Below are 506,590 nucleotides of genomic sequence, written 5' to 3'. Positions count from 1 at the left end.
TGCGCAATGTTTATCATGATTCGAACATACAGGCGTAGAATTTTTTACTATGCTTTAAAAATCAAGACATTAAAATTATGCATGTTACAAGGTGGAGAACGTCTACATCATTCTGTAAACAAGGTGTTTTTGTAATGTTTAAGAGCGAAAGGTGTATTTTTCCGGACTTAACTATTCGAAAAGGTTTTGAATAAGCTGCAATTTATAATCCTGAAATTAAATAGTGACATTCGAAAAATTAAATCTTAAAATAGACTTCACAGACAACCATTGTTAAAAAAATCAAGCTAGTTTTTCTGCTTGTTTCTCTCCCACTGGGTATGAATCTGTCTGCTATTGCCAGGTGTTTCACGACTGTTTTGGGTGACAGTTTATTCTTACTTGTTCTCCATTGTGTTCTGGTCAATCATTGGAAGAGATTATCTGGCTCATTATTTTATTCCTGTTTGTGGGATCTTGCCAAGTGTAGATTAACTGCCATGTTTCATATTTTCTAATAGTGACTACACCTGAAGTGTTCTATTGGCAATCACTTTGTGACAACCTAAATTTATGGAAGAAACAGTATTCATGCAAATTATTTCTTTACATCAGTGCAAATGCATTGTTAATTCTGCAAGTTGTGAACTAAATAGCGTTAAACAGGTTTACTCAAGCAGTTCAAGATAAAATGACCAACAAACAAACGAGATAGAATGTTACTGCATAGCACTGCATACATGTGCAGCATTTCCCAGGTTCCCCAAGAGCTCAGGGCACCAAACATGTGATTTTATGACTTGAGTAGTTCTTGCATTTTCAGTTAGTCCAGCAGGAGCCATGTGTGTGGTTGCTGCTGGTTAGAAGGGCCAGAAAACTTTTGAAATTTGGAATTTGCAAATATGTGGAGACCAATAGGGATTCTATGACTAACAGTCAGTTGAAGAGTAAATTACAGTGAAACTAATACTTCAAGGTGGGCCCATTCACAGTATTGTATTAAAAGTGTGATAGACAAAATTAAATTGAGTTTAATATTTAGGCAATTAACTCGTGCCTCTATAACTGAGATGTAAGCATTACGGAAGTAACCGAGTTGGAAACAGATTAGTTACTTATAGAAAAATTAATAGGAAATAATGTCATGGAGAGATCCAGGTGGTACTGGCATTGGATTGCTGGAACATCTATAAAACAGGTTGATGCCAAATGGCATTAAGTCACTGAGAACACGTAAGTCACTGAGAACACATAGTACAGGATTTTGCAAAACAAAAGCAAAGTACTGTATTGGATGTTAGAAATCTGAAATAAAAATGGAAATGCTTAACAGTTCAGGCTACATCTCTGAAGAGAGAAACATCAGTTCCGATGAAAGATTATTGACCTAAAACATTCCTGTTTCTTTCATCACAGTGAATTGTAATTGTGCATGAAGCAAATACATACTCTCCAATTCTAATTTCAGACTTATCAGTTGCTTATTGTCAACTCACTCTTAAAACAGTTGTCTTTTCCAAAAGGAAGAACATTCGCTTTGTCTTTCTTCTTTCCAAGTACCTTTCTTTCATAAACATATGGGAAATTGTGATTCAATGTAAGAATTATAATAACATTGCATCATCACAAAACTGCTGCAAATCGTTTTATTTGACACAGAATTAATGTATTAAATCAATTTTATGTGCTGAAAAGTCCTCAAAATATAACTTTTAAGGATTGCATACTAATTTTTTTACATATTGTAATTATAACTTTGGTTATTCAATTAATCTCATTTAGCTGGCCATAATATATATTGTGTATTTTATTTACCAAAAACTGTTCTCTGAAGTGTAAAGCAAAATAACATTAATGTTGCAAGTCAAATTAATTATTGCAGTATTGTAGGGTTTGATAACAGATCCCTCCCTCTCATTAAAACTATCAGAATGTTGCCAGACTGAAAGTAATTTACCAAAAAGGAATACAATTGCCCCCACAAATGTCACTTGATTGTGTTATGAAGAGTAATGCAGTTAGTTTATGTTTTTGAAAAGCATAATACATTTTTAAATGGGCAGGGAGGGGTTCCACGCAATATTATTGAACTATTCACACTTCACTCAAAAAGCTTACAATGGCTTCCAGTAGCTTGTGCATTTTCCAACAAGTATCACCACCCTAAGTATCTTACATTTTTATTTAGAAGTTGATGTATTATTTTGGTTTCCATTGCTCAAAATGTGCTGGCAATACTGTGTGCTTCATGATAAATTTAGTATTCCCTCAAATCCTCATCAGCCAAATTCTATTTTTTTAGGTCCTCTGGAATTAAATTGATATGGACTGGATACTTGGAGTGATTGCAAAGCAGTAGTCTCATTGGATTCAAATGATGTCATAAACCTTCATGATTTATAAACGTCAGCTGAAATTTGAGATGAGATTACAATCTGAAATCACTCGAGGGTGTCAAAAGTAACACATATCTGTGAAGTTCATGGAGGTTGTTCAACTCAATCATATTTTACTTTGTTAACATAAACTGTAATAGGGGACATGTGTGGTTGATTCATGACATTTAGTGCATAACTACTCAAAGGAAAATTAGGACAGAACATGGTCAGAATATAGAGAATAAATAACAGTTGAAAAAAGATGGCAGAAGGGATATGGAGAACTGCTGATAATACATACGTTATGAAAATTGATTTAAGTTGATTAAAACCCTAATAGTGTGCTGTAGTACAAACAAATGCCAATGATACACTTTAAAATTTAAATTTCTATATTTATTATATACATAATTTCACACTATTTACCATTCCAGTGATGTTCCAGCTTGAATTTCCATGCAGCAGAACCATCACTGTCACATCACTGAGCTTTTCTGTGGTGCCAATGTCATGACTAGATAAAAGGAAGTTTTGAGCAATGTGATACTAGGCTGGATTAACAGGACAAACTGATTAAGAAGAACTGTTTGATGAAGCAAAGGTAAATTCTATTGTGTTGAAGCATAACAATCCTACATTTAGTGTAACTATTCAATGCGTACTGAGTATAATTTTCTGGCATTTAAAAAATTCTCACATGATAAACCATAAAATTAATGATCCTTCCATGAGGCTTTATATGCATCAAATATAGGAATCTGTAATGTCTGTCATGCACTTGCAAAACCAACAGTTTGTATTTTATTAAAGCTTAAACATCAATAAATATTCTAACGCATTTCACAGAAGAAAAAGACAAAGTCTGACAGTCACACAACAAACAAAACATTCATTTTAGGATGGTGTTATCTCCTCCCAATCCTACAGTTTCCACCACTGAAAAGGTGATTTGAGTAGTAGACATGGAGGAATACTATAACGTCCAAATTCCCCTCAATGAAATATACCTTCACCACATATCCTGGGGTAGCTTTCTTTCAACCAGGACATTTTTGCACAATTGACACTTTAATTATGAAATCTCAACAAATATGCTTTTACATTTTAAGAACTTTGTTTCATAACAACCCAAAGTGCTTCAGAGACAAGAAGTACTTTTGGAGAATCAAAATGCAGTGAAATATGTCAGTCAATTTGCAGAGAGCAAGCTCCCACAAACAGCAATCCCTAGAATGAGATTTGAAACTGCAATTTACTGATCAATAGATGTTTGTGCTAACTCCAGGCCTAGGCTGACACCTGTGGTAGGTACTGTTAACAGATCATCACTATTCTAATAGCAATGCAATTGCAGGTGGCTTGTACGCAGAATGCAATCTGACTCATTAATTACAGTAGAATTTAACTAATAACACTAAAGACACTAAAATTAAACACATAACTACAGATTCTGGAAATCCAAAACAAAAACAGAAATTGCTGGAGAAGCTCAGCAGGTCTAGCAGCATCTGTGGAGAGAAAGCAGAGTTAATGTTTTGAGTCCAGTGACCCTCCTTCCATTCTATTTTTATACCAACAGAGGCTAAACTGAGTCAATGGCATGTCGTGCCCTCATGAATTTTGCTAGGAACAATGTCACCACTTCTAACTGAAGGCAAATGTCTATTTAATAATGCATAGTACTCCAGAATATTATGCTGACATACATTTTAATTATGATGCTGTGCATACTTAAATTATAAAAAAACAGAAGATTTATTCACATAGTACAGCTATTCCAATATTAACAATACTTGAACTAACATATTTTGTCATTGACCATTATCAACTGTCTATTATTTGTACCCTCTTACGTCAAAATACTCCTAAATATTGAGAGATTTCCATTTGTGTAGAATTGAACATTCTTCAATATAGAGCACTCCTCATTCCCTACAACCTACCTATGAATACTGATTAAGAACTTGCAAGGCAAACACTCTGGTCTGTGAGAAAACATTTAGCTTCACACATGATGCCTTACAGTTGAATAGTCTGCCCACATTCAATGCCAAGGTTCACATATAGAGACTTGATAGAAGTACTTTATGCATACCCTTGTAATCTACAAACAGGAAGGCAGGGAAGAAACTTGGCAAAATAAATAATAATCACATCCATAGAGTTGAGAACTTTGCTGAATTTTGAGGGTGAGACGTATGCAGAATTGTTTCTGACAGGAAAGTTGTGGAACTGAAAGGAAATTGTGTCCTGACCTCCTTTAGGAACAGGAGTTGATCATATGATGAGAAAGAAAATGTGGATGTATTAGCACGTCATTGTCCAAAGTAAATTAAGCATAAAGTCTGTCAGGCCCCTAACTTCAGCATTGTTCAATTATTTTATTGTAGCTGGGGGCAGCCTTTGGGGAAGACAGGCCATGAAAGAAAAAGGAAACCTTTTCCATAACTATATCAGTTTCTGTAACATCAACAACAATTCATATTTATCAAGCATCTTTAATAAATAAAATATTCCTAGACACATGTACAAAATGCATCACTAGCAAGGACACCACTTCATTGCTGGTCAAGATGTGAAGGTACAAAGAACTGAACTGTCCAATTACAGAGAAGTCACCCCTGCCCTCAATTAAGTTACAGCATCCTTCCAGCCATTCACAGACAACTTTGCAGGAATCAATTTTCATGAGATCTGCTCATAATAAGCAGGTAACTGAACAAGGCAGTTTCAAGAATGTTATTTGTGTGTTGTGAATAGCACTGATCAAGTGGCAAGTTATTTTTAATTGCTCATCTCCAGTTGCTTTGATTGCGCTCGGGCCTTGCCCTTCAATGACTGCTGATGAGGTTCCCTCATTATGATTTCTGACAGAATTTCAAAATTCTAATCAATTGCAATGAAGACTAGCAGTAAATAAAAGCATTTCTGTATGATTTTTCTTATTCACTGATAGGATGTCGACATTGCTGGCTGGGCCAGTAGTTATTGCACATCCCGAATTGCTCAAAGGAAAGTTAAGAGTCAGCAACGTTGCTATGGGCCTGGAGCCAGAAAAGTTATAGATGGCAGGATTCCTCCTGTAAAAGGCATTAGTGAATAAGGTTGTTTCTTTTTAACTACAATTCATAATGGTTACATGTTGGTCATTAGGCTGGCTTTATTTTTATTGTGGATATTTATTAAATTCAAACCCATGCAGCCACCACGCACCATCCACCCAACTCTTCACTGCCCCAGAACTTTAGCTTATAGTTCTGTAACATAAGAAATGCAGCAGGTAATTTTGTGGATAGGAAGGTCTTATAAAGAGCAATATACTAATGATCTGATCCTCTTTATTAGTTATGTTAGTTGTGGGACATATACTGGCTGATATTCCAAGGAAAACTCTTTCACAGATGCCATAGGACTATTTGTAGACAGACTATATTCATGATACAGGCAAGTAATTTAGTAATCAAGTTATCAATCCTTCCAATATGTCCATCACAGGCTGTTCAGAGTGTGAGAAATTCCTGGTTAGCTATTACTGAAAACATCCCTCATCAGCACTTCAGTATATGGCCAAAGTCACTCATGAAAAACAGAAGAAGGGGCAGAAAGAAGGAATATGAAATTCCCTAATATCCCATTCTTATTTGGAAATTTCTCCATAACCTTACCCATCCTAATCTCTGTAATCTCTTTCATCCCCAACAAGTTCACCTTTCCTTTTTTTTTGCCTCTTGAGTGTTCCTGATTTACTCACTAATGCAGTTGTGCTTTCAGTCGCCTGTACCCTAAATTCTGGAATTCCCTCACTAAACCTCTCTTCCTTTGAAAAGACCCTTTGGAAGCCACCTCTGACCATTTCTAGGCTTCGATCATGATATTGCCTTTTGTGGCTTGGTGATAAATTCTATTTTATAATGTTATTATGAAATGCCTTGTGATATTTTATTATGTTAAGAGTGCTACATAATAGAATTTGTTTCTCCAGAATTTACAAAGTTACAGCAAGAGATTGAGTAAAATCCCCTTGAAAATGAATGTCATTTCCATCAAAATAGGATGATTTGTGAGGTGATAGTCATCCTATTAACAGGTACCATAGCCATCTCTAAACGAGTTAAGATCACAAGGACAAAGGCACTGAGAGGTTTTGTTTTAATCTTTGGAGGAAGCAGAACATTGATACTATAAACGCAGTCATTCATGTTGTTTGCTTAACGCAATAGGGAGTTAATACATTACATAAATGGCCATTAGTAGGATAACATATATTTACAAATCACTCAATACCTCTAGACACAACTTGCTCTAAATACTGTTTCAATGCCACAGGGCCATCTGTGAGGAAGAAATTCAAAGTCGTAGTGTTTTATGAACCTGTTTCTACCATCACGTGAGCAGGATTATAGAATGGGGGCAGTGCCCATCTAATTGCCCCTTTGTTTTAAATGCAAATTAGTGCTCAAGAAGATCCATTCATGAATTTTCTACCCTTTGAATATTTAACAGATTTTCTTTTGGGGATTATTCTTCAGTGTTGTCCACCTCCCTTTCAAGGTCAGATTTCTAGGATCATACAATCCCTACACTGTGGAAGCAGGCTATTCAGTCCACAGTGACTCTCCGAAGAGCATCACACCCAGACCCACTCCTGTACCATATCCCTGTAACCCAACATTTCCCATGGCTAATCCACATGGCTAGCCTACACATCTTTGGACTGTGGGAGGAAACCAGAATACCCAGTGGAAATCCACGCAGACATGGAAGAGCGTGCAGTCTCCACACAGGCAGTTACCCAAGGCTGTGAAATTGAACCCGGGTCCCTGGCACTGTGAGGCAGTCGTGCTAACCATTGAGCCATCGCTAAGTGTAAGACTGTTGGATATTGAATTCATCTAATTATAGAACCTTACAAATCAAAATGAAGTAATTTGGCCAAACATGTCAATTCTTCACAAGAGCTATCTTTATTTGTTCCACTCCTTCCTTGCTGTTTTGCTATTTTCTACCCTTTGAATACTTAACAGATTTTCTTTTGGGGATTATTCTTCAAGGTCTTTCTCCCTTTCAAGGTCAGAACAACTTAAGAAAATACCTCACCTTATCCCTGGCTCTCTTCTCAAATGCTTAAAAGCTATGAGCTTTAGTTATTGACACTCCTGCTTGTGCAAATAGTTTCTCCTCAGTTGATGCAGGAAATGTGAACGTATTTACATTATCAAAGCACTTCATGATTTTCAGTTCCACCCCCCCCCCACCCCCCCCCCCACCCCCAAAACGTTCACTGCTTTAAAAACAATCACCTCTTTTTGATACTCTCCATATAACTAAACTTTCCTTGGAACTATTCATGTAAATCACCTCTACGCTTTCCCTAAGGTCTTAACATTCTTGTTAGTGTCTGTGTATTGCCCAACTGAATTGCATCTACCCCCAACTCTTTGTGACAGGTCCTCCAGACCATGTTCAATTCCCAAAATGTATGGAGGTAAATGACTCCTCAAGAATGTATTTCCACTGCAGATTCCATAAAGATCTGTGACCAGTTGGACCATCAACCTGCATAGTCTTCCACTTCATCATCAGTCACCTCTTCCACGTTTTCATTAATATTCAGATTCAGCTTTAAGGAACTACCTTCAATTGTATTAGAAACTGTGTATGACTTGAATACACAGTCATTCGACAACAGGCCTAAATTTGATGGTTATTAATGAGCAAGATAATATTTCACCACTTAAAGCAACTCAATTATTAAATACATTATCCATACTGTTGTCAAAACATTAACATATTGCCTGCATTATTAATGTAAACCCTATCACCTTTAAATAACATTGTATTCCAGAGTCTTGCTGGTGAGGTGGTGGGAGGGGAGGGGGGAGCAGAATCTAGGAGACAGAAGGCGCTTTTCCCTTCCTTTCTCTCTCTCTTCCTTCCTGTCAGCAAAATGACGGAATCCCCAGTCTGTTTCCTCCTGTTTAATCCCGTTGCCTTGGACACTGTGGCATTTTTCCCAACTGCAAGGGAGTTTTCTGCACCACCAATTCCCCAGTGTCTGAGAGCACAAGGCTGTTTGTGATTGCTTTAGCGGAGCTCCAGATGTTGCTGCTGCTGTAGTATGTACAAACTGGACAGCAAAATCCACAGATAATGGTACCAGGGGTCTGGAGGATTTAATTTTGGTTGCTACCAAAATGTTGGCTGCTTCTGAGCGAGGTTATTCTTCCATCCCGAATGGTTGGTGCTGATTTCTTCGGTAGGAATGTGTGGATGAGTTATTTTTGGCATTAAACCCCTTCCCCAATAAAACAACACAACAAAACGCACTTTTATTTGCCTTTTTATAAATAAAATTGTAACCAGTCATTAATGTTATTTTTAAACAGTTTATGTCTGAAAAATCACTTAGTAAACTTTACTTTGGAAACTCTCCAGTACCTTTTCAAATGGATATGTGATACAATTAGAGAAATGTACAAGTTGTATACATATGTTGCTGTTATTTGTTGTATATTGTGGTATTTACACTGTGCCTAATTCCCTAAAAGTGACAAGGTGATGAGGTTGAATTGAAATATAATTGCACAATCAAACGATACTATAGCAACATAGTCTGCTGTTAATCATAATCTTAATGTGAAAAAATAGTTTCAGAGGCAGCAGCAGTTTGTGATGTGTCATTCTTCACCATGTAGTTTGAGTGAGAGTCCCCAGAGAAGTGAGGTTCTTATATATTTATGCAGTACTTCCTCTGTTGTACACAATAAGCACTATTAAAAGAGGCTTTAATTTTAAAGTTGTGAGCTTGAGTGTCTGTGCGTATGAGAGTCTGCTGCTGTCTCAACTCATCTGCTTCTAAAGTCCTCATCTATGCCTGTTACCTCTATTCTAACAAATTTCTGGCCAGCCCCTGTCAAATCCAACGTCCATAAACTGAAGCTCATCCAAAATTCAACCATTCATACCTTAATTCACTTCGAGTCTTATTTAATGATCACCCCTGTGCTCGCTGGCTTACAGAGCTTCCAATGCAATAATATTTCAATTTAAGAATTCTCATTCTCATTAACGAGTTTCGCCATGATTGTACCCTCTCCCTCTCTCTAATATTGTCCATCCCCACCATCATCCAAGATTTCAGTTTGCTGTCAGTTCTGGCTTTTTTCGTATTTCCAATTTTAATTACTCCAATATGAATGGCCATGCCTTGATCTGCGTGCTGAAATCCCTTTCCTAAACATGGCTTACCTCTCTTTCCTCCTTTAAGTGTAGGTTAGGTGGGCTTGGATCGGTGCAACATCGAGGGCCAAAGGGCCTGTACTGCGCTGTATTTTTCTATGTTCTATGTTAACGTATGCTTTTAAAAAGGTTTTTCATAAGATCTGGATGTCACTAGAAAAGCTAGCATTTGCCTTGATATGAGTGACTTGTCAGGCCATTTCAGAGGACAGTTAAGAGTCAGCCGGTGTTGTGAGTTGGGAATCATATGAAAACCTACACCAACTAAGGGCAGCAGATTTCCTTCCCCTTAGTAAATCATGTAAGATTTTACAAAAATTGATCATTTTTTTATGGCACCATTACTGAGACTAGCTTTCAATTCTGGATTTTTTTTTACTCAGCTATTTGGGTCATGAATTAGGTTCGAGGCTTGAATCTATTTCCCCAGAACATTAGCCCGGGATTCTGAATTATGTGTCCAGTGGCATTGCCTCTGCACTATCTCACCATCAATTTGACCAATGTGTTTCAATACCTCCCCTGATATTTTATATGTGGCTGTGTGTCAAATTTTGTTATATAATACTCCAGCAAGCTTTGATGTGTGGGTTTATATTTTGTGTAGGTATCAATGCGTGTGCTTGGGTTTGCATGGAAGAGATAGGCAATTCAAAAAAAAGGTGCACTTACATGTTGTAGTTACCAACCCGAGAACAATAGGTATGATGTAGGTCACTGTCAATGCCTTATTTATACTGTTTGTGTAAAATTTAAATTCCAGATCCCAGAAAAGAGTTGTACTGTTGCTGATGCAATTAACTCAGTCCTGGGCTTAATTTTCACTTGTTCATGGAATCTATTCAAGTTTCAGTTAGACAGATTCTTGATCAACAGGGGACTGAATGGTTATGGAGTTCCAACAAGAAAGTGGAGTTTCTGACACAATTCGATCAGCCATGATCTTATTGAATGATGTGCAGAGTCAATTGGCTGAATGGCCAGCTCCTACTCCTTATGATCTTATGAACGGAGAGAACAGATAGAGGAAAAAGGAAAGAACTTCACAACACATACTACAGTTACGGACTGTTGTTATACTACACATAATCCCAAACTCAAGATCATTTTAGATTATTTCTATAGATTCAGGCTAGAACTTAACTTGGAACTTAACTTGAGGATTATTATAATACTTCAACATTTTCAAAACCAACTGATTAGGATTGAAACAGGATTGCCTTTCCTTCCAGATTTTCCATGTACCATTCACCACTCTTATTGTGTTGCCTTTGTGTCCAATTTGTTGAATCTGCATACATATTCCCAGAGTTATGCTTTCCAATGTTGAGACTCTTTTAAACTGGTTTATCAACTCTTTCTGCGTATATTTTAACTCCTTGCTATTGTTCCTCTTCTGCACCCTTCTGCTGTTTCTCTTACTCTGTCAAATCTTTATTGCATGATGTTCCTTGATTTGAAAGTGAAAACATATAAAGATTTTCTTGCACTTCATTTTCTGATTGAGAACTTTTGGTGTTGGAGATGGGCACCTTGTGGGTTTGTAAGTGCAAATCTTTCATTGCTTGCTTCTTTTTAAAGGAAATTTGTGCTAATCAATGTTTCGGATTAGTATGTGTTATGTTATATACAGATGTGTGATATAACATTAAGAAATATACTTATGCAGCCATCACCATACCATGGTATGTGGCCTTATAATATTAAACATTCAGTCTCCATCTTACTGAACTTTGTACTCCTGCAGCGTGACACACCGAGGGAAGTGTGACACACTGAAGGAAGCGTGATACAGTACATCTGAATGGCGTAACTTGAGCCCAGACATGCTGTATGATTGTACTATACATATGTAGATCTTAGGAGCTGTAATAAAAAGTCAATGTGACCCAAGTCCTGGCCTTATGGTATAGCAGCTAATGTAAATGTCACAATGTGATAGTGGCAGATCATCAGAATATCTTGGCACATATATTATGGTGACACCATCTCAATAAGCACCAATAACTGCATATGAAAAATTGTCACTGAAGATTAGATGGGCTCGGATTGTAAAGCATTTGGACAGCCAACCACAGTACTTTTACCTAAGTATAGATCTTCAACACAAATAGCTGGGAGACAGATTTATCTTCTCGCTCTATTTAATGTTCAAGATCTATCAAACTAGAAATCCTATATCTGTTTTACACAAAAAATGCTTCAGCCTAACTCCTGACATAAAGGTTAAGACACAGCAGTCAAAAGGCTTCTTACAAGTTTAGAACTCATATCAAAAGTCAAAAGATACTGTCAGCTTAACTACAGTGCTTGAAGACCATGGAAACATTTGGAAAAATGTCAAGGAGAAACGTTCAGAACCAACCCAACAAATCTTGGGAACAAAGCCTACTACAATGATTTGTTTTGGAGCTTTCCCTTAACTTATGTGTTTTATTTCCCCTAATTTTGTATGTCTGTCTCTGTGTCTAGGGAGAAGTTTACAAAGGGTTTAAAATTTTACTCTGTGTTATACCTGGAGAATCTAGTGACCTATGAATCCTTGTTGAGTACAGAAACCTGGTCCATGCTTTCTATTCACGTGAGTCTGAAAATTAGATAGTTTGAGGGTATTGTGCATTTCCCTTTTAAATCTTTAATTCTTGTAACAACTCTTGGAATAGTGGAGGCTGATTTCCAGTGTACGGGCCCTAGTGAGTCATGACTCTCCTTATTTATTGGAAATTCTCTCTAATGGCTGAAATCTGCTATACAGGCCTTTATCTCAAAGGCATAGATGCACACTCTGCAAAATCTTTTAAAGAGACCATAATGCTGAAATATTTTGCAAAAAGGAAGGAAACTAAAGAAAAGAACAAAAGGATGCAACAATTAATCAAGTTAAAATAAGAATAATCGATCCCTACACTCAAAGAAACAAAAGACCACAGACCATCAATAAGTAATGGAGGCAAGCATTTGACTATAAATTGGGCAAGGAGTAATATCTTCACCGAACTATAACTGTTGAAACATTATATGTAGCTTTACTTTGCAGATCATGCTACAAATGATCCTGTAAATACATCTCTTATTATAATACTTGGTCTTGTCAATGAGGGATTTCACAGAAGAAGTATGTCCAGACTCTATATGGACAATGAAAATGTTTCTGGAGAGCACTTGAGGGACAGCTCAAAGTACGAATAACTTTGGGATTAACAGACTCCAACTCATGTTGTGCAGATGCAACTCCAAGAGTCAATTGACAGCTTTGTCACCAGATGTTGCAACAAAGGACATGTGTGTGATTTCTTTGAAGGGGAACCCACTGATGAATTTCGTTGGTAATGGCCTCCACACTGATCAAAGCCAGCTCAAAAGATCTTCTGGACACAAAAAATCCTAACATTGAAACTTGCTGGAAGATAGACACCAGCACGAGTTCATTGTGACAGGCCAACCTCAATTACCTGTTTTGGGTGTGGACACTATTGCTGTGGTCAGCACAATGCATCAAACCAGCAGAATCTATCTGAGATATCTCACCCACCAAGAGTTCGTCTGGCATTTCTTCACGTCTGCAAAAAAGTGACACTAAGGACATTGGGTACCTGTTCAGAAAATATGACTTCAAAGCCAAACCAGACCCTGATGGCCAACAAGGTGGTAGAACACCACAACACCAACCGCAATGAAATTTGTCCAAATATACACAATCATATCAACAAATTAAATAACCAGCAAACCGAAAAGCAACCTTTGGAAGATGACTAAGTCTTTCACATTGCCAACTTTAAAGACTGTGTTGATGATATAAAATGAGCAGACAATCAGTGTTGCACGTCTCCAAAAGGCAGGTTAACACCCCCCGATAGCCAAAATTAATAGAGGAGTTAGTGCCAATATATTGTCACTATGCATCGTAAAAGACATGTACCCCAACAAGTAGTGCTCACAGCATATACTATATCATTAGCTCTGTGCAGTAGCACAATCATGCTGAGATGCAAGTTCAGTTTGGATTCCATAGTCTTCTGTGTGGCAGCCGCACATGGTCCAACTGTGGCAGGACTGCAATATGCACAGATCTTAGCATGGAAACTATTCATTAGATTCAAACCACACCCACAGTGGTTCGCTCAAAAACACAGGAAGATGAAACAGATACGTCTGCTGTGAGCAGGTAAAAAAATAATTACAAGAATGCACAGGGCAGAGAGGGAAATTCAGAAACCAGCCTGGATTTCTAAGATATGCAATCAGCCCAGGTCATATGGAATCATTACTGATCATGGTGCTACAAAAACAAAGGAACAGAGGCCAGCTCAGAGCAATATGTGATACTCCAATCATACACACAGAGGGTGAGGAAATAACCTTTAGAAACAATTATTGTATGGTGATGCTGAGTGACAGCAACCAACAGCAAGGCATCAAGTTGTCAGCCAGCAGCAACCAAGAATAACACATACCTCTCCAAACGGGTTTATAATCACCACAGCAGAATAAATTGTCAAACCTCCAAAACATTATATCAAAGTTTGAATGATTGATCTTGTTAATGCTGTTTCAACATGTCTCATTGTTGGAGGTCAGTCATCTCATCTCCACGTCATTGCTGCAGGAAATCCTCAGCTTCATGGCCTGGGTCTAACCATCATCAGTTGCTTAATCAATGGCCTTCCTCTGGGCCTGATGGATTGCATCTGAGAATATTAAAGGAAGCAGCTATAGAGATTGAAAGGAAACATGATACACCAAGGTGAGGAATAGTGGTTAGAAATAGGATTGGGCTAGTATCAAAAATGATCAAAAAGATAATAGAGTAAGAAAACAGTCTAAGTGTGGACTAGTATATGATATAAAATGGAGATTTAGAGGGGATTTGAGGAAACATTTCTTCACCCAGAGTGTGGTGGGAATCTGGGATTCACTGTCTGGGAGGGTTGTTGAGGTGGGGAAATCTCACAACCTTTAAAAAAAATTTGGATGAGCACTTGAAGTGTCATAACACTTAAGGCTGTGGGCTAAGTGCTAGAAAGTGGGACCAGTGTTGATTTAGAGGTCTTTTTGTCAGTGCAGATGTGATGGGCCAAAGGGCTGCTTTTGTACTGTATGATTCTGCCAAATGCATTTGTGGATAGTGCAGAGTCCTGGAGCCAAGTTGACAGATATACTCACAGGATCCTACTCTTTCCTGGCAGTGCTGAGCTATGGTATAAGTGCTATTGAAGCATAATTGCAGTAAAGGGCATGTACATTAGATCTTGAAAGACATAAACTCACAACAGCTGCTCATTATCCTAGACGGGATGGTGTACTTAAAGAGAGACTATTCAAAATGACAAGGTCAGCACTAAGCATGTTGAAAACGTTAATAGAGAAGTGCATATGGCCCACATCTTCTGATCCACGTCAAAACCCTTAAAAATTGGCCACTTAGCTCTGAAGTAGGTATTCAGGTGAACTTCTGGGTCAGGGCAGTGAAGTCCAGAGGGGTCTTTGTACTGAGCAGCAGAGCAGATTAACTCTGATAGCCTACGCCACTCTTTCAGCAGTAGGTGCTATTTTATGCAGCTTAAATATCCTTTAAGGGTGCTCTGGGAGGTCAAATTTGTCTCAGGTTCAAGGGTCCCTGTGGGGATTGTGCCAGATCTGGGTGGGGGGTTGTGATTGGTGGGAAATTTGGGGCTGCTTGGTTGTGTTGGCTCTGTTGGAGGTCATGGGGTTGGACATCAGGTCTGGGGAGCTTGGGGGAGGAGTTAGGATGATCGTGTTAGGAAGATCTAAAGGAAATCAAGAGAAAGATGTCAGATTCATGGGATATCAAAAAGGTGGGTGTTGGGTCTGCAGGGTTGTCAGACCCAAGGTGATTGAGAGAGGTTGGAGTGAAATGATGCTGACTCTAGAAACGGAAAATCATTGGGTCAGGTCCAGAGGCTGCATAGACAGTCAGGGAGTGAGGAAGGGGGGTCTTACACGTCCATGGGGTGTTTCTTTTACTCCTGCATGGAATGTCAGCTTTGCTGGCTGGAGGGAATTTATTACCCATTTCCACTTGCTCTTGAGAAGGTTGTGGTGAGTTATTTTCTTGAACCACTGCAGTCCTTGTGGGAGTATTCCATCACACACCTGACTTGTGGCTCGTAGATGATGGACTGGCTATTAAAGTCAGGAATTGAGTGGATTTCTAACCTCTGACCTGCTTTTGGAACCGAAGTATTTGTATGGCTAGTCCAGTTCAGTTTCTGGTCAATGGTAATTCCAAGATGTTGATAGTGGGGGGATTTAGTGATGGTAATGCCACTGAGTGTCAAGGGGCAATGGTTAGATTCTCTTGTGTTACAGATAGTGATTTCCTTGTACTTATGTGGCGCAATTGTCACTTGCCACTTGTCAGTTCAAACTTAGATATTGTCCAGATCTTGCTGCATTTGGACACAGACTGCTTCAGTATCTGAGGAGTCACAAATGATGAACATGGTGCAGGCTTCAGTGTACATCCGCCCTCCGACCTTAATGGAGGGGATCTCATTGATGAGCAGCCGAAGTCACTTGGGCCTAGGACATTTCCCTGAAGAACCCCAGCAGAGGTGTCATACAGCTGAGATGACTGACCTCCAACAACTACTATCATTGTCCTAAGTCGAAAGTTGCGGGTTAAGTCAGTTTTTTAGTTAGCCAGGAAATAGGGCAAGTTTTCATTATTCCATTTTCTTTTTTCTTGGCTAACTATTCAGTTTGAACCCCATCAATTTTTGATCCCTAATTCAGAGACTAACCAAAGGCTTCCAGAAGCCGGTAATTACCGATCAGAAATTTCAACATCTCCAGAATGTCTACATGGGTCTACAATGTCTACAATGTTATGGGTCGCATCTACATTGCTGCAATGATGGCCTTCCTTTTGTAAGATTTGGACCCATATTTCTGTTATCCTTGAAAACTTAAATTTAACATTTTAGAAGCTTCACAATTGCTGTTCCCTTCCAGTTTTAACCAATAGCATTGAACGGTTGAGTGCAAGATGCAAAGGAAGATTTTAATTGTGTGCGCATCCATCATGAAGAATGACGGTCAACAGCACCACCTAGTGCCACCAGACCACATCTACTTGTTCTTAATTGTTCAGTTTTGGACATTTTTCTCTCAGTTCTTGCAGACCGATTTTTTTTTGTTTATTTCCCAACATCACAAAATAAGAGCTCATGCCTCTTTAAGATTTACATTGCAAAGTAAAATCGCTCCAACATCTTGAGATAAATTTAAGTTATTTCTCCTCAATGAATGGGAATCATCTGTGGGCAATATAAAATGCACAAGTATTGTCTGCAGCCACCGTACCGTACGAATTGTTTTGTCTGTACGTTTGTGGAGGATCAGACAAAAAAAAACAAAATGAAAGTATGCTTCAGAAATTTTGAGGTTAGTAATTTCTTTCTTAAATCTTTAACAAAGAAAGGAATTATTTCAAACTGATTCCTCGTTTTTTTAATAAAAATACTTGACAAGAATCCTGGTTGTTTATTTCCCAGCAAGTCCCCTTCACCTTTGCAGATTATAATTGATCATGATTAGTATAGTTGGAGCAGCATCAGACTTGATGCCTCTATATGTATCAATGCAGTTAGTTGTCTGGAATATACAATGAAATATCTCATTAGTAACTGGAAACAATTTACTGTGGTACTGATGTCGGGAAGCAATATGATCAATACTTGGAATGGACTCTCTCTGCGCGGGCAAAATATTCTACAGTTATTTAAGCAGTTATGGTTAGCTGATGGAGGGACCATAGGCGTCCATAAAAAAGCAAGCTAGCAATTTGATACAAATGGATTTCTTTGTGCATCATTCTGCCAAAGATGCCCAATATTTCTGACATTGCATTAAACAATTTTTAGTAAAAAAGATGTGCACATTTTCTTGTAAAAGGAGGTCCACATCCACACAGACTATCATATTGTAGCAACACAGGGACTATTAACTTGCATTGATATAGCATCCTGAACAAGAGGATAAAGTTCCAAGGCACCTCACTAAAATGTTAGAAAGCCAAGTCTGACACTTAGCCATTCGAGGGGATATTAGGACACGTGACCAGAATCTTTGCCAGTGAAGTCAATTTTAAAAAGCATCTTAAAGGAGCAGAGAGTGTTGAAATGAGTGGAGAGGTTTAGGGAGGGAATTCAGAGCTGCAAGATTCTTTTGGGCATTTTCCAAATTCTTCATTTCCAGAATTCCATCTCGGAAATCTAGAGTGGCATGAGCTATTGAAAGTAGGAAGACGATTGGTGAATCATCACAACATAGGCTTCAAGTGCCAATCTGCCCTTCTGCTTGTAATGCTTAGTATTTACAAGCCAAACATCTCAGTCAACCTAGTAAGATATATCAGTTTCTTGCCAGTCTTTCCAGCTTTGATGCTAGCTATGGTTTTCCAGCCAGTGGGTGGCACGGTGGCTAGCACCGCTGCCTCTCAGCGCCCGAGACCCGGGTTCAATTCCCGACTCAGGCGACTGACTGTGTGGAGTTTGCACGTTCTCCCCGTGTCTGCGTGGGTTTCCTCCGGGTGCTCCGGTTTCCTCCCACAGTCCAAAGATGTGCGGGTCAGGTGAATTGGCCACGCTAAATTGCCCGTAGTGTTAGGTAAGGGGTAAATGTAGAAGTATGGGTGGGTTGCGCTTCGGCGGGTCGGTGTGGACTAGTTGGGCCGAAGGGCCTGTTTCCACACTGTAAGTAATCTAATCTAATCTAATCTAAAAATCATTTGCTGCATTTGAAAAAGTTTTGGGTACATTTCCCCTCTGTGCATAATCTATTAGCACCTCAAAGTTGATAGCTGTATTGTAAATAAAATCAGGTTTGCTGGAGGTGAGAGATTAAGAGCAGTTTATTTGTATTTGGTGAAGGTGAACTTTGACGAATTTTGAAACTTCACCTATCCACAGATCTACAAACACATTGTGATTAATTCTCTAAAAAACAAAACAAAATCCACTGGTACAGATAATATCAGTTTAAAAATAGCCAGAAACATTGTCAATGCACTAATTTGAACTCTAATCATTAGTACTGGACAATAAAGTTGAAAAGTTAGGAATATTTTCTCATGCAATATGAACAAACAAATTTATAGAGTGCCTTTCAGGATCATGGGACATCCCAAAGTGCTTTACAGCCAATTAAGTATATCTTGAAGAAAAGTATTTTAGGCAGAAGAAATCTTCCTTCGTATCCAGTTGGCATATTCCAATAAAATGGGATTCTTGGCTTAGATACGCTGTTATCTGCCAATGCAGCTGTCAATCTGCTTCAGTGCCCTGAATATTCCAATACTTTAAGGATGACAGGAAGCTGCATTATGTAGTTATGCAGAATTAACTACTTAACAATTAAATGATTGCCATTAACTCTCAATTAATTTTCTATTTTCACGCTTCGTATCAACTCAAAATGAGGCCCATCTTCCTTTTTGAGTGAGTTTAAAAAAAACCACATCATTTCAAAGAGGATCAAGGTAATTATTTCTGATATCTTGGCCAATATTTATCCCTCAATCAGCATCACTAAACAGATGATCTGGTTATTGTCATAGTACTGTTTGTGGAAGATTTTTGTGTGCAATTTGCTGCATGAGACCTATTTTAAATGTCTTTATTGACTGACATTCCTTTGTGACACCCTGTGATTGTGAAAGGTACAAAATAAACAAAGTTTTCATTTTCAATCCCTTTATACAGTAAAATAATCACTTTCAATCCTGAATGATGTGTGGTCAGATCCATTCTCAAGCTCCTGGTCTCAAACTACACAGCTGTGCGGAGGTATCCGATGTGAATCATGAAATCCAAGTACCTCCCAAGGAGACCAGGGGCCATTTTTAAGGAGGGGTCATTTTAAGGTCTCTCTGACGTGAACTCTCTGAGCAAGACTTGCCAGAGGCCTGGGAAAAGTTTAGTTTCTGATAGTTGCCGATCACACACTTCCAAGAGGGAAAAAGGAAAAGAAAAGAACATTAACAGGGCATAAAGATCTTAAGAATCATTCAATTTTCACTTTAACACAACGTAAACATCTCAAGGTGTTTCACAAGGAACTACAAAACTACAGTGCAGCCAGATTTCAGACAGAGTGCAAAGAAAGATTTATGAGACTTATGGCTCCAGGGGTGAAGAAAAATTAGATAAATTGAACTTTTCTTTTACTTGGAGAAGAGGAGGTTGAGAAGAGATTTAATTTATGTTTTCAAATTATGAGGATTGTGCACAGAGTAAATCAGGAAAAGTTGTTCCTATTGGCAAGACTTAGGGACAAAACAGCCCAGATTTCAGATAATTGATAATATAAGTTGTGAGAAATACTTTTGATGCAGTGAGTGTTTAGGATTGGGATTGCTTGCCTGAGGATGTAGGTTCAATTGGGGGCTTGGAGTGAATTGGATTATTATCTGGAAAGGACCAATGGACAGGGTTACAAGGGGGAGTGGCATGAGATAAATTGTTCTTACAAAAAGCTAGCACAGAAATGCTGGGCTGAATGTCCTCCATCAGGACCAAAAGATCTTGGAGAGTTGATGAGCTGGAGAAGAATATGGAGTTAGGGATTGCCGAAGGGTATAGAGGGATTTAAAAGGAAGTATGAGGATATTAAAATTGGGAATACAAATTACATGTAAATCAAATTACATTTAACATTGTCTGTAAAATATGAAGTCCTTAACATATATTTGCAGTGATCAAAACTAGCAGGATGTGCACGATTAGATCAGTCACTTTAATAAGTACTCAAGACTGAATGCTTGTAGGCTACACCAGCAAGAAATAATACTATGACAACATGCAACCAACATTTCACGAATGTTTTCAAGACTTTTAAATGTTGTCATGATTCCTACCAGTGACGGTTAGATTCCTGCATGGATCGGAGGAGAAATCAGAATCAAGAAAGTACAGACAATGAAAATTCAGCAAGCTCAGGTCTGAAATGAAAGAATTGCATTTTCACACCATTCATATTGTTAAGATGCCAGACTTTGGAACCAAATAATTGCTTTGTAATTGCACTCACTATTACATCCCATTTAATCAACAAGTCCCAGAAACAGCAAATGAATGAAAGACTTTCAGTTGAACTATAAACATTGGCCAGGCCAATGGGAGAAAAACCAGTGTTTCATGAAATAGAGCCTTTAAGAACTTTTCTAACTATCTAGCAGGACTGGCAACACTTCAGGTCTAACCTCTGATAATGCAGCGCTTCATCAGTGCCATGCTGAAGAGTCAACTGGGATCTTGTGTTCAAGTTTGAACCCCAGACTTCTGACAGAAGCATAGTACCAATGACCAAGTCAGGCTGACACTTGAGTCTGTTCCCTCTCAGAATGACATGCATTCTTTCCTTACCCCACTCATCCCTCTATCCACCAACCCATCCCAGCACCAGTCAAATGGGCTTCCTTGTTCTGGATAGATCTTCTGTATCATCCTGTTCTAGAGGTTACAATTCCCCAGGTAGATTTTCTCATCCTGCTCTGTGGCAATGTACTTAGCTCACTGTGAGTGAAGCAGGGATTAGGATGCTTAGCACAGTCACAAAAACAATTCTCACCCCATTTAAATGTCTTTCCTGCCAATTATTATGGTGGCAATTACATCAGTCTTGCAAATAATGAACCGCTTTTAGCATGGCAGTCTTCATTCCTAAATGACAGGTCTCCCAATTCCAGTTTATATTTTTGGAAAATGATTTGAAGACTCCTGTAGCTCAGAGACGAACTGAAGGGCTTCATAAAACCCCTGGCCTGAAAGGGTAACAATGTTTACTGGGGGAGTGAGGGAGGCAAACAGTGAAAGAGTGTGAGCAAGTGATTGAAATAGGGCAGATCAAAGAGAAAGATCTCAGCCTTGAATACACTCAAGAATCCAGACTTTACAGCCATCTTCAATACATAATGCCAAAGATTCACTACCATCCGAGTGAAGAAATTCCTCCTCATCTCTGTGTTAAATGTGCAATTAATTCTTCGGAGATTATTCCCTCTGTTCCTAGACTCTCTAAGGGGAAGCAATCTTTCCACATCTACCCTGTCAGGTCCCCAAGAATCTTATATGTTTGAATATGATTGCTTTTCATTCTTATAAATGCAAATCAGTACAGGCCAAACATTTCTCCTCCATAAGAAAATCATAGAATCGCGACAGTGTAGAAAGAGACCATTCAGAACATTGACTCTGCAGCGACCCTCCAAAGAGCATCTCACCTAATCCCCATAGCCTGCACATCCCTGGACACGACAGGGCAACTTAACATGGCCCATCCACCTCAGCTGCAAATCTTCGGACTGTGGAATGAAACTGGAGCACCCAGAAGAGACCCATGCAGACAGAGGGAAAATATGTAAACTCAAGACAGACAATCACTCAAGGCTGGAATTGAATCCAGGACCCTGGCACTATGAAGTAGCAATGCTAACCACTGAGACACTATACCATCCAAAACCCATCCATACATGCCATCAACTTAATGAATCTTCTGTGGACTGCTTCAATGCTAGTACGCCTTTCTCTACCATCAATGCTACTATACCAAAATTGTTCAAAGTATTTCAGCTGTAGTCTGATTACACAGTTTTAGTAAAATCTCCCAACAAATAGTAGGAATAACAGGGAATCCAAAGAGGTTTAACGATTCATGCAAATAATTACTAGAAGTGAATTTCTAGCACCACAAATCTAAGGTTACAATTTTATTTAAACTCTTAAGATATACAGTATATAGATAAATATTACAGTTAAAAACACCTCAAATCCTGGAATCATCATTGTTAGTACGAGAGTGTTTTACTGCTGATATCAGAATCAATGGTAATTCATTTTACTTTGATTTGAAATCCAGACATTACAGACTTTGGGGAATGGATTACTGTCTAATGACTGCAGTCTACATCTGATCAGTAATTCTCCCTACAGACCTTTTGAAATGTACCCACAATTAGTAAAACCTACATGTTAAACAGATTTAAACTACTCAAATTTCAGGGTTCATCAGTCAAGAAAAATTAAGCAGAGTAACTGTTGTATGTCGATAAGAAATTTAAATAAATAAGAATACAATGGTGGACCTAGTTGCTATTTCATCACCATTTCCAGACACAGCAAACCTGCTCGACTCTAAATTCCCCTCTGAAATAGACTCACAAGCCACTTGGTTATATCAAATCACTCTGGAAAGTTGAAGACAACCAGGCGATCATTCTAGTATTGACCTCAGCACCAGAGGACAAAGGCACACACTTCCCAATCAAACTTTCCAAGTACTCTCTATTAACACATCTGGATATTATGCCAAGATTGTAGGAGCTGTCAGACATGCCAAACATAGTCATAAGACCTATACCACATGATTCCACTTTCCTGTCTCTTCTCTATAGCCCTTGACTCCCTTAGTGAATGAAAATCTGTCTATCTTGGCCTTGAATCTAACCAACCTCATTCGTTGTTTGTAGTAAATAATCCATAAATTCATTCCCCTCAAGAGAAGAAATGCCTCCTCATCTCTGTTTGAAATGTGTGACCTCTTGTTCTGATATTATGCCCTCTGGTCCTGGACTCTCCCACAGGATAAAGCTTTTCTGCATCTATCAAGTCTTCTAAGAATCATGTATGCTTGAATAAGGTCACTTCCCATTCTTCAAAATTCCAACAAGTACAAATCTGACCTACTTGCCCTCTCCTCAGAAGACAGTCTAGTGAACCTTCTTTGGACTACTTCCAGTTCCAGGATATCTTGCCTTAAATAAAGCAGCTGCAAATGTGTTGCTGGTCAAAGCACAGCAGGCCAGGCAGCATCTCAGGAATAGAGAATTCGACGTTTCGAGCATAAGCCCTTCATCAGGAAAATAAAGCAACCCAAACTGTTCATAATATCCCAGGTGTGGTCTGACTTGTATAGATTTAGCAAAATCTTTGTACTTTCATACTCCATTCCTTCTGAAATAACGGCCAAAATTCCACCTGCTGGCCTTACTTTCTGCTGAACTTGGATGTTAGCTTTGTTATATTCATGTGAGGATTCCCAAATCCTCCTGCTGTATGGCTTTCTGCAGTCTTCTTCCATTTAAAATAATATTCAGCTCCTTTGTTCTTCTTGCTAAAGTTCACAACCTTACATTTTGCCACATTATCTTGCATGTGCCTAATTTTTTGCCTCCTAATTTAACTACAGACACTGTCCTTCCCACCACTTGCTTTCCCATCTATTTTTGTGCCATCTGCAAAGCTGGCTATAGGACATTCAGCTTTCTCATCTAAGTCATTGACATTGTAAATAATTGTGGTCTCAACTCTGACTCCTCTGGCACTCCACTAGTTATGGCTTGCTATTATGAAAATGTTCCGTTATGCAAACTCTACTAGTTAGTTAATCCTCTATCCAAGATAATACAACCTCCAATGCCATGGGCTCATCTTATTAAGTAGCTAAATCTGTGGTATGTTATCAAACACTGTCTGAAAATCCAAATATATTCCCTCTCCTATTTCCCATTTATCTATTGTGCGCTTGCTACCTCCTCAAAGAATTTTATTAAACCTGTCAGGTATGATTTCGCCTTCATGAAGATGCCGTGTTGGACTGGGGTGTACAAAGTTACAAATCACACAACACCAGGTGATAGTTCAACAGGTTTAATTGGAAGCACTAGCTTTCGGAGCACTGCCTCTTCATCAGGACCTGAAAGCTAGTGCTTCCAACTAAACCTGTTGGACTATAACCTGGTGTTGTGTGATTTGTAACTTTATGCTTGATCATACTTTGCATCCTGTAAAATAGACTTTAACATGTCTATTTTTTACCTTTCTTTTTCTCCATTGCTTTTTAAATAAACTTGTTACAGGGTAGATTTTCAATCCTCTGGAACATCTCCAGAATATTCCTTTCATATCTGTGAATGCAAACTACCAAGTTCAGGAAATATATTCCTCTGTAACCTCATTAGCTTCTCAACCACTGTTCCTCTTGTGATGGTTATTGTGTTTTTTCCCTCTTCTTTGGCCTAGATTACTTAGTCATTTTGGAATGCTATTTTTGTTTTCTTCTGTGAAGAGTGACGCAAAGCATTTATTCAACATTTTCTAGTTCTCCATTATTGTTTCCCCAGTCTCATTCTCTGGGGTCTGTGTCCACTTTAGCTTCTCTCTTCCTTTCTTATTTTTAAAGAAGATCATCATCATCATTTTGGTGACCTTTTGTTTTGTTTTAAACATTCCTGATCTTTTGTCTTACCACTAATCATTGTTTGCTTTCAAATTGATGCTCTACTCAATTTTACTGGTTAACCGTGGCTGGCTAATTCTGTTCCTAGAATCTTCCTTCCTCAGTAGACTTTATCTTTGATAAGAACCACACCCACAAATTGTTTCTTACAGGGAATATCACAGACACTGTCATCACCATCGCTGGGTATGGCCTGTCCTATGGGTATGGCAGAACTATAAGAGATGACAGTCAGAAACGAATGGTTCTCAGTGTTGATTCTGGACTTCACAGCAATAAGTTAAACAAAGGCAAGAAACCTGTCCCCCACCTTCAGTGAATCAGAACTCCTCCATGTTGATGAGCACTTGAAATAATTACCTGTACTGAGTTTGTAACGGCTAGAATATACTTGAGTGGTGTCTTCAGTGCCAGTCATTATGAATGGCTTAGTAACACCATTACTGACAGAGCCAGCCAAGCCCCAAAGGACACATTTGACTAAGTCAGCCTGTGGTATGTGAGGAGAAGAGCACCAACAGAGAAAATTCTACTTGATCTGATCCTCACCAATCCAACTGTCATAGTTTAGTAGAATTGCAAAGTCATTGTTAGGCCATGGTCCCATTTTCACACAGCATAAGTCAGATAAAATTTATAGATCTTTTTTCTGGATCCATGAGGTGCATTTGCAGAATTGTATTTGAGTACAATCTGTAACCTCATGACCCAGGACATCCCTCACACTACTAATGCCATCAAGGCAAGGACCAAAGCTTTCTCAATGCAGAGTATAGGAGAAGTGTTAAGCATACTTAAAAATCAGGTTACAACATTGGGAAGCCACAACATAGGAGGTACAAAACAGAAGCAACAAACTAGATACAAAGCTAAACAATGCCACAAAAAATACATATCAGATCAAAGCTCTGCAGTTCTTGCAAATCCAGTCATGAAGAGTGGTGGTCAATGAAGCAGCCCACTGGAGGAGACTTTGAAAATATCTCCATTTTCAACAATGAGAGCGCTCAATGCAACACAGATCAAAGCAAGACAGCAGCATTTGCAATCATCTTTGTTCAAAGTGTTGCATGGACGAGCCATTGTAGCCTGCACCCAAATTTCCACCATCGTAGATGCTAGCCTTCAGGCAACTGGATTCAACGATATCAATAAATGACCTAAAGCATGGAATGCAGCAGTCCAGGAGCTCTGACAATATCTCAGTTGTAGTACTGAAGACTTGTGTACAGAACTAGCCAAATCCCATCTATACAGCTACAAATATGTAAAATTGCCACGGTATGTCTGGCCCCAAAAAGAACAAATTCAATTTACGCAATTATCAACCCAGCTTGCTCTTAATCATCAGCAAAATTATGAAAGGTGTTGTCAACAGTGCTATGAAGAGACACTTGCGCACAGGAATTGTTTAGGTTTTACCATAATCATTCCGTTCCTGAACTCATTCATGGCAGCAGAGTAAGACACTCCTACCAGAGCTCCTCTGCTCATTCTGTTCACTCTTGCTTTTCCCCTTTTCTCCTCTTTTTTCTTCTTCTCTCCCCTTACCACTGGAGGCAAGCCCCAGAGTAGTGCACGGGCTACCAGCCCCAGAGCAGTTGGTGGAGAAATGAGTGGGCTGTGTGCCTCAGTGCAGCACAGGGAAGCTGCCCCAGAGCAATGTGCAGGCAGTGAGTCCCAGGCGGAAACTGGGCAGGGGGAGGCAATCCTGGAACAAACCTTGGAGAAGCTGAGTGCCAGTATAAAGCAGACTGGAGCTTGGAGGGGAGTGGGAATGGCTGTTGGATTGGGGTCTGGTGGGGGAAATCAGACCACATGCAGAGGCCCTGCACTCAGCTGCTACAATGTAATGTCTATTTGCCAACCTTTTAATTATGTTCTATTTTTACCTATTTTTCAACTCTGTAAAGTAATGCAATTACTTTTATTCCACTTCTGTATCCAAGAATTGTACATCTATAGCTAAAATGTTGCCGTAAGATAACAGACATTGTAAAAATTCTTTTAAGGTTAACATGCATGTTCATTTGGCAGTTAGGAAGGCAAATGCAATTTTAATATTCATTCCAAAAGAACTATAATACAAGAACAGAGGTGTACTGAGGAGCTGCACAAGGTTCGGGTCATTTTGTATTACAAGAATGATCGTGGGGACGAAGGGCTTATTATGTAGGGCCTTTGGATCTGTATTGGATAAAGTTTAGAAGGATGAGGAGAGGATCAGATTGAAACTTGCAGAATACTGAGAGGCTTGGGTAGAGTGGATGTGGAGAAGATGTTTCCACTAGATACAAGACATAGGGGCAGAATTAGGCTGTTCAAGTCAGAGTCTTGCCTGTCATTTGATCATGGCCGATATCTTTCTCAACCCCATTTTTCTGCTTTCACTTCATAAACTTTAATCCTCTTACTAATCAAGAACCCCTCTCTCTGTCTTAAATACACTCAATGACTTGGCTTTCACAGCCTTTTGCAGCAATAGGTTCCAAAGATTCACCACCCTCTAGCTGAAGGAAGCCCTCCTCACCTCAATTCTAAAGGGTCATCTCTTGAGGCTGTGCCCTTGGTCCTACTCTCTCCTACTAGTGGAAATCCAAGTATCTCAACATTCTGCAAGTTTCGATCAGATCCCCCCTCACCATACCTTTCGAAACTTTACCCAGTACAGACCAAAGTCCTCAACTGCTCTTCATATGCTAGCCTTCATCCCCAGGATCAATCTTGGAAACCTTCTCTGGAATGTCTCCAACACCAACACACATTTACTTAGATACATGGACCAAAACTGCTCACAATATTGCAAATATGGAATCAGACCAGAGCCTTAAACAGCCTCATGAGGACAGAAGCTAAAAGCAAATTACTGCGGATGCTGGAATCTGAAACCAAAAAAGAGAAAATGCTGGAAAATCTCAAAGTCTTGTAGCATCTGTAAGAAAAGAGCTGACGTTTCGAGTTTAACTGACCCTTTATCAAAGCTAAAAAAAAAGGGAGAAATAGGGAGGTATTTATACTAGGCTGAGAGAAGGTGATTCTGGATCAGTGGTGCTGGAAGAGCACAGCAGTTCAGGCAGCATCCAAGGAGCAGTAGAAAAGGTGAGTCATGGCTCCAGAAGCAAAGGTAGCAATAAAGAGGTGATAATGTCAGTGCATAGAGAGAGTATAGGGAGATTAGGAGCTGTGAATGACCAAGGCTGAAACCAGTGCTATGTGACAAAATATGGAGGTGGGGGGGGGGGGGGGTGATGGGTGAAGCAGAGGCAAAATGGAAAACAGGGGAGAAGGGTAGAAAAGGGGGAAGAGGAGAGGAAAAAGGTGATGAGAGTGTCTCTCTTTCTCTCGCTCCCCACTCTCTCATCACCTTTTTCCTCTCCTCTTTCCCCTTTGCTACCCTTCTCCCCTGTTTTCCATTGTGCCTCTGCTTCACCCATCCCCCCCCATATTTGTCACATGGCACTGGCTTCAGCCTTGGTCATTCACAGCTCCTAATCGCCCTATAATCTCTATATGCACTGACATTCTTTATTGCTACCTTAGCTTCTGGAGCCATGACTCACCTTCTCTCAGCCTAGTATAAATACCTCCCTATTTCTCCTTTTTTTTAAGCTTTGACAAAGGGTCAGTTAGACTTGAAATGTCAGCCCCTTTCTCTCCTTACAGATGCTGTAGGACTGAGGAGGACAGCTCTGCTATTGCTTCTAGCCCTCTTGAAATGGACACTAACTTTGTATTTGCCTTCCTAACTGCCAACTGAACTTGCATTCTAACCTTAAGAGAATTCGGAACCAGGACTCCCAAGTTCATTTGTGCTTCAACTTTCTGAAGCTTTTCCCCATTTAGAATGTACACCAATATTCTTCTGACCAAAGTGCAGATCCTCACACCTTTCCACATTACATTGCATTTGCCACTTTTTTTTCTCCAGATCCTGCTGTAGTTCCATCACTTGAGACATTGCACATAAAACTTGACATGACAGTTGTCAAACAGAACTAGTCCTGACGTGAGAAAAGGTACACATTTGCAATATGAATAATACAACTGGGAATACTGGACATTTGTTATTGCAGCAAACAGCCTTACAAAAATGGGTATTTCTCAAACACTATAAACAATTAGAGGGATGGTTCTGCAAGCTTAGTTAGTTAGCAACTCATGGAGGAAAGTTCTGCATGTGCTGAACTAAAATGATTTTTTGATAGATAGCAAATACAATTGACCAGTGCTTCCAAAACAGAACTGCGCTCCTGATCCTCACTTTTAGCCAGCCATCTACCCTTTAAAGTGTGAATGTCAGCTTTGGGTCAGCTCATGTTTCATTTCAGCTGAGATCACCTTCCATAATGTCTATCATAAAGCTCACAAATAACAAAGATCACTTGAGCGAGATTCTGGAGAACTAATTAACATGACAAAGACTCAACATCTTCAGGAGAAATTCTGGAGTTTTTTGACAATGTCTTTGACTGTTAGAGGTTTCATGTATCACTTCAGTTGAAATGAGAAAGAGAAAAGTGATTCCAAGTAAAATGGTGTCGTGATAATCTCCAACAATTGCATTTATATACTGAATCGATCATAAATAAAACATGATCCAAATGCTTCATCGGGGTATTAACAAACAACTTTCAACACTGAGCTATATGAGGTGATATTAGGATAGGTCATCAAAAGCATAATCACAAAGGTAGGTTGTAGGGAGTAGCTAAGAGGAGAAAGGGTTGAGAAGTGAGGAGTTTAATGAACTTATGGCTCAAGCAGCTAAAAGCCCAACTCCCATAGCTAAATTAACCAAAACTAGAATTGTATAAGAAGCTAGAATAGGCAAGTGTGAGAATCTCACAAAGTTATAGATTTAGCAATCTAGACCCTTTGGTCCAACTTGTCCATGCTGACAAAATTTCCTAAACTAAGCTAGTCCCACTTGCCTGATTGGGCCCATATCCCTCCAAATATTTCCTTTTCATGTACCAATCTAGACATGATTTAAATGTTGCAACTGTACCTACATCTAGCACTTTGTCTGGCAGTTGACAAATACGGAAGTAGGGCAGGTGAAGCCAATGACAATAGTGAAAATTTTAAAAGCAAGACTTTGATAAAGAATAACAGGTGGTGATTATAGGCTTGAAAAGGTGATTTCAAATAGGACAAAAATGAGAGCAAAGTGGAAAGATCTGAAGAGGAATTTCTGGCTTGTGGAACCTTGGGCACTGAAGGCTCAGCCAACTAGATCTGGAGCAAAGAGAAAGGGATGCACAGAGGCTTGAGTCAGAAGAACAGAGCTGTCCTCATGCTGGGAGACTACAGATTGCAAGAGGATAGGAAAGGAAGAGGTTTAAATCCTTGGGAAGAATTTTCAATTACAAGCTTAGACAGACTGGGAGCCACCGTACTTCAGGGAGGATAAGTACGAGTGCTCGAATTATCGGTAGCAAACATCTGTACAAGCTAAAATGCTTGGAGGGTGAAGAGTGGGAGTGTGGACATGTTGGAGGAGGTTAACAGAAGTTAAATTTAAACGTTCATTTCAACAAAGAGCAAACCTTCACTGACAAAAACTCCCATAAAAATGGTGCACGATGAAGCATCAGCAGACAATGAAACAAGAACCTGTTTTCAGGCATTGTACACATACCATGCCATCAAAAACTATACTCCATGCTCAACGTTATTGCATCTGTCCTTTGTATACTTGAAACACTTACTGGCAACAAAGTTGTGGCATTCATTTCACCTAGGCAGGTAAACATCTTGTCAGCAAAACAATAATTTTACTGCAATAGAATTGAGCTGGATGATAATTTACTAAAGAAAGTAGTAGAACGTGAGGACTGTGGATGCTGGAGATCAGAGTCGAGTGTGGTGCTGGAAAAACAACAGGTCAGATAGCATCTGAGGAGGAGAATCGACATTTTGGGCATAAGCCCTTCATCAGGAATGAGGCTTGTGGGCCAAGGGGCTGAGAGATAAAGAGATGGTGGGGGGGAGGGGGAAGAAGGAAGCTGAGAATGCAATAGGTAGATGAAGGTGAGGGAGAAGTTGATAGGTCAGAGAAAGATGGATGGCAAAGGTGATGGACAGGTCAGGAGGGCAGTGCCAAGTTGGAAGCTTGGGGTGGTATAATGTGGGGTGAGGGGAAATGACACAAGTGTTGAAATCTACATTGATCCTGTTTGGTTGCAGGGTCCCAGGGTGGAATAGGAGGTATTCTTCCTCCAGGCATCAGGTGGTAATGGGTTGGAGATGGAGACAGCCCAGGACCTGCACATCCTTGGCAGGATGGGAGGGGAAGTTGAAGTATTCAGCCATGGGGCAGTGGGGTTGGTTGGTGCAGGTGTCTCAGAGATGTTCTCTGAAATGATCCGCAAGTAGGCATCCTGTCTCCCCGATGCAGAGGGTGCAACGGATACAGCAGATGACATTGGTGGAGGTACAGGTACATTCCTGTCAGATGAGGAAGGATCCTCTGGAGCCTTGATGGAGGTAAGGGGAGTGGTGTGGGAGCAGGTTTTGCACTTCTTGTTGTGGCAGGGGTAGGTGCTGGGCATGGGGTGTAGGCTGGTGGAAGTATTGACCTGACAAGGAAATTGCGGAGGGAAATGGTCTCTCTGGAGTGCTGATGGGGAGGGGAGGGGGGAATATATCTCTAGTGGTGAGGTACATTTGTAGGTGGTGGAAGTGGCGGAGGATGATGTGATGTGTGTGGAAGTTGGTGGGGTGGTAGGTGAGGACCAAGGGATTCTGTCCATGATGCTTTGGGAGGGATGGGGTTCAAGGACAGTAGTGCAGGAAGTGGAAGACATACACTGGAGAACATCATTGACCATGTGAGAAGAGAAATTGTGATTTTGGAAGGAGGCAGCCATCTGGTATTTTCTGAGGCGGAATTGGTCGTCCTGGGAACAGATGCGGAAAAAGTGGAGGAATTGGGAATAAGGGATAGCTCTTTTGCAGTAGGTAGAGTGGGAGGAGGTGTACTCTAGGTAGCCATGGGAGTCGGTGGGCTTGTAGTATATGTCCGTGGTTAGTCGGAGATGCAGATGGAAAGGTCCAGAAAGGGGAGTGAGGTATCAGAGACAGTCCAGGTGATCCGAGGTCAGGTTGAATGGTGTTGCTGAAGCTGATTATATGTTCAAACTCCTTGTTGAAGCATAAAGTAGCACCGATACGGTTATCGATGTCACAGAGGAACAGGTGGGGGGTGGTGCTGGCGATTATGGCTATTCCTTTGATTTGGAAAAGTGGAAGGATTGGAAGGAGAAGTTGTTGAGGGTGAGGACCAGTTCAGCCAGGTGGATGAGCATATCCGTGGAAGGGTAATGGTTGGGACGGTGTGAGAGGAGGAAATGGAGTTCTTTGAGGCCTTTGTCATGACGTATGGATGGGTACAGCAACTAGATGTCCATGTAAAGATGAGGCGTTGGGGGCCAGGGAAACGGAAATCTTGGAGGTGAAGGACGTGGGTGGTGTCCCGAATGTAGGTAGGGAGTTCTTGGACAAAGGGGGGATAGAGTGGTGTGAAGGTATGCAGAGATGAGTTCAGTGGGATAGGAGCAGGCTGAGACAGTGTGTCGACTAGGGAAGTCAGGTTTGTGCATCTTTGGTAGGAGGTAGAATTGGGCAATTCACGGATAATGAGGTTGGAGGCTGTGGACGGAAGATCCCCAGAGGAAATGAGTTTGTGGATGGTCTGGGAGATGGTGGCTTGGTGATGGCAGGTGAGATCATGGTGGAGGGGACGGTAGGAGGACATGTCTGTGAGTTGGTGTTTGGCTTCAGTGGTGTAGAGGTCTGTGCACCAAACTATTACTGCGCCCCATTGTCTGCAGGTTTGATGGTGAGGTTGGGGTTAGAGCGGAGGGAGTAGAGAGCTGCATGTTGTGAGGACGGGAGGTTGAAGTGGGTGAGAGGGGTGACAGGTTGAGACAGTTGATGTCACAGTGGCAATTAGAAATGAAGAGGTCAAGAGTAGGTGACAAGCCAGCACAGTGTTGCAGGCGAGAGAAGGGGTCCTCGGTGGGTGGGTGGGAGTCTTGATTGAGAAAGTGGGCCCGGAGGCAGAGGTAACAGAAGGAATGTTCAAGGTCATGACACATGTCAAACTCATTAATCTGGGAGGGTAGAGGGATGAAGGTGAGGCCTTTGCTGAGGACTTAATGTTCGTCCTCAGTGACGGGATGTTCTGGGGGAATAGTAAAAAAAAACACAGCAGGGCTGGGAGCTAGGACCTGGGGTGGGGGCAGGGCCAATCACTACCATGAGCTCCCATGAGGAAGTTGAGCAGTTCACCAACACCTTTCACCCTGACCTCAAATTCACCTGGACCATCTCAGAAACCTCCCTCTCCTTCCTGGACCTCTCCATCTCCAGTGACTGACTAACCACAGACACCTACTGTAAGTCCACCGACTCCCACAGCTACCTGGACTACACCTCCTCCCACCCTACCTCCTGTAAAAACGCTGTCTCTTATTTCCAATTCCTCCACCGCATCTGCTCCCAGGATGACCAATGCCATCTTAGCAAATCCCAGATGGTCTCCTTCTTGCAAGATCACAATTTCCCTTCCTACATGGTTGGCGATGCCCTCCAGCGTATCTCCTCCACTGCCTGCACCAACTGACCTTGAACCCCACCCTTCCCAACACAACAAGGACAGAACCCCCCGGTCCTCACCTTCCACCCCACCAACCTCTGCATACATCGCATCATCCTCCACCACTTCTGCCACCTCCAAATGGACCTCACCACCAAAGATATATTTTCCTCACCACCCCTATCAGCACTCCAGTGAGACTATTCCCTCCGTGACTCCCTCGTCAAGTTCACACCCCCAGCAGCACACACCCTGCTCCCAGAACCTTCCCCTGCCACTGCAGAAAGGGCAAAACCTGCACCCACACCACTGCTCTCACCTCCATTCAAGGTCCTCAAGGAGCCTTCCACATCTGACAGAAATTTACCTGCAATTCCACCAGTGTGATCTACTGTATCTGGTGCGCTCAATGTGATCTTCTCTACATAGGGGAGACAGGATGCCAACTTGCAGATCGTTTCAGAGAACATCTCTGGGACACCCACACCAACCAACCCCACCACCCCATGGCTGAACACTTCAATTCCACTCCCACTCGGTCAAAGACATGCAATCCATTGCCAAACCCTTACCACCCAACACCTGGAGGAAGAATGCCTCATGTTCCACCTTGGGACCCTCCAACCACATGGATCAACGTGGATTCTAAGTTTCATTTCCTAGCTTCCAACTCAGCACCATCTTCCTGATTACTTTTCCGATCTATCTGCTCCACCCTCCTCTCTGATCTATCACCTTCTCGCTCACCTTCATCTACCTATTGCATTCTCCGCCACCTTCCCCCCAGCCCCACCCCCTCCCATTTATCTCTCAGTCCCTGGCCCATTAAGCCCTTCATCAGGAATGAGACTATGTCCAAAACGTCGATTCTCCTGCTCCTTAGATGCTGCCTGACCTACCCATAATTTACTAAAGAATTGCTTTATTTTCTTCCAGAGCTCTTACTTTTAATATAATTGAACTGATCAATTTTCACATGAAGACCCTAGTACAATAGAAAGATGATATAAGTAAGTCAGCATTCAATCTCTAAGTTAAAAGCAATAACTTCTGAAAAATCAACTTTAGACACATGTCCTTTAGATGCAATGTTTTACTATTGCTATGAAAAAACTTTTGCCTATTTTGAATTTTAATTAAATGAATAAAAAGAAGAGATGAGTCAGAACAATAGGAAATTAAGTATTCATTTTAAAGCGATCAGAAACCCAGTTTTCTAAATACAGGCATGAAATACCATGTGGAAATCGAAAACTGATCATGAAATACATAAATATATGGTTGCTAGGTGTCAGTTTTAAATGGATCCAAGATTTATACAAGGTAACACAGAAACAGAGTGATGTGTGAGGTCACCAATTTGCTAAAAATCAGAAAAAGGAGACAGACAAGTCACTGTGAAAATGTAAATTCACTTTATTGTGCAGAGGGAGCTTAATTTAACAATACAGTAAAATCTGAATAAAGTGGTCACCTTCACCATTAAACTCAAGTGGTTTCTTAAGACTTTTGAATCCAGATGGTTGTATAGTGACACTTAATGGCTTAACCGCAACAGTATGTTAATTTGAAAACAATTACCATGGCTGATCTTGAGGGTGGTACCTAGATCCTGATGCAGGGTCCATTTACTTATATTGCTAGTATGTCTATCAATAGGTGTGATGCTGCAATAGATGGCTGCTTAATTTATATGGTTGCTTAATCAAGGTGACCATTATAACACATTTCACCGTTACTCATTTCATTACAACTATGACAGCTGCAGCAAAGAATAACAATCAGAATCTGACGCCAGGCTTCCATTATTGAATGCTATTTACAAAAATGGTACACAACTTCCAATCTTAGGGCAATCTCTAATGGATAGCCATAGGAAGCTTTGTAAATGTTTATAATTTAGCATTATCCAGTGGAATCTAGAAATCAAATATTTAATTAGAACTGGAACAACATTGTAACCTGTCAATGATCAGGCCTGTACAACTCCCTTTAGACATATCAGTGGATTCATACACTGATAAATAAGAACACCAGTTAATTAAAACTATGAATGCAAAAAATGCTTTAATAGGTTATGAATACAAAAAATAATTTTCACAAGTCAAAGACCACTATATGAAGTACTTTGTTGCTTTACTGAACAACTTAATACATTTGATTCTCATATATTTTCAAAATGGAATTTAAGCAAGTGTAGTAAATTTTAATTCAGTGCTGGATCCAGGAAACTGCTAGCAGAATACATATTGATCCTCTTTGTAAAAAATACCACATCTTTTGAACTCCACTTTATTAGATAAACTCTAAACAAATCAATCTAGAAGCACATTACCCCAGGACCATTGCAATTATGATTTGAAGAATATTACTTTCCTTACAGTCGCTTTTTGGATTGTGTTTATTCCTCTTGGTGGTGGGGGGGGGGGGGGGGGGGGGGGTGGCATACTTGAAGTCTCCAGACAAAAAGAAGAAATGGAAATTCCACTTTGTACAGTGACATATCTTTCGATTAATTGCAGAAAAATCATTTTCAAAACTTTGTCAAGTGGAATGCCTCACATAAAATTAGGGTTGCAGAATTCCTAAAGTTAATCTCCAAAAATAACAACAACGTGATAATACTGGGGAGGAAAAAAAACTATTGGGGAGGTAGGTAACATTATGCTAATGACAAAGGCAAGTGTTGAGAGCCTGCTGTGCATATACATTTTAGTGCAGATTTGCTTCACAAACACAGCTATAAATTAGAGACAAGGAAATATAGACATATTCATAATAGCAAATGCTAAAGTGGAGAGCACTTATAAAGATAGCTGAAATTCTAATAAATATATATAGTGCTAAATCATTGTTTATGCACAACGGCATCAATAAGTGAGTTTTTAATACACTACAGTTTGGAGAATTGCGCCAACCAGTACTTCATGGACAATTCTATAACACGTTCCAGAATTGGAATGCAGGAACAATAAAAAGTACAGCAAATTTTTTAAACAAAAGTACGTTTGAATTTTAATACAGATTAGCAAGAAAAAAAAGAGAGAAAGTAAAAAAAATTACAAAGACAAGTTATTTCCATTTTCTCCCTGACTCCATCAGTACTGTGAAATGTCGTTTCAGAGGTCCTGTGCAGTGCCTATTATTCAGAAGTATTGTTATTTTCTTTTTCAATGCTCCACACACAATGCGTGCAACATTTCATTGCATTTTTTTTGGCTGTTCGGTCAACCGACTGTTTTCAAAAGGACAACAGTTTTCCTGCGAAGTCGCTTTTAAAAGGACTGATTAGACCCCTCCACAGCGATGGCAAAAGTGTCATTTACTGAACCAAGCAATTGCACTACGAGGTAAGTTTAGAGTAACTGGGCGGAGATAACTTGCGTTTCAAGTATTTGAGGATATAAAGTGGAAGACAACTGACAAGGGTAATCGCTGACACTTTCCACAGGAAGGTCACAGTGGTGATAAAGGCGACATCTGAAAGTCAAAAAAAAAACCATAAGTTATCAAACATGGTGCTATAAAGTATCTTTAGATAGTTGTTATGAAGTTAAAGGCATGTACTGTACCTTTAAGAGAGAGTGAAAGCGGTTTTGCACTGACAGCTTGCAGGCACCTGTCATCTGACTGACTAGCAGTCTCAGAGGGTACCGCAAAACTGAAAACAAATGTAACATTTGGCTCTGAAACAAGTACCTGAGTTTTGGTTGCTATGTTTTCACAACAGTTCGAATTTAGTCAATTAAAATTATGCTCCAAGATACTAAATCCCACTGAATTTGAATTTCTACTGTTTTCCCAACATCAAACCAATGAACGATCCAATGTTTGGGGTGTAAAGAAGCTGGCATGTTGAGAGTTGGTCAGCGAGAGAGCAACCAATTGCCATTGGCAGAGCAACTGTGAGCAAAACACTCTCTATCAAAGGTACCTTTGTCATGTGAAACATCTTTATAGCAAATGACTGAAGACCATGGAGATCTCTAGCCCAGAAGGAGGAGAACACTGGGGACGACTGCTGTTGTCTGGTTTTGAAAACTAATTTTATGTAATTTTAATTTCGGTGGTTATTGGAACAGTAGATTTTTATAGAGTTGGAGGCAGATAACAAGCCGTCTGGAGAAAGGAGGATTAAGAGTTGTCAATAGGTGTTGCTTAATGTCCACTTTTAGAGTTAAAGAATAAATTTATGTTTTTTCTCTAAATAGTGAAATTTGGGAGTTCTCTGTCACTCATACTTTAACAAATTACGAGGCAAGGTGAGCTTGATCATATGACTATCTGATAACAAAAATATGGTGATGGGTGTGCAGTTCCCCAAAACAACTGAACCCCTTTTACAAGGTTAGTAAAGCTGCCTATAAAGAACAAACCCTTCCAAGTACATCATTCAAGCTTGCAAATCCTTCTCCTGGAATGCTCATGAGTGTTCATAAGATTAACCCTAAATCCTAAGAAATTCCTAGGCAATCACCATAGAACTCCTAGAGTGTGGAAACAAGTCCACACCGACCCTCTGAACAGTAACCTACCCAGACCCATTCCCCACCCCATTACTCTACATTTACCCCTGACGAATGCACCTAACCTACACTATGGGTGATTTAGCATGGCCAATCTACCTAACCTGCAAATCTTTGAATTGTGGTAGGAAACCCATGCTGACACTGGGAGAATGTGTAACGCGAGGATGGAATCGAACCCGGGTTCCTGGCACCGTGAGGCAGCAATGCTAATCTCTGAGCCACCATGCCACCCAATCATTGAGAGTTGGCAAATGTCACCTCACCATCACAGAAGAACATGTCATCACTCCTTCAGTTTTGTTTGCTTTCAAACTTAAGACGGCTAAAATATCCTCCCAGAAAGAGAGAGTCAATTCTTTAGTGAATAGAATAATCATCAACATCTAACAACATGGACAGTAGGTAGTCAGAAAGCTAGTGCTCAGAAGCACATCAATTCAGTGATAACCTAACCACATTTCTTGAACATACCAGGCTTCCTCCCACAGGCAAAAGATGTGAAAGTTAGTTGGATTGGTCATGTTGAATTACTCAGTTTCCAGAGATGTGCAGGCTAGGTGGGTTAGCCATGGGAAATGCATGGTTACGAGGCTAGCGTAGTCTAGCTGGGATACTCTTTGGAGGGTTGGCATGCATTCAATGGGCCAAATAGAATCCCTACAGTGTGGAAACAGGCTATGATTCGATGCAAATAAAAAATAGATCTTACAAAAAGTTAAAACCACAAGGCCAGCTCACAAGAGAATCACACTTCCAGTATTTGCAAAGAAATTCTAAACAGCATTAATGCTTTAGATGATACCTGTATATGTGAAAGATGTTTTCAGTTTTTAATAATAGTCCTTTTTCAGCACACTCCAATTAAACTGGAATGTAATCACTGTTGGAATAAATTATTCCAACAAGCAACATTTTCTACTGAGTACCAAAATAAATATACTAAAATAAAGACTATCGACTTGTAAATTTTTGCTGTTCTTTGGTTTTAAGAATGAAACAATAAACCTTTGAAACAACTTACCAAAGTACTCATTAAGAAATGCAAGGGAGGCCACATAGCAGCCAAGACTGAGGAACTCCCCCAAAACCATGAGCCAGTGCCAGGTCCGGATTGTAAGTGCAACCATCAGCAATTCAGTCAAGATCAGAGCCGTGAAAGAAATTGCGACAACATGCACAAACTCGGACTCAAACAGCACCAAAGCCCCATATATTAAAATGCCACCTGAAATAGATGAAAAAAACATAAATCACAATTTCTCCTTTCCAGATCAAACAAGACCTGATTGTTACCTGCTGTAATTTGTCTGGTGTGGAGATGATGGTGTGTGAAAATCAGTTCACCAAGGTTTTAACAAACTGATTCAAAAGTTGTTTGGAGTTGGTGGGTGCAATGACAAGAAGGTTAGTTAAGAGCTAAAAAAGAGAATCAGTCAAACAAATACTGAATTATTTTTCTGTTTTATCTGTTGAATGAATATGCTCCAGTTATGAATTAACCATGTTAAAAAGAAATGTAATATTATGCTTTCGGAGTAAGCATACTTAGAATCATTTTCAAAGAATCTGCATAACAGATCTTTAATAATGGATATAATATCATACATTCATATCCTATTTCCCCAGCGAATTATTTTTGAAATATACTTATACAGTAATTGGATTACTGAGGTGACAACTGGTTTTGAGATACAACATCTGTTTTTTTTTGTTGTCTGAACATGGGAATTTGTAGTTATCCACTTTCAAGTGATGTCAACTCACAGACATGGCTTCAAGTGAAGGTTTTTTTCAGTTTACCACATTGTGTGCAGATTTTATCATTTTTCCTTATGGAGTGCCTTTACGTATTTGATTTCCACATCATCCCTAGCTGTCTAACTATTGGATTTTATAATCATAGCTTGAAATGTCACTATACAATGGAGATATTTGCTAAGCAGATGGCCTGAGCTAGTTTTACTCTCTCTCCAAATTGCCAGTCATGTTCATGTCAGTCATTTAATGATACAAAACAAAATGTGTTTCTCAGAACAAAGACAATCGATGCTGACACTAACTTTGAATAATCAGCTATCCGAGTGATTGGCACACCAGCCCTATTTTAAATGTGCATTTTTACCGATGCACTTTCTTTTTTACTGGGGAAGGAGCATAGCCCTTTTAACTCGAGTGGGATACATGGAAAACAATACAAATTCAGGGTTATGTACAATATTAACTGAATGGGAAGTCTTTGGCGTCAAAGGTAGGGCTTGTGCATACTAGAAATCTTCTGTACACTTAGCATTTTTTTTGACAATGTTTATTTTAGCAGACAAAGTTTGCTTCATAATTAAAGAGCCAGCAAGAAAAAGCCCTAATCGCAGGTGATGGTAACAATCATTGCATGTTACAGCCAAGTCAATAAACTGGACGTGAAAATCTGAATTAGTCTCAGTATACATCAACAAAATGATGCTCAGATATGGGTTAATAAATTAATTCAGACCATTATCAATAGTGAGAAGTCTTCACCACAGAAAGTAAAACTTGTGACTTACCTTGGTAAATGCTTATTAGAACCCAAATAAGAAACGTCTTGAAGGATAATGAACGTCCCTGATTAAAAAATAATAAAAATTATTTAAATATCTATTGTGCTTATTTTTGGGTAAGTACTGTGACCACATCAACACAGCTGTTTTAAAGCAAGTGTTCAATGTCAATTAGCTCAGAGAACAGATATCTTGTCTGGTATATTTCTTAGATGCAAAAACACTATATCAGGTTCAATCCATTCACAATGTCTCAGATTAAAGAGGATGAATATCAAGAACTTAGATTTATAAAATGCCTTTAATGTAGTAAAATACATCAAGTTCCTCAAAAGAGGAGATCAATGCTGGGGCTTCAAAATTTTGGAATTTGTATAAATGACTTGGATGGACCAACAGTATGGTTGCTAAATTTGCTGATGACACAAAGATAGTTATGAAACTAAGTTGTAAAGAGCACATAAGAAACCACAAAGGGCTAGATATTTTCTAAAGTAACATGTTCAGGAGCAAGATTTCCAAGCCTCCTGGCTCATTTAGATAGGTTACATGAGGGGGCAAAGATGTAGCAAACTGTCAGCTTTGATGGGAAGGATAAAAAGGAAGCATATTGTCTCCATGATGAGAAGTTAAAGAGCTCCGAGATACAGAAGAATCTGGGTGCCCTAGTTCATGAACAGTACATGTTTGTCTACTAATACAGCAAGTAATTAGACAAGTTAATAAAAAAATTAGAATTTAGTATGTTGGGAATTGAATACAAAATTAGGGAGGTTGTGTTTTGTTTATATAGGACATTGTTGAGACCACATTCAGAGTAATTTGTACAGTATTGGCAACATTGTTTAAGGAAAGGTGGAACTGGAGTGGAAACAGTTCAGAGAAAGCTTAGTATCTGGGAAGGGTAGATTGTATTTTGAGTGAAGTTTGACTGGTTAGATGTGTATTCACTAGAGTTGAGAAGAGTAAGAGACAACTTAATTGAAACACAAGATTCTGAAAGGTCTTGAAAGGTGGATGTGAACAGAATATTTCCTCTCATGTGAAAATATAGAACTACATGACTTTGCTTAAAAACAGGGAGTCATGTTCTTTGAACGTCTCTTCCCTTAAAAGACACAAAGTAGCATCCTCAAATACTTTTAAAGCAGAGGTAGATAGATTCTTGTAAGCAATGGTGAAAAGTAATTGGGTCTGGTCAATTATAGAGCAATCAGATCAGTCATGATCTTATTGAACGGCAGATCAAGCTTGAGCAGCCGAGTGGCCTACTCCTGCTCCTAATTCCTATATGTGAATAGTGGGGTGACTTTAATTGGGGATGCTCAAGAGACCAGAATTGCATATCCTGCAAGGTTTTATGTTGGGAGAGGTCACAGGGATGGGAGTGGTGAGTCACAAAGCCATTTGAAAACAAGATTGAGAATTTCAAAATGGAGGTATTGCTGACTGGGAATCAATGTGGGTCAGTAAGTGCAGGGGGTGATGTGAGATTAAGATTTGATGCAAGTTAGCATACAGACAGCAGTGCTTTCGATGAAACAGTTCAGAGGGAGCTACACTTTTCATCAGTCAATGCCGAAACCCCCAACTTTGCCATAAAGTGAAGGTATGCAATATTGATTAAGAAAACCATCACAGTAGTGATGAGAAAGGTCATCCTAGAAGGATTTTCAAATGAGACCATCTGGATAGAGTTTAGAAATTAAAAAAGGAATGATTATCTTGCTAGGATTATACTACATGCATCCAAATAGACAGGTAGAAATAGAGAAGCAGATACATAGGCATATTACAGAAAGGTGTGAGCGAAACAGGGTTATATTTGTAGGGAACTTGAACTTTCCTAACAGAAACTGGGACAGCCTGAGTGAAAGAATTAGATGAGGTGGAAATTTTAACGTGCATGCAGGAGAGCTTTCTGTGCCACCTACATAGATAGTTCTACTGGAGATGGTGCAGTACTAGACCTCATCTTAGGGAATGAAGCCAGTAAAGTTTCATTCCCTAACGTTTCAGTTTCAGTGAGTGAAACTTTTGGGGATAGCAATCATAATTATAAGTTTCAAAGTCATTATGGAAAGGGATAAGGATAGTGCAGAAGTTAAGTTTCCAACTTTTGGGGAAGGCCAATTTCAATATCTTTAAAGATAGGATCTGGCAAACAAAGACAGGCAGCAGTAACCTGCAGTTAAGTCAACATTTAAAAAGTGGGAGTCTTCTAAAAGTAGAACAGTGAGAATTCAGGACCAGCATGTTCCTTGAAGAATGAAGGGCAAGGGCAGCAAGCCCAGGGATGTCAAGGGATATTTAGAGTTTGATAAAGACAAAGGAGGAAATAAGTGTTACAGCACATTAAAAAGGGGATGCCATTCAAAAGTATAGTGGGTATAGGGGGTTCTTTAGATTTGGATGTTGATTTAGGTTTAACATTGTTAAGAGCCAGTATAATATATTCCCACTATTTTTTGTATATTTGAGATAGTGAAGGTTCGACATTCCAGAACAAAATCATATGAATTAAACCTTAAAGTTGGGAGGAAGGAATGTTGATAACCTAAGTTAAGAGCAAACTACTTTGCTGGACTACACGATATTCCTCTACATATGCAGAAGGTTATACCCCATGGGTTTGCTAATGGGAGCGAACTTTGATATGGATAATGAGGCTGGAAATGGGCATGTGCTTCATGATTCAGAATCGAGAAAATCAACCCAAGTTTTGGTTTACCCATTTTCACTATTATTTTATCATCCATGTGCTTGAAGATTCATATCAAAAGCTACATCCTGTACACAAAGGTAATGTGATTTTAAAAATAAAATGTCAAATGACAATTACATGGAGTGCAATCACAAATGTCTATACCACAACCAAGAAGGGATGTTTCTTAAAGAGGATTAATAACTTTTTTTGAATAATTTGGCTTTGAATTATGCATTTCATAAGCCAGTGCATGGTCCTACAGATAAACTGATAATGATGAAAAGATTCCCATGTTTACCAAAAAAAATTGCCCCATTTTTACACTTTGAGGGCTACGCAGGCAAAAAGCTTTGGTGACCACCAGGAAAACTAATAAATGTGGACAAGTAGTGCAGGAGTCCCTTGTGGTCATCTCCTTCTCAAATAGATACACCATTTTGGATACTGGTGGTAGAAAAAGCTGATTTGGGGTTGGGGGAGGGGGGATGCTTTCAGGGGAAAGCAACAGCCAAGTTTGTTGAATACTTTTTTTTCCAAACATCTCATTAATGATAACTTGACAAAACATTCCATGCAAAATCTCTAGAAATGAGGTTATGTCTCTTGGATGATGTTTATTTTCACAAAATAACTTTATTTGCAATTTATATTATACAATGAATGTCTACAATGCAAGTATAGTCATTTGTCATTATGTCAATGAACAAACTCAGTAAATTAGTCAATATACTTTTCCTGTTGAATAGTGATTTGAACAAATATTTCAAGTAATTTTCTTCTTGGTTATATTTTTAAAAAATTAGCATGATTCCTTGTGCTCTGCTTACAGAGGCCTGCACAGTGCTTTGCATGTTTGTTTAATGTGCACTAATGTTCCAATGTTTCACAAACCTTTGTGAGGTCCTTGTAAAGTTCTGGATATAATATTGCTGTTTCTGGCTTTACATCCTGGTCTAACACCAGAGAAAAAACAGGAAACATCGTGTATATGGTAGCATACCTAGTAGAACAGAAAATAGAAAAAGAATCATTGATTTCACACGGTAATTGGGTTTAATAATATGCAAAGAGGAAAAGTTGAAGCTTTATATCTGCAATACTAGCAAATAATCTTTTTGAAATTAAATAATCCCACTTACCCTACCATGAGGAAACCCTGATATAAAGGAACAGATGCAAAATAGAATACTGAAGAAAATACAGCCTAGGGAAAAAACATAAGCAAAATTACTAGAAAATATCAATAAAACACTTCAAATACACTTTAAAAAAATTACTGCTGAAAACATCAGCTTGTGTATAAAAAATTTTGAAATATTCAATTTATTAAACATTGAAATATTTGATATCATGTTGTTATTTGATATGTTTAGCAAGCATTTTAAAAGTCTAAGGAATTGAAAAAAAATAATTTCCACATACAGTTTCAAATCATGCCCTTAGAATTGTAGGATGTGAGATTCAAATTACATATAAATTTCTAAATCATTAGAGGGGTTATATTACTGGAAATAGTAGAGATTTGGTTTAAAGATAAATAGTCTTTACATCGGACAAACTACCTCATCTTATTCAAAGCCATTCTCAGCAATGTAGCTGGATTGCCAGTTTAGCTTCTCTACATCTCAGCAATGTTTGTGCAGAGAATTACTGAGCAGAGAGCAGCTAACTACTCACAGGAGTGAGGGATACGGGAGGGAATTGCAACTTCTGGCTGCTATTTGTCACAAAAAATGTTTGTACATTTGCATTTTTATTTCTTCTTGCTTGAAAGGGGATGAACAAGACACTCTTCCAGAATCATGGTGCCACTCTGCGCAAATGGTTCAGAGAACAATTCTGGGGTTGGGCCTTGTAACACTGTATTCTGGTGACACTGCACACAGCAGATTGCCAGGCAGTTTGATACTGCTTTACATAGAACATCTGCTTCTAGCTTTGTAGCAGGAGACAAATTGATTAGAACAGGTTAGAGATAAAAGAAATTGTAATTTTGCTTTATTTTGCTTCAGAAATGCTATAACAAACTGAAACTGAAGTAAAAGCAACAAAATATGGCTTTGTAAGGCTCAGTACTGACAATTTGAGATATTTTTACCCCCGCCTCCCCATGGCACCTTCCCATGTAGCCAGAGAAAGTGCAACACCTGCCCCATCACCTTCTCACCATCCAAGGGCTTCAGTAGCTTGTCCAGATGGAACAGCATTTAACCTGTACCTCTGCCAATCTTATGTATTGTACTCATTGCACCCAATGTAGCCTACTCTACATTGGAGAAACCAAATGCAGATTGGGTGAACACTTTGAGGAACATCTCCAATCTGTGTACAAGCATGACCCTGACCTGCCCATAGCCAGTCATTTTAACGCAGCATCCTTCTCACATGCCCACATGTCTGTCCTCAGCATGTTGCAATGTTTCAGTGAATCACAGCGCAAACTGGACAAACAACATTGCATCTTCAGACTAGACACTTCACAGCCTTCTGGACTTATTAGAGTTCAACATTTTTAAATTGTGAACCATTTCTTCCCTTTCATTTAGTTTATCATGCCTTCCTCTCTTCCAATCCCAGTTACTATCCTTTCAAGTCTAGTAGGAGACCCACCATCTCACATTCCGATCACTTAATCCGAACTAATGTCATCTTTTCTCCACCAGCACCCTACACCTACTAGCCCCACACCACCCTCCCCAAACAAAAGCATAAATGCTGTCCCCTGCACACTTGATTTCAGCTGAAGAGTCACCTAGACTCGAAACATTAGCTTGTGCTCTCATCATGGATGTTGTCTGACCCGCTGTGACCTTCAGCATTGATTGCTTCCTACATTAATCTATTTGGAAATATACTCTCACACTCTTTGTAGCATCCTCACTGTTGAGGTTTCTAATCATGTTGCAGCTATGATTTAATTACGGAGAAAATCAAAGAGGTAATCCCCAGGAACCATCTCAGCCAGTAAAGGACACTGAATCCATAATGTCGCCGTTATTCTGCTACACATTCTAGTCATCCAGACAACTAACCTCATCAACCTTAAAGAAAGATTGAAGATCTAAATTAGGTATCTTTCAGAGAAATAAGTATTATTCTAATTCTTTGCTGCAACCATTTAAAGATCGAAAGTGCAGCACAAGTCTTAATATTCCTTCACATCTCAAATTGAACTCCCACATGTAAATCATTGTTGAAACTGTTCCCAAGTTCAGTTTCTTCTTTCATATAAAGCACTTTTTAAAAAAAAAACCATCAAGAACTCTCCATTAGCTTATGGAGTCTGCCCTAGACCTGAACATAGTTCTTGCATTTGGAAAGACTTGTTTGACACCTCTTTCAAGTTCTTGGGCAAGATACAAGTGAAGATTTACCATTTGATAATTGATCTTGTTCTCACCATTAGCCTTCGACCAGAAATTCTTTGTTTCTCTTGAACTTGCCACTTTTATTGCTACTTGCTGCAACAAGTATGTCGTATATCCTCTCCGTCAGACCTACATTTGTGACACTGAATTCGAGACTCAATGCATGATCACCATTATGGACTCACTGTTACCCAGAGGTGCTCAAGTTAGAACATCCTACCTCTTACAAATCTCTGCAGTCTTTCAAAACCTGAGTTTCACACCATCTACTCCCTGTCTTTTGCATTACTTGTTCCATTTTAATTATTTCAATCCTCAACGTATTGCCCGATGTGGGTGTCAGCCCTTTACTGAAAACAAATTTGCGATTACCTGCATAGTGGAAATGATAAGGCCCCTGTGGATGACAAACTGGCCAAGTGCAGCAGATCGCTTGTAACTGTTGCGACCATGTACCATCAGCAGCCGGCCAACGTGTTTGAACTGAGTGATGGAAAAATCCGCTGCCAAAGAAGCCTGTTTGCCTTCCTAGATTAAAAAAAAAGGTAGTTATAAAGATGCAAAACCATGTTGACTTAAATGCTGTGCTATCACCAAAGTAAGGAAACGTGCAATAATGAAATCGTGCTACTCAGTGGGAAAAAAAAAATCAGTTTTTTCATCATGAAACTTCAGTCTAAATGATATTTTTGACTGTTAAAAGTTACACATGTACTCTTTTTCAAGTTGTCTTCAAGGTAGGAACTAAAACACACTCGTGAGGTTGATAGGGTTGTTAAGCGGCATACAGTGTGTTAGCTTTGATTAGTGCAGGGATTGAGTTTCGGAACCATGAGGTCATGCCGCAGCTGTAAAAAACCTCTGGTGCGGCCACACTTGAGTACTAGCATACAGTTCTGGTCACCGCATTATAGGAAGGATGTGTAAGCTTTGGAAAGGGTGCAGAAAAGATTTACTAGGATGTTGCCTGGTATGGAGGGAAGGTCTTATGAGGAAAGGCTGAGGGACCTGAAGCTGTTTTCGTTAGAGAGAAGGTTAAGAGGTGATTTAATTGAGACATATTATCTTTTATAAGGGTCAGATAGGTTGGACAGTGAGTGTCTTTTCCTAGGATGGTGATGGCATGCACGAGGGGACCTAGCTTCAAATTGAGAAGTGACGGATATAGGACAGATATTAGAGGTAGTTTCTTTACTCGGAGTAGGAGGAGCGCAACAGTAGTAGACTCACCAACTTTAAGGACATTTAAATGATCATTGGATAGGCATATGAATGATAATGGAATAGTATAGGTGAGAGGGCTTCAGACTGGTTTCACAGGCTGGCACAATAACGAGGGCCGAAGGGCCTGTACTGCACTGTAATGTTCTATATTACTTTTCTCAGGTAAATTGAGAAAATATATTGAGAAAATGATCTTATAATCACCTTTCTGTTATTTCATTTGGTAATTATGTTATTGTTAAACGTGGAAGATCATTCTGCTGCCACAGACTAGGTAAACTGGTCATACCTGGGGTGCGCCCAGTTCTATTTGGCATCTGCCTTTATCTCAACATGGTGGGAAAAGCCTCAGTGCAGATATCACTAGAGTTGTGGTAATGACTGGGCGACCACATCAATCAGCAATCTTCACTGGCTCCACCTGGCAGAAGCAAGCTGAAAATTGCGGTTAAAAAAAATCTATTCCTAAACTGGATGCCATTCCAAAAGGTCACTACTGTTGGACAGCTAGGATGCCTGCCTGCTTGAAGTCAAAGCTTTAAAACATAGGCAAATTGCAATCCCAACAATCAATGTAGGCCTCAGCTGGTTATTTGGAAGGAAATATTAATGGACAGAGGCCCTGCAGAATGTTCCAAAAACAACTGACAATGTTGATGGCAAAACTGAGGGTTTAGAACCATCAGATAGGTTAATCACACCGCAGATTTAACTCTTAGAGACGACACAACTAGGGACTGCAAATGAGGCAGTCACTAATATATTCAATGGAAAATTCAGGATAAACTTAGTTCAAATTGGTTGAAGTGTAGAATTTGTTACTAAAGTTGCAGCAAATTGTACAGAAGCTAGTTAAGTGTATGAATGAGAAAGTACATTTAGACAGGATATTGAATTGAATTGAATTTATTGTCACGTGTAACCGAAGCACAGTGAAAAGCTTTATCTTGTGAGCAATACAGGCAGATCACATGATTAAGTAGCATAGATGCTGAAGAAAACAAGTAGGAGGAAGCTTGGATGTATCAAACACCAGCACGGACTGGTTGGGCTGAATGGTTTATTTAAATGCAATTCTGCTTAATTATTCTAAGTATAAATCATATTGTAATAACTAATACATTACGAGATCGGAATTCAAATTTTGGCTTGAGACAGCTATTTCTACAACATGCCTATGCAAATCACATACATCACAATAGGCAGATTCAGCAATAAAGAATATGCTAGACACTGGCTATGTATACTTTAAAAAAAATAATTTTTTTAAACAACTGTGACCTATGATTTAATTAACATTTTACGTCACAAGTATATAAACAAATGATCATTACTTTTCCAACAATACCAATCCCACAGTCTGCTGCTTGAATCATGCTGACGTCATTACCTCCATCACCTGTAAAATATCAATAAATTCAATCTTTCACTTAGCTGCTTAATAAATATCATTAATTTTTTAAATCCAACTGTCCTGAAGAAATGAGTTAAACTGTTTTGAAAGTAAAAGAAAAGCCATTTAAGTCAATGGGAGGTAGTCTTTAATGAAGGTATATGCAGAGACACAAATGTACATATACACATGTATACATACAAACTGATAACATCAGTACTGAAAAAAGATTAGCAGGAAACTTGACATGCTACTTCATTGGACAACTAAATTGCTGAAAGTGTCTTGATCACTTACCCTGTACCACAGCATCCAAGTGCCATCCAGTGGTGTTAAACACACATTACATTACCAAACAAAGAACAGAATTTCAATTTTTTTTTTGAGTGTAACAAGAAGCTCATCGTAAACCTGGTTTGTTACCTTCTTACCACAACAACCCATTAGCAACATTTTCTTGCAGAAATTACAGATGGTTACTCAATTGCTAAACAGTACAAACTGTAAAGGAAGGATCATATTTGTTTTTAAAGTAAATGAAAGGAAGGAATATATTTTCTTTCTCAAATAATTGAATTGAATTGAATTTATTGTCACATGTACCGAGGCACAGTGAAAAGCTTTGTTTTGCGAGCAATACAGGCAGATCACAGAGTTAAGTAGCATAGATAAGTAAATAATAGGTAAACAGCGGCAAAAACTAAAACACAGATACAGGAAAATGTTAAGCGTTTGAGTGTCCATTCAGTATTCTAACTACAGTAGGGCGGAAACTGTTTTGAAACCGGCTGGTGTGTCTGTGTTCAGGCTTCTGTATCTTCTCCCCAAATGGTAGAGGTTGTAGAAAAATATTGCCAGGGTGGGTTGTATCTTTGAGAATGCTGGGGACCTTTCCTTGACAACAGGCCTGGTAGATGGATTCTAGAGATGGGAGGTTGGTCTTTGTGATTGTCTGGGCTGAGTTCACCACACTCTATAACTGTCTCCGATCTTGAATGGTACAGTCGCCATACCAGGTAGTGATATATCGAGAATGTTCTCAATGACACACCCATAAAAGTTGGCAAGGGTATTTGCCATCATGGCAAATTTCCTCAGCTGCCCGAGGAAGAGGAGACATTGTTGGGCCTTTATAACCAGTGCATCCACACGAACAATCCAAAAAAGCTTGTTGTGGATGACCACTCCCAAGAGCTTGCCACTATCCACTCTTTCCACATCTGTGCTGAAAACATGTAGGGGAGGCATGAGTAATATCCTTCCACAAGTCAATAATGATTTCCTTGGTTTTGCTGGCATTGAGAGCTAGGTTGTACTCAGTGCAACATTTTTCCAGGTCTTCCACCTCCCGTCTGTAGTCTGTTTCGTCGCCATTGGAGATTCGACCGATTATGGTGGTGTCATCAGCAAACTTGTAAATGGCATTAGTCTGGTAGTCTTCGTGGTTGATTAACAGAAACTTTCCATGTTCATGGTCCCTATTCTCCAAAGGTGAAAATATTGGTTTTGACATCTTATCTGTTTGAACAGGACATTGGTACAGGCTGACAGCCTAATGGCACTATTTGGCATTTCTGATCAATGATTAAGAATAAAATAGAACAATTCCATATCTAATAAGCAAATTCTTAACCAGAAAATGAGCAGAGTTTTGATGGACTTTTTTCCAGCTCTCTCTCAGAGGAATAAATTCATGAATGTGCACTCCTGGTTCACAGTTTAAAGGTACAGAGTGAAGACAGATTTCTGCTTACCCATTGCACATGTGCGTTTGCCTGTATGTTGTTGCAACAGCTTCACAATTTGAGCTTTTTGTGTGGGAGAACAGCGACAGCAGACAACAGCTGGACACTGGCAAGCAAGTTCAACAAATTCATGCTCGTAATATTTCAGACAAACCTAAAAGATACAAACAAAGCAACACTTGAAGGGCAAAGTAAACACCTTATAAATAATGGTTTAAAAATATATAATAAATATGCATCAGCAATATTTCCGATAATTAGAAATATTGAGCTTCAAGTTTTCCAGCACACCTATTTTTGTGTCGTATGCAAACTTAGTGATGGGGTACTGAAATGGTGGTGGTCTCCAGAGCAAGGGGTCATGGACTCAGGGTTTGGGGTAGGCAATTTCAGACTGAAATTAAAAGAAATTATTTTATTCAGAGGGTGGTGAATCTGTGGAATTTTCTACCGCAGAAGGCTGTGAAGGCCGAGCCACTGATATGTGCAAGAAAGAAATGGATAGATTCCTAAAGGCTAAAGACATCAAGGTGCATTGGGAGTGAACAGAAATATGGTAGTGAAACAAGAGATCAGGCATGATCACTTTGAACGGCCGAGAGGGCTCCATGCTGAATGACTCCTCTTGCTCCTATTTCTAAAGTCTAAATTGAGACAAAACAGAAGTGTTTGCTGAATATCACATACTATAGAGTAGGCTCCTAGAGTGTTCAGAGTTAGCAATTCAAAGTCTGTGAATTGGTTTGTGATTTTCAAAAGGTTTACAAATGATATTGACCAGTGTAAACATCTCTGCAGGAATTCCCCAGAGTTGTGTCCTTGGCACAACCATCTTCAGCTACTTCATCAATGACAATATCACCATTAAAAAGGTCAGAAGTGAGGATGTTCAGCAATGATTGCTGAATGTTCAGCACCATTGATGACTCCTCAACTACTGAAGCAGTTGTTCCATGCTGAAATGCAACATGATCTGGACAACGTCCAGGCTTGGGCTGACAGATGGCAAGTAACATGTGCCCCACACAAATGCCAGGCAATAACCATTTTCCAATAAGAGACGATCTAACCACCACCTCTTGACTTTCAATGGTGTTACCATCACTGAATGGCCCCACTATCAATATCCTGGGTTTACAATTGACCAGAAACTCAACTATGTTCACTATAGTAGACACAAGAACAGGTTAGAAGCGAAGAATACTGCAGCAAGTAACTCACTTCCTAACTCTCCATTGCTTGCCCACCATATACAAGGCACAAGTCAGAAGCATGATGGAATATTCCTCGCTTGCCTAGAAGGGTGCAGCTCTAACAACACTCTAGATGCTTGACATAATTCAGGCTAAACAAAAATCTGTTTAGTTACACCACATCCACAGGCATCCATTGCCTCCACCAATGTTCAATAGCAGCAATGGATATTATCTATAAGATGCACAGCAGAAATTCACTAGGGACCCTTAGACTGCACCTTCCAAGATCATGACCACATTCATCAAGGGGACAGGGGTATCAACACTAGTTCAATGAAGAGTTCAGGAAGGCATACCTAAAATTGAGCTGTCAACTTTGTGAAGCTACCTACACACTACTTGTGTGTCAAACAGCATAAGCAGCAAGTGTTAAAACCAAGCAATCCCACAATGGATTACAGTCATGAATGGTTGTGAACAATTAAACAACTCACTGAAGGAGGCAGCTCCACCAATGTCCCCATACTTAATGATGGAAGGGTTAATGGGCAGCAGATTCATGACAACACCACCACCTGCAAATTCTCACCATCACCATTCTTTCACTATCACTGGACCAAAATGTTGGAATTCCCTCCCTCATGGCATTGAGAGTCCATCTAGTGCACGTAAACTGCAGCAGTTCAAGACGACAGTTCACTATAAAGGGAAAGTAGGGATGGGGGAAATAAATCTTCTAGGAGAAAGTGAGGACTACAGATGCTGGAGATCAGAGCTGAAAATGTGTTGCTGGAAAAGTGCAGCAGGTCAGGCAGCATCCAAGGAACAGGAGGATTGACGTTTCGGGCATGAACCCTTCTTCAGGAAGGCTCATGGGGGAATAAATGGCCAGGAGTGAATTAAAAAGCAACCATATGATGTGGGAGCAGACAAAGGCTTCATCGAGTCTGTTCCACCATTTAATTAATGAGATTATGTCAGACCTGATAATCCTCAACTTCACTTTCCAGCCTGACTCTTGTAATCTTTGATCTCTTGACTGATTAAAAGTCTATTTATCTCAGCCCTGAATACCCATGACTCAGCGTCGACAGCCCTCTGCAATAAAGAATTCTACAGATTCTACCCTCGGAAGAAATTTCTCCATCTGTCTGAAATGGGTGACATGTTATTCTGAGATTATGCCTGCTTTTCCTAGATTCTCTCACAAGGTGAAAACAACCTCTCCACATTTACCTGCCAAGTCCTCTGAGAAACTTACATATTTAAATAAGGTTTCCTTCTAAGCTCTAAAATGCATATAAGTCCAACCCACTCAATCTTTCCTCAAAGACGATCTCTCCATATCTGGAATCAACATGGCAAACCTTCTCCAGACTGCCTCCAAAGTCAGAACGTCTTTCCTTCGATAAGGGAAAGACAACGGTTCATAGTATTCCAGCTGTGGTCTGACGAGTACCTTGTGATAAAACTATACAGTCTCCCTACTTTTAGAATCCATTTCTTTGAAATAAGGCCAACATTCCATTTACCTCCCCTATTACCCATCAAACTAGATGCTAGTCTTTTGTGATACATTAACGATGATTCCCAAATCCCGCCCACCTATTTTTATGTCTGTGAAAACTTCACAACAGTGCTTTCATTTGATATCCAAGTTATTAATATATTTTGTAAATAATTGTGGCCCAGCACTTGTCCATGTGGCATTCCACAAGTTACAGTTTCCATCCTGAAAACATTCCCTTTCTCTCAACTCTGCCTACCATTAATTTGCCAATCCACTATCTATACTAATATACAATCCTAAAATGATGGGCTTTTACCTTAATTAAACTTATGTGCAGAAACTTATCAAACACCTTTAGGAAATTCAAATATATCATATAAACTGCTGTTTATCTATTATGATTGTTACCCCCTCAGAGAATTCTAATCAACCAACTGGGCGTGATTTCCTCCTCATGAAGCCATGCTGACACTGCTCCATTACACTTTGCATTTCTAAGTGCATTGCTATTACATTCTTTATTATGGACTAAAAAATGTGCCCAATGACAGATAGTAAGCTAATTGGCCTATAGTTAGCTGTTTTTTGACGCCTTTTGAATAAGATTGCTCTACCATCTCTGAAGCTACTCCCTTTAAATTCCTGCAACCAATCAGGTCCAGGGCACTCATCAGCCTTTAGCTTCATTTGCTACCTTATTTACAGTAGGCATACTCTCGAGTACTAGTTATTGCATATATTCCTCCCCTCTTTCAGCTCCTTACTTATTTAGTATCTTCGGAATGCTATTAGTGCCCTCTTGTGTGAAGACTGATACAAAATACTTATTCAACTCCTTTGCCATTTGCTGGTTCTCTGTTTTTATTTTCCTAATCTCCTTCTCATGTTTATCATTGGCCCCTCTTATTTTTAAATATATTTTTAAAAGCTCTAACTGTTTTAATGTTACTTAACAGCTTGCCCTATGTTTACTCTTTTCCCTACTCCACCACACTTAACCCTATCAAAGTGTCCTTTAATTCATTTCAACCTCAAGTGTTTAGCTAGTTTCCCCATACACTGTGGCAAAAGAAGCGGAAATGTAATTAGACTTCAGTCTTAAAAGCAGATAGCTATTCCTGAAAGATCTCAGCATCTCTCACCCGTAAGTGTTCAAGGTTTGTGCGAAGATTTGTAGCTCGGGTGCTCGTTGTTGTGGTTCTGTTCGCCGAGCTGGAAGTTTTTGTTGCAGACGTTTCGTCCCCTGGCTAGGCAACATCATCAGTGCTCTGGAGCCTCCTGCGAAGCGCTTCTTTGATGTTTCTTCCGGTATTTATAGTGGTCTGTCCTTGCCGCTTCCGGGTGTCAGTTTCAGCTGTCCACTGTAGTGGTTGATATATTGGGTCCAGGTCGATGTGTTTGTTGATGGAGTTTGTGGATGAATGCCATGCCTCTAGGAATTCCCTGGCTGTTCTCTGTCTGGCTTGCCCTATGATAGTAGTGTTTTCCCAGTCGAATTCATGTTGCTTGTTGTCTGTGTGTGTGGCTACTAGGGATAGCTGGTCGTGTCGTTTCGTGGCTAGTTGATGTTCATGTATGCGGATTGTTAGCTGTCTTCCTGTTTGTCCTATATAGTGTTTTGTGCAGTCCTTGCATGGTATTTTGTAAACTACATTAGTTTTGCTCATGTTGGGTATCGGGTCCTTTGTTCTAGTGAGTTGTTGTCTGAGCGTGGCTGTTAGTTTGTGTGCCGTTATGAGTCCTAAGGGTCGCAGTAGTCTGGCTGTCAGTTCTGAAACGCTCCTGATGTATGGTAGTGTGGCTAGTCCTTTTGGTTGTGGCATGTCCTCGTTCCGTGGTCTGTCTCTTAGGCATCTGTTGATAAAGTTGCGCGGGTATCCGTTTTTGGCGAATACCTTGTATAGGTGTTCCTCTTCTTCTTTTTGCAGTTCTGGTGTACTGCAGTGTGTTGTGGCCCTTTTGAATAGTGTCCTGATGCAGCTTCATTTGTGTGTGTTGGGGTGGTTACTTTCATAGTTTAGGACTTGGTCTGTGTGTGTTGTTTTCCTGTGTACCCTTGTGGTGAATTCTCCGTTCGGTGTTCTCTGTGCTATCACGTCTAGGAATGGGAGTTGGCTATCCTTTTCTTCTTCTCTCATGAATCGGATTCCTGTGAGTGTGGCGTTGATGATCCGGTGTGTTTTTTCTATTTCCGTGTAGGACTAGCCACACTACCATACATCAGGAGCGTTTCAGAACTGACAGCCAGACTACTGCGACCCTTAGGACTCATAACGGCACACAAACCAACAGCCACGCTCAGACAACAACTCACTAGAACAAAGGACCCGATACCCAACATGAGCAAAACTAATGTAGTTTACAAAATACCATGCAAGGACTGCACAAAACACTATATAGGACAAACAGGAAGACAGCTAACAATCCGCATACATGAACATCAACTAGCCATGAAACGACATGACCAGCTATCCCTAGTAGCCACACACGCAGACAACAAGAACATGAATTCAACTGGGAAAACACTACTATCATAGGGCAAGCCAGACAGAGAACAGCCAGGGAATTCCTAGAGGCATGGCATTCATCCACAAACTCCATCAACAAACACATCGACCTGGACCCAATATACCAACCACTACAGCGGACAGCTGAAACTGACACCCGGAAGCGGCAAGGACAGACCACTATAAATACCGGAACATCAAAGAAGCGCTTCGCAGGAGGCTCCAGAGCACTGATGATGTTGCCTAGCCAGGGGACGAAACGTTTGCAACAAAAACTTCCAGCTCGGCGAACAGAACCACAACAATTCCTGAAAGATATTTAAAAAATTATCTGTTTTTCCAGATAGTGCTTTGTTAGTTGCAGTTTTATACTTATTTTGATTACACCATATTTCTAATCTCGAATAAGAAAGGTTTCTATAAATGTATGTTGTAAGGGAGGAGAAACAGAAAATATCTCACCCATGTTTTTTGAGCATCTCTACTGTCATCAAATCTATAAACTGAAAATTTATAGAGTACTAACAATTCACTTCTAGTACAGTGGTGTCATCTTAATGATGCACTCTGAATGTGGCTACTACTTATTTAGAAGCTGATTTTCTTTATCATGCTCTGCAGGTCTCTAAACAATCAATACAATCTAATAACCATACAATAATCAGGAATATCTTTTATAACAATTGTCAAACCCTCTATTTAAGTTTATTGATGCCTCAAGCACAGTAACTTTAAATCAATTATTTCAATGGTACTGAAGTGGTGTCTTTTCAAGAACAAAGCCACAAGATCATGGCTTTGCCGCTATCACTGCAGCCTTTTCCAGCTATTAAACCCTGCGAAAAAAGTGTTAAAGTCAATTCCTGACTCTTGGGCATCTGATTTCTTCCACCCCCTTCATTGGCAGTTGCATCTTCAGATGTCTAGGCCCTAAACTATAGAAAAATGCTGTCCCTAAACCTCAGGGTCTCATGCTCCTCCTTTAAAACATTTTTAAAACCAACCTTTTGGTTGGTAAGCCTTTGAACACTTAATTCCAGTTTTGGGGTATGAGATCAAATTTTGGCAAATAATGCTCCTCTGCTGCACTTTGGTATACTTAACTACCTTCCAAATATTACATAAATACAATTTGTTGTCTTGCAGGATGGATTAGTAATTTTTAGAAATGTTGTGGGATATTTTCTTTGTGAGAAACCTACATTTCCCTTATTACAGATCTTAACCTGTATACAGACAGGTTCACATGAGTTGACCTTCTCAAGCTGAAGAATAGTCTCTGAATTGAACATCTGATCACTGAAAGTCATCGAGAATTCTGTTTTCTCATTTAACTGTTTCAATGAATCTCATTATCTAGTTCTGTGTAACCCTGATATCACACATACAACTTTATAAAGTGAATGTAAGTGTTAGAATATTTTAAAAACTGATTATCCCATATATTCTAACAGCAACTTGCATTTATTATGGTAATGGCACCGTATAAAAGATCCCAAACTGCTTCATGGGAACATCATGGTGCAAAACCTGACCCCAAACCATGGTAATTGATATTAAGACAGATGGCTGAAAGCTTTATCAAAGAGTCAGACTTTAAGGAAAGTCTTAAAAGTGTAAACAATGGTAAGCATTGGAAAAGTGCGAACAGGGAATTCCAAAGCTTCAGGTCCTTGCAATGGAAACCAGGGTGAGCAATGGTGGAGCAGTTAAAAATCAGGAATTCTCCAAAAGTCCAGAATTAGGTCTCTGTTAGGACAGCAATTTGCAAAAAGACAACCTAAATAAAGTTACAGTTATCTAACTATTATTCCATTAGGAATTTAAAAACTCAAAAGGTTAATTGCTGCAACAATATTCCAGTGTCCCAATATCTTTGCACAACATTCCTTGGAAAGTTGTAAACCTTTACCTCTAAAGAATCTCCTGATATAACCAGTGTACAGTCATGTTTCCTTCTGAAAGCATTCAGCTCTAAATGAGCTTCACCACGATTCATTACCTGCAAAGACAAATCTCTCATTGATTTGCTCAATAAAGATAATACGATGCTAGAACGTAATGAAGCAACAATGCACAATTTATCCTGGTCAGAAAAGCAAATCTAGCGTTTAAAAGTTAATGTTGAAAAATGTAACTGTGGAAATTACAATATCACACGTAAGCAAACTATTTAATCTTTGAATGCAGTAGATGTTTGAGTATATCTTGAATAAATGCTTTTGCTGTTGATTGGAAGTTTAATAATCAAAAACTTGTTTCACTTAATTCAAGTAGATGATAGCATTTTCTGTTATACTATTTCCTCAAATGAAGTTATTTTCATTTGCCACTTTTGTAGTAGAAGTTCGTTAAACAACTTATTAAACAAGCATTCCGATGTAACAGTGTCTCTAATACTGAGCCAGGAAGCTCAGCTTTAAATTTCACCTGTTCGAGAGGTATGTAATAACATTGCTGAATAAGTTGATTAGAAAATATCTTCATCGTCCAACTTAGAGTCAGAGAGATGTACAGCATGGAAACAGACCCTTCGGTCCACCTCGTCCATGCCAACCAGATATCCCAACCCAATCTAGCCCCAACTGCCAGCACCCGACGCATATTCCTCCAAACCCTTCCTATTTATATACCCATCCAAATGGCTTTTAAAATGTTGCAATTGTACCAGCCTCCACCACTTCCTCTGGCAGCTCATTCCATACACCTACCACCCTCTGCGTGAAAAAGTTGCCCCTTAGGTCCCTTTTATATCTTTCTCCTCTCACCCTAAACCTATGCCCTCTGGTTCTGGACTCCCCGACCCCAGGAAAATAACTTTGCCTATTTACCCTATCCATGCCCCTCATAATTTTGTAAACCTCTACAAGGTCACCCCTCAGCCTCCAACGTTCCAGGGAAAATAGCCCCAGCCTGTTTAGCCTCTCCCTATAGCTCAAATCCTCCAACCTGACAACATCCTTGTAAATCTTTTCTAAACCCTTTCAAGTTTCACAACATCTTTCCGATAGGAAGGAGCCAAAATTGCACACAATATTCCAACAGTGGCCCAACCAATATCCTGTACAGCCGCAACATGACCTCCCAACTCCTTTACTCAATACTCTGACCAATAAAGGAAAGCATACCAAACGCCTTCTTCACTAGCCTATCTACCTACAACTCCACTTTCAAGGAGCTATGAACCTGCACTCCAAGGTCTCTTGGTTCAGCAACACTCCCTAGGACCTTACCATTAAGTGTATAAGTCCTGCTAAGATTTGCTTTCCCAAAATGCAGCACCTCATATTTATCTGAATTAAACTCCATCTGCCACTTGTCAGCCCATTGGCCCATCTAGTCAAGATCCTGTTGTAATCTGAGGTAACCTTCTTCACTGTCCACTACACCTCCAATTTTGGTGTAATCTGCAAACTTGCTAATTGCACTTATGCTTACATCCAAATCATTTATGTAAATGACGAAAAGTAGAGGATCCAGCACCAATCATTGTGACACTCCACTGGTCACAGGCCTCCAGTCTGAAAAACAACCCTCCACCACCACCCTCTGTCTTCTACCTTTGAACCAGTTCTGTATCCAAATAGCTAGTTCTCCCTGTATTCTGTGAGATTTAACCTTGCTAACCAGTCTCCCATGAGGAACACTGTCAAATGCCTTACTGAAGTCCATATAGATCACATCTAGCGCTCTGCCCATATCAATCCCCTTTGCTACTTCTTCAAAATGCTCAATCAAGTTTGTGAGACATGATTTCCCACGCACAAAGCCATATTGACTATCCCTAATCAGTCCTTGTCTTTCCAAATACATGTATATCTTGTCCCTCAGGATTCCCTTCAACAACTTGCCCACCGCTGATGTCAGGCTCTCTGGTCTATGGTTCCCTGGCTTGTCCTTACTACCCTTCTTAAAGACTGGCAGCACGGTAGCCAACCTCCAGACTTCCGACACCTCACCTGTGTCCATCGATGACACAAATATCTCAGCAAGAGGCCCAGCAATCACTTCTCTAGCTTCCCACAGAGTTCCAGGGTACACCTGATCAGGTCCTGGGGACTTATTTACCTTTATGCATTTCAAGACACCCAGCACTTCCTCCTCTGCAATATCGATATTTTGCAAGGTATCATCTATTTCGCTACTTTCTATACCTTCCATATCCTTTTCCACAGTAAATACTGATGCAAAATAATAGTTTAGTATCTCTCCCATTTTCTGCAGCTCCACACAAAGGCTACCTAACTGATCTCTGAGGAGCCCTATTCTCTCCCTAGTTATCCTTTTGTCCTCAATGTATTTGTAAAAACTCTTTGGATTCCCCTTAACTCTATTTGCCAAAGCTATTTCATGTCTCCTTTTTGGCATCCTGATTTCCCTCTTTAGTATACTCCTACAGTCTTTGCATTCTAAGGATTTACTCGGTCTATCCTGTCTGTACCTTACATATGCTTCCTTCTTCTTCTTAACCAAATCCTCAATCTCTTTAGTCATCCAGCATTCCTTATACCTACCAGCCTTTCCTTTCATCCTAACAGGAATATACTTTTTCTGGATTCGTTATCTCATTTCTGAAGGGTTCCCATTTTCCAGCCGTCCCTTTACCGGCGAACATCTGCCCCCATTCAGCTTTTGAAAGTTCTTGCCTAATACCGTCAAAATTGGCCTTTCTCCAATTTAGAACGTCAACTTTTAGATCTGGTCTGTCCTTTTCCATCACTGTTTTAAATCTAATAGAATTATGGTCGCTGGCCCCAAAGTGCTCCCCCACTGACAGCTCAGTCACTTGCCCTGCCTTATTTCCCAAGAGGAGGTCAAGTTTTGCACCTTCTCTCATAGGTACATCCACATACTGAATCAGAAAATTTTCTTGTACACACTTAAATTCCTCTTCATCTAAATCTTTAACACTATGGCAGCCCTAGTCTGTGTTTGGAAAGTTAAAATCCCCTACCATAACCACTCTATTATTCTTACAGATAACTGAGATCTCCTTACAAGTTTGTTTCTCAATTTCCCTCTGACTATTAGGGGGTCTATAATACAATCCCAATAAGGTGACCATCCCTTTTTTATTTCTCATTTCCACCCGAATAACTTCCCTGGATGTATTTCCAGGAATATCTTCCCACAGTACAGCTGTAATGCTATCCCTTATCAAAAATGCCACTCCCCCTCCTCTCTTTTCTCCCTCTCTATCCTTCCTGTAGCATTTGTATCCTGGAACATTAAGCTGCCAGTCCTGCCCATCCCTGAGCCATGTTTCTGTAAATGCTATGATATCCCAGTCTCACGCTCCCAACCATGCCCTGAGTTCATCTGCCTTCCCTGTTAGGCCCCTTGAAATAAATGCAGTTTAATTTAATTAGTCATACCTTTATCCTGCCTGCCCTGACTGTTTGACTTGCTTCTGTTCTTAACTGTACCAATCTCAGATTGATTTCTTTCCTCAATATCTCCTTGGGTCCCAAACCGCACCCCCCCGCCCCCAACCTTACTAGTTTAAATCCTCCTGACTAGCTCTAGCAAATATCCCTGCCAGTATATTAGTCCCCTTCCAACCACTGTTCACTGCACAGCATAAGTTGTATTGCAGCTAACTCACTGCTACCCTCTACTGGATAGATTTCGTGATGTCCTGTATCACAGATTTATTTGTTTATTCATGTGCCAATAATGTCTTCCCCTGCTGCACTTATGAAAACTCTCATCTTCCCGATGTTACTGAAAGCATTTTCTTAAGACGACCATAAGAAATAGGAACACGTGTACGTCATTCAGTCCCTTGAGCCTGCTCCGCCATTCAACAGGATGACGACTGATCCGACATTCCTCATGTCCACTTTCCTGCCTGCCCTTTTCCCTGTAACCCTCAATTATCCAACTGATGGTACAACACAGGAACTGGGCCATTGGCCTACCATGTCTGTGCTGACCATGATGCATTCTAAACTAATCCCATCTGCTTGCACATGGTCCATTATTCCTCTATTCCCCATCTATGTGACTGCCTAAATGCCTCTTTAACTTTGCTTCGATATCTGCTTCTACCATCTCCCCTGGCAGCATGTTCCAGGCACTCACCACTGTGCGTAAAAAACCTCGCACATCTCCTTTAAACTTGCCCCCTTTCATCTTAAGCCTATTCCCCGATATTGTTTTGACATTTCAAGCCTAGGAAAAGGATTCTGATTATCTACCCTTTACCTGCCTCTCAATTTTACAAATTTATCAGGTTGCCCCTCAGCCTCCATAGCTCAAGTGAAGACAATCCAAATTTGTTCAACCTCTCCTGAGAGCTGATGCATTCCAATCCAGGCAACATTCTGACAAACCTCTTTGATACCCTTTTCAAAGTCTCTGCATCCTTCCTGTGGTGTGGTAAGTGGAACTGCACATAACTCTCCAAATATGGCCTAACCAAAGTTTTATACAGCTGCAACAAGACTTGCCAACTTCTACACTCAATGCTGAGACTGATGAGGACAAGCCTCCCTCTTCTTATCCACTTTGGTTGTCACTTTCAGAGAGCTATGGACTTTGACCTCAAGATCCCTCTGCACAAAGTTCCTAATGGTGTTGCCACTTACTAAATACTTTCTGCTTGCATTTGACCTTCCAAAATACATCACCTCACGGATTAAACCAGATTAAACTCCATCTGCCATTTCTCTATTCAACTTTCCAACTGATTTATAATCTGTTGTATGCTTTGACAACCTTCTCACTATCCACAACTCTACCAATTTTCATGTTGCCTGCAAACTTACTAATCAGACATTTTTATCCAAATCACTTATATATCTTATAAGAGCACAGGTCCCAGCACTGATCCTTGCAGAACATCACTGGTCACAGATCTCTACAGAAAATCACCTTTCCACAACAAACCTCTGTCTTCTATGACAAAGCCAAATTTAATCCAACTCATCAACTCACTTTGGATCCCCGGTTCCTCAATCTTCTGCACCAGCCGACCACGATGGACCTTTAGTAAAGCCATTGTCGACCACATCCACGCCATGCCCTCAATCATCTTCATCACTTACTCAAAAAATTCAAACTGTTGAGCCAAGACCATCTAAAAAAAAGCCATGTTAACCATCCCTAATAAATCCATTCGTTTTTGAACATGAGTAAATCCTGTCCCTAGGAATCATCTCCAATCATTTCCCTTGGTATTTGTCACTGGTGTAAGGTTCACTGGCCTATAACTTCCTGGAATATTCCTGCTGTCCTTCTTAACCAAAGGAACAACATTGGCTATTCTCCAATCTTCTGGTACTTTGCCTGTGGCTAAGGAGGATACAAAGATCTCTGTCAAGAACACAGCAATCTCCTCCCTTCCTCCCTCAGTATTCTGGAATAGAACCCATCAGGCTTGGGGACCTATCTATCTTAATGCTTTTCAATCCAGCTAACACTTTCTCCTCCTTAATACTGATATGGGAGAAAGTGAGGACTGCAGATGCTGGAGATCAGAGCTGAAAATGTGTTGCTGGAAAAGCGCAGCAGGTCAGGCAGCATCCAAGGAGCAGGAGAAATCGGCTTTTCGGGCATGAGCCCTTCTTCAGGAAGCCCTTCTTCTTCCTGAAGGGCTCATGCCCGAAACGTCGATTCTCCTGCTCCTTGGATGCTGCCTGACCTGCTGCGCTTTTCCAGCAGCACATTTTCAGCTTAATATTGATATACCCTGGAATACTGATACTGTTTCCTAAAATCTTATCATCCATATCCTTTTCCTTGGTGAACACTGATGCAGAGTACATATTAAGGACTTCATCTACTTTCTCTGACTTCACATATAAATTCCCACCTTTGTCCTTGAGTAGACGTATCCTTGCCCAAGCTACCCTTTTGCATCTAAACATATGTGTAAATGCCTTGGGATTTGCTATAATTCTGCTTTCCAAAGACATTTCATGGCCACTTTTAGCTCTCCTCATTTCTTGTTTAAGTTCTTTCCTGCTTCCTTTACATTTCTCAAGGGCCTTGTCTGATTTTCTTTCCTGAAACCTTACTTATGCTGTCTTTTTGACTAAAAACTTTCAATATCTCGTCATCCAAGGTCACCGTAAGTTGCTGCCTTTATCATTCACCCTCCCAGGAACATGCTGATCTTGAATTCTGATCAACTGGCCTTAAAAAGACTCCCACATGTCAGATGTGGATTTATCCTCAAACAGTCTCCCCCAGTCTAATTTCTCTAGTTCTTGCCTAATAGTGTTGTAATTAGCCGTCCCCTAATTTAGCATTTTCATGCTAAACTACTGTGGTGGGGACTGGGAAACAAAACAGTAGGTCAGCATGTGGAGTAGTTGGGGAGACAGTAGAGATTAAGTCCAGTTAGTTTACTAGGAAGAACTAACAGGGTCAAGTTAATGAACATGGTGGGACTGGCGGTCTGAAATGCATGTAACACAGCAAGTAAAACAATTATGGCAAAGGACCAGGTAAAAACAATGACTGCAGGTGCTGGAAACCAGATTCTGGATCAGTGGTGTTGGAAGAGCACAGCAGTTCAGGCAGTATCCAATGAGCAGCGAAATCGACGTTTCATCAGGAATAAAGGCAGTGAGCCTGAAGTGTGGGGAGATAAGCTAGGGGAGGGTGGGGGTGGAGAGAGAGTAGCATAGAGTACAATGGGTGAGTGGGGGAGGGGATGAAGGTGATAGGTCAGGGAGGAGACGGTGGAGTGGATAGGTGGAAAAGGAGCTAGGCAGGTCGGACAAGTCCGGATGAGTCATGGGGACAGTGCTGAGCTGGAAGTTTGGAACTTGGGTGAGGTGGGGGAAGGGGAAATGAGGAAGCTGAAGTCCACATTGATGCCCTGGGGTTGAAGTGTTCCGAGGCGGAAGATGAGACGTTCTTCCTCCAGGCGTCTGGTGGTGAGGGAGCGGTGGTGAAGGAGGCCCAGGATCTCCATGTCCTTGGCAGATTGGGAGCGGGAGTTGAAATGTTGGGCCACGGGGCAGTGTGGTTGATTGGTGCGGGTGTCTCGGAGATGTTCCCTAAAGCGCTCTGCTAGGAGGCGCCCAGTCTCCCCAATGTAGAGGAGACCGCATTGGGAACAACGGATACAATAAATGATATTAGTGGATGTGCAGGTAAAACTTTGATGGACGTGGAAGGCTCCTTTAGGACCTTGGATGGACGTGAGGGACGAGGTGTGGGCACAGGTTTTACAGTTCCTGCGGTGGCAGGGAAAAGTGCCAGGATGGGAGGGTGGGGCGTGGGGGGTCGTGGACCTGACCAGGTAGTCACGGAGGGAACGGTCTTTGTGGAAGGCGGAAAGGGGTGGGGAGGGAAATATATCCCTGGTGGTGGGGTCTTTTTGGAGGTGGCGGAAATGTCGGCGGATGATTTGGTTCATGCAAAGGTTTGTAGGGTGGAAGGTGAGCACCAGAGGCGTTCTGTTCTTGTTACGGTTGGAGGGGTGGGGTCTGAGGGCAGAGTGCAGGATGTGGATGAGATGCATTGGAGGGCATCTTTAGCCACGTGGGAAGGGAAATTGCGGTCTCTAAAGGAGGAGGCCATCTGGTGTGTTCTATGGTGGAACTGGTCCTCCTGGGAGCAGATACGGCGGAGGCGGAGGAATTGGGAATACGGGATGGCATTTTTGCAAGAAATAGGGTGGGAAGAGGTGTAATCCAGGTAGCTGTGGGAGTTGGTGGGTTTGTAAAAAATGTCAGTGTCAAGTCAGTCGTCATTAATGGAGATGGAGAGGTCCAGGAAGGGGAGGGAGGTGTCAGAGATGGTCCAGGTAAATTTAAGGGCAGGGTGGAATGTATTGGTGAAGTTGATGAATTGCTCAATCTCCTCGCGGGAGCACGAGGTGGCGCCAATGCAGTCATCAATGTAGCGGAGGAAGAGGTGGGGAGTGGTGCCGGTGTAATTACAGAAGATCAACCGTTCTACATAGCCAACAAAGAGACAGGCATAGCTGGGGCCCATACGTGTGCCCATGGCTACCCCTTTGGTCTGGAGGAAGTGGGAGGATTCAAAGGAGAAATTGTTAAGGGTGAGGACAAGCTCGGCCGAACGAATGAGTGTCGGGTGGAAGGGTACTGTTGGAGACGTCTGGAGAGGAGAAAACAGAGGGCATGGAGGCCCTGGTCATGGCGGAAGAGGTGTAGAGGGATTGGATATCCATGGTGAACCTGTGCCCACACCTCATCCCTCACCTCCATCCAAGGTCCTAAAGGAGCCTTCCACATCCAAAGTTTTACCTGCACATCCACTAATATCATTTATTGTATCCATTGTTCCTGATGCGGTCTCCTCTACATTGGGGAGACTGGGCACCTCCTAGCAGAGCATTTTAGGGAACATCTCCCAGACACCCGCACCAATCAACTACACCGCCCCATGGCCCAACATTTCAACTCCCCTTCTCACTTTGCCGAGGACATGGAAGTCCTGGGCCTCCTTCACCGCCGCTCCCTCACCACCAGATGCCTGGAAGAAGAACGCCTCATCTTCCGCCTCGGAACACTTCAACCCCAGGGCATCAATGTGGACTTCAACAGCTTCCTCATTTCCCCTTTCCCCACCTCACCCGAGTTCCAAACTTCCAGCTCAGCACTGTCCCCATGACTTGTCCGACCTGCCTAGCTCCTTTTCCATCTATCCACTCCACCCTCTCCTCCCTGACCCATCACCTTCATCCCCTCCCCCACTCACCCATTGTACTCTATGCTACTCTCTCTCCACCCCACCCTCCCCTAGTTATCTCTCCATGCTTCAGGCTCACTGCCTTTATTCCTGATAAAAGGCTGTTGCCCGAAATGTCGATTTCGCTGCTCGTTGGATGCTGCCTGAACTGCTGTGCTCTTCCAGCACCACTGATCCAGAATCTGGCAAAGGACCAGTCTAACCCTTATTCACAAGGATTTTAAAACATTTGGAATTATGATCATTACTCCAAAATGCTTCCCTACCGAAACTTCAATCACCTAGCCAAGGTTCATTCTTCAATACAAGGTGTAGTATGGCACCTTTTCTAGCTAGATTATTTGCATATTGTTTGAAGCCGCCCTCTGAATGCACTTAATAAATTCTGCCCCATCTAACACCTTGGCATTAACAAAGTCCCAATCAATTGTGGGAAAATTGAAACCACCACTACAACAATCCTGTTGTAGTTATATCATTGCATAAGCTGCCAATATAATTGCTCCTCTATCGTCTGCTGGCTATTGGGAGTCCTATAGTATAACACCATCAGTGATTGCACTTCTCCTATTCCTGAGTTCTACTTGTATGGCCTTGTTGGATGAGCCCTCCATGCATCTGTGACTTGATCCTTAAATGGTGATGCAACTCCCCCAACCCTTTTAGATCCCTCTTTATTATGCCGGGAACATTCAAATCCTGAAACATTGAGCAGGCAGTCCTGCCCTTTTCTCATCCAAACTTCTGCAATGGTTACAACATCAAGATCCATGTATTTTTCAGGTTCTAAATTCATCTGCCCTAATTGCTTTATTTGCTGTACTACATACATTTCAGACTGCTAGTCCCACCACGTTCATTAACTTGGTCCTGTCTGTTCTTCCTACCAAACTAACTGGACTTAATCTCTACTGTGTGCCCAACTACTTCACATGCCGACATACTGCTCTGTTTCCCAATCCCCACCACACTAGTTTAAATCCTCCTGAGTGGCACTAGCAAACCTCCCTGCAAGGATACTCCTGGCCCTTCAGTTTAGGCGCAAATTGTCCTTTCTTGTACAGGTCAAAGTCATAGGGAGGTACAGCATGGAATCAGACCCTTTGGTCCATGCTGACCAGATATCCTAAAGTTATCCAGTCCCATTTCCCTCTAAATCCTCCCTACTCATGTCCCAATCCAGATGCCTTTTAAATGTTGTAATTGTACCAGCCTGCAATATGTCCTCTGGCAGCTCATTCCATTGACACAACACTGTTGTATGAAAATATTGCCCTTTAGGTCCTTTTTAAATCTTTCCCTTCTCACCCTAAACCTAGTCCCTCCCTCCTACATCAGTGCTTTGGCCACACATTCAACTGTATTATCTTCCTACTTCTAGTCTCACTAGCATGTGGCGCAGGGAGCAATCCTGAGCTAGAGGTCCTGCTTTTCAACTTTCTACTTACCTCCCTGAATTCCCTTTGCAGGATGTCATCTCTCTTCCAGCTTATGTCATTAGCACCAATATGGACCATGGCCTCTGGCTACTCACCCTCCTCTTTCCAAATGTCCTATGTCCACTGAGACTCCTTGATCCTGGGACGTGGATCATACTGGAATCTCACTCATGGCCACAGAAACACCCATTTACACCCGTATCACTAACATTCACCTACACTTCAACCCTCCCTGCTGCAAAACAGAACCAACAATCTGGCTGCTGCTTTCCAACAAGAGGCCACCACAATCATACTGCTCCCCCTCCAACACACACTATCCACACAAAGACTCCCCGAACAGTATCCAAACAGCATACTTGTTTAGGAGCATAACAGCTACTGGTGATTCCTGTGTTCTGTGGCCGCTACTCCTGTCTGGTTGATCGTTTGGCGTGACCACATCCCTGAAACTCTTGTCTTAAAACCTTCTGCCTCGTGTATGCTCCTCTGAGGCCAACTGCTGCTCTGACCAATCTATGTAGTCTGAGAGGAGTTGTAGGTGCACACGCTTCCTATTGACAGTTGTCAGGCACATCCTCAGGACCCCCCATCTCTCACATCTCACAAGAGCAGCATAGTTCTCCATTAACTGCCAGTATAACCTCTCTACTAACTAGTGGATTAGACGAAAAGGAAAGGCCTTGACTTGAATGCTGCTGACCATCCTCAGTGAAGCCCCACACTCACCAAAACCTGCACTTCAACCTCAACAGCAGCATTTTGACCTTCTAGCCCTTCTCCACACTGGCTGCTGCCACTAGAACCTGCCTCTCTTTCATGCTGCCACGAGGAAAGAAAATCTTCTCCCAGAATCCTCCTAAGTCATTTCTCACTACCACCCTTTTTTGGATACTCTTCCTGCTGTTCAGCACCAGGTCCTTTCTGACGCCTTGTCTAGTTATAGCGAGTTAGCTGACTTCTCCCAGAATCCTGCTCAGTCGCTTGTTACCACTGCTCTCTAATCAAGAATCACTTGCTGAATCATTCACTTCTTGCTGAGAAGCAAGCCTTCAACTTCTCCTTGGGTAACATCACCTGGTCACTGCTTTACATTTTTAAACCAAATCACCCCAATTAGCAGTTTCATTCCTTGTGCAATATTTTCAAAACTGAAGTTAAATATATTCTAATGAGGCCAACTGCACTTAAATAATAATCTAACATTTAAGTTTCTATTGATAAACATATACCAGTAAGAGAAAAACCCAAAATTTCCAGGTTAAATGTTCTGGGAATTGTGTCAATGTTTTTTTCGGAAACTAGATTTGTTTTGTCAGTTGAACTCCTTTAAAACAACAGTTAAAGTTATATTAAATAGTTTAAAAAAATATTGTATCTGCAAAGATTCATTTCAGCATTAAACAATTTGTTGCTTTTTAATATACTTGTGCTATTTTATTATTTGCAGGGTGTATTTCAGTGAAAGTTTAAATGCTAAATATGTCAATGTTTGCAAATTTGCAACTGAAGGATAGCAATGGGGATTGTGTTAACAATACTGCTTACAAAGATTTGGTCCTGAGCTTGATTGCACTGTTGGGAATTTCTAGCATTATTTATTTCTCACACCATTTGGAGTTTCAGCCAGCAGCTCAATGTGATTGTTATGGCCAAACAAACAGTATGACATACACCAACAACCGCGTGTTAGACTCGGTCAGTTGAGCTGAAGTCTGGTTCATGAGTTTGAATGGCAAGGGCAGTAAACGAGCTTGAAATAAAATCACAGCTTACAGATTACACATCTAAAATATAATACAATTTGTACTTTCAAATTGTGACATGGCGGCTTATATAATTCCGCTGTGGAAGGCAAACAATTGAATTCACTTGTATCCTCCAGAAAACATGGAGAGTCACAAGCACGAGATTTGTGCAGAAGTGTTATTGATCTATTTAATTAAGTAGATTTCACTGCATTAGCAAATAAATGTCTTTATGTTCAATAAAATTCAGTCATATCTCAGCTACACGTGCTGTTGAAACAATCTCAGCTGCATCCTTTTTAATGAAATGCTTTATTCCACACATCAAGTACTTCACAGCAGCTTGCAAAAGATATCTGTTGTTTCAAAATATTTGTCTGTAAACTTAAAAAAACAACTTTCCAGACCATTTGCAAAACCTTGTTTGTCAGTTATACTTACAGGGCGAAAGATGTGAACATCCTGATTTCGAGACACCAGATGAGAGCTTTTGGCAATGCAAGTAGCCGTTTCTAGTTTATCTCCAGTCAACATCCATATCTGGAAAACGCAAGCATAGCTCCCATTAAAATGCAAGTGTGATAAAGCTGAAAAGAGACAATTGCTCCAATACACATCAACAGACAAATTCAACTCAAGAAGTGCACTCAGCAATCTGACTTAAAAAGTTGAAGTAAAGTGAAATTCTGGATCATTGACTGCTACATTCGGAGAAGTTAAACAGTCCAAATCTGACAAACTCAACTGCAATTGTCCATTTTACTATTTTCATAAGTGATAAAAGAATGTTGATTAATAGGTTTAGGCAGTAAGAGTTTAAATGTATTGTGAAATGTATCATTTGTTAGTTCCTTCAGGTCTACCCTCCTTGGAGCTTTCAAGTAGTTAGTATGATACAATTTGATTTGATGGCCTGTTGAATAAGATGGTTCCACAGAGGAATGTGAGATGATATATTTTCTCATATATGTTGCATAGACTATTTTCTAAATGCGGAGAAATTCAGAAATCTGAAGTGCAAAAGGACTATAAGACCATAAGACATAGGAGTGGAAGTAAGGCCATTCGGCCCATCGGTCCACTCCGCCATTCAACTCAGGCGTCCTTGTCCAGGATTCTCTTAAGGTACACTTGTAGCTTGAGTTGGTAGTTATGAAGGCAAATACAAAATTGGCATTCATTTCAAGATGACTAGGATATAAAAGGGATGTACTTCTGAGGCTCTATAAGGCTTTGGTCAGACCACACTTGGAACATTGAGAGCAATTTTGGGCCCCATACCTAAGGAAGGATGTACTGACCCTGGAGCGGATCCAGAGGAGGTTCACGAGCATGATCCCAGGAATTAAAGGCCAAACATGTGAGGAACATTTGAGGACTCTGGGTCAATACTCAATGGAATTTAGAAGGATGAGGGAGGATCTTACAGAATTGTAACTTAGGGAATACTAAACAGCCTGAACAGCGTGGACGTTGGGAAAATGTTTCCATTACCAAGACCTGAGGGCACAGTTTTAGAAGTAAAAGGAAGACCCTTTGGAACACAGATGAGGAGAAACCTCTTCAGTCAGAGTGGTAAATCTATGCAATTCATTACCACAGAAGGCTGTGGAGGCCAGACCATTGAGTATATTTAAGACAGAGGTAGGTAGGTTTTTGATTGTCAAGAGGATCAAATGTTGTCAAAAGGATTTAAAGAAAGACTTGAGAAGAGCAAAGAGAGGATATGAGCAGTCTTTAGCATGTCGAATAAAAGAGAACCCTAAAGTTTTCGATAGGTATGTGAGAAATAAAAGGATGACTAGGGTGGGAATAGGGCCAGTCAAAGGCATAAGTGGGAAGTTGTGTGTGGACTCTGTGGAGATTGGAAAGGTGCAAAACAAATATTTCTTATCGGTTTTCACTCAGGAAAAGGAGAATATTTTAGAGGAGAAGAATGAGATACGTGATATTAGACTAGAAAGGATCGAGGTTAGTAAGCAAGAGGTGTTATCAATTCTAGAAGGAGTGAAAGTAGACAAGTCCCCTGGGCCGGATGGGATTTATCAGACGATTCGCTGGGAAGGTAGGGAGATGGTGTTGGAGCCTTTGTCTTTGAGCAGTCATTATCTACAGGTTTAGTACCAGAGGACTGGAGAACTGCAAACATTGTGCCCTTGTTCAAGGAGGGCAGTAGTGATGACCCAGGTAATTATAGACCAGTGAGCCTTATGTCTGTCGTCGGAAAAGTTTTGGAAAGGTTTATGAGAGATAGGAATTATCATCATCCAGCAAGTAACAATTTCGTTTCAGATAGTCAACATGGTTTTGTGAAGGGCGGGTCAAGGTCTCACAAACCTCAGTTTTTTTGAGAAGGTGACCAAACATGTGAATGAAGGTAGGGCAGTTGACGTGGTGTACATGGAATTCATTAAGACCTTTGATAAGGTTCCACATGGTCGGCTGTTGGAGAAAGTACAGAGGCATGGTATTAAGGGTGATTTAGCAGTTTGGATTAGAAACTGTCCTTCTGTAAGAAGGCAGCGAGTGGTGTTGATGGAAAACATTCAGCTTGGAGTCTAGTGGTGTGCTACAAGGATCTGTTTTTGGACCACTGCTGGACCACTTTATAAATTACTTAGATGCAGGCATAGGTGGATGTGCTAGTAAGTTGCAGATGACACTTAAATTGGTGGCGTAGTGGACAGAGTGAAAGAATGTTGCAGTTTGCAGGGGGAATCGGATAATCTGCAGAATTGGGCTGAGACGTGGCAAATGGAATTCAACGCAGATAAATGTGAGGTGATCCACTGTGGGAAGAATAACAGGAAGGCAGAATACTGGGTCAATGGAAAGATTCTTAGTAGAGTGGATTTGCAAAGGAATCTTGAAGTCCACATATAGATCCGTGAAAGTTGCTACCCAGGTGGATGGTGCTGTTAAGAAGGCATTACGATGTGTTAGATTTTATTGGTACAGGGATTGAGCTCCGGAGCCGTAATGTCATGCTGCAACTATACAAAATGCTAGTGTGGCTGCACTTGGAACATTGTGTGCAGATCTGATCACCTATTACAGGAAGGATGTGGAAACACTGGAAAAGGTGCAGTGGAGATTTACTAGGGTGTTGCCTGGTCTGGAGGGAAGGTTTTATAAGGCCGAGAGACTTGGGTCTGTTCTCATTGTAAGGATGAAGGCGGAGGGTATTTGATAGAGACATACATGATGATCAGAGGATTAGATAGGGTAGACAGTGAAAGTTTTTTTCCCCAGGATGATGATGTCAGCTTGTACAAGGGGGCATAACTACAAATTGAGGAGTGATAAATTTAAGACAGATGTCAGAGGCAGGTTCTATACTCAGAGAATGCTAAGGGCGTAGAATGGCCTGCCTGCCAATGTAGTTAACTCAGCAACATCAGTGAGATTTTAAACAATCTTTGGAAAAGCACATGGATGATGATACTGTAGGGGGATGGGCTTAGATTAGTTCACACGTCAGCACAACATCAAGGGCCTAAGGGCCTGGCCTGCACTGTATTGTTCTATGTTATGGGGAGAAAGTGGGGGAATGGGGTTGAGAAACTAACTAACTACGATTGAATGGCGGAGCAGACTCAATAGGCCACATGGCCAAATTTCTGCTCCTACATCGTATGATCTTATGATCACAAATGTTAAAGCCCCTGAAAGCTATGATGTCACCAACTAGATGGTCCTGGGATCACTGATATTCAAATTGGAGATACCTAAACAGAAAACTGGCGAAAGCATAATATACAACTCTTTTGAAAATGAAGAGTGAACAAATGATCAAGGACACACTTTGTAAATAATTTTCTGTGACTAACATCACACTCCATGTTGCAAGCATACATAAAACAACATACATATTTACTGTTTTGTTCACCAGACACAAACTAATCCACTTGCTGAAATTATATACTTTTCCCTCATCCAAAGTGCAAGATCCACAAAAAGATATGATCATGACATTTGCTTGAGTAGAATTATGTAAGGATTCTATACAACTCAATTTTGAACAGGTATCATTGAATCTTTCTCACTCAGTGTTCTTCAGTCTTGGCCCTCCAACTCAGAACATGTAATGTTTTCAATTAAGACTTCAATTAATTTAAGTCTATATTATTTAAAAATGGTGAAATAAGAGTACTTAATTCATCGCAAAAACTTCACATATTACCTATGATGCACTTACATAGGGAGTTCCAGAGTGGAACAAAGATAGCTGAAAGATCGGCACCGAAATATGTGGTGGTGTACAAAGCTGAGGCGATCACAGCAATTAGTAAGAAAACACAATTGATGGATTTTGTGATGAGAACAACTTTAAAAATGTAATATAGGGGAACAGAGTTATTTGTGGGACAGTAGAAAGGAGAATTATGGATGGCGTTCATGTGGGATAAAATTAGGCTGGATCATGTTGTAGGATGGATGGCTTAGGGTTGGGGAAATATGACAAACATCTTATTTAGTAGATCATAGTTTTAGCGTTTCATTTATGTTCTTTCGTGTTTTTCAGTACAATACTGCTTAAATGACAATTATGACTCATGAAAATTATACAATTCTGACCTTTATTCCAGCATTTCTCAACATCTCCAGGGTTGGTCTCACATCTGCTTGTAGTTGATCCTCCACTCCAGTGAGACAGAGAAGTTCCATTTCTCGCTCAAGACTCTCCACGACAGCTGCCACCTTTAGTGACCGATCATGAACACTTAGTTTTGCTTGATTATACCGGTTCTGTAAATAGTGGAAGGAAACAATTTTTCAACTGACTGAAACTGTAGTGGAGAATGTTGAAGTTGGGCACAGATATTCTTAGTGAGCACGACCTGAATAAATACTTCCACAGTATTCTGTCTGGGTAGTTTGAATTTAACACAACGCAACCAGAAATAACAACACAAAATGACGGAAATAGTCAGCAACTAGTTCTGAAGAAAGATGGATGACCTGAAATATAAACACTTTTATTGTCTCCACTGATGTTACCAGACCTGCTACATGTGTCCTACTCTTATTCCATCATCCATATTCTTTTCCTTTTGTTTGTGCACAACTTTGGACAGGTTTAAAAATTAGCAAAGAATCTTTCATCACTGAGTACATAATACAACAATGCAATTTAAATGGCAGTGAGCAGAAAAAACATCCTGTCCTTTTTTGGCATGTAGGTCGCCTTGACTACGAACAAATTATAATATTTATGTCCATAAGGCAATTTGAAAAAAAAACATTCAGGGTCCTTGGTTTTATAAATAGAGGTACAAAAACCAGAAAGTTGAGGCAAATCTCTTTAAATATTGGTTTGGCTTAAGCAGGGAGCAGTGTTTCTAAGAAGGCTATCAAGGTCCTGGGCCGGGGGGGGGGGGGGGGGGTGGTTTATAGTAACTGATAAAAGAGATCAAGGTAAGCTGAGGTGAAATTGCATGTTATTCAATTGCATGTCAGGTTGTTACAATCTAAACAAGGACAGAAATTTCTGGAAAAGCACAGCAGCTCTGGCAGCAAGTTCCAAAAAAATGTCAACTCTTATTCCTCTCCACAGATGCTGCCAGACCTGCTGAGTTTTTCCACCAATTTCTGTTTTTGTTTTTGCTTCTGATTTCCAACATCTGCATTCTTTTGGGTTTTTTTTGCTACAACCTACAGTCAAAGGAAGGTCAATTAAAAAGCTGCAAGTGGCACAATGCGCCCCAAAATCAATCCAAGACATTTTGGCACCATATTTGGAGAGTTTCATCTTATTTTACGCCAGCGCGTGTTTATAGAATTTAAACTTCCTGTAATTTCACACAAACAGGTGTAGTTAAAATTATGTTAAGAAATATTGAAAAGATTAATTGGTCAAATTGTTGGATATAGCAAAAGCAACAATCCTGGGACAAAGTTTTGATTTTCTCTATTTATAGTCGACCTAGAGATTACCGCTGTGCTAAATAGCATCGATTTCCCAATACCAAAATCTTCCCTACCTTCATGAAAACAAAATTCTATTCTTTTTCCCCATTAATGCGATATGGGCATCACTGGCTTTAAGGCCAGCATTTAGTGCCCACCCCTAATTGCCCAAAGTGCAGTTAAGGATCAACCACATTGTTGTGGGTCTGGAGTCACATGCAGGCCAGACCAGGCAAGGATGGTAGATTTCCATTCCCAAATGGATTTCCCTGCCAATCACAATGGTTTCATGGTCATCATGAACTTCTTAATTGCAACTTCTCAGTGAATTCAAATGCTTTCAGTGGTCAAGGTGTGATGAACACCCAGGTCCCCAAAACATTGTGTGTCTTTGGATTAATAGTCTAGCGATAACACCAACAGGCCATCATCTATCCTGCTGAGTTAAAGATGTTGCAAACTTGAATTAAATAACTTAATAATGATTTACTATTTCCAATAAGTTAGGACAATTCTCTCTTAATAATTGTAACTATGGCAGAAATCCTGCCCACTAAAGTAAAACTTAAAGGACATATTTTACTGCCAACAACGTACAATAAAATTGCATAAGCTACTTATTTGCAAGAATGCCATATAAATCATGCTATTTTAAGATTTGTGGACTGCAAGATAATCCTCCGTTCACTGTTGCACTAAATGGGTCAAAGTTAATAAAGACTTAACTGATACCCTGTTTTAATTGCAAGTTCAAATTCAATTAAAGTGCCACTAATAAGATTTGAATTGCAGCATTGCAAATATATTGGACTTATGCATAGAAAATGAGATAATTAATTTGTGGCAGAATGTGTTATCGGGGAGATCTACAACAGTGCTGGGATCAAATTCAAATACATGTGATTTTCAATAAAATAAATTGAGATCAATCTCAAAAGTCAAACATATGAAATAAAACAGTCCCAAGCACTACTTTTGTCCTTCTTTGATTAAGACAACATTTCGTATTTAAAAAGGTCAAATGACATCAGACTTTACATTGTTCAATTGTGGACCAAATCTATACCAACTGTGATTGGGAAAACTTGGTCCATTTAGGACCACCAGATGAACACAGACTTCACTGAACAAGAGGTGAAGATTCTTTGCCGTCAGGATCACATTTAGTACGACCAACATTCTTTTTTCTAACTTTATTGCATATCTACTTGCTTCTTTGATTTCAGACAAATTAAAAATACATGTTTCCTATTAAATATCTTTGCCTGTTAAAATACATTACCAGCTTAGTAATTCCATCGTGATTTGCAATAGCTTATTTTCAAAAAATACACAAATTTGCATGCTGGAAGTGGGACACTTTAGTTATAAAATTAGTGCTGCAACTCCACGATGAGTGATGTTTTAATTCCATAATGTTTGACTATTTCCTACACAGGTAAAACACAGATAGTCTTCATTTTTTGATGGTTATCATTCATAGTTCAAGAGCTTAAAGGCAGAATTTGCTGGGTGAGTCACAATTCCAGTGTTGGCTACAATTCCAGGAACTGGAATGGCAGTGGCGGGCTGACGGATATGAACCTCTCAGAGATGCTAATTATAAGGCCATGTCAGAGGACCCCATTCAATTAGACTTGGTGTCTAGGTTCCAGAAGTGGAAAGTCTATTCAGTGACTCTGTGGATCAGGCCCCCAGCTTTCCTTGCTGTGTGACTGATGGTAATAAACAGGTGATCAAGAGCTGCCAGGACAGCAGGTATAGCATTAGCTGAGGCATTCATGAAGTGGTTGCAATGACATGATTCCTGCCAAGGAAGATCTGAACATTATGATTTACTGTCAGTGAATTTCCCCATGGATATACAGTGAGTTGAAGTATGCCATATGACAACATCACCAGAAGGAAATGTTAATCTGTAGTTCATGTGATGGACTAACAAATCAGGAATTATCAATTTACATAACACCATGGAATAAAACCAAAATTCAACAAACTGATGGTTTTGTGGACTGGTGCCAAACAAAATGCCTTTAAAGCTGCCAAATTATTCAATTAGTTCACAATTTGAAGGGTTCTGCCACTCTGAGAATGGCCTACAGTACTCCGCATACAATAGCAAATTAAGTCATGCAGTTCATGATCAACACCTTGAAAACCCACTACCAACCTTATAAGAAAAGGGCAACCTATGTTCATATCAAGATTGATACTGATCAACATATGGAGTTAACAGGATAAATGGCCAAAATTTGGTTAAGAGATCAGGTTTTCAGGACAGAAGCACACAGATTGGAGAGAAAAACAAAAAAAAAGGGAAGAGTAGGCAGGTTTAGAAAATGAACTCCAGACCTTGGGAGCTGTAGGTATGGCTACAATTGAGGGAGCGATGAAATTTGGAGGTACACAGGGAACCAGAATTTTCAAAATACAAAGGTCTCAAGAAATTTGCAATGGTAGAGAAAGTAAGAGACAAAGTGGATGAAAAAATACAAACCAAAATTTAGATCAGTAATCCAATCCAGAATTTGTGCAACAAATTCAAGCAGCCCAGTTTAGAAAAAAATGCCTTTTCTAAACACCATTGCGTGGTTGCCTCTATCTGCTTGAGATTACTTTGACAAAATTACAATAGATGCAAGCTTGTGATTCAAAATATGTACTGCCTTCTCCTTTTTACTACTTGGGGTCAGAAGGCGTGATGGTCAGATTAGGTCAGAAAAATGTTATCTATAACTCCACTTTATAACTACCTGGTGGACTTTTTTTTTTAAGATGTGACAGCCACAAACCACAAATGAGTTCTGATATCACTCTGGGAAAGAACTGACGTGCAGCTCTTTGGAACATTCCATTATTGTTCGATATGCTTAGTTATTGGAACTTGCATATTTTAAACATTTTAAAATGTGTCTTGAGTTTTCTGAATAGCAGTAAGTTAATTGATCATTCATATATAACTTACACATGAGGATCCTATGAAGCCAGAGGTATGCATGAATGTTTCAATGCAACAGAGTGAAGGCCTATGACCACGGTTGTGATAGAAGGACCAGCAGTAGGTCCACTGTTGTTTGTCATATTGTCATTCACTATTTGGATGAGAATACAGGAGGCATGGTTAGTTGGCTTATACCAAAACTGGTGGTATGGTAGACAGTAAAATTGGCTAAGAGTACAATATGATCTTGATCAAGGCGCTAGTGGGCCAAAAAGTAGAAGATGGAGATTAATTCAGATAAATGTGAGGTGTTGCATTTTGGTAAGACAAATCAGGGCAGAACTTACATGTAATAGTAGGGCTCTGGCAGTATTGCTGAACCCAACGACCCAGTGGTGCAGGCACATAGTTTCTTGCAAGTGTCGTTAATGATAAATAGGGTGGTGAAGGTGGTGTTTTGTTTGCCTTTATCAGTCAGAGCATCGAGTACAGGAGTTGGGATGGCATACCACAGTGGTTGAAGGTTACATCAGTCAGACATATTTAGAGTACTGCACGCAAGTCTGGTCGTTCTGCTATCAGAAGGATATTATTAAACTGGAAAGAGTGAAAAGAAAATTACAAACTGTTGCTGAGTTTGGAAACGGGCAGGTCAGACAGCATCCAGGGAGCAGGAGAATCGACGTTTCGGGCATAGAATTTCCTGAAGAAGGGCATATGCCAGAAACGCCGATTCTCCTGCTCCTTGGATGCTGCGCTTTTCCAGCAACACGTTTTTCAGCTCTAATCTCCAGCATCTGCAGTCCTCACTTTCTCCTACTAAGTTTGGAAAGTTTGAGTTATAAGGAGAGACTGGTTAGGCTCGGACTTTTCTCCTTTGAGCACAGGAGGCTGAGGGCTGAGCTTTTGGAGCTTTAGAAAACCATGAAGGGCAGAGATAAAGTGAACAGTCAAGGTCGTTATCGCAGGGTACTAGAGGGCATAGGCTGAAGGTGAGAGGCGGAAGGATTTAAAAGGGACCTAAGGCAATTTTCTCACACAGATGGTGGTGGATGTATAGAACAAACTGCCAGAGGAAGTGGTAGAGGTGGGAGTGATTAAAACATTTAAAAGATATTTGGACAGGTACGTGGATAGGAAAGGTTTAGAGGGATACGGGCCAAATGGGACTAGTTCAGTTCAGGAAACCTGGTTGCCACACGTTTGAGTGCTGTATGACTGAGCACAGCAGGATGCAAAACATTTTTAAAAATTGATCTCGTCAAACTTCAAATTAATTCCAAACAAAATAGATAAGAACATGTAACCAGCAGCAGCAAAATCAGACATTCTTTTATATTTAGACTGAAGTAGATCTATCTAGATTTGGCCTTTAGATGTTAGAAAAAGCTAAACACTTAAAGTCTGAAATGTAGCTGCTACATGTCCAACTCAAAGTAGTACATCAAAATTACTTAAGATCAAGAAGCACAATTAAGACCATAAGCCAAAGCAGAAGTAGACTACTCAGCCCATCAAGCTTGCTCTGCCATTTCACAAGATCATAGCTGATCTGATAATCCTCAACTCCACTGTGCTGCTTTTTCCCTATACCCTTAATTCCTTCGCTGATGAAAAATCTATCAAAACTTTAAATATACTCGAACAGGTTTAGTTGGAAGCACAGTAGCTTTCAGAGCAACGCTCCTTCATCAGATTATCACCTGATGAAGGAGCGTCACTCCGAAAGCTTGTGTGCTTCCAATTAAACCTGTTGGACTATAACCTGGTGTTGTGTGATTTTTAACTTTGTACATCCCAGTCCAACACTGGGCATCTCCAAATCTTAAATATACTCAACGACCTAGCCTCAACAACACACTGTGGTAAATAATTCTACAGATTCACTACTCTCAGAAGAAATCTCTCATCAGCATTAAATGTATGACCCTCTTATTCTCAAAATGTAAATGTTTTTTCAAGATCGCTTCTCATTCTTCTAAATTCCTAAGTAGAGGTTCAACCTACTCAATCTCTCCTCATAAAAAAAAGTCTCTCTATTCCTGGCATCAGCTTTGTGAATATTGTCTGGACTGCCTTCCACAGCAGGTTAGGCAGCATCCAAGGAACAGGAAATTCGACGTTTCGGGCCAGAGCCCTTCATCAGGAATGTTCCTGTTTCCTGTTCCTTGGATGCTGCCTAACCTGCTGTGCTTTAACCAGCAACACATTTTCAGCTCTGATCTCCAGCATCTGCAGACCTCACTTTTTACTGGACTGCCTTCCATGTCAAGTATACCTTTCTGAAGTTAAGGGGCCCAAAACTGCTCATTGTAATCTAGCTGTAGTCTGACTAGTGGCTTGTATACTTTTATCAAAACCGCCCTTTGCAATTGCATTCCATTTGGAGTAAAGACCAACATTTCATTTGCCTTTCTTGTGACCCACTGAACTTGGACGCTAGCTTTTTCTGATTCATGGACTGGGACTCCCAAATACCTCTGTTCTCTACATGTCTGTGGTCTTTCCACATTTACACAATATTCTGCTCCTCTATTCTTCCTGCAAAAGTGCATTACCTCACATTTTCCCATGTCATATTGCATCTGCCAGGTTTTTAACATTTACTGTACCTGTACACCTGCATCTGCAGACCCCCTGTGTCACCCACACTACTTGCCTCCCACCTATTTTGTGTATTCCACAAACTTGGCTATAGTACATTCACTTTTCTCGCTCAAATCATGAACATATTTTGTCAACAACTGTGGCCTCAGCATTAATCCATGTGGTACACCACAAGTTACAGGGTGATACCATTCTCTCCCCCCACCCCAACCCAACCCAACCCCACCCAATCCTTTATCCATCTAATATACTTCCTGTAATAGCATGGGCTTGTATTTTATGAAGTCGCCTAATGTGTGATATCTTTTCAAACTCCTTCTGAAAATCAAGTTATATCCACTGCTTCCCCTTTATATATCCAGCTGGTTATCTGTTCAAAAGGATTCTTGTCAATTTGTCTGGCATGAATTCCCTTCATGAAGCCATGCTGAATCTCCCTGATCATACAAAATATTGCTAAATGCTCTGCTACTACATCCTTTATACATTCCTAGAGAATACAAAGAAATACATTTTGATGTTTTAAAAACAGTTTGCATTACAGAAAAGAGTTTAGGAGGCCTTAGAGAAAATAAAAAGTGGATGAATCTTTGGGACCTGATCTAATGTATCCCAAAACTTTGGGGAAAGCATGGGAGGAAATTGTAAGACCCCTTGCAGAAATATTTGCATCATCTATTACTACAGGTGAGGTACCTGATGGCTGGAGGGTGGCTAATGTTGCACCCTTGTTTAAGAAAGGTTGTAAGGAGAAACCAGGGAAGTATAGACCTGTCAGTCTGACTTTGGTTGTGGGTAAATTGTTGGAGGTAATTATACAATATAGGCTTTATGGACATTTACAGAGTCAAAAATTAATTAGAGGTAGTCAGGAAGGTTTTGAGGGGAAAATAGTGTCTCACAAACTTAACTGAGTTTTTTGAAGAAGTTACCGAAAAGATTGGTGAGGCAGAGCAGTAGACATTGTTTACTTGGACTTTAGTAAAACCTTCGACATGGTTCTGCATGATAGTTTACTAATTTACTAAGTAGTCTAATTAGTCATAAGGGATTCAGGGTGAGCTTGCCATTTAGGTATAGAATTGCCTTAACGGCAGGAAACAGACTGGAGGTGGAGGGTTGCATTTTGGACTGGAGGCCTGTCACCAGTGTGTTCTGCAGGGATCAGTTCTGTTCCCTCTTTTGCTTGTCATTCATATAAATTATTTGGGTGAGAATATAGAAGACATGGTAAGCTAGTTTGCAGACAAAATTGGTGGTTTAGTAGACAGTAAAGAAGGGGTGTAGGTTTGCTCGCTGAGCTGTAGGTTTGATATCCAGACGTTTCATTACCTGGCTAGGTAACATCATCAGTGGCGACCTCCAAGTCAAGCTTCACTTGGAGGTCGCCACTGGTGATGTTACCTAGCCAGGTAATGAAACGTCTGGATATCAAACCTACAGCTCAGCGAGCAAACATACACCCTAAACATCAACCTGAGCTACAAACCTTCACAAACCTTGAGTAAAGAAGGGGGTTTTCTAAGATTACAAAGGGAACTTGATCAAATGGGTCAACGGGATGAAAAATGGCAGATAGAGTTCAATCTGGATAAATCAGAGGTACTGTATTTTGGTATAAGGGTAGGGCCTTAGGCAGTATTGTGGGACAGAGGGATTCAGGTACATTATTCTTTGAAGTTTGCTTCACATGTAGACAGAGTGCTAAAAAGGTTTCGGCATGCTTGCCTTCATTGCTCAGTCCTTTGAGTATAGGAGTTGGGAAGTCATGTTGATATTGTACAGGGCATTGGTGAGGGCTCTACTGGAATACCATGTCCAGTTCTGGTTGCCCAGTTACAGGAAGGGTATTATTAAGCTGGAGAGAGTTGAGACGAGATTTACAAGGTATGGAAGGTCTGAGTTACAAGGAAATGCTGGATTTGCTGGGACTTTTTTTCCCACTGGAACATAGAAGGCTGAGTTGAGCTTATAGAATTTTATATAATAATAAAGGCTATAGATAGAATTAATAGATGTCTTGTCCCTAGGATGGGGGATTGCAAGACTAGGGGGCACATTTTCAAGGTAAGAGGAGAGATTTAAAAAAGACATGAGGGGCAACGTTTTTTTTAAACACAGAGGGTAGTTTGTACGTGGAATGAACATCCTGATGAAGTGGTGGATGCGGGTATGATTACAACGTTTAAAAGGCATTTGGATAAGTCCATGAATAGGAAAGGTTTGGAGGAATATGGACCAGTAGTAGGCAGGTAGGACTAGTTTAGTCTGGAATTATGTTTGGTATGGACTGGTTGGACAAAAGGATCAGTTTCGGTGCTGTATGACACAATTTTCACAGATTTAAGTACAATAACTATCAAAACCTATGTTACAATACAAGATCAAAAATCAATAAGACATTATTTAACACATTTTAGATTGTTCTTAAACGTTTCCAAACAACTTTGGAACAGCTTTTCAACACCAATTCACCCTAGAACCACAGACCACCGGAACATCAAATCAGTGGCACACCTCTTGGTCCTGTGGCTTCCAGATGAGAGGGCCTTTATTGTCCCATTAGTCCTAATTGGCTCCATTAATTTCAAAATGGTTCACTTCCAATAATCCAGATAGCCAGACCCCCTGAACATTTCAAAGGAACACATGCATTCAGCAAGCAAGGCCTGGCCGTTTTACGCAATTATTGAGTCGCTTGGTCTGCTGGGGATCAGAGATCTAGACTTCTGTCTTGAATCTAGGGCAGTTAGTTTCATAATAAGTAATATTCCTCTGAAACAGGAGGTAGGAGGTAACTTCTTTTTGTTTGAGACAAATGAAACATCCACAAGCATTCACTTCCTCCAATGTTCAGTAGTAGCAGTGCATGCTATCTACAAGATGCACTGCACAAAATCATCCAAGATCCTTAGACAGCACCTTCCAAACCCTAGAATCCCCTCCCTAATGGCACTATGGGTCACCTACAGAATGTGGACTGCAGCGTTTTGAGAAGCCAGCTCACCACCACCTTTTCAATGGCAACTGGGAACGGACAGTAAAATGCTGGCCAGCCAACAATGCCCACAATCCACGAGTGAACTAAATAAAATTGGATAAGATGATAATCTCAATAAGACAGTAATTGAGCTGTAAGAAATCAGATATGCCAACTCCTCATCAAAATGAAATCATTTAAAGAAACTACTCAAGAGAATTTAGTTTACTGAAATCATTGCTTCAAAAATCTGACAGCAGATTACTCAGGACTGTTCAACTCTTGGTATAAATAGACTGAGGGGATTGAACTTTTCATAATTTTGAGACAATTATAAATAATAGGTAGAAGGGACAGGAACCTCACAATCTGAGACTCAGTGGAGGTAAGGCAAGATCAATAGTACATAGCACAAAACGGACTGAAGTAATTGTTTTGCACATCTGATGCTCAAACTGTATTCAATGCAATATCTTTATTGAATACATCACAACTGCCATTGGGAATCCCAACCAGGATACATGAACACCAACTAGCCACAAAGCGACATGACCCTCTCTCACTAGTATCCTTACACACAGATAAGGAAGGACACCAGTTTGACTGGGACAACGCATCCATCCTAGGACAAGCCAAACAGAGACACGCACACTGTCAATGATTAGAGAAAATTATGCTTTTCAGTAAATTTTGTTTTCAACATGAAGCCAAGAAAGTCTTAATTACTTTCAAGATTCTGATGAACAAGAGATGATTAAAAACTACTGCACAGAAAACTATTATACCTCAAAATCCTGATACTGTTCTTCTGTTAAGGACTTTTTGGCCACCACAAGAGTCCGTAGTCCTTCTCTGGCCATGTTTCCACACTGCAAAGGTAAAGAGTTGCTTAATTATAAATAAATACTGTGGGTCTTTCTGAAACTTTGATGTGTGCCCTCTCCTATGATATATCCCTCCCAGATCATCTCAATGCCTTCCATGTTTGCTTTGAGCAGAATTTCGGTAGAGAGGTAACACTTATTCCGACAAGTCCCGACAAATCTATCCCAACAGTCATTGCATCAGAGGTCAGATCAGTTTTCCTTCGTGTGAATCCCAAGGAAAGCAATGGGACCAGACGGAGTACCAGGCCATGCACTCAGAACAAGCGCAGATCAATGGGCAGAGGTCTTTGTGGACATCTTCAATCCCTCCCTGTAGCAGGCTACTGCCCCTGCTGTTTCAAGAGTGCCAGCATCATCCCTGTTCCTCATAAGGTTCATGCAGCACGTCTTAGTGACTACTGCCCAGTGGCCCCAACTTCAGTGGCCATCAATTGCTTTGAAAGGCTGGTCATGGCATTAATCAACTCCAGCCTCCCCACTACTCTTGACCCACTGTAATTTGCCTAACGGACCAACAGATCCAAGTCAGATGTCATATCACTCGCCCTTTACTCCTCTCTAGAACATCTTGAGACCAAGAACAGCTATGTAAGATTCCTACTCATTGACTACAGATCAGCCTTCAACACTATTATCCCCTCAAGACTGATTACTAAACTTTGTAAGCCCAACTCTCTGCAACTGGATCCTCGGTTTCCTGACCCACAGGGCACAGTGAAGATTGGGGACAATATTTCATCGTCAGTAACACTCAAAACTGGAGCCCCCTAAAGTACTCACTGTATACCCATGACTGCGTCACCAAATACCAGACTAAGTTTTAGAAGTTCACTGCTGACACCACTATAGTCGGTCAAATCACAGATGGCGATGACAGACTACAGATGGGACGTGGAAGACCTAGAAAAATGGTACACTGAGAACAACCTAGCTCTCAATGCCAGCAAAACTAGGGAACTCATTATTGACTTTCAGCAGGATGTTACTCATGCCTCCCCCACCCATTAACAGCACAGTGGACAGTGTCATGGGAGTGGTCATCCACAAGCTTACTCGGACTGTTCACATGGATGCACTTGTTACAAAGGCTCAACATCTTCTTCCTCAGGCAGCTGAGGAAATTTAGCATGACCACGAATACCCTTGCCAACTTTTATAGGTGCGCCCGAGCGCATTCTTCTGGATGTATCACTACCTGGTATGGCAACTGTACCATTTAAGATTGGAGATGTTTACAAAGAGTGGTGAACTCGACCCAGACGATCACAAAGGCCAACCTTCCATCTACAGAATCCATCTACCAGGCCCGCTCTCAAGGAAAGGCCGTCAACATTCACAAAAGGTCCATCCCCATCCTGGCAATGTTTTTCTACAGTTCCTCCACCATCGGGGAGAAGGGACAGAAGCCTGAACACACACACACACACACCAGCTGGTTTTGAAACAGTTTCTACCCAACTGTTGTTTAGAATACTGAATGGACTCTCAAAATCTTAACATTCGCTTGTACCTGTTTTTTTTGCTGCTTTTACCTATTATTTACTGATCCATGCTACTTAACTCTGTGATCTGCCTGTATTGCTCGCAAGATAAAGCTTTTCACTGTGCCTCTGTATACGTGACAATAAATTCAATTTAATTCAATCCAACATCTATATATTTTTCACAAATATATATCTACTTAAGAAACATTCAGGATAGAACTATAGCATTCCATATAACAAAACTGAATATTTGCAGGTCAGTTGTTTTCATTCTTACTAAAGGGTCAATAATTTCAGTAAGAACTGGACTAAAAACACAAGTTGAGTGGTCAGCAGTTATTGACAAAAGAAAGTAAATCAAATAATCAGACGATGGACGTCATTAGGTGGAGGCGAGAGTTTAGATAGGACCTTCCAGACCTTTTGGTGTAGAGTAGGCTGGACAGACGAGAAGGTCTTTTCTTTCCAATCAAAATTACATTTCCATGTGCAAAAGACCTGCAACAATCTTTCAGCTTGTTTTTGGCTGTCCAGTACTTCAGTAATATAATCTTGCAATTGTTATCAAATTAAAGTAGGGGAAATTATCAGTAATTGTACAAAACTAACACTTATGGTTATAATTTTTTGATAGTTCTGTCCAGCTTGTCATAGAACTGGAACAAACCATCTACAAGCACCTACATAATAAAAGGACAGTGTCAACAATTAAGCATTGAATACATGTATCCTGATTACCCTCCTAAGACAGAATAATGCAAATTACTCAAGGTCTGTGAAAGAAATCAAATTAGATATTCCAAATATTTGACTATAATGAACATGTTTCGCCCCAAGTTTTGAACTCAGTCAAGGACTCAATGGCCGAAAAATCAGAAGACATTGCATCCTCCAGATTCTACATGAGCACCTAAGGTTCCAAAATGATGGGCTGGAAACACAAGCACATTCCAAATGAGCAGTGCTTCACCCAGTTTTATCAGGGCAGGAAAAAAAAGACAGATAGTCAAATCCCACACATGAAATCAGCGAAGTCAAATAAGAGAGCAGAATGCCCCTTTAGGACTTCTCTGGGTAAAATTTAGTTGTTCTGAACATATTAGGCTGGTTTTGATCAGGGAAACCCAGTCTTACAAGATTCTTAAACTGACCACTATACACCAAAAGTTTGGTTTAAGTAAAATGCACACTTTAGCACACAGTTGGAAAGAACATAAAACCGCGTATACTCTGCATAAATCCGCACACTATTCCTGGACACAGCCCAGCATCTAATATCTCATTCCCAAACACACTTTACTTGACAGATGCTGCTCATTCCCTTTTAACAACCCACAAAAGGGATCCTGAGGTTTCTGGTAGCCCAAACTTCATTGGTTAGCTCTCTGAACATGCTAATATGTCCACAACTCACCAATTTATTTCAAGAGTGGTTGAGACCTAATATCAACTGCAGATCAGGTCCATTAGTTCAAGTTAATGTAACACTTCTTTCATACCACTTGGGTGAATTTCTACACATTAAAGTTTGTTAATTAAAAAAAGTCTTACTTCTTCTTCCAGCCAATCATTGTACTGTACAATGCTTGACATTACCACATCAGCTCCTTTCATATAAAAAGTGATTTCCCCTGAGGAATCATCCTAAATATCAAAACAAAATACAAATGTTTACATCAGAAATATAGAAACATCAGTTAAGAAAAAATATACATGGGTTAATGTTTTGTTTACTCCCTTCTTTAGAGCTATTTATTGACTGTGACGTATCCTCACCTACACCTTAACCAATGACTGTTCCTGTAAAGCACAACCTTGTTCTTGCTTGTTGCTTATTCATCCAAGGTGTCTGTAAAAAGTAACCTCTCCCTCAGATTGTTCCAATTCTGAATTCTCAACTGGGTAGACATGCATGGACAACTGATGTTGACATTTTCCAGCTGGCAAATTGAAGTAACAAACTCTACTGGAAGCATATTGTAACCTACTAGCTTTAGGTTAGCCCAGGCACCTATGTGACTGAGGAAGGGAATATTTGCACACAACACTGCTAGTGATAATAAAAGGTCTGTTGGATCCTTTGATACCACAATATTAACATCCAATTCTTATGCTCCAGGAGATTTCATAAACATTACCATATCAGGTAAAGTAGCCTGCTGGAAGCAAACTCATACCAGCTAAGGATTCATATTCAAAATCCTCACAACTAAGCATTCATGCTAAATTTATACTATCTAGGATCACGTGCATAATAGTCACTAGAATGATGTGCCAAGCTTCCTGCATGAAAATGAAACAACACATTCTGAAAAGCGGGGTAAGTAATGGTATGTACATATGCGTGGTGTGTGAGGAGGAAGCGGTAAAGGTGGGATACATGGGTGATATTTCTGAGAAAGAGATTGATGGTCTAAACTTTTGACATTGAGCTTATTTCAATCATATTGAAATACTGTAAAGAAAATGTAATTCTGTATAACAGCAAACTTCAATGTTACAAGCTATAAAGCCAACGCCAGACAGATGTATCAAGACATCTTATTCCTTATATGATGTAGACTCAAACATTTTTGATTTAGCTATTTGACCTCTTCCATTCCTATCTAATGATGTACAGTATCCTTATTCATTTTTACATTTTTCTGGTATTTTTATTACCTGCAGATGTAAAGTCTAATGTTTGCTTGATAAAAAATGTTCTGTGCTAGTACCATTACTACTATATGAAGACACTATTTTACTTTTAGGTAGCTTATGCCACAGCAGCTGTAGACACCTACTATGCCTTTGACACGTGATAACATTCAGACAAGGGTCTAACAATTTCCTATGCCGACCAAAGCTGTAAATGAGCTTTAGCTTAAAGTAGTTCTACAGGATTTAGCACATAATAAATAATTCAATGTTCTAACACTTTTCTGTCTACACTTATTTATGAAACTTACCCTGACAATGATGCCCATTCTTTTGCTTTCAGATGTGAAAGGAAAAACTTGTAGAATGATGAATGGAAGGATTTGTCCACTAGGGGTCTTCAGTTGCATAGATGAGAGGTCTCTGCTCACCAATGTCAGACCCACACTCTGTGTCCATTGCACAAGAGCCACCTAAACAAAGATCAAAGGTCAATCAAAATTCTCTGCCTGATGCATCGAAGATACACAAACAAAATGATGGTGATATCTAAACTAGAGGTCAAATGTCAGACTCATGATCTATGAAGAGAAAAATATGCCACAAGATTATACAGAATGATAAAAGTTCTTCAGAATAAATAGAAAATATATTAGTTAGACACCACAAATCTAATACATGATTTATAAACATTAATAAACATTAATATAAACATCAAAAACATATTACCGTGGGTACACAAAAAGAATCAAATCATTTGATGGCATAAGTATAACAACTTAAAATATATAGAACCAAATACAAGTTTCTTTTTTTTAAGATTCATTACACCTAAACACCTAATTAACATTTTAACCTGCAACAGAATATTCAATGTATCTGCCAGTTTAGTAGGAACAAAAGGCAATGATCTCATAGACCACCCCTTAACCTTGGCATGGTGCTAGTCATATTAGTAGGAATTCTCAGAATGTTTACCCAAAAAAATGAGGAGGTTATTGAGAAAGATTGATTAGTAGCCTATCAAAAATCCGAGACTGGACTCCAATTTCCAATACAACAAAATGTATTTACCACAATTAAAACTGAAAAGCATGCAACAAAACCCCGTGCTACTTAACATGTCTGAGCTAATGCGATTAACTTTATGAATGGCCCACTTCATGTGACCTTGCTCCTAAAGTAGCATTTTTGCAAACAACAGCTAAATATGACAAGATTAGAATTTTAAGCTGCCCTTTCTAATAATTTAATCATTCTCCAAGATCTAAAGTAGCATTTTTGTGCCACGTCAATTAAGAAAGTCCTTGAATTTCTATTTTATTTTTACTAAAATCTTTACTCATTTGGTAGACTTAAGTGATTTCTGCACACTTATTCTTATGTTTAAAAGTTAGTCAGTAAAATCATTGTAATTACAGTAGTATTTTTTTGTGTGGTAGAATAACTTTTGCACAGGATGTTGTCAGCTGCAAATGATTCAATACTCAAAGATTCATTTTCAATTTGCTCTGTGAAAGGTTACTATTACAACTTGACCTGCAAATTGTATCTCTGCTAATACACTATCATTTAATTTTATGCCCCATTGTACTAAAGAGTAAAGCATGCTATATTTGGTGACTCACATCTGTTTATTATTGAAGCTCTGCTTGGTTTAACAGCCTGTCTGAATTAGCAGCTTTCACTGCAGTTATCTTGGCTTATTTTACCTGTCCGAAGATTCTGCATCACTCCACTTTAATCCATAATTGTCTGGTTAACATGCATAAGACATTTAACATGACATTCATTAAATGACAGGGATGTAGCAAACAATGAGATTCTACTTGTGAGCAATGAGATTTTAAAAAGTTGCAATAAATCTACTTTTTGCTAAACTGAATCAAAGTATCAATAATTATAAATCATAATTGCATACCTTTTATCATAAACATAAAAATTACACTAGCAGAAAGCACAGTATAGAAGACAAATTTATTAATATGCACTTCTCTAATAAAACTGGACTCTGCATTCAACTTTGAATTTGAGTCATACAGTAACACAAAATTGACTTTAACCAAGACAGTTAAGCATTTCACAAATGAGCATAAGTTGATCAAAGTATTTTCAAATAAGCAAGTTGGGAACACGTGCATTGCAGATCAATATTTTCACGATGTAATGCAAAATTCGTTTCTATAATATTTTAGATTTTTTGGGAAAGTGGATGATGGCATTTATTGTCCCTTGCCAGTTGCACTGAGGAACTGGAATCATATCTAGAAGACCAGATAGAGACAACAAGTTCCCAGCTGAAGGACACTAATGAACCAATTGAGCATTTACAGCAAACCATCAGTTTGTGGTCATTTTCTCAGGTATTAACTCATAAATTATCAGGCTAACTGAATTATATTGCACAACTTGTCATGTGGGGATTTTTGAACTCTCAACCTCTAGCTTACTACCATAACCACTAAGCTACTGTACCCTGGTGAGTCTCCATGGCATCGCTTGTGACAAGTCAGCGAATGCAGCATTTGTAATGATAGGAGCATTATACAAAGCAACATATAATATAGCTAATCTCCAGTGGCAATGATAATTGTCTCTTCAAATAACAGTTTCTCTGCTGTTTGGCACTGACTAATCTGTTTGTACTCTATTTCTTTTGTTTGCTGTCCACTTGTTTTTTCCCTTGTAGCCAGTAATATTTTTCTTATGCTATCACTGCTTATTATAACTTGTTCTCATTGCCACTTTTTAAACGTAGTTTTAGGCTCTATTTTTTGTGTAATTCTCAAATACACCGCTGAAGTGAACTTTTAAGTATCAACCTGATTAAAAAGTTGAGGATTTGCAAGAAGATAATATCAGCAATCAGACTGTCAGAGATAACTACCAGAATCGGTTGGGTCAGGCCAAGTGAGAAAATAGGAAGTATGGAGGAAGAACATTGGGATTGAGATTCCGGGTTGGAAGGGGTACAGCTGACATTTGAAAGGGTCAGGAAGAGACCACAAGTGCCTAGGAGAAAATAGATGGTAGTGTGGAACACAGTTATTGACATGTTGGAAAATTACAAGAATCATAGTTACTAGCAAGTGGGGAAGTATGCATCAAGCAGGGTCCATCAACACCTGCCTCCAACAAGCAATGTATGTTGGAAACAAATGTTCATACTCTTTGTAAAAAAAAAACTGAGCATTAATAAAGGTAAGGCAGTGATACTTTCTGTAGCTTTCATAAAACCTCTGATAGGATAGCACAAAAAAGATCTACGCCATAGATGGCGACAAATGGAACAATGAAAACATAACCACAACAAATTTAAGTTGATTGCATTATAGTACAGTAGTGTTTTACAGATGTATTTAGACAACTCTCATGTGTATACATATGACCCAGACTGGGAAAGTTGATGGAAATTTGTTTGTGGAGTTTTGACAAATTGTGATGAGTAATTGTGGAAAAACTGCTGGAAGAAGAGCAACATGATAGGATAAACAGATCAGTGACAACTGGAATTCAATGTAGAGAAATATAAGCAAGATATTTTGAAACCTCACAAACTGTTTAAAAACCAACTTTAATTTGCATTTACATATACTTGGTGACTGTTCCAAAAACACATTACACAACACAACATAAAAGGATAAATTGGCTGTGAACATTTCAGTGAAGTCACAAAAGAGCTACAGATTAAGCTGGAGTGGTTTGAAAGGAAATTACTGAAACTCTGTCAGAAATGGCACTACTAAATTCTCAGTTATCCACCACAAAACAAACAAGGGGTAATCAAAGCATTTGCATGAACTGAAGAGACTCAACTCACAAGCACAATCACGTGACTGAAGGTGATTTGTTTAATTTGCCTTCATGTCATAGAGTTGTTGATTTCTCCCCAATTCTGTTTGTCACACCAGAAGAGAATTAGTAGCTCCAAGCTTAGATAAAACCTGCCTCCAATCTCATTTCTTTCAAAAGTCTGATTCCTGCAAAGAATCCCATACTCCACCCAAATAAACCATTCTCAGATTACAACTGCCCACAATTTGATGGTAAAGCACTGTGGAAAGCACTCTTGTGGACAGTCAACAGAAAGAACCTCCAGTATATAGTGACTTAGTGGACACTAATTCATCTGAATTGATGCCAGTGTATTTGATTTTAAGTAATTTGAAACTTCTGCCTTACTTCTTTCTTCCTTGGATGTGTGCGCAAATGTATGTTGCAAACCATTGCCTGTGGGTTTTAAAAAAGTAAACCCTTTGTTTTTACTGTAAGGAATTTGCTGTGGGTCAATTTAAATTGGACTTGGCAAGCAGGAGTGGGGAAACACCTTGTTTAAAAAGAGCAGGGAAGTAGGGACCCTCTTCCGTTTCTTTCAGATTAGAGATTTTATCTGTAAGGAGACCACGCTTTTGACTGAGTGTTGTAGATCTGATACAGAAAATTTGAGTACTTCAGGCTCTTACAGTGAGTACTCTCTATCGTTTGTTTGGCGGGGGGGGGGGGGGGGGGGGGGGAAGGTTCCTCTGGTGACATCAAACATCTACATGAGGTCTGGGGGAGAATTAGGAGTTGAGATCACTTTGGAAATGTGAGACGACATTTGTGAGAATGTGAAGAGGATTTTGATATGTAACAGGACTCATGCTATGCAGGTAAAGATTCTTCATAGGGCTCATCTGGCTCCAGATCGTCTTGCAAAATTTAAGCAGGATGCACCTTCAATGTGCCCCAAATGTAAAATAAATATGGGTACCTTTACTCATTGTTTGCGGTCCTGCAACAGGTTCCATGCATATTATTCCGTGGCAGGAATAATAGAGGGGGTCTTGGGGACCAAAGTCACAGTGGACTCGGTCTCTTGGCTCCTGGGTTTGCTAAATTTACTCCTCACTTAAATGTACATGGGAAAATTTTTTTTAACATTCTCACTTTTTGTGCGAGGAAGAACATTGAGGTGTTGGGTGCCTGAGAACCAAGGGGTCTGTCGGGGTGGAAAAAGTTAATTATGGAACACATTTCCTTATACTTATACAAATATGGTGCAGCAGAAAATGGGCAACTTTCAAAAGATGTGGCAGCCCTTTTTGAAATATTTCGAAGGAGATCCGCCCGCTATTTGGATTAGGGCTTTTGTTTCGCCATGATAGGTCTGACAAACCTAAGGGTCTGAGAGGAAGAATTTCGAACAAATGTAGGTTTAATAATCGATGCTCTCGATGGGGAGCACTATGGTCTTGCTGTGTTGCGCGACATTATTTATTTATGTATTGATTTGTAACAAGAGTAGTTTTGATTTCTTTTGTAGAGTATTATAGTAGTTGGTTTATTGTTGTTTTTGATGTTATGATGCTATATTTTCATGGTTCTGTAACTTTCTAATTTTGTAAAGAAACATTTTTCAATAAAAATATTTTTAAAAAAGGGTAGGGAAAACATGAAAAGTAGTTAAAAACCATCTGTGTTATGGACAGAAGAGGAGATCAGTAAAATAATTCAATTTACCTTTCCCTCTCTTGCTTGTGACAAAGGTGTGGGTAAAGGAGGCATGGCTTAATTATTAATATTGTAAATGACCATAAGCAATTCACAGGAGCATGATAAATAAAAAAAATGACATTAAGCGACATTAAGAGCTATTAGGTCAAATGACCAGGAGCTCGGTTAAAGAAGTAACTTTAAGGTATGTCAAACAGAGGAAAGTGAGGTGGAGTCGCAGAGGGGTTTAGGGAGGAAATTCCAGAGGTTGGGGCCCAGATGCCATGAAGCCAAAAAGAATGATTTGCTGTTTTTACATTTTCAATTAATGAGGCAGTCAGAAGCCACACAGTTTATATCCAAAATCAACAAAATGAATACAATTTCTCAGGGATCAGTCTATATTTGAAAACTGCATACTACTTATATTTAGGTAAAGTATTTTAAAATTTTTGATGTTTAATCAATTCATTGGATCTGTACTGAACAATAAGATTAAACAAAGTAAACCATGGTGTTAATTTCCTATAAGAGTGACGCTTAAACTTTGTTGGGAAGTTCTCTCCCTTCTTGCTATTCCTAAAGTAGGTTTAGTCTGAAAACGAAGCAGCTACGCCTTCTCCTCTTGATAACTGCATAGGGACACAAAATCAGAATTAGGCCACTGGTGTTTTTATTAAAGGAATATTTGAACACAAGATGATTACACAGCCTTATTGGAGGACATTGCTTTCTATTGCATTATTTGCCATTCAGCAAATACTTGCTAGATTTTTGCATCAAAGGCATTTTTAAAACATTTTATGTGGCAAAGGATTAAAGTCACACTGAAGTGTAAAGATGAGATGAGATCAGAGATAAACATGACTTGTGAAGATGTTATGGGAACAACAATTTTTCAAGAACATAGTTCCATTTTGCTTTGTTTCCATACTAAATATATAAAGGTCACAACAGAAATGCACTCTAATAAACTGGCATACAAACTCCCACTCTACGTTTTATCTATTGACCTCTATACCTTTGATTTAGCAATCATTTTAACTATTAATTTCACAATGTTATCACCATTTCTCACGACCATGGCTTTTATAATTCTCTTCAATTTATTGTAGCTAAGTAACATGTTTGCATAATGACAGAAGGTAAGTATAAATTACTTGCGACTTTTCACTAATCCTCTCACTGTTTTCCTCCTCTCTGTAACCAGTGTCCTAGTTGTGGCTTTCCCTCACATCAATGGCAAAAGAATTTCATGCTGAACTGACAGGAGATGCGTTCTACTTATGAAGTGTTTCATCTGCGAGCTTAATTCGAAGCATGAAACATAAGTGGTGGCTTCGAATTTCAGTCCACTTTACAAAAATCAAGAATTGACAACAGCTTTACAAAGTGATTTTAAACATTTTGTTGTGTGTTAACAAGGTAATTTTACTTTTTCACATAAGTCTCTTTTATCCAACATAGTTTTCTTTCATTTTCAGGTGTCACTTGCTTGGTTGTGCCTCGTAAATATTTACTTTCTCTCCCTAACCCAGATTCAGACAGAATTTGATGAAAAAGCTTTCAATAACTAGTTAATTCAAAAAGTATTAAAACAAAATCAATATTTTATGTAGACAGGCCAAGAAGAGGTGAGGCCATACTGGGATTTGGTTCTGGGTAACGAACCAGGCCAGGTGTTAGAATTGGAGGTAGGTGAGCACTTTGGGGACAGTGACCACAATTCGGTCACTTTTATTCTAGTGATGGAGAGGGATAAGTGTGCACTGCAAGGCAAGAGTTATAGCTGGGGGCAGGGAAATTATGATGCGGTGAGGCATGACTTTGGATACGTGGCTTGGAAAAGTAGGCTTCAAGGGAAGGGCACAATCAATATGTGGAGCTTGTTCAAGGAGCAGCTATTGAGTGTCCTTGATAAGTATGTACCTGTCAGGCAGGGAGGAAAGGGTTGTGCGAGGGAGCTGTGGTTTAATAAGAAATTGGAATCCCTTGTTAAAGGGAAGAGGGCTGCCTATGTGAAGATGAGGCGTGAAGGTTCAATTGGGGCGATTGAGTGTTATAAAGTAGCCAGGAAGGATCTAAAGAGAGAGCTAAGAGCAGCAAGGAGGGGACATGAAAAGTCCTTGGTTGGGAGGATTAGGGAAAACCCAAAGGCTTTCTATAGGTATGTCAGGAATAAAAGAATGACTAGGGTAGGAATAGGTCCAGTCAAGGATAGTAGTGGGAAGTTGCGTGTGGAGGATAGGCAACTATAGGCATATGGAGGATAGTGGGCTAGTGTAGGTTAGGTGGGCTTGGGTCGGCGCAACTTCGAGGGCCAAAGGGCCTGTAATGCGCTGTATTTTTCTATGTTTTATGCTATCCCATTTGGCACTGTTAGGATATAACTGATGTGATGTTTGCTCAAAAAGATAACCGTGCTGAACAATTTTTATAAGGCCAGTGCATGTTTAAATCAGACCAGATATTTATCACTAATAAATACCAAATGAGCTATTTCAAACCCAGTACCCACTGGTATGGTCAAGAGAGAAAAAAAACTATTTTAAACTGAAAGCTTAATGAAGGCAAAGTCCCGTACATCACAGCCAATGTAGACACTCATCAAACTAAAATATTAACTGCTTCTTGGAGATGCTTAGCCAATGGCAACATGTTCAACTAAACGCTAAACATACATGAACCACTACTAAATGGTGGCAGGCTAACTGGCTGTGTACAACCACAGAGTCCTAGAGATGTACAGCATGGAAACAGATGCTTCATTCCAACTCATCCATAACCTAATCTAGTCCCATTTGCTAGCACTTGGCCCATATTCCTCTAAACCCTTCCTATTCATATACCTATCCAGATGCCTTTTAAATGCTGTAATTGTACCAGCTGCTACCACTTCCCCTGGCAGCTCATTCCATACACGAACCAACCTGTGCGTGAAAAAGTTGTACCTTAGATCCCTTTTATATCTTTCCCCTCTCACTCTAAACCTATGCCCTCTAGTTCTGGATTCCACCCATCCCAGGGAAAAGACTTTGCCTATTTATCCTATCCATGCCCCGTTTGAGTTTGTAAACCTCTATAAGGTCACCCCTCAGCCTCCTACGCTCCAGGGAAAACATTCCTAGCCTATTCAGCCACTCCCTGTAACTCAAATCCTCCAACCCTGGCAAATATTTTAATAATCCTTTTTGAACTATTTCAAGTTTCACAACATCCTTCCAATATGAAGGAGACCCAAATTGCAGGCAATATTCCAAACAGTGGCCCAACCAATGTCCTGTACAGCCAGAACATGACCTCCCAACTCCTATACTCAATGCTCTAGACAATAAAGCATACCAAATGCCGCCTTCCTTATCCTATCTACTTGCAACTCAACATTCAAGGAGCTATGAACCTGTACTCCAAGGTCTCTTTGTTCAGCAACACTCCCTAGGACCCCACCATTAAGTGTATAAGTCCTGCTAAGATTTGATTTTCCAAAATGCAGCAACTCGCATTTATCTAAATTAAACTCCATCAGCCAGTCCTCAGCCCATTGGCCCATCTGATCAAGATCCCATCATACTCTAAGATAATGTTCTTCGTTGTCCACTACACCTCCAATTTTGTTGTCATCTGTGAACTTACTAACTGTACTTCCTATATTCACATCTAAATCATTCATATAAATGATGAAAAGCAGTGAACCCAGCACTAATCCTTGTGGCACGCCACTGGTCACAAGCCTCCAGTCTGCAAAACAACCCGCCACTACCACCCTCTGTCTACTACCTTCGAGCGTGTTCTGTATCCAAGTGGCTAGTTCTCCCTGTATTCCATGAGATCTAATCTTGTTAACCAATCTCATATAAGGATCCTTGTCGAATGCCTTACTGGAGTTCACGTAGATCATGTGGACCGCTCTGCCCTCATCAATCCTCTTTGTAACTTCTTCAAAAAAACTCAATCAAGTTTGAGAGACATGGCTTCCCATGCACAAAGCCATCCTGACTATCCCTAACCAGTCCTCGCCTTTCCAAATACATGTAAATCCTGTCCCTCAGGATTCCCTCCAACAACTTGCCACCAGTGATGTCAGACTCACTGGTCTGTAGTTCCCTGACTTTTCCTTATCACCTTCCTTAAACAGTGGCATCACGTTAGTCAACCTCCAAGTATTCTGGCACCTCACCTATGACTATCAATGATACAAATATCTCAGAAAGGGGTCCAGCAATCACTTTCCTAGTTTCCCACAGAATTCTAGGACACACCTGATCATGTCTTGGGGATTTATCCACTTTTATGCGTTTCAAGAATCTGATCACGAAGTCCCCCAAACCTCATGAGCACTTCTGATATATTTCACTCAATAGCAATCAAAAGTGGGAACCCTGGCCAGTTCTCAATTCCTAAAGGCAAGCAAGTACAAGGGCTAGGCATGCACTCCCTGCCCTTACTCAGGCTGAACTCAGCTAATTCAGCACTGATCAGGGTGTTCAACCCAAAACATTTGCTGCTTGCCTGGTTTCGCTATGGACTGGATAAATCCATTGAGATTGTAGACCTTCTAATTAATTTAACAATTCTGATTTTGATGGCATGACTAAATTTTCACCACCCACCTTTTAAGTACCCCTAGTGTACACTACAATGTTTCATTAAACATTGCTTCATAACTTATATGTAAAGTGCTGCTACTTCATTGTAATTCTGCACAATTCTTCTCAATGCTATATTTAAAATCAATGAGAGGGGAAGGTGAATTGTTATTCTGATATCAAAGTGAAAAAAAATGTAAATTATTTCCAGCTCATCATTAGACGCGGTCTTGAATATAAATAACATGGCTAAGGCTTATAAAATATATTGTATAAAACATCCATTCAAATTCTAACTTGGAAGATTAATTTTAAATAATTAGGTGTGAAATTACTTTGAATTTAATTAAATGGGCCAAAACATTTGCCAGAAAGGCTTCAAAACAGTCCAATAATATATTTTATAGGTGGTTAAAAGAAAATATAATGCTTGTTAGATAAAATATGTAAATCATAATTAAGTAATTGTCCTTTAAAGAATGCTTAATTTTCATATACTACTGGCATTTAAACTTTTAGGTTCTTGACATCTGTAACATGAGGTTCATCAAAAAGGTGAATTTTTTTAGCTCATTAATTAGTTACCATTTCACACTAGTTATTTCCTATAAGACACTAGATGGCGACTTTATTGCAGCTCAGCAAAATAAGTTTCAATTGTTCCAAAGTACAGAAGAATAATGGTCCACACTGAAATGATTATTAAAGAAAATTCTAAATTCATTACATTATGAAATTCAGCTTAAATTCATATTACTGGAGCAGTAACAAACTTATATCAAAGTGTATATGAATAAATAACTACAAGATCATTGTACATCTATTTTGGTATACAGTGGTAACATTTATATATTTAAAATGATATGTGGAATTATCAGTGCACTTAATTTAAACCATAGGGTCTCTGACCCTTTTCAGTCTTGTGTCATCTAACGTTGTGTGGACACGAAACGAATGTTTTTGAAATATTCATTTTTTGCAAAAGATGGCATGAGTAAACAGCTGCATGTGTTTTAAAATTGACATGAGCAGTGAAGATTAAAAGACAATTTTTCTCCCAATGTTATTTTGTTACAATGAGCAACAGCAATATCTCAAATAAAAATACAAAGAGATAAAAAATAAAAATTAATAACACTTGAAATATCACCTCTTTAGCTGAGACTTAAAAGAGCCTGATGATTGAAATACTGCTTTAACAGTTGAGTAGCAGTGTATTAGTTATAATGTGAATCCAATGTCATCTATTGTTCAAATTGCTAAATTCAAATAATTGATTTATCAAATGTCTAAAACGTATTTGAGTCACTAATGCTTCAGTCAAAAACATTCAAATAATTTCAAAATGTAACGGGACCAAAGATCTTTATCAGAATTAGCATTTTTGAAAAATGTCAGTGTTACTTAAAGTCTGAAAGATGTTTATTTCCCTAGAATATTAGATGCAGTTATGCAATGGACAATTATTTCAAATACAAATATAATGAAAAACAATTGATAAGTCTCACTTGCACATCATCTCATTTGTTATCACTGTAAAAATTAACAAAGTATACCCCTTAATGAAAGAGCAATTTGATGGTTGATGCAAGGTTTTTAAAAAGTGAAATCTAACATTACTCATAGAACGGTAAAACTTAGAAACTGGTAAAATTACAAGAGCATCATAAATACCTTGAAATTTTGATCATAATTTCAATTTTTTTAAAACAATCACATCATTTTTAAATTTAAAAGAACAATGAATCGCTGGCAATATGGGAAAATCTCAATTTCTCACAAAAATAGCTAGTTTATGAGAATAACCAATCATTAAAGACTGTGGCCAATCATTCCCCTCTGACCAAGAAGCATCAAAAGGTCTTCAGAGGCACTATTTAAAGCATGCCCCATATTACTGGGCTTCTGACCCCTGTACTTCATCAATCTATCCACTTAGTTTGTCTCCTTTTATGCTTGGCCTTTACATTAGGTCAATTCATCTTTTTGTATATGAAGAAAATGATGGATCTTGTTTGATAAGTATATACTTAAAATCATCATGCTTCACTATAATATTGTTCCCACATTTGGAGCTCATTTGGAGAGACAGTATCCCTCAATTCAAATCACTCATATGACACCAGCTCCCACACTCAACAAAATTAAGTATTGATCACGGATCAGAAATAAAACAAATACATTTTACATTAGTAATAAACAAACATAACCTAGAAAAGTCAACTGACTCCAGATTACTTAATTGACAAATGAAACCACTTTCTATAGTTTATGCTGAGCTCATCAATATTACAGAGGGCTCAAACTCCAAGCTAAAAAAAGTATTCATGTACACTCCGTCTCAATATTGCTAAATGGTTTTGCTTTCTAAACATTTCACAAGCTTAAATAGGATAAGGCTATGATAAAGAAGAGGTACAAATATTTGTCTGATATTAATATTAGAACATAAAACGTAAAAGAGAAAAGCTATACATGGATAAAACGTTGTTTTGTTTTAATATACTAAAGTAAAAATGGATGTTAATATCGCATGAGAGAGAATTATTTCCTATAATTTATGAGATCACAGCTTTCATGTTTATTGTAGTAACAATGCAGTTAGAAAGTTAGGAAATATTAAAATTATATTTTCACATGTTTGAAGTTTTAGATGACTGCTTTTTGTTTTCAAGCTTCAGTTAAGGTATTCTGGAAAAAGTTAAAAATTAAAGAAGCAAAAACTGAAATGTAGAAATACACACAAATCTTGGCACCCTTGCTCCTGCAATGATAAATTTGATCTTTTCTAAACGTCCCTAATCTCCAAAAGTCCTTACAGTTAACCCCATTTCCAAATTGGTAGTTCATGCTCCCTTGCAAAGGAACGCAACTGAAGTTTTCAATAAGCAATCATCACTGTCTCATTAAGAAACACTGAAATATTTGGTCCTTCTGTATGATCTTGGGACATAACTAGAGGGAAGAATACTTTTTCTTAAAAAAATAAACAAATGGTACAAGTAAAAGCAAATTTGAATTTTATATGGTTCACAGATGAATTAAAAGCCAAAAGAAATGGAACTCATTACTGGAGTGACAAGAAGAAAATGAAAAAAACTGAGAAGTTCAAAAACAAAACCTCATAAAAGAAACATTAGAAAGAAGAATGAAAGCTGGGGAGTCAAGAAAAACAGATCATTACAGATTTTACAGTTTGCTTTTCAGAGCCAAAAGTGCAGGTACAACATATTTTGGTTGAATTACTTTTTTTTTCCCCTTCGAGGGATGCAAGTTCAAATTGTTACTTCCCTTTTAGTTGTTTCACCAACATATTAAACAGAAAAGGCATTCATCATTTACTTCAAATTATAGCGAAGCCAAAAAGAAAGCTTTGTCTGACTAAAAGTCACAGACAAATCAAAATGTAAATTTATGTGAACCAGAAGGTATTGTGCATAAACCTACTGCTAGGTTTACAATACTGAAGGAATTTAGTTACACCTCGGGCTCATGCAGATTGTTAGTTGCTCTTCAGTCAACACTGAAGATGAAATAGGTGCCAGTGGTATCTCTGCTAAGATAATATTACTTTGGAAAAGCTCATTCGGCCAACAGTAAATGATTTAAAAAGGAGATATCTGTTGAATTGTTTTGCTAAATAAAGCTTTAGCACATAATAATGAAGCAAAATCTTTTGATAAAATATGCTTTTAGAATGGCGTTTCAATGATCTAATATCATCTGTCATTCTAAGTACTAAAATATTCAATAAACTAACAACGATCGATTAGATTTTCCCCTTTGCATTTAAAGGCATGTCATTTCAGTGTATGCTGCATCTATATGGGTCCTTCACATTACGAAAAGGTTTTATCTCTCAATTGAAACATTAAATATTTAATCCAGTCACAATTTGATTCAATTTGTTTACCATTTTAAAGCAATACCTGTGTTCATGAATGATGTAATTCCAAATTTATTAACTTTCAGACAACTGAAGTATCTCAATTTTTGGAACTTTATAAGCTTAAATTGCGAAAGTAATGAAGAAACTGACCTCATCAGGACTGGAGGCTTGGTATGTGCGATTTTCATCGCTGAAGTCTTGGTCAGCCTCAGCATATTCTGTTTCTCCGTTCACCCCTGCACGTGACTCATAGACAGGTGTAACATTGTGACACAGTGCAATGGCTTTGACAGCTTCATGTATGCGACTGTGGACAGACTTGCGAACTTTTGGAGCAGATGAAGTGGTCTTGCTGGATGGAGTGGTATTCGTACTACTTCCTAGTGAATAACTCTGGGTGCTATTTCCCTTAAGATAAAAAATACACTAAGTCAAATTTTCCATAGTTTTTCAGACAATTTAAATCCCATTTCAATGCTGAAATAAAATGTACTTAACTTATTGGTACCAATAGGAGCCAGGGTGAAAAATGTGTGCCCATACAATCTGTAAATCAATTTGTATCATATGATTTCCACCATAAACACCAACATTAATAGAGTTGTAACCTCAATTTCTCCAACTGCTATACACCTGGACGTGCTCTTGGCAGACATATCCTCTGTCTGTTATCACAAAATTAGTACTAGTTAATATTTTACACTGTTCACACACACAATGCTTCATTGGTGACAAGAAAATACGAATTCCTACTTAAATTTAGGAATTTTGACAAAGGTCAAAATATCCTTGCGCTAAATTGAAATGCATTAAATTTGGAATGAAACACAAAGACATGTAGCACACTAGATCTTTATTTTCTTAATATTTTAAAATGTGTATAGTCTTTTTGAACACACTAATAAAAGGAATAAAAACACACATTTGTTTCCTTCCCCTCATTTAAATTATTTTAAAAATAAAACTATTTAATTCCCAAATCTATATTAACCTCAGAACAGGAATAGATTATCAGTTCAAGCTATTAACTCATTTGTTAAGAAAATAAAACACATCTTCCAAGTGTAGTTTTTAAGAGCTGTTTTCCATCTACCTTCCAAAATTTAAAGTTTGTCAACAGCACAACTGAATGGCCAAAACACCTGCATTGTTAAGAAAGAGATCCATACTCTGAACCTTTGAAATTTAAGATACAATGTATAAAAGTACCACCTTTTTATTAAAGAAACAACACTCTTAGTGAACTTCACAGTTTTCAGATCTCAATGTTAATCATAAATGGATTAAAACTTCCCATGTAGGTGTCAGAATAGACACATTCTCAAATTTGATTTAAAGATATGATTGGTGGCAAGGTTTGGACAGTATGTATGATTTTACAAAAGTTAGAAGCAATATAATTGCCATGCATTGATAACATTCGATTAAACAAAGCATTGGCAGCTTTAGTAGATTAGTAATCAACTTCCTCTCAGCACGTAAAAAATGTAAAGCTCTGTACGAATATTTAAATTTGCCTATCTAGTATAACAAGCAATTTAACCTGTGTGGGACACATTAACTTCACAGTAACTTTGGTGAGGGCAAACAAAATACAAAACAGCAGTGAAATTCGAACTGACACCTCAACAACCAGCATTACAAATTTTACACATCAAACATTCCTCCTTATTGAAGAACAAGCAAAGCAAAATGGATGTTTTAAAAATTGGAAAGGGTTCTCTTTTTAAAAATAACATTATGCACAATGTTTTTAAAAAAGAGGAATCTCTGAATAAATTGGACACATTAAAATATACACACATCCCTATGTAACAGAAACTTTAAAAATCCTTTTCACTTGTCTCAATATACAGTAAACAACAGGCAAAAATAGCATAAATGACACAACCTCCATAACTCCTTTGTCACATTAGATTGTTGGAGTCATGCTGCGTCTTTTACAAGCACCAACTCCGCACTGTCATGTATATAAGCTAATACTCCAATAAGATCCAGCTGCTTCTGACAGAATTTATCTCCTCCAGTGAAGCAGATCATTTTCCATTATTAACCTCCTACCCAGTAAAGGCCTTCTAGCCAGGATGTGAAATGACATACACCCCTGATCCCACCATCTCTATCAACCACTTTTCTGTTAACTTTAAACTGATCTTACCTCATTCCATTTTAACCACTCTCGTTGCCTGGGTGTGTTAAGTTACTGAACCGTGAACTTTCTGCCCATCAAATTACAGTGCTGCCTAATAAACGGTTTAACTTTTTACTCATCTGACAGCCTTTTCAGTTTCTGGAATAAGGCTGCATTTGTATTCTTCCAATGCTGATGCTACTCTAACAAATCAGTAAGCTGATTTACTCATTCTGCATTATGCTGTGTATATTGATGCTCGTAGAATTTAATTTCACACAAATTTCATTAAAGATGATGCCCTGTGTCACAAAACATTTCCAGTGGGGAAATATAATCAATTTACAATAGATCGGGGTAGAGTAGACCTAGGAGACTATCATATTGCATTAAAAAAACTGTGGATGAAATCAATGTTAAACCAAAAACATCAGACCCTGCTAACTGCCTGAGTTAAACTAAAATTAATTATATTACATACACTATTTACATCACATGTTCCTTTCACAACAAGAACTATGGCTATATGTTAATAATTAAACCTATCCCAAGATACAGCAGTAGAGTACAGGATTCATTATTCTTTGATTCATCAATAAATTTGTTTTCAAAAGAGTTTTAAAAATCTCTAACAAAAAGAGGAATTGCTCTATATCTTACCTTGTGATGTCTTAGCTTCATGCTCCCTATTACCAAGAAAACAACTGTACTTGTATAGCACCTTTCACAACCTCAGGATGCCCCAAAGAGCTTCAATACCAAGAAAGTCTCCTAAACATGTTTACTCAATTTATTGGGATTTCTCTTATACTCTTTTCAATTGTAGGGACTGTGGGCTCTGTCTTCAACTAGGTATTTCAACATATAAAACATCACTGGAATCGTTAGATGAGATGTTCACTTGAGCCAGCAAGCAGAACCACCCACAATACAGCTACTTCATCAACAGCAGCCATGATTCTGGATAAAGGAGGGGCTGGCAAATGTCTCAGAAAACAATGGCTTAATTAAAAAGTCTAATAAATATTTATGCACAAAATTTGGCATGTATTAATACAAGCAGCTACTGGACAAATAAATCTTTGTAAAGTGTTCCATAAAGCTTTCATGGCCTGAAGGATACAATTAGAAGTTTTGTTTCATGAGAGATGGCAAGGAATCACACGCTGTTGATGAATTCAACAGGATAGAAAAGAAAAACAGGCTAACAGAATAAGCAGTAGGCTATTCAAGTTTGATGTTAAATTAGCAGACACCGTATATGACACAAAATGGAAGTTGCAAATAAGTGTCGACCACAAGTGGGCAAACACTTGAATGAGTTGAAAGATGCAATCATTCACTTTGGACCGGAGAAAGACTGATCAGATTATTCTCTTGAGAGACACTAGGTGCTGTAGATGAAAAAAAAGAGATTCACGGATACAGTAATCATCAAAAGCTAGGGCACAGCTAAAACAAAAATCAAAGACCGAGTGGAATATTGGCCATTATTTTAAACCGATTGGTCCCCGAAACTCAAAAGTGAAGAAGTGATGTGGCAGTTGTACAAAATCTTAGTCAGACACCGCTTGGAGAAAGAGTCAGTTTTGGGCACTATAGCTCAGTAATGATGTAATTGCCTCGGAAGGACGATCAGAAGGGTACAGGTTTTAAAGGGTTAACTTAAGAGGACAATTTGCATTAACTCAGCTTGCACTCCTGGGTTTAGCAGATTGAGGAATTACTTTTAATCAAGATCTTTAAACTGATAGTAGCATTTGATAGACCATGGAACCAAAAACAGGAGGATCTCTCTTAAACTTACAATTAGGACATTTAGGAATCAAAACGAGAAACATCTCTTTCTTCCTGAAAAGGAGAAATCGGAATTTATTCTCCAAGAAGCTTTGACGTGGGTATTCTGAAATTCCAGGATTTTGACCGAGTACACGCAAACCTTTGCTGCCATCTCCAATGGTTTCAACATCCTTTCAAACCCCGCTTTGTGACAGCTGATTTTGCTTCCCTATATATTTAAAACCTAATAAAATGACATTACTCACCTTCTTAGGATGACATGAATTGATGTCATAACATTGAGAAAGTGGAAAAAAGTATTAATTCTGATGCATTGGAGTTCACCTCTCCAATAAATTTGATGTTGGTTTGTTAAAGACTTTGAACTCTGGCAACCTTATTTACTAAGCTACACTGCACAATACGTGCACAAACCAACAAACAGAGGTATCTCACTGTTTTTGTACACAAATAAGAAAAGGTTACTGTGCTGGTACAATAATTAAAGGTTAAAAGAATGTTTACGCTTATCACAAGAGAGAGCGTGCAAGAGTGTCTTTGAGATTCACTACAGATCTTAGTCTATGCAGAAATGTGGCATTGTGTGAAGGCTGGCATTAAGCAATGGTAGCACTCATGCCTCTGAATCTGAAGGTTCAAGTCCTGTTCTTGGCACTTGAATAGATACCCTAACTTTATAACTTGTTACAAATTGAAGGACTGATGTACTTTTCTAACTGTTGTCCTTCAGGTTAGACACTAAGCCTTCACGAATAAAGATGATCTAATATCCCTACTTGTAGTGAAGCTGGAAGCTTCCTCATCTAGGCAAAATTTGACCCTCAACCAATTTCATTGAAAATATTTTTTATTCCAATATCATAGCATTATTCTCTGCAAACTTGCTGTGAGAAAATTGATTGTCATGCTGCTAGTACAACAGCGATTAACCTTCAAGCTATTTAATCACTGCTGGACTATTTCAGAGTCCTGAGGACATGAATGGCAGTTTGCAATTTTTGGGGTAAGTCCTCTTTCAGCATTTTCCTTTGGTTAAGGTTTTCTTTCGAAGTTAGTACACACTATCATAACAAATGGTTAAATCAGTCCCAAACAGATTGGCAAAACCAAGTCTTCACAAAATTCAACTTCATTAATGCAAGTTTACATCACACCTTGGATTAATGTGGATCTCTTTTCAGCAATTCATTGCACAAAATAATATTGAAGACAATAGCAACATGGCTCACATTCCTTTTTACTTCGTAAATGACACTTGGAGGCAAAAGACACGTGTCAAATCTAGAAAATTCATTTGTGGATATTAAGTAGAAAATTACAAATCAATGATATTTTGTTCTTAGACTGTATTGGCCATTCAAGAAAAAAATATTGCACAGCAATTTCTTCCCAAATGTTGAGCAGTTGACAGAGAGATATTGATTAAGTATGTGGGCAAAATGTTGGCAAACCATAAGAGCATAAAGAAATAGGAACAGGAATAGCCCAGTAAACCTGCTCTGCCATTCAACAGGATCAAGGATGATCTGACATTCCTCATGTCCACTTACCTACCCTTTCTCCATAATTCAATTCTCTCGCCGATCAAGAATTTACCTACCTGAGCCCTAAATATACACAAGGATTCTGCCCCTACAATTCTCAAAACCCTTAGAAAAGAAATTCTCCTCACTTCAGTCTTAAATTGGCACCTCTTAACCCTGAGACTATGCTCTCTGGTACTAGACTCTGGCGTTCCTGGTTAGAGGTCAGAAGGTCCACTCCTGGACCAGAATGGGAACATCCTCTCAGCATTTAACCTCAGAATATTACATGTTTCAATGAGATCACTATACATTTTTATCAACTTCAGCGAGTACAATTCCGCTCTGTTTAGCATTTGCTCGTAAGACTATCCTTCCACAACAGGGATCATCCAAGTGAATCTTCTCTGAACTGCCTCCAATGAAATGGCATGTCTCCTTAAATAAGGGGATGAAAACTGCCCCTTGTACTCCAAATGTGGTCTCACCAGCTCAATGTACAATTGCAGTTCGACTTTCCTACTCTTATACTCCAACTCCCTTGAAATAAGGGACAACATTCCATTAGCCTTCCTAATTACCTGCTGCACCTGTATGCTAGCTGTGTTTTATGTACAAATATTCCCAAGTCCCTTTGTATTGTAGCTTTCTACAGTTTTCCTCCATTTAAATATTCTATGCTTTTGTTCTCCCTTTCAAAGTAAACACAACATTTTCTCATATTATATTTCATTTGCCAACATTTTGCCCACATACTTAATCAATATCTCTCTGTCAACTGCTCATGCCCCTTTCACAACCTAAATTTTGACCTATTCTTGCATGTTTTACAGATTTACCTACAATATATTCACTTCCTTCCTCCAAGTCATTAATATTGTAAACAGTTACAGTTCCAGCACTGTCACAGTTATCCTTTACGATCTGATTAATCAATCAAATAACAAGTAGTCAGTCATATTTGTGCATTCTTTTTTACATAGTCCCATTATTTGTTGATTTATAGTCTTTCCCACAGACAGACTATAGTTTAGGGATTTGTACACTACTCCTATCAATATCTTTAGGCGGCACGGTGGCACAGTGGTTAGCACTGCTGCCTCACAGCGCCAGGGACCTGGGTTCAATTCCTGCCTCAGGTGACTGACTGTGTGGAGTTTGCACGTTCTCCCCGTGTCTGCGTGGGTTTCCTCCGGGTGCTCCGGTTTCCTCCCACAGTCCAAAGACGTGCGGGTCAGGTGAATTGGTCATGCTAAATTGCCCGTAGTGTTAGGTAAGGGGTATATGTAGGGGTATGGGTGGGTTGCGCTTCGGCGGGTCGGTGTGGACTTGTTGGGCCGAAGGGCCTGTTTCCACACTGTAAGTAATCTAATCTAATCTAATCTTTTATCCCTGCAGGTTAGACCTCAACCCAAACGGACTTTATATCATCCAAGCCTAGATCATCTCTCATAACTGTCCTCATTTAATTTCTTATCAACAGTGTTACCCCACCAGCTTTTTCATCTGTCTCTCTAAAAGGTCAAATATCGCTGAATGTTAAGCTCCCAGTTTTGATCTTCTTGTAGCCATGCTTCCTTGATGGCTGAGATCGTATACACTAGATTTGCACCATCAGTTCAACCACCTTATTCTAAATACCTTGCGCATTAGGATACAAAGCTTTTAAGTTCATTCTATTACCAAATTTCCTGCTATCTTTATGGCTTCTTGGTACAGTACAACATTCACACATTTTGTCCCTTTCTTTAGTTTTCTGGTAACAACCAACTCTCATCACTAACCTGCAATCATACCTTCTTCACTTTTAAATTTTATAATTTTCCACGTAACTGAACTCTACCCTCTCACCCAAAGTGTTTGGGTTAAAGCCATATCTACAGCCCTAGTTATATGATTTGCCATACAAATCTCTTACTTTTGTGTTTATTCAGTGCTGCTCAGTTCCCCCAGTGCCAAACTGGGATGTTTGTGTGGCAACCCAAAATGCACACTATCATTTCTTTTTGACCCATACATTTTTTTCACTCAACATAGACTCATTTAAGATGGATACAGAAAAAAAAGTTATCCATTATGATATTTTCTTCACGCGACCTGGCCTATCATGATGTGCCATTTATTTCAACATTTACTTCTTATGTGGATGCTAGAATTCTCAAATAAAATTCTCAAATATAAACATAAAATATTGGAACACATAGCATCTCCAGAGAGAACTAAAGTTACCATTTATTTCTTTCTCAACAGATGCTGTCTGACTTGAGTAGTTGAAACATTATCTACTATTTACTACTTCTCATGCTCTAATTTGGTTACTTGTATTGGGATAACATTTAATACTATTGAGAGATTTGGTTCAACACTTAAGTTTCCAAGATGACGACACACACTGGGCTGTTGAACATAATAGATATTATTTAATCTGGGCAATTTTGTAAATGCTAAATAATTGATTGGAAGATCTGCATTCTTTTAATGGCTGTTTTTAAAATTGGAGATTAAATTTTGCATGACATCCTTAAGGATAACTGATAGATTTTTGAAATCTGTCAAGACCCAGCTAAGTGAGCCAGGGATTACAGTTTCATCTAGAACAATTTACAAATGTGGAACTACAGGACATAATTTAATAACAGTTAATTACAATGTTCCAATATGCAATGGCACTCAGCCTTCCTCATCTTTCGCCATCTCCCACTTCCTCCACAGAATGCTTCTGGGCTTTAGATTAGATAGCTAGCTTCTCCATTCCCTCTCCCAGGGGCTAAAATAGCCCACAACTCTGGCAAATAGTGTCGACAACATACTGTATTTGGTCATTATTAGAATACCAGCCTATTCTCCAGCTTTAAGTTTGTTGGCTATAAAGCAGAGATTTTTTAATTACTTTGCAACTAGCTTATCCAGATGGTCTTTTTAATTTTCATCCCAATTAATGATAGCCTTGTTCTTTCATCAGTTCATCTGCCTCTCAGTCTTAAAATTAGACGATATAAACAAAAATAAATCTGTAGATTGTACCAGATTCAACAATTTCACTAGTGAACTCCATACAAATCTTTTTTAGAAGTTGAATTTAACTTTGAGGAAAGCAATGAAACTGAAATGCCAATAGAGCAATAATTACAAAAATCCATACCAGTTTTCACTGCATTATTTCTTAAAACAAGCATCTTTTTGCACAAAGTGACATCAGATTAAATGTTTAATGTTCAGAATGAGAATTAGAAAATGCCTGTAACTTGACAGTTTTGTTGCCATAATCTATCCCTCACATCTTTGTTCTTTTTTCTTTCTCTTGATGTTCAATTATCACATACAAAACTTGCATGTAGTTCCACTACACATCATTTGACTAACAGCAACAGTTTCTGAACCTTGCAATCAATGGAAGAGAATGTGCTCACATCAACAGGCTCAACATTTAGATTCTTCAATTAAAAAAGGAATGACTTCCACTTTTTGAATCACTGACATTTTTTGACAAACATTCAATTGTGGGCTTCAATGGAACATTTGAAAACTATCCAAGTTATAGTTATGTAACTAGATATATTAAACTTGAATTAAGATCAAGCTCTTAAAAACCAATGTACCATTTAATTCAGCACTTTTAATCTTATGAAGCACAGCTTTCAGACAACACAAGTTTATTAAATATCATTTATTGTTTCTTTACTCAAGGAAGAGAGGTTACACAATATGAAATATGCATCATAACTCTACAAACAATTTTTTAAAAATTGGAATGCAATTTCTCATGGAGAGATGGCATCAACTCTCTGCACTATTTAAATATTTCTGGAATTATTATCTGACAGCCAAAGTTGGCAAAATAATTGCCAATGGATGCCATGCCTGCGCAGATAGGGCTAGTGATATCAGCTAGCCACAAAAGACATCAGAATGCATCAACGCATGTGCTTCTGCATCACCACATTTAATGCCGTGAAATCAGTGTTGGTGCAGAGTACTCTATCTTTATTTAATATTAATTTGGCTTGGCTGTTTTCACTTGGCATCTTCCATTGTTCTAGCATTCTGTAATCTCCTTGTTACAGTTGCATATTTACCAACTGGTCATTGGGTGAAGAGTCAGCAGCTGGTTTTCTGAAACTAATCTTACTCGAAAGACTCTCCTTCTCCCTCCTTGTTATGTATGGAGTTAGGAGTGTGGGCTGCCCCTTTCAGAGAAAGGGTTAGATGACCTGGACTGAGGAGCTTGGGTCAGTCTAGGTCCAACTGTGTAGTTGCAAAGACATAAAATAAACTGGTTCAAGTTTCTACAGACCTATCTTGTGGTCTTTTTATAATTAGACACAATAACTAGCGAATCTACCAACAAGGAGAAGCCTGGATTTCAATGCAACTTTCAAAATGCAAACTTGGGAGTTGGCAGCCAATGGAGCAACACAGTTGAGTGTCAGTACCCAGACATATAACTTAGCGGAAGCTCAGAAGAGTGTGATACCAACCACAGAATGCTGGCAATGTGGGAAGTTTCGCCACGAGTCAACGTGTTGGACTCAAGATGCCCAGTGCTGCAAATGTCGAAGCAAGTGGACCATACTGTCCAAAATTGTAGGTTACAAACCAAACAAGAGCACTGGAGTCAAAGAGAAACAATCCCGAGGACAAGACATAGGAACATGCCACCAACCAGGGAGACACACAGTCAGCTGGGTCTACAGAAGCAGCAAAATGGCCAGAGTCAGGAGAGCTTTGGTTAAACAACCATTGGTACAGGGTGAAGCTAATTAATTTGGAAACAACCAAGAAACAGAGGGGAAGACAGTAAAAATGAAAGTGGATACGGGTGTAGCGGTGTCTCAGATTCCTGAATCCATCTTTAGAGAGAAGTTAAGGGTGCTATCATTGAAGTCTGCCAAGATTATATGACGGACATACACTGAACAAGTGATGCCACTAAAGGGTTATGAACAGGTGAAAGTACAGTTAAGGGACCAGTGTGCAGAATTACCATGATATATAGTAAAAGGTGAATACCCTGCATTATTTTGTTGGGGAAACGAAAGGAATCAAACCCAAAGTTATCACTACAGCTAGCGTGATGCCTTGCCTTATGGGACTGGCGTTGTATTGACATATATCTTACTGAATGAAGAGGAAAGGCCCATTGCATTTGCATTGAAGTCACGAAAAAAGTTGGAGGAAAATTATACCCCAGTGGAAAGAGGAGGATTGGGCATCGTTTTTGGCGTTAAGAAGTACACCCATTTCCTTTAGAGCAGGTACTTTGTGCTGCTATCCAACCAGATACCTCTAACTTCACTTATGGCCCATATAGGGGAATATCATTAACAGTGGCAGCATGGTTGCAGAGATGGGCAGTGGTTCCGTCAGCCTACTCAAATGAAATCAGCTATTGAAAGTCAGAGAAACATGGCAATGCAGATGCCTAGTCAAGGCTGCTACTACATGGGATATTGTTGTTCCCAACTGGGACCTGAAAATCACAATTTTCCCAGGAAGACAAGATGCTGGTGTCAACAGGTCAGGTGCAGAACGCTATCCAGAACTATCCAGTTTTGAACCATGTACTGGACCGTGAACACCATGGTATGGTGCAAATGAAGAAAATAGCCAGGACCTATTTTTGGTGGCTGAATGTGGACTTCCAGAATGAGGAGAAAGCAGGATCATGCAAAGTTTGCACACTACTGAGGAAAGTACCATTGTTGTTCCCCCTTCACCCACAGGAATGGCCTTAAACACTGGAGCTGTGGATTCACACTGCTTTTGTGGGACTAATGGAGGGACTGATGTTATGGTTGGTTGTGAATGCCCACTTCAAGAGGCCTGAAGTGCAGTTTCCTGAAGCCCAGGACACTACAAGAAAATAAAGACAAGGCGATTGTCTTCCAGGAATCGCCATCCCTGAGAGACTGATCATGTCACTGTAAACTGTTTTTGTGGTATATGACAGAGTATGTACTGCCCATTTAAAACAGCAGGTCAGGTGATCCAAATGGGGAGCTTGAGCCAGTCTAGGTCCAACTGTATAGCTGGAAAGACTTAAAATAAGCTGCTCCAGGTTCATGTTTCTTGTGGTCTTTTTATAGATAGACCCAAACATGATACGCTCAACATCAGAATAATTTTGCTGCCTGAGCTGCTTCCTCTCAAGCTCTTCCCTGGCTCATGTCGATTCTGTCCAGAATACAGGTAGCAATGCCTGTCAGTCCATTAGACAGACTGTTTTGGTCCCTTTTGATTCTCATTTTCTTCCTTGTTGAATTTTTAAATGATCTAACTCACTATAGAACTTTCTAGAGGTGATGTTTGAACCTTCTGTAATTTTTTTGGGTATTTCTCTCGCTTCACCTTTGTGCACTGCTAAGTTTGTGCTTCCTTTCCAGGAATTATATACCAAGTGGACAATTGATAAATCTAAACAGCAACACTTTATTAATCATGCTCACACCTCCACAGATGGCTGTAGACTGGACTCAAAGTCTGCCCCTTTGGGTCGTCTAAACAACTCCCTTAAAGGGTCAGTCCCCCCCGCCACCGCCCGCCTCTCAACTACACAAGAACACATGTGTGCTCTTTGTATTCCCTCAATGTGCCATTTGAATCGTATGCAGTCTATTTCTTTGTCGGGGAATGGGGTATACACTCAAGTCAAGAACACAGTGTTACATGCATTATTGGAACATTTCCAAATACGTTGAATGGGAGAAGCTCTTACACCCTAAAATAATTTAATAACATATACCATTCAACACAAAACGTGAACATACAATTACATTTACTACTAAATGATCATGTTAAAAATATCAAAGTAGTACAATTATACACTGTATACAGAGAAATCCGAAGGCTGAAAAGCAGTACCTAATCATACATCAGATTATTGGGCAGGTATACTTCAGCTCACCTGTAATTTGAAGTTCAACATACTTCAGTTTCTCTACCCTCCCATTCCTTCTAACCTGAGAGAAGTCACAGATACCTTCTGACATATTGCCCAAATAAATATTATTTATGCTCGACACCAGACTGCAATTTTCTGTGAACTCCACGAACACAAGGCATCTCGTAAAAGGACCAGAAGGGTCAAAAATCACAGGGCCAGATTTACAGCCCCAACCAGAGAAAGGCAGGTGACCCCCAGCCCTCTACACCCAAATTGTCCCTAGTGCTGGCTGTACAGCAAGAATTTCAGTCAACTTTATTCTTTTCTAAATCAGAACTGCTTACACGCGCTCCTATTGGCTTGTGTTTTGCTTTCAGTGGATTAAGATAAACATTTCCAGAATCACTAACAGATATAACCTGCAAATGCTGTATTTAAATTTCACACACTTCTTTCAAGTCCATTTAAAACTGCTACAATCTCATGAAAACTATTGCTCGACATGATTAAAATACAATGAAACTATTTTGCAAACAAGATTCTAAATTCATACCTGTGCATAGGAGCCAATTATATGGCTTTGAATTTCATCCATTGTGTCTGTCCCATAAGAAACTGTGCCCAGGTGGAGACGTTTGAATATCATCTCATTTTGTGTAAGGGTTCCTGAAACAAACACAGGAGAATTTAGAAGTACAAAGTGTCTAAATTCACTCACAGTTCTGTTATACTTTTCAACAAGAAATTAACATGAACTTGAAAAATGACTTCTACAAATAACTGCTCGGTATGATGCACACCAGCTTCAAATTATATTGGATAATACATTTCAATTCCTTAACCAAGAATTCACTCATGAATGTTTAATGAAAACATTAGTGCACTTCTTTAGCATTTAACTAACTTTCCATAAAGTGTATTCAGCTTTAACTATGAAAGAATAATTTCAAACATAAACACACATGAATCCAAAACAATAATAAAGAACTAGAAAAGAAGTAAAAATTGAGAAAATATTTTGATATCCTAAGACAGAAAAGTTGGACAGTTATTAACTCTCTTGGTTGGCAACAGCTGCAATACAGCAGAAGCAATGCGAGACATTGTTACAGAGCAAACTGCAAAGTTCAAATCTTCACTATTTCAACTTTGGTCACCAGAATAGCTGGTAAAAATCACTACTATCTTGCCCTCACCCCAAATAAAGTCTCAGACCATTGCGATTAAAACAGCTAATTAAGTAACAAGTAACTAGCTGTCTTAACTACGGCTTTGAAATTCCAGAACAGAAGCAAGTCCATCAAGAGTTAAGAAATTTCCATACGCACCCTGATGAAATAAAACTATGAAAGATGACAACTATAAGTAGAAAGTGAATACCAGAGCTGCTTCTTAACCTAGTCTTTTAGTTTATAGATTTCCTGCTTCCTAGCAAATTCCTTAGGTCTGCTTCATATTCCCAATTGAATACAAATAGTCAAGCAAATTATTCAGAGGACTCCTCCAGGATCTCTCTAACCAGTTGCACAGATATGCACACCAACAGGGCAGTGATTTATCTAACCAATTTTTCCCTTCAAGAAATTCAATAATGGAGAGAATAGTCATAATTTTTTTTTGTATTAAAACAATGAAAAGTAAATGCTTTTTTTCTATTTAGAGTCCTATTAAATGAATGAACCATGTACTTTAATATCATCTTTTTGTCAGTTCTTCATTTTTAAAGGCATCAGGTGGTCACTTGCATTGTTATGATCCTAAGCAATGTTATTACCGGACAAGTAGGATCACAGACAGAAACTGATACATCCCATTTTGGTTTTTAATTAAGGGATCCCGTTAAAAATAAGTACACAATGTTGCAGATTTTACCTTAACAATAAAACATAACTTTATTTACGAAAAAAAAACTAAAATAAGTAAACCAAATCATCTAGTTATATTTTACTGTGGTTAAGAATCTTTGAATTTGTGTCATAATCCCATTAATCCCCAATCAGTACATAAATGGAAAAAATCCTAGCTTTGGTACAAAAACACACTACTGGTACAGTAGTTAAAGGTCTATAACAGACAGAAATTCACCTAAGTCACAAACACCCAAAAAGGAAAAATGAAATGAGTCAACCATGGCAAATTAAAGTTAATATAGTATTAGGTGAAATGAAGTGGCTGATAAAGATGTCAAAAAAAAAGTGGTAAGCACGAAGATTGGGAGGAATTTAAAACACGGCAAAGGAGAACCAAGTAGCTAGGAAAATACTAATTCATACTCCTCCAGTCCTATGGGCACTAATTTTATTTACTAACCGCTTGCATAGGACCTTGTGAAAAACCTGAAATCCAGGAAGGGAAAAGGAAATGCGAATTCAAAGACTGATTCATTGAATGCCAGAGCGAAAGAAAGGGGAAAGGGAATGAATGTGAGCTAGTGAGAAACAAAAGCAAACTGTTAAAGTTTCTTCAAGTATTAGAAAAGCAAAACATCATCCAGGACAAATGTGGGTTATTAAAAGATGAAGTCAGGAGAATTTATAATGGACAATAAGGAAATGACAGAGGAACTAAATAATTACTTTGCATCTGTCTTTACAGAAATTCTCCCAGAAAAACTGGATAACCAATGGATTTGTAAAACCAAGGAACCAAAATAATTTAATATTGTAAAAAGGTAGTACTTGAAAGGCTAATTGGATTGAAGGTTGATACCTGGACTAGATGAGAGATATGCCAGAATCTTGAAGTAGTGGCTAGAGTGTTAGCGAATGCATTGGTGGGTTTATTTCAAAATTCTAAAGATTCTGAAAAGTAGCAAATGCAACCCACAACTGAAGGTGACAGGAAGAGAGAAAGTGGAGAACTACAGACCTGTCAATTTTGTCACAGTAGGGAAAATGTTTGAATCTATTATTAAGGATTTAGTACCAAGATACTGAGAAGAGAATGATTTTAAAAAAAGGACAGTCAGAGATGTACAGTGCGGAAGCAGATTCTTCAGTCCAACTTGTCCATGCCAACCAGACATCCCAACCCAATCTAGTCCCGCCCAGCAGCATCCGGTGCACATCCCTCCAAAACCCCCATCCATATGTCAACACTGATTTGTGAAAGCGAAGTTTTTTCAGGAAGATGGTAGGTGAAGTTCAACACAGAAGTAGGAGGCAAAATACTTCGGTACAAAGAATATCGAGAAACACAAGAAAATAAAGGATAGATAGAAGAGAACAACCAAAAATAATGCATTTGGATTTTCAGAAAGTTTGTCATAAGGTCCTATGCAAGCAATTTGTAAATTAAGTTAGTGCCCATGGGACTGGGGGAAATATGAATTAATATAGATCGAAAATTTATTAACAATTTGGTTAATTTTCATTAAGTCTGGGGCTGGTGCCAGATTCTAGAGAATTGCAAAGGTAAAACCTTTGTTCAAAAAAAAAGGAGGATGAGCCTAACAATTCCAGACTAGTCAGTTAAACATCAGTGGTTCTTCTTGAAACAATTTCCTGGAATAGAATTAATTGTTAATGGGAAAATGTGAATTAATTACAAAAACAAGCACAAGCTCCTTAAATGGAAAACCACATTTAACTAATTTGCTGCAGATTTTTGAAGACACAAGAGTGTTGCTATGGCGTACATGGATTTCCAAAAGACAGTCAACCAAATGCCACATAAATTTGAGAGACAACTTTTAGCTCAGAATAAACTGGACAGCAGCAAATGGACCCAACTTGGCTGATGGATAGGAAACAGAGACTAATGGTAATAGATACATTTCAGCCTGGATGATGATTTATAGTGGAGGTCCTCAGGAGTCCACTTTGAGACCCATGCTTCTCCTGTTGTATTAGTGATCCAGATTTTGAGAGTAAGAAAAAATTTCCAGCTTTGCAGGTGATGCAAAATTTGTGAGCATTATAACCTGTGAGAAGTATAGTGTAAAACTACAAAAGGATATTGACAAGTTGGTAGAGTAGATAGATAAGTGACAGATGAAGTTCATGTTGCAGCTTAATAGGACATTAGAGAGGCCTCTTTTAGAATATTGCATTCAATTCTGGTCTTCCTGCTATAGCAAAGTAGTCGTTAAATGTGAAAGGGTTCAGAAAACATATAAAAGGATGTTGCAGGGATTGGAAGGCTTGAGCTTAGACAGAGGGTGAAAGGGCTGCAGCTTTTTCCCTTGGAATATCGGAGGCTGAGAGATGACCTTATAGAAATTTATAAAATCATGAGGGGCATGGATTAGGTGAATAGTCAAAGTTTTTTCCCCAGGATAGGGGAGTGCAAAACCAGAGGGCTTAGGTTTAAAATGAGAGGGGCAAGATTTAAAAGGGACCTGAGGAGCAATGTTTTCACGCAGACATTGGTATGGGTGTGGGTGTGCGTGTGTAACAAGGTGCCAGAGGAAGTGGTGGAGGCGGGTACAATTCCAACATTTGAAAGGCATCTGGATGGTTACATAAATAGAGAGAGTTGAGGGGGATATGGGCAAATGCTGGCAAATGGAACTAGATTAGTTTAAGATATCTGGAAGGCACAGATGAGTTGGACAAAAGGGTCTGTTTCAATGATGTATAACTTTAAGACTCCATAACAGAAGTGTGTAGCAAAATATTTGAGACTTAGATGTTAAATATGCATACGTTTTGAAAGTGATGGGATAGGTACAGCAAGCAGTTGAAAAGACATGCACTATAGACAGTACAAGAAAAAGGAGGTTATGTTGAACTTGTATAGAACAGTCGTTAACCCTCAGCTGGATTACTGTTCTGGACATTACACATTAAGAAGGATGTGCATACATTAAATTGAGTGCAAAAGAGATTTACAAAAATGGTACCATGGATGCAAAACTTCAATTATGAGTTGAGATTTGATAGGATGTTTTCAAAATCATGAAGGGGGTGGATAAAATAGATAGGAAGAACCTATTCCCATTTGTTAAAGGATCTAGAATCAGAAGGCACAGATGCAAGTGATATAACTAGTTGTCACACAGATAGTTGTTAGGATCGGAAATGTACAGCCTTCAAGTGTCATAGAAACTGGTTTAATTGAGGAAGATTCAATTAAGGTATTCAAGAAGGCATTAAATGATGATTTAAATAGTGACAGTACTCAGGGTTATGAGAAAAAGACAGGAAAATAGCAATAAGTCATATTGTTCATTTAGCAAGCCAGGAAAGGCACAATAGGCTTCAAAAGGACTTGAACAGATGAAACAATGGGTTCGAATATGGAGCATGGGATATGACTTAATTAAGTTTTAAATTATTTGCTTTGTAGAAAAAAAAAGGCTTTTTGTTAAACGAAGAGGGATGAGGATGTGCGGGTAACCAAAGGAACCTGCATGTCCCTGTCATGAGTCACTAAAAGCTTGCATGCAGGTGCAAAAAGTAGTTTTTCCAAGGCAAGTTATACCTTGACCTTCATCGCAAAGGGATGAGTACAGAAGCTGACTTGCTGATGTGCAGAATTCGTAACAGAAGTACACCACATAAAATGTACTGAACCATGATGAAACCCAACTTGGTATATCATGTTGAATTTTGGCTTCCTTATCGAAGGATGGATATCTAAGGATGGGCAGAACGTAGGCTCAGTGGTTAGTACTACTGCCTCACAGGGCCAGGGACCCAGTTTCGATTCCACACTTGGGTGACTGTCCAGATGGAGTTTGTATGTTCTCTCATTATTTGCACGGGTTTCCACCTGGTGCTCCAGCTTCCTTCCACAATCAAAAAATGTGCAGGTTAGGTGGGGGATTGGCCATGCTAAATTGCCCTGCAATGTTCAGGGCTGTGCAGCTTAGGTGAATTAGCCATGGTATGGAGATCGCGTCGGGGGATTGCTGGAATGCTACTCGGAGGTTTCATGAGACTCAATAGGCTGAATGGCATCTTTCCACACAATAAAGAATCTACAATTCTATATATTTGCCATAAAGGGACTACAATGCAAGTTCACCAGACTATTCTCTAAGATGGCAGCATTGCCTTACAGGGAAAAGTTGAGGGAACGGTGTATACACCCTCTCGAACTTTGATAAGTGAGAGGTGATCTTATTGAAACTGACAAAATTCTGAGTGTGATAAGGTGGATATTGTTGAGATGTTTATTGTGGCCATTGAGTCAAAAATGTGAAGAATTAAGCTAAGGATAAGGAGTAGGCCATATGAGACTTAGCTGTGGAGGAATTTCTTCACTTGGGAAATGCTGAAACTTTGAAATTGTGGTGTGGAAACTCATCATTAAGCATGCTCATGATAGAGTTTGATAGATTTTTGATGACTCAAAATGTCACAGCATTTAGAGGTGATGTATGAAAATGCAAATGAGATAGTTGACCAGCCACATTCTAACTAAATGGCAGAGCAGGTTCAATGGGCTGAATGGTCTACTCTTGTTTCTATGTTCCTAACAAGTGATGTCAACTCAAGCTTAGGTATTGCCAATATACTACATAAGATTTCTCTGGCAAAGAAAATTTGTAACATCATATGGCACACTTCTATGTAAGAAAGAAAGCTGGACTTCAGATTCAGTCAGTAAAAAATGAGGTCTGCAGATGCTGGAGATCACAGCTGAAAATGTGTTGCTGGTCAAAGCACAGCAGGCCAGGCAGCATCTCAGGAATAAGGAATTCGACGTTTCGAGCATAAGCCCTTCCATTTCCTGATGAAGGGCTTATGCTCGAAACGTCGAATTCCTTATTCCTGAGATGCTGCCTGGCCTGCTGTGCTTTGACCAGCAACACATTTTCAGCTTCAGATTCAGTCACAAATATAATGTTGATTGATTTTGTTTCCCTGTAAGACACCCTCTACAGATAATATTTTCTATTCCAACAAATGGATAACATGAAGGCAAGTACACTTTACAGTGAAAAAGAGCTTTAGCAATAATTACATGCATTAATCATCTACTCTTCCCTAAAAACATTTACTGGCACATACATAACATTACATAGTCATAGGTAGTTACTAGATTTCTTCCTCTTGGAAAACCTCCAAGCTATCACAAGCCCTTTCAACAAGATTCCTAACTGCATCAAGAGCAAATTGAGTTATTATATGGAGTCTCCTACTCACTTCTACGATGAGTGCACCTAAGATGGAATTCTGTTGTATTCCCAAAGCTATTATTACAGGAAATTCCATTCTCCCCTAAATACAAGGCTTTTAGCGGTGCATATGGCACACAGCAGTGACCACTCCATCAGAAAGCCAATATGACGACTGATAAGGTGTTGAAACTGCACCTGAAAATAACCATATCCCCTGATTTCAGCAATCATAAAAGAACTGATGCAATTAACAAAATAACCCCCAAAATTATTTTTGTCGCACTTCATTCATGGAATCATGCCACTAATGAAGAAATGAACTGGTATTTATACACCATCTTTCATGCTCTGAGAACCCTATAAATATTTCACAGTCAATTATGTTATAGATTATGCAGCAGGCTATTTGCATTCGGGTTAGTAGCTAATGTAAAATAGAAAATGCTGAAAACACTCAGCAGGTTAAGGAACCTCTGTGGAGTATCTTCCTTAACAAATTATCCTGTTCAGGAGTTAAATATAGGACATCAGGATATTAAACAAGTTGGGTGAGAAAATATGCAATTAGGAAATCACAAAGAGGCTACAAAGGGATTAAGTCAGCTCAAACAAGTGGGAAAGAACGTGGCAGATAAAATACAATGTCAGGAAGCATGAAGTTAGCTACTTTTGTAGGGAAAATGACAATAGAATACTTCTTTAGTACTGAGAAATGTTTCTATTCTGAGGCAGTTTAAAAATATGATGTACAATTAGGAAGGTAAATGGTATATTAGCATTTGTTCCAAAAGACATTACAGCAAAGAGATCTCAGCACAATTAAACAGGGCATGAGCAAGGGCAAACTTGGTGTACTGCGCAGAGTTTTGGTGTCTTAACAGGTTGGCCATACAGAAAATGGTTCTGCTGGTTGTGAAGTCAATAACATAAGGTTAATTTGTCAGAATATGAAGTCAGTCATCTGGGACTGAGATGAGGAGAACTTTGTTCACTCAAAAGTTGTGAATGTTCAGAATTCTCCATAACAGAGTGCTGTGGGTCCCCAGCCTTTAAGAATATTCAAAACAAAGATGATAGCGTTCCTAAGGGAGTTAAGGAACATGAGGAGAGCTTTGGAAGGTATAGTTGAGTTAGAATGTTAGACATGAGCATGGTGAATGACAAAGCAACATCACAGAACCAAATTACTTATTCCTGCTCTTTTTACATATGTAGGAGAGCCAATCTCCAATTCCTCAACACTGCTAAAGGATCTTTAACATACCAGTAAATAGGCAGGGCCTTAGCTTGCTAAATTGCTACTACACTAAATTTAACTGGTGCCTCTGACAATATCACATTCCTTCAAAACTGCATGAAAGCCTGAGTAATGTGAAATCCTTGGATTGACAAGACGACAAGATGTAGGAGTAGAAGTAGATCATGCAGCTCTAAACCTGTCCCATTCATGATATTACGGCTAATCTGATCATTGTTAACTTCACTTTCCTGCATTTTATCCACACTTGTCAACTCCTTTACTGATTAAAAATATGTCAGCCTTAAAGGTACTTAATGATATAGTCTCTGCAATAAAGAATTCCACAGGTTTTCTACCTTCTGAGAAGAAATTCCTCATGTATTAAATGTGCAATCCCTTACTCTGAGATTGCGCCCTCTGGTCTCAATCTCCCACTAGGGGAAATGGCCTTTCTGAATCATCCCTGCCAAATTCCCAAAGAATCTTTCGTGTCTTAATAAAGTTGCTTCTCATTCTTCTAAATACCAACAAGTAGAGGTCTTACATGCACAACCTCTCCGAAAACAGTTCCTCCATACCTGGTATCAGCCTAATGAAATTTCACTGGACTGCCTCCAATGTCATAAATTTTGTTGGATAAGGAGCTCAAAACTGTTCACAGAATCCCAGCTATGTTCTGACTAATGCCTTGCATAGCTTTAGCAGAACCTCGCTACTTTAATATTTCATCCTCTTTGACGTGAAGGCCAACATTCCTTCCCTATTACCCATTGAGCTTTTGTGTTTGCTTTTTTGGGATTCATGGCTTTCTGTAGTCTTTCTCTATTTAAATAATATTCAGCTCTGCTATTCTACCTGCTGAAGTGTATGACATCATATTTTCCCACATTATATTCCATCTGCCAAGTTTTAACCCAATACCAACATGCTCATTTCCCTCTAGACACACTGTACATCATCCTCACCCACTTGGTCTCCCACTTATTTTCGTATCATCCACAAACTTCACTGCAGCACATACACGCTCTTTGTCCAAGTTAGTTAAAAATATTGAAAACAATATCTAAACTACTCAACCTTGTGACTGAATGCCTGCATTTACTAAATATTCTTAGGACTGGAAACAATAGATTAAGAATTCTAATTTACCAGTGTTTATTGTTCGAAGTCATTTCACTAAATTTGCTTCACTATACAGTCCAAAATCTCTAACAGGAAATTTTGCAGGATAAAATTTTTAATGAAATTTTGCTTTGTGTGAGGGGTTATGTAATGCATTCTATCACTTTTTGGCAACATTAATAGATAAAAAAAAATTCACTATCTGGTAAGAGTTTCATATGTGTTTATCCTAAGATTGCAATTGCTATCATCTACTAAGTAATTCAAGTACAAATCAGTGCAATTCAGTGGTGGGGGTGGAGGAAAGCTGTTACAAGTTCAAAACTAAGCGGTTTTGCAATATCAATTTCATGAATTATATTACACTATGATGTATACAGCATTACAGTTTTGAGATCAAAAATTAATTACAGTATAAAAATGTGTATCCTGGGCACAGTGCATCTGTATGATGATGTGAAGTGCATTACAACTGTACGGATCAAGCTGGATAGACCAGATGGTCTTTAACCTGCTATATTTTCTATGTTCATGTACACTAGTTTCATTCAGCAACTGAAAGCATATTCATCATTTGGCTGAAAACAACTTAAATACAGCATTGAACATTAAGTCAATGAATCATTTAACTGATCACTATACCAATATGCAGTTTAGCCTTTTCATTAGAATTCCCTTGATGTTAGTTATTTATTAAGAGAAAATGCGTAAATGATGTACATGAACCACATTTCTGTGCTGACACCTGTAAAAAGAATGCCAATTTTCAATGTGCCAAGTATAATTACTGTTCACAATACCTATTTATCAAAAAAGTTGTTCCAGCTGTTTGCACCACTAATGACTTCATAATACAATAGTGATAAATTCCATTGACATTGGGATTAATTTATTGCATCATTAGGGTTCATCCACAGTTACCATTTAGAAGTTATGAGCTCGCCACTACATTGTTCTTAAACAATAGCATTATCAAAAGCAAGCAGTGGGAAGATTAAAGCTCTATTTGCAGATTAAGTACAAATTATCTGTCCTCCTGTTTCAGCACCATTTATTCATTTATCACATAACGTCTAGTATTTCAGGTCAGTGTCAATATGCTCTGCATCCTCACAGTTAACAGATGTCTTCTCTTGTCAAATGAATTACTTTATGTTTCACGCACTGGTGGTCGCAGATGTGTCACTATAGCAACGTCATTAATTTCAGATCTTACCGGAAACATGCTCTCCAATCAAACCTAATTATACCACATTGCTTTCTTGTCCTACAATAAGGAAACTATAATGTAATTATTGGGACACTTCATTTTCTATTCTGTCGTGGTAAATGAGCAAGCCAAAGTGATGGACGCTTCTTGTCAGAATGCTTACTGATGAAGCACAAACCCAATTTGCAGTCATACAAAGGACTACCTTGCAATTAAGATAGACTGTAACATTCCTTCAACCCAACAACTTAAATTCTATATAGCTACCAAATGTGACTACGATTTCTGTAACCCAAGAACAAGAGAACGCAAAACAACCTTTAACAGGTGCTCACTCTGACCAACGCACATTTTGGTCAATGAACAAAGTGGAAATTGCAACATTACATGGAATTCAGCCCAAAGCTTTTGGTTTCTCTCACCCTTTTTCAAATAGTCTTGACCAGCTCGTACAAGTTACGATAATAATCAAGTCGCCAAAAGGAACCAATACTCTTGCAATTTAATACTTGACTTTAAAAAACCCATAAAAGTACCAAATCCACAATAACTTTTGACCTATGTGGGACTAGTTGCAGTTCAAATAAACAAAATTTCTTCAAAGAAGCTAATGTGCAATTACTTTTTGGATTTACTGTATTAGGAATGGTTAACAAATCACAAATACAAAACCCAACTTGTATTTAAGTCAAGCCACAATTGCAAGAGGTGTCATAATACAGAAAAGCACCTAAAGCTCTACACAGAAAAGTGTGTTGAAAAAATATGCGCTGAAGCAAAGGAGGGGGGAGATTTAGCAAGGGCAATATGGTCAGAGAGATGATTCTTATGGAGCATCCGAAAGGAAGAGAGATAGGTGGGTTGCAATCAGGTAATACCAGAAAATGTGGCCTAGGTGGTTGAAGGTATAGCTACCAATTTTTAGATTGCACAAGAGGTCAATACAAAGTAAGAGAAGTTGAAAGGTTTGACAGGATTACAAAGATCGGACAGCCGACCAAGAAATTTTTAAGATTTCATTGGCTCATGGTTGGAGTTTTGAAGTAGAGCTATTGAATGATAAAAAAACTGGCTGAAATAGTCAAGTTTTGATGAATGACCAAGTGGTATTTGATGCACAACAGGATATAAACACCAGTGATATCAAAAAGGTGACATTTATGAAAGGTGACAAAAACAGCATTGAAACAATTCAAACTTGAAGGAGAAAATGTTTGGGAAGAAGGCTTTAGCATAAGAGCTGAAGTACTGGCACATGTGAAAAGTACAATGTTTTTATAATGCAGATGATATTACACCAAAACACAAGCTTAGGGCTGAATTAGATGTCAGGTTTCAAAGACAGACGTTCAGCTCCAGGCAGTACCTGGGAAGAGGAAGGAATTAGTATTTGTTTTAAAGCTAATACCTTTGTTCCATTTAGTTCAGAGGTTGCAATGCAGTGCATGCATGAGAGCATGATGAAAGTGGTGAATGGTGCAAAGAGAAGCTACTGCTGCAGGTACTTAGACTGTGATCTAAATGTATAAAAGTGAAACCAGATTGAAGGTTTGCACCGGTGTTTAGAAGAGATGGATTCTCAGAAGGTGGCACAGCTGGCCATGGTAAAAGCTGCAGGTCTGAAAAGAGGGACAATGTTTATAGCCAGAGTAGATTTTTCAAACTGTGATGAGAGATATTCAGATGCTATAGCAAAGGCCAGGAATGCTATTAAAGATATCTGTAAGAGGAATTGCAAGAGGTGTCATAAAGAACATTTACTGTGACTATGGTGAATTGCCCTTTTCTGATGGCTTTGTAGTTTTTGACATTGTTAGCAGTCCAAGGACAGACAATAAACACCAACATTAACACCAGCTTCCACATTCCTAAATAATCTGCATGACATTGGGGAAGTGAAAATTTTCAACAACTTTGAAAAAGAAAATTAGGCTGGAAATGGAAATTTAAAATAGCAGTGAAAAAAACAGGTTGAAGAATGGTTGAAGATAAAAAGGACTTGAAAAGGAAGGCAAACCATACTTGGAGAGGAATCCATTTACAATATACATTATTATGGGTGACAACAGGAGAAGCTATTGGTAGGTATTAGGGTTTATTTTTGCTCTATAGAATGAGGGATAGAATCAGGAAATGTGAGTGAAAGAAAAATCACAGGTTAGGAACACACAAGACTCATTGGTAATTTAGTGAGATGATGATGAAAGTTATAGCCAGGAAACAGGCAGTGAGACTCTCCTGGCTTGATGTACATTTGGCAATTATCCAACGTAATATTATGAATGGCAAGTTCCATTTTTTTGTGCGTGAAAGATATTTTGGAGGCAAATGGGAGAATGGGCAGCGATTGTTGATCCACAGCAGAGTCCAGGCATGTCAAGGAAAGAAAGACAGTAGAACATTGGTGAGGTTAGCCCTCACTTGATATGTAGGAAAATAAGGCCAAAGGGAAAAGAGGATTTGATCATAGAGCTCGATAAAAAAGTACTGACAAGAGTCTTTGTGTGTGTTTTGAAGAATGGCAAAGGAGGCAGTTGACTTTTACACAGCTGTTAAATAAAAAGGTTCACAGAACTATAATCATAACACTCTACACAACACTTCAAAAAGCAGTAGATTGTATTTGCAGTAGATGATGCTGGTCAGAACAAAGGAAAATATGCACACTGAGGAAATATTTTAAGCACTTCAGAAAAGACTTGGTCCACTGGCTGTTTAAATGTGATTTAAATAGTCACAAGACAGCTAAAAACAAAGACCATGACTGCCTAACATTTCTAATTGCATTCACGTTGGTTTACATTCATAAAATTAGTTCAAATTTTGATAAATCTCCCTCAAAAGGAGTGAGAAAGCCATTTAAAAATTATTTTAATCAAAATTTCTAAGAACTAATGCTGCACTTTTTGTGCATTTTTGAATTTGTCCACAATATTAAATGACCAGCTATGTCATCACATTGAATTACATTCAGTATCGTTCAACATATCAGACATTTGAAAGATGTGCAGTTATTTAGTCTATCGCAAGTCAGAAGCTACAGAATATCAGAATCATGTTACAAGCTTTGAAGTTTACCTGTCTTATCTGTTAACAAATAAACTAAACGTCCCAGTTCTTCTGGTATTGTGCTCGTCCGGACCAATGTGCCAGGAATATTATCATCTCTCATGATCATCCAACCATAGGCTGCTTTCCCCATGTCTAGGTTTACCCGTAAACTGTACAAACAGGAAAAAGAAAAGTGAACACTTCAAACCTATTTCAGCTCTGCCTTAAACCCCAAGTCCAACATTGCCAATAATGCCTAGGTTTCCCTGCATTTTCATTTTTAAACTATCAACACATTTTTATAAAGCTGATAAGAAGTAAATTATAAGGTGAAGTCAATCATTTAATACAAATTTACCCACGACTAAGGTACTAGAAATGGGAGTGAGACAACATTAGGAGCAAACGACAAATAATTAAAACTGATTTTGAGATTATATATCTCAGTAATCTCTTCCCTAGCTTCCCACAAAGTTCTGGGAAACACATGATCAGGTCCTAGGGATTTATCTAGCTTTATGCATTTTACGACTACCTACTCTGAAATATGAACATTTTTCATGTCATTGCAACTTATTTCCCCAAGTTCCATCCATGTACTTCTCCACAGTAAGTACTGACGTGAAATTTTCATTGCTTCACCCATCTCCTGTGGTTCCACATGCAGCCACATTGATCATTAAGGGGCCCTATTCTCCCCCTAGTCACTCTTTTGCCCTTAATGTACTTATAGAATCTCCTTGGATTCTCCTTAACTCTATTTGCCAAAGCTATCTCAGGTCCCATTTTTTTGCCTTCCTGATTTCTCTTTTAAATGCACTCCCTCTGCCCTTCTACTCCTCACAGTCCACCAGGACTTTGAGCAGATGGAGTTTAATTTAAATCAATGCAAAGTGCTGCATTTTGGTAAGGCAAACTGGTACAGGCCTTATACAGTTAATGTTAGGGCCCTGGGGAGTGTTGCCAAACAAAGACCTGGGTGGCAGGTTCATAGTTCCTTGAAAATGGAGTCACAGGTAGACAGGGTGGTGGTGGTGTTGGTGTTGGGCACACTTGCCTTTATTGGTCAGTTGAAATGTCATGTTGTGGCTGTACAGGATATTGGTGAAGCCACTTTTAGAATATTGTGGACAATTCTGGTCGCCTTTCTATTAAACTTGTGAGGATGCAGAAATGATTTACAAGGATGTTGCTGGGACTGAAGGCTTTGAGTTATAAGGAGGGGTTGGATAGGTTGGGGCTTTTTTCCCCTGGACCGGAGTGACCTTATCGATGTTTACAAAATCATGAGGGATATGGATAGGGTGAATATCAAAAGTATTTTTCCAAGGGTAGGGGAGTCTGGAACTAGAGGTCACATGTTTAAGGTGAGAGGGTAAAGATTTAGAAAGGATACGAGGGAGAACACTTCATGCAGAGGGTGGTGTATGTATGGAACGAACTGTCAGAGGAAGTGATAGAGGCATATAAAATCACAACATTTAAAAGGCATCTGGATAGATACATGAATAGGAACGGTTTAGAAGGATATGGGCCAAATGCTGGCAAAAAGGACGAGATCAGATTGGAATATCTAGTTGGCATGGACAAGTTGGACCATAGGGTCTGCTTCTGTGTTGTATGACACTATGAGTCGAAGATATTAAAATTGTTTGAAAGTATAAAAAGGACTACTAAAATAAGCAGCATTTGATGTACATGCCACTGAGAACAGGATTCCGCATTATACAATTACATGGTTTTTCTCAGTGTATTTTTACTGGCTATTATTCCAATAACTACTTTATACCAATCATTTGTACTCTAAAATTAAAACTTAAGCAATAAATGAATGGCAGGGTCAGGGCATGTGGACAGTTTGTTCACAGCAGTATGATCCTTCTGGGACCATCACATTTTCGTTTGTGCTACAACAATTTCACGATAAAGCTTCCTTCACAACTAGATTTAGGTATGACTTTCAACATTCACGTTTCGTAGGTTGGACAGAATTTTAAAACAAATCTTACCTGATCGGAATGATGTAGGAAAATAATAGAATGAAGCGGAATAGGTAACGATACCAAGGACCCACAAATCCTTGTAAAGCTACCATAACTACTGAAAGCACAACTAGTGCCAAAAACAAAGCCTTCGTCAGTCGATTTAGTTCCAGGTCCAGCAAGCCAACCTACAAGAAATCAAAATATTTGCAGGTGAATTTAGTTATAATCCAAGTTGCATTTAAAGCCAAAGAGACTCTGTATCTTTAAAATATTCTTGATATTTTTATCCTACCTTTTGTATACACTATAACTATATCACATCACCTTTTTAAACAAAGGTGATAGTAGGGAATTGCTACACATTCTTCACATCAGATTTGCATTTAGCAGACCAACAAAAACCGAAGTGCACAAAAATTGGAGTAAGGCCATAAAATCACAAAGCTATTGTTTGAATTTCTGATTTTTATAAAGTTACTTATACAGAAGTTTTACGTAGGAAAACATTCCAAGAACATAATCAGAATGAAATCACTAATAACTGAGCTAAAGGAGTTACTGAAAACTTGACTAATTTTAAATAGCGTTTTGAAAGGATGAGGGGTGGAGAGGAATGGAGGGATTTTCAGAGTTTACAGCTGCTGAAGGCATGGTCATCCATGATGGTGAGAGTGGAGGGATGGGTTCTTAAAAGGTCAGAATTGAGTGAACAGTTTCTGCAGGGCTGTAGAGTTGGAGCAGGATACATTAACAAGATGGAATGAGACCATCCATGCATCCAAATAAGAGTTTGAGAATGGGCACTAGTGGATTGGGAACTGGTAGGTATGCCAGAACATAGGACTACTAAAACTTGATGCAAGCAAGGAAACAGACAAAAAGAGTTTTAAATTAGTTCAGGTTTATGGAGGGTGGAAACTAGGCGGCTTGTCAGGAGAACCTTAGACTAGTCTAGGCAGGAAGCAATCAAGCATTGGAGTAGATTTCAACAGATGGGCTTAGGCAACAGAGCCAGAAGAAATCATTATGACAGAGTCAGAGATCTGCAGCACAGAGAAGGCTTTTTTGCCCATCAATTCCGCACCAAACAAACAAGCACCTAAGGATTGCGTTGCTTGTGGCAATAAAGTATAATCTTGTTTTAATTTCAAAATATTTTGTTCGTAAAAATTATCTTTATATATAGGAACAAATGTAGTTTGGTTCTGTGCTGTAGCATTTCAAGGAAACAAAGAAACATAGGAGTTTGACTCTATCTAAACAAACCAAAGGCATCTCTTACTTGAACCAGACCATTTTTATATGCATTTGAAACACCATGAGGGTCCAATAACTGAACAGACACCCATTTAACTTCAGCAGGAAGATCTCAGACAGCAGCCTTTGCCAATTTCAATAAAAGGAAATACTTCTGGTTCCTTGTAGGTCAGCTCTGCAACATCTTGCAGTTTGACATCTACCATTGCATGAGGGAGTTCACTGAACCACTTTTTTCATTGAGGTTAACGATAGCTTATTCTCCCTTTCTTAGAAAGTAGCAGGCTGAGCAAGCATATGGTTTAATTAGGATTACTCACTCCCTCCATGGTGAATGATGCGACAGTACGGAGTTGAATGGAATTAAATTTATTGTCAAGTGTACCGAGGCACAGTGAAAACCTTTGTCTTGTGAGCAATACAGACAGATCAGAGTTAAGTTGCATAGATAAGTAACTAATAGGTAAACAGCAGCAAAAACAAAAAAATACAGGTACAGGCAAATGTTTTTAAAAAAAGAGTCCATACTACAAGTCAGTTCTTGTTCTTTACCACAACCAAAAGAAATTCCATTCCCTCAAATATCAGTTATTAGGCAACACCACCCAGTGAATCACATTACCTAATATTTGGCATTCTGTCTGCAGTCATATTGTTTTTGTTTTGTATCAGTGCTGTGAACTATGCTTTGAGCAACTGGAGTGTACCAAAACATTGTTGCCATATGACAGGGTATGTGCCATTCTTTCCCACAAATCAACTATTTCTTTGTGGCAATGCCTATCTCACTTCAATAATTCTCTGCAACCCTCCTTTTCATTCACATAGTGACAATATTAAACTGATGACCCTTGCTAACATATTCCTGAAAAAAGGCATTTGTTCTAACAAAACCTTTCAATATTTAAACTTTCAAAAAACATTAAGTATCAATTTAGCAATCACTGTGGTGGATGAAATAATTTCAGTCTCTCTTTCTAACTATCCCCATCCCTGATAACATTCTATTCAATTTACTACACATGATGATCTGCTCAAAGTTCCAGATACTTGAAAGCATGGCCTCCCTAATGTTTTGTATAAATCTATTATTTCATTTTCAATGCAATCTGCCCCAATTTATAAAAGAAAATGCAACTCATTTTTAAAAATAGCTTTATCTACCTGTCTGGTAAGTAATTAATAATGGACATGAAGCTGGGAGCATGGGGAAAAAGGAAGAGAAAAAAATCGTGGCTTCAAAATGAGGTGAAGAGAACAAACTAATTGAATGAGGTCAGAAGAGTAGCAGAATACTCAAATAATAATAATATCAACAGAAGACAAAAGAAATTCCTTGGAAATGTTATCTATGCAGAAGGGTTGGAGTGTGAGACTATCACTGGAAGAATTAACAGAAGAGGATTAAGAAATTGACAGGGAAGGAAGCAGCTAGACAACATTAAAGGCTGATGAAACCAGAACTTTCAACGAGATCATCCACTGATGCTCGAATCAGAATGTTTAGAAGACCATAGCTGCCCACACTACTTGACATGACACTCAGGTGATGACTGTTCTTCCTGCACTGACACACTCAGGGAATTATACGTTTGAATTTTGAGGGTAATCTATCCTTTTAAATCCTTGAAAATCCTTCTATTGAATTTATATCCCAACTACAGCCAGTTTCTCCCCGAACATAGTGCCATAACATTTATTCATTCACATCACCTTAGAAAGGCCCTGGAGGGAATGCAGTATAGACTTGCCAGAATGATACTTGTGATCCAAAGTTTAAACTACAAGAGAGGTTTACACAAAGTAGACTTCCAAATCCTAGAATTTTAGAGGCTGAGGAGTGACTTGATCAAAGCTTGGAAACTATTCAAGGGAATCAACAGGGGAGAATGAAGCTTTTTTTGTTAGCTGGGAAGTCTAGGACATTGAAAAATTAGAACTGGATCCTTAAAGAGTGAATCATGCAAGCACATATATACAAAAGGTAGAGCATGTTTGATGTTTTCTTCCAAATATTGATACTGGGTCAATTGACAATTTTAAATCCTAGGTTGATAGACTTCCACAAATTAAAAAAAGTGTGAAGGATAGTGGACCAAGGTGTCTGTATGGAGTTCAGTTCAGAATCAGTCTTGTTGTTAGAACAGGCTTGAGGGAATAAATAGCATAATTGTTGTGTTTGACATCTGTTTGCTGATTCCGCTCACCCAATTGCTTTCCTGGAATCAACAGTCTTAAATAATATTTCTATGTTGGTGGTTGCAGTTATGTATATACATAACTATGTTTGCATTTAATTTCACTAATTAAGTCAAAGTTAAGTTTTAAGTAGTAATTCTAGTTGCTTTTACTTTCAATTGGACAATTACCCACAGTGGGGAAAGAGAATAATGTGTGGCCAGCTTCAGTAATTCTTCCTTTCAACTGTCTCGCATGTCAGAAATAGTTTATTTTTCAAAACACTCAGTCATAATTCCAACAATGTTGCCTTTTTGTACAATTTGAGCAATTTGTTTTTGTTTAATTGATTTAAAGTTCTGTTGATAATTTTTTAAAGACGTTACAGAACTATTTGCTCTGTTCAATTTTTTTTAATGCATTGTAGTTAATAAACCAGAGAGGAAAAAAAAGTCTCTTATTTTTTCTAGCCGCTCTAGTCAGACCTTATACTATTATTAAAGGGAAATAAACACCAAAACAGAAATGTTTCCCTTAATTATAGAAATAATCAGAAAATTACACCTAACCATTTGTGAAGAAGTTAAACATTCCAAAGGCTTGCCTTTCTCTTCCCCTGAGAACTAGGATTCTATAGGCGACAGCAAACTGATTTATCAGCGGCACTCAAAGTAACACAACTGAGGCAAATATCTTATGATTTCCACAGCTTCGACTAATACGTGGGTTATGCTTGAATTATCGAGAAAAATGGGTTCTGGGATTAAAAAGAAAAAATTAAGCCAAAGAAGCAGAGCACGTTTCAAAGACCAGATCTCTTTGGGTTCACAATGGCAGTCTAAGTTTCAGGCCTCACTGCGGATCAGATGAAGTCATTATTCATTCAGTCAAGGAAAAAAAAGACTCAATTACCTCAACCTAAAGATGCTATCAATGAATGCAAAGTGCATATTTTGTTCTATTCATCTAAATCCCATTAAAAGTGAAAGGAATGATTTAATCTGGTCGTCTAAAGTTGGTCTTTTTTTGTAATAAAATAAAGAATCACTGTCTCACAATATGCATAACTACTGACTGAGACTGCTCCCCCCTGCATCCTAAACAGCGGAAAAAACTGTGATACTTTATACAGAAAATACAGCAAAGAATACTACTGTTCCCTTGGAAAAAGTCACAGCTCCAATGAACTGCCACCTCATAAATATGGTAAGTTCTTGCTTTATTATAACAAAGAAAAACAATTCTTGGTCAATAAGTGTTGCATAACATTTTCCCTTTCCCACACAGTGTAACCATCACTTTCAATCTGCACACTACAAAAACATCTGATTTGTAATTGGTTCATCAAAAGCAAGAAAGAAATGAACACAAAAAGTAAATGGAGGCTTCCATGACAAGCCATACTCATGTCAGCACTTAATTAATAGGCAACAATGATAATCTGACAAAAATACAGTAAAACACCATATTAAATAAAATAAAAACAAAACTGCTTGTAAACAAAATGTACTTTATACACAATAATCCATGTTAATGTAGCACTAATTACATTTGTATAACACTGGCTACCATTTCTTGAAACCCTGGCTGTAATCAGATACACGACAGTGCATGGGAAAACGCAAAGTTAAAAGGATACTAGCTTTATTGCACTACATTACTTTTTGCTTAGAATTTGAGTTTGACATTTTACATTTGGACAGCCTAGTTAATGAAACACTGAGTGCAATATTTATTGCTGAGAGACTGAACACTTTTGTTTTATTTTGTGTCTCAACATTAAATTTTGATGCCAGAAGTAAATTTAATTTGACAATCTTATCTAAAAGAAGCATCATAATTAATTCTGAGCCATAAATCTTTCAAACTTGAACAATAAAATTTTGTGCAACCATAGTACTTTAGATTCTGGAGTATCTGTGCTTATTTTCCCCAAAATGTAAATCATGTTAACAGTTTACATAGAAACTAAGAGATATTCTGTATGCATATGTACTATTTCAACTAATACAGCCTGAGTTCTCATCGCCTGGAGTTATCAACAAAGCATATTTTACTACCCAGTGACAACAAAAAAGCTGATGTCATCTTCATGAAAAAGAGAAAATGCTTTAAAACACAGTATGCAGATGGGGTGGGAGGAGAGAAATGAGAGATTAAACTAGATACATAAATTACATCTTTGGAACTGGGTCTAACTGAAGCAAACCGAAGACAGATAAGATGAAAAATCAATTCCCCACCAATTGTACATTGAGTTTGAGTAGTTTCAATCTTGTTGCAAACCAATGACACAAAATCACTTCTTGATATGGGTCTTTAAAAAAGGGTCTATTTCAATATTACCATTCTTTACCTTGAGTGCTAAATTTGCAATTCTTACTTTTGAAATGGAATCAGGTAGAATGCCAGATTCATAACCAGCCAATACCTATGTTCCATTGACAACAATTAGATGGGGTCGAAAAGAAACTTTGCATCCAACGCTACCAACTTTTCCAATGGTCAAGCAGGTTAATATTTGCTCCTTTAAATTTAGCTAGAGAGAGGGTATTGTGGACAATTCTTTTTCTATATCTCCTTTAAGTGAAATAATGAGGAAATAACTTCTATATCCAGTCATGTACCAACTTGAAGAACTAAGAGGGAAACTTCATAAAGTGAATTTTACATGTGCCAAATAGAGAATAATCAGATATAATCAGGTATAATCAGATTCCCAACTAAAAGCAATTACCCACATAATCCCTTAAGTAATGGTCTTCCACAATACGTTGTCTCTTTAATCAACTACTACAGACAGAACCAGGACTACCAGCTTTTTTTGAAGTCTGTACATGTCTTCAAATCAACGATAACAGACTAAAAATAATAACATTATAAACTGGTCAAAGATAGGTAACTAAATAAAATGCAGAAACTTAACTGGTGCATCTATTTTGTATTTCTGCCCCATTTTAAACCATGAAGATTATATAAAAGAAACATGGGAAAAAAATCATGTAGTAGATGCAGACTCTAATTCCTGCACATGTTAAACAAAGATACAAATACCTTAAAGCTAAAGTTTTGATATTCCTTGAGGGTTGTGCTTCACAGTACTTAAGACCATAAGATGCTCGAGCGTAAGTAGATGATTTAGCCCATTGCGTCTGCATCACCATTCAATGAGATGGCTGACAATCCTCAACTCCACTTTCCTGCCTTCCCCCATAACCCTGGATTGCTTTACTGATTAAAAATCTACCTCAGGATGTACTTAACAACACAGCCCTGATAGCCCTCTGCCTAAAAATTGGAACAGATTCACTACCAGCTGAAAGAAGAAATTCCTTCGTGTGTCTGACATGTGTGGCCGTTTATTCTGAGATCATACCCTCTGGTCCCAGACTCTCCTGCAAGGGAACCAACCTTCATGTATCTAGTGGATCAAGTCCTCGAAGAATCTTGTATATTTCAGTAAGGTCACCTCTCATTCTTCTAAATCTCATTGAGTACAGGCCTAACTTAATCCCTCCTCCATACTTGATGATAAACATTCTCTGGACTATCCTGGATAAGGAGCCTGAAACTGTTCACAGTATTCCAACTGTGATCTGACAAGTGCCTTGTACAGTTTTAGCAAAACCATCCTACTTTGATACCCCATTCCCTCTGAAATCAGGGTCAACATTTCATTTGCCTTCTCTATAATCTCAACTTGGATGCTAGCTTTTCATGATTCACAGGTTCTCTGCTAAATAGCTTTCTATTATTTACAAGGAGAAGGGCTGCATTCAGCTTCCTGACAAAGTGCATAACCTTACATTATATTCTATTTGCTATGCTTTTGCCCACTGACTTAACTTGACTATATCCATCTGCAAGCTTTTTGTGCCATCCTCATCATTTGCCTTCCCATCTCTTTTTGTGTTATCTGCAAACTTGGCTATATTTCTCTCACTTTCCTCAAAATAATCAACGTATATTGTAAATAAGTGTAGCCTCAGCACTGTTCCATATGGCACTCCATTATTACTGGTTGCCATCTTGAAAATACCCACTTTATCCCAATACACTATTTTTGATTCGTTAGCTAATCCACTATCCATGCTAATATGCTGCCTCCAACATCAGAGGCTTTTTTTTATGTAGTCAAATATATGTTGCCTTTAAAGCTTTCTTAAAATTCAAATATATTCCATGCATTGATTCCCTTTATCAATCCTGCTTGTTACCTTCTCAAAGAAATCTACTAAATTTATCAGGTATGATTTCCTCTTCATGAAACCATGTAGACTCTGCTTGATGATTGATTAACTTTATGGAACATCTTAAAAAAAGTATACATTCACCTTGATGAGCAAGATATTTAAAAAAAAAGTCAATATTGCTCTAGTTTCAAAACAGTATAAAAACAGTACACTTCAGTTTGTAATGCAGCATCCATTGTCAGTTATATTACTGCAGAGGAGAAAGTGAGGACTGCAGATGTTGAAGAGTCAGAGTCGAAAAGTGTAGCGCTAGAAAAGCACAGGTCAGGCAGTATCCAAGGAGCAGGAAAGTCGATATTTCAGGTATAAGCTTTTCAGCAGGAACACCGAAGAATAATGCCCGAAACGTTGACTCTCCTGCTCCTCGGATGCTGTCTGATGTGCTGCGCTGTGCATTCCAACGCCAAACTTTTCGACTCAATATTTACTGCAGTTTCAGACCATTTTTTTGTAATTGCATTGAAAATTGGTAACTCTGAACTGAACAATTTAATATTCGTTACTAACCTTACAAAACATTTGCTAAGGCATTACAAAGAAATTGAAGATTGATCACAAAAATTACATATTATTATATTACAAGTATTATGTTCACACTGCACAATTCCTTTCAAGTCTTCAAAGAAATTTTGAACATTTCTTTCAATAATCTTTGCCATATTGCAAAATAACAACTTTGTTTTGTTAGTCCTTTATGCCAAATAATTTAAGACATTCCCTTAAAAACAATAATGTATGATGCAATTATTGACATATAAACTAGGTTATTTTCAACTCTGTTTTGTTATTTTGGGGTACATTACCCTTGTTCTTATGAACCATTTGATGATTGATTTCATACTTAATGGCTTGTAAGAAACCTTAACATTTGGACTTATGGGAAAAGTTGCACAGATTGACAGATAAAGTAAAAAGGTCTGTATTAATTTCCAAATAAAGAAATGCATGGAGTGGTATTTCACTATGATTATACTCCAAAGTACCAATTACTACACATCAGAAACTATAGCGGGTGACACTCTACAATAAAGGAAATAATTTCCAGTTGGAGAGACAGAAACTGCTAATATGCAGGGTTTGAGTCTACAAGAATCTCTGCAAAAGGAAGTAGCTAATAAGGTTTAATGATGCATGTCAGGAAGCCACAATATGTAGGGAAACACAGCTGGCTTCATTTTGTAAACTCTTCTGTATACACATCTTTCCAGTCCTCGATTGTCAGCTGTGTAAGTGCCACTGGGGACAATTTAAATCATAAATCAGGATCGTCCCTGGTATCTTGAAATTAGGGCCAAAGTATATTAATACTATATATACACACACACCATATTCAAGCTGCCATCCTTGAAGTAATAATACCAGGCAATAATATGGCAACTCACTGGTTTGCGGGAAAAATCAAAAATTACATTCCTTAATCTGACGACTGATGGTGTTCAAAACCCCACTTTCCAGACAAAACCAAGTACAGAAATGCATGTTGTTTTGGTTCCAGAGATTTTAAATTCTAATTTTTTTTCTAAACTTTAAAAAAGTGCACGCAAACAAGCTGATAAATTACACATTTCAGTAATGAACGCAATATCAAAGTATTGTGGTGAACACAACATGCAGGTGACAGTAATTAGCTGCAGATGACAGAAGTACTCTGAATTCATACCAGATGGTGGTTAAGGGTCAGTGGAAAGTAGCAACCCTACCACAAGGAAACTGTTGTAATGTACAATAACTATCAAACTTCCAAGCACTCAAAAACAAATTAGTTATTCTACCACAGGAAGAAAACAACATGGCTATAACATTAAACTGCAGTAAACTGGCACAACTGCAATCACTCCACTCAAATCAGTTAAAATAATTTAATGAACACAAGACTGAAATGTAAAATTTCTGGAGGTAAATTACTGATGTAAATGTAACAGATAATTAAATAACAAGATTACTGTATATTAATTCAAATTATGGCACTGCAGTATTTTCTTTTTTAAAAAATCATGATATTTTCAGTGCATGACTTTGTGCGAGTCGACAAACCCATGCCATACAATCACCATAATTTTATTAATCTTTTAAAGGTTAGCAGCAATTGTTTGTTTCATAAGTGAAGAAACACATTCTGACCACTGTCAACTTTAATGGTGAGAACATTATAAAAAAAGCATGATGTAAAATACTGTCAACTAAAAACATGATCAAAAATGTTAAAACTTCAAGAAATAGATATTCACCAGTCTGTTCACCAGCTGCAAACCAGCAAGTTTTCTTCATGAGAAGCAATTTGGTACTAATCTCCAAAGCTATTTGTGCATATTAAGTTTAATGTATAATGGTCATCAAGACTGAATACTAGGTACATTTTTCTATAAATGAGTTCAGCCTTACACAGAAGATGCAATCAAGGAAAGCACTACCAAGAAAGTTGTTTTAGCATTATGGCAAGTATTAGCTGGAAACTTGCAATCTCACTTGTAGGCTTTATTGTTGGCTCATGGATCAAATGTATTACCGAGTGATTTGCTAAAATATGCAGGTTAGGTAGCTATCATGTCAGATTATTAAGCTGCAGAGATGTACAGTGACTCTGGTAGCCTTGAACTGGCGAGGGAAATCAAAATTAGACGAGAAAAATTTATGAGTGCTGTTATACTATTTCTACAGTACAAATTTTATCAACACTCACTCCGAGACTTGGATATCAAGATTATGGAACCATACAAGTATGAATAACAACTTGAGTGTAGGCAACAATTAAATGCAAGGGGCAATTTGTTCAAACAGGTGGGGGAGCACTGTCTTCATTCTCTAAATCCAAATACGAGAAAAGCATTGAAGGATTACATCGTAAATTGAAATGTTTTGTGCTACGGAACACCCCCTTGGCTCAGGCTATAAGTCGGCTTTTTAGTGAAATCAACAGAATCACTTAGACTGGACTAGGATAATTAAATAAGGACGTACTTACAAAGAGTCTGCAACATGGCAGAATTCAGTGACTTTTATTTGAATTAATATTCACCAACATTGCTATATTGAATTCCAAAATGATGTGGTCGCGATGTTTACTCAAGTACTGCAAATTGAATCATCTATGCCGGGACTAAAAGTACAGCTAGGTCTTGAAAGCTTAACTACTAATTTTAAGCAGAGCTAGAGGCTCAGCTGAGAACACTGCAACATATCAGGGAGGTGTAAATGTTACCTGGCCACTTTATTCCAGAAGGCTGTCACACCCCTTGGGACTCATTTTGCGTCAGGAGAGTGAATGTGAGTCAGATAAGGCCTTTATCTTTACAGCTGTTCAATAGGTTTGAGGTTCTTGCAGTCTCTACGGATCATAGGAGGGTTAAAGGATTGATGAGTGAACTGGCAATGGTACCATGGTACAAAAAGCTATTCAAGTGGTGAGGCCCAATAGGAAAGTAGTGGTGATATCAAACAGTTGAAAAATGTGGTGCTGGAAAAACACAGCAGGCCAGGCAGCATCCAAGGAGCAGGAGAATCGACGTTTCGGGCATAAGCCCTTCTACAGGACTCCAGCATCTGCAGTCCTCACTTTCTCCTTGTGATATCAACAGTACAATCAGGGCGATTCTCTGCACCCAAAAACAAGATTCTGGGCAGTTGAGCTGCTTGCTTCATCCCATAGGCTAGGATACCTTCCTTGGTGGGATAGAGAAAGAGGAAAACCCCATTGTTGCAGTCTACACAGATATGAGCAAAATAGATAGAACTGGGAAATAGAACATGCTTGAGCATCTGGGAACCTCAAAAGGCAATAACCTCTGCATTATTAAGTGAGCCAGGAGTGAATTGGCATAGAGTAAATAAGATTAAAGAGTTAAATGCATGACTCAGAGATTAATATGGAGAAACAGATTTCAATTCCTGGGGTACTAGTACCTAAATTGAGGCTAGTATTCTGGTGAGTCATACAAGTATAACATTAGAGAAGGTTTTAAACTAAGAAGTGGGGGTAAGCAACCATGTGAGGAAGACTGCAACAAATTAAATGGAGGACAAGGCAAGAGAGCAAGCTAAAGGAAATGTAGTCAAAGTGCAGCAGGAATGAATCGTGTGTACAAACTTAACAGCACATGGGCAAATAATGCTAAAGGTTGCAAAATAACAAAAGGACAGAGCTAAAGGCATTCTATCAAAATTCATGCAGCATCTGCAACCAGGTAGATCAACTGATGGAACAAAAGACGACAGCAGTAGGTGAGTAAAGCTAGGAAATTGGGTGTTCAGAGTATCTAAAAGTTATGAAGGCAAAACAAATGGAAGAAGAATTGTGTTGTTAATAAAGAATAAAATCAGTACGTTTATGAGAAAGGGGATCTTAAATTGAGGAGATCAAGATGTACAATCAGTTTAGGTGGAGCTAAGAAACAGCAGGAGGATGCATCAGTGTAGTGATAGTGTCACTGGAATAGTAATGCAGTGACCCAGCTAATCCTTTGGAGTCATGGATTTGAATTCCGCTACAGTAGATAATGAAATCTGATTTTGATTTCATAAATTGAATTAAAAGTAGAATTGCAACCATGTATCTTTTGATATGCATTGTAAAAATTCATCTGGTTCACTAATGTCCTGTAGGGAAGGATATCTGTCATCCTATGACGTGACCCCAGACAGACAGCAATGTATCTGACTACTGCCCTCTGAAATGGTCCCATATCAACAGACAATTAGGGGTAATCAATACTGGACCAGACAGTGATGTCAATATCCCATGAATGAATAAAAGACATAGGCATTGTTTATATTCAGAACAGTACTGGTGAAAAAGGGTATAATATACATCAGCAGAGGTTCATGTAATCTACAATCACTAATGCTGTGCAGGACAAATTCCTTGAATATATATAAAATGGTTTTCTATAACATTATATTCAGGAACCCAGCAGTGAAAATGCTATTTTAGATGGGTCTAAATGCTAAATGGGACAGTCTTCAAACAAACTGGGCATCCATGATGGTCCATGGACCATCAGCAGCAGAATCATATTCTAATACGATATGAAACCTTTTGTCCCGAAATATCCTCCAGTCAACCATTATCATCAAATCCTGAGTCAATGGAGAGCACGGAGAATGCAGAGAGCATGCCAAAAGCAGCACCAGATATATCTAAAAATGAGGTGTAAACCTACCAAACAGTACTAATTGTTTGGTAGCTTTATCAAAAGATAAAGCTAATGCATTCACAGCAATCATCAGCCAGAACTGCCAAGATGATCCATCTCAGCATCCTCCAGTGATCCCCAGCATCACAGATGCCAATCTTCAGCAATTCATTCCCTCCACTCCACACAAAATCAAGAAACATTGGAAGGCACTGGATTCTGCAAAGGCTATGGGCCCTGACAATAATGCTGCAATATTATGAAGACCTACTGAATTTGCCAAGCCAACATCCCTAGCCAAGCTGTTTTAGTACAGTTACAACTGTTCTAGTACAGTTACAGTACTGTTCTAGTACTGTACACAAAACAAAAGGACAAATCTAACCTGGCCAATTACCACATCACTTTCCTCTCAATCATCAGTTAAATGACACAAGGTGTCACCAACCATGCAAAGCAGCACCTGCTCACTGGCACTCAGTTTGAACTCGGCCAGGGCCACTCAGCTCCTGATCTCTTTACAGCCTTGGCCCAAACATGGACAAAAGCACTGAATTCCAGAGGTAAGATGAAATGAGAGTGACAGCTATTGACATAAAGGCAACATTTGACTGACTGTGGCATCCAAGAGCCTTAGCAAAACTGGAAGCAATGGTATCAGTGGGCAAACTCTTCACTGGTTGGAGTCATATCGGTCACAAAGGAAGTTGGTTGTGGTTGTTGGAGGTTAGTCATCTCAGCTCAAGGACATGTCTGTAGGATTTCCTCAAGGTAGTTTCTGAGGCCTAACCATCTTCAGCTGCTTCATCAATAACCTTTCCTCCATCATCACGTAAGAAATGGTATGTTCATAGATGACTGCACAATGTTTGAGCACCATTTGTGACAACTCAGATACTGAAGCAATCAATGTTCAAATGCAAAGGAGATCTGGACAATGTCCAGGCTTGGACTGACAAATGGCAAGTGACATTGGTACCACAATAATACAAAATCTAACCACTGCCACATTCATTGGTGATACCATCACTGAGTCCCCTACTGTCAACACTTTGGGCTTACCAGAAACGCAACTGGACTCACCAGGAGTAATTCACCTCCTGACTCCCCAGTGTCTGTCCATCATCCACAAGGGACAAGGCAAGAGTGTTAGGGAATACTCATTTGCCTGGATGAGTGTAGCTCCAATAACATTCAAGAAATTGACACCATCCAAGACAAAGCAGCTTGCTTGATTGACACCCTCCATCACCGACACTCAGTAGCAGCGATGTGTACTAACTACCAGCGTACTGCATAAATTCACCAAAGATTTTGAGACAGTATCTTCCAAGCCCACAACTACTTCGATCATGAAAGATAAGCCAGCAAATACACGGGAACACTACCACTTGCAAGTTCCCCTCCAAGCCACTCACCATCCTGACTTGGAAACGTGCTGCTGCTCCTTCACTCTCCCTGAATCAAAATCCTGGAATTCCCTCCGGAAGGGCATTGTGGGTCTACCTATAGCACATGAACGGAATTGGATCAAGGCGGTAGTTCAGCACACCTTCCCAAGGGCAACCAGTAACAGCAAATAAATGCTGGCCAGTCAGCAATAGCCAATACTCAATGAATGAATTAAAAAACTAATGCTGTGTAATGAGAAAAGACTAATGAACGATTTTGTTGTAGAGAGGTCTTAAGAGAAGACAAGAGTGAATGCAATAGAACTTTCTATTATAAGTTGAAAGTGCTACAATTCAGCGCAAAACTTGGACCTTAGATCTAAGTAAAAGAAACTACAAAGGTACGAGAAGAAAACTAGCTCTGGTAGCTTTGGAAACTATACTGAAAGTTATTGAAGTAGGCAAGCAATAGCTATCATTTAAATAAATAATACCTAATTTTAAACAATTTACATTCCTTTAGGCACAAGAATCTAACAGTAAAGGTGATTCCATCATGATTATCAAGAGAAATTAAAGATTATGTTTGCTCAAAGCAAGATTATAAAATTGCAACAGTAATAAGCATGAAGAGTGGAAGCATTTTAGAATTCCAACAGTGCAGCGAAAAAAAAACTGAAAACAGAATAAGATACAAAATAAAATGGAGTGTAAAAGCTTGATTTGGTGTACAAGGAGGAAAATATTAGTAAAGTCAAAACATGGATCCATACAGGGAGAGAGAATTTATAACTGGGATTAAGAAAACAGCAAAAAAATGAACACATTCTTTCAGACAGACACAAGCTAGGATGCAAAAACCTTCCCAGGAATACATAGAACCAAGGAAGTAGCAAAAGGTGGGGGGAAAACCAAAAGTGGTATAAGAATTTAATGAGTATGAAAGTTAATAAATCCCTGGACATAACAACCTACATCCCAGAGTGTTGAAAAACAGTATGGCAAGTGTTTGTGGTCACCTTTTAAAAATCTGTAGACTTTAGAATGGTTCTAGCAAAATTGAAGATATCAAATGTAAGCCCATTATTTCAGAAAGTAGTCAAACAGAAGGCAAGGAAATACTGATCAGTTAGCCTGATTTCAGTAGTGGTATAATGCTAGAATTTACTGCAAATAATGTTTCAACTGAACATGACAAATTCTCCAGGAGAGTCAACAGTACTCGAAACATTCATGATTTCTCAGTCTACAGATGGCTGCTCGAGTTTGTCCGCATTCGTTTCAGGTTTTTGATAACATTCCATACAGGAGGTTAATTAGCAAAGTTAAAGCAAACACACTGGCATAGATTGAGAATTGGTTAACAGGCTGAAAACAGAGTCAGAGGAAAAAAAACAGATCACTTTTAGTTTGATGGGGCTATGACTACTGGATTGTCTTAAACATCAATGCTTTGGTCCCAGCTATTTACAACTTATCAATATTATGGATGTGTGGATTGAATGTAATATTCCAGGTTTTCTGATGACAAAACTAATTGGAAATGAAAGTTGCAAGGAAGATTCAAAAAGGGACTTGGGGCAAGTGACTGGGCAGGAACACAGCAGGTGGAAGAACATGAAGTTATCCACTTCAATAGGAAAAACAAATGCAGAGCATTTCTTAACTGGAGAGAGATTAGGAAATGTTGAGCTTCAAAGGGACCAGCCTGCCCATTTCATAAGTCACTGAAAGCCAACACACAAATGTAGCATGCAAGGTAGGTAGGTAAATAGTAGGTCAGTAAATAGTAGGTCGGTCCTTATTGCAAGAGTGCAGGAGCAAAGTAGTCTTGCTGTAATTATACAGGAGCTTTGGAAAGGCCACCAACTGGAGTACTGCTTACAGTTTATGCCTCCTTACCTAAGAAAAGGAGTGCAACTAAACTTCTAAAAATTGAACTCTGGGATGGCAGGACTGTCCTGCAAGGAGATTCTTTATTTGCGGAGTTTGAATTCTTCTATTCCCAGCTATCCCATCACAAACCAGTATCCACTGATGATGATTCCTTGAAGGCACGCTTAGCTGATTTTAGCATATGCATACTGCAAGATACCTAATGATTTGTCTGATTTTCACATGCAACATTAATGTCTGGTTGTGCTGAGAGGCTTTAAGGCCTACATTAACATACATATCAATAAACCCAAAAGGACTGGAGTAGTCACTCCTAACAACCATGACTATATCAACAAAATACACACAATTCTTTACGACAGGTACACATTTGTTTCCACTGGAACATGTCGTCGGACCAGTCATGAATGGATAATCTTACTTGAAAACTAGCTAAAAATATGTTTGCGTGATTGACATAAAAACAATGAACTGCTGGATGAAATGCATGCCACTGAGCCATACTTCTAATGAACTGTCTGAGATGTGCAGAAGCGATGTCCCATTTGTGTGCTATCATGTCATCTTTGCACAACATAACCCGGTCAAATGGTTGGGTGAGTTGTTAGAAGCCATTGACTAACATTTGTACTTAAGTGGTGAAAAATGCCTTTGCATTTGCCAAGACCATAAGGGACAGTGTGTGATGGTGGAGCATTGTTTTTTGAACTGGAGGTCTGTGACCATGAGTGTTCCACAGGGATAAGTGCTGGGCCCATTTTTGGTTGTCATTTATATAAATGGTCGAGGTGAGAATAGTTTTTGTATAGTGGATAGCGAAGACAGTTATCTAGGATTACAAAAAGGTCTTGATCAATTGGGTCAATAGGTTGAAAACTGACAAACGTAGTTTTATTTGGATAAATGTGAGGTATTGCATTTTGTTTAAAAAAAGGTAGAACAGAGACCAGTAGGGGTTCAGGTATATATTTCTTTAAAATTTGTGTCTTATATGGATAGGGTGGTGAGGAAGGCATTTAGCACACCTGCCTTCATTGTTCAGGCATCGAGTTTAAGAGCTACGAAGTTTGTTGAGGTTGTACAAGATGGTGGTGAGCCCTCTTCTGGAATACTGTGTCAAATTCTGGGCACTCTGTTACAGGGAGGATATTATTAAGCCGGAGAGGGTTCAAAAGAAATTTATCATGGTGTTGTCAGGAATAGAGAGTTTGAGTTATAAAGAGGCGCTGGATAGACAGACTTTTTTCACTGGAGCTAGAAAGTTGAGGGGTGGCCTTATAGAGGTTTATGAGATCATGAAGGGTATATACTAGGTGAATGACAGATGTTTTTTCCCTAGGTGGGGAATTTCAACAGCAGCAGGCATATTTGTAAGGTGAGAGGTGAAATATATTAAAAAGACTTGGGGGTGGTCAAACAGAGTGGCTCATTGTGCAATGAACTTCCAAAGGAAGTGATGGATTCGGGTAGTTGCAACGTTTAAACGATATCTAAATAAGTTAACGAATAAGAAACCTTTGCAGGGATATGGACCAAGCAGGTGGGACTAGTTTTGTTTGGGTTTATGGTCTACATGGGCTGATTGGACTGAAGGGTCTGTTTCCACGCTGTACGATTCCATTACTTGTCCTGACACCAAGGCAGTAATTGATCAAGTGTGGCATCAAGCAGCAGCTACAAAATTGAAGTCAATTGGTGGAATTCTCTCCTCAGGTGGGAGTCGTATCGAGTACAAAGCAAGATGGTTGTTGGAGGTTAGTCATTTCAACTGCAGAGATTCCACAGGGTTCCATCCATCATCGTCAAATGCTTCAGCAATGACATTCTTTCCATTTGAAAATACCATATCCCTTTTTATTTTTCTGTACTCTTGATTGTGGACGGATTGGGAAAAAGAGATTTTTTAAAAAAAACTAAGCACTGTTGGAGTAATTGCTGCATATTTTTAAAAAGCAACTTACCAGATACTAATTCTAAGTGCTATTAACATTGTTGCTTGTTCAAGCAGTGGGTGATGGATTGCAAAAAGGCTGGAACAAGGGTGGTGTGTATGAAGATAGATCTGGTTGGCAAGTGCTGATTGGTGTACGGAATTGCGACTTATTATCAATGAGAAAGGTCTTTTGCCGCCCAACTGTGTGATTGGCTCTCAAACAGCTGACCAGCTTGTACACATGAATGTTTGGTCAGAAGACACTGGACTCTGAAAATCAAGATACTGTCCATTCATAACAAAAAAACTCTCAACTCTGAAGAAAGTCAGTATATTTCCTCTCATCAGTTGTTGTAAGTGCATCTTTGAATGATAAGCGTAGTCCGGCCACACTGCACATGCTGCAAGTGAAAATATTTTGAGAAGGAAGATCGAACGTCAGCAAATCCTCACCAGCCAAAACAATCATTTTAGTGAACCATGTGGTCTGGGACTATTCTGTGTCTGTCTATAGAGGGGGAGTTTTAATAATAGGGGGTTAGAGTCTCAAGTCATATTATACATAGACAGTTCATAATTGTTTACAACTAGCTAGAATCTATTTATTGGCAATCAAAAGTAACTTACTTCATACAAAAATTTTGTCTGTGCTGTGTGTCATTCTGGGCCAAAAAAAATTGGCAAACTAGGGAATTTAGCATACTTACATAAAATCAACTTTTGTCAGGACTTCAGAAATAGTGGAATTTGATTTCCAGCATTCCAAGCCAGGTGAAGTGTAACACAAGGTTAGATGTGAAGACATTCACTGACAATTGCACAATGTTCAATGCCATTCATGATTTCTCAGATACTAAAGCAATCAAGATCCAAATGTAGCAAAACCCAGATAACAGAGAGGTTTGGGTTGACACTGGTGCTTATTTGACATTGCTAGCATATTGTCAGAAAAAGTGGTAGATACAGGAAATGTTATAACATTTAAAAGACAGACAGACAATATATCACTAAGACATATTACAGGGATATGAGCCAAACGCAGGCAAAATGAATTAGTTTAGTTTGGGAAACTTGGTTCACATGGACGAGTTGGACTGAAGAGTTGCTTCCATGCTGTGTAACTCTATGCCATAGACATTTGTAATGCCACACTTTATCACCGCAATCTAGATTTGCCACCACAGCATGAATCAGAATTTTTTGAACTGATGCACTCAGTGACTTGTGCAGCTGAGTTCAGTTTCAAAGACCTTACATAGGTCCAAATATACGGTGCTACCATGGGATCCCTCCGCGGCCTAGCTTTCACAAAAATCTTTGTTGAATTTCTCAATAAACAGGTCTTCAATGGAATGACATCTAACATTCTATAGGCAAAAGTAAGGACTGCAGATGGTGGAGATTAAGAGTCGAGAGTGTGGTGTTTGGAAAGGCACAGCAGGTCAGGCAGCATCCGAGCAGCAGGAAAATCGACATTTTTGGCAAAAGTCCTTCATCAGGAACTCCTGAAGGGCTTTTGTCTGAAACATCGATTTTCCTGTTCTTCGGACGCTGCCTGACCTGCTGTGCTTTTCCAGCACCACACTCTCAAATCCAACATTATATCCCTTGCAAATTGCCAAAAGGTCATGATGTTAGTTATATTTGAATCCACAACTGTACACCAGGTTGAGAGAGAAGTTAATAGAGCATATAGCGGCCTAGGAGTTTTTAATAGGGGCATAAAACATAAACTCAAGAATATTATGTTAAACTTATACACAACACTGATGAGAAGCATAGATAGAGTGGATAGCCAGAGACTTTTTCCCAAAGTGAAAATATTTATCATGGGGGGGGGCATAATTTTAAGGTAGTTGGAAGGAGGTTTAGGGGAGATATCAGAGGTAGATTTTTACAGAGTGTGGTGGGTGTGTGCCAGCAGTGGTAGTAGAGTCAGATACATTAGGGGCATGTAAGCGACTCTTGGATAGGCACATGGAAGATAGTACAATGAAGGGTATGTAGCTTAGTATGATCTTAGATCAAGATAAAAGGCTGGCACAACATTGAGGGCCGAAGGGCCTGTACTGTGCTATACTGTTCTATGTTCTATACACAAATATCCTTTCAATCTGCACTCAAACTGTAAAATAGAAGTCAAATGAGCTCCTTTGCCTTGATGTTGGAAGTTGAAAAATCAGTCAGGCTGTTCTCTTTCACTGCGCACCTCCCTGGACTGTTAAGTATATGCACAGATTCCTCCAGTTCCAGTAAGATTAGACTTTTTGGTAACTTCAAAACTAGGGCCCTAGTAATTTGTTCATTATGTAAACTTAGTTCTCAAACAGAGTACAAAGATACCCTGTTGAATAATGGCTATTCTGCCAGATAAATTAGAATCATAAAATTACAGTGCAGAAAGAGACCATTTGATCCACTGAGTCTGCACCAAAGCGCAACCCATCCAGATACAGCCCCCTACTGTAACAACACATTTACCATGGTTCATCCACCTAGTCTACATATCCCAGGACACTACAAATAATTTTAGTTCGAGACAAAAAAAAACTGCAGATGCTGGAATCGAAAGTAGACAAGCAGGAGGCTGGACAACACCGGATGCTGTCAAGCTTGCTGTGTTCTACCAGCCTCCTGCTTGTCCACTACAGACAATTTAGCATGGACAATCCATCTAATCTTCACATCTTTGGACTAAAAGAGTAAACCACCTGGTGAACACCCAGGCAGACCTAAGAGAACCTTGCAACCTCTATGCAGTCACTCACTCAAGGGCAGAATCCAACCTGTGTCCCTGGCACCGTGAAGTATCAGTGCTGACCACTGAACCACCATGCCACCCTACTACTCACTGCACAGAGTAAACTGTATGTAAAGTCCGGACTTGGGCCAGTCTACCTCAGATAACCCTGGAAGGGCAAGCTTTTTCAAATGTTTAAACAACAAGTGAACCTAGCTGGTTCAAACTGATACAATACATTAGAAACATGAGTGGGATATGCCACTAAGTATACCATTTCATAAAGCCAAAGATATTTCTGCTTATCACGCAAATGTGAAATGCCTTAACCAAATCCGTGTCGATGTGATGTCAGAAATGTCTGGTGTATGACCCAAACACTCGTAGATTGTATCAAACAGAATATCCCTTCAGCTGTTCACAACAAGGTAACTAGCATACTCAATCACACCACACATACAAAACTAACCATATTCCTCTTTTAAAATTGTGAACTCGCAACATAATGTCAAACATTAGATTTGATTCTGCAGATGGCAAACATCTTAAGGATAATTCCAATTGCGAGAAGAATTATCTGAAAACCAATTTTAAAATTGTCATTTGCACTTGTAGTGCAGCGCACTATTTTGTTCTGCAATTCCACAGGGCTGTGCTCTTTTCAGACAGAAAGAACATGAGCACTCACTCTGCCTGTGGTTTTAGATCAACAAAATAAGTGACAGCCATATGCTACTTCATTTGTCAGGGTATTGCCATCAGCACTTACAGTCAGTCTGCAGGAATTAAAATTTAAAGCTGGCAGTTAACTGTCAACCTGCATTAAGTGGCGCATTCTGCATGCCAATGCCTCAACCAGAGTCCACATGCCACTCAATCATCATTCTGATCTCAATGTAAATGCTGGTTTTCCCCTTTAATTGGAATCCTTGCAAAATATCCTGATGAGTGCAAGACAAAAAGCTTTGCATTTATAGTTAACACCTAAGTTTCAGCTTAGGATTAGAACTTTTCTTGGGCACATTTTTTATGACTGCTCTAAAATTAATTCTTTTGCAACTTATTACATCCTCTCACTTCCCATACGGTTGTTACTATGCCTCCCGTAAGCTTATAGCCTACTGTCCTGTAGGTCACATCTGGGCTGTTACCACCTGGATATTTACTTTTTCCTTTTTATGTATAGGCCTTCCGGTACTTTTGAATATGACTGAAAACCACAAACCCTTAGTTCATAACTTTTAGCAAATGCCCAAAACAGCATTAAACCTGAAGATTTGTAACATAAGGCTCACCTATTGCAGTGCTGGGAAGGCTGGACTCATTCGCATTAAAAAAAGGTTATGCTCTTTGTATCATGTGTTTGAATTTTGATGAATGGACACATTGAAGGATATTACCTTTCATTTACATTGGAGCAGTACTGTTCAGTGAACACACTAAGAAACTCAATCTTTTAATATTTTGAGATCATTCTGTGCATGAACAAAACATTTTATTTTGGATAATACAATTTAGGCAAATTACTACAGTTCTAGAACTGGGAAGCTGGAGAAGCTTTTAAAAATGATTTAGAGTTAAGAGTACTTCGAGAATTTAAGTTTTTAAATATTGTAAAAAAATTCTTTAGAGTTTCATAAAATACCTGGATACATTATAATTTTTTGAAAAGATGCCAAATGAAAGTTTTCTATGGATTCTATCTGATAAAAACTTCTGAGCAATCACGATCGATAACAACTACTTGCATTACTGTCAATCTGGTTGGGGCAATTGTCGAACAGTGATTGGTGTGGAAAGACTTTTGCTTTATCTGGCTGAGTTGAACCAAAGCCTGCTGAGAAAGACTACAATGGAGACAAGTTAGTCATGAACAAGAAAACCCTCTCCCATCAGTTCAAGATGAAATCTATTTATTCTTTTGGTCAAGCAATTGGAATAACACCTCAAAATTGTATTTCCTGAGCGAGCAATTGGGTGAAACACTGCACGTGTGCCAGAACATCAGATTCTCGAACATCCGAACATTTATCTTTTACTTTCAAGAATAACAGTTTTCTTAGAATAAAAAGACTTTGGCCAATCTCTGCAGAGAAATCTATTTTATCTCCTCTTTCTTTCTGAAGGCAAAGTATGTGTTTAAGGGATAGATGCACTTATACATCTATATTACTGGCTGGATACATTCACTAGTTATTGCATCTTTATCAAATAAGATTCACTTTGATAATAAACCCATAAGTGTGTTCATTAAGAAACCTCTTCAATAGATCTTACTAATTAATCAGATATAAACTCAGGTAGTCGATTGGTCATTGCACAACTGGTATTTTACATCGTCACCCAAAGCAGTGAGACTAGAGCATATTCCTCTTACCTCAAGGGTAACAATACATCTATGTATAGCGTTTTTTTTAACATTAAGGAAAATAACATCACTACTTAGCATTGGAACCAATGACATAAGAAGGGAAAAGATTGAGGTCCTGAAGGGAGATAAGAGAGAGTTAGGCAGGAATTCACAAAGGAGATCCTCAAGAGTTGTAATATCTGGATTACTCCAGTGCTACGAGCAAGTGAGGGCAGGAATAGGAGAATAGAGCAGATGAATGCATGGCTGAGGAGCTGGTGTATGGGAGAAGGATTCATATGGTTGGATCATTGGAATCTCTTTTGGGGTAGAATTGACCCCAAGGAGACCGGATTGCACCTAAATTGGAAAGGGACTAATATACTGGCAGGGAGATTTGCTAGAGCTGTTCAGGAGGATTTAAACGAGTAATTTGGGGGGTGGGGGGGTTGTGACCCATGGAGATAGTGAGGAAAGAGATCAATAGGAGACTGGTACAGTTGAGAACAGAAGTGAGTCAAACAGTCAGGGCAGGCAGGGACAAGGTAGGACTAATAAACTGAACTGCATTTATTTCAGTGCAAGGGACCTAACAGGGAAGACAGATGAATTCAGGGAATGGTTAGGAACATGGGACTGGGATATCATAGCAATTAAAAAAGCATGGCTCAGGGATGGTCTTACTGGCAGCTTAATATTCCAGGATACAAATGCTACAGGAAGGAGACAGAAGCAGGCGAGAGAGGAGGGGCAGCAGCGTTTTTGATAAGGGATAACATTACAGCTGTACGGAGGGAGGATATTCCCAGAAATACATCTAGAGAAGTTAATTGGGTGGAACTGAGAAATAAGAAAGGGATGATAACCTTATTGGGATTGTATTATAGACCTCCTAAAAGTCAGAGGGAAATTGAGAAACAAACTTGAAAGGAGATTTCAGGTATCTGTAAGAATAATAGTGGTTATGGTAGGGCATTATAACTTTACAAACATATACTAGGACTGCCATCATGTTAAGGGTTTAGATGGAGGGGAATTTGTTAAGTGTGTCAAAGAAAATTTTCTGTTTCAGTATCTGGATGTACCTACTGGAGAAGGTGCAAAATTTGACCTACTCTTGGGAAATAAGGCAGGGCAGATGATGGAGGTGCCAGTGGGAGAGCACTTTGGGGCCAGCGACCATAATAGACAGATAGATCGAGTGATTCCTTAGAAGAGTATAAAGGCAGTAGATGTATACTTAAGAGGGAAATCAGGAGGACAAAATGGAGACATGAGATAGCTTTGGCAAATAGAATTAAGGAGAATCCAAACGGTTTTCACAAGTACATTAAGGACAAAAGGATAACTAGGGAGAGAATAGGGCCCCTCAAAGATCAGCAAGGTGGCTCTGGTGTGGAGCCACAGAAAATGGGGGAAGGTACTAAACGAGTATTTTGCATCAGTATTTACTGTGGAAAAGGACATGGAAGTTATAGACTGTGGGGAAATAGATGGTGACATCTTGAAAAATGTCCATATTTCAGAGCCGGAGTGCTGGATGTCTTGAAACGCATAAAGGTAGATAAATCCCCAGGACCTGATCAGGTGTACCCAAGACCTCTGTGGGAAGCTAGAGAAGTGATTGCTGGGCCTCTTACTGAGATACTTGTATCATCAATAGGCACAGATGAGGTGCCAGGAGACTGGAGGTTGTCTAACGTGGTGCCACTGTTTAAGATGGGTGCTAAGGACAAGCCAGGGAACTATAGACCAGTGAGCCTGACCTTGGTGGTGGGCAAGTTGTTGGGAGAGAATCCTGAGGGACAGGATGTGCATGTATTTGGAAAGGCAAGGACAGATTAGGGATAGTCAACATGGCTTTGTGCGTGGGAAATTATTTTGCACAAACTTGATCGAGTTTTTTGAAGATGTAACAAAGAGGATTGATGAAGCAGAGTAATAGATGTGATCTGTATGGACTTCAGTAAGGCGTTCAACAAGGTTCCCCATGGGAGACTGGTTAGCAAGGTTAGATCTCACAGAATACAGGGAGAACTAGACATTTGGATACAGAACTGGCTCAAAAGGCAGAAGACAGAGGGTGGTGGTAGAGGGTTATTTTCCAGACTGGAGGCCTGTGACCAGTGGACTGCCACAAGGATCAGTACTGGGTTCTACACTTTTCATCATTTATGTAAATGATTTGGATGTGAGCACAAGAGGTATAGTTAGTAAGTTTGCAGATGACACCAAAATTGGAGGTGTAGCAGACAGCAAAGGAGGTTACCTCAGACTACAACAGGATCTTGACCAGATGGGCCAATGGACTGAGAAATGGAAGATGGAGTTTAATTCAGATAAATACAAGATGCTGCATTTTGGGAAAGCAAATCTTAGCAAGATGTGTACACTTAATGGTAAGGTCCTTGGGAGTGTTGCTGAACAGAGAGACCTTGGGGTGCAGGTTCATAGCTCCTTGAAAGTCGTGTCGCAGGAAGATAGGATAGTAAAGGCGGCATTCGGTATGCTTTCCTTTATTGGTCAGAGTATTAAGTACAGGAGTTGGGAGGCCATGTTGTAGTCATGTACAGGACATTGGTTAGGCCACTGTTGGAATATTGTGTGCAGTTGTGGTCTCCTTCCTATCGGAAAGATGTTGTGAAACTTGAAAGGGTTCAGAAAAAGATTTACAAGGATGTTGACAGGATTGGAGGATCTGAGCTATAGGGAGAGCTGGGGCTGTTTTCCCTGGAGCGTCGGAGGCCGAGAGGTTTACAAAATTATGAGGGGCATAGATAGGATAAATAGGCAAAGTATTTTCCCTGGGGTGGGGGAGTCCAGAACTAGAGGGCATTGGTTTAGGGTGATAGAGGAAAGATATAAGAGAGACCTAAGGGGCAACTTTTTCGCACAGAGTGTGTGACATGTATGGAATGAGCTGCCAGAGGAAGAGGCTGATGCAATTGCAACATTTAAAAGGCATTTGGATGAGTATATGAATAGGAAGGGTTTGGAGGGATATGGACTGGGTGCTGGTAGGTGGGACTAGATTGTGTTGGGATATCTGGTCGGCATGGATGGGTTGGACCGAAGGGTCTGTTTCCATGCTGTACATCTCTATGATTCTAACATTGATTTGTTCCAACAAGGTATGACTAAGGACAGGTGCCCCACCCACGGTTTATGTATCAGTTAAATTTGTTATTACTTTTTTGATGCAATAGTAACATGGGATTGTAAGACTTATCAACTGCATGCATACCAGAGAAGACTAACGATTTTCCAATCATCAACCAAACTAAAAACTAATATGACAGAAAGCATCTTGAATTCAAGAGAATGGGCAACATTTTCCAAGGCTTCTGAAAGATTTGACACCTAATGACTGAAAATCATGATTCTACAAGTTACGGAGGCATGCAATATAGCATTAGTTGCAATTTTAGATTTTCCTGGAACTATCCTTTTTTTTAAAGAAGAAATAATTTTGATCAAGTTAACTGTCTACAAAAATCAAAGCCCCTATTTAGCATAAATGACAATGAAAATTAAGTTAAATTAGTTGAATTAACCCATTGCAAATTGAACGGAGATGATTTGTTTTTCCAAAGAAGCTGCATTATTGATGAATAAAGTCACAACATTACATTTAGCAAAATTAAAAGATTCAATTTCCTGAGGTGACATACAATAAATTGACTAGATATAACTGCAGGCACACACAATAAAGCTAGAAAATGAGACTTTGCATCTTGATGTTGATATGAAAGACTTAATTACTAGATACATCTGCTCAAAACTGACAGTAGTGTTATATAATGCAGGCATCAGACAGATTGCTTTCATAAAAATCTTATGTTAATATTTTTATATTAGCATTATTTACTGGATTAACATTACACCAATCTGTTTCCATATCATTTCCAACTTACATGAAGACACTAATGTAAAAATTGCCCCCACCTCAAAGCAAAAACATACTTCTCCAATCGAGAAGTTATTAGAAAGTTGTGCTGCAACAGATTAGCCCAAACTGTGCTTTCGAAGTCAGAAAATTGTTCTATTACTGAAAAAGGTACATGTTATGGCAAAGGACATTTTGCACGAATACCAATTCAAGGGTAAAACTGACATTTATACCATACAAAAGGAGTGCTGATCGGCTGTCAAGTAGACTCTGATTAGCAGAGGCAGTGACATGGAGAATTAACCCATTAATGTTGATGGCTGATGTTTTAAAGTTTTAAAACAAGCAGGTTGGCTTTGCCTCAACTAAAACAACAGCAAATGGCCATCATCTGTGAGCAGAAACAAGTGCAGCGTGTGGACTCTTTCAGTCTTGAAAGAACGGGGTTCTGTGAATTGACATGTAGCATCCAGTACATGAATATGCGTACACTACAAGCCCAACTGATAGATTTAAATTGGTTGCCAATGCAATTTCAAACATTCAGGATTATCAAGCAAAAATGGTCCAATTGCAGAATCACATCTAATGCTAGACTCTGTGTTGCAAGTTTTACCAATGCAGGCTGGTAGGGTAGGGCCAGCAGATTGATTGCTTCAAGCAGTTGAGGGGAGATACAATCTGCCAGCCTCTGGAATATTTAGCTACATACATGGCGTCACACTGGCAATGGAATTCAGATACCATTTTACCCATTTGTCTGATAGGCTTGGTAGCAGCATCTTTCCAGTGGCAAACAATTGTGTTGCACAGTAGCAGTGAGAAGCAGCTCCTTTACTTGCTGCTCAAACTTGAGAGATATCTTGTTCTTCATGGGTGATGTGAGGTGGACAAGGCATTTTTCAAGACTTTTCATGAGTTTGAGCAATAGAAAGAAAGAAATGATTTGATCTGGTTAGCCATTATATCACAGAATGGCTTATGGCTTTGTTGTGTCCGATTTCATCATTAAATTAAGTTTACATGGCAAACAAATTACTCAGCCCTACTTAATATTTGCCAAGGAGACTAATCTTCTAGTACAAATTTGCGTCAGGTTAAATCAAATCCAGAATTGCTGGTGTGACCCAAACCAGAATGAGCAAGCAGATTATTGGAGAGGGAAAAGATATTGTTTTTGAAATTGTGAATAATGTCCTTCCACAGTAGCGCTGACTAGGAGGCTACTGCTAAGCAGCACCACAGAATCTTACGTTTGCCTGACTTTGTACAGTGTTACCACAGTTCTTCCACTGACATCCTTCTTCGAATGACTGAACTGGTCCTCACTCTGAACAACTTCTCTTTTCCAATCCTCCCACTTCCTCCAAACCAAAGGAGTAGCCATGGGCACTGCATAGGCCCCAGCTATGCCTGCCTCTTCGACGGATATGTGGAACAGTCCATCTTCCACAGCTACACTGGCACCACCCCCCACCTTTTCCTCTGCTACATCGATGACTGTATCGGTGCTACCTCGTGCTCCCACGAGGAGGTTGAACAGTTCACCCACTTTACTAACACCTTCCACCGCGACCTCAAATTTACCTGGATCGAATCAGACGCCTCCCTCCCCTTCCTAGACCTCTCCATTTCTATCTCGGGCGACCAACTCAACACGGATGTTTACTATAAACCGACCGACTCCCACAGCTACCTAGATTACACCTCCTCCCACACTGCCCCCTGTAAAAACGCCATCCTATATTCCCAATTCCTTCACCTCCGCCGCATTTGCTCCCAGGAGGACCAGTTCTAATACCAAATCACCCAGATGGCTTCCTTCTTCAAAGACCACAATTTCCCGTCAGACGTGGTTGACGATGCTCTCCACCGCATCTCCTCCATTTCCTGCTTCTCCGCCCTTGAACCACACCCCTCCAATCGCCACCAGGACAGAACCCCACTGGTCCTCACCTACCACCCCACCAACCTCCAGATACATTGTGTCATCCTTCGTCATTTCCACCACCTCCAAACAGACGCCACCACCAAGGATATATTTCCCTCCCCTCCCCTATCAGCGTTCCGGAAAGACCACTCCCTCCGCGACTCCGTCAGGTCCACACCCCGCACTAACCAAACCTCCACTCCCGGCACCTTCCCCTGCAACCACAAGAAATGCAAAATTTGTGCCAACACCTCCCCCCTCACTTCCCTCCAAGGCCCCAAGGGATCCATCCATATCAGTCACAAATTCACCTTCAACTCCACACACATCATTTACTGCATCTGCTGCACCCGATATGGCCTCCTCTACATTGGGGATACAGGCCGCCTACTTGCGGAACGTTTCAGAGAACACCTCTGGGACTCCTGCACCAACCAACCCAACCGCCCCGTGGCGGAACAGTAGCTCCCCCTCCCACTCCGCCAAGGACATGAGGTCCTTGGCCTCCTCCATCGCCAGACCATGGCAACACGACACCAAGAGGAGGAGCGCCTCATCTTCCGCCTTGTAACCCTCCAACCACACGGGATGAATGCAGATTTCTCCAGCTTCATTTCCCCTCCACCCACCTTATTTCAGTCCCAACCCGTGGACTCAGCACCGCCTTCTTGACCTGCAATCTTTTTCCCGACCTCTCCGCCCCCATCCCCTCTCCAGCCTGTCACCCTCACCTTAACCTCCTTCCACCTATCGCATTCCCAAAACCCCTTCTCCCTACCTTTTATCTAAGCCTGCTTGGCACACCTTCCTCATTCCTGAAGAAGGGCTTATGCCCGAAACATCGATTCTCCTGCTCCTTGGATGCCGCCTGACCTGCTGAGGTTTTCCAGCAACACATTTTTCAGCTCTGATCTCCAACATCTGCAATCCTCACTTTCTCCTTTGTACAGTATTAACCTTGAGCCTAATTTATACTAGGAGTCAACTAGTTCTGCTGCATGAGTTGTTAACCCTGCAGATTCTACTGAATCCCTTCATGTTTATCCAACTTTGCAGCCTCACCCTTCCCCATCTGTGACCTTCTCCACCTCTACAACCCTGAAGTGTCTGCACTCTTCAAATTCTAGACTCTAGTACAACTTCTATTTTAATTGCTTCAATGCCATTGGCTGCAATGTCATCTCCCTTGTGCCTAAGAGGACTGGAATTCTCTCCTTCTATTTTCCCTTTTTGAAAGGCTCTTTAAAACATACCTTTTTGACCAAGCTTGGACCAAATCATGAGAAGGTTGATAAAGTAGATAGGGAGAAATTGTTCACTTTGTCCAAAGAAGCCAGAACTAGCAATCACCAATGTAAGCTGATTATCACAATGGTGACAAAGAAAAAGTTACTTTAAATACAGCAAAACATTAGGATTGGAATGCACTGCTTGAGTATATGCTGGAGGCAGATTCAAACATGGTCCTCAAAATGATTTGGGTCAATTAATTGAAAAGAAAATTAATAGCAAAGGTACTGGGAAAAGGCAGCATAGTGGAGCGAGGGGAGCTTTTTTTATTCACTCATAGGACGTGGGTGTCGCTAGCTAGTTAGCGTTTATTGCCCATCCATACTTGTTCTTGAAAAAGTGATGAGCTGCTTTCTTTAACGGTTGCAGTCCACATGCTGTAGGTAGACCTGCAATGCCATTAGGAAAGGAATTCCTGGGACTTTGGTCCAGTAGTGGTGAAGGAACAGTGATATATTTCCAAGTAAGGACAGATTCCAATAATGCTGATATGAATAATCACTTGGAGATGTTCAAGGGCAGTTCAGAGACTGTCTTATATCCCATTGGAAATCATGTGGGTTTTCTGCAGTAACCTTCCATCGAAGTTTAGCCAATACTGAAAATTCAACTGCATGAAGGTGGCAGACAAAAATTCATTTTACACCTTGGGGTACCTGTGTTATTAGAATTTCTGGTTCATTTTCTCATGCAATAGCCATGCCTACAAACACAAGTTGAAACTACATTTGAAAAAAGTAATTTATTGTAAACCTAAATGAACATGATGCATAAGTCTATCCATATAATGGCTCTCAAATTACTGTTTTTCTGAGATTGATTTATAGACTTAAAATCTTTAAACATAATCAGCACTTGAGACAACATACAATAACTGTTTTTGTCTGATGTACACAAAATAACATTGTATTGCAAGAGACCGCTAGGATTTGTCAGTAAACTCAGTGCCCATTTTTTAAAATTCAGCAGTTGTGAAAGTACATCGCAAAACAGTGACATGACACCACACTGCAGTACATACTTTAGGTTCAATCAAAACATGTAGCATATATAATTACATACTCAACAAGAGCAATATTCTTGTTAAAAACTAGTTGTCAAAAAGAAACATGACGACATGTACACATCCGATCCATATGCTGGATTAGCCAGCTGCTTTTAAAATGTCACACTGCATAGCTGAAGAAACACATCCATCCCTGTTGCTTAATTAAGGTCTGAATTTGACCTTTATCAATGATAGACAAGTTTATTTAACTGGATGAGGTTTAAAAAATTTGAGAAAACTCATTACAAACCACAGTTTTTACAAAGTGCAAATCTGTGTAGGCAAAATAAACTCAATAAACGCATTAACTTTGCAACAATAAAGATAGCTCCTTCTTGATACAAGAGAATCAAAGACATGCATCAAATCTTTTTTAAGTACGTTGAAATATTTGTGAGCAGTTTCAAAGCAGTGTTTTATATATTGTATTGAAAAGAGGTTTGAAAAGTTCCAGTCTACATAAGTTATATCAGTACAACTTTATTTCAAACTTGATGCCTAGTTTATGCCTCCAAATAGAGTACTGAATTACAGAAGTAGTATTTTATTAAATTTTAATTCCAGTCTTCCAGTAATGAAAGCTACTAAAACAGTAAAATGTTATCAAGTTTTTTTCTAAAAACTGAAAACCTCAGAGAACAGCTTTGGATTTAGTTTCAATTTTCTTGCCATGTAGCCATTATTGCAAAGTTGCCAGGAAGAATCCAACTGCAACTGACTGTATTGATAAATGTGTACTCACCAATTGTTTTTTTTTAAATGGACATAACTGTCTAACAGTACTTTAAGCTACTTTACTAGGATGGGTACATTTAACAGAGTAGCACTTAATCTGCAAAATCCAATGCCTAGCTATCAATTCTCTCTCTTTCCCTGGCTGCAGTATTTGTCGTCCATTCGTCTCACATTAGTCTCCAAAAGAGCTTCCAATCTCAATAAGGTTGCTTATTTCTTCCTCTGGCATATCACTCAACTTTGCCCATCTCAGGTTAATTGCTGCAGAAACCGACATGCATGCCTTTGTTACTTTCTAGGTTCAACTCTTGCAATGCACTCCTTCTTGGACTCCCATATTTTACCATCTGTTAACTTAAGGTAATTGAAAACTCTGCTGCCCATGTCTCAATTCATGGGAAATCTTATTCCCCAAAGACCTGCGTGATCACTGATCGACATGGCTCTATTACAAATAACACCTGACTCTAAAATGCTCATTGTTGTCAAAAAAAATCACTCCAAAATTATCTAGGTCAGACAAAAAATGCAAAGAACTCTGTATTTGACAGTGGTGAAAACAGACAGTTCAACTCCCCACTGGTTGCAAAAAATGCCAATAAATGACCACATCATAATAGCTATTGTCATAACCAAAGTATCAATATTTGAAAATAAAACTTTAAAAACAAAGTTACAGTAGTGAGAATTAGGATATATCAGTTTTCATGTTCAATGTTAGGACATTCCTAAAGTTACAGGATTAACACTTTATCACAACTGCAACAAATGAATCAAACACTAAAAACATATTTTAGAGATGGTTTTGAAGACTGGTGCTTATATTTCTTTAACAAAAAAAATTAATATTATTGAATAATTTAAGGCAAGACTGCAAAATAATGAAATATTTTACAGAAGTCAGGAAGGGAATTCAACATTCTAAGGGCTGATACAATGACATTGACAAAAGTCCATACTAAGAGTAAAAACAATCACTTGAAAGTACAGTACAAAATTAAATCACGAACAGGCAAAATTCAAATCAATAGGTAGCAAGCATTGCATTGTTGCAACATTTGCAATTCACTGCAACTATCATATTTTTAATTAATGTAAATACTTATTGTTTCTGAACAGTGTCCTACTGTTAGGACTAATCTCAGTAAGGACATTACAAAGTATTGAGTGGTCAGCATGCCTGAATCATAATGCTCACTTTATTCAACACTGTATGTGGCAATGTCTGATATAATAGCTAAAATTCTGCTGCCTAACAAAGCTAATGTGGGGTTTACCAGGAGCAGTACTATGCTAATTGGCACAAACAGCTTTATTTTTTAAAATCAGCATACAATCTATTATAGTATTATTAGTGGATTATTTTAACTTCATGTCACAATTACACTTGTTAAAATAATGACCATACAGATCCTTTCAATGCAAGGCAAATTTTGAAGGAAACCAATATTGTTCAGAGCTAACAATGCTGGTCTGAAGGAAAGCATAATGATACATCCCATTATTATTCACACAATGACTCACAGTTCTTACTTCTGTGTCAGAGGCAGTTGAAAGCATCTTTTTATTAGAAAAACAAATCAATATGCTCTGGGGTTTACAAGAAGTGCTGCAGGCAATTTGTATTATCACTCCTTTCACAGGGATCCACGCTTAGAATAACTTATGACAATTAATACTATGAAACAACTGATTGTCACAATTGATGAGTAGTAGTGTCTTTTTGATATGCTCAATGAAATGAATTTCCATCAAGTATGCAATATCATTCCCAGTTGTGGGTAAATATACAACTGCATTCAACATGATAAAATATTGCCTTCAGATGAATGTAGGTGCTTGTACCATTCATAAAATATTAATTTCAAGATCTCAAATTAAATTTCTGAAAATGCACACAAGGTAATGAACATTGAGAAAAGGAATTAGATGTTAGGTATCTTCAGTATGGCTTTGGGTTTTCAAGTTGCTACATTAGCCTACACAATGTCGTTCAGAAGTTAATATACAGTGGTGCAATTCGGTTACAAGCAAGAAAGGCACTTTTGTATCTTTTTAACGTAGAGGAGAGAATGTCAGTACAATGACAGGCAACTACTTAAACAATAAATAAAACAACAATTAAATGATATTCAGAACAGGAGTACTGTAAATGCAATGTGATATTGATGCCAAAGGTCCTTAAAGCCATCACTGCATCTGGTTAAGATTCTTAATCTATAAAATGGATTTCAATTGGGAAAGTGCACAAATCATTTTGATCAATTATGTTAAGCTAGGTCACTTATAAATAAATTCCAATTTTCTATGCAAACCTAAATTATTCTTGCTTTAAAATTAGAGCAAAATAAATCACCAACAGAATGATAGTAGATGGTAGCCAACAGCAAACATCGAAATAAAAATGAATTTAAAATGCTGAATTTGATTCATTCTTGTTCGCTTAGGTCAATATAATTCACTCATTAAGAATCTATTTGGTATTCACAAGTTACCATCTTGTTATGCCTTAACATGTTTGACATTGTACTCAATTTGTGAAGTGGCTGCTGTCTCGAGGCAAATTATGCATTTGGAAACTTGATTTCTGAGCTGCAACAATTTGTGCACGAAAAAGATAGGCAAATATCTGGAAACTAAACATGTCAAAATAAACAGTAAATGGGCACAGAAGAGAGAGACCGCTTGGCATAAATTTGAAAAACAATACAAAGTAACTTAATTGGCTACATTTTACTAATGAAAAAAGATAAACCTGCTTCACAACTATCTTAGAACTTACCTTATTTTTGGGATTAGACGTATTCATTACACTGCGAGTTTCTTTTCCAGTATAAATTACCACCCCTATCACAGTGCCTGTTTAAAACAAAACTATAATTAAAACACTTTCTGAATCAAGGAATTGTCAAATTTCATTGAAATGTCAAAATAAAAGGTTATATCGTATTAATGTATAAAATCCACATTCAGGAAATTAATCTTAAATTTTGCAGCCAAACATGAGATCACTCAGGGAAAAGGATTCAACATATATAAAAGTTGCAAAAAAACATGCAAATGGAAACAATCTTTTACAGAACGGAAAAAAGAGACTATCAACAGGGATTGATTTATCAACGATCATATTTTATGCATCAATTACACTTCCTTTTCATCATTATTTCCAATTTTCTTCAGGATTTTGTATTAAAAATGCTGTTAGAATATGTATATAATAGTACAGAGAAAGAGCTCATTTTAAAAGAAATTCTGAGCTCATCTGGAACACAGGAGGGAATAAAAGAAGATTCAGTGAATCACATTTGGCAGTTAGAAGGGTAAGAATTAGCAAACAACTCATTAAAAGGTAGGAGAAAGTGAGGACTGCAGATGCTGGAGATCAGAGCTCAAAAATGTGTTGCTGGAAAAGCGCACGTCAGGCAGCATCAAGGGAACAGGAGAATCGAAGTTTCGGGCATACGGCCTTCTTTAGGAAGCCATTCCTGAAGAAAGGCTTATGCCCGAAACGTTGATTCCCCTGTTCCTTTGATGCTGCCTGACCTGCTGCGCTTTTCCAGCAACACATTTTTAAACTCATTAAAGGTACTAAATTACAGTACAGACAGATCAGGATCACAATGAACATAATTAACAATTCAGAATTTGAACCTTCCGACATTAACAAGCTATGAAACACATTAGTTTCTTTGACCTTTACTTGCCCTCTGAACACTAAACATAACCGCATGAAACACACCAAGGCACGCATTTATTAGATATTATTTAAAAACTGATAGTCAAAAAGATTAGAAAACATATAGTTTATTGTCTTATCAATTAATTTAAAAATCTGTCAGGAGTATTCTGCAGCAATGCAACAAAATCATTTAACTCTTCCCTTTTGGCCTCTGGTATTTATGATATGCACAATAATCTGAGGGCTAATTTTTCGCCGGTAAATAATGTCTGCAAAAATGTATCTTAATGTTCTGAGAATTTGTGAATTTCCCTGTGGTTGATAGCCACAGAGAAAATCCTGTTTAGATATACAGCTACTACATAGAGGTCAATCTGTGGGTCAAGGTCAGGTTAGGGAAGAGAGCTTAGGGAATTGCATGGGGAACACCTCAAAAACCTTCAGCTCCTATAGCCTCTGTGCCAGCAATTAAAGAGGAGACAGGCCACAAATCAATACTGTGGAGGATCACTAACACTAGACTGATGTAAATATAAGGGTTCAATGCACAGTGGAAAAATAAGATGCAATAAATCCAGACGATAAGTGTCCCATTAGTATTTTTATAAGTTGATGTCATTTCTGAAAGGTTTATTAATAAAGCATAAGTAGTATATTGATATAAGAACGTCCCTTCTGGATATTACAAAGCAAACTTCAGTATAATATAGCAACGCAAGTGTGAAATGGATTGGCTCAGCATTTATTTCAACTAATAGGTTCTAATAAACCATCCAAGTATGTTAATGCAGCCCCAACAGAAGAAAATCGTGCTAAATCAACTATTCCAATTATTGAAAATTGGAGTGAAGCTCTGCTACATGCACTAAGCTATTAAGAATCCTCAAAATACTTTTAATCAGACATGCTATGTAAGTGCAATGTGTCAATTTTATGGATTGGACAAAGTAATTCTGATTTATACGAAAATGAACTTTAAAAGTATGTTAATCTGCAAAAACTAGAAACGTATGGTACAACTGGATTCAGACAACCAGAAATTTAGAAGTCTAAAACTGTAATGTAAATAAAAACCTTCTGAGAAAAAAAGTATTACAGTTGTACTGAATGCACCGTGTAAATAACATGCAAGTAAATGTAAGACTGTATTACACAAAAGAATGAGAAAATCTTTCAAGGAAGTCTTAAAGGATGAGAATGGATGTTCTAGCTATGGAGAGAGTGTAAAGATTTATCAGACTGATTCTTGATATGCATGACGGATGCATGAGGAGAAACTGGATCAGTTATGGAGCTCAGAAAAATTATGGTTGGGGGGGGTGGAGGTGTTGGTGGTTCTCACAGAAACATTTAAAATTCCAATAGGACAAGACAGGTAAATGTAGGAAGGATGTCACTAAAGACTGGGGAGTCCAGAACCAGGGTCACAGTCTAAGGATACGGGTTAAACCATTTAGAAGTAAGATGAAGAGAAATGTCTTCAAGTGTTGAGAGACTGTGGAATTCTCAGCAATAGAAAGTGGTTGCAGCCAAAACACAATGTTTTCAAGAAGTTAGGTATAGTTTCTAGAGCTAAAGATATCAAATGGTAGAGGGAGAAAGTGGGAACAGGGTACAGAGTTGGATAATCAGTCATGATCATATCAAATGGCAGAGCAGTCGCAAAGGCTGAACAGCCTATTCCTATTTTCTACGTTCCTATATTTTACAGACAACACTTTAGAAACAAAAATCAATGGTACAGTAGATATATTTTATCCATCCAACATTTGTTTTATCAATATTTGTTTGAACACAGTACACTAACTGCAAAACATAGGTGATTTCATTTAAAGACTAGTTTTTAGACTTTATTCAATATTACAGAACTCAAAACTCCAAAGACATTTTTCACTCCATTTTTTTGTTACATAAATCATCTACATCGAATTCTGTTATATTTTCATCGCCATCTTAGCTCATCCAGACTCAACTATTTCTCTGCACTTACTAGCCTCCATCTTATACCCTTCGTAACTTTTGGTCAGTCCAAACTTTTGCTGCCAGCTCTCTAATTCACACCAAGCCATCATTGCCTATCACCCTTTTGGTTGCTGATCTACAATAAATTCTGGTTTCAATTTTAAAATTCTTAGCAGAGTGTGAAAATTCCTCCAGGGGCTCATTATTCTAAAACCTACAATTTTCAGAATCCTAGGAGAAAGTAAGGATGGCAGATGCTGAAGATCAGAGTCGAGAGTATAGTGCTGGAAAAGCACAGCATGTCAGGCAGCATCCAAGGAGTAGGAGAATTGATGTTTTGGGCATAAGTCCTTCATGCCCGAAACGTCGGTTCTCCTGCTCCTCGGATACTGCCTGACCTGCTGCGTTTTTCCAATTCTCAGAAGCCTGCCAAGTTTGGCTTCTTGCATATTGTTACTTTGTTGGCCATGTCATCAGTTGTACAGGTCATTAGCTCTGGAATTCTTTCCCCAAATCTGTTTTATTACCTTTTCCTCCTCTAAAATGCTATTGAAAACCGCCCTCTTTTACCTGGTATTTGGTCATCCATCTTCTTTTGACTCCCAATTATTGCCAGATTACCCAGTCATGAGGCAATTTTAGATGCTTACTTGGATAAATGGACTACAATAATATAAGTAACTAGATTTCATACAGCAAGGCAGACAGGCCAAACATTTCAGCTTGATATGAAATTTGCAAGCAGATGAATCCAAACAATACCACCTTCAATCTTCTGGAAGCACTTTAACTGAAATTAAGAAAATCATCTTTCTTATCAGCAAGCAAATGTCAAAAGGAAAAAAAATCAACAACTGTGCGTGTGTATAGGAATCATCTGAGTTCTCAATCTTGCACCAAAAGTTGCATGATGAGCTCAGGTTTCACTTGCTATTGCACTGGCCAGCAGAAACCGATCAATAAGCAGAATACTGCATCACAACATGCATGGAACGTGACTTCAAGATAATGCTTAGGAGATGAAAATACTCAAGTGTACTGCAAAGAAAAAAATTGGATGGGGTTTCAGAAACTGGCTCTGACAAGTTTCTTCTACTAAGTGCTGCACATTTTATAATTGGAGGCTTTTGTAAAGGCCATGAGGGACTAAAACTGAAGTTGGATGGCGATGCACTAAGATCCTTTACTATTTAAAAGTAGGACATCAGAAAAGAGGTAGAAATCGATGCAGAATCTGCCAGAACACAAGATAAAGTGCTTGAAAGCAAGTTCTATTTGATGGTGTGCAACAAAGCCAAATTTCTTATTCGATGTAGAACTAGAATCATGGTATCATCTGGTGACTTCCAGAGAGGAGAGCGTAGATTGGTTATAACAAATTGGTCTTCATTGGTGAATGAATTGGAAAGCAAGTTAAAGATACTTATAATTTAAATCTATTATTCTAATGTACATTTATAAAATGTTTATAACAATTTATAAATTGTTCAGAAATCCTATACCATCACTTCTTGTGGTATTTTTATACACTCTGGAAATGAAGAAAGCAATAAAAGAGCTGAAAATAAAAATGCTGGAGACCACAGAAGGTCAGGCAGCATCTATGGAGAGAAAGCAAACTATCATTTCAAGTCTAGCTGACCAGAGGCTATGGGGTGACCTTATAGTGGTTTATAAAATCATGAGGGGCATGGATAGGGTAAGTAACCAAGGTCTTTTCCCTGGGGTGGGGGAGTCCAGAACTAGAGGGTGTAGGTTAAGGTGAGAGGGGGAAGATATAAAAGGGACAACTTTTTCCACGCAGAAGATGGTGTGTGTATGGAATGAGTTCCAGAGGCAGTGGTGGAGACTGGTACAATTACAACATTTAAAAGGCATCTAGATGGGTATATGAATAGAAAGGGTTTTTAGGGATATGGGCCAAGAGCTGGCAAATGGAACTAGATTAATTTAAGGTATCTGGTCGGCATAGACGAGTTGGACCAATGGATCTATTTCTTGACTCTGTGACTTGATGAGTCTGCAATAATTTGCTGCTACAAAGCAATACAAAGAATAAGTTGAACTGAAAGACTCCAAACTCTAAAGGGTGCATTCTTGGAACAAGTGGAGTCTTTTACTTGAATGTGACACAAAGTGGTCCAAATCTGAGCAATGAGATCAAGAGAAACAACAACTGCAAATGTAACAGCACCCAATTTGACAAGGAGCAAATAACAATATTGCCTCTTCTGAAAACATGGGAATTGAATCTCTCTTTTCTTTCCCTATTGCAGAGGCAGATAACTGTAATGGTAAGAAGCAAATGTTTCGGACTGAAGAAATCTTACAATCGGTGCTCCCAGGATGAGAATATGATCTATTAATATGCTGAAAAATTCAAAACCAAGAAATTTGGCACATGGAAAAGAGAAAGGTAAAAGTTTTGAAGAAATAGATGATTACAGGAACAAAGAAATAGCTAGTTTCAATTTTCTTTTATTCATTGATAGGATATGGATGTCACTAGCCAGTCCAGTACTTATTGCCCATCATTAATTACTTAGAGAGCAGTTAAGAGTCAATCACATGTAGGTCAGACCAAGTAAGGATGACAGTTTCCTTCCTGAAAGGAATTAAATGCGAGTTAGAGCAAAAGCAAACATTTTTGAATTTAAAATGGAGACAAGTCTTGGGAGTTAATGCTTATTGGAAAATAAAGAACTTCACCAAGACAATCCTATACATATTGTTTTCTCTTTTCAATATCCCTGAATCTCTGAATGTTGGAAAAAGATTTTCTGATAACTTCTCTCCTTACCTTGCAAAGCAGGCTCAGAGAAGCTATCATTGATAGAACATTCCCAAGCTGAATTTGTCTTCCCCAATCAAATTTATTATCTACTTAATTATTGGGCTGGGTCTGGCTGACTTTAATTGCAATGTGCTCAAGGCTACAACATCTCATGTCAACCCTTAAAGCACCAGGCTCAACACTCGTTCCCTTTTGCAATTTATCATCCATAACATGATTCATTCTGAATATTTTATGATGTTTCAAACCGCATAAAATGTTGGGAAAAAGCAAAGCTTTCTTTTTCTTCCAATTGCACTCAACATTTATTTAGAAATTTCCTGGCTGGGCATTTTGGTACCGAAGTAGCAAAACAAAGCTGCAACCTTAAAGTGTACCTCTCAATTCTAAAAATGCATTAAGTGCAGGTCTTCAGTTTTCAACTATTTGGATGTCATGTGACATGGATTGTCCTGGTGTAAGGTAATAGGCCCATTGGATGAAAACACTTAAGATGCATTTCGCATGAAACATAATTCAAAAGTTAGAAATCTCCACATGCTTGCACAATTATCTACAAGATAAATAAACAGGACAAAATGGCTAAAGAAGACTCAATTTAGAGCTAAATAGAACAGGAGAGATCTTGGGAACACCAAGTGATATTTTAAAATTTGCCAGAAAACCCAGCTACATGCCACCAACTTGAGATTAAGTAGCACTGCCAACACAGTTAAATGAACAAGGCTTCGCAGGAAGATAATCAATTAAAATTTGACACAAAGCCACATAAGAAGCCATGAAGTGATGGTCAAAGAGGTATGGTTTGAAGAACAACTTAAATGTAGGAGAGAGGTCAAGAGCTATAGGGAAGAAATTGCAGCACCTAGGGTCCAGACATCGAAAGCACAGCTAATAACTGTGTAATGCTTAAGACTGGAGAAATGCAAGAGACCAGAACTAAAGAAGCACAGAGATTTTGTACTGCTGTGGAAGGTCATAAAGATAAAGATGACGTCATAGAGCAATGACAGAAGTAAACAAAGATAGGAAAATTTGAAAACAGCAAGTCCATGCTGGATAAAATTCAAGGCAAAGTCCAATTTAAACAAAACAAATGCTGAACCCTCATCAGCACAACACTGCAGAAAAGTGCTTAAGTACTGAATATTGTCGTCTCATAGCTGGGGACATCTCGCATTGGGTTTCCTGTCAGACATGGGATCTTGCGATGTAGACAGTTAACCAGTTGACAATGAACCTCCCTGCAGTGTTTTACTTGAGAGGTGCTAGTGTTGGACTGGGATGGACAAAGTTAAAAATCACAACACCAGGTTATAGTCCAACAGGTTTATTTGGAAGCACTAGCTTACCAGGCATTGCCCTTTCATCAGGTGTGAGATTTTTAACAGTGATTTACTGAACAGGTTGTCTAAATATTTTGCGGCATTCAGAATTAAATTAAAAAACTTGAAAAATTAAGATCACTTCCTTAAAATAATTAATTCAGTTGCTACATTGCATTTTCAAACTACATGTGTGTGTAACATTTTAAAATGATTTTCTGTAAACAGATAATGAACAGCAACTGGACAAATCTACTGTCAATAATATACAGTATAACCTATCTCTAAATGGTTTTTAATTTACAAAACCTTACATTCACTTTTGTAACACCATAAAATGCACAAAGTTACATGCTGTGTCAATATTAAGTCATGTGGTGCAAGTAACCAAATAACACGCTCACCAGAGGCTACTACTGTGCTAGCCCAAAGTGTGTTCTCTGTACTCAGACTTTCATGGATGGAAGGATCACTATCTTCCTGCAAAAAAAAAGGAAAAATATGTCTACTTGTCAAAGAAAGAAAGGCCATTGTTAACATAAAATGATGCTTTGCCAGTAATGCTTACAATTTAAAAAAAGTTAAAAACAGGTTATATCCTATGACTGATTTTCAAATCAGATTACATAAATAATTTTTCTTTTGCCTGTAAATGATCAGAGACATAGGTGCAAGTGTAACTTTGTTAAATCCACTCAATAGGATGTCTTCTTTCTGCCAATGTTCTTCCTTATAAAAATTCCAGTACTTCAAGTGACCACTATTCAACTGCAGACATTCACCATATGAACATTACTGTCGATCTTGATCTTATGCTCCCTTCAGCATCCACTAAAACCACTAGCAAGGCTCATTAACTCATATGCAAGAGTAGGAGACCTGGCCCAATTTTCCCTCTGCATTATCAAAACATCAACAGCAAAAGCAGTGCTTATAACTGACATCAACTATCTTAGATTCAGTTGTTCAGCTGCACTATGATATCCCTGGTCTGCACAGCTCAAATATTCACAATCAAGGAGTCAGTGGAACTATAAATGAAATGCCCCTTCAAAAGGAAGTTCTTTCCTAATGCTTTCTGCATAACCATATTAAAATAACATTAAGATCATAATCAGGCTAATTTAACATTATTCAAGAAAAACAATGACTACGTCTTGGATGAAGCAAACAATTATTTAAAGTGGTGCAACACAAACAGCTTAATTAGCTCAACAGGAACTACTCCAAATAGAACTTCTGCATTAATATACATCAGTTACCAGTCAATAGGGAAGGAATTACCCCAACACATTATGTTAAACCTTCAATGGCTAGAATCTTGCTTTTCTGTTTAGAAAAAAAGGTGTTGCTGAGCACAGTTGGATTCTGCTGCATTCCTGGATTTAATGAAACACCGCTCTGAATGCAGTGAACAATTTTTCCTTTAATTCATCTCACTTCTGCCAAGACAATGGAGTGGCTATGGGCACACACATGGGTCCCAGTTATGCCTGGCCTAATGGAGTATGTGCAACAATCCTTGTTCCAATCCTACATTGGCCTTCTCCCATAACTCTTTTCTCAGTATATCAACGACTTTTTGGATGCCGCTTTATGCTCCTGCCTGGACCTTGAAAACTTTGTTCATTTTGCTTCCAATTTTCACCCTCCCATAACTTTCACATCATCCATTTCCAACACTTCCTTTTCTTTCCTTCACCTGTATGCAGGGAAAATATTTTCCACTGCCATCCACTGCAAAGCCACTGATTCCCAAAGCTACCTTCACTATATACTCTTCAAAACCCACGTCCTGCAAGCAAGGTTTATGGTTTTCCAGATGATGCCACCTTCCAAATCAGTGCTGCTGACATGGCCCCCTTCTTCCATAACTGTGGCTTCCTGCCTACTGTGGGTTGACAGGACTCTCAACCGCATCCAACCTATCACCTGTGCTTCCGCCCTTGCTCCTTCCCACACAACTACGTGACTGGGTTCCCCTTGTCCTCCTTTTCATCCCACCAACCTCCTCATTCAAAGGATCATTCTCCGCCAGCTCCAGTAGAATGCCACCACCAAACACACCTCCCCCTCGCTCCCCCATCTGCATTTTGCAGGGATAGTTCCCTCTGGGACATCATATGCCATTCCTCGACAACCAACATCACCTTCCCCTTCTCATGGCACCTTCCCATATAAATGCAAAAGGTGCAACACCTGCCTCTTCATCTCCTCCCTGCTCACCATCCAAGAGCCTAAACAAACAGTCTTTCAAGATGAAGCAGCATTTCACTGGTTTCTCCTCCAATCTAGTGTATTGTATTTGCAGTACCCAATGTGGCCTAGCCTATATTGGAGAAGCCAAATGCAGACTAACTGACCACTTTGTGGAACATCTCTGGTCCATGCGCAAGCATGACTCCTGTAGCCGGCCATTTTGGCACAGCATCCTGCTCCCATGCCCACTTGCCTCTCCTCAGCATGCTGCGATACTCCAGCAAATCAATGCAAACTGGAGGAGTACCATCTCATCTTCAGACTAACTTTCAGCCAAATTTAAATACTTGGTTAATTTTGATTGGTGTCAAAGCATATTGTGCAGCATCTGGCAGTCCTCCAGGGCTTTCCATCTGTGTTGGAGTCACTGAACACTGTGTAACAAATGTATTAAAGGAATGATCATGCTTAATTTTTTTCATCCAGTTTTACAGTAGAGAAGTAGCTCTGACCCAAGTTGAAGCCAAAGAATTATAAAAAGCAGGGCTCTGATTTACAAATATCCGACTTATGAACACAATCGTATTCAAGGATCTAACTTTAAATACTTGCCATGCAAACTTTTCCTGCACTTATGAACAGATCCTTTGCATTACCCTGCATTGAACTGCAACTTGTGAATGGACTCCAGAACAGATTCTGCTTACAAACCACAGACTCCTTGCCTTTTAATTAATTTTTAGAACACAGATGTGACTGATAAAAGCTGTATTTTGAACAGGATTTTTTTTTAAAAACAAGTTCAGTCATGGGGTGTGGACATCCACGGCTGGGCCAGCATTCATTACCCAGCCTTAGTTCCCTTTGAGAAAGTGGTGGTGAACTATGGCAGCCCTTTTCTTGTCAGGAGATGCACAGTGCTATTATTAGGGAGGAAGTTCCAGAGTTTGTGCCCAGTGACTATGGAGGGACAACAACATTGTTCCAAGTCAGCCTGGTTAGTGACTCAGAGGGGTAATTGCAGATGGTGTTCCAATGCATATGCTGCCTTTGAGATGGTACAGGTCATGGATTTCAAAGTTGCTATTGAAGGAGTCATTAATAGTTACTGCAGTGCATTTTCTAGTTAGTGTGCACTGCTACCACTTTGCAGTCATAAAGACAGTGAAGACTGAAGGAGTTGAATGTGGTGCCAATCAAGTGGACTGTTTTGTCCTGAATGGTGTCAGGCATCATGAGTGTTGCTTCATTTGGCCATGTGGTCAGTCTTCCATCAGACTCTTGACTTGTGCCTTTAAGCTGGTGGACAGGCCTTAGGGAGACAAGAGGGGAATTAATCTTTACAGAATTCCTAGTTTTTGACCTGCACTTGTAGTCACAATAGCCATTTGACTAGGAATTCTGAGAGAAGGGCAAGTGGGGGCACTAAATGAAATTTTGTGGTTGCGAGTTTCAAAGCAGCTCATGGTCAATCCCCAATCCCCCTCTCTCTGCTGTCACATGGCTGGTCCAGATCAGTTTCAAGTCAATGATATCTCCAAGGAGATTAATTGTGAATTCAGCAACAGTGGTATTGCTATTGAATGGCAAGAGAGAATCATTAGATTTTCTCTTGAAGGAGGTAGTCATTGCCTGACACTTATCAATCCAGGCCTGAATGTTGACTAGATGCTGTTGCACAGCGACAAAAAACCTCTTTAGTATCACAGGATTGACAAATGGTGCTGAACATTGTGCAACCATCTGTGAATACCCAATTTCTGACTTTATGATGTAGGAAAATCACCGACGAAGTGGCTGAAAGAGGGTTGGGCCCAAGACATATGGTACAGTAATATGTTTATACTCCATTCAAACGTCCTAACATCTTCTCCCATTTTTAGGGACCTTGCAATCATGTTTGGATAATCAGCGTTTGGATAATCGAGATTCTTCTGTAATTGAACGACTGTAACCATCTATTTCCTTCTCCCTGAATGTTAATTTTGCTTTGCCTCAGATATATTTATAGCAGTTGGGGTCAGGTGGACAAGTTTTGCAATGGCAAGTTCCAAGGCAGTTAATGGCTAGCCCTCCTGGACTGGTTTTCTCCTCCCCACTGTAAACATACCTGGAACTTTTTAAAAGGATTCATTAACAATGGAACGGAGGACTCGTGCGAGCTTGGAAGAAAATTGAGAGATTTGGTTTATTTACAATGTTGTTAAGTGTTTTTTGATAATTGTGGGATTTGTCACATCTGTCAAATGTGAACAGGAATTTCAGAAAGGATTGTCAGATGTACAGGTGGCCTGAAGTCAGATTAAGTTTCAAACTCTTCATAAAAATACTATTTCAATGTTATAATTACAAAGCATCAACCAGACTGGAAACAGTCTCAAGGAAGATCTGCATAATTGCATAATATCGCAAGGCAAAGGTATGCATTGCTTTATTTCAGATTTCCAGAAATTATTTCATTTTCACCTCTAGTGAAGGTATGTTAAAACCATAAGATAAAACAGCAGCCCAATGAACCCACTGAGTCTGCTCTGCCCCTCAATGAAATCATGGCTGATTAGATCAGCCTCAACTTCACTTTCCCACTTTTCTGTCATAATCCTCTATTTCCTTACTGCTTAAAAATTAATCCTTCTCTGCCTTGAATGTACTTAATGGCCCAACCTCTACAAGACTCTGTGGTAAAGAACTCCACAAATTCATGACACTCCGAGAGAAGAAATTCCTCCTCACCTCTATCTTAAAGGAGAAACCCCTTATTCTGAGATTTTGCCCTCTGGGCCTAGAAGCTCCCACAAGGGGGAGAAAACCTTTTTGCATTGACTCTTAAGTCTCTTTCTCCTCTTGCCAATGTTAAGCTGATTGGTGCAGAAGTCACTAGATATACATGATGAAGCTGCACACCCTATACAACTGGACACTGTTCCATTGCATTTTAAATTTGTACCTTCAAAGGTGGTAAAGACTGTGGGAGTCTCTATTGACTTATACACTTCAAATACACCTAGCTTTTGACCTTACCTTGTAACCACAGTTTGGATGTTAAATTTATTTCAGAAATGGCCATCAGGATGTTAATGGTGGGAGAGATGACAATCATAACAGCGCTGGCTATCAAGAGGAAGTGGGTTATGCAATTGCCCTTTCTCTTCATGATTGCTATGCTGATTCTTCGATAAGCACTCATATTGTCAATCTTCTGCCTTTCCTAATATCCTTTACACAGTATTTATACCTAAATAATCATCCAATAGAAACCTCAATTGAATGTGCCTTCACCACATTTCTAGGCATACTATACCCTAACTACTCACTATGCGAAAAAGTTTGGTCTTGCATTACTCTTAATTATTCTGCACAGCATTTTCAATCTATGCCATCTCATTCTTGTTCCTTTTATGAGTGAGAACAGCTTCATCCTCCTTATCCAGCCAGCTCATGCTTTTGAAAATTCCTTTCAAATCTCCTCTCAACTTCTCACCAAATGATCAGTTCCAAATTCTTCAAACTATCCTCCTAACTGAAGTTTCTCAGTACTAAAAGCATTCTTGTAAATTATTTCTGCACTCTATTTGCATTCACATCTTTTCAATAATGTGGCATCCACAACTGTACACGATACTCCAGCTAAGGTCTATCAAGTGTCATACAAGTGTAAAATCACCTCCTTGCTCTTGTACTCTATTGTGAATGGAACTGAATAGAGTAATCTGCAAACAGCCCTACTTTTGAGCTTGAAAGGAAGGTGAAGACAAAACAGCTGCAGACAGAACTAGGTCAAGAATTTCCCAGGAGTGACTTCACTGAAATTTATAAGATCTTGAATGGTCTTGACATGCTTGATATGGAAAGGATATTTATCTTGTGAAATTAAGGATCGCCACTTTAGGGGACATTTCTCTGAGGGTTGAGAGGCATTGCCTCAGAGGGCACTGGAGGTAGGCTCACTGAATATTTTTGAGGCAAAGTAGGTTGATTTCTTTACCTGACAAAAATCTCAGGTTACAGGAGGTAGATGAGAATGTGGATTTTAGAACAGTGATCTGTCATGATCTTACTGACTAGCTGAGCAGGTTTAAAGGGTTGAATATGGTCTAGTTTTGTATCTAATTCATAGAGTCTTGTGGCAGAGATAATTAGCTTCCAATGGCCACGGTCATCTTTCTTTGTACTAAGTAAAAATGCAATGAAACAAATTCAGTTTAATGGTCTTCTTGGTGCCAAATTCGTTGAAAAGCCTATTTTGATGTGAAGACTAAATGTTATTATCCTTCAACAGTGATTGAAGGGTTCACCTAGGTTTGGTGTGACCAAGGTAGAGTGCAGCAGATTACAGCCATGGAAAAAGTACAATGGAAAAATGTGCAAGAAACATGGAATAAATTGCAAAAGGAAAAATTCAAACTTAGCAAAAACTTCATGAAAACTTCCTGCTGCCAACATAAAATGACTGAAAAGCAGTAATACCACTTTTCAGGAGAACAGCAATCAATGAATAGCAGTTCAAATTAGAGATAAAAAAGTTGCCAATAAGAATTACGCAGCTTTGGAAGAGAGTTGGGTTTAGAAGTAACACCACATTAACAAACAGGACTCCACATTCTGTCTAGCACAAATACTACCTAATTCCATGATTTGGAGATGCCGGTGTTGGACTGGGTGTACAAAAGTTAAAAATCACACAACACCAGGTTATAGTCCAACAGGTTTAACTGGAAGCACACTAGCTTTCGGAGTGCATTCTCAGGTTAACTATAACAATTGGTGTTAGCTAGACAATATGTTGAAATTTAAAGCCTACCTTTAAGCCATACATCTTTGACATGAAAATTCTGAATTACTACCACAATCTTCAAGGGGACAATAGTATGGTTTTTGAAACTTGTATCTGTGTGTTTGGTCTGGAAATGCCTCGCAATTTCTGGAGGTTCAACCTATTTAATCCCAAAGCATAGACAGTCCACAGTGTTATTTATTACACTGTGGTTCATTAAGAACCCACTATTATACATATCAGGGAAATCCACACAATGAATGTGGAACATTTAACAATGCTCCAAACACCAAGTGCCTATTTGAAACAAGTGCTTCAAGAGAAGTCAATGCATAAATTAGAAGTCACATATTGTTTGACGGCACTACTCTATTAGCATGGCTTGCATTGTATGGTTAAAAAAATTAGACAGACTTATTAAGAATAACTAGTAACAGTTTTAACAATGGCCGATAGCCAATAATTTATTACTTCAACCAATGAGCTTTACCAGCAACTCATTCACTAGGAGTGCTGTCTAAATATTTAAACTGGCTGACCTCATTATGGAATGAGATCAGTTTGGAGCCACAGTGCACCTGATATGTTGGGATTGCACTAAGTGCATTTCAATTCAGGTTTGGTGAAGTAATATTACATTATTGATCTGAAAGTCAACCTCTGTAGATTAAAATGATTTATGTTTCAGAACTGCTTGATTTCTTAGTGCATAACGCACCATATATAGTTTGTTGCTGATTTAAAGTCAGATAAAGCTATAATTTAACACTGGCAACACTACTCAACACGACACAGAAAGCCTACCAAGTTACCTATATATTTCCACACAGCACAGGATATTTATTTTATTTCAATATTCTTTACAAATTACTCATGTTTGCCCAACTGAATAATCATAAATATAATTTAATGTATGTAGAAACCTCCCACACTTGTACTAATTCAAGGCATATGATCTAAAATACTTCCAGTCAATCATTAATCATATTAAAATCAAGACTATGTCGTAGTAACAAAGTGAATACACTTTCGTTCACATCCACACTCTTGTCTTGATGAAGGCTTACCAGCTCTCTGCATACCATCAAATTAATTGCTGGAATATATATATTCAACCTCAACAAAGTAGTTTAATTGGGCAAAAATTCCACCTCACTTTCTAAATTAATACTGCATCTCAGTTTAGGGGTGTTTTCTAAAGGTTTATTGAAAATTAGTACTAATATAGTCAACTATCATGATGATTTCTGGCCAGTGTTCATCATTCTAATGGAAGCAGAGGATCATGAAAAGTAAAATTTTGAGACATAAGAATTTAAAAGAAACAGGAGCAAGCATTATGACTCATTAAACGTGCTCCACCATTCAATTAAACTGGAATATCTGATTGACCTTAACTTCACTTTTGGGCCAGTCCCTCTGCATAATTCTTGACTCCCTTGTAAATTACAACTATCATCTAATTTAGCCTTAAAACATACTCCTGCTTCCACCTCTAGACACCCTGGTGAAACAGCGAGGTAAAGGCTCATACAGCAGAATATTACGTACACTGGAAAATAATTTAAAAGGCTGAACAAATCAATAAATAATAGATCATGAGAACAAATCTCAAGTTTAAGAAGGTTGAAGATTGGAGGAAGGAATATTCACGACTACAAGGAATGGTTGAGGCAAATAGTACAGGTTTTAAAAGAGGCTTGGTAAGTATCTCAGGGAGAAGAGAATAAGAGTTATACAAATAAGAGTTGGATTAGGAAAGCTGGAGAAACTAGAATAGATGGATTTGTTGGACCAAAAGTCTATGTTGCATTTTCTAAAAACAATATGTCAATGTTGAAGGTGGAGGAGGAGCTGAATTGCAGTTTTGAGATGCTGCAAAAGTAAGGAAGGGATAGTGTATATTCACTTTTCATTTTCCACTGACTCACTATCTGTTGATCTGCATTCTTGTGAGCTTGACCCTAGACCCCATCTTCTTATTCCCATTGACCAATCCAGTCTGATTGCATGGTCCTTCATTAGTAGAAAATCTATTTTGGACCGGTTTCTTCATTTTTCTGTTATCAACCAAGTCGGTGTCCTTATCCTTTGTTGAGGAGGATTTGGTGCAATGAATTTCAATTTCAACATAATTGGGAGAAGGAAGTTTGCATAAATGGATATTAGGTTAGCAGCAGAAGAACAGCAGAGGCGAGTTCAATGACTACAGCATGATTAGAGAAAGGGTGTTTGCTTCCATATGGTGAAGTAAGAGAAGGATCACCTACCAGCTTCTTTGAAATGAAAGTAAGATGACTACTTTTGCACTGAAAGCAAACATTGTAGTTATGGTACCACTACTGAAACCTAGCACCTAAGTACTGGGTTATTCACAGGAACTACACATCAGATTGCTGACACTTCTGTTCATTAAATAACAAACAAAAGCACAAGCATCACATAACCTCTCTCTATTTGGCAGACTTAAGGCATTTGATCTTATGAAACTGGGTTAGATGCCTTGTAAGGTTGATGAACACTAACAATTCTTAAGTAAAAGAGACTGACGATACTACTTAGATTCTCTCCCATATCTGGAATTATTCCACTAAATTAGAGTTTCAATGATTTAAAGGGGGATTTCAAATTTTGATAAGGCACACTGAGCAGTGAAGAGAAGAAATAGGCAGTAGGTGTTAAGCCTTCCAATAAAGCATCTTGGATGCTAAAAGTTCACTCAACTTACTACATATGCACTGACAATACACAACACCAAAGCAAATCTATTTTGGCTAAGCATAAAACAGATTGAATTGCCCTCAGGTCACATCTCAGTTTTTTGTTGCTCTTAGAACACAATTGCTAATTCTATTTTTAGACAAAAAGTCTTATACATGGTGGGGTGGGTAAGAAAGAAATTCACATTAAAATCACCCCTCCCCAAGTATACCAGACTGGACCTTAAATTAACAGCAGTGATAGCAATAAAAGTTGTTTAAGATTGTTATAGTCGCAAAAGGATTAAGATTTGTACATCAATGTTAACAGAACAGAATGTTAAATATAGTCATGTTAGATATTATAAACTGAGTGGGCACACTTAAAACTGGATTTTCAAATGATTTTGCATAGGAGTATAATATACAAAGCTTACATTTGAAAAGAAAGGGGTAAAGACTTCATATGATCAAGTTACACTGGTAACCTAACTACAGCTTGGCACAACTTGGCAGTAATTAAATAAATCATTAAACAGCATTCTTTCCTGATTACAAGGAAAATATATAACATTAAATTGCATGATATTTAAGACTAACCAAGTTATCTAAAAAAGACCCATATTAAAAATATAGTTTTCATGAACATACTTAGGAGCACTTTTCATTAATGTACATTTCTTTTTCCCTTCACTATGAACACTGCAAGACATCTTGCAATTGGCAGTACTCTACTGAAGGTAAAGTGAATCGAAGAAATTTTCTAATCAGTCAGTAATTTGTAACTTACGACGGTCAGAGTCGAAAAGATGAGGTGTTCTTCCTCCAGACATCAGGTGGCTAGAGTTTGGCACGCATGTGCTTGGCTAAGCTGGGGGGTTGGATTTGAAGTGTTTGGCCACAGGTCAATGTTTATTCTTAAAATAAAATTAATGCATTTTGATGTTCTAGCCACTTGTCACATTGCTGCTTGCAATATTTTTCTAGAGCAAATTTAATCTGTGGTTCCCTTCATTATAACAAGAATTACATTTCACAATTGCTTAGTGGATAATGCATGAGGTAGAGAAGGATCTCATTTCTTCATCTGTGAACTAATTTACAATAGAATACTGAAACAGTCCACACACAATTCTTATAATCAATTCCTGTGAATGAGTTATATCACGTTAATTATGCTTTATTTACTGTGGATTGTGCCAAACTGCAAATCCATTCAGTTGTGTGCAACAGACAAGCTATACCCATACAGCTTGCTTGCAAAGCTGAAAGCATAGTGTCCATGTAGATTCAGTGCTATGAGTGGACATCATTTGCTAAATAATCCACTGTTTTAAGAATGCTGTCAAAGATTTAGAGCTGTCAGTCAGGCTCACAGTATGATGCACTTGTGCACACTAGAAGCTGCATGTATTAATAGACAGGACCCTGTCTTTTTGCAGGCAGAAAGAACATGTACACATATTGTCCTTGTTTCAACTTAACAACAACAGATTACAGTCATTCTTTGTTTCATTTCTCAGGAGAGTGGCTTGACCAGAGTCAACATGTCTGGATGAAAAAGGTAACTTTTTAAAAAAATATCTGTCATCATCTAACTGGCACATTCTCTGTGGCTATGCCTGTACTATCACAGTCCATTTCAAAACCAATCAGTAGCCTTCTCATGCAATAGAAATGTTTTGTTTCCCACTACATTGGTAATTCTTGTGTTGTCCTCGAGTCCAATGCAAGAAAAGTACATTTTTCAGCAATATAGAAATTATGCGCTTAGTATACTTCAATACAAATCTGACAATGCGAGTAAAATGTTCTTAAACCGCCAACAATTGAGAAATTTTCAAAGCTAGTGACTTCCAAATTTAAAAAATGTTTTGAACATTGCAAAATAAACTTGAAAATATATTTCCATCTCAGTAAAGCTATTGAGTCCCCCAAAATCAACTGCTCCAAAACTTAATTTACTTAGAAATTAAAATAGGCCTAATTTTTAGCTTTATCATTTTTAAAAACACCAATATTCTTCTCGATCTTGTTGCAAGCCAAGTTTACATGAATCTGAATGAGTTGGTGATTCTACTCAAATATGCAAACAAAAACTTTTCCAATACTCTTGTGGAAAGTTCCTCTTAAACTACAAAATTATTAGAATAGACGTTAATACTTAACACATATGTTGTGATAGATTAATTAAAGAATCAAAACCTGTTGAATTTGGAGGGGTCAATTTTTTGGCATTAATTTCTAATAAACATTATTAATGGGTATAGTATAAGGTTTCATTATCCAGATTAAGCACAAATTTAAATGAAGTAAAACCAATATAAATTATAATTTAACTCCAACATACACTTGCCAAGACGTAACTTCAGTTGTCACGTTTTTCACTACAAGTTAAATATGACATCAATAACTAATTTGGTCCGTAAGTTCAGCAAACTGAAGCACCAATTTAATGAAGAATGAAGTCAAATTTGAAGAAAATCCAAGATTAAATCAGTTGCAAGCTAATTCAGAGTCTGATGGATAGAAATATTCTGCATTTAAATTTTGAACAAAACCTAGTATCCCAGTATTGTCCATTTGTAACATTCACCTTAAACTAGATGGTAAGTTAAGCACCACTGAAAATTGCAAATGAATTTATAACAATTAAAGTTTCAAGTTGCATATCATTGTAACATTCTCACAGAAGTTCACTTGAAACAATTTTTTTTAATCATGAAAATTATTAGTTTTTGTATTAATCACTCAATGACCTAACTGCATTTGAAGTTCTCAATATGAAAATGTTTCAGAATTACAGCGAAACACTCAAAATGGCTATTTTGTAAACAGTTCCAAAATCAGTCATATATAAAATTGAGGGTGTACTAGTGTCCTAATTAGTCAGAATTTAGGATGCGCTTTTGCACAATGAGACACTCTTTTCAATTTAATGTTAATTGCAACACTGAGCCCTGAAATTAATTCTTGAATTAAGTGAATAAAAATGCAAGTCTTAAAAGTTCAAGCAAAATAACTTCCATGTATTGCAATAAGCAACAAGTATTTCCACTCGATGAAGCATCAGCTAACCACAACTGATTGAAATCACTTCTAAATGTGAAAGGTAAAATTCCTTCTAGAATTACTCTCTCATTTAATGGCTAGGTAACTGCACACTAACAGATTGCTCATTAAATTCAAGTGCAAAGTAATGGGCATGCACTTTATTTCGGATATGATAGAGTTGGCAATGTTTTACCCCAAGGAATAATCTGCTTGCTTTACTGTATCAATTTTTTTTTAAGTGATCAAACATTTATATTCTGATATTGAAGCTGATCTTTACAGTAAACAAAACCTTGATACCATCAAAAATCAACCGATAACTTAAAAACTGAGTTAACCTGTCGAAAAAGAAAATACAAATTACACAGAAGACGGAGAAGAATAAATCAGAACAGGAAATACTGCCTTGCTAAGCCTAGTGTGTGGCCAAGAATGTAGCCAATAAACAAGGATTGTCTTTGTGGTATTGCTCTCTGTGCAGACATGTTTTCAATCACTGCTAATCCAGTATTAATAAAAATTCAAAACTGTTGTTGCTTTTACCAGAAATTGGACAGTAATTATTTAGCCGATGACAGTTCATTGATGCTCAATTCTGTAAAGTTACATTAATTAACTGTCTTCTCTTTGTATTTTTCTCCTCACTGCTAAAGTTTATTTCAATCCAACCTCAAAAGAATCTTACATTAAGCATGAGCATCTGAGACTTTTCCCAGGAACAGCAGCCATTGCTTTAGTTTAAATTGCTAAAGGCAAAGTCAATGACAAAGAAAACACAATATTAGAAAATTAACAGCTCTAACACTCATCTAAATTTATTGGAATGTAATACTAATTACGTAAAAACAAATATTGAGAATTACATGCCATTTATTTTAAGCTTATGGTTTCATAAGTAAATTAAGCATGAAGCTGTAAAAGCTTCCAACTCACCCGTGTGAAGGTCCCTTCAAAACTATGAATGTCCATTTGAGGCTTTTGAGCATAAACATGAGCAGTGATTGTAAAAAGATCCTGCAAATTAAACAAGGTGGAGCGTTAAAAATGGGAATATTTATATGCTATTCAAATGGAGGAAATGTAAGATTGAGGTTCTCTTGGAATGTTGACTTTATATACTTCTTTAGAAATCACAATATGCTTTTATTTTCTAAGTATTAACAGAAAGGCTTGGATTTGATGCCAAATATACTACTTGCTGAAGAACAGTATAGTTTTGTATCAAAATTTCAGAGATTTAAAATTAGCACTGAACAATATAGGGTATAAATTCACTTTCCAAAGCAGAATAAAAACGTATTAGAAAGTGTGGAAATACCTTTCAGAGAAAACATACGTAAAAATTACAGTACTATCACCACCAAAGATGTTCTTGTCTAAGATTTTAATAATTCTGAAAGTTCTGTCCCACCCTTGAGTTTAACAAGTTAAGTGAAAAGGAACACCGTTGTATGTTTTGTCAATTTCTTCACTAAAAATGATGGGAACAAAAAGAGACTGTTAAAAATGCACTAATGTGTCAAAGGGTTATTAAAATATATTAATAATCACAATTCCAAATATTTCAATTAATTCAGTTTAGGATATAACTAAGCTATTATCACCAAATTTAATAATCCAAAGGACAGTCTTTGTTAAAAATCATTTAAAACTTTACTATAGCTTACTCATAGGCCTAAAACCAACAGCACACACAAAGATGCAATCCAGCTTCTACTGCAACCAATTATTTGTCCATACTTTAATAATATTCATTTTTGAGGAGACTCAATATAAGGGAGGAAATTACCATGACTACTACATACAGCGAATCAGGCACAATTTGTGTATAGTATAAAACAAAACACGAGTTGGAAGACAAAAATAGTTTGATGTTCACATCACAGAACTCTTCTCCAAACTCCTAACCACTTGGTACGCACATTTCACCAAAGACGATTTAGTTGCTACCTCTGTGGGGAAGTGAGGAAGCCTACATACCTTTAACATGCTAGCATCAGGAAATATATATGGGCTGCCCATCACCACACACAAAGTTTAAAACTGTGATAAAGTGATCAAAAATCAAAATGCAAGCAACTTGAGTACCATGCTCCATACTTCATGAAGGACAAATCTACAATCATACATATTGCAATAGGGGAAAAAACAAACACAGAGAATTGCATAGGTTCAGATTCTGAAAATTAAAATATTTATCTATTTGGTAGTCATTCACTGAAAATGCTCTGTCATTGTGAAACTATTTTCAATAAATTTAAACAAATACAAGGATTTTTTCAGTACTTTAATAAGTTACAGATTGCAAACTTCCTAGGTTTAGATACTGTAGCTAATTTTGAACGTTCCAGGTCAATGTGGGTAAAGGGGGATTAGGCGAAGTAAAATGAACAATAAGGAAAATTACAAGGGCTACAAATTTAGATGACAAGAAATGGCTTGTAAAAGTGAACTTGTTCCCTTGTAGAAAAGAACATGCTGAGAAAGGAACAACCATTCAGATCTTTAAAATAGAAAAATGAAATGAAAGAAACCTAATGGATTCATTTCATAGCATGAAAATCAAAAAAGGTACTAAAGCCAAATTTGTAGATATCGGGTAAGATTTACCACCATTTTCTTCCCAATAGACTATTGAGTTTATGGAATAAACCACAGGGCAATTAAGGTTGGGCAACAAATGCTCACCTCATCAGCGTCACCAAAGTCCAATAAATGAAAAATAAACTATATTCATCACATATTGAATTACTTCAAAGAGGAGTTGAACATTTCATCATAAATCAGTTCAAGGTCATTTGGAAAGGAAAGATTGAAAAGCAGTCATACAGCATAGAAACAGACCCTTTGGTCCAACTTGTCCATTCCAATCAGATATTCTTTATAAATCTATTCCCCTTGGCCAGTATTTAGTCCATATCCCTCTAAACCCTTCCTATTCATATACCCATCCAGATGCTTTTTAAATGTTGTAATCGTACACGCCTCCACCACTTCCTCTGGTAGCTCATACCATAGATGCATCACCCTCTGCATGAAAAGGTTATCTTTTATATCATTCCCCTCTCACCTTAAACCTATGCCCTCTCGCTTTGAACTCCCCCACCCCAGGGAAAAGACCTTGCCTATTTGTCCTATCTGTGCCTGCCATATAAACCTCTAAGGTCACCCCTCAGCCTCCAACACTCGAGAGAAAATAGCCCCAGTCTATTCAGCCTCTCCCTGAAGGTCAAACCCTCCAACCCTGGCAACATCCTTGTAGGCCTTTTCTGAACCATTTCGTGTTTCACAACATCCTTCTCATAGGAGGAAGACCAGAAATGCACACAGTACTCCAAAAATAATTGAAATAATGTCCTGTACAGCCACAGCATGACCTCCCAATGCCTATACTCAATGCTCTGATCAATAAAGGCAAGCATACCAAACACTTCCTTCACTGTCCTGTCTACCTGCAACTCCAATATCTCTTTGCTCAGCGACACTCCTCACTTGTAATGCATTCTGCAGAAGTGAGAATGGATAGCCAAGAGATGTTCCTGGACACCACTGATTGCAGAGAAAATTTATGAAAAATTTCCTCAGACAAAAAAGATGGAGTGGAACATTTCACATCAAACAAACAGAATTTCTCTATTTTCTTAAGCAATTAATGCTGATCACTGCTAAGAGCATATACACAACTTCTAAACAAAACATGCATGGAGTAAATGTCTGTAAATTTAAACAGTTTGATTACATTGTAGTTTGAATAGTCAAGTCCTATAGTAGTTCCATTGATAAATGCACCATATACTGTGGTAGTGAAAAATGCAGACCAGAAATATTCCAGAAACTAACAAAAAGAAACAAAGTGGAAAATGAGAGAAAATTTTAATAGGTCTGTCAACATTGGACAAGTTAATATTTCAAACATGAATACTTGGTCAGAATTGGAAATTCATTAAAGATATGCAACATTTGAAAAGTACCAGAACACAAACAGTTGGTGAACTAAAATCAGAATTACCTATAAAGTGAGCAAGCGGAAATAGATGATCATTAGATGATTCTTAGAGACATCAAGGAAGTGAAAGTAAAGAAATTGAAGACACTTATGAGACTCAAAAATGTACGAGTTGTTAAGTTGGTACGGTGACAATACAAAAATGGAGCATAAGATGCTGGCAAAAGGCAGAATCTTCCATGCAAAGCAATGCCAATAGTTAAGGTTTGATGTCATTCATGTTGGCATCAAGGTCATACAGCAGCAAAATGCCTTTTAGAATAAAAAGATGCTATTCCTCAACATTCATTTGAACAATAAGGTCAAAGGCAACAGGTTGAGAATTAAATCAATGAATAGAAATGGCAAACAAGAAGGAAATTTGTAAATGTTAGCTGTCCAGTAAAAAGTATACTAATTTAAAGGAGGTAACTGTAAATAGTGGTTTTGCAGAGAAGGCATGTTCAGGGCTCTGACGGTGCAAGAGGTGGTGAACAGACAAGTGATACAATGTCCTTAAAGTGCCAAAGGAACGGGAGGTTGTAGAATGATTTTAAGAGCGAACCAAGGTGTTGCAGAAATTATGATATTAAACAAGAAGATAGGACAGAAGAACAAAAATTAAATTGATGGGAAATCGTCTCTACTTCATCAGGTGGTCAAGGAACTTCTGCATGTCCATACAGACTCTTAACAATTTTTATAGGTGCACCACAGAAAACATCCTATCTGGATATATCACAGCGTGATATGACAACTACTTTTCCCAAGACCACAAGAAACTGCAAAGTTATGAACACAGTCCAGCACAGAAACCAGCCTTCCATCCATTAGATTTGACTGCATTTCCCGCTGCCTCAAGAAAGCAACCAACATAATCAAAGGCCCTTCCCTCTTCGGTCCAGCAGAAGATATCCAAGTTTGAAGACACATACTAACAGCTTCTTTCCTGCTGTTATCAGACTTCTGAATGTTAATTCTGATCTCTCTCTTTGCATCTTCTCTGTACTGTAACAAGTATTCTGCACTTTGTTCTGCTGCCCTGATGCACTTTGGATGGCACAATTTGCCTGAATGGCATGCAAAACAACACTTTTCACATATGACAACAAAAAAATCAAACTCAAACTATTGTAAAAATTGTATCATTTAATTTTTGATTGTGAATTGAAATGGGAAAAGAACAGTTTTAAAAAGGATTGCATTTTTTAAAAGCAAATAAACGGACATTCATTCCAAGTGATGCTTACGTAGCTGCTTGTTTAAAGAGCAATGGAAGCTTGGTTACAAGCTGGAGTCAAAAGACTGTGTATGAATGAGGATTTAGCAAGCAGCAAGTAACTGATTGGTCTGTGGACGAGTAAACAGTTATTGATGACAGACTAGATTAGATTCCCCTCAGCGTGGAAACAGGCCCTTCGGCCCAACAAGTCCACACCGATCCTCCAAACAGTAACTCGCCCAGACCCATTTCCCTCTGACTAATGCATCTAACACTATGGGCAGTTTAGCATGGCCAATTCACCTGACATTCATGTCTTTGGGTTGTGGGAGGAGACCGGACCACCCGGAGGAAACCCACACAGACATAGGCAGAACATGCAAACTCCACACAGACAGTTGTTAGAAGCTGGAATCGAACATGGGTCCCTGGCGCTATGAGACAGCAATGCTAATCATTGAGCCACCATGCTGCTGTAGCTGAACAGCTGGTGTGAATGCTTGAAGCAGAAATTATTGGATCATTGCAATAGCAGGAGCAGTCTCTTTTTCTGTAGTAAAACCCAGTTTCAGACTGAATAAAGCTCTTCTGCAGCTGTTGTAAGCTGTGGCTAATAACCACAAAATCAGAAACTTTGTATGATCCAGCCTCTGCGAGTGGATCACTGCAACCTTCTGCAAGTGCAAGTATCTAGAGAGGAAGAATCAAGAGTATGTCCTGACAATTCAAAAGGACCATCCTAGTAAACTTGTGAAAAGGAACAATTCAAGTGTCTTCCCAGTCTCTCTTTCTACTTGTAATGCCCACTGTTCTTCCTGTCTGTGTCAGTCTGTTGTGTATATAGAGGGTTTATTTTCAAGTGTTACAGTTTCATAGGAGAGTTTATGTTCTCTATGCATAATAATTTATCTTCAGTTACAATCTATTTATTTTGTAGTAAATTGAAATTATTTTTAAATACAGAAATCTGGCCCATACTTTGTCAGCCCTGGTATTAAAAAAAGGTAAATTGGAGAATTTAGCATTTTTTTTAATATAATCTCTAACTTTTCTGACAACTTCAGGAATAGTGTGGCTAAATTTCTAGCGCACTACTGAGACAAGCATGGCATCATATATGATAGCAGATTCAGTGCATGGAAGCAGTAACAAGTGGGATGGAAGACAAAAGCAGACATTTAATAGCTGCAATAGCTTGTGTTCTACAATAGCTTACTCCAAGCACACACATTTTGTCTACTCTTAAAAGTACTGTATCTTTCTACTGGTATACACCAGCTCTCTGGCTTCAATATTTTCTTGAATAACTTTCAACTTCACGTTAATACAAAATCCTCAGTGTGGACTGGGTGCCTTGACATTTGGGCTGGAAGATGTGGAAAAGATCTTGCACCAAACAGTATGGTCACATCTGATTAGTTCTGTTTTACTTTGGCTGTTCCCACATTCCTGATGTCTCAAACGTATTTAATTTCTCTCATTCTGCCTCATACTACCTCCACTTAAAACTTCAGCCATTAATTCAATTTAAATGTAGGAACTACACAGCTGTGTAATATGGTGTGCACTTCCCTTTCACCCCTTCCACCACCCCTTTGATCGGTGCTGGTCCAAATTATTTCATATGTTCCAATTCAGACACAACATCCATACCTGCTCCCATTACTGCAGCTGCTCTCTTCACAAGTGCAGAGTCTTTCCAGCATTTTCCATTTTGTGTTTCAGGAATATCCTTGGTTTGATTCATGTTACAGGCTTTGGAAAAAACCTCAACTGTGATGGAAAGAACATGTGATGTTTGTGTGACAGTTTCTTTTGGTTTGAAAAGAGAAAATCACCAGCTAAGGTTCTCCATATTGTGACCCTTGCAATAAAGTGCACAATTGTGAACATTAGGCAAGTTCATCAGGACATCAACTTCATCTTTGATACAAACCTCAGTCAGGTATCAATAAACAGAATGCTCAACTGGGCGGGGACAAGCACTGCTGTCTCAATCCCATTGGAAGTAAAGTTGCCCAATTACAAATGCCACTAGTTTCAAGCAAAAGGCCAAATTGCTTCACACAACAAAGCAATGCCTCCTTTCAAAAAGCATATTCACAGTTCAAGCTTCAACAATGATATTCCAAAATTAATGGCATCAAAAGATGCAACTAAGGTTGCACTAACTGATGAGTTCAAACAATTTATATTCCTTTTGTCAGAATGAAGTTGTAAACATAGATGGAACTTTCAAAAAATCTGCACAGCCACAGAATGCCTCCAATTGGATTTCCAAAATAAAATATTAATCTTAGACCACTGCAATTAAAAGTTTAGTAGGATGACACATCTTAATCCAGGAAGATTTCCAAATAGTCCCAAATTCTGGGAATATTACATTTATTTAAAGAGTACCACCAGCAAATGCATGTTGAGAATATGTTACGTAAATATGACCTTTTTTTCAGTAATTGATGACACATCCACTTCCAGTAAACAAATCACACCGTCACGATGGATGATTTTTCATTGTGACTATGTAATTTCCTCTCAGCTTCAATACAGTGCCACAATAATGAAACTACATCAACCCCAAAATTCACTCTTCTCAGAATAGGAGAATTAGGTATATACAGTGCCACTGAAAATGAACTCCTGGCAGTGATCTCCACATGCTGATTCAACTAAATCACTTGCCAAATTACCCAGTCACTTCACTTTCGTTCCAAGGTAAAACTTGCTCCCTGCTAGTCTTCCAATAAATATTGTTCTGTCAGAGTTGCCTGATTCACCATTATAAAACCATAATGTCAATATTTATCTTTTCGTTCAGTGTCAACCTTGGTATGGTGGCAGCGCTGATTCATAGGCAAGTGTACCAATGAGTCGAGTTTGATATTTCATATCACAATCAAAATAGGATATTTGTCCTCCCAATCCTCCTTAGCCATTCAATAAGATCATGGCGGATTTGATTGTGGCTTTAATTTTACTTTCTTGACTAGCTTCAAAACACTTGGCTTCCTTGTCTATCAATCAAAAATCTATAACTCAACCTCAAAAGTTTTGAACATTGAACATAAAACATTATAGTACAGTACAGGCCCTTCGGCCCTCGATGTTGCGCTGACCGGCGAAATCAACCTGAGGCCCACCTAACCTACATGATTCTATTCTCATCCATATGCCTATCCAATGGCCATTTAAATGCTCGGAAAGTTGGCGAGTCTAATACTGCTGCAGGCAGTGTGGTCCACACCTCTACTACTCTCTGAATAAAGAAACTATCTCTGACATCTGTCCTATATCTATCACCCCTCAATCTAAAGCAATGCACTCTTGAGCTAGCCATCACCATCCTAGGAAAAAGGCTCCCACTGTCTACTTGACCTAACCATCTGATTATCTTATATGTCTCAATTAAGTCACCTCTCAACCATCTTCTCTCTAACATGGACAGCCTCAAGTCCACTAACCTTTCCTCTCAAGACCTTCCCTCCATACCAGGTGAAAATGAGGACTGCAGATGTTGGAGGTTTGAGTCGGGAGTGTGGTGCTGGAAAAGCACAGGTCAGACATGCCCGAAACACAGATTTTCCTCTTCCCTCCATACCAGGCAACATCCTAATAAATCTCCTCTGAAACCTTTCCAAAGCTTCCACATCCTTCCTATGATATGGTGATCAGAACTGCATGTGCTGTCTCACCAGAGTTTTGTACAGCTGCAGCACGTCATCGTGGTTCTGAAACTTGATCCCTCTAATAATAAAAGCTAACACACAGCCCTATCAACCTGGGTGGCAACTTTCAGGGATCCATGTACATGCACACAGATCTTTCTGCTCATCTACACTACTAAGAATCTTCCCATTCACCCAGTACAGCATTGCTGTTATTCCTTCCAAAGTGAATCTCCTCACTCTTTTCCACATTAAACTCCATATGCCACTTCTCAGCCCAGCTCTGCAGCTTATCTATGTCCCTCTGTAACCTACAACATCCATCAGCACGATCCACAACTATACCGACATTAGTGTTGTCCACAAATTTACTAACCCATCCTTCTACGACCTCATCCAGATCGTTTATAAAAATGACAAACAGCAGTGGATCCAAAACAGATCTTTGTGGTACACCACTAGTAACTGGACTCCAGGATGAACATATCCCATCAACCACCATCCTCTCTCTTCTTTCAGCTAGTCAATTTGTGATCCAAACCGCTAAACCGCCCTCAATCCTATGCCTCCGAATTTTGTGAAGTAGACTCATTGGGGAACCTTATCAACTGAAATCCATATACACCACAGCAACTGCTTTACCCTTGTCCACCTGTTTGGTCACCTTCTCAAAAGAACTCAATAAGGTTTGTGAGGCACGATCTACTCTTCACAAAATCGTGTTGAATTGAATTGAATTTATTGTCACGTGTACGAGGCACAGGGAAAAGCTTTGTCTTGTGAGCAATCCCTTGACTAACCCTAATCAACTTATTCCATTCGAGATGATTTTAAATTTTACCTCTCATCTTTTCCATCACTTTACCCACAACCGGACTGGCACTATTCCTGTAGACAACAACGACAAAGATCAAAACCAAACTCTCGACAATCTCCTCCTTGGAGTCCCAGAGAATTCTAGGATAGATCCCCTGCGCCGGATGGAATTTATTTTCACACTTTGCAGAATTTCTAACACCTCCTTGCGAACCTCAATCCCATCTAGTCAAGTAGCCTGTTTCTCAGTAGTGTCCTCAACAACATTGTTCACACTGGAAAAAGACACTGATGAAAAATATTCATTTAACACTTCCCCTATCTCCTCTGACTCTACGCACAACTTCCCACTACTGTCCTTGATTGGCCCTATTAATACTCTAGTCATTCTTTTATCCCTTAAAAACCTATAGAAAGCTGTAGGGTTTTCCCTGAACCTAGCTGCCAACAACTTCTCATGTCTCCTCCTAGCTTGTCTTAGTTCTCTCTTTCGGTCTGTCCTGGCTACCTTGTAACTCTCAATTGCCCTAACTGAACCTTTTCATCTTATCCTAAGATAAGCCTTCTTCTTCCTCTTGACAACTTCTTTAGTAAACCATGGTTCCTGTGCTCGACAACTTCCTCCCTGTCTGACAGGTACAAATTTAATCAAGGACACACAGTAGCTGGTCCTTGAATAAGCTGCACATTTCTATTGCGCCCATCTCCTCAGTTTCCTTCCTCATCCTATGCATCATAAATCTTGTCTAATCGCATCATAATTGCCTTTTCCCCAGCTGTAGCTCTTGCCCTCATGCGTATACCTATCCCTTTTCATCGCTAAAGTAAACATAACTGAACTGTCGTCACTATCAAAGTGCTCAACTACCTCCAAATCTAACACCAGGCCAGGTTCATTACCCAGTACCAAATCTAATACGGCCTTGCCCCATGTTGGCCTATCTACATACGGTGTCAGAAAATCCTCCTGAACACATTGGACAAAAACTGACCCATCTAAAGTACCTGAATAATAGTATTCCCAGTCAATATTTGAGAAGTTATAGTCCCCCATAATAACTACCCTGTCACTCTCGCTTCTATTGAGAATCATCTTTGCTATCCTTTCCTCTAAATCGCTGGAACTGTTCAGAGGCCGATAGAAAACTCCCAACTGGGTGACTTCTCCTTTCCTGTTTCTAATCTCAGCCCAGTCTGAGAGATGCTCTCAAAGAAAATTCCAAATATAATGACATTGAGAGAAGACATTCCCCATTTATCTTAAGTAGGACACCCCTTACTCAAACTGTAACCTCAGTGCTATTTTCCTCTCCAAGAGGAAACATCCATTGAGAATCTATCCTGTCAAGCCTCTTTAATCTTGTTTTTCTATAATTCTCAATGTTTTGTTTTTTATAAATGTAGACAGATACAAATTACTTATTCAGATTCTCTGCCATCACCTTGTTTTCCACCAGGAATTATCCAGTCTCATCCCCTTAGGAACGAATGCCCACTTTAGCTGTACTCATTTCCTTTTATATATGTCGACCTTTTTTGCTGTACATTTTACTATTTCTTCCTAGTTTTCACCCATACTCCAATTTCTCCTTCTGAATCATTCTGCGCTGTATTTTAAAATGTTCCCAATCTTTTGCCTCACTAATATCTCAAGCATTATGCTTCCTTTCTATGAATTTATACCATCCTAACTTCCTTAGTTAGCCGAGGAGGGCGCATCCTTATGTATAGTCTTGTTGAACAGGATATACCCATGCTGAGAATGCTTTCGTAAACTGCTCCAGCACTCCTCTACCATTTTAAACATTTAATACTTTCCCGAATCACTTTGTCTTTTGTAATTCCTTTATTTACAAGTCTTTAGTTTCAGACCCACATTCCTCCCCTCAAACTCAGTCAATCATTCTTTCCAAGAGAATCTGTAACAAGATTTCTCGTGATTGCTTTAATTTTTTTTAAAAGATTAGATTAGATTACTTACAGTGTGGAAACAGGCTCTTCGGCCCAACAAGTCCACATCGACCCGCTGAAGCGCAACCCACCCATACGCCATACATTTACCCCTTCACCTAACACTACGGGCAATTTAGCATGGCCAATTCACCTAACCTGCACATCTTTGGACTGTGGGAAGAAACCAGCGCACCCGGAGGAAACCCACGCAGAGAAGGTGCAAATTCCACACACAGTCGCCTGAGGCGGGAATTGAACCTGGGTCTCTGGCACTGTGAGGCAGCAGTGCTAACCACTGTGCCACCGTACCATCCATTCTCACTGCCGCCCATTTCCACATGCCCCATTTTATTTTGGTCTACAATGGACCCACTGCTGGTGGGATTGCAAACTAACTACCTAACAGTGATTCTATTCTTTTGCTTTTATCATCTCCACAAAATTTACAGCTTTACTCCCCCCAAACCAAGATCATTTCTCACCATTTATTGCTTATTAACAGAGTCACAGACTCTTATTTCCTGCTGTCCTTACAAAATATCAAAAGCTTTGAATATTCAGTTCTTTGCTAGTTTGCAATGCTGTCTTTTTACTATATGCTTTTCATTCACTTCCGTTTGTGTTGTCAACAAATTACATCCAATTACATATTCTACAAGTATTTAATCTTTTTTTTCATTTTTCTAAACTGAGTCTTACTTGCTGGGGTAGTCTTTTGTTTGTTTGCTCCATTCCATTCTCATGTTCTGATCATCATCACTACCCTACATAATTGTCTTATCCTTCCCTTCAACTTTTCAAATCTATTCTCGCATCATCCTTCCCTCCACTTTGTTTAAAACTCTGTAGTCCTATCCATAATTAATCAGGACATTGGATCTAGGGTTGCTCAGGAGGCGGCCATGCCAATTGTATACCTTGTTCTTTTAGTATCCATGCCCCACAAGTCAAAATCCATTTCTCCCAAATCAATTTTGAGCCACTCATTCAATTCTCTGACCTTGTCAACTCGACACCAATTTGGTCATGACTCAAGTAATTAAGCAAAAATTAATACCTTTGTGAATGTGCTATTAATCTAGCCATTAGCTGCTCATACCACCCAAGGAGAACTTCTTTCTTAGTCTTTTCTGTATTGCTAGTACTTAGAAGGCCCATGAGAAAGATACTCTTCCCTTCCTCTTCCACATTCTTTTCTGGTCTTAAGGAGTGTTCATAACTCTCACACTTGATAGGAAATATAACGTTCAGGACTAGCTCTTGGTTGCACAGAACAGTATCTATCCCATGAACTACATTTGTTTGTTTATCATCCTTACCAGTTGCTTGTTACCACCTACACAATCTACAAGAACATACATATTGGATAATTGTAAGGGTTCATGCTCCTTCATTGTTACCTTCTGAATTCCCATCACCACCTCAACTATAGTCACATCACCCCATCCCTCGCCATAGAACATACCTGAAGTACCTAACCCAAGGAGTGTGACTGACTCCTATAACAAGTTTTACACGTAACTTTGAGTCCAGTTCTTCAAATCTGATCCCAAGTTTCTCAAGGTGCAGAAACCTACTGCAGATGTGTTTTTTGTGAGCCTTGCTGTTGTCCACTACCTGCTCTAACATCTTGTCAAATTTTATTCAAATAATTAAGTTTCAAGTTTAGAAATATCAATGAGTGCACATGGTTGTATTAGGAGTTTGCTATCAATTTAAAAAACTACTAATATCTCTCTTCTCAGGGTGGTGGAGGTAGGATATTAGCATGGATCGAGGATAAGCTAACTAATAGGAGACAGTTGGGTTAAGAGGAACATTTTCAGGATGGCAATCTGTAAATTGTGGAGTGCCATCATGATCAGTACTGGAAAAACAATTACTTTCAACAAATATAAAATGACTTGGGTAGGAAGCATGAATACACTATAGCCAAGTTTATGGATGACACAAAAATAGGTCAGAAGGCAAGTGGTGAGGATGATACAGAGTTTGCAGAGATAAAGCAAGTCAGCAAATTGTGAGGTTCTGTATTTTGGCAGGAATAGAGAAGCTGATTATTTAACTGGAGAAAGAGTTCACAAAGCTACAAAATTGAGCGATGTAGAAGTCCACATCCACAGATTACAAAAGGTTAGCACCCAAGTTCAGCAGGTAAGGCAAATGGTATGTTATTGGCCTTTATCACAAATGAAATGGTGTCTAAAAGTAGAAAGGTATTGCTAAAACTATACAAGCCACTAGCTTTAATGCTCTGAATAGTATTTGGCCCCTTATCTAAAGAAAGATGTCATAACATTGGAGGCAGTCCAGAGAAGGTTAACTAGGTTGATACCAGGCATGAAGGGATTGCCTTATGAGAAGTTGATTAGGTTGGGTCTGTACTCATTGGAATTTGGAATAATGAGGGGCAATCTTATTGAAATATAGAAAATTCTTAGGAGATCTGATAGTGTAGATATGAAAAAGTTGCTTCCCCTTGTGGGAGAGGACTGGAGGGCATGATTTAAGAATATAGGGTTGCACATTTAAGACATCAATGAGAAGGAATTTATCTCAAATCTCAGATGGTAGTAAATTTGTGGTTTTTTTTTCAATGAAGGGGGCCGACAAGGCTGGGTTGTTAATTATATACAAGGCTGAGATAGACAGATCTTTAATCAGAAAAGGAATCAAGATTATAGGAAAGCAGGAAAGAGGGAGTTGAGGATTATTAAATCAGCATGATCTTATCCAGTCTGATATTCTACAGGCCGAGTAGTCTACTTCTGTTCTGTGCCTTACGGCTTAGATTTTAGAAAGCAATTCCCAAAGTCTCTCAGTTAAATGTAGTTTCACCATCTAAACTCATTGGAGCATTGCCTTTTACCTACATTTGAGAAGTTACAAGTTTGCTGCTGGGGCAGTCTGCAATTTCTTTGTTGCCTTTCCCCAGTTCAAACGCCAACTTCAATTGCCTTACCCCTTCTATCAGTGAAGTAACTGATGTTATAGACCAGGGAAAACTCCGTGGATGTTATCTACCTAGACTTCCATTGGGCCTTTGATAAGGTGCCTCACGAGAGGCTGCTGACTAAGGTGAGGGCCCATAGTGTTCGTGGTGAGCTATTGGCATGGATTGAGGATTGGCTGTCTGACGGAAGGCAAGGAGTTGGGATAAAAAGTTATTTTTCAGAATGGCAGCTAGTGACATGTGGTGTCCCACAGAGTTCAGCGTTGGGGCCACAACTGTTCACTTTACATATTAATGATCTGGATGAGGGGACTGGGGGCATTCTGGCGATGTTTGCCGACGATATGAAGTTAGGCGGACAGGCAGATAGTTCTGAGGAGGTGGGGAAGCTGCAGAAAGATTTAGACAGTTTAGGAGAGTGATCCAAGAAATGGCTGATGAAATTCATCGTGACCAAATGTAAGGTCTTGCACTTTGGAAAAATGAATGCAGGCGTGGACTATTTTCTAAACTGAGAGAAAATTCCTAAAACCAAAGTACAAAGGAATCTGGGAGCGCTAGTCCAGGATTCTCTAAAGGTTGATTTGCAGGTTGAGTCCATGATTAAGAAAGCAAATGTAATGCTGTCATTTATCTTTAGAGGGTTGGAACATAAAAGCAGCGACGTGCTTGAGACTTTATAAAGCTCTAGTTAAGCCCCATTTAGAATACTGTGTCCAATTTTGGGCCCCATACCTCAAGAAATACATACTGGCACTGGAACATGTCCAGCGGAGATTCATACGGATGATCCCTGGAATGATAGGCCTAACATACGATGAATGGCTGAGGATCCTGGGATTGTATTTATTAGAGTGGAGATCTAATAGAAACTTACAAGATAATGCATTGCTTTGAAAGGGTGAAAACACTGGGAATTTGTTTCTGTTAGGTGGAGATCAAGGACCCATGGGCACAGCCTTAGAATTAGAGAGGGTCAATTTAGAATGGAAATGAGGAGACATTTCTTCAGCCAGAGAGTGGTGGGCCTGTGAAATTCATTGCCATGGAGCACAGTAGAGATCGGATTGTTAAATGTCTTCAGGGCAGAGATTGATAAATTCTTGATCTTGCAAGAAATTAAGGGCTACAGGGAGAGTGTGGGTAAGTAATGGTGAAATGCCCATCAACCATAATTGAATGGTGGAGTGGACTCGATGGATCGAATGGCCTTATTTCCACTCCTCTGTCTTATGGTCTTATTCTAACTGTTATAGAAAATTTTACATTTCACGTTTCAACAGATCTGGCACGACATCATTGCTCATCTATGCTTTCGCACTTGAGTTATTTAGCAATCTGAAGCACTGTAAGCTTATGTTATTTTTACCCTGCGTAGATTTAATTGAGCTGCTAAACATAACTTTATTAAAATGAAATGTCAACTGTCATCTTACTGCACCTCCAGCAATTTTGATTATTTTTTTCCCAAGCTGTATCTCAATTTTTAAATTCTCATTCCCTGCACTGTTCCATCCTGAGGGCACAACTGCAAGCTCATTTTTTTTTCCCACAACTCTAATTTTATTGATACTGGTAAATAACCTTCCTCCTGGGTTAAGCAAATCATGTTGACTGACATTGTAATGCAATACAGAGAGAGAGTTGCATTGTACAATCATATAAATTAGACTTTAAACTTGAGGCTCCATCTGTATATCTGTCATTTAAGTGGACAATAACTACCTTATAGCACCAGTCAGAGAAGAACAGTGTTTCAGCATTTTCTACTGAACTACCAGGACCAGATTAGCTGGTTTATTTTTTCAATGAGTGTGCATTGTAGCCACATGCAGATTGCCGATAGCACAACAGTTAGTATTTCAAATAATGTATTCCGAATCATTTTGATCGAGTTAAAGCATTATAGCAATGGTGTCATCACAATCTATATCCATTATACTGCAAACTTTCAGATAGGTATGTCACCATTGTCTGGTTTTAATAAACTTTTGGATCTATTGCCACTTTCACCATTATCCATATTTTATGTTGTCAAACTCTTTATTCAAGGTTACTTTTTTCCTTCTTGGACTCTTTTCTACAATATATCCGAGAAAACCTTTTGATAACTAATTTAAAATGTGCAACACCAGATTACAGTCCAACAGATTTATTTAAAATCACAAGCTTTCAGAGCGTTGCTCTTCATCAGGTGAAGTGGCTTCACTTAATGAAGGAGCAGCACTCCGAAAGCTTGCGATTTTAAATAAATCTGTTTGACTATAACCTGGTGTCATGAGACTTTTGACTTTGTACACCCCAGTCCATCATCAGTGTCTTCACATCTTTTAAAATGCTCTTCAGCTTGGAAGTTTCATGACCATGAGTGCTTTTGGGACAGCTATTCTTCTGATACTCTTTCTCTACATACAAATTCTTAGACTCCTCTGGGCTACAACTACATAATTTATATCCTCAACCTGCAACGTTCTTAACAATTCTTGTTAAAATTGTGGTACAGTCAATGGAGTTTTGATGCTGCGAAGCTTGTCAGAATATTTTAGTATGTGAAACATACTAGGTAATTACAAATTATTGTTCCAACCTTTCTGAATACACACTGCTAATTAAAACAAGTTATTCTATTTTGTTCCCCCAAATGCATAACAGTATAAGGTGGTTTGTCATATTCTAATCCGAGCCTAGAAACCAACACTGCAATGCTTTGAGGTCAAACTTGGATTCACTGGAGTCCAGTCGATTTCCAATTCAATAAGTTTGGATGATTTCAAGAAACATTTTGGGCATTTATAAACACAATAGTTATTTAAATGTTGACCTGTGCTCGCAAACATTACAAACTTAATTACATCTCTAGAAGGACAGAACCTGTGCTGGTTGCTGCTTAGAGTTTGCGTTGAAGCTTAGTTTATCTAAAGTTGCTTTGAAGAAAACAGGCCTGAGGATTCCTTTATCAGTTACATGTATGGTGCACACCATTTGACGTAAAGCTAGGGTGGTAATAAAAATCTATGGAGCACCTGAGTACTGCAGACCAGCCATATAAATTCCAAAAAGTGTGTGTCAGATCCCCAACCCTTCACAAAGGCAAGCAAAATTGAGATACGCAGATGCTTGCCCCTTTTTGCTAAGTATTTCTTCACTATGAGTAAGCTAAGACTTTTGAGTCAGCATAATCCTTTTTTTATATACAAGTTGAGTGTATGACACAACACAAACTCTCCTTGATATGTGGCTTCAGGAGTAAGCCATTCATTCAGTCTGTTAAGCCTGCTCATCCTTTCCCATCTCGTTCTCATAACTTTGGCTACTAATATCTACCTTAAACATACTTAAAGACTGAGCTTCTCCAGCCCTCTGCAGGAGAATTCCAAAGGTTCATTACCCTTCATGCATAAATCATGCTGATTTTGCACAATGATGCTCATCCAAGTATCTTGTGCAAACGACTTGAGCATTTTCCCTCCTGTTGATTTCAGGCAAAAAGTTAAAGTTGCCATCGTCTTATATTCTTTCACTGAAGAGAGATGACTGGTCTGAGCATCACGGTGCCTCGGGCAAGAGATCACACAACACCAGGTTATAATCCAACAGGTTTAATAGGAAGCACACTAGCTTTCGGAGCGATGCTCCTTCATCAGATAACAATCACCTGATGAAGGAGCGTCGCTCTGAAAGCTAGTGTGCTTCCAATTAAACCTGTTGGACTATAACCTGGTGTTGTGAGATTTTTAACTTTGTACACCTCAGTCCAACACTGGCATTTCCAATTCAGGCAAAAGAAATTTAGAAGGAGAGTACTTCATGGTAAAATCAGTTGGTCCAGGAATTGAACCCATGTTGTTGGCATCACTCTGCATCACAAACCAGCCATCCAGCCAAGTGAGCTGGCTGACCCTCTAATTTAAAGTCACCATAATCAAAGAGGACCGCAGGTAGAAAGAGACAATGGAGCAGTGGTTTACTAATGTAAGGCGAACAGGTCTGCACCGCCTGATTTTCTCCCTCGCTCCCTTAATTGGTGGAGAGGCATTTGCTACCTTCCAATTCATAGGAGTCACTCAAGAATTTATAAAATTTTGGAAGATAATAAAATGCATTGACTATTTCTAAACACATCTCCAACGTTCTGGCATGCAGACTAGCAATTCCTGGGGACTTAATTTCATCAGTAGAATCTTCCTACTAATGCTGATTTCCTTCAAATCATTATTCTCCAGTCACTTGGACCTCCAGTTGTGGGAGATTTCTTGTATCGTCCTCAGTTCAAACAGACACAAAATAATCATACTAAACAATTTCAGAAGTCCACAAAAGTAGTTTTCGTTTGCCCAACAAGTATGTAGACATACTTCCCAGAGGTATGCACTCCACTCAACCAAGCAGAGAAAACTTGGAAGTACCTGAACAAATATAAGCCTAAGGTTCCCCAACATGTTCAGCCAGTTACTCCTATACACGTTTGGAGTTCAAACTAAAATGAAAACAAGCTCGAATGTTGCTCATTTGAAAGAGGGGTTTTCCTCCCATGGTTTTATGAAGGCAGCAGTTTCAACACTTTACTTGGTCATGTGTGCTCACGAGCACTGTCACAATAAAACACTTCCAAAAGTTGGAACAAAAACAGAAATGGCTGGAGAAACTCAGGAGATCTGGTAGCATCTGTGGACAGAAAGCAGAATGAACATTTAACATTAACTTTGTTTTCTCTCCATAGATGCTACCAGACCAGCTGAGTTTCCCTAGCCATTTCAGTTTTTGTTTCAGACTTCCAGCATCGACAGTTTTGTTTTATCCAGATGTTGGGAGATGTTATGAAATAGAAAACATGTTTTGAAGTGCAGGTTTCCAGTTGGAGGACATATTTGTTTTAACATTTTTGAAAATTTGCCACATGCAGCCCCCTATTAGAAAGCAATTCAGATGTGATTACTGATCAGTCCAGAGTGAAGTTGAGGGAGGGGATGCTCATTTTTCTTGACCTTTGACAGGATAGTTTGAATCTAAATACAAAGCAGTTATTGACCCAAAAGGAAGTCCACTTCATTTTCAAAACACAATGAACTATGCTTGGTACTGAAAGCTACAAATATTTACGTCTGTTGCCAGGACTGCAATGGAATCTAGCATCCTAAGTCTTCGGATTTTCAAACTACATAAGAAATTGCATAATCATCTTTCTTTGCAACTATTTTTTAATTGCCAATTATTCAATTGCAATTTAAAGCATATTAGAGATGAGTTTCACCCAATGCTTGGAATGTATGAATATTCAATATTGGAGAAATATTTATTCATTACTTCCAGATACAGAAACGATTACAGATTGAGCTTACTATACAATACAATACTCTTAATTGGTTCTCTAGAATCACTGTTGGTTTGGATACAGATTCAATATGCACTAACTTGCTGTTCAGATAAATACGAGGTTGCATTATTAAGCTATAATCAGTCATTCATGAGGACACGCTCTGGAAACAAGTCATCTTGTATAAATAACCAAATTCAATATAGACCCTTCATAATTTCCCTAAATTCTTGCAGGTTACATATTTTGCTAATTAACATGTCTGAATTTAAATTAGGTCATAAATTTTTAATGTTTGCACTTGGCACCATAGAGTTTCCTATCACCAAGGCACAGGAATATAACTTCACCATGCATGGTTAATTTTCCCACAACTTTAATGTTCTCTTGTCAAGGATCTGTGGTCACCTTTGGTGTAACAGGCAGTGGGGTGGGGGTGGGGGGTGGTGGTTGGAGTACAAGAAAGGATGCTTTTTATTTTTCAATAAGGTAATTTAAGAAGAAAATAGATATTTGAAGGCAGTTACTTTAAGTAGTGAAATGCTTAAATGTTTGTACAGGAATAAAATAATTTATTCAAAATGACTTTAGGCAATAGAAGCAAAATGAAGGAATTTTGTTCTTGCTTTCTTTCCTTATTAAATTCAAATATGACAATATTCCAAACTTTAGAAATATGATCCTGAAATGTGTAAGTTTATTTGCTTAAGGAAAGGAAGGGAAAGATCAAATTAGTGTGAAAAGGAAGCTGTTCAACAGAACTTATAAAAGCAAAAGCAAGGGATCCAATCCAAATTTTGAAAGTCAGGTTAGAGCCAAAAAACTTCACAGACATTCTTTGAGAACATAATAGAATTGATGGATGAGATTAATCTGACTTTCAGAAAGCAATTCGGACGACTACCAAGAGACTTGTGACTTAAGTGAAAGATTTCAGGATAAAGGAGTACATTGTAAATTGGATCACAAACTAGTTACACAATACAAAAGGAAGGATAGTGATCAATGATGGTGCATTTAAATTGATAACTGTGGCCACGTGAGGGCATCTGTTTTAAGGCTGAAACATTGACCATTCTCACAATGTAAATTTGTGCTGATTATGCTATTAAAATTAGAATGTATGCATTTGCAAATATTAATAAAATAGTATTAGCTCTGGCAAGCTCTAAATGAAACAATTTTTACTATTCAACATGTTTTAGTTAAGGAATGGGATTTGAGCCAGTGGACTGAAAAGATACAACTGGTGTTCCCAATTTCGAAAAGAATAGTTAAAGCAATACAACACTAGCCACGTGTGCAAATGGGTGATCAATGCATAGTTTTAGATTAGATTAGATTACTTACAGTGTGGAAACAGGCCCTTCGGCCCAACAAGTCCACACCGACCCGCCAAAGCGCAACCCACCCATACCCCTACATATACCCCTTACCTAACACTACAGGCAAATTAGCATGGCCAATTCACCTGACCCGCACATCTTTGGACTGTGGGAGGAAACCGGAGCACCCGGAGGAAACCCACGCAGACACGGGGAGAACGTGCAAACTCCACACAGTCAGTCGCCTGAGTCGGGAATTGAACCCGGGTCTCAGGCGCTGTGAGGCAGCAGTGCGAACCACTGTGCCACCGTGCCACCCACAAATGGTTTTTCATCCCTAGCATTTCAACTCCATCTCCACTGAAGCTCAGAAGTGCTCAATTTCACCAGAGAGAGTATGGGCAGCCAAGTGGTCATCTAACCAACAGAATCATGCTCCTCTTCACTATTCCACTGATACTTACCCAGTGTTGCTAAATCACGCTCACCAAAAGTAGTCCCAAGGAAATATACACGGCATATATTGTGTTGATAATTGTGGAAAGAATGACATGAGGCAGTTTTGCTTTGGGCATTTGGTTTATCATTTATATTGACCTTACAGAGGAACAAATGTTAAGCACTGGAAGCAGAAAATGTCAGAATTTATCTCGAAATTTACTTTCAGGCATATTTATGTACATTCATGTAATCACCTGTGGCTTCTAATTAGGATGGGTGAGGAAAAAACTCAACTTGGTGGAGAAGAGGCTTGCTGCTTTACCCTCCCCTATATTGTCTTTTTGTCAGAACTGGAGATGCCGGTGTTGGACTGAGGTGTATAAAGTTAAAAATCACAATACCAGGTTATAGTCCAACAGGTTCAATTGGAAGCATACTAGCTTTTGGATCACCACTCCTTCATGAGGTAACAAGCACCTGATAAAGGAGCACCGCTCTGAAAGCTAATGCTTCCAATTAAACCTGTTGGACTATAACCTGGGGTTGTGAGACATCTAATTTTTGTTAGAATTATTTATTCAAATTTGTTCATGGGTATGGGCATCACTGGCTCAGCCACCATTTATTCTGCATCCTGAATTGCTTCTGAGGTGGTGATGGTGGTGCATTGTATTCTTGAACGGCTACATTCCATGGCAGTTATTGCATGCAGAGTTCTGTTATGAAGAGATATCAAATACATTCCAGTACATGAATCAAGGGTTTGTATTTGCAGAACCCTTTTCCAATTTGAATCTTTACCTTTGAATTTTGTGCAATCTTGTCAGTTCCGAAAAGCCTTTGCCAACAGTTAAATCATGATTAATCCACACATCAACTCTAGGAAACTGCTTTTGATCTATAATCCCATACCCAACAGTCAGTTCTGGCTCAGTTGGTAGCAATCATCTCAGATGATTATAGGATCAAATCCAACTCAATGACTTGAGTACATATTCTAGGCAAACAGACCAGTTCAGTGCTTTGGTAGCGATGCACTAAGTTGCCATCTTTTCAATAAAATAAAAGGAAATCTTGAGTTTACCACTTGCTACAAGCAGAACTGGATCAGTTTATACAAACACTGTGGTTAAAAAGAGCATGTCTGAGGCTGAAAGTTCATTTGTGTTTAACTCATCTGATGCGCCAATGCCTGGCCACCACCCACAAAATAGAAACATGACAGCACAGTTTCCCACTTGCCTGGATGCATGAAACTCCAACAATGTTCAAGAAGCTAGGACAATGCAGCCTATTTGATTGACATGCTCCCCACCACTTCAAGCATTACTCCCTCCATCATCAATACAAGGTGGAAGCAGCATGCACCATATACAAGATGTACTGTGGCAACTTGACAAACTAATCTGCACCTTCCAAACCCATGTCATCACCACTGAGAAGAACAAAAACAAGCCACAAAGCATCCTGACTTGGAGCAATAACTGTTCTTTTACTGGCCCTAGCTCAAAAAGCCAGAGGTCCCTTTCAAACAGCACTGTGGATATACCAAAATCAGATGGACTGCTGCAGTTTTAAAAAAAATGGCTCATCATCTTCCAAAGACAATTCAGACAGGCCAACAAATAATTGCCAGCAGCCTCAAACAACATGAAAGAATAAACAAACATTTCTGTTATGAGCTTTAATACTTCTTACAAGCTTTTAGCTTTTTTTCCATATTCTACAGTGTTAGCATCACTAAAAATTACACCACTTAATAGTAGGGTTCATTATGATCTTCGCTCTCAACCTCATTTTCCGAGTGTTACACAGAGGGTATGCTAACAAAGGCAGTAAAGTTTGCAAACAGATCCAAGTGCAACATCTGTCAAAAATAACAAAATTATGACCCCTCAAAGTTGTAATCTTGGTCATACACTATTTTAATCTAAAAAAGCATTTGGAAAACCAGTGAAGTTGTTCAAATGCATTTTCCAAATGTTTCTATCTGATGTTCCACTCTATAGCCGGATTCTTACCAGGTCCCAACTTGAATCCACGTAAAATGTAACAATCAAATATCTCACAATGTGATCAAAATCATTTACAAAACTTTCTTATCTATAATGAATGAACATTGTTGAAAAGAAACACTGCCTCAAAATAGAAAGGAACAATAATTTGTGCTGAATGACAAATGACATGAACAAAGGGGGAATTGGATGCAAATTTAAATTACGATTTCATTTCCCCTCATAGGACGGAGAAAACAAGTTATTACTTGATTTCTTAATTTCCTTTTTCACTCCCATCACTTCGAGTCAGAGTTACAGAGATGTACCGGCACAGAAATGGACTCTGCGGTTCAACTCGTCCATGCCAACCAGATATCCCAAAATAACCTCGTCCCATTTGCCAGCACTTGACCCATATCCCTTTAAACCCCCTCTATTCATATACTCATCCAGATACTTTTTAAAATGTTGCAATTGTACCAGCCTCCACCATTTCTTCTTCACACACCACCCTCTGCATGAAAAAGTTGCTAGTTATGTCCCTTTTGTAACTTTCCTCTCTCACCCTAAATTTATACCCTCTAGTTCTGGACACCCCACCCCAAGAAAAAGACTTTGCCTATTTATCCGATCCATGCCTCATGATTTTATAAACCTCTATGGCCCCAGCCTATTCAGTCTCTCCCTACAGCTCAAATCCTCCAACCCTGGCAACATCCTTGTAAATCTTTTCTGAACCCTTTCAAGTTTCACAATATCCTTACTACAGGAAGGAGACCAGAATTGCACACAAAATTCCAAAAGTGGCCTAACCAATTTCATGTACAGCTGCAATATGACCTCCCAACACCTCTGCTCAATGCTCTGACCAACACACGAAAGCATACCAAACGCCTTCTTCACTATCCTATCTACCTGCAACTCCACTTTCAAGCAGCTATGAACCTACACTCTAAGATCTCTTTGTTCAGCAACAATCCCTAGGACCTTACCATTAAGTGTATAAGTCCTACTAAGATTTGCTTTCCCAAAATGCAGCACCTTGCATTTATCTCAATTAAACTCCATCTGCCACTCCTCAGCCCATTGGCCCATCTGATCAAGATCCCATTGTAATACGAGGTAACCTTCTTCGCTTTCCACTACACCTCCCATTTTGGTGTCATCTGCAAACTTACTAACTATACCTCCTATGTTCATATTCAAATTATTTATATAAATGACGAAAAGTAGTGGATCCAGCACTGATCCACTGGTCATAGGCCTCCAGTCTGAAAAACAACCTTCTACTACCACCCATGGGGAACCTTGTCAAATGCCTTACTGAAGTCCACATAGATCATGTCTACCATTCTGCTCTCATCAATCCTCTGTTACTCAAAAAACTCAGTCAAGCTTGTGAGACATTATTTCCCATGCGCAAAGCCATGTTGACTATCCCTAATCAGTCCTTGCCTTTCCAAATGTGTGTAAATCCTATCCCTCGGGATTCCCTCCAACAACTTGCCCACCACTGACATCAGGCTCACCGGTCTACAGCTCCCTGGATTGTCCTTTACCACCCTTCTTAAACAGTGGCACCACATAAGCCAACCTCTAGTCTTCTGGCACCTCACCTGTGACTATCATTGATACAAATATCTGAGCAAGGGGCCCAATCACTGCCCTAGCCTTCCAGAGTTCTAGGGTACACCTGATCAGGTCCTGGGGATTGATCCACCTTCATGCGTTTTAAGACATTCAGCACTTCCTCCTCTGTAATATGGACATTTTGCAAGATGTCACCATCTACTTCCCTACAATCTATATCTTCCAAGTCCTTCTCCACAGTAAATGGTGATGCAAAATACTCGTTTAGTATCTCACCCATCTGCTGCGGCTCCACACAAAGGCTGCCTTGCTAATTTTTGAGGGGTCCTATTCTCTCCCTAGTTACCCTTTTGTCCTGAATGTATTGTTAAAAACCCTTTGGATTCTTCTTAACTCTATTTGCCAAAGCTATCTCATGTCCCCTTTTTGCCCTCCTGATTTCTCTCCCAAGTATACTCCTACTGCTTTTATACTCTAAGGATTCACTCGATCTTTCCTGTCTGTACCTCACATTTAACCAAACCCTCAATTTCTCTGGTCATCCAGCATTCCCTCCAACTACCAGCCTTTCTTTCACCCCAACAGGAATATACTGCCTCTGGACTCTTGTTAGCTCATTTCTGAAGGCTTCCCATTTTCCAGCTGTCCCTTTACCTGTGAACATTTGCCTCCAATCAGCTTTTGAAAGTTCTTGGAGAAAGTGAGAACTGCAGATGCTGGAGATCTTCAGGAAGCCTGAAGAAGGGCTTATGCCTGAAACGTCGATTCTCCTGCTGCTTGGATGCTGCCTGACCTGCTGCGCTTTTGAAAGTTCTTTCCTAATACCATCAAAATTGGCCTTTTTCCAATTTAGAACTTCAACTTTTAGATCTGGTCTATCCTTTTCCATCACTATTTCAAAACTAATAAAATTATGGTCACTGGCCCCAAAGTGCTCCCCCACTGACACCTCAGACACCTGCCTTATTTCCCACTGACTAGGATGCTTCCAAAACTGTAGTTTTTGAAATCCAATTTTTGAAAATTCTCAAGCAAAATCCCTGAAGATGAAATCAAAGTACAGTGTTCAACAATGCATTCAAAACATCAGGAATTGCTTCACTATTCCACAAACATAGGGTCCCCCATCCTTTGCCTTTTCCCCACCCATTGCACAAACCTGGTATACCATTGGTAAGTACAAATTTAAAATTCTCTACCTTAAAAGGTACTCAAAAAAGACTGAGTTTCTACAGAGCTCTGGGGGTAGCAAATTCCAATCGCTCATAACTGATTGATCTGAAATAAGGATAATATTTTTTCAAAGTGGGATCCACCAAAGTTTTAAACTGGGTCCCCTAGTTCTGAACCCCCCCCCCCCCCAAACCAGGGGAGACATATTGTCAGAAGAAATTACTGCAGATGCTGGAATGCGTACTGTAAACAACAAATGTAGGAAATCATAGTGAGTCAGTCATCATCCATGGAAAGAGAGCAAGCTAACATTGAGTCTGGATGGCTCTTTATTTGAGCTTAAGTCAAGTGTGGAATGGACAGCATTTATGTTATAGTTTGGGAGCAGGGGGTGGAGTCAGTGAGTGGAGGGTGCTGGTGGAGAAAAGATGCTGATAGTTCAGATTAAGTGGTCTGAATGTGAGAATGGCAGAACAATGGTGGGTCTCCTACTAGACTTGAAAGGACAGCAACTGGAACGGGAGGAGGGGAATACATGATAATAAGCTAAAAAGGAAGAAATAGTTCACAGTTTAAAGATATTGAACTCTATATTAAGTCCAGAAGGCTGTAAAGGCCTAGTCTGAAGACGAGATCTTAATCCTTCAGTTTGCGCTGGGATTCACTGGAACACTGAAGCATGCCAAGGACAGACATGTGGACAGAGGAGCAGGACACTGTTAAAGTGTCCAATTACAGGAAGATTGAGGTCCTGCTTGCGCACAGACTGGAGAGGTTCTGCAAAGTGGTCACTCAGTCTGTGTTTGACTTATGCAATGTAGAATAGGCCACATTGGGTGCAGCAGATGCAGTACAAGAGATTGGAAGAGGTACAGTCAAATGCTGTCTCACCCGAAAAGAAAGGTCAAGCCCTTGGATGGAGTGGGTAATGCACCTTCTGCAATTATGTGGGAAGGTTCCACAGTGGGAGTTTGGGGGGGGGGGGTTGGTGGTTGTTGTAGGTGATTGTGGAATGAGGTAAGATGCCCAGGAGAAATGATCCCTGCGACATTTGCTACATTCTAATTTGCAGAAATCATTCTACAATCTACTAAATCTTGTAAAATAATTACAAATGTATTAATGATCTCTACAACCACGATCTTCAACATTCTGGGATATAGACCATCAGATCCTAGGGACTTATCCACTTTCAGCCCCCTTAATTACTCCATTTTAAATTTATTAAATTTTAATTTGCTTCCACTCCTCATTCTCCCTATCCACTTCAACAAGGAGGCAGCCATCTGGCCTGTCGAGCTCAGTGAGATCATGGTTGATCTTTTTGTGGAGTCACTTACTCCACTTGACTGCCTGCTCATCATAATCTTTAATTCCTTTGCTGTTCAAAAGATCTATCTATCTTAAAAACATTCAACAAGTTAGCCTCAACTGCTTCACTGAGCAGAGAATTCCACAAATTCACAATTCTTTAGGTGAAGAAGTTTCTCCTTAACTCAGTTCTAAATTTGCTCCCACTTATTTTGAGGCAATGCTCCCAGTTCTAGCTTCACCAGTCAGTGGAAACAATCTATTCCCTCCAATATTTCACATGTTTCTATAATTCCAACGAGTATAGGACATTTTTAAAATGTTGGTTTGCTTTGCTCTGAGTTACTGTCAATCTTAGAGATCTAAAGAATAAAACCACTATATGATAGACCAGATTACAATATTCTGTAGACTAGAATATTATGTAGCATGATGACAACATAAGATGAGTAAGCATGAAAGACTACTTTTAAAATGTAATTGATAGAAAACTATACAATGGTATTTAGTTCATCAGAATTGCTCTTCTTCTAAGCTAACTGCATTCACCACAGAATCATATAGCATGGAAACATACCCTTCAGTCCAACTCAACAATGCCGAGTTTCCCAAACTGAACTAGGCATATTTGCATTTGTTTGGCCCATATCCCTCTAAATCTTTCCTATTCATGTACCTACTGAAGTGTTTTTAAATGTTGTAACTGTACCTGCATTGACCATTTTCTCTGGCAGGTCATTCCACATACAAACAACCCTCTGAAAAAGTTGCTCAGGTCCCTTTTAAATCTTTCTCCTCCTACCTTAAAAATATGCCCCTCATGATTTTATAAATCTCTAAGCATTTTTACGTTATTTTTCAATCAGGAAAAATCAGAAAGAATAATTTGAATTAAGGATACGGTGGGATTTTGTACAGTAGAAAAGGAAGGAGGTCAATCAGGTTGATTTGATCAGTGACAGAAGGAGGAACAGAAGGAAAACACAGTTCACATATTTTCAAGTTTAAGGCAAGATACACAAGCAGAGAAAAAGCTTCATGTGATCCTTACAAAAAGAAGCTTACTGGCTTAAAAAGTTTTGATCTTAAAGTTGAAGAAAATGTTTTCATTTTGGAGTGTTTGTGATTTGATTTCTTTTCTAGCATTCACACATCTATTCAAATTTTGCTGTCCACTGCAAGCTTTCCTCAGCTGATCAAGAAATAATTCATATGATACTAATACAGAGGCGGTGTTCTATGTCTCCATCTTCACTTCTTTCCCATCTGTTATCGCTTACAATTGAGATAATCAGACCATTATTCCAGCTTTGTGTGGAAACAACAGCAGTCTCTAACAGCTAAATAATACAGTAGAAAAAGAATATCAGACACCAAAACTGATGACGACACTTTGAATTGCTCAGTAGGCAAAACACAAGCTTCCTCCTACTTCAATCAAAATAGACATTTTAAAAATAAAGAATCTTCCAGAAGCACAAGGAAGAGATTAAACCAATTCACAAAAATATAATTTTATTTGTCCTAGTTAACTAACTTGATTTTACGGAAAGTGCACTAAATACTACAATTGGCATATTGTACACACCACCCCAATGGAAGGTGGCATCAGAGTTGGCCTAACAACATTAATAGGGGAGCACTTTATGTTAGAGTATACCAAGAATTTTTAGTACCAAGCATGATAATCTTCTAAGTTAGGTCTCAACTGTTTATAACCGTGCAAATTCTAACAGCAGTTGTAGGCTGAATTGTCATCTTGCAGGAAATACAAAGTATAATTAATTCAATCAAATTAAACTTCTTTTCACCCTAAACTAATAAAGAAAACTGTCTATGTCTCCAATGCATTTGCACTGGCATTCCTCAGATCATTCTACTTACTGTTAAGACTTCTTTTTGATAAATATTTAAAACAGTGAAAATTGTTTTATTCAAAGGTTAAAGAGACACCTGGGCATGGTTTTATACAAAGTAAAGTTCACTGGAAGGTCATTTTAGCCTTTTCCCCCAAAAATACTTTCTAGAAGAGACAATTAAGCAATGCAAATAGCCTTGTCAACAATGGATGTTTGTACTCGCTAACAGCGAAGTCTCCGCTCTGACAGCCAGGCATTTTGGGTTGTTTAGATATTATTTTAAAGTCAGTTGAAACATAGCTTGAGAGAGAAGCTACCCACCTAATCCTTTCCAACTTATTTGAGAAAGTGCTTTCAGAGTCCAGCGGGAGACTGGGAAAACATTGTAGCAATTCGTGTAAGCTTCTGGAAGATTTCTTCCCATCATTAGATGAATCTGCTTCTGAAAAGATCCCAATGACAACTGAGTGTGTCTATATGTAGCAGGATGCTAGATCAAAAACTAGCTGGAACATTTCATACGTCCTCAAGAACTTGTAATTGTTTGCTCAAGTCTTTTTTGAAAGTTGATCTCAGAATAAAATTCCTTACTTTTCTTTAATTGGTGTATGCACACACGTACATTTAAAAAGGTTCATATTTAACTTTTGAAATATTAAATAATCAGTTGTCATATTTGCTGATATACAAATAATTACCTATTTTGTTATTCAAAGAAACTTAGTTCACTGATTATTTTTCGTCTGCTGAAATCAACATGGATAAAGTACTACTTGGCCTTATAATAAACTGGGTCAAATGTTTAAATTCATATCAGATCAGTGGAATAGTGGAACCAGAGAAAGACACTCTTCCAATTTTGGTCATAATACAGTGCAAGGATACCATTTGGGTTGTGTATTTACTCTGCTAGTTGCTATTCCACACTCAATGTGTGTAATGCTTGCCAATACAGACTTGGACAAGGCGGCATATCAAAGCTCTCTTGCTGACTTAGTGGGTCTGGATTTATCTGGTATAGCACAAAGCACACAGAACAGAATATTCCAGGTTTGGTTTTGTGTCTGAGAGTTGATCTCTATCAGGATAGAGATGTGCCAACTGGCCTCCCAAGTTGAGGGAAAATAACAAAAATTCTCTATTGTATAGCTGCCAGTTGAATTCATCACGGCTGGAGAAGTAAAAGAGTAAGGTGAAGAATCACATTTTAAGCATATTTTTATGAACTGATTGTCTTAAAATATGGCGGGCAAAATAATAAACGGATATTCATATCCTCATCCAATATACAAGGACCTGACACAAGGACCTCACACAATTGCCATCATCAGAATGCTCAGCATATAACTTGCACAGAAATAACTTAGTTACGTGTCTGGTGAACACTAACCTGCAAACTGGAAAACATAATTCTGGTGTATAAAAATAATGCATATATGTGAAAGTTCATCTATAATCTAGATCAGCTGTGATGCCAGCCACTGGAAATAAAAACTGGCAGTATTCCCCTTTTACGTTTATCTGTGAAGAATTTTCACAATCAAGAAAATTGAAGGCTACCTGTGGCCACTTGTCATAGCAGCCCAATAGGAGTCCCTACCTTCATAACAGGAGAAAGAAAAATGGGAGTTAAAGAAAATGCTGTCTCATGACAAGCTGTCAAAAAGAATTTCAAGGAATGATAAAGCTCTTGAAAAAAACTTGATTGCATAAGAGAGATGCACTCATGGACAAATGTTCTTGGTACTGAATCTAACTGCAGTAATCTAAGGATTATTCAAATGTTTCTGCATGTGAATGTATGGATTGACTCCCAAATACACAAAGACCTTATCACTCATCATTGCTATTGCCTTAGCCCATCTGCCACTCTAATCTTCATCCACACCTTTTATTAATATCAGATGTCAGCATTAACCTGTTCTCCTGGCTGACCTTGGATCGAGAGAGAGTTTCAGTTAATCACAAACTGTAAAATATGCCTTTAGTGCTTCCTGACCACCAATGTAAAATTCACTCACTCTCAATCACCTCATGGCCCCCATATATCCGCCAACTCTACAAATCCCACACCTTATTACAAAGTTTGGTTCATCCCTCCTAATATGGAGGGAGGAGGAGGGACTATAATTTGTTTTACTCAATTGTTTTAAAGTGAAATTTCGAAGTAAAACTAGGTTCCTGTTTCAATCAGTAATAACTACAGCTTAGGACAATGTATGGCAGCCAGGTTTTGATGCATCAAAGTCTACTGAAATTGAAGAATTCACGAATGGCCACGGCAATATTGGGACAAATGATGTTGAACGTGCACATGAAGACAATGTAGTTGTTGTGAGTATGTTCGCCGAGCTGGGAATTTGGTTTGCAAAGGTTTTGACCCCTTTCCAGATGACATGCTCAGTGCTGTGGAGCCTCCTGCGAGGTGCTGCTGCACTGCGTCGATTGAAATTTATTTGGTTTTGTTCCCGCTGCTTCTGGTTGTTCAATGCGGTTATTGGTTTATTGGGTCTAGGTCAGCGTGTTTATTGATGAAGTCCTTGGATGAGAGACAAGCTTTGAGAAATTCTCTGGCTGTCTTCTGTTTGCCTTGTCCTATTATTGTTGTATTATACCTGTCAAATTTGTGGTCCTTGTCGTGTGCATATAGGTACTAAGAATAGCTGGTCATGGCGTTTAGGGATTAGTCAATTCCTAGCAGCTTGGCACTCATCCACAGACTCCATCAATAAACACATTGGCCGAGACCCAACATACTAACGACTGCGATGAACAACCGGAACCCGACAACAGGATGCAGCAGAAACGAAACCAAATAAAATCCAACCAACACAGTACAGCAACGTTTCATAGGAAGCTTCATAGTACTGAGGATGTCACCTAGAAAGGGGATGTCTACAAACCAAATTCCCAGGTCAGAAAACATACCCATAACAACTGCAACCGGCACCTGAGCTACAAACTCTGACGTGTAAAATATGCCTTTAGTGCTTCCAGACCACGAATGTAAAATTCACTCACTCTCAATCACCTCATGGCCCCCATATTTCCTCCATCTTTATCTCCTCCAACTCTACAAATCCCACACCTTATAACAAAGTTTGGTTCATCCCTCCTAATACGGAGGGAGGAGGGGGGACTACAAATCTGAGCTCTGCCTGCCTTTTCATCGGATATGTAGAACAGTCCATCTTCCGCAGCTACACTGGCACCACCTCCCACCTTTTCCTCTGTTACATCGACGACTGTATCGGCGCTACCTTGTGCTCCCACGAAGAGGTTGAACAGTTCATCCACTTTACTAACACCTTCCACCCCGACCTCAAATTTACCTGGACCGAATCAGATGCCTCCCTCCCTTTCCTAGACCTCTCCATTTCTATCTTGGACGACCAACTCAACACGGATGTTTATTATAAACCAACTGACTCCCATAGCTACCTCCTCCCACCCTGCCCACTGTAAAAACGCCATCCCATATCCCCAAATTCCTTCGCCTCCGCCGCATCTGCTCCCAGGAGCAATTCTAATACCGAACCACCCAGATGGCCTCTTTCTTCAAAGACTGCAATTTCCCCTCAGACGTGTTGACGATGCTATCCACCGCATCTCCTCCTCTTCCCGCTCCTCCGCCCTTGAACCCCGCCCCTCCGCCCTTTAACCCTGCCCCTCCGATCGCCATCAGGACAGAACCCCACTGGTCCTCACCTACCATCTCACCAAACATCCAGATACATCCTATCATCCTTCGTCATTTCCGCCACCTCCAAACAGACCCCACCACCAAGGATATATTTCCCTCCCCTATCAGCGTTCCAGAAAGACCACTCCCTCATCAGGTCAACACCCCCCACCAACCCAACCTCCACTCCCGGTATCTTCTCCTGCAACCGCAAGAAATGCAAAACTTGTGCCCACACCTCCCCCCTCACTTCTCTCCAAGGCCCCAAGGGATCCTTCCATACCTATCACGAATTCACCTGCATCTCCACACACATCATTTACTGCATCCACTGCACCCGATGTGGTCTCCTCTACATTGGAGAGACAGGCTGCCTACTTGCGGAACATTTCAGAGAACACCTCTGGGACACCCGCACCAACCAACCCAACCGCCCCATGGTGGAACACTAACTCCCCCTCCCACTCTGCCAAGGATATGCAGGTTCTAGGTCTCCTCCAGTGCCAGACCAAGGCAACACGATGCCTGGAGGAAGAGCGCCTCATCTTCCGCTTAGGAACCCTCCAACCAGAAGGGATGAATGCAGATTTCTCCACCTTCCTCATTTCCACTCCTCCCACATTATCTCAGTCCCAACCTTCAGACTCAGCACCACCTTCTTGACGTGTAATATTCTTCCTGACCTCTCCACCCCCCAACCCCTCTCCAGCCTAAATCACCCTCACCTTAACCTCCTTCCACCTATCGCATTCCCAACGCCCCTCCAAGTCCCTCCTCCCTACCTTTTATCTTCGCCTGCTTGGCACACCCTCCTCATTCCTGAAGAAGGGCTTATGCTCCTTTGATGCTGCCTGACCTGCTGCGCTTTTCCAGCAACATTTTTCAGCTCTGATCTCCAGCATCTGCAGTCCTCACTTTCTCCTACAAATCTTTACACAAACCTTGAAGATGAAGACAATATCAGTCCGATCTATGTGGCCCCCATGATCATTGCTATACTGATACTCATTGTTCTGCTTGACGAAGGACCAAAGGGAACCTTATCTTTTTAATTTTAATATTTAGCTGAGTAGGCTTGTTTCACCCTTTTCCATTTCAACTGAACAATCAATAAAACAATAGTACCCAATTATAAAATTGTTAATATTTCAGAACAAGATTGTCTGTCAATGTAGAAAATATCTCTGCAATTTGGAAACATGTCAAGTGGTGCTCAAAGCCATATGAAAATTCAAACCCAATTGTTAGACATTATTTAAATTAAGATTTCAGGTGCCTGTGGAGCCAAGAGTTGCTTAGACCATCAGTACAACACAGTGTTGTAAATTGTTGTTCACCGTAATTTATACACTAAGATAGGGAAGGTGAAGCAGAGTAATCCTTGGAGGCCAAAAACATGTTTTATACAGCGCAACATTAATATGAACAAAAACTAGCCAAGTATTACAGTTAATCTACAACTATCAATAACCATTTTAGTTCAATTCATCCTTATACCATATGAAATAAAGTTTCTGTAAATCATGTCTAAGTACTATTTCTCATAACTGTTTAAAGGAATATAACGTTTTAAGTTGTCCTTCATAATGAGCTTTATGACAAATAATATTATTCCATTCAATAGAAATAATTTGAACACCACTGTTTATTACTTTATGGACTAAAGTTATAAAAGATATCATCCCTAATCATTAGAAATTAGTGATAACAAATTAAATAAACTCATCTGAGCTCAAAAAGAAAATGTTCCAGTTTGGGCAAGTGCCCAAAAAAATGCCTTGCCCTAGAAATGACTGAGAAATCACAAGAAACTTGACTGAGATGTCATAGCACCCATACAGCAGTGATCTTAAATGACTTGCAGAAATTTTAATTATCTGATCACATTAAGCGGTTTGGGAAGACAACAAAATCCATCTTTATTGCTATTATCTCTTCAAGAAAAGATCTAAAAGCGTATAAGTTTATTTATTCTAAGTGTCACAATGGATAACGTTGCAATATTTGGCAGATGACACTGACAGCTGATGCCAACACAAAAAATTCTCAACGCTATCAGGTCTAAAAAATATCAAAGATGATTGCCAGGTATAAGCATAGAATCTTTTTGTATCTATTACTGAATTTCCATACCGTATATAATTACCTGTCATCTGTACTTGTATTTGCATGCAACCTCTCCTTCTTGAGGCACAAATTTAAGCTTTAGCAACTTCATATGATTTGCTATTGGTACATTTGAACTCTGTCAAAAATAAAGTTGATCTTCTATTCTCAAATAGTTATTAACCACAAACGTATGATTTCAAAAAAAAGCAAAATATACTTTCGATGCAACTGTGTAAACATTTAAACAAACATGCTATTTCAGTTACAAGAAGGGCGGAGCGGGTGTTTGGCAAGTATGAATGTGAGCAGTGACAGGAAGAAGGGGCTCTTTTCTTCATCTATCATTTTCAGCCTCTTTAAGAGGCTCTTACTTCAGTATGGGGAAGAAGCCGATTGGTGATTTTTCGATTTTAACTGTACAAAATAAATTTGAAAGTTTTAGGATAAAAAGTCAGTTTGGTCATGTGGAGTGTATGCTCTGCAGCTTGAACAAAGTCATGGATGAATGAAGTGTCCCAGAAAAATACATTTACAGGTCTTGCCAGCTGCACAGATTTCACCTCTAGGTTTTGGAGCTTGAGCAGCAGGTGGCTGTGTGGTTCGTACATTTTGGGAGGTGGTCACCCCACAGGTTAGAAATCCATAGGCAGCGAGATAATGGGGGAATGACAAAGAGGCAGGCAGTGCAAGAGTACAGAGTCTATTGAGATTGCTAATCTATATTCCATTTTGGATAATGATGGTTCCTCAAAAGAATGCAACCAGTCAAGTCAGTGTACAGTGAAGAAAGAAAAATATTGGAAGAGAATGGATCTTGAATTTCAAAAACAGGGATCCAGCTAGCCATTTCTGCAGCCTTCAATATGACTCCAGGATGGTACATTGCACCTTCTGGCACAAGGGTTAAGGATGTACCAGAAAGGTTGGGGTATATAATTCTGGGGGAGTGTAATTAACCAGAGATCATGATCCACAAAGAATTCTAAGGAAGGGCAATGAGATCCTAAACCCACATTCAAGAAAGCATGTAGGAGATTGAAAGGTAGAATCTCTAAAATTATAGCATCGGGATTATTACCAAGCCCACTTGCTAGTGAGCACAGCAATGTGAGAAATGAGCAATTGAACATGCAGCTGAAAAGATGGCATATGAGAGTTCACATCAGATTTCTGAACCTTGGGCTAGTTCTGTGGAAGATGGGACCCCTACAAGCCAGATGGTCTGTGCTTGAACAGGACCGGGATGAATATTCCTGCAAAGACACTCTATAATGTAGTAGGGGAGGGTTTAAACTAAGTTGGCAGGGGGATGAGAACCCATGGGCAAATTCAAAGCAGGGAATAAGAGGCAGAAGCATAGAAACTGATTCTTAAAGATAGACTGGATACAATTACTTGAAGGAAACTCACTGGCAAATCAATGGTTAGCATTCAAATGCAAGATTCTACAGGAACAGTACACATATCCCAACAAAAAAAAGAGTTTTGTTCAAATCTAGAGGTACATGGGGCAAGATAAAGCAGAAAAATAGAGCATATAACAATTTCAAATAAAAAGTAACACTTAACGAATATAAATTTTAAAAATAGCCAGTTAAATCAAGGAAAATCCAAAGATATTTTCTGAACATGAAGGATAATAGGATTACGAAGGAAAGGGCTGGGGTCAATCAAGGATGTACATGGTGACTTCTATGGATGCGAAGATGTGGCCAAGGTTCACAAATGAGTCTTTTGTCCACCTTTACAAAGGAAGGGGAAGATGCAAACAGTTTCGTTAAAGAGTGCAAAATATTAGATAAAAATCAACATACTAAGAAGGGGAAGTGTACTGGAGCAACTGACCTCTTTAACATGTGGATAGACCATCAGACCTTGGTGGGTATAAACCAGGCTGTTAATAAAGAGCCAGAAGAGAACTAACACATACTTGCGTGATTATATTCCAATACAGGTATATCCTAGATACAGTCAAGATACCAGAGGATTGGGAGGTCTATGACATTGTTTCATTATTAAATAACAGATAGAGCAAATAATTTATAGGCTGGTCAGTTTGACACTGGTGGGAAAAGTACAAGCTTCATTAATGAAAAAGTGTATCAACTATCCCTTGGAAATGCAAGGATTAAAATCAGAGATAGCATGGCTTTATTAAGAGGCTATTATAATTAAACTTTTTGATGAAGAAACCTGGACAGAAGAAGGTAGTGCAGTGGATGTTGTGTGCATGATTTTTGCGAGGCATTGACAAGTTGTTTTCAGTTATTCATTCATGGAATGTGGGTGTCACTGGTAAAGTCAGCATTTATTGACCATCATTAATTTCCCTAAAAACTGCGTGGCTTTTCAGAGGGCAATTGAGAGTAAACCATATTGCTGAGAGTTTGGATTCTCATCTTGGTCAGACCAAGTAAAGGCGCAGATTTCCCTGCCTAAAGGACATTCGCGAACTTGATGGCTTTTTAACGACAAAAAAGTCAAATATATGGTCACCATTAAATTATCTTTCAATTCTAGATTTTTAAAAATCAAATTCAAATTTCACCATCTCCCGTGTTGAACCCAATGTCACATCGTATTAGACATTGGGTTCTTGATGGTCCACTGACATTACCACTACAACACTACTTCCCACATGGCAGACTGGTCAGATGGGATACAGGGAAACCTGAACCAGTTGGATTTAAAATTGGTTCAATGATAGGAAACAATGAGTAATGGTTGATGATGGTTGTAGTTTCCAGTGGTGTTCCACTGGGCTCAGTTTTGTGTCTATTGCTATTTGTGGCAAAAATTAATGATTTTCACATTAAAGTGGGAGGCATGTTTGGGAAATTTGCAGATAACACTAACATTGGTCACGCAGTTGTTGGTGAAGAGGATGGCTATCGATTGTAGGATGATACCAAAGGTTTGGCTGAGTAGGTGGAAATTTGACAAATAGAATTTATGCCAGAGAATCACAAAGTTATGCATTTGGGAAGGATAAATATAGCAAAGAAACACACTATCAGTAAGAGGGCAATGAGTGGGGAGATAAAGAAGGAAACCTTAAAGTGCAAGTCTACAGCATCCTCATGTTGACAAGGCAGGTAGATAAGGTAGAAAAGGCAGCATATGGGACTCTATCCATTATTAGATGAGGTACTGAACACAAAAGCAGGAATATAACGTGAGAATTATGTAAGAAAAATTGATTAGACCACAGCTGGACTTGTCTACATTGCTTTGGCCATTATTTTGCAGGAAGGTCTTAATAGCTCTGGACACAGTACAGAAGAAATTTAGACCATAAGACATAGGAGTGGAAGTAAGGCCATTCGGCCCATCGAGTCCACCTCGCCATTCAATCATGGCTGATGGGCATTTCAACTCCATTTACCCACATTCTCCCCGTAGCCCTGGGTTTGCTGGAGTGCTGCGGGTTTAAAGCAGCGGATGTGTACTGCCTGCAAGCACTTGATCTTCTTATCAGGACAGGTGTCAAGTTGCAAGTCATCAGAGCTAGTGGAGATCATCGCTGGATCGTGATTGGAAGTTGGAGGATCGTTTGGTTGTGCTGACCTGCTCTTGGTGGATCTTCATGCTGGCTTCGGCCTAACGCCAATTCAGGTACCAGCCAAACTCGAGAGCTATGGCCTCAACAGCTGCTTGCAGCCCTGGATAGGGAGTTCGAAACAGTCAGGGTGACTGAAGAAGGTTGAGGGTCATACACCAATCCATCGCATCCTGTTGATTAAGAAAGTGTTGTTGGGATGCTGTGGGTTTGCCGCAGCGGATGTGTACTGCCTGCAGGATTTCCCTGGGGCAGGCTACTTTGATATGACCTTCAGAAGTGTGAAGCAATGCGAGCACCTCCTGAAGGTGTTCAAGGAGAAGGAAGGGGAGCCACTATTCTCTATCTTGACGGCGATCCCATTGTGTGTGCTTCCTGCACAGAGTGGTCGGGTTGTTACAATCCATATGTACAACCCCTATGTTCCAGCGGCTGACGTCCTGACCTTCCTGGGAAGGTATGTCCAAGTTGAGGGAGAAGCCACCGATGTGATCGACCCCTTTGGGATCTGGACCAGTAAGCGGCAGGTCAGGGTAACTCTGAGGGTCGATGATAATGGGATCATTCTCGATCCACCCTCGAGCTTCGCAATTGGAGGGAGCAGAGGCTAGGGCATATGCAGGGCAGCCAAAAGTGTGCCGAACCTGCGGGAAGGCGGGACACGTGATGGTGGATTGCAAGGTGACCATCTGCAGGAATTGCAAACAGGAGGGTCACCTGACCAAGGACTGTCAGGAAGCAACGAGCTGCAACCTGTGCGGAGAGGTGGGCCACATGTACAAGACCTGCCCCAGACTGGGGGGGGGCACTTACGCAGAGATGGCTGGAGGTGGCAATGTGAGCTGTGGACCACTAAAGACCAACAAGGTCCACCCAGACAGCAGGGAAACAGAGTCTGGTGGCACCCAGAAAGAACAGGCTGGAGTGGAGGAGGCAGCAGCCAGCGAAGAGACACAGCAGCTGATCCTAGCTCTAGCTGGGCAGATGGAACATTTGAACATTTTCAGCTAGGAGATAAATTTAATGGGCTAGAGTTGTTTTTCTTAGGACATGGAAGTCTGAGGGGTGATATAATTGAAGGCTACTAAATCATGAGTAGCTTGGATAGTGTGGACAAGGTAACCTGTTCCTTAATGAATAGCAGGGCACAAGCTTACGATGACTTGTGGAAAGGTTAGAGGGAAGATGAGGAAAAGTTTTCATCCCTCACCCTCCACCCCCCTACCCCCCCCCCCCCAACCACACACACACACGTTGGAAGTGTCTGGAATTGACTGCTAAAACTCTCGCCTCATTCAAAAGAAATCCAGATCTGCATCTGAATTGCTGTAACCTTACAGGTTACAGACCAGGTCCTGTAAAGTTTGATTTCAATGGGCAGTTAGTTTTTTTCAGCAGGTGTGCTTATTGGCTTCTTTCTATGCTGCACATTTTTCTATGTTTCAATGTGTTATATAAATTTGCAGCACTTGGAGCACATTGGTGAATTGGCCATGCTAAATTGCCCCTAGTGTTAGGTCAGGGGTAAATGTAGGGGTATGGGTGGGGTGCGCTTCGGCGGGTCGGTGTGGACTTTTTGGTCCGAAGGGCCTGTTTCCACACTGTAAGTAATCTAATCTAAGTAATCTAATCTAATCTAATCTAAAATAATTTACCTGCGATACACACATTCATGCGATTTTGACATTAGCCCAGTAGGTGGCATTACGTATACATAAATCACTTCAATGAAGAGTTATAGAAGCTGCTCCGGAAACGTGGCTTTTCATTCATTTAAATATTCAAGCTCTGATTTTTGTTGAAACTACTTTTTTTTTGCTCAAACATTCAAATAATGAGAAAAGCAACATTGCATTTAAAACACTTATTCCAGAAATACAGCAAAACTGCTTAACCTTAAGATATAAATAGTATGATTTGTTTCAATTTGAAAGATTTTACTATGCAACTGAGTAATTCTCCTCAGTCTACAGTAGTACACAGGTTCAGCTGAGACTGACTGTTTCATTCCTTTTCTAAAATAAATCCCCATTAAATTCTTAAAAAGTAAAATCCATTAAATAACTTTTCAGACTTTCAGGGTGTACAAAAGCACTTTTTGATATTAACTATCAGGAACCTCATAAACCATGAAATGCATAAGTAGTTGATGAAATACTTAATAATAAAAATACTAATCTAACAGCATCCTGTAAGAGAGTGGGGTACCATGACTCACTCCACATCAAATCTCTGTAGTATTCAACCATATTCTTTCAGTCCAAATAAAACAGCTTTCAAACTGAAGCTACAAAAGAAATTGTCAATTCACCAGAGCTACACCACAAACTATTTATTGACTTTTTTTGTCACACTACTTTGCAGCACATTAATAAATTGCATTGCTAACAAATAAATACTGAAAGCAGAATCCAAGCCCAGTAAAGGAAGGCTTAGAGTTTAAGCAATTCCTATAAAACATTAAGCTAAGGGTTCAAGACAATACGCAAATTCATTAAATGCAAACCAAATCCAACTAAAACTATAACTCTAAATGTAACAAATAGACACTTGTTACATGAGGCAAATTTTACTTGTTTTAAACCAATAATTCCATTTAGTAAATTGTAATTAGCACCAATTATAACATTAAATGCTGACCTTTCTTCCTAACCAGCTCCAATTTAATTGTGATACCACAGGCAAACTTTTTAGTATTTTATACACCATTTAGAAACTTAACATTCAATGAAACTGCATGTTCAGATCAACACAGTGCCTTCATAATTTCCGTTTATAACTAGCATTACTGGCGCACTCCCAAAAAGCTAACATATGCAAAATGTTTAGTGTACGAGTTACAAATTTAATTAAAGCTCAATCTTAGCTGATTGCACAGAAGACTTGCACAAGAATTGCAAAGTTTGTGCAGAAGCTTCATTAATTGGTTACATTTTATTCTTTCTTCCTGGACCTTGAACGAGGATTTTAAACAAAATATGAATTATTAGTTTTTCACAATTTTAATATATATTAAATTCAAGCTTTGTAAATTATATTTTTTTTCTTGTGCTGTAAAATCTTATAAACTAGTTAAGAATGCTTGAGTACCTGAAATAAACTATCAATTTTTAAAAATGTATAACCACAGCTTTAGCAGCTCCCTTAAACGGAATCAAGAATAATACAAATCAGTTGCCTAATAAACTTGATCCCACTACAAATATTTCACTTTCCTTTCTATTCGTCTAGTTACATCACTGTCTTAACTCCATGTAACAACTGTTAAACACCACTAACTTAAATTTGATCTAAAACTGTTTTTTTTTCTAAAATACATGATGAAACAAACAAAATTAAGGCTATTTATCAACAGCTGTACATATTAGCTGGATTCAGAAAGCATTCAGATAACTCATGAATGAACATGTTTATGCTTCACTTGCACCAAGATTCAAAAGGGAATTCACATCTTGCTTCCATTCTATTGATGTATAAAACTTTATAATATTACAAAGCAAAATATTTAAGTAGCAGTACTCTTAATAAGCTAAATATGAAACACTAACCATACAAATTAACATCACCAGTCACAATGGGTTAGTTTAAAAAGGATAGATTTTGCTTTTGTATATGTAAATGGAAAAACAGCTAGAGTTTAAAGCATAATACAATGGCTAACTATTGCTACATATCTGCCCTTAAATAAAAACTAAAAAGTGAGCGTTGTTTAAGATTTGCTAGTGATATAATGGCAATTTCTATTTGAAAAACATTGATACATCGTATTATCACACCACAGCTTCTATGAATACTGCCCAAATCTGCTGCTATGGACATCTGCCTGAAAATATTTTATTCACTTGAGACATGGGCATCCCTGGCAGGCCAGCATTTATTGCCTGTTCTAGTTGCCATTGAGGTGGTGGTGCTGAGATGCCTTCTTGAACCACTGCAGTCCAAATGCAAATTGTTGACCCTCAATGCCCTTAGGGAGAGAATTCCAGGATTTTGACCCAACGACAGTGAAGGAACAGCTATATTTCAAGGACAGTGATTTGCCTGAAGGGGAACTTGCAAGTGGTGGCGTTCACGTGCATCTACTGCCCTTGCCCTTCTAGAGGGAAGTGGGTTTTGGAAGGATATAAGGATCTTTGGTGAATTTCTGCACTGCATCTTGTACACAATACACACTGCTGCTATGAAGTGTCAGTAATGGATTGTAGATGCTTGGAGATGTGGTGCCAATCAAAGGGGCTACTTTGTCCTGGATAGTGTCAATTTCTTGCGTTGCTGGAGCTGCACCTATCCGGGCAAATGGGGAGTATTCCATCACACTTCTAACTTGGAGATGGTGGACAGACTCTGGGGAGTCATAAGCTGTGTTAATTGCTGTAGTACCCCTAGCCTCTCACCTGCTGTCGAAGTCAGTGTTTATGTTATGAGTCCAGTTGAATTTCTGGTCATACAGACATGCTATGCACTCTAACATTTTAATTCTTAACTACAAAATATAACTCCATTTTTCAGTTGCTACTCCTGGCAAGTTGACCTGGAAACTCACAATGGATCTTCTGATAGATAAAAATTATCTTTTGGTATTAACCACATTGACTAATACGAGTGAAAAATTCCAGCAATTCAGAAACCAAACCAAGTAAAGCATCTTTCCTTTCCTCATAAATTAGCAGGCAAATGCCTATGTCCCACAATTCTAAGAAAACATTTCATTCATTACAACTAAATGACAAGATAATAAACATCTAAAGGAGCAGCACAAAGTGCAAAAGTTTTTTTTAATAAATACAAAAAGCTTTCCAATATATTCAATGAACATTTTTCATATAATGCATTAAAACATAATTTATTATTCAACAGTCTTTATAAAAGTAATTATTACAGATCAAATGCCAAGTTATAAAGTTGCTATCCAAACTCTGTGGTACATCATTCACATAATAGATTTCAGGAAAAGATATCCTATCCTGAAAACAGCCAAACAAATCGCATGCTTTACTAATCAATTGGTCCATTACTTTTGCCGTAATAATTCAGTGTGAAAGTCCCAGTGGTGCACATTAATACAGACATTAAGCAAACGTACAAATGTTTGTACTGTTATGAATGTTGTTAGGATGACAGGAAGTGAAGAACAGTAAAACACTGAATAATTCTGGCTTCCATTAAATGCCAATGATGCCAGTTATTTTTATTGGGCACTACAACATTCAAATTGTAGCAAGCAAAAATGTAAAAACATGTATACAAGTAATGTCAAAGTGACATGCCCGACATAAAAAATTTATAAAAATGCCGCATCACCTACATAAAACCAGACAGCAATCTTTTTTAATCAGAAATGTATTCAGTAGAAATAGTGAGAAGTGGAAACTGTACAAATCCGCACTTATGATTAACTCAAAGAAGTAAAGCAATAGCAACTATAATTATATCAAGCTGTGTGTTAAATGTTAGAACTCTCAAAAGATTAACCCATTTATCTTGAGTAGAGCTCTATGATGATTTTGCAGATATTTCAAACTGGGAATAATCTTAGCTCCTGATCAGAGTTGTGCTAGGCAAGTACTGGCAGAAAATGTATAACCAGCAGCACGGAGAGGGGACATGAATGCGATTAAGTGACGTAGTTCTTAGCAACTTCTGCCAACTGTCTTACTGTGCACTGGTATGTAAGACCAGCTAAGTAAAAAAAGCATGCATTTTTCCCAGGAGGAGAGGAAGAAGATTAAGAAAGCAAAGGCTCCAAAACCGCTCAAGGTTTTTTTTAAAAACGAAGCTACATGTCAAATGAGAAACTAAATATCTCAAGTGAAGTAGCACTAACATATGGACTTTAGAAACAAAAAGCAGCTGGTGTACCGATTTTAGAATTTCAATGACAAATGTGAAGTTCTGCGTTGCTTAATATAATTTACTTAATTATAAATGCCATTTCCTGCAAATCAACTAATATATTGTAATTCCAAGAATAGTGGCTTTCAGGTAGAATTTCTGAAATGACAGGCTTTCATGCACTGGATTTTGCACCCAGCAAAGGAACAATGCTGGTCATACATTAGCTTTACAGCTGCCCATAAGAGTTTTCATTGGCTTTAGACCAGACTTGCTGTCATCTGATTCAGCACGGCACCCTTGACAGGTGGATCTCTGGTATAAACAGGCGAAGAAATGAAGCTCTTTAATCAGACTGAAGATTCCTCAAGGAGTCATGCAATTTCTAAACCAGGAAGTATGAATTACATTTGACTCATTTTCAGAAAATAAAATAAAGATATGGGTGAGGACGATGAGATTATTAATATGATTTTGTCATGTTTTCTCTTCAGTTAACACATTTTTCTCAGTATCAATGCTGAATGAGGTGGCAGGATAAGTTCTATATTTTAACAGCAGAAATTCAAGGAAAAAGGATGAAATTGAAATTATTTTTAAATGCAGAATACAGAGTGATGACACAGGTTCAAAGTGCAAACTAGCCTATTTTCTGCTGCTAATTCATATTCATAGATCTATGATCAGTTTGAAACATTTCAAGTGATTTTGATCACAACACACTCTTCGGTAAAGCTTTGTGACAAACTTTTTCTTTAAAGTGCATGGATGATGAAACGCTCACGATCTTAAGTTTTTTTATTCAATCATGGGAAGACAGCCTCACTGGTTGGGCGAATATTTACCACCCTTCCCTAATTGTCCTAGAGAGGCTGCTGAACTGCATTCTTAAATCATTACAGTCCATATGGTGAAAATAGACTTAAAATGTCAATAGGGAGGGAGCCCCAGGATTTTGGCCTGTCCACGTTGAAGGAAATGCAATGTACTTACAAGTCAGTATAACAAGTGGCTTGGAGAGGAACTTGCAGGTAGTTGTACGTCCATGCGTCTGCTGTCCATGTCCTTCTCAGTGGAAGTGGTCGTGAATTTGGAAGGTACTGTCTCAGGAGCCTTGGTGAATTCCTGCAGCGCACACTGCTGGAACTGAGCCAGAGTGTCATACAGCCTGGAAACAGACTCTTCGGTCCATGCCGACCATAATCCCAAACTAAACTAGCCCCATGAGCTTGCACTTGACCCATATCCCTCCAAACATTTCTTATTCATGTACTTATCCAAATTTCTTTAAAATATTCAAACTATACGCACAACCACCACTTCCTCTGGAATTTCATTCCATGTACAATCTATGTTTTTTTTTAAATTGCCCCTCCTGTCGTTTTAAAATCTGTCTCGCCCCACCTTAAAAGTATGCTGCCTAGTCTCATAATCCCCCACCCTAGGGCGATTCATCTTGTCTATACCCCTCATGATTTTATAAACCTCTCACCCTTCAATGTCTTATGCTCAGTGAAAAAAGTTCCAACCTCTCCTTATAACTCAAACCTTCCACCCCAGGTAACAGCCTGGGGAATCTCTTCAGCACTGTCTCCAGCTTAATAACATCCTTCCTATAACACGGTGACGAGACCTGGACACAAGTTTTTCCAGTACAGTTGCAACACTGGCATTATCCAACGTGGACAACTGCGCGGGTGTGTCATATACACAAAAAGCAGGACAAATCCAACCTGACCAATTACCGCCTTACCATTTTACTCTTGAACATCAGTAAAGTGATTGAAGATGGCATCAACCATATTTCCAAGCAGTACTCGCTCAAGAATAACCTGCTCAGTGATGCCCAGCTTAAGTTTCATCAGGGCTATTCAGCTCCTGACTTTATTACAGATTACAACCATAGTTCAAATATGGAAAAAAATAGCTGAATTCCAGAGGTAAAGTGAGAATAACAGGCCTTGACCATCGAGGCCACATTTGATTAAGAGGCAGCATCAAAAAGCCATATCAAAACTGGAATCAATGGGTATAGGGGTAAACTCTCTGCTGGTTTGAATCATATCTGGTATGTAAGATAAATGTGGTTATTGGCGGTCAGTCACCTCAGCACCAGGACATCTCTGCACAAATTGCTCAGGGTGGTGACTTTGGCTCAACTGTCTTCATTTCTTCAATGATCTTCCCTCCATCGAAAGGTCAGACCTGGAATGTTCACCCAATGATTACAGTGTTCAGCACCATTCGCGACTCCTCAGATTATGAAACAATCCATGTTCAAATGCAACAAGATCTGGACAACATCCAGGCTTGTGCTGACAAGTGACAAATAACATTCATACCACACAATTGCCAGGCAATGACCATCTCGAATAAGAGACAATCTAACAATGACCTAACAATAAGAGACAAGCTCCAAAACCACTGCAGAAAATCACTGCAATGATCCTTACAGTGCATCTTCCAAACCCATGACCACTTCCAATGAGAAGGACAATGGCAGCAGATACTGATGGAACACGTGCATGGTCCCCTCCAACCACTCAACATCCTGATTTAGAAATAAACCACTATTCCTTCATTGTCACCATGTCGAAATCTTTCCCCAGGGCATCGTAGGTCAACCTACACCATACAGACTGCAGAAAATCAAGAAGGAAACTCACCACCTAGGGACAAGAAATAAAAAATGCTGGCCAGTCAACGATACCCACATTCCACATGTGAATTTTAAAGAACCCAGTCCCAACAAGGAACACGTCTGTCTTAAAGCATCTGCTTGAAACAAATTACCAAGAGTGCTCGTGCATATTTTAGCACTTCCTCTGCATTAAATAGTCTTCCAACTTAGATAAAACCTTCTGACTATACTGCACAGTTTAAAGTAAATTTTCAAATTAAATGCAAATTATAAAAGGTTAACTTTGCCCAGTTTTGTGCATATTAAGAATTAGCATACAGTTTTAAAAACATTTCTAATCAAACAATACTTTCAATGGAAAAGCACCATCACATTACAGCAAAATCCCATTCAAGCCTAGTTTGTCATAGCAAGGTCAGTCAGAGCAAAGAGAAAAGCAAATTGAAGCCTGAGGAGACATGAAGAGCAGTTCATTTTGAAATCTGATAAAATAGCACATGTCTACAATTGGGTTCTATCAAAAAGGGAATAGATTTAATTTTTAAAATGAAATATCACATTTGGAAAATGTCCACATTAAGAATTTGTCATCTTGTTGCATACTGTTAATGTGCAATTAAGATGGTCAGTCCATCATAATAATCAAATTCAATCTGGCATATTTGATTTAGCACTGCAAAAAAATGCTACGTGTTTCTGATTTATTTTTTGGTTATCCTACTCAAATCTTCACAACTTCATTTTATACTTTTTTTACTGCGGAAATACTGATGAAATGCTGGAGACCAGATAACTGCGCACATTGTGGCTATACTGGCTTATACAGCTTCAAGTTACTTACAAGCAGAAACTTAACACCACATAATTTACATGCCTCAAGCATGGAATGAAATATGTAACCTGATGGTTATTTATGATTTTAATTTCTATTTCATTTTTGAATATGGTCAGAAGGTTAATCAAACTGGCACTTGCATAATCATAAGTTGTTTGCATTGTGTAAACCATAATTAATTGTTTGAAATATATGCAATTACCAGACTTATTGGTTACCAAATACAGCAAGAATTTACCCTTTCAGATTTGTTTGCATCATTATGCAGTTTTGGATAACATAATGAAGGACAAATTGCTCTTTATCAGTGCAGATTGTAAAGCACATATTAACTGGAATTTCAAACAGCTGGACTATAAAATGCTTTAAATGCATGATTTTAATCAGTTAACCATATGTGTTTTGCAAAAGATAGACTCTAGATTGTGAATACCAAATTTATGTCTGCATTCAGGCTACACATCAGCTGGCTCGCTTAGTTCAAGTAACGCATTTTTGATCACCAACTCCGTCCTTACTAGATCCACCAATCTCTACGTTCAAATAAAACGTTTGACCCCAACATTATCTGTTACCCTCAGGATTTTATGCTGTCTTGTAAATGCCCAAGTAGAGTTCCATCCTTCCTTTAGCCAAGAAACATTTATTCGCATTAAATCAAAAAGTAAAATGAAATATGTAACCTCATTCTACTAGCTATTACATAAAGTTATAAAAGCTTCCATTAACTCAAACTACCTGTTAGATTGAACTTGAGGTTGACTCATAAGGAGTAGAGCATTTGGCAGTGGTGTTCCACTGATAATCTTGTTGCGAGTATATAAACTAATTGCAAGGACACAATGATATTGTCTACTGTATAGCTACAGTCTATTATATTCGCTGGTCATGTGTCTCCTTGACATTAGGGAAGCGAAGCGCAGACTAGGTGACTGCTTTGCAGACCACCTATGCTCTGTCTGCAAAAAAAAACCCTAAGCTTCCCGTTGCTTGCCACATCAACGCACCACCACATCCTCTGGCGAACATCTGTGTCTCAGGCTTACTGCAGTGCTCCTTAGTTTCCACTTGGGAACTGTGCAGTCTTCTGGACTTAATACGGAGTTCAATAATTTTAGGGCTTCAGCACCTTTCCCTGTGCTTTACCCCATCCCCACACCAGGTCTTGGCATCACAAGGACTGCTAACCCAAACCACCCACTTAGTTACTAATAGCCCCTTTAACAGCTATCCATTGTTCCAAGACTTTTCACCACTCACTTGGCTGTCCAACTGTTTCTCACCCTCTTTGGACTCTACCTTCACTTATCGTTTACCCTTTCCTTTACCCTACATTCTGTATAAAAACCATTCTTTCCCGAGCTACCATTAGTTCGGATGAAGGGTCATTGGACCTGAAACATTAACCCTAATTTCTCTCCACAGATGCAGCCAGACTTGCTAAGATTTTCCAGCAATTTCTGTTCGTACGACACAATAATATTGTTTTGTCTAAAATGTATAGTGGCCTGTCCTAGAGGCAACAAAATTCCACAAACTCCTCTCAGACTCTGGAATGTTCAAAACTGAAACTATCCCTTAGCAATGGATCGAAATGACAGCTAGCCTCTGGAGAAATCGACCATGTATACTTTATCATCAATGAGACACCACTGTTTTTCACTCCACTAATCCATTCCATCCAGAATACAAATGACATTGCAAGCACTATGCATTCCATAGTTGTTCTTCAAATCTTACAGAACTTTGTTTCAGGAAGTATAAAATTGCAAAGAACATTTACAGATTTACATAACGCAGCCAGAGTACAGTTAAGCAGGTTGGAATAGAACTGCAGATATCCCTTTTTAAAAAAATTAATGGTATCAAAAGGTCATATGTCAAAGGTACTACCATAAAAGTAAGTTGCCCAAACAGGAAGCAAGTAATGCAAGTAATGTACTTACACCCAAAGCTGGCAACCTCTGCGTACAGCAAACAGCTACCCTGAGCTTCCAATCTGTTTCACCATCCAGTTGATCCGTACGGATAAAACATGCACCTTGAAAAACAAACATGTTAGCTTAGACGTTTTGATCATCTATTAATGACAATTTTTTTTACTCAATTTCTCACATTTCAGTCATTAAATGAAAACAAAATGCAACTTCATTTCATCCTTATGATAACCACCCACTGTTTTAGGAGTGCCAGAGCTTTCTGATTTGTCACTTACATTTCATTTCTAGCAATTTTTCCACCAAAACTGTATTCATATTACAATCCAAAGGCAGAGTGACGCTATCTATTCATTACTGATTTTATGTCGGCTGTATTATGACTTGAGGTAGAATCTTCCCAACTTCATTTTGTTTTTACTTTCTCCAAAATGCATTTGGCAAAACTCCCATGCACTCTGTATGACTGGGTACATGCTATGCCCTTTTGCATGTATGAAAGGAACTTAGAGGTATTTTTTACTTGATAGATTAACATATATTCAAAAACACAACTTCATTACCACCCAAACTACTTTTCAGATCACTAGGGGCCCAGCATTCCTCTGAAGCAATTGTGGAGAAAATGTTTCAACATCAGAGAAAAGACTGATGAAGCCTTGCATGCTTTTAAATACAATGATGGAGAACAGAACACGTTTTTGGTGGTTGTAAGGAGAATTGGGAACATATACCAGACTGAAACCATGCCATCTTTCTTTACCACTCGAAGTAGTATGGAAGAAATATGTCCAAATACACAACTAATGCATAATAGGACAACTCAGCTTGCAACAGGCATTGGACCATGGAATAAAGAACTAACTTGTGAGGTAGTTGTAGTTGATTCAAAGTAAAAGTGTTAAAAACAAAGTTTGAAGGACAGATCAGGTCCAGGATGCACAATTTATCAAGTATATATCCTATTGCCTATGTGGTATATATGAGTAAAAATATAGATTCTACAAAAGCACAAATATAAAATGGTGGATGTAGTAAATACAGCAGTCAAATGAATAAGGTCTGTAAACCCACATCTATTCTCAACAGGTAGGAGGAATCTAGTCAGCAATACACATTTGTATCAATTGCCAAAATTATTTAAAAGTAGATACAACCACTGGAAGAGATATGTTTGGGGAAAATGACAGCATGAGCCAAGATGCTAATGAGCAAAAGAGAACCAAAGCACTTCACTGATTTGGGATCAAATAGTCAAAAACATAAATTTTGAAGAAAATACAACCTTTAACGATTTGTTTTAAAACAGGAATAGGAGTTTGCAAGCCCAGGTTTAACAATCACATATGACACTCCAATATGGGTGGGATCAAACAGCCGTCTTCCATGTATGATGCAAGGGAATACCATTTCTCAAAACTGCAATTTTGCCATTGGCTATGCGATAGCAATCAGATGTCTTTAGTTGACCAAACCAAAATGTAGCAGAAAGACAGCTAAGTTAGAGTGAAGCAATCCAAGACGTGCTGCATGATTCAGCGTGAGAAACTCATCAGTGTCACAACCTTCAACACAAAGATTTGTGATGAGCATCACGCCAGTAAAGGAGGTTTAAAAACATATACTGCCCGGGTTCTATAAAACATGGAACGATTGACGGAAAATAACAGAAAGAAATACCTGGTACCCCTTTAACAATGAAAAAATGAGATAGCCACCACAGAAACTAGAATTACCATTAGTTTCCAATAATACAAAAAACTCTCTTCCAAAGGACAAGCCTACATTTGAACAAGCTGCCAAACTAAATGGTCAAAGCCAAATGGCTTAAATTCTTAAGACTGGTTTTATCCAAACAGAAAACTGGACAGTGAAAGAAATTGGAAGCTTAGGATAGCCGTTTCAAAGATTCATTTTTAGAACTACCATCTCAGGAATTATGCCAGGTTACCTATCATTACTGGTGATTATTGGCAGAACACAGATTAACAGAGGAACAATAGTGACATTCACCTCAGGTTACCGAGGCAAGGAATTTCTTCAGCCAGACAGTGATTAATCTGTGGAACTCATTTCTACAGCGGGCTGTGGAGACCAAGCCATCGAGTGTATTTGAAAGAGAGACAGATAGGTCCTGATTGGCAAGGGGATCAAGAATTACGGTGGAAAGATAGAAGAATAGGCCGAGAAACATATCAGCCATGATCAAAATGGCGGAGCATGATCGATAAGCCAAATAGCTTAATTCTGCTCCTATGGCTCACGATCTTAGTTAAAGAGTATCTGTGAATCAGTGGAAAGCATACACTGCCACTAAAATAAAGACCCAACAAATGATTCTGGCAGCAAGTGGCAAATGTGACAGGAGAAAACACAAACACACACACACACACACACACACACACACACACACACACACACACAAAACGAGCATTCATCCAGAAGTTAGGAGAAAGTGAGGAATGCAGATGCTGGAGATCAGAGCTGAAAATGTGTTACTGGAAAAGCGCAGCAGGTCAGGCAGCATCCAAGGAGCAGGAGAATCGACGTTTCGGGCATGAGCCCTTCTTCAGGGTTCCTTTTCCAGCAACACATTTTCAGCTTCATCCAGAAGTTCCCCATTCTTTTATGGTGTAGAAATTAACTCTTATTAATATGGTAAAAAGCCAACAACAATCCAGTATGGAGCCAAAACCTAAACAGGTAGACGATAAACAGTTCTGCAATTCAATTTTTTTTCCTGAAAGAAAATATCAGTGTCTGGAGATTACTCAATGGAAGAAGAATGTAAGAAGATATTTCTCTGCCTACAATGTTTTCCACTTTTTCTGGCCTATATTCATGTCACTTCAGGAGTGATGTATTCAGAAAAAGTTATACTTTGACAGACAACATCACATGCATTAATCCTTAAGGGTGAAGGGGGGGGGGGGGGGGGGGAATGTCACTGGACCCCAAAATATTAACTTTTTTTTTCCTCCACAGATGCTGCCAGATCTGCTGAGTCTTCCCAGAAATTACTGTTCTTGTTTCTAATTCCCAGCATCTGCAGTTTTTTTATATTTTATATTTTCCCCCTACATTATTCACTTCTCTCACTGACATGGATATAGTTCAACGTCTTTCTCTTCACTATGTCTGTGTTTAAAATACATACAATGGAATTTTCCCAGCTCTTAAGAGACATAGGCAACAGCACAAAAACGTGGGAGAACTTTACATGAATGAAAGTCTGATTCTTGACATCCAGAAAGCGAAGTCTAACTTTCTCTTTAAAGGATTTTAGGTTAGATAAGAATCTTGCCAGCAAGCAAGCAATTATTTCCATGTATTTGCATCTCATTACTAGCACATTGTAATTCTCCCACATACTGGTGATAAACTAGATGGTGTCAATTCTACATCTGAAAGTCAGAGAGGTGCCTGATGGATTCAGCTCTCCACTGGATTCTCCAGACCTCCATCTTCAGCACCATTTATCAACATCTCAATGCATGCCTGATGGTTTGCTGCTGCGGAATTCCAGCTCACTATCATCGTGGCCAATGTTGGACAAACTGATGACACACGTCAGTGCTTGTGTCTTGCACAACAATGTCCCTATAGGTTTACTTTGCACACAGGATTACACACCCCTCACATGCATCTGCACAGGATGCAACTAGGGCTCTTAATTTGCATTCTTAGTTCCCTCACTTTGTGCCTGCTTCAGATACACACAGCATCTCTGCCTTGTCTTTTAGCACAATGCCACTAAGAACACGCAGGCTCACAGCATCTCCAGTTTGAATTGCTTTTTAGTAGACAGAAAGCCAGGTTGCTCGTCATACTTGCCAGCACTGAACAATCAAGATGACAGACATGTTACCGTATCAGCATGCTACATCAGTGACATACCTACAAGCACGCACCAGCAGACTGCAAGGAAAACATATTGCATGGCAACCATATGATAAAACATGGGAGGCCACTGGGTGCTGTGGGAAGGCAATTGTTTTTTTTTCCCCACAAGTAACTACCAGCCTGGCTTCAATGGGCAGACATTGAATAGTGATAGTGGGCATGTCAATGCGGCAAGCCAAAGCTCAGTGCAGAAACCTGGGGATATGGAACGTAGACTGGAACATGGGAAGCCTGAAGCTGAATGGAATGACAGTGACAACTACACAAAAAGCTTATACGAAGTAAAGTGAGGGGAGATCTGGAGTTCATTCGCAGGAACATGACTTGGATAGTGCGCATGTCTTCAGCCAAACCTCAACTGCGCAAAAAGGAGGAAAAATAGCACAGTGGATGGAACATATTGATTATTTATTTGGATGTACAGATGCAAGTACTACAAGCTTGTACAGGCTGGAGTGTCCTAATAGGGTGCTCTGGGGGGTCTTTGTGTGGCTCCTTTTCCATGGTGCCATCGTCTTTTTTGCTAGTCCACAGAAAAGAGGACAACTGTCCTCTCCACCACCTCTTCCACCAGCACGTCCAGGTTCCTTTACTTGAAGCAGGTTACAAGCTTCCCTTTTGGGGATATATCATGGATAAAATCATTGAGGCAGCGTATAAAGGGCAATTTCTGACTAAGCTTTTGAAGTGGTGCTCAGCTGCAGCATGCACTTCTGCCTTTTTTGCTGGTTGAAAGAAAAGGGCCAGACAGCATAAATGAACTGATGAGGTGAGCAGCAGAAAACTGCACGAGGGAAACCCTCCATATAACTCCCCAAACAGCCAAGGGGGAAAAAAAAATCAGAAAATTCAGTCCTTCACTTTCATTGCGACCCGATTAACTGCAACGATATAGCTGCACAAGTTCATCCTTAATGACGTACTAACAAAATTAGTATATATCTTAGGAAACAAATGATTAATACCACTGGACTAGAAAAACCAACTATTCGCACTTTTCCCAGACATCACACTGCTCCATTCATGTCAACTTTATATTTAAGTGACAATCGACAAAGGAGCATCATGCCCAAGATTGTCATGACAAACGTGCATTGGTTCTTCTTCTGCCTCAACCTGAAATACAATTCCCAAATTGTAGGAACCATCACTTAATTTTCTCTTCTGTACGATGTCAGCATCATCAGCAGCAGCCCCTCTCAGACACGAATGAGCCTCTTCCATTCAGAGCAAGTCAGTAGGTGGCTGTACAGACCGATGCAGCTTCCGCAGACTCTGCTACACTTGAGGAAAGGCTGGTCAATGGAAGGCAAGATGGAGTGTTGGTGTGGCAGCACATTCTTTTTGTTGTCTTTGTTGGGCTTCTGATTTTTCCCAATAGAAAGTCGATGTGCTCGAAGCATTTTAGGATGGTCCTCCTCCACTTTGGAGGGACTTAGGCCAGTGATGCCCTGGTGTTTATGAAAATGCTGTACTTTGCCAGTGAGACCTTCGATATCACTTAGGCACTTCCTCAGTCCACCTGGGCTCACCTGTCATTTCAAGCTAGGAGTAGAGCACCCACTTGGTGAGTCTTGTGCTGGCCATGCAGATGACTTGCCCAGCCCACTGAGTCACACACACTGGTAAGGCACTCGTAAGAAAATGTTTAAATGTCCAGAAATTTTCAATATCCAGTATGTGCTGGCATGAACAATCTCTCAGCCCAGCCACATGTAGACTATGTATGCATGAGACACGCAATTCATTATTTGTCCAAATATATTCCATTCAAACAAGAACAATTAGTTTCTTTGGCACAGTGAAGTACAAAAATGTCGAGACCAAAGTCCTTCTGACCTGGTTGATGCATGTGTCATATTGGCCACAATTACAAAAGGATAATTGTCATAAAATTTCAAAGTAAAACTCCAGCTCAGCATAAAAACAAATACTGGAATTACACAGCAGATTCATTGGCATCCATAAGCAGAAATTACAGCATACGATGTACCCTTGAATAGATACAGTTCAGCATCAAAAAAGTCACAAGCTGTCTTCTTTTCTCAGATGTCAATCTACCTTTCTTTGTAGATCAGTTTTTTTTTCCTTTTTCATTTTGTCTTCTATTCAGTCTGACTGTTTGATTGTGGGCACCGGGTGGTAGAGTAATGACAATGCCTCATGGACATAATAAGAAAGCTGTGTGGTAAGCAAATAAAAAAATGCACTTCTCATTGAGAGAAAGATGACTGTTATGGATTCAACTGATTTTAAATATTTTTGTTCCTTTTCTCATTGATCATGACCACAAATCTCAAAATATATTCAGAGATCAGTGCAGTAGAATAAACAGGCTAAACTGGTTGCTTCTCACACTGAAGAAAAAAACGGGAGGAATCTACAGGAAGCAGAACTCTGAAAGTGTTTCAATATGTATCAAAATAGAAGAAAAACAAATGCGTTTTAAAAACACTGCACAGATCTGTAAGCAAACTTAGTGCTCATAGAATAAAAGGGAAGGTAATGACCTGGATATAATATTGGCTGAGCAATAGGAAACTAAATAAGAAATGGATGGTTTCCCAGGTTGGAGGAAGGCTTGCAGTGAAATTCTCATGGACAGTATTCAGACTCTTGCTTTTCCTGATGTAATTAACGCTCGACATCTTGGAGTACGGGGAATAACTTCAATGCAGATGATTCAAAATCTGGAAGCATTGTCGACTGAGGACAGCGTAGAAATTCAAAATGGCATTGATAGTTCAATGTGGAGAAGTGAGAAATGAAACATTTTAGCAAAAGGAACATAGAGCAATAAAAAAGCAAACTTCATTGCTCCAAAGACTAACTTCCAAAAACCATAGCCATTTTTTATGTCTTTCGGGTGGAACCATACCTGGCACAAAGGAAGATTGTGGCTGTTGGAAATCAATCATCTCAGGTCCAGGCCATTTCTACAGGCATTTCTCAGGCTAGCATCCCAGGAACAAGACTGTTCAGTTGTTTCAATGACCTTCGCTCCATCTAAGGTCAGAAAGTGAGGACGTTCGCTGATGATTGCACAATGTTCAGCATTTTCAAGACTCCTCAAATAGTGAAACAGTCCATACCCAAACATTCAAGATCTGGTCGACTCCCACGTTTTAACTGACAGTCATAAATATCATTCATACCACACACATACCAAGCAATTGCTATTCCAACAGAAGAGAATCTAGCCATCACCCTTAGCATTCCCATCACTGAATCCTCCACGAGCAACAAACGAGGGTTTACCATTGGCCAGAAGTTAAACTAGACTTGCTATATAGAGACAGTGGTTAGATGTCCAGATTGGAGGTTAGGAATCCTGCAGGAATTTGCTGACTCCCAAAGCCTGTCCACCATCCATTTGGTTGGTGACAGAATACTCACAACTTGCCTGGATGAACACAGTTTTAACAACTCAATACATTTGACACCATCCAGGACAAGGCAGCTCATTTGATTGGCACCAAAACCAGAAGGATTCAGTCCCTTCACCAATGCAGTGTACAAGATACATCGCAGTCATCCATTAATGCTCCTCAGAGATCACCTCTGAAACCCACGACCACTAGCATCTAGATGGACAAGAATTGCAAATAAATTAGAACACCACAACCGACAAGTTCCCCTTCAAGCCTCTCACCATCCTAACTTGGAAACATGTCATTCATTGAGAAGCACTGGGTCAAAAACCGGAAACTCCGTCCTTAATTGCTTTGTGGCTCCACCTGCACTTGTCGCTCATCACCATCATGTAAAAGGAGGGGGGGCAAAAATTGAGGGGTGTGGAGGAATAATGGGGCAGTGGGAGGGAGGGACGGGAGAAAGTGAGAGGGGGTTGGGCGTGGGGGGGTGGGGGAGGTGGCGAGCGGAGGGGGAGGGAGCCATCTGGATGAAGTCATTTCTGCTAAGTCACTGATGTAAGGTAGTATTTCTATGGTTTTTGATTATGTTGCATCTGGTTGTTTGGGTTTGTTTCTGAGTTGTATGTTGGTGTACCAGGTAGGGAGACTATGGGTGGGAGGGAAAGTCCCTGTTTTTTTTTCCAGACTACTCAGACTCCTTGGCACCATGTTAGCCTACAAACCTAGCAACAGACTTAAACAGCGAATTATGAACCTAAAAGTTCCAATAGATACCACCAGCAAAACTAACGTCATTTACAAGATACCATTCAAGAACTGAAAAAAAACGCTACATCAGACAAGGTAGCAGGAAACTTGCCATCAGGGTACATGAACACCAACTGGCCACCAAAAGACATGACCCACTATCACTAGTTTCTATACAAACAGACAAAGAACGATACCACTTTGAATGGGACAACAAACACATCCTAGGACAGGCGAAACAAAGGCATGCACGAGAATTCTTAGAGACATGACATTCTAACCAGAACTCCAGCAATAAACACTTCGACTTCTACCCTATCTACCTTCCCTTGAGAAAAAAAGAACCGGACATGACATCACACACCTTAAGAAACCAAGACCTATGAATAGAAAGGTGGGACATACCACTAGCACTTCACCAGAGACTCTCACTGATGACGTTACCTAGTATGGTGATGAAACATATGAAAACAAACCTTCAAGCTCAGCGAGTTAACTTACTTATCAACCTGAGCTACAAATTTTCTCAAAAATTGCGAAGAAAAGATTTATATAGATGAGTTGAGAGTGGCAGTAGAGCAGTTACCTTAAATGAAAGTTAAAGGAATTAAGAAAGAAACAGGGAAGAAAACCAAGCCAAGAAGCAGAACAACAGAGACAACGATATGACCTAAAATTGGGAGAGAAAGTGAGGACTGCAGATGCTGGAGATCAGAGTTGAAAAGTGCGGACCTGGAAAAGCACTGCAGGTCAGGCAGCAGCAAGCGAGTTGACGTTTTGGGTATACGCCCTTCATTCCTCACATTCCTGATGACATAAAGGGGGGTGGGGGGGGGGAATTGCTAAGCAACAAATAGGAGAGTGGGGGTGAGGGTGGAGTGGAGGTAGCTGAGAAAGTGATAGGTGTGAGTGGGGGTGATCATGATAGGTCAGACAGGAGAGTGGAGCAGATAGGTGGAAAAGAAAGATGGATAGGTAGGACAGTTCAAGAGGATAGTGCCAAGTAGGAAGGTCGGATCTCGGATGACGTGAGAGGAGGGAAGATTAGGAAGCTAGTGACATCGCGTTGATGCCTTGTGGTTGAAGGATCCCACAGCAGAAGATGAGGCGTTCTTCCTCCAATCATTGAGTGACTTGGATGTGGCAGTGGAGGCGACCCCGGACTTGCATGCCCTTGGCAGAGTGGGAGGGGGGATTATTCCACAGACCATTCCTCTGCAACTCCCTCATTAGGTTCACAACCCCCACCAACCCACCGTCCACTCCCGGCACCTTCCCGTGCCACTGTAAGAGGTGTAAATCCTGTGCCCACACCTCCCCCATCACCTCTGTCCAAAGCCCAAAAGGATCCTTCCACAAACGGCGGAGATCTATTGTGTCCTCGTTGCTCTCGATGTGATCTCCTCTACATTGGGGAGACAGGATGCCAACTTGCGGAACATTTCAGGGAACATCTCTGGGACTGACGCACCAAACAAACTCACTGCTCCATGACCGACCACTTCAATTCCCCCTCCCACTCAGTCAAGGACATGCAAGTCCTGGGCTTTCTTCCTCCTCCCACCTCATCCCATGTCCAACCCTCCAACTCGGCACTGTCCTCTTGAACTGCCCTACCTTTCCCGATCAGGGGCTCTTGCCTGAAATGTCATTTCTCCTGATCTTCTGATGCTGCCTCACCTGCTGTTTTTCCAGCACACACTCGACTCTGACCTCCAGTTCTCACTTTCCCCTAACTGTCCGACATGTCCATCTTCTTTCTCACCTATCCACTTCACCCTCCCATCTGATCTATCACTATCACCCTGCCACCTGCATCTATCTATTGCCTTTGCAGCTACCTTCCCCCCACCCTCCTATTTATCTCTCAGCCCCCTTCCCCTCTCCCACATTCCTGATAAAAGGCTTATGCCCAAAACTTCAATTCTCCTGCTTCTTGGATGCTGCTTGACATGCTATCCTTTTCCAGCACCACAATTTTCAGACTATGATCGAAATTTGTCCAACTCAAAATGCTGTAAAGCTTGTCCTGCCAAAAGATAAGGTGCTTTTTGCCAGGTTTGCACTGAGCTTTACTTGAACACTGTGGCAGATCAGAGACAAATGTTTTGAGTTTGATTGGATTTAACTTATTATTGACACATGAACTGGAACAATGATAAGGATTATTTGTGTGCTATCCAGACAAATCACACCTTATGTAGTTATATCAGGGTAATAGAAAAGAATGCAAAATATAGTGTTACGGCTATGGAGAAGGTGTAGGGAAACATCAACTCTGATACACAAGAGGTCTATTCATAAGTTTGTAACAGCTGGGCAGAGGCTGTTCTTGAATCTGTCGAAGTGTGTTTTCAAACTTGCGTGTCTTCTGTCCAATGGAAGTGGGTGACAGAAAAGTATAATGGGAGTGGAAAGGATCTTTGATTATGTTAGAAGTAAACAAGCAAGGGGCTGGAAGAACACAGCAAACCGGGCAGTATCAGGGAACATCTCTGGGACACATGCAGCAAACAACCCCACCACCCCATGGCCAACCACTTCAACTCCCCCTCCTACTCCCATTCCATTAAGGACATGCAAGTCCTGGGCCGCCTCCACCTCCAAATCCAAGCCACCTGACAACTAGAGGAAGAACGCCTCATCTGAATGCTCGTTGATTATGTCGGCTGCTTTCATGAGGTAGCAGAGGAAATGTAGGCAAAGTCAACAGATGGAAGGCTGGTTTTCATGGTGGACTGGGCTACATTCACAACTCTAATTCCTTGCAGTCTTGGGCACAGCTGTTGGTATACCAAGACGTCATGCATCCAAATAGGATCCTTTCTATGCTGCATCTATAAAAACTGGTAACAGTCCTTGTGGACATCCTGAATTTCCTTAGCCTTCTGAAGTCGGCTCGGTGTTGGTGGGCTTTCTTGACTGTAGCATCAATATGGATGGACCAGGACAGATTGTTGGTGATATTTACTCTGAGGAACTTGAAGCTCTTGACCATCTCTACCTCAGCACCATTGATACAGACAGGGGTGTGTACTTCTGAAGTCAATGACCAGCTCCTTCAATTTTCTGATTAGGGAGAGACTTTTGCCTTTACACCATGCCACTAAGCTCTCTCTTCTTCCTATGCTCTGTTATGTTGTGGTTTGAGATCTGACCTGAACAATATCTGCTATTGCACAGTATTCACTGCTGTCCAATTACTAACTGGCACCTCGATACCAATCCACTTCTCAACAAGGAACATATAATTGGTCTACAACCCGATGGGATGACTAGGTCCGCAAAATATTGCATTCTGGAAGAAAAAAAGCAAGGTATCCATGACATTACACCATTTTTTTAGAAAAACAATGGGTAGTGAGAGCTATTTTTAGTCTGACGTTGAATCTATCATTGGCTCAGCTGAAACTGTATAATACTGCTACCATCCTGTGGCTTGACCCAGTTTCCATGACACTGCATACAGATAGGGTACGTGCACTCTTGTCTGACCCTGGAACGCTCAGAACATCTTTAAGGATATCATACATTAGTTGTAGTGTTGAATACAAATGTTAAAAATAAAATTAAGAATCTTGAAATGCAAGAGTTCTAAAAGTGTACTTTAATAATATGCACAGTGCATAAAATCACAAGTGGGAGCAGTGCTACTTACACTGAAGCAGAAAAAGGCCAACTGATTCAGAAGTGCCATTTAAATATCAAGAAAAATCAGCAGCAAGTGAAACAATTGTCATTTAACTGAAAACATGGAGGAATTGCTTTCAAATGATGACATGGCAAAATGAGATAAAGACATAAGGCTACGTCATAGGTTTCAATGTCTCTTAAATATTTTGCCAAGCTGAAATAAATGCAAGCTTATCCTTTTTTTCCAGAAAGTGCATGGTCCCCTTTATGAACTCTTAGAACTCTGCAAATGAACCTGAAGCTCATGCTGTTTGGAACACTGAGCTATGCAGGTAATGTGTATAGGGAAGGATTATCTTAATTGCTGAAAAAGGTGTCAGAGGAAAGTTACTGAACAGCTGATAATAGAGTAAAAGAGAGCAGCCCACATTTTGGATTCAGAAAGCATCATAACCCATCTGGAGATAATTTTTGTTAATTTCATCCAAAAGATAGGAATTACCATGAAGTGCAAACTTTCTTTGACAGTGATGAGTCTTACATAATAGATTTGATATTACATCAAATATATTCTAAAATGCTTTAATGAACAATGATAAACAGACACAAATTTTTCAAGGATTTATACACCCCCATCATAGTTGTTTGTTTTTGAAAACTGCCACAGTACATTTGTTCGAGCTACCTGAAAAATATCTGCTATTGCATTGTATTGGCTGCTATTCAATTATTAAGTGACACCTCTATGCCAATCTACTTCCCAATGAGGAACATATAATTGGTCAATTAGAGAGATGGTTTTCATGAACAAATTATTTTTAACACCACAAAAGTAAAATAAAACTGCATTTTAAGAACCGAAAACACTTCTTCTGCTCACATGAATAGAGTGAAGAAGTAAATTTGCATTTATATAGTGACTTTCACAACCTCAATCTCTATTATCGACAATCTGAACAGACAAAAATATGGTGAGCTAGATTTTGCTGTCAGTGACAGACACTTAACTAATATCCGTAACGTCTGTACGGTAGCCCAAACCATTTAATATATTTGAATGGAGAGTCAGATAGTAAGACGTCATTTTCATATAGGTTCAAATAAAAAGCATCGCGCATTCTGGATTTAAATGTTTAACTGTATATCTGTGCCCATTGGAAGTGTTGCTCCATTTGCACATATATAAAGTGATTTATTTCACAGCAAAACAGTCCAATATCTTAAACAAAAGATTCCAATAACAGTGCAGCACACCCACAACATTGCAACTAAAAGCCAGCCAATATTGAACTCAAGTCCAGTGGTGTACTTTGAAGCTATACTTAACTCAGATGCTGTTATGAGACAAGCTGAAATTTGGAAGAGGCAATAAAAGTGAACAAATATAGCAATAAAGCCAAGTATCAGTTCAATTCTCTTTATTTTGGTTAATTCACTTTCTAGATACATCAGGAACTGATATACCCCAGCACTATAGGTTTACAGAAGAGTTACAGCACAGAAGGAAGCTTTTCAGGTCAGTGCCAGCTAATTAAACTAGCCTTCCATTATAATTCTATTTATTAGCTCTAGTCTATAGTCTTGTAGGTTACAATGCTTCCGGTGCAGATCATATTCCTTTTGAACCATTTGAATATTCGTGTCTCAACCACCCAACTGAGCAGCAACTTCCAGGTACCCATCATACCCAGATATCTTGTTCCACATACCCCCTCTAATCTTTAAACCAATCACCAAAAAAATGTGCCCAAAACCCCCAGTAACTGATTCCACAATAAGAGGAAACAGGTCTTCTGTCACCTCTGTTCAAGTCCTTCATCATTTTGCATATTTTGTACATCATTTCCCTCCAACTAATGCACCTAACACTATAGGCAATTTAGCATGGCCAATTCACCGAACCTGCACATCTTTGAACTGTGGGAGGAAACCAGAGCACCCAGAGGAAATCCATTTTGTATTGAAGAAAATAGTTCTCGGCTTCTTTTGTTCTAAGGAAAACAACCTTAGTCTATCCAATCTTTCCTCATACCTTACAACATTGTGAACATTCACTGTACTATGTCCAGAGTAATTATGATCTTTCTGTAATGAAAGTTACAGAGTACAAGGTCATTACAACAAAACAAGAGAATAAAACTCTTAACTGTACTGTTGAATAGATTTCAAGTTTCTCAGGATCGGTTTAAGGGGAAAAGGTGCATTTTTAAGGTGATTACTAAAAGTATTAGAGGGGATACGTGAAACAACATTTTCACCCAGAGTGAGGGTTATCTGGAATTTGCTGCCCAGTTCAGTGTTTGAGGCAAAAACATTGACCTGATTTAAAAGGAATATGATCTGCACCTGAAACACAAACTTGCAAGACTATTGCTGATAAATGGGATTACAATGGGGTGGGGGCTAGCTTAATCAGCTGGAAGAGTCATGGGATGAATGGCTTCTTTCCTGGCTATAGCTCTTCTGTGGTTCAGTAAACTCAAAGCGCTGGGGTGTATCAGTTCCTGATGCATCTAGAAAGCGGACCAACCAAAATAAAGACAATTGAACTGATACATTAGATTCCCCTACAGTGTAGAAACAGGTCCTTTGGCACAACCAGTCCACACCGATCTTCTGAAGAGTCAGCCACCCAAGACCCATTTACCCCTGACTAATGCACCTAACACTATAGGCAATTTAGCATGGCCAATTCACCGAATCTGCACATCTTTGGACTGTGGGAGGAAACTGGAGCACCCAGAGGAAATCCATGTAGACACAGGGAGAATGAGCAAACTCCACACAGACAGAAGCCAGAGGCTGGAATCGAAACTAGGTTCCTGGTGCTGTGAGGCAGCAGTGCTATCCACTGAGCCACCGTGATACTTGGCTTTGTTGCTATATTTGTTCGGCTTTATTTCCTACACTAAATTTTAGCTTGTCTCATTATAGCATCTAAGTTAACTATGATCTTGTAGTGAACTATTTTATTACAATGGCTAAGACACAGTTGAAACCAAATTTTGTGAATGGTCCTTTTCTGAAAAGAGAAGAGATCTTCACATTGTACAGCATGTTCACGATAATATAATTTATTAATAAAGATTCAGCTGTTCAGTAGCAGATGCATTCTAATACTTTTTTTTAGGAATTACTTATCTACAGTAACTCAACCAGGCATTTAAAATACAGCAATATTACAATTGACTCAAATCTCATGAAAGGCTGACTTTGACAGGGATAATAACACTCTTACTTGGTTACACAAGTGGTAATCATATTTCATTACCATTACATTAGCTTATCTAGGGAAAAGAGCTGATACCACACCATCATAAACCTTTTATGTACTGCCACTGATATTCAGTCCACCATACCAGTTTCTCCAAGCTGATGCATTATAAATTGAATCATCTGGGTACCTAATATACCATCATCACAACAAACAATTACATGTTAGAAGAAAAGCCATATCAGATGCAAACTTCAAACTAATTAAAATTGCTTTGATGTTTTACTCTTACCGTGTTTGTTTTATAGTAAAAATGTTTCTCTACATAATGTTGCTTCTGCACTTGAAGATTTCTAAACTTAATAATTCTTTGGTTTACTCCATATTTGCTTTAAAAATGATATACAAGTTAAACTATTCCCAGAATGTAGTATGACAACACTTAATTATAGTAACAAACAAAAAGTATTTGAATGTCCGAAAGCGGTCTTGCAAAAAGTAAAGGGAGGGTAAATTAAAACAAACCCAGTATGATACAGCGTAGCCTGACAAGCTGCCAACAAGTACATTTTGTTTGGGTGCACAAGTCTGGATAAATTCACCTTCACAATCAACATACCTGGACCCTGATGTAAGTAAAGTCTAGTAGTTCTACATGTTTTATTCATAAATACCTGTATGTTTAGCAGTTCAGTGAGCTAACTGCCTGAAAGGACATGGTTGATAGAAGCACCTGAAACTAAATCTGACCTGAAGGTGGCATTTTCACACAATACTGTTTCCAACAAGCTTGCACATGTGCCTCTGCTCAGTAATTGTACTTCCATTCAGTCCAAAGTAATTTAATAAATGGTTTTAAAAGCTGTAAAAATTGCATTACACAGTCTTAAGCAAAGTTTCCCTATTTAAAAAACTGACAGTTGACATTTCCAAGTCCAAATTTGCATTAAACTTCTGTACTACACAGGTTAAAGCTAGAACTATACCAATGCTCTAAACACTGGGGATCATGTGAGCAATAATCAATAATAATTTAAACAAAAGCTATCTCAAAAAAATCAAAATGTAGAAATTAGAAAAAAATTAAACAAATATATGAAAATCTCTGGAATTCTATTTCCCCAGTTAGATGCATAATAACTTGAGATGTAACAAGGTTGTGTTTAGTTACCTACAGGAGCTACATCAAATTGATAGGGACCATTACAACCCAAGTATACTTGCTTCAGTTACAATTTAAATTTCTGAATTTGAAATATTACACTGACTAGATGACCATAAACAATTCACTTAAAAGTAGTAATGCAGTTTAATAAAGTCATAAACGAAAGTAAAGAAAGCATTAAGTTTCATTTCCAGAGGGAGAGCATTGAAAAGCCACAAAATATTGCTCAGATCAAAGGTGGGGAGTACCAAACAGTTCTGGTTTATAATAATGCTGATTTACATCAACTCAGTGTTGCAAGATATGAAGGAACTGGAGGAAGTACAGCAATGACTTATTATAACATTGAAAAATGAGCATTGTACCCATCGGAATGACTGACTGAGGATCTTATCTCCAGAAAACAAAACTGAAAATAACCGAATTGAAAAGGTTTGATAAATTGTTTCCACTTGCAAGACGAGAACTATAAGCCATTAATAAGGATGGCACTTATTAATTCAGGAGAAATTTATTTATCCAGAGACCAGTTAGAATGGGGAACTCAGTATAGAGAGCAGTTGAGGCAATTAGTGTAGATACATTTAAGGAAGGATACATTTAGGAATGATGGGGTACAGAGGCAGTGTCCCCAGTGGGATCAGAATGGCAAGGTTCAAGCTCCATGATTAAAAATAATTTAACATCTTGAAACAAGTTGATGAATAAGCAATAATTTACATTAATGGAGTAAAATGGAGTATCAGAGGAGTCTCCTATGGAACATGAACAACTTCATTAATCTGTGGACAAAACTGTGCTACAAATATTGTACTTTTCAAGTTGATCAGTTGAGAATTTGTAGAATGGAGGAACGTATAATTTCAAAAAAACCATATCTGATTTGCAAACTGCAATTCCCTCATCAAGTAACATTTGATCCATTAAATATCAGACAATGGCCATTTACCTATCACCCTGTAATATTACTCGACATTGCATTAGTGTCTGTGTGCGCGCATGCATGTGCACGCAACCACTGACCAGAAATTCAATTGAATTCACCACGACTCCCGAAGCCTGCAAGGCAAAACTCAGGGGGTATAATGGAACACTCCACACTTGCCTGGATGAGTGCACCTCCAAAAACACAAGAATTTGACACCATCCATGATAAAACAACCCGTTTCCTTGGCATCACATCTACAAGCATCTATCAATGTTCAGGATGCAGTGCAAAGAATCATCACAGAGCCTTAGACAGCACCTTCCAAATCCATTAACATTTCCATCCAGAAGTACAAGGGCAGCAGATACATGGGAACACCATCCCCTGCAGGATTCCCTCCTCTCCATGTCTGCCTTGGAAACATATCACCATTGCTTCACTGTCACTGGGTTAAAATCCTGGAATTCCCTCCCCAACGGCATTGTTGGTCTACATGCAGCAGAGGGACTGCTGCAGATCCAGTTGGCAGCTCACCGTCATCTTCTCAAGGGCAACTAGGGATGAGCAATAAATACTAGCAAGCCATTGTTGCCTATGTCCCATGAGGGAATAAAAATAAAACTGATTTATTCCTTCAGGTACTTCAATCCATTCAAGTAGACACATACATTTTGAAATTTAAATGAAAATATTTTGAAGTAGTAACAGAGGATTGATGAGGGCAGGTGTGATCGATCTGGACTTCAGTAAGGCTTTCAACAAGGTTCCCCATGGGAGACTGGTTAGCAAGGTTTGATCTCAAGGAATACAGGGAGAACTAGCCATTTGGACACAGATCTGGTTCAAAGGTAAAAGACAGAGGGTGGTGGCAGAGGGTTATTTTTCAGACTGGAGGCCTGTGACCAGTGGAGTGCCACAAGGATCGGTGCTGGGTCCTCAACTTTTTGCAATTTACATAAATGATTTGGATGGGGACATTAGAAATACAGTTAGTAAGTTTGCAGATAACACCAAAATTGGAGGTGTAGAGGACAGTGAAGAAAGTTACCTCAGATTACAACAGGATCTTGACCTGATGGGCCAATGGCCTGAGAAATGGCAGACTGAGTTTAATTCAGATAAATGCAAGGTGCTGCATTTTGGGAAAGCAAATCTTAGCAGAATTTATACACTTAATGGTAAGGGCCTAGGCTGTGTTGCTGAATGAAGAGACCTTGGAGTGCAGGTTCATACCTCCTTGAAAGTGGAGTCGCAGGTAGATAGGATAGTGAAGAAGGCGTTTGGTATGCTTTCCTTTATCGATCAGAGTATTGAGTACAGGAGTTGGGAGGTCATGTTGCGGCTGTATAGGACATTGGTTAGGCCACTGTTGGAATACTGCATGCAATTCTGGTCTCCTTCCTACCGGAAGGATGTTGTGAAACTTGAAAGGGTTCAGAAAAGATTTACAAGGATCTTGCCAGAGTTGGAGGATTTGAGCTAGAGGCTGAACAGGCTGGGGCTGTTTTCCCGGAGCATCGGAGGCTGAGGGGTGACCTTATAGAGGTTTACAAAATTATGAGGGGCATGGATAGGATAAATAGACAAAGTCTTTTCCCTGGGGTTGGGGAGTCCGGAACTAGAGGGCATAGGTTTAGGGTGAGAGGGGAAAGATATAAAAAGTGACCGAAGGGGCAACTTTTTCACACAGAGGGTGATGTGTGTATGGAATGAGCTGCAAGGGAAGTGGTGGAGGCTGGTACAATTGCAACGTTTAAAAGGCATTTGAACGGGCATCTGCATAGGAAGGGTTTGGAGGGATATGGGTCAGGTGCTAGGTGAGACTAGATTGGGTGGGTATAGGACAGATGTTAGGGGTAGATTCTTCACACAGTGGGTTGTGAGTTCATGGAATGCCCTGCCCGTATCAGTGGTGAACTCTCCTTCTTTATGGTCATTTAAGCGGGCATTGGATAGGCATTTGGAAGTTATTGGGCTAGTATAGGTTAGGTAGGATTCGGTCGGCGCAACATCGAGGGCCGAAGGGCCTGTACTGCGCTGTATCCTTCTATGTTCTATGTTCTATCTGGTCGGCATGGTTGGGTTGGACCGAAGGGTCTGTTTCTATGCTGTACATATCTATAACTCCATGACTCTATAACTGATTGATGTATTAAAGATGTTAAAGCAGATTGACAATTAGTTGTAGAATCAATATTTCCAGTTGTGGGAAATGTGATGTTATAGTTTTACGCTAAGGGGTGGGGGGACTTAAGACAGAGATTCTGACCAATTACTTCTCGCGAAGGGTCACAAATCTGTGGAATGCATTACCACGGAGCTCCAGGACCACGTGTAAACTCAAGGAGTTATTTAGCAAAGGGTTGTGGGGAGCAAGCAGCAAAGCAGAGTTAATGTCGAAAAGGCATCAGCCACATCATCTCAAATGGCACAGCAGGCTCAATGGACTGAATTGCCTACTCCTGCTCTTACTCATAGTTTTTACATCCTCCATAGTTATGAGAAGTCAATTTTCAAAACTATTCCTTTAAGGATAATTGTAGCTAAAGTAGTGATGGGAAATTTTTGTTTAATTGTTATGAACTAATAATTAAAATTAAGCTGGAACGTTGGTCCATTGCATGTCTAATTTTTTTTCTGGGCTTGTTACTATTTTAGACTCAAAATACTTAAGTATACATGATGCCATACAAGCACAGGCAAGTTTGGAGAGATATCATCCAGCTCTCAAGACAATGGATAATGAATATTGTCACGAATACCTGTAAGATTGAGGCAAAGAATTGGAGTTTTTTTTCTTATTTTCTACCAGAGATTCCATGGATGAATCGACTGGGTTTAATCCATTTGATTTGACCTATGGTCATGAAGCAAGAAGTCCATTAAAATGGCTCTTGGAAAAGTTTTCATGGCAAAAAGATACATACTCCATGTTGGGTTGGGTCCTTGTTTCTTGAGAGATGCACAGAAGCATGCGAAGCAGCCCAGGGTATTTAAAAACTTCACAAGCAAAGATAGAAGAATGGGCAAATAAACTGCAACTGGAATATTTCAAACAAGATGCAATGTGAACATATTATGACCCTTCTGAAGTGAATCCCAAAGTGAGATTCAGTGGTCCAAAAGTAATGAAGAGGGTTTGTAAAATAGCTAATCTGGTAGGTTCTCCAGATTCCAGGAAAATTTGGTTAGGTCATTTACACATGTGAAATAAATGCCACTGCACAGAGGAAGATAACAAAGATCAAAGATCAGTGGTAGGTAAGTTGGAATGGATTCGGAGAGACAGAATTTATATGCGTTTGGAAAGGCAAGAACTGATTAGAGACAGACAGTCAGTATTGTTTTGCGCATAGGAAATCATGCCTGCCAAACTGGATTGAGGTTTTTGAAGATGTAACCAAGAAAACAGATTAAGACAGAGCAATGGATGTAATTTACATAGACTTTAGCAAGATCTTCAAGAAGTTCCACATGGTAGACTGGTTTGTAAGGTTAGATCACATGGGATCCAGGGACAGCTAGCTTATTCAATACAAAAGTTCCTTGACAGTTGGAGACAGTGGTGGTGGAAGATTGCTGTTCAGACTGGAGGCCTGGCGCAAGGATTGGTGCTGCATCCACTGTTGTTTTGTCATTTATACAAATAATTGGGCTGAGAATACAGGAGATATGGTTAGTAGGTTTGTGGATGACACCAAAATTGGTAGCATAGTCAACAGTGAGGAAGGTTATGTAAGAGTACAATGGGATCTTGATCAACTGGGCCAAAGGAATGAGGAGTGACAGATGGAGTTTAATTTAGATGAACAAGAGGTGTTGCATTTTGTTAAGACAAACCAGGGCAGGACTTACAAGTTTATGGTAGGGCCCTGGACAGTGTTGTCCAACAGAGAGACCGAGGGGTATGGGTACATGGTTCCTTGGGAGTGACTGCACAGGTACACAAGGTGGTGAAGGCAACATTTGGCACATTTGCCTTCATTGATCACAGCACTGAGTACAACAGTTGGGACACCTTATTACAGCTCTGCCAGATACTGGTAAGGCCACACTTGCAGTACTGCAGGGTTCTGGTCACCCTGCTATAGAAAGGAGGTTATTCAACTGGAAAAAGTGCAGAAAAGGTTTACAAGGATGTTACTGAGACTGAAAGGTTTGAGTTATAAGGAAAGGCTGGATTGGTTGAGATTATTTTCCCTGTAGCATAGGAGGCTGAGGGGTGAACTTACACAGGTCTATAAAATCATGACAGGAATAGATAGAGTGAATAGCCAAGGACTGCTTTCAAGAGTGGAGGAGTCTAAAGGTAGAGAATATTGGTTTAAGGTGAATGGGCAAAGATTTAAAAAGGGCCTGCTGGCTAACTTGTGCATGTAGAAAGTGATGAGTGATGGAATGAGCTGCCAAAGGTAGTGGTTGAGAAGGGTACAATCACAACATTTAAAAGGCATCTGGATAGATATATGAATAGGAAGAGATGTGAACCAAGTGTCGGCAAACGGAACAAGGTAAGTTTAGGAAATCTGATTGTATGGATGAGTTGGACCAAAGGACCAGTTTCCATGCTATACAGCTTCACTCTCAGGTGGTAAACATAGTGGAGGCTGACAGAGACATTAAGCGTGAGCATGAGGTAAATAGTTCTCAAAGCAAACTCCAACAATCTGATTGCCCAATAGTGAAATACTGGGACAGGTAGATACCATACTCCAATAATTAGAGGAAGGGTGAATGGAAGATCTATTAAGATTGTTATGAAATGCAAGTAAGTCTGTAAAAATACCCCAGTAGGTACAATGTTAGCTAGGTGCTACATGGAGAACAGAATCAGTAAAAATAAAAATATCTTTATCATTTAAGCATGGTTTTAAACAAAGCTCAGGTGGAAATGGAGATTCAATGCATGCAAGAAAATAACTTGATTGAACCTCGTCAAAGCAGTTCGAGTTCACCGGTTGTAGTAGTTCCTAAACCAGATGAGTCAATTAGATTCTGCAGAGTATACCAAAAAGTTAATGCAATAACAAAAAAAAGATTTGTTCCCAATTCCTCAGTCACAAAATTGCATTGATAGAGTGGGCTGTGCTCTATTCCTTAGTAAGATTCATCCAGTGAAGGGATACAGCTGAGTTCCAGTGACATCAAAAGCAAAAGAGATATTAATTATTGTTATACCAAATTGGTTGCATAGATATCAAGTCATGCCATAGAAGTTTAAAAATGCTTCAGCTGCATTCCATGGCATACAAATCAAACTGCAGTTAGTGTGCCTAATTCAATAGTTAATTTAGACAATGCATTAGTATTCAACACCTGTGAGAGCAAGTGAAGCAAAGTTTATTAATCACAGTCAGTTTGTTTTTTAGGGAAAGTTCTCAAGAAGTCGCTTACAAAAACAGAGGCAGCTTACCTCGGGCACATTCAAGGGCAAGGTTACTAATAGCAGTAAAATGTGAAGGTGTGATCAAACACAACAATAATCACACCACCATCTGGAAAGATCACCTATACATGCATTCAGATAGCATACAGTAAAACACCATAACTGACAGCTTACACAAGCTTAATGCTAGGATCAATATCCATTTAGTTGAGACTACTTTTTCCACCAGGTCTTGGACAAATGTATCCAAAATATCCAACGTATGCCCTCTACATTAAAGGAGCTATTAAAGTCAGTTACTTCACTATATAATATGAACTATGCCCAAGAATTGAGAGACAAAGAAAATGCTTTTTCAAAACTCAACTAGTCCAAATGGATTAAATAAGCAATCTGACTGTTAAGGCACAATTCCTTGGCAAGGCAGTTTGAATCCCAAATTGGAAGATAAATAAGCTTGAGATGACAATTGCAAAGGATTATCATTTTCAAGCAGCACCTTATTAGGTGCTCTACATAGATGTCTTATTCATGTAATACTCCTATACAATTGCTAAGGGAATAGAGAAATTTTAAATGAGATCAGAGATCAATTATGTATTTTGTTTTCAATGTGAATAGGAAATAAATAAATAAATCCATTTTCTGCTTTGCAGCTAGTGCCTAATTTTCCACTGGTTGGTTTTATTATGTATATATGCAGAAATATTTTTTAATATCCAATTCACATAAGTATTTTCCAAAAAAGTACCAAAAACAACTTTTCAGTATTCTACCAATTTTGCCACCCAATCAACCATGTCCAGCTGCTTCTCCAAATGACACAAGAAAGGTCAAAAACTCAATAACCGATGAATTGGAAGCACATTTTGCTTTGAATTCAGGCTGATACAGTTTCCAAGCTGGCCACACTGCAAGCCAGGCAAGATGTTCAACAAAAACCTGAATCCCAAAGATGAAAAGATGTTCAATTCTTCCATAACCACATATATGCAGCTTAGAAAAAACAGAAATATGAAGTATAGAACCACGGAGACGGTAAAGGAAAGTACCGACATGGTAAACCGTTTAAATCCTTACGTGTACCTACAAATACTTTTAAAAAGCAAATGGAGTACTTTCAAAGTATTACCTCCTCAAAAGCTTCAAGGGCAATAAATTATATAGCACATTCCTATTCTTAGTTATAATTCCCCGGGTAGAGGTTCCAAGCAAATGTAAAAAGCTATTCCCCAAATGCATGGAAGGAAAACTAAAAGACGATCAACCATTCCCACTACATTTCCAGCAACAATTTAGATATGTATAACTGGTCACAAACAGCCAAACAGATCTAACCAAAAAGGAGATCACTTGTCAACACTCTCAACAAGGTTAATATTAAGAAAGAGACAGCAGAGACAGAGAGAGATGGCTGGAATGTAAGGAAAAATTTAAAATATTAATTATGCTAATCAGTAAAGAATACAAATAGCTACTGACTTAGTGAGCCACAATTTACTAGTTGCTGATTTCTAATGAGTTGGTAGGTCAAGCAAGGGAGCTAGGCAAAGAGCCAAGTTTGGCAGACAAATAGGTGCAGGAGCGAGCACGTGAGACAGAGAGCAAGCGCGCAGGAAAGAGCGAGCGCAAGTGCGGGAGAGAGAGATTTACAACCTCTTGATTTCCATCAGTAGGGAGATCAAGCAAGGGAACCACGCACAGTGAAGGTCGGCAAAAAAAAAGATACAGGATCAAGAGAGCATGCAAGCGAGTGTGAGCAAGGGGGCAGGAGTGAGACGGAGAGAGCAAGCGAGCCAGCATGAGCGAGGAGGAAAGTGTGAGCAAGAGGGAGACCGCAAGCCGGGGTGAGAATGAGTAGGCTAGAGCGGGGGTGAGCATTGGCGAGGGAGCGGGGTGAGCGCAGGCGGGCCAGAGGGAGGTGGGGGGTGAGCACGGGCACGCCAGAGGGAGAGGGGGTAAGTTCGGGTGTGAGAAAGGGGGAGAGCGCTGTAAAGAAAGAACGACTGTGAGGGAGAGCATGAGAGAAAGAGAGCGCACGCGCAAGAGAGACAGTGAGCATGAGCTTGCAAGAGCAAGAGGGAACTTGAGTTCACAAGAGCGGGCGCGCAAGAGCAACAGAAACAGCGCGAGAGACACAGAGCGTGAGCAGGAGCCAGTGAGCACCAGGGAGAGAGGGAGAGAGACAGTGAGACAGACCGAGGGGGAGAGAGTGTGTGCAAGAGAGAGGGAACAACAGAGTGTGCAAGAGAGATAGTGGGGAAGAGGGGAGACAGAGACAGACAACGAAGGGAGGGGAGACAGACAAAGACAATGAAGGGGGGGGGCGGGGGGAGGACAGACAGACAGACACAGAAAGGGAGACAATGAATTTAGGCAAAACAGTTTTTCTTTAATGCGATGGTTGTGTTCTTATGCAACCCGCATTGCAGAAAAATCCCGCTTTAGAAATGTTGCTTAAAGTGTTAGCAATGTGATCGCGATACAGCCAACAAGCTTTAAAAAGTTCATGCTTTAAAACAGTATCCCCAATTCGCCAATCACGTTAGTGAATTTGTGTTAATGAAACATGCGTTATAGAAGAGCGATCTGTACAAAATTCCAGAAATATCACAAGACAGGCCAGTTCCAGAGGAAACTGGCATAAAAGATTTAGATGGATAATATTGATATTATTTTTCAATACTGCTGCCCTACATTTGTAATTTTTTTGAATGATTGCTTATATGAAGAGTTTAATTGTTTTCATATTGCATCTGGTGTATTTATTTCATGGAGTTATTGCAGTAAAATCTGGCGATTTGGTAACAGTGTGAAATGCCATTTCAAGTTTTTGATAAACTTCCAAAATCATTTTTATTACTATATTCTCATTTAAATTAATCAAAATCCACTCTGCATTTATTTGTTGAACACTGTAAGCTAACATATTTCAGCACTTTATTCCCTCTGTAGCATTATAAACCAATTCTCTTTAACAATTTATTTTTCATTAGACCATTTCACAAGGGGCATTTCAAAGTGATCTTTACCCTTTCTGTCAATGGCTGCCCTCATCCATCAATTTCATACAGAATTATACCACAGATCAATGCAGTTCAAGACCACTAAGCATTTGTGTGGCCCTTGTGAATGGAAGACTGCACAGATATTCATTTAATACAGAGCTCAGACTATGACATGTATCGGTCAGATGCATTTCCTCGCCATTTCAGCAGTTAATTCCATCAATAACTCATCTTGCAGATTTTTTTTGGAAAAGAGAAAGGAAAAATTCTAGTTGGTGCCACGTCAGCTCTTAAACAATGTTGCAGCAGGCACTGGACAGCAAGATAATCAAAGCATTCTCCAAACTATAATAATGTCACCAAATTGTCTAAATAGCATTTAATGTTTGGAAGGAGACCACTGATGTCTCAAAAGACTCCGATTACTAAATTTCTTTAAATCTATCCCTTGAATGCAAAAGTTACTTGGCTTAAACTGCTTTTAGTATCATAAATAAATATAGTTTGCTGCAAAGAACTTTGAAACAAATCATTGCAGGTTACCACCATTTGTGCAAAGAATGCAAACCATTTACCCTAAACATATCGCAATTTTTAAAAAAACTGCAGTTAAACTGATCATTAATCCTACCATAGGATTCAACTTAATACACCTGCAGCACACCTCAGAATCTATAAGAGGTTCATGCAAGTATTTGCTAGAAATACCAACCAGCAGGACAAACCAACTACATCACAATATAATACGAACTACAAGCATTATTATCCCAGGGCAAACATGATGATACCACTTGGGGAGCAATTTTTAGTTAAGCAAAACAATTGCTTTTCTCAAAACCTGCATGAGTTGCAGCAATGACTGATGCCCAAAGATCGTGAACTACCATTGCTAACATAACAGAAACTTGTTTTCTGTAATAACTTTAGGCTGTGTCATGCGGACAAAACCTTTTGCAAAACAAACTTCAACTCTAACCACAACAACTGTATAGCTCGAGATACGCTGGACCTCTTGCTACTTCCAAGTTAAAAATTATAAAATTCTCCAGGAAGATCCTAAATAGGATGGAAGATCAAGGCAAGAGTTCAGTGTATGTCTTCTTTGATCAGTGCTCAACAACATGCACTGCAGTACTGTAACATCTAATGCTCTTATCTGCTAAATATAAAACTGTCTTCAGATCAGGAGACCCTCTAAGAGGATCTCTGCGCACTGAGGTACAAGTTTTATCTTACATGTGATCACATCTTTATTGAAATTGCAAGGCTGTGGAAATATAAAATTTAGACAAGACATTCTGGACTTCTGCTTGATTAACTTTTGAGGAAGATTCTTCTAGAGATTAATTTGTTCACTAAGGCCTAAGATCATGTGGAGACTCAGTGGTTAGCACTGCTGCCTCAGTGTCAGGCACCCCCAGATTTGATTCCAGCCTCAGGTGACTGTCTGCATAGAGTTTGTGCATTCTTCGTGTCTGCTTGGATTTGCTCTGGCACTCCGGTTTCCTCCCACAAACCAAAGATGTGCAGGTTAAGTGGGTTTGGCCATGCCAACTGGACCATTGTATCCAGGGATGCCCAAGCCAGGTGTATTACCAATGGGAAAATGCAGGATTACAGGGATAGGATAGGGGGTGGGGTCAGTGTAGGATGTTCTTCAGAGTTGGTGTGGACTCGATAGTCCAAATGCCTGAGTCAATACTGTAGGGATTCTATGATTCTAAAGATAAAAGTTATAGTCGGGCCACTGATGGTCAAATGCTGTCCCTTTATTTAATACCTTACGTACTGAGACTTATACAATAATTTATAATAGTAGGCAACATCTCAAAAGAAAACATGAGGCAACTGCATAGCCCTAGTCTCAGTTTTAAAATCTTTCTTACAGTTACAGGTATACAAAACCTGCTGTGGATTGAAATACAAAGCTGATGTGCAATTCCAAAACAAAAGGACAGAATTATTCACTACTAATTTCTTAAAGTGTGCTTCAAGTTGTCTTGATTTTAGTAGAAATAGTTTGAGGCTATTCAAAGTTACTGCGCACAGTGTAACCCCCAAGCATTTTGAATTCTACTATAGTTAGGATGTGTAAAAATAAGTTTTTGTTTGAATTCAAAATTTTAATAGGTTGTTACTAACATTTTCCTAAATTCAAACAAACTATTATGGCCCCCACTACTGACTCAGAAACTGTGAATTCCAAAGTGAGCTTTCCATGCATTTGCAATAAATATTCAATTCATTATATCTTGGTAGTTTCATTAATGGGGCAGAGTCTGCGCACTGTTTAGTTTCACTGCTTGATTCTTACTCTGAAAATGGATCATCCCAGCTGAAGCAGCAAAAGCTAGTGAGTGAGTGAGTGAGTGAGGTGGGGGGGGGGGGGGGGGGGGGGGGGGGCGGCGTGTGTGTGTGTGTGGAGGAATTGAAGTCAAAAATCAGCCAGGTTTCCTATTCTTCACTGCTGCCTGTTGAAAAGCATATTATCCAGAGATAGGTAATAGAAAGTTCAGATTTGGCTACCCTGCCATTTTTCGCAATTAAGTAGCAGCTCACAATATGTCCATTAACTAAATAGTTCAGAAGAGCAAGTGAACTGGCTGCAATTGCAGGAATTAAACAATAATTTAACTTGCTTTCCTATGTCCACAAATATCTCAGAATAATTTTAAATGTTCAAAACCAAACATATTTATCAATATAACATGGAAGATTTTACATATAAATTTGGCATTACAAAATTCAAACTACTACTGTATTAGAAAATTAAAATGTCACTTAAAAGCAAATTGTACAGCAATAATGAATCTCTAATGATAGAACTTCACCTTATCTCAAGACACAAAAATAATGATGTCCACCTCCTCAGTCAAGCAATGTTTCCAATTAATTTTTTACTAAGGCGAACATTAGCTACAATTAATACCAGTTTAGCCTCAGCAAAACTGAATTATTAAATCTGTCTGCCAATATCCAATTACAGCCTACTTATGAATACTTGATTTTATTTTGTATAATTGACAAGGGCTGTCAGGTAAGGATGGGTTGATGGCAATCAAGTTAAGATCAACTGATATAGCTGTCACACAGGACAAAGTGTGTCAAGTCTCAGAGAAAGCACTGACAGGTTATGTAAAAAGGTCCACGTGAACCTGTCATAAACAGTTAATAAAGCGGCTTGTAATATTAGCAGCCTGCCTGCTGCTACTCACAATGAAAAAGGCATTAAATGTTAGGATACAAGATTGCAAGCCAACAAAAGAGACAGGACATTGACCATAGATCTCTGTAAATGTAATACCAGATTGCTTACCATCAACTTAATTTTTTCTAAATAATTTATACACTTCAAAAGAATATATACATGAAAATTTTAAAACAGAAAATAAGATGCAGGCCTAGCATGAGGCAGCTACAAAAAAAATCATGTACATTATGTTATTGCTGCATATAAATATTACCAAACACGGAAGGTGTAATGTCAACATCTAAAACTAGCTAATATATTGGCATTTATGTGTGATTGATGAAGCTTTGTTCCAAAGCAATTCTCTCTAAATACCACTGAAATAAATTTGTGCACTCAAGAGATATTTGATCTGAATTAAGAAACTGATGATGCAATTGATTAATTGGAATTTAAGCCATCAGTCATTGGATCCATCAGTTTCTTTCACCAGATTCATTTACATTCTAAACAATCAGCTGATGGCTCAATAGGATACCGTGTATTAATACACAGTCAATATGATGCCACTGAGCTCATCAGAATTCCTTATTGACAGCTGCAGAAATGCCTTAAATCCAAGCTTGATCAGACTGCATATATTTAAGCAGTCTGCTTAGACATTTAGACATTTTTAATATTCTGACAGCATATATTATAGAAATGTTGCCATCCATGATGCATAGCACACTTTGTAGTATAAAGGGTCACAGAAAAACTCAGCAATGTGTTTTGGAAAAATTAAGAGTTTGCAAAATGAACTTTTATACAAATCAAAAGCTTCCTATAATTATTTAATTCTTAAGCACAAAGATGAAAACATTTGCAATAATTAGAATGTAAATTACTCGATATTTTCTTGAAAATATGAATGGATGTTCCAGACAGCACAATATTTCAAAAAAATCCTGAAACTAAGTATTATGCAACATAGTTTAAGCTATAAAATCGACTACAGGTAGTTGATCTTATAATATTTGCAAATTTACCAGTTAAAGCATCTTAGAAATAACTACTTGGGAAAAGAGGATTTCAGGAATTAAGCAAAAGTAAACTCTGCTGCTGCAAACTATTCCTGATGAAGTTTAATTCAGTAACTTCAAAATGATGAATACTTTTCTTGAGAACTATAACCTGAAGTGAAGGGCAACACTGCATAACATTCAAATTGCCTGATAATGAAGCACAGGCTAAAAGTCCACAAGCAATAAAAGGCACGTGCAAGTTGTATGCGAATAACAAAAACCTACCCAAGCCATCTGCATGCAGTCTTTCCTAAAGTTCACTTTCACATTAATTTTTTGAAAATGAAGTTAAGAAAAATTATTCATTTAATTTTATGCATGGTAGAATGAGAGATAAAACAGGTGTCCAATCTTGCAGACAAAGATACAGGTCAGTCGACACTGCTTTGACTTCTTGCAACTCCCTTCCCTTTACAATTAATCTCAAAAGCATAATTTATGCTCACCAGAATGGTGGGAGGCCTCCAGTGCTTCACTCAAATGACCAACTGCTAAAACAGATAACAGTGCCGTTGATGCTCTTTGGTGAAATAAATCACTATTTACAACCATATAGCTAGGAAAAAAAATATATAAATTTGGTTCACTAAATGGCCTTACATTTAATGTTTTGGATTACATCAGTAACCCATGAATTAAGATCAGCACGAACATATGGGATTTAAATCTATTCCATGGATTGTACAACCTATGATAAATTTCATCAATTCATATTAATGAGGAATACTGATCTCTAATTCATAAAGCAGCATTGTCATGAACAACGTTTCTTATTAATTAGACATCAGGAAGTTATGTTTGGCAACAGCAAAGTTACATTCAATCACAATCTAAAATTAAAATGGCCCAAGATATTCCCCCCATTTAACCATCATCATCAAGTCAGAGGATAAATCCTGGCTCAATGACACAGCAGGAAGGCATGGCAAGAGCAGCACCAGGCATACTCAAACATTATGCGAACACCTGGTAAAGCTCCGCCACTGGACTGCATGCTTGCAAAATAGCATAAGCAGAATGTAATAGAGCTATGCAATTGTAAAACCAACAGATCAGATTCAAGTTTGCAGTCCTGACAAATCCAGTTGTGAATAGTGGTAGACAATTAAGTGGAAGAGATGGCTCCACACATGTCCCCATCCACAATGATTGAAGAATGCAGCACCTCAGCATAAAAGAAAAGGCTGAAGAATTTGCAACAATTTTCAGCCAGAGGTACCAAGTGATGACCCATCTGTATCCCCTAAAATCACCAAAGATGTCACTTTCCACTAAATTTGATGCACACAATCTCAAGAAATGACTTAAAGCATTGAATACTACACAACCATTTGCACTATCGATAATGCAGAAAGAGGATTGCAGAATTCACTTCTAGATATAGCCATGTCTCTTAAAAAGCTTTTCCAGTCCAGGCATCTAAGCGAGGAGAGCTAGAGGGGGTGGAGGGGCGCAAGGGGTCAAGAGGGCAGAGGGGAGGGGCAAGCATCCAAGAACGAGGGGGAAAACCCAAAAGCGGGGGAGAAGGAAGACACAACGGAGGGGATAGGGAGAGAAAAACAGGGATCAATAACGGAAAGGAGGAAAAAGGGGAACAAAAAGGGAGGTGAAGGGAGAGTTAAAGTTATGTCATGTTCATGACTGAACATTCTGAAGATTCACTGGACCCAAAACGTTAACTGATTTCTCTCCACAGGGGCTGCCAGACCTGCTAATGTTCTTCCAGCAATTTCTGTTTTTCTTTGTGTGACTATAATTTTGAAGTTAGCCTGTTGAGACATCAAAACGAAGCAGCTCTGTCTGCCAAAGTGCCATTCACTCCTCCGAGATACATGAATTTAAGGCAAACTCTCCTATGATGCAGCTTTACCCAAACTAGCTGGCTAATATCCATTCTCCCATAATTTCAGAGAAACTTGCAAATTTAGATGAAAGTGGGTGACTGCAGCTCATGAGGGCTGAATAATGGTACAGACCAACAAGTCTGAATGCCCGTTTCTGAATTCAGTGTAAAGCACCACTCAAACTAAAATGTTGCATGTCAGTCCCGTGGAAGTCGGGGGAACAAGGCAGTTTGCACTGTCAATAAAATGGTTGCTACATGACATCAAATCTTCTGGTATGAAATCCCATTAGGGCTACCTTCGCTACTGGGTGAATAAGAAAATTAAAACAAAAAGAGGGAGGCAGGAAGAGAGAATGAGTGGATAGGGAGAGACAAACTCCCCATCCAGAATCAAAGCTCATTCATATTTTTCCAAAGCAATTCTACACCACTGCCAGTTCAACTAATTTTTTTGTAGCTCAGCGATAAAACAGCATCAAAACGGAGTCGCTTGGCAATTAAGCCAAATGTATTTCATGACAGTTAGTTTCATTATTAGGTGCATGAAATGTGATTAAATTTAAATCAAATAACTGGAATACTGTCTAATTGCAAACTCGCCAAATTAAATTCAAATTATCAAGTCATTGACTTTGCACTGTGATTGCTGTCTAAACATGCTGAGGAAATGTGAACTTTACATAAGAAGGAGTGGGCCACGTGATCCTCAAGCTTGCTCTGCCACTCTACAAGATGGTGTTTGTCTACCTAAATGTTATTTTTATATCCTATCCCCATATTTCTCAAGTCTCTTTCTGCTGTACAAGAATACTTCAATAATTTTGCCTTCTAAATCTAAGTATCTGAAACAAAATTATCGACAAAGACAGATTTAAATGCAGTAGGAAATGGGATGAAAATAGAGAAGGCAGACTTAAAATAATTGCGGAAACAGAAATATGAGCAGCATATCTTCCCCAGACCAAACAAACTTATGAATCTGTTTGAATATAGTATATCTATATAGTATGGGGTAAAAAATGAGGTCTGCAGATGCTGGAGATCACAGTTGAAAATGTGTTGCTGGTTAAAGCACAGCAGGTTAGGCAGCATCCAAGGAATAGGAAATTCGACATTTCGGGCATAAGCCCTTCATCAGGAATGAGGAGAAGGTGCCAAGCAGGCTAAGATAAAAAGGTAGGGAGGAGGGGCGATGGAGATGTGATAGGTGGAAGGAGGTCAAGGTGAGGGTGATAGGCCGGAGTGGGGTGGGGGCGGAGAGGTCAGGAAGAAGATTGCAGGTTAGGAGGGCGGTGCTGAGTTGAGGGAATCGACTGAGACAAGGTGGGGGGAGGGGAAATGAGGAAACTGGAGAAATCTGAATTCATACCTTGTGGTTGGAGGGTTCCCAGGCGGAAGATGAGGCGCTCCTCCTCCAGCCGTCGTGTTGTTATGTTCTGCTGGTGGAGGAGTCCAAGGACCTGCATGTCCTCGGTGGAGTGGGAGGGAGAGTTAAAGATGAGGGAGGAGGTGTGGGCGCAAGTTTTACATTTCCTGCGGTTGCAGGGAAAGGTGCCGGGAGTGGAGGTTGGGTTGGTGGGGGGTGTGGAGGGAGTCACGAAGGGAGTAGTCTTTGTGGAACGCTGATAGGGGAGGGGAGGGAAATATATCCCTGGTGGTGGGGTCCGTTTGGAGGTGGCGGAAATGACGGCAGATGATACGTTGTATACGGAGGTTGGTGGGGTGGTAGGTGAGAACCAGTGGGGTTCTGTCTTGGTGGCGGTTGGAGGAGCGGAGCTCAAGGGCGGAGGAGTGGGAAGTGGAGGAGATGCGGTGGAGGGCATCGTCGATCACGTTTGGGGGGAATCTGCGGTCCTTGAAGGAGGCCGCCATCTGGGCTGTGCAGTGTTGGAACTGGTCCTCCTGGGAGCAGATGCGGCGGAGACGAAGGAATTGGGAATATGGGATGGAGTTTTTACAGGGGGCAGGGTGGGAGGAGGTGTAGTCCAGATAGCTGTGGGAGTCAGTCGGTTTATAGTAGATGTCTGTGTTGAGTCGGTCGCCTGAGATAGAAATGGAAAGGTCTAGGAAGGGGAGGGAGGAGTCTGAGACAGTCCAGGTGAATTTGAGGTCGGGATGGAAGGTGTTCGTAAAGTTGATGAACTGTTCAACCTCCTCGTGGGAGCACGAGGCAGCGCCGATACAGTCATCGATGTAGCGGAGGAAAAGGTGGGGGGTGGTGCCAGTGTAGTTGCGGAAGATGGACTGTTCCACATATCCTACGAAGAGACAGGCATAGCTGGGGCCCATGCGGGTGCCCATGGCAACTCCTTTAGTTTGGAGGAAGTGGGAGGATTGAAAAGAGAAGTTATTCAGGGTGAGGACCAGTTCAGTCAGTCGAAGGAGGGTGTCAGTGGAAGGGTACTGGTTGGTGCGGCGGGAAAGGAAGAAGTGGAGGGCTTTGAGTTCTTCGTGATGGGGGATGCAGGTGTACAGGGACTGGATGTCCATCGTGAAAATAAGGCGTTTGGGGACCGGGGAAGCGAAAATCCTGGAGGAGGTGGAGGGCGTGGGTGGTGTCCCGAACGTAGGTGGGGAGTTCTTGGACTAAAGGGGACAGAACCGTGTCAAGGTATGCGGAGATGAGTTCGGTGGGGCAGGAGCAGCCTGAGACAATGGGTCGGCCGGGGCATTCAGGTTTGTGGATTTTGGGCAGGAGGTAGAAACGGGCGGTGCGGAGTTGTGGGACTATGAGGTTGGAGGCGGTGGATGGGAGATCCCCTGAGGTGATGAGGTTATGGATGGTCTGGGAGATGATGGTTTGGTGGTGGGAGGTGGGGTCGTGGTCGAGGGGGCGATAAGAGGAGGTGCCCGCGAGCTGGCGTTTGGCCTCAGCAGTATAAAGGTCGGTGCGCCAAACTACTACCGCGCCTCCCTTGTCTGCCGGTTTGATGGTGAGGTTGCGATTGGAGCGGAGGGAGTGGAGGGCTGCACATTCTGAGGGTGAGAGGTTGGAGTGAGTGAGAGGGGTGGACAGGTTGAGTCGGTTAATGTCGCGGCGGCAGTTGGCTATAAATAGATCGAGGGCGGGTAAGAGGCCAGCACGGGGTGTCCAGGTGGATGGGGTGCATTGGAGGCGGGAGAAGGGGTCGTCAGAGGGTGGGCGGAAGTCTTGGTTGTGAAAGTAGGCACGGAGGCGAAAGCGGCGGAAGAATTGTTCAATATCTCGCTGCGTGTTGAACTCATTGATTCGAGGGCATAGGGGAATGAAGGTGAGGCCTGGAGGGATGGTGAAGATCCGGCAAGGCTGGGAGCTAGGACCTGGTGTGGGACTGCAGCTGGGGGTGGGGGCGGGGTTGGGGCGGGGACAGAGATCAATATAGTATATCTATATCTATACTATATACTAAGTGCAGTATCTCCAAACTGGCATGTTTCAGATCACATTCAGCGAATGGAAGTAAACACTAAAATATGAGTTTCTAAATCATTACTGCAGCATTATATACTGGATAAACTATTATCTAGAGAAAAATGATTAAAGTTTTATCCTCTTCTCAACTAAAGAGGATGTCTTCTTCCTCAGCTATGAAGGATGACTAATTCGTTCGTGAGACTAAAGACTGAATGCTGACAGATCAGTTGCTTACAGGGCTCGTATCATTGCCTAACTGAATTGGTTAGGCAAAAACAATGACTGCAGATGCTGGAAACCAGATTCTGGATTAGTGGTGCTGGAAGAGCACAGCAGTTCAGGCAGCATCCAAGGAGCAGCGAAATTGATGTTTTGGGCAAAAACCCTTAATCAGGAATAAAGGCAGAGAGCCTGAAGCGTGGACAGATAAGCTAGAGGAGGGTGGGGGGGGGGGAGAAAGTAGCATAGAGTGCAATAGGTGAGTGGGGGAAGGGATGAAGGTGATAGGTCAGGGAGGAGAGGGTGGAGTGGATAAGTGGAAAAGAAGATAGGCAGGTAGGACAAGTCATGGCAACAATGCTGAGCAGGAAGTTTGGAACTAGGGTGAGGTGGGGAAAGGGGAACGGTGGAAACTGTTGAAGTCCACATTGATGCCCTGGGGTTGAAGTGTTCCGAGGCGGAAGATGAGGTGTTCTTCCTCCAGGCGTCTGGTGGTGAGGGAAGCCCAGGACCTCCATGTCTTCAGCAGAGTGGGAGGGGGAGTTGAAATGTTGGGCCACGGGGCGACGTGGTTGATTGGTGCGGGTGTCCCGGAGATGTTCCCTAAAGCGCTCTGCTAGGAAGCGTCCAGTCTCCCCAATGTAGAGGAGATCGCATTGGCAGCAACGCATACAATAAATGATATTAGTGGATGTGCAGGTAAAACTTTGATGGATGTGGAAGGCTCCTTTCGGACCTTGGATAGAGGTGAGGGAGGTGGTGTGGGTGCAGGTTTTACAGTTCCTGCGGTGGCAGGGGAAGGTGCCAGGATGGGAGGGTGGGTTGTAGGGGGGCGTGGATCTGACCAGGTAGTTAGGTGGGAATGGTCTTTGCAGAAGGCGGAAAGGGGTGGGGAGGGAAATATATCCCTGGTGGTGGGGTCTTTTTGGAGGTGGCAGAAATGTCGGTGGATGATTTGGTTTTTGCGAAGGTTGGTAGGGTGGAAGGTGAGCACCAGAGGCATTCTGTCCTTGTTACGGTTGGAGGGGTAGGGTCTGAGGGCGGTGGTGCGGGATGTGGACGAGATGCGTTGGAGGGCATCTTTAACCATGTGGGAAGGGAAATTGCGGTCTCTAAAGGAGAAGGCCATCTGGTGTGTTCTGTGGTGGAACTGGTCCTCCTGGGAGCAGATACGGCAGAGGCGGAAGAATTGGGAATATGGAATAGCATTTTTGTAAGAGGTAGGGTGGGAAGAGGTGTAATCCAGGTAGATGTGGGAGTCGGTGAGTTTGTAAAAAATGTCAGTGTCAAGTCGGTCGTCATTAATGGAGATTGAGAGGTCCAGGAAGGGGAGGGAAATGTCAGAGATGGTCCAAGTAAATTTAAAGTCAGGGTGTAACGTGTTGGTGAAGTTGATGAATTGCTCAATCTCCTCACGGGAGCACGAGGTGGCACCAATGCAGTCGAGGAAGAGGTGGGGAGTGGTGCCGGTGGAATTACGGAAGATCAACTGTTCTACGTAGCCAACAAAGAAGACAGGCATAGCTGGGGTCCATACGTGTGCCCATGGCTACCCCTTTGGTCTGGAGGGAGTGGGAGGATTCAAAGGAGAAATTGTTAAGGGTGAGGATCAGTTCGGCCAAACGAATGAGTGTGTCAGTGGAAGGGTACTGTTGGGGACGTCTGGAGAGGAAAAAACGGAGGGCTTGGAAGCCCTGGTCATGGCGGATGGAGGTGTAGAGGGATTGGACATTCATGGTGAAGATGAGGCACTGGGGGCTGAAGAAACAGAAGTCTTGGAGGTGGTGGAGGGCGTGGGTGGTTTCTCGAACATATGTGGGGAGTTCCAGGACGAGGGGGGATAGGACAGTGTCGTGGTAGGTAGAGAGGAGTTCAGTGGGGCAAGAGCATGCTGAGACAATCGGTCGGCCAGGGTGGCCAGGCATGTGGATCTTGGGAAGGAGGTAGAACTGGGTAGTGCGGGGTTCCCGGACTATGAGGTTGGAAGCTGTGGGTGGGAGATCTCCTGAGGTGATGAGGTTCTGTATGGTCTGGGGAGATGGTGGTTTGGTGATGGGGGGTCGGGGTCATGGTTGAGGGGGTAGTAGGAAGAGGTGTCCTCGAGTTGGTGTTTGGCTTCAGCGATGTAGAGGTCAGTGCGCCAGACTACCACTGCGCCCCTTTATCCGCTGGCTTGATGGTGAAGTTGGGATTGGAGCAGAGCGATTGGAGGGCTGCGCATTGTGAGGGTGAGAGGTTGGAGTGGGGGAGGGGGGTAGACAGGTTGAGGTGGTTAATGTCCCGGCGGCAGTTGGAAATGAAGAGGTCGAGGACAGGTAATAGGCTCTTCCAGCACCACTAATCCAGTAACTGAATTGGTTGTCATGCACGTTTAGTGACTAGACCAAGACTGAAAACAGAACCGGAATAATTTTTTATTCCTTGATTAACAATGAGGTTAATTATAACACTGCTAGGACCACCTTGAGTGTGTTTGATTCATTCATTCAGAACAATCTGAAAATAAATCTGGAATAATTCTGGTTCATCTATTCTTTCAATAAGACACAATCATGCACATGCTGCAACATGATTCTCTACATTAAAACAATGTTTGCACTTTTGAAACATTGAGGGTTCTGAAGATCATGGATTCCAGGACATAAATGCAAGTTCCTCCTCTGAAGAGGAACGAGTTAGGTTCAGATTGGCCCAAATTCACTATGCACTAAATCTGACCAGCAGCTAGCAAAATGGTGAGCAGCACAACAGTTAAATTCGCAATTAAAACATAATCCTCTGAGAGGCAAATCTTCCACTCTAGAAGCTAATCAGTGTGCCTTTTGTACAAGTGAATTTAGATTGAACCCAAGGAGGGACAAATGCAAATCACAATTAGAGAAACAATCTTTTATCAAGAAGACCTGTCCACAAAGCGATCACAACAGAAGGGTAGCTGAAAATATTGCCTTCAACTGAATTGTAAAGTAACTTGAAATGGTAAGGAAAAGTGAAGTTACAAAAATTTCACAACATTGCTGTCTTGCATATTTATGTTTCAGTAAGAGATCATTTTGTTTAAACCAAAACAAATCAAAATATGATCCATCAAGTCAAGTTCCTGTCTGGAATCTGACTTGTCTAGTAATATCATCAGCTAGGATTATAATGATACTAACCTTGTTACTATTCCCTCCTGGAGTAATGTGATTACGTTCAGATCTTACATCATCACCTAAATGCAATTGTTGATACTAAATACGACAGAATTGTGGACAGCTTGCATAAGTGTCCAATTAGAAGAAATGAAGTTAGGAATGACCAAATATATTAACCCAAGTGCATTTCAGTCAGTCCAAGGTGCAAACCATAAAGCAAAGTTTGCTAAACACACTGCATTGTGTATTATTTTTACTTGTGTAATAACCAAACAAATTTTCTAAAAGACCAGTCACTTCTGAACAAGAAGCATAGGTCACACTACAGTGGACTCAAAAATGGACAAAATTCTCAAAGTTAGTTAAAACTTAGGAACATTGGAAAAGGAGTCAGTCACTTAGCATGAATCCTGTTCTGACATTCAATTAGATCATGGCTGATCAATATCAATGCTATTTTCCTGCACTATCGCCATATCCTTTAAGACATTAGTCTCCAGAAATCTATTGATTTCTGTCTTAACACGTTTAATGATTGAACTTGTACAAATCTTTGCAATAGAATTCACCACCGAGTGAAGAGGTTCTTCCATGCAATACCTCACTACTAACAGCCAGCTAACCTGATGATAATCTCCTTGTTTGTACTCTCTGCTTTCTGTCGGTTAACCAAGGCTCAATCCATACATTTCTTAACCTTATGTGGAACTATATCGGAAGCCAACTGTAAATCCAGACATTACCACTTTCAGGTTTACCTTCAAGCAGGATTTCCCTTTGATAAATCCATGCTGACTTTGACCAAAACTACTAAAAGCAATTTTAATGAATAAACTAGTACTGGCTGCACTTAACTTTGACAAGCCATTTAAATTAGCAGTAGTCATTAGTGATTTAGGGTTTGAAACAATTCTCTTACAGGATGAAGAAGCTGGAAGAGAGAAGTCCATGGCTGATCTTTCAAAAAGGTTGCATCACTGGAGGCAGTAGCCTGCTATTAGAAAGAAAGCATTAGTGGAGTTAGCATCTCTTCAACTCTAAAGTTTGTGCCCAACATGGAAACTTTGAAACTGTGATTTTTACAGTTCATAATCATTATTTTGCATTAATAAATTTAAAAACTAGACTCCAATTTTGTTCAGATGGCATTCAGATCTTCAACTGTTTAAGAAAAAAAATTGTGGGAAAGAAAATGCTATTACTGTTGTCTTATCCTGAATGTAACTGTTGTAGAACAGAGTAGAACCAATAAAGTCAAAAAGTGATTAAGAATCCGACAGGAGGAAGATAAGTGGCTGTGAACTTTGTATTTTAATTGTTGGTTCTACTAACTTTGTCATGAAATGCATTACTTCTGTTTTAAAATGGAATTTCCCATGTTTTGAGAGCAGAGCTATGTTAGAGTCCTCTCTGAATTTTCATTTTGTATTTTTTTAAAATCAAACTGGGAATTCTGTATGAAAAGTAATTTTCATATAGACCAAACAAGCTTTGGAGTATTTGCAAGGCAAGGCCTGGAAGTTAATTGCAGGTTGGTCTCTGAACAAAAGGTAGAAACCTAACCTTACAATGCCAAGACCTGGTGCATGGGGTATGGGAAAAAGGATATGGAAGGTGGTGCTCAAGCCCTAAAATTATTGACAAATACATAAATTACTGGAAAAGCTCAACAGGGTTGGCAGCATCGGTGGAGAGAAATCAGAGTTAATGTTTGAAGTCGAGTGACTTTTCCTCAGAATTTACTAAAATTATTGAACTTGATACTGAGTTATTGAGTCTCCAGGCTCACTGTTACCAATTTCTTTATTTGCCCATCTGCTCCATTTCCATCTCTTGTTTCCTCCTTTCCAACCCCCACCCCAATTTCAGGTATCAATCTTTTCCTCACTACAATCAGTGCTGAAAAAAGGTCACAGTCAGAAATGTTAACTCTTTCTCTCCACAGGGTTGGACTGAAGGGTCTGCTTCCATGCTGTACATCTCTATGACTTGCTGAGCTTCTCTAATAATATCTGTTTTAACACCTCTTTCACCATGACTTGCACAACATCATCTTTCTTGGTAAACATATGCAAAAGATACTTGTTTAATATCTCAGCCATGGTCCTGCCTTTGCATAAATCCCTTTTTAGTTCTCCAATCAAGTTGGGGATGACAACACTCCATTAAATAATTTCATTATACCAACTTCAAATTACAGGCTCCTTTGTCAGCAATGTACTGAAAACAGGGACTGCAGATTTCACTTCTCTTTTGTGTGGCAAATAAAACTCTTCCAGACTAAATCGATCCTGAACTGTACATTGCAGCTGAGATGAACATATCTCAAATGTTGTAATTAGCTAAATACATATAACACTATTTACGTCAGAGGACTGGAAAATTGTAAATGTTACACTAAATTGGTTGTGTGCATTCAAAAAGCCAGTGAATCAATTGCTCTAAATAGAAACTTTAAATCTTAGATTATTTCTTGAACTTAAAAACAGAATTTAAAATAAAAGCCTTATAGAAAAAAAGCAGATGGCATTTATTTAAAACTAAATTTATCACAGAAGTCAATCTTGCCTTTCAACAAGCATCTCTTTAGGTGTACCAGACTGTCTGTTCATGATGACAGGTGTGCTTGTATTTCACTACCTCACCTGACGTGCTGGAAAATCATAGATGGTTAAGACTGAGCAAATAAAAATGTTCTTTGGAATCATGTACAGTGGATTAACTCACTATTACAGGAAGACCAGCTGGCGGCCCTAAACAACTTTTCCCAGAGAAAAGAAAATAAGCTACGAGAATTATAATCTTGCTGCAAGGAGTGTTAAAGTATGTCAGTTTTAATTTAAAAAAGGACCCTTGGATTGGCTCAGGTCTTTTTCTCTGGAAAATTAAGAGATCAAAGATATGAGCAGAATAGAGCCAAGTTATTATCTTAAATTTAAATGAGGTATAAATTGTGTTAAAACCTAAATGAGGTATAAATAATATCACGAGCACCTGTACATTGAATGTGATTGAAGTATCTCTCAACAGCTGGAAGTTTCAAAAGGTCAGACATTGATACCATGCACATAATCTCTAAAAACATGATTCAACCTTCTCGATCGGATTTCTAGTTTTTGGTGGCTATCTGAATACACCAAATTAGAATAAATGCAGCAAGTAATTGACAGCTTATACTTGCTGAATTCATCATTCAATGAATCCTATTATTGTTGCTGTGGTCAATGTTTATCAAGCAACATAATCTTTACTGTTGACCTGGTAATCGTGCTATTGCTGTTTGTTGGACCATACTGTAGTGTCTCATTTGCAATGTCAGATACTTCACTGGTTGCAAACATTGATGCATCTTGTGGTCGCGAAAGGTGCGACAGGGTCGGGTTCTTCTAACATACTTCTGCCAGATTTATATCAGAGCAAATCTAAGTCATTGCATGGAAACTGAATGCATTTTTCATTTCCTTCAAACCTGAAATTATACTTGTGTGCATCCTCATCCCATATGCAAACACCAACATATATGAAGTCCACACTGGCAGTTGGGTGGCTCTGTTAAGATCATGTAAAGTGAAAGGGCGGCAACAACAGTGAAATCAGAGTCCACAACATAAATTTAACAGCAGCCAACATAAACAAGGTTTCAATTTCTTTGAATAGTGTCAAACATGATTATTTTGTTGATACCAGTGTTTCAAGGATCTAGTCTACAGTGACAAATCTGGAGTTGAATTCGGTTTATAAATGGCAATCACAAAATAATGTTAAATAAGAAAGGCTGAAAGCATAATATTTGACCAACTTATTGAAATGTTGCTGTAGGCCTCAATTATTTGCAGCAACAACCCAAATAGCCAAACTCTATTTGATAACCCTCATCAACATTTTGGTCAGAATCTTGGTGCTCCAAAATTAAAATTTCAAAAATATCTTTTCTGCACTAACCCCTCAAGGATAAAAAAACATTCCAGGGCTGATTCAAGCTTTTCCATCCTCATGCAGTCCAAGTTCTAACACTGGTAGCCCAAAGCAAGAAATAAGCTTGTTTAAACAATTTAATTATTCACTCAGGCTAACCAATGTTTGTTATGAAGTACTTCTTAAGGCTTTAAACCAGCAATCTCCAACAAGTGGATCACAATTAACTGGTTAATTGCAGAGTCTCTGACAATTGACCTCATCAACCATCACATTCCTTTATTGCTCACGTCTTGAGAAGGCAATCCCACTGCCCACTTGGATTCCCTTAATGCGTGCACATCAACCATCATGTTGCTGCATGAGTTCTGCTTTTGGAAGCTATATAGCTAAAGAAAAGTGCACTTGCTTAACAGGCTTTGCCAGCTTGTGTTTCAGTTTGGTTCTGATGGATCATTGAAAGCGCAAGTTTTGTGGTGGCAATGCAAACAATTAACAAAAAAATAAATACCAGGATGTATGAGGCCACCTTACTGTGGTACCAGAAGCAAACTTTTTCAACCCAACATGTTTGTGTGGACTCTTTGCAATAAGAACTCAGTTATTCTCACTCTTCTGCCTGTTTTCTGCTGATCTGCTTATCTAATAGGTCCATGCAGTAGGAAGAAAAATTACAGGGAAAACTGCAGTGACCACATCCAATATACAAGCAACACAAGTCAACCAGGGGACACAAACAAATCATGATCACAGAAGTAACTTCCTGTACCTCTACAAATGAAAGAGTCAGCAACATTCTGGATGTTATTCCTTGAACAGCATGCCTCAGATAAAGAAATTTAATGAACTAAAGTCTGTTTTAATGTTGAAAGCCATTTTCTGCTAAACCAGCAGCAAAAAATAGGACTTGCGCTGAAGCATCATTTCACATTTGCCATCTTCTGGCAACACACGAGAAATCGTCACAGATTGAAACATAACTAAAGAAGCAATAATTGTTGCCACTGACCTTTCAAAGATTTTAAGAACACTGCAATGCAGAGTACATCACTTTGTGCTTCTACAGAAGATAGATAGTGGAATCTTCATCTCAAGATTCTTTTGGCAACATCACGACATGAAGGACTGTAAATGCTTCTCATGGCAGTTTAATGGGTCTGTTGACAGGAGTCATAGAGATGTACTGCACTGAAACAAACCCTTCGGTCCAAACTGTCCATGCCGGCCAGATGACCCAACTTATTCTCATCCCATTTGCCAGCACTTGGCGCAAACCCCTCTAAACCCTTCTTACTCATGCACCCATCCAGAGGCCTTTTAAATGTTCCAACTGTACCAGCTTCCACTTCTTCCTCTGGCAGCTTATTCCATACACGCACCACCCTCTGCATGAAAAAGTTGCCCCTTAGGTCCCTTTTATATCTTTTCCGTTTCACCCGAAACCTATGCCCTCAACTTCTGGACTTCCCCACCCTAGGGTAAATTTTTTTCTATTTATCCTATCAATGCCCCTCACGATTTTAAAAACCTCCAGGTGGTCACCCCTCAGCCTCCCGATGCTCCAAGTAAAACAGCCCGAGCCTATTCAGCCTCTCCCTTTAGCTCAAATTCTCCAACCCTGGCAACATCCTTGTAAACCTTTCTGAATAGTTTCAAATTTCACAACATCCTTCAGATAGGAAGGAGAGCAGAATTGCACACAATATTCCAAAAGCAGCTTAACCAATGTCCTGTACAGCTGCAACATGACCTCCCAACTCCTACACTCAATGCTCTGACCAATAAAGGAAAGCATACCAAATGCCTTCTTCACCATTCTATCTATGGCATAGGCAGCACGGTGGCACAGTGGTTAGCACTGCTGCCTCACAGCGCCAGAAACCCGGGTTCAATTCCCGACTCAGGCAACTGACTGTGTGGAGTTTGCACATTCTCCCCGTGTCTTGCGTGGGTTTCCTCTGGGTACTCCAGTTTCCTCCCACAGTCCAAAGATGTGCGGGTCAGGTGGATTGGCCATGCTAAATTGCCCGTTGTCTTAGGTAAGAGGGTAAATGTAGGGGAATGGGTGGGTTGCGCTTCGCCGGGTCGGTGTGGACTTGTCGGGCCGAAGGGCCTGTTTCCACACTAAGTAATCTAATCTACCTGCGACTCTACTTTCAAGGAACTGTGGACCTGCACTCCAAGGTCTCCCTATTCAGCAACACTCCCTCTGACCTTACCATTAAGTACAGAAGTCCTGCTTTGATTTGCTTTCCCAAAATGCTGCACTGCACATTTATCAGAATTAAAGTCCATCTGCCACTTCTCAGCCCACTGGCCAATCTGATGAAGATCCTGTTATCATCTGAGGTAACCTTCTTTGCTGTCCATTGCACATCCAATTTTGGTGTCATCTGCAAACTTACTATACTTGTTATGTTTACATTCAAATCATTTATATAAATGACGAAAAGTAGCAGAACCAGTACTGATCCTTGTGGTACTCCACTGGTCACAGGCCTCCAGTCTGAAAAGCAACCCTCCCCCACACCCACCCTCTGTCTTCGACCTTCAAGCCAGTTCTGTATCCAAATGGCTCGTTCTCCGTGTATTCCAGGAGATCTAATCTTGCTAACCAGTCTCCCATGGGGAACCTTGTCACATGCTTTACTGAAGTTCACATAATAATTAGTACATAACAATGCTAGTCTAGCCAGCAATGTTCATTTAGAATGAATGAAGAAAACAAAAGATTGATGGCATCTGCCAATGGCCAACATTGGTCCCTTCTCTCATTTGGTTACATCATTCATAATCCAAAGGATAGCACCTTCCTCCTCTCCAACTTTAGCACCCAAAACACAACAACTATCACCCAATATAAAGGGACCTTCAAGTTCATCTAGAAATTACACATTATTGGAGTATACACCCAAAGCCTTGAATACAATGAGAATGTTGACACATGGGAGATACGTGTCCTACTTAGAACATATTCCACAGAGGTCTTAGAGTTTGTTAGTATTAGAACAGGTTGTGCACTGTAGTTCCTGAAACAAGATGCAGAATTACTTTTACACAAGGATTATTGTTAAGTGAAAATCAAGAAGCATTTTTTTTAGTCTTTACCTTAAACGTAGGCATCTGGTTAGCTTCGATATAGAATCCTGGCTGCCAGCCTTCATAAAGGGCCCCATAATCTGGTTCTGCAGCGCCAATCTTTTGACTGCTGGCTTTCACATGCATAGTTTTAAAGGACTTAAGTCCTTTTGCCCCTTTGAGAAAATAACTGGTAAAGATATCTACCACAAACTTGAGAAAAATATTCCAATCAAGAAACTGGTTTCATTCACAACTGATGGCACACTAGCCACGCTTGACACTAATCTGGATTTCGATGCATTTTGTCAAAATGATCTTGAAATTCTCTCTCATTAATTACTACTATATAATCCAATAATTATGAACTTTTCTCATGTAAAAAGGTTAAATTATAAACTTAATTCACACAAGAGCTGCTTGCTTAAATCTTTACTAAACAAACTCGATCCTGCCAATATTAAACTAATCCTCCATGCTGATGTGAGATGAAGTTGTGAAGTTTTAGATCTGAAATCATCACTTTTCTTTAATTGAACAATGTCTATCAATTTACTACACAATTCAATGTGTACACGTACGGCTTCGGGTTCCTTATAGGTGTAACATTAAAGTTGAACGAACTGTACTGTGTACTGCAAGGAAACGACAGAAACTCAACATATATAATCAGTAATGACAGTGCATTCAAATTGAAATGGAGTATGCAATCCTTCCAATTAAAAAAAAAATCAACACTTTCAGAATCTGGCAAAAGTACAAAACATTAAGACAAAGTAATATTGTTCTACCCAGAAAACCTCTTCGCATACCTGAGGAAGCAAGCAGAAGAATTCAACAAGCAATTCCAGGAATTAGGTGCAATGGAATGAATCACATCAGCTGAAAGCCAGAGCAAGGGACAATATTTGGGTACTCCGTAACAGTAAATTAGTTACTAGATATGAAGCTGGAAGAGCACAGCAGGTCAGACAGCATCCGAGGAGCAGGCAAGTCAACGGTCCCAGCCAAAACCCTTTGCCAGAACTGGGGAAGGGGAGAAGAGCCCAGAAGTAAATGGGGGATGGGTTAGGTCGGATGCTATCTGACTTGCTATGCTCTTCTAGGTTCTCATCTATTGACTCTGACTTGAAGTGTCTACAGTCCCTACTGACTCGTAGTAAATTATTCATTCCTGTCATCCTATGCTTTTAAAGCAAAAAAAACTGTATTGACTCCACATTGCTGAGAAGTAGCATTTTCCTAGAGTCAAATCCAAGTACTGCAATCACCTCAGATATCCTTTCATGGACTGAGGACAACTAGCAGCCTCAAACTGCATCCCTGACTTTGAGGCACTTGCAGATAACCTGTCGCTATTGGTGTCAAGACAGTGAGCAGTGGACAAAGTAAATATTCATAATTGCTTAGTTTATTTTTAGTGCTTTAAAAAATCATTTATTCTATATTTTGGTTTGGGGTAGATTTTGGATTGCACTGAAATTCAAGTAGTGAGTAAATTTATAAAGGGGTTGAAGACCACTGCTTTAAGTACCAGAAATCTCATTAAACAAGTTGCTCATGTTTCAGCTTTTGAAATATCACAAGTACTCTCCAGAATCTTAATACAAACTTAATTCCTGACAATAACAGATCAATAGCCAGTATGTCCAAAATACAAAAACAAAATAATGCAGATGCTAGAAAGCAGAGAAAGAAATAGAAAAATGTTGGCAATATTCAGTGGATTAGGTCAACATAGCTGGAGAGAAAAACAATTAATATTTCAGGCTAATGAAATATATTTAACTCTCAATTGTGATGAAAGATCATAACAAAAACATTGACACTGGGTATTCACAACATTTTCTGCTGATTCCTTGGAAAGCACCAATAGTCTATATTAAAATGTCTTTCCTTTACAAGCTAAAAAACTGAAACTGTAGAATTAAGCAGAACATAAAAATAAATTTCTCGCTATTACGTCAAACAATACACTCCAGGTTGAAACTGGGATTAAAATTAAGTCATAACTTTCAAACATATTTAAGATTTATATTAGTTTTGCGGCTCCATTCAGCTTTTGTGTTGGTGCTAAATAATCTAGAAAATGATCTAAACAGTGGTTATAAGGTATGCATGGCGAAGTTGAGACAAAGCAAACTCAATGATGGGAAAGGTTCAGTGATAAATCAAAGCAAAACACTGCTTTGATTTCAGATTTCCAGCATCTGCAAAGTGCTGTAGAAACTTAACAAGTCTGACAGCATCTTTGGAGAATAAGAATGTTTCCAGGCAGTTGCAAATCATCATTCGAACTCAGTTCAGTTCTGAAAAAGTCGTAAGCCTTGAAATGTTAATAGTATTCCACTTCTCCCTTCACAAATGTTGCCAGATCTGCCATGTTTCTCCAACACTTTGCTTTTATGTTCAGTAATAAGCTCACTTATTTATCTCTCTCATTACACTTGCCAGCTAATGATGCTAATAAATTATTTTATTAAAATAACTCACTTTACAATAATCAGACATTGAATCCCATCGGAGCTATTTTCAAAAGGATACAATGCAACCAAAATTTATTTAAGTTCGTCAGCACTGCTGATTGCAACACAAAATATTTCACAAAACAATCAAATCTGAGTACTTGCTCGAAGTTTCTCACATAAATACTGATCAAAACATTTTTTTTGGAAATTATGTTTAATATATAATTGTGGAATTAGTACATTAAAATTCAACCATCAAACATCAGCGCTTCGAGTGAATTTTTTTTTGGAAGTGCATAAAAGCAATGATTTGTTCAAGTTATTAAGCATTGCTCTCATCACTTGTTTTTCTACCAGGCACTGTGAAAGAATGAAGAAAACTTGCTTACCACTTTTTTCTGATGTTCTCAAAAAGATCATGTCAGCGGGGATGCGCTGGTTCTGAAACAGGATTGAACAGTAATACAGGTAAATAGTCAAATCTGCAACTTGCCTACCAACCTGAAACACATCAACTGAAGCTAGAGTTACTGTAGTCTCTTATATAGAATTTATAGCATACAAAGAGGGCAAGTCCTGATGAAGGGCTTATGCCCGAAACGTCGAATTTCCTGTTCCTTGGATGCTGCCTAACCTGCTGTGCTTTAACCAGCAACACATTTTCAAAGAGGGCAAGTAGTCTACCAGATATACACAAACCTCCTTGAACCCTTATTTCATCTTCTACTCCTTTTCCTTTGTGTACTTCAATAATTTCTACTTCTGTTCTTATCTGAACTGCTCCACAGTTCAGCAAATTCCATATTTTCCTCACTCCCTGGGTAAAGCAGTTTCTTCTGAGTTACTTATTGTCTTTATTACTGGACATTTTATGGCTTCTCATTTTGGATTATCCACATTTGCTTTAGCCTGCTAAATTCTTTTAAACTTCTAAAATGTCTTTATCAGTCTTCTCTGTCACATGGAAAAACACTAGCTCACAGTCTTCAATCATTGCACCCTCTGTACAAAATATTAGGATGATACTAAAACTGTGTCAGCGCTTGTTTGTTTTAATTAATAAGTTCAGAGTTATACACTACATTCTATGCATTTGGATAAAGATCTTGCTATAGGCGTACTGATTTCTTTGGTTTTATAGTTCACTCCTCCAGAAATGAACCCCAGCTTCATTTTCATTTTGTGATGCGTTGATAACTTGTACTGCTACCTTTAATGAAATGAATCTAATCCAGTAGACCCTTTTTAGACCATAAGACATAGAAGTGGAAGTAAGGCCATTCGGCCCATCGAGTCCACTCCGCCATTCAGTCATGGCTGATGGGCATTTCAACTCCACTTACTCACATTCTCCCCATAGCCTTTAATTCCTCGTGACATCAAGAATCTATCAATCTCTGCTTTGAAGACATTTAGCGTCCCGGCCTCCACTGCACTCTGCGGCAATGAATTCCACAGGCCCACCACACACTGGCTGAAGAAATGCCTCCGCATTTCTGTTCTGAATTGACCCCCTCTAATTCTAAGGCTGTGTCCACGGGTCCTAGTCTCCTCGCCTAACGGAAACAATTTCCTAGCGTCCACCCTTTCCAAGCCATGTATTATCTTGTAAGTTTCTATTAAATCTCCCCTTAATCTTCTAAATTCCAATGAATACAATCCCAGGATCCTCAGCCGTTCCTTCAATGTTAGGCCAACCATTCCAGGGATCATCCGTGTGAATCTCCGCTGGACACGTTCCAGTGCCAGTATGTCCTTCCTGAGGTGCGGGGACCAAAACTGGACACAGTACTCTAAATGAGACCTAACCAGAGCTTTATAAAGTCTCAGTAGCACAACGGTGCTTTATATTCCAACCCTCTTGAGATAAGTGACAACATTGCATTTGCTTTCTTAATCATGGACTCAACCTCTACCACATTCAAGCTTTCATCATTCAAGATGATTTTTTATTCCTCCTACCACAATTCCCAATAAGAACAGAAATGTTATGCTTTGAATCAATTAGATGCCTAATGTAAAGCATAGGTGACAAAATATAGAAATTGCTGGAAAAGCTCAGCAAGCCTGGCAGCATCTGCAGAAAGAAATCAGAGTTAATGTTTCAAGTTGAGTGACTTTCCTCTAAACAGAGTGCTTCTGAGAACTCAGTTCTGAGGAAAGGTTACTTGACCTGAAATGTTAACTCTGCTTCCTCTCCATAGATTTTCCAGCAATTTCTATTTTTGTTTCTGATTTAGAGCATCCACAGTTCTTTCGGTTTTTGTTCAGGACAAAACATGAGTGTTACATTTTCAAATCTTAACGTTTCTTCTCGGAAAATTAAAACATGTCCTGAGCTTCAAATTTAACCTCAAAAGGAGGCTGCAAGCCCTTTCTGATTCACTGGATGTGTACAGAGGTTACATACTAAACAGTACAGAACAAGGGTTCGTGGTTTCTAATTGAGTCAATTCAATTTCAAAAACGAGAACAAATTATTTAGCATTATTTTAAGAGACATTTTTGCAGGAAAAAAAAATACCTAGCTTGGTCTAACCTAGTCACCAACTGCTAATTTATCTAATTATTGTTACTTTTGTGTCCCTGGACTGTAGATTTATTCTTCAGCCAAGTACTTCAAAATCAAAGCACTGAAAGTCAGGATAATGCAGTGCATCTGTACATTCTCTCTTTCTGGTGCCGAGGCTTAAATTCAGTTCAAGCTCATTGCATGAATGACAGATTTGACTGTTTGTTGCGAGGATCTTTATGAAAAACGTCTGAGCAACCCAGTTCTGAGCCGGTGTGGGACCAAAGTATGCACAACTGCAGCAAATAGCAAATCATAAACACAGTTAGTTATTCATCCAATTCATTAGACCTGTCAGCCACTCAATGATACTAAAATGTCATATTGATGACTCCAGAAATTCTTGCTTTTCGGTGGGCAAAAGAATTACTCAGTTTCAGGATAATGAGATTCATAGATTGCAAGCTGGCTAACTTATTTGGAGATTAAAGTAGATAATTATAATTGAGGTGACTGCTATAAAAAGCAATACCATTAGAAGGTACTTCTGTTGAAATTTAAAAAGGACTACATACAGCATATACAATTTACCTCAAGCACTACAGAATTATATATATGATAGTTACTAGACAGAAGATTTCAGTGACTACTCCATTACTGAAAATTGAGGAGGAAAGGAAAAGCAAGAGGGAGAAGAAACTGCATTTGCCTGTTCTCAGGACATCCTGAGATGTTTAACAATCAAATGGTAAAAGTGCAGTCACGGTTATTACACTGGAAAACGATTTATACAGTGCATGGTCTGATGGACAGCAATGCGTTGAAGAGTGGGGGACAAAATTTGGCCTCATTTACACCATCAAATGTGCAATCCACCAAATTCAGTGGGAACAGCACTGAAAAAGGAGCAATTTTAAGTCCATGAGTTCTGCTTGCCCTCACCTTTTACACTGGTTTCAGACTCTACTCACCTGAACAGAATGCATACACCTGCCCCCCACCTTATGCCCCCTATCCAAAAAGATAGGCATTAGATGTCAACTGTACTGGTTAGGGAACGCTCTTCAATTGCGCCCATTATCTTGGACACAGGCACCAGTTATATTTGTAACTTTTCCTGTCTCAAAGAGTATATGATTTAACACGAAACTGACTATAATGAAATTATTGCCTGGTTTATTATAGTTTCTTTTGAATGTCAAGGTCAGTCATTTTAAAATAGAATATTCGTAGGAGAAGCACATATACACAAAATTTAAAAATTCATAAAGCAAGCTTTATTCCCTTGTTGGTACTGTGACACATTCCAGAGGATCTGATGCGAATGACAAATGAGGTGATGATAAAAAAAACACTTTCTAGCAATTAAACCCTTCACCTTAAATCACACCTCCTAAAAGACATGTTTCCAGGGGGCTTCAATCTACTCAAATACAAAAAGAAATTTTTCATATCAGTTTGCTGTATTTGGAAGCATTTCCTGAAACCGTGGGAATTATCTTGGGTCGGAACACTGATACTGTTCAATCTAATTTTCAGGTGCAGCCTTCATACACACGTGTATAAAAATCAACAATGTTACATTAGGTCTCAACTTATAGTGAACAGGCTTTTGTTGAGCTGCTTTCTTCTCTCAAATCTACCAATCAATCTTACACACTCCCGACGGTTAAACATGTCCAGTCCAGATCTTTTGAGAACTGATCTGTCCCACATAACTCATTCCACTCAAATAGGATCAACCTCCTACTGGTTTAACAAATAACTCACAGGTTACCATTCGGTTGCTACTGCTTTATTCCTGATGAAGGGCTTTTGCCTAAAACGTCAATTTTACTGCTCCTCGGATGTTGCCTGAACAGCTGTGCTCTTCCAGCACCACTAATTCAGAATCTGGTTTCCAGCATCTGCAGTCAATGTTTTTACCCTGCTACTGCAGAAGACTATTATCCATTTCCAAAGACGTGAATACAATATTTATACATTGTCAATATTGTGTAGAGTAAATGGGTAAACATACTTAAAAGTACTGATTCATTGAAAAATAATTTATTTTCAAAACTTCCAATTTATAAGCGGTCTATAAAAAATGTCCAGCATTATTCAATAAATCCAATTAGTAATTAATGGGTCTACATCACTGTCAATTCAAACTTAAGCAACAGTTGAAGGATTTGACCTCAATCACAACATTTCTCAACTGATAAGGATCATTGTAAAAACTACAGGACAACACTAAGATTGAAAAGACTAAGAGAAGGGCAAGTCAATCAAAGTGATAGGAGACCATGATCATTTTAAAAACAAACTGAGGATTACAAGTGCATTGAAAGTTATTGTGAGGGCCTGCAGTAAATCCTGGGAAAGCCTTCCTAACCCTTAAAATCTGAAATTGCCTTCATAAACCTCTGTGCCTTTTTCAGAACTTTTTGACGATGTTTTGGTCACCCATCTGAATATATGCTTAGTTTGGTGTTTCCTTTTGTCTGATTAAGCTTACAATAAAGTCCTTGGCCAGTTTTTCTACATTAAAAGGCACTGTACCATGGTTTTGTTGACACTCAAATTAGCATAAGAGACTATGTTATAATTGCACGTATAAATACATAGTGTGTTACAGAAGAGGAAACTCAGGGAGTAGAGTATTTGCAAAGAGTATCATCATTTAGAAGGTACTTCGACAAAAGCTTTTAAGAAACATCATGATAGAAGTGGTAGGAGACATTAATGTTTTTGACAGAAACCAGTAGAGAGAAAGAATTCAACTTGAGGAAACAAAACTCATGTCTCACTATTTTACAACAATTTTGCATCATTCTTCCTACTGGACACAAACTATTTAATTTTTTTTCATTTTCTCAATTTATTCTCATTCTACATTTTAAAACACAACCATACTAATTTACTTACTCACTCTCACTGTCCTACATTTCTTGATCTTATTACTATCTCCTGTACATTCTCATTAAGTAAAATTAGATTTCCACTATGATTAGCAAAACATCTTGCATAGTGAATTATTTTATGCAGCACACACACACATTACACACAAATCTCTCTTGGTCACTGAATAATTTGACTGGATACATCAGGATGCCACAAGTTAATCAACTGGTGGATAGACACAACATAAGACATGAAGTAATAATGAACATTATAGCTCCTTTCTCCATCCATCAATAGCGATACTTTCTGAATTCTCTATATCAGATTCAATGCAGATGTAATTATCCACAGACTTTTTGATGTGGGGTGGCATGGTGGCTCACTGGTTAGCACTGCTGCTTCACAGTACTAGGGTCCCAGGTTCGATTCCAGCCTCGGGCGGCTCTGTGTAATGTTTGCACATTCTCCTAGTGTCTGCGTGGGTTTCCTCCGGTTTCCTCCCACAATCCAAAGATGTGCAGGTCAGGTGAATTGGCTATGCTAAATTGTTAATTGCGTTAGTCAGAGGGAAACGGGTCTTGGTGGGTTACTCTTCAGAGGGTTGGTGTGGACTTGTTGGGCTGAAGGGTCGGTTTCCACACTGTAGGGTAATCTAATTACGCTATGTTATACATAAAAAGTGCACAAGATACATAAGTTAATTTATTTTCCTTTTAAAATCAATGCAGGCACATTCCCAACTTTGCAAAACGGTGTCATATTTCTAGCTATTCTGGAGTCAGCAGTGCTGTGAAAAATACACCCTGGCTTTAGGCAAACAGAAGTAGCAATCTCTTTTATGCCAGAGTAGTAAATACAGCGAACACAAACCTTCTCAACTATAATAAGATCGCCCACTTGAATATCAGAGCTCTTCACCTGTACTTTACCTAGAAAAAAAAATGGTGAGTCAGTCACATTTGTTGAAGACACAGAAAAACTACACATTGTGTAATTAGATCTGTCACAAAGTACACAGTTCTCCTCCCAAACGTTCTTGTCTGAGCTTTGTCAAAACTATGGTGAAGGCAACAGCAACAGAAAGAAGATTGCATGCTTGTTTCAAAACTGAGTTACAAGTTGGTGGTCACAACTAATTCATGGATTACTTCAATGCAAAAGTGGAACTGCAGCCAACAAATTTTATCTTTTGTAAGGGAGGTAGGCGGGGGGGGAGCCAAGTGAAGAGGTAACACTAGGACAGTCAACAGCATGCCTCAAGTTCATGATCTGATAGACATTGTAGTTCCTTTTCAAAGATATTCTAGAATGAAAAATTTAACCAAAATAAATTGTGAAATATGCACCAAATCTTCAAGCTATCGTCCACGTTTTAGACAAGGCACATATTTCTAGGTCCATTAGTAAAATAGTCAGATTAGATTAGTCATGGATATATCTGCATACACTCATAACAAACATAGCTGTAACTTAATAAGCATATCAAATTCCTATTCATTCAGCTGCTAAAGTGTTAGCCAATATGAATTACTTATTTAGTAATCTCACATCAGCTATTTGAAAACTTTAGTGAAAAATTTGCAACCAAAGAATAATTATGAATGGAAATTCAGTGCCTTAATGCTGTGTCACCTTTTTGATAAAATATCTTTCCAAAGTTTTTTTTCCCATTTACAAGATCTTTTATCTAATCCTGTAGGTCTAACTTCAATTACAATACTGGGTTCAAGGCCACAGGAAACTAATGGGAAATTGCATGGATAAAACTCTTGCTCCTCAGGTCATATCAGATATAACCATTTAATACCTACTTATGGAAGTCAGGAAGTAATTCCCAGTGAAACTATTACTTTCCATTCCTTGTTAGAGATTTAATGCTACTCTTCTGCAATTTAAATTTCACACAGAATATTTAAACTGCAAATGACTAGGTAAGAATAAAGTCAATACTGATTTAAATGCACAAAGCTTTTTAACTCAGACTCCAAAGAAGACCAAAGTTCTTGTTCCCTAAACCATCTTCAGTTTTACAGATCACACACCATGATACTACAAATAACTTGGTACAGGAAAATGAATCAGATATTCATAACAGTTGCATCATATTAATTCCAAAGTTAACTACAAATATGCTGTAAGTAATAAAAAACTGATTGCTCTTTTATTGCAATTTTCTCCAGTTAATTTCTATTACTAACTGCATTCCACCCTTTTATAAAAAAATTACATTTTATTTACACCTTAATCTTGCATTTTTTCCTTCAGTGTTTATCACTAAAATAATCTTTTATCTTCCAAATTTTGAATAATGAAACTGGACTTTCATGGACAACTGTTTTAAAGCAGTTAGCAATTCAGGTTACAATGCATCTTTAGCACAATTCAAAAAAAAAGCTAAAAGGGCTTATTACTTCCAAGCAGATACATAGCTGATCCATTTGACTTCAACAGCACCAGTCACCTGTGGCACCCAGAACACCATACAAAGAAAACCTTTACATGAAATACATCCCCCATCTGCCTTTTGGAACGACAGTACATCACTTGCCAGATATGAACTTTTCACTATCACATTTATGAATCAAGCAATGGAAATGATGGTTACACAAACCACTTAAAAATAAAAAAAAACACAAATTTCTATCCCTTCATATAGCTTAAATAAAACAGTGCTGGAGAAACTCAACATAAGTAGAGTTAATATTCCAGTCTGATATGACTCTTCTTCAGACCGAACAGTACTGGAAAAAAGGATTTTGTTTTCACTACTTTTGACATATGCAGAGGAGGACCAAGGCGGCAGAGGGTAAAGAGCCTGAGTGCAAAAGACAAAGGCGTTGTTAATAGTGGAGAAAGGAAAAAGAAACATTAAGTTCAGTAACTTTGGAGCCTGATCGTATCCTTCCATATTTTTTAACTGACCCCTATACCCTGGTTCTATCATGACATGGGGTTGTTTTCAGCACAGCTAACCCATTCTCACCTCTGTAGTCCTATTATCACATGATCTATTTTCATCACAACCCATTCATTCAATTTCAATAGTAGAGGATGATCCTTTGAATGCAGATCAGTATGGTGAAAAAGAAGGACAAGTGAATTCCGTTGGTGTAGGGAGGAGGGGAAGGGGTGAGGGCAGAAGTGTAGGTCAGGCACAGCGGAAGGCCTTATCAACCACAAGTGAGGTTTTTTTTTGGGGGGGGGGGGGGGGTGGGGAAGGAGCGGGGAGAGAGTAATGGTTGAGGAAAAAGTCATGCTGGAAGCTGCCTACTGGAAGGTGCTATCACAGTAGAGAAACAGAACTATGCGAATTAATAGGCCAGTCATGGATATTGAAGTATAGCTTGTCCTCAGAAATCGCAACAATGGAGTCAAGGAAGGGAAGGGAAGAGTCACAGATGAACCAGGTAAAGGGGACAGAAGTATGTAATTTGAACGGAGTGCAGATGACAAATGCCTATATGCAACAAGATATGAGCACCAAGTTACAGAGGGATAAAGCTTTTTACAGCCTCCTGCAGTTAGCGAACATTCTTTGTTCCCCAAGCTGAGAGATGTGCTATTACTTTAGAATCAGTGTTGACTGATAACAAATTGACTAATTACATAAATAAGGCATATCTGGGAAAGTGCAGTCCCTTGATTGCAACACGCAGGATTCTGTCAACATATGGAAGATCTGGACAATCTTGTGGCTCACTCAGTTGCTGAGCGAGTGTTTGAGTTTCAGACATTGAACAGTATCAAGAAGGATGACACTTAGTTGAAGACGACAGTTAACCATAAAATTTTATGTCTCATTTCAATAACTGCTCAATAGCTTGAAATTTGAGAACTATTTGCCTCAATAACTGTTATTGAGTCACTGCACAAGATTATGTGGAATTAATTTCATGAAGAAAGGAACCATTTTTAAAGTTCACACATTAAAAATATAAGTGACCAATACTTAGAACCTGGAATCATTGGCAACTATTTTCCAAAACTGGAACTACCACTGACAAAACCCATCAACTGAGTACGACTGTTGAAATGCTGAGCAAGCTATTTCTAACCTCGTATGGTCAGCTTGCTATATAGCTGTGAATTCATCTCCTCATCTCGTTGATAGCGACGGAACTCATCCAATGCTTCCCGAATTATTGTCACCGCCATAACAAAACCCTGGAAAACAGAAATATAATAACGAGTGACATAAATCAAGTTATTAATATCTTGAATTATATCAGAAACAGGCTTTAAAACAGACTATTTTTTGATGTTGCTAGACACAATCCTTTTTACTCATTTAGGGATTTGTACTTTGCTGGCTAAGCCAGCATTTATTGTCCTCTAGTTTCACCAGAGAAGGTGTTGATCAGTTATCTTCGTGGACTCCTGTGGTACATTTGGTGCAAAGTCACACATAGCACTGTTAGAAAGTGAGTTCCACAATTTTCACCGTGACATCAAAGAAACAGCAACATATTTCCAAGTTAGGATGAGGGGTGACTTGGAGAGGAACTTGCAGGTGGTAATGTTTCCATGTATCTACTACCCTTGTTCTTCGAGATGATACGGGTCAAGAGTTTGCAAGCTGCTGTCTAAGGAACCTTTGTGAATTTCTGCAGGGCATTGGTTATTAGTACATAATTATTATGGTGCACAAACGGTGGAGCAAGTGAATATTTGTTAACATGGTGTCAATCAAGCAGGCTGCTTGGTGATATAACATTGTAGAGCCATATCGTGCAGAAGCCCTTAAGCCCATAGAGTCTGCACCTCTCTATCCAGCATTTGGTGCACAGTAATTGGACATTTCAAATGCTCATCCATGCACTTTTTAAACGTTGAGGTTTCTTGTTTTTTCTTCCCTCCAAGACAGTGCAATCCAGATTCCCACCACCCTCTGGGTAAAAGTTTTATGTTCTTCAAATCTCCTCCTAACCTTATGCCCTTCAACTTAAAGTTACGCTCCCTCATTTTGACTCTTCAACTAACAGGAAGAACTACATCTTTTCCACTCTGTCCAGGCCCCTCACAATCTTATATAGCTCAAACAGGTTTCCCCTCAGGCTTCTCTGCTCTGAAGTAAATCGACCCAAGCTATCCAGCCTTCTTCACCCCTAAAATTCTCCAACCCAGGCAACATCCTGGTGTATTGCCTCTGCATCCCCTCCAGTGCAATCTCATCCTTCCAATTCTGAGAGAAACTTATTTGCACACATTACTCCAGTTATGACCTAACCAAAGCTTTGTACAGCTCCAACATAATCTCTCAGCTCTTATATTGTCACAACTTAAAGATGAGTCGTGAAGTCTAACATCCTGGCAACTGACCTTTCGGCTATGCCGACCATAATCCTAAACTAAACTAGTCCCATCTGTTGCACATGGCCCAAATCACTCCAAACATTTATTATTCATTTACTTATCTAAATGTCTTTTAAATGTTGTAACTGCACCCATTCCCAGTTCCTCTGGCAGTTCATTCCACACACAATCCACCGTAATCTTTCTCCTCTCACCTTAAAAATATGCCCCCTAGTCTTGAAATGTCCCACCCTGGGAAAAGACACCTGTCATTCACTTTATCTATACCCCTCATTATTTAAAGTCTCTATAAAGTCACCTCTTAATCTCCTATGCTCCAGTGAAAAAGGTTCCAGACTATTCAGCCTCTCTTTTATCACTCAAACCCTCTATTCCCAGCAACATCCTGGTAAATCTAAATTTAATGGACCTTCTACTCAGCATCATAGAATGCTCATGTGGCAAAATGTTGGAAAGATCATCACAGTCTAGCAAGCAAATAATGCATCATGAAAAATAATTGGCCCTTGATTAAAAGGTTGATCTGAGAACATCTGTAACCTGTAAGTACATACAGAAATTATGATTTTCAAGTTACAAAATGTTTTTACATTAGTTTACATTCTTCTTTATTTGCCCATCATCTATTACTACAGGCACAAGATTGTGTAATGTTGAAAGATTAAATGGGAATTTCTACTATTACATTGATGCCCAGAGAAAGACTTAAACTGCACTGTCTTTGCGTGGGGATGACATTTGTGCAGTAATGAGAACAACTCCCCACTACATTTAGACAGTCACTTTCTACTATTCTCCTGCTATTATCAGATTAAACTATAATTCAATCTCTTCCATTCAGAAATGCTTTCTAGCCATCCCCTGAAGGTATGTCACACTTACATTGTCTTGGGGAATCACTGAGTCAGGAAATCGTCTGCATCACAATTTCCCAGGATTAGGGCATTAGCATTTGCATTATCTCAGAGGATGATCTCATCCTACCATCATATCTGGGGATTCAGGTGACTATGAGGGAGTGACCAGAGCATCTATAAGCATTACCAACTGACCTGTATAAAGGGGATGTGTTTTCTTTGTTCAGTGTCTCACTAGGACTCAAATTCACATGTCTGCAAAGAGTGTCAAAGGTGTCACCAAGCTTGTACAAGCTTTAATAAACTTTAACTGTTTGCAGAGGTTGGTGGGCACAAATTGCATCTCATGTGAGAAATCTCGGGAAAAGAACTGAACAGTTGTGTCAACAAACTGGTATCAGCAGTTGAGCAAAACTGCTTTAACATGCTTGTTGGAGGTATAGTTGTGGCACAGTTGGGTTTTCCCTCTCAGGAAGATTTCCTGTTGACACTAATTTCCTCTTAAATTAACTCAGATAGGAAGTGCAAGCACATAATTATCAGTTGTAAGTGTATACACTATTACTAATGCTACCACACCGTTGGGGAACCTTGCACATTCCTCACATATCCACAAGAAAACTTATTACCAAGACTAAAATGCTTAACAAAGGAACCCAAAGGCATGGAATGTTGAATATGGATGGAAAATGGTAGTTTGTTTCAATATGACAATGGTAATGTTTCAAGGTTCACTACCAATTCCTGGGATTGATGACTGCATGAAGAAAGACTTGATCAACTGGGATCAAGATGGTGACCCTGTGGAATTCTTTAAAATGGAAGGCTGCGGAGGCCAAGTCATTGATTTCCAGTATTACTTAGGTAGATGCGATGTTATTGAATACATCCTAGTTCAGGGGAGTTGACATCAGCCTGAAGCTATGAGATCTGATCTAAATTTGATCTTCAGTGCAAATGACATTTGCTTTCACTGATCTTCTGTACCACAACAAGTTTATTTTACCAAAGAATGCCTGATAATGACTTGTAGAAACATTTGCCCATTTGTAGAACTTATTTTAGATCTCATGCAAACTTGTACATAGTCTTATCTTTTTCAGCAGATACCCCGATTAAAACAGCCTTTATAATTTAAAGCCTACTTTCAGAAATAACTAAAGAAAGTAATTGCCATTTATTTTAGCAAAGTCCTTTTCAACTTTTGATTCTAAGTACTTCTCAAACTGTTTAAAAATGATCCAAAACTCTTTATAAAAAAGCACCAAATAGCTTGTTGGTTGAAAATTAATAAAATAAATTTTACGTTACCTTTATAGGCCCAAGGCAGCCGTTGGGAATTGACCATGATTACAGCTCCCAACCTAACAGGCTACAACCCTAATCACATTTACAATTGACTGACCACTCAAAGTGCAAAAAGCTTGCAGTTAGTGGCAGAGTTAATATAGATGAAGGCAGGAGGAAACATTAGTGCAACAAACAACAGTCATGAATCAGCATTTGATAACTAATTTTAATTCTTCTTAAGTGACTAAACTTTCACAAATGCTTGACAATTACAGTTCTTCATGCACAAAGTTAAACACGTGAGAAAATATTACTTACCAGAGGAGCCCAGTATGTATACAGATAGCCTATCTTCAATGATGGTACAAACTGCGAGCATGATACCACCAGGAAATAAAGATTCAAGAAAAACTTGAATTGCTGATATAATACCTGAAAAATGACACTACAATCAGACTGGTAATTTCAGTCCATAATTGTTTTTAAAAACAGAAAATACTTCAGAGGAAGTAGTATCATAGATTCATAAATGAAGTGTTTAAAAGATCACAAGGAGAATAAGACAGAACGGGAAAATAAAACACTGCACTTGCTGAAAAACTAAAACAATGTTGGGGGAAGAGAAAGGGGGAGTTAGTGGGGCAGAACTTGACATTATTCTGCACCTTTGAGCTAAAAAAGACATTTTTGCATTGCAACATGTTGAAAGAATAGGGTGGGCAATAAAGTACCTAGAAGTTTCAAATGACAGAGGGGACGCAGATATTTACCAACAATTTGACTCTGAAAAAAATGACATTCCATGTTTTAAATTGGTCAAGATCTGTGTCACAAAGGTGGATTAGCTCTGCATGAAAAATTCTCTCACAATTGAAAATGTATTCTTAGTAATCAGTTTTAACTTTCTGCAATGACCTTAATGTGTGTGTGTGTGTGGGGGGGGGGGGGGGTGGAAAGAGAGAGAGAGAGAGCGAGAGCGAAAGCGAGAGAGAATCCTACAAGTTCTGAAATATAGAGTCAAGAACGCGTTGGAAAAGCACAGCAGGTCAGGTAGCATCCGAGGAGCAGGAGAATCAACATTTCGGACATAATCCCTTCATAAGAAATTAGGCTTGAGGGCAAGGGGTGCTGAGAGATAACTGGGACGTGGGGTGGGGCTGGTGAAGAGGTAGCTGGGAATGTGATAGGTAGATGGAGGTTGGGGGGCAGGGGGATGAAGGAGGGTAGAGCAGATAATGGGAAGAAAGATGGACAGTTCAAGAGGGTGGTGCTGAGTTGGAGGCTTGCAACTGCGATGGGGTGGGGGGGGGGGGGGGGGGGGTGGGGGGGGGGGGAATTAGGAAACTGGTAAAATCCACATTGATCCCGTGTGCACAGTCCCAAGATGGCAGATGAGACATTCTTCCTCCAGGTGTCGGGTGGCAAGGGGTTGGGAATGGAGGCAGCCCAGGACCTGCATGTCCTTGGTGGAGTGGGAGGGGGGAGTAAAAAGTGTTTGGCCACGGGGCAGTGGGGTTGGTATGGATTCAGTGTGGATTTCACCAGTTTCCTCATTTCCCCTTCCTGATTATAGGAATTTCTTCTTTTAAAAATTTAACTTATTTTTAGAATCAATCTGTTCAAAGATGTCATTACACACCTTTGGAACGGTGGGACTTGAACCCATGCCTTCTAGCATAGAGGTAGGAACACCACTGTGCCACAAGAGTTTTTTTTTTAATTTAACCTATTCAGGGATGTTATTCTACACCTCTGGAGCAGGTGAGACTTGAACCCAGGTCGCTCCATCTAGGGACAGGGACACTACCACTGCATTATAACAAGGCCCAAGAGCACTTTTTTCTTTAAGAAAGAAAGTAACCTCATTTCCTCATCAACCTATTCAGAGATGTCCTTACACACCTATGGAGCAGGTGGGACTTGAAACCAGGCCTCTTGGTCTAGTACTAGGGACGTTACTGCCACAAGGCCCAAGAGCCCTTTCTTTCAATCTCAGGTTATTTGCAATAGCTGCTCTGTCACAAATGAAATTGGTTGTTGCTTGTAAATAATTAAGAGGCTCCTTTTAACTTCACCGTCAGTTTTCAATATTTGATCTATTGCTGAAATCCAAATGAATGAGTGTTTGTATTTATTTGGCTATACACTGAGAGGTGACAGTCACGTTTAATCCCAGCCATCCTTCACCATGTCAAGTCAGTCAAAGTTCGTAGTTATGGCATTTATGGTTAACTGTGATCCCGAGGTTATCCTTTACAATGTCATTACTGAAGTGTTACGGTAAAATCATTCACTCTAAAAACATTGTAACATGTTTACTCAAAATGGTTTATAACCCAGGAGACTTTTTGATTACTGTCAGCGTAAGAGCATCTAGCTACTCACATGCATCTAGTTTTTCCTGTTGCCCTACAATTTTTTTTCTTCAGACAGTTGTCCAATTCTCTTTCTGAAGCCATAATTGTGCAGCCATTAAGATAATGCATTTCATATCTTAAAACAGAGACTAACTTTTATGGAAAGTACTCTCAGGAGCACATAGCCATTTTCTATGACACAGAACATAATTTCCAAAAGACCCCCATCTGTACTGCAAGAGAAGGATGAAAGTTGAAACGGTGAAAAAAATTTGGAAACAGTGACATTTCACCACCATTTTTGTAGATAACAGTGCAGGCAACATTGTGATTTTCATCCTGATGGGAAGAATCAGCTTTTATATGTTTTTATTGTTTTTGAAACAGACACTGGAAAGAACTGATTAGAGGGAAAGCACTACACACACTGTATAACCTCTATGTATTTTGACACAAAGGTTGTTTCAAGACATGCAAACTCAGTTACCTACCCCAGGGACAAATGTAAAAATATTGTACTTCTGGTTCTTGATTGCATTTCTTGGATGTTTTTCCTCACACTTCTCTGGATGCCCCAGCCAAACCGTGCGGGCTTTAAGCTGTTTCTTTCGCCTACAGATGTTAGCAAGCCAGTCACAGCAACTGAAAGATACAAAAATGTCTAAATATTTAACTACTCTTTGTGCATCAGAAGTAATTTCCAAAATCAAACACACTTCATTCATACACTAAGACACACTAAATGGAATTAGCTTACTGTAACTATCAAAATGCCTAACTATATATAAAGCATACAAAGCAAAAACACTTAATTAACTCTTCCAACATAGTAAAATCCCATAAACACACCCTTGGCAAAGGCAAATTTAGTAAAACATTGTCTCATGTGCAATTCTAGTAACAAAAAGAGAAGCCCAGCTTTTAGCTGAATCGCGTGCACGACAGAGAGAACGAGAGCGCAAAGTTTTCACATCCAGCTTCCAGAGCTCAGCAATTGCTGAAAGCTAAAGCAAAAAATCTGTGGAAGCCAGGCTGCTTCTATTGTTCCAACTTTATTTTTTAAAAATCCAAGGCCTGACAAACTGTTTACTTTGCTTTGGAGCAGACTGCTTCACACTTTCATCTCAATGTTTCTTCATAAGAGGACAGAATACGTCTCAAAGACATTTCCTCCCTTAAAAAAAACAAATAAACAAAGATGGCTTCATTTTTTAAAAAACCTTTCACCTTAACGATTAATACAGTAAAATACATATACCTTCCATTGACTGTAAGCATGCAAATATTCACTACTGCAGACCATTTCAATCTGTATTTTTCTCAGCACTGAGCTCCCTCATCTTTATTCAAAGTCTCTCCATCTAAACGTTCTAGAATTTATGCTTAAATTTCTCTATAAACTTTAAGAACTTTAAGGAATTATGATCAGTTTAGGAGTTACATAGAGTTGTCTCGCACATTACTGGCAATATAAAACAATAAAAAAACTTTTCAATTGTAGAATATTGCTATCGATTATTCAATATTTTGAAAAAATACACAATAGGTCTTTCTATCTTCTTGTTGTCTTTTTGAAAGAGTACAGCACCAACACCTACATCCATAGCCACCTTGAATAGCTTTGCATAATTAGGTGTGACTAACACTGGGACAGTGGTTAACATCATTTTCAGGCTGTCAACTGCCAGCTGACATTCCTCCATCCACTGAAATTTTCAGCACTAGTTCACCAAGTTAATCAGTAGACCAAACACACTGCTAAAATTCGATATGAACTTCAAATAAAAACCACACAGTCATAGAGTCATTGAAATGTACAGCATGGAAACAGACCCTTTGGTCCAATTCATCAATGTCAACTAGATATCCCAACCTAATCTAGTCCCAATTGCCAGCACCCGGCCCAAATCCCACCAAACCCTTCCTATTCATATACCCATCCAAATGCCTCTTCAATGTTGCAATTGTACCAGCCTCCACCACTTCCTCCAGCAGCTTATTCTATACACGTACCACTCCCCTTAGGTCCCTTTTTTACCTTTCCCCACTCACCCTAAACCTATGCCCTCTAGTTCTGGACTCCCCCACCTCAGGGAAACGACCTTGCCTATTTATCCTATGCATGCCCCTCATGATTTTATAAACCTCTATGAGGTCACCCCTCAGCCTCCAATGCTCCAGGGAAAACAGCCTCAGCCTTTCAACTGCCCCCTATAGATCAAATCCTCTAATCCTAGCAACATTCTTGTAAATCTTTTCTGAACCCATTTAAGTTTCACAACATCCCTCCAATAGGAAGGAGACCAGAATTGTACGCAATATTCCAAAAGTGGTCTAACCAGTCCAAACAATCATAGTACTTCCCTCTTCATCAATGTTATGGGATAATCTTTGTTTTCATATCCCACAGGACCATTGCAAACTCACTATTAGATTTATCATCAAGACCATCGCTCAAAGTCTATCAGACAGTTCTGATAGATGCTATAAATGTTTCTTCCAAGTGTGACTAAAAATCACGTCATCAATATACACCAATTAACTGGATAATCATGAAATGACTTCACTGATTTGTCTTTGAAAATGTGGCTGATGCATTTTTCATATCAAATGTCATGACTTTAAACTGGCAGTCTATTCCGGATGTTACAAAAGCCAAAATTTCCTTCACTCTTTCCAGTAAAAGTATCTGCAAATACCCTCTGAAGTTCCTTGTCTCAGCTTCTCAATATAGTCTTCCAAATGTGGAATAGGATATGAATCAGATTTTGTAACTGCACTGACTGTGATAGTCGACACATCATCACTGGGGACCATCTCGTTTTGGCACCATTCCTATGGCTGAGCTTCATTCACTACAACGCATTTCGATTATATTGAATGCATACTTTAAAGTAAACTCTTACTGAACCTGTGCCAACTTTAGAGGGTTAAATCTACAGGGAGGTTAGTTCATTGGAACACCATTTCCTATATCTACAACATATGCAATTAGATTAGTAGTTCCCAGTTTAGTGTAGTGCGGGAAAAACACAGCAGGTCAGAGACAGCATCCGAGGAGCAGGAAAATCGACGTTTCGGGCAAAAGTCCTGACCTGCTGTGCTTTTCCAGCACCACTTTAATCTAGACTCAGATTTCCAGCATCTGCAGTCCTCACTTTTGCCTAGTTCCCAGCTTGTACCCCCATATTATAACAACTTTCAGGTCATTTAAATTTTCCTCAGGAAGATAACTCAATTCATTTCAATTTTCGGAGAACTTTCAATTCAGAAGCATCTGAATTCTTTTAACTGGTAACACATTCTGCTTTTGCTTTCCTTCCCTATCAAAATACCTTCTGAGCATATTCACATGACACATCTAGTGGAGATTGCTTTCTTAGCAAGTTTTGAGAAGATTTGTAGCTCAGGTCGAGGTTCTGGATGCATGTTTGCTCACTGAGCTGGAAGGTTCATTTCCAGACGTTTCATCACTCAACTAGGCAACGTCTTCAGTGGGCCTCCAGGCAAAGCACTGATGATTCCGCTTTAGATTTATATGCTTGGATTTCTTTGGGTTGGTGACGTGATTTCCTGTGATGTCATTGCCTGTTCTTTTTCTCAGGGGTGGTAGATGGGGGTCTAAATTGATGTATTTGCTGATAGAGTTACGCTTGGAATGCCATGCTTCTAGGAATTCTTGTGCGTGTCTCGGTTTGGCATGAACTAGGATGGATGTGTTGTCCCAGGCAAAGTGGTGCCCTTCCTTATCTGTATGTAAGGATAAATTGAGAGAGAGGGTCATGTCGTTTTGTGGCTAGTTGATGTTCATGTATCCCGGTGGCTAGTATTCTGCCTGTTTGTCCAATGTAGTGTTTGTTACAGTTCTTGCATGGTATTTTGTAAATGACATTGGTTTTGCTTGTTGTCGGTATCGGGTCTCTCAAGTTCAAGTTCATTAGCTGATGCGTGTTGGTAGGCTACCATGATGCCAAGGGGTCTGAGTAGTCTGGTGGTGATGTCTGATGTAGGGGAGAGTGGCTAGGGTTTCTGGATGTATTTTGCTTGTTTGTTGCTGAGAAATCAGCAGACTGTGTTCATTGGGTACCATTCTTTTTGAACAAATGGTATACGTGATTTTCTTCAAATGATTGTCAGACTACTCAGACCCCTTGGCATCATGGTAGCCCAAAATATCCACCAACACACTAAAACATCAGCTAATGAACTTGAAAGACCCTATACAGACAACAAGCAAAACCAAATGTCATTTACAAAGTACCGTGCAAGAACTACATTGGACGAACAGGGAGAAAACCAGCCACCAGGATACATGAACATCAACTAGCCACAAAACGGCATGACCCTCTCTCACTAATATCCTTATGAGGAAGGACACCACTTCGACTGGGACAACACATCCATCCCAGGACAAGCCAGACAGAGACACTCATGAGAATTCCTAGAAGCATGACATTCCAACTGAAACTCTATCAACAAACACAGAGTTAGACTCTATCTACCAACCCTGAGAAACAGAACAGGAAATGATATCACCAATATAAAGAAACCCAAACATATAAATAGAAAGCAGGAGTCATCAACAGAGCTTTGCCTGGAGGCCCACTGAAGAGGTTACCTAGTAGGATGATGAAACATCTGGAAATGAACCTTCCAGCTCAGCAAGCAAACCTACGTTCAGATTGCTTTCTATATGGCATTCCTCATAATTCACCTCAATTTCCTTTTGATTTGATAAGGTGTGCTAAACCTTTCCTTTAAAGGTTCACCTACGAGGAACACTAACATTTTATCCCCATGAGAAAATTTCAATTTTTTGATTTGCTTGCTTCCTGTTTCATCACATACTGTGCTACTTTCAAATCTTGTCTAGCCAACGCACCCACTCTATTCCATCCTTCCCTAAAATTTGGTCACTGAACTCTGACTTCCACATTTCTCCTTAATTAATTTCAGTGGGCTCTGACCTCATGCCCAAAAACTAATTCAAATTGCCTGCATTTTGTTGATTCATAGCTGCAACCCTAAAAAAGAACAAATGGAATCCCTTCAGCCCAATCCTCTGGATAGTCTTCATTATAAGCCCAAAAACATGGTATTTAAAGTTGATGCAGTTGTTATAATGCTCCCCGTGATTTGAATGGTATGCAGTGGATTTGAATGGTCTTATTCTTAAAGATACCCATATCCTCCTTGGATAACTGATGCAATTATATTTTTGTGGCTAGTCTGTCTCTAGTTAAATAAAATTGAGTAACTCTTCTATAATCATTTTAGCCATGATATCATATAATGGAATGACTTCTGGAAATCTAGTAGACAAATCCATTATGGTCAACAAATACTGCTCCCACTTTTTGTTTTAGATTTGGGCCCTTGGCAGTCAATTAAGACTTTTGTAAAAGACTCCTCCAATGCAGGAACAGATATTAAGGGTGATCGTTTTAATCACTGCTAATTACCTGACACATTCTTAATATGGCATGTCTGACAAAATTTAACCACATCTTCCTGTTGTCCAGGTCAATGAAAATGTTTTTTTGTATTTTGACTTGGGTTTTCCTTACACCCAAACCACCTCTTACTGGTAATTCATATGTTACCTGCAACACCACCTTTCTATAACCGACTATAACAAACTTCTGTCTATTTCTCAACCGCCTGAATATATGATGGTCACCACTTCCTCAGCAAGAGGTCATTTTTAAGATAATATTCTGGTATTCACACAGTCTTCTTTTGAAACTTCTTTTTCACACAGCTTTTCCTCTGTTGCAATTCAGCAAATTTCTCTAAACTAAAAATATCCACTTTGTACGTGCTTTTCCTCAGCCATTTGAGAAAATATAGTTTCTGAAATTGAACTTATTTTTATTCTTTGATTATTTTTCTCCTGTTTCACCTTTGGCTTTGTGACCTTGTATTGAGAGTCAGAAAAAAATCCCAGGATATACTTCCTGTAACACTTGCATGATTTTCCACTGGATTTTCAACCATAGTAGGCATCACTCCCACCTGTGATCCACCAAATAATTTATGGAACAGAGAATTTATTTATTATTCCTACCACTTCACCATGTGGCCGACATTATTACAGTGAAAATACCTCGCCCTATAACTTAAACCTTCCAATGTTCCTGTAAATAGTTTCTGAACCCTATCAAAGTTAATATCCTTCCTATGGAAGGACAACCCAGAATTGTTCAGTGTTCTGAAAGTGGCCTCACCAATGTCCTGTACAGCTGCAACATGTCCCAACACCTATATGCAATGTTCTGACCAATGAAGGCAAGTGTGCTAAACGCTTTCTTCACCACCTTGTATACCTGTGACTCCACATTCAAGGAACTTTGCACCTGCATCTCTAGGTATTTAAGATCATTATCTGGCATATCCACAACTCAACCATTACTATCAAGCCATGGGATCAACCCTTGTTCAATGCAAAGTGCAGGACAGCATGAGGCATACTTAAATATGAAGTACCAACCTGTTGAAGCTACTGAACAGGATGATGTGCATGCTAAACAGCATAAACAAGTGATAGAGCTAAGCAATCCCACAACCAATGGATCAGATCTAAGTTCTACCGTTCTGCCACATCCAGTTTTGAATGTTGGCAGACAATTAAATAATTCACTGGATGAAGCTCCAAAAATATCCCAATCCTCAAATGATGGAAGAGCCCAAAACATTAGTACAAAAGATAAAGCTGATGCATTCACAGCAATCTTCAGCCATAGGTGCAGAGTACATGATGCTTCATGGCATCCTCCTCTGGTCCTCAGCATCACAGATACCAGACTTCAGCCAATTCTACTTACTCCATGTGATATCAAGAAACAGTGAGACACTGGATACAATAAAGACACTAGGCCCTGACAATATTCCAGCAATAATAATGAAGACTTGTGCTCCAGAATTTGCCACTCCCACAGCAAACCTGTTCCAGTACAGTTACAATACTGGCATCTATCCAAAATGTGGAAAATTGGCACAAAAGACAAGACAAATCCAGCCAGCCAAATACCGCCCCATCAGTCTACTCTTGACCATAAGTGATGGAAGGTGTCATCAACAGTGTTACCAAACAGCACCTACTCAGCAATAACCCACTAAATGATGCCCAGTTTGGGTTCCACCAGGGTCATTCATCTGCTGACCTCTTTACAGCCTTGGTTCAAACATGCATAAAAGTGCTGAATACCAGAGGTGACATTCGAATGACAGTTCTTGACATTAAGGCATCATTTGACAGCATGTGGCATTGAAGAACCGGAGCAAAACTAGAATCAATGAGTATCAGAGGGCAAATTCTCCACTGGTTGGAGTTATACTTGGCACACAGAAGCATGAATGTAGTTGTTGGAGGTTAGTCATCTCTGCAGGACCTCAGAATCAACCATCTTCAGCTACTTCAATGATCTTCCTCCCATAAGGTCAGAAATGGGGATGTTTGCCAATGACTGCGAAAGGTTCAGCACCATTTGTGATGACTCACACATGGAAGCAATCCATCTTCAAATGCAAGATCTGACAACATCAAGGCTTGAGCTGACGAGAAGCAGGCACAAATACCAGTTAATGACTATCTCCATCTCTACTCACCTGCCCTTGACTTTCAATGGTGTTATCACCATTGAAAACCTATCCACTTCCTGAGAGAGTTACCATCAACCAGCTTCAAAATTGCACTCTCCACATAGAACATGTCCAAAAGAGGTGAGAGGCTAGGAATACTGTGGTGAGTAATACCTCCCGACTCTCCAAAGCCTGTCTATCATCTACAAGTTGGGAGTGTGATGGAACACTCCCCACTTGCCAGAATGGATGTAACTTGAACAACACTTATGAAGCTTGAGACCATCCAAGACAAAGCAACCTGCTTGACTGGTACCATAATCACAAGCATCCACTCCCTCCACCACCGAAGATCATTAGCAGCAGCGTGTACTATTTACAAGATGCAGTGTAAAAATTCAACAAACATGTTTAGACAGTACCGCCCAAAGCCATGACCAGTTCTATCTTGAAGGACAAGGGCAGTAAATACTTGGGAACATCATTACCTTCAAGTTCCCCTACAAACAACTCTCTATGCTAATTTAGAAATATATTGTTATTCCTTCACTATTGCAGGGTTAAAATAGAGTCAGAGTTGTACAGCACGTAAACAGACCCTTCGGTCCAACTCATTTGTGCCATACAGATATCCTAAGTTAACCTAGTCCCATCTGCCAGTATTTGGCCCACATCCCTAAAAACCCTTCCTATTCACATACCTATCCAGATGCCTTTTAAATGTTGCATTGGTACCTGCCTTTAATCACTCTCTCTGGAAATTCATTCCATATGCACACTACCTTCTGCATGAAAAAAGTGCTCCTTAAGGTCCCTTTAAAATTTTTCCCCTCTCACCTTAAACCTATACCCTCTAGTTTTGGAATCCCCTATCCAAGGAAAAAGACTGTCTATTCACCCTATCAATATTCATGATTTTAGAAATCTCAAAGGTCACCTCTTAGCCTCTGACGCTCCAAGGAAAATAGCTCCAGCTTATTTCAGCCTCTCCCTGTTGTTCAAACCTTCTAACCCTGGCAAAATCCTTGAAAGGATTCAGAAAAAATTTCAAGTTTCACAACATCCTTACAATCACAGAGAGACCAGAATTTTAATGCAGTATTCCAAAAGTCCAGGAATTCCCTTCCTCAGGCATTGCACGGCAACCTACAGCACATGGGCTGCAGCAGTTCGAATAGACAGCTCAGCACCACCCTCTCAAGTGCAACTAGGAATGTGCAGCCATCCAGTGACACCCATGCCCCATGAGCAAATTAAAAAAAAAGAGCCAAAGTCTAGTCCGAATAAGGTTTTAAGCAAGATCTTACAAATGGCAGAGAGTGGGAGGCAGAGGGTTCCTGAGGTTAAAGCCTAAGCAGCAAAAAGCACAGGTACAAATTGTGGCACAATTAAAATTATGAAGCAGAAGCAAGAATAAAAAGTGCACATTTATTCTGGAGGGCTGCCAGACATTACAGAAAGAGAGCTGATCACAGCCATGAAGCCTTTAAGTTCCACAAAAGGGACATTTCCTGTTTATTCTTCCCTTTCTCCTGGTAAGATAACAAATGGGCTTTCAACTGCATTTATTTATCTACGTGATAAACTGAATTTTACTCGAAAACTACAGTATTATGAAACATGGTTTAGAATTATTTACAACAGTTCAAGGAATATTTGATCCATTTATTTTACATCACTACTTATGAAATTCCATTTTCCTTACAAATGTTTTGTATCCATTTTAATGCTTATTCCCAGCTATTAACTTTACATACCAAAGTTTTATCACACACTTATTTTGCTATCCTTGTCTGAACTTGCACATCAACCTGTCAATATTTCTAGAATCTATTAAATGGATGCACTGTAATCACAACCTCCATGACAAGTCACGACAGATGTCAAACGAATTAATAAAAATTGGTGGCCTGTAACTCTATTTTTCATAAACTAAAATGGTGCATTTTTTTCTAAATATTTAAATGTCTTTAAAAAGACATTTCCTAGCTTTGGACTCTTGGGGAAGTCAGAAAATATTGAAATTGGACAGGAGGTTGGAGTTGAAGTCAAAGATCAATTGTTATCTTATTGAATAGCACAACAGGCTTCATACTCCAGCTTTATGTTATACATATTCCATTTTCTTTTGTAAGGTAACATTCCTGTATTATCTTGAAAAAGCCAAAGAAATTAGCCGCCAAGGGGCACCAAAACAAAACTAAGGCTACTGCAAAACCCTGTACTTTTAAATTTTTCCTTTGTAAGCAGAGAATAAAGTCATAATTTCTCCACATCAGCCAGTGCCTTAGTATATTAAGTTTAATTGCTCAATGAAACATCATTGAGAACAGTTTTTTGTGGTACTGCAACCCATTACTGTAATGCTCTTTTGATATACCACAACCTTGGATATAGCACAATTTAGACAGGGAAATTGTATGCCACTTATGATACTGACAACTCTTGCTTTTATTTTTAAGTATCAGTAGAAAAAACGAGTGCGCTAATGCACTAAGCATGCAAATTACACCTCAGAGTAATCCTCATTTTAATTACAATAGGCAACATGATAGGGTCTATATCAAGTACTGTACATGAAAATGTCAGCAATATAATCTAAGATAATGTGTATTTATCACAAATCTTCTCTATACAATTGTAAATTTAATAAATCAGAAAGGCTGAACACAAATTGGTAGGGTGCCAGACCCCTAGCCAGAAGGTTGCAAGTTGAGTTTGACAACTTGTCTGTCACACAAATCAACCTCAACATCTTTGGGCAAGCTTCATTTATTTTAAGCTGGACTGGTTTTCGAAGGTACATATAATAACATACGGTATAGTATTTCACGTCAGACTTAAAATTCTATCCAAAATATATTATTTTAATAAAACCTTTCTAGAATCTGCGAAAGGATAATGAATTATATGTTTGCATTCCTCTTCATAATGTGATCCATTAAATTTGTGTTCAATTTTTCTGAACTAAATTTAGGCCATTTCCATTTGGAGTGACCTTGAAAGGTGTACTTACACGAGGTGTGGAGTCTTGGTGTGAAGACTGCTCAGTTTGCACATACATAGCATCCAAACTGCCAAAATAGTCTATACCTAAATTCATACTTGGCTTAGAAAAGGAACTCTTGCTTCAACTCCAACAAAGATTGAAACTACCAGTGCAATGGTAGCTGTCCTACCTCTGAAACAGGAGGCCTGGGTTCAAGTCCCACCTACTCCAGAGGTGTGTAATGACATGCCTGAATAGGCTGATTAGAAAATATCTAAAACAAGTTACTCTTTTCACCAATACTTAAACCGGTCAGGTAGCGGCATAGGTCATTTAATCCCTTGGGTCTGTTCCAACATGCAAAAAGAATAACTCTACCCATCTGCCTGACTCCTCTATGGATCAAACATTGGTGATGCAAATGCATCGAGTGTCAATTTGTTTTGGACAGCTCCAGACAATTTGAAATCAGGTACCACCAAAAAGAATTCTTGCATTATTTCAGCGAAGGCTTGGAGGGCCAAAGGGCCTGTTCCTGTGCTGTAATCTTCTTTGTTCTTTTGTTGCTCTTTGCTCAATGAAATATCATAAATTGGCCAAAACGCAAATGAAAACTCAATGTACAAGAGATATTAGTTACAGATCAAGATTCTTTATTGAAGTTTGAATTTACTGACATGATTTGGAGGAGCCAGTGTTGGACTGGGGTGTACAAAGTTAAAAATCACAACACCAGATTACAGTCCAACAGGTTTATTTAGAAGCACTAGCTTTCGAAGCACTGCTTCTTCGTCAGGCAGTTGCCTGATGAAGCAGCAGCACTTTAAAAGCTAGTGCTTCCAAATAAACCTTTTGGACTATAACCTGGTGTTGTGAGATTTTTAACTGAATTCTCTGTGTAACTAATAATTGACCACTGAAGATTCCACTAGTTATTCAATGCATGATAGAAAATAACTTGACCTATTAGATAAATGTAGCCTAATGAAATGCTTTAAGTCATCAAGATTTGCAGCACAGACTTTCAGCCCATCTAGTCTGCCCAGTCACTGACAACCTATCTATTCTAATCCCATTTTGCAGCATCTGGACCACAGTCATGTATGTCTTGGCATCGCAAGTGCATATCTAAATATTTCTTAAACACAGTGGGTTTCTGCCTCTAGCATCCTTTCAGGGAATTCCAGGTCCTGGGTGAATTCTGTTTCCTCCTTACAACCCCTCTAAAACTCTTGCCCTTTCTTTATTGATCCCTCCAACAATGCAACACATTTCTTCCCATCCATCTTCTTTGTGGGCATTTATCATGTTCTCACTCCAACTCAATAATGGATGATAGAGAGGACATTTTATCATACAGAATAATTTAAAATGTAAGAGTCACTATTTAAAATCAAGAGTCAGCCATTTAAATTTAAGTGAAATATTTTGAGATATTTCATCAATCTTTGGTATTCTCTTCCTGAAAAGATCATGGAAGCACAGCCTTTCAATATTTCTTTAGGGCAAATATAGATAGATTCTTGCTAAGTAAGAGTAAAAGGCTTTCAGGGATTTAAGGTCACAGTCAAATCAGTGACGATCTTACTGAATGGCGGAGCAGGCCTGAGGGACAGAAGAACGGGGCATAGTTCTTTCAGCTTTTGTGGCCATGCCTTGTTCCAAATCTTGGAATTGCCCATCTCTTCCTGCTTTTCATACAAGATTTCTCTCTAATTTTTGTTGTTCTCATTCTGAAAGTACCACTGAATAGAATTATTACCAGGATATCAGATTTACAGCCTTCAATAAAAGCAATAGAATTTTAGTATATTCGCTGGAATAGTTAATTCAGTAGACCTTTATGTGGGTTTCCTCCGGGTGCTCCGGTTTCCTCCCACAGTCCAAAGATGTGCGGGTCAGGTGAATTGGCCAAGCTAAATTGCCCGTAGTGTTAGGTAAGGGGTATGGGTGGGTTGCGCTTCGGCGGGTCGGTGTGCACTTGTTGGGCCGAAGGGCCTGTTTCCACACTGTAAGTCTAATCTAAAGGTTCACTAAACAGAAAGCATCGCTGTTACACCTGCATCATGTACTTGAGACATTTTCCACATTCACATTGCCACTGCAGTTTTCTACCAGCAATGTAGTCAGAATTAACTTCAGAATCTAATTATTTTGTTAACACATGCCTTCTAGCAGCATCAACATATATTACTCATAATATGTAAACTGACAGTAACCATTGAAATTCCCTTTATTTTCAAACCTTGCTACTGACAACAGCCCCAGAGTTACAATATGTACAAGACAAAAGTACCTCTGGATAAATACAATGCCAGTTCTAAGGCTAGCTCTCCTGTGATACTGGTTTTTCCGGTATCATAGGTGGTACAGGTCAATGCATTTAAAGATATAGTATTTCTGTTTTTGAAGATGCCACAAGCCACAGAAATTTTCCTATTAATTCCTTATCCAATTCTTGTCCTAATGGAACAGTTTTACCATGCGATGAATAAACTAACAGCTTCCAAATAGACTGAAGGCTTCATTTGCTCTATTAACTGAAGTGCTACAGTCGGAATCTTCATAGGATTTACAAGTTTAGACTTCGAGAACAACTCGAGAGTTAAACCATGATGAATCCGTAGGCAAATGTTCTCAAAGACAGAATGACCTGTAAGAGAGCTGTGCATCAGAGTAGTATTTTCAACAGCTAGAATTTGAGACCCAGTTGAACTGGATGGCCTTTTCCAGGCCATTCAGTTAAACATCTAACTTGGAGCAGTATAACTTAAGCAGTCTAAGTACGACAATTACACAAATCTAAGATTTAAAATTACAGTACATCTGAAGTTAAAGCATTTTGAGCATTGCGAAGGTATAGTTCAAATACAAAATGAAATGACGACCGAACAGAATTATTGGCTCCTGCAGATTATTTAGGAGAAAGTGAGGACTGAAGATACTGGAGATCAGAGTCAAAAAGAAAAGCACAGCCAGTCAGGCAGCATCAGAGGAGCAGGAGAGTTGACGTTGAGCATAAGCTCTTTACCATTTTTGATGAAGAGCTTATGTTCAAAACGTCAACTCTCCTGTTCCTCGGATGCTGCCTGAGTGGCTGTGCTTTTGCAGCGCCACACTTTTTGACTGCTGCAGATTATTTGTTAACCTGATTCAATTCACAGGAGTACAGATAAATTACTCAATAAATATATACAATTTGTAAATGCAAATTAAAAGTTCTTTACAGCCAAACTGACAAAAATACCACCTCAAGTTTCTGTGCCAACAACTAACATTTGTATAGTGACTTAATATAGTTAATAAAGAAATAAAATCTCAGTTGACAGATGACATATTAGAGCAGAGGAGAATCAAAATATGCATGCTTCTGTGCCACCAATAATAAATATGCCAAGGGGTATCAAAATCTGATACCAAATCACAATGTGAGATAATAGGACAGATGACAAAAATCTTGGTCAAGGGTTTCACACAGGTCATCTTAAAGAGGTGGTGGTTTTTACTTTATGGGAGGTCCCCTGGAGAGAGGACGGGTTGGGCATGGGTGATGAGAAGGGAGAGGAAAAGGGCAATTTCAGGTGAGAAAACAGAAGACAGCTGAAGGAAGGGAAAAGGATGTTTGAATTGAAGCAGCATACAGTCCTTGGGAGTAATAAATTTGGAAAAGCATCAAGTAATGATGCAAGATCAGTTGCTAAAGCACAATTATTATTGCAGAATTGTGAGTGCAATGGAAGTATGAAGTGTGAATTCAGCAGTGATGCTAAAACTATTTTTTTCTATCAACATTTTATACTTCAGATCAGTATTCTTTGATTCCTACACAACAAAAAGTACAGAATAATTGCCTGAGGGCACACAAATCACCTCATTGACCAGATTAATCCATGCATTTGATCTGTTCCTTCACTTCATATGGAAATAGCAGTCAATGGTACTATTTCCATATGGACAAAGTGTTTTTGATAACTAGGTAGATGAAAATCTCATGACAGAGAAATCAATCCATCTTGTAGCCCCAAGAGTATAAATCTATATGTACGAAGTATTGCTAATTTCACAAGCTTTAATAGAATTCTAGCTGAGTTAGAGAAAAAACACTGACTGTGCATAATACCATATAAATCGAAAAACAATGAATTGTTGTTGATGTTGCTGCTGCGTGCAATGAAGGACTATTTCAGAATACATAACTGTTGAAAACAGAACAAAAGAATATTGAAAGTTCTTTTAAGGTTCAGAGACAAACAGATTAAATAAAGTCTCAAGTTGACTAAATCGTGTTGGTAAATTTGCCCTCACGTACAAGTACGTCAATAATATTCCCATTGATCTATAAATTGGTAAACAGAAGAGTTAGCTAAAGAATATATTCTCCAATCACATGCAATCTACAAGTGAATAAAAAGGCTTTTTTTTTTAAAAACTATGGGCATCTACAGATTCAGCTGAAGGCCTGCAGGACAGAACCAATAATATAGGCGAAGAATAAATAGATTAATTTATTAAAGTATTTCCATAAATACATATAATCATACATCAATGCAATGAGGTCTAAATTGTATATTTTATTTCCAAAAATCAGCACTCACTCCTTTTTCTACTGTTAAAAGCAAACACCTGAAAAATCAGACTAAATGAGCAAGACAAATTTTCTATCCCAAACGTCTGGTATGCCTGAAGTTGGAGACATATGGCAGAACAAGGCTTTTCATCAATCTCAAAAGGATCATACCACCGTCACTTTTCTTTGTAAGCTCACATAAGTAAAATGAATATTGATAAACTACATAGCGGATGAGCATTAGGAGATCTTCAAAAAGATGATGCATCTTGAACTAACCTATTGAAAATTATAAATATTTCTATGGGTGTCAAATTTTAAAGATTACACGCATTTAAAATCATAGGAAAGTATGGGAAGGCAGAAAAGAAAGCAACTTTATCAAGAAAATTCTCGATTGGGATAAATGCTTTCTTGATGTAATGCCAAAATGAAAGAATTTTTAAGCACTAGAGAAAATGCAAAAGCTGAAATTCCAAACTAAACACACTGAATGGTTGCCCCAATCTTCACTAAATTAAACTTGGATTGGTAGTGTGATTGGTAAAAATACCTGTCATCTGTATTTCGATATAATCGGTTTGAAAATTAATAAGCCAAAAAAGCACAATTCTGCCAAATGGTCACATGACTGTGATTAATTGCTGTTTTTAAACTTTATACAAGATTACTATCGAGGTTTGAAAAATTAATGTTTTTATTGGCATGTCCTATACAGTTTCTTGTGTGCCAACATTTGATTAATGCATAATTTGAATTAAAAAGGTTGCTTTTACTACTGAAAGGCCATTTAGTATAAAACAGCTTCAAGCAATTTGGAAGGTTGAATAAATTTTTTGACAGAAAATAAACTGGAATATTTGACAAACTTTTGGTTTTTATTGACAGCAATGGAAACTGACATCTTAAATATGAATGATGCAAGTGAGACTGAAGTAGAGTATGTCAGTACCACAATTCTGATCCTACGAGAAACACTGATTTAGCTGTCCAATGGAGACTAGAGCTAAAGCAGAGGACTAGTCTGTCCCAAAAAAAAGCACCATCTGTAGCAGAATCTCTAAATCAGGTGATACAATGAACAGATTAACCTTCAATGCTTGTCTCTTGATTTCCCATGATGAACTAATGAACTGGCTATAACCCAAGTTCATGTGAAAATTGAAATTGCTGCAAATGATCAAATAGCCTACCTGTTTTACAATCTTCGAAAAATGTAGGTGCATTGCCCAATTAGAACATGCTTTGTACATTTGCAGTTTCCTAGATCGGATTGAAAGTTCTTTTTTTTTATATAAATCCCATACTTTGCCTGAAAAGGAAAATATCTATTTGGTTCATCACTAATTACTTTAGATCTATTATCCCGCCATAGTGAAACAAATTAACAGGTTATTCAAGGATTCACAACTGAGGAAATCAGGACTTTCACAGTCAAGTTCCATTTTGAATCTAATTATAAGATCTATTATCACAAAATGTTGAAAGAAAGCTGATCCTTGCAGAATTTTAGATATCTTGACAAAATTGATGGAAAAGCATTTTCTAGAATTCTGATCTGAACAATTTTAACAGATAATGCACTGTCAGACTGTTTTATGCAGTTTTCTTAAACTAGTTTTATCTCAGTCTTTCCCACGTACAAGCCAGTCTTCAGCCAAGCAGCAACTCTTCATGTTAAATACTGTGAAATGCACAGGTAGCACCAGACAGACTTCTGACCATTGAAGGAAGCTCATTTGAACCCAAGTTTGACTTTACAACTGTGTGCATAACCTATGACTGGCAAGGCAAACTAGATAGTAATTAGATAGTAAAAGAATGAAACAAACTTTCCCTTTCCTAATGCATAACACGAAAACCAAATACTGTGCAGCAGTCCTGGACTCAGGAAATAAAAAGATCTTCCATGCTACAGTTACTCACTGGGCAAACCAAAATCTGACAGCCCAAGTAGATTTATTTTAATACCATCTGTATTACTTCAAAAGGAGAAAATATTTTCAAATGGAAGTAGAACTTGGCACATATTATTAGAGGGGTTAATAGACTCTCAGATCATATTTAATATTGTGAAAATGCCTCCAAAATTGTGCACTGGCTCTACGAGGAATAATTTGGAACAGATACCCAAATTTATGAAATATGCAAATCTCATTTCCTCTATGTTTAATAGTACCATGACAACTATTTCACCAATAAATGTAGCATATCTTATAAAAAGAAACTCAATTATACAATTTTATTTTGAAGCATGACAAAGAATTAGTCTGTGTATTAACCTATGTACTTAATTAGTATGTCAATGTACCTCAAGAAAGCAATAGGACATGGATTAATCACTACACGTTTTCAAGGGGTAGTTCACAATTAAACAGAACTGGATGTTAGAGAGGAGGCAAGGCAAAACACTTCCTATGGCAAATTTAAGTGATAAATCAATGCAGTGTTTACATGTCTCCAAGCTGTCTTATAAAGCAGTTTGGCAGGAAACACAGAGGTGATTCTTTCTCTGCAAAATTTGTAACCAGCAAAAGGACATGATTTGGAGAAGCTTAAAGTGGTGGTGTGCGGTAAAAAAAAATGAAGTATTACACTGGTTCAGCTGCTCAGACATTAGGTTTTTGAGAGACTGCAAGAAGATTTATTACAATGGCTTGAGGGATGAGGGATTTTAGCTATAATGTTAGGTTTGACAAGCTGTCTTCTTAGCGGAGCAAAGGAGATTGGGAGAAATTTAATAAAGATCAACAAGAAGTTTTGATAAGACAGACAAGGAAGAGACGAAGAAAGACACCACATGATTTCAAAAGCAAATTGGACAGGTTCTTAAAGGAAATAAATTTACAAGGTTAAAGGAGTTAGGAGCAGAGAATTGGAACTAACTGGATTACTCAAGAGCTAACATGAACATGATGGGCCCAAAGGTCTCTTTCTGTGCCATAATAACACCGATTACTTTTTGTAGGTGTGTGTAAATTCATAAGTTGTTTTATGAAGATTCAAAGTTACATTTTCAAAAGATATTGAAGAAAACAAAGTTCTAAACTAACATAGCAAGTGACCAAACACAGCTCCAGGACAGATGAAAGTAAACAAACGTCTACACACTTGATTACTTGTTAGCGAAAATGAACCTATTACCAAATATTATAACTTTCTTTCCAGGAAAGCAAAAAAGACAACACTGCATTTAACCTAGTCAGTACTGTAGCTTTCTACTTGATAGAAATTGATAGCTTTGGAGTTGGAGAAAATATAAAAATATTTACTACTGGACTATTTATTTGCACAGTCAAGTACACTTAAGCCACTGCTCAAGCACTATCTTACAGTTCACAATAATAAATCCAAACATTTACTATTTAAAAGAAATAACTAACATTAGCTTCCTTCTGCCATCTGACACAGTTCAAATGCTGTGAACGCATTTAGTACTGCAGCAGATGGGAGTTGATCAGGAATTCTCCACTTTAAGGGAGACACAGTCTGACTTGGATGCAGAAATACAAAAGCAATAAAAGGCATTTCAATACAATGCATTCAAGAAGAAAGTGATTATTTTCAAGGTTATGGACTGATTCAAAATAAATCAAGCTTAAAAATATATAGAAGTGCAAAGCTGGAACTGAAAATTAAAAACAAAATTCTATGAATTGACAGGATATTGCCAAATCTGGACAGAAAATTCATATTTTGTTGATACACCAAAACAATATAGCGTTTTCCACTCCACAGGAAACCCATAGAGGAGAATGGGCAAACTCCACACAGACAGTCACCCAAGGCTGGAATCGAACCTGGGACCCTGGCACTGAGCCACCGCGCTGCCTGGATGCTCTGGTTTCCTCCCACAGTCCAAAGATGTGCAGGTCAGGTGAACTGGCTATGCTAAATTGCCTGCAGTGTTAGGTGCATTCGTCAGAGGGAACTGGGTCTGGTGGGTTACTCTTCGGAGGGTCAGTGTGGACTGGTTGGGCCGAAGGGCCTGTTTCCACACTTAGAGAATCTAATCAAAAACCTGCACCACGCTGAAAATATGCAACTTACATTCCCCTTATATAGGCTCAATATGTTCTAGCAAGTCTACATTTCGTGGGAACCCAAGGTCTTGATATCACGATCCATCCCTCACTTCTCCCATCAGCCAACAAAAAAATAAGTACATAGTAGTTATCCATAAAAATAAGATAGATATGCTGCAATGTCAACTTTTAGCTTCAAGTAACAGAGCAGCAAATGCAAATATTTAACAAGCACAGGAATCTCAAGTGAGATGCAAGCAAGAGTCCAGATGGAGGTGGCTTTTAAAAAAAACAGGTAGAATTATTTCTAACAGAAAAAAAAAGTTTTCTCAAAGTCCAATGATATTTCAATAATGTTCCCAATGGCAATGAACACCTTTGATGAGAAAATAATGGTGCCACAAAATTTTGAATTGAGTACATTAAATTATTTAACCACCCAAATTGCTATTCTGTAATCTGATCCAAATAAAAACTCAAGAGACCGTCTTGAACTTCAATGTAATTGTTCAGTTATTGGATCACACAATAAAGCAGACAATTTAAACATTGTTATAAATGATTCGTAATTACTGTGACAAGATCACATCATTTATCAGGTTTTAGATTCTCGTTACTTCCTCACAATTTATGACAGTCACTAGGAACTTGCCCAGAGATCAAATGATCAGCACAGAATCAATACAGAAGGAGACATTACATACGACAAACCTCATTGTTGATTTCCTCAAAACATTCAAAGATAAAAGCGTGTCCACCGATATTGTTTGCACAGGTGTGCACATAATCATATAAGAAACTAGTCAAAATGAGCATGATGTAAAGAGGAGACAACCTTGCCATATAGATCAATAATGGAGTGGTTGGAGGCAAGAGAACAATGGAGCAGGGAATGGGGGAGAAAAGGGTAAGCAGGGGAAGGCAACGGTGACAGTTGAGAGAGAAATGAAAGATTTTTTTTCTCCTGAAAGCATTTTCTGAAGTTCCTTCAGGATATCACTGGGCTTCAGTTTTTCATCATTTACTGTAGTCTAATACCTTGGATAGGAAGCCAGGATAATGTTGCATTTTCAAGTTGAAATGAGGAACTGTTTAAAAAAAAACCAATAATGTTCAAAATAGGGAATTATTCAGCAAGTTTTGAGAAGATTTGTAGCTCGGGTTGAGGCTCTGGATGTAGGTTTGCTCACTGAGCTGGAAGGTTCATTTCCAGACGTTTAGTCACCCTACTAGGTAACATCTTCAGTGGGCCTCAGGCAAAGCATTGCCGAAATTCCCGCTTTTTATTTACGTTTGGGTTGGCAATGTCATTTCCTGATATGATGTTATTTCCTGTGGTGAAGTCACTTCTTGTTTCTTTTCTCAGGGGGTGGTAAATGGGGTCCAACTCGATGTGTTTGTTGATGTTTGTTAAAGTTCCAACTGGAACTCAGGCTTCGCCTGAGGCCCACTGAAGATGTTACTAGTAGGGTGACTAAACGTCTGGAAATGAACCTTCCAGCTCAGCGAGCAAACCTACATCCAGGGAATTATTCAGTTTGCCACTGTGTAAATAAATTGAATACTTTCTTAATGGCAAGAGAAAATAAAACAGATTTTTCAGTTTATAGTGTCAAATTCCAGCTGAGTTTGGCTAGTCTTGGGGCACAAACCTCAAATGAATGATTGACCCGGGATGGAGTGCATTGCAGATTCACTAAAATATACCAGGCCTCAAGAATTAACATAAATCATAAACTTAATACATGAGCAATTTAATATCTAATAGTCTGAAATAAAACCAAAAAAAAACCAGAAAATACTCATTACGTCTAAGATGAAAAGCAAAGTTGGTTTAAGGTTGGATGGTCCTTTGTCAAAACTTGGAATGCTTAAGGATGTATAGGTTAAGCAATCCTTGCTTCATTACTATCTATTTTTGCCTTACACATAATCACTTTTGCCATTTAGTCTCTCCTGCCTTCCATCCCCCACAAACCTTCCAATTTGTACTTTCCTCCACTCCCTACCTACTTTGCCATATCTGAAACTGTTCCATGAAACATTCCCAGAGAAGACATCAACCTGAAAAGTTAACTCGATTCCTCATTCCACAGAAATTACCAGACCTCATCACTTGAGGCATTTTCCATTTTGATTTTTGGACTTGAATAGTTTTGTCTCGAATTTTTAAAAAGTCAAATAGTGATCTTATCAAGCTAATCAAATGAGAGATTGATCAAAGTAGAAAGATAAACTATTTTTTATGGATGAAGGAGACATAGTCCTAAAATAAGGCCATTTCAGCAAACTCAAGTGTTTTCTTCAACGAAGGACACCGCAAATCCAGAACCAACTTCTTTAGGTCCATGTTTGCTTGAAATTTTAAATTTAAGATTGATAGATTTGTTAAATCAAGGATATCAAGGCAAGACATGGATGTGAACATTAGATACAGATTAATCATGATCCCGACTGAATGGTAGAACAAGTGAGATAACTGAATGGCCTACTCTACTATACCTGTGCAGAGTCCAAACATTGGAAAACACATGTTGTCTGATAATATCTTAAGACTAGCCTGCAATTTCAAACTCGTGTGGACTCCAGTCGTGCTACAAATGTACTCAAAGCCCTAAGCCAACAAGATATCATAAGTACCACTGCAATTCATCCACAGTTACTTTATGAACTTAAAATGTTAGTTTATTTTAAAGTTGGGAGAATAATGTTGACAAATTTCAAACTGGCCAACAAGTATGCAAAAAAAGTATAAACTAGTTATTCTAATAAATCATACATACATAACAGAATAAGCTGAATAAATATTTGTTTTCTTATTCTGAAATTCTTAAACGCTCTGTACAACCTTTACTCAATCAAGTAAAGAACAACTCAAAAGAGCACTAAGACCTCTGCACCTTCAGACTGTTAAAAGTGGTCATGATAAGGCAGTGTGAATCAATTAAATTAACAGCAAGCATCTCCTTTTGCATGTCTTTAAGTGCAAAATCTGCCAAAATTTTAACATTAAGTTCCTTAACCAACTCAATGCACAGCAAGTACTCAATCCACAATGCCATGATCAGTTTTGAGTGGAGGCAAAATTTTAGCACATGCACCATCACTTGATCGGGATTTTTGAAATCACAACCAGACAAAACTAAATTAATGATAATCAGAGTCAAATGACAGTTTTTTTACAATTATAAAAATCTCCAGATTTACACTATGATTTGAACAAAGAGTACTGGTGAGAAGGACCAAGAAAGATTCTGGGAGAAGTCTGTTCAGTCACCAGGACTGAGGTGCTGATCACGAACATGGGCCTGGCTGCTCAGGAACCAGGTTTGCAGACTGAGTGGAGACAAATAAAGTACTTACTTTTTGTAGTCACTTCAGAATTGTTGCAGTAGGCTGCTAGGAGTACAGAGCAGAAATGAGAAACCTGAGTTTTGTGACTAGTGGGTAAGGTTAAATACTCTCACAATGGTGTGCCTGGAGCTGCAGATGGATTTACTACGGAGCATCCGTGAGGCGAGAATGTCGTGGACAACAACATGTTTAGCAAGCTGGTCAGACCCACCATAAGGGCGACACAGAGAGAGAACAGTTGAGTGACCAGGAAGACGAGTAAGCATTTGCAAACGATGCAGTAGTTCCCCGTGGTCATTCTCCTTTCAAATAGGTACACTATTTTAAAAACTGTCTGAGGCTGGTGGGAGAAGGGCCTCTCAGGGAAAGCAGACTGGCACTGTTTTACAGCAGCAAGGGTTGATGGCGAGCAGCAGTCATAGAAGACTCTAGTTAGGGGCACAGAGAGGTGCTTTTGTGGCTGCAAGATTCCAGGATGGTGCGTTGCCTCCCCAATGCCCAGGGTCAAGGATGTCTCTGAGCAGGCACAAGATTTCCTGAAGAGGGAGGGTGAGGAGCCAGAAGTATAGCCCATTTTGGTACTAACCACACAAGCAAAGAGACGAAGTACTGCAAACTTAGTTCACAGAGTTAGATAGGAAATTGAAAATCAGGACCTCCCGGGTTGTAAACTCAATATTATTTCCTGCGCCAAGCAGGAGTGAGGCTAAGTATAGGAATGTCATAGTTAAGTACAGGGGGCGGCACAGTGGTTAGCACTACCGCCTCACAGCACCAGAGACCCAGGTTAAATTCCCACCTCAGGCAACTGTGTGGAGTTTGCACATTCTCCCAGTGTCTGTGTGGGTTTCCTCCGGGTGCTCCAGTTTCCTCCCACAGTCCAAAAATGTACAGGTTAGGGGAATTGGCCATGCAAAATTGCCCACAGTGTTAGGTGAAGGGGGAACTGTAGGGGATGAATGGGTCTGGGTGGGTTGCTCTTCGGAGGGTCGGTGTGGACTGGTTGGGCCGAAGGGCCTGTTTCCACACTGTAAGTAATCTAATCTAACCTAAGTACGTGCTTAAAGAGCGATGGAGGAGGGAGGGCTGCAGGTATGTGAATCATTGGGATATCTTCTGAGCAGGTGGGACCTATACAAAGACAGGTTGCACCTAAATAGGAAGGGCACCAATATCCTGGCAGGGAGGTTTGCTAGTGCCACTTAGGAGGGTTTAAATTAATGTGACACAGGCAAACAAACCAGAGCATTAGGTCAACAAGACCAAGAGGTCAGAGGTTAAGTTTAAGAACGGACAGGGAGAGATTACTGAACGCTGCAGGATTGGTGGTCTGAGGTGTATGTGTTTTAATGTCAGGAGTATGACAGTTAGGGTAGAACTTGGAGCTTGGACTAATACATGTAACTACGTTGTTGGAGCTATCACAGTGACTTGGTTGAGAGAAGGACAAGACTGGCAGCTGAATGTTCAGGGATTAAGACATTTCAGACAAGATAGAGGGGAACATAGAGAGGTGGGTGAGTTCTGTTATCGATAAGGGAATGTCACAGCTGTTCGAAGGAGAACATCTTGGAGTGCTCATCTAGTGAGACAATATAAGTAGAGCTCAGGAATAGGAAGGGTGCAATCACTGATGGGATTGCACTGCAGGCCTCCCAACAGTCAGTGGGTGATAGAAGAACAGGTATGTGGACAGATGATAGAAAACAACAGGGCTGTTGTGGTGTGTGATTTCAATGCCCCCTATGTTGACTGGGACTTGCTTAGTATCAGGGTCTTGGATGGGGTAGGGGGAAAGGGTGGGGAATTTGTTACTTGTGTCCAGGATGTTTTTTTTAAACAAAATGTAAATAGTCCCAATGAGGGAAGGGGCCAAGCTAGATACCCGGATATTGAGGAATGAATCTGGCTAGGGGATTGAAGTTCAGTGAGGGAGCATTTCTTTATGTTTTAAGTTACTTACAGATAAGGATAACAGTAGTCCTCAGAGCAACGTAATAAATTGAGGGGAAGAATAACCACAACATTAGCAGGAGTTGGGAAATGTAAATTGGGGGTGGATGTTTAAAGGTGAACACACATCTGGTGTTTGCAAATATTTTAAAAGGCCAATTGACTAGAGTTCAGGACCAACACGTTCTTGTGAAAATAAATGATAACAATGGCATGATTCAGGAACCTTGGATGACAAGAGAAATTGAGAGCTTAGTCAGAAAGATGAAGGCATAAAGTAAAGGAAACTGAAGACAGACAGAGCCCTTGAAGAATACAGAGACAGCTAGAAAGAACTCTAATAACGAATCAGGAGAAAGAAAAGGGGCCATGAAATGACTGGCAAACAGGATTACAGAAGATCCCAAAGTATTTTATTTATAAGCAGCAAGGGGTAGCTAGGGAAAAGATAGGTCCACTCATGGACAAAAGGAAGGAATTTTTGCATGGAACGTGAGGAAACGGGTGAGGTTCTTAATGCCTACTTTGCATCAGTACTTCCAAAGGATAAGGACAAATTGAATGGTAAGTCTCAGAGAGGTATATTGATATTCTAGGGCAGGTCAATATAAAAAAAAGTGATGTTGTGGCTTTGAAAAGCATTAAAAGTAGACCAGTCCCCAGAACCTGATGAGATTTATCCCAGAAGAATGCTGAGGAAGGCAGATGAGGAAATTGCTGGAGTCTTGTACAAAATCATTGCATCCTGTTTACTCACAAGAAAAATCCCAGAGGACTAGAGAATAGCCAAAATTCATTCTTTCAGAAGGGTAAGAAGGTTAATCCAAGAAATGACAGGTCAGTCAGCCTTACATCAGTGATAGGGAAATTACTGGAGAAGATTCTTAGGGATAGGATTTACTCACATTCAAAAAAATGGACTTATTAGCAGTATGGCATTGTTTGGGGAAGGTCATGGGTCACGATCTTGATTGGATGTTTTGAGAAAGTCACAAAGATGATGAGTGAAGGCAGGATGATAGATGTTGTCTATATGGACTTTGGTAAGGTCTTTGACAAAGTCTCTCATGGCAGACTAACAAAAGGTGAAGACACATGAGAGCCACGATGAGCTGGCAAAGTAGATACAAAATTAACTTAGGTCATAAAAGACAGTGGTGGTGAACGAATGTTTGTTAGATTGGAAATCCGTGACCAATGGTGCTCTACACGGATCTCTGCTGTTTGTAATATATCACATATACACACACACACACACACAGTTACATTATTGGAGAAGAATGAAGGTCATAAGTTTGCAACAACAAAAACTGGGGCAGCCACGGACAGTGAGGAGCATTGCTGGAGGATATATCAGAATAATGGATAGGCTAGAGACTTGGATGGAGTGTGGCGCCACAGAAAATGGGGGTGATACTAAATGAGTATTTTGCATCAGTATTTACTGTGGAAAAGGATATGGAAGATATAGACTGTAGGGAAATAGATGGTGACATATTGCAAAATGTCCAGATTACAGAGGAGGAAGTGCTGGATGTCTTGAAACACATGAAAGTGGATGAATCCCCAGGACCTGATCAGGTGTATCCTAGAACTCTGTGGGAAGCTAGAGAAGTGACTGCTGGGCCTCTTGCTGAGATATTTGTATCACCAATAGTCACAGGTGAGGTGCCAGAAGACTGGAGGTTGGGTAACGTGGTGCCACTGTTTAAGAAGGGTGATAAAGACAAGCCAGGAAACTATAGACCAGTGAGTGTGACATTGGTGGTGGGCAAGTTGTTGGAGGGAATCCTGAGGGATAGGATGTACATGTGTTTGGAAAGACAAGGACTGATTAGGGATAGTCAACATGGCTTTGTGCGTGGGAAATCATTTCTCACAAACTTGACTGAGTTTTTTTGAAGAAGTAACAAAGAAGATTGATGAGGGCAGAGCAGTAGATGTGATCCATATGGACTTTAGTAAGGTGTTCGACCAAGTTCCCCATGGGAGACTGATTAGCAAGGTTTGATCTCATGGAATACAGGGAGAACTAGCCATTTGGATACAGAACTGGCTCAAAAGGGAGAAGACAGAGGGTGGTGGTGGTGGAGGAGGGTTGTTTTTCACACTGGAGGCCTGTGACCAGTGGAGTGCCATAAGGATCAGTGCTGGGTCCTCTACTTTTTGTCATTTACATAAATGATTTGGATGCGAGCATAGGAGGTACAGTTAGTACTTTTGCAGATGACACTAAAATTGGATGAGCAGTGGACAGCAAAGAGGGTTACCGCAGATTACAACAGGATCTGGACCAGATGGGCCAATGGGCAGATGGAGTTTAATTCAGATAAATGAGAGGTGCTGCATTTTGGAAAAGCAAATCTTAGCAGGACTTATACACTTCATGGTAAGGTCCTAGAGAGTGTTGCTGAACACAAAGACCTTGGAGTGCCGGTTCATAGCTCCTTGAAAGTTGAGGCACAGGTAGATAGGATAGTGAAGGCGGTGTTTGGTATGCTTTCCTTTATTGCTCAGAGTATTGAGTAAAGGAGTTGGGAGGTCATGTTGCAGCTGTACAGGACGTTGGTTAGGCCACTGTTGGAATATTGCGTGCAATTCTGGTCTCTTTCCTATTGGAAAGATGTTGTGAAACTTGCAAGGTTTCAGAAAAGATTTACAAGGATGTTGCCAGGGTTGGAGGATTTGAGCTATGGGGAGACAGTGAACAGACTGGGCCGGTTTTCCCTGGAGCATCGGAGGCTGAGGGGTGACCTTATAGAGGTTTATAAAATTATGAGGGGCATGGATAGGGTAAACAGGCAAAGTCTTTTGCTGGGGTTGGGGAGTCCAGAACTAGAGGGCATAGGTTTAGGGTGAGAGGGGAAAGATATAAAAGAGACCTACAGGGCAACATTTGCACAGAGGGTGGTACATGTATGGAATGAGCTGGCAGAGGAAGTGGTGGAGGCTGGTACAACTGCAACATTTAAGAGGCATTTGGATGGGTATATGAATAGGAACGGTTTGGAGGGATATGGGCCGGGTGCTGGCAGGTGGGACTAGATTGGGTTGGGATAGCTGGTCGGCATGGACGAGTTGGACCGAAGGCTCTGTTTCCATGCTGTACATCTCTATGACTCACTCAGCTATCTGTAAGAATAATACGGTGGTTATGGTAGGGGATTTTAACTTTCCAAACATCAACAGGAACTGCCAAAGTGTTAAAGGTTTAGATGGAGAGGAATTTCTTAAGTGTGTATAAGACAATTTTCTGATTCAGTATGTGGATGTACCTACTAGAGCAGGTGCAAAGCTTGACCTACTCTTGGGAAATAAGGCAGGGCAAGTGACTGAGGTGTCAGTGGGGAGCACTTTGGGGCCAGCTACCATAATTCTATTCGTTTTAAAATAGTGATGAAAAAGGATAGACCAGATCTAAAAAGTTGAAGTTCTAAATTGGAGAAAGGCTAATTTTAATGATATTAGGCAAGAACTTTCAAAAGTTGATTGGAGGCAGATGTTCGCAGATAAAGGGACAGCTGGAAAATGGGAAGCCTTCAGAAATGAGATAGCAAGAATCCAGAGAAAGTATATTCCTGTCAGGGTGAAAGTGAAGACTGATAGGTATAGGGAATGCTGGATGACTAAAGACATTGAGGGTTTGGTTAAGAAAAAGAAGGAAGCAAAGGTCAGGTACAGACAGGATAGATCAAGTGAATCCTTAGAAGAGTATAAAGAAAGTAGGAGTATACTTAAGAGGGAAATCAGGAGGGCAAAACAGGGATATGAGATAGCTTTGGCAAATAGAATTAAGGAGAATCCAAAGATTTTTACAAATATATTAAGGACAGAAGGGTAACTAGGGAGAGAATAGGGCCCCTCCAAGATCAGCAAGGTGGCCTTTGTGTGGAGCCACAAAAAATGGGAGAGATACTAAATGAATATTTTGCATCAGTAAAGGATATGGAAGATATAGTTTGTAGGGAAATAGATGGTGACATCTTGCAAAATGTCCAAATTACAGAGGAGGAAGTGCTGGATGTCTTGAAACGGTTGAAGGTGGGTAAATCCCCAGGACCCTATCATGTGTACCCTAGAACTCTGTGGGAAGCTAGAGAAGTGACTGCTGAGCCTCTTGCTGAGGCATTTGTATCATCGATAGTCACAAGTGAAGTGCCGAAAGACTGGAGGTTGGCAAACGTGGCCCCACTGTTTAAGATGGGTGCTAAGGACAAGCCAGGGAACTATAGACCAGTGAGCCTGACCTTGGTGGTGGGCAAGTTGTTGGAGGGAATCCTGAGGGACAGGATGTACATGTATTTGGAAAGGCAAGGACTGATTAGGGATAGTCAACATGGCTTTGTGCGTGGGAAATCATGTCTCACAAACTTGATTGAGTTTTTTGATGAAGTAACAAAGATGATTCATGAGGGCAAAACAGTTGATGTGATCTATATGGACTTCAGTAAGGCGTTCAACAAGGTTCCCCATGGGAGACTGATTAGCAAGATTAGATCTCCTGGAATACAGGGAGAACTAGTTTTTTTGGATATAGAACTGGCTCAAAGGTAGAAGACAGAGGGTGGTGGTAGAGGGTTGTTTTTCAGACTGGAGGCCTGTGACCAGTGGAGTGCCACAGGGATCAGTGGTGGGTCCTCTACTTTTTGTCATTGACATAAATGATTTGGATGTGAGCATAAGAGGTACAATTAGTAAGTTTACAGATGACACCAAAATTGGAGGTGTAGTGGATAGCGAAGAGGGTTACCTCAGATTACAACAGGATCTGGACCAGATGGGCCAATGGGCTGAGAAGTGGCAGATGGAGTTTAATTCAGATAAATGCAAGGTGCTGCATTTTGAGAAAGCAAATCTTAGCATGACTTATACACTTAATGGTAAGGTCCTAGGGAATGTTGCTGAACAAAGAGATCTTGGAGTGCAGGTTTACAGCTCCTTGAAAGTGGAGTCGCAGGTAGATAGGATAATGAAGGAGGCGTTTGGTATGCTTTCCTTTATCGATCAGAGTATTGAGTACAGAAGTTGGGAGCTGAAAATGTGTTGCTGGTTAAAGCACAGCAGGTCAGGCAGCATCTCAGGAATAGGGAATACGACGTTTCGAGCATAAGCCCTTCATCCTTCCTGATGAAGGGCTTATGCTCGAAACGTCGAATTCTCTATTCCTGAGATGCTGCCTGACCTGCTGTGCTTTAACCAGCAACACATTTTCAGCTGTGATCTCCAGCATCTGCAGACCTCATTTTTTACAGAAGTTGGGAGGTCATGTTGTGGCTGTACAGGACATTGCTTAGTATACGGTTGGAATATTGTGTGCAATTCTGGTCTCCTTCCTATCGGAAAGATGCTGTGAAACTTGAAAGGGCTCAGAAAAGGTTTACAAGGATGTTGCCAGGGTTGGAGAATTTGAGCTACAGGTAGAGGCTGAACAGGCTGGGGCTGTTTTCCCTGGAGTGTCGGAGGCTGAGGGCTGACCTTATAGAGGTTTACAAATTTATGAGCGGCATGGATAGGATAAATAGACTAAGTCTTTTCCCTGGGGTCAGAGTGTCCAGAACTAGAGGGCATAGGTTTAGGGTGATAGGGGAAGATATAAATGAGACCTAAGGGGCAACTTTTCACACAGAGGGTGGTAAGTGTATGGAATGAGCTGCCAGAGGATGTGGCAGAGGCTGGTACAATAGCAACACTTAAGAGGCATTTGGATGGGTATATGAATAGGAAGAATTTGGAAGGATGTGGGTCAGGTGCTGGCAGGTGCAACTTGTTTGGGTTGGGATATCTGGTCGGCATGGACAGGTTGGACTGAAGGGTCTGTTTCCATGCTGTACATCTCTATGACTCTATGATGCAGAAGGGATATATACAGTAAGTCAACAGAACTCTTTGTCGCATCGACATACAGAGGAATCTAGGTTTATACATCCAGAGTTCCCAAAAAGTAGCAATACAAGTGGATAAGGTGGTCATGCTTGCTTTCATTGGTGAGGACAAAGAGTGGATGAAGAAAAATTGGCAACTCATGTTGCAATTGTAAATGACTTTAGTTATTCCACATTTGGAATATTGTGTCCAGTTCTGGTCGTCACACTACCAGAGGGAACGTAATGGCTTTGGAGAGGGTACAGAAACAGTTTACTTGGATGTTTTCTAGTTTGGAGAAAATTATCTGAGAAGAGATTGGACAAACTTAGTTTGTTCTCACTTGAGCACTGAAAGATGAGGGACGACCTGATAGAATTGTACAGAATTATCATAGGCATGGATAGAACGGATGGTCAGCCCATGGTAAAAATGTCAATTACTGGGGAACATAGATTTAAGGTTAAAGGGAGAACGTTTAAAGGAAATGAAAGAGGCAAGTGTTTTGCTTTTAAAAACAGAATGTTGCACATGCTTGTAATGCACTGCCAGAGGTGGTGGAGGCAGCAGATACAACAATATTTCAGAGGCATCTTGACAGATATATGAATAGTCATGAAATAAAAGCATATGGACAGCCCAGAGACAAAAGGTTTTTAAGTTTAAAAAGGCATCATGTATCAATGCAGTCTTGGTGAGTCAAAGGGCCTGTTCCTGTGCTGTACCGTGCTTTGATTTTTCTACTTTTTCCAAAAAAAAATACACAAGCATTAAACATGTTACAACAAATAATGCAGTGAAATGTTTACGAAGCAAATAGTATAAAACTCAAGAGATCTTTAACATAGATGTTTGACTTTCAAGTCAAAGTTAAAACATTCAGAATGCCAAAAGTTTAATATGAAAACGATTGCACTAATCCAAGAGTATCAAGTTTGAAGTCTCCAAGTCATATGCACTGTCATTCACTTTTTCTTTAAATGAATTTCGACCCTCCTAATATGCCTTCCTTGTTTTCGGCTCAGAGGGATTACAGTCAGTATCCATTCCTTTTTTCTGATCATCAGTCTTGACAAGAAATTATGACACAAACATTCTTAAGCCCAATCAGTCTGATATGGTATTTATCCTCCTTACAAGCAGGAGTCATACTTCCCATATCCCCACCCTTTTTCAAATATTCTTGTTTTTCTTCATCCACTTGTCCAATAGATTTTTTAAAATACTATTAACTTATTTGGACTTATTATGACACATACACAGGGCAGGTGGGACTTGCTAGCCCAGAGGTACTGAGCCCTTAAACTACTAAAGCAGAATTTAACAATCATTAATTCCAACCACAATCACATGCATTTACTCTGCTCCAAGTCCAAACTTCAACATTTTAACATATGTGTTCCATCATTCTAATCCAGGACAGATGATCGGTCATAACATGTTCAAAGTACCCCTAACAGCATAGATAAAAAGTAAAAGGGTTCTAGGGACTGGAAAGATCCGCTTGTGATTATTTTACAGCATCATAGTGATACATCAATGTGCTACACAAAAAAAAATGACAACCAAAACACAGTATTTTCAAGTTAAATCAATGAAACCACATCTCATGGCATTACTGACTTGCACTGCAGATTTTAATAAATAACTTTACCTTGTACAAAGTAATTTCCATCCACCGAATACAAACCAGCCTAGTCCTCGTTTCTTCTGATTAATTCTCGCTCTTGGTAATGTGTGATAGTCACTCTCATCATTTTCAAAGCCTTCTTCTGACATCATCAATGGCATCTCATCTAAACTTGATGACTCATCTTCTACTTGATATCTGTGTTCAGAAATAGAAAAAAGGTTAATCTAGCACAATTAATATCTACTGAATGTAACACATTCATTTAAAGGATTAACAGATTGTTAAAATGGCATACAAAATCAAAATACTGCCATTGTTGGAAACCTGAAATAAAAGCAACACACTCTGGAAATGCTCAGTAGTGCGGACATAATTTGTAAATTAAGAAACCAAGTTAATGTTTCATACTTCTGATGAAATGTCATTGATCTGAAAGGTTAACTTTCTCTCCACTTACTTGGTGAATTATTCCTGTCATTTCTTATTTTAGTTAAAATGGCTTACTTGTCCAATATGCACTAACCTTTAATGAAATGCATTTATTTGTATGGTTTAATCAATATAACAGATGCAAGGAATACATGCAACGGTAGAATTCACATTCTTTGTAATATTTTGTCATTACTTGTTTTTGAGAATGTTCAGTCAACCTAGAGTAGCTAAAGGCTAGCAAAGGGATCACTTAAAGATCCCTTGATTTGATTTGTGCATTTGAATTCCCACCAAGACTTATCCCTCAGACAAAGGAACGTTTGTCCACATTTTCTTGCACAAACATTAGTTGAAACAATGTAAAATTGAAGCCGATCACTGATTTCAAGGTATGTTCAAGCCAAAGTGACTTTCTCCCATTGCCATCTGCTGAGAATAGGCATGTCATAGAGAAATACAAGGTATAAAGAAAACTCAAGAAAACTTTTCCTCATTGGTGCCTTACCGCTGCATGTGTAAATGTGTACAAGAATAAAAAATTATCTCCACAGGCCAATGACTTTAACTTATTGTCTAACACAGTACTCTAATATACTAAGAACTTGGGGTCCTTTGAGGCAGTTTTTTTTCCAACTTGTAATTAATTCCAATCCATCCCCAAAACCCAGGTGACAGATGTCCCATGGAAATGTCCCACATCAGGACCTAAATGTGATGGTGAATTCCCCTTATTATAATCTATCAATGATCAGGGATCAACAAATTAGGTCAATGCCATGAAGATTGAAAAATTACAATTATTCAGATACATTATTTTCTTATCACTACTGAAAACTTGGACAACATGAAACATTTTATTTCCCCTTCATAAAACAACTATATTTTTTATATAGTGTTTATTTTGTCTCAAGTTCCAAGATGGAATTGCACACCCAGGGCTATAAAACTACCAAAACCTCATTCACATTATTTTAAAGCTACTTATGGCACACAGTTGCTGCTTGTAAACTTGTTGCCTCCTTGCCATGACACTTAGGTTTAGCAGTTCCACAAGGACAGGACAAAAGCAGTAATTCCACAAGTCAAAACATACACTTTGGGAGCTGTTAACCACTGCCCTGGCTCCACAGTGACAATTCCTGGCTGGGATTCGACTCACTAAACAATGGGTAACTTCAATGATTTTAACAATGTGTGTTTCACAATAGCTACAAATTCAGTTGGGTCACAAATCAAGATGGCAGATGCAATTAGTTCATATAAAAATGTAGCAATGTGTTTGGATCATGTTGAAGCAGTTATCTTAAAAGATCTTTCCCATAATTATAGCAGAATTCTAAAGTACAGACAAGTTCCATGATCCTCAAAGAGTCAATAAGAAAAGTGAGATGTTATTCCTTCCCACTACACAAATGTATAGAGCAGTGTATCACATGTAGAAGATGTGGCAATATCACTATCGTCATGTCCCTACCTTTAAGCCACAAGGCCCAAGTTAGAGTCTCAGTTACTCCAGGGATGTGTCATAAGATCTAATCAACAGGTTGATTAGAAAATATCTACTACTGGCTTGGATAGGCTTTAGCTCAAGCAGGATTCTCACATTGCTCTCAGCACCAACGGGCATGTGTGCAAGCAAATTGTTGTGATAGATGCTTTGAAAAGCAGAGGACAAAATCATTGGACAGATTCTGTAAGAATTATTTCCATCAATCAAAGCTATTATCAATCTTGACACTGCATCACTCCGATAAAATCATTTTATTTCAGATGCGCTATTCATAACTCAAATAATCCTAGAGGGAAATGAAAAAGCAAAGCATCTAAAATGTTACTACACATCTAAAACAGCAGTTGATGTGTCACTTCAGAATATAAGATTAAAAGAAGTTCAACCTTTTACCAGAATTATGTAGAGAGAGAAAGCAAATTTCAGTAGTTCAGTCAACTTTGCTCATTAGTGACTATCCAGATTAGGAGTTAAGGACTGCTGACTTTAATGGAAACTTATAAATTCCTTTTTACTGATAAAATACATTATTCATGAATTCTCATAGTACCAATGAAACAGGCATTGCTCATTAATGGTGATTTTTGAAAAACAGGAACATCATTAACAAATTTTAAATTTAAAAGTCAAACTTTTGCTGTACATACTTAAAAGTCATTAAAAACCTATAAGGCTTATTTCAATCCAAAGGTGATTATAAGCAAAGGTGTCAAAAAAATGTGTAAACATGAAATGCCCAAAGCACAAAAAAAAACAGGATGCTAAAAATCATACACTGGCCTTTTTTAAAAAGAAACAGCTCGACTTCATTATTTCAAACAAGGGCTTATCAGAGGGCACACACACATTGCATAATGTGGTTCTGAAGCCATGCGGTGCTAGAGGGTCAACTTCAAAGCTTGATCACTTCAAACTTAAGTATGTTAGTTGGTAAATTGTAGTAGGGTGGGAGGAAACGGTGACCTCTCCTCGTCTCCTATTGGAGAGTCCCATTAAGTGCCAAACAAGAGAATGTCTAGGCTTAGCTGATGTCCTGCACAGGAACAGAATGGATTACAGAACAATGTCAGAGAAGATATTCAGGATTATACTGTGCTTGCCTGACTCCCTAATGAGCAACGAATACTGAATGTAAAGTGTGTTATATCATAGTAAAAGGCACCATAACATTGTGGAAAACATTTCTAAATCAAACCATTAACATGTTAACTCTTAGATCACAAGGAGTACATTCACCCTCGTCTGCACTAAAGACAAGACAGTACTTGATGTAGATCATTTTCACTGACCAAGCAAAGAAGCAACCTGCAGTTGACAAATCAGGTTTTCAACATGGGTTTGAGAGTTTGGTTAGAAAGTGAAGCTTTTGCAGCAGGTTTTCAAACCATATTTCCAAAGTGAATTTGACTTTCATAGTGGGTATTTTCTGTGTCTTCTTGATTTAGTAATTATTTTGCTTTTCAAAAAGTTAACTTCGCAAATTTTGTGAAATCATGTTAAAGAAAAAGAAAATAATGTTTTTTTCACCAAATACTTGAAAAGGAAGAGAGATGCCAGAGTGAACAAAGCTTCCTTGGAGAATAAAGGAGAGGGAAATAAAAATGGAGAACCAGGAAATGGCAGAGTAGGTAAATATATACTTTGCATCAGTCTTCACAACAGAGTACACTAAGAGCATTCCAGAAGTACTAAATTAACAAGGGCAAAGGAGGAGAGACGGGGAGGAAATAAACAGTAACTATTCTCAGAGAAAAAAAATACAGGGGAAACTAATGGGACTGAAGATTAGCAAATCCCCTGGACCTGATCTGATGAGCCCTAGGATATGAAAAGCAGCACCTACAGATAATGGATACACTTGTAGTAATCTTCCAAGAATAACGGACAGGCTAGGCCTATTTTCCCTGGAGCGTTAGAGGCCGAGGGGTGACTTTGTAGAAGTTTATAAAATCAAGAGGGGCATGGATAGGGTGAATAGCCAAGGTCTTTTCCCCGGGGTGGGAGAATCCAAAACTAGAGGGCACAGGTTTAAAAAGGTGAAAGGGGAAAGATTTAGAACGGACTCAAGCGACAACCTTTTCATACCATGATGATGATGATACATGGATGTAATAAGCTGCACGAGGAAGTGGTGGGGGCTGGTACAATTACAACATTTAAAAGACATTTGGATAGATATATTGGTGAGACAGGCCGCTTACTTGCGGAACGCTTCAGAGAACACCTCTGGGCCGCCCGAACCAACCAACCCAATCACCCCGTGGCTCAACACTTTAACTCCCCCTCCCACTCCACCGAGGACATGCAGGTCCTTGGACTCCTCCACCGGCAGAACACAACTACACGACGGCTGGAGGAGGAGCGCCTCATCTTCCGCCTGGGAACCCTCCAACCACAAGGTATGAATTCAGATTTCTCCAGCTTCCTCATTTCCCCTCCCCCCACCTTGTCTCAGTCGGTTCCCTCAACTCAGCACCGCCCTCCTAACCTGCAATCCTCTTCCTGACCTCTCCGCCCCCACCCCACTCCGGCCTATCACCCTCACCTTGACCTCCTTCCACCTATCCCACCTCCATCGCCCCTCCCCCTAGTCCCTCCTCCCTACCTTTTATCTCAGCCGGCTTGGCTCTCTCTCTCTTATTCCTGATGAAGGGCTTATGCTCGAAACGTCGAATTCTCTATTCCTGAGATGCTGCCTAACCTGCTGTGCTTTGACCAGCAACACATTTGTAGATATATGAATAGGAAGGATTTAGATGGATATGGGCCAAATGCTGACAAACGGGACAAGATATATTTAGGATATCTGGTAGGCATGGATGAGTTGGACCGAAGGGTTTGTTTCCATGCTGTAAAGCTCTTTTTACTTCTAATTTTTAGATTTTGGATAAGCCCTGGAGAATTGAAAAGTTGCTCATGTAAAATATTTATTCAAAAAAAGGGAAGGAAACAGTTAACTTGACATCTATTATTAGGAAAATATTACACAGTTTGTTATGAAGCATGTAATAGTAGAGCATTTAGGAGTACATAATAATCAAGGAGCATCACCATAGCTTCAACAAGGGGAAACCGTGCCTGACAAATTTATTAAAATTCTGAGGTAGTAACAAGTAGGATAAATAAAGGGGAACCAGCTGATGTAATATATTTGGATTGCCAAAAGACATTAGATAAAGTTAATAACCTTTTGAAGAGGAATTTCAGAGGGTTGGGAGTCTTTGAAACTCCTGGTCACAGAGCTCTGGGGGTAGAGTCCTCACAGATATTTACAGCTGAGCTAGATTCTTGGTCAGTATAGAAATCAAGGGTTACAGGGACAGGGCAGCAAAATGGACGCGAGGAGGATCGGATCAGTCATGATCCCAAAAAATGGTGGAGCAAGTTTAGATATGCCACAGAGTTTATTCTTGCATCTATTTCTTATGCTTCTAAAGGCCCTAATTACTTGTAAGGCTACTTCATAAAATAAGAGCCCATGATATGCAGTAATATATTGGCATAGATAGCAGATTAGCTAACAAAGAGGAAAAAAATTGAAATGAATGGTGGTTACATTCACAATGACAACCTATAGATAGTGAATTGCCAAAGTTTAGGGAAGCAAATCTACCATCTTCATTTTGTTTAGCCTACATGTGACTACAGCAATGTGGCTGACTCTCAACTGCCATCCAGGCAATTAGAGATGAGCAAGAAATACTCACCTAGTCAGCAATACCCAAATCCCATGTCCAACCTTTTGTTTTACTACAAGATGAGGGAACTGCAAGTATTAGAGCTAAATTTGCAGATGCCATAAACCAAGTATGAAGGCAAGTGGTGAGAATGATATAGAGCCCACAAATGGATATGAAACAGCATGAGTGAGCGAGCAATAACTTGGCAATGGAATATAATAGGGTTATGCATTATGGCAGGAACAGGAGAGCATTATTTAAATGACAAAAGACTGCAGTACATTGATTTGGAGGCATAAATCACAAGAAGCTAGCATCCAAGTTTAGCAGATAATAGGGAAGGCAAATGGATCTTTCCTTTATTTCAAAGGGAATGTAGTATACAAATAAAGTCTTACTAAACCATAAAAGGCACTAGTTGGACCACAACTAGAATGGAGAAGTTTTGGTCTCATTACCTATATTGGCATTGTAGGCAGTTCACTGAAGGCTTACTAGGTTGATCCTGGATATGGAGGAATTTTATAATCAAATATACTGGGTCTGTATTCATTGGAGTTTGAAAAACGAGAGGAGATCTCTTTGAAAGATGTTGGAGCTTGACAGATAGATGCTGAGAGCTTGTCTCCCCATATTTGTGTCTGTACATGTGCAGGTGGTGGTAGGTGGTAGATGAGTGAGAAAAAGGGTAGTGTCTCGGACCAAAAGCATAATCTCAGAAATGGTCACCCACTGAAGACAGATGAGGAGTATTTTCTTCTGACAGCAGAAAATCTGTGGAACTTTAACTCCAGAGGATGCAGACACTTGGCTGTTAAGTATGTGCAGGGCTAAAACATTTTTAATTATTAAGGGAATAAAGGGTTATGGGAAAAGACAGGAAAATAGAGCTGAGAATTATCAGACCAGCTGCAACCTCACTGAATGGTAGACTCAAGTGGCCTATTTCTGCTTTCACATTATTCTTTCCATTAAAAAGGAGACAAAAACATAGCAAAGTATTCCTAAATCAAGTTTTGTTTTCGGGTATTATGTACGGTACCAATTAAGAACCACAGTACTGCAATAAATTAAAAATATCAGCCAAACAAGTCTCACAAACTTAAACCTATGAAAATTAGTTGTTAGTCGTGAAATAAACTCCAGGCCAGAAAAGTCATCTGTAGACAGAAACTAAACATTTTACACATTCAAAAAATTACAAAGTATTTTACGAAAATGGATGTGAAAGGACGTAATTATTCTCAAAGAGGATCATCATATTTATGGATAATTGTATCATGCTAACATTCAAGAAAAGTAAATTTCGAGTGTTTAACATTTTCAGTTGTTTACAAGTTGCTTCAACTTGTCTAATTAAAATATGCTTGCAAACTAACTGGGCTCAACAAGACATTTTCGCACTAAAAGTCACAGTTTGTTCTCCCATTTACAGAACATGCTGTCCTCTTATTTGAATAGTTCCTTCAAGCTGTGAAACAGCAATTGTCGGTAGTGCATGGCAAATGACCAAGTAGATTCCATGGAATATTTCCTGAGGGTTCTTGTGTCTGCTTCTCCTTACCATGAACAAAACACACATGGAAACATTTTCATTAAAAACCGTACATAAAAATTCTCATGTGAAAATATCCCAAACTTCATCCTCAAGGAACCAGAAAAGCATAGAGATCTTAAAAATAGATGGATACAGGAAATGCTACACAGTAAAAAGGGTTATCACATACTGCCAGAAACAAAAAGTGAACCACATTCTTGCCAACAGAAAACAGCTAAGTCAATGGCTTGCAGAGAATGTGGCCGTTGATGATCATCCAAGTGATAGTTGGGGAGAATAATGTCAGGGCTTTTTTATACCCACAAGCTTGGTATTTTGACCTCACTGATACTAAATAGGACAAAGTTTGAAGGTTAATTTGAAGCATTTGAACCAACTATTTCCTGCTTAGAAGCAGAAACTCCTCTGATTTTTGTTTTTTGCTTTCATTCAAGACTTCTTTAGATAACACTGAAGTCAGCATTCACACAGCAGACCCAAATTAACACTGTTAAATTTGTTTCTCCTATTCTGACAGCTGACTCAAACACAAGATAGGAATAGCCATTCGACCCCTCAAGCCTTTGTTACCATTATGGCTGATCATCAAACTCAATACCTTATTCTTGCACATTCGCAAATCCCTTGAGCCACAAGAACTATAGCTACCTCTTTCTTGATAGCACAATGTTTTAGCCTCAACATCTTTCTGTGAATTCCACAGAGTCACCACTCAGTGAAGAAATTTCTCAGCTCAGTCCTTAACCTTAAATTATCACCTCTAGTCTAGACTCCTCCACCATTGGAAACAACCTTCCTATTATCAAACCTGTTGAAGTCCAGTTAAAATTTTATAGGTTTTGTACACCCCCCACCCCTCATGCATTTGCCCACTTATCTAGCCTGTCCAAATCACACTGCATCATCTCTGTATACGCCTCACAGCTCACCCTGCCACCCAGTTTTGTCACGTGCAAATTTTGAGATCTTACATTCAGTTCCCTCACCTAAGCAATTAGCATATATTGTGAATAGCTGAGGTCCTAGTACCGACCCCTGTGATACTCCATTGATCCCTACCTGCCATTCAGAAAAAGACCCACCTGCTCCTACTGTTCTGTCTGCTAACCAATTTTCTATCCATTTTAAAAAATGTTACCCCACTCCCAGTTGTTTTACTTTTGTATAGTAATCTCTCTGTGGGAGCTTCTCAGAAGTCTTCTGAAATTCCATACCAATCACTGGCTCACCTCTTTGACTGTACTAGTCATAGAGATATACAGCACAGAAACAGACCCTTCGGTCCAACTTGTCCATGCCGACCAGATATCCCAACCCAATCTAGTCCCACATGCCAGCACCCGGCCCATATCCCTCCAAACCCTTCCTATTCATATACCCATCCAAGTGCCTCTTCAATGTTGCAATTGTACCAGCCTCCACCACTTCTTCTGGCAGCCCATTCCACACACGTACCATCGTCTGCGTGAACAAGTTGCCCTTTAGGTCTCTTTTATATCTTTCTCCTCTCACCCTAAACCTATGCCCTCTAGTTCCAGATTTTGTCACTCAGGGCAAAAACTGTGTCTATTTATCCTTGCCATGCCCTTCATGATTTTATAAACCTATGCAAGGTCACCCCTCAGCCTCCGACGCTCCAGGGAGGACAGCACTCGCCTATAGCTCAAATCCTCCAACCCTGGCAACATCCTTGAAAGGGTTCACAGAGAATTTACAAGTTTCACAGCATCCTTCCGATAGGAAGGAGACCAGAATTGCATGCAATGTTCCAAACTAGCCTAACCATTGCCCTGTACAGCCGCAACAGTACCTCCCAAGCGGCACCTCGTCCAGCTGCGGTACATGCCCAGCCTCGCTTCACACCCCAGCCCAAACAACTCAGCTCTTAGAGACAATCCTTATCCCAAAGTTACGGATCTGATTTGCCAACTTCCCTTACCTACATTGCTCTACCATGACAAAGGCAGGTCACCTTGGAGACCTGCTGCAGATATGGGTACGGCCTGGCGCGAGATTTACACCATTGCCCCTAGATTTTCATGGGTCAGCGAGAGCTCACCAGATGCTGCCGGAACCACAATGTTTTTCAATCCCCGGGCCGCTCTCTCGGGTTGAGTCCATTCCAGGGTGCCCTGCTCCCGTCGGATTCTCCAGGATCGTCTGCATTACTACACTGGGCACACTGAGGCACTCACCTCTGCCATTCCGGATTCAGGGCTCTGAACCAGATTCCCTTTCAATTGGCTGAGGGCAAAGGAGGCCATCGCCCGTCCCTTTAGAATGCACTAGCCTCTCTCTTAGGACCAACTGACCCACGTTCAACTGCTGTTCATATGGAACCCTTCCCCACTTCAGCCTTCAAAATTTTCAACTGAATACTTGCTACTACCACCAATGTCTGCAGCAGCTCCACCCGGGCCCAATCCCTAGGCTTCCATGTTCATAGCAGCGACCCTGCTACCCGTCGTGGCATAGCCCACGTGGGCTCTGCATTGCCAGCGAAACAGGGTATGGGCCCGACACTCCAACGCCATCCATTTTCAGGGATGGTTGATTCGGCAGGTGAGTTGTTACACTCTCCTTAGCAGTTGAAGAATTCCAGTCGATCTGTTAAACATGATTTCCTTGGTGTAAGTCCAAGCTGACTGGGTCTGATTCTACCACTTCTCTCAGTGCTCTGCTATAAAATGTATTAGCATCTTCCTCACTATTGACATCAAACTCACTGACCTATAATTCTGCTTTCTCTCTATCTCGCTTTTGAAATAGTGGGGTTCCATTAGGTATTCCCTGCACCCCACCCTATAGGAAATGCTTCACACTCTAAAGAATGTTAGAGGATGACCACCAATGCATCCACTATTTCTAAGCCCAATTAAGTACTCTGGAACATAGGTTGTCGGGCTTTGGGGAATTATTAGTCTTCAATCCTGTCAATTTCTCCAGCACAATTTATTTTCAAATAGAGTTTACTTCAGTTCCTCCCCTCTAAAGCCATCATTTCTGGTAATGTTATTACTGTTCTCCTTTGTGAAGGCAGAAGCAAAGTATGAATTTAGTTTGTCAGTCATTTCTTTGTTGCCCACCATAAATTCACGGTTGACTATAAAGGACTAGATTAGTTTTTGCCAACCTTTTTGCTTTGCATTTCTATAGAAACTTTAAGTCAATTTAAAGTGCTTATTCTCATACTCATATTTTCTCCTTATTAATCAATTCCTAGATCCTCCTTTCCTGACTTCTACACTGTTCCCAATACTCATTCTGGTCACTTCTTTCTCAGCAAATAGTATTAGATGCAAACAAAGCATACAATCACTAACTTCGCTTGCAGACTATGCTTTAGCCACTTACTTCTTTGCCCTCTTGTGCCAGACAGAGATAAGCAATTCTTGTAGTTCAGCCATTTGCTCTTTGGATGTTGGCCAGTGCCTCGTCTCAGATCCACTACTGCACTCCCCATCTTGATGAAGAATTCTATCATATTATGGTTGCTTACCTGCCTCCAAGGGATCTCTCAAATACATTACCAATACTCCTTTCTCATTGCACAATATCCAGTCCAAGATGGCCTGTTCCTGAATTGGTTTCACAAAGTACTGGTTCAGAAAACCATCCCATATATACTCCTCCATAGTGTTGTGACTAAGTTGATTCACCCTATCAATATGCAGGGTACAGTCACCCATAATTACAGATATACCTTCACCACATGCATCGATTTCCTGTTTATTGCCATTCCTAACATTACCACTAAAGTTTGTTGGTTTATGTACCATTCACACTAATTTTTTTTTTGCCCTTTGATATTTCTCAATTCTATTTACAGATTCTACCTTGTCTGAGCTCATATTTTTCCACAATATTATGTTTATATCCTCTTAAACAATGCAATTTCTTTTTTTTTGTTCTTCCTAAATACTGAATATCCCTGGTCACCCTGCTGCCAACGTCTCCATAATCCCATCATACCCATTTCCATCTATTTACACAATTAATTCAGCCACTTTATTTCAGGCATTAAGTTTTAAGGCTTACCTTTCTAACAATTGTTGTTCTATTTCCACTATTTTGCTTATTGAGGCCTTATTTGATTTTGGCCTTGGATTCCTTCATCTATCATTTTTATTCTTGCCTATAATAATTGACTCTCATCCAATTCCTTTCAGAGGTTCCCATCCCACTGCCCATAACCAACCAAAGCTAAATGAGAGCTAAATTTACCTACTAGTATAGACCTTAAAGTCTGATATTCAAGACTTCTGAAAGTCCCAGCCTAAAAACATTACCAGGTGTTTTTGCATAGAAACGGTCACAAATTGTATTAAAAAAAAACTAGTACTGCTGCCTCACAGCATCAGTGTCCCAAGTTCGATTCCACCCTCGGGCGACTGTCTGTGTGGAGTTTGCATATTCTCCCCGTGTCTGCGGGAGTTTCCTCCAGGTGCTCCGGTTTCCTCACACAGTCCAAAGATGTGCAGGTTAGGTGAACTGGCCATGCTAAATTGCCCATAGAGTTAGGTGCATTAGTCAGAGGGAAATGGGTCTGGATGGATTATTTTACGGAGGTCGGTGTGGACTTGTAGGGCTAAACGACCTGTTTCCACACTGTAGGGAATCTAATCTTAAAAAAAATTGGAAATAGCACTAAGAAAGAAACAATGTATTTGTTGTTTAAAAAAAACCTAATAAATTCAAAATTTTAGAGGATGATTTCCTACACTACAAAACAGTATTAAAACTTAAAAACTCAAGGTTGGCTATGACCTAGATGAAGGTTTTTAAGTCTCAAAGTCAGGCTTGTGCATATACAAAAGGATAAAAAGTCTTCTTTAGAACTGTAATCATTGTGTTTCCGAGACTTGGGTAGGATAAAGAAATGAAAGCTGATCCATAAAGGGATCACTTCATAATTTAGTTGATATTAAAAATATCTAGTTACTGTCACATCATTAAGAATATAATATCCGAAAGAGAAAAAATTCACAGGGATGAAGTGTGGACATGGAGGTGTTCTTACAGAGAGCTGGCACTAAAACAACAGGCTGGATGACTGTTTTCCTCTTACAACCACTCATTCTGTTAAATGAATAGAGTGTGAAAAAAAATTTCAAAAATTGGTTTTAAGGAAAAAGACTAAATGTATTCTGAGGACTGAATAAAAACAGAATGCTGGATTCACACATGAGAAAAATCAGCCTGCAGTCAAGCCAACTAAACCAATTCTGCTTCAAATGGTGACTCCGGTCAGTTCCATAATTTTCTACTTTTACTTCAAATTTCAGGTGCTTGTTCTTTCTTTTCTCAAGAAAAGCTATGTAATCAAATTAAGGTAGGTAAAGCAAACCTGTTATAGGCCTCTACTTTGTTCCTGCTTCTTGAAACGCTCCTGCAGAAACAGCCATACTGAAAGTTAGATTTTTGGGAAACTGCCAAAATGCTGTACCAGATAGGAAACATTTTTTCTGTCTGAATGTGTAATAGAGAGGGGCCAATATTAAATAAATACATAACTCTTCAATTGTTCTGGAACGACTCCAGAATCAAAAAGCGCTCTCAAGCTGAAAGCAAAACTAACTGATTTATGTGGGGAAACTGCACTTAAAGTGCAACCAAACAGCAGCGTATAAAACCATTTCAAAGTGAGATTGTTATCAAGTAATATCAACTATTATAGAACAATTCAAAAACATAACGACAATGAAACTATTTCTTCCACATGCATATATGCAATAATACTGAGTCTGCCAAACATATGTATGAAGACCTGGTGCAAAACGTTTCAAGGCGACATCATTGTAGCACTGCGGCATACTGGCAACAGTCTGCAGCTGGCCTACAGGCCATGGTTATCAACTCGGGAGTGAGGCTCATTCTTGATGAAGTACTTATGCCCGAAACATCGATTCTCCTGCTCCTCGGATGCTGCCTGACCTGCTGTGCTTTTCCAACACCACACTCTCCCCTGTGATCTCCAGCATTTGCAGTCCTCACTATCCCCCATGGTTATCAGCTCATCTAGTTGTAAGCAAATTTTAATCTAAAAAGTGGAATATTGTATTTAATTCTGATACTCCAGCTTCAGGAGCAGAAAAATGGAAGGTTAAATAGTTAGAGATTAGGTACAGAACGCTTACTTGGAACTTCAGAAGCAAAACAACAAAACTGAATTTTTAATTTCCTGACTATATCAGTGGAATAGTCAAGCAACAGCCTGACAATGTCTATGAAAAAAAATCATGAGTGCGTGACTATGTACCAGAAACTGCAATCACCATCCCTGGTTATGTCCTGACTACCAGCAGGATATTGCCAGAGACAGTGGCATAGTGGCATCCAGTTAGTGGGGAGCAGTCCTGGGAATCCTCACCACTGACTCCGGATTCATAAAACCACATGGCGTCAGGCCAAATATGGACTGACTTCCATGTACTGCCTATTCTCAGCTGACATTAGTCCTTCTTCGTGTTGAACAGCATGTAAAGGAAACAAGAGGGTGACAAGGGGACAGAAGGTACTCTGGATGGGTGTCTCTCATGTCCACCATCAGAAATGGCTTGACAGCAACACTACTGACCAAACTGGTCCAGTCCAAAAGGACATAGCTGCTGGACTGGAACTGAGGGAACCAAGAGGGAAAAACCACGTTTGACATCATTCGCGACTTTCCTGCTCCTCGGATGCTGTCTGATTTGCTGTGCGTTTCCTGCAACACATTCTTGACTCTAATCTCCAGCATCAGCAATCCTCACTTTCTCTATCATTCTCAAATCTGCCTGCCATGACAGAATCAGTGACAAATGCATAGCCCTTGTGGAGACAAAGTCCTACCTTCACATTGAGAATGCATTACATCATGTTGTATGGCACGACCATGCAAAAAGGACAGACTTCAAACAGAACAAGCAACAGAAGACTGAGCATCCAGGAATTTCTGTGCACTAGCAGAAGAATCATACTTGGACGCAATCTGTAGCTTCACGGCCTGACAAGTCTCCGACTCTACCATTAACATCAAGCTAGGAAACCAATCTAGTTCAAAAGAACAGTGCATGAGACTAAGATGTACATAAAATAAGGTGTTAACCTAGTGAAGCTATACAGCAGAACTACGCGCATACCAAACAGCATGAGCAGCACATGATAGACAGGCTAAATGGTCCCAGAATCAAAGGATCACATCTAAGCTCTACAGTCCTGCCACATCCAGTCATGAAGTGTTGAGCAATTAACCAACACACTTGAAGGGGCAGCCCAATAAATAGCCTCATCCTCAATAATGGGGGGGTTCAGCACATGACTGCAAGAGATAAGGCTGAAGTTTCTGCAACAATTTTCAGTCAGAACTTTCGAATCTCCTCTGTGCCTCCTCCAGTGAAATCATATCCTTCCTGTAATGTGGCAAATAGAACTGCACACAATACGCTTGGCAGTAGAGTAAGGGTACTGAGCCCAGGGCATTCTGCTCCTGTCAGCTTTCTTTTTCTTGTGTTTCTTCTTTTTACACTTCATTATTTTTAAAGCTTTCAGTGTGGCAGATGAAGGAAGAAGCCTCAGAAGCAGCAGCAGATATGGCTCCACTTCAGTGAGAAATAGGCTTGTGGGCTGACTTCCCCTGGCCTGGACTTGCAGGGTAGGGCTCCAGGTCCACATATAGGCCAGTCTGCCTGAATGAGGAGAAAGGCAGTCTTGCCCCAGAATGGCATTCTTCTTTGGCAGGGGCGTCCAAGTTTTCCAGTCTTGTCCAGGAGTGTCAGTCTTGGCACTGAATGGTGGCCTTCTGAGGTGGTGGTTCCAGCTCAGTATTCCAGCGGCCCAACATGGCAGTCTCATCCTGACTATATCTTCAACATGGTCTATTGGTTCATAGCTGAAAATGTGTTGCTGGAAAAGCACAGCAGGTCAGGCAGCATCCAAGGAGCAGGAAAATCGACGTTTCGGGCATAAGCCCTTCTTCAGGAAACAATAATCTTCAGGATTATTGTTTCATAAATCAGCTTTCTCCAAGTCCAGGAGCTGTCAACAAAACTTTGATGAACTCTGTCTAAATTTTACTTTTTAAAATTATTATGTGTGACTTCTGTCATTGATGTAGGCACCGAGGTAGGGCAACTCGTAAAGCTTTCACCATTTTTCATGTATAAGTACACGTAACAATAGGTTTCTATTCTATTACATTGGACAAAACAGGCAGAAAACTAGCCACCAGGATACATGAACACCAACTAGCCACAAAAAGACATACCCTTTCTCACTAGTATCCTCACATATGGATGAGGAATGACATCACTTCGACTGGGATAACACATCCAGCCTAGGACAAGCCAAACAAAGACACGCACGAGAATTCCGAGAAGCATGGCATTCCAACTGGAACTCTATCAACAAACACATCGAGTTAGACTCCATCTACCACCTCCTGAGAAATGGAACAGGAGGTGACATCACCACAGGAAATATCACCACCACCGGAAATGACATCACTAACTCAAAGAAACCCAAACATATAAATAGAAATCAGGAATTTTCAGCATTGCTTCACATGAGGTCCACTGAAGATGTTAACTAGTAAGGTAACTAAACGTCTGGAAATGAACCTTTCAGCTCAGCGAGCAAACCTACATCCAAAACCGCAACCTGAGCTACAATTCTTCTCAAACCTCGCTAAGTTTCTATTCTAACTGCAGTTTCAAAGTTCTATACAAAGTTCTATCCATTACTTCCCTGTTTTTGAACCTATGCCTCAATTGATAAAGGTAAGAGTGTCATATGCCTTTTTCACCATCCTACTAACATGATATTCTGCATTCAGAGATCTATGAACAAACACTCCAAGGTCTTTGGTCCACAGAACTTTGTGTGGTGCCATTCATTGAACACTTCTTGCCGAATGACTCTTTCCAAAAAGTGTATCACTTCACACATTTCGCCGCTAAATCTTATCTGCCCATTTAACTATCCCATTTACATCATCTTACGGCCAAAGATACTAAACCACATTGTTAACCACTAGACCAGCCTGATGAAGGGCTTATGCCCGAAACGTCGAATTTCCTGTTCCTTGGATGCTGCCTGACCTGCTGCGCTTTAACCAGCAACACATTTTCAGCTCTGATACTCCAGCATCTGCAGACCTCACTTTTTAACAATCTGTGTCATTGGCAAGCTCAGTAATCCAAACTCCGAGTCGTAACATCATTTATACAAAGGATGAATAATGAGCAACATAAATATGTAGAAGCGTGTCCATATATAAAGATTGATTCACATTCATCTAACATGAATGATGGGACCACGTAGCTTTTCTGGGACACAATGTCTTCACTGAATCTGAGCTGACAACTATATACTTCTTTCACGTGGTAACTGAATGCACCAATCTCAATGCTTCTGTCCATATATCTTCTTACCTAATGACCACAGTACAATTCTAAGTCGTCTTCAGTCAAATCTATTTTCATGGACTCGCATCATTTCAAGGACATACGCAGTCAGTTAAGGACCAAAGAAGTTGGAAAGTTCTTTTCCGTAGGGAAATTTTTAATAATTTAAAGCAATACAAGTCATAAGGCATGTCCTTGTAAAAATATTCATTTCAAGTTACCATGAATGTGGAAGCTTCAAAAGAATGGCAGAAAACAACTGGACAATATGTCAAACTAAATAGATCCAGAGATTTTATTATTCTGCAATTTGCTCTGTAGTGAAATATCTTCTGCCATGGCAAGATAGTGAGCTACAAAAATGTGTTTTTCATTGGGTATTCAGACCTTAGATCATTTCCAGTAAGTTTGAACCCAAAACAATACAGAACTGACCAGAGACCAACAGAATTTCCAATTTTTACTATTGTAATGTTTGTTAAAGTAGGTTTTTTTGCTTCAGTTATCCTCTTCTGAATACTAGTACCCAGAAGACATTCACAATAAAGGATAAATTCCTTGACTTGTGACAGATAATGTGTATTAGGTCTAACAAATCTGACTTCCTAATGTACCCTCTGAACTGGCAAGCAATTTAATACTTTTCAAAAGCAATTTTCCTATTGTGCAAAATTTCAGCACAGTATTTAAAGTCAACAATAAAGTGATGAATTATGTATTTTTCCATAGGCAAGACAAGCATAGTGTGCTCTATATTAACCACATCTCGGATAGCCTATTCATCAATGATGTGACATCCTTTTGCACTTAACAGCTACTGTATGTCAATCAGGGAACATTGAAGCTCTAGTAATTAAGTCTAAATCTCGTACTTTTCTTCAATGCACATAAGAGAAAATAGTCTGAACAAAGGATACAAAACAGTCGACAATCAAAACTCTCAGCATGAATGCTGCACTCATTTAATCCAAATAGACAGGAAGACAGATCTCTTACTAAGGCTGTATATTGTACTTAAAATGTTATACTATTCCCGTATAACTTAAACAAATAATGCCCGAAGTGGCAAAACAATGCTGAAGTATCTGGACTTAATCAAACTTTATTGATATTTCACCAAGTATACAAATTTAATACTAATTTAAGCTCTAGCCCCTCCCTTCTCACGCAAAGATAACCCAATTTTGATTGAACTAAAGCACAGCCCATTAAGAAGTAATTATTGCAGTCATGCCCTTGTAATCAATATTCCAGGAACTTATTTTTCCTATGGCTCATCCTATATACTGCATTGCAATGTTCACTAGCTCTTCTATTTTGAGATTAGTCTCATTGCCGTCAAAATGGTTGGAGCCTGATCAGCAAGATGACTCATCTTCACCCTTATACAAATTCTACAAAGTGGCAGTTTACAATACAAACAATTCTCCCTGAAATAAGTAACACTGCCAAGTACTAGTATAATGAAAAAAATTAATTACAATTTCACAATCAATTCAACATGAGAAACCACTGACATTTATGGTGACCAGATAGACAATGCATTTTATTAAGTGCCCTATTATTTGAATGCCCAGAACATCAATATCCAAGAGATAGTGACCAAGGTCTTGTGGTTGCTACAAAAGAGGTGCCACATTTGCTGACAATGAGTGACTCCACTTCAAATGCAATTAATGGTTGCAAAATATATTGGAACTTAATTTTTCCTCTGCCTATTATTGGTAACTTTATTGGAACTCTGCATTTTTGCTTGAAAGAACATGCTATTGATTAATGTGCCCCTTTCTCAGTAGCATTAATGTTATGGAAGTTAAACTAAGGATTGTGTTAAGATAATGTTTAAAAGGAAGGAGATTTATTTTCAGAAGGCAGACTTGCATTCATGTCTTTACCTTTGGAACCTATATGGCATGTACAAATTCAAATCTGCCTTAGTTAACTTCTCAAATTATGAGATCAGCTGCTTCAGCCGTCAATTTTATTTCAATGGAGTTAACTCATGCTTCCTCAAATCTACTTGTACAATGGTATTACCCAAAACCACATTCTACAATTTCCTTGTGATCTAGAATGCAAGCCATCTCAATCTCTCCGAAGATGGATCAAGCATACGTTTGGCTGGCCAAGGCCAAATACAATTAAACAGCTGTTCCACCTTTCAAATGGTGATATATTACATACATTAATCCACGGCAACATTCAGCTGATAGCAGAAGAATCCATTATTCGAAATAAGGGGACAATATTTATTTCAGTCATCACAAAGGAATCATCAGCTAATCAAGTGGCTGTTGCTAGGACTCGTTAAATGAAATTTGCTATTGCATTTTTCTACTCTACAAGAATCACCAGAATTCAGAAGTATTAACTAGCTGTAAAGCAGGCAGGAATGCCTCGAGGTTCTGAACCCACCAAAATAAATGCAAGTTCTCTTTCACGTAAGAAGATAACAGAATAACAGCTCTTAAAATTTACTTAATTTAATCCATTCATTTATCCACATAATAGTTCTAAAATAGGAATAGATTTCCTGATGTCCAATGTCAGTTTACTTGAATTAAACAAGGTGACTTCTAATAAGTGATATGACTTCTAACCTTTTCTACAATACTGCAATCCAAATAATGATTTTCTAAAACTTGACTGCATATGCAATATAGCATTCAACACAGCCTCATGTTCAAGCATCACTATTTCATTATTCATATCCCAAAAAAGGGGCAAGATAAGCATCGATGTTCCCACATGTTAGATGAGCTTTACTTTTCTACCTTGCAGTCAGGCTAACAAATTGCTCACTTACAATGGGAAAAACAGGAGTCTCTTATTAGCACATTAATGTCGTCTCCGGTTGTAACAATGTTTTCAATTTATTTTTAAATACATTGCTTTCAAAACCCCAAAATTAGAAATAACTCCTTTTTGAAATCCTCTACAGAAAGTGATTAGGCAAGGATAAAACCATGTTTAATGAATATGACATGAAGAATCAGAATGAGTATAAAGTAGTAAACGTTAATTGTTGTGGTTCTGTTGCCGAGCTGGGGGTTTTTGTTGCAAACGTTTCGTCCCCTTTCTAGGTGACATCCTCTGTGCTTGGGAGCCTCCTGTGAAGCGCTTCTGTGCTGTTTCCTCTGGCATTTATAGTGGCTTCTCTCTGCCGCTTCTGGTTGTCAGTTGCTGTCCGCTGCAGTGGCCGCTATCAACAAACACATCGACCTAGACCCAATATATCGGCCACTGCAGCGGACAGCAACTGACAACCGGAAGCGGCAGAGACAAGCCACTATAAATGCCGGAGGAAACAGCACAGAAGCGCTTCACAGGAGGCTCCCAAGCACTGAGGATGTCACCTAGAAAGGGGACGAAACATCTGCAACAAAAACTCCCAACTCGGCGAACAGAACCACAACAACGAGCACCCGAGCTACAAATCTTCTCACAAACTTTGAAGTAAAAGTTAATAAAGGAACAATATTCTTTCATAAGAATTTATAATAATTAATTAGCTCACCACAATTTTAGAACTTTCAGCAAAAACTGGCAAGACAGGAACAGAACTATAGAATTAAAAGTGGCCAAGTCAAGTCATTTAACTTGATTATTTCAAGGAATACAGAAAACACTGGAGCCCACATTCCCAAAACACGTAGGACGTTAGCATGTTGGAATTTGGACATCCCTGCAGTAAAGTCTGGTGGTTACTACTAAGCATCAAGGTGTTTGAAAACAAGTTTCCATGATTAACTGGGCTATAATGAAACAAACTGACCCCAGACAAATAAATTCCTTAACAATGCCATAAAACATCTTCACTCAAATACGCAAAATAACCCACTGACCGTCGAGAACCAAATCCACACATGGAAGTAAAGTCTTGCCTCTGTAGCAACTGTTATAATCTTAGGTGACATATACTTGGATTGCTTCAACAAATTTCCCCATAATGCAATAGCCTTGTAAGTGAACAATTTCTTGAAACCACAGGTGTCTTAGGAAATGGAACATCCTGCTCATGCTGGACAGAGATGATTTTCAGCTGGTTAGGGTTATAGTACACTCTAGGGTCGATCAAAAAGAAGAGTGACCAACTTATTCACTGTCTTGGCTTAGAGTTTGAAATCTGGACTGAGTCGTGATGAGCAATTGGGGCTCGTTATGTTGCAGAGGTATGCAACATAGTGCAGATTCTATGCCACTTTTCAACATAAAATTTCTTCAAGTTTCCTACAGTCTGGATAGATTTATTGCTGACCATAAGGAATAGGAACAGGAGTAGGTCAATCAACCTCTCAAGCCAGCTCCATCAGAACAGTTTTGAAGGGACATTGAACTCAAAACATTAACTTGGCTTTCTCCCCACTGGGGCAGCACATGGTTCAGTGGTTAGCACTGATGCCTTAGAGCGCTGGGGATGTGGGTTCGATTCCAGTGTGGCAACTGTGTTTGCACGTTCTCCGCATGTCTGTGTGGGTTTCCTCCCACAATTCAAAGATGTGCAAGTTAGGTGAATTGGACATGCTAAATTGCCCGTACTGTTCAAGGATGTCAGTTAGGTGCATTAGTCAGGAGTATACATAGGATAATAGGGCAGAGGAATGCAGCTGGGTGCTTTGGAAGGTCAGTATGGCCTTATTGGGCCGAAGGGCCCGGTTCCACAATGTAGGGATTTTCTATAATTCTATGGTGCTGCCAGACGATCTGAGTTTCTCCAGAAATTTGTTTTTCTCTCTAAACTGTTTAACTGTTTTCAGTTGCCTTTCCATCTAATTTTGTGTCACTTGCAAATTTGGATGCACTAAGTTTGCTTCCTTCCTCCAAGTCATTAATATAGGATTGTAAACAGTTGTAGTTCCTCTGGAACCTCATTACTTACAGATCGCCAGGTTAAGAAAGAATTCCTAATCCCCACTCGCTTGTTTGCTGCCCATTCGTCAGTTCTCTGTGCATGCTAATATATGACCCGCAACATCATGCTTATTTTATGACAACATTATAGGGGTATCTTGTCAAAGGCATTTTAGAGTCCAAACACAACATATCTTCTGGTTCCTCTCTATCATTCCAGTTGAGACTTCCTCAAAATAACCTGATAAATTAGTCAGACATCATTTCTCTTTCATGAGGCCATGCTGACTCTTCTTGATTAAATGATGATTTCCCAAATGTGCTGTTATTACTTCCTTCGTAACTGATTCCAATATTTTTCCAACAATTTTTTAGGTTAAAGTCTGACTATAATTACCTGCTTTTTGCTCCCACACTTACTGAATAGAAGTGTCACCTTGGCAGTTTTCCACTAACCTGGTAATTCTTAAAATTCATGGATTTTTGAAAAAAGTACAACTATTGCAGCCACCATCTCTGTAGCTACTTCTTTTAGGATCTTCGAATGCAAGCTATCAGGGCCAGGGGATTAATTGCCTTTAACCCCATTAATTTGTCTAGTACTACATGTCTGGTGATAGCGATGATACTTAAGTTCTCCCCAATATTCTTTAGTATTAACGGGATGTGTGAAGTATTCTCTGCCATAAAGACTAATGCAAAGTATCTAGTTAACTCCTCTGCCATTTCTTTGCTCCCCACACTGAAGATGATAACATTCCTGCCTCCATACTTTAGGGTGAGCGCGCACACACACACACACACACACACACACACACACACTTTGAATAACTTGCTTTTGGATTTTTCTGTCACGGGACTCTATTGTTAAGCTACAAAAGGTTACCTTTTATTAAAAATGCTCGAAACTGAAACACCCACCTCTTCACTTCAAGGACTATAAAAACCTCATTAAAATGCATTTAATCAACAGGTGTCAGGACACCTTGGCACAAAGCTCTCAAGAACTTTACAAGGACTGGGACAACACATCCATCTTATGACAAGCCAAAGACACGCATGAGAATGCCTAGAAGCATGGCATTCCAATTGGACCTCTATCAACAAACGAGTTGGACCCTGTCTAACACAGTGCGAGCGAGAGAGAAGGAAATGAAATCACCACCAACCCAAACATATAAACAAAAAGCAGGAATCATGTACAGTGCTTCGCCCGAGGTCCACTGACTATGTTACCTAGTAGGGTGAAGAAACGTCTGGAAATGAACCTTCCAGCTCAGCAAGCAAACCTACATCCATAACAAAATCTCTCAATTTGACTTAGGCACTGGAATACCTAAAAATGTCTTTGTGTTTGATTACCTGGGCGCTCCATGACCTTTATCCACATTGTGGTCTGAATGCCATTTTCACTTTGGTGAATTCACTTTTTGATGATCAAATTAATTCTTTGCAACCACAGAACCCAGTGGAAATATTCCTTATAGATTTGGATGAACACTATCAAATTATCAAAACAATACAACAGTTGAATAATTCTTCAATCACATTGATTGGTTAATCTTTGACAAATTGATGGATTTTTCATCCCAGATGGCATGACTGATGGAACTTGCAGTGGGAAGGACAGCATCCAATCATCATGGACCATGTGGCTTTCCATGACATAGGCAAAACAATGAAAAATGTTCTGCAAAGTCAACAAGACCAGCTAGGCACCAAATTGAGCAGAACCTCAAATATTATAATCTTTGTCTTGCTACTTGAGCTATATGCAAGTTAACAAACAAATCAGATTACAGAGGTGAATATGTGGCTCAAAGATTGCTATGGGAGAAGTGGGTTGCACTTTGTGGGGGTGGCACCAGTAAGGGGAAAAAGGGATCTGCATAGAAGAGGCAGCTGCCATCTGAACCATGCCGAGCCCAATGTTCTTACCAGCTGCCTAACTTGGAAAGGAGAGGGGAAACTAAACTGCATATAAGGAATCAAATTTCAGAAATGTGGTCAGTCAAAGCGTTAAAGTCAGAAAGAGAAAATATTAATACAGCAAAATGATAAAAAGAGCAAAATGGATCCAGGGAGTGCAAATCTAACGGTCAACCAACATGTAAGATTACAATTCACAAAAAGAATATTAGGATTAAACTAAAGACTATATCTGAATGCATACAGCATTAAAACAATACCATTTGAAAGAAGTATCAAAGGAGCATTCAATGAATGGCAGGATACCAGGAAGCACAGAGAAACATTTATTGGGGGTACTCACCTACAGATGCCTGAAGGCAGGAGGACAGATTAGGCAAGGTGCCTTTATCCATCATAGGTTATAAAAGCTGGAAAGTTTGTTCAAGCTGAACAAACCTTTAGGAAGGCCATGTCTTGCAGACTGTGTGCCACATTATTGAAAGGATGTGGTTGCTGGAAGGGGTGCAGAGGAGATTCACAAGGTCAGTTCCTAGGTTACAGCATTTTAGCTGTGAAGGAGGGCTGCATAGGCTCAGGTTGTTTCCTCAGAGCAGAGGAGGCAGGGGTGGGAAAAGGGGCCGCTGATTGAGGTGTACAAGATAGAGTGGCAGGGACAGGGTGGATAGAAAGCAGCTGTTTCAACTTAGTTGGAGTGTTGATAACACGGAGGCATAATTATACGGTCAACAGCACGAGATTTGGAGGGGATTTGAGGAAAATAATTTTCACTTAGAGGATGGTGGGAATCTATGTGGCAAGATGCAACAAGTGTTACTCCGGGTGCTCCGGTTTCCTCCCACAGTCCAAAGATGTGCGGGTCAGGTGAATTGGCCATGCGAAATTGCCTGTAGTGTTAGGGAAGGGGTAAATGTAGGGGTATGGGTGGGTTGCACTTCGGCGGGTCGGTGTGGATTTGTTGGGCCGAAGGGCCTGCGTCCACACTAAGTAATCTTAAAAAAAAAACCGGAGCACCTGGAGGAAACCCACGCAGACACGGGGAGAACGTGCAAACTCCACACAGTCAACTGCCTGAGGCGGGAATTGAACCCGGGTCTCTGGCGCTGTGAGGCAGCAGTGCTAACTGCTAACCACAGTGCCACCGTGCCGCCCACTAGATGGGTTCTTGAGTATCAGGATTACAGGGAGAAAGCAGGAGAATGAGGATGAGAAGCTGATCAGTCATGATTGAATGGCAGAGCAGACTCGATGGGTTGAATGGCCTAATTTCTGCTCTTATTTCTTATGGTTTTGAGACATAGACCCTGAGAGATCTTGACAGGTTTGATGTAGAGAGGATGTTTCCTCTTATTGAAGAATCTGGAACTGGAGGTCATTATTTAAAAAGATTAGATTTGCCTATTTAAAACAGATTGAGGGAATTTTCAAAATTAAAAGAGTTTTCAAATATTCTCAAAGCAGAGTTGGATAGATTGTTGCAAGGGTTACCAAAGGCAGGCAAGAACGTGAATTTGAAGTGACAATTAGATCAGCCATGAGCAAATTGAATGATGGAACAGGCTGGAGGGGGTAATTTGACAATTTTACATTCAGGAGATCATTCGGGATTATGAATTCAGCCATTTCTTTGGCTGTAGGAGTTAGTGGAATTTGCCAATACCCCTTAGATGACTTGTTGTGATGAAACTTACTTTACTATTCCTTCAATTCACAGTTTTCTATTTGAGGATCACAATACAAATCCACTTTTTTAGCACATTAACATCCATTTTGGTACTGTTACAACAAGAGCTCCCACCACTGAGACTCAATTTATAATGTGACTTTGCAACATGACTTCATCTACTTTTTCACTGGAAATAACTCACTAGGTCAAGTTTATGAGGATGTTGCTTTATGGGTGACAGTCTTACATCATCAGCATAATACAACATGAAACATGTTAAGCACATCCAACACTCTCATAAAGCACAACTAAGTCCTGGCACCTCAAATGTGAAATATTTTTCAATCACAACCCCTAAATTTAGATATTACAACATTTAGATTAGATTAGAGTATTTACAGTGTGGAAACAGGCCCTTCGGGGGAAAGGCAATGTGGACCCAACAAGTCCACACCGACCCGCAACCCACCCAGACCCATTCCTCTAATACCACGGGCAATTTAGCATGGCCAATTCACCTAACCTGCCCATTTTTGGACTGTGGGAGGAAACCGGAGCACCCGGAAGAAACCCACGCAGGCACGGAGAGAATGTGCAAACTTCACATAGTCAGTCAGTCGCCTGGGACGGGAATTGAACCCAGGTCTCTGGCGCTGTGAGGCAGCAGTGCTAACCACTGTGCCACCGTGCCACCCAAATTCTTCTCTGTAATCAAAATTATCCTCGGAACTACTTTCTTCCTCTTCCTTCCTTAGGTTTTCCTTTAGTCGAGTCAGTCAATCTGTTCCCCCTCACTCTCTTTCTCTCAAGTTCAAGCTTTTGCATTTCCATTTCTCATGGATTCCTTCTCTCCAGCCATTTGAAGATTTCCATTTCACTTTCTCTTGCGCCTCTCATCAACTTAAGCCCCCTTATTTTTAGTTATTTTCTTCACCTTTCTCATCCCTTGCCAGTTCACATTCTTCTTTTTATTTCCATTTCTCAAGCTCCTTTTAATTAAAAATGCTGGGTGATCATTTTAATCATATTGTGAATAGATAAGGTAAAAATACAAAGTCTTGGCAACAGTTAAAGCAAAATTCTAAATTGTGTAATATACTTCACAGCAACTACCATTTCTACACCCAGTACCTCCACAGACGACGACTTATTTGAATGACCCACAGATCATAGGGAGCACTGCTGAACCAAGAGACCTTGAAATGCAGGTTCCTCAAAAGTAGGTCACAGGAAGACAGGGTAGTGAAGGAGGCATCTGCCTACATTCATCTGTGCATTAAGCACAGGAGTTGGAATGTCATTTTGTGGCTGTACAAAACACTGGTTAGGTCACTTTCGGATTACTGCATGCAATTCTGGTCTCCCTGATATATGCTTTCCTTTATTGGTCAGAGTATTGAGTATAGGAGGTGGGAGCTGAAAATGTGTTGCTGGAAAAGCAGAGCAGGTCAGGCAGCATCCAAGCAGCAGGAGAATTGACGTTTCAGACATGAGCCCTTCTTCTATTCCCACCTCGGGCGACTGACGATTCTTCAGGAAAATCGAAACGTCGATTTTCCTGCTCTTTGGATGCAGCTTGACCTGCTGCGCTTTTCCAGCAACATATTTTCAGCTCTGATCTCCAGCATCTGCAATCCTCATTTTCTCCTACAGGAGTTGGGAGGTCATGTTATGGCTGTACAGGATATTGGTTAGGCCACTGTTGGAATATTACGTACAATTGTAGTCTCCTTCCAATTGGAAGGATTTGCAAAACTTGAAAGGGTTCAGAAAAGACTTAAGGATGTTGCCAGGATTGGAGGGTTTGAGCTATAGGGAGAGGCTGAATTGGAGACTGAGGGGTGACCTTTTAGGAGGTTTATAAAATCATGAGGGACATGAATAGGGTGAATAGCCAAGGTCTTTTCCTCCTGGTAGAAAAGTCCATAACTAGAGGGCATAGGTTTAAGGCAAGAGGGAAAGATTTAAAAGGGACCTATGGGACACTTTTTCATGCGGAGGGCATTGCATGTATGGAATGAACTCGCAGAGCAAGTCAAGATGGATACAATTACAGCCTTTAAAAAGACATCTGGATAGTTATATGAACAGGAGAGTTTAGGTGGGACACAGGCCAAATGCTGGCAAATGAGACCAGATTAATTTAAGATATCTGGTTGGCATGGATAGGTTGGATTATTTCTGTGCTGTACACCTCAATGACTCTCAAATTCAAGGAGTTTTGACTTTGGATGATGCTCCCACTCTTACCTCTCTTGCCTGCACCCCCACCCAACTCTATGATCTTCTCCCCACCCACAGATTGATTCATTCCTATAGTTAGCTGTTTATCTCTGGACCATCGTCACTAGCTATCAGCACAGCTCTTCCCAATAAAAATGCATGCAAAGAAACAGGTCTCCAGTCCTCTTGGTATCTAGCTGAAAAGGGTGGTTATGAAAATGAAATCAAACCGATGCTTCCCCAAGCCTGTCAACACTCAAAGTACAAAATGTAAAATTAAACTTAAAATTATCCATCAAATGTTTTACAAGGAAGGCTGCACAAGTAGGAACATTGGAAGTGCTAACCAAAAATGCAGTTAAAGTAACATAAAGCTTTTAAAATCAGGGGAGAATCTGGCCAAGTCAAGGTTCATAGGATGGGATAAGGGCAGAAATCCCAATAATTTTTCTTTCTTCTGCACAGAGCTCCAAAGCCTGTGTGGGGACAACTGTCAGAACCAGAAGTCAAAGTTGCAAACTGTATCAACACAGATTGTGGACTCACTGATCAGCTGTGGGGAACACTGAAAGGGAGTGTTGAATAAAGCTTTTCACTGTACCTCGGTACATGTGACAATAAATTCAATTCAATTAAACATAAAAGCTCTAAGTCTAACTATCCCTCACCTTGGAAAGTTACTCATCAAATATCACGTGTGGTACTTCCTAAAACTTTCAATATTTCTGTTAGTCTTGACAGTAACGGCCTATCCCATGAACACTACTCTATTGGTAATCTTGTTAGCCACTGATCGAAGTCTCAAATCGCTCTGTGGCTTAATCCCATATGATTTGGCATTTTGCTGAATAAACCATTAGATGAGTGCCCAATAACAATTCAATAAGAAATTTTTAACTTTATTGGGACCAAAAAAAGCAACATGTCTAACCTTCAAATACAATAGCATCAAATCTCTTTGCAGTTTTGAAATTTAGCTGCTTTAGGTTCAAGTGCATCAAATTTTGTTTTAACTGGCACCTTATGAAACGGCACTCTTGATAAACCAGCAAAATAATATACCTCCAACATCATGAAATTTTCTATTAGTGTGTCCAATTATTATAGCTTTTTTTTCAAAAAGGATTTCTCAATGTAAATAGACTTGTTCAGTCAAACAGCCACATAAAATATCAAAAGTTGATTCAATTTCTCTTCCAATACCGTGATCTACCTCCATGTCTGATTAGTCAGTTGAGGGAGAGTGCGAGAAGACTCTCTGCCACTGTTATATTTAAGACAAAGTTGCATTATTATTTACATAATGTAAGTAAAGTTTAATAGTGACTTGTATACTCTCTCCATTTGTTTTATTACTATCATGTGTTTTTATTGATTATGTGGACCTCTTGATTGTCCAGAACTTTTGATCAAGCAGCACACTCCTGGTCCCATGTGACCAAGACCAAAACTTCTCTCACATGATTCCAGCTGATATCGTTACAAGTCAGATGCCAGACTGAAACCGAGCTTGATAGATTGTATTTTTATTTATTTTGGTTTTATTGAAGACGACACAAGCATGCAATGCTTCAACAGTGAAACTAAAGTTTATGAAAAGAAATGAAGATAAAATCAAATAAACCAAACCATTTCATATGAGAAATTCAAATATTTTTAAAACATAGTAAAACTGTACTTCTATTAATCCCAAAACATTCCTTTAGAGATTGCAAAGAAACAAACAGCTTTTGCGTAGTTGCTAAAGCATATCCTTGGTACTGTACACAAAATATCCTTCATAAAATACTCACACCACAGTCCGTATATCTAACATCTTGGTAGGTTTAAGTCAATTAACTAAGTAACCTCTTCAGGATTTTATACCAACACTTCTAATCTGGGACCAACACAAACTCCTCATATTAAAGGTAACCTGGTTCGTTATTTATCTGTCGCTACGTAGGAGCATAAGTTTATACGGTCATCCTGTTCCAATTATTTCACTAGTCTGCCCCTGTAAAACAGAAATCAAAAGTCTCCCTCTCTCAATGGGTGTTTCCCTTAAGCAATAAGTTCCGGTTACAAAACAATCAAAGACAAAGCGAAAAAATCTACTTGTGCTTCACAAAAACTAAAGCCAGGCCTAAAACTGTTTTAAAAGAAATCACCACAGCTACAGAAATACTTTCAAGTTAATTATTAGGCACAGCGAAACTACTGGATAATAACTCAGAATCCCAAATTTACAAAGTGATTGAAAAATATGTATATAATTCAGGCAACATAAATCACAAAACTACTCCAGGTGTGGTCTCACCACATCCTGTATGATTGTATTGAGATTTTTTTCACTCAAACTGCAAAACCCTTTGTAACAGAATCTAACATACAAGATTCTATCCAAAATGTTTGTTGTACCTACATGTCAATTTTCAATGATTCATGTCCAAAAACACCCAAGACAGATCGTAATACAAATACCCACTTCTTTTAATATTAACCCTACAGCTCAGCGAGCAAACCTACACCCTAAATACCCACTTTCTCACTTCAAAAACACTCTGCTTTTTTGCTTTCATTACTGTCGGGGCTATTTTCACACTTTAAGACATTGTATTCAATTTATATACACTTATATTCTATCATGTTTTTACCCACATTGAACTCGCCTAAATCCTTCTGCATACTGGGTCCGGAGTTAAGTGAGTTAAAAAGTGGGACCTCAAAAGATAGTGATCCCAGGATTGCTTCCAGTGCCATAAGCAAATCAAAAGAATACATCAAATGAATATGCGGCTGAAGAAAAGGTGCAAGGGGGAGGATTTTAGATTCCTAGAATATTGGGACCAGCTCTGGGGAATGTGGGATCAGTACAAGTTGGACACGTTGCACTTGGGCAGGACTGGAACTGATGTCATATAGAAGAGTATTTGCGAGAGTGGCTGGGGAGAGTTTAAACTAAAATGGCAAAGGGTGTGGGAACCTATACTGGGAGGCAGAAGAAGGGAAACAAGGTAACAAAGACAAGACAGAATGGGAACCAAGAAGTGATAGGTAGAGAACTCAAGGGCAAGAATCAAATAAGCTCAAAGTGCAAAATAATGCAAACATGATGAAATTTCTTTTAAAAAAAGCCAGCATTCACAATACAGTAGGAGAAAGTGAGGTCTGCAGATGCTGGAAACCAGAGCTGAAAATGTGTTGCTGGAAAAGCGCAGCAGGTCAGGCAGCATCCAAGGAACAGGAGAATCGACGTTTCGGGCATAAGCATGTCGAATCTCCTGTTCCTTTGATGCTGTTTCAGTTCACAATACAGTAGTCATGCCAACATATATAAACACTATGATACAGTTGGAATTAGAGACCAGGCTGTAGGTTGACCAGGGGTGGAAACTGAACAGAGAGCGAGTTTTTAGGAAGGTCAGAAAAAGAGGAAGTCAGTAGTTGGGGAATACATTAGCTTTGACAACATGGAATCCGTATGGGTAGAACTCAAAGAGCAAGAGGCAGCAAATGATAATGAGTTATGCATATCGACCTCGCAAACTGCAGTGTTAACACTGGGGAAGGCATTAAATAAGAAATTAGAGATGTGAACAAAAAAAATGTAATGATGGGCAACTTTAATCTGCACACAGATTGAGCAAATCAAATCAGTAGCAAAGATGTACAGGGAGACTTGCTGCAAATGCACACAAGATGGTTTGCTGGATCAATACATTGAGGATCCAACTAGAGAACACTCGCGGATACATCCTCCTACTGCCCCCTTGACCATGACCCCACCTCCCACCACCAAACCATCATCTCTCAGACCATCCATAACCTCATCACCTCAGGAGGATCTCCCATCCACCACCTCCAACCTCAGTCCCACAGCCCCGCACCGCCCGTTTCTACCTCCTGCCCAAAATCCACAAACCTGACTGCCCCGACTGACCCATTGTCTCGGCCTGCTCCTGCCCCACAGAACTCATCTCTGCATACTTCGACACGGTCCTGTCCCCCTGAGCCCAAGAACTCCCCACCTACATTCGGGACACCACCCATGCCCTCCAGCTCCTCCATGATTTTTGCTTCAGCGGTCCCCAATGCCTTATCTTCACCATGGACATTCAGTCTCTGTACACCTCCATCCCCCACCACAAAGGACTCAAAGCCTTCCACTTCTTCCTTTCCTGCCGTAACAACCAGTCCCCTTCCACTGATACCCTCCTTCGACTGACTGAATTGGTCCTCACCCTGAACAACTTCTCTTTCCAATCCTCCCACTTCCTCCAAACCAAAAGGAGTAGCCATGGGCACCCACATGGGCCCCAGCTATGCCTGCCTCTTCGTAGGATATGTGGAATAGTCCATCTTCCGCAGCTACACTGGCACCACCCCCTACCTTTTCCTCCATTACATCGTTGACTGTATCAGCGCAGCCTTGTGCTCCACAGCTACCTCGACTACACATCCTCCCACCCTGCCCCCTGTAAAAACACCATCCCAAACTCCCAATTCCTTCGTCTCCGCCGCACCTGCTCCCAGGAGGACCAGTTCCAATACCGTACAACCCAAATGGCATCCTTCTTCAAAGACCGCAATTTCCCCCCAGATGTGATTGACGATGCCCTCCACTACATCTCCTCCACTTCCCACTCCCCCACCCTTGAATCCCGCCCTTCCAATCACCACAAGGACAGAACCCCACTGGTCCTCACCTACCATCCCACCAACCTCCACATACATCGTATCATCCGTCGTCATTTCCGCCACCTCCAAACAGATGCCACCATCAGAGATATATTTCCCTCCCCTCCCCTATCAGTGTCCCGAAAAGACCACTCCCTTGTCAGGTCCACACCCCCCACCAACCCAACCTCCACTCCTGGCACTTTCCCTGCAACGGCAAGAAATGCAAAACTTGCGCCCTCACCTCCCCCCTTACTTCCCTCCAAGGCCCAAGGGATCCTTCCATATCCGCCACAAATTCACCTGCACCTCCACACACGTCATTTACTGCATCCGCTGCACCCGATGTGGCCTCCTCTATATTGGGGAGGCAGGCCGCCTACTTGTGGAAAGTTTCAGGGAACACCTCTGGGACATCCGGACCAACCAACCCAACCACCCCGTGGCTCAACACTTCAACTCCCCCTCCCACTCCACCAAAGACATGCAGGTCCTTGGACTCCTCCATCGCCAGACCATAGCAACACGACAGCTGGAGGAAGAGCGCCTCATCTTCCGCCTAGGAACCCTCCAACCACAAGGGATGAACTCAGATTTCTCCAGTTTCCTCATTTCCCCCCCCCCCACCTTGTCTCAGTCAAATCCCTCGAACTCAACACCGCCTTCCTAACCTCTCCGCCCCCACCCCCATTCTGTCCTATCACCCTCACCTTGACCGCCTTCCACCTATGGCATTTCCAACACCCCTCCCCCAAGTCCCTCCTCCCTACCTTTTATCTTAGCCTGCTGGACATACTTTTCTCATTCCTATAGAAGGGCTCATGCCCGAAACGTCGACTCTCCTGCTCCTTGGATGCTGCCTGACCTGCTGCGCTTTTCCAGCAATACATTTTCAGCTCTGATCTCCAGCATCTGCAGACCTCACTTTCTCCTAACAGGCCATCCTGGACTGGGCATTGCCAATTATTCCTTTGTCAATGCACAATCTAGTTGTGCAAGGCCCCTCGGGGAAACATGACCATAATAGCATAGAATTCTTCATTAAGATGGAAGGTGATGTAGTTAATTCAGAGACTAAGGTCCTCAAGTTAAATAAAGGAAACTATGACGTATGAGGTACAAGCCAGCTATGATAAATTACAGAACATTATTTAAAGGAATAGCAGTGAATACGCAATGGCAAACATTTAGAGAGTGCACAGAGGAAATACAACAATTGTTTGTGTCTGGCAAAAAAGGAAAGGTTGCCTGACCATGGATAACAAGGAAAATTAGGGACAGTGTTCGATCCAGGAATGGGCATACAAATAGGCCACAGGATTGGCAGCAGTTTGGAGTTCAGCAAATAAAGAACAAACTAAGAGAAGGAAAGTAATGTACAAGAGTAAGCTTGCAGGATATACAAAAGCTTCTCCAGATATGTGAAGGGAAAAGATCAAAGATGACAAATTTAGGTCCTTACGATCAGAAACAAGCAACGTTATAATGGGGATCAAAGATGGCAGACCAATCGAATGCATATTCTTCACAAAAAGTATTGAAGAACACAGGATCTAGTGAGGGGGAGGTATTGAAGGAAATCTTTGGCTATTAAAAATGCAAATTGCTGGGATTAAAAACCAATTAATTTCCAGGGCCCAATAATCTACATTCCAGAATAATTAAGGAACTGGCCCTAGAAAAGGTGGATACAGTGGTGGTCAACTTTCAAGATTCTACATACTCTGGAAAAGTTCCTAAGATTGAGGGTACCAAATATCATCACACTATTTGAAAAAACAAAGGCAGAGAGGAAACAAAAATTATATAGACCAGCTAACCTGACGTCAGTAGTAGGGAAAATGTTAGAGTCTATGATGAAAGCTTTAATAGCAGAGCACATGGAAAACTGTGACAGGATTGGACAGAATCAGCAGAGTTATATAAAAAGAAGGAAATACACTTGACAAATCTTCTAGAATTTTGAGTATATAACGAGAAGAATTGATCAGGGGCACCAGTAGTTTTGGTTTACACACTTCCAAAAAACAGTCCCACATAAGAGGTTAGCATGCAAAAATAAAGCTCTGAGATTGCAAATTCGTGCACTGGCATGGTTAGAGAACTGGTTGACAGGCAGGACACAAAGATCAGGGATAAATGGGTTATCACCAAGTGGCAGCCAGCGACTTATGAGGCATTGCAGGGATCAGTGCTATAATTCCAACTATTCTTAATATATGCATATGATTTAGATTAGGGTACTGAATGTAATATCTCAAACGTGGCACATGACATGCTTGGTGGGAGGGTGACCAGTGAAAAGAATGCAGAGATGCCTCAGTATGATTTTGACAAGTGAGTGAGTGGGCAAATGCATGGCAAATGAAGAATAATATGGATAAATATACAGGTCTCCACTTTGGTAGATAAGCTACAAAGGCACATTATCTGAACGGTGATAGATTGGGCTAAGACGGGGTACAACAAGACATGGGTTTCCTTGTGTACCAGTTATTGAAAGCATGCATACAAATGCAGCAGGTATTAAGCTGCAAATATTGATAGGATAAAAGTCAAGAAAAAGGGATATCCTTCTTGAACTGGACAGTACCTTGCTGAGATGACACCTGGAGTACGGTCTGCAGTTTTGGTTTCCTTATCTAAGAATGGACGTTCTGGCTATGTAGAGAGCACAAGTTTTACCACAATGAGTCCTGGGATGACAGGCTGGATCAGTTAGTACTATATTCACTGAACTTTAGAAGAATTGGGATAGATCTCACAAAAACTGATGAATTCTAATAGGACTAGAGAGGGTAAAACACAGGAAGAATGTTCCCGATAATGGAGAGTCCAGAACTAGTGGTCACTGTCTAGGGAAATGGGATAGGCCATTTAGGACAGAGATGAGCACAGAGGTGAACATGTGGAATTTTTAGCACAAAGCAGCTGAGCTCAAAACAATATTTTTTAAGAATGAGTTAGACATAGTTCTTCGTCCTAAAGGGATCAAAGGGTATAGGGAGAAAGCAGGAACACAGGGTACTGAGTTGGTATCAGCCATAATCATATTAGATGTGCAGCAGGCTCAAAGGGGCTAAATAGCCTACTGCTGTTCCTACTTTCTATGTTTTTCTGAAATTTAGAATGAACAATGAATGTTGACCTCACCACTGCCGACCAAACCCCATGAAATAACTTTTAAAAAAAGATTTCATGAAAAACAATATTCTCTTTTCTTAAAATCAGTATTGACTCTTCCTTATTCATTTGGTTTTTTTTAAGTGGCCTGTATATTCTGAAAACACTGCAGCTTCTCCAGTCCAGAATACTTGGGAACAAGCCCTTTATGCTTTTGGAAGCTTCTTCTTTGCAGAATGATGGTTGAGCACCAACCATAAAATATCAACAACATAAATACATAACTGAAACATTAAATAGTGATAAAACATTAAGGAGAAACATAATATTCAGTAATGGATAAGTAAAATTTATCTTTCCAAAGATACTGTACTAAAGCATGTGACGGTCTGCTCAAATGTCTCCCAGACAAGTGATGTTTCCAACAAAAAAAAGACTTCTGTACAGAAGAGGCTACAGTGTATTAGATCTAACATTTTGCCTTTTATTGGTATAAGACTACCTGGCCAATAGATCATGCTTCCTTTAAAAGTTTGGTACAAGCTGCCTGTTCAGTGTGCATTCACTTTAATTTTTTTTTAATTATGGCCATATACAAGTTATTTCTCTCTGAACAAAGCATACGCAGTGTTATTCAGGCTACAACATGGCAATGTACTCAGTTTAGCAGAACATTATACTTGTTAACAAGTTTCTTCTCTCCCTCTTCATTAAAACAGTGGTTTGCTACCTTCCAGTCCTGAGAAATCACTCAAGAATCCAGGAAATTCTGGATGATCAAATCCAATGTGGGTTTTTATTTGATATTTTTGAAGCCCTGCATTCACATTGTAAATATTTTCAAGTGATATAATTAGATATACTGGAGTCATAGATCCATACAGCACAGAAACAGACTCTTTGGTCCAAATCATCCACACTAACCAGACACCCCAAATCTGACCTCCCAATCTGACCTAATCTCATTTGCCAGCATTTGGTCTATATTTCCCTAAACCCTCCCTATTCATAAACCCATCCAGATGCCTTTTAATTAAACCTTCCTCCACCACTTCATCTAGCATCTCACTCCATACACACATCACCCTCTGCATTAAAAAAAGTTAGATTTTAAAAAGGATCTAAGGCTTTCTCCTCTCACCTTAAATCTATGCCTTTTAGCTTTGGACAACCTCACCCTAGGAAAAAGACCTTGGATCTTCACCTTATCCGTGCCCCTCTCGCTTTTATAAATCTCCATAGTCGTCCATCAGTCTCCAACACTCCAAGGAGAAAAAGACCCAACCTATTCAGCCTCTCCCTATAACTCCAACCCTCCAAAAGTGGCCTCAACAGTGTCCTGGATACTATATGACATTCTGACTCCTATACTCAGTGTTCTGATTAATGAAGGAAACCATGCCAAATGCCTTCTTCACAGCCCAGTCTACCTGTGACTCCAATGTCAAGAACTAAGCACCTAACAAAGCAAAATTTAAAAAACCTATCCAGGAACAGGCTCTTTCAGATAAAGTAATACAGGAGGTAAAATTAATAAGTAGTTTCATAGTTAATGAGTCTCTGCTGGTAAATATCACAACACAGTAGAATTTCAATTAAATCGGAGGGAAAATCAACTCAGATCGCAAACAAGTGTCAACTTAAATAAAAGCAATTAAAGCATAATATATGTGAAATAGACCAAGGGGAAGGCTAGAAAATGAGCAGTGGCAGTTATTTAAGCAGAGATTTCATAACGCTCAGCAAAAGTTTATTCTGGTCACAAAAGAGGAGGAAAACCACAACAAACTGCTATTCCTAGATGTCACAGTAGAATGAAGAGTCAATGGGGAACTTCAAACCAGCGTCTACAGGAAAACAACACATACGGACCCAAATACTGAATTACAGAAGCAAATCAGCCCAATACCCACAAACGAAGCTGTGTTAGAACACTACTGCAATTAGCCCACCACACACTGCAGCACTGAGGAACTACGAAGAGCAGAAGAAAACCATTTCTACAGCATATTCAAAAAGAATGGGTACCTAATGAACAGTCTGTTGATTTCTCAGCAACAAACCCAAACAAGCAGACATGTGCCCAGAAACCCAAGCCACTCTCCCCCACCAAGACGTCTCAGAAGTGACTGTCAGACAACTCAGACCTCTTGGCATCATGGTAGCACACAAGCCCTACACATGAAAACAGCAGCTAATGAACTTGAAAGACCCTGTACGGACAACAAACAAAATGAACACCATTTACAAAATACCTAGCAAGAACTGAAACAAACACTACATTGGACAAACAGGCAGAAAGCTAGCCAACACAATACATGATCAACTACCCACAAAAAGACATGAGCCACCATCACTAGTATCCTTACATACAGATGAGGAAGGACACCACTTTGATTGGGGCAACACATCCATTCTAGGACAAGCCAAACAGAGACACACATGAGAATTCCTCGAAACATGGCATTCCAACCAGAACTCCATCAAACAAACATCGATTTGGATGCCATTCATCACCCTCTGAGAAAAAACAAACGGGAAATGACATCAACACAGGAAATGACATCCCAAATTTATGCATACCTAAGCACAAACATAAAGCGGACTATAACATGAGGACGCTTCACCGGAGACTCACTGAAGATGCTAGCTAGTATGGTGATGAAACGTCTGAAAATGAACCTTCCAACTCAGCGAGCAAACTTTCATCCAAAACTGATAAGGAGGATGAGGCATCTGTGGTTAATGAAGTTTGTCAAGGATAGCATCAAAGCGGAGATGGCTTGCAATGAGTAATGCCAACAACACAATTACCAGCTGAGGAAACTGGGAAGGCCCCGGCTTCTCAATCTCTTTCCACTGAGGCATGGTGATGCTCAGATTAAACCACTCTGATGAGCAGCCCTAGGGTCCTCTGGACTTTATATTAAACGCGGCCAGTTAGCCGAGTTGGTTACACCAATGTCACAGGTTTGATCTCTATATGGGCCAGCACTAATTTGTTTTGAATTTGCTGAGATCAAATGTCATGCCTGAGTCAGTGTCTGCAGCAAATGGTGCTGCATTCTGAAAGGCATCAAAACAGTCACTCAACAAAGTCAACTAAAAGCCGCCCAAGTCACAGAGGAAGCTTTAGAAATCGAGCTACTCAATTTCCATTATTCAGTGCTGGCCTGGGTCCATCCAAGGCCAGGAATGTCATGAACTGCTCCATCATTGCCATCTTTGAGTGCATTACCTCCAAGGCTTCACACGTGACTCACTGCAAAAGCACCAGACCATCTTGACCAGGGAGATCTGGAGCATAGGACCTTAGCAAGGTGCAAATGAATCCCTTCCCACTGGGAGAGCTCCCTTCTACCCCTGTACCAGTGTCAATGCCCTATGAACTGAAACCCATTCCACCTACAATGTTTGAGCCATGCATTGAACTCCTTTCCTTTATTTGCTGAGCCATTTTGCCCGTGGCTCAGATAAACCCAGAAATAATCAACTTGCAAGTTTAACTCCTAACCAAACTCAACCCAAACTCTGGGTTAGATATGTGGATGACACCTTTGTAATCATTAAAAACACAAATAGAGAACACACACTGGATCATCCATGCCACACTCAGAGGAATCCGATTCACGACAGGGGAAGAAAAGGACAACCAACTCCCATTCCTAGACGTGATGGTACAGAGAACACCGAACGGAGAATTCAGCACAAAGGTATACAGGAAAGCCACACACACAGACCAAGTCCTGAACTATGAAAGCAACCATCCCAACACATACAAAAGAAGTTGCATCAAGACACTATTCAAAAGGGCCACAACACACTGCCGCACACCAGTGTATACAATGCATTCGCCAAAAACGGATACCTGCAATTTCATCAACAGATGCCTAAGGAAAAGACAACGGAACGAAGACATGCTGTAACACAAAGGACTAGCCACACCACCATACATCAGGAGCATTTCCGAGCTGACAGCCAGACTACTGCGACCACTAGGACTCATAACAGCACACAAACAACACCCACTCTCAGACAACAACTCACCACAACGAAGGACCCGATACCCAGCATGAGCAAAATCAATGTAGTGTACTAAATCCCATGCAAGGACTGCACAAAACACTACATAGGACAAACAGGAAGACAGCTCACGATCCGCATCCATGAACACCAACTAGCCACGAAACGACATGACCAGCTATTCTTAGTGGCTACACATGCAGATGACAAGCAACATGAATTCGACTGGGACAACACTACTATTTTAGGGCAAGCCAAACAGAGAACAGCCAGGGAATTCCTAGAGGCATGGCACTCACCCACAGATTCAATCAACAAACACATCGACTTGGACCCAATATACCGGCCACTGCAGCAGACAGCTGGAACTGACAACCGGAAGCGGCAGAGACAAACCACTATAAATGCCGGAGGAAAGATCACAGAAGCGCTTCACAGGAGGCTCCCAAGCACTGAGGATGTCACCTAGACAGGGGACGAAACGTTTGCAACACAAATTCCCAGCTCGGCGAACAGATTCACAACAACGAGCACCCGAGCTCCAAATCTTCTCCCAAACTTTGAGTAAGAGCATCTCTATCCCCCTTTGCACCTAATTCCCACGTTGAACAAAATTTCCAACAGCGTATTCATTCAGTCTACATTACTCTCTCAAGTCTTGGTGCGTGCAGGCCATGTCATTTAGTTATAATTTCTTTATATACATCTGCTCAGAGACACTTTTTATCTACAGTGACCAACACTTCATTCAGATACAAAAGTTCCAAGTGCTTGAATGCTAACTCTGAATCAAGCAACTACCTCTTTTAATTAGGCCTTTTTGCTCAAAAGTTATTGTTTCAATCCGACTTAAAAAGGATAAGACCAGAACAATAGAGAAATGAAGTCGGCCATTTGGCTCAAGTTTGCGCCACTGTTCAAGAGGATCATGGCTGATCTGCCATTCAAGTCCACTTTCCTGTCTTTTTCCCATAACACTGATTCCCTTACTGATCAAAACTCTCACTATCTCGGACTCTGCAGCATGAAGTTTCAAAGACTCCCAACCCTCAAAATTTCTCCTCATTCCAGTCTTAAATTTGTGCCCCTTAATTCTTTTCTCCTGTCAATTCCTTAGGAATTATATATGATTCAATGAGATCACCTCTCATGGTTCTACTCACAGGAGTTCAGAACAAATCTGTTTCGCCTTTGCTTATCAGATAATTCCTCCATAACAGGAACCCTGGTGAACCTTCTCTGAACTGGCTCCGATATTTTTCCTTAGCGAAACCAAAACTGCTCACAGCACTTGAAACATGGTCTTATCTGCACCTTGTAAAGCTGCAGTTAGACTTCCAAACACCTTTCTGCTTCAACTTCTTGAAATAAGGGCCAACATTCCATGCGCATTCCAGATTACCTGCTACACCTGCGCACCATCTTTGGGTTTCATGCAAAAGTACTTCAAGTCCCTTTGTGTTGCGGCTTTCTGCAAATTTTCTCCATTTAAATAATAAACTTTTGCTGTCCCTTCCAAAATGAACTTTGTATTTGTCATTATACTCTATTTGTCAACCTTTTGCCCACTTACTTATAAATACTTCTCTATAAACTGTTCACATCCCTCTTGCATCCTGTCCTTCCCCCGTATGAAAGGAATATTGCTCTCCAATTTCCACATCTTCAACTGCCCAATGCATCATAGCTTTGTTTCTCCAAATAAATCCTGCACTCATGTTTATTAGCAGCACTTCCAGCCTTAAATGGAAATCACTGGAGATCTGCATGTAATATTTCATTCACCTTTCTACTGATCTAACTTGTGACCTCTGACAGTAATAATGAACATCCTAAACCAGTGATCCACTGGTTTCTCAGCAATATTCCACATACGACAGTTTGATGTATGCATTGTGCAGTAACAATGGATTTCAATCTTGTACTCCTAACACTAACATTGAACATACTCGTAACACAATTTACAACATTACAGGATCAGCAGTTTGCTTTTATAGGCGTAGCTTCAATGTGCATTATGAACAGTTTCACTTTACAAAAAAAATGCACTAATTGCTGCAATCACATAAGCAAGGCCTACAAATCATAGTTCACGAACCAAGAGGAACATCACTTGACAAACTATGAAATAAAATTACAATGCCAATTATATGGCCATGCTTCTTGAAAGTACTTTATAAATTATTCTGTAGATTGGAAACCATTTACAATTAAATTTGGCTTGCTACCATATTTTAATTGGAGGTACATTATAACATCATAAGGCAGCTGATGCAAGCACTGACATACAATAAAACATCAGGATATTAAAAACAAATGCATTACCTACAATTCAAGGACTAATATTTAAAGTACAATCTCTATTTATTGTGTTATTACACAAATCAAACAGATTCAAAAACATTTCATGAGCTAAAGACTGACTTGCAGCGTAGTTTTAAATTGACTCCTTCACTTGTTGATTAAGGAAACCGACTGAACATTATTGTAATCATGGCACGATTTCTATGTAGATACACAAGCTCTATGCAAGACATGAACATTTCTCAGAAATGCAAGAGTGGGGATTTAAGCACTCATTACAGAACTAATTCAAAAAAGTAGCTATGAAATGCTTTGAAACGTCTGATGATGCAGAAACCACCATTTCTATACTGAGGGTCAGATTCATAGTGTAAGAAATTGCTGTCTGACAGTCATCATTTGGTATTTTCAGGTAGTTGGATATACCTTTGCGTCAATGAGGCCAATGACTGGAAAGCTGTATTACTTACATATGAAAAATGTTGATGTTCAGCTTACTCCCAGACAAAAGAATGACAATTTATGGTTTCTGGTTGATGTGAATCCAACCTCAAAAAGATGCTTGTGAAAATCCCATGTTTAAATGGGCCTGATGCCTGAGACAATAACTCTACATTAAATCTATCAACCTGAAGTTATTAAAGTAAAAAGAAAAGAAGTATAACTATTGAAACTAGAAACCCCAATCGTTAAAAGGTTACTGAGGGCAACGATTGAGAATCTATATTGCTGCCTGTAAAGAAAAGTTTATGTTCAGCTTGCTTCCAAACAAAATAATGTCAGCTTACAGTTTAGTGCTGGTGTGAATCTATTAGCTCACAAGATACATGTGAAAATCTCATCTTCAACTGGGTCTAACGGCTCTGGAAACAAACACCCCATATCTATTCAACATCGTTCCAACATTAGTAAAGAAAGGGGCTGATGTGCACTCTAGCTTCCATTCCTGCTTCATAACAGTGAATTAACTTAGATTTTTGATAAATTTTACATATTTAGAGGTTAATGTTCTCTCCACATAAGCATATTAGAACAGCAAACTTTCAACCAGACCATGTACGAACGGAGTAACACACTATTATTCCACAACTATAATAATCATTGACAGTACATTTAGCAAAGCATATCAGGGAACTTGAACAGAAGTGTCAAACAGAGACATTAAAGCATGGGAGACCAAAAGCTTAGACAAAGAGACCAAGTTTTAAGAAGCATCTTAGAGAAGATACAGAAAAGGAAAGCTAGAAAGGATAAAAGGAGAAACTTGAAGTAGATACAGGTTCATAGCTCCATGAAAGTGGAGTCACAGGTAGATAGGATAGTGAAGGCGGCGCTTGGTATGCTTTCCATTATTGGTCAGAGTATTGAGTCCAGGAGTTGGGAGGTCATGTTGCGGCTGTACAGGACATTGGTTAGGCCACTGTTGGAATATTGCATGCAATTCTGGTCTTCAACCTATTGGAAAGATGTTGTGAAACTTGAAAGGGTTCAGAAAAGATTTATAAGGATGTTGCCAGGATTGGAGGATTTGAGCTTTATGGGGAGAGGCTGAACAGGCTGGGGCTGTTTTCCCTGGAGCATCAAAGACTGAGGGGTGACCTTATAGAGATTTACAAAATTATGAGGGGCATGGATAGGGTAAATAGGCAAAGTCTTTTCTCTGGGGTCGGGGAGTCCAGAACTAGAGGGCATAGGTTTAGGGTGAGAGGGGAAAGATATAAGAGACACGTACGGGGCAACTTTTTCACGCAGATTGTGATACCTGTATGGAATGAGCTGCCAGAGGAAGTGGTGGAGGCTGGTACAATTGCAATATTTAAGAGGGTTTGGAAGGATATGGGCTGGGTGCTGGCAGGTGGGACTAGATTGGGTTGGGATATCTGGTCGGCATGGACGAGTTGGACCAAAGGGTCTGTTTCCATGCTGTACATCTCTATGACTCTATGTCAAGGAAGGTCACAGTAATGGAGGGCATTACAGAGATAGAAAAGGTTAAAGGCCATGAAGAAATTTGAAAATAAAAATGAGGATCTCCAACCAAATGGAGAGCTCTTCCTGATTACCTAAAATTTAGGAAAAATCTTGAACTATTAGGTAGGGCAGGCACACATTCAGATTCTAAACAATCAAAAACCTATGGTTACAAATACAGTAAACTGTTAACACTTCAAAACATTTAACATGTTGAGTTAATATTATGTTTTTTACACAGCATCATTTTAAAATTTCAAATAAGATGTTTTGAGTGGTACACGAACAAATTACCCAATGTAGTTACATTAAGACAATGTGGTGGAGACATTCAAGGAGGAACATGATCATCATCAGGAAAGGAAAACACTCAGATTTACAAAGAGGAGGAGAAATGGCACTCGAGCTGCTCCTTCAGAGAGCAGGCACAGAAAGAACTAGATTTCTTTTATTCACATGTGGGACATGATATTGCTGGCTGCCTGGTCTGGTATTTATTGCCCATCCCTTATTGTCCCTGAAAGGGTGATGTTGAGCTGCATTCTTGAAGCATTGCCTCTTTCTACTCTTAAAAAAGAAAATGTTTTAAAATGGGTTAGATAGTCTTCAGTGAAGGACTGTCACAAAACCACAAATAGTATTAACAGAAACTCAACCATAATGGAAACACAATCTTAAAATATTATTGGGGATAATGATGCACCCCAGTTCCTGCAAGGCCAGTCTCTTCTATGCTGCCTTGCATAATTCTGTAAATGCATGGAACACCAAAGAAAAGGATCACTTTCAAAGTGCAATTGCATTTCACTACCACAGTTTCTTAGGAAGTAACTACCATTCAAATTTCACAAAATTAAACATTCCAATCAAATAACAATGCTGTTCATTACTACTGAACCATTACAGTGCATATTCACCTACAATGGATCAATCCAGGCATCTGTTCAGTAACTCTAATCAATGTATTTAGTCCTAGATATAGATGACAAAAACAGGTTACAATTCCAAAACTCAAGGCTTCAAGTAGGAGTCCTGTCAGCAAATTCAAGTTGCACCGAATGAAAGAACTGCTGCTGCTGTAAGCGCTTTGGAAAAATCTCAATAATAATTCATATTAGCCTGTTGAACTGTATCCTGTGACTTGGAAAAATGGTATACTTTGTTTTGACAGTATGGTAGAGGTATTACTGCACAAAGACTGGATAATTATGCTTGCCAATTTATCAAGAAAAATAGTCATTCCCCTTGACAAAATAAAAATAAAACAATTAACAGACTACCAGTAACATTAATTCATTTATCCCTTTAACTCGATCCATTAACATTCCTAATTCCTTGTTGTATAAAATCCTTTGTAGTCTGTTGCAGCTCTTCTGCACCCTAGAGATTATCCCCTTATTTATACACTTTACTACTTTTAGAATTCATTTCCTCTGGTTAAAATTTAAGTAATAGCTGACAAATGCTCATTCATACAATTTCTGAAATTTAATTTCATTCAACAAGGGGCAAGTGCAGAGTGCTGAAAAACTATAAAAACTGTTTAGAAAGTACAGTACAAGGGTGCTTTATAATCCTTTCAACTGAAATTGAAACAAGTTTTGACAAAGTTCAAGTAGCTCTAAAGCATTATTTAAAAAAAAACAATGCTTTATTCAGCTTTATATACCATTTCAGGTTTTTAACTGGACATCCAAATTACCCAGTTTATGGAGGATGTGCAAATCAAATTATGAGAGACTTGACTACACATATGCAACAGTTATTCTCAAAGACAACTGAATAAGAGTAAAGGGAAAAGTAAAAACAGCACAGAGCTCAAGAGATGGACTGCTTTGCGATGTTTGAGAAGACTCGGAGCTCAAGTTGAGGTTCAGGTTGTAAGTTTGCTCATTGAGCTGGAAAGTTTGTTTTCAGACATTTCATATGCTAGATAACATCATCAGTGAGCCTCTGGCAAAGTGCTGGTGTTCTGTCCCCTTTCTATTTACGTGTCTTCTTCTGTTAAAGTGGGTGATGTCATATCTGGTTCTTTTCATCTGACGTTGTTAAATGGGGTCTAAATAAATGCGTTTATTGAAGGAGTTCCAGTTTGAATACTCTGCCTCTCGGAATTCCTATACGTGTCGCCATTTAGCCTGTCCTAGGATGGATGCGTTGTCCCAGTCAAAGTGGTGTCCTTCTTCATCTGTGTCTAAGGATACTAGTGATAGTGGGTCATGTCTTTTGGTGGATAGTTGTGTATCCTGGTGGCTAGTTTAATACCTGTCTGTCCGATGTACTGTTTGGTGCAGTCAGAGTCAGAGATGTACAGCATGGATACAGACCCTTCGGTCCAAACTGTCCATGCCGACCAGATATCCCAACCCAATCTAGTCCCATTTGCCACCACCCGGCCCATATCCCTCCAAACCCTTCCTCTTCATATACCCATCCAGATGCTACTTAAATGTTGCAATTGTACCAGCCTCCACCACTTCCTCTGGCAGCTCATTCCATACACATACCACCATCTGTGTGAAAAGGTTGCCCCTTAGGTCTCTTTTATATCTTTCCCCTCGCACCCAAAACCTATGCCCACTAGTTCGAGACTCCCCGACCACAGGGAAAAGACTTTGCCTATTTACCCTATCCATGCACCTCATAACTTTGTAAACTTCGATAAGGTCACCTCTAATCCTCCAATGCTCCAGGGAAAACAGCCCCAGCCTGTTCAGCCTCTCCTTATAGCTCAAATCCTCCAACCCTAGCAACATCCTTACAAATCTCTTCTGAACCCTTTCAAGTTTCACAACATCTTTCCGATAGGAAGGAGACAAGAACTGCACACAATATTCCAACAGTGGCCTAACCCATGTCTTGTACAGCAGCAACATGACTCCCAACTCCTGGACTCAATACTCTGACCAATAAAGAAAAGCATACCAAATGCCTTCTTCACTATCCTATCTACCTGCGACTCCACTTTCAAGGAGCTATGAACCTGCACTCCAAGGTCTCTGTTCAGCAACACTTCCTCGGACCTTACCATTAAATGTATAAGTCCTACTAAGATTTGCTTTCCCAAAAAGCAGCACCTCGCATTTATCTGAATTAAACTCCATCTGCCACTTCTCAGCCCACTGGCCCATCTGGTCAAGATCCTGCTGAGGTAATCTGAGGTAACCCTCTTCACTGTCCACTACACCTCTAATTTTGGTGTCAGATGCAAACTTACTGACTGTACCTCTTATGCTCACATTCAAATCAGTCCTTGCACGGTATTTTGTAAATGACAGTCGTTTTGCTTGCTGTTGGCATAGGTTCTTCTCAGTTCATCAGTATTAGTATCCTTACGTACAGATGAAATAAGGACACCACTTCGACTGGGGCAACACATCCATCCTAGGACAGGCTAAACATAGACACGTATGGGAATTCCTAGAGAACTAGCATTCAAACCGGAAATCCATCAATAAACACATCGATTTCGATCCCACTTACTAACCTCTGAGTAAAAGAATCGGAAATGATATTACCCACCTTAACAGACCAACACATAAATAAAAAGCAGGACAAAACTGTAGCACTTCATCGGAGACTCACTGATGATGTTACCTAGCATGGTGATGAAACATCTGAACACAAACCTTCTAGCTCAGTGAGCAAATTTACAACCTGAGATTGACTGCTGTCCAGCAAACCCTGCTAAAAATGCTTATTCAAGTTAGCCAAGAATAGTATGAATTCCAAGTGATACGCTGTTTCTTCACCAAAGAAGCAGCTTGTCAATATTCAATGTCTCAACTGACATTATTAATAGGAGAAAGTGAGGACTGCAGATGCTGGAGATCAGAGCTGAAAATGTGTTGCTGGAAAAACGCTGGTCAGGCAGCATCCAAGGAGCAGTAGAGTCAATGTTTCGGGCATGAGCCTGAAAAAGGGCTCATGCCCAAAACGTCGACTCTCCTGCTCCTTGGATGCTGCCTGACCTGCTGCGCTTTTCCAGCAACACGTTTTCAGCTCTGGCATTATTATTAGCCTTCTTACACCAGTTTGTCTTCTCAAAGCTGAAACATTGCAGTGGTAGGTGACTTAAATCTGGAGGCATGATGACAATCCAGCCTGATTTGGCCAAGCAACTGTACCCATGTTCAGTCAACATGGAAAGGAAGACAGACAACTGGATAGGCAAGAAAAGCTTTAAATATACAGAACTACTGTACTTGTCGTCTGTATTATAATCATGTTAATTGGCAAAGATAAAAGAAAATCCAACAACTTCTTACATAGTTTCACAAGACTTGTGTTTGTGTCCAAGTTCAGAAACTCCCCATCGCTATCGTTCTGACATTGCATAGTCACTTTATTTTTGCACATTCAGTGCAAACATAAGTGTGATCAAAAGTGCAACCAAAGTGCTGCTCGCATTTACTGGAATCCTGAGCTGCCTCAGTAGTCAAGTTCCTATCCAGTCGAAGACAGTAAGCTTCAAAGAAATACCACATACAAAAAGAAAGCAATGGCTACAGATTACAAGTCATTGAAACAGAAAATGCTGAAAATATTCTGCAAGTCCATCAGCAATCTTTCAACAAGGAAATTGAGTTATTGTTTCAGATCAATGACTTATGATCAGAACGGTTCTGAAGAAAGGTAACCGGCCTGAAATATTAATCCTATTTCTCTATGGACATTGCCTGACCTGCTAATTATTTTTAGCATTCAGTGTTGATATTTTAAATTTCCAGCATCCATTGTGTTTGCTTTTGAATGAAGTCCAGTGTGGTTAACTGTCAGGGATGTAAAATTATGCATCGTATTTCTATCTCACATTGCTTTCTTCAATTACCCACACCTTTACAAAAAAAGCATATGCTGGGATTTACATCTTTCACATCAACCTCCATCTCCAGTTATCCAAAATAATGCTAGGATTCCTATGCTGTAACTATTGCACTGGAGAAATTCTCTCTCATGAAGATCTTCTGTCCCACTCAAATATTTCCTATTCCCCCAATTCTGCCCTATAGTTTATGAATTATGATCACAGGTAATGAATGCTGCCTAGGGATTATTTCATATTCTTAATGAATAGTATCGTTCTTCAACCAGCTTATTTATATACAAATGGTACAATTAGTAGGTGACTAATTAAATCAAATGAAGTTTTATCTACAGGGAGCACTCTGGTGCAACCTTGCATTATATAAAAAACACATTTTAGAAACAGTGCTTAAAGTGGTAGTGATGTAGTCGCACTACAACCAACTCAGGTTTTAAAAGCTTGCGCTTCAGAAATAGTGTCCCCAACTCGTCATTAATGAAACACACATTATGGCAGAACAAGCTGTTTTCACTGAAATTTCCTACTTAGATCATAATCCTTTGCATCAAAAACATTGACAAATGTCAAAGGATGACATCTATTCTGCAGTATTTTATACAGCAATTAATCAAGTGATATTGTTCAACCAAAATAGTTGGAGAAATTCAGGTTTGGCAACATCTGCAGAGAGAAAACAGCTAACATTCAATCCCATATGATGTATCTTCTTCAGAACTGAGATTATTGGGGGGGGGGGCCTGGAGTTGACAGGTGGAGATAGAATCCAGAGAGAGACAGGGAAAAAAGGGTAGCCACAAAAAGGGATTGCTGATACAAGGCTAATGAAGAAACGTAGCCAGTTGGGTGATATAGAAAGCTATGACTCATTGAAAAAGGGTTGGCTATGCAACCCATTTCATGACAGGACCTCGAGTTGTGGGATTAGGTAATAGACATGGAAGGCAGTGCTCATACTGTGAAATTATTTAATTCGATGTCAAGTATTGAGGGTTGTAAGGTATCTAAGTGGGTGCTGTTCCTCCAGCTTGGGCTGAGCCTTGCTGGAGCACTGTAGCACTGCCTGAGACTAAAGTATTGGTGTGGGACACTACGTTGAAGTGGAAGGTGAACAGAAACAGATTCTGATTGTAAAATAATCCTTTACGTTCTACAAACAGTCAACCACTCTCTCTCTGGGTTCCATCTAAACCTATTCTCCCTCTCTCCCCCTCCTTTGACTTCCCTGCCCACCAATGTAAATACTACCTTTTCTTTGCTGCTTTTCATTCTAAAGAGTCACTGGACTCAAAACATTAACTGTTTTCTCTCCATAGATGCTGCCAGACCTGTTGAGTCTCTCCAACAATTTGTTTTATTAATTTCAGATCTCCAGCATCTGCAGCTGTGTTCTTTCATTGTTTAAGGTCGTTGACAGGTTAGATAGTGGAGAGTGTGAAGTGGTTTACAGCTGAGCATAATCCAATAGACTTCTAACACTTACAAACATGTACTTTTGCAGCCATTTTCCCATTCTAACTTAGTTATCTTCAACTATTTACAGCACATCAATACTGCACAGGAAAATTCAACTAACTGAACACAGAAGACAGCAATCCCAGGAGCCAACTTACACTCACTATCAGCAGGGTCAAGCTACCCTTATTAAGATTAAGACTGAAGATTGTACTTGAGAAGGTGAGTAAATTCAATGATTCAGTTCCAAAAATTTGACATCCAGAGGTCTTGGCAATCAATTGCATTTTTGTTCCAAAACAGGAAAGGCCTGTTAGGTTGGGACAATCTCCTTCAGTTTAAACATCAGATAATTCTTGCATTCCCGATTAATCCAATCCAGACATCTAACTGCAGGAACTCAGCAGGGTACCATTATCAATAATCCCAAAAAGAACATTAACTTTTTCCAAAGTGATGGCGGAGTGAGGAAATTACATAACGTGTCCCCATGTTCACAGAACTTGGAGTATTACTGAATAGGATAAGGTGTTCAGAACGTGCAACTGAAGTATACAAGACTCTACCCAGTAGTAGTATAAATGAACTTGTTTATGAGCCACTTTAGATGGACAGGTAGGCAACCTTTTATCCAAAATGTTCCAAAGTTCGAAGACTTTTTCTGTGAAGTTTTTTTTCTCATTAATAAGGTTGTTTGGTGTGCAAACGGTTAACCCAAGTCAACACCCACTCGATGTGTGTCACTCAGATGCGGCATGGGGGACATGGCTCAGCACTGGCAGGCCTCAATTCTCTCTCAAGGCCTGCTTTACTTAGTGAGTTATGCTCCGCAGGTAAGATTTTTTAAAATTTCAACATCAAGCTGTCACTTATTCTGAAATTCAAAAAATTCTGAACTTCAAAAACCAGCTGGTCCCCAGCATTTTGGATAAAGGATTGTGCACTTGTTCCATTATCTGTGATGAGTGGTTTTTTTTCAAAAGTGCTAAAACTTCATTGAAGCAAATGAAATATCATTTCCCTCAAGAAAAATCATGCGACAATCTAATCCCAAAACTCAAAAGCCTTGAATTTATGGTGCTTTCCTTGACCATCAGATGTCTCTCAGCATTTTCGAGACATTGAAGTAGTTTGCATAGTCACTGTTGTAATGTAGAAATGCGACTGTCAACTTGTGCCTAGCCAGACAAAAATATGTTGAAGACCAAATGTCTATGTTCTATTTTTGCAATGTTAATTGCAGAACACATTTTGGCGAAAACATCAAGGTTAACTAAGGGCGTCATGTGACAGAATGTTAGTGCACCAATTCTAAGCAAGGAGTTCAAGTTCAAGTTAGACCTATTCCAGAAGTGTATAGTAATGTCCGAATCATATTTCAAAAGTAATTTGCTCACTAAAAAATGCTTTGGAATGTGTGAAGGTTGTGAAACTCCGAACAGAAATAAGTCTTTTTTCTAAGAAGGCTTTTTATGATTCAATGCGAGTATTCCTACCTCAGCCAGGAAATACAGAAAACGTTCCCTTTCAGCCAGTGCTGCCATTATCATGGCTGATCATCCAAGTCAATAAACTGTTCCTGCATTTCCCTCATATCCATGCTGACTCTATCTGATCCCACCACTGTTTTCCAAATTCTCTGCTATTTATTCTTTTATAATGGACTCTCGTATTTCCCCTCTAATGATCATAATTCCTGGTTTTGTCTCTGCCTCCCTTCTTAAATAGGGAGGCTACATTAGCTACCCTCTAATCTGTAGGATCTGTTCTACAATCTTGGAACTTGCCCAAAAGACGTGTTAAAGTCCCTATTCAACACAGCTCAGGGAATCCCTGAAGGACTCGATCAGTAGCCTCTCTTGGTTCGTCCCGGAGATCGTACTCTGTGGCAGTCTAGAATGTAAAACTCTTACAGACAGTTTAGTTTAAATTACTACCTTTATTTACCAATGGTAATGTTACATCATAGCATAGCCAGACTTGAGCTAAGGTTCTAGAACCCAGAGAGTAGTGGCACCAGCTCTTACCCCTAAGAGCTCTCTAAGGCCACTCCCCTTATTGCTACAAAGCAGCTGTCTTTATATAGAATTTGATATTAAAATTACAAAAACATGTCCTTAATCAGATAAGCAGCAATAAAATGGCAAAAGTTTGCAGAGGAAGAGAAGCTCATTGACAGGTTTGTATGTGCTTGACTAATTAAACTACATGCACAAAGTGGGAAACCTTGATCCAGCTAGGCCAAATGGTCAATTGCTTTGGCTAGTACATCATAACAAGAGACTAGTCTAAACTATGTGAAAAAGGTCATGGGGTTACGTCACTAACATGTCCAGTATCATTATCCTACAAAATGGCTGTTTCTTTTAAAATCATCTTAAATTCCCAAAGTGCAACCTAAATTCATAACATTTCTGGATCTCAAGCTCCAGGGAACAGCACACATGTGCAATCCATGACAAGCCAGTGTTCACTCAAATCAGAACATAAAGGGTTAATCTTTCCATCAGCTGCCATCCTGTCTGTCTGTCTCTCTCTCTCTCTCTCTCTCTGTCCCTTGAACCCTTCAGTCAGTGAATGTAATTTACAAAAGAATGTTTTCTCTCTCTCACTCACATAAACATCTTCCAACTTTCATCCTGCGTGTTTACCTAGCCTGTAAGGATAATGAGACATTCACTTTCCAGAATAGTCAAAATGAGGGAGCTGAGCTTCATAAATTCAAATCTGCTCAATGTGGTATACATGAAAATTTATCAGGATTGTTCTATTACGTGCATGTTCCATTCAGCTTTTTAAATTACAAGTTCTTTTCCCATTGAGCATGTGTTTTGTTAAGGATCTTTGATATAAACCAGCAATTTAGTTATCTGACATCTCACTGTGAAATATGCATGCCTCCAGCCTCTGGTGTGAGGAGGAAGTACTGCCACACATTCCACAAGTGAACAGATATTATCACCTTATTTCGACCGATCCATCGACAGTAAGAACAGATGTCCCCAATTCTTCTAAGCAAATGGCCTCCCCACCCCCCACCTTGGTCGAGCATTTTCCTGCATCTTCTTTGCAGATGTAAGGCTACCAACTTTCTCAGAAGGCCAGGCTCAAGTCCCAGCTGTTCCAGAGGTGCGTAAATAACATCCTTTAACACTGATGGTTTCTAATCAGTCTGTTGATGTGACTCCTACAGCACAGTGGCAAAGACCCTCTCTCTGAGCCAGAAGGACCCAGATTCAAGTCCCACATACTTCAGAGGTATTATAACATATCTAAACTCTTGCTTAAAAATATCCATATTAACATTTTTCTTCTTCGACTGGTGCCATAAACTTAGCATGGTTTAATTTATATTTCTCCAATATTTGGTTTGTCATTTTTATCTTTACTTAACAAAAGTAAACTTTCATCCTGCCCACCCAACTCACGAACTTACTTCACTAAAGCTCAAGATGTACTTGACAACAAAATTTTATTGATCTCTAAATCTAGTGAATTTACATTTAAGTTATGACCCTGATAAATGGCAAATATTTAGGCCTAATATATTTGCAGTTGCTAGCCTTTTAAACATTACTGAATGTGTTAACTAAAATCCTATTGATAAAATGAGAAATACACAGATTTTACTATAACCAGGTAAATAGAGAGTTTGTTTTTAAATAAAAGCATAAAATGTATTACCTTTATTTAAAATAAAGGTATCAAGATATGCAACAGTGCTTGAAGTTGCAGTGAAGTGTGATGCTGAGTCAGCAGAGAGCTGGAACTAAACTAGAGAAGAACATGTAGGTGTAGTCAATTATTAGTGATAGCAATAGGAAAAGGACAACTAATTAAATAAGGTACATACAATTTGACAACAAGTTTGAGAACAGTTTCACTAATAGCTCAACCTAGGCACACTCAAAACGCATACTTTTAAATAAAGCCATCTGTCACAAAATTTAAATATTTCCACTTGACAAGTTGACCTAATTCAGTTTTTAAGGACATAAACTGCACAGTTAGCTGACAAATCACTGTTTTGAGTAAAGTTAATAATTTATCAACAGAAACTATACTGACTTCTTGAAAGCAACTCCCAAAATTAATGTATAGTAAATGTAAACTTTTACCAATATTGGAAGAACCATCACTCTCTCAAACTTAGTAATCTAAGTAGGCTAAAGATTGTTTAAGTCCAGTGATAAACATCTGTGCCACACAAATTTTATTCAAATTATGTCTGGAAATATTTTCAATGCTACTTAAAAACGGTGCCTACATAAGTATATTTCACATGGCAACCTCACAGGTAGTAACTGAGTAAATACAAGTTATTGTAGCTATTTATAAGCCACTGAAATTCTTAATAGGCCAAAAGTGACTTCTTGTAAATTTTAAGCTTTAGGTAAATTAGTGGTTTTACTGGCTTATTTCAATCAAAGGGACTGTTTTTGCAATGTGTTAAAATTTTTTTTAAAAAGTCCAATTAACATACACTGCACATATTATTTAACTCACCCTTGTCTTTACAATAGGGATCTTGAGTTTATTATGCACTCAGAACAACTTTAAAAAAAGCGATATCATGATTGAATTACTATCTTGTGCCACGTTTTGGTATTTAACATGGGGGGGGGGGTGAAATAACTACTTTCATTGCATCAAGAACACAGATGCTATAAAATCAAACAAAAACAGAAGTTGCTGAAAAAGCTCAGCAAGTCTGGCCGCAATCGTGATGAGAAATCAGAGTTAACATTTTAAGTCCGGTGACCCTTCCTCAGAACTCTGATTTCTCTTTACAGATGTTGTCAGATCTGCTGAGCTTTTTCAGCTACTTCCGTTTTTGTTTCATTGCATCAAATATTGTATATTAACTTTTAACCTACCCATTCTGAAAATCTCATGGTATTCTGAAACTCCTTTAACAATGTTGCTTGTGACATGAATCTTTCAAAATTAAACCAGCTATTTTACAGCAAGTCACAATCCTTCTATTTTCTGTATGGTGCACACGCAAATAATTAGTCTTTGGTTTAATTGACTTTATGACTATTCACTTCAGAATTCATAAACCATCCATATGCACTTAAATCATACAATTTCTGTTTGAGAGTAACACACAAAATAGATGACAAAGCCCAGCTAACCCATATCAACATTTACCTTCCATAGAAATAGTCCAAGTCACATGTAGTTAAAAGAAAGCATTAAGAGAATTATCTACTCGCCTCATTAAGCTCAAAAGCATATTACCATGTGTAGCCTATCATGCAGAAATACCAGCCAAATAAACAAGTATTTATTTCAATTTTCAGAATGCCACCCTGCAATACAGAGTGGATGTCGTCACATGTTGATCAGCATAGACTAGCCTGTTGATGAATTGATGCTTTTTAAGCAAAGCAATGTTAACTATCTTTCTCTCTACAGATGCTGCCAGACCTGCTGAGTTTCTCCATGACTTTGTTTATATCACAGCTCTCCAGGATCCACAATATTTTGTTTTCAAAATATTGTTAGCAATTATAAATAAATACCATTTCATCAAGTTTGATTTGCAATTTCACATTTTGATAATAAATTTGTAATTTCCCAATATTGATAGACTACACTTTAAACCTAATCGTGAAATTACTTTGCAGTAATGCAATTCATAGGGTAGTTAAAAAATATAAAAACCATTTAAGCTTTACAGAAACACTGATTTTATGAACACAAATGCAAAGGGCCCTTGGTGCAATTGTATCTAATTTTGCTGCAATGCTATTTTCATTTTCACTTTATGATGCAAAGAAACAAATACAGATGGTTGACTCTATGAATGCACAGTTTTTTTTGCAAATTTGTCCAGCAAATTCCAACTTATGTGTCTCCTGTGAAATGGAGGGAAAGCTTGTTGATATTTCAGAAGCAGAGGGTTGGAACAGGATAAGAAAACTACAATCTCTTTACTAGTCACACAACCATTCATAATAGAATGGAATTTGTTAGTCAAAAGAAGGACTTGCACTACATCTATATTTTACAACCATTGGGTATCTCAATGAACAAGTCATTGAATTTGTTCTGAAGTAAAACACCTCTACAATGTGGACAAGGCAGCTGCCAATTTGCATATAGCATTCTCACACAAACATGAAATGTGTGAATGACCAAATAGCCTGTTAACATGATGTTGGTTCAGGAATAAATATTCATTGGGACACCAGGGTAACTACTGTCTTCCTTCAAAATAGTGCCATTTGACATTTTCAATCTCCTTGAGGGGGCAGATAGAGAATCGCTAACATCAACGCTGAGCACATTCATAAACGTCAGCATAATAAAGATGTTTATTTCTGATGCTAAGATAATTAAAACAAAGCAGAACCTCTAAGAGTGCAGTACTCCCTTATGTCCCACCAACCTACATACTATGCTCCAGCCTCCGGAGTGGGGACCTGAAGTCACTGTAACTTAAATGTGAGGTATCCATTGACCCAAAATCCGGATTTGATTTTAGTGAAAATGCAACTGTTCCCAGGCTTGGGGGATGCTACACTCAATCACACACAGCACAGAAAAGGTGGTAGCCTGGTACACCCGTACGCCCAGTGTTAGTGAAATGCGCGGTGAAATTGAGCCGGGGGTCGGGCCCAGCTCCAAATTCCCCCAAACCATCCAACACCGCCTCCCCCTCCCCTCCCCTCCCCTCCTCTTTGTGTGTGTCTAACTCCAAAGTAAAAGGTCGCCAAGCTGACACGATGATGCTGCCAGCACTAACGGCACGGTATGAATGTGTGAAGGCAGTGATGGTACCTGCTCTGTCTCCCCGGGTAATATTCCTGTCTCTTTTGCAGGTTCCGCACCGGGTGTAAAGGAATACTATCCGCCATCTTAAAGTGGGTGAGTTCACCTCCCACAATCCCCCGGGCTCAGACGCTACGTCACTCTATGACGACATCGTTTCATTACATCACCACCGACTCCGACCTTCTGTCATTGTCCCCTGACGTCACCACCCACTCCTCTGCCAGTCCAACTGGACCGCAATGGATGAGTTCACTCCTCAAATGCCCTTGAAAATCCCAGCCAAGTTCTCACTTTTAATAACTATTTCAACCCACCGTCTATCCCCAATTGTTCATTGTGACACATTTCAAATGCCCCCATCCTTAGTACCAAACAAAGGTTTTTTTTTGAAAAGAAGTCTTCAATATTTTTCATGCCACTTTGCAAACCAGTGTTGGCAATGTGTGTCTAGCCAGCAAGAAACAAGAAATTTCCAAATTTCTTCACTCAATAATTGTGGAAATCCTAGGTTAAGCTGTTTGATATAATTTGTTCTGATTGCAAATAAAGAAATATTTACATAATGCCATTTATATAGGGCCTTTCATGACTTCATCCAACATGATTTGTTACAGGTTAAGTAGTCATAGTCCTAAGTCATATAGCATGGAAACAGACCCTTTGGTGCAATTAGTTCACACCAGCTGTGTTCCCAAACTAAACTAGTCCCACTTGCCTGCCTTTAACCCCATCTCTCCAAACCTTTCATATTCATGTATCTACCTGAATGTCTTTTAAATGTTGTAACCATACCTGCATCCACCACTGTCTCTGACAGTTCATTTCACGCACAATCGCCCTCTTTGTAAAGAAGTTCCCCTCAAGTCCTTCTTAAAACTTTCTCCTCACTTTAAAAATTTGCACCCTAGCTTTGATTTCCCACCCCAGGGGAAAAGCCCTTGCCAATCACCTTAACAATGACCCTCATGATTCAATAAATCCCATTAAAATCACCCTTCAACCTCCTACACTCCAGTTTAAAAATTCCCAGCCTTTTAGCCCTCATTATAACTCAAACCCTCCATTCTCAGCGACATTGTGGTAAATCCTTTCTGAATCCTCTCCAGTTTAATAATATGCTTCTTATAGCTACGAGTGAAACCTCCATACAATACTACAAAAGAGACCTTAACAACATCCTGCACAACCTCAACATGACATCCCAACTCCTATACCCAAAGGCCTGAAAAATGAAGCCAAGCATGCCAAACACCCTCTTTATCACCCTATCTGTGACGTAAATTTCAAAGAATTATGTACCTGAACTCCTGGGTCTTTATGTTCTCCAACACTACCCAGCGTCCCCACCATTAGTCGTGTAAGTCCTGCCATTGTTTGTTTTACCAAAATGCAATACCTCCCATTTATCCAAATTAAACTCCATCTACCACTCCTGAACACATTTACCCAATTGATCAAAATTTTTTGTAATCTTAGATAACCTTCTTCACTGTCCACTATACCACCGGTTATGGTGTCATCTGCAAATACCAAGTATGCCTCCTATATTCCCATCCAAATCATTTATATACATGACAAACAAAAGTGGGTCCAGTACCAATCCCTGTGGAACATGGCTAGTCAGAGGTGGCTAGTCCAGAAAGCAACCCTCTGTCTCCTACAGTCAAGCCAATTTTGTCACAAACTGGCAAGCTCACCCTGAATCCCATGTGATCTAAATTTTCTAATTAGTCTATCATGTCAAACTTTGTGAAAGGCTTTCATAAAATTCATGTAAACAATGTCTACCACTGTGACCCCATTAATCTTTTTGGTCACTTCCTCAAAAAACTCAATCAGATTTGTGAGACACGATTTCCCTTGCACAAAACCATGCTGACTATCACTCATCAGTCCTTGCTTCTCTAAATGCATGTAATTCCTATCCTTCAGAGTAACCTGCAACAGCTTATTCACACCACCAAAGTTAGGCTCACAGGTCTATAGGCCCCTGGCTTTCTTAAATAAAAGCACAACAACAGACACCCTCCAGTCCTCCAGCACCTCACCTGTGGTTACAGGTGATATGAATATTTCTGCTAGGGGCCCCTCAATTTCTTCCCTAACTTCCCACACGTTCTGGGATACACTTGATCATGTCCTGGAGATTTATCCACCTTTATGTTTTATATGACCTCCAGCACTTCCTCTTTTGTAATGTGATCTGTTTTCAAAACATTAACATTTATTTCTCTCAATTCTCTCAGCGCCATTTTTCTCTACAACAAATACTGAAGTGAAATATTCACTTAATATCTCTTCCAGCACTTGAGGTTCAACACATAGTCAACCTTGTTGATCTTTAAGAGGTCCTATTCTCTTTCTAGTAAAAATACATGAATAAACTGTTGTATTTTGGGAAACTATAGCAACTAATTTCTAAACAGCAAGGTCCCATGAACAGTTCCAGAGTTCCACACATGATGTTATCAGTGACCTCATACCTAGGTGCTGAACCATTCTGAAATAAGGTACAGAAAAACCAAAGATTTCGCTGATCAAATCGTTTCTCACAATATATTGCACAAACTCATGAATGACCCTGGAATTCAACTACTCCAGATTACTCCGGAAAGGTAAGCTATCCCTAAGCTTTGAGTAACAGGTGAAGCTACAAACAGGATGCTGCCATCAAGCCAAAAACACATTCTGCCTATCACTCAATTAAGTAATGTGGTATATGAATTTCAGTGCTGGTGTAATGACAGGTATGTTGGCCACATATCCCAAAGACTAGTGGTTTACATCAATCAGTGTATTCCTTTGGCTATCCATAACAAGCCAGTCCTTGCAAAATATATACTGCAGTGCCCAACAAGAAATGTGATTTCACAATTCGTGAACATTTGCTGGATAAGACTGAGTTTGCAAAAATTACACTGTCAACAAATTCATGATTGTCGGTTAGGATTATGATACTGGATGCTGCATATAATAACATCCAGATATATGCATGTAAAAAGAACATGTACACAAACTGCAAATGCTTCAAATCAACAAAATATATGAGAGCTACATGCAAGGTCATTCTTCAGGGCAATGACATAATGAATCAGAGTCAATGTGCCCAGTTTAAAATTTAAAAGAAGCCAGGCAGTTTTCCAACAATCATCAACCAGTGCATTCTCAATGCAGTACCCCTACCAATCAGCGCCCATGCGCCAACCAAGCAGCACTCTATTCTCATAGAGAATGTTTTTCCCCTTAAAGTGGTATTCTTACAATTTTTTTTTGTTAAGGAGAAGATGATAAAACTTCGACAAAATGTGTCCTTTTACATCTGTACAACCAAAATACCTAAATGTCTAACTTACAAATCTAACTAATGCCTTGTTTTAAGCAAATATTCTCTTCTTGTTAACACTCAGTAGTTTTCCCATACCACTTTAAACCAATTAAGCTCTTATACCCAATCAAGAAGATGATAGTGGCAGCCATAAGCTAGTTGTGATTGGCATCACAATACATGCAATATGCATCAGCAGAATATTGGAATTCAATTTAGCTACATCATAAAACATGGAAACAGTGGTGAGATTGTTTCTTAAATCCACAAGCTATGAATGGTGAGAATTCAGGGGACCCAGGCGTAACACCAGATATTGTAGCTTTAAAGGCTTTATGGCTTTAAGAACTAATATTACAGCCATTCAGCAGGCACAGCAACTGAATAGTAAAATGGCCTACAGACTGTGGAGAAATATACAAGAGAGAAATAACACTTAACCGTAACGCATTTCACATCACACCTGGTAAGAAAAGTCAAGAAGCAAGTTTAAGCTAGGAACTGGTCGTGCCTGGAAGTTAGGAATTCTGTCAGGAAGAAGGATTTGTAAGAGCAATCCCAATTAAAGTTTCAGTGAACAAGTATCATGAGTAAAGTTTAAAAAATTCCCGTTGGACAAGGAGAAATTTTTAAATTAAAGTGCAGAATGGCTGAGAAGGCTAGAAATTAAAATGGAGTAATTATAGTTCAAAAGTAAACTTGGCCACAATAGCAAGTGGTCATTACAATACAGAGGGCCATAGAAATAATTTTAACTATAGGCACAGCACAGGCTATCTTACAAAAAGGGTTAAACAAATATATTCTAACAAAAGAAGATAGAAGAACCATAGAGGTCATGATAGGTGCGGGTGAATCCATAATTTGATGCATGGTTTAAACAGGAAGAACTTACAAGGATTGCAAGCACCATCTTTATTTGGAAACATTGAGAAAATGTATTGGAATTTTTATTGGATCATAAAAGGGAGGAAATCATCAACTTTGACCACACAAATGTGGGAAAATTCTATTTGACTAGAAAGATGTGAGCAAAGCCGTAGTAACAGTATGGAAATACAACATTGTTTATGTTTTTACTCATTTAGGGTGTTACTTTACTGACTAGGCCAGCATTTATTGCCCATTCTTAACTATCATTGAAAAGTGAGAGGTGAGCTGCATGTTTGAACTGCTATAGTCCAGCTGATATATATAGACCCAAAATACTGTTCGAAATGTAGTCCAGGATTTTGACCCAATGACTAAAAATGAATGGTGGCATACTTCAAACCAAGTGGTGTATCAACATTTTTGCTGCATTCCTTCTGGTTGAGGGTTTGGAAGTTACTGTCCAAGGAGCCTTGGTGAATTTCTGCAGTGCGTGTAATTACATAATAAACATTGTTGCTCCTGAACATCAACAGTGCATAGAATAAATTTTGTTGAATCAATCAAATGGGCTGCTTTGTTCTAGGTGATGTTATTGGAGCTGCACTTACCCAGGCAAGGGGGATATTCCATCACACTCCTGACTCGTGCCATGTAGATGGAGAGCAGGCTTTGAGGAATCAGGAAGTGAGTTACTTATTTCAGGATTCTGTGCTTTTGGCCTGCTTTTGTAGTGATAGTATTTATATGGTTAGTCCAGTTCAGTTTCTGGTCAATGGTAGAATCAGGACGCGGATAATGAAAATTCAGTGCTGGTAATGCCTTGAATGTCAAGAGGACATGGTTAGATTAACTCTTGTTGGAAATGGTCATTGCCTGGCACTTGTGTATAACAATGTCACTTAATTCTCAGCCCAAGCCATTAGGTTGTTCAAGTCTCATTGCATTTGAACATGGTCTATGGCAGTATCTGGGGAGATGTGAATGGTATGGAATATTGTGTAGTCAACAGCAAACATCCAACTTCTGATCTTATGACAGAGGGGAGGTCATTGATGCAGCTGAAGATGACTGGGACAAGGACACTAATCTGATGATTGGCTACAAAGATAACCTGAAGCTAAGAGTACTGACCTCCCTCAACCATGGCCATTTGAGCTAGATACAACCCCAATCAGCAGAGAGTATTCCCTTAATTCCCTGTGACTGTCATTAATCCAGGTTTGCTGAGGCTCCTTGATGCCACAACGCAGCAGCCTTGATGTCAATTTCAGTTATCCCCACCTCAAATGAGGAGTTTATCTCTTTTATCCATGTTTAAACCAAGCCATAATGAGGGCAATATGTGAGGTACTCCAATAGAACCAAATTTGAGCATCTGTGGGCATATTATTGCTACATAAGTGCCACTTAAGAGCAACAATTAGCTGAGTTGGATATGGTACTGTTTTTTGTGTATAGGATGTAACTGCACAATTTTCCACACCCCATAGCTTGAGTCAAAGCATGGTAAGTTGTGGAAGACTAGTCATAGACATCATAGAATCCCTACAGTGTGGAAGCAAGCCATTTGGCCCCCATGCCCGACTATCCAAACAGCATCCCACCCAGACTCACCCCTCTACCCTCTCCTTGTAGCCCTGCGTTTCCCATGGATGATCCACCTAACCTACACATTCCTGGAAGCTACAGGCAATTTAGGATGGCTAATCCACCTAAACTGCAGTTCTTTGGAATGAAACCGGAACACCCACAGGAAAGCCATGGAGACATGGGAGAACGTGCAAATGCCACATGGACAGCTGCCCAAAGCTGGAATCAAACCTGGGTCCCTGGTGCTGTGAGGCAGCAGTGCTAACCATTGGACCACCATGCCACTCAAACAGTGAGCCATGCCACTCAAACTATTGAGCCACCATGCCACTCACTACAGTTGTCCATAGCCTTTGCTGATATTTGTTCAGAGATGGCCACATAGTGCATAGGATTAGACATCTTAGAGAAAGCACCTCTTAAGATATTGAATTTCTTCCAAACTAAAGACTAAGTCACAAGCTGATCAATAAATGCACCATTGTATTCAACATGATCTAGAGCTAATTGTGTTATAGTTTATTAAAACATTAATGAAAGCAGAGGTATTTCTGAAGTCATATAAGCTTTTGATAATTACTTTAATCTGAGAACAAATAAACTTCTTGAAAGAGCAAGATTTAACAGAAAAGTTGAGCATCCAGATACATTCCTAGACAAGTTCATCAATGATCTCTACTGATTAGTTGAGAACTAGGACTTTGGAATTTGAAATCAGAATTCCTTTAAATAAAATGTTTGTTAGAATTACTGACGGATCTTTTTCAGATCAAGTACAATCCAAACAAGAGTTGACTTTGTAAAAGGAAAGCGAGAAGAATCATACAGAGAAATTCTGAGAGGTGACAGACAACTTTATTTCAGGACAGCAATACAATTCGTGCACTTTAAAAGGTATAAAACCTCTAAAGATTCAAACAGCAAGCCAAAACCAAGAGTAGGCCAGTGACAGTGCCATGAAATAAAGAAGTCTGACAGACAGAAGTAATGTCCAGCTATTAAAAAGAATGCTATATCGGTAAAACTATAGGTAATTTCCAGACGATATGCATATGTGGTGGTCCTGTCCCAAATACCAGCTTAGCAGCCTGAGGAGCATTGTTGCTACATTTAGAGACTAACAAATATGCTTATTCTTACAAAGATTTTTATGTGATAGAATCACCCAATGCAGTCCTAGTGGCAACTGGTAATCTGACCAATTTATATTTGAAATAAATTGTTTGTGTCAATAGAGAATACATTAATTTAAAGTTTGAAATGAAGTGTCACTGTCTCAACAGAACGGTTATCGTAGGTGAGGAAACAAAAGCTACAGCAGACAGAGATGAAATTGTGGTCCAAATGGGACAGCTCTCAAGATTAAGCACCAGTTCAACAAAAGGATGTAAGATAGGCAAGAATATATTTGTAATTCTTAATCAAGGAACCCCACTCTGCAGCATGCACTCATGTCTTGACCTCAACCTTCCTGTGGAAAGGAGTTCAACCTGTTACAATGAACAGTGAACAGGCATGAGAGACCGAGTTCTGTGAAATTGGTCCAAAGACAAGCCAGTAGAAAATTTGAGGCAAAATTATGTTACCTACTTTTTAAAGGTACAAAAGAATACCCCTCAGGATTCTTGTTGTTGTACCGAATATCTATTTCTGCTTTACTGTGATTGAAATCACTCTCGATAGAATGCAGTATAATATTAATTGTGGGTTGGTCTTAAGCAACTCTTCTTTAACTCTTAAAAGCTTACCTCTTTGTAAAGTAACATGTTTTGTCAATTTTCTAAGCATTAAATGCCACAGTGAGTGGTGAACTGATCACTTTCCTTCAAAACAGGATTCCTGAAAATGTCACTAATTTAGATTAGTTTGGTTTGTTAATTAACTGTGATTGCCATAACTTGCTTATTACACAATACTTAGGTTGTACACTGTTTCTGTCAATTTGGAAAAAAAACACAGTATTACGCCATTTGCTTTTAGTGAAAATTATTATTCTCAAATTATCATTTACAAATATAAGCAAAATATTGCATAACGTAATGAACAATTTCTAAAATATTCAAATTAAGTAGACTTTTCAAGAAAATCCAAAGTTTCCCCAAGGTTCTGTTCATAGTTTTTGGATGTGATGATTATAAATTTGCTACTATACCTTTGAAGCTCCTAGTAGTTGAATAGAATAGGATCACCTCAGTAAATACTGGAATGTGAACACAGCAACTTTGTTGCTTCACATGGCATAAACTAATTTTTACGACATGAGCCATACATTTCACATTGGGGTTCACTTGGTTACCTGCTACAATGGTGAAGAAAGACTCAGTTGTCCATATACAGGGAGGCTTTGTTTTGAGTGTCTCTGCTGCCCAGGATTGTCACTTCCTTATGCTCACTTCATTCTTGATGGACTTAAGGCCTAAATCAAAATGAAATGGACAGGGAGCAAGCACTGTCTTTCCTGACGCCAGATCTGATTGGGTAGCTTTCAGATTGCCATCAATTAATTGAAACTGCATTACTAACGTTTACGCACAGCAGTTGGATCCAATTCAGAATTCCTTCTCTGGAGAGCACATCCACCATGTAGGTGTTCAATATTCTGTCAAATGCCTTTTCCTGGCATGTAGGTAATCATATTCTTGAGTAGCAAGTGCCTATCAGAGAATTCCTGCTAAGTACATTGCAGGTCTCAACAAAGTTCATCAATCTTCCATTCACTTCATTTTCTTGGATAAATAATCAGCTTTGCTGCAGTTTTAGTTGTGAGTTCTGTAGTTCATAGATATTCTGTTTGATGAGTAAATAGACCCTCTGATATATGTCCAGCCCTAAATCAAATTTAGTAGCTGATACAGCGATGCCAATACCCACTTAAGCTATTTCTATTGAAATATTCTTGAACAGTCCCTACTCCATCCATTAGCATAATCCTGTTAAGGAATGGTGTTCCTTGGGTTTTGCCAAGTATAATTGACCAATGCAAAATCCTAGTTGTGGATTTTCAAGAATAAGTGTATCTCTGGTAAAAAGGTTAAAATGATTCATTCTAAGGATCAAGCATAAAGCATAACTTACAGTAGGCCAGTGTATTTGGCATGATATGCTTTAACCTGAGATGTGGGAGTTAAATCTGGCTCCCAGTGATTTAAAATGGGTTTCCATGGCATAGTTGGCATCTTGTGAGTGCCATTGCAGTCTGAAAACTGGAGCAAACTTCTGGGAAATAAGCAGTACAACCTTGTTTTTCTTCTGATGGTCCCTCAAAGCAAGGAGAATATTTGCTATGCGTAAAACATGATCACGTTTAGCAGCAATGCTCCTAAGGCTGCTAAGCTGGTATTTGGGGCAAGACCACCATGGTCATCTAATTGTCCATCACAAGGAAAATGACAGTGGAGGCTTCTGCAATCTGAACTAGGAAGTTAAAAAGATTTATATTGGGTCTGTCGGGATCTGAATTTTAAACTGAAATGGTTTATGAAGGTAGATTTAAAAAGCTGTAAACTGGACCTGAACATGGAAATTCAAATGATCATCTGTTGATTTAATGTATTATATTCAAGAATTATTCCAAAATTTTGCAAATTAGATGGCCCGCCTGAGAACATTCCAAAATGGGAAGTTCTGTAGAAATATGTTTGTAACATAGGTGTCTTTTATGTTGCCAAAGAAAAATTTTAGACACTTAGTCCAAATTGAGTTGCATGCTGTGTTTGAATAAGTTATGCTTGTGACACCTTAAAATAAATCCTTCTGCCTTCTGATCCTATACTTCTGTAACTACTATTTGCTAAATGGAATGCATGGGAGGAAACAGACTGGACACTTATGCCTGTCCAAAATTTTGGGCTGAATTTTAGAAGGACAGCTTAAGTCCCACTACCAGGACCAAAACCAAAGGCAATCTCACTTCTGCCAGCAGAGTGGCATTTTCCTGTTGGTGGACAATAAAGTGGCCTCAGTGGTCTGCTCCAAAGAGCTGCCAGCCCAATCACGGACCAACATTGCTAAGACTGCAGCAGCAGAGAAAGAGCACCTCAATGACCGAACTTTCCTCAAAGGGCAGTAACTGAGATTGGGGAATACCAGGGCCAGGCATTCTAGCAAGCAATTATGGATGACAGATCAGCGTTCTGGTGCTACAGAGTGTTGTTGCTTTGCAGACTGCCTGTTACCATAGGACATGGTGTGCACAAAAATGAGCTTCCTGTTTCACTGTGAAATCACCAGGTCCAACTGGGCAGTATATTCTTGCAGCAACCTACCTTTCTACTGCAGGGTAAACGCCCATGGAGCCGGTAATAGTCCCTTAATTGGTCATTTAAGTGACTCACTTGGGTTCAGAGTGGCTGATGAGGAATTTCTTCAGCCAGAGGTGGTGGCTCCATGGAACTCATTGTTGCAGAGTGCTGTGTGGGTCAAGTCATTGAGTGTATTTAAGACAGAGATAGTAGGTTCTTGATTAGTAAGCGGGAGTTAAGGGTTACAGGAAGAGGGCAGGAGAATGGGGATGAGAGACATGTCGGTCGTAGTTGAGTAGTGGAGTGAACTCATTTGGGTGAATATCCCAAATCAGCTCCCATAATTCTTTCCCTTATTTCTCTCAACACTGTCTCCTTTACATTGACGTGACCAAATACAAACTAGGTGAACACTTTGCAAGATCCTTCCACTTTGTCCATAGGTCCATAGGAATGAGCCTGATCTCCCAGTTGTCTGCCATTTCGATAAACAGTTTGCTCTCTTTTATGCAAACATTCCTGTCCTGTGCCTGCAGTAATGTTCCAATAAAGCACAACCCAACCTTGACAAACAGAACCCAATTTTTGCCTTAGACACTATACACCTTCTAGAACTCAATACTGAATGCCACAACTTCACAGTATTACCTCATGACATCAGTTCTTCACTTTTTATATACTGTCCTACCATCACCCCTCCTCCCCATGGGCTTGTCTTGTTCACATCTCATTTACTTTGCTGTCAACCGAATAGTACCCATTCTCACCCATCTACACTTTTATTTTGGTGCATTTTACATGTCTAATTTAGATCCACCCTCCACACCACCTGTCTCCCTTGCTCCTCCTCTACTTTTGTCAACAGTATACACGCTACTAAGTTCCCCTTTCAATTCTGAAGAAGTCATTATCAGACTTTAGATGCTAACTCTGTTTCTCGCTCAACAGATGCTGCCAGACCTACTGAGCTCCCTCAGAGATCTCTGTTTCAGATTTTCAGTATCTGCATTATTTTGCTTTTCCTGTCGCAAATAAAATTTTCACTGGTTCTTCCATAAGACAACAATTGAGGTTGACATATTCTGAATGTATTTCTCTATCCCTAAGAATAAGCAAATTCATATTTTCTTCATATGTCACTTTTGAACAACAGTTTCGTGGCAATGCTGAGGAAAAGACATGCTCCCACCTTTGCCTCTGACTGTCAGCACTGAGCACTTTATGATCCAGAGCTGCTAGTTCCTCATCATTATTTATCCACACCAAAATGTTTCTGTTTAGCTTTAAGTATTTTCTTGTGATTCCCAATGCACTGCCAAGAACCTAACACGGGCTGTAAAGAATAGAACCATTGTGATTGTGCTGCTTAGTTTTTTTTCTGAATGACAAATCAAAGTCAACTATACAGACACCAAACAACATTCAGACCATGTGCAACTCATTGCACTTAAGTTGGATAGCTTAAATCTGCTAAGAGGCAACTGGTCCAAAGTGGAGTCAAGAGGTTGTCCCTGTATACAAGAACATTTAAGGAAGATTTTACTGGTTATAAGTAAGAATCCTGCAAGACCCAGGAATGTCACAACACACCAAATGCAGAGTGCAGCTTCTTTTAGTATATTTAATAGTGAAGGAACAATATAGCAGCAATTACAGCCAAACCGGTAGGAAATGTCGAAAAGAAAATCCCACACTAGCCCCTGCATAAGATAGACCACATGAATGTCTCTGCATGGGAGTGCTTTTGTATGCTTTTCTGCAATGTGTCAGGTTGTTTTCTTCGGATTGCTCTGAGACCTTTATACAGTATACATATCTGAAATAGTTACAGATGAAACTCACTTCATGTTAGAATCTGAGAGCAGTCAAAAGAGAAAACGCTCAAGACTGGATTGTAAACCAAGTCCTTGGAGTCAAAAAACATCGCACTAACCCACTGAACCACCTGGTCCCTAATCTCGACACTGATTTAAATTTTTTTAAAAATCCTTTGTGTCTTTTGTGGATAAAGTTGAAAAGGAAAAAGTTTTCTTTTCTCCTTTGTTCCAAAGGGAAACGAAACCTGGGTGGTCTCATTGCTGAAGTTTGTACCAAATGCCTCCTACAGTGCAAGAACTGAAGAAAACTGCCAAGGAAATGCTCCGAAGGCATACAGAAAAAGAAAGCTGTGTGGCGTGAAATCTCTTAAAAGGACAGACAATCTCAGGGATTTTCCTAATTGGCCTCGCTATTTCTTCTACAATGTTATGCAACATTCTTTCATTAAGAGAGGGGAAATAAATCTAAAGGTAAGTAACTTTGGGTAATTTTTATTTCTCTCTTTATGATCATAATTTTTGGGGGAGTTAATAGAAATAGAGAGAAATTTATGTTAACATGCATACTGAAACAAAATGCTGTGGTTATAATCATATAGATTTTTCAATTAACAGCCTGACCTCCCCCAAACTAGTGAGTATGCTACAGTTACTTAGTAAGGCCACAAATGTTAGCTGATGTAAAGCAAGGATACATGACATGGACCATATGGGTCCAAACAATGAATTCCTTTGTCCCTTTGCAAACAACAAGTGCGAAACTGCAAGAGTCCTGTACTAATGTTCTTTGAGGGGCCAGCAGCCAAATTACAATAAGGTAATATTTCAGCTCGTCTGCTCTTGCAGACATGTCTGGCCATACTCTGTGGAATGTTTCTGCAGGTGTTGTGGTAAGGTCTGGATTTGACAGGGAGTGGTCCTGCATCCTCATTTGATGACTTTTCACACAAAAGCTGCAATAGGTATAGTGTAGCTGAGTTTCCAACTCCGCAGCATGGCTGGAGAGGCTAGAGAGAGAAAGCAAGCTCTTCACAGTTCCCTCTGATAACTGGGAACCAAACACCTCGGTGATCCTTGAGAGTGGTAGGTCAGCCCATACACTCAACCTCTCGGTGTGCATGCCAATCAGTACTCTCTATCAAGGTCCTCCCTCACCTGACTCCTTTACAGCCGAACTCCTCTGCAATTCTGGTCATCCATTCCCATACCGTGGCTGCTCTCCCCGTTCATGCCCAGTTACTCATCACACGCTAATCCCAGCTCAGTACTATCAAGGTCACGCAGTGCCAATACTTCAACTGATGGCTACAAGTGACAGATCAAATGATATGGCCTCTTCATTATTACTGAGACTGGGCAGGCATTAAATTCTTGTGAGTGCAACAATGTTCCCTGGATGAAGATTGGCAACTGGTCATGATTCTGAATGGGACATTCACAATCGATATACTCCCAGGTGTAGAGGGAGGAACTGGCACCCCTTTTTTCGGTCAAACCTCCCTTACTTTGATTGGTTGCAAAAAGATTAACTTAATGCAAGGAATATTCTTCTCAACTCTGATGTATTCATATTTTGAAAGGGACCTTAGGTTATCTTAGGTTAAAGAATGAGTGAGTTTTAATATAATATGCAAGGAAGAATAATAAATGCAAAACACATACACATAGATTAGAAATGTGAAGTGAGGAAACACTTAAAACAGTTAGGTATATGTATTTACAAATCAGTTACTGGCTTGTCCAAGAGAATAGACAGTGAAATGTTATAGCCATTAATTTGGCTGGTTCCACTGTGTATTCTGGAATGGCAAAACAAAACATGTTTTTCACCCAGCTCTGCTTTCTTTTACATCACATTCGTCCACAGTTTAGGATGTGTGTGTACTGAGGTGGTAATCGACCATCATAATCTTTGCAAACATAGAAAGATACCACTCAGTGTTTGGAATGCATCTCTCTCTTTGAAATGTCTTTGTTTGAACTTTCTTGCCACTCTTTAGGTATGACACTCCATCATCTCACTCAGAACTGAGTATAACCCACATAGGCATTTTCCAGTCACTGAGCTTTAATTCTACATTCCCAGGAATCTGTAGGTCCTTTTTTTGTTAGCCAAGATAATGGAGGGTCAGAGGATGAGGGGTGACCTGATAGAAACTTATGAAATCATGAGGGATACAAATAGGGTGAATAGTCAAGGTATTTTCCCTAAGGTATGGATGTCCAAAACTAAATGGCATAGGTTTAGGTGACAGGGGAAAGATTTAAAAGGAAGCTAAAGGGCAAAGCATGGAGTGGGTGTAGGGAATGAGCTGCCAGAGGAGGTGGTGGAGGCTGGTACAATTAAACACTTAAAAGGCATTTCGTTGGATATATGCATAGGAAGGGTTTAGAGGGATATTGGCCAAATGCTGGAAAGTAGGACGAGATCAATGTCGAATATGTGGTCTGCATGGACAAGTTGTGGCTGAAGGGCTTGGTTCTGTGTGCTATATATCTCTGTGTCTCGATAATTTGTCTTACTTAAAAATTCAATATGTCTATAAGCAATTCAGGGTTGGGTCCATTGCCATCACAGACTCCTGAAAGCAGAAAGGCAAGGCTGCCTTGCAAGTGGAGAGACGGTGGGTTGGAAAGTATGAGATCCAATGCCAGTACATCACTAAGTTTATCTGATGGTTTTCACTGTATGCAGAATGGAATCTGCAATATTGTTTGCACAACTGTTGTTAATTTTAAGTATCGTTTTTTCTGAATTAGCCCTGTTTAGCATTCCATCCACACCTGTTTCTGAAAATTGAGGAGTTGTCTGCTGAATGAATGGTATGTGAAACTTTGAGAGAAGTGTTGCATTATATACTCCATCAAATTCCATTGGTGCCTAGGAACAAGTGGGGTAAATTGCCCCATTGTCAAATAGGACTGGATCTGACTCCAAAAGATTCTATCCCATTTTCTTCTTAAAAAGAAACTCCCATTGAGTGGATACATGGCTAATGCGTTTAAGAGGTGAACTTTAATAGTTCCTGGCATTTCTCTTAGTTGGTCTTTTAAACACCTCAGTGGAACTCATGCCAGTTGTAAAATGGCTCAAATCCCAATGAAACCAGTAAAAATGCCCTCAACTATTCTGGACAGATGTAAATTAGTGCATTCAAAATATTCAGCTGGCTCTATGGGAAAGTAAATTATTACTTTTAGGTACTTTCAAAGTGCTGTAATATTGTTTTGATTTTGTTGCTGGCAGACCAACACAGGAGATGCTGATTTATTTTTCTCAGTAAGCAAACAACCTCTATCCTTGTAGTGGAATTTAGAAAACCCTGGCATGGGTGGATTTGCAGCTTACTCTGCCTGCTCAGCGTTCACTTCAACAATTGTGAAGTGCCTCTCAGTTTGCAATGTAGCAAAATTCACGTCATGATGTTGGCAAAAATGTTTATTGCAGCATCAGGTGGGGAGACAGTGGAAGAAGAAACATTGGGTTTTGAGCTGGGCTTGTTCTCTTCATGCATCTTAAGAAACAGTGTAGCATTTTGGTTGTATTGATGTACAACAAGAAATCCAATTGCAAAGTATTATGAAAGATAGCTGAATCTAATATTTGTTACCCTATAGATTCTAGGTCAAATCAACAGTATACGAAATGGGAAATCTTAAAAACATAATATATACACTTTTTCATGGACCTTATTTCATTCTTCAAGTCCTGTGACATGCAATAATAGAAATTATCAAGCAGAATACATTATTTAAGCTTGTGATGAGTTCTGATAATCAAGTAAATATATTAAAAAATATTTAATCGAGTTTCAGAGATCTGTCTAGAAAAATGCAATTGGCAGGTTCCTGTGCATGGAGTGTAATGATGCAACTGCCACTTGCTATGACTTGTGTTTTTTTTATATAAAAACAATGATTTCACAGCTTTTCCTGTGAGTGGACCTTGTTCGTATGAAACAAGAAGCTAATGTTTCACATGGCTTGCCCGTGGAGGAACAGCATGAATCATGGATGTAACTAGAAACAAAATCCAAATGAATCGTTTGCTTAAATATACATACAGTGCCTGCTGACATCTCCATTCATTCTGGAATATTGGAGATTCTCAGATCAAAATGCTTAAAGTTAATGAGTGTTTAGTCATAAATGTAAAAAAAGATAAAACAAAAGTAACAAACAAATCTTGCTGGAATGATTTCTTTCCAACATACAAACACATCAGGTACTGGCAATCACAGATCAATGGCAAATATTCATTTGTGTTCATTGGACATTCAGCTAAGGGGACCCTGCATTTCAACAAACTGCAGTGCATCTTCATGACCAATGATTAATAAGGAAATATAATCCAAAGATCTTAACAAATATATTTCTTATTGTACATATTGAATATGGTAATCTTGTACATGCAGCAATATATGTTTCTCCCATCTTTTGAAATGTCCGTAAGTAAAAGAATATAAATTCCAATAATCTAATTTATTTTCACATGACATAAATGACATGAAGGCAGCGAGGATCAATTAATCTCTTACTGGTCCTCCTCACAAACCATTGTACTCTCCTGGTGACCTCATTTGCTATGCAGGCCTGCTTTGGAGCACAAATACTATTCGTGACAGGGACAAAAATTCAATGCTTGTGCAGAAACTAGCTGTGGAGAAGTATCTGTTTTTCTGCAGGAGTGTGAGATGATTCAAGGAGGAGCAGCTTGAAAAATCTTCACATAACCTCAAGCACCATCATTACTTCAAACTACTTTGCCATCTGTACAGGACATAGGTTAGGTCACTATTGGAGTACTGTGTACAATTCGGCTCTTCTTGTTATAGGAAGGATGTTGAGCGACTAGAAAGGGTTCAGAGAAGATTTACAAGAATGTTGCCATGGTTGAAGGGTTTGAGCTATAGAAAGACACTGATTGGACTGGAGCTATTTTCCCTGGAGCATCGGAGGCTGAGAGGTGAGCTTATAGAGGTTTATAAAATCATGAGGGGCATGGATGAATAAATAGACAAGGTCTTTTCCTTGGCGTGGTTGAGTCCAGAACTAGAGGGCATAGGTTTAGGGTGAGAGATGTTACGAAGGTGTACTGTACCTTTAAGAGAGAGTGAAAGCTGACTGACTGAAAGCACAGAGCATGCTGAGCAATCTAATCATGTAACATTTGGTTGTGAAACAAATAACTGGAGCTGTGTTGCCATGGTACACAACAAATTCAAATTCAGCCAATCAGTTTAAATTATTGCCCCAAATACCAAAATCCAATCAAATTTGAATTTTAATGTTTTGATGTCATCAAACCAATGAGTCGGTCCAATGTTTTGCGGTATATAAATTTGGGTATTTTGAACAGTTGGAAGAACTGCAAACAGCAGCCAACTGACTGCTGGCAGAATAGCTCTCTGAAAGGTACCTATCCATCAGAAATTTGTGCAGTTGAAGACCAAAGAAAAGAGCACCCAGGAAATTCTACAAAGGAAAATCTACATTGGAGAATTGACACAGCTGGCTGGTTTTTGAAAAATTTTTTTGTGCATGTAAATCTTAATCAGAGCTTTTATCAGACCAGTATTGTAGAGTGGGAGGTAAAAGATAAGTTTAAGAGAAAAGGAGTTATCGCTAGTTGTAATTAGAAAGATTTGGGGAATATGGGCCTAATAAAGGCAAGTGGGACTTGTTTAGTTTGGGAACATAGTCGGTATGGGCTTATTGGACCAAATTGTAGTTTCCATGCTGTATGATTCTATGACTGTTAACTTGGAGAGGATAGGTTGAGAGGAGATTTGAAAGAAGTTTTGAAAATCATGAAAGGTAGAGACAGAGGCAATAGGGAGAAACTGTGTTCCCATTGATAAGAGAAATAAGAACTTCTGGGCACAGCATTAAAGTGTTTTGCATCAGAAGCAAATGTGAAATGCGAACATTTTTTTGTACAGTAAGAAATGGGATGATAGAATATATTGCCTGGAAGTGGAGTGGAAGCAGGTTCACTTAAGGCACTCAAGAAGGTGTAAGATTTTTAGATTCCCTACAGTGTGGAAACAGGCCCTTCAGCCCAACAAGTCCACACTGACCTTCCGAAGAGCAACCCACCCAGACCCATTCCCTTACATTTACCTCTGCACCTAACACTATGGGCAATTTAGCATGGTCAATTCACCTAACCTACATATCTTTGGATTGTGGGAGCAAACCGAGCACCTGGAGGAAACCCACGCAGACACAGGGAGAATGTGCAATCTCCACACAGACAGCTGCCTGAGGCGGCAATTGAACCCGGGTACCATGGCGCTGTGAGGCATCAGTGCTAACTACCGTGCTGCCCCTGTTAATTATTTAAATAAAAACAATATCCAGGGTTATGGGGAAGAGGCAGAGAGATAGTGCAGACATGATGGGCTGAATGGCTTCCTTTTGTTCTGTAACAATTTTGTGATTCTAAGGCCATGTAGTCTTCTCACATTGATTTTTAAAAAAAGTAATGGCACTATTTAGATGACCAGAGGAGCCATCCTGCTTCCTGGCCAATATTTATTCCTCAATTAACTTCACTCTAACAGATAATCTGGTTATAGTCACATTGATTATGAGGGCTTGCTGTGTGGAAATTGGCTTTTGCCTATACTGCAGCAATCGCTACACTTGAAAAACTACTCCATTGGCTGCATATAATATTTGATGATTGTTAAAGCTGCTAAGTTAATCACAATCATAACGCTGCACATTTTATTTAATTAACTCTCGAAAAAGGACCAATGATATTGCTTAAAATTAATAAAATAAGGCATTGGAGTTTTTTTCCCATTGCCTGTTCCCAATCCAGTGTTTTACAAATTTTTGATAAGAAAATATTCATTTCCACCACACCATGTGACAATTGAGTAAAGGAAGATGAACAGCCATTCAGCCTCTTGAGTCTGTTCCGTTATTCAAGTAAATCACATCTGAACTTTAGCTCAATTCCGTTTAATCATTTGTCCCTTGACACCCTTACCGAACAATCTATTGATCTTGAAAATGTTTGCAAACCTCTCCCCCTCCAACCCCAGAAAAGCTTTGGAATGGCTTATTACGTCAAAGTCATTGTACAAGTGCGAATTGTGTTATTAATTCAGTGATCTTACTAATCCAATAAAAATCTTATAAATGTTGCCACAGTGTACTTTACTAAGGCAATAATTAATAATCAAATTCAGTGTTTTCACAATAACTACATTAATGAAAGTTTATACATAGAGATGACATTTTTAAATAAATCAGTGAGGCATAGCATATATTAAACCATTGTCCAATTTGTGTGCCTGAATTAATTAACCTCCAAACTGTTAATTTTAATATAAAGAAACTGTAAATTGAAATAAATTAGCATACAGTTTTTAATTTCATTGCAATTTAGATTGTATTATTAGTAAAAGTCTTCATACAAATCAATTTACGTGTAGGTAAAAATATTCTACTGAGATATTATAATGTCATGCAGATTCTGGTACTGTGCTAAGTTTAAACTCCAGGTGTGACCCATTTCAGCTGGTGAGTCACTTCAGGACTCAAGTGAACTCTCTAGAAATGTGTACTACATTACCACTTCGCAGGTGAAATGCTCCTTTGACACAAGTCTTTTGTGCTGGTACCATATTACAGTATGTGTGACCCAATACTTATTTTCTATTTGATATAATCTAATTTCTGTACTTTTTATGACACTGACTGCTGTTGTCAGTCACACAAATGTGTAATAGATTTCTAATTCTGCCCTTTGTTTCCCTTGTTGGGTATGAAAGTCTCGGATTAGGAACCATAGAATGTATTATTTTTATTTCTTATCCTTTGACTTTGTCTTACAAAATTAGTCATCTAAGACATTTTTTTTTCTAAATCATTCATATATATCATTCCAGGTTGCATTAACAGTGTGTTTTCTGATACATAAATTCTGAATTTGCGAGGTAATTTGCAAATATTTTAACTGCAGAACACATGCAAAATTAAATATTTCTTGTAATAGCATTATAATTTAGGTTTAATAAAACAATCTAAAATAAATTGATCATTGGCATTAATAAGATACGTTTACATTTCAGAGCATAATTAGGTCAAAGTTGGTATTCGCCGATTAATTAAATGTTAACATGCCAGCAATAAAGCCATCCCCTTGCTACTGTAATATTATGGGGTCACAACATGATAGTGTAGTCTGAAGATCACATGCATGAGACACTTGTCTTTGTGTGAAATATTCTGCAAGATCTGATGAAGAATATGTACAGTTATAAGCATGGGTGAATAATAATCAAACCCGACAGACTATCAGAAAGCATATAGCAATTTCTGTTGCATATAAAGCAAAGCACAACACTTACTGACACAATTTATAAGCATAGAAGTATACTGTGTTAAGGTTGCTGGTTTTAGGTCTCAAATCTGAAAAAGAGTGTCTGGTCTAATTTGAACAAAATGGTTGCATGTGAAATTTTGAGAACCTTAAAGCACAGATCCATACTATGCAATGTTAGCAGAGTTCTGTAACCACAGTGTGCTTACAACAGTCACACATAAAGATGCTGCTCCTAACTTTTAGGGCTGAACTATCACAATACTACATCAAGAATGGGAGATTTATCAGAATCACAACAAGTCATTGGAGGCACTTGATCAATTAATCCATCCAACTTCAAATAAACTCCCTACCCATTCTCCGAATCTCTTCCTAGCCCCTCCCCCTCCCTTCCACTCCTCCCTGCCACCAACTAGATTCATTCCTCGTACTGACCAACCAGGTCGTACCCTCTAGCAGTCTTCACCTATCCCCACTTCACAAACCTGTCCCCGCCATCCACTTAATCTGCAACTCCCCCCAAATCCAGTCCTGAAGAAGGGTTACATCTGAAACATTGACTTTTCCAGTTCCTGATGCTGTGTTCTTCTTGCATCCTGCTTGCCTATTTATGATTTAGCAGACTGGTGACATAGCATTGAAAATATGGTCAGTTAAGATATTGACAGAAGTGTACATGACAATGCTGTTGGAAATGTTTTAAATATGTATGGACAACAAAGTTTCTTAAAATGACACTTCATGTATATTGCCTATATGTACCTTTATACAAGGAATTCCTGTTCACGGTGCTGGGATTTCAGCACCAACATCCTTATGGTTCCAATCTGCCTCTGCTTTAACAATGCAAATTACAATTATCTTAGCAACAAAAATCATCCAGATCCAGGCATATAAAACACAACTTCAAGATTCCACGTTACATACATTCATTGTAATAGGACTTAGGTTTCTTTCATGACCACACAAGGATGACAATAGACAGGGATAAAGAATATCTTATAGCAACTGTCCTTAGCCTTTGAATAAGCTTACAACATGTGACTGGCCCAATATGTGTAAGATGCTGGAATATGTCTTTGCAAAATAAGTCTGAAGAAAGATACATTGATTTTTGGTGACGTTCGTCCCAAGCAGCTCTTTGATGCGGGACTCTACAGTCTGTTCCTTGGGACGCACACCAAGACATCAACTGCGCCTGGAGGACAATTAACTCAATAAAAGATACTCTTTGGTCTGCCCAAAATTTGTTGGTCTTCCAGAACATGTAGTTCTGAGTGTTGCAGACTAGCATATTCCGACATCCAGGACAACACACTGAGGGACGCACTGAAGCTTGGAGCAGCTACTGCCAAAGTACAGTCAGGAAAGATCACTGTCTGAGGTCTTCCTGCTAAAATTAATTGGGGGTCTGTTGAGTTACCAGACCCTCCTAGTGCCTCAACACATATAAATAAAGTCTTGTATGGGTTAGAGATGCCTTTGGTTTGTTGGGTTTGAATCAAACTCAAATGTTTGCTTGTTCACTTGATATGCTACTGTACAGAACCAAACTGCACTTATGACAACTTATATTAATGAAGATATTTTTGTGAATAAAGTATATTTTTGAAATTAAAAAAAGCCTTGTGAAGTAGGAATTGACCAGCATAATAATTATCCCTACCAAGCTGTTGGCTCACACCAGGACCTGGTGCTAGGAGCTCACCCATAGTAGAGGAACAGCAACCTTCAAAGGTTTTCTAGCAACATTAACATTTAAATGAGCATAAAAATGAAAATATTTGATGCAAACATAGTAAATATTTTAAATATTTACTATTCAACATTACCAAAGTAAAACACAATAAAATTGGCTGGTAAAATCCATAGGATTATGTAGATGCAGGGAACTGTAAAAATGACCATTCAACTGAGAGGGGGATATAGCAACTGACCTAACAATGTGTTAACTGGCAAAGCAGAAGTTTAAGTATACACATTGGAGCAGGGAAAATGTAGTCCATGATAACCCATTGGATGTAGCACTGGTCGCTGGGACCTTCTGCCCATTTGGCCTGAGAACAGATGCCAAGAAAGGTGTTACATTTTAAAGAAAACATCATTAAACTGGTCTAAATTTGCATGTTTCACAGGATGGCCAAATATTCAATTTCACAATAATTGCTCGCTTATACTAAACTCTTATGTCACTATCTAGCTCTTTCATTCGACATCATGCCAATGCTTCAGCAGGGCACATGGTCAAACTGCAATTTTACAACAGATTACCCATCCCTAATGATCTTCAAAAGGGTTTAATGCCTGAAATAATATTGACAATCTATCTTAACAGATAGACATATAGCACAGTCTGCGGAATGATCACATGCCTAAAATCCATGGTTCATGCAGTCTAAAATACGCAGCAATTGGATAAGATTGAAGAGCTATACCATACTGATTTAATATTCATTGTTAAAGCAAGCAAAAATGTTACGAACATGATAATGTATGCATCAGTTATTGGGCTGGTGTTTACTGAAGAGCCCACTGCAGATGGTCCTTTTTGGATTTGGAAGAAGAGGAAACAGAAAATGTCAAGAGAGGAGATGATGCTGACTCCACCTGCCAATGCCTTTTGGTGTGACTTAATCCATGGTATCATTGCAGTTAAGGACAAATCGCTTTATGATGGCATAGAACTACTCTGTGTTTTACATAATCACTGCTGGTTTGAAACACTGGACTCTGCAGCTTTCTTAGGTAGTACAGTGGTCAGATAGTTTGATTCTTTTGCCTGTGGACTGCCTTGATAAGCCCTCACTACCACGCTCTACGAGACTTGCAGCATTTCAAAATCAACTATCATTGACACACAAATCGAGTATTTAGATTCCACATGTGTATACCCCTCATTCTTTTGTTTATTAAACTTCCAAAAAAGGACACTGAAGTTATGTAAAACTAGAAAACAAAAGAAATGGAGAAATTGCCTCTAGCTAAGAGTTGCATTATCCATGAGGTACCCAAATGGGAAAAGGCAGTGGGTGGTTCAATCATCCAATAACAGGCAGGAAACAGCTGCCAACTTCATTTCAATGGTTTACAATGTTTAAAGAAACCCTTGACTCATTTGACACAAGTGCACTGAGGCCATGATTGTACATAGTGCTTCAGTACAACAGATAGCATTAAGTTCATCCAAACCAGATATTCAGATCTTCCAGTGCCCATTCCAGAAAGCAATTAGTAAATAAATGGAGGCAAAGGAGTGAGGGAAATATTGAAGGTTGTGGTTACCTTGGTGGCTGCAAGTGATGCCATCCTTGCCTAGTCTCAGGAAGATGTGCTCTTCAGCCATTGCCAAGTATCTGACTTTTGGCCTATAGGTGCGATGGCTGATATATTGTGTTAGCAGACTTTCCTGTAGTAAACACAAAGAGCAGAGAGAGTGTAGTGTGGGGGAATCCAATGAGATACCCAGTAAGCTTGGGGATCCAGTGGGAACAGTTGGCACTGAGGAAGAAATCATCACCTCTGAGAGGTTATAAAGGAGGAAAAAGAAGTGCATATGTCTGGGCTGGCGGTGCCCAAAAGACTGGACCACATCCTAGCCCACAAAATCTGGGTTCTTTAGCATTGGCCATAAGGAGTCGCCACCTCCTCTCTCAGATCAAGTCCCAAGCAAGCATAGAGCTTGAGGCTTTTTCCTCAGTTCCAGTTTGAATTCAAGTCGTGGCGTGGTTGAAAACATTAGATCAACATTTTGTTTTCGGCATATTATTGTTTCCCACTTGCCTTTTTTTTGTGGGAGCCTCATAGATGGCGTGAGGTCTCTTTATTAAAATATTAAGGGGTCGAAACAGGGTGACGTTGCTCGATGCTGAAATGTTAAACCACGTGGAAGTCTGTGTGCTTATTCTTTGGCAGCACTTACGTTCTTCTGCTCATCCTCTCCATCAAGACGTCGTGGGGAGGGTCGGGGTAGCAAAAGATCCCTTCTGTGGTTGACCGTAGTCAGCAGGAACGTGGTAAAATTTGCATAATTCAATGCATTCCACTTCTCGTGAACAACGATTGCCAGACATTGTTATTACAAGGCTGCACACTGAGTGCAGGCGTGCACATAACCCTCAATGGCTCTGCAGCAATTTCCAGTCATGCAGAAACATATGCTCCAGGAAACAATACTGAGCGCCCCGCGTGCGACCATCATTATCACTAATTTTGAGGCGTACTTTTGACTAGAATCATACAATGCAGAAGGAGCCATCTTTGACCCATCTTTTTTGAAAAGGCCAACCAATTAGACCCACTCCCTCTTCCCCACGATCGTGCATATGGTTCCAAATATTAAATTACATTTTGAATGCTATTATTGAACCTGCTTCCACCGCCTTTTTTCAGATCGTACATTCCAGAACAGAACAACTCGCTGCATAAACACATTTCTCCTCCTCTCCCCTCTGGTTCTTTTGCCAATTATCCTAAACGTGTATCCTCAGGTTACCGACCCTCCTGCCAGGAGAAACAATTTCTCCTTATTGACTCCATCAAAACCCCACATTGTATTTAGCTCGAGGCTCCAAACGTTCTCCGTTCCCATTATAAATTGCCAGGAATATTCTAAACAGAGGGTTTATTCAACTTTGTACGGGAATTTCAGATTTGAATAACAGCGGTAAAAAAATATCAGGGGAAATATTCAATTTTCACGTTAATTTATTGGTAATATATTTTAAATTCACGAAATGGCTTCATTCAACAGAATGTCAACCAATACCGGTGTACAATGAAGACAAATGTGTGCTTATAACCAAAAATATTTTACAAATACAATATATTTCGAGTTGTGTGAATCCATTTTCGTTTGTCCTCCCGACTACAACTCGGAGTGGGGAGTTTCCAACCACGTGTAGTTGTGGCCATGGCATTTTCGGAGCCTGCTCTACTTTTATTGAATCGTAAGTTAATTCAATAATAAATGCTCGTCAGGTAACCCACAGTACTTCTTCGATTGACACCTGAGGATTGATTTGAAAGAATTTAGAATATTTTCGAATTATTTCAGTAGAAGCACTGAATGGCATCCCTTGTCATTTGGCCAGACTCTGGGATAATGTGCTTCTTTGCGCCTGTCTATTCTTATAATGCGAATACTTCTCTATTAGAACGAGAAGCTACACACCTTCTGACAATAGAAATGCAGTTGTATTTATTTTGTTGTATTTATAGACGCGATACCACAGGCGATCACTAACCAACCCGAGCATATCCGGAGACGTTTCCATGAGCACACTATTATTCGTTTTATCAATAATTATGCTATGATGGCAGGGCTGTAGAAAATTTGCATTGACCTTACAATAAAGTAAATAGTTCTGACGACTCCACAGCAGTCATTAATTAGCCCGGCGTTTTACTCAGATTTTTCACCAACATGACTAAGTGACAATTCCATCAGCTCTTCCGAAAGCATCGTTCCCTTTTGTGCCCGAATTGAAGATCTAACAAGCACTGTTCAGATATATGTGTTGACATGCTTAGTGAATGCTGCATTTTGCCTTCTGACCTGTACCAGCCGCCATGATTGACCACGGGAGATAATTTCACTTGAGTAAATGATCCCGTTCGAGTCAAACCGCTCGGATTTCAATGGATCATTTCCACGTTTTTTTTTAAACAACTGAGTGTCAGTTATATCTTTATAGATTTCAATAAATATCGCTTTTTCGCTTGGCGTGTAACTTCCAGGAAAGAATCCCTGCTAGTACCTGGGGAAAAGTCACATTAACATTTAAATGATAACTGATGTCTTTAAGAAAATAGTCTAAATAATTTGAGATTGCCGCTGCAGCTGGAAACAGGGAGAACACATAACAGCCACAAACCACGTTAAAATTGCATTCATTAAATCATAACAATAATAAAATGGTGACTAATTTAGCAAGGTAATGAAACACCTATAAATCTCCCAGCAGGTAGCCAAAGTAATTTCCTGTAATTTTACTTGGATGCTGATAGGTCATTAAAAATAGCATATTTGCTTAATGTGCATTCATTTTTTTTTGCTGAATTCTGCATCTACCATCGATTCGTTCCAATATAGGAAAACATGTTTCGTGATTCTGCCGCCTGCTGTACGGTTTGTTCCTGTGCTAGAAAGGGAATGGATTTAAATGCACCAGCGTGCATTGTCCTCCTGCTAACTGCTATTATATAGCAAGTGATTACTCTTCAAGAAGGTGTTGTATGGGGTTTAAATATTCTTGACGTCTTGAGTCGCGAAAGGCGCTACAAAACTCTTTGTTGGGTTGCTGTAGTTAGATTTGGGAAAACCTCAAAACGCATTTGACATCGCTACATTGGCGGACTGTGATCTCATCAGTCCCAGTAACCCATGCACTTAGCACGAACTGCTTTCCGTTTTAGCAATGCCTTTCGCCAGTCACTGCTGGTTAACAATCTCGGGAACAGCCACTTGTTTGATAAATGAGGCTTGACTGTGTGGCGGAGGGCGTTTCTTGTCTGGGAAACGAGTTAGCACGACCTCTGAGGCCCGAACCGTGACTGTCCCCCGTCATGGAAGACTGCACCTCCAACCTCTGAAATAAAGAAGCAATATGATCTATAATACACCGCGTGGGCATCCAAGAAGCCCCCAAATCCCAGCCTCTGAAGCGGAATTTGCTTGGAAAATGTATCACAGGACCAATGTTGCAACACCAAAACTTAGCGTGCATTCAGTTCAGGCGACTTTTCATTTAATTTTAGTCTCTCCTCAGCCCACATCCTCATCAATAAACTGTATTTGAAAACAACAAAAAAAAACTCGGTTTTAAGACCGTTGTTGAATTTCGATTTCTTATATGTGTGGATGAGTAAAATCCACCGGCTTCAAAATCCTGCAGTCGAAGGGAAACGAAAATATTTGCAAAATTATATTCCACCGCGCAACATGTTACATAAAGTGTTTCCCTTCAGTGGCGGTTGTGCAAGGTGGGTTTTTTTTCCCTGGTAAGGCTCCAATGGGCGCATTGTGCTGCTGCTGCTGGTGTTACAGCGAAGCTACATTGCAAAGACTTACTAACGTGGCCAAGTTTCATCTTCTCAGGAACGCCCAATTTAACCGGGGGGGGGGGGGGGGGGGAACCAGTCAGTGGAAAATACCCCTTTTTTCCTAAAATGACAATGTTTTGCTTCATCAACTCATACGGAGAGCAAGCCGACACTTTTGCCCAGGCGATGCAAGAAGTAGATTAATTTTCACAGATACATCCACTCATTTTTGAATGCACATTTCTTTCCACTTTGATTTATTCAGTAAAACTAAACCTTCAGCATTTACTTCCAAAAACTCGCCTAGTTTTACTTTGCAAATCACTTTTTTGTATGTTTTGTTGAGTCGTGCTATTTTTTAAAAGTGGGCCCGGCCACTGATTTGTTAAGGATTAAAAATATCAAGTTGCAATTTATTGAGCATGGATGTCACTTGTAATACCCAAATGATAGGACATGAAGCTTCCGGGAGAAATATATTCTATTAATATTGCCTCAGGGGGAAAGTGCCTGAAGTTAATGATACAAGTGCCGGATACTTTCAGAACTGTTTTCTACAGTTAAGAGCAGTATTAACGGTTGCATGTTCATTGGAAACTTTTAAGTTCTCGGAAGGTCTCCACCAGGTGTATCAGGATGCTGTAATAAATTAGAAAATAATATTAATTCATCGCAGTAGGTTAATGCAATGCCTATTGAGCGCACAGTCATAAACTGAATACTGGAAAGTTCAACAGTTAGTAGTGTCGTTCGAGTGTTTTACAAGATAGATTATGCCTGGAATGGGGGAGTATCTTGCCGGCGGTTTTGGTTTCAAACCGTTAACCTCGTCGTGTTGGCTTTAGTGGGAAGGGGACTTTCACCTTTAAATAATCGAAGTCCCATCGCTGGCCAGAGCCAGCAGCGAGACAGTGCAACTTGGAATGAATGGCAAGCAGGAAATGTCTTCACAGGTCGTAAACCCGAGCAGCAAAAGAAGTGACCTGTCAGGAAATTACCTAACCCCAATGCTTACTTAGAATGAAACCCTAAACGCTGTGGCAACTTAATGGGAGAGGGAAATCGAGACCCTCTTAATGTCATAAGAAAGACAAACTCCAAGAATAAAAAAGAACATAAATTTAAAAATCTTCTTCCACATTCTCGGTTTTCAAAGACTTTACCTCAAAGAGCCCACACTGACAGATCCGGTTGTGATTTAAATACATTTGTTCCCCATCAGAACCATCAAGTCGGGGTCCACTCTTATTAAATACGAAAGGTTTAATACTAGCACAGATATTATCTTGAAGTAGTCTATTCAACTCCAATGGACAACAAATCAGCAATAAATCAATTAATGGGCTGCAACACAATCATTTTCCGACCTCCATTTACCGTACTGTACCACTGATACATCTCCCCGTCGTCACTGTCTGGGTCCAAAATGCAGGGCTGTGTGGGAAGCAGTTTCGGTTTCAGATTCTGGATAGCGAAGGAGGAGGTTAAATGTTCACTTACTGTAAATCAACCTGAGAGAAAAAAAGAAATCGTAAAAGTGTATTGGTCCAAAGTTAGTGCTGCTTAAACAAAATGATGTCTTTTCTTGCGAGAATCGGCTTGTAAACTGTGGCGTTCAAACAGCTATCTCAAAGAAGTTGTTAGACAAGCAGACAGCATCCAGCTAATTGAAACAAAATAACCGCGTGGGGATGTTTAACATTCACAGCTTAACACCAGACCCGAGATGTTAACTACTGTTCCAGTTATTGTGTCATGTTAGGGGTTATGTGCAGCTCGCTGAGGACAGGTAACTCGCGAGAAATGAAAAGCAGAGCGCGGACTGCAACAGCTGGGAATCTAAATATTTCAATCACTTTGCCATTTATTGTAGCTGATCAAATTGTGTTCTCCAATTAAATCAATCCTTTTCATCCAGCAAACTGGACATGGTGGAAATCACAGTTCGCTTTAAAATAGTTCAGGAGTTAAAACAAAAGATCACTTCATGGTTACACAGGGATTTGTTAATTGCGTCTTAAAATTTCCTTTCCAGAGTTCCTTGCCGCACCAGTTTAACACTGTGATTACGAATTTTCAGGTTATTTCAAAATAGGGCTTGAAAGGATTTGCATACGTTTCACCCTCCGGAGAATTTATACATCTGCATCTGTTCCGCCGGATGAATGATGTGTGCTTGTGTTGTACATTTCGATGTGGCTGCTCCGGTGAGGCGCAATTTCAGGGTGTAATTGACAAAGGATGCAATTTGGGGTTGTTCAAAGTGTTAACTGAAATGGCGCTTTATTTTCAGAGCCTGTGGGACGATCGAATTACCGGGATATTATTGAAATGTTGACGGATCTCGTCACTAGCGATGACAATCAGCACAACTTTTGTTGGCTGGGGTGAAAGCATTCTTTTTCACGCAACTTTGGTGAGGATGTTGAAGTGAGAGGTAGCTACCGTTTCTTCCTGAATGCGACCAGCTTTTCGTAACGATGCAGATAACAGAATCTGGAATTTATTTCGGGGGCATCCGTTTATCTGACCTCTGCAACTAGGATGTTTAAAATATAAATATTACATGGAAAATCGATCTGCAACGCCGTCAAATGGCTCTGATTTCAATACTAGTATCCATCAAGCTTACAAATCTACTCACTCAAATCTCTAAGTAGTAGTCCATTTGCAAGACAAAAACTAGATGCGGGAATAAGACTGTATATCCGATAACGGGGCAATTAAAGAGTTTTAACTCGAACAATTTCATGATCAATAGATTAACAGCATTATCGTATAGCATAATAATTTTACACCGCATACCTTGAAGATCAGTATTATCACTTTCACATAAAACGTATTAGAAAAAGGACACGTTGATTTGATTAACTAAATGCACGTTCATACATGAACAACAAAACGGCGTGGTTGGGGAGGTGGGATTGGTAAAAATACAATTTAATGCGAAAGTATAACATCAGATTAGAATATATGGCGATCTGCATCTGCAGCGGAATGCCCTGGTCATTTCACGCATCACTGAGTTCCCACAGTCGTCTGCTTGTTCTCAGGTGATTTGAACAAGAATTCAATCTGAAGAGTTGATGTGAACTTCCACAAGATAGAGTTTTCAGTCTCGTTTTCGATTCTAGCAGGACTACCTACGCTGTATTGGCTCAAACATTTTTCGCTGACCCAACTTCAGAGATTATGTGGAAGAATAAAATGCAAAGCTGCGGTTCGTTCAGTTGCACTCGTGATTTGCTATGAGGAAGGAATTGGGGAAAAAAAAACTTGATGATGATGTTCGTAACGGAGAAAACTCTGAAGTGTTTTCTAGCTCTCATTTTCGGATTTTGACTGCAGGCCCCAGAGCTGACAAATAAAACTCTAATTTATCCTCGCCTCCTTGGGCATTTCTTCGTGTGCTTTCGGTTTTGTTTTGTTTTGCATTTCCTATTGTATGTCGGATAAAGCTGGTTGGTTGGCATTGTGACATGGTTACCATTTAGAAAAAAAATTCTTCTGTTTTATCCCATGGAATTAATTTGAAGAACAGGAGGATTATCCATGTCGTGCTGGCAACGTCTATACCTTAATTAAAACCACTAAAATAGATATCTGCTCATTATTGCCAATCTCGAGGAACTTGCTGCCCCCACATTGGCTGCTGTTTTCTAAAACAGTAACAATACTTCAAAAGTATTTCAATGTTTGTAAAATGCTTTGCAATGCAAAACATATAAGTACAATACATTTTTCTCTTGTTTATTCTAGCTTTATACTTCAACATGAATTATTTATCTCCTATCAAAAACTTTAAACGTCATATATTATTTATCCAAATAGGATTTGCCATAATTTGTTTTCTATTCCCAATATTCAGAAACAATATGTTGAATATATCGTAATGTGTTTGATTTTGGCATTGGGAATTCATTTTTCTGAATTGTAGTTTAATAAATGAGTAATTCTATGTGATTTTAAAAAAATCTACTTATGACTGTAATCAGGCTTTCATCAATTCTATATAATTTGGTCGCTTCCTTTGATATGCAAGTATGACTGAGCCATGACATATGCACCACATGACACTTGTCCCTTCAAAATATTTAAAAATGACACATTAGAATTTTATCGAGAAAGCACTGCCCTAAGCTGCAATACTGTACACCAATACTGAAATATTTTAATTGTTGCCTTGGATTTATGAACATTTCCATGGAAAATTTATACATTTTTTGGCATTGGATTTGAAATTAATGATTCTTTAATTTGATGTAAAAGAAATTTAAATAATTCAACTTCTATTTGTTCACTTTATTTTGAACAGATATACGTTTCACACATATATAATGATGCAATTTAGATGTGCTGTTTGATCTTGTTTGAAGGCAATTTTAATCTTTGTTAAGAATTTGCACCGCATAGCATTTAGTTTTCTATCAACTAAGTTTTTGGTTCATGATTGGAGTTGGCATGTCCAGCTGAAAACTAGATGAAAATGTCATCATGGTAGTGTGAGAAATCATTCTAAATCTGTGAAATGATTCAGTTTTGTATGGATATTATTTACTGCAGACTTTTGGTGTGATGTAGTTTATACATCTTCATGATTGAAAAGGAGGACTATAACCGAGGAATACAGTTGGCAACCAAATGGTACATTGCATTTTGGCAAACACCATGACGTCACTTTGAAGATGTAATTTATTTTGCACTATTAACAAATAAATGACCTGTTGATTCTTTGCTCACACAACAAAAATGACATTTTGCATATGTGTGGGTGAAGAATGAACAGACCTTGGTGGATTTAACCCTATGGTCAAATTATTTTGACTAATTCAAAATCCTTTCATATTTAGTATCAAAATCAGTCCTGGCATTGCTGGCTCTGCATTGTGCATGCAGATACTGGAAAACAGTATAACAGAGAATGGTGGAGACTTGTTAATGTTCTCTGCATATGTAAGACTATCCTTCTTCATCTAAGTATTCCGAGTGAAGTTACATTGAAGCACTTCATCTAGATATTATAGTTGAATACATTCAAAAAATTCCTTTGCCTGGCAACCAAGAAAAACAAATGCATTTATTATTATATTAATGTATTTTTCAAATGCTTGCAATTTTCAACCTTGTATTTTTTTTCATCTAAAGTGTTCTTAGGTTACTTGCTTCCTTAGTTACTTAGAGACTGTGTGAATGGAAGAGTTGCTGCACTGGATCCTGTGTTATTTCTTCAAAGTAGATGTTGTATTTTAAATCTGGGACATATGTTAGCGTATTCCACAGCAGCACTAATATGTAATTAATATTTTCACAGCTGACACTGACTAAATTTGACTTCAATTTCAGTTATGAGTTGTTCAATCCATCTCCAGTGTTGAAATTACAACAGGCCATTTTGCCTTTGGGCATAACACAAGTTCTGCATTGTTCACTCAGCCCTTCATCTTACTGGTCTAGAAAATGAAATAAAGGGAAACTATGTTCCAGTGTTTTACATATTCCACATCTTGCCAATATCCAAGAAGCTGTTATTATCACTCAAGACCTTTCTTTAGTTCTGCCTGAATGAAAAGCACACTTTATTTTATCATTTAGAATCTAATATAAATTGGCATATCATGCAAATGCTAAGCCTCGCGTATAAAATACCCAAAGCATTTTTAATATTTATAGTTTGAATGTTTTAAAATTGGTGTCAACAAATCATCATGAAAGATATGACTGTTTTCCTCCTCTATATTTGGTTCTTTACTGCAATTTACAACACAATTTTAAAGATAAGCAATACTTTTGTGTGAAATTTTGCAATGGGGAATTCAGGTTACAATCTTTCAATTTCTAAACACTATTTGTCACCATTCAATATGATAGTGAAGGTCAAGCTATAAGGTCTGTCAAAATGCAACAATACATGCATTTAACATGGGTAGAGGTATCACAGTGAACTTGCAGGAAATGGATCTTATGGTTTGAGTCTTCACTAAAATGTTACCACTGACAAAGGCGGCTCACTGGAAATTGATTTTAAAAAGTTATTGCTTAATAAACACATATTTAATATGATACAGCATCTCTAATTTCAAAGTAATGCTCTGGTTCACAAATTATGAAATTAACCAAAAAGAGATTCTCCCATTTTAATCCCCAGCAGGTCATTTAATAATTCACATTTAATAGTTTATTTTAAATTAGATAACACTTACATCAAGTTCTGTTCAAAAAAAAAGGATACTGCAGGGTTAAATATTCTCATTAACAAGTTCTTTAGAAGGACATTATCATAAACCACAAACTTCTATGCCACTATTCTGGTTTTGATAATTGACAGGCTGGGAAAGAAAAAAACACTTTTACCTTGCAAATCATATCCTGCATTTTTTTTATTTATTCCATATGACAAAATAGTAACCTAGACTAAGACATCCATTTCAATCAGTAGATGTGTCAAGCCAACAAGGTTTAATAAAAATATTGGATATAGGTAACAATTCCCAACTGGTTCAGGTTGGTTCCCCAGCCCTACATGGTATCGCAGTATAAAAATAGTGTCTCTCTTCACCATGTAGAGAGGAACAACCAGCACCTGAATACAAAAGGGTTCAGTCTACCTACTGCCCTATTTACATTGCTTTAGAAGTCTTAAGTTACAGATCCGTATGGACAGAACACTACATGGTACCAAATGCTAACATTTGGGTAACAAAAATTCACACCAAAAAATGACACATAAATAAAACATTCAAATGCTGAAAATACAGCAACGTTAAGCCACCTTACAACTTGTTTTGTTTCATTTTATTTATGCTCTTGAAAGGTTGCCAAATTCCCACACTTAGTGCTTAAAAGGTGGAAGTAACACAGGATTGATGCATTGTTCTCATTGTAGGAACAACTCCCCTTGCGGTAAATACAATAGTTTTAGTGGGGGTATAAACAGCTCTTCCAGGATCAGCCATGTCTCTTCATGTTGGTTGGTCATGACAAGATGGCAGAAACAACCAGTAAAGTGATACTTTTTAATGTTCTTTAAGAGAAACCTAAATTCTTTCGCAATGAGCAGATTGTCCCACTATCAGTCCATTCAAAATACCCGCCATGCAACTCCACTGTGTGATTACCGTGTCTTTTGCCCAATCCTTATTGCAATATCTCTTCAAAAACAATTTCATACAAATGGAAGTTTGTACACCACCGTCCACCGTGCTTTCAATGCAAAAAAAATGAGGTAGTACTGTACACGAAACGGTTACTGTTAGTTCAAGTTTTGATTAAGCTCCACCCATCCCAATTTACTAGCTTACTTAATAATAATGTAGATTAAAAACATTGTCACACTTCTTAATATGGTGCACCATTAATTAATGATCACCAGTTGTGTCACTCTTTTACCATAATGGACAGTTGTGCTTGATACCCAAAGCATTCCAAGAAGACAATTAGCCAGTCTGAATGGATTTTCCAGCATTTTAAACATTAATGAAAGTTTACAACACTTTTATCAAATTCATAACATATGTTTTCTTATTTTACATTTAATACTTGTCTTTAGTCTATGGAAATTTGTTGTTCAGTTCTAAATCTGCTGTGTTTAAAAAGGTCAAAAAAGATTTGCACAAAACTCTTTCTCAGTCGTAGCATAAGGTGCAAGGTACTTTACATATCCCAGCTCCATTACTGAATTCAAATTATACAAATTAGTTTGATGTGAAATTCCTCCAGTCAATAATTTTAGTGAAAACCATCATTATGAGTGCAAAATTGGATTTCCCACTTTCTGTTCATGCTGCTGTATTGAGTTAAATTTGTTGCCGGTGGAATTTACCCTCTTAATGATCAACTGGCACAAAGATTTGACATTCAAGGGGTTCAACAGTGTCAACAGAACTTTTAGGGACACAATATTAGGTTTGTATGGCTTCACTTTGTTTCTAGGTTCTCATTTCATTTCATTTGCTGTCCTACATAAAATAAAAGCTCACAGAAGTATTACTAGTGCAGGGGCAGTATTATGATCATGTTTTGGAATAACTTGCTCTCAATCAGAATAAATAATTGTTACATAACCAAACTTGTGCTCAGTTCCATGAGTTGAGAACATTATCCAGATTTTTTTCCTCACAACTTGACATTTCTCCAGTCACCAGCCACATGCTCATTGCTGACTCCATAAAGATTGGACACAGCAATATTAGTGGTTGCTTCTAGTTACTGAGCAGTACGTCAAAGTAATTACGAACAGAATCTGAGGGGAAAAGATACAAAAGAAGTGGATATCTCAACACCACAATTACACAGGACGTCACAGCATCTGCTCCAGCTATGCTTTTACACTTGATGATACTGAATAATATCGTTAGTTCCAGCTCAAGTAAATCTGAATAAAAAAACTTAATGAATTGATGGAAAACTCACTATTCTAACTTGGAGTTAATTATGACATGCAAAGGGGTTATTGTTTCCTTAAGAGCTCCTTGCTTCCTTCTTGTCCCAAACGTATTCTGCTGTCAACACAAAAGGCGAAGGCTCCATGAAGTGTGCAAAATGTTAGTGACACTGCAGAGCAAGGGGGCAGAAAATCTTGTGCTCCAGTGTACAAATGCCCCTGTCTATGGTCACTGAAAAATGGAGCAAAGCCAGAATTTACTGGCATGTAGATTAAAAAAAAGACTATCCCTTTGTGCCTCATAATTTGACAATCTACTGCACCAAACACAAAGCAAGCAGGATAAAAAAACAAGGATTGCCAAGGTATGTTTTCCACGATCTTAACATTTAAAGGCGGACTTTAATTGGAGAAAATAATAATAAAGGTTTTCATGTTGTCACCTATTTTAAGGGAAAAATAAAATGTTCTGTTAATAATTTTTAACCAACTCAAAAATATAGGACTCTGGTGGATTCAGTTCCTTTTGTACAGTTTTAACACACCCATTAACACATTCGCATACATTCCTGTGTGTGCCATTTTAATGTAGATGCTAAGCAGTGTGAAATAATTAATTTAACATCTATGCTGCAGTAGAAGAGAAAGGATTTTTCTTAAGTATTAACTGGGCTGAAAACAGTTGTCATCCAATTGTGGATGCTTTTATCTTAAAATAAAAACACATCATGTGATGCAAATACGTGTTTTAAAACTATATGCAGTTCCATGGCATCAAGAATGTCCTAAATAGACTCTTGTTACCACCTGTCAAAATACATGCCATTTAATAAGATATTAAGTACTGGGTTGGACCAGAACAAATGTGTACCAGTTGATCAATTAAATATATTAATAATTTTAAAATGGAAGCAGCCAGCATAGGTAAGGAAGAACCATCACATTTGTTTGCAATGGGTCTAAGAAAATAACATTTTAGCACAAAAGTTAAAATAAAACAGGCTAAACTTTGTGGGGAGGACTGAGATACTATATTCCATGATTAAATTTTAAAATGTACTTCAGTATACATTTGATTTCCGACAGTTTAAATAACAAATTGGGTGTGCTCTCTCTACATAAGTGAAATTGGAAGTGATTACATTTAGATTCAGTCCCAGTCTAAATTTTTTAAAGGTTGTTTGATGGAGGATTTCACTTTTTCAAACATAATCCTACCCTCTCTCACTGGAAGTACATATCTGACCTAAAAGGGCGAAATAGCAGCTTCTTTAAAACAGTTTAAAATTTTCAACCAAAAAGTCGCAATGGCATTCATTTGCAATTCGGAGAAAGAAAGAAAACTTGACCAGTCCACAAGTTTTGTTTTTTCCAATAGGTGAGAGAAGATACTTTCAAATATCATTACATATCTGGCTATAATTTAAAACATGTAGATATATATATATATATATATATATATATCTTGCATATATTTCTGCCAATACCAAAATTGAGGGTGGGGTTGGACACTATTTCTGACCCGCATAATTTTGACAGTATAAGTAGTACAGACAAGCACATTTCTTTTTAAAAGTACACATCTCCAGGGACACAAAAAAAATCACCTTTTTCTCTTTTTAAAGAGTAGGACATCTTAAAAAGGAAAACAAAATTATAATTTCAAGTTTCTACTTCATGTGAAGACAATTAGCACACTTGTCCAGCCATACTCCAACCAGATTATGGTTTCCAGGCCCTTAGCGATTCCACTCACAGTATCGTTATCAAGGAACTAAATTAGAGCTATGGCCCCACCCAGTTTCCAATCCATCAAACAGTTCATCTGTTCACGGTAATCAAGGGTCTATTAATTTTATGAATGTACAATTTTCTTTTTAGTTTTGAAGTACTTTTCTGTAAAATTTTACTATTGAAACAAGTAGTACCATGCAAATCTTGCAAGACAACTCAAACCATAACCAGAATTTGGAACTTTCATGATTCTGGGTATGAGTAAAGGAGCAAGAAAACACCAACAACTGAGTATTTGGAGTTGAAATTGTTTCTTAACAACTATTGAAGGTATGCTCCAAAAACTGTACATAATATAGTACAAGATTCCAACAGTAAAATGGTCCATATGTTAATTATATTTAAGAGTGCCATGTTTTAGTTAATGCCAATTTCTTTGTTATCTTCAATAAATCTAGCGAAAGGCCGATTTGCTCCTCCTTCTGTGCTTGGTTTCTCCAGCCCAGCTACAGGTGGACTGCTGCCTGTGCGAACCCTGTCCATTCCGCTGGTCACATTAGTTAAAGCAGGGATACCACTGCTGCCCAAGCTAACAGGAAGCTGAGGAATGCCTCCATTCTGTATAACAGAAATCTCGTTATTTTTCAAAGCTAGACCATTCGTAATAGCAGCAGCGTACTGGTTCCAGAATGTTGCATCAACATTCATTGCCCGAGCTGCCAAATCCTTTTGAAAGATCTCTGAGAACTTCATAGCATCACCACCAAGTAAAGCCATTGGGTTCTCCACTGACAGACGACGCCCTCGTCTTGCTGGAGCATTATTCCACATATGGGTTCCCATGTGAACCTAACAAAAAACACAAAACAGTAACAAAAAAAAATCCACTGTTAAAAGGAATATAATTTCAAACACAATACAGTTTGTTTTAAGCAATACATTTCTTAAATTACCCACTATTACAAACATCTGCACAGATTTTCCTGTAAGGATTTCATTCTGCAGGGAAATCTTGAAACAGTGAAGTTTGCGAAATGCAAGTCTGAAATAGAAGCATAAAATGCTGGAAATGCATAGAAGCACCAATCAGCATCTGAAACAGAAAGATAGATTAGCATTTTGGATGTGTGGACTTTGTCAAAACGTTGTTTGTTTCTTTCAGACGTTTAACAACCCAGCAGGCATTTCCAGCATTTTCTATTTAATTTATTTCCAATTTTCCATTTTTATATATAAATTCACAAATTCAATTTAGCTGTGGTTATAATTGCATCTAATATTCATGACATTCAAAATCAGGTTTTCAAACTGAATATTTAAAATATGATTGCACTTTATGGCTCTTAATCACAGCATTGTAAGTTAAATGATCTGAACATTCAAATATTTTAACACAATATTTTTACGTTCCCTCACTATTTATGCTGTTTCATTTGGATTATTGGATATTTCAACAACAGCAACTAAAAGTCTTTGACTTTTGACTCTGCAAAGCACTCCAGAGTGCTTTACAGAAGCCAATATGGAAAAAAAAGAGGGAAAAATCAAAGAAGGAAATGTCACGGGACGGGATCATAAGCTTGGTCAGAGAGATACCTATTTTGTGGTGGAGACTGAAAATAATTATTTCAGTAGCTCTAACACTTAGCCTGATGTAGTTGGAGTTCTTCCAGGATTGAATGTTGAATGTTATGTGACAACACAGCAAAGTTGGAGCATTTGGGAGTGGTACAGCAGTGGTAGCAGCATGTATCATCAGTACCTATGTTTGGAAGTTGACCCCAAGTCTACAAAGGAATCCTATGCAGTGGATATTAGGCTTGGCAAACAAATATAACTCAGGCTATGTCAATTGTTAAATCTTTATTGAAGTTTCTTGATTTGCATTTCCAAACTTAAATAAGAATTAAGGAAAAAAAATCAACTATGACAGCCAACTGTTTGCTCACTTTCATGACTTGTCTGTAAAATCAATGAGGAAGAGGAGTCAAAGATGGATTTTCGGAGCATTTGGGGCTACCATTTTGTGGACTGAAAGAGAAACCAATAAAATACAGGAGGTAAGTGTAAAATCAAGCATTAGGGGACTCATATAGCTAATGAGGAATATATTATATTTAATTTTATAGAACCAAACATCTCATAGTAGTGCTCATGGTTAAATAATTGGGGTCAAATGTTGCTAATTTACCACCCAGCACAGGTTGGCATGAAATGTTTTAAATTCTCAGCCTTGTTTTCTAATTCTACTACACCCCATTTCCGTAAGCACTAGCCTGACAAACTTCCAGTATTTCTGCACTCCTTTAATTCTGGCTTCTTGTGCATCCTCAGTTTCTAGCTCTTCATGACTCGCGGTCAAGCTATCAGCTGTCCTGGCCTCAAGCTCTGCAATGCCCTCCCCAAAGCTCTTTCCCTCTTTATCCTCCTTTGAAACCTACCTCTTCAACCAAGTTTTTGGTCACCTGTGCTGACATTGCTTTGTGTGGCTTTGTATCAAATGATGTTTAATAATGATCCTGTGAACTAGCTTGGGATGTTTTACCACGTTAAAAGTATAAGCTGTTTTTTTGAAGTCAGCATATTCAACATGCAGTGACTCAAATTTTCAGCACTTTGTGATCTCTGGTCTATCTTTTAATCAGCTTAGAATCGGAGGGAAAATGGTCTCCCAACACTTACCTTTTCATTTTCTCATGACAGTATCCTTTGATAAAATGCACAATAAGTTACTTTTGTTTCTCCAGTGCACTTGCACAAGTGGTTATGCTTTAGGGCCACAAGTATAATTGTTGTGACAAAAGAACACTGTCAATGGTCACTCACAGTTAAACTGTTGCAATAGGGTTTGCAAGAAATTTGCAGGTCAGAATGCACTTATCAGTTTAGTTTTGCTGCTCAATCATCTGAATATTAAACTTGTTTTGCATATGAAACATTTCAGCGCATGAACTGAAGTGGGATTCAAGACTAGTTCAGAGAAAAATACATTTTATCTGAGAAAATGCCAATGTTCCCGAAATAAAATTATGTCCGAGTCCATTTGGCGTATTTGCAAGTTTTGATTTAAATAAGACTTACTCTTTTTTGTCAATCACTGTATTTCTTTGGTAACTGAAGGTTTGTTATCAAGACACTATGTTAATAAAATAACTATCACTGTCACCTAAACTCAGCAAGAGAAACATGTAAGGACAATTGTCTCAGGATGTCTTTTTTTCTCAGTTTGCTTAAAGCTACAAGCTTTTGAAAACAACTTTTGTCAGGATTTATACAACTAGGATTGCATTTGGAAATTTTCTTTTTAAATTGGGAAGGATGTTGGGTTGGAAATAAATAATTCTTACAGTGTTACTTGGCAAACATCCTGCTAAGTTAACAATGGAGATGCAAATCAATGAGTCAAAATAAAGGGGCATCCTCAATTTAGGAGACTTTTTGCTAATTTCAAAATATATTTAATAGTTGGCTAGTTTAAAAAATGATTTTTCTGTACAATGTGTCTTATCTTATTGCTCAGAGATGTCTCAAAGTGATGCGGACACAAAGTGAAACATTTCCTCAGGGGCTTTGCAACTTCAGAGGAAATCCTGTTTTTTCTTTGCAGAAGGGACTTCCAACTAAAATTATGGTGGCAGAAGCCTTTAAAAGGCATTTGGCAATCAATGTAATTGGTGTCATGACTGCTTGTTCGGTAAATGCAGCAGCCATTAGGTGCTAAATAAGTTCCAATAAACAACACTGAAAGAAATCATTATTCAGTCATTTTCTGATAATACCAATTGAAAAGACAGTAATCCGGGGCACTGGAACATCCACTTTCATGGTACTAAAAGGACTTTTACATGCATTTATCCAAAACTAGTAGAAATGTCCTTGTTGCTCAAAGTATGAAATGCAGGGTCACTGAGACATTGACAGTACAAAAGGAGGTAATTGGCCCATTGAGTTCATTCTGGCTGTGGAAGATCAATGAAGTCAGTCCAACACCCTGCTCAGTCTCTGCAGCTTTGCAAGTTTGCTTTCTGACAATGCTTGTCCAATTTCCTTTCAAAACCACTGATTGTTTTACGTTCACCTCCCTCTTGGGCAAGCCATCAGTACTTGCTGCATACAAAAGTTCTTCCTCATCTCCCCTGTATCTCTTGACGTTATTTCTTAAATCAATGTCTTTTAGTCCTCGTACATTCAGATAATTCAAAGATTTTTTTTCTTGTCTGCTTTATCAAAGCCTGTTATGGCTTTGTAACATCTGTCTTTGCTCCAAGGAAAGTAAAACCAGCCTTTCCAACCTAATCTTGAAATTAAAATCCTCCCCTCCATGAAAGAAAGCTGTTAAATCTCTTTTGTACCTTCTCAAAGACTTTCACATCATTCCTAAGGTGTGGTGACCACAACTGGACAAAATGCTCTAGCTGGGGCCGAACCAGAGCTTTAGATACGTTCAACAAAGCTTCTCTGCTTTTGAACTTAATGCCTCTATTTATGAAGCCCAAATGCTTTAAAAACCACTCTCAATATATCCTGCCATCTTCATTCACCAATGAACACACACCCCTAGGTCCCCATGTTCCTGCATATCTTTTAGGATTATAGCATTAAGTCCATGTTGCTTCTCTCATTCTTTCCACCAAAATGTATCCTTTCAAACTTTTCTGCATTAAAGTCAATCTATCACGTTTCTGTCCATTATTGATGTCTATTTAAATGCTTTCTCTTCTAAATGTAGTGGTGGGTGTAAAGATGGGTAGGATGCCATGTGCCTCCACTGCAAACAGGAAAGTACATTGGATCTTGTGCCCATCAGGTAACTGCCAGATCACTTCCAGGGACATAGGTATCCTGCCCCAACTAAAGCTGAGTGTCAATCCAAGGCCAGCAGCCACTATGCAATGCAGCACCACTTCAGACGCCAAGGTTATTGGTAGCACAGCAACATCGTGGCTCAGTGGTTAGCACTGCTGCTTCACAGCACCAGGGTCCCCAGTCTGATTCCACCCTTGGTTGACAGTCTGTGTGGAGTTTGCACATTCTCCTCATTTACATGGGTTTCCTTTGGGTGCTCCAGTTTCCGCCCACAGTCTAAACGTGTGCAGATTAGGTGGATTGGCCATACTAAATTGCCCATAATATCTGGAGATGTGCATGTTAAGTGGATTAGCCATGGAAAATGCAGGGTTACAGGGATAGGGTACTGGGGATGCTCTTTGGAGGGCTGGTGTGGATTCGATGGGCTGAATGGCTTGCTTCACACTGTAGGAGCAGTAGACTTAGTTCAGGGAGATCAGAGACTCACGGGGAAAGGCTAAGGGTTAGAAGGTCAGAAGTAAGGGTTGGTGTAACTTTCAGTAGCCATTTCCCTGACCCACATTCTGTTCCCCATCACCTACAGTTTAGATCAGATAAACCACCCACCCCCATCCTCCCCCACTAAACCAGGCAGGCAAGCCACTCCATTTGCTTCTTGAAGGCAGTGGTATTCTTCCATGTAAAGAACAGAGTTAATCACAGTGCTGGCATGAACAATTCCTTAAGACACATTAATTGATCACTCAAAGGTCTCAACTGATAGCAGGGTGTGAAGACCTTCCACTCAGTTAATTCCTGTGGTGGCAGGAAGATGTTTTGTATCTCCTCAGCGCTTATCTGTCTGATTATCTTCTCCTTCTTGGTGGCATGGGAGTGCAGTGGTTCACTGCTCCCTCACAGTGCCAGGGACCCGGGTTTCCATCGGGTGCTCCAGTTTCCTCCCACAGTCCAAAGATGTGCATGTTAGGTGGATTGGCCATTCTAAATTGCCCATAGTGGCCAGCAATGTGTAGATTACATGCATTAGCCATGGGAAATGCAGGGTTACAGGGCATAGGGTAGGGGGATGGGTTTGGGTAGGATGCTCTCAGGAGGTTCCATGTGGACTTGTTGAGCCAAATGGCCTGTTTCCACACTGTAGGGATTCTATGATTCCATCATCTTTCCTGCCAACTTGACAGTGGAAGATTTTGCCCTATGACCTGTTGCAGGCAAGTCTTACCACCCTCCCTACAACTCACTGTTTGCCATTCCTCCAAGTTTGTATCATTACCAAGTTTTGAATTTTTACTTTCTAATCCAAGATCCAAGTCACTGTAAAATTAACTGGTCACTGACTCTTGGAAAACACTACTATCTATCATCTCACAGACTGAAAAACCAATCATGCACCATGACACATGCTTTCTGAATTTAAGTTTTGTTTAATCCCAAATGTATACTTGCCTTCCTAATCTGTACACCTCAATTTGGTTAACCAGCCTTTTAAGTGGTACCTTGGCAAATGCTTTTGTAAAATCTACATAGACAATATCCATTGCACTTTCTTCATCAACTTTCTCTGTTACTCAATAAAAAAAGCAATTAGATTAGTCAAGCATGATTTGCCTTTCACAAGCATTGCTTGACTAACTCAAACTGGTCAAAATGCCGACTGATTTTTATTTTTCTTGATTAAGAATTCCAAATTGTTACCTCGCACGATGTCTAATTGGCCTATTGTTGTCAGAATTGTTCTAGATCCTTTGTTGAATAAGAATGCCACATTTGCCTCTTTCCAATACTTTGGCACTTCCTCCATATATAGGGATTCTTGAAAAATTAAGCAAAGCCCACTGTTATCACACTTTAAGGGAAGATGATGGCCTAGGGGGACTATCGCTAGGCTGTTAGTTCAGAGACCCAGGCAACATTCTGGGAACCTGGGTTCAAATCCTGCCATGGCAGTTGGCGCAATTTGGATTCAACAAACACAAAGTTTGGAATTAAGAGCCTAATGGTGACCTTAAAGCCATTGTTGATTTCAGGAAAATCCCATCTGGTTCACTAATGTCCTTTAGGGAAGGAAGCTGCCATCCTTACTTGGTCTGGCCGACATGTGACTCCAGACCCACAGCAATGCGGTTGACTCTTAAAAATTAGTGATAAGTAGTAAATGCTGGCCCAGCCAGCAATGCTCACATGCTGTGAATGAATCAAAAGAAAAGTCATACTTCCTTGAGCAGCGGGATGCAAACTATCTAGGCCAGGTGACTTAACAACCTTGTGTATTGCCAGTTTTTCCAGTACCTCCTCATTTTTAACTTCCACACACTCTACTGCTTCCACTATCCCTGGTTCTACTGATACCTTTTCAGATTTCTCTTCCTTAGTAATACTGAAAACCCATCGGGTACTAGCCCTGCCTCATGTCTTTAAGCATATATAACCTTCTTTGTTCCCAATAGAATACTCTCCATTTCTTGCTACTGTCTTACTATTTACACTCTGGTAAAATATTTTTGGACTTCCTTTTATGTTAATTGCCATTTTTTTCTCATACGCTCTGTTTGCTAATTTTTTCTTTCCATATCTCTGCTCAACCTAATATATTTTATACAGTTTTCACATAAGAAATGCACAAAAATCCTCCTTTTTAAAAATTTCATCATCATCTCTTTCTCATCATCCATGGCTTCCCGTTTTGGCTCCCTCACCTTTTGCTCTTTTTGGAATGTACCTAGCCTGTACGTAAAGTATCATTCTAATTGATATTGCAAGTATTTAAAGTCCTACCACTTGATAGATTTTATGGTTCTCTGTGATTTCCCTGAGGATTTGCTCCTCTGACTCTCTCACTTTTCTATTGGAGGCCTATAGAATATTCTCAGTAGCATGATCCTAGCTCTTTTACTTCTTAGATCTAATCAAATGCACTCTGTCCTTGGGCTGTTGTGGAAACATCTCCTTCTAATACTACAATGATTTACCTAATCATTACTACCACTTCCTGTTTTATCCCTTCTTTCATCTCTTCTGAACACTTCATATCATCGTGCATGAAGTACTCTGTTCTCATTATTTTAAGTCATACTTATTGTTATCATGACTGCATATTCTTAGACTATTTATGCTTCTAGCCCCCTAACTTTATTCACCATGCTTTGTGCATTTAGATACATGCACTATAATTCTCTCTTTGCACTCGTTGGTATCCTTCATAGACCCCTCCTACTATCATAACACACATTGCTTTCTCTGGTACTGTCCATCTCATGCATTGTTTTCTTCTTTTCTACTTCTCTAAATGGCTGTGCATCACTCATATCAATTTTGTTTAAACTCTTCCTAACCACATTAATGAACCTTCCTGCAACTATATCAGTGTCATTCACGTTGAGGAGCATCCTATCCTTTTTAATAGGTGAATAGATCAGAACTGGTCCTGATGTTCCAAAAATCCAAAATCATCTCTCCTGCATCATGCTTCAAGCCACATATTGATCTTCCCTACTTTCCTATTTCTACTCCAGCTAGAGCACGGCACAAAAGAATACAATCTTCAGGTTTCACATTTCTCCCCAGAAAATCTGAGCCTAAAGACAGCAGAAATTGAAGTCATATGTCATTGATAACAATGTTTACCATAATGTCTAACTAACTCTGCTCTCCCAACAGAATAGTCTGCATCCCCTCTGTGATGTCCCTTACCCCAGCACTAGTGAGGTAGCTCATCATGCAGGGCTTCGATGATAGGTATTAATAGAAGTCTGTCTACACCCCACTAAAAATGGAAACTCCTCCAACAACTGCATTCCTACACTTTGCTGTTCCCTCCAATATAGCATTTAATTGCCCTAGTTTTTTCAAAAAATCCATTTTGTGGGCATCACTGGCTAGCCAGCTTTTATTGTCCATCCCTAGTTGCCCTTGAGAAGGTGGTGGTGAGCTGCTGCCTTGAACTGCTGCAGTTCATCTGCTTTGGTTTGACCAACAATGCCATTAGGAAGGGAATTCCAGGATTTTGATTGAGCAACAGTGAAGGAACGCCAATATATTTTCAAGTCAGGATGGTGAGGGGCTTAGAGGGGAACTTGAAAGTGGTAGTGGTCTGTTATATCTCCTGCCCTTGTCTTTCTAGATGGAAGTGGATGTGGGTTTGCAAGGTGCTGCCTGTGGAACTTTGGTGAATTTCTGCAGTACAACTTGTACGTGCTACACACTGCTGCTACTGAGTCTCTGTGGTGGAGGGAGTGGATGCGTGTGGATGTACTGTCAATCAAGTGGGCTGCATTGTCCTGGATGGTGTCAAGCTTCTTCAGTGTTGTTGGGCTGCACTCATCCAGACAAGTGGGGAGTATTCCATCACACTCCTGACTTGTGCCTTGTAGAAAGTGAACAGGCTTTGGGAAGTCAGGAGGTGAGTTACTCATTGCAGTATTCCTAGCCTCAGTGGGATGCACTCCTTCAGAGTATCATCATCCCCAATATCTCCCATTCTGAATGCCTGTTTGAAAGTAGACTCCTGAGCTCCCTGCTTTTTTCGCCTCTTTCAAATGGCCACTACCTACTATCCTGACCTCTCACTGGTCTTGGGAACATATGCTTCAGGAATGTTTCATCCATTGCAGTCATCTGCATTGACTTGATTGACAATGAGCAATAATAATTGACAGGTCAGTTTTCACTTATTCATTACAACTAGAGTTGGTATCCATAACTTTTAAGACTCTATGATACTCACAATGACATAGACGTGTACACAATACAATACATTAACACCGATCTAATTATTAAATCGAACTGATCTGTGAAAAGAACCTGTGCATATTTAGCAGATCATACTCTGTTTGTCCTGAAATATTGAATTCTTTGCTGTAATTAATATCCGACAAATCTTATTCTATAGCTCAAACAATAAGAACAGGAAGTCATGGAACTGCTTTGGACCACAGTGAGGTGTTTTGTGGAGGAGGGAATCATTCTATTTAGAATGGGAGCATTCTTTAAAAAATGGCAATTGACTTCAGCCAAGCTGTGAAGATCCAAAAACTGATCCCAAGCAAGATAGTCTAGGGACAGGAGAAAATCAATCGTAGGGCTCCCTGTATTATTCAGTGACTCCTGTTGGGTACAGCATGTGCAGATGTCAAATGAAGACTGTGATATTCCCTAAAATAAATAGACTGGACACTCTCCAGGCTCAACCATGAAAAGTGGAAGAGAAAAAAAACACAATTTATTATTACCATTACTATTGTATAACACTTGAGTTTAAGAACAAGTTTTAAAAAGTTACAAGTTACTTCACCCAGGAACAATTTCTATTTAGTTAGATTTGTTTTTGTTGCCAAAATTTGTGTTAAAAGTGCTGAAGCACTGTATCATCAGGGTGCAGAGATTAAAGGAAGATATTAGGTGGTAATATAACCTGACTGCTTCTCTCCCTACCTGATGTGCAATACTGCCCAGGCATTCCAATACATTCAGGCTCAAAGCAGGGAGAGTAGCCCATGAAATCCACCTATGATTGAATGAAATCTCTCATACAATTAGTCCTATGTTGCACACCATCACCCATTTAAACATACAACAAATGTGAGCCTCCAAATATGCTTATAGTTTGTTAAAGAAAATGCGCACATGAACTAATGTACATTCCACCTTTTGAAATTTCTTGCTATTTCAGTTAACCCCTTCAGAAAGATGTCTATCAACTATTTGATTTCTTTGCAATCTCCAATATTGTATGATTTTTTTTCCACGCGATAACATCAGTTATCAATAAGCGTCATGATTTTGGACCAAGTACTAATTAGAAAATCAAATTTCCGACTCAAACCACTGAGGAAAAACAATACAAAGTTATTTCTGGAGGAAAGAAATCTCAATGTTAATCATAAACATTAAATTTGAAAACTAAAACAGAATTTACTGGCCTTACACGATGAATTAGCATGGAAGTTGCATTAATATAATGATAAGTTATGCTGCAGATTTCTGTCTTCTCCTTCTCCCCTATTTGACCTCAAACAGGCATGTCATCAACTACAAATAAACTAGCAAGCAATGCTTTGCAAGAATTGTAATCAACTGGGGCAATTTTACCATAACTTGCGGGTTGAGACACCCATGCAATCAAATGAGATACTAATTTTAACTCAGCCAAATTGGTGGTAATTTTAAACCTATCCTACCAGTTGGCAAATTGATAGTTTGGATACAACAATGGTCTCAAATCTGCCCAGTTTTAATCTCCATCAAAGTCACCGAGTAATATGGGGTGGGGTGTAAAATTAATGTCACACCTAATCCTTTGGATTTGCCATCTGGTGACCGGTGTCACAGTTATGCCCACAATTGCGCCCAATCTTGTGAACCCAAAATATCTAATGTGAGGACAATGCACACAATTTGATACAGGAACAATGCTTCTCCTGGGAGAGGGCTTTCGGGTGTGGAAGTTTTCCTAGAACCCCAGGGCAGAGCATCAGAATGTCCCAAGCCATTAAAAGAAAGTTCTTCACTCAGAGTTTTGGACTTTTGGAATTCTCTACCCCAGCGGTCTGTGGAAACTCAGTCCATGAGTATATTCAACACAGTAAGACAAACCAGGGCCAGGACTTATGCACTTAAAGGTAGGGCCCTGGGAAGTGTTGCTTAACAAAGAGACCTAGGGGGGCAGGTGCATAGTTCCTTGAAGGTGGAGTTGCAGGTAGACAGGATGGTGAAGAAGGCATTTGTCATGCTTGTCTTCTTTGATCAGAACACTGAGTATAGGAATTCGGAAATCATGTTGTGATTGCACAGGACATTGGTGAGGCCACTTTTAGTATACTGCATACAATTCTGGTCGCCATTCTCTAGGGAAGATGTTGTTAAACTTGAAAGAGTTCAGAAAAGATTCACAAGGATGTTACTGGGATTGGAGGGTTTGAGTTATAGGGAGAAGCTGAATAGGCTGGGTTTTGTTTCCCTGGAGCATCGGAGATTGAGGAATGACCTTGTGGAATTTACAAAATCATTTAGAATCAGAATCCCTACAGTGTGGAAACAGGCCCTTCGGCCCAACAAGTTCACACCAATCCTCCGAAGAGTAACACAGCCAGATCAAATCCTCTACATTTACCCCTGACTAATGCACCTAACCTATCATCCCTGAACACTATGGGTAATTTAGCATAGTCAATTCACCTAACATGTACATCTTTGGACTGTGGGATGAAACTAGAGCACCCACTGAAAACTCACACAGAAACGGGGAGAATGTGCACACTCCACACAGACAGTTGCCCGAGGCTGGAATCACACCCGGGCCCCTGAGCCACCGCATGGATGGGGTGAATAGCCAAAGTCCTTTTCCTAGGGTGGGGGAGTTTAAAACTAGAGGGCATAAGTATAGGGGGAGGAAGATTTTAAAATGACCTCAGGGATAACTTTTTCATGCAGATGGTGGTGCGTGCATGGAATGAGTTGCCAGAATAAGTGGTGGAGACGGGTACAATTACAACATTTCAAAAGCATCTGGATGGGTATATGAATAGGAAGGGTCTAGAGAGATATTGGCCAAATGATGGCAAAAGGGATTAGGTTAATGCAGAATAGATGAATTGGACAGAGAGTTTGTTTCCATGCTGTATGACTCTATGATAACATTTCTAGATTCTAATGACATCAAGGGAAATGGGATAGCACAAGAATATGTAGCTGAGAGATAGATGATCAGCTGTAATCTAGAATGGTGGACTAGCTTGAGTGGCTAAATGACATTATCCTGCTTTTATTTTCCTTTGTATTATTCATATTTTGAAGCCCTATTGGCTCTCCATGCTCTTTGTTCTCAGTTGGGATAAAGGGATGGTGGGGTCAGGATTGAAATTGGTCTCAGAGGTAGTTCAAATGGGTGGTACTGTATCAGCTATTGTTCCAATTGTAAAGGAGCTTCAGGAAAGCTCATCATCATGAATCAAACCGAAGTGGGCAGGAAAAATCAGATAGTAAGATATTCGGCTTCCTGCATGATATGAGCTTCCCATTGGGTTGTTGATGCCTCTATTGTTCCAGCTTACTTATTCATATCTGACATTGACCAACACAGAATGTACCCATGGGCTTGGATTCTCCAGGTTGTCAAGACCCTTTTCCATTCATAGAAAGGTGAGGAGTCTGTCCAAGGAAATAATGCCTGTGGCAATGTAAATTAATGGTCAAGTGGCCCCAAGTGCTGCCAGCACCTGGTAGCCTCTGCTGGGACTATAGGCGGTCTCCAAGAGAGATCTTTGCAGTCAGTCAACAGGGAATGTGGCTGGGGTTGCAATTGATTATTTAATTGGGGGTCAGGCTGTCTTAGGGCTTGGAAAGGGAGATGAGGGTTGGGTGGGAGGTTGGGTTTGAGAGGCTGGGGGCATAAGATATAATAGGAAATATGAAAATGTGATCTGTAGCTGGGGGTGGAGAGGTTGTTGTGTGGGTTTTAGCGAAGCCTCTCTTAGGCATTGGGGTAATGCAAAGGAGGATCCTCCCCCACCACACAACCCCACACCAGTTATGTAGTGAAAGGTATTCGGCTTCCTGCATGATATGAGCTTCCCATTGGGTTGTTGATGCTTCTACTGCCCCCTTTAATTGGAGGGGGTGGAGGAGTCTAAAATTCAGCCCATGGTAAAAGAATAAACTGGGGAAGCAGGCTAGGCCAGCATTTGTTGCCTAGTCTTAAATGCCCTTGAGAAGGTGCTGAGGAGATGCCTTCTTCAACCACTGTGGTCCTCATGGATAGGTTTTTGACACAGCAACAGTGAAGGAACAGTGATATAGTTCCAAGTCGGCATGGTGAGTGGCCTTGGAGGGGAACCTGCGTGTGACGGTATTCCATGCATATCCTGATCTTGTCCTCTGATGATATAGACTATGAGTTTGAAAATTCCTGCTGGAGGAGCCTGGGTGAATTGAACTATTATAGTGCCCTTAGAAATGATATATTTGCAGTCCAATTCAATATCAATCTTTAAAATTTGTACATAAGCTATACATGTAGTAACATGCTGAAATATACAGCTTTAATAAACTAAGAGATTTTCAGAGTTTAACTCATGTAAACTTATAGCTACTAACTTCACAAAAGATAGTGGTTTCAGATAAAGGACTAAGAAAACAGAAGGTTGAATTTTGACTTTTGCACCTGAGACAGGAAGCAATGTTAAATGTAATCCTAAATTGCATGCACACATTCAGATTCAATCTCACAGATTTAGTATTAATTCACTGGAACAACATGATAAATTTAATGAAGTTAAAGTTTTGTTGGAAAAGAAAATCAATTTTGTCCATTTTATTATTACATGGCTTTTTAAGATCAACAGTTCTTGAAGCCCATAATCATAATTTTTATAGTAATTATATAGGATATCAGCAAAGACAGTTTAAAGTGCAGAATGAAAGTCATTTTGTGTTCAATCTATTAACTACATTGCTCAAATTGTACATTATATATTTAATCATGCTTTCAGCCAAAGCTATATACATCATTGTAATATTATCAGATAGCTTATAGCTCTGGATTTTGAGTTAAGTTTGCACATAACCATTATGGAACATTCTAATGCTTGAACAATATACATATATATATATATATATATATATATATAGCTGAATTCTTTATTTATCATATTTTGTACATATGGTACCTATCTGCAAATGAATGAACTGCAAGGACTGTAATTTGCTTTATACACTTGTCTGGAAATCTCTAGCTTTCTTGCAGCAATGTGTAAAATTTAGAATATTTAGCTTAAGCAGCTACCTAGTGACAAGATTCTTTCAGTGGTTATGATGAATTTCTAAAATTCATGACTTATCTAAACTAACCTTTTTAAAGGGGCAACTGCATTGCACCTACTGATTTTGTAGTGAGGTATTTCCTACAGGTATATGCTGGTCAGATATATTCCAGTGACAAATTAAATGACAAAAGCAGATAAGCTTTATTGCATCAAACAGGGGATGTTGTACCATGTGTAGGGTTATAAGAATGAATTGTGTAAAATAATAAGGTCTTTTAGTCGTCAAGATCACAGTATCTTTTTTAAGTTTTAAAATAATATTTAACACCATACGTAATGCATTATTAAGTTACATTTATCTTTTTTTTATCACTTTATCACTTTAAATATTTCTCCAATCTATCAAATGTTTTCCTGACTTGTAATAGTTAGTGGATTGCAAATGTGTATGTGTGTGCATTGACTGTAAATATGACCTAATTAGCACGCTGTATAAAATCAAACCTCAATGCAGACATAAACAATATGTGATTAGGCCATCTTTTTAATCATTAAAGCATTACATTTGCTGTTGCTAACATTTTGAATCATTTTTACTTTAGCAGAGCTAACAATCACACAACACTAGGTTATAGTCGAACAGGTTTACTTGGAAACACGAGCTTTCAGAGCGCTGCTCCTTCATCAGGTGATTGACCACCAACTGATAAAGGAGCGGCACTCTGAAAGCTAGTGTGCTTCCAAATGAACCTATTGGACTATAACCTGGTGTTGTGTGATTTGTAACTTTGTACACCCCAGTCCAACACCGGCACCTCTAAATCATTACTTTAACAGGTTCATGATTTAAAGAGTTGTAGCCTATAAGTTCTTATCACTAATTTATACATTAAAATGATCTTACCTTAAGATTCCCTTTTGTTGTAAAAGCTCTGCCACAGATTGTGCAGCCAAATGGCTTTTCACCAGTGTGTGTGCGCTCATGGATCTGAAGAGCACTTGCAGAAGAAAAGGTCTTCCCACAGGATGGACAGTTATGCTGCTTGGGTGTCCGACGAGGTGGCGGTGCCAGAATGGGTGTCATACCTGGACTCATAGCTGTCTGTGGTGCAGATGGAGCCTGTATACCAACTGGAACCTGCGTACCATCACCTAGGGAGATCGGCTTGCTGTGACCATTGACTTCCATTTTGACCACGGTTGGTGCGGTGCTGGTGACCAGGCTAGGAGTACTTTGGGTGGGACCTAGAGTGGAGTTGGGTTCAAATAACTGAGAAGGAAGTTCTTTCATCTTGTGCGTCAGTAAGTGCTGTTTTAAATTACCCATAGTGGAGCAACCACGATTGCAGATTGTGCAAAGAAATGGACGCTCTTTAGTATGGCTGCGGTAGTGAATTTCCAATGCACTTTTACAAGCAAACGGTTTGCCACAGATACTACAAACAGTACTTTTCAACTTACCACATTCTTGGTTGGGGAACAGCATACTAAAAGCCTCTTCTTTGATGATCGGCCGACCCAGGTTGTTGGCAGTCAGATCTAGTGCACCTCCATTCTCCCGATGAGTTGATGGACTGTCTGCTTTTTCTGATTTCACTGATGTCTCATGTGGCTCTTCTTGGTTGCCAAATCCTGGGGACTTCGATCTTTGACTGTCAGCATTACTGTGTACCGGTGACAATACCTGCATTGAAGAAGAACACTCAGACATTGCTGGGCTACCTGCACTCTGACTTTCTAAGTCACCCACAGCGGAGGAGGAGTCATTAGTTAAGCGATCACTTTCCATTGATCCATTTTCAACAGATTTCATGCTGGAATGCTGTTGTGTGCTCAAAGCACAGTCTATTATCTTCATTTGATTTTCCAGTGCTGTGATGCTAGAAATCACTGAAGGAGGAGAGTTTGGTGATGAACCAGAATAACATAACAATTGCTTTGAAGACTCAGATGTGGTAATGTTTAATTCCGCCTCCTCATCCATTGAATTTTCATCCATCAGCTCATCATCAGGATAGTTGCTCATTAGTTCAGCATTCACTTCATCACAGGCTAGGTCAGTGTCCATGCTATCTGAAAAGCCCTCTGGCAAAGGCGTATTTGGAATCTGTCCACCCATATGCATGCGAATGTGCTGCTGTAAAACAACGGCATTTGTAAATTTCTTCTGGCAAATGGGGCAAGAGTGTTGTACTCGAAGAGGTGGCTTTGCGCGGTGGACTCCGAAGTGTGTCTTTAAGTTGCCCTTGGTAGTAAAAGCGCGCCCACAGATTTTGCACTTAAATGGCCTCTCACCTGTGTGTGTGCGGTAATGCATCTTCAGAGCACTCTGGCAACTAAGTACGCGATGACAGATAATGCACTGGTTGGGGTCGGTCATCTTTTTGTCAATGTTCTCCACCAGCTGCTGCAACTTTGAGGTCTCAGATGTTTGCATAGAGTCTAATAGGCCGCCAAATGGGAACTTTGCCTTAAACTGACCAGATATTATGGGCAGCAGAGGGCTTGGGAGAGTTGTAGGAATGCTGTTCACTCCATTGTCCGCAGCAGTAGAGGATGTGGTAGAGCAAGGAGCAGAGGCAACTGACTGTCCACTTGGGCAGCCCTCTGCTGGCTTGAAATTCGAAGTAGGTACATTTAAACCTTGCACAATGGGAACCAAATTGCCACCATTAATTGACTGTGGAGATTCTGCAGTTATTGGAATGCTAGAATCATTCTTGTTCATGTTTGGTGATAAAGACGCACATTCACTTGATGGAGGAGATGGTCTTTGAGGTGATCTGTTTAAAGGAGTCACAGCTGGGGACTCAGCCAGACTGGTAATACTTGATAGAGTTGGAGGCAACTGTAATCCAACTGAAGTTGGTAACGTTGACAGCACAGGTTTGGTGTCCAACCATGTTGTCACTGGCTTTTCTGGTGGTAAGGACATTCCATAAGGAATGCCTGTGCTAGTTGGGACATTATCAAGGTATTCAGGGACTGGATATGGATTCATCTGGATGTGAGGGTACTTTTCTTTATGCCTCTGAAAGTGAACTTTGAGATTGCCTTTCGTGGAAAACCGATTTCCACAAATATTACACTTAAATGGTCTCTCTCCCGTATGAGAACGGAGGTGAATCTGTAATGCACTGTCACTTCCAAAGACCTTAGCACAAAACCTACATTTATGCTTGAAAAATGGATCTTCTGAGCTTGTTTTGGGATCAAAAACAGAAACATTGGGTGGTTTACCTTTGCGATGTTTCATAAGGGCAGCCAGTGGATCTAGAGCATTAGTAGTTGCAGCAATGCTGACCAGTGGGTTTTGGAAGATCACACTACTTGATGTGTTCTGAGGTAGCAGTGGATTAGGCATGCTGGAAGCTGGGCTGAGGAGATTACCATGGCCAAGTGATGATGTTGAATACTGTAACTGTGAGGAAGTGTTACTTGTATTTGAACTAGAACTTGGAGTCAATGAAGATGAAACTCCAGTAGTGGATGGAGGCATGGTGGATTCTGACCTGGGAGATACACTGCTGGGCAAAACAGGAGTGCTAGCTCCAGAGGCAGGCTGTGCTATTTGCTGTGAACTATCAAAGGCAGAAGGGTGGATACTGGATGCCTGTCCTGTTCCCGAAGCTGAAATAACAGCTGACAGCTGGTTAGAAGAATGATTGGTGAATGAAACATGCTGACTAGCAGTGGATACAGATGTACCTTGGGAAGATGCTGATGGATTTAAAGGGTGCAAAGTTTGTGGATTCATCATTGCTACTTGGTTTCGGATTTGTTCAATCAGTTGAAGCTGGTGGAGTTGTTGCTGTTGCAGAGCCATCAACTGTTCTAGAATCATTGGGATTGCAATGGTGGATACTCCACTATTTGAACTAGGACTGTTAGATCTGGTATCTTGTGAAAATTGTGCTACCGCCACTTTCGTACTTTGTAAAGTCTCTAAAGTCACATTAGTGTTTGGCATATTATAATTTGTCATGGAAGATGATTCAGGAATCTGAGGTAGCGACGTAGCAGTACTTGAGGTCCCTTGATTCTGGTAACCCTTGTCAGTGGAAGCATCCACCTCCATTGGCTCGTCTTGTTCTGCACTCTTTACCTCCGAGCTGTCATTTCCTTCCAAATGAGTGCTCTCCTCAGCAGCTTCACTCTCTCCTTGATCACTTGGGCTACTGGCAGGAGAAGGCTCAGGGAAGTCTTCTGAGCGTGCTGCGTCCTCGTCGTTTACAATTAAGACTAGTGGATTCTTAGTGCAATTCTTCTGATGCTCCATGAAGTCAGACCACTTGAAGAATTCTGCACAGCATTTCTCACAGATGTGGGTTTCCTCACTTCCACTTCTGCTTTCGTTCCCACTATCAGCATCATCTGCTCCTTCCCCTGGGGCTGCTAGGAAATCAAAAGGACACATCAAGCAATGACTTGCAAGACTATCCCTCCCTCCAATTTCAAGTTTTTGCACATAAGTAAAATCAATATTTTTTTATTTTGTACAAATTACCTCACTTCAACACATCTCAGGTCCCTCTGTGTGTATTCTATCACTCTTTCTACCTAGCTAATCATTTTCTTTGCACAATCCATCAAATTATGAGGCCCTATCAATTGTGGATACTGCTGCTTAATGAAATTCCATAGAAGCTATTGATTTCCAATATTTTCATACAATTCACAGCTGCCTTGTCTGTTGGGTACAAATCAAGCCTTTGATGGACTCATTAGGATTCCCCTTTACCATCAGGTTCCTCATTTCCAGCAAAATTAGAGAAGCCTTTGCCAGTTCACTTGACATCACTAAACTAATCTGTAACCTTTCAGGCTCAAATCAGTAGCTGACAGGACAAACTGGCCCTCTGTTACTCAAATGTGGTCTTGGACTGACCAGATTTATTATCTTTATACAGCATCAAGACAGTATGGATTTAATGCTACTCAATATAATGTCCTAAATCAATGACCATATCTTTAGCCTCTTTCAAAATCTGAAGAGCAATGTACCCTTAAGCAGTAATTTGGCCACAGTAGCTTTTAAACTTTTGTCTGATTTAACTAAATTATTCCCTACCCTACTAGAAAAACAAAGACTGTGTCGTATTTATTAAAAGTTATTCGTATGATCTCAAATCCATTAAATCCTTGAGAACAGAAGGCCACATGTTACAAAAAGACAATTCTAACAAAATAAACTACAGTAAGAACTAATACTGTCATAAAAGGAAAGGCAAAATGTAGACCATTAGGCACTGGAATACTTTTCAATGAAACCTTCATACATTTATACCTTGTTTGCAGTGGTTCTTAGCAAGGCATTCATGAAATATGAGAAGGTGTCTTAAAACTAAAGGTTATTCAAAAAGAAGTTCAATGTCTGTAATTTTTTTGCAAGAGCACTCTCAGACGTCAACATTTACCTGTGGCTCCAGAAGGCGCTTAGTGAATTATGAGCCAGCATTGTGGCAGAAAACCTGCTAATTAGATATGAACAAAATATGTATGTATGTGGCCACTTCTCTGGACTAGACTGAGCACTGTGTGCCAAGCAACAATTTAACGAACAGAATACGATGGTACGTCTTAACAAGGACGATGATCTGAAGTACCAGTTCTGTCTATGATAGCATTTATTACCTTTATTATGCATCTAGTAGACACCAATGCACTGTCACTAATGTCTAGTCTTTGTCAGTTACCTTTTTTTGAAATGAAGTTATTGAACATACAGCTACTTTATATGTTATGGACCAGATCAAGCCCCCTCAAAATATATTAAGACAATAGCCTAGACCCTAACTTTTTCTTATTTTACAGTAAAGTGTAAGGCACTGCATTCCAGACTCATTTTGAATGGTCAAACCACTCAACATTATGCAATACGCACTTTATTTTTACACTGCAGTTAAAATACAGGCAAAATAAAAACAAAAGAACAGTGAATGGCAAAGATCTTTTTCCCAGGGTAGGGGAGTCCAAAACTAGAGGGCATGTGCTTAAGTTGAGAGGGCAATGATATAAAAGGGAAATAAGGGGCATCTCTTTTCAAACAGACGGTGGTGACTGTATGGAATGAGCTGCCAGAGAAACTGGTGGAGGCTGGTGCAAAAAAGTATCTGGATGGTACATGAATAGGAAGGATTTAGAGGGATATGAGCCAAATGCTGGCAAATGGAACTAGCTTAATTTAGGATATCTAGTTGGCATGGATGAGTTGGACCAAAGGGCCTGTTTCCGTGATATGCAACTCTATGACAAATTGGCTTAACTGTAACACTATCGACATGCTTAACAAAATAATAAATATATTTACTGCTACTAACTAATTTTTCATGTTGCAACAGTACAGGACATTGGTTAGGCCACTTTTGGAATATTATGTGCAATTCTGGTTTCCTTCCTTTCGGAAGGATGGCGTGAATCTAGAAAGGGTTCAGAAAAGATTTACAAGGATGTTGCCAGGGTTGGAGGATTTGAGCTATAGGAAGAGGTTGAATAAGCTGGGGTGTTTTTTTCCTGGAGCGACGGAGGCTAAGGGGTGACCTTGTGGAGGTTTATAAAATCATGACAGGCATGGAGAGGATAAATAGACAAGGTCTATTCCCTGGGGTGGGGGAGTCCAGAACTGGAGGGCATGGGTTTAGGGTGAGAGGAGAAAGATATAAAAGAGATATAAGGGGCAACTTTTTCACTCAGAAGGTGGTATACCTATGGAATGAGCTGCCAGAGGAAGTGGTGGAGGCTAGTATGATTGCAATATTTAAAAGGCATCTGGATGGGTATATGAATGGGAAGGGTTTGGAGGGATATGGGTCAGGTGCTGGCAGGTGGGACTAGATTGGGTTGGGATATCTGGTCGGCATGGACGAGTTGGACTGAAGGGTCTGTTTCCATACTGTACATCTCTATGACTCCATATGTTCCAATATAGTAACATCCTATAAACATATCCTTCATAAAGGCAAATTCAGTAAAATAGATTGTCTCACATACAATTCCAGCAGCAGGAAGAGAACCCCAGCTTTTAGCTGTAACAGAGAGAGGAATAAGATCTTCCACATCCAGCTTCAAGACCCCAGCAGTGCTGAAAGCTAAAACTAAAATTCCTGGTTCTGGGGAGCTTGATCCCACCCATTAGGGCTACTTCTATTGTTCCAGCATTTTTAAAAAAACCTAAGACCTCACAAGCAATTTATTTTATTGGATTTGGGGAAATCACTTGGCACCTTTGCCTCAACCGTTCATCCTAATAAAAACCAGGACGAAATACACCTCTTAAAGCCATAATACAATCACACCTCTCCCTTTAAAAACTGAATCATCAATATACAAAAATGGCTTCATTTCTAAAAACCTTCAGCCTTGCATTGTTAATCCACTACAATGCACATACCTTACATTTTCTCTAAGCATGCAAGCATTCGCTACTATAGTCCATTTCAATTTAATATTTCTCAACACCAAACTTCTCTCTTTTTCTGCATCAAAGTCACAACATCAGCAATTACATTCTCTCATGCTGCCACATTTCAAATTGAATGGCTGCAATAATAAACTCCATCTTAACAGTCTGAAATTTTTATCCTTAAATTTTCCCGAAAACTTCAAGGGGTTATGATCAGTATATACAATTATCTCAGACACATTACTAGGAGAAAGTGAGGACTGCAGATGCTGGAGATCAGAGCTAAAAATGTGTTGCTGGAAAAGGGCAGCAGGTCAGGCAGCATTCAAGGAGCAGGAGAATCGACGTTTCGGGCATGAGCCTGAAGAAGGGCTCATGCGCGAAACATCGATTCTCCTGCTCCTTGGATCCTGCCTTACCTGCTGCGCTTTTCCAGCAACACATTCTCAACTCAGACACATTACTGCCAATATAAGTGTTGAGATATTGCAAAGCCAACTCTAACCTCATGGTCTCTTTCTCAATTATGGAATATTTCTGCTTATGATTATTCAATTTTCTAGAAAAATACACAATAAGTCTGTTTGTCTTCTTGCAAGAGTACACCATCGACACCCACATCCCTCACATTGATAGCCACCTTGAATAGTTCTGAGTAATTTAACTGTGGCTAACATTGGGGCAGTGGTTAACACAGCTTTCAGGCCGTCAAATGCCTTCTAACATTAGTCAATTGACTGAAAATTTCTACACTTCTTCAAGAAGTCAGTCAGTGGAACAACTGCACTGCTAAAATTCAGTATGAACCTCCAATAAAAACCACACAATCCCAGGAATCATAGTACTTCCCTCCTCATCAATGTTATGGGAACTACAAAATAATCTTTGTTTTTACATCTCAGGGACCATTTGTCCATGTCCCATAACATGGTCCAGGAACATTACTTGGGTGTCTGCAACTCACTCTCTCATGCCAGATTTATGAACAAGCCCGCCTCCTGATGTTGATTGAACATTTCTGATGGATACTCCAAACATTCCTTCCATGTGTGACTGAGAATCACCAGATCATCAACATACAACACATAATTGGGTAATCCAGAAAAGACTTGATTGATTAAACTTTAAAATGGGCTGGTGAGTTTTTCATAACAAATGGCATGACTTTAAACTGGTACAGCCTATTTGGCATCATGAAATCAGAAATTTCCTTTGCTTTTTTGGATAAAGGTATCTGCCAGTATCTTCTGAGTAAGTCCAACTTTGAAATAGTAGTTGCTTGTCCCACTTTCTCAATGCAGTTTTCCAAACATGGAATAGGATATGAATCAGATTTTGTGAGTGCATTGACTTTGTGATAGTCCTCACATAATCACTGGGTACTATCTAGTTTTGGCACCATTACCATGGCTGAGCACCATTCGCTGGTACTCACTTCCGTTATATTGTCTTTGATCATGCAAGCAATCCCTTTTTAAATTGTGCCAACTTTAGAGGATTACGTCTATAAGAATGTTGGTTAATTGGAACAGCATTTCTTATATCTACATGCATAATCAAATTAGTATTTCTCAGCTCATTTTCAGATATCTTGCATACAATAACTCTTTCAGATCATTTTGATTTTCCTCTCGAAGGGAACTCAATAATTTATCCCAATTGTTAAGAACTTCCTGATTGTCCAAATTTGAGTAATCCTTCTACAATCATTTTAGCTGTGATACCGCATAATGGAATGGCCTCTGGTAATCTAGTGGACACATCCATTATTTTCAACAAATACTTAATCCCACTTTTTGTTTTAGGTAGAGGTCCTGCGCAATCAATTAAGACTCTTCTAAAAGGTTCTTCATATGCTGGAATAGCTATTACATGTGCTGGTTTTTTTCACAGCTTTAGGTTTTCCAATTACATGACACATGTGACACGTGTGACAAAAGTAAACCACATCCTTATGCAGTCCAGGCGAATAAAAATGTTTGTATTTTGACTTGAGTCTTCCTCACTTCCGAATGACCTCTGACTGGTAGATCGTGTGCTACTTGTAACAGTTCCTTTCCATAATCCACTGGTGATACAACTTGAAGGACTTCTGCTCATTTCCCATTCCCCGTCTCGATTTCCTCATCAAGACTTCATTTTTAAGATAGTAACATTTTGGGATACAGTCAAACTCATCTTCTGTGTACAGTATTTGATACAACTGCTTTAGTTTTTCTTCTTTATGTTGTAATTGAACTAATTGCTCAAACTAAAGATATCCACTTTGAGCTCCACTTGCTCTTGTTTTTTTTCTCTCAACAATTTCAGTAAATATAGTTTCTGACAATTGAACTTCACCTTTCTTAGCTTTACCCCTATTTTCTCCTCCTGCTTCAACCTGTGGCTTTGTGGCTTTGCACCATACAGTTGGAAAAATCTCAGGTTATACTTCTTGTAATACCTCAGGTGCCTGATTTTTCACTGGCTTTACCACACCAATCAGCGTCACTCCCACCCGTGATCCACCTATATTATTATCAAGTATCAACTATATTTCTGGAACTGGGAATTTCTCTATTACTCCTACCACTACTTTACCACTTTTCACCTGACTCTCCAACCTTGCTTTATATAATGGAACATTGCTCTTCTCACTGTGAATTCCACGTATTACCATCTTTTCTAGCAATACTCCTTCTGAATTAAAAATCTCCTCTTCTCTCACCATCAAAGATTGACTTTCTCCTGTATGTCTTAAAGTCTTAATTTCTTCACCTAGTCCTCCTGGCAGATACGAGTACACCATATTCACACAATTAAATTCTTTAATGATATCTGGCACTTCCTTCTCAACCAACCCCTGACCAAGTTGTACATTCTTTTGCAGCTTTTTAGTTTTCACTGTGCTTTCCTTTCCCACTTCAACAAAACTCACTGGCTTATCCTGTTGTCCCACATCTACCCTCCCAGTGCTTTTTCGAAACTACCAACACTGCAACTTCATGTGGCCTACTTTATTACAGTGAAAACCTGAAAGATTTTTTACTTCTCTTTCTCCTCATGGATTTACTTTTCTCCCTGTGGTAATCTGTCTTTACTGTCTTCAATGTGATCTCCTTTTTCCTTACCAGCTGAGGATTTCTCTTTCCCTCAATTTCTATCCCTCACAGATTGAAATTGATGTCGGAAGTCAAATTTTGATTTAAGAACCAACTCACAATCATCTGCCATTTAAGCTGCTAATCTTTCAATCTTAACTCTCTGCTCTGCCACCAGCATTCTCCCTACTACAAGAAGTGAATGCTTGAACTCCTCCAAAATAATCATCTTTCTAAGTGCATTACATGTTTGATGTATTTTCAATGCCCTTATCCACCCTATCAAAAATACTTCGTTTGATTCTTTCAAACTCTATGTACGTTTGACTAGGCTCCCTCCTTAGGCAGATGATATTTTTCATTATACTCCCCAGATATCTCCTCTGCCAGCGATTCAAATACCTCATTAGCTCTACCTACCAACTTTGTGTGAAGCGACAAAACCCACATGGTCACCAACTATTTCATTTCTGTAGCTGCTTTCTCAAATGAAATGTAAAAGGCTTCTACATCTTTCACGTTGTACTTTGGTAATGCTTGGACATATTTAAGCAGATCCCCACCAGATCACTGGTTACAATGGGCTTGCTCTCATCACTGTCCTCTTCACTACTCCTACCATTCACCTCTACCTTTGTCATTTTAAGTCAACTTTGAGTTTTCTGTTCCAACTTCCAAAGTTCAAAAACTCTTCTTTTCTCTCTTTGTTCTGCTACAGCCTTCCTTTCCTTGTCTTTTTCCTCTGTTAAAGGTATTCTCACTTTCTGTTTTTCTTCTGATTTCAGTTGTAATTCAAATTGTTTCATTTTCTTCTCATGTCAAGCTATTGCTGCATTTACCTCCCATTTTTTCACTGGCAAAGGCAACCCCACTCCAGCTTGCTTGCCAATACCTTGCTTTTCTCTGCCTTGCTCACTTTCTGTAAAGTTACCAAGTGACTTCCTCCAACTCTTGGAAAGTCTTAGTGACTGAAAGAGCCATTACTACAGAAGACACATCCTATTTAAACAACTTAATATAACACCCAAAATAGAAAAACACCAACACCACTTACTGCTCTTGAGTCCAATAATTCTAAACTCAAGTTGGATTTTGATCCTAACAAGAGCCTCCAATTTGTTATGGATCAGACCAAGCCCCCTCAAAATATATTAAGAAGATAGCCTCGATCCTAACTTTTTCTTATTTTAAAGGTACGTGCAAGGCAATGCATTCCAGATGCAATTTGATTGGTCAAACTACTCAACTTTACACATAACACATTTTGCGTTTACACTGCAATTAAAATAGAGACAAAACAAAAATAAGGGAATTGGCTTAATTGTAACTCTATTGAAATGCTTAACAATATTAACTGTTCCAATACAGTAACATCCATAAACATACCATTGGCAAAGGCAAATTCAGTAAAATAGACTGTCTTACGTGCAATTCTAGCAGCAGGAAGAGAACTCTAGCTGTTATCTGTAACAGAGAGAGGAATAAAAGCTTCCTCATCTAACTTCAAAACCCCAGTAATTGCTGAAAGCGAAAACTAAAAATCCTGATACTGGGGGAGCTTGACCCCACCCATTCAGGCTGTTTCTATTGTCCCAATATTTGAAAAACCGAGGCCTCACAAGTCATTTACTTCATTGGATTTGAGCCGATCACTTGGCACCTCTGTCTGAGCCTTTCTCCATTAAAAAAAGGGATAAATACACCTCTTAAAACCATGGTATCATCACACATATTATAAATTACTCATGATTATTTAACATGTCAAAAACTACAAACAATAATGAAAATCTTTTGTGTTTTGTCAGCCTTTGTACAAAAAATCAATCTTGGCTTTTCCAATACTTCAGCTGATAGCTCATTATTCCACTGGACCATTCCTGGTACTGGCCTGGAAGCTGTTTAGTGTCCATTTTTATTCTGTTTCTTCAGCAAGGTACTTGATAGGTGTTTGCAATTGGTCAGAATCAGTTGAGGTGTGAACACACTGGTCTCAATGATATTGGGTTAGGGAGAGGGAAAATTTGAAAATGGTCAAGGTTCTTGGTCATCTAGTCAGGAACAAGTAATGACTCTCTACATGTCATTCTGATCTTAGCTGTGCTGAATCAAAGCTTCAGTGTCTCCCTGCAGGGAAGGGATATCAGATTAGTGATACTGTTGTTGCGTTGTCATGACTGCACTTCCCAGCAGCCCGCAGCTAAAAAGGGCATTAACAGAGGTCTGAAAACAGGCAGTAAGGCTGTCCTCTTGGCAGAAAACTCATGAGACCCACTGACACCCTGAATATAATGGACAGAAAACTGAGGCAGCATGTCCTGCATGGACGTAAATTGTTGATCAATATGTACAAAAATGAAAGAACTGTTGTAAAGCTACTGACTTACAGCAGCATTACCTAGCACACAATACAGAGATGACTCTGAGAAGTAAGAACTAAGAGGATATATATATTTCTGTTTCTGCAAGCTTTACACACGTACAATATATACACATACCTTACAATATTTACTGCTCCAGTATTTGGACTACATTTACTTAATTACATTATGTTGCAACAGTGACTTTATTTTTGAACAACTTCATTGAGTATAAAGTGCATTAGGACATTATAAAGACATGCCAAGTGTGATAGAGATGTAAGCCTTTGCTAAAACTGCAACTTAATACAAACTTGTCCTCTGCAAATTTGTCTTTTGTCATTTGTACACAAAAATAGCTGTAGAGTCTTGGCATGAGCAATTCTTAGAGTAATTTTCAGTTGTGGAGGAAGTACACACTACATGTAATAATGCAAACATGCCATTAAAAATATCGCTTACATCATATGTGGTATGCACAGTTTTTGATGCACTCATCCAAGGAGTGTGTTAGAAACAAATTCTTACAAAATAATAACTTTGGCATTTAATGAATGCAGGCCTGCTGCATTTCATAAGGATAAAATGAGTTAAAAAATTCAGTTAATGGCAAACACTATTTTTGGGAGGGAAAGCCTAGGGTGTGAAATCAAACTTAACAAGTGGGCTAAATGCCTTTCAAATGTGATATTAAAATGAGGCCTGGGCTGTTCTGACAAATGCACTATTCAAAGAAGAATAGCAGGCTGAAATTACAAACTTGTCATGAACTATTACCTGTAACACAGAATCATAGGATTGTAATGTGAGAAAGGAAACATTCTGCCCATCATGCGTTATCATCAGTCATCCAAACAATCTCATAGCCCTGCTCTTTTCACATGTATATAAAAATTGTTTACTTTTCAAATATACATTCAATTTCCTTTGATAGTTTCTGGGCACAATCTTAACCTTTCATAAATGAATGGGTTTTGAGTGAGTTAATTTTTTTCTGTATAAAACTGTTTCTATCCCCCTTTCAGGGACAGTGCATTCCAGATGATAATAACTCACTACGGGAAAAAAAAACTGTCTTCCATTCCATTCTATTTTTTTTGTCTGCAAGTCTACATCCCATGGCTATCAACCCTTCTGCCAATGGAAAGTTTCTCCCTCTCTGTTCCATCCAAATCTTCATAATTTGGACGCTGTACCTCAATGGGCATGAGATTAAAAAGTAGCTTATGTGCACTGTTATGAGGCAGTGCATGCAAGGTACTAAAAGCTTTCAGGAGAAACTGAGGACTGCAGATGTTGGAGATCAGAGTCAGAAAGTATGTCGCTGAAAAAGCACAGCAGGTCAGGCAGCATCCGAGAAGCAGTAGAGTCGACATTTTAGGCATAAGCCCTTCATCAGGAATGCATTAAATATTTTCAGTCATTCAGTCTACAACTTTTTGGCAGCTTTCAAAACCACTGTACCACCTCAGATGGTGTGGCAGTGACAATATTGCTGAAGTACTCTTGGGGGTTTCTGGATGTGCAGCGATTGGCTTCCCCTTGGTTTGGCAGGTCTTGTCTCTACACAGCAAACCTCATACCATCCCAGATAATCGATTCTGGTTATAGTGAGTTCAAAACTATGCCAACTTCACTAATTTGTAAATGAGGAAGATACTGCTATCTATTTTGAGTGGGTTAATGCTTTCATTGAAATAACAGAGAGAAATTTCAGCAGAACATGTGAAACATTCATAGAGTTGTTGGTGGAAATTCAGGATTTGGGCCTTTGTGTAAATTTTAAGAATATAGGCAGAGACTTTCAAGTCTATCCTGTCAAGGAAATGCTGTCAAAATTGATTAGTTTTACTGCTGCAAGCACAAAGTTATGGAATGCATGCTCATAAAGATATAGAAACAGAAAATCTGTGGCTGTCCAAAATATCACAGTTAATAAATCAATGCCAGCATTATTGTTGACCACCGTGTACAAAAATGACTTGGAGCTGGGGACATAAATAAAACTCTCCAAGTTTGCAAATAAAACCAAACTCGGAGGCTCTATGAACAACAAAGAAGAGACCATTCAAATAAGAAAGGATGTAAGAAAGTGGGATTGCGTGGCTGATAAATACATGTGGCAGTTAATGTCAGCAAATATATGGCCCAGCCAACAGATTGCACAAGGTAATTATTCTATTAGCTACCAATTCTAATGCAGTATATTTTAAATTGGTTGCAACTCTGAGATACAGGTTTTACTGCCTAAATTCTGTGTTCTCTTATGCCAGGACTATAGTACTTTTGAGTCAAAAAAACCTCTGAATTTCAGACCAAAAACAATTTCACATATGACAAAAGCAAAGAGCCTAAATTTAGAAAAAGGGGGCAGGGGAGGAAAAAGCAGCTTAGATAAAACTCCATTATGCAGAGACTAGCAAATGAACACAGGCTGATTGTAGCAGCTTATCCGAGAGAGCTGGTTAAATACCTGGTAAAATAAATTGATATGGCGTCATGCAAAATATTATGGGATATAATATTTCCTAGACACTGTAACTAGCCAGTCCATTCCAGGTCTGTACATTCCTAAGTTCCTATAATCACCCTTTAGGGAATTATTGCAATTACTAATTGCAAGCTGTGATATTCCATATTAATCACCTTTAGTAGAACCTTTTTAGAAAACATACTGAAATGTTAGGCAACGGTATATTTTTGTTTATTTATGATCAAACAGTTTAAGGATCAAAACACTCAATAGCTCTGTGATGAATAGATCATTTGATCATATTACCAAACAGTTGGAGGCCATTCAGTCCATCTAGTTCCACTTTACCTTCCTCCCCAATATTTTCCCATAGTTCTGCAATTATTTTTCTCTTAAGATCATTATCAAATTCCTCTTTGAAAGCTGTGACTGCATCTGTCTCCACCACACTTTGAGACAATAAATTTTAGATCATAACGGCTCATTATGTAAAAGGTTTTCCCTTATACCGAATCTGATTTATTCCCACAATACAAAGTAACATTGTGAGAAATCCTTTTGCAACTATTAGATGTCCCCAAATGCTTGTAGTGAATGAAGTGCTGCTAAATAATGGTCACACTTGGACTAGGGAATTTCTGCAATCGGCCTTGTGAAACAATGTCCTACAAATAGCAATGAATAAACAACCAGATAATTTATGTTCACAGCATAGGATATTCACTTCAGAGGTGATGGTATGGTATAGTGGTAATGTCACTGAAAAAGTAATCCAGAACCTCAGGCTAATGCGTTCTAGGATCATGAGTTTGAATCCTACCAGTAAAACTATCAACCATACGCATGACTCTTGACCCATAGAAATATAATTGACTTTTAACTGCCTCTGGGCAATTAGGGTTGGGCAATAAATACTGGCCTAGCCAGTAACACCCAAGAACAAATTTCTTAAAATGTAATTTATTTCTTCAATTAGCGTCATACTAACTATGGTATTTACTACGTGTGCGATGACAGAATCGGCTTTAATTTAATGCCTTATCAGAAAGACAGTACCGCTGACAAGTCCTCAATACAGCACTGTTTGCCTTATTACAAATTTCTCAAATGTGGCTAGAATTTGTAATGTTCAGACTCAAAGGTAAGTGTTCAATCGCTGAGTCCAAGTTTACACATAAGACCACATTGTACTGACATTCGTTATCCAAAAATTCCCGAAACAAAAGATCAATATCCGAGTGGCAAAGTGATGAATTAGAATGGTTATGTTGTATTTGATACAGTTATTGTTTCTGATTTTGTTTGTCATGTCAAGATGAAGGATTTCAATTTTGGGGGACAGAAGCTAATTTATCACCAAGCATTGCAGGTGAAAAAAAGATCGTAGATGCAGATTAAAGCTCTCTCTGTCCTGAACAACAAGATGCCTAAACCCACTGCCAGAAAAACAGTCTCACCTCACCAGTGCTTATTTTCTATTCCCCTTACAAGCAATCTTTGTGATTGCTTGTGTGAGATTACCAGCTAACATCAAATTACATCCAGTTTTGATATGAATGTGCAGTCTTTCAAAAACTGGGGCTAGAGTTCCTCCTTTCTCAAATCTCCTAGCTGATCACAAATCTCCTTGGAAAATGTGGCTTTACAGATAACTGTGATGCTGACAAAATTAGGTTAAATATTAACGTATCAGAATGCACTGAGGATAGCGATCAGTTCAAAGTTGCTTATGTTGCTCTCAAGCTACTCACCCTGCATAAATCTTAAATAATCCAACTGTGAGGGTAGGCACACAGAGAGATGAGTGCAACTGTATTAGGTGTCAGCTTGAGGGCAAATAAGGAAAGCATATTTCCATGACAGCACAATGTAAACATTTATGATTATGTCAGGATAATATTTCTATGAGGTAAGGAAGAGCTATAAGTACGCAGAAGACGGATGTGCGGGACTGCGTCACACAAATGAGGGAATGCTGTCTGCAGGACTAAAAGGACCTCTCAGTAAATGAGAGGGGGAAAATTATACAATTGCAAATAGAATAGCAAAGTTGTCAGTCTTGGTATTACTGAAAAGTATTAGCACCAACTGATAACATGAATGATAGAAAATTGATCAAAACATTCTTTTATAGAAGGGGATGTTAACACAAAGATATAGTAAGGTGCTAGAATATGATTATGTAAACTTGTGTAAACATTATGCAAGAAGCGAAAGGAACATGATGCTTACAGTAGAGAAAAAAAAATGTTCTAACACTGTACAAGGCAAACATGGATATTTTTCAAAAATAATTTGTCAACAAGTCTTTGGATGCTGGAAAAAAGCAAATAAATTATTCCATGAATTGCATTGTTGAAATATTCAAGTATTTACACTAATGTCACCTTAATGACTCCACAACCAATGATTGTGCCCTGGAGCATAATAAAGCATCTAATGAGAATGCAATACCCATAGGATACATGTGCTTATATACTCATAATGCGCCATCTGTTAACTTTTGAAGAAGGAAATAGACTTCTCTACTACAAACAAAGGGGCAAATTTATCAGAATTGCACACTTGATCTATCCTCATGGAGGGCAGTTAAGAAAGCTATCATTGAAGAGGAGATTGACTCCAGACTTATTATGTCTGATGATGAAAGTTCAGGATTTGGTTAAGCTTGATTGGCTGCCCTAAAAATCCAAATGTACAGCAATCAAGTCTGCATTGCTCTGGCACATTTTGGCAACTGGTCTTTGAGGTGGCTCCATTAGAGCCCAGAGACAGAAAATAGTTAGAAAGGAAAGAGAGAAAGAGTGATAAAGAGAGCAAGAAAGACAATGGAACAATTTTCATTCCCAATCCAGTGCACAGAAGCACAAAGATTCGTGAATCCAACTTTTAAAAATGCCTGCCCAGACTCACCATTTTCACTCCAGGGTGGAGGGCTGGATTGGAAGTCAGGCTAGGTGATCTGCGAAGAGCTGAGAAGGCTGCCAGTTGCCAAGGTGAGCTGGGTTAAAAGCTTACCTCTGGCTCCAGCACTGTGTCCAAAAATTAAAGTAAAGGAATATAAAACATTCCTGCAACCCTCACCCCTTAGCAGCACCCATACATTTCCCATGCCCAATCACAGCCAACCAATGTTACCCTGTGTCCCCTAACAATCCCCGATGGCCTCTCATACCTCTTTGCCAAGCTTTATCCCTCTATCCATCCCCCCATGGTTTCACACACTCTTTTGCACCCTTTTCCCCTCTATCTACCCTGCAATGTGCTTCATTCTTCCTCCCTACCCACCACCTATCACACCCAACATAGCACCTTATACTCTCTACCCAGCACCATGATCTCTCATATCCCCTACATCATCCTATGCCCCTCTAAAAATCCCTGCAGTCCTTCACACCCCCATGTCATCTCTACTGATCTCCACATCTCATACCCATTCCCCTGTAATCACCCCCATCGTGTTATGTTAACTTATGCCCTCAACTGAGTAGTATGGCCCCTCATAACTTCTATACCATCCTAGCCCCTTTATCAATCCCCATGGTCCCTCATAGCCTGATGCCAACAGATATTAATACCCTTTTCCTCACCTACCATGCCAACTCATTTAGTATTCACTAGCACCCAAGCATACAGGGGAAAAAAGTTCTATTATTTGAAGTTCTATATTGCCAAGTACACTTAATTAAGAAAAGCATTCTCCTTCGTAAAAATAAAAACATTTTGATGGTTTTCTGCAGGTCCTATATGTACATTCTATATTATGCTTTGCTGACACATAGGCCAAAAATAATTCTTATGTCCAGCATAGGTAAAAGTACTTTGTGAAAATTAGATAGAGATATGACTGTGAAAATACAGGATAATGGAGCACTGAGCACATTTATACTAAAGAGATAATGGTGGGGACTGGATAGCAAGAGACAGGCATTAGTGGCCCTCTTTTGTAATTGAGGTAAATACAGTGGCAGGGCCATACTCATCACTCATTTGAATAAATTGGGCTTACTTGTATAATGTTTACGTATGTGGTGATGACAAAATATCTATATAGTGAGATTACTCATAGATGATTATTAACAGGACCAGCTGTCCACGTTGAATGTCTGTCATTGAAAACGTGAAGAATGACTAGAGTAGCAACCAAAGCTATCCAAACCATAAGGACAGTCGACAAAAGTCGACAAGAGTGCCCAGTGTTGCTATGCAGACTTTAAGGTGCAAATGCGACACAAACTTGAGTTGCACAGCAAATAGTGTTGATGAGAGAAGGGAAGAAATGTGGGAAATGGCGTTCAATTTTGGGAAGAATCAAGACATTTAAATTGGGTTTAACAAAAAAAACATAACATTTTCCTTACTATTACAGCAAAAGATTTTAGCTTTGCTTGGATAAATGAATTATGTAAAACATACATAAAAAGGATAAAAGACAAAAAGACAAAAAAATTAAAAGACAAAAATTACAAAGTCATCTTTCCACTGTACAGAACCTTGTTAGATCGCATCTGCAGCACTGAGTATGATTTTCATACAGGTCTTTAGGCCTTGTGGGCAGACTCCTTCCAGACAAGAATGGACGAATAGCTGGTTGGTTACATGTTAGGTGTGTGTTTCATTACTTGTTCCTGCACACTTCTGTAAAGATCCCATAGGGTCTTCAGATAAAATGGTTCTTGACACTAATGAAACTTCATCGGGATCTGTTGTAGATACATCACTGGACTTTCTGAATTGCATGCAGCTTGTCAGTTGGAATACAGTTGGTTACCAGTTCTGTGATCTCAACTAAGACGGCGGGTAACAGTGGTCATTACAGCTTAAAAATGCAGAAATATTTTTGATATATTACTCAGAAGACATGAGTATCACTGGCAAGGCCGGAATTTGTTTCCTATCTTTTGTTGTTCTTGAGAAGGTGGCAGTGTGCTTCCTTCCCAAGATGTGCAGTTGAAAATGCAAGATATATCTAGGGTTGCTGTGCTATGCAATTGCTGAAGGCAATTAACAGTAAATCACATTGGTCAGTATTTGGAATTCCACATGGGCCAAACTTGGCAATAATGGCAATTTTTCTTCGATAAGGACTTTGGTTAACCAGATGGATTTTTATGACAAAACCACAGCTTTACAGTCAATCATTATTGAGAAGATTTAATAATTCCAGATTTATTAATTAAGCTTAAAATTCAGGCTGGTACAGGTGCAATCGATCTCCTATCTGTACAGCATTAGTCTAACCTCTGGATTATTATGTCAATGACATCACCACCATTGTCGTATTGTTTACGTTCACACCAGAATGGGGAAGAACCATCTACATATGACATTAAATACATGAACTGTATTGTCAAACAAATCTTCCATTCATATAAACAAATTCAGATAGATTTGTGGATTTCTAGATTTTTCCGAACAAAACTAGTTGTATGATTGCTATGCAAATAGCTCTAAATCTTAAAATGACTAGTGTCAAGTCTACCCAGACATTAAACACTTAATTTTCAACTGCAATTGTTTGTTGAAATGGGTCTACTTAGGGGTTGACAAAGGGCATAAAAAGCAATTTTTTTTCCAATCTTTTTACTAAAGTTGGTTTATTCATTTCTGGAGGAGCAGACAAACAGTGCTGTCTCTACATGTGGAAATTCTACATGTAGAATTCACAGTTTTTTCACTAAATCTGGCAAGCACAGCAGTTTTAGCCTTGGTTTCGGCTGGTAAAATTCAGTTAATTTACTGATGGCAGACACGCCCACCACATTAGTCAGGACTATAGCTGAAAAGGCATTTGTGCCAAAAAAGGTTTTCCATTTCATACATTTAAAAAAAAATCTTTCTAATCAAAATGATTTCAAGATCCTTGTCCTTACTTTGGAATCATTCCAAAGCCTCACTCCACCCTACCTTAGTAATTTCCTCTCGCCAAATGTCTCCTGTTGCACACACCCACTGCTGCTGTGACACTGCTAGTGCTTGTTCACTGCTCCCACTTGAATTATTCTGAGAGGTTTCCCTCCATTTGAGCAGCACTATTGAAAAGGAAATTGTTGAAATTTTGGCTAATAATTTTGAGATTGTTAACAGCAGTCACTGTTATTTATGGCCAGTTGATACAACAATGTAAGCTGAATGAAGGTGTAGTTGAACATGAAAATCCAAAATCTGCTGTCCGAAATGCACTGCTCTATCATTACCTTATCAAAAATGGCATCTTGCTGACTGCTTGACTTGAAATGCATTGAATGATAGATTGAGGTTGCTGTACTCATGCACTGCATGTAACCTGAACCTCCCACAGATAATGGAATGTGGCCCATTTAAAAATTGAGTATTCATCTAATAACGTATCAAGTATTAATTATTGCCACTTAATATATCTCTGGCTATGAAATTTAACTAATACTAATGCAGTCTCATTCCTTCAGATTTTAATTGTTGTTGGAGAATTTTTTAAAAAGTAAAATTTAGTATTAAAATAAAATCCTTCTCCTTTCTGTCATATTCACCTCTCTCAGTTCCTTGTTTCTTTTTCCCTCTTCTTATTTCTCTGTGCATGTCTTGATATTTAAGTTGTCCACTTTCCTTCTCAGTGAATGTGCTGTTCAAAATTGGTCAATCTGAATAATTAAATAGATAATTTGTCGTTCTCAAGCTCCAGATGTCCTGTTTCCCCTTCAATGATGTTAGAAGCTTGTACTTTAAACAGCTTGCCACTCAATAACTGCAAAGGACCTAAATTTGCAAGTGCAAGTCTAGGTGCCATAAGATGCCTTCTTACAACAAACCATGGCACATTATTTTGAATCATTACAAGTACGTTTTATTGCTTATGCGTGAGAGGAGCAGGGCTAAATATATAACAGGACTTCAAGGTTCTTAATGAATGCACAATGGTTTGAAAATGTCAAGTTTAATTTCTACTTGCCATTTCTTGTTTAATCGTATAGTATGGGGCTTATGTTGCAGAGGGGTCAGGAGTGGATCCTTTGTCACAAATACGGAAATTGCATCACTAGCTTGTACAGCCAAGCTGATTATTTAGCCCATTCCTGTGCAACAGGTAGCTGCATTTACACTTGCAGGTTAGCATACTGCTGGCTCCTGAGGCACCAAGGAAATGCTTCCTTTCAGCACCTCTGGAGAAACCAGCTCGTTTAAGTTGGAGCATGGCTACTGAACTCAAAAGCTCACATCAGCCAAGGAGTGATGACACTTTTACAATGATTCTTGGCATTTCCCCAGCGATGGAATGAAACAATCAGTCCACATTTTGGCTTTTGATCTCTATTCAGTTACAACTCCTGGGAAGTCCATGTGTACAAATGTGTGTACATCCAGTGCAGACCAGATCAGCCTTTGATGTGATGACTACACCTGCTACCCTTGCAATCAGCCAAACAAGTGATGAGCATTTATGATGAATGGTCACTTCCAAAGGATATCAACTTTCATAAAATCCTAACCCAGTTATGAAGAAAATGCAGTAAAAACTTTGCTTAATACCAAGTTTGTATCAGGAACAAATTAAAACTTCAGAATAGCCACTTGCTACATACTATCTAGTATTAAGTGCTTTTAAGAGAAAATTTTGCCAATGCTCCGAAAAGGAAAACTAAGCTAAAATCATTTTGATTTAATAACTTGTTATGACGTTTAAAATTTGCCTATATTTAAGCAAGATAGTAACGCAAAACTGAATTTTTTTGGGAGCTGCATGCTTTGGTTAAGAGACAAAATAGCTTACCTAAAATTCTCTTCATGTAACCTTACAACCCACCATCTCTTTACCGTGGCATTTTACAGAAATCTTTTTAAGATAGAAATCTTTTTACTCTCAAGTTTTCTTAATGAATACAGTATTTACTTCCCTGGCAGACACCAATATAATTCATTACCTTGCAAGAAAGCCCTCTTTATTAAATGTTCCTACAGACCTCTTAATGCACAGTATCTGTTGCCTAATACGTAAGTATGATCTATAGCATTAATCTTGTTACTTAAATTGCCGCTGCATGGAAAGCTCCATAAATGACAATAATCTTATTGCTGTGTATACTGATTTTTAATCTCTTCCCCCATTTTCCACTGTGAAATCCACATTGGCAGCAACACGTCACTGTGATTCAATACTTTGGGCCACACGACTGCTGTACAGTTATCAGTTACACATTAAACAACCCACTGTTGGGTGCATTTCAGTGGGATTGGGATTAGAGTGATAGCAAGCAGTTTTTCTTGCCTTTAATCTCCCACCTCCCCTCTGCCTTCCCTTACAAGCTTGATTAAATTCAAGAAACTGAGTAGGTGGTATCAATCGATAGATTCACAACTAAAGCTTCTAAACTTTCCCACTGTGGGGCTGCAGCTAGTGCTTCAAAGAGTCTGTGTTTATGCTTTTCCAAATCCATATTTTTGAATGTGAATTTTACTTTGCCACAACATGAGGTGAAGGGCAAAGACCAATGACATAGCACACTACCACAATTGAAAAGAGCAAAACAAAAGATGAGGCAAATCTGGAAGCAGTTGTAAGATGATGCCCAGTCCGGGTTTTTGAGAGCACATAGATTATAAAAGGAACCAGGTAATGAGAAAGGAATTGTGCTTTGTTGTTGGTAATTGGTGCATTATAGTCTAAAAGGCTGTGCACCCAAGTTTTATGTTGCAAAATGAGAGTGAATTGAGATAGGATGGTATCTTGCAGGAATATGATAGGAAAGTGTAAAGAAGCATGAGTGAGAACACAATCAATGAGATAAAGTGAGAACTCATGGCAGAGAAAGACACATTGGAAACCAATGGTGAGTGGAGGTTTCAAATGATAGGAGTCTTCTAATCTACCTGGGGTGGCCAGGGATGTTACGTGATAATCTTTTGTGACATCAACTTCATAGTAGTTAAAAACGATTAAGGAGAAAATAAGTGTTTGGCATGAAAGGCAAAAAAACAAGGATTTCAATAGCTTTAGTAATGCAGGAAATGTAGGAACTTTCTTTAAGGTCAGAGGAGACAATGAGGACAAGAATACTGAATGGTGAGAAAGGACTAAAGGTGAGGCCATTAAAGTTAATGAGACGTAGCAGTTAAGCTTGGAAGAAACAAAAGCAAAATGTGCAGAAGAACTGAAACTAAATTTTCAAAGTTCCACTGAAGATAGGTGAATGGAACTAATTTAGTGTCATAGAGATGTACAGCTGGAAATTGACCCTTCGCCCAACCCAATCTAATCCCAACTGCCAGCACCCAGCCCATATCCTTCCAAACCCTTCCTATTCATATACCCATCCAGATGACTTTTAAATGTTGCAATTGTACCAGCCTCCATCACTTCCTCTAGGAAGCTCATTCCATACATGTACCACCCTCTGTGTGAAAACGTTGCCTCTTAGGTCTCTTTTAAATCTTTCCCCTCTCACTCTAAACCTTTGCCCTCTGGTTCTGGACTCCCCCACCCCAGGGAAAAGACTTTGTCTATTTACCCTATTCATGCCCCTCATAATTTTGTAAACCTCTATATGGTCACCCCTTAGCCTCCGACACTCCAGGGAAAACAACCCCACCTTGTTCAGCCTCTCCCTATAGCTCAAATCCTCCAACCCTGGCAACATCCTTGTAAATCTTTTCTGAACCCTTTCAAGTTTCATAACATCTTTCCAATAGGAAAGAGACCACAATTGCATGCAATATTCCAACAATGGCCTAACCAATGTCCTGTACAGCCACAACATGACCTCCCAACTCCTGTACTCAATACTATGACCAATAAAAGAATGCCTTCTTCACTATCCTATCTACTTGCAACTCCACTTTCAAGGAGCTATGAACCTGCACTCCAAGGTCTCTTTGTTCAGCAATACTCTCTAGGACCTTACCATGAAGTGTATAAGTCCTGCTAAGATTTGCTTTCCCAAAATGCAGCACCTCGCATTTATCTGAATTAAACTCCATTCGCCACTTCTCAGCTCAACGGCCAAGATTCTGTTGTAATCTGAGGTAACCTTCAGATAGAGTTAAGGAGAATCCAAAGAGTTTTTACAAATACATTAAGGACAAAAGGATAACTAAGGAGAGAATAGGGCAAGGCAGTCTTTGTGTGGAGCCGCAAATAATGGGGGAGGTACTAAATGAGTATTTTGCATCAATATTTACTGTGGAGAACGATATGGAAGATATAGACTGTAGGGAAATAGATGGTGACACCTTGCAAAATGTCCATATTACAGAGGAGGAAGTGCTGGATGTCTTGAAACGCATAAAGGTGGATAAATCCCCAGGACCTGATCAGGTGTACACTAGAACTCTGTGGGAAGCTAGAGAAGTGACTGCTGGGCCTCAGCTTTGTATCATTGATAGTCACAGGTGAGGTGCCAAAAGACTGAAGGTTGCCAAACGTGGTGCCAGTCTTTAAGAAAGGTAGTAAAAACAAGCCATGGAACTATAGACCAGTGAGCCTGACTTCGGTGGTGGGCAAGTTGTTGAAGGGAATCCTAAGGGACAAGATATACATGTATTTGGAAAGGCAAGGACTGATTAGGGATAGTCAACATGGCTTTGTGCATGGGAAATTATGCCTCACAAACTTGATTGAGTTTTTTTGAAGAAGTAACAAAGAGATTGATGATGGCAGAGCAGTAGATGTGATCTATATGGACTTCAGTAAGGTGTTCAACAAGGTTCCCCATGGGAGACTGATTAGCAAGGTTAGATCCCACAAAATAAAGGGAGAACTAGCCATTTAGATACAGAACTGGCTTAAAGGTAGAAGGCAGAAGGTGGTGGAGGGTTGTTTTTCAGACTGGAGGCCTGTGACCAGTGGAGTGCCACAAAGATCGGTGCTGGGTCCTCTACTTTTTGCCATTTACATAAATGATTTGGATGCAAGCATAAGAGGTACAGTTAGTAAGTTTGCAGATGACACCAAAATTGGAGGTGTAGTGGACAGCGAAGAAGGTTACCTCAGATTGCAACAGGATCTTGATCAGATGAGTCAATGGGCTGAGAAGTGATGAATGGAGTTTAATTCAGATAAATGCAAGATGATACATTTTGGGAAAGCAAATCTTAGCAGGACTTATACACTTAATGGTAAGGTCCTAGAGAGTGTTGCTGAACAAAGAGACCTTGGAGTGCAGGTTTATAGCTCCTTGAGAGTGGAGTCGCAGGTAGATAGGATAGTGAAGAAGGCGGTTGGTATGCTTTCTTTTATTGGTCATACTATTGAGTACAGGAGTTGGGAGGTCATGTTACGGCTGTACAGGACATTGGTTAGGCCACTGTTGGAATATTGCATGCAATTCTGGTCTCCTTTTTATCGGAAAGAAGTTGTGAAACTTGAAAGGGTTCAGAAAAGATTTACAAGGATGTTGCCAGGGTTGGAGGATTTGAGCTACAGGGAGACGCTAAACAAGGTGGGGTTGTTTTCCATGGAGCTTCAGAGGCTGAGGGGTGACCTTATAGAGGTTTACAATATTATGAGGGGCATGGATAGGATAAATAGACAAAGTTGTTTTTCCTCGGATGGGGGAATCCAGAACTAGAGGGCATATGCTTAGGGTGAGAGGGGAAAGATATAAAATGGACCTAAGGGGCAACTTTTTCATACAGAGGGTGGTACATGAATGGAATGAGCTGCCTGAGGAAGTGGTGGAGGCTGGTACAATTGCAACATTTAAGAGGCATTTGGATGGGTATATGAATAGGAAGGGTTTGGAGGGATATGGGCCAGATGCTGGCAGGTGGGACTCGAATGGGTTGGGATATCTCTTGGCATGGACTGGTTGGACCGAAGGGTCTGTTTCCACCATATACATCTCTATGACTCTAAGTGGGTGCTTCCAAATAAACCTGTTGGGACTATAATCTGATGTTATGTGATTTTTAACTTTATCATCTGAAGGACACTGATGCCTGTCGAGTTGGAACATTAACAAAAGTCTGGCTGCAGAAAATGTGGAAACGGCCATTACATATAGGAGGAATATTCTGGGTTAGAGAATTTGGGTTACAGAGCTAAATGAATATAGATAGCATAACTTTAGAGCAAATTAGATAACTTTGGTAGGAGGTAATAACTTTTTAGAAGTGTCGTACCAGAACATATCAAAACATTTTGGAGTTGCTCATAGCAATGATTGAAGATGTACTAAAGTGATCAATAAAAGTTCCAAATGCACATCACATATCAGTTGTGGATGACCCTTATAAAGATATGCAAGTTTCCAATTGTGGATTTGATCAGCTCTTTTAGTTTCCTGTATTGATTGAGAGGTACAGCAGATATCTACTAAGTTGGAGATGACTAAGTATAGAAGGGCAATGAAACAAAATAGAAAAGAGTGAACCTATTTTTCTCAGAAGTAAATTTCTAAACAGAAAAATAAATTATGAAACAGTAAACGCATGGACTTTGAAGACATTTTTCTTGATGGGAGGGATTAGAGATCCTATTGGAGTTCCGATAGCAGAGGAACTGGCAGAGTAGGGGTAATTACAGGTAAAAAATTGGAGGTGTGATCTGTAATGCATTCAACAAGAAAAGTCCAAAGAGAAAAGTGGACCATAAAAAGTGCCCATGTGGCTGGTGAAGTAGAAATAAACACTGATTTCAAAAGAAAATGAATGAACTACAGGGATTGAACAGGGTTGTGAGACTGACAAGACTGGCCCCAAGAAGAACCAGATTGGACTTGATGGGTCTAATGACCTCCTTCTGTGCCATAAATGACTCGATGACTCTATAACAGGGTCAACGTTTTCTTTAGCAGAGCTTAACAATTACACCAAGGTGACAAAAGAAGTGGAAAGAAAGATGTTTAGAATTTGGCAAGGAATTAGACGTAATAACAGACAAGATGCTGCTTTTCAATATCATTAAATTTAGAGGTAGAACTGAGGTTCAGCACCAATTCTAGCCGGAGAGTGAGGTCTGAAAACTTTAGGTCAGCTGCAATAGCGTCAGTTACTTTACTTGTGCTGACAGAACCAATAAGAGTAAATGCTACAACAGGGCTATGTAAAACAATCTTCAAGACTGTCTAAGTTACTTCATTTATGCTCTCAAATGAAGAAGCAGTGACTGATTTGTTGTTGGATTTCTGAAAGAGGTAAATGTAAAAACATGATCAGAATAGTCTAATGAGACAAACACATTTGAAGCTGTACAAAGCAAGGTAAAGATTTTGCATTTATATTGTGTTCTCATGACTTTAGAACATACAGATAATGAGGTACTTTGATTTCAGATTATTGTTGAAATATAGGGAAATGCAATACCCAGTTTGTACACGGTAAAGTCCTACAAACAGCAGTCAGATACACACCAGATAATCTGTTCTTCTCAGTGCTGTTGATTGAGGGATAAATTGGAGGACTCCCCTGCTTTTCACTTAATTGTGTCATAAGATATTTGGCATCCACCTGAAATATAAATGGGGACTTCAGTTTAGGTTTGGTTAGGTTTCGATTTGGTTAGGCTGAGATGTTACTTGTGATCACGGAGCGAAAAACTCAAAATTAGTAGAAACATTGCTAATGACGAACACTTAGTGACTGCAAGATAGGGGAAGATAGACAAGCACTTGAAAATTAGAGACCTATCAAATTTAGGACAGGAATAGACAAATTTACCATGAAGGAGGAGTGAGATTTTGACCACAAAAATTTAAAATACATTGAATCAAGGCAGTGGTGCAAAGTAAACATAGTACCAACTTGACATAGCCAAAAAGTACTGCGAATACCAGATGAAAGGTCACAAGCATAAAACACTAACTCTGCTTCTTCTCCACAGATGCTTTGAAACCTGCTGAGTACATCCAGCATTTTCAACTTTCATATCAGCTTTATTCAAGCTATCATATTGCCTCTGGGTCAGATGCTTAGGTTTGAAAACCCAGTCAGGATCCAAGTCATAACTGGCATTCAAACACATACTGAAAATATGCTACATTATCAGAGGCATTTTGCTTTAAATGAGTTGTAAAACTGGGATCCTGTTTGCTTGTTCAAATGGAGGTTAAGGCTATGACAAGAAGATATTAGGATTCTCAATGTAGAATGATTAGATCCATTGTGCATGAGAACCCTTCTCATGTTAGCCTATCACAAAATAATCTAAGTACATAATGAGCTGTGTTTAAATCTTATTTACTAGAAACATGGCCTTTATCATCTTGAAACCCCAACCCCTCCATGCCACTGCTCTTCACAATACCTATTCAGATTTCTTCCAATACGTCTCACCTCAGATTTAATGCCATTGAATTCCATTCACCATACTTTTTTGATTCTGTCATTATGTCAATATGTTTTTAAGCTTCCATGGCATTTCCAATTTATTTGCAATGTTCCTTTTTTTTAAGACCACCCGTATATTTGGACATCAGTATCTCTGGGCCATGTATCTAAATCATTGCTGCATTCTGTAGTGAACAGAATGAAACTTGGAACAGAACATAACTGGATTTTCCATTTCCAACCATTTTGAGAAGTATCAGAGGGAGATTTTGGCAGCGTGAAGGAGGATCTGGTGGATCACAGAGCATGAGTGAGAAGATGCGAGTGAAATAATAGTGAAGAAGCATGAGGCTGCTTGCTCGATATCCTAGACATTCTTATTCAATTGAAGACGAAAGGGGTCCATCCCAAATGAAATCTGCTTGAATCAGGGCATTACTACTGGAGCTGGCCCATCTGATGGCACCCTTTTGAGAATATCCCCGGCTATATATAATATGGTGGCAACTGCTGACCCTTGTGCCAAGATCTTGGTGAGGCCTCACTTGGATGCAGTATCTGCTTTTGCTCTCTCCACATGCTGCAAAGTATTGAATCTCTCAGAGGAGGATTACAAACTTAATTCTCAGTAATGAAAAAAGAATCTTAGCCAAGAAGACAGAATAAAAGGGTTAGGACTCAACATTTCAGAGAAATGTAAAATCTGAAATAATTTGATTGAGATTAATATAACAACAAAAGGAATAGATTAAGTTTCAATTGGCACATTGTTCCAATCAAAGATTAGTGGGAGAATAGTCACAATTTTACATAGTACAAAGTCAGAACTAGATCGGATATCAGGAATTGGTTCTCAGATCTCTCGAACAAGCAGCCACCTCATGTGGTAGGAGTAGATTTATATAATTCCCTTAAGTGAGAACAGATTGATTTCTGACTACCAGTCTTTGCCATTTGCAAACGGTAAGCACTGTAGAAAACCCAGGACTAGAGAAATCTCCTGGACTAGAGCTGTTTGCAACAATGTCAAAGAAGAACTTCCCAGCTTTCTTTTTTCCATAATTGGCTTGAAGCTTTATCTGGTTTCTCAATTCTTCTAGGGAATGGCATGAGTCAGCAAGGCTGCAGAGTCTAATTTTGCAATCTACAAAGTATTACAATTTGTGTAGAACAGACTGGATGATGCAGGGGCACCAGCTTACAGACCAACAGGTTTATTTGAAATCACAAACTTACTAAGTGCTGCTCCTTCATCAGGTGAGGTGAAGGGAAGTGCACAGGCACAGAATTTATAGGCAAAGAGATCAAAATATAGTACAAATGGTGTGAATGGAGTGTTAGCAGGTTGAATAACAAGTCTCTACAAATGATCAAAAGTATCAGACGATGTGAGTAAAGTGTCAACAGCTGAATAGCAAGTGAAGAGATGACCTATGATCCAATTAATTGAGTAACCCAAAATTGTTACATTGGTTAAACTTTGGCATGCGACTCTTATACTTATTATATTATTCCAGCCCTTTGGTTTGTCTCCAGCACCATCTCATTTTTAATGTTTTGTAATTATCTCGTTGCCTGAATTAATCAGATCATAGGTCATCTCTTCAATTGTTATTCAGTCGTTGACAGTTTACTCACACCGTCTAACACTTTTGGTCACTTGCAGAGACTTGTTATTCAGCCTGTCCACATTCCACTCACACCATTTGTACTATCGTTTGATCTCTCTGCCTATAAATTCCGTTCCTGTGCGCTTCTCTTCACTTCACCTGATGAAGGAGCAGCATTCCAAAAGTTTGCAAATTCAAATAAACCTGTTGGGACTATAATCTGGTGTCAAATGACTTCTGAAATTGCCCACCCTGTCCAATATCAGCACCTCCACGTTATTATTTATATATACATGCAGGAAGGTTTCTTAGCACTGTAAGCTGCAACAGGACATGGTGAGATCCTAAAACATTAGAACAATGAAATACTGGAGGCTACTCAGCCCATCTTGCCTGTACAACCTCTTTGAAAGAGTATGCTACGATGAAAACCAAAAGTTCTGCAGCTGAGGCTTTAATGGTAAAGCTCTTACACAAAATGGGACTATTCCAACATGAATTATTGAGGCCTTGAACTCCAGCATCCTAGAGGCTCTCTTGTCAACTATTCCATGACTTCATCTTTTTGAGAGAACATGTGTTTAGTTTGGGGTATTGAAAAATATCCATTGCCCTAACAACAGTGAATCAAAAATTGTGCTGTGCTAGAATAATGTAAAGCGATCCTGGTCCTCCAAGAGATTCTGGTGCCTGGTAGTTCAAGCAAAATGTGTGGATGGCCATGCATCTTGTTCTGATGCACCTTGGCCACATGTTAAAAGGGAGGGGATGAGCTGATATGAAGATAATGAAATTTTGGAATATTTGAGTTACTCTAACTCAAGTCTCCAGGTCTTGTGGATCCCACTGATGTCGCTTCAGTAACTATTCTTTTCTGATAGACATTGTGTTCAGAAAGAAGGCCTTTTCACTTTTTCCACCTCCTTTGCCAATGCCAGGATGGGATGGCATGAATCAAATTTACACTTACACAGGAAGTTGTCCAAGGGGCACAAATTCCAGCACCCTGGAGGGCAGTCCTATTTTCCGGTTTCACCAGGCGCTGCCTACAATAGTTCTGGAACAGCCTAGGACCTTGTGATCTGTTTCAATCACATCCAGAGGTTATATTGAACAATAGTCTCAATCTTAAGTCGAGATCAAGGTTTCCTTAATGTACAATAGCTTACAAAAATGATGATAAAGAGTTAAATAAAACTAAACATTACTACCCTAATTTTATTATATGTGAAACAATTCCAACAATTACACTGTACACTCTTTCCAAAAGCTTCTTTGCATATCTGACAAATAAATACATGTTTTTTTCTGAAGCCTCACTAGTTCCTGCAGAATATAATTTGATATTTTTTGAAATGTTCCATATTATCAACTTTGGTTAGCTTGAATTACAGGTGGTAATCTAGCAGTATATGGAAAAAGACCATTTATTTTAACCATTATACTAATTGGTGTCCAAAGCAAATAATGCATTTTACATGATCTAAATGCAACCTTTAATGCTGCAACAGAAAACAAGCAGAATGTAAGGGCCTCTAAATCATACCACCAGCCTCTCCCAAATGAGCTGATTGTAGTGATTCATTTACTAAGTAAAAGCAAAAAAGTCTGCAAAAATACAGGAAACATTCCAGTATTTGTGAAGTGAACAAAGCAGTTGATATTTTAGGTGTTTATCCATCATCAGATCTCACACAGGAGCTAAGGCTGAAGTTTAGTAAAGGTTTTTTTTCAGAATTTACAGATGGAAGAGGGAAATGTTAAGTGAATAAAATGCAAGTCAACAGTTAGGTAGTTTCCCTGCAATTTGTTTTGACCCCCTCAAAGCTCCTTTGACAGTACATTAACAGATTCACAATTTCTACTATCTAGAATGTGTGGGAGTACCATGAGCTGCAAGTTCCCCCTTAGTCACACATCGCCCCAACTTGGAACTATGTTGACACTATTTTACAATTACAGGGTCAAAAACCTCCCCTCCCTAACAGCACTTTAGATGTGCCTGCACCCCATGGATTGTAAAGTTATACGGTGACAGCTTACCACTGCTTCTCAAGGGCAATTAGGAAAAGGCAATAAATACTGGTCATGTCAGTGAAATCCACATTCCATTAAACAATGAAATTAAAAAAAGATTTTGGGACAACTTAGCAATTATGCTCATCAGGCTGAAATTCGTCAGATCTCAGCTGAAATATATGATGATTCACCATCTGACAGAGATAATGTTTTAATTCAGGTGACAGAAAAACTTACACTGTTTTACCCATTCGAAACAATGATCATGTTTGTCTACTCAAAAACGCAGGGTTAAATTCTGGATTTGTTGAGGAGAAGACCACAGTTAGCTTTCTTGGCTGCAGCAAGGTTCATGACAGTGATCAGCTTGTGCAAAAATAACAACTGCAATCACTTAGCTTCAGTAGAAGATCCAAATGTCACGTGCTTTATAATTGAAGATTGTCCTCAAGTGGGAACTGAGGGCATTCAGGGATGTGGTCACATTTATTGTTTAAAGAAGAGGCTTCAAAGAGCATTTGGAAAATAGACAGCCATCGGAAGTTGAAATGGTTTAGGGAGTTCAACTGTGTGAGAGCAGGACAGTCTAAAACTTTTTTTAATAAACACAGAATCAAAGGAGGCAGAACACATAGTATGTCTGTATTGAAATAGCAAAGACACATATGAGTATATGGAGCCTGATCTATTCAAAGACGTGGTGATTCACTATGAAAAAGCTGGTGAAGTCACAGCATTAGAGGATGGGCAGCTGTTGGAGGTTGACTACAATTTTTGTGATAAACAATTGGGACTTTGCAGGCAACAGGATGAGAGTGACAAGTTCTGAATGATTGGATTTTTAAAAAAAAATTCATTTCATGGACTGTAAGCATCACTGGTAAGGTCAGTATTTATGTCCCATCCCTAACTGCCCTTGAGAGGATAATTGTGAACTGCTATCACACCCAACCTGTTAGGATGGGAGTTATGGAATGATTATCTAATGACAGTGAAAGAACAGTGATATAGGTACACCATGGAGGGTGAAGCAAGTGATGATATCCCCATGTGTCTTCTGCTTCTGTTCCGCTAGCTGGTAGAGTTTGCATGTTTGGAAGCTGCTATCAAAGGAACCTTAATAAGTTGCTGCAATGCATTTTGTTTATGATGCACATTGCTCCAACATTGCATCAGTGGTGGAGGTAGTGAACTGTTAAGCTGGTAGATAAGGGTCTTGGATGATGTTAAGCTTCTCGAATGTCATTGGAATTGCACTCAATCAGGCAAGTGGAGAATACTTGCCATTACACTCCTGGCTTTTGGTTTGTGGGCAGATTTAGGGAATGTAACTTACTCACTAAAGAATTTCCAACCTCTGATTTGTGCATGCATAGGTAGTTCTGGGTTGCAAATGGGTTTGGATCCTGAGTTCGTTTGCAAATCAATTTGTAACACAATGCAGGACAATATAAAACAGCTCTTCCTAAGTACAAGTAATGTTGGATATTTAAAGTTACACCAATTTATGGGATCACGTTCATAAGTCAGATATTCATAAACCCCCTGTGTATACACATATATTGATATGGGCTGTCCAATTAAATTAGGGTTTTATAAAGGGCACAACTACAAAAGCCAGTCATAAAACTGAGCCTGAAAGTACCAAAAATGTGGATGAGAGTTTCAACACAGTGGAAAGCGTGCAACAAATTGGAGGTTGAGGAAGCACCTTGCTAATGATTGAGAATGGAAATTTAAGTAAGTCACCCTGGTTTTCACTACTGGACAATGCTTGAGTTCTGGTCCAGTCTGGGAGTGGAATTTCAGGGATAGAGTCCAAGTGCCTCCAGCAGAAAACAAATTAGAATAGCTTTATTCTTGTCACTGTCAAAAGTTGGATCATCAAAGCTTCTCTTTGGTCAAGGCCTTTGACAACATTGGAACTTGACAAATCAAGGGTATCAATGGCTGGGAACCTGTGAGAATTGAAAGTGACTGCAAGAAGGAGTGTCAAAGTTAGAAATTAAATAATGAAAATTACCTTAAAAAGCTAAATATTCATATGATATTTAAAAATAAGCTTAAAATAAAAGAAAACTGAATTTAACTAAAAATCCCTGCCAAACCAGAAACATGTAAGTTCCTAAAATTTACAAATCTTATTGGACATTACTATTTTAGGATTGTTACTCCAAATATTTGCATTAATGGAAATACTTCTGAAGCAGACACAAACATAAAAAAAAATAGCTGTACTATTCATATACACCTTTTTGGAAAACATGAAGTGGCAACTGTGAATAAAGCCCATTTCACAAAGTCTGCTGATTTTTATCTTAAATATGTAAAATGACTGAGATCCCTACTATTTACATGCTGAACTCACTGAATGAACATAAACAGCTCAACTACCTTTCTTACTACCGGGGAGGAGGAACCGTATCAAGGAATGCAAATTAAGGAAAATTGAGCACTTGAAATGATGTATGTGGTGCAACGATGGTGTATCAGGAGAGACAAATAAAGTAGCCGCTTGAGTGTTCTCTCATCGCTGCAACAAAGATTCAGGAACATAGAATCCCTACAGAGTGGAAACAGGCCATTTGACTCAACAAGTCTACACTGACCCTCTGAAGAGAAACCCACCCAGACCCAATTCCCTACCCTATAATTCTAATGCACCTAACCTCTGAACATTATGGGCTGAACTATGATGGGGCATGTCATTACAAACTCAGTGAGAAGAGAAATTTCGAAGTCACATATCATTAATACTTCAGCTCAATTTACATGTTGTAAAATGACTTTTTTTATATATCAGAGAGTTGCAATTTTAATTATCCACTACAGGATTGCTGATGCATGAATAGTTTGGCATATACAGTATCTGGCACTTCCACAATGAGTGAAGGGCTATTAGCATGTTAGTAACATTTGCTGAACAGCATCCCTTTTTTCAAAAATCTCAGTCTATGGATTAAAATTTATAAAGTATTACAACTGACAGGAAGAAAAGTTCTTTAAAATGAACAAACTGTTTTCTTTTCAACTGCTAACTCTGCAATACAAGCGTCAATCACGAAAAAGCTATATTGCAAGAATTCTCAAAATACTGGCCTTTGCGGTAGGAAGCAACTTTACTGAGTTTCTTTTTTACAAACAGATCTCTGGAATCTGAATATTTATTACTTATGTCTGCATTAACCATTCAACTAGTTACAGATGGGAGTTACTAGCTAGATCTCTGTTTAATAACTGGTTCCATTTTTTCACAGAATTTGAAATTGTTTTGTATTAAAGATCAACATGTAAATTTTTCTTGCTCTTGTAGTCTAACAAAGATAAAAATGCATCTATCTCACAGTGCTGGTTTTATAGCAGCACAGAATTGGTGTGATTCAAATCAAGACCATGTAAACAGCCCGATTCAAATCCCTAGCTAGTTTCTGCCCCCTTGTATAACACAGGAGTATGCGTTGACATGAATGTGATACAGTCTCGAGTACCTCCTGTCATGGTGCCATGCAAGTGGAGTACCAGGATTGAATTTAGCTTTGATCAATAGATCCATATAGAATTCAATCAACAATGTAAATGTGCGATTTGATTTTTAAAAAAGCCTGCTCACTTTGTTGAACGTTTAAGAATATTTTACATAAGCAGAACAAAGGAGTTGTATTGTAATCTGCTTCGATGCAAAGATTACAGAGTGACAAACACTAGCAAAAATTTTGTCTGGCTACTTTAAGAAAGGGTCCTTTAATGCAGAATCAATTATTTCATGATATTACATTTCTCAGTACTCATACATGAGAGATAATTATAATACAACTGTAACTTTTCATTTGCTATTACTTTGCAGAACCCTATATGGCTGGGATCAGGCATTTGTTTTTTTGTGTTGTGGTTTGCAATCCTGAAATAAAAAAACATGCATAATGCATTGCTTTTCTGCCACAGAAAGGAGTGCATTTTCACAGTGTTGTATTTTGCTTTATGAAATGTTAAACTGTTCTATTTTGGCATAAATGTTCACTGCTAACAGGTTGATTTAAAATCTGTAAATTGTGCATTCTCGTAAAAGAGGGCAAGTTGAAGGGGAAGAATATTTAGCACAGACAGCTCTAAAGTGGGTGAAGACTGATGGAGGCCCAATGTGCTGGCAAATGGCGATTAAATAAAACAAATATTAAACATGAAGTCTTTCTGAAATGCAACAGATCTAAAATGTCGTCGTTTCAAAAGCAACAAGGTTAATCGGTCGTAGGAAAGTGATGGGAAAATTACATATCTCATTATGAATTCTACAGTAAGATAATAGGTAGAGAGTGAGTTAAAAAGAAGTAGCAATAAAAAAAATCTTAAGTACTCTTGGAAGATACTAGTAATTTTTGAATAGCGCAGGTAGACGGCAAATGTTTCAAAATGCTGCTGAATATCTGATTAAATAATAACTACATTTATGCTAGAAATTAAAAGATAAGCAATTTTATTGAAAGTCTGGATTTGCCACTTCTATAAATTGATTTGCACATTCTGAATTTCTTGGGAATGACCTTTATCCACCATTAGTTGTATATTAACTTGCACAATATTATGCTGGCAGTTTTGAGGTGCTTAACCTCCACGTTGACAGTGCCTTTTGTGCAACTCCCATCCTATAATTTAGATCCCCTCTGTGCTAGCTTAACAATTCTGGTTCTCAACACAAAGGTGTATGAGCACAAATACTGAAATGCTCTATGTCAAATGACTGTTTTCTAGCCGACAACACATGTTCCAGAAACTTCTTCCACTTGAAGTATCTTCTGAGAACTGGTCAAGAGTACCTGATTACTTATAAAATGCTTTACTATATTATAGCTATTTCATTCTGCTGTAGAAATCAATTATAGTTTTATACTACTTTTAGTCACTGTTCTATCAAATCCTCAGCTGTAGGTACTTTAAATGAAAACTTTACATAGCAGAAATGCAGGACGCTGCAAACTACTGGAGCAACAACCAAAGTGTTATTTTAGAAATTCCACCTTATTTTATAACTAAATGTTTCAAAAAGACATAACATAGAGGGAATTAAAAGCTGTAATTCACTGTCTGTATTCTGCAGACATTCATTAACCACCGGAACTTCTCTCGTATGATTTATGTCATCAGAATCTCCAAGTTAAATTATAGCCATTAGCTTCCTGTCTAGTGTTTATTATTCATCATTCTGAATGATATCAAAAAATATGAGGGCATTTTCACCCTCAAAAAAGTACTTTTTAATTCTGTGATCTTAAATTCATTTATTTCACACAAACTACTATGAGTTAACATATTTTCCTTGTAAATTTTACAATTTTCTATTCCCTCAACATTAACAAAATGAAAAATAATGGAAATCAGTTTGTATAGTTACACAAATATTCAATGCATCTAATAACTACCATCTCACACACATCACTATTATTGCAACCACAATTCATAAACACAAACTTACATATATTCCAACATTGCCTCAAATGTCATTTCCATAATGTCTGTCACTAGATGCATGCATGTCAATTAAATAAACTAAGCAACCAATCTAAAAAATATAGTTAAAATAAAGGCCAATGCATCACAAAATCTGGTGTTCTTTGTCCTTAAAGGTTCACATCAAAACAAACCCACCAAAAATATTTTATCGTATAATATAATAAGCAATGCAGTTAAAATTATTTTAATGGCATTTAAAAAAAATTATGATGTTGCTTACACTGGCTACACTGTTATTCATTTCTCATTCATCCATCTATGACCGCTTCTGCCAAAATCTTTTGGCGACAAAATAAAAATTAGTTTGTTCTGTCTTATTTACAAACAGTCATTAAATAAGTAAAATGCCAAAGTTTCTGGCATTCCAGTACACAATCTCATTTGCAAGGCACTGGCTTGCAATTCCTAGCCATGTTGTTAATATTTAAGGTACAGATTAACCCTGTTACACGTAATGGATTAATGTGGGCAAGAAAGTGGCTTGTTCCCAAAAGCACTTTATTTACCCAAACAGCTATTTCAATACAAACCGATTATGTTGGGAAAAAAGGGTAAAAGATCTGTTTAATTCAAAACTTAAGCTGCAATTTGCTTAAATGCATTTAAATGCAAATCTGATAAAAAATTAAACACTGTGAACGTACGACATTGAGTGTCACACAAATATTTAATGAGTACTTCAGGTGCTTACTAATCCTAAAGTGCCAAAAGAAAGTATGTTTGATATTAGCAGCCCATAAGAATTTTTTTGTGAACAAATTTGCATAATTTACTTTTTTTAAAATATAGAAACCACACTGAACATTTTCCAGAAGGCTGGAGCCAGTAGTAAATAACTGCTCTGCTTCAATAGGGCAAGAAAGGAACTAAAGTCTGTGTTACTTGGAGCCGAAGTGCATCAAAATGTTTCCTTGTGGTACAGTTTCACTGGAAATTTGTGATGAAGCATTCTGTCTGTTGAATAAATTGTTTTTAACTCTTTATTGTGCCATGAATGCTGTGAAAAAAAGGATGAATCACCGCAGACAGAACTCATGCTGTGAGACAGGAGGAGATAAATAGGGATTTCCCACAGAGTTTAACAATGCGGGAAAAATTCCAGATTGAATGTCAGATTCTTCCACAGTGGTCTCTGCAGCTCAAAAGGCTGCCAGGAAGAGGCTGAACAGAGGAGGGCACTCTCGCTATGCTAAACCCTATCACTGACCTGGCACATTCATTATGATCTATTCAGTGGCCCACATCTCAGGATCTGTAACATAGAACCACCTGTGGTACAGTCTGCAATAGCATTCTATTGGAACAGTTGCATTTTCTAAGTATTACAGCACTGCATTACTTGGACATAACAATTAGCTCTTTGTATACAAAGTGCAGATGTGGAGAGGGCTAACACATTCCTGATATGATGTATTACTCTATACACGTTGAAAGAGTAGCATGTACAATGCTGACATTTTCTTTGTATTGAAGTTAGTTCACAACAAATTTATTTCGAGGAATAAGATTAAAATAAGTTGTTTCGCAGATTCTAAATTTGCCAATTTATGAATGAGGGTGGTATCTACATAAATTGCTGAATGCATTGGATATGAACTGCTCACAAGTATTATTGGAACACTGACTGGGTGGTCTCAAAGTCTCCAAAATGGTTGATTAAGAACCAGAGAACAATGAGAGATTAAATGAAGAAAATACAAAGCCCTTCTCACTGTGCTATTGTCTCATCAGTCGTTAACAAAATGTTGAGTTTAGTGGAAAATACCGGAACATTAAAAGCTGAAGCTTCCCCACACAAAATTAAAAACTTTCAGCATTCCACTATTAAATGCGATTTTGCAGTAATATACAAACAAATGGTTTTGCGTCTGCAAACAGAATTTGCTTGCTGGTTGGTGAAGCTGAGAAGAATCTGACAATTATATTCTTCAGCTTTCAACTGTATATTCTGGAGCGCTGAGTCTTCCCCTCCCCAGAAATGTTATCTTCATTTGTCAACTGCCACTCAAGATTTGTACGCTGCACAGTATGTGCACATTTTAATAGATAGCACAAAATAAAAATTAAATGTAACATTATGATATGAAACGGTGATAGAATAAAAACTGGATCTGTACCTGCCTGTTTGAGATGGTTACTGTAAGGTCCTCCTCTAAAAGGCAGCAAATTCAATGCAAATCAAGAGTATGATAGCGTTCGTGCTGTTTTGAAGGTTCCACCTCAGTGACGTCATGGACAGGGAGCTGACACATCTGAGACAGCTACATGTACAACTTTTTCAATACTCTGAACCAAATCCCACTGTCCCCATTTTACAGCTTTCACACCCAGTCATATATCTTGCCTCTACTGTCATGTCAAGAAACTCAACATTTGCCAGCAAGCATGACTTATGGGGTACTCTTCAGCCATGATGTTATTTCCAGGTTATGTACCAGAGATTGTTCTACTGCCAGCAGGAAAACTAACAAATAAAGCAACAACTTTGGAACATGAAGATTTCTAATTCTGAAATGTCACCAAGGGCCCTGACAGGTCCACGAAGTTCAGAGTTATGTATTTCCCGAACTGAACACTTTTCCACTTTAAGAATATGAACACCAATACACCATGTAATTTTTTTTCTTTGATAAATGCTGATAGCAATAGTTTTGCATTAGCCTACAATAAAACATCATTCTGTACTTGGAGGGTTAAGAAACTGGCTGAGCAAACTTTTCCCTATTTAATGACTGTAAACAATTCTCTTCATCTAGATGGGCATGTGATAAGCTGTGGCATGTAACAAACTCACTGGGATCTCTGTTTAACACTCAAATTCAATGTTAACACTTAACAGAACAGTGGTAAGCTGTGCCGCCAAGGTCAACGGCACAGATGTACTAATTGTATTATGAGTTTGACATCTAGTGGCCACCTCTGGCAGGGCAAAGCAGGCAAAGGTTAAATCAGCAAGCTCTGTCAAAGCGCTTCTAACTACCCACCCTCAGGGATAACCCATCAGATGCTTGTTGGCACACCATGCAATCCCACCTTTTCAGTGAAGCCAAACAAAGGAAACTAATGTGTTACACTGGACAACAATGCAGAGCTAATAAAGAAAGGAAGCACAAAAGGTCAAAACAACCCCAGTTTTTTTTAAAGCCATGAATAAAACCAGCAACAAATTCCACCTATAATCATACCAAATCGTTACTCCTCCCAATCCTGGAACTGCACAACACCATTTTCTGCAGCTGAAAAGCTCAGTGTTTGTCAAACTGTTCTTTAATATTCATTATTATATAAACCAAACAAGTATTCCCATGCTAAATTACATTATTTTTATTTTGAAAAGTAATATACCTTGCTTTTTATGGTTGAGCCCTGCACTTGTGAATATTTTGAAAATGCTGTCATCCACATAAAATGTCCACCTCACAAGTAGTTCAACATCACTATGCAATCAAAGTCTGGTTAATTTAAATTGTGACCAAACACACCATTCTCTCATTGTCTGAATAGAAGTTATACTTTGCCAACATGCTAAGGTAGCAGCAATCAAAAGAACTAATCAAAGTAAATTACTCATAACAGCATCAGTTTGAATGAGGAAAGAGAAACTAAGTTATACTACATATGGTTGCAGATGCCAGTGTCATACTGCTAGAACTAATTATTATTTAAATATTTTCCATCAACTCAACAGTTAAAAAAAGCCCTTGTCGTTAGAGAGGCTTTATATATTTTTCCAAAGAGATTGCAACTTTTTAATGCAAAATGTGTTAATAAAACAATAATATGCAGCTCCTTTATATCATGCAATTGCCAACTTGGCAGCTGGAAAACGTAATCTACCTTCTAAATTATCTGTATTAAAACCATTTTGTGATCAGTAGCATGAGACAACAATGAATGTTACTTACACAAGCTTCCTCTATCAAGTTAGGTTCCCTCAAAAACTGAGTATTGTTAACATCTACAGTTGATCTATAACATTTTTTGTGATGGTGTTAAATAAATTTTAGTGAAGAAAAGAATTACAAAACATGTCAGACAAAAAATATTCTAACTGTAATATTTCATTTCCTTGGCCTATAACTTCTACGGTTTGGCGCCATAAATCCTACAGAATGTTGTAAAAATCCACAAATACAAAAGTTTTATAAAAGTTTAAAATTCTTTCATGAAATATTTAATTTGAAATTTGTGATTAAGACAGCAATCAAATGATCAGTACACCTTATTCTTGGCTGTATTAAAATGACATTGCCTTACAAGATAATACGATGTAGGTATACATTTAAAAATGCAATGTGCTGAAATAAATACAGCACTCTGACAAAACTGATAGTATCTAGTGCTAATGATTTTTTTTAGAAAGCTAAAGACCCAACAGTTAGAATTCATCATCATACCCACCCTCCCCGCCTAACTATCCAAAATGATTAATGTTCATAATAATGGAACTGAAGTTTTTAATCTGAAGTTGCAATTAAACTATAAGCTTATTAAAAAATAAACTAGCTTTAATTTCTCTGTCATTTTGCCTTTGGAACAAGAATATATTTCTTCAGGTGCTAACAAAGTGAGAGAGCTGCAAATACCGTTGCTTTTCATGGGCAACACGGCACTCTTGCACAAATTACCACAGTGCATTGCATAAAATAAATGAATGGTCATCATCCTTTACTGGAACATATTGTTGCACTAACTATAGCATCATCTGTCACAATTTAAAATTAAACAATCCTTTGGTGCTATCTTATGTAATGACAACTTAAAATTTCTATTGTATTTTCATTAATCAATTGTTAATGCAACAGAAAAAGCATCGCACAAGGTAGTTCTAGCTGTATGTATAAATTCATTTAATGCTGTTGTAAACTCAACTTGCTATCAGTGAACGGTTTTAATTTACCAGAGCAGCAAGTGACAGAAACAGAAATACAGTAATGTCCATTGATGGCTTTTACCAAGCCTATCAGCTATTGTACTAAATAGATTACTATCATTACAAATGACAGGTCATAATACTTCCCACAGAGCTATTTTTCTACAGTATTATCATTCAATTCTGCAAATATTAACACAAAACTGCACCCTGAGAGGGGTGTTTGTCTTTATTAAAGATAGTTTTTGAACCATAAATCATCAAGGAAGCTCAGCCGAGCAATGTATCTGGATGGAAAATATTTGTGTCTCAATGATTCCTGAAACTCTTATTTACATTGAACTCTGTTTCTATTCCAATTTTAAGTTCCTCATTATGTCATCAATTCTTAAATCAAGATCTTTTCAACAAACAGCATTCTTAGGAAATCAAAAGAAACATGCTTAGTGTAATAAATCCTATAGGAATTATAAATCAGTGCAATAAAATTGATCATCTTTAATTCTGCATGGTTACATATATCAACTTGAAAACAATCCTTAGGATGTTGGCATTAAGCAACTCAAATTCCAATCAAAACTTCACTATAGCACTGTTTTGTTTTCCTTCCTAGCATCTCTAAATTGTGTCATAAGAAGAATTATTGCAACATTCATTCCAAAGTATTTAACAGTTCAAACCATAGAAAAATAATTTAACGACCCATTACTCCGACACTGAATTACCAAAGACAGGGGGGAAAATAAAGTTCAATTAAATAATAAAATGGAAAGTTGACTGATAATGCTATTTAGGGTAGTGGGGGAGAAAGAGCTCTCATTCATACCTCCAGCCCTGAACTCCAATCAGTTCCTCTGTTGATTTCCAGATTGAAGATGGTAAAATCTGATTAAACCACAATCCCAATCTGGATGTGTGAAAACTAATCTAAAACTGCCTAGCAACCAATTACAACGCCTGTTAAAAAAACTTGTGAATGTGGATGGCATATGAGAAAAGTCACTTTTTTTCCAGCAGTACTGTCGAAATGACACAAGTCAGGATTCCACAACTCAACGATTCTGGTGGAGCATGTTTTTACTCATGTCAGTCGAGCATGGAAGTTTGTGGGTAAATATTTAACTACTATTACGAAATCTTTCTTTTTAGCAGAAGAATGCAGTAAAAAAAATGGATTGTTTCTGAGGACCTCTCTCCCATTTTGCAGTAAATCTTTAAAGACCTAAAATCGTTACATGGTTGCATTGGTGGCTTGTGAGAGCCAGTTTACAGCTATTCACAGATCACAATAATAATGCAAAAAAATTCCACACTGGGATGCAGTGTAGTCCTTTTGATTGTGAGGCTGTCTTTTTTTCCCCTGCAGAAATAAATCCATTCATCCGGCCATGTAGTCATTGAGGACGATACAAAACAAGCCAAGTGTGAGAAATTCTACGTGATGGAGTAAACAAAAAACATTTCCATGACAAAAAGATACTTTGCACTTAATCTACCTTACCATATGCAAAAATTTCTTTTAACTTTTTTTTACAAAATATATTTTTAAATTGTCCTATTGAAATCTGGCCTGGCAGAAAGCTTGACAAGATAAGAGCGGGTCGCCAAAAAAATGTTAAAAACAGCTCTACATGTATTAATATATACGTATTGAAAAATGTGTAAAGTCACGTGAAGTTTTAACATGAATGTTTATTGTGAGACATTGTAGCTCAATGTCCCTTCAGCGAGGGTTCCTCAACCACAAAATGTTTTAGAGAGGAAGGTTCAAATGGACACGCACAAGTGGCTGAGAAACAAACCACTTTGACACGACATTGCATTTTTTTCACCTCACTTTCTGTCAGAATTATTTCCCTTCCTATGACAGGAAGTCTGCAGATACAGAATTTATAATCTTGATTTTTAAAAATAAATATTTACCAAACAGTGGCAAGTATGTGGAGGGGATGAACCCTTGACCACAATGCGGCTTTCTCCTCTCTTCACCTTCCCTCACACTGGACATGCAAACCCGCTTCATCAAATTGATTCTCTATCTTTTAAGGAGGATGATTTCCCCCTCTCACGTTTTAAAACACGATTGAATATTGCAGGCAAAGAAGAAACGGTGCAGCTAGAAAATCGAATAAACAAGCCAGTCATGAAAACTGCAGTTCTTTTCAACTTGTAAATCCTCTAGCAAAACAAAATGGACATTGTACTCTTCTGATATTTTAAAACACACAAAAAAACTTGGGAATATTCGATTTCTTTTTCGGTTTGATATCATGACAAGCTATATAATGTGATGCTGATTGGATTTAAGGTTATTCTGTCCCTCTTTGACAATCTTTTTAAAATATATGTATTTAGTTTGTTTGAGCCGGCCAGATTTAAAATTCGATGCTTTTCGTGAAAGAAATGTTGAGCCAGGAGTTCAGGAATGAAGTGAGAATTAAAGATGGCTGGCAGGTCAAGCTGGGAGCTCGCCGTCCTGCTTGTTTTATTGTAAATTCAACAACACACACACACCAATCCCACACTGACCCTTCACCCAGCTCCTTCCGCTGCACCACTGGCCCTGTCTTAACCCTAAACCAAATTAAACAAATACTGTAGTATTTCTTGTTTAACAACAAGAGAACTAAACTACCCCCACCCCTCCACCAACCTCCTCTATAAACTTCTGCTAAAGTCAAGCAAGCTAGGATGTCCTTTGCTGATCACACTTCTATTTTAACACACGCACTCGTCCCTCTCATCTATCAGACACTTCAAACTTACAAGGTTCGCTATTATGCGAATTAATAATCCAGAGAGATTGTCTAAAAAAAGGATTTACCAACCAGTATTGTGTGCGCTCACATCTGTTACTTAAAACTCGCACTAGAGGGTTTCTTAGAAACACGCAGCTGGGAAGGAGAGTAATAGTGCTGGAGTTGGGGGTGGGGGCTCTTGTTGGTAGTCGCGGGTTATGTTTTTGGATGTGTGTCTGTAGGTGTTCGGTTTCCGGGGTCCGAACCCCCGAGTCCACATCCCTTAGCAGCCCCGGTTACAGCTCTCATTGTAGGCAGAGAAACAGAGAGAGAGAGAGAGAGAGATAAAGACAGAGCTGTAACCCACCCCTATTGCCCAGAGAACTCACGCACCTCTCCAAAAAACAAGCATCGCAACTTTTAACCAAATAAAAGAGAAAATTATGCATCAGAAGTAGAATATAACGCACTGATCCAGCCGCATCACTTTCTAAAACTAGCCCAACACTCGCGAAACTACTGTCAGGCTGCGCCGCTCACTCGCAGGCAGCTAGAAAACGTGTGACAAATGCTGCATTTTTCCCAATGTAACAGCAAATATTGCATTTTCGGTGTGAAGTCCACATTAAAGAGGGGAGGGAAGGGGAATGGAATGGGGACTTATCTGTAAAAACATTGCACAGAGTTTGCAAGTTACCACTAAAATTGGATGGGAGCTCTTTTACAAGGATAGAGAAAAAAATGTAGAGATAGTTTTAGAGGAAAACAAAACCTATTGCCTGACCATCATCATTGCACACATCCACATCCTCTTAAGTGAAGTGGGGGGGGTGGGGGACCAAATAATTTTTTTCCGGGTAATTGGGGGGGGGGGGGTGAAATGAGGTGCAATTAAAAAAAAGAAAAAATACAACAACGACAAATAATGAGAAAATTGTGTTTGTGGGGAGGGGAGAAAGAAGAATTTAAAAGAAAATTAGACACACTTACAATTTTGCGAAACTATTGCCACTGCTTCCTCGTCCGACTTGAGATGCTGGGGCTTCGCTTGCTTGCGGCGCGACATGGTGGTGGTGGCAGATACATCAGCAACAAATAAAAAAATAATGTTTTTTTTCGCAAATACCCGAGTTGCAAAATTACGGAAATTAGCCGGGCAGGAGCGGCGCAAGTGCGCATGTCAGTATATAATTATGATTATCAATAATGCATTGCGATTAATCATCGCCACATCTGACAGACGATTGGCTCCTGTCCAGAGGGGGGAGACACTTTGGGATTTATTCAAATCAGAAACACGAAGCACAGACACACACACTGAGAGAGAGAGAGAGAGCGAGGGAACTCAGTCACTGATCAATTACCGTCCAGCCACTTGCATGGCAGCCGCCTGCCCTCTTTCTACGCTGCTCCTTATGTGGGTGTTTGTCCCTTAAGGAAACCTCATACCCCCCCCCACTCACCAAAACCCCTAAAATGTTGGCAGACTCTTCTCTCTGTCTCACCCCCCTCTCTCTCTCTGCCACCCCCCCCTCAAACACCAGCAAAGCTCGCTCCCACTTTTTTCCTCCCCTCCCCTCTCGACTTCTTGTGAAATCACTCCTGCCCTTCCTTATATCATCTTTAAGCAATGTTTGTGTGTGTGGGGGGGGGTAAATATTTCTCTTTTTTTTGGATATCGCCGGTTGTTTCTTCCAACCCCGTCCCTCCCTCCCCTAAAATAAATACACACATACACAACCACAACAAAGTTTGTTTTCCCCTCGCTCTCTCTGTCTCTGTCTTCTCCACCTCCCTCTCTCTCTCTCTCTCTGAGCTGTGCTGTGTTGGGTGTACGTGTGTTCTCAAATAAAGAAGGGGGAAGAGACCAGAGTGCCAGCGAGAGGCCACCGTTAATACGAGGAGGTGATGTGCGAGTCACGTCTTCTGGTGCCCCCGGTCTCCAATACGCTCGGTGCTCGAAAACCGGTTCGCTTGAAAGAGGTTATAACGTGTCGAGGCGATGTCTTCCCTTGATGCCGAGTGTAACGGAACAAAAAAAACAAAAAAAACGACTAATTCCTCCCAGCAGCAACAACAAAACAAAACCACACTATTAGCTTCTAGATAAAATAGCCAAATAACGATTGCTATTAGTCCTTGGGAGAGTTGTCCGCTGGTTTGAAGGCAGCATTCACGGTTACTTTTTTACCCCCACCCCTCCGTAGAATTTGGAGGAGATTTGACGGTAAGAAGTGCCGGTGTTATGTGTAATGAGTGTCCTTGCCTGTCTCTCTCTCTCTGTGAGTGCGTTTAGAACTGGTGGCTGAGCCAACAAGTTGGAGCCTTTCTGCACAAGGCACCAACGCAACAAACACTACGACATGCCGCCGCTAGGATGTACCAGATAGTTACTTTCACTAAACTCTTCAGAACCATCAGCATCGCTCTTCTCTCTCCCTCTTTCTCTACACACACACACCACGTACTAATTTCCCCTTTATTTTCTCAGACTCCCATCCAATCTCCACATTTCTGAAATCTTGCACACCCCCCCCCCGTTTTCTTTTAAGATTTTTTTTTGTTTCACCATTCAGAGAGAAAATTGAAACAAAATTTCAATCTTTTTCGCGTGTTGGGCGCCTTGACTGGATGGGTGATGAAGGGGAAAAGGGATGGATCGTGTGTGGGGAGGGGGCTTCTGGTTGGTGGGTCTGCCTTAGAATTAGCACTGCTTCATCAAGAATGCTTGTTTTGATCCCTCTCCCCTGCTTGTATATATTACAAGCCATTACAATGCTATTATAACAATAAACACTTGTTGAACTTCACATTGACACCGAACACACCGCGCGGACCATAGTAATGTACTTGCATCGAGACAGTAACGAAGGATTGTATCTCGTTTAACAGTGCGCTTGCTGTCACCAAAGTGCATAATATTCAGGGAAATGGGGACTTCTAACTTTTGTCATGTTATTACATTCAATATCTGTTTAAAGAACTCGCTCTAGACCAGGTTATGCCTTAAAATGCTTCGTTGAACGCAAATTATAGAACTCCGAAATAAATGAAGGAATTAGTTTAATGGATTCATATCCATGCAAGCAGAACGCACATTTTTTCATTAATTTTTTTGTACTTAATAAACAAAACAATCTAATAAATAGAGATGTTTACATCGCTGGGATCGAAGGACAGTTCGGTGACTCGAAAAGTGGAGTGATATGCGAACTCAACTGTTTAACCGTATGGTGCGCCGTGAATTAAAGCGGAATCATTTGAATATATGTTAAATAAATTCGAGCTCTTCGTTACCCTGAAACTAGAATCAGTGTTTTTATCCTCCCTCCCCCACTTTCTGGTCGGTGAAGCCCCAGTAGAAATTTGGTTAATAATCGCTGCTGGATAATAAAACGCACCTTATTTCACAAAGATTTAATTCACTCTTAAAGACAATTTTTAAAAAAAGAGATATCGAAATGTCTTAGTAGCACCTTGCCATCAAAACTTAAATAAAACGAATTCACGGCATTAAGATGTTTATTTTCTGTTGGTAAAGGCTCATTTGCTTGCGAGAACGTTTCAAGTCATTTATTAAATCTTAGATTAAGCTCTTCGCTTTTCGACATTAATGCAAATCTCAAAGTATTCCGGTGACTGTTTAATTTCCAAATTACGGAGAGGCTTAGCTCCCTTGGGGATGGCGGGGGATTCAAGTCAGAGAATTTATCAAATCCCTAGCCGAGTTATCCTAACTGAAACTTGAACAAACCAAGAAAAATCTAAGTCCATTTCTTAAAATGGATGCAGTATTTTAATTCAAACAATGATACAGAAATCGCGATTAAACTTCTTTATTATTGATACCGACCGGCTGGCATTTAAAGCTGTGTTTTGTGTATAAAGTCACAGGCGCTTATAGATCTTTAAAGTTTCAAAAAAACAACGCAGTGCCCTATATCTTCAAACTACATCGCTTTTCGAGTTCCCCACGCGTCAGCGAAATAAGGTTGGGAGGTATTGGACAGCTTAAATTATCAGTCACTACTTTGTTACTCTGTTCCCCCCTCACAAGACGACAAACTAATAGTGCTTGGGTCAGTTAATGCTTACACGAGCTAAATCATACGTTGAGTGTTTTTTAAACTGATTTATATGAAAACGAAGGATCAATTTCAAAAGCTGGGTCAGGGCAGAATCGTCTGGTCAGCAATTGTCAATGCTCCCGGCATTTTCTTAAGATTTTTGCCCGGTCTTTGCACGCTGCAGCGATATGTTCTTGCGTCGCAACTTTATATTTTGTGTGTGGGTGAACAAAAGTGTCAACCAGTTTCTAAATATTCGGATAACAGGCTATCTTTAATTCGGGAGGAAGGTTAGGGGCGAGGTAAGGGTTGATAAAGAAATTCGGGTTTCTACAGGTCACATTCTCAGAGGAAGCTCCCGAAAGCCACAAGCGAATAGCATGCTTTTGTGTGTGTGTGTCTGTGTGTGTATGTAAGAGAGAGAGAAATATTAGCTAAGTAAGCGACAATTAATTACACATCTGTTCGCGCGTCCCCGTTGTATGGGGCAGGTATTAACATATCCGTATTACACTTTGTTATTACACCGACAGATCTCTGATAGCGCAGCTTGTCATTCTCACAGCCAGAAATCACGATGATCTATCTTTCCATCAAATGGAAATCTCAGTTTGTTCCAACACTGTAAAAAACCAAACAGCCTGTCAGACATAAATTGTATTCATTTTTTTGAAGGGGTAGGGGGGTTTGCTTGTTGGGATTCCTCAAAGCTTCTCTTTCATTCCCTTACGAAAACAACTATTGTTTGATTGATGTTTGTGGTCCCATCTAGAAGGTTATTATTAACCAACCTTCTCGAATTCAGCTCGGGAGGAGCTAGAGAGAGAGAGAGAGAGAAAATCAGCTATTGATAATTGCAAGAACCATACAGCAGCTACTGTATCGATTGCCTTGTGCCATATTCCCCTGGTATAGGAGAGATAAGAGGACACACTATTTAGTAGAATATAATTTCTTTTGACCTATCTGCTTCGTACAGACTTATGATGAATAGCTGGAGAGGCTATAGTGCTTTATCAGGAGACTTACTCCTCTGCTGTTTATGCCCCCCTCCAAAAACTCTACTATCCTAACATCATCAATATCATTACAAAGGCGCCAGAATAAAGATCTGCTCCAGATTAAAGTGCTGCCTTATTATCTGACTAACTCATCTCTATTGGCCGATGATCGGTCGGGGTGGAGGGGGATGAGGGAGAGAGAAACAAAACTGTCATTTCAACTTTTTGCAAAAAAAAAGCCTTTCAGATTCGCCGTGCAAAATGAAGCACTTATCAAAGTTATTGATCAGTTCCTAAAACCATTTGAGTAAAGAGACACCAGACACACACAAGAAGCCCTCGACGTGCTGCTGCAGGCTTGTTCTTTACCGACCGGACCATTGTTATTTTTCTCTCTTTCACTCACTTTCAACTGACACGCTGGCTATTATACTAAACTAGTTTTAGTTTATTTAAATCTTCGTTTGGGAAGACAACCATTTATTATATGCTAGGCGACAGCAAAAAAAACAAACGCATAATTTCTATGTGCGTGTGAAATATGTAAATATCGAAATTCCACCTTGTTCTCACAACGTTGGCTTTATTTTAGAAGGAAGATGCGTTATTCAATCTATTAACAATTACTTGGTGGTATGAAATCAGAAACGGGGCAATGCCTTAAAAATCCCCTATGAAGTAAGAATGGCTGAGGACGATATAATTTCAATAAACAGGCCATGCTGTCTATCGATAAAGGTTTTATTTACAACTAGTTAAGCTAGTCATGCAACTGAACTGCAAGCGCACTTTTGGACAAACTTGCTATCTCTTTGAAGGACAATCGCAAGATATAACAATGTCAGACGAAGCATCTCGCCTGCTCTGCAAAGTTAAAAATATGAATATGGTGAAACCCCTCCCCCACACAAAAATATGATTTCAGTTTCCACATCGCGACAACTTCTAAAAATATTGCACCTGGCTTAAAGTTTGCACTGAAACCTACCTACTCCTCATGTTGTGGTTTATTTGTAGGTTAAATTCAGCAGCCCATCATTTTTGTTGATGTTAATTCTCGAGTGCAATTCTAAAGCATAACAAACATTTAACTTGAGTGAAACAAAGTCTGTCAATCGAGCTACTGTACTTTGCACCGACAGTACGCCACCGAATAGTTTGCAGAAAATAATTTCAGAAAATCAGTCTCTTTTTGCAAGTGGACTGTAATCCTCAAACAAACAACCTGAAGAAGAAAGGACCAATGGAAAAATTTACAAAATATTCATTTTTACAAGTTTTGCTGTTAATAATTCACATATTACACATTTCTGCGATCGTAAGCAGTTATTAAAATAGGCACACTTGGATTCCTGAAAAATTGCCTTTATTTCAGGGTTTTTTTGCGTTTGTTTTCTCCCCACTTCCTCAGCTCCTCTTTTGTTTTTGTTAAGAAGCCCAAGAGTTCTGAATAACTGAGGCCACCCTAATTACGTTTGTTTTCTTGATGTTCGTTAGTAGGAGGTGAAGCTCAGAATGATACAGCTGGGCACCGACGACACAATCTGTCTGCTTCTGCAAGGTACTTTAAACTGCTCAGGCAGGAAGAACGCTTTCACGCTCAGAAGTATTTCAAGTGATGCATCAACCAGGGTTCGTATACACTTGGTAGTCTGATCTAATGTGTTAACTGTTGGAAAATATAGGCGATTATAGGTCGTACACGCAGCTTCAACTGTGGTAGGGAGCTAGAGTAGCAACTGGCTAACTTAAAGACAAAAGGATATGCTGATACTCTTTATCAAGGAAGGTCACATTTGGAGCACACATCAATCTCCTCCAGTCTATTCAGCAGACACTCCTACCACTCCGATTCTGGATTGATGCACTGCAAACATAATAGATTGCTCTTTTAAGCAAGATATAAACTTTGAATAGTTGTAGTTGTTCAGGCAAAGAAGGTAAAAATGAAAACGTAAGAATGGGAAATGTATAAGCAGGTTTCTTGAATTTTGAATCTTTAAGGTATACTAAAAATGCTAATATTAATTAAAATCCAGCATAATTGTTGAATTACAAATGTATTGCAAACTATTTTCATAGCATTTAAATCAGGCATAACTTGTATAGGCTTTTCCCTTTCGTGGCTCATCAACATTTTAAAATCTACCCCTCTTTTATCTAGTGAAATACATCAACATGCTCAGGCTAATTAGTAACTTTGTTTGAATGTAAAATGTTTGACTTACTTGATGACAGGTAACTTTTCAATAATCTGTAAATAGTGAAGTACTTCAGATTTAATACAGATAGTGAAATTAGATATTTGTTAGGTTTAGAATTGCAAGTTAGATTGAATTGCAAGCAATTAAGAGTGATGAAATTGAGATTCAGTTAAATGGGCAGTTTTTGTATTTGCATGTGGTGAGTTTGAAAATATACAAGAAACCTAAAACTATCGAGCAACTGTCTTCAACTTCTGTCCTTTCAGTCTGCTGCTTTGCAGCTCTCAGTTAAACTCCCTCTACCTCCAAAAGGTTCACAGCTTATTTGACTGAAACTTAGGAAAACAAATCCTTGTAGATTAAAATGTGCAATGTACAAAAAATCGTAGGTTGAATATTAAAATTGAAAACATTCAATTTAGTTTTCAAACGCTAAAATAAGCAACATGTTAGTGCCAGTAACTCACATGGCAAACACGGAAGTAAAAAAAAGATTAAACTTTATAACTGGTCAACACAATTACTTAAAGTGATGGCATATTAATTATTTTCCATATAACTAATATTTGAACTAACATTTGAATCAGGTTTATAATTTGTGCTTTCTTTTTACATATACTTGCATTATGCCTCAGAACATTAGATCTACTTTTATTAATTTTATATTTCATTAATTCAGTTTTAAATTTAATGATTAAATACTAATTCATCCCAAGTGAAAGCAAGTGTCACCTTTGTGAAGAAGGACATTGCAGTTTGCAGTCGGGTTGAATAGAACTACCAATATTGTGACATTAACAGCAAAACTAATTAAGAAAATAGCCCAAAAATAGAAAATGCCTATGCAATTTTCTTTGCTAGATTATGCTTTGGGCAACTGTTGGTGAAATTCATTAATTATCAATTGATTAAATTGCAGTAATACTTTGGTTTGCAATGTTACTGTTTGGGTTGAAAACAAAAGATATATTTGCTATTCATTTGTTTAATTATTTAAGTATTTAACAAGTTCTTTACTGTTTTGTATATCTGTTGGTGCTTGTATTGAGAGGACTGGCTGGCTGTGGAAGAAAGCTTGTCACAGGCAGTTGCCACTCAGTGAAGTTTCACAAACATTCCTTCATTATTCATGCATGCTGTGCTTTATTACATACACCAGGTGTGAGCTCTGAACACTCCACTACACACAGGCAGTTAAAAAAGGTCAAATGTCACTGTTGGAGTAATAACAATAAAAACCTCAACAGCAGAGGTGTGCTGTCATGTGACTGACCACATGTTTGTTACTCAAATATAACCAAATAGTGCTTATGTTTTTAGCAAAGATTAAAAATGACAATTTTAACCAGTGCCTATCTTAGTACAGCGTGATAATGCTTTGTTAATTCAGTGACAAGGCCTGGATCTTGGCTGCATTGACAACATGTTTAACTTTAAAACACCTTACTACCTTTGAAGTTATCACTGTAATTCCCTTTAATACTTTAATTTAGGGTCAAATGAGCACAACTTTAATAAAATGGGACCTACATGTCCCAAAACTCTTTATATGCTTTAGTACTTTCAAGTGGTGCTTATTTTAAGGAAAATCCTTTCTAACTCAGAACATTCTCGCCTCTTTAACCTTAAATAATGATTGCACACCGTATGATAGAATATGCTTCTTAACATCACTTTGTATCTGTTTGAAATGCACACCTTATACACTCAACAATTTTGGATTCCTAAAATTGAGTTAGAATGAATATTTAGTAATTCAAAAACAAATAAACCATGATAAATAAACATCCCTATTTATATTTAAGCCAAAGTGTCATGATGGGTAGTTATTGTATGCTAGTATATAATTATAATTTTATTTAACTGTTTAAAAAATATATATTTTGTATTTTATTTCACAAGATAAATTAGATGTGTTTAGTTTTCTATCAGGTTTTTCCCAAAAAATGTTGAGCATGGTTTTTCTCAAAAAAGTGACACAATCATTATGTTACCAGAATAACTAGCTGGCATTTTCTAGCATGTTGTGTTTCTCCTGTAGGCACGCTAAACTGAAGCACAGTTTACTGAATATCCTTCTTGAACATCCTTATGATGTGTACTTAGTAATCCTGACGAATTCTCATTATATCTTTTTTATTCTTTTAAATTACATTTTAATAGACAAAAGACAGTTTGTAGCCAGTTTGCTATCCATTCTGTGCAGTTCTGTCCTTCGGTTTGAATTTCTCACACATGATGAATACAATCATTTATAACCGTTCAATTGTACTTTCACTTGTGATGATTTGAAATTGTTACTTTTAACGTCAGGAAATTTCAATATTGATAAAGCGAGCTCTAAGCATCTTTTGACTACTTAAATATTTTAAGAGTGTTTTGTGGTGCTTATTTTAATCAGATTCTTTCACTTCCTAACATTCTCCCTCACTTTACATTAAATAAGCATTGTTTGCCATAAGGTGAAAGAGGCTTCTTCACATTACTTCCTACCTATCATGTAAAGTGATGGAATAGCAATGGAAAATCTTTCATTTATCGACATGTACCACACTTACACATACACACATTCCCTCCTCTTTACGACGACTCAAACCTTTCTAGTCCACTGTGGCTCCAGCATTATTGCTATTTTGAAGGATAATGGTCCACCGAGTCAGTCTAGAGTTAAACCTATCTGATTTAATAGTAGTTTTGCAGAGATTTTAACTGTGACACACAGAAAATACATTTCTTAAACACATTTAGTTTGGATTATAAAGGACACCACAATCCGTCTGAGTTGGTAACTTGCAAAGGGCTGCTCTGGAGTGGAGTAGTTGGTTAGGGAAAGGGAAAACTCGCAGTTTAAGAGGCCTAGAGGTTTCAGGAAGTGATGAGTCAACTGAGCCCACTGAAGTGACAGCATTTTGCCGTTATTAGTTTCAACAGCCTGAACTACACAGGAGAGAAACAATAAAATCCTAATTCCTATCACATACCTCCATCAGAAGGATGCATATTGTGATCCTCAGATTAGGGCTGAGCTAACCTTTGGTGTAGTGCCCTCTTGGAAGAATTGCCTACCCTTACTATTCCACTTTAATATAAGTAATGATTATTAGGTGAGGTGTTGGAAAGTGTCCAGGTTGAATTATCCCTTAGTTTGGATCAAAACCTTCAGGAGCAAAGGGGAAAGAATAATCACAGAAAACTGGCAAAATAAATTATATAATACATTTGTACTTATCATTGGCATAATATTTCTGAATTTCTTTGGATAAATTCCATTCATGCCTTAATATGTATGTTTGAACTCCTATATACAACTCCATAACATTGTTCATATTTGCCTCTGCTTCAGCCTACCATATCTTTGTTACCTATGGATTTGACTATTCCAAAGCACTTCAGATTAGATTCCTGCCAATAACCCTCTATAAACTTCACTGCCTGTACACTATCTCAGACCAAGTCCCATTAATCCTTTATCCCTTTGTTGACCTACATTGGCTCGCATTTGGAATGTTCTTTGATTTTTAATTGTCATTTTTGTCTTCAGATCCCTCCTTTCCCTTGTTTTTCCCTAACTCTGAAATCTCTTCCAGATCCACTACCAATCCTCCAAGATTGCTGCATTCCTCCAATTCTGGCTTATTGTGCATTTTGTTTGATTATAACTTTTGTGAAGCATTCAAGTACATTGGTCTATGTTAAAAACCGTATATAAATGCAAGTTGTTTAAATGATTAGCATTGAGTTGAGAAGACAGTAGGTTTTTCAATCAAATTAAGTGTGCCCAGGGAATCAAAATTTTTAGTTTTTAAGAATACTGTAAATTTGTTTTGCACTTGCTGTGATTATAGGGTACATTTACACAGTACCTATCCAATTTAGACTTGTTTTTGTAAATCAGGTTTTAGCAAGCCAATATGTAATTTACATACATGGCTTCTGCTTTGTTGAAATTCCAACTGCCTGCCTTTGGAGAGTCCTACATGTTAGAGGGGGCCAGTTAGCTCAGTTGGCTGGGTAGCTAATTTGCCATGCAGTGTGACACCAGCAGTGTGGACTTAATTCCCGCAGCAGCTGAGGCTGACATGAAAGACTCTCCTTCTCAACCTCTCCCCTTACCTGAGGCATAGTGACGCTCAAGTTAAACCACCATCAGTTGTCTCTCTGTAATGAGAGAGCAGCTGTATGATTCAGTAGGACTATAGTGAACTTACCGTTACCTGCATATTATAGATATATTGCACAGATTTCTCTCTTGCCTGTGAATAATTTAAACATTTTGATGAACCATAAGATTTTTTAAAAAAAGTATCCAGGAGGTCCACTATACCTTTTGAGCAGTTTGTAAATTAGATTTAACACTGCATTGAATTTTTAGTCTATGCAGTGCTAGGGGAGCTTATAGAAGTTACAGAGAATTTACAGCACAAGAACAGACCATTCAGCCTAACTGGTCCATGCCAATATTAAAGTTCCACACAAACTTCCTCCTGTTCAACTTCACCTCTCACTGTCAGCAAAATCCTCATTGCCTTTCCCCTCATATGTTTATCTAGCATTTTATTTTGCATCAACTATTCCATACAGAAGTGAGTTCCACATTTTTAACCCTCCCTGGGTAAAGAAGTTCCTCTTGAAATAGGAGGAGTATTAAATAGGAAGCCAGTTTCCCTTTGTTTACAACTCCATTAGGAATCCAAGCATGCCAATCTTTACATTTACACGTGATGTTTAGCATCAGGGCAAAATAGAAATTGGCAAGTAATTGATGCCCCTATATTGCAACCTTTATACAGCAGCAAGGGCATAAAATTACAGAATTGCTCTGGGATCTTCTCACACCTGAAAGAGTGATAACAAAATCACAGCTTTCTAAAATTCACACCATACCTGCTAGCATACAAATTCAACAGTTAATAGGGAAGGCAAATGGAATATTAGCCTTTAGTTCAATAGGAATGAAAGTTAAAATGGGGAAGTCTTGCTCAAACTATACGAGATACTAATTAGACTGCAACTAGAATACTGTGAACAGTTTTAGGCCCCTTATCTAAGAAAATGTATCCTGGCATTGGAGGCAGTTCAAGAAGGCAGGTTGAACTTTGGTGCAGAAAAGAATGCCTTATGAGGAGAAGTCAAGCAGGTTGGGCTCATTGGAGTTGAGAAGAATGAGAGGGCAACCTTATTGAAACATATAAGATTCTGAGGGGACTTAATAGGGCAGGTGTAGAGTGGTTGTTTATATTTGTGGGAGAGTCCAGGACTAGAGGGTCTAATTTCAAGAGTGAGGGATCACCCAGTGGGACATATATGAGAAAGACCTTTTACTTACAGAAGCAATGTACCTATAGAACCCTTTACACAGAGATTTGTAGTGACTGGGCCATTAATTATATTCAAGGCAATGAGATCAGCCATGATCTCATTCAATGGCAGACCAGACGCAATTGGCCAAATGGGCTACTTCTGCTCCTCCATTTTATGGTCTGCTAATTGGCTTTATTCTTGAGTAAATTCACATTCTTAATTTTAGAATTTTTGAAAGAAAAGTTTTATGAGCATATTGAGTGTAAACATTGATCTAAACATGAAATTAAGAAGCCATTTTACCAAAATAATTCTTACGTTTTAATTCACTAATTAAATAATTAATACATTTAGTCCTGAATTTGCACAAACGTTGTCCCAGTTGACCAAAGTAGCACTGGCAGGAGATTACAAACCTCCACCAATAAGGTAGAAATGGACTGTGTGGTTGGAAATCAGGATTACCACAATGCAATTCAGTGCATGACTTAGGAATAGGATCCCTCTTCAAATTCCAACTGCTATAATGCATGATCTTGGTTTTTGTTTTATTCAAGCAACTGTGGTGAATTAGGTGAATGTCTTTTGTTTAAAGAGCAGGGTGTTTACTCAGGAAGATATTCCCTTGGCCTCTCTGACTTTAGTTGCTCCACAGTTTGTGGCCGAGTCTTTAACAGCCTGTCCCCTAATCAATTCTGCCCTCAACCCATAGTATCATTGAGTCACAGAATTATACAGCACAGAAGGAGGCCCTTTGACACATTATGTCCATACTGGTCATCAAGCACCAATCCATTTTAGACCCATTTTGCAGCACTTGGCTGAATTGAATTGAACTGAATTGAATTTATTGTCACGTGTACTAAGGCACAGTGAAAACCTTTGTCTCACTAGCAATACAGGCAGATCACATAGTTAAGTAGCATAAATAGTAAATAATAGGTAATCAGCGGCAAAAACAAAAACACAGATACAGGTGAATGTTAAGTGTTTTTGAGTCCATTCAGTATTCTAAAAACAGTGGGGTGGAACTGTTTGGAACTGGCTGGTGTGGGTGTGTTCAGGCTTCTGTACCTTTTGTCCAATGGTAGAGGTTGTAGAAAAATATTGCCAGGATGGGATGGATCTTTAAGAATGCTGGCGGCCTTTCCTTGACAGCGGACCTGGTAGATGGATTCTATAAATGGGAGGTTGGCCTTGTGGTTGTCCGGGCCGAGTTCACCACTCTCTGTAACCATCTCTGATCTTGAATGATCCAGTTGCCATACCAGGTAGTGATACATACAGACAGAATGCTCTCAACGGCGCACATATAAAAGTTGGCAAGGATATTCACCGTCATGCCAAATTTCCTCAGCTGCCGGAAGAAGAAGAGACGTTGTTGGGCCTTTGTAACCAGTGCATCCACATGAAGAGTCCAAGAAAGCTTGTTGTGGATGACCACTCCCAGAAGCTTGACACTCTCCACTTGTTCCATCTCTTTGCTGTTAATATGTGTGTGTCTGTGGAGTGGTAGGTGGGTGGGTGGGTGGGGGCTGGGGTGTGTGTGTGTGTGTGTGTGTATGTGTGGAGGTGGCTGGCATGAGTAACATTCCACCAAAAGTCGTAAATGAGTTCCTTGGTTTTGTTGGCATTGAGAGCTAAATTGTTCTCAGTGCACCATTTTTCCAGGTCTTCCGCCTTCCATCTGCAGTCTGTTTCGTCGCCATCTGAGACTCGACTGACTATGGGAGTGTCATCAGTGAACTTATAAATGGCATTAGTCTGGTATTTGTCAACGCAGTCATGGGTATAAAGTGGGTACAGCAGGGGGCTGAGTATGCACCCTGGGGGGCTCCAGTGTTGAGTGTTAGTGAGGATGAAATATTGTCTCCAATCTTCACTGATTGTGGCCTGTGGGTCAGGAAACTGAGGATCCAGTTGCATAGGGTGGGGCTTAGTCCAAGATCACTAAGTTTAGTAAGCAGTCTTGAGGGGATAATAGCATTGAAGGTTGAACTGTAGTCAATGAGTAGAATTCTTATGAGAGGAGTAGCTGTACGAGAGGAGTGAAGGGCAAGTGATATGGCATCTGACGTGGATCTGTTGGTCTGATAGGCAAATTGGAGTGGGTCAAGGGTGGTGGAGAGGCTGAAGTTGATTAATGCCATGACTAGCCTTTCAATGCACTTCATGACCACCAAAGTTAGGCTCATTGTTTATGTGCTTCAAGTGATCATCTAAATACATCTAAAATGTTGTGATGGCTCCTGCCTTCACTACCCTTTCAGACAATGAGTTTCACATACCCACCACTTTGGATGAAAGAAATTCTCCTTAAGTTCCCTCTAAACATCCTGTCATAGAGTCATAGAGTTATACGGCATGGTAACAGTCCTTTGGTCCAAGCAGGCCATGCTGAACATAATCCTAAACTAAACTAGTCCCACCTGTCTGCACCTGGCCCATATCCCTCCAAACCTATTCAAGCACTTATCTAAGTGTCTTTTAAATGTATCTGTGCCCACATTCATGAATTCCTCAGGAAGTTCATTCCACATGCAAATCTGTGTAAAAGATTTGCCACTGATGTCTTTTTTAAATCTCTCTCCCCTTACCTTTTAAGTATGTCCCCATCCTAGGCAAAAGACACCTATCATTAACCCTATCTATACCTGTCTTAATTTTATAAACCTCTATAGGGTCACCTCTCACCCTCCAGTGAAAAAGGTCCCAGCCTAACCCTCCATTCTTTATAACTCAAACCTCCCTGCTTGGCAACATCCTGGTAAATCTTTTCTCACCCTCTCTCAAGCTTAATAATATCCTTCCTATAATCTTTACCTTAAATCTATGTCTCCTCTACTAGGTAAAATGTTTCTTCCTATCTACTTTATGTATATGCCTCATATTTTTGTACAAATTACATACTAATCAGGCTCCCCCTCAATCTTTGTTGTTCTAAGGGAATTACCCCCAGCCTGTCCAATCTCTCTTCTTAACTGAAATGCTCCAGCCAAGGCAACATCCCAATGAAATCCCTGTGCACCATCTCCAGCACGATCACATCCCTCTGATAGTGCAGTGACCAGAATTGCACGCATACTCCAGTGGTGATCTAACTAACATCTCATATGCTCCAGCATAACATCACTGCTGTTGTATTCAATGCCTAGGCTAAAAATGGCAGATAACTACCTTACCCAGCTGTTCTTTTGCCTGTAAGGATGCTTGGGCATGTATAACAATATCTTTGTGAATTTCTGTACTTTGTAGGGTCCTACAGTTCATCATGTACTCACTTGCATTGTTAATCCCTCCAAAATCGATCTCCTCAAACTTGATCTGCCCATCTGACCAGCCGATCTGTATCTTGTAGTCTAAGGTTTTCGACCTCACCATTTACCACATCATCAATTGTCATGATAACTGCGAACTTACTGATCAAACCTCTTACATTTGTGTTTAGGGGTCATTAAAGTGTGTTATAAACAGAAAGGAGCCCACTACGTAACCTTGTGGTATGACACTGGATACAAGCCTCCATCACAAAAACAATCTTTGACCAGCACTTTCTGCCTCCTATCACTGCGCCAAGCTTGGATCCAATTTTCCAAATTGTCCTGGATCCCATTGGCTCTTACCTTCTTGACAAAGGTTCATGTTAGACTTTGTCAGCAGATTATATTCACTTCACCGAACTCATCTACACATAAGATACTCCTGAAAACCTATCACATTAATTGGGCATTTGATCAGCTGTCCTGATATGTTCATACGCTGCTTGGTGTCAAATTTTGTCAGGCAAATCTCCTGCGAGGCATCTTTGAATGTTTTACTATGCTGAGGGTGCTATATATATGTAACTTGCTGCTATAGTTAGTGCCTGTCCAGATAAATCTTAAAGATGGTTTCCAGTTCAGTAAGCTTCCTTCTGTTCCTTTTGTTTTAAAATAAGTTGTTTTCCTCCTTGTCACGATTGAATAGGTTATTCAGAAAATACTTTGAACAAACCGGATTTTAAAATGTCGAGTACAAATCATGTGATCTTTGGTATTCTGAGATCCAGATAGTCCTGAGTATCCAGAAAATAGTCAATTAAATATAGACATTTATCGCTGTCTGAGGAATCACGCATACTTTTGTTTAAGGATGTACTATCAATAATCAGAGCAATAACATTCCACCTTTTGATTCATGATGAATATAAAGAAAGATTGAAACTCACTGTGTTTTGGATAAATGTGAAATGGAATCTTTCAAACTTCCTTTCTAATATTAGGTCCCTCACCAAAATTAGACCAGATAAATTTCAAAGTATCAAACAACAGCACAGGAAATGTATTCAAATCATCAACTTTGGAAAAAGGGTTTGGATATAAGCAAGTACCATATGAGGAATGCCATTTTATTGGCTTCTTTAAAACTTAAGCAAGAAGCTTCTTACAAATAAAGTTTCACTGTAAAGTTGTTGAACCAGTTGAGAAAAAAATAAGCCTTCAAGTATCTGCAGCAATATCTTGAATGTGGGTGAAAGACACTCCATAGCTTGTTCCAACTTCAACTTCATCTAAAATCCAAGGTCCAGGAAACCTGATTCCAGGAAGCCACACAGCTTACTTCCTTTCTTTTTAAGACCTTCATATCAGCTAGGTCATCAATTTATCTAAGAAGCTACAGGGTTGCTGTAAAAGAAACTAAGACAATTACAAATTGCAAATCAGTGTGTATTTTTCTTTATTTGTACTTAATATTTGTGATAATGTGTGTAAGTGAAATATAATACTTTAGAAATCATCCAGAGCAAGTATAATAAAAAATACTTCTGTATTTATGATGTATAAAAAATGGTGTATAAAAAATGAGATTATTTACATTGGAATAATCGTCCTGAGGGAAGATGACAAATGTGTCATATAGAAAGCACAATAATCATGCTCAGAAAAAAAAGATAAGTTTGGTCTGTGACATCATTATTTCTCAGAATCAAGATTTTAGACTGGTCCTTTGGCAGCGAAGATGGAACCATATTCCATATGTTTATTCATAATGAAAATTCACTTGTGCAACCTGTTTATTTTTGGAGCACCAGGTACCATATGTGAATCAACAAAGGTACCTATCATTTAAATATTCTAAATTCACAAAGTCTGCACAATATCAGAAACTGAGCGATCCAGAACAATGATTCTCATTTGCCTCAGATATCACTTGACTTTTATATCATTTATTTAATGTTATGTGCATTTGGTAAAATTGGATTGTATAATGTTTAATCATCTAATTTAGCTTAGAAGCGCAAAGCAAGATAAATGGAGTAATTTTGAGTGCAAAAATTAAGCAGAATCCTAAAAATGTTTCAACACTATAAACACTCACCATTGGGATAAATTGCTAGTAATTGGGTCTTGAATTTTCCTGTGATTCAGCATGAAAATGACTTGGTAATGTTGCTTGTCTTTGATAAGAAATCCAATATACCTTCAGGTTTTGCTTTTCAAGTTCAATATTCTTTCAGATGCTACATTATTAAATTGATATTCTGTCAAGGCCTGTGACAGTTGACATTTGGACACACCAACTGTAAGAAACTAACTGCAAAAAGTACTCACCAGTTTTATTTCCATAGGTGTTAAAAAAAGCTGATACTAGTGAACTTTGAGCAAATGCAACCTCATAAGTTAGTTGAAAAGCCTTATGTGCTGGAACCATGTGCACATTTATTATATTACTGTTTCTCGGATTGATATAATGTATGTTGCATTGATCAATATGGAGTATTCTCTCCCTGTGCCGAAACAGCACACCAGCACCACACACCATATTGAGTCCTGCTGCACTCATTGTTTGGTCAAATTAAGTACTCCATGTGTGTTACAAGCCACTGAAATGGCATCCACGTGTTGACCTTACATTGTATTGAAATTGAAGTGAAACATGTTTTTGTTTAAAGTGACCATCCTTCTTAGATTATGCGTATTGATGACAGAGTCACCAAACCTGCTCCTAACAAAACTAAGTTACAAACTTAATCTGATTCAGTGGTAAATCTAATTAATTAGTTAAGGTATGATAGCCAATCATACTTTTCTGGTCATAGATTGGTGGCTGTCAGAGATAATGTCCTAGAAATTCAATAATGCGGCACTCATTTTTCAGACAAACAATGAGTGCAGTAGGATCCAAGCTGGCATGTGTCATATATGTGCTTATTTTGCATAGCACTCCATATTGAACAATGGAACCTGCAGTCATCCAGGTCATCTGCCCGAAATTAGTATTAGGCCCAATGACAGTGAAAGTTTCACAGCCCTTTGCAACCTTTGATCCTGACTGTCTTTTTTTAACGATTTAAGACAAGTGGGTGTAATTGGTTAGACCAATGTTGTTGCCCATTAATGGTTGTCTTGAGGAACATGGTGTCAAACTGTCATCTTAAAACACTGCAGTCCACTTGATTTAACTACACCTATGGTGATGTTAGGAAGGGAGTTGCAGGATTTTGACCCAGTGACAGTGAAGGACGGCAACGTAGTTCCAAGTCAGGATGTTTTGTAGCTTGGAGAGGATTGAAAAATGGTGGTGTCTCAATGCATCTGCTGCCTGTGTCATTCAAAGTGGAAGATTTTGTAGGTTTGGAAAACAATATTGAAGGAACCTTGGTGAGTTTCTGCACTGCACCTGTGCACTGTGCATTCTGTTGCCACTGTCCACTGGTGAAGAGCATGATTATTGAAGGTGAGGTACCAAACAAGTTGGCTGCTTTAATCCGGATGGCAGTATTCAAACAGGTCAACAGTATTACAGTACACTCCTGACTTGTGCCTTGCCAGTGGTGGCCATGTTTTGAGGATGTAAGGGTGAATTATAGGCCACTGAATTTCCAGCCTCTGGCCTGTTACTGTAGCTACACAATTTATGTGGCAGTGTCAGTTCAGTTTATGGTGAATGGCAATCGCAGGATGTTGATAGTGGGGGAATTAAGTGATGGCAATGTAACTGATGATAGAGGGGAGATGGTGCGTTTTGTCATGGAGATGGTCATTGCCTGGCACATTGTGGCACAAATGTTAGCGTGACTGTGGGCAATGTTATCAGGCACATAGTCAAACAAACAGTCTTTAGATGTTGCTATAATAAAATGTGTTTGATACTAAAAAGGGTAATTCTAAAGACTACATTAAACTGCATCCAAAACAATAACATCATAAGAACTTAGGTGAACCCCAATTCACAATGGTCCCCTCAACTAACCCTCCGCCAGACCACTTACACCCTCTAGAACCTAATCTGACACTTATGTCTCCACTGGGACCCAATGCCTGACACATCCCTTTCCCCAGGAACTGATAGCCCCATCCTCACTGAAGCCAACAACCCCTCTTTCCCCTCTGGACCCACTATCCTCTGCCCACCCTGACCTACTGTAAACATTCCATTACTTACCTGGTGCCCTTCCCTTCCCACCTTGTATCTTGGCAATGTACCCACCCAGGGTCCTACCAAATGGGCACTGTACTTACCTGGAACCATAACCAACTGACATCCCATCTACATGGATTCTGTTTATCTCCCCACAGATGCTGCCTGACCTGCTGAGTTTCTCCTGCATTTTTCGTATTTGTTTCAGATTTCCAGCATTCACAGTATTCTCTTTAAGATACTACCAACTTGGCGCCTTATTTACCTGGCATACTGAAACCCTAAGTTCACACCTATCTTATGTACTTAACATTTCACATTAGCTGTTTAAGTGGCTGTCTATGATGCTGAACAGAATATGAATAATGTAACACAGCAAGTAATGCTGTGGAAAATGGGATGCCATTTGACTTTCACTGATTGTCCTGCATGATGAGGAGTCTATCAGATTTAAGATACACATTGCATTTCTGAAGACCCCGAATTGGAATCTCCTACTTGAAATTTGGAATTCTTTGATTGTGATTGCCACTCCTTGGAAAATAAGGTTTCAAAATCCATACTTCCTTATCTACCTTAGGGTCATCTGCAAATTTACTTATCATGCTTTCACTTCCCTCATCATTAGCTGTGAAAAGCTAATGCCCCAACACAGACATCTGCATCTTCCCACTTATCAGTCAGAAAAAGATCAATTTATGTGCACTCTCTGTATACTCTGAGGGTTTACCATATAGTAATTTAAATGTATCATACCAAAGGATGCATATAGTGCAAATTCAGGAGAACATGAAAGAATTTTCCAGGGACATTTTTAAGAGAATGACTTATGTTGGGTAGCTTAAAGAGCTGAACGTTTGAGAAGCCTGCAGACAAGCAATATATGGCAAGATTCAACAAAGCAAAGTCAACAGATTATAGGAGTTGGGAGGTCATGTTGAGGCTGTCCACATTGGTTAAGCCACTGTTGGAATATTGCATGCAATTCTGGTCTCCTTCCTATCAGAAAGATGTTGCGAAACTTGAAAGGGTTCAGAAAAGA

General features: G+C 39.2%; 2 protein-coding genes across 2 annotated transcripts; both read right to left on the bottom strand.

The window, feature by feature from the left end:
- Positions 1–35,896: 35,896 nt before the first annotated feature.
- On the bottom strand, positions 35,897–387,468 carry atp9b (ATPase phospholipid transporting 9B). Its single transcript, XM_060823126.1, has 29 exons — positions 387,377–387,468; positions 331,017–331,190; positions 299,523–299,673; positions 296,993–297,106; positions 293,270–293,378; positions 290,085–290,143; positions 284,206–284,257; positions 236,157–236,251; positions 186,882–186,962; positions 173,627–173,702; positions 166,245–166,321; positions 131,468–131,628; positions 129,486–129,628; positions 116,320–116,432; positions 103,580–103,837; positions 89,791–89,952; positions 88,394–88,486; positions 85,257–85,340; positions 74,612–74,782; positions 70,475–70,573; positions 58,085–58,174; positions 50,969–51,113; positions 49,156–49,220; positions 46,970–47,125; positions 44,369–44,433; positions 44,121–44,229; positions 40,529–40,586; positions 39,007–39,210; positions 35,897–36,936 (listed from the first exon to the last, which is right to left on the bottom strand). The coding sequence occupies exons 1-29, from the start codon at positions 387,451–387,453 to the stop codon at positions 36,800–36,802; spliced, it is 3,378 nt and encodes a 1,125-aa protein (XP_060679109.1). The 5' UTR covers positions 387,454–387,468; the 3' UTR covers positions 35,897–36,799.
- Positions 387,469–425,102: 37,634 nt separating this feature from the next.
- On the bottom strand, positions 425,103–486,640 carry LOC132815367 (sal-like protein 3). Its single transcript, XM_060824245.1, has 4 exons — positions 486,565–486,640; positions 440,741–443,674; positions 440,184–440,524; positions 425,103–425,561 (listed from the first exon to the last, which is right to left on the bottom strand). The coding sequence occupies exons 1-4, from the start codon at positions 486,638–486,640 to the stop codon at positions 425,130–425,132; spliced, it is 3,783 nt and encodes a 1,260-aa protein (XP_060680228.1). The 3' UTR covers positions 425,103–425,129.
- Between the last annotated feature and the right edge of the window lie 19,950 nt (positions 486,641–506,590).

Source organism: Hemiscyllium ocellatum, chromosome 4 (genome assembly GCF_020745735.1).
Source record: "Hemiscyllium ocellatum isolate sHemOce1 chromosome 4, sHemOce1.pat.X.cur, whole genome shotgun sequence".
Taxonomy (NCBI): Eukaryota; Metazoa; Chordata; class Chondrichthyes; order Orectolobiformes; family Hemiscylliidae; genus Hemiscyllium; species Hemiscyllium ocellatum.
Note: the sequence above shows the minus strand (reverse complement) of the source record. Positions and strands in the feature narration are given on the sequence as shown.

Coding starts and splice junctions, on each gene's coding strand:
- LOC132815367 (XM_060824245.1), bottom strand. CDS start 486,640: ATGTCGCGCCGCAAGCAAGCGAAGCCCCAGCATCTCAAGTCGGACGAG. Junction 440,525..440,740: donor GTTCCCCAACCAAGAATGTG/GTAAGTTGAAAA, acceptor ACTCCACTCTAG/GTCCCACCCAAAGTACTCCT. Junction 425,562..440,183: donor CAACAAAAGGGAATCTTAAG/GTAAGATCATTT, acceptor GTTTTTTGTTAG/GTTCACATGGGAACCCATAT.
- atp9b (XM_060823126.1), bottom strand. CDS start 387,453: ATGGCGGATAGTATTCCTTTACACCCGGTGCGGAACCTGCAAAAGAGA. Junction 44,230..44,368: donor CAGGGTTTCCTCATGGTAGG/GTAAGTGGGATT, acceptor CTGTTCTACTAG/GTATGCTACCATATACACGA. Junction 36,937..39,006: donor ATTTCTTAATGAGTACTTTG/GTAAGTTGTTTC, acceptor TTTGACTTTCAG/ATGTCGCCTTTATCACCACT.